The 443,048-nt window shown below is 31.4% G+C and overlaps 31 protein-coding genes and 3 long non-coding RNA genes across 64 annotated transcripts; 18 read left to right on the top strand and 16 right to left on the bottom strand.

The window, feature by feature from the left end:
• The first annotated feature begins 94,356 nt into the window (after positions 1–94,356).
• tous (testes of unusual size) lies at positions 94,357–111,301 on the top strand. The gene is made up of 18 exons (XM_076419740.1): positions 94,357–94,675; positions 94,731–95,007; positions 95,251–95,516; positions 95,694–95,830; positions 95,884–96,035; positions 96,096–96,270; positions 96,331–96,653; positions 96,714–96,934; positions 108,714–108,885; positions 108,939–109,256; positions 109,308–109,450; positions 109,505–109,646; positions 109,705–109,885; positions 109,969–110,192; positions 110,252–110,539; positions 110,598–110,726; positions 110,790–111,029; positions 111,087–111,301. The coding sequence occupies exons 1-18, from the start codon at positions 94,464–94,466 to the stop codon at positions 111,207–111,209; spliced, it is 3,723 nt and encodes a 1,240-aa protein (XP_076275855.1). The 5' UTR covers positions 94,357–94,463; the 3' UTR covers positions 111,210–111,301.
• A 143-nt stretch (positions 111,302–111,444) lies between these two features.
• LOC143206938 (ankyrin repeat domain-containing protein 40-like) lies at positions 111,445–112,591 on the top strand. Its single transcript, XM_076419804.1, has 3 exons — positions 111,445–111,638; positions 111,704–112,020; positions 112,220–112,591. The coding sequence occupies exons 1-3, from the start codon at positions 111,520–111,522 to the stop codon at positions 112,522–112,524; spliced, it is 741 nt and encodes a 246-aa protein (XP_076275919.1). The 5' UTR covers positions 111,445–111,519; the 3' UTR covers positions 112,525–112,591.
• Positions 112,592–112,661: 70 nt separating this feature from the next.
• Positions 112,662–116,024, top strand: LOC143206913 (calcium/calmodulin-dependent protein kinase type 1-like). Its single transcript, XM_076419773.1, has 4 exons — positions 112,662–113,024; positions 113,084–113,556; positions 113,620–113,717; positions 113,771–116,024. The coding sequence occupies exons 1-4, from the start codon at positions 112,664–112,666 to the stop codon at positions 113,952–113,954; spliced, it is 1,116 nt and encodes a 371-aa protein (XP_076275888.1). The 5' UTR covers positions 112,662–112,663; the 3' UTR covers positions 113,955–116,024.
• A 624-nt stretch (positions 116,025–116,648) lies between these two features.
• On the bottom strand, positions 116,649–118,645 carry LOC143206905 (uncharacterized). The gene is made up of 3 exons (XM_076419748.1): positions 117,269–118,645; positions 117,052–117,216; positions 116,649–117,000 (listed from the first exon to the last, which is right to left on the bottom strand). Exons 1-3 carry the CDS (start codon positions 118,485–118,487, stop codon positions 116,702–116,704), a joined length of 1,683 nt encoding a protein of 560 aa, XP_076275863.1. The 5' UTR covers positions 118,488–118,645; the 3' UTR covers positions 116,649–116,701.
• A 119-nt stretch (positions 118,646–118,764) lies between these two features.
• On the top strand, positions 118,765–120,071 carry LOC143206922 (tRNA-splicing endonuclease subunit Sen54). The gene is made up of 5 exons (XM_076419788.1): positions 118,765–118,902; positions 118,962–119,123; positions 119,172–119,319; positions 119,375–119,805; positions 119,859–120,071. Exons 1-5 carry the CDS (start codon positions 118,892–118,894, stop codon positions 119,971–119,973), a joined length of 867 nt encoding a protein of 288 aa, XP_076275903.1. The 5' UTR covers positions 118,765–118,891; the 3' UTR covers positions 119,974–120,071.
• A 1-nt stretch (position 120,072) lies between these two features.
• On the bottom strand, positions 120,073–122,097 carry Hs3st-B (Heparan sulfate 3-O sulfotransferase-B). Its single transcript, XM_076419775.1, has 5 exons — positions 121,959–122,097; positions 121,724–121,880; positions 121,501–121,672; positions 121,175–121,442; positions 120,073–121,118 (listed from the first exon to the last, which is right to left on the bottom strand). The coding sequence occupies exons 2-5, from the start codon at positions 121,844–121,846 to the stop codon at positions 120,641–120,643; spliced, it is 1,041 nt and encodes a 346-aa protein (XP_076275890.1). The 5' UTR covers positions 121,847–121,880; positions 121,959–122,097; the 3' UTR covers positions 120,073–120,640.
• LOC143206911 (glyceraldehyde-3-phosphate dehydrogenase) lies at positions 121,991–126,527 on the top strand. Of its 5 annotated transcripts, XM_076419769.1 has the most exons (7): positions 122,417–122,619; positions 122,676–122,705; positions 125,258–125,408; positions 125,498–125,616; positions 125,667–125,849; positions 125,940–126,172; positions 126,222–126,527. In XM_076419769.1, exons 1-7 carry the CDS (start codon positions 122,497–122,499, stop codon positions 126,496–126,498), a joined length of 1,116 nt encoding a protein of 371 aa, XP_076275884.1. In that variant the 5' UTR covers positions 122,417–122,496; the 3' UTR covers positions 126,499–126,527. The 5 variants fall into 5 exon arrangements, 4 of the variants coding, with proteins under 4 accessions (XP_076275886.1, XP_076275884.1, XP_076275887.1 ...); XM_076419771.1 differs by lacking the exons at positions 122,417–122,619; positions 122,676–122,705 and adding an exon at positions 121,991–122,117; XM_076419772.1 differs by lacking the exons at positions 122,417–122,619; positions 122,676–122,705 and adding an exon at positions 123,607–123,660.
• Positions 123,770–126,382, bottom strand: LOC143206929 (uncharacterized). 2 transcript variants are annotated; one of them, XM_076419795.1, is made up of 3 exons: positions 126,244–126,382; positions 124,187–124,422; positions 123,770–124,124 (listed from the first exon to the last, which is right to left on the bottom strand). In XM_076419795.1, the coding sequence occupies exons 2-3, from the start codon at positions 124,369–124,371 to the stop codon at positions 123,890–123,892; spliced, it is 420 nt and encodes a 139-aa protein (XP_076275910.1). In that variant the 5' UTR covers positions 124,372–124,422; positions 126,244–126,382; the 3' UTR covers positions 123,770–123,889. The 2 variants fall into 2 exon arrangements, with proteins under 2 accessions (XP_076275910.1, XP_076275909.1); XM_076419794.1 differs by lacking the exon at positions 126,244–126,382 and adding an exon at positions 124,617–124,800.
• Positions 126,528–132,679: 6,152 nt separating the features above from the next.
• Positions 132,680–139,663, bottom strand: Thor (eukaryotic translation initiation factor 4E binding protein thor). The gene is made up of 2 exons (XM_076419802.1): positions 139,411–139,663; positions 132,680–133,134 (listed from the first exon to the last, which is right to left on the bottom strand). Exons 1-2 carry the CDS (start codon positions 139,550–139,552, stop codon positions 132,899–132,901), a joined length of 378 nt encoding a protein of 125 aa, XP_076275917.1. The 5' UTR covers positions 139,553–139,663; the 3' UTR covers positions 132,680–132,898.
• A 3,669-nt stretch (positions 139,664–143,332) lies between these two features.
• Positions 143,333–144,303, top strand: Spf30 (Splicing factor 30). Its single transcript, XM_076419791.1, has one exon. It carries the CDS (start codon positions 143,481–143,483, stop codon positions 144,219–144,221), a length of 741 nt encoding a protein of 246 aa, XP_076275906.1. The 5' UTR covers positions 143,333–143,480; the 3' UTR covers positions 144,222–144,303.
• A 50-nt stretch (positions 144,304–144,353) lies between these two features.
• Positions 144,354–145,672, top strand: LOC143206925 (NFU1 iron-sulfur cluster scaffold homolog, mitochondrial). Its single transcript, XM_076419790.1, has 4 exons — positions 144,354–144,509; positions 144,562–144,932; positions 144,983–145,069; positions 145,302–145,672. The coding sequence occupies exons 1-4, from the start codon at positions 144,439–144,441 to the stop codon at positions 145,535–145,537; spliced, it is 765 nt and encodes a 254-aa protein (XP_076275905.1). The 5' UTR covers positions 144,354–144,438; the 3' UTR covers positions 145,538–145,672.
• Positions 145,530–146,324, bottom strand: LOC143206928 (ras-related protein Rab6). The gene is made up of 2 exons (XM_076419793.1): positions 145,938–146,324; positions 145,530–145,886 (listed from the first exon to the last, which is right to left on the bottom strand). Exons 1-2 carry the CDS (start codon positions 146,322–146,324, stop codon positions 145,641–145,643), a joined length of 633 nt encoding a protein of 210 aa, XP_076275908.1. The 3' UTR covers positions 145,530–145,640.
• Tfb5 (Transcription factor B5) lies at positions 146,322–146,891 on the top strand. The gene is made up of 2 exons (XM_076419805.1): positions 146,322–146,481; positions 146,657–146,891. Exons 1-2 carry the CDS (start codon positions 146,447–146,449, stop codon positions 146,841–146,843), a joined length of 222 nt encoding a protein of 73 aa, XP_076275920.1. The 5' UTR covers positions 146,322–146,446; the 3' UTR covers positions 146,844–146,891.
• On the top strand, positions 146,657–147,653 carry LOC143206931 (zinc finger HIT domain-containing protein 1). Its single transcript, XM_076419797.1, has 2 exons — positions 146,657–147,146; positions 147,196–147,653. Exons 1-2 carry the CDS (start codon positions 146,912–146,914, stop codon positions 147,447–147,449), a joined length of 489 nt encoding a protein of 162 aa, XP_076275912.1. The 5' UTR covers positions 146,657–146,911; the 3' UTR covers positions 147,450–147,653.
• Positions 147,143–149,657, bottom strand: LOC143206918 (deoxynucleoside kinase). 5 transcript variants are annotated; one of them, XM_076419784.1, is made up of 8 exons: positions 149,518–149,657; positions 148,976–149,254; positions 148,750–148,919; positions 148,561–148,697; positions 148,375–148,513; positions 148,209–148,300; positions 147,627–147,720; positions 147,143–147,563 (listed from the first exon to the last, which is right to left on the bottom strand). In XM_076419784.1, the coding sequence occupies exons 2-7, from the start codon at positions 149,204–149,206 to the stop codon at positions 147,647–147,649; spliced, it is 843 nt and encodes a 280-aa protein (XP_076275899.1). In that variant the 5' UTR covers positions 149,207–149,254; positions 149,518–149,657; the 3' UTR covers positions 147,143–147,563; positions 147,627–147,646. The 5 variants fall into 5 exon arrangements, with proteins under 5 accessions (XP_076275899.1, XP_076275897.1, XP_076275898.1 ...); XM_076419782.1 differs by having other exon boundaries at positions 147,143–147,720; XM_076419783.1 differs by lacking the exon at positions 149,518–149,657 and adding an exon at positions 149,417–149,489 and having other exon boundaries at positions 147,143–147,720.
• On the top strand, positions 149,390–151,882 carry LOC143206909 (platelet-activating factor acetylhydrolase). Its single transcript, XM_076419767.1, has 7 exons — positions 149,390–149,529; positions 149,712–149,815; positions 150,214–150,322; positions 150,376–150,541; positions 150,591–150,950; positions 151,221–151,397; positions 151,459–151,882. Exons 1-7 carry the CDS (start codon positions 149,484–149,486, stop codon positions 151,685–151,687), a joined length of 1,191 nt encoding a protein of 396 aa, XP_076275882.1. The 5' UTR covers positions 149,390–149,483; the 3' UTR covers positions 151,688–151,882.
• Positions 151,868–153,324, bottom strand: LOC143206920 (enoyl-CoA hydratase, mitochondrial). 2 transcript variants are annotated; one of them, XM_076419786.1, is made up of 4 exons: positions 153,052–153,324; positions 152,505–152,827; positions 152,248–152,416; positions 151,868–152,192 (listed from the first exon to the last, which is right to left on the bottom strand). In XM_076419786.1, exons 1-4 carry the CDS (start codon positions 153,158–153,160, stop codon positions 151,903–151,905), a joined length of 891 nt encoding a protein of 296 aa, XP_076275901.1. In that variant the 5' UTR covers positions 153,161–153,324; the 3' UTR covers positions 151,868–151,902. The 2 variants fall into 2 exon arrangements, with proteins under 2 accessions (XP_076275901.1, XP_076275900.1); XM_076419785.1 differs by having other exon boundaries at positions 152,505–152,839; positions 153,052–153,268.
• Positions 153,325–153,546: 222 nt separating this feature from the next.
• LOC143206940 (uncharacterized) lies at positions 153,547–158,673 on the bottom strand. The gene is made up of 4 exons (XR_013008565.1): positions 158,549–158,673; positions 155,848–155,979; positions 153,999–154,144; positions 153,547–153,937 (listed from the first exon to the last, which is right to left on the bottom strand). It is a non-coding gene; the product is annotated as an uncharacterized LOC143206940 (long non-coding RNA).
• A 1,302-nt stretch (positions 158,674–159,975) lies between these two features.
• Positions 159,976–161,674, bottom strand: LOC143206916 (uncharacterized). Of its 3 annotated transcripts, none has more exons than XM_076419777.1 (4): positions 161,538–161,674; positions 161,097–161,166; positions 160,847–161,045; positions 159,976–160,717 (listed from the first exon to the last, which is right to left on the bottom strand). In XM_076419777.1, the coding sequence occupies exons 1-4, from the start codon at positions 161,555–161,557 to the stop codon at positions 160,125–160,127; spliced, it is 882 nt and encodes a 293-aa protein (XP_076275892.1). In that variant the 5' UTR covers positions 161,558–161,674; the 3' UTR covers positions 159,976–160,124. The 3 variants fall into 3 exon arrangements, with proteins under 3 accessions (XP_076275892.1, XP_076275893.1, XP_076275891.1); XM_076419778.1 differs by lacking the exon at positions 161,538–161,674 and adding an exon at positions 161,381–161,498; XM_076419776.1 differs by lacking the exon at positions 161,538–161,674 and adding an exon at positions 161,326–161,480.
• On the top strand, positions 161,576–173,563 carry LOC143206900 (uncharacterized). 4 transcript variants are annotated; one of them, XM_076419741.1, is made up of 10 exons: positions 161,576–161,851; positions 161,988–162,293; positions 164,030–164,234; positions 165,127–165,294; positions 169,566–169,804; positions 169,901–171,027; positions 171,081–171,346; positions 171,487–171,684; positions 171,763–171,907; positions 172,001–173,563. In XM_076419741.1, the coding sequence occupies exons 2-10, from the start codon at positions 162,149–162,151 to the stop codon at positions 172,094–172,096; spliced, it is 2,589 nt and encodes an 862-aa protein (XP_076275856.1). In that variant the 5' UTR covers positions 161,576–161,851; positions 161,988–162,148; the 3' UTR covers positions 172,097–173,563. The 4 variants fall into 4 exon arrangements, with proteins under 4 accessions (XP_076275856.1, XP_076275859.1, XP_076275858.1 ...); XM_076419743.1 differs by having other exon boundaries at positions 161,595–161,673; XM_076419742.1 differs by having other exon boundaries at positions 161,831–161,900.
• A 72-nt stretch (positions 173,564–173,635) lies between these two features.
• Positions 173,636–206,390, top strand: Ipk2 (Inositol phosphate kinase 2). Of its 3 annotated transcripts, none has more exons than XM_076419755.1 (8): positions 173,636–173,883; positions 203,394–203,792; positions 204,280–204,434; positions 204,486–204,629; positions 204,689–204,824; positions 204,878–205,112; positions 205,567–205,849; positions 205,907–206,390. In XM_076419755.1, exons 2-8 carry the CDS (start codon positions 203,498–203,500, stop codon positions 206,042–206,044), a joined length of 1,386 nt encoding a protein of 461 aa, XP_076275870.1. In that variant the 5' UTR covers positions 173,636–173,883; positions 203,394–203,497; the 3' UTR covers positions 206,045–206,390. The 3 variants fall into 3 exon arrangements, with proteins under 3 accessions (XP_076275870.1, XP_076275872.1, XP_076275871.1); XM_076419757.1 differs by having other exon boundaries at positions 173,679–175,574; XM_076419756.1 differs by lacking the exon at positions 173,636–173,883 and adding an exon at positions 174,248–174,466.
• A 1,457-nt stretch (positions 206,391–207,847) lies between these two features.
• LOC143206917 (hydroxyacyl-coenzyme A dehydrogenase, mitochondrial) lies at positions 207,848–209,498 on the bottom strand. Its single transcript, XM_076419779.1, has 5 exons — positions 209,295–209,498; positions 209,073–209,244; positions 208,829–209,018; positions 208,323–208,537; positions 207,848–208,270 (listed from the first exon to the last, which is right to left on the bottom strand). The coding sequence occupies exons 1-5, from the start codon at positions 209,403–209,405 to the stop codon at positions 208,032–208,034; spliced, it is 927 nt and encodes a 308-aa protein (XP_076275894.1). The 5' UTR covers positions 209,406–209,498; the 3' UTR covers positions 207,848–208,031.
• Positions 209,499–210,451: 953 nt separating this feature from the next.
• Positions 210,452–292,776, bottom strand: bsk (mitogen-activated protein kinase dJNK). 8 transcript variants are annotated; one of them, XM_076419764.1, is made up of 13 exons: positions 292,613–292,766; positions 271,267–271,318; positions 236,813–236,870; positions 224,850–224,970; positions 224,623–224,790; positions 217,308–217,437; positions 217,060–217,257; positions 213,596–213,730; positions 213,392–213,521; positions 213,137–213,327; positions 212,759–212,884; positions 212,529–212,700; positions 210,452–212,448 (listed from the first exon to the last, which is right to left on the bottom strand). In XM_076419764.1, exons 5-13 carry the CDS (start codon positions 224,733–224,735, stop codon positions 212,441–212,443), a joined length of 1,203 nt encoding a protein of 400 aa, XP_076275879.1. In that variant the 5' UTR covers positions 224,736–224,790; positions 224,850–224,970; positions 236,813–236,870; positions 271,267–271,318; positions 292,613–292,766; the 3' UTR covers positions 210,452–212,440. The 8 variants fall into 8 exon arrangements, with proteins under 8 accessions (XP_076275879.1, XP_076275877.1, XP_076275873.1 ...); XM_076419762.1 differs by lacking the exon at positions 224,850–224,970 and having other exon boundaries at positions 224,623–224,771; positions 292,613–292,776; XM_076419758.1 differs by lacking the exon at positions 224,850–224,970.
• On the top strand, positions 226,420–421,051 carry LOC143206937 (uncharacterized). Its single transcript, XR_013008564.1, has 2 exons — positions 226,420–229,449; positions 420,858–421,051. It is a non-coding gene; the product is annotated as an uncharacterized LOC143206937 (long non-coding RNA).
• On the top strand, positions 293,164–294,873 carry nmd (no mitochondrial derivative). Its single transcript, XM_076419774.1, has 4 exons — positions 293,164–293,496; positions 293,559–293,764; positions 293,822–294,162; positions 294,265–294,873. Exons 1-4 carry the CDS (start codon positions 293,336–293,338, stop codon positions 294,658–294,660), a joined length of 1,104 nt encoding a protein of 367 aa, XP_076275889.1. The 5' UTR covers positions 293,164–293,335; the 3' UTR covers positions 294,661–294,873.
• Positions 295,460–303,197, top strand: Pten (phosphatase and tensin-like protein). 5 transcript variants are annotated; one of them, XM_076419750.1, is made up of 8 exons: positions 295,461–295,920; positions 296,753–297,010; positions 297,081–297,319; positions 297,469–297,616; positions 297,670–298,190; positions 298,708–298,855; positions 299,551–299,683; positions 301,546–303,197. In XM_076419750.1, exons 1-7 carry the CDS (start codon positions 295,875–295,877, stop codon positions 299,673–299,675), a joined length of 1,485 nt encoding a protein of 494 aa, XP_076275865.1. In that variant the 5' UTR covers positions 295,461–295,874; the 3' UTR covers positions 299,676–299,683; positions 301,546–303,197. The 5 variants fall into 5 exon arrangements, with proteins under 5 accessions (XP_076275867.1, XP_076275865.1, XP_076275864.1 ...); XM_076419752.1 differs by lacking the exon at positions 299,551–299,683 and having other exon boundaries at positions 295,460–295,920; XM_076419749.1 differs by having other exon boundaries at positions 299,551–303,197.
• Mettl14 (Methyltransferase like 14) lies at positions 303,642–305,318 on the bottom strand. Its single transcript, XM_076419768.1, has 6 exons — positions 305,177–305,318; positions 304,944–305,114; positions 304,445–304,881; positions 304,274–304,389; positions 304,084–304,221; positions 303,642–304,023 (listed from the first exon to the last, which is right to left on the bottom strand). The coding sequence occupies exons 1-6, from the start codon at positions 305,240–305,242 to the stop codon at positions 303,770–303,772; spliced, it is 1,182 nt and encodes a 393-aa protein (XP_076275883.1). The 5' UTR covers positions 305,243–305,318; the 3' UTR covers positions 303,642–303,769.
• On the top strand, positions 305,483–325,001 carry BicC (protein bicaudal C). Its single transcript, XM_076419746.1, has 13 exons — positions 305,483–305,844; positions 306,024–306,137; positions 306,185–306,264; positions 308,328–308,540; positions 308,610–308,840; positions 311,582–311,857; positions 312,018–312,129; positions 316,966–317,272; positions 317,330–317,529; positions 318,047–318,297; positions 321,387–321,529; positions 321,586–321,761; positions 323,640–325,001. Exons 1-13 carry the CDS (start codon positions 305,616–305,618, stop codon positions 323,747–323,749), a joined length of 2,442 nt encoding a protein of 813 aa, XP_076275861.1. The 5' UTR covers positions 305,483–305,615; the 3' UTR covers positions 323,750–325,001.
• Positions 339,125–360,486, top strand: LOC143206936 (uncharacterized). The gene is made up of 2 exons (XM_076419803.1): positions 339,125–339,267; positions 360,044–360,486. The coding sequence occupies exon 2, from the start codon at positions 360,053–360,055 to the stop codon at positions 360,365–360,367; it is 315 nt and encodes a 104-aa protein (XP_076275918.1). The 5' UTR covers positions 339,125–339,267; positions 360,044–360,052; the 3' UTR covers positions 360,368–360,486.
• mtsh (mitoshell) lies at positions 372,687–387,052 on the bottom strand. Its single transcript, XM_076419747.1, has 10 exons — positions 386,965–387,052; positions 385,528–385,973; positions 385,198–385,477; positions 384,959–385,146; positions 378,776–379,002; positions 378,461–378,719; positions 378,210–378,407; positions 377,965–378,150; positions 373,036–373,125; positions 372,687–372,965 (listed from the first exon to the last, which is right to left on the bottom strand). Exons 2-10 carry the CDS (start codon positions 385,966–385,968, stop codon positions 372,783–372,785), a joined length of 2,052 nt encoding a protein of 683 aa, XP_076275862.1. The 5' UTR covers positions 385,969–385,973; positions 386,965–387,052; the 3' UTR covers positions 372,687–372,782.
• Positions 382,034–383,964, top strand: LOC143206942 (uncharacterized). The gene is made up of 3 exons (XR_013008566.1): positions 382,034–382,178; positions 382,227–382,544; positions 382,611–383,964. It is a non-coding gene; the product is annotated as an uncharacterized LOC143206942 (long non-coding RNA).
• LOC143206932 (uncharacterized) lies at positions 387,697–398,292 on the bottom strand. 2 transcript variants are annotated; one of them, XM_076419799.1, is made up of 3 exons: positions 398,194–398,292; positions 391,963–392,136; positions 387,697–388,683 (listed from the first exon to the last, which is right to left on the bottom strand). In XM_076419799.1, exons 1-3 carry the CDS (start codon positions 398,210–398,212, stop codon positions 388,481–388,483), a joined length of 396 nt encoding a protein of 131 aa, XP_076275914.1. In that variant the 5' UTR covers positions 398,213–398,292; the 3' UTR covers positions 387,697–388,480. The 2 variants fall into 2 exon arrangements, with proteins under 2 accessions (XP_076275914.1, XP_076275913.1); XM_076419798.1 differs by lacking the exon at positions 398,194–398,292 and adding an exon at positions 394,916–395,105.
• LOC143206933 (uncharacterized) lies at positions 398,303–402,014 on the bottom strand. 2 transcript variants are annotated; one of them, XM_076419801.1, is made up of 6 exons: positions 401,889–402,014; positions 401,500–401,618; positions 399,447–399,472; positions 399,081–399,151; positions 398,874–399,023; positions 398,303–398,668 (listed from the first exon to the last, which is right to left on the bottom strand). In XM_076419801.1, exons 4-6 carry the CDS (start codon positions 399,133–399,135, stop codon positions 398,442–398,444), a joined length of 432 nt encoding a protein of 143 aa, XP_076275916.1. In that variant the 5' UTR covers positions 399,136–399,151; positions 399,447–399,472; positions 401,500–401,618; positions 401,889–402,014; the 3' UTR covers positions 398,303–398,441. The 2 variants fall into 2 exon arrangements, with proteins under 2 accessions (XP_076275916.1, XP_076275915.1); XM_076419800.1 differs by lacking the exons at positions 399,447–399,472; positions 401,889–402,014 and having other exon boundaries at positions 401,500–401,620.
• LOC143206930 (uncharacterized) lies at positions 415,579–440,566 on the bottom strand. The gene is made up of 3 exons (XM_076419796.1): positions 440,435–440,566; positions 427,552–427,776; positions 415,579–415,936 (listed from the first exon to the last, which is right to left on the bottom strand). Exons 1-3 carry the CDS (start codon positions 440,487–440,489, stop codon positions 415,722–415,724), a joined length of 495 nt encoding a protein of 164 aa, XP_076275911.1. The 5' UTR covers positions 440,490–440,566; the 3' UTR covers positions 415,579–415,721.
• Between the last annotated feature and the right edge of the window lie 2,482 nt (positions 440,567–443,048).

Here is a 443,048-nt window from a genome sequence, read left to right as displayed (position 1 = left end):
TAAATTATTTCATAAGTTGTCGCAAAAATCAATTAAATGAAAATGAATACATCCAATCCCACCAATCCAATGAATCGAATATGGATTTATAAGTTTTCTTTTATAACCCCAAATTATTAATTTATAACTTATGAATTAGATTTTGAGATGAATCTAGAGTTTATTAGAGCTTTATCTTCACGCCTTAAAATTAATTATATAAAAACCACTTCATAAATACAGTTTATTAGATGACACAAAAAACCATAGTTAAGGCAGAAACCAGCTTTTTATAACTCGCTGAATACTTAATATATAGTTTGTATTTTACTTTTTTTAATTACTCTTTTTATTTGTTTTATATTATTTCTTCAGGCATAGCTAAACTAAATTAAACTAAAACATCTGCAGGAACCAAACGAATACAGAATTATTTTTATTCTCACAACATTGCTTTTATGATGTGAAAATGTCGGGAATAGTATTTTTTATATAATTTAGAATACTAACAAATTTAAAAAACAGTCTTTTCCTTGTTTTTAATAATCCTAAATGATTAATTTTGTAATTCGTAAATTAGATATGGGTTCTTCTATTGTTTCTATGCGAATCTAGTGTTCGTTTGTTTACATCATCTCTTGAAATTAATTATATAAAAACCCATCGGCATTAGATGACACAAGGAAGAAAGTAAAGACGGTCACTCGTTTTTTTTACCGACTCGTTGAACAAATAATATATAATTTGTATTTTACTTTTTGAATCATCAAATGCAACTTTTTTATTTGTAGATTTATTTTGTTGGGTCATTGAAATTTCAATAAAATCTAGTTTATTTAAAGTATTTATTTTTTCTTATATTATCTCACCAGGCATGGCTAAAATTAATCGAACACCTGCAGACATTCCTTTGAATACAAAATTATTTTTCTGGGCATAATTTTTCTTTCATTAATTTAAAACATCTGAACCACTATTTTTATGTAATTTATATTATCAACTTCACTAACAAATGTATAAACAGTCTATTCCTTCCAGTTCTAGTTTAAAAGTCTAAATTATTAGTTTGTAATTCGTGAATTAGATTTGTTCTTTCAAAAATTGTTTTTTAGATGAATCTGGGCTGTTTCAACTATCAACTTCTCTAACACACTTGTTAAAAAACAACAACATTCTCGTTTTTTATAACTCCATTTTATATAATAAATTATTAATTTGTACCTTGGGAATTAGATTTACTATTAATTTTTTTGTTGGTTTATTTGTAATGAATCCACGGTACAGGGGGCTCTATTAATTTCGCCTCTTGAAATGCATTATACAAAATGACCTTCGCGTGAACATATTATTAAATGGTAAAAGTCAGATAATGTATTAATTATAAGAGATTTAATTTTTAATAAAATCAGGATTATTAAGTTTGAGCCGAACTTTGAAAGGACCAACAAATCAAATATTGTATGACCCCTAGAAACGCTTAACTGTAACGTTTTACTCTACACACCACGTTGGCCCTTGCGACATTACTCCTTCTGATTAGTACTTATTTTGAACGAAAATGCATAATCGTAAAAATTTAAAGCATCAAACCGAAGAAGTTACCATATACTACCAGAATGATGTGAAAATATAATGGCCGCCATTAACAATAATTTTGAATAATACAAACATTTCCCTTATTTGACAATAAATGCTTACATCTTAATAAAAAAGGTTTCAACAAATTCATATTCCAAACAAAACATTTAGCCAGCTATAATATTTAGTTGGTAGCCGCATGGAACCCGCGACTATCGCAACCGTAGGAGGACCGTCCTGTCGCCTTTACCACTGCGCCAACCAAGCCGACGCTTTAGTGTTAATTTGGCGCTGCGGATAGTGAATAGAAAAATCAACAAATGGGAAATATTCTTTGAAAATTAACAGTTACTTAAAAACATTTTCGTTAACCTATTCTATAGAATTAAAAATTTTATTACTGAAAGGAATAAACAAAACAAAGCTTTTCAAATAAAACTTATACAAGATATGAATATGGAGTTAGTGTAATTTTTCGGGGCAAACCGTAGTTAAGTTCGTTTTTACTTCTTGAAACGCTATATGCGAATATAAAGATATTATAGGTACAGAAGATACCTGGGAAAATAATTTCGAAAAGGATTACTCAATTATTACTAGATTATTCAATAATAGCCATCACAGAGTCCAGATTTATCAACTTCCGATGTATCTTATCGATATTGTTGTAAATCATAGGACCAGTCTTGACCAGTAATCCAGACTCCGGTCGAATTATAACAAATAATTATCACAAGAAATAACAACGATTGTAAATTTGTGACCTTAGTTATACCTTAGCATATATTTATTGTTTGTGTTTCCAATTTTTATAAATCAACTATATGACGTCCACCCTATATTATTTTTCATGTTTACTGTAAACCTAGAAAAAAAAATAGCGTTAGCGTTTAACTATTAATATCCTGAAAACTTATTAACTCTCTGACCTATTTTATTACATTTCTGTTACTTATAATCACGTCAATAGAATGAATAAAACATCTTCCTAATGCATATATTGAAGAGATACAGTTTTTACTACTATATAAACAACAATTACACATTCAAATTAAGTGAATCTAAGGAAATAGAATCATTTTAAAATTCTTTTTCTTCGTCTCATTATTAGATTTTTTGATTATTTAACTTTGACTTTGATATTTTATTATTTAACTTTGATAAAAGCGACAGAATGGTCCTCGGATTGCTGCAACTGTCGCGAATACAAATTCCAGCCAAGGCATAGGTGTTTTTAATTCATGTTCATAATTGTCTATAGACCAGAATGAAAAAAAAAAGAAACAACAAGAAAAGAAACAACCACAACTAGTCTATAGATTAAATTGGTGGTCTGTAGTTCGGAATTTAAGTTAAACTGCAGATCCAGCTGATAAATAGACAAATATGAATAATAACACATGGGCTGAAAAGTCCCGGGCGTAATAAAGAAAATTCGTTCTTTTGTTCAAAATTGGCTTTATTCATTTACGTAGTCTCCATTAAGAACCACACAATTCCAACTAGCACCGCTCTAACATTTTAGTAGCCCACTTATGTAGGACGATTTATCTTTTGCCTCAAAATAGGCCTATCACCAGTTGCTATCCACTCAGATTGTTTTGATTCCCGAGTAAAGTGATGGATCCATGTTTCACCCTTTTCTTCCTTTTCGATAATTTAAAACGATTTTGTGGATTTTTTATGTTTTTAGGAGTTACCACCTCATTTGGACGTCCACTGCGTTCTACATCATCGGTATCTCTGCAACCACGCTTCAAGTCAGCAAACCAACGTTTTATTATTGTTTCTGATGGAGTTCAGTCCTTATAACACATTTCAAGCCATTGCTTTCCTTGAACGGTATTTATTTTATTTGTTTGTTAGGTTTATTCGATGTTCAAATGTGAAACTTACGGGTTAGAGTCGGAATTCTGTAGGAAACTTAAAAGATGGTTTAACTTTTTTCACACATTTCCTCTTAAATATATCATATTTATCCACTCTTGAAAATACATATTCATTCTTTGATTTCTATCATTTATCTCTCTATCACCTGCTTTCAAGTATCTGTAAAATTAGATGGGTGTTTACGGTATAAGTATGGTATTATTACAATTATTATTTTTTGCTACCATCTTCACATGTGTTGTATTTTTAAACCAGTTAATAAAAATGTCTTTTTGTTTAATGACAATCTACAAAGTAGTGTTACGAAATTATTACCTTATTTCGTATTCGTATTTTCATATTGTCTGCCGGTATTATATCTACTGATATATATCAAATATCAATAATCAATAAAAAATATCAACTACCAATACTCAAGTGGCACCAGATCACTTCCCACTGAAATAGGAATAGCTAATTCTAGAAATTGGAGAATGCGCAAAGAATAATTCCCGCCAAAGTGCTTGGCGAATTTTCGTCAATGTTGTCAAGTATACCAATCTTTATGTTGTTACAAACTGTACGACAAGCCGTTACAGCAGATGAGCAGTAAATAGGTTTCAGTAAGAAAATTTTAATAGTTGAACATTGGAGTTTGGTTTCTTCAGGTTCCAAATTTTGAGCAAATCAAAAGCATAGAAAGGCAGCGTCACCTGAAGTTGACATTTGTACAATTGTCTATTTCATCTTTTCATTTCGAACATAGTTTTCGAAATATGAATGTATCAGATTTACAAAATCAGTGGGTATGGTAACAAAGTCTCTAAGTCGTTTGCTGTTAGCCAGGGAATCCTGGTGCGAAGCCTAGGTTAATCCAGATCGGAAAAAAGTAACAGAGAGATTAAAAGAAAACAAACAATTAAATAAAATAAATTGCATATTTCAACGTTTAAACCACAAAATTGCAACAAGTAAATTATATATTAAAAAGAAATCAAATAACTTCCCACAGGCTTTTAATCACTTCAAACAGTTTTTAACGGGCCTTTTATTTAATAGATTTTTCTGCTGATTATAAACTTATTGGAAATCGTCGTCAAATGTACGATATAAACTCGCAGAAACAAAATTGCTTTACGAGAAAAAGAATACCTGCGTAAGTTAACTGATCTCATGGGACAGAACAGAGTGGACTGGCCACGATGCTGGGAAAAAGCAAATACGTTTTTTTCTCGTTCAAGGAAACGGCAATAAATCAGCACCGAGGATCAGTGTCAAACGACGAAAACACGAATGAAACATATGCTATTTCACGCATATTTCATTCTCGATAGAAACTATTTCTACGTTAATAATCCTTTGAGTGGGTCGAACAAAATGAACAAAACATTTCATTTCTAATTACTGCTGTATTACAACTAATTAGATATATGAAATAGGAACACTATACATATAGTGTCCTATATTTAAATAATTTTCGTAACATTAATATGATGTCCGGTAGTTTTCAAATGTTTTATTAATATCCTCTTTTGATTCATTTTTCTTCTTACTTTAACATGCAAAGCCATCATTTTGTTTCGTACTTTCATTGTACTTAAATTAGCACTCAGATAAAAGTTTTGCGATAATATTGTAACTAACTATTGAGATTAAGCAATATCAAAGCGGATTTGAAACGGAAAACCAAGAATTCGTTTTTTGTTACTGTAATCAAAAAACTTAAAATTTAGAAATTGTTGTGAGATTGATTTAAATTACTTGTAAACACATAATTGAAATTGAATTGCTTCTTAGAAAAATAATTTGTAAGTGGCATTTCAAATACCTGACGCTGAAGTATTTTCTACTTTAAGCCAAATATGTATGGCTTCAAAATACATTTGTACCTAAATATATTTAGCGATCTTATTGGTAGGTGCCTTCTGGAGAAAATTACTCTTGATAGCTTTTGTAAGCAAAATGACCGCTAAATATGTCAATCTTTAAAATCAATCAAAAAAAATAAAATCAGGGTTTGTAATTGATTTAATGCATTCCTCAACTAAAAGTTATTTATCTATTAGTACATTTAAAGATCTAGTGTTCGTGAAAGGAAATTCTTCTATTACAAACAAATAGGCTGTACAGGATTAGTTCTATGTTCTACATAATCTAACACTTGATTGTATTTTTTAATTTGTATTTTCAATAAAAATAGTTGAAATACTGTATTTTGTATTTTACATGTTAAATACAAGATTTAAAAATATTTTATATTTCGTATTTTAAAAACATGCGAGATAAAATTATATAATATCTATTATTTAAATTAAAGAAACCCATGCATTCGGCTTAGTTCTGATTATAGGTCATTATGAATGTCTTATGCCGGAGGAACTATCAACACATACATGATTTAGTTCAGTTGGACTAGCTATTATAAAAATAGACAGAGATTCAAAAAAAAACATTCCAAGAAATCCAACAACTATGCCGAAACGAAAATAAATAATCTGATTGTGTTTTACATTATATACTATTTATTAATTTCAACAGTAATTTGGAAAGTAATTCTAAAAGTTCAAACAGAAGATCATTCAGTGATGATTTTATTGAACTTATTACATTATAATATTTCATTAATGTTCATTTGTTGTAATAATTATATATGAATCAAAGTTAACTAAATAATTTCGGTCATTCCCTGAAGATAAATTTTCGGTTGAAATAATTTCGGCTCATAAAGTTATTTTGATAATGACTCATTTTGTAAATAAGTTCCATCCAGAATAAATAATAAACAATAGATTAAACAGAAGCCGCAAATAACATAGTTGTCATAGGCTGTCAACATCAACCACATCATTATTGAAAAAACTATAAAAAATTAGACACTCAACGATTAGTAACTTTGCAACAACACCTCATGTTTAATATGTGACTGTAAGAAACAATATGATCGATAACAAGAATTAATTTCTGTAATTCTTTAGATACATGAAATTTATTTCTGTTTCGCTAAAACTACTGTCAAATAAATTCAAAGTGATAAAATTAATCTGAATTATTATTTATTTGACATAGTAAAACCTAATGGAATATAAATACAGATTAAAGTTTAAAATATGGAAAAACATATCTTTTTTTATGAATATTTTGTCAACTAAACTCCATTGGTTTATCAATACATTTTCCTAGAAAATACGGAACACATCAAAGCACTCGTGCGCATTTGGCCCGAAATTTTTGACGGTTTCTAATTACCAATAAATTTATTGAAACGATCAAGACTACCAGTAAAAAAAAATTAAGGCCACCGTGGCTACAAACGACCATTAAAGACGTCGAACGTCGAAAAAAAGTATAGTGTTTCACGGGGTGTTGAAATTACACGCAAGGCCTCGCCTCACCATCGCTGTTGTTGCCTGAATCGGCCTGGTTTTCGAAAAATAGCATCGTACCGAGCGGAATGCAAATTTCGTTTCGTTACAATTCATTAGTGACCGTACGTACGGTCTCTCTCCCATTTCACGTCGTTCTTTATGCTCCGGGTCAATTGGGGCGTAAATAAATCGACCTAATGAAAGTGGATGTGCCTAGAGCTCACCTTTAGTAATAAACATCCTTGCACCTAAAATATTGTAAGATATTTCAGTTATAATTTCAAACATGGTATTAAATATCCGTCCTTTATTTAAATTTCCCATGGAAATTATTAGAATTAGACTTTAGAAACATACAAAGTCCAAAAAAATGTTGATTAACCTTAATTCATTTGAAGAAATGTGCAGTGTGATGAAGATCGAAAGTTTGTAGAACTACATGGTAATGCTGGGAGAAGTTCTCGTAAATTTTGTGAAATTAATTTAAGAAGCGTAACAAAATTTACGAGGAGGCTTATTGGTACTTCAAACTGAACAAGACATCATCTGATATCAGGATTGAATGAAACAACTACTTATCGTAATAGAGGTCCGGTCGAGCTATTTTTTAGTCTTGTTATACGGACTTTCAGTGTGCAGTTTACCGATTAGGATAGGGATTGGACCCAAAAAGGATGGGTAAGGGCGTTTTGTAACACTTTCTTAATTACAAATCGTTACACTGTTACGCAATATGCATCATAACTACGATAACGAAGTCGAAATAGAATGAATTAATATTATTGATGGTGGAAGTATTTTTATTAACTTTTAGGTGAATTCAGTGACTCCTTCTAACATATCATGAGACAGTCGTAATAATCCTCAACATATTATTTTGGAAAACTTACAGATTTTTTATCTTAGTTTGAGAAATAAAGACCATACTTGTACACAAAATGTAACAAAAGCAGTAATATACAAAGATCTTAATTTAGAATTACTCTCTAGAAAAATTTTATAGTGAGCTCAGAAGATTGATTGGACGGTAATTGGTCTCAGCTTTTTCAGTTCAGTGGAAAACGCTACCTACATTGGCTATCGTATTGATTACATCTAAATTTTCGTTGGCGTCGAAAGTTTAATCGACATGGTTGATCATCTGTAATTTAAGTAAGTTTGCCACATAATAACGTATGACCACTTGTTTCAAAATCTTCAATGAGTTGTCCCACTTTGCCCATTACATTCATTGGACATTATTCCTTGTTCTTGTTGAATTGCTTCTAATTTCATGAAATCACTAATGAAAACACTAAAATTGGAACGTTTTGTGTATAGAATAAAAATATTAAACATTCTTCCGTCAGCGAATGTATGCTATCTACAAAAATATTGGAAAAAAATAGTAAACATTTACAATATTTTAACATAGAAAAAAATACAAGTTTCCATCAGTTCCCCTATTATTGATAAATCAACAGAAGCTTATTTGCATTGATTGAAAAGTCCCAGGCCTAACACATGGATGGCGCTAGTTTTATTACATTCACTCCTTTTTCAGTTAGTACTAATCTTCAAAAGAAAGATGTTAAAATTTCATTATATTATACTCAAACGTTTGTGAGTTATTGTGCTAATAGTGACACTAATTTTGTTATTTTCAAGACAATGGATCAAAACCAATTTCATGTTTTAATGTTACACTGCTTCTTGATGGGAAAATATACTATTCAAACGAAGAAATGGCTTTAAAGTATCATAAGGACTCCGCTTCATCAGAAACAACAATAAAACGTTGGTTTGCTGACTTCAAACGTGGAAGTAGGGACACAAATGATACAGAACGCAGTAGACGTCAAAATGAAGTGGTAACACCAGAAAACATTAAAAAAGTTCCATAAGTTAACTAACATCGTAAAGATATCAAAAGAACGTGTTGTTTTTATATTGCATGATTATATTGCATGACTATAAGAAAGCTTTGTTCACAGTGGGTGCCGTGTTTGCTCACTGTTGACCAAAAACAAGTTTTGATGATTCTGAACAGTGTTTGGCCATGTTTAAACAAACCGGAATTTTAGCGTTGTGACAATGCATGAAACATGGATCCATCACTTCACCTCGCAATCAAAACGATCCTCATCCGAGTGGACTAACTCTACAAAAGTGGTATCGAAATGTTAGAGTGGCGCTGGAATAATTGTGTGGCTCTTGATGCAGATTACTTTGGTGAATAAAGCCAATTTTGAACAAAAGAAACCGCATTTTTTTGTTGCGGCCGGGACCTTTCAGTCCATGTGTTATTTATAATAATTAACATCGATTTGAGAGGAACCATTGTTAATCTGTATAATAAGTAGATAATTTTTACAAATACTTGCATTTAAAATTTATATACATTCAGTTTTAACAACAAATAATAGACTTATTATATATCTATATATATATATATATATATATATATATATATATATATATATATATATATATATATATATATATATACTTAGAATTTATAACCGCGGTAAGTTTTTCTAAACACATTCACAGTTTATTGATAAACTTTGTTATTTCTAAATTAGAAAATCCAAAATTATTTACTAAACTTGAAAGATAAGACCTGCAAAAAAATATCAACCTATCCATAGAGATACGGTAGTCTGGTTATTTACTAAGTTGGTTCCTAAACAGCAAATACTCCATTCAACCCGAAAAACATAGATCCAATTGAGCACGGTTTTTTTGTAATATGTGAAGCCCAATACCATTTTTCTCTATCTACTTCTTTTTCTTTCTCTAATTGTCTTTTTCTATCTTTTACACTTTTTTCAATCAAGATATTATTAAGACTAATTTTAAAGCCTAAAACAACCCCTAACTTGTTCTCACACCTCCAAATCTTGCTCGTATCGTAATAGTTAGAACTCAGTACCCCATCCATCCATTGTCCCATCCATGTACCCCATATTAATAAAATTTACGGCATCTTGTAGAACATCTTTTAGATGTTTTAACCATTTAAGAGCTTCTTGAGTTCTCAATATTTTCATAATTTTTATAATTGCGCTTATTGACTGTATAGAGAATTAGTTCACTAAGTGATCCCCTTTATATTTATTAATTAGATGGGAGAGCAATACATATTTTAGTCTATGCACTTCACTATTACCACTGGGATTTAACTAACTGGAAAGTCCATTGGGGTGCACTGACACTCATTCAAAATACTTAACACTAACGTTTTTAATTATCCTCGTTAACACATTGTTTTGAAATATTCATAATAAACAGAAAACTGTCTTTCTTTTATATGTTTTTCCACTGCCACCTTATTTTAACTAGATGTTGCACATAGATGTTACAAGTATATAGTTTACTAATATAAGTATTAACAATATTATTAATACTTATTTTAGTGATTCTAGTATTCATTCTATGAACTATATATTACGAATAAGGGAATATAACATTTTCAGTTATTTACAGATTTATATTGATCTCGCAAAGTTGAAAAATTAAGAAGATATTTTACTAATGAAAGTAAGATTTTTTGTGAAATTCTGAAATTGCCTATATTCTTTTAAACTTATATTTAAAGCTACTAAGACAAAAGAGATGAACTCGAATAACTATAATATTTTAAAAAAATTTAGTTTTATTCGGAATGAATTTCTCGAGAATATTAAAAATAGTATGGAAAGTTTTATAAGGCAATAAATGAAAAATGAGAAAATTTGAATGAAAAACTGATAATAGAAGCTTTAAATTTTCTTAGTAAAATGGATATAAAACATAAGTGATGCCCCTCCTCAATTGCAAATACAGTGATAAATCTGGACATATCACTTAAATTTACGATCAGAAAGCACACCAAAATAAGTGTTTCTTCGAAGTGGTGATATTGGTGCACTGATATACGCAATAAAATAGTTTTACAATAAACATAAGTTCTAAGTATTTTTTTCAAATATTTAAATCAAACATTGATCTCACTATTTTATACGAATTTGCAGGCATTTTGAACAACTTGATCCGAATTATGCCAAGAATAATCTAAATTTCGTTTTATTAATCGACCCTTCAATCTCTTTCATTTTAAATCATTATTTATTTTCTGTCCTGATGTAGATGTAGAAATGGATTAAAAATAATTTATTGAGAATACTTTGTACACAATGTAGCTATAAATTCTCTTCCATTTTAATACCTATTAAAATAAATTTCTGTTAATAGTCAAACATCATTCCTGATATTATAAGAAATTGTATGTGATTCTTCGCAATAATATTCTTTAAGGAAATATTTAAGTAGGGAATTTATGACGTATAAATAATTTTAGCAGTAAATAAAATCTAAATATTAATATGCAAATTTCATTATTTAAACTTCAACATTTACTGCGATTTTATAATATTATATTTTATGTACATCTTATTGATAATATCAATATTTAATCACTGGCTGTAGTTATTTATTGCTATAATAATCTTAGTCGAATATTCTGTGAATGCCAAATTTTTATCAATTTATAAAAGTTTCTTCTGCGGAAGTACGCTACGGTGAAAATAATTGTTATTGAACAAAATCAATAAAAAGTAATTACTAGTAGGTAATCTTTTCATTAATTTGATAGTGATAAAAAAATCTTTATTATTTAATTTGTTATCACCTTTATTTCCTCTGTTTCTCGTAATTTACTTGAAAAATTACATTGTTAATCATCATCATCATAAATCCATAGCCGGCGCTCAGAAAGACTTAGCCAATATACTGTTGTTGGTGCCGCAGGACGTCAAGCCTTCCTCACTAAATGGGTGGCGATGATCTGTTCCTATTACGGTCTTCACTTACTTCGGTAGGTAGATGCAACTTTCTTCTACTCTATTACTAATCCCAAGTACTTGAGCTCCTACACTTGCTCTAACCGATCTCCTTGAGATTTGCAAAAACAAGTGATCCATCAGTTGTAAATAATTTGTTCTTTTGTTCATTAATTCTCAAGCCATATGGTACTGCAGTGCAAACTATATCATAAGGAGCGCTAGAAGCCTTAACATATATACCAGCGAATATAGCGCTATCATCAGCAAAAATCAGATCCATCCAGGAGTTTGTAGCATCGTATTGAACGCCATTTATTATCACGTCTGTTTTTGTCATCTAAAATGCTGTGGAAAGATGATATCTACTTGGCGGACACTGGCTCGGATTCCAAATTATTAAGACCATGAAAAGTTATATTACAATAAATATTTATTAAATTAATCGCTCAAAAGATCATTTTTGATATTTCATATTCTTCTTTTTTCTTTTCATACTCAAATTAATCAGTCAGCACCAATTAATCTGCCACTGATTTCAAGGAAACTACGGGCTATGACTACGACCTTTTTCCAAAGAAGGATCTAACAATATACACGTTTATAAAGTTTTTCAGAAACAGTATTTGTGTTTTTCACATAGCAGAAAACTTGGTACTTCCCATATACCAGAGAAGACCGCAAGTTCGGCAAGCTGTATTTTGGTGACATACTTATACCAGAGACTTGCACCTAGAGTGGCCTTCAAGAGGATGGGGAGTTTATTTTGTCAAGGATGAGTATTTATACTATCTTCAGTAGCAATCGTTACCATTCTTCCATTTGTTTAATCTTCTTAGAAAGCCTTGTCTACGTGTTTGAATTAATTCATTCATTACTGTCAACATTATTTTTTTAGGGTTTTCTTTCTTATTATTTCTATTATCATCTTATTTTTTATAGTGTCAATAATATGTTTCAAATTACTTAACTAAGTTTTTTCTTTTTAAATTATACACTACTAAAACTTAGTGAGTTGTGTAGGAGTATCTGATTTAGAAATATTAGTGTTAAAAGTCCAAACAGAATGAAACTTATTTTCCCCCAAAAAAAATGGAAACTGATGCATACCTAGATTATATGGGATTTCCGATAGGCTATCCTCTAAAAACCACCTGAACGGCTAAGGCCAATGTATGGACTATCCAAGCCAGTTCAGGGGATATTCTTGTTAGCATGAAGTATATCATGATACTTAAATTTAATCAGAAAATACTAAGCAGCATCATCATATTTTTAGAAGAAGGTTCTTTCTAGAACAATAGTAAAACCTCCTAACTGATTTAGATATGTGGACGACGACTTTATCTTTTGAGATCACAGAACAGACAAAAACAACTAGTTTTTATCAAAAATAATGCCGAGATTCATTTTGTTAGACCTACTAGTTAGACAAAAGGACAATGGTCAACGAGGATATAGGGTTTACAGGAAAATAGAATATACAGATAGATACCTTCGGGCTACGTCACAACATCACCTATCCTAAAAAGTATCCCTGCTTATTTCCTTAATTTATACAGTCCTCATCACATCCCAATCAGGTTTCTTGTTCAAGAAGTTTACCTAGCAGTCCTTCATTTCTTCCCATTTCCTCTCAATAGTTTAATTATTCAGTCGATCGCTGAGCCGGGAGAGAAGCTTTCTTAAATAGGGTAATCTGATTAGGATAGGTACAATATCAGATTTCTCTGAAGGTTTAATATGCAACGATTACGAATGGTCAGATAGTTTTAGTCAATAAACGCTACCCCAATCTGGAAGCCAATAATTATGATGTAAGTTTTATTAACTTATTAAGTGCTCTACAAGAAATAAGGTGATCAAGATCACTACTCATTGCTGTTAATGTGTTCAAGCCGAGCATTGGAAAATACTTCAATAGCAGTTATAGTATTATATAAGCAAAAGTGACAAAGTTGACAAAGTGTTGGGTGCCGTATAATATCATTTTATTGACTATGGAAAAAAATCATAATCCTGAATGTCATCAGAAATTGGTTTTGCTGCAATATTTTAAATCTAGGAAAACATTTATAAGCGTTATACATTTTATTATCTACATAAATGTACCAAAGGAAACAAAAAATACATCTTATAGCATTAATATCATTCATTCATATCATTTCTGGTTCTAAAATAATCTGATTTGATTTGATTTGAAAACGTTATAAGTTTTATCCATACATTTATTATTTAGTTCTATCGTAATCTAAATTTTCATCTGATTTCAAGGTAGATACACGGTTTAATCAATAAAAAGAGATCAGAAAAAGTAACACTACTTTTCTTTGCTTTTAAGTACCAAAGTCAAATATAAGCTTGTTCGAAAGAATAATTTGCATTTAAACTCTAAGAACGTGAATTAGTTTTTCCCTCGCTTAAAACTAATACTAATACTACTAATTTAAATATAATTAACTACATTAATTAACAAAATGTTATTAAGTATGTTATAGAAATAATTAAACAGAAGTTGAAATCTAAAGATATTTGAACAATAGAGAAATTAGCAACACATAAAAAGTATTTAGTTTCACTCCAAAAAAAAACTAATGGGTTATTTTTTACAAAGATATTCGTTAGCATCGTTCGACCATTGCCGTCCGAATTCACGTTAACAAATAAATACTGTGTCGCCCCAAAACCTTTACAAATTAGGGTTAATTCTGAACTTTTCAACATCTAGTATTTATCGACGAGGGACCACCCATCGGAAAAAAGCTCGGCAGCCTCAATTAACGCGAAAACCACACGCCAGGGGTGGTCCTAATTGAGCCACTGTTCAAACCGACGTCAACAACTGAACGAAAAGTAACCCATCCACCCAAACGTCACATTCACAAGTAAATACCATCAATAGTATTTTACACAATCAATAAAGAGAGAATGATGATTTAAAATAAATGAAATTCCGATAATTCTTGGTACACAATATAAAAGATCACAATGCTCACTTGTGATTTTATTAGTTAACAAATATCCAATCTTACGATATGACGTTTTCGATCATTTTACATTACAACTGGAGACGTATAATCGATAACAATTTAAAGGTAATATAAATAGGTCATTATAATTTGCTTCAAGAGAAATATAATGTATAATATTTCTAATATTTTCTAATATTTCTCTAATATTTCAATTTTCTACTATGGAAGTTATGTACATCATTGGCCTTAGTTGGAATAGTTTAATAAGTAATCAATATAAAAAGTCACATCAACAGTTTTGAGGCGGTTACAAACTCTCGTTATAAATAAGAATTAGTTAAATGAAATTTAACATCAAAATTACTTCATGCTCATTCATTATTTCAATGCTCCTAGAATGGCATCATAAAGATATATATGATTAAAATTTAATAACATCTGACATCTTTCAATAAAAATTTTTTCTGTATTTTGTAACCTCCAATATGTCTCTACAATGACCCGGTTTCAGTGTAAATAATTATTCCTATAGTATATGTACCATTCATATTTGCTGGTCTAGAAGCAACTTTAATTCTTTTCTTTTTAATACGCACCTTTGAACGAATTTTTGCGTCAAGATTCATCCTGAGGTACTTGAAACAACACGACGCAAAACAATGTTTTGCAGTACACCTACTTTTAATTATTTCATTGTTGAGTAAGCTTCTTCGTCTTTAGCTCTAAACATCTTGGCTGAGATATAGAATTTCGAAAGTATAATTGTATTGCTTCAGTACCATTTTATGAGGTATATATAGTACATCAGTACATTATATCAGACTTTATCGAAGGAGTAAACTTTTTTCTCTTCGTAGGCTTTTTCAATAAAGTCCTTGATTCCATGTAACTGGTCAATTGTCGAATTTTGTTAATAAAACCAAACTGATGTGCACCTAGAACTCTTTTTTATCTATGACCGATTTTAACCTGTTTAACAGGCATCTTTCGAATACTTTTGATAAAACTGGATAAAATTGTATTTCATTTGGTCGTTTTCGAAATGGAATATTTCGGTATCATAATAATTTAGCCATTTTCCAAACATCAGGATATATTTCAATGCTAAATGTCGTTGAGTTTTATAACTGTCTGCCTTGGCTGATTCTAAATAATAACAATATAAGTACAAATGATTTAATAACATATGAATTTTTAAACATCACTGAATAATATAATAATCTGAATAATGTTCACGCAATTTTGGAGGTTTAAGCCTCAATGAATGGAGATAGAACGATATAAGACAGTGATAGTTACATCATGTGACCATTATTTATTGACGCTTTAAAAAATATGATGAAATATATCAACAGATAAAAGGAGAGAGTAGCGCAGTGTTAGTTGAAAAGACGCTTGGACAGTCGTTGGTGACATGTTTAACCTGAACGACGGTGAATGATGACTGAATGATCAATCTACCATTCAATGATATCCGAAAACATCGTCTCGGATTACCAGATCTTCGTTATCGTTCACTGGACGTCGTTGCTGGCACCCCGCACGTCTTCAACTTCTGTGAAAATAGTCTCTAGGTACTTTGCAAGCAGCTGTTCTAAGATATACAATTCGACATGCATCAAGATCGCTACAAGTTAATATTATCCGAAACCAGAAGACCTGCGACATCAACATCAACGTATTGGTTGAAAAGTAAACGCTCTCTCTGGGAGTCGGCTATGGGTTGATAATGATGTACGATGTATAACTAACCATTTAACTCCACCAACACCTAAAGAAAATATAATCGATTCCTAAATAAGTTACTAAAGCATACAATTAAAAGAATTTAACAGCCTGTTTAAAAAGCATTAATATATTGAACAATAGAAAAAAATTCTCATATATTTACAAAAATGCTTATTTGCCTTGCCTTAAACTTATTTAAAATATGATTATAACGTGATTCATATCTATTCTACAACATTTTTTAAATAAATGAAATATTTGTAATATTTTCATTTGTATGGCATTAGCCTTTTATCATCAGCCAACACTAACCCACTAAACCAACATAATTATTTCTTATCTTAAACAGAACAAGACATATACAATAAATAAATCATATCATACCTAATATCTATTATAAAACACATTCGCGTCTTATTTCATTCCAGTTTTAATTAATATCCGCTCTGTTTTTGATAACAAAACGTTCGGTTCGAAGCTTGGCTAATCGAGACTTATCTCTTAGTTTATGGCATGTTGTCGAGCGCCGCCGGTACCGCCTCTCACCGACAATGAATGGTACCTTGTTTTGTTTGGATAGGCGTTATACAGCCGACCGAATTTTACATACCCATATCATGTAAACGGCTCAAATTTTATGACCTATATCAAGAAGACTTGTACGCTTTTCGTTCTTGAATTATTTTCTAATTCTCTATCGTTTCTCAAAATCTAACAACGTATCATGAATCAAGACTTATTTATTACTTTAATGAATTTTCTTTCATAATATTTTTTTTGTTCTGGCCTTAAAACAGGCGGTGGAATGCATGACGCATACCCGATCACGAAAACTTGCCCTGAAGCAACAAGTTGAACAGGGTTATGTGGGACTGCCTCTGAACTACCAATACCAATACACTAAGCAGAAACAACCTCACAGCTGACACCTGTAATTCACTACTGCCACTGCATTATATTTGGGGATACGGCACTGCTAACCTGGCAGCTGTTATTGGGCACGTGGACCCGGCGAAACGGCAGCTAGTGAAATTAACTGTTCATTGACGATCTTGAGTTAACACATGACTGAGTACTATCATATGGGGGCAAAAATTATAACTGCAGCTACGGATAAGATTGTCGCAGCTTTTAAAAAAGGAAGATTAGCGGGGACACGGTGCTAAGCCCCCATCATGACAACCAAACATTCTCCTGAGGATAACATTATGTTTAACATTCTCCTGATGACTTCATTTTCGAAAATTTGAAGCTGTTTCATCTGGTTGGGTGTAACAAACTTGAAGTAGACATTAGATCCATAGAGGAGTACGAACCGGATTAATATCTTGTAAAATAAACATTTGATGGAGATGGAAAGTCTGGTAGAAGAGCAGATCAGAGGAGACAGCATGTTTGCCATCCCTGAACCTTTCTGGATTGCTTTCTGGATTTGGGAATGCCAACCGAATCATCGGTCGAAGTGTAGACCTAGGTACATGACGTCATCCAGCCAGTCGATCTTGGGTTGAGAGACATAGTTCCTAACTTCTTCTTGAAAATGATGGCCTGGGTTTTCAGGGGGTTGATTTACAACCTCCAGAATTTGAACCACTTGACCGCATGATAAAGCTGCTTCTGTAAACGTTCTTGAATGGTAACCTCGAACCTGGGAGTCATGAAGAAAGCAGTGTTATCAGCGTAAAACGCGATGTCAATGTGCTCTTTCTCAGCAGATCTGAAATAAAGAGGTTAAATAACACTGAAGCCAGCGGGGAATATTTTAAAAACAATTTTTCGTTTATATTTATAAGTATATAGTTACAATTACATTAACAGTTTTAATAAACTACACCGTACTGATCTCATCAAATATAAAGTAAAATCTTTTAGCTACAGATATCTGGATAAATATTGAAATTGTTAATATGAAAACACGGCCATATTTACTCACTATTGAGCTTTCATACCGAAGAATATTTCAATGAATCTGTTTTTTATCACCACTCACAATATTGTACAATGAAGAATTAAAAAGTTATCTCTCGGCTTTTAACGCATACCCACAATAATGTCTAAACTACTATGCAGTCAACTCCTAATTGCAAGTTAGTAAAATTCGTTAACAATACTCTAAAGCAGTGTTTCTTAACCTGTGATCCACATATACCTGGAGTTCTGCGAGTATGTGCATGAGGATCCGCCGTCCTATCTATGAACATTTGTATTAATAAATAAAGGCCACCCCTTGCTCTTGTAACTAAAAGTATCAACCCGCAATAATAGTTGCAAAAAAGCAGCACCATATTAATGCAGTATTTTTAATTTTTATAAAAATTTATATTTTTAGTACTAAAATAAATTGTCCTAAATGTATTCCTGATTTTTTTTAATTAAGGATCTTCTTGAGATTTTTTAAAATATATTTTAAAGTCTCCCTTTACCAACTATAGGTTTATATTTACTGGACCCTACAGTTTAATGTGGGCTCCGAACCACGGTCCTCAGCATGAAAGCTTACTGACCGGCAAGTGACCAACTTTAGAAATCATCCCAGAAGACATCCGGTCTTACCCATCCTGGTTACTGGCGTGACTGGGATCATTTTCCTTGTCGGATTTTACACTCTTGCCTAGAACATTCACAAATTTTAAACAATCACAAACATAAATTTACGACCATGCCCCAGCATGATTCGAACCCGCGGCTATCGCAACAGTAGAAGGACTGTTCCATCGCCTTTACCACTGCGCCACCAAGCCGGCTCTCCTTGAGATTGTGTTTGATTTTCTAAGGCTCCGCGGACTGAACAAGATTAAAAGATCCTGCTGTATAATACGAAATTCGGTATATATTGTTAATAGTATAAAAAAGGCTTTAGTATCGTAAAATAAATGCATGTACTCTTAATTATCTGTTGGACAACAAAAACTTATTCTGAACTATAATACAATGAATTTAGTAAAATAAATATAATATTAATAAATGTATAACTTTTAAATGCTCTTGAATTTTATTGATAAAAATCAAAACCTGTTCAATGTATATGCTTTCTATTATTTCCTATTTTGTGGATCTACAGGAGATGGACAACATAATATTAACACTTGGCGTATACACATTATTTATTTATTAATAAGGTACTAAACCAATATTTGTTTATGCAATATATAGTTAACAGCTGCAATTATTTGTGGAATAGATTTGTAGATTGTCGGAATAGTTTCATATGAAACGCCCATTTCCGTACCAAAACATCCGACAACTGTTTCAGTGATATTGGAGAGGGAAATCTACTCCACACTCTCTGCTATAAAACTCCTCATAATGGTTCCATTATATTGAGGTCTGGCGATTGTGTTGGCCAAGGAAGATGTTTGATGATATACTGATGCACCTCCGACCAAAACTTTACTTTTTACCTGTGCGTATGGGCACATTATCTTAGAATATGACAGTGTTTGGCAGCAATATGCTGGTCATAGTAAGAATTTGATGTCGAGATATTGATTCGCATTGATTCAGCCAGTGATGTGAATTAGGCGAAATCATATAGAACCTCTCCCATACTTGACTGTAAAAAGCAGGCAGTCCAGATACATAAACCCAGCCACTTTTTACTGATAAGTAAACGTTAAATAGTAAGCTGGTTTTAACCGTTGCAGAACGCATAAATACGCTGAAATATAAGCTACACGACTTGCCATATAAACTTAGTAATACATACGTGTCTCAAAACAAGACTTAAAATAGTATATAGGCTTGTTAAAATTATTAATTTTTTTAAAATTGCTTGTTTAATTTTTGAAGATTATATGTTGAGAGTGTAAATGAAATTACGAAAATGTAAATTATTTTTACTCTTAGTACAAGATACCAATAAAAATATAACAGCTATAAAAATGATTTTTAAATATTAAAAATGGATTCTAACTACATGATTTAATTGATACCATCATCAAAAAAACTCCTGTAAACTGTGAAATGTTGCTTCACAAATAAAAAAAGAAAAATGCGGAAAACCAATATTATTTACGTCAACATTAATAAAAAAATTAAATATTAATACTACAAAAGTTATGTTATGTGTTTTGTAGAATCAGTGAATCAGAAAGACACATCGTTTTATGAACTGTTAAAACATTACAGCCGACCGTTACAAACAACAGTTAATCGCCGATAAGAACAATTAAACCGAACACCTTACAACAGCATTCCATGACAATTTAAGGTCCCATAAGCTATAGGGAAACATTATAAAACATGAGAATAATTTAAATAGAAGAAAAAAAAAACGTTGGCCGCAAGAATTAATCAAAAGTGGTGACAACGACAGGAATGTAAAATTTGTGGGTTTGACAGTTTGGAAAATTATATCGAAAAGCTATATGAGAGAAATAAGAATTGCAATACCTTCAGCAAATATTTCTCAACATTCGTCGTGAAAGAGTATTTCTCTGCTGCTTATATTATGCTTATTACTTTAAGATAAATAGGTCAAAATGATTAAAGTCATATCTACTATATTATATAAAATATAAAACAAATTGGTATAATGATATTGTCATTGTCTGCTCGGAAGAATTTGAAAGTATAGAAGACAAATAAAAAAGTATATATAAGTGGAAACTTACTGGAAAAACAGATCAGACAACCCCGTCAGTTTAATCCTATTCTAATGTAAACGAGGATCTTACCATATTAATTGCGCTACAAAACATATAAAAAGTTATGAAATATGAAAAGATTTAAAACACAAAAATAGTCTACAAATAACAGGTCAATTGAAAAGTCTACGACCTGACACAGAGATAGCGCTACTAGAATTAAATCCATATATTTTTTAGTTAGCCCTAACCCTCAAAAGATGCGTGTATAAATTTGACCGTAAATTGAAATTGAATGAAATAGCAGACACTCTAAAGATATCAACTGAACGTGTACATCATATCATTCACAAATATTTGAAGGAAAAAAATACAGTTGAAGCAAAATCTTGGCCTGATGATGAATTTCCGGACACTGCCCCAGGAAAATCAACCACCAAGGATTGGTACGTTAAATTTAGACGTGGTCAAATGAGCATCGAAGACGGTGAACCCAGTGGACGTCCAAAAGAGGTTGTTACCGACAAAAACATTTAAAAAATCCACAAAATGATTTTGAATGACCGTAAATTGAAATTGAATGAAGTAGCATATCAACTAAACATGTACATCATATCATTTACGAATATTTGGGTGTGAGAAAGCTCTGTGCAAAGTGGGTGCCGCGCGAGCTCACTTTTAACCAAAAACAACGACGAGTTGATGATATGGAGCAGTGTTTAAAGATGATCAAGCGTAATAACCCCGAGTTTTTGCGTCGATATGTAATAATGGATGAAACATGGCTGCATTATTTCACTCCGAAGTCCAATCAATAGTCATCCAAGTGGACTGCACATGATGAACCCGCTCCAAAATGTGGGAAAACGCAACAGTCGGCTGGCAAGGCTATGGCATCTGTATTTTGGATGCGCATGGAATAATCAACAGCGACTATTACACAGCGTTATTGGATCATTTGAAGGACGAAATCGCCGAAAAACGGCCGCATTTGAAGAAAAAGAAAGTGCTGCTTCCCCAAGACAACGCACCGTGTCACAAGTCAGTGAAAACAATGGCAAGAATCCTTGAATTGGGCTTCGAATTGCTTCCTCATCCACCTTCTTCTCCAGATCTGGTCCTCAGCGATTTCCTGTTCCCAGATCTCAAAAGAATGTTCGCTGTGAAGAAATGTTCGTCAAATGAAGAAGTGATCGCAGAAACTGAGGCCTATTTTGAAGCAAAGGACAAATCGTACTACAAAAATGGTATCGAAAAGTTGAAAGGTCGCTATAATCAGTGTATCACCCTTGAAGGGAATTATATTCAATAAAAAAAACTAATTTTGCCAAAAAAATGTGTTTTACTATAGTAAGCCGGAGACTTTTCAATTGACTTGTTAAGGAACTGAAATACTGCAATCCGCCATTCACCTTGTACGTGTAAGTGTCTGTCTAAATTCCAGCAGACCACTATGTTAGTTCACAGCAATTTCAGTCTATTTTTGATGGCCTTACACCCTGAACTGTGATACTTATGACGAGAATTTACGGAATTTACTTAATTTTCAAAGCTCGAATATTTCTTAATTGGAATAATTTATAATGCTTCTATAGAGAAATTGAATTTGCATCCTAAGAAATTGAGGCTAACAACTTCCTCTTCAATTTATTAACACAAAATCGCTTTCAAATTAAAATTGTTCAAACGTATTCTTTTTATGTCTGTTTGAGCCAGGATTAGAGCATGGGCAATGATGAAACATTATACAAAAACGCCAAAACTTTACTTAAATAATAACTACTAAAATAATAACAAGAATATACGGAAATAATTTTCTATATATATATATATATATATATATATATATATATATATATATATATATATATATATATATATATATATATATATATATATATATATATATATATAGCTCTAGCTCTAGACGAATTCTGGGTTCTTTTGCTTAATTTAATTACTAACAACGTTTGAAAGCTTTCACTCAGTAAAGAGCAAATAAAATTACAAATTAACATTGTCCTAGCGATCGTGACTATGGACCGATTCTTATAATGTTGTCTCCGTTCGAGAAAATTAACTGGACAAACGTTGTCTGATGGAAACCTGTAAGAAAACAGGCGGGGTGCCGGCAAAATCAACAAAAGAATACTGGAAACCCTCAAGTTTCGAAGCAGACGGCCTTACTGTGAATGAAAACGTTGTTTACGTTTGTCTACAGGGCGGCCATAAAACAAGGCAGGTTGAAAAACGAAATTATACCCAGTTATTTTGACTACTATTTTTATTACCGTACACATAATAGAATGTTTTTATAACGTTCTAGATATAAAAAAGATAAAAGGTCATACGTTGTCCACATGATACTTGTCTGAATGTATTTAATTTTGTTCTAATTAAACAATAACATAAAAAAAACGCAAAACAACAGTTATTTTAAAATTGGCTTATTGGAAAAAAACTTATTTAAATGTATAATGTAGATAATGATGTCGACATCTATATTGTTATACTGATAAAAAATATAATTAATTAAAACAATTTAGTAAACCGATACTAATAATATTAGTTATAGATACACAAACTCTTAGTGCATTTAAGGAATATAAGTATAATTATAGGCTATACTATTATTATTATTATTATATTACTACTATTATTGTTACATACTCTCAAATGTGTTTTTATACATTGGCAACAATATAAGTCTTTAGGCTATAAAATTTGTTTTATTTTTGAATAATGATGTTATATATTATTAGTGACGCCAGTTCCAATATAGTGTTAGAAAAGTCTCTGGATTCTGAAAACTTGAAAAATCACTAATCATGTAACAATCCTTATTTTACACATTAGATTCAATAACTACGATGCCGGTTATTTTGAAAAGCTTCGGTTAAATACGCAACAATTGTCATATGATAATACTGAATATACTTATTGCGATATATTTAGGGCTAGTGGTTCTCAAGCAACAACTGTATTTCAACACTAACAAAGAGAGCATAATTAAAATAACAATTTAACTAAGAAATAAGACAAAACACATTATTTTTCAAAATGGAATTGACTTAAAAAAGCCAAGCAAACCTTAGTAGCCAATTAACTAACATTGTTTAGATAAAAAAAAATATTTTCTGTAAAAGTTGGACTCTTTTAAATAATTAAGCCCCGGTCACATGACTTGTCGAGCATTGTAAAAAACGCGCAAAGTGGCTCGTTTGAGATGTGAACAGGAGCTTCGTTTAAAATAATTGCAGCTGTAGTTTCCGTAATCCATTCGTTGCTTTCCAAATATTTATGGGTCTTTTCCAGGATTTCATTACAATATTTCCCGCGCAACATTGTGGAACATGATTAAGTTTTTATTGCCCATAACTATTCCTTTCAAAATTGGCCCGATTTCATTTCGTTTCAACAACGACTTATTAATTCAGCGCGAAGATCATCTTTAATATCCTTTCTATATCGAAAAGGAGAAACCCAGTTTTTCCACTAGCGTTCACTTAAGTAGTTAGAAACATAAACACCATTACCATGGCTTTATAGAATGAGTATTACCAGAGATATGCAATTTTAAATTAATCTGTTTGGAAAAACATTTCCGATATTACTTTTTTCCCAAATATATTTCTCAAAAGATGGAAACTAAATTTCAGATATACTTAGATGTAGAAACGTGCGATAGCTATGAAAATTGTAAAATTCAAGTAGACGAGATTCATGGAAAATCAAAATAGAACTCTAATATATACATCAAATAAATATGGATGGTTATGACAAATTTTAAATTATTAGTTGTGACTAGTTCATAACCTCCGGGGAGGAATTGTCAAAGATTATATCCATTGCGCACTGTTAGAATGAAGAACTGATTATCAGGTCATTTACTAACTATTACTCCCAAACAAAATAATTAATCGAGTTTTTAAATTAAGAACAATAAAATAACATCTAAGAAAGCTATAATAAAAATTACTCATTAAAAGGGTATTTTTGGAACAAATTGATTTTATTTTAGTTATTACGTACCCAGCAGTTCAAATGCTCTCAAAGGTAAGTAATAGCATAACTCTACGTCTAAGTAAGCTCTCGTAAGTAAGCAATTGTAAGCAAATTATCCATATACAGGTACCAGTCAAAATAATGCTAACACCATACAACATAATACATCTTGTTTCATACTGGCACTGCACCGCTTTCGTGTAAATAATGCGAGTCCTAGTTTTGTAGGTTATGTTTTAGCGAATTAGACGGTATGTTCTGCGACAGTTAAAATAAGTAATTGGTTAAATGTGTGATCTCTCAGACTTTGAGGGAACGCAACTCATTGGTGTTCGGTTAAAAGTAGCGCCTATTACGAAAATAGCTGTATTTTTTGAAATGTCACGGGCGGCAGTATCCAGTAATGACAACATACGCAGAACATTATCAACAAAAAGGAATAGCGAGCGAAACTCACCGCTAACTACCAAAGATCGAGAAGAACTGAAAAAGAACAGAGAGAACATTAAAAAGAATTGTGACCAGGCAACATAAGACTACCGCCGCAAAAAGGACAACGAAATCCGTTATAAGGGAAACTTACGCTAAACTGCGAAAGTAGTAATGTTAAATGATCATATGTTAAAACCTGGACACTTGATAATTGGAAGAATTTATTATGGTCGTTTACACTCTTTCCTATAATCGGTCTAGTTTATGCGCGCAAAACTCCAAAAAAATCCTGCGATTCGGACTACCTCCTCAATAAAATTCCTTCGTAAGCACGGGGTAGGTTCCATTATGATTGCAATAGGGGCAATATCGTAATATTGAGCTGATCCATCACCGGCCGGAATACTGCGAATTAGTATCTCGACATCCTCAATGGTAAAGTTCTTACTATGACTAGCATATAACTACCATAAACTGCACACATATTCCAAGATCATAATGCGCCCATTCACACAGTCAAAAATAGTGTTGGGAACTATCGACTGAAATCGACTATCAACTGTCAGTAATTGACTACTTTTTACTATCGACTGTTTCAGTCGCTATTTTTAGTTCGACTGATTTTACTATTTTTACCAGTGACTGTTTCAATCGTGTACATTTAGTTACTATTTTTCGTTCTACTAGTTTCATTCGACTGATTTTTAACGTTCGGCTCTGTCTTGCTAACCACGACCTTGATAAAAATGTACCGAATTTATGCACATAGATTTATATGTATTATATATAGTTTTATGATTTTTTGATAGTTTGCTTGTAAATAACAATATATTGTACATTAATATAGCAGCATTTTGAAACGATATTTTTCAAAATTGTTAATGTAATAGGGTGAAAAGATTAAAATTGTGAATGGTAAACAGTAAAATGCTTTTGACTGTTTTATGGCAATAATAGGTAATATTTCGATCACTTTATTGTTACTCGATTTTTGTAAAAAAATATTTCCGTTCAATAATAAAAAAAGCATTTAGTTTATTTAAAAAAGCTCTAGTAGTTATTGTGCAATCATTTTTAATGATGTCATGGATTAGTTTTTTTCTATGATTATAAAAAATACAAATTATTTGTCGAATTCAGGAATAATTTATTATGGACCGCCAAAGTAAAATCTGGAAGTCCCTATTACAATTAATACAGTACTTAAACCAGGGTGCACTAAAGAAAATAAAGTCCAACCCGCACAGCTTGTTTGATCTTGTTTCACGTGTATAGTGTTTGAGGCAATAACAAATCAACCCATTCTAAAAATTAATAAGTTTAGTGGATAGTGATAGGCAACATATTTAAATTCATTCAACGTCTAATAAATTATTATTTAAATAAATTATTAATTATCAATAATTAACATTAACAATTATTAAATTATTAAATTAAAATTATTAAAATATTATTTACCTCTTAAAATAAGTCACAATTTTTCCTAAGCTGAACGCGATTACGATATTTAATAATGCTTTTGATAAGATCACCTTTTAATTACAAAAATATATTGTGTTATTAACAGGAATTCAAACCTAACCACACTTAACAAACGAATTACGACCTACTAAAAAACTGAAATGGTTTAATAAACATTGATTAATTTATATTGCGATATATATGTACGGTGAAAATGCAAAACGTCGTTTTTAACAAAAAATTAAATGATCCCAAGTCATGGACGTGCGAACGAGGTGGATACACTAGAAAACAAACGAAAATTCAGCCCTGCCAAATACTCACTGGTTTAACTATGTTATTGAATCAGTTACATGATTGGTATGGTCACATGGTTGAAATAGTCAGGTGATATCCTTTACACTTGTGATGTGAGGAGATTGTGTTCTGTATTTTATTAGTATTTCTTAGTTTTATTAATAGAGAATTTAAAAATATAGTAACACAGAGTGAAATAGCGAAATTTGCCTAATTAGTCAGTTATACGTATAACTTTAGGGTAATATACTTCATATTTTTGAATTTTTTAGGTACTACTTCAAGGATAAGCAACGTACCAAAATTTCGGCTGACTGCTAACAATTTGTAGAAGATAAACCATTTATAAAGAAAATGTACTATAATATTAGAAAATGTATTGGACAAGCTTGAAGAGCTTGTATATAATAAAATATGAATTTAACATAGAGCGACCCAATGCGTGCGATTACCAAGGCATGTAAAATGATAGTAAAAATCCACGAGAATGATTGTTTAATATCAATGATATGTGTTGCAAGTTCTTTCAACCTATTTAGAATAGTTGTTTCTACCATATGGTATTTCCATGAACGTATTGTTATCTATATTTTTGTGATTTTCAGCTTTATGGAAGTTTTAGACACCTATTAATTAGTTTGATACATTTTCTTTTGGTGGATTTCACTGGTCATATTCCTTAATGTTTATAATCATGTTGGTTTATCCTTCAACTTATATTTTTTGATATACTATTTATTTATGTTTATATTTTTTATTAATAAAATTTCCATCTTCAAGTGTTATATAATAGAGTTTGAATGAAAACGTTATGTTTTGAGTAAATATCACATTATGTCTACATTAAAAGTAAATTTACTCCACCTAAAGTCATGGATTAGTTTTTTTCTATGATTATAAAAAATACAAATTATTTGTCGAATTCAGGAATAATTTATTATGGACCGCCAAAGTAAAATCTGGAAGTCCCTATTACAATTAATACAGTACTTAAACCAGGGTGCACTAAAGAAAATAAAGTCCAACCCGCACAGCTTGTTTGATCTTGTTTCACGTGTATAGTGTTTGAGGCAATAACAAATCAACCCATTCTAAAAATTAATAAGTTTAGTGGATAGTGATAGGCAACATATTTAAATGTTCATTCAACGCCTAATAAATTATTATTTAAATAAATTATTATTTAAATAAATTATTAATTATCAATAATTAACATTAACAATTATTAAATTATTAAATTAAAATTATTAAAATATTATTTACCTCTTAAAATAAGTCACAATTTTTCCTAAGCTGAACGTCATATTCCTTAATGTTTATAATCATGTTGGTTTATCCTTCAACTTATATTTTTTGATATACTATTTATTTATGTTTATATTTTTTATTAATAAAATTTCCATCTTCAAGTGTTATATAATAGAGTTTGAATGAAAACGTTATGTTTTGAGTAAATATCACATTATGTCTACATTAAAAGTAAATTTACTCCACCTAAAGTCTGATGTGGAAATTATTTTCAAGCAAAACTGAGATATAAATAATTTTTTTAAATATATTTTAAAGTCTCCTTTTGCCAACTATGGGTTTTTCTGGACTGGACCTACAGTATAACATGGGCTCTGAACCAGGATTTTCAGCATTAAAGCCTACCGACTGGCGAGTGACCAACTTTAGAAATCATCCCAAAAGACATCTGGTCTTACCCAGCCTGCCTGGTTACTGGCGTGACTGGGATCATTTTCCTTGTCGGATCTTACACTATTTCCTAGAACATTCGACTGTCCCATCGCCTTTACCACTGCGCCACCAAGCCGACATATAAATAATTTAATAATATATAAAGTATAATTATATTTACACGATACAGAAATAAACTATATATTTATAACATTATTTATTACAATCGTATTGCCTTTTTCTTTTTCCCTAATAAGTAATTTTGTTTACAAATATTTTTAAATACACAAAAGAATAACTGAAGGAATATTTAATAATTATTCTAAAATACTACAAGATACGTTTTTCTGTGTACCTTATTTTTCGATGTTTCTTTACTTGCTTTGCGTATAAACTTGCCGAAGATTGTTGTTGCTGCCTAGAGAGTTATTTAACAACGTTCAAACAAAACATATATTTTTATATTGTTTGCTAGTAAGATATTTTTATAAGATATATCATCATTCTCCTAGTTATAAAAGTATATAGTTGATATTAATAATTACTGAATTATTACATTAAAATTATTAAAAATTTATTTACCTCTGATAATAAGTCAAAAAGTTTTTTCTAAACTTAACGCAAATTCGATATTTAATAATGATTTTGATAAGATCACCTTTTAATTACAAAAATATATTATGTTATTAACTGGAATTGAACCCTAACCATACTTAACAAACGATTTACGACCTAATAAAAACCGAAACGGTTTAATAAACATTGATTAATTTATATTGCGATATGTACGGTAAAAATATGCAAAACATCGCTTTTAACAAAAAATTAAACGATCCCAAGTCATGGACGTGCGAACGATCAATCAATGGCTTAGGTGGACATACTAGTACCTATATAAGGAAATCGGTTATTGTGTGCTGCACCCTATCTGCCCGACGATCGAATCGTTTCTCCTCTACGTTCATCTTGAGTAGACCTTGCTGCACATTAGAATAATATGCTTCAATTATCGTCGATAGGTGTTATACGACGATTATAAATTAGGTTTGATCTCGACGACGAGACGAATCATCATCGCCGATCGCAATTTGCATCGTTTGGAACGCATGCAGACCAGGCGGATACCTATTAAATGACGAAATTAATTTATCTCACGTGGCGTCCGAAAGCCGCTAATGGAGTTGGAGGATCTTGTTAAAGAATCTAGTGTAATTCATTTAGATGCATACACATTATACCACTTCATAAGTTCCATTAAATATAAAGAAAATGATAAAATTCGCATAGAATTCGATTTGTATATACAGAGTGAAGTTATAGATTCAACGTATATAAATAACTCCATAAAACTAAAATATAAAAAATCTGTAGTAATTCAATAGTAATCAACATCCTCAAAACATAACCGGCGCCGGGGCACCAATATCCAGTCCTACTAGATCTCACTGCATCACGCCCACTTACAAAAATCGTTTAAATCTAATAAAGCCAGAACGATTGGCAGATCCAGACTTGCCGAAAATATCCTAATTAGGGATGCAGAAGAAATATCGATGTATCGATATTTTCTGAAAAACATATCGATATTTTTGGCCGATATTTTCTTGCCCGATATATCGATAATTTTTTAGCCGATAGTTTAATAAACCTTTAAAATGTGTTTATTGAAATTATCAAAAATATTACTACTTTTTAATAAATTTAGCATATATTTTTTTAGGCTAATATTTTACTATTTTTATTTTTTCTTAAATATATCAAGATATTTTTTGTCCGATATATCGATATTTCGATATATAAAACGATATATAAAGATAAAACTATATATCGATATTTTTTTAAATATCCCAAATAACAATCCCAATAATAATAATCCCAAACGAACAATTCGGTTTAACTGCCAAACACTTAAGCCTTCGTCAAGCTGCTCGCGTCATAAGCAACACTCCACCAGGCAATAAGAAAATATCGAAAAACTGGAGAGATCTGTTTAGATGTTTCCAAAGCTTTCGATCAGATATGGCACAATGGTCTAATATTCAAAGCGAAATAATTTGTTCTACCGAATAACCTAATCTTCCTGATATATTCATACTTGGATGGCAGATCCTTTCAAGTGGGGATCGGTGACGCGGTTTCCTCTCGAAAACAGATCTCCACAGGAGTCCTGCAAGGTGCTCCACTAGCTCCTGTCCTGTTCAACCTTTACATGGCTGATTTCCACTCCACAAACATCCCACACAACATTTTATGCAGATGATGCAGGTTTCTTTACCACCGGTTACAGTCCTGACGCCATCCGCGACAGACTTCAAGTTCAACTGAACCAGGCGATTGCGTCTGGTCTCGATTGAATCGTCTTCAGATCGACCGCAGTTGGTCAGCCCAAATCCAATATGCTATATGCAAAGGCAATGGCGTGTACAGTCCACCCTTCCCACCTCTCCCCAGAAAAAGTAAACTCCCAATCTCCCAGAAAGCGACTCTGTATAAAATGCTAGGCCGTCCAGTCTGCGTGCCCATCGTTCCAATCCAAAAAAGTCCGAGTATTACACATTGTCCCATCGTTTATAAGGAACGTCGACACTCATCTCGAATCAAGCATCCCGTTGGTGAAGAGTTTCACGAACATGCTCAGTATAAGGTTCTTCCTAGGCGCCTTAGAATATGACAACACTCTGATAAAAATCACTACCCATCCACAAACCTTGGTAGATAACCAACTACAACAATCCTAGTCGTAACACAGGGTCTCTGTCGCCCATAAAACACTTCACTATCTCAAAACCAAAGCGACATCAGCAAAAGACCATTTGGTTCTAGCTAGTTATTCTGGAATAAAAAAAAACGACTAACAGAACATTTATGCAATTGGATAGTCACGTGGTATTGTTTACAATTGTATTATGGATAGATTTTTTATATAGAAAGGTAAAACAGATATAATTCTGAATATTATTTTGTATACAGTTGCTCTTTATGAATTATTTATTCTTAATAATCTGGATAGTAATAAAATTTCATATGTTTAAATTGGAATTTTAAGGTTAAGTTGCCGTCTATATCATTCTTTTATAGCTAGGAGAATGAAGAAATATCTTATAAAAATATCTCACTAGCAAACAATATAAAAATGTATGTTTTGTTTGAACGTTGTTAAATAACTCTTTAGAGAGCAACAACAATCTTCAAACCTAGTAAAGAAACATCGAAAAACAAGGAACACAGAGACAGTATCTTGTAGTATTTTAGAATAATTAGTAAATATTTCATTTAGTTATTCTTTTGTACATTTCAAAATATTTGTGAACAAAATTACTTATTAAAGAAAAAGAAAAAGGCAATATGAATGTAATAAATAATGTTATTAAATATAGTTTATTTCTATATCATGCAAATATAATTATACTTTATATATTATTAAATTATGTATTTCTCAGTTTTGCTTGAAAACAATTTCCACGCCAGACATTAGGTAGAGTCAATTTAACATAACGTCTCCATTTAAACTCTATTATAAAACACTTGAAGATTTAAGTTTTATTAATAAAAAATATAAACATAAATAAATAGTATATCAAAATATATAAGTTGAACAATACACCGATATAATTATAAACATTAAGGAATATGACCAGTGAAATCCGCCAAAGGGAAATGTACCAAACTAGTTAATAAGTGTCCAAAACTTCCATAAAGCTGAAAATCACAAAAATATAATACAACACGTTCATGGAAATACCATATGACAGAAACAACTATTCTAAATAAATTAGAAGAACTTACAACACATATCATTGATATTAAGCATTCTATTGGATCTTCACTATCGATTTGCATGCCTTGGTAATCGCACGCATTGGATCGTTCTATGTTAAATTCATATTTTATTACTTACAAGCCCTTGAAGCGCATCCAATAAATAATCTAGTATTATCGTGCATTTTCTTTTTAAATGGTTTCTACAAATTGTTATCAGTGAGCTGAAATTTTGGTATGTTGCTCATCTTTCAAGTACTACCTAAAAAACTCAAAAATATACAGTATATTACCATAGAGTTATACGTATAACTGACTAATTAGGCAAATTTTGCTATCTCCCTCTGCGTTATTATATTTCTAAATTATCTTTTAATAAAACTAAGAAATATTAATAAAATACACAACACAATCTACTCACCTCACAGCCGTAAACGATATCACGTGACTATTTCAACAATGTGACCTTTCCAATTATGTAACTGATTCAATAACGTACCTAAACGAATGAGAATCTGACAGGACCGAATTTTCGTTTGTTCTCAACGCATGCGGTTGGTGTCACAGAACTTTGAATAATCTTCAACACTTTTCGCTAATATTGATAATCGATTGCAACCTTTCTGGCCACGGATAATGTTCTATTCTATGTTCTATTCTTCTATTCTTTAGATCGTTATATATCATACTTTTCGTGGTCGGTCCTTTAGTCTTCCAATAAAAAAATCGATTTCACTACTACAGTTAAAAAATTTAAAATAATTTAAAAAATTCTTCCTTTCGGCAGACATTGTATCTTCAAACTTGTTTCTGTTTTCAAACTTTTGTCTCCAAACTAAATTGATTGTCGCATCGTAACCGAATGACTTTATTTCTAACACAATCTCCAAGTCAAACATGTAGAATTTGGCGTAAGAAACGCAATTAAAAGACTTCAAGCTAACATATTTCCACTGTAACTGTTTGTTACCATAGTAGTAAGGCGACATCCCCTTGGCAAACATCATCACGGTTCTCAAATTAATTTAACAAATTATTTCACGCATTCGTACAGCTAATGGAACCAACGTAAGATACCTAATAAAGTTGCAATATGTCCAGCTATCAAAACTAACCAAAGTGAGCGCCAGTGTATAAAATTTATTAAAGTATAAATGAATTGAATGTAAGGATTTTGAGATCTTACTGGGTCTGTTCTGAATATCTTTAAAGGGATCTGATGTATTCCTGAACCGTTAGAATACCAGTTGACCGATGTATTATGATATTTCTGACAAACCCTGGGATGCTCAAATATTGCTTTAAAGTTTTGTTTTCTGTTACTTGAAGTTTATACAGCTGTATGCTTACTTTGTACATCTAGTATCTTCCTTCATAAAGCTGGCGAAATGTAAAAATATTATCTAAGAAACCACTCTCGGCTTGTTTTTTATAATTTTTACTATCTGCACTTTAGATTCAATTTCGATAATTATCATCATCGATAAAATCAATCGTAGCAAATGTTTGAATAGTAATTTCTTTCCATATTCACTTTATAAGTTTACATTTCGGACGACTATTTTAACCTATCATTTTCTGGAAACTGTTCTCAAAACAACAAAACAATATTTATTTTGGTTGAACTCAAAACTTAACTAAAATCTATGTTCAAATATCCTGAATATAAATATTGCTAAGTGCGTTCCCAAATGTTCCCATATCTGTTAAATAACACATAAAATAATGTTCGCATGTTAATAAGCAAATATTCTGACAGCTTGGCATACTGCAACACATGTTAAAGATTCTACCCAAAATATTACACTCTGTTCTAGTATATACCAAGGTATTATTTAAATCCCTGACAGTCAAATGATTGTTGTTCACTGCTGATAACTAGTAGCAATGTTGACGCCTTGCTGTTTCTTTCAATAAAAACAAGGAGTATATTATAGAAAATACCAACACCAATCGTTAGCCCAGAACGAAATGATAAAGAGATAAAAAGATTATTTGAAAGGTTATACCACATAGTGATAAGCGGTGATCTCTAATACTTTCTGATTTTATTCATAATTATGATAAACTATGCAATATTGTTCATATCAAAGATAATATTTATAGAATCTTGTACAACAAGGCACACCAAAAATTTCATCGAACAAACGACATTCCAATGTTGATTACAATTCAAACCTAAACATAAAAGCATGTTACATATTTACTGATGTTTATTTTTTCGAAGTCTCTGTTACAGAATGAAATATTCATTATATTGTAACACATATAGTACGCATGCATTCAATATATGAAATATTCATAATCATTCATTATAATATAATAAAATATTCATTAATAACACCTTTAAAATTGTGTTAAATAGTACTTGACCATTATATGCTTAGCCACTTATCTCCTATAACTAAGTTTACAATATATCATAATCTCCTTTTTAACATTTATCTAATAGCTTATTTAAACAATGTAAAACAAATACATTTTTCTTAATTTCTATTTTTATCCTTCATCGGAATAATAGGAATAATGAAACTTGGTTTATTTTCTCATAACGGTCATACATTTTTCTTGTACTTTTATTAAAAATTTGAACTTCCTATAAGCAACATATCTAGACATTGTTTTGTTTTTAGTTATTTCAAATGTTGGGCCAAAGAAGCATAAAAAAGCAACAAATTGGAAGAAATGTCTATAGATATAGTTATCAAAGATCAATTGCTTGTATTACAAGCAAAACTGAATTAAGAAATAATCATGAAAAATAGATTGTAATTGGTGCGTTTGAATTGAAAATTGAACATATTTTAATATAACCTTATTTTAAAGTATTTATCATTAGCAGCTGGAACTACTCTTCTGCTTCCTTCTGACAACAATTTTTCACGTCAAGAGCTGTACGTCTTCTCAGTCTATGCACCTGTCAGCTCATCTTCGTTTTTAATAACTGATTCGACAAAATCCGTAAGGTGAAGTGTTTATATTATAAATTTTCATTTATATCAAAATATGAATAGATTGGTTAATTATTCTGAGAAGTTCATATAGCTGTTCTCCTTTGAATTTATTCATGAAACCGTAATCGAATGACTTATTAAGAAAATAAAATGCTATAGCTTAATATTAGATCACCGATCGTACCTAAATTACACAGATCATCTGTTAATATAATTTACTAGAATTTCGGCAGAGGTATCGAAGTTTTGGTTACCAAAACCAAAACCATAAAATTATTGAAATTTTGCCAAGCAATTTTTAGCCAAGCATCTATAATCGTTTTTATTCGGTTATTATTTATCACTACTGTTTAACCTTATTCTATCACTATACATCAATCCTTCTTCGTAAGGATTCTCCGTGATTTACTGAAATTTTGTAAATTCGGAAGTTACCGAAAAAAAAACTGCCAAGACGCAAGGTGTACGGCCTCTAAAGCCGAATTGAAATGATTCTTAAACGTGGTCTGTTAGAATATGGTAAGACCAAAACTAAGTAAAGCAATGAATAACCTGCAAACTCCAGATAATGAGGTAGAAACATTACAAAACAGACCAAATCAGATCAACAAGGGCGAACTTGTGAACGAAGGTAAGTTAATACTCCCAGAACTAGAACAGATCTATTGCAAAAGAAATTTGAGTACATTCGTACCACAAAGATTCCCATTCACGATAAATGACACGAAACGATGACAAATGTACAAACTACAAAGAAATGATAAATTACAAAGTACGTGTGTACTAATTTTTCATCTAAACTAGATTTTCTCTCTATAACAATATTTAACAACAAACAACGCCACTGCTAATTGTTAGTTTTCTTAAAGAGTCTAGCCGGCAGTTACCAGATTATAGCGTGTTATTATTAAAGCTCAATTTCCAGCATGTTGAGAATGAACCATGAATTTTTCAGGACTTAGAACTCACACCATTACATACAGCTTATCAGGACCATGTGCAGCAATAATGTGTTGCGGCGGCAAGGCTATTATGTTTAGATATTTGATTATCGGACTTGTTATATTGCTTGTATTTAATAGTAACACATAGTTTACATACATACACATACATTTTCGCAATACTCATTTAAACAAATATTTCATTATATAAAAATACTAATAATTGATTTTTTTTAATAATTGCCCCACCACAACTGTCTTATTTAGCAACTTATTTGTTGACAAACACTGACTTATTTTAAACAAACGTTATCATTTTATCTTATATTATAAACTTTTTTACACAACCATTATTCCTATCAAGATCCCACCCTAGTAGCTAAACTCTTACATCCGCTAAATTATATTTGATATTAAAAGAAACTATCTAAGATCGCCAATCTAGGTACCATTTCACTACTTGAATTTCGCCGAAGACAGTGATCTTTCAAGATCATCCTCACAACAGCTCAAAGAGCTAACTAATATCACCAATTCCATCTTCAAGTTGTAAAAATTAGTTCTATCTAGATATCATGTTATTCCAAAAAGAGACAAAAATCCCTCTAATTATCGTCCAATCAGTCTTCATTAAATCAGCCAAAATTGTCTAGATAATGGTTATCTACGTTTTTTTTGTATTATCTCTGAAACAACGAAATAAATCATTTCCTTGATAAAAACCTTACAGGGGAAATATTTCTAGACGTCAAAACGGCATTTGGCATCAATGTTTAATTATCAAGGCATTAAGGTTCATTCCTCCAGAGCTGTTTAATATCCAAACAATTTAGTTAAAGCTGTAAATTAATTAAAACATAAGTAATAATTTTCCAGCGTAAATGCACCCCGATATTCCTACTCGGTAATTACAAAAACTTACATACCTTGAACTCTATTTAAATCGCCATTTAAGATAAAACTAATTCGAAAAAAAGAAACCTTCTGGAATGGTATGTCCGCTGATTTGGAAGTTGGAGGGTGCATCAAATTGTGAATATTGGACATTGTATCCAATATTTAGGAAATTAACCGGTAAGAGTAAATCTACCAATAACATCAACACTCAAAAAGAAGATAAAACCGTCGTAAAATCACACTATTAACGTCCCGAACGCTGAAGGGAATACTTTATGCAGCTCTAAGGTGATGATCATACAAGGTTTAGCAACTCGGACAGCAATTAACATTTCAGAAATTTCAAACACAATGGACTAATTACGAACGACAAAAAAATTATTAAAACAAAATTGTCGACTGATGGAGAAACATAATTTCTCGAGTAAATTTGGCGATCGAAAAGAGAACCGTCAGCATCGAAGAATAATTGTCCTATACTGGTTATGACGTAAAGTGTTTATGAAAATCATACAAAGGAGACTTCAAAGCTCAGCGTCCAGGTAGAGCAAGTGCAGGAGTTCAAATACTTGGAATCAATCTGTATTATTGTAGAAGAAAGTAGCTTCTACCGCTGAAATCGGGTAAGCTGCAGGAGCTTTACATTTATTATCTAACATGTTGCATGTGAAAAATTCGAGATCTTTTCATCACTTATCTTGCCTATCTTTTTGTATGGCTCCGACACTTGGACATTGTTACAGTCTGACACCTGTAAAGTTGAGGTCTTTCAAATGTGATACTTAAAGCAAATTTTACATGTTTCTTGACGAGATAATATTAGAAATTAAGTCATTTGTTTAACATGCGTTTAAGATTATTGGACAGAAACACAGACAGAACAAATTCAAAAACGCAGATTAAAATGGTTTGGAGAAATGGTCCGTCAAATAAAAAGTCAAAAATTCGTCAAAAAGCAAAATCGACCTTTTAATTGGAACGTACAGTGGACAGCTCCGAAAAAAACGTAAATCAAGATCATTGAAAGCAATCAGAAAAATAGGAGACTAACATTGTACGAGGCCAGAACAGGTGCGGACCTCCAATTATGGTAAGATTTAGTGAAGAATGTTCGAAATCTCGCGGCGTCAACAGCAGTGTATTGGTTGAGAAACATACACTATCCAATAGCGCCGGCTATGGATTGATGATGATAATGATGATGAGGTATTCAATTCAAATTCAGGAGCCCATTGCATAAGGTTATGGCTTATGGGGAGAATCTTTGTATATAGTTTACCAGACAATAGTGCAATTCGGATTTTTTATATTATCTCTGAGTTCACAAACACTTCAATCGCCGAAAGTCCATAAAAGGAATTTCCGGTATTAATAATCCGTTTGCTCATTTACAACAGAATATCGACTAGTAATTAAAGAAGATCTTCATACTTTTCCTAAATTTTAAATTAACTAATACAAAATAAATTGCATATTGCATAACAGGACTCATTATAAAAGAAAAAACTAATATAAGTGAAATTTAATTATTTTACTGTCTGATCAGTATTCCGTTGGTCAACTACGTTCTGTAACGTCAAGAACACGAGACTACTGTGACTGGTCAAAGTTGGAATCAAAACACTTGTATTATTTTCGAATAACTGTATTCCGATGATTGATTGGTACTGTTAGCACACATGTTGGACGGTCGGGATTCGGACAAAAAAACCCCGTTCCATTTTAGCGAGTCGGACTGCCGTTGACATACATTTCCGTTAGACGTTCTTTTTTATTTGTGCCGAACTTGTTCAATACACGCCAACTTGATTTCGCTCTTTTTAATTTCTTCTATTGTAATGCGAATCAACATGGTCATCATGTGTTTTATTAAACACGGACATGAATGGAAATAAAATTAAATTTATTATCACCGGTAATAATATCCGTGACAGTCTAGGGAGGAAAGAAAAACAGTACAACCGTGAGCAACAAGTTTGTCGGTCGCTTTTGTAGAGAAAAATCACTCGATATGGTTGGTTTTCAATTATGTTGTCAGGGGTAACGACTACGTTACGCAGCCTAATCAGATAGAAGACCCGAACCGTTACGCGTTTATTTTTATCTCTCGTTTGGGTTAGACCGAATATTGTTTCCTTTACTACGGTATCGATTCCCGTTTAGAGTAACTTGCCATAAATATCCCAACATAACGCTATAATATGTGAATAACTTTAGAATAGAAAGATTACTTGTCAAAAGTTATTTAACGATTCTTTTAAAAAGTTTAATCCCTATCAAATTACTAATACATAATAAAATACTTTATCGAAAATACAAACTATTACTAGCAAATATTGTTATAATAACTCTGGTAATTTTGAGTTCCTTTGAATAAAACAGGCCGATCGCGTTGTCAAATGTCTTCAGAATTATTCAAAACATTCATGAAATTAAATCGACGTTATAAACTGATGTCCCTAATCAATTACTTCGAGCAGTAATAAGGTAATAATAAGCCAATAAAATGCGTTAGAGTAGTATTAATACTTTAGGCCATGTTATATCGCACGGTGAATGAAGGTAAAACGAAATGAAACAGTGTTTTTTCACATGGTGTGACTGTTATTTATTGAAGTTATATCAAAAGTGGAAAATACAAATAGATAAAAAGTGCTGACAGCGGTGTTACCTGAAAACGAGTCTTGGGCAGTCGATGGTGACACAACTGAACGGAACGATGGTCAATCACTGAATGAATGAAAGTACCCTTCAATAATCTCCCAGGTAAACGTCTCGGGGTTGCCAGATACTGGCACCCCGCCCGTGTTCTATATCTGGAATTATATTTCTGGGTATTTTGTAGACCGTTATTCCACGATGTAAAATTCGACATGCCTCAAGGTCGCTACAATACTATTAAGTCATTGCTATTTTATGGGAAATATTTTTTTAGCGCCTTGTAGAAGCACATAATAATTAATATAGGGACTTTGGCGAAAATCTTTCGGAAAATGAAAAATAATATAATTCACCGATTGGATTCATCGAAGAGTGCGTCCACATACGAAGCGGACGACGAATCAAGATCACCTTGATGTTAGCCCTACTTGAGAAGAAATTTATGAAACGTATAAAAACAGTGAAAAAGCAGTTTTTTCAATATGAACATAGTTTAACACATTTATTTTAGAGAAAACTTTTAGCCTAGGAAGTATCCATAGAAAACTTAGGGATATGCAGCTGTTTGAGAGATATAAGTCATCCCTTCGTACACTGTTAGAAAACATCACATTTTCACATCACAACTTCAAGACATTGCTTTTAAAAGAATAAAATTTTTAAAAACATATAATAAAATTAAGGAAGTTGTATTATTTCAAATTCTGTATCTAGACGAGAAATCAATATTTTAAAATGAAACATTCGGCCACTCCTGGCAAGAAGTTAATAAAGAGTGTAAAAATAACAAAAGTTGATGGAGAACGTAAAAGTTAGAATAACATTTTATTAGGATTATGATTATATATGCAATATGATTTAATTAATTTGTTAGTCATAATAATTCACTGCAGATATAATGGCATGCTTTTTTCCTGGACTTAGTTAATCTTTTGACACCCGATATTTATAAATTAAATGGTGTTTTATATATTTTAATATATCCTTTTTACAAACGAGGCTTTATCTGGACTGGACTACTGTTTAACGTGGGCTCCGAACCACGGTCGTCGGCATTCACCGACTGGCCACTGACCAACTTAGAGACATCCTGCACGAACGATTTAAGTGTTTAAGTGTTTTTATTTTAAGTTTTTTTGTTATTTGATTTTCTGAATCGCTCAACTTCTTTAAAAATAAAACCTTTAAAATAAAAATTAATTTAATTAATATCTCACTTCGATTGAATCATCGATTTTTTGGAATGCAAATCAAATGAAAGTAAAATTTTGTTTGCAGAACAATATAATTTCTCAATTAAGATTAACAAACTCTGAAAGTGTGCATTGTGCACATACCTCAAAAAATTGTAAACATAAAAAATGACATGGTACAAAATAGTAGTAAAAGTCGCGGGAGTATATTTCGGCTTTGATATGTTATTCTAACAGATATTAACAGACCAATAGTACAAAAATCATCAAATAAATTAAATGTAACCTGAAATTACCGAATTTATGTTAATTTTAAATTGTACATATCGTTTTATTTATAAATAACATATATAAACAAGATATAGAAACAAGAGGAATTGGCCGTAAATTCAATTAAATGTCACTAACGCGTTCAAATGTTTTGTAGTAGTCGTCCCGTCCATTTTCTTAACCAAGTTTATATTTTTTTGCAATTTTCTCCCATTAAATGATCTTATTTGGAGTACCTCTCTTTAGTTTTAAATCTCGCTTAATTGGATGAATTCTCAGCACCTGAACAGGAATTTTCCATTTATGAAACAACGTAATGAGGTTTTCTTTTATTTCCACCAAAAGATAAAATCTAAGATTAGTTTTTTATTCATTTTGAAGGAAAGATTTATTTTTCTATATCATTGAATTTATATCGAGAAATTCACAATGAATACATTAATTTTAATTGAGGGCATGTTCTTGATGCTTATTAACAAAGGATTAATACAATTAGGAATGACAACGCCCATTGCACAAACCATTTAATCAAAAGTTGAGAAACGAAACACGAAAATTGATAGACAGCATTCAAAGAAACGTTCCTCTTTTAAAGTGAGTGAACGATGAAACTGGTGACATTTTTTTCTTAGATGCTCCAGAGGTAACTAGAAAAACGTTTTAACATCAAAGATTTTGATCATCAGCTACTAAACAACTCATTCAGCACTCAAGCTGCCGTTAAATATGTAACAGGTCAATTGAAAAGTCGCCAGCCAGACACATAAATGGCGCTACTATAATTTAATCCATATGTTTTTTAGTTACCCTAACCCTCAAAAGATGCGTGTATAAATTTGACAGCTGTCGGATCATTAGTTTCTGAATTATAGCATTTTGAGTGAAACAATTTTTGTTATTGTGAAAAAAATGGATAAAAAGAATTTCGCATGTTGATAAAATATTGCTTTTTGAAGGGAAAAATACAGTTGAAGCAACTTAGCTTAATGCCGAGTTTCCGGACACTGCCCCAAGGAAATCAACCATCAAGGATTGGTGTGCCTAGTTTAGACGTGGTGAAATGAGAGGTTGTTACCGACGAAAACATTTAAAAAATCCACAAAATGATTTTGAATGACCGTAAATTCAAATTGAATGAAATAGCAGATACTCTGAAGATATCAACTGAACGTGTAAATCATATCATTCACGAATATTTGGGTATTGGAAAGCTCTGTGCAAAGTGGGTGTTCCGCGCGAGTTCACCTTAGACCAAAAACAACGACGAGTTGATTCGGAGCAGTATTTGCAGATGATTAAACGTAATAAACCCAAGTTTTTGCCTCGATATGTGACAATGGATGAAACATGGCTCCATCATTTCACTCCGAAGTCCAATCGATAGTCATCCTAGTGGACTACCTACGATGAACCAGCTCCAAAGCGTGGGAAAACAGTCGGCTGGCAAGGCTATGGCGTCTGTATTTTGGGATGCGTATGGAATAATTTTCATTGACTACCTTGAAAAAGGAAGGACCATCAACAGCGACTATTACATAGCGTTATTGGACCGTTTGAAGGACGAAAAAGAAAGTTCATCAAAACAATGCACCATGCCAAAAATCCATAAATTGGGCTTCGAATTGCTTCCTCGTCCACCGTATTCCCCAGATCTGCCCCCAGGGACTATTTCCTGTTCTCAGATCTCAAAAGAATGCTCGCTGGAAAGAAATTTTTGTCGAATGAAAAGGTGATCGACGAGACTGATGCCTATTTTGATGCAAAGGACAAATCGTACTACAAAAATGGTATCGAGTTGTTGTTTGTGTTGAAAAAAGTTGGAGGGTTGGAGGTCTATACTAGGAGTCGCTATAATCAGTGTATAAGCCTTGAAGGGAATTATGTTGAATTAAAAAACCTAATTTTACTAAAAAAAATGTGTTTTACTATGGTAGGCCGAGAACTTTTCAATTTACCTGTTATGCTAATAAAAATTCTTTAAAAACGTATACAAATGTAGACGTTTAATGCTGCAATTTTAATAATAATAGGTGTTTAGAATAAACAAATTAAGCAATTTAAAGAATATCACTTTGTCATTGGTGCAACATAAACCAGAGACTTCATGTTTAAACTTTAACTTAAATAATCTGAACACACAAAGTTCAATAGCAATGATATCCTGTGTACTCTAATTGAATACAACTCGATGGGGATTAAGTGCAAGATTCCTATATTATTCATTAATGTATTACTCATTTAGATTTCCTTCAACTTCATTCCGTACTTCAAGTTGCTCGTTAACTGGGCTTACTCATATATATCTGCAACATCTTTATAAATGAATATGAAAAATTGACTATCTTATTATCTTCTTTATCTTAAAATCGTTATTAAATTAAACTTTTAATATGAGACGTGGTTGTGGTGAACAAACAGCGATGAACAAAACGAAACAAAACTCACTCAACAAACTCAAAACTGGATAAGCGTTCAGATCGAATGGACTGTATACTAAAAAATTAATAAATACATTTTTTGATTGATGTATGTCGACCAATACAGCCAAACATTTGTCACTATCAAACTAAAAACTAAACGTACCTAAAAATTAAAAAAGTTTAAAATTCGTTAAGTTTAGTACAATTTTCTTAATTTATTTCTTTTTATAAGAACGTGTTACTCAGTTTAAGAAACAACGTCTATTAAGCATATGAATACATCGCATTACGCTAAAAGCTTTCGCGCTGTCAAAACTGTCGATTTTTTCTCTTTGTCGATGCAAAAATATAAATCGCCGCATCGACAATGGCATCAATTATGAAAGCTTATTTCTGTGGGGGACTGTGGGTTCTTTCTCTATTTTTTCCTCCTTTATTCCTGAGCGAAATCGATTTGTTGGCACATGTTCGTGCAAAAACAGATTAAGATCCCCACAGTCTATGGGGAGTTATATCATTTCTCTAACTGGAAAAAGAGCTCCATCATGTAGAGTTAGGTTTTCATTCCAAATAAATAAATTTTAATTTAATTTATTTTTTTACTATTATTATTAATTATTTTTTATTGATTTCTTAACTTTCTATCCAAAAATATTCTCATTCTTAAATATATTTAAACGATTATGATTATATAAGCATTCGGTTAACAAAAAACTACTATACTTTTAATAATCCACTGAAATAGCTAACCGAACACTATTAAAAAGTATTAATAGAATGCTGTCAAAAGTTGATTTATAACGTCTTAATAGTATATTAAAGCTACAATATTTTATACGTAGAAATGACAAGTCATTTAGTAAATTGACATGGAGGCATAACTTAGAGGAACCATATTATATTCCAATGTTACACGCACTCTAGGTATGGAAACTCGTCGAAAATGACAAGTTAAGGTTGATCGTATTATTGTATTATTAAGTACATCATAGGAGACCTTGCAAATGGTCATTTCTTTTATTAATGGGGAAAAACCTCTAGTTTCCAGTGAAAGTAAAGTAACGTACCGTAATTTTAAATACATATTTCCACTGAAAATCCTAACGACTGAAACACACGGGAAAGTTTGTTTTGTTTTATTGCTAGGTTGTAGTGCATTTGTTCGTGCAGTTAGTATTTTATATTGTTATATTGTTTTGTTTAGTGAAAAGAAGGTTAGTACCGTTATTTTAACTTACAGGAATAAAATTAGAGATTACATCTCATAGGTTTTATAAGCTTGATATCATTATAATTTTTTAATATCTTTCAATCTAAAACTCACACACAACATTTAAAAAAAATGTACGATAATATTTTCGTATAACCAAATAATGAGTGTGAAAAACGTTTATATTATTCCTTAATACAATAAAATTATTTATTAAATTTAATTTCAGAAATTAGGATTTTTTTCTGTTAAATATTAAAAATGTATTACCGCGTTACTTAATAGTAAAATAACTGTAGCCAAAATAACTGTACATAAAGACGGGTTCTTTTTGAAAGAGCAAAATTAAACGAGTTTTATAAATTATAAAAAGATCTAATTATGTTTTGATAATGTTTTAAAATCAATGGTACTCTGGCGAAAAGAAATACAATGAAAGTTACATAAAATCCATCTCCATAAGGAAGTTCGACCACACTCGATTTTGTATTTCTATATGTTGAAATAGGTAACATTTAACATCGATATTTGCCCTTGTCATATGCCGGGTTGATAACCTCAGCGGTCGAGGCGAAGGAATCTTCTACGACTATGATAGTTGCAGGTTCGACTCCCGCCTTGACATGTGTGTATTTCGTATTTGTTCGATAAGGCTGTATAACACCGAATGTCCTCTGGAATAGTATCTAAGTTGTTCACCCACCAATCAGTAGGCTCAATGCCGAGAACCTTGGTTTGAAGTCCACGTTACACAGCGGGTTCTATCAATAAAAAGCGACAGAAATCCTCAATCATTTTAACACGTTCTTCATACTCGTTTCCAGGAACAAAAATTGAAATTGCTTTACTTCCTATGTTAATCGGTTATTGTACTGCATAAAAAATGTAAGGCGCAAAAATCGTGTTATTGTTTATTATGAATTATTTCCGCGGCACAAGTTTTTTTTTATTAATTAAGTTTTTTCCGCCAAAATAGGGTAAAGAAGGGGTATTTTATGCTGATTGGCTGTACAATACGCTAAACTACAGGGATTGATGTACTTGGCGCATGCGCACAATCGGCTATATTGTGTTATCTATTTCTCCACCTACAGTATATAATCGGCCATTTTATAATTAACCGCTGATCGAGTGAAAACAAATGATCTAGAATATTTGGATTTTGTGATCCATTAACAAATTTATAACAATAGTGATAAAATTGTTGTGTTATTCTTAGTGTTGTAACATACGTTGGTTTTAAAATGTGGAAGAACAATGGGAAGTACATAATGTAAGATTAAGTTTTATAATGTTAAAATATCCAAACAGCATCAATTTTGTTTATAGTGAGACTATTAACCGCCAAACTTATAACAAAACGTTTTGGACATCAAACAGAAGTCAACATACACCAACACTTTCTAATAGAACATGACATTTTATTTTCAAATATTTCTCAATTTTTGTTTAATCGATAAACAAAATTACAACACTCAATTATTAAAATCTGCATTTTAATTAGTACTTAATTTAAAATATTTCATAAAAAATTAATGATAATTGTCATAATACTATCTTTATTAGTCTTCCCAGCCTTTCCTTTACTATTCTATCATGTTTGACTAATGCTTTTTAATTTCATAGGGCTAAATTTCTCCGCCGCGGAATGATATAAGAAATATAAAAGAAATATAAGGGTAAAATTTTATACACCAGTTTCAAAACAAAGTACATGCGCTTGTCTACAGCTTACGAGAAGAAAAAATTTCCTTCAGTTTCACAGTATCCTATGCTGGTTGGGTGTTGAGTTCTTAGGTATAAGCATTAAAGTCGTCAGTCGCTTACAAGCTCTATTGGTGTGCAGATTGAGTATGTAGGTCATCAGGCGAATCCATTTTAAGTTAATCAAATAGTTCTGAGCGACATAATTTCGTTCGATTGGGAAGAGAATAAAATGAAGATGAGCAAAGTTCAGTATGTTCTTCAACTTCAAAAGTGGCGAATACACATTAATAAAAAAAAGTGAAATTTCGTGAACTCTCACTGCATATGAAATGCACGGATTATAGAAGCAGAACAAAAACCCATATTACCAAAAACTCCTTTCAAAAATCTACTTTAATTTCAGGGATTTCCTAATCAGACACGGAATGAAAATCAGTCCTACTTCTGAATCAAAATTATAGAATTACATTGGCTTTTATATCGAAACAATCGGTATTTTCAAAAGTGAGTGAATCTTTTAACCATGTAAATAAATATATAAAATCTTAAAAAATATTGTCGATAAAATAAAGGAACCCTATTAAATGAATCGATTTATATAGTCATACTAAAGTCAATAACCAACAAAAAAAGTGTAGTAATTGTCTTCCATGTAACGATAAACAAAACACTCTTAAAACAATAACAAGCCAAAGAAAAAACAACACAAAGAGACAATAGAAAATGAGAACCGTTTCTTCCTACCGAGACGCTTTAAAGGATCGTTTAACACGAACCGAAAAAAGAGACGACTCATGATACTTTACCTACTTGTTATAGTTAAGAGCCATCATCATCGGCGTCGATATTTGCTCGAGCCTATCAAGTGGTGCATTTAAAATTCAAATGGACCCGGCGGACCTTATTCGATTCCATAGTGGTACGCCCCGGGTATCACGTAATTTCAATTGAATATACCGAAATTTATTCAACAACATCACGTTAAAAGACCATCGATCACGCATCTATTATATTACATTACCATACATCTGCTTGCGGTTGGTTTATTCGTAAAAATAAAAAACTGTTCCGGGATTACGGACGAATAGAGAATTTTTAGTGTCATGTACGCCTGACCAAACGCAACGATCGATGAATCGATTAGTCTGATGTCGAAGCGTATTGAATAAAAGAAATTGTTTTGAATAAAAAATAGGACATTGATTAGGGATACAACTGTTTACGAACTAACAGGCAAATAATAAGCATATAGTATATCCAAAGAAGCAGTGACCATACGTCATCAAGATGTTTAATGTATTGCCTGTCGCAATTTGTAAATACGTTTTAGGATCAGATAATATTTCCTTCTCATTTTACTCCAGTTAATAGATCCAATGTTACGTTCGAACACGTAAACGAATGAGTCTGAAAAATTCATTCGGTTGTCAAATGTCTGCAAAATTCTTCTTTATTTATTTCTATTTATTATTCTACGTTATTTTAACGCTTTGCTTGGTTTGATATATTTCAAATCACTGCTTATTATTACTCTGATTGAAAATGCTGAAACCAGACAGATTGCGCCTCTGATCAGTTACTTCGGACAGAAACGAGATAATGGAGCACCATCCACCCCCACCCCACCCATCTTAAATATTAAGTTGCGACTGTTTTTACTGAAAGTATTTTTTAGCGTGTTGCAGCTGTACTGAATATAAGTACGAGCACGGTTATTCAAATATATCAAAAAATGAAAAATATAATCTTGGGTTCACCGAAAAAACACAGTCCTTATACCAAGTAACGATCAGCTTGATGTTAGCTCTCTCAGAGATCAAATATATGAAATGTATAAAAATAGCGAGTAGTTTTTTCAATATTAACATAATTTTATACAATTATTTTAGAGGAAACTGTCTGGAAAATATCCATAGATAGCTTAGAGTGACTTCGAAAGTGACCCGAAAATAATATCAAAGGTATACTGTATTAACACATTCATGTTGTCTGTTTTTTATAAGAAGAACAGCTCTACCAAAGCTATAAAAGGAAAAATGTGGAATATTATTGTATGCATGAAAATAATAGATAACATAATAATTAAATTCAAACGTTCGACATGTGTCAATTAGTTCTCATGGTCATCATGATTAGATTACGAAAGGACAATATGAAATATCGTATTTCTTGTAGATCAAATAGTTCAATTGGCTATACTTCACCAGGTTAGGTAGGTGACATATATTTGTTAGAACAATAGGATCTGTAAAAAGGAATGGAATAATGACCCTCAAATATTTTATCGTATTTTAATAATATTATAATTGCTATTTTTAAATAACATACTATAATAAATATAGGTAATACAATAGAATTTAATCAAAACTTAAAAACTAAAAATGTACAATAAAATACTAAATAAAAATTAAACATAGGTATCATGGTAAAAAACTAATTCTTGGCTTAACTAAAAATGATCGCACAATAACTACCAGAGCCTTTTTTAAATAAAATAGATGTACCATTTATTATTGAATAGAAATATTTTCTAATCACTATTCAAAAATATATATCGTGTTCAGCTTTACTCCCGTGATATGATTTCTTCGACCGTTAATAATTTGGTTATATTTTGAAGAAACTCTTTCAGAAGGGATATATGTTGCGGGTATAGCAGAATATTTTAAATGTAAGTCATATAATTTAAGTAATATAATTTAATAAACTTACCAGTTGTCGTTCGACCTTCGTAGAGTAAAGACGTGTCTGGAGCGACGGTCAGTGTAATAAATTTGAAAGTGTACTACCTGTGCCACAAATGCGATTTTAAAAAATAAGTAAAAACCGTGACGACAATAACAGTGTTAAAACTGCGCGTTAAATGTTTAGTGAAAATGTGTTTAAAACGATGGTCACTGCAATAAAGTAACAAAGGTAAAATTTTGGGGGCTGTTAAGGGTCGGAGGTGCATCATCTGTACCACAAATGCGGCGTTATAACGGTTCTGAAACAAATACCGGTACTGAAATTTTTGTAAAAACGTGAATTAAACTATTCATTAAATAAAAATGATTAATAGAGAGAACCAGAGACTAAATGAGATGGAAACACAATCCTCAACGTCAGGTGAAGCTTATCTGGCACAACAGAATCAAATCTTTTGTCAAGAAAACCATAAGAGAACGCAAAATGAGCAAGCTCTCTATAATGCGTATATTAACGAAAAAACAGCCCGACGGAATCTGGAAATTGCACTAACAAATATGCAAAAACAATTAGATGCACTACAACTCCTAATAAAAAACCAAAACACATACAATCCAACTAGCATTCCCGTAGTGAACCAGTGCACTGAAAACAAATTGCCTGTAAACTATGAAACAGACGAGGAAGAATTGCAAAAAGAAGTAGGCTGGATAACAGTTAAAAGAAATAAGAAACGAAAAGCAAACTACACACCTGAAGCTTCACCACAACAACCAAAAACCATTAAAGCACAAGAATTGAATAAAGAAATAAAAGTGCCGAGACCACCTCCAATTATAGTAAGTAATGTCACAGACTTTGACTTGCTATATGAAACAATGAAAACAAATAATATACTATTTAGAGCAACAACATTAAACAATGGACAAATCAAATTAAACGCCGAATGTCGTAAAACTTTTACGAAAATTGCTGAGTGCTTGGAATTCCTAAAATTACAATGGCACTCGTATGAAGATAAGCAAACCAGAGACATTAAAGTAATGGCAAGAGGGCTTCCACCGACAGCTAAAACTACTAAAATAGTGGAAGAGTTAATAAAAAATGGACTTAAATGTACTGACGTCACAAATATCCTGAAAAAAGAACGAAATAAAAATAACAATGGAGAAATAGTTGTCCAGAAGAAGCCTTTACCACTGTTTATGTTATCATTCCAACATAACACGGACATAAAAGCAATTTATGAAATTAAACAAATTCTAGGAGTCGAAGTAAAAATAGAACCTCTTAGAAAGGCAAATCTTGTGCCACAGTGCAAGAGATGCCAATTACATGGACACACACAAAAATTCTGTAAAAGGGAACCAAGGTGTGTAAAATGCTCAGGAAAACACATCACGGGAGAATGCAAAAAACCCAAAGGAACAAAAGCGAAATGTGCGAATTGCAATGAAGCGCATCCAGCAAGCTACAGAGGATGCGTAGTTGCGAAAACATTCCAAGAGAGAAGAAATAAAATCAGTCAGGCTAAAGAGCAAAAAACAGTGACTCAAAATAAACAACCAAAAATGTACAACGAAATCAACGATGAAATGACCTATGCTCAAAGCATAAACCAAACCGCTCAAAAAGAAACAAAAAAAGAAGACGTTTCAACCAACGAACTGCTATTGAAACTTATAGCAAAGCTGGACAACCAGGAAAAGATTATTGAATCGTTTTCTGAAAGATTACTTAAACTCGAAAACAATAGGGCGGTGGCCTCAAGAACTAAAAATGGCAAGTAAAGACATCCGCATCGCAATTTGGAATGCTAATGGGATTCAGAAACATCACGCTGACCTACAAGTATTCCTAGAATTGCAAAAAATAGATATTTGCTTAATATCTGAAACCCATTTGACAAAGGAATCCTTTATTAAATTTAGAGGATATTACTTTTACCACACCATTCATCCAGCTAACACAGCAAGAGGAGGAAGTGCAATAATAATAAAAAATAATATATGCCATCATCAAGAACCCGGACTCAGTTTAGCAGAAAATCAGGTAACGGCAGTAACTGTTATATCTAGCAAATACAGGGTTACATTAGCTTCCATATATAGCCCTCCAAGATACAACCAAAAAAAAGAAAATTACTTGAATGTTCTAAACAACCTAGGAGAAAAATTTATAATCGGTGGTGATTTCAATGCTAAAAATACAAGATGGGGATCTAGAATGACGACAACTAAAGGTAATGAATTACATAAAGCAGCTGCTGAGCTAGGGTGCAGTTACATGTCGACAGGAAAACCAACTTATTGGCCTACCGATCCAGAGAAAACTCCAGACCTGTTAGACTTCTTTATAGCTAGAAACATAACCACTAACTACATGGAAGTTGAAGAAAATTTTGACTTAAGTTCAGATCACACACCTGTGATTTTGACGCTGAGTGAAAACATTATAAGAAAACAACAAAATCCAACATTAACCAACAAGAGGACAGACTGGGAAGGATTTGTTGAAGAAATAAACAATCGAATTCAACTAAATGTTCCCCTTAAGACAGAAGACCAATTAAATTATGAAACCGAAAAATTCGTTGCAGACATCCAACAGGCTGCTTGGAATAACACTCCAGAAATTAAAACTTCAACCAAAGGAATAAATTACCCGAAAGAAATCAAGGAAATGGTAGCTGAAAAACGAAAACTACGGAAAAAATGGCAGCAAAATAGAACACCTGAAAATAAGAATATCTTAAACAACATAACACAAAGGTTGAAGAGGGAAATTTTGGAAATTAAAAACAATTCCATAAATAACTATCTACGAAATTTAACAGATGACAAGAACACAGACTACTCGCTCTGGAAAGCCACTAAATACCTAAAACGATCCTGTCTACATAGTCCTCCGATAAGAAACATGCATGGAAGTTGGGCACGCAGCAACCTGGAGAAAGCAGAAGCATTCGCTGACCATTTAGAGAAAACTTTCAAACCAAACGAAAGTGAAATTGAACATACTTTACCGGACATAGACGGCGAAAATTCGACAATTCAATTAACAACTCCGAAAGAAGTCACCAACGTTATTAAAACTAACATCAAGCCAAATAAATCACCAGGCTATGATTTAATAACAGGGCAATTGCTGCACAATCTGCCAAGAAAGGGTATTATAAAGCTCACTAACTTAATCAATGCAGCATTTCGACTGAAATATGTCCCAGACGTTTGGAAAATGGCTGAAATAATAATGGTCCCAAAACCTGGAAAATCACCAAATGATATAAAAGCTTATCGACCTATCTCACTGTTACCGATGATAGCTAAGGTATTTGAAAAGCTCCTCTTGAAAAGATTAAAACCAATTATAGAGAGAAAAAACCTAATACCAACACACCAGTTTGGGTTTATTACCAAACATTCAACGATTGATCAAGTGCATAGAATAACAGATGTTATTGAAAAAGCCTATGAAGATAATAAAGTATGCTCAGCTGTATTCTTAGATGTAGCACAAGCTTTCGACAAGGTATGGCACAAAGGCCTCGTCCATAAGCTACAGAAAATATTACCGAAGCAACACACCGAACTATTAAAATCTTACATCACAGCCAGAATGTTTAGAGTGAAACAAGAGGAAGCTTACTCTACAATAAAAGAAGCTAAAGCAGGTGTACCACAAGGAAGTGTACTGGGGCCAATTCTGTACCTACTTTATACATGTGATATACCACAAATCGAAAACATTACAATGGCTACATTTGCTGATGATACTGCTATTCTTGCTGTCGGAAACAATAGCGAAGAAGCAACCCGAAAACTACAACAGGCTACTGACGCTATAAATAAATGGACCCAAATCTGGAAAATACAAATTAACCAAAACAAATCTGTGCATGTTCAATTCACCTATAAACAGGCCGCGCTTACACCATTGACCATAAACCACACTGTCATACCGTACAGCAATAATGCTAAGTATCTCGGAATGACACTTGATGCAAAACTACGGTGGAAGGAACATGTCAAAAAGAAAAGAAAAGAACTTGAGTTAAAATATAGAAAAATGTATTGGCTAATTGGAAGAAAATCTCAATTAACTATACATAATAAATTACTTCTATATAAACAAATATTAAAACCTATATGGACATACGGAATACAATTATGGGGATGTTCCGCAAAAAGCAACATAAATCTAATACAAGTTTTCCAGAACAAAGTCCTAAGAAGCATCGTAGGTGCACCCAGATATTACCGGACCATTTATTTACATCGAGATCTTCAGATACCGACTGTCAATCAAGAAATTAAAAGAATTGCAAAGAGACATGAGGAGAGACTTCACTCTCATGTTAATTTCGAAGTATTACAACTCTTGGACAACACCAAAACCGGACGCAGACTCAAAAGGACCAAACCATTTGAACTTGTGTAGTGTGTTGTAGTGTAGTGCAGTGAGGTGCATTAGAAAAAACTCAAAGTGTTAAAACAATTATTATTATGTTAGAGACTATGTAGGACTGATGAGTCCTATTAGATATATACCTAGATTTAAGCTATTATAAGGACAAATTGTAGGTTAGTCGGCAACGACTAGTAACAATGTATATAATTATAAAAAAAAAAAAAAAAAAAAAAAAAATAAACTTACCAAAAATCTAATGGGTTTTGTAAACGCCTAATAATGGGCAATACTGCTTAATTTGTAAGGTTGTTGTAGTATCTGGTGTAATTATTTATTTCATTCTAGATCGTTTTTTATCAAAATATCTTCAGACGTAATATATTCTTTGTCAGTCTTTGTATTTTGAATTTCGAGTTACAGAACTGTATTTGTATATTTTGAAGTTAAAATGGAATATATCTCTTTAGTGATAATTTATTTTATCGCCTTATCATTATTTGTGATATCAAATACTGCTTTTCTAAATCGAGGATCGAGAAAAAATATGGAATGTCTTTTATTAATGATATTCAAATGATATGATGATACTCAAGCCATAGAACGTTTCACTGAATGCATCAGTCTACTGAAAAGTTATAAAACAACAAAAATAGCTTATAAAAAAAATTTATGTCTTACCTGCTGATAACAATCGAGAGAGTTAGATCGAAACGAAAAAATCAATAAAAAATTATTACCAATTATTGCCGTAAAAACAGTCAAAAGTATTTTAGTATTTATCATTCACAATTTTAATATTTTTGCCCTATTACATTAATAATCTTGAAAACGCTCGTTCCAAAATGCTACTATATTAAAGCAAACTACATGACTAAAAAAGTCAATAGTAAATAGTAGAAAGTAGTCAATTGAAACAGTCACTATTAAAATTAGTAAAATCAGCCTAACTGAAAATAGCAACTGAAACAGTCGCTAGTAAAAAGTAGTCAATCACTAAACAGTCGATGATCAAATTCAGTAGATAGTTCGCAACGCTACTAATAAACTTTTTGGCAAATTTTTAAAATATAAATAGCCGGCTTTGTTGGCACAGTAGTAAAGGCGATAGGACGGTCCACCTACTGTTGCGATAGTCGCGGGTTCGAATCCTGCTGGGCCATGGTCGTAAATCTAGGTTTGTGATTGTTTAATATTTGTGATTGTCCTAAGAAAAGTGCAAAATCCGACAAGGAAAATGATCCCAGTCACGCCAGTCACCAGACTGAGTAAGACCGGATGTCTTCTGGGACGATTTCTAAGTTGGTCGCTCGCTAGTCGGTAAGCTTAGTACCGAGGGCCGTGGTTCGGAGCCCACATTGAAGGGTAAAAGGAGACTTTAAATATATAAAAAATATATAAATACCAAAATTAATTTAGTATAAATTAAACGGTAAGAAAATTTCTAAACGAAAATTAAAGTGAAAATTCGATCAAATATATACGCATAAATTCTAGCGCACCCTGTATATATTACTTATACCCTGCACGTATAATTTCAAGATAAATCTCTTAAGAATATATATCTACTACAATTTCTTATCACTTATTTCAACTGTCCTTTGTATCAAAGAACAGTATCTAAGGCGTAATAAAATCCCCAAAAAATTACTCATACGTCATTTTTTACTGCCGTTCTATTAAATTCCAGTAATGTAACTCCTGTTTATATTATCAGCTAGTCAATCGTCGCCCCTGTTATGATTAATTCTGAAAATTATCCGGGGCACAGTAATTAATATGAAGAAAGGGGCCGTACAGCCCTCAAGCACGAACGAAACAAAAAAAATTTCTCCCACTTTTTTTCGTTGAGCAGTATTTTAACGGGGTCAGATTCTAAGCAAATATTGACGTTGAACCTTCCACGACTGAAACAACATTTAAAAACGCCGCTCTTTTTTTCATTTCGTTTTTTTTACGGTATTATCGTGGTGATACTGCTCAGGATTGTTATCGATTGTAGAATGCGCTGTTAATTACAGATTGGAAGCGGGAATAGTCTCGTGTAATTTAATCTCAATGGGATGTTTTTGTTTAGACGGATGAAGGCTCCTTTTTTATACATTTTGCGTAGTTATTGAGCTGAGGGAATGTTATTAGGTGTTAGAGTTAATTCACGGTGTTTTACAAAAGAAATTGTTTCCTCCACCAACCCATTAATCATAAAACAACTGCTATTAAGCTATGTCATTAAATATTAAACAGCTCCACTTTAATAGATCATATTCAGAGAATATTAGGTATGTATTTTAATCGGCGTTATCATTTGGTGAAAATGTGAAGTAACGATGTAATCAACAAACAACCAAACCTAACTATTATATATAACCGCCTGGAGGATAAAAACAGTTCGAAGACAATGAAAGGTAAATCTAAATGGTCAAGAATCCAACTCAACATTTCACAGAACTTCAAAAAATATTAGGAGTTGATTAATCAACTGTTAGAGATAATGAAACAACGCGGTTTCTTTATTTGTCAGGCAAAAAAGGAAAAATGTCCTCTGGCGTAATATGACTTATATATTAATTGTTTAGTAATATGTTTAGTACTATAGTAATTTGCAAATTAATTTGTTACTACTGTTCTGTTGTACTTGTATCAATACGCAAAGAAGGCGAGTACGGGATAAATACATCAGTATGTATTTCCCAAAAGTAACGTGTGCATATTCTGGGATCAACAAGGTGTAATACGAGGGTCACTATTTATATTTCGGGAATTGGCAACACTGTTGTTATCTGACGGTTCCATCGTCAAGTTTGATATTTTTGACGATATACGTACTCAGAACATTTAGTCGCACGGACGCTATTTATTTATTTTACATTTAGTTGAAAGTTTCGTCAAGGCAAAACATGTAACTGAATCGTGAACATATTCGTGCGATGATTTTTTACGATTTTCAACGTGGATTATCACAACAAGAGTGCATCGATCAACTTAATTTGACTTTTGGCGATGAAGCTCCATGAAAAACCACCGTGTATCATCGGTGGTAGTTCGCTGTCCGACGAGTTTCGTGAAAGTCGTCCAAAATCGGCTGTTGGGCCAGAAAACATCGATGCTGTGTACGAAATGATTAAGATCGTCATGTGACCTATTGTGAGTTTAAAGGCATCCCTAAGCATTAGTTCCACCAGCATATCTGCGATTTTACATGAACACTTAGCTGTGTTAAAGTTATGTTCGCGTTGGATCCCACACAATTTCACAATCGCTCAAAAAAGGCTCGTGTCGATTGTTGCAAAGGAATGCTTAAAAAAATTCAATCGCGGTTCTTCGAAAGACATTTATAAAATCGTGATAGGTGATGAATCATGAAAATATTCGTATGAGCCCTAAAGTAAGCGGCAGTCGACTGTATGGATGTTCCAAGATGAACCAAATCCAAAAAAAGTTGTTCGTGCACGAAGCACTTCAAAGAAAATGGTGGCCTGTTTCTTGCCAGACAGTGCCTTTAGAGGATCGTAGAACAATAAATTCTGATCGGTACACAACGATTTATTTGCCAGAAGTCATCGGTGAAATAAGGAAAACAAACAAGAGACGCCGGGTAGTTCTTCATCATGACAATGCGAGCTCTCTTACATCGGCTCAAACAAGAGACAATTTGAGCACTCAAAACATCGAATGGATGGGTCATCTGCCGTACAGCCCTGATTTGGCACCTAATGGGTTCTTTGTTCCCATTCGATGTTCCCATCCGTGAAGAATAAACTGCGTGTTCAACGATTTTCATTGCCCGAAGAAGCTATTGAAGCATTCAAAAATCAAGTTTTGAAGATACCTCATTCGGAACGGAATAAATGCTTTGAAAATTGATTTAAGCGTATGCAAAAGTGTATCGATCATCGTGGCGAGTACTTTGAAAAACGATAAAAATATATTCGCAGCTTAACTATTTGTTTTTTCCTATTTCCGAAATATAAATAGTGACCCTCGTATATCACGGTCCGCTAAAACCAAGTGAAACTGCTACTGCAAATATCTGCCGACATCATGTTAGAAACCGGCTATTAATAGTTTTTAGGATCGATATTTCAATATTTGTATTTTTTCTTACAAATATACATAAATTTAAAATATATTTATATCGATATGTCTAATATCAGATGTAATTACTAAAAATATATTCGATTTCGTTTAATTAATAAAAAATTCTAGAACCCTATCGCACACCCACTTACCAGGTTCAGTTTTCATGAACTAAACCATCCTGAAACCCACCCAAAAACAAACACACACAATTTCATCAAAATTGGCCCATGAGCTTAGAAGAAGTTCAATGACATACATACTTTTTAATGATAAATCATATATTTTTATGATTTAGTTCAAATCCGATTAAAGTTAATTTAATATGAAACAGCACTGCTAATTATCATTAACATCGGCGTATAAGATTGCTAACATATTTACTTTATTTCTACTATCAGACGAAATCAAACGTGGATTATAAACTTTACTCTTAATAATATAACAACATTATAAAAAGTAAATAATATAGGTTTTAATCAACTGAAACACTATTCGTACTAATAATATGACGGTATACTTATATTATCAATACTACACTTTGTTCTGGCTCTTAAAACAACTATTATTTCAAAGTCTATTAAAAAATATATTAGATACAATTATAAAGCGAGCGAATAACTTTTATCATACACACTTCAATTGAGTCTCTAAATTTGTTCTAAATTACCGTTCAATGCAAGCCTGGTACAAGAGGTATTACAATGACATATTAGCGTTACCGGCTTAATGCAGACGTAATCTTTTAATATGCAAAAACTGAAACCTCTGTCACCTGTGCATCTCTTATAGCAACCTAATACGTACAAGAAGATGCAGCATCAGACATGTCCCAAATATCTAGAGTAAATTCTTAGGATGCTCAAAAGCACAGATAACTAACTACCAACTAATTATTAAGGACGCTTATGTATGAAATGCAGATCAATATGTAAGTAAAATTGTTTAAAATCATAGAAATAAGCTTTTAATATGCAGAAACAATAAATCAATCAATCTAGCTATATTAAAGAATCTGGCTCATCATCTAATTTCCTATAACAAACTTGAACCTGCAAAAAGAAGCAACATCCAGACATGTCTTATATGGCTAGGTCATTAAAGATCATGATTTATATCCTTATCTCTATGGAAAAAATTTTTGGATACTCAAATAAACAGATACCAACAAAGCCTTCGAACGAATTATTCGTGCTTCTAAACGAAATGAATTAATTCATGTTGTATTTACTCCTTTCCAAAAAACATATCCAACATTCATTCACAAAATTCAACATTCAAATACATACAATTTAGGTGTCGTTTAAATGTGTTCCTTTGCCAATAAAACTTAATTGTCCTTTTTACACAACTAAAAATAAAAACTTTATAATGAACTTCTAATTACACCAGTGTGAATGTTGTATAGCTCAATTAAAACGGTATTGGGTATCTAATAAATCGGCCTAGTATCTCGTGACGTGATTTGACTATTTATATGTTTACGTTATAAGGGTTTTTACATCAGAATAAGATTGAATTGGCAGTGTTTATACTTTCGATTCAATAAATCACCACTTCCTTCCGTAAATTAAAATAGTTTTACTGTGAATTATGTTTTTGTGTAATCTTTTTTTTTTTTTTAAAACACACACTTTTCATAATTGATGCAGTCTTTTGAATTAATTCAGTTAACCAACAACTTACTCAACTTTTAGTTAGCCCTAATACTCAAAAGATGCGTTTATAAAGTTGGCAGCTCTCGGATCATTAGTTGTGAATTATAGCATATTGAGTGAAGCACGTTTTGTTATTGTCAAATCATTCACAAATATTTGAGCATGAGAAAGCTCTGTGTAAAGTGGGTGCCGCGCGAGTTCACTTTTGACCAAAAACAACGACGAATTGATGATCCGAAGCAATGTTTGAAGATGATAATAAACCCGCGTAATAAACTCGAATTTTTGCGTCGATATGTGACAATGGATGAAACATGGCTCCATCATTTCACTCCGAAGTCCACTCGACAGTCATCCGAGTGGACTGCACACGATGAACCCGTTCCAAAGCGCGGGAAAACGCAACAGTCGGCTGGCAAGATTATGGCGTCTGTATTTTCGGATGCGTATGGAATAATTTTCATTGACCACCTTGAAAAAGGAAGCACCATCAATAGCAACTATTACATAGAGTTATCGGACCGTTTGAAGGACGAAATCGCCGAAAAACGTACGCATTTGAAGAAGAAGAAAGTGTTGCTTCACCAAGACAATGCACCTTGTCAAAAATCCATAAATTGGGTTCGAATTGCTTCCTCATCTACCGTATTCTCCGTATCTGGCCCCCAGCGACTATATCATGTTCTCAAAAGAATGCTCGCTGGAATGAAGAAATTCTCGTCGAATGAAGAGGAGATCGCCAAAACTGAGGCCTATTTTGAAGTAAAGGACAAATCGTACTACAAAAATGCCATCGAAAAGTTGGAGGGACGCCATAACCAGTGCATCACCCTTGAAGGGTGATTATTAATTATGTTGAATAAAAAAAACTAATTTTGCCAAAAAATGTGTTTTACTATGGTAGGCCTGGGACTTTTCAATTGATCTGTTAGTCTAATTAGGAATCACCCGTGAAAAACGCCGTGAATTTGATACAAGTATCAAAATCTAAGTCGTAAAAACGCACGATACAGGTTCACGATAGCTGCTAAAGTTGCTGTTAACTAACATAGTCTACTGGTATAACTAGACTAAAGTCTAATTACAATGGGTCACTTGCTCAGTCTAGAAATATTAGAAAAAACTATCAGGATTTGGATTCACCAAAACCGTTAAGCCATTCCATACAGAGTATACGAACATATCCTGTTGGTAGTTTCTTCGGGAGGGAGGTGTTATATAGCGCAATGAACTCAACACTGTGTACTCTTAGAACTCGGTCTGGTGTCTGATAACATAATGTGACATGTGAAGTGTTTACATTGTAGTTAAGTTTTTCTGTTTGTGTACCTTAATCATAAAGCTGACAACATGACAAAAAGAAATACAAAACAATCAATTAAATATATAGCCAGGCTACAGAATACTGTCCTTGTAGTTTTCTTACTGAATGTACTTTTAAATGCTGAGTAACACTTATAAGCAGATATCATTATTGCCTTTATTCTCCCCTCCACGTAATTTACTCACTTGCTAGTTTCTGGCCGACAACATCGCACGTACGCCATTAATCACAAGATGCAAATGCAACCGAGCCATCTGAACAAACAGTACTAATTCTAATTCGATTATAGTAGTCGTAAGGCGCAACAATGCGCCGTATTAGATTAATCGATAAAAGTTCGACCTCCTCAATTGGGCTGCGGTCTTCTACCAGGCGACGATGGAGACGCCAGTCAATCTCAATAAAAGTGCCCTGAATCGTTAGCTGGCAATATGATACAGCCGAAAGGCGCAGCTGAATTATACATGGATCTTTAATAATTTATTAGTTAAGTGAGTGAGTGGCTACGCCCTGAGAGACATTAATAACTTATGGGTCACTTAGAATCAGTATTTTTATATGTCACTGTACATGCAGTATCATACAGGGTGATAATCCTTAAAAATATTTCACATATAGTTTCAAAATTCCCAAAAATTGTAGTACTGGTAATAAACGGAGAAATTTAAATCTAAATGGCATAATTTAGGCAAAATAAATAAAAAGTATTTTGTTTAAGTTTAAAAGTAAACAATGTTTACTCTCATGTGATCATATATAGAAAAATTACAGCATATTTCAACAAAAAGAAAAATATTGCTTATTACTATGACGATCTGACAAATAAATCATTCGACCTGTTATTTTGTTAACACTATTTTGTCTCAAAGTGTATTCCAACTGATCCCATAGGTTTTCAATTGGAATTACAATACATGAAAACTGTGATGCTTATGTCATTATGGATATCTCTCTTGCATAAAAAATATATTATTACTTTAACCATACTTCTTGCAAATCCTCAAATCGACGCAAAAGCCACGAAAACTAAACTATGACGTTATTATTACCATAGTTTCTTGGTCGCTAGCGTATATAATTTCTATTCACGTCTAATCGTTCTAACAAAAATTTGTGGATTTTTATTTTCTATATTAACAGAAGACAAGAACCAATGTTATACTGAATATCTTCTAATTGTTTTATCAGCTTAAGTGATTTTCCTAGATTTTCTAAGTTTTAGTACTGTACACAATAATTCTCGATTTTGAAAGTTATTTATTTGAAATATTTATAGTTTATTTATAATTTAAGCATTACTTTGATATTCAATTTCTATTGCTTTTCAATTGCTTGACGTAGTCAATTTTTATCAACTAGGATTTATTTATAGTAGAACTATTGCAACATTATTACATTAAAGATGCTTAGTATAGCCTCAACCAGCCTAATTTTGGCCTGCTATATTTGCATCAATACTCAAGAAATGTTCTTCGTAAATTAAAATTAAATTACACTACTTAAGCTAATATTAATACTAACGCTTATACACTATATAAATTCATATTATTTAGTTCGCTTCAACCATCTAATTACCCGGGCGTTGTCCAATAGCTTGCTCCCGCATTGCTGTTAAAATTTATAATTTAATAAACTTATTTGATGGTTTAAGGCGAAATCTTGGATAACTTCGTAAATTTATTAGTTTTTCGTCGTCATTGTGCAGTTGTTCGTTGGTTCTCTAGCAATTGTGGTGTAAGGTGTTAGCAATTAATCGAAGAACTTTTTTTATATATATTTTAAAGTCTCCTTTTTACCGGCGAGGGTTTATCTGGACTGAACTACAGTTTTACGTGGGCTCCTAATCACGGCCCTTGGCTTTAAGCCTACTAACTGGCGAGTGACTAACTTAGATATCATCCCAGAAGACATCCCGTCTTCCCAGCCTGGTTACTGGCGTGACTTGGATCATTTTCCTTGTCAAATTTTACACTCTTGCCTAAAGACAACCACAAATGTTAAATAATCATATACATAAATTTAAGACCACGCCCCAGCAGTATTCGAACCCTATCCAAACAGTAATCTCTAACCCCTATCGCAACAGTAGGAGGACCGTCTTGTCGCCTTTACCACTGAGCCAACCAAGCCGGCTCGAAGAACTTCGTTTTGACAATGTTAGATTTTTAGTCGATTTAATGGTTTAGTGCAACCCCATATTTACACGCCTTAAGACTAAATAGGTTTTATAACTGAGTGATAAGGTCTTAGGTCATGTTCCGACTAACCAGTACACTTTGCCAGTACACGATTTTGCGTCTGACCTGATCTTCTTTTGGTCTAACGATGTGTGCTTCAGGATGTGGCCTATCGCCTAATATCTTCAGTCAAATATTCAAATTGATATGTATGTTACATTACGCAAGTGGGACATCAGGGACTTTACTGTATTCAAGTATTTGTGTTAAGATTGAATGGTGCAACGATCGATATATTTAAAAAATAAACGTTGCCGAGATCTTCTTTTATAGTCGTTCAACAAATAGCCTCTTCTTTTCTTAAAATAAAATATTTTTAAGTAATCTAATAATTTGTGTATTTTTAACACCTTCACAGGAATTAAGAACAGCACAGTTAAGAAATTAACTTATATGTTCCTTTATTTATATATTATTTTAATTGTACATTGTATAAATGTATCCAGATATAACCTTAACTATAAATTCTTACACAATGGAAGTAATTTAGAAAAAAGAAATATTGATGCAATTTGATCTGCATGCATACCATAGTACCTCTCTCGTCATATCATACGCTTTCATGTTGAACTAATAATTAACGAATTTTGCTTTCAATCAAAAGCATCCAGTTAGTTCATTTTCAGAATTGATACCTTCAAGCTGATGAAAACTATGAGTGGACGAAAAGTTTTTATTTGAATTACAATAGGGTATTCTTCATACTTCTTGCAACGTGTGTTATACAGGTGGATAATTGCTACGTTCTTCATTCATTCGTACTATTATACGAAGGTGATTCAAATATGATCCACATAAATACTCTGACACGCTTATTTACTATTGAAAAAATTACAAAAATTTAGTGTTTTCTAGGTATTTCCCCTCACTGGTTACGCATTTTGTCCATCTTTCTGGATGTTTTTTGATGCCGGCATCGAAGAATTCCTTGTGAAACTCGTACAGCTATTTGCGCATGAACCGCTCTACCTAGTCGTCAATGTTGTATCTTTGACCACCAAAGGCTTTTTTCATTGGTCCAAACATATGATCGCAGGGTGATAAATCCGAACTGTAGGGAGGGGTGTTCCAGTACCTGCCACCCTAATTCCGATATTGTATCAAGCGTGAGACGCGCGGTATGTGGGCGCGCGTTATCCTGGAGAAGAATCGCACTCCATGTTGGAATGCTCCTCTATTTCTCGCAATATTCGGGTTTTACGTGTTTTAAAAAGGTTAGAGTAGTATGCAGCATTAATGGGTAATTTGGGTGCGCAAAAAATCGACATACAGCACGCCCCACCCATCCCAGAATACCATACACAGAATCTTACCAGCGGACCTGGTTGTCTTCGCTTTGACTTGCGCCCCTTCCTCCTTCCTCCACTCTTTAGACGACATCTTACTTTCGGGAGTGTAATAGTGTACCCATATTTCGTCTGTAGTGAAAATCCGCGTTGAAAAACCATCCCCCTCCGCGTCGTATCGAGTCAGCAAGCGGGCACAAACTTTCAATCGCGTAAATTTTTGCTCGAAGTTCAACAGTTTAGGAACCCATCGCGCCGTTATATTGGAAAATTGAAGGTGATCGTGGATGATAAACTCTACACTACCAATACTGATTTAGGGTAAATGATGTGGCTCGGTGAATGGAGGTAAAACGAAATGAAACAGTGGTGTTTACATTATGTGACCGTTATTTATTGGCAATATATAAAAAAATGTGAAAAATACAAATAATAAAACGGATGGCAGCGGTGTTACCTGGAGACGAGGCTTGGGCAGTCGATGGTGGCACGTCTAAACCAAACGAGGGTTGAGCACTAAATGACCGAAATACCCTTCAATAACATCCCAGATAAACGTCTCGGGGTTGCCGCCAACTATTCGTTGTCGGGTTCTAGTTGGCGCTGCTGGCACCCCGCCCGTGTTCAACATCTGGGATTATATTTCTGGGTATTTTGTAGACCGTTATTCCACGATGTAAAATTCGACATGCCTCAAGGTCGCTACACTGATATCGAGTTTAGCCGAACTTTCTCGAACATTCATCCTACGGTCCTCAAAAATCAGTTGTTCTACGTGGCGAATGTTGTCTGGTGGGATGTTGGTTCACGATCGACGATCATGCGGCTCATTCTCAAAAGTTTCGCGGCCATCCCTGAATGCTTTGGTCCATTTAAACACGCCAGCTCTACTCAAGCAATCACTACCGAACTGATTTCGCAAACGCAGAGAAATAGTTTCTCTTTCCAAAATCTTTACGTCTTTCCACACTAAAAACGAATGACAATACGTTGCGTTACGGCGGTCGGACTTTACGTTCACTTATGGTCGTAACACGCGCGTGATACACGCGCTCCCAACGAAAACTATGACACACTGTTCGTAAGGGTAGAGCACATACTCTAGCCACAACCTTCAAAACATACATGCGCGCCATCTACAGCATTTGACTCCATCATATTTGAACCACTCTCATATAGTTCTACTAATCCTCAACAAAGATAATTTTATTTGGTTTTTGAGGCTCCTTGTTGATCCCATCAAATGCAGTGCGTCAAGATGAGACTGGATATTCTATATTGACCATGATGTTGATGATACTTTAAGAATAGCCCAAAATTTGGGGAAAACCTACAATACTTCAGAAATCCACTCTTTAGTGATTTATAAATGGACATATTATATAAACCAAATTGTTAAAAACAATTACATCATTGAAAAGGACTCTAGTCAGCGTTTTTTCGTAATGGACTGTACCTATAGTTTAACGTGAGTTCCGAACCACGGTCGTCAGCATTAAGCCTGAGCGAGCAAGCCGACTGGCAATTGACCAACTTAAAAATCATCCCAGAATATATCCGGTTTTACCCAGCCTGGTTACTGGCGTGACTGGATTATTTTTCTTGTCAGATTTTGCACTCTTTCCTAAGACAATCACAAATGTTAAACAATAACAAACATACATTTGCTATCATATCCCAGCAGGATTTGAAACCGCGACTCTCGCAACAGTAAGAGGACCGTCCTATCACCTTTACTATTGCGTCAGTCAAGCCGGCAATAACCATTTTTAAACCGTTAAAACCGTTAAATCGGATTTGCACAAATCATACAAAAAATTAAAATAATCGTAAAATAATAAATTTTAAACAATTAATTTTATTGTTTATAAATTAGAAATAAAATCAATGAAATTTCACTGTCTGTAAGTCGTTCATAATTAAATCCTAGTAACATATCGCATACATAATATATTCAGCAGGACGATAAAGAAAGATCATGTTGAAAGAACCATTTCAAAAATGTTAGGTTATCCGGATTATTTTAAAACAACAAAAAAGGAATCTGACATTTTTCAAATTGAAAAACGAATTACGCCGTTCTCCATGCGCCTGCAGCTTCGCAGAATTGAACGACTCAATTATCAAACCTGTTATTCGAGTTTATCCATTCCTATACTACGTAGTAATTTATATTATTTCCAAGAGCGTTCCAAATAAATAAACAATAATATGTTACGTACGTGTTTTAATTCAGATAATATACCAATCTGTAATGCCGCTGTACACTATCTTGTTTGAAGTTAAGGCCTATTCCTATACGATTCATAGGAATCATATGAATAATACTTAATCAAAAAGATATTATGTGAAAGATTACAAAATATTTATTATTCACACATATTTATTGTACGACCTTCAAACTAAGTCCCATTCGAAATAATAGATTCATAATTCTTCAGAACCGACTTCAATTTTCGCCGTAAATTATCTCTTGTCTCTATCAGCTGAAATAATTTGAGGTGTGGAAAAATGAAGAAATCTACTAGAGCCTTATCAGATGAATACGATGGTTGTTTAATTGTCTTTTTTGAAACTGTCGACAGAAATTCGTTAACAATAAAAGACTTGTGGGCATGATATATGACCTTTTTGAAATAAGTTCGTTAACTATAAACATAGAGAAATAGAGATTTAACTTAATAGGAAATTTTGGCGAAATGTCTTACGATGTCCAACATGTAGATGTCGCCACCTTTAACACATTACCTGTTTTATTCGCTATGCTAAGAGCTGCGACAGAATGTGAATGGTTCATTTCGTTCTATGGTTTGTTTATTTTGCTTTTTCAATTTGCCCCATATAGAGAACGGTGTGGTTAGTTTTTTTATAACGTTTATACATTAAATTATTATATTATTTTATTAGTATAAGTATATTATATAATTTTATTAGTATAAGTTAATAGTAAGTATTTATAAGTATATTTATTATTGTGCTATATCGTTTCAGATTAGCTTTAGAGACATGGGAAATGACAAATAAAAAATTGTTCAAAAGCTGAACGACAAATATTATTGAATAATATATTTTTATTAAAACTCGGTAGTTGAAATGCATTCCCGTTCTAGGAATTGTTGTGTGCCCGAATGCAGAAATAGTGAGGAAATGCATCATCGTTTTCCGTTAAAAACGCGATTTTTAAGAAATGAGTAGAAAACCTTAAAAATCCTAAACTAGTTGGGTTAAACATGAAACAGATTTATGATCTTTACCGTGTGAGACATTTTTGTGATACATTTAAAATTTCCTTTAAGTACTTATGAACAATTTAGTTATGGTGAAAATAATAGCACGAGCCCAGAATATCCCACAAATTGAGACAGATTTTATAAAGGCAAGACAATATCTCGTGCCCCAGATTCTAACAAAATTGTTTTAATATACTGTCACTAGGTCTTTGAGCTATATTTTATTTTATTCAGCGATTTTGCCACGTCGATAATATAACAAAATTTATTTTTATATTATATTTATATTTTGTAGATAAATTTACATTCATTATAAACTTATATTTATTGTTATAGATTATTTTTATATTTATTTATTTTTACAGATTATATATATATATATATATATATATATATATATATATATATATATATATATATATATATATATATATATATATATATATATATATATATATATATTTATTTATTTTAAAATATTATATTTATATGTATGTTCAATTTAATTTAATAAATTTATTTTAGAAAAAAATTGTTTTTTATTTAAATTTCATTGGTCAATTAAACATGACGTCAAGGCTGTCACGTGCCAAACATTACTAATGAGCCAATCAAATGTCTTCACAGTAAAATATTTTTCTTACAGGTGCCTATAATGGAGATTTAAATTGACCAATCAAATTAATTGAATGGTCCATTATGGTTCCCTCTGGATATTGGGCAAAGCAAAACTTTGCGCCAGAGACCCCTATTGAGTTGCATCTCTATTACTCTGTGACTATAAACAATATATGTATATCTCAGTATAGAGCACAGCCTATGCCAACTTATAAACAAAAAAAATTTGACAATCCCTTTAAGCGGGCTTTTCTAATGATCGATTATTGGCACTTTTGAAAAAATGCATTACATTTAAAATACTTAAAGGTTTTGTCAGTAATCACTAATTAATATTATCTAATATTTCTAATATTATCAAATAGCTCATATCTTATAGAATAAATTGTCTTATGAAATGTGATAGCTGATAAAGGTTTCAAACATTTAGCACATTTAATATTATTGAGTTAACAGTGTATACAGGTACTAATGTTAAGATTTAGTTTTGTTGTTTCATTTGAAGAAATATGCTGCCGAATCTCACCAATCTTATCAAAGAACGGTGTGGTAAACCAAAAATGTTCGAAGACAATGAATTTATCACTTTTTAGCGACCTTGAGGCATGTCGAATTTTACATAGTGGAATAACGCCAACTAGAACCCGATAATGAATAGCTGGCAACCCCGAGATGTTTATCTGGGATGTTATTGAAGGGTATTTCCAATCATTCAGTACCCGACCATCGTTTGGTTTAGACGTGCCACCATCGACTGCCCGAGCATCCTCACTAGGTAACACCGCTGCCATCCGTTTTATCTTTTTTGTATTTTCCACATTTTTATATTACTTCAATAAATAACGGTCACATCATGTAAACTATAACTGTTTCATTTCGTCTTACCTCCATTCACCGAAACCCTAAAACCTCTTAGCAGACGGCTTAGTAATTGATGCATCAACTGTTTCGAAAAACTTTAAAAAAATTAAAGGTTCGATAGTTTCTACAACTTTTTCTTTTGTTTCAGGCGACCGATATCGGTTCGATAGAAGGAAAAATTGCTATAATACGAATAGACTGAAGATACAATTTCGAAACGTTTCCATATCACAGCATCATTGGTTGCCAAACAGAAAAAGAGAAATTTCTTTGACGTATTGTGACTGGTGATAAAAAGTGAAACTATTATGACAATCTAAAATGCAAAAAATTATGCGCATATGCCAAACCAATTTGAAAAAACGCAGATATTTCTGCCGATTAAGATTAAATGATGTAATGTTGCAAAAAAGGTCAGAAAATTCGGATAACAGTAGCGAAGAAATCTCAAGAAATTATGCCGCACTCAACGTACTCATCACATATGGTGCATTCTGATAAAGACTTGGACAGATGGATTTTGCATGTCTTGACAAGCACACCCTTTGGAAATGTTGAAGAAGTGAAGAAGAAAATAGTTTTCTGATCGGATCGCTATTAAACCAACATCGTTCTTTCGACGCAGTATAGTCATGTCGCCTGAAACAAAAGAAAAAGTTGTAGAAAACTTGATGAAAAATGAAAAATATGTTGATGATTATAATAAATATTGTACCAAAACATTAAACACAAGACACTGCGAAACTAAATATTTTCTGTAGACAGATCGAACACTGATTCCAGCCAGGGAGAACATTCTTTATGCTATACCGTCAACAAACAAATACATATCTTAATCAAGATATCTTTCCTTATTCTTACGTGGGTTTCTTAAATACATTTTTTATAGCATCTTTATTAGATACGCTTAGTACAATCTTAATTTACAATTAATTTATTACTACTTTTCCTATGTACTTGGATTAATTAACCAGCAAGACGAGTGCGAGAAAATACATCACTATGTATTCCTCAATTATAAAATTATAATTATTTATTAATTATTAACTTATAGCTATAGTTTACACTAAATGTATACACTTTATATAAGTTCGTATGGTTTTGTTCGTTTCAATCTCCTGACATCCTGCGCGCTGTCCAGCAGTTGTATTGCTTCCACGTTAGTATGATTTAGCAATCTTCTTTCTTTCTTTTGACAGCGTTGTATGACTAGTTGATTTGAATTTTTAGTGCAACCCCATATTTGCACCCCATAGGTCCAAATTGGCTTTATAATTGTATTATAGATCATCCTCTTTGATTTTAGATCAAGTTGAGAGTATCTTCCGACTAACCAGTATAGTTGTTTTATTTTGGTTCTAATGTGTTTTGCTTTTTGTCTAACGTGATGCTTCCAATATAATCTATCGTCAAGATGGATTCCAAGGTATTTAGCTTTTTCTGCTTGAGCAATCGGGCATCCATTGAGTGATATAATTAAGTTTTTATTATTTCGCCTCAATGCAAAATTAACGTGGACAGATTTGGAGCTATTAAGTTGAATTTTCCAATCTTTCGTCCATTTGTAGATGTTGTTAACTGCTACTTGAACTTTTTCTATTGCCTTAGGCAGAGATATATGTTTTGTTATAATAATTGTGTCGTCAGCAAAGGTTCCAAGAAGTGTTTCTTTTGTTGTTGGAATGTCAGCAGTGTAGAGCAGATACAGGAGAGGTCCTAAGACGCTACCTTGTGGAACTCCAGCCGAGATATTTTTAAATGTCGAGAACGCCATTTCGTGCGATTCTCTAAATTTTCTTCCGAATAAATATGACTCCAGCAATTGACAATAGTTACGCGAAAACAATTTGCTCGTCTTACAGATTAATCCCAAATGCCAAACCCGATCAAAAGCTTGTGAAACATCCAGGAATATTGCAGGGCAGTATTTCTTTTCCTCAAACGCTCTTTCAATAGCCGTAGTTACTCTGTGCATTTGATCGATTGTTGAATGGTAATTTCGAAAACCAAACTGGAAATCTGATATTGTTACCAAATGTTTAACACGTTTAAATATCAGTTTCTCAAATAGCTTTGATATTGCAGGTATTAGCGAAATATGTCTGTAAGATTCGACTTGTTCTGCAGGTTTGTCAGGTTTTTTGAGCATAATTATTGGTGCCACTTTAAAGCATTCCGAGACATGCTTCATCCTTAAACAGGCATTAAATATATATGTCAACATGATGATTACTTTTCGTGTCAGTTCTTTCAATAATCCAGGTGAAATGTCATCTATACCAGGTGCCTTTTTAGGATTGAGGTTATCAATTTCAGTGGTAACTTCCAGTGGATAAATTAGATTTAGATCTACATCGGGTTGATAAACAGGAGATGTATCCATAGTAGATTCTATATCATTAGGTCGAAATAAGTTAGCGAAGTATTGTGCGAACAATTCAGCTTTTTCATTGTCGCGTCGAACCCATTCATTTCGATCATTTTCAATTGGCGGTACTCGAATAATTGGTCTTTTAAATCTTCGAGTTGCTTTCCATAACGAATAATCTTTGTCTGATTGTAGGCTTAATTCACTTACATACTTTTGAAAGCAATTCTGTTTATATTCTATGATCTTTTGATTCGTCTGATTACTAATTATATTAAAAGTAGTTTTGTCTGCAGCATTTCTTGTTATGTGCCATACTCTTCTAGCTTTTCGCCTTTCTTTTATCATTTCTCTAATTTCGAGGGGGTAAAGTACTTCATATTCTGATTTCTCTCTTGCTATTGGGGTAGCATCTTTTGCAGCTGACCGAATTTGTTCAGTTATATGTTTGGTTTGTTGCTCAAGATCATCTCAAGATCATCATCAGTTTTAAGTCTTACTTTTAAAATGATTTGTTCCTGTAGTATTAATCTGAATTTGTCCCAGTCAGTATATTTGTTGGTAAGATTAGGCTTTTTTGCATTTCTTAGGATTGTCGCGCCCAGTGTTAACAATACTGGTCTTAAATACATGAGCTTTAGAATATTATTGCAAGATATTATATTAAAATGCTTTTCACTGCCTCTCTACTATATAATATTGAACATCATATATCAATAAGGTTTCCACAGAATATGGAGTGTTTTGTAAAACAGTTTATGTCCACGACATTCCCATTAGCCAAGACTTCTAATTTAAGATCATATTCTACCTTTTTTTGAAATGATTCAGATTTTTTAGAATACATGAATTACTTAATTTTTTAGTCATAAATTTTGATTTGTGCTTCTTGATTTTATTAAACTCGCTCTGAATCATTTCTGCAATTCTGCTCAAAACTTTTTCAGCTGTAATTTATACCCATACAATGTTAATGATAAATGATAATAAGAAAAATTACCTATATGACGAACTGGAATTTCCTTGCTTATAAAACTTCAGGATCCTAATAACTTCTATAATCTTCTTCTTGAATAAAAATATATTTTAAAACAGGCAGCTTAGTTTTAAAATATCAAATTTAATTTTCAGTTATTACATTATATCATACTAACTACAACTTTTAATTCTTTAATTTTCGTAAATTTATGCTTGTGGTTGTTTAAAATTTGTGAATGTTCTAGGCAAAAGTGTAAAATCTGACAAGGAAAATCATCCCAATCACGCCAGTAACCAGGCTGGGTAAGACCGGATATCGTCTGGGATGATTTCTAAAATTAGTCACTCGCCAGTCGATAGGCTCAATGCTGAGGACCGTGGTTCGGAGCCCACGTTAAACTTTAGGTCCAGTCCAAATAAACCCATAGTTGGCAAAAGGAGACTAAGATATATTTTTAAAGAATATATATAATTTAGGTAAGCCATTTTCAATAATTTATTGTTAAAATTCTGAAATGAATCAAAAAGTATTATTAGAAGTTCATTAGCAGTAATGTATTTTTTAAATGATTAAATATGTTTAATGTTTTTGGATATTTATCCATAAAATTTTTTAACGACATGCTTTGTAAATATAAAAGCACCTTTTTTTAAATTGTTACATATAAACGATATGTAAGTGATGTAATCTTATTGTTGACAACAAAACAAATTCTCAGCTATATATCCTCTTCATTTTTTCTTGAAATTTTATAGAGAGCCATAATGCAAAGGAAACAGTCTCGGCTCGACCGTAATATTTCTTAGAATGCATTCTTCCGTAAATCGCGTTGTAGTCTCGCCGCTCAGCGCACATAAAACAAGTCGTAACGCGATGAAAGTGTCCGAGAAAGGGAAAAACGCCCCCCTCGAAAACGAAACCCAATTTAGTTTTTGTTTTGTTTGACGATCCCCCGTCAAAATAAAGAAAATCCCGACGTTTCCGGCGGGAACGCACATCCCCTACACCTCCACCCCCCACTCGTATAGGTAACTGTATCAAGGGCGATGGCTTGCGATTTTCAGAGACGTCTATTAGGGTCACTCCACACCCCAAATACCTTTTGTGCGGTCGGCGTTAATATTTGCTTTGGATCATTGGCGTTTCTTCGTACTTTCTTCGGTTTTATTAACTCACACTGATAAACTTATCGGAATATATAGGGAGATATATCTAATGATAAATATTAAAATATTGTGAAATAATTTTGAAAAAAGTAAACTAACGGTTTTGTGGTAAAAAAGAAATAGCGCATTCTTATTTTCAACCTTCAAACCAAATGCATTCAAATTTGAAAAAAGTAAACTAATGGTTTTGTGATAAAAAAATACCATTTTTTGACGTTCAACCTTCAAACCAAATTCAAACGAATTAACTTACCATTCAACAAGTACGAACATTTAGTATTGCCAAAGGGATTCACCAACGGTATAAAAACGGATATCAATCGAAAGAAAACACCGGGCAATCATTTAATAACCGGCAAGTGTTATAAAACTTACCAGCATTTCGATTAAAACATGCCCCAGACGTTTAGAAGATTATATTTTTTTGTCTGCAAAAATTATTATAATTTCAAAACCAAGGAAACCGCCAAATGAACTAAAATCTTACAGACCTATTTCACTGTTACCGATAATAGATAAAGTATTAAGTATGGCTTAATACTTTTAAAGCTTGGCTTTATAAGCAAACACTAAATAAGTGGCCAGGTAGCACCACCGTCTAATATTCAAAGCAAAACAGCTTGGTCTACCGAATGACCTAATCTCCCTGATAGTTTCATACTTGGACGGTAGGTCCTTTCAAGTGAGGATCGGTCACGCAGTCTCCTCTCGTATACAGATTTCCGCAGGAATCCCGCAAGGTGCTCCACTAGCCCCAGCCCTATTCAACTTCTATATGGCTGATTTTCCACTCCACAAACATTCTCACACAGCATTTTATGCAGATGATACCGCTTTTTTTCCAGGTGACTGCGTGGTACAAATTCTGGCGGCTGCAGATAAACCCGAGCAAAACTCAGGCTATTCTGTTCCACCGCAAGAAGGAGTTCCGCGCCTATCGCCTCCAAATTGATAAAGTCCCTATCCTCTGGCTCCAGACAGTATCATACCTCGGTCTCCAGTTCAATCGCAGATTCCAATGGTCAGCTCAAATACAGCACGCCATTTGCAAAGGCAATAGCGTGTACAGCCTACTATTTCCACTCCTCTGTTGAAAAAGTAAACTCCCAATTCCCCAGAAAGCGACTCTGTACAAAATGCTAGTCCGTCCAGTCTGCCTCTACGGAGCACAGGTGTGGTATAGGTATGTCTTTGAGAGAAAACTTGAACTACTCCAAGTGTTCCAATCCAAAAAAGTCCACGCTTTACTCAATATCCCATGGTTTATGAGGAACGTCAACACTCACCTCGAATCAGGCCTCCCGTTTGTGAAGAATTTCACGAACATGCTCAGTGTAAGGTTCTCCATAGGCGCCTTAGAACACGACATCACCTTGATTAAATCCCCACCCATCCACAAACCTTGGTAGTAAATCAACTACGAAAATCACAGTCGTAACCCAGGATCTCTGTCACTCGCAAAACACTTCACTATCCCGAACCCGAAGCGACCTGAGCAAAAGACCATTTGGTTCTAGCTGGTCATCATGGAATAAGAAAAAAAACTGACCAGGTGCATAGATTCACAGACGTTATTAATACTGCATACGCAGATAAAAAAAAGTCCTCTCAGCTGTATTCTTAAATATATCCCAAGTCTTTAATAAGGTTTGGTACTCGACACTTAACCATAAGCTTTAGAAAATGTTACCAAAGTAACACACTAGATATCTCCGCCAGAATGTTTAACGAATAATAGTTAATCAAAGTAACTCACTTAATTTGATTAAAAAAAACAATGGAAAACACGGTAGCAGTGGTACGAATCCAAAACCAACTAACTAACGTGTTCAATATCTCGAAAGGCTTAAAGTAAAAAGATGGACTGACCCATACCCTATTTAATTTATCTCTAGAATACATAGAAGGGTAGGTAGGAATCGAAAAGAAAACCTGCTAACCAACAAGATGCTTCAGCTGGCTGCCTATGCAATAGACATCAATATTATACCATATCATATCATGCCAACCACATTGGCTTTGGCATTAACCCAAGTAACACAAAGACCTTAACATAGAAAAAAGGTAATGAAGACGCAGAAATCATAGTAGAATATAATATCGAGTCGATAAATCACTTTATATGGCTGGGGATAGAACTTAACTCGACGGATCAATAGCCTATTTCTCAATATCCTACGTACTAAAATCTAAAAATCTATATCGTTATAACAAGCTGGTTAAATAATAAAACCATCGACAACTATTGAAGTGAAGCTTCGACCGTGACGGAAAGGACAAGAAACATACTCAATGTCTTCGACAGAAAGATATTGAGAAAGATAATGGGAGCAGTTAGGCAAAAAGACATCTGGGAAACTAGGTCTAATCAGGAATTGTTTAATCTGTGAACTCCCACTCACAGAATTAATCAGGATACAACGGTTACAGTGGAAAGGGCATGTGATAAGAAGAGAAGACAAAAGGTTGCCAAAATAATTTATGTTAAGGTTGTCGAATTTACGGAAAAAGTCCAGTTAGAAGACCCAAAAAACACTGGGAATATGAAACTCAGGAAAATACATTCAAACTTCTAGGTATCCGAGCGACAGGAGATGACAGACAGGCATGGAGGCAGAAGATAAAGGCGGCCAAAGCTTGGTTTAGGCTGTAGCGGCATGGGAAGAAATAGAGATCATCTTCAGTGCATCTTGAGTTTACATATAATATTTACATATAATAACTCCACATGCAACTATATAGCGACGTATCAACATATGTTGAGATGAATTTCCATGCAAAACTCCATTTAAGAAGCATATTAGAAAGAAAAGAATTGGATTTGAAAAATAAAAAATATAAATAATATATTAGAAGAATATCTCAAAAGTAAAGTAAATGATGTCAATTTTTTTCAAAAAAAAATTTAAAGAGGTATCTTAGATACGCCCATACTATAGAATATAGCATTCATAGAACAGAAAAAAAGTAGTGTTAATTAATACTTGAACATTATTACTACAGAAACTAAGTAAAGGCCGATCTTAGATATATACCTAAGTTAGAAAATCACTTATAGTAGAAAACTATATGTTCTGTATGTTCATACAAATTGAAATGATGTAAATAATACTCAATACCATTTTTGTAGTACGATTTGTCCTTTAATTTAAAATAGGCCACAGTCTCGGCGATCAAGAGGTGATCTCTTCAGTCGACGAAAATTTCTTCCCAGCGAGCATTCTTTTGAGATCTGAGAACAGGAAATAGATGCCGGGGGCCAGATCTGGAGAATACGGTGGATCAGGAAGCAATTGGAAGCCCAATTCCTGGATTTTTGCCATATTTTTTACGAACTTGTGACACGATGCATTATCTTGATGAAGCAGCACTTCGTATTTCTTCAAATGCGCGGATTTTTCGCCGATTTCGTCCTTCAAACAGTCCAATAACGCTATGTAATAGTGGCTATGTAATGAAAATTATTCCATGCGCATCCCAATATACAGACGCCACAAACTTGCCAGCCGACTGTATTCCCACGCTTTGGAACGAGTTCACCGTGTGCAGTCCACTCGAATGACTGTCGATTGGACTTCGGAGTGAAATGATGGAGCCATGTTTAATCTATTTTCATTTTTGGTCAAAAGTGAGTTCGCGCGGCACCCACTTTGCACAGAGCTTTCTCATACCTAAATATTCGTGAATGATATGATATACACGTTCAGTTGATATCTTTAGAGTGTCTGCTATTTCATTCAATTTCAATTTACGCTCATTCTAAATCATTTTGTGGATTTTTTTTTATGTTTTTGACGCTAACAACCCCTTTTGGCATATACAAATAATTAAATAAAAATGAACAAAAAATTTAGTTAACCTATCTAGTACACGCATTTTATATTCTAATGTATACACACAATTTAGCTTAATACCTACCTAAATCTATTTATATATTTACAATATTACTTTAAGTACTATCAACTGATCACTTTGAAGTCGAAATATCGTCGGTGCGATAAAACTACTACTTCCAATTTTTCGTCATATCGGCTCAGCAATAACATAATACACAATATCCGATTATTTTAGATAATAAAATATATGAAAACTTTATATGTGCCTTGAGGTTTTCCCTCGATCCCCCCCCCCTCCTCCATCAGATACTGGCTTGGTTCCAATCGGATCATCTCGAAAGTGCACTCGTTCAAATAAAAAAAGAATTTTGAAAATCCGTCCATAACAGAGGGAGAAATCGGCGAACATATATTAAAAAAACAATATACAGCCGAACATAGAACCTCATCCTTTTTCGAAGTTGGTTAAAATTAAGTTATCATTAAGTGATAGAATTTTGACTATGGATATATATTGGTGAAGATGAGAAGTTTCAATATGAACAACTGTTAAACAACCTAACCTAACTATTAAATTTGTGGGTTTTGAACTTGCTCTATATATAGTTTTCCATTTAGTATTATTGCATTATTAAATATATACAGATGCTAAATAGCTAGCAATTTTGATGTCAAAAACCATGACAACAAGAACGAGTACATGTAAACACCAAAAAATGTGTGCTATTCGATTTATACTTCCCATATAACGATGCCTCTACATCATGATCTAAAATTCCTCAATAAATAATCAATAATTTTAAATCTACTGTAGCGAAAACAAATTTTACTTGCTTTTATAAAGCGAATTTGAAATACTCAATTACAAAGTTCAATAAACCATAACTTAACCATAACCAAAACTTAAAGGTTCCCATAGTTTCGAGCGAATGCCAGAAGCATTAAACGTTCTTTTTTTTCCTGGCACTAGAGCCGCAAATGTAGAGAAATTCGAAAGTTCTCCCATTAAGTGTCATTACTATAGTCTCAGTATAATAGAGCATAAAACAGAATTAATCGTAACAGTTTACTTATCTTTAGTTATCTATATGATTACTATTACGTATTTATCTAAAGTCTGGTTCATCTGAGCAGCTGTACTAATAGGCTTAAAATAAAATTACAAAGTCTGACAGATATTAACTATAAAATAAATGGTTAACTTCAAATAAGGAAAATGTTGCCCATCTAACAAGCTTTATTAAACTATATCTATAGATTACCAACTATATTAAGATGCATGTAATAGCTAGAAAGACAGATAACGATAAAAAACGAGACAGGCATGACAAGATAATAGTATATATAAATATATCGAACGATGTAATTTGGGTAAAATTAATGTAGAAATAAACCAACATATAGATATAATATAGATATATAAAATATAATATATAAATAAATTGGACAACCCGAAAAGCAATAATCAAAAACACAATTCATTTTCTTTTTTCCAATTTATACTTATTTTAATATATATATAGACCTTCAAGTTTTGCTATTGGTTTATTTTTGACATATAACAAAATAATAATGTTTTAAAGAATTTTGCGGACATTTGGTAATATGGCCTACTAGAACCAACCCAAATCGAATTTTGTAAACTGATTACAGTTCAATGTTCAATGCTACTTTGGATAGACTATATATTCGACGTCATCTATAACGTGCATTTGCAGTTATATTGAACGGGCTATATATAAATTAAAATAAATATGAATTCATATTTTTTCCTTCTAATCAAAGAAAACGTAAAAATTTTACTGACATCTATATATCAGATTAACATTACCATGGTAACCGCTGCAATAATGACAGTTGTTATGGAAACATTTTAAAATTGTCATTATCAGTGTTGCTTCCAATGTTTCCGTGAGTTTTATAAAGTTTAATAATTGCTGATAATAATTTTTTTTCATATTTCTTACTTTTGATTTAATATTTTTTAATGTTTTTAGAATGAACGTAGAGTACATTTTAGTTAACAGTCACATCACTCCTTTTCAAACTGCAGAAATCAGAGGTAACTGAGAGTGTCTATTATTCTGCTCTATCACTCGCCATATGATGTAGAGTATCCAAAATTGTGGTTTAACATAAGCAACGAAAATATTTTAAAAAAAGATGGTCAATTAACTATTCCAAATGACAGTTGTGACGACATAAAAGAGCTATTCTGACTCCAACAAACTAATACGCTGAGAGAATTAACCAGTGTCTACTAGAGAAACTGAAAAATTGACATATAAAATATAAATCGCATAATAACGCAGTGAACATATTAGATAGTGTTAACTATCTTGTGAAATTTTCACACAAAATCAACCCAGCGGGTATGCTCTGTATCTAAAGATTGATATATCCCTAATGATAAAGAGTTATGGTTATGTAATGTCACCCGACTTCTGAAGACACCAGGAGTAACCGTTTTAATAAGAAGGTATGATGACGAGAATGTATTTATTAAGAACAACTCTGATTCTATCAGATTATCCCTTCCACTTTATTATAGAGAGAAAAAAACGTATACATCAATTTGGGTTTAACATTCAACAAATATTCAGGTGCAGGCACTATATTCTTAGATATAGCATTCACTTCAACAAGATTTTAAGCTATAGAAAATGTTACCAAAGCCACACAATGAACTATTAAAATCTTATATCACAGCCAAAATGTCTAGAGTCAAACAAGAGGAAGCTTACTCTGCAATCAATACATATTCCATGTAGCAAAAATGCTATACTCGGAATAATTCTTGATGCAAAACTTCGTAGGAAAGAAGATTCTAAAAAGAAAAAGAACAAATTGGAAAATCCTTTGTTTCAAGGATTTGGATTGTTGATTAATTGTAAGAAAAATTATGTTCTCTTAGATATATGCCTAGATTTAAGCCATTATAAAGACAAGTGCAGGCAACGACTAGTAACAATATAATAAATAATAATAATATAAAAAATTCCATATGCGTTTACAATTTAAAATTAGAGCTGGTTTCTCAGTGACGATAAAGCTGAAGGGTAGAGTTTGAAAGTGGCTGGTATAGATTTGCAAAATTTTTATCACTGCACCATAATACACCAAACTGACGGAGAAATTAAATTCCAAATTTCGAATCCAGGCGTAATAATGATGTTTACATAGCCAATTAGACATCAACTATGTTACAATCAGTACATTCAAATTTTAAATTTATCTATATTATTGTTTTGAAATTATGAGTGTTGTTCATATTTTACACCTAGGTTCTATAATTAACTTTTAAACTGTGCTCAGAGAAGCGGGCGCGTATCAGCTAGTATTGATATATGCGAATAATACATTTATACCAAACAACGTTCATAAAAATCATTAATATTAAATCGTTCCGGTCAATTTATCACGATCGTAAATAACAATCTGCAAATTAATTTATAGGTTTATTGGCGTTTTAATTGAATTGGTAAAATTGATACTAAATCAAATAGGCGGTTCAAGAGGTTGTTTAACTCTCTAAAATACATTTGATTATTTACAGTTTCATGCACATAAATACTATGGGTATAGATAACTATCCGTCAACCGACAAAGAAAAACACTCATATTAGAGTATTGGATATTGATCAACCTGATTTTGAAATCATTTGAAACAATTTGTAAATGCAACAATTCTAGTTATAAAGGAAGTTTTGCCTAGATTTCATTTTAGATGTGTAGAATAGTTGTATAGATGTGTAGAATGTAATATAAATAATAAACACTAACTACCAGCTAACTGGCCATTCTCCCTCCCAACTTCTCACCCTAAACAGTTCCTAAATTACCAATCGATACATCATTACACATCTACTCTATGAAGAACTATTGTTGTTCTTGTTTCTAAATAAAAAAAAACAAAATTCCGTGAGATCCTCTCCATCTATCAAGACCACTTCCATTTATATATGAGCCCAAATATACAAATGGCATTGCCTATGCTTTTTACGGCAACGGCAATAGAATTTCTAAGGCCCTATCATAAGTATCCGGTCTAACTTCGATTCTATTTTCTGAAATATATTCCATTTTTATGGGACTCTAACAAATAACCGTTTCTAGCCACAAATATTGCTTAATCCTAACAGATTAGTTCCACTAACTAACTGCTGTTTTTCCTCAAATGTAATCACTCTCACCGTCCCGTCTTCAATTTTTTCTCCTCCTTGGTATTCAAAGACTTCTTGGAATAGGTTCCATCTCACGAGTAAATATTTGGTAATAACCAATGAAATAAAAGATAATATAACAATTAATGAGGTCTTTACTAGAATATGTTATCAGAAAATTCTAATGGTTCACACAAAATAAAGTCAATAATAATGGAAAATGCAAAAAATTTAAAAAAAAAAGCTCAAGTGGTTTTACAACTTTTACAAGATTTGTCCCCCAGGTATGACAATGATTTTGTAATCGCATATATTCTATTCATAATTTGAAAATACATATAGCCTGTCCAAAGAAGTTTTGAACGTACGCCATCTAAATGTGTGACATCAAAACGTCGTTGCTGTATCAACTCTGAGTTATAGTTCAGTTTGGTTCTGCCAAATAACAAAATTCTAATTTAAATAAAATAATTAAACAAAAATACTGTTATTAATCAATTGTTATACCAACGTTTACTTTTTTCCATCAACTTGTGTTGTTTTAACACTATTTTCATTATCATCTTGCCATGAGTGACCATTCTGAAATATCATTGTCCCATCTAAATGCGTAAATTAAAATAATAAGTCTTCCTTCATTTTATTATATGCTTTTACAAAAGTATATTCTTTTAAAAGCAATATCCGGAAGCTCCATTAAACATCTTCGATACTTTTCAAACTAACAGTTTCTTCTGAAATAATTGTATTACATTATGTTTGTATCGAAAAACTACTACCTATTTTTATATATTTCATATATTTAATCTCTGATAGATAAGTGGCCATACTAATATTCAGTGAAGCTGCAACACAGACGGTTATATTTTGAACCATCAATATAACTTCTGCGATTAACATAGTCAAACTTTAATGACATGTTAATATTAATTATCACATTACATATTAATGAAACAAATATTAACACTATAAAGACATTATTAAAAGAAGTTTTTCTGAAAAATGCCGAGGGCGTTATTTATATATAATTCATATTAGCGTATATAAGGCACACAAAATATCGAATCTATTTTTTAAATTCTGTAATATTATTTCATGCAGTATATTTTTCGTTGTTATTTTTGGACAACATTTCCAAGCCATTTACTCTGCTCTAAATTTCAATCAAGCCGAGCAGCAGAATTAATTCGATATTAATCCAACAATTATCACATTAAAAAGATCCAGCTACTTTTTAATTACCAAATACCAATTACATTCCAATAAAGCGATATATGCGGGAAATGTTCCATTTATACTTTAATCAAGAGACAATTACCGCTGAGTCTTTGCCCGCTTGTTGAAATTTACAGTAAAAATATAAAAATGTAAAACTCAATGGAGAGCAATACGGGATTTCAAAAAGAAAGAAATTTCATACATTTGATATTTGAAACATATTTGATAGATGAAAAGACGCGAAAAATCTTACTAAAACGCTAAAAATTCCTATTAGCTGTGCCGTTTAATTATGTACTTTCACGGTTTTTTAGTCTTTATTGCTCACATATTTATGATTCAAAATGCATCCATCATTGGTTACTATTAATGAAAGTCAGATGGAAAAGGTCAGAACATGGAGAATTCATTATGTACAAAATCACTCTATACTGTCCAAACGCATGAGTTACAAACTAAAGCTCAATCTCAATTTGAAGCAAATTTTTATCCTCGTAGACTTTTCACTTATTGCCACGCTATTTGTCTTGAATAAAAATTACCGCTCTTACAACAATGACATCACTCATAATATTTTATTTCACTAAGAACGACATTATACGTATTATAGAGTTTGCAATGAACCAGAGTTGCACATATGTTCAAAAAATAAAACCCATAAATAAAATTAATTGATATGAAATTTTTATGATTCTAATTCCGTTTATGGACTCGCGGATTTTAATTTTTTTAAATAAGATTCTTAATATTATAATTCAGTGAATAAGTAAAATATATACAACAGTAACTTTAGTATATTTTTATATTTTCTAATCATATTTTTAAGAATCACTTTTCAAAATTTCATTTCGCGCCCAGCATATCTCCATCGAAATAAACATCTCAGCAAGATAGCACTCATGTTTTAAATAATTTTTTTCCAAATTTTATTTTGCTATATAATTGAAAAATTGGAATAAAAAAAACTTTTTAAAATACTGTATATCTATATGCTATGTTCTACAACTATTATAGACTATGTTCTAATTGATTAGGATACATGACATATACATAATTAAAAAAATTCATTCCTGGGAAAAAATTATATTTCTTAAAAGCTCTTAAAAGAGCTAAACATCATTTTACCACCAGTGCACATTTTTGTTAGACCGGCTATAAGGATGGTCGTAAATACTAAGATTATTGGAATCAGAATTTGTTTTTGTTGAATTGGTAATTTTTGTTGGTAAGAACAAAATCTATTAAGAGATAATTTATAAGCTACAACAGGATTACTAAGCTTTAGGATATAGCATATCTTTGAAGATTCACCTCCTTTATTCGCATTTAGATGTTTCTATTTTCCTACGAAAGCAAACACGGGAAGAGACTCCATTCCATCCAAATGAGATAAACAAAACGATTTTTACGAACCTTTAATTATTTCTATTTGTATTTAATAAACATATATTCCAAAAAAAATGTTTAATTTTTTTTCAATAATATTCTAACTTCTTATTTACGACAAATTTCTTGTCCTATACATATTAAAGTACAATGTTCATTAACTTAACAGGATTTAAGGTATAAGCTCTTGCTTGAATTATATTTAATAATTTTTTTTTTCAGTTTTTCACTCTAATTAAATTAGCAAACTGTCAAAAGAGATAAGCAAAGCGAACAAAAACCTTTATTTATTTCTATTTGTATTTAATAAACATATATTCCAAAATAAAAAAAAATCATTTTTTTTTCATACACGTATTTTAACTAATCTCATGACAATCCAAGAAAAAGCAATTGCAAACGACTACAAGTTGTAAACCCTTTAAGGTTCAGAATAGATAATCGACTGCACAATACTGCTGATCCAATCCTATTTTAATAGAAACTAAATAATTCATATAATTAATAATTGACACCTAAAGGTTATGTTGTTGTCTTAATATATTTATTATTATTTTGAATGGACAAAACGAATCTACTTCTACATTATACTTCTGACATTTACAACACCATTTATAAAAATTAAATACCGTACTGACATATAAAATAACACCTTTTATATTTAAAAATGTCCGTATCTAACAATATTTTAGCATCTATTCATTTATTCAGTTCAGTTTTAGTAACAAAATGTAAATTAAAACTTCTTAACACATTTTTCACTTTTCCCTACTATATAACCGTAATTAAAGTAGCCTTACACTCAGTAGGCGTATTAAAGCTATTTTAATACTGAAAAATGGTGTACACCTAGATCAAAAAGTTCAAGCAATTCAATGTATTTAAACCCCGTCGCTCCTTAGCCGATATAAATAGTCTCGTAAAATCATTAACAGCGATCACAATTAAATGTGAGTTTTTCTAAAATGGAACGACGTGAACCCATGTCTCTAATCACTTAAGGAGATTTCGAAATTTAAATCTCCTAAGAGATATGATTCAGCTTAATGAAAAAAACACAGATTACATCCTTTATATGTACCTTCAGGTATTTAGATAAGCCATTGTTTATAAATTATATGTTTTGAGCAACTGTTTTGTGTTATTCACAGAGAAAGAAATGGCGGTGGAAAGAGACGAAAAGAAAATAAGCTCAAGTTATCGGAGACTAAACGCAACAATTAGGAAATAAAAGAACAAAGACGCAGTTTAGTCAACCAAATAAACACGGTCGTGAATGTCGAAAGATGCGTTCCAGCTGATTTCTTTGACATAGACCAAACATTTAATAGATCAAGTAAAGGAAACAAATAACTCCAATCTAAAATAAGAAACCAAATGCAACTGTTATTCGTTATATATTGTTGAATAAGCATTTGTTGAATAGTTAATGATTTAAATAAAAAAATTATTAACATATCCATATTATATTAATTATCAATTAATAAATTACAGTATACCAGTCAGTCCGCTTCTGCACTATTTTTTTCCTATTCTTTCCATAAAATTATGATAAATCTTAACAATAAAATCAGTATTAATTTCTATAGTAACTTTTTATTTACGACAAATTTCTTGTCCTAGGCATTTTGGAGTACAATGTTCATTAACTTAACAGGATTTAAGGTATATAAGATATATGCTCTTGCTTGAATTTAGGGTAGTTCAATCATACAACCATATTTAATTCGTTTTTATTTCTTCAGTTTTTCAGTCTAATTAAATTATCAAATTATCCTTTGTGGATAGCTTTAAAAACTCATAGAACATTAGTACGAACATACTCCAATAAAGCAAAATCTTTGAATATTTACTTCCATGTTTTAGAAACGATAATTTGGATCTAGTTAGTAAAAAATATTCTGATCGAAGGTTTGGAGATGAGTTGATTAACAGTATTCTTATCGGTACCACTTATTCCTTTTGAGATAAACATTGAAATTCAAAAGGAATTTGCACTATTAAAAATGAGCGACAGTTAATCTTTTTAAATACAATAACGTACAACTTCCTCCAACTGTTGCAATAGCCGCGGGTTCGAATCCTGCTGGGGCATGGTCATAAATTTATGTTTGTGACTGTTTAAAATTTGTGAATGTTCTAGATAAGAGTGTAAAATCCGACAAGGAAAATGATCCTAGTCACGCCAGTAACCAGGCCGGGCAAGACCGGATGTCTTGTGGGATGATTTCTAAAGTTGGTCACTCGCCAGTCGGTGACGTGGTTCGGAGCCCACGTTAAACTTTAGGCCCAGTTCAGATAAACCCATAGTTGGTAAAAGGAGACTTTTAAAATATATATATAAAAAATAACGTACAACTATTCCCAATAAAATTTTAAATTAAAGAAATAATCCCTCAAAAAATAGTCAAGGCGACAGGGCGGTTCTCTTACTGTTGCGATAGTCGCAGATTCGAATCCTGCTGGGGATGGATGCGCTTTATGTTTGTTATTGTATTTATAAATGTCTTTATAGGCAACAGTGGAAAATCCGACAAGAGTCATCTCAGTCACGCCAGGCTGAGTAAAAGAGGATATCTTCTGGGATGGTCTCTAAGTTGGTCACTGGCCCTTACTGGAGACTCAAAATCATCAAAAAAAATCGCTCACAATGAAATTATGTCTAAAAATCGAATATTATATGTTGTCAATAAATGTAAGTTGTATTAACATATGTACAAATGCCACAAAAGCAAATAGTAAAATACTTAGTATGTAGAAAGCATGTAATTACAACAATTTTGCTAATGACGAAAAAAATGCAGAAGTTTTCTCGAAATCGGATATTAATATATTAAAGAATTTGGAGATTAAAGTATATGGGTTCTAAATATTTCTAAAGGTGAATTTATTCATATTAATTTCAAACAATCACCATTGACGTATATGCCATTTTTATCAATGCCCATTTACAATTTTTTGCTCTTGCTTTTTTCCCCTATTGCTGAACTGGAAAAGTTTATAATTAGTTACGTCTGTTACTTGCACCAGTTGTCGGCACTAAAGATTCTAATTAATACTTTGGCCACATGTTTCTTAAGATTCCATTTCAACATCATCAAAGACTTAACATCATCTTCCTTGACATCAAGGAGAACTTTGCAACCGTTTTATTCCTCCGGAATTTGACCATGATCTTTTTGGTACATTATTGTCGTACGTAATCACCTTTTCATCGTACATTCAATTTTAATAGTTAGTTCAAGGACCCAAGTATCGACCAATGTCGCGAGCTGAAATCTATTAGCCTACATCGATAAGGCTATATTCACAAACACTAAACTTTGCGGAACAAAAACGAGCCAAGCAATTCTTACACTAACATTCACTTAAACTACTCATCTCTATAAGCAGTACGCAATTTTTGATGAAAGTGTACGGCATTGCTTTAAAGAAATAAACAAGACATAACGAATAAGGTTTTTAAATTAATTTAATTAAAATACTGCTGCGAGGGTGAGGCGAAAGGATCTGATACAAATATGATGTTCCAATCAGAAAATGTATTCAACTTATTCGCTCAAGAGTAGACTTATTTCATTAAAAAAGGATAAAGTTGAATATTATAGAGTCATGAAATTATTCATTTTGGATTAACTAACCGCAAGGAGAAGACACATCATTGTTTTGAAGATGACAAAATCTTCATATGAAACATGAAAAGGGATCCTGGTAATCTGGATAATTGATTATTTGGAAAAGTGAAAAACAATTACAGACGAATATTAATTATATTATAATCCAACCATCTTGACCAGTTGCATGCCAAAATTCGCTGGCTTATCCTATTTTATATCCTAATTTAGCATCCTCAGGTTAACATATGTTCCCAAACTTGAAGAAAATGTGTTTCTAGAAAGTGTTAAAAGCCAAAAAGGCTTTTTGCGCAATTACTTCTTTATAATTCGTTAACAATGGTAACTTTGAATAATGGCCTTTTTTGGGATACTCATCACATAGCTGAAAATATCTTCATTCAGATCCATTATAAATTTGAATTTGTAGCATACCCTAATAAGTAAGGAGATTATTCAAAGACTTAGGATTAACTGTATTTAATCATCACTGCAATACATTTTTGAATGAATTATAAAATACCAAAATAAACAACCAAAAAAGGGAGGCATACTTTTGATACTTTCAACTTTATAATTTGAACAGTCAACATTTGTATTATATGTGAAAACAGAAATGCTGAACTAAGATATCTGATATAACGAAGAATCCTGAGAAACCCCCAATCCCGTTAGATTTTTTAATAGTTAAAAATTTAGCAGTTGGATGTTATGCAAACCGAAGAAAATTTTAACCTAAGTTCAAATCACTGATTCTGGCACTGAGTTGTTGAGCAAACAAGAAAACATAGTGGAAGGAATTTTATGGAAAATTGAATGATTGAATTCAATTAAATGTATCCCTTAAGATAGATATCGAACAAGCTGCTTAAAATAATACTCCAGAAATTATAAATTGAATTAAAGAAATTAATAAACTGAAAGAAATCAAGAAAATGGTAAATAAAACAGCAGGAAATAAAACTATTTTTAATTATAATATAACCGAAAGGTTCAAAAGAGAAATACTGGAAATTAAAAACAAATCCATAAATAACTAACTGCGAAATCTAATAGTTGACAAAAAAACAGAGTATTCCATCTAAATCATCTAAAAAAAAACTTCAAACCAAACGAAGTGATATTGAGTATAATTTTCCAGACATAGAATGTGAAAATTCGACGATTAACCAGTTAAAAAAGTTGACATTAATTCAAAAAAATCATCAGTCTATGACTTAATAACAGGACAATTGCTGCAAAAAAAGCAAAAAAGTGAATTATAAAATCACCTACTTGATCAATGCAGCATTTCGACTAAAACATGTTCTAGAAGTTTGGAAGATGGCTGAAATGATCATGATCCCAAAGTCTGGAAAATCGCCAAATGAAATATAAGTCAATAGGAATATAAGCCAACCAGTAATATCTAAGTAATACCAATAAAACTTACCGAAAAGTATAAAACCGATTATAGAAAGAAAAGACCTAATGCCAACACACCAGTTTGGGTTAATTAACAAGCATTCAATCATTGACCAGGTGCATAGAATAACACATGTTATAAAGAAGCATTTGCAGTTAAATAAGTATGTTCAGGTATATTCTTATATGTAACACAAACCTTCGATGACGCAGGCATGACGGCCTTATTCAAAAGCTGCAGAAATTATTACCGAAACAACTCACTGAACTAGTTTAGTGTAAAGCAAGAGTAAGCCTATTCTACAATAAAAAAAAGCTAAAGCAGATGTACCACAAAGAAGTGTTGGGGCCAATTCTTTATCTACTCTACACATGTGATATACCACAAATGGAAAATATCCATTACATTTACTAATGGTAATGCGATTCTTTCTGTCGCTGATAATAGCTAAGAAATCACACGAAAATTACAACAGTCAAGTGGCAAAGCAAATGGATCCACACCTGGAAAATTAAAATTGACCAAAGTGAATCTGTGCATGTGCAGTTCACGAATCACTATAGAAAAGAAAATCATTATAGAAAAGATATGTTATTAGAAGAAAATCACAATTATCAGTATATATTGCTATTATACAAGCAAATATTGAAACCTATATGGACCTGTATGGAATTCAATTTTGGAGATGTACCGCGAAAATTAATATAAATACAATACAAGTTTTCTAGAACAAAATCCTGAGAAGTGTTCAGATATCGACTGTCACTCTCTTGAATGGCTTTTTAATCAAGAGAATCGCAAGGAGATATAAGGAAAGTCTTCATTGTTATGCCAATATTGAAGTATTACAACTCTTGAATGACACTAGAACTGATACATAAACATAGAGATATAATAAATAGATATTTAACCTAATAGAAAATTTTGGGGAAATGTTTCTCAACGTTGAACATCCAGATGTCGCTACTTTTAACTTATTTCTAATCGCTATGCTAAGAGCCGTGACGGGATCTGATTGGCTCATTTCGATTCTATGGTGCGTTTATTGTTTATTTATTCTAAGCGCCATTTTCAGTATGCCTGACATAAGGAATAGTGCGTTTAGATTTTCATATCGTTTAGAGATTAAGTTATTAGTTCATTAGTATATATAATTTGATAGTAAAATAAGTGTAGTGAATTATCGATCTAAGTGTTGTGTACGCGGATTTACAGATAGTTTACAGTAGTTACAAAAATAGTTGATAATGTTAAGAATCTCAAACCGATTGGATTAAGTATCAAATTAATCTCTGATCGTTACAGCATGTTTTGTTATTGTAAGTCGAGGTAAATTTATTCACATATATAAATATTAAATATTTATATTTTAATTTTAGAAATTAATCCCCTTCCAAAAGAAAATATGCAAAGGGCTATATTATTTTCTTCTTGGGTCAGTAGTGGCAATACTATACCGTACTATACATATACTACTCCACTAAAATAATAGCTCCTGAATGCAAACCTCTTAAGAGAGGATTAACGGAAATTCAATACACGAGGAATTTTGGTGCAAAGCGACTTTGCACTTAAATAGTGCAAAATTTATTGCCCAAGTAAGAACAAATTTGTTAAAGGGTCATCAATTAAAAATATAATAACTGCCTTGAGGGGTTCATTTCATTAAAGAAAAAAAAAATTATAATTATCCTAATAAATATACATCTTTCAGCTTAAGTTAATTTTTTTCATCTCATTTCCCTTTAGGAAATTCTAAAGAGGATGATCATGATGGCCTTTTAGATAACTTACATTCCTTGCTAACGGGGTGTGACTCTATAACTTCAATTCCAGATGTTCCTATACGCACAAACCAATCAAGGCAATCGCTTATGCCTAGAAAAGTGTTTTATTATACTGTCAGTAGGCCTTTGAACTATCTCTTTTATTCTATCCTGCAATATTGCTGCTACATACTTTAAATATGTATTACACTATATAAAAGGTAAGCAGAATTTTAACAGGGAAAGACTCAAAAGTTTGCTTTCAGTATAAGAAAACAAAAAGATAGAATTCCAATAGGTTTATAATAGTTTAAATTGATGTCATTAAACAAATTTGAAAAAGTGAAAAGACTGAAAAAGTAATTTTGATTTGTTCCATTTTTCCGTTGTTTGTTTGTTTAAAATTTTATATATATATAATATTTATATCTTATAATATATGTATATTTTGACAGATTATATTTATTTCCTTTTAGAATTTTATTAAATAAATTTATTTCAGAAAATAAAAAAATCAATAATTGTTTAAAAAATATAATAATTGTTAATAAATTGTTTTCTATTTCAATTTTATTGGTCAAGTTGACGTAACATTAGGGTTTCCACGTGCCGCACCAGTGTGGTAAACTTTATCAAAGAACCAATGTCTTCACAGCAAAATGTTTTTTTATAGGTGTCTATAATGCAGATTTAGATTGGCCAATTAAATTACTTGAATGGCCGATATAACCTGATCTGTATATTGGGCAAAGCAAAACATTTCGCCAGAAACCCTGTTGAGTTTTCTCTCTCTATTACTCTATGTACATAAACTTAATTACGCCAGAGGCTAAGCGAAGGCCGATGGGTCCTTCTAGATATATACCTAGATTTAAGTTATTGCGAAAAATTGTAGATTATTCGGTAATGACTAGTACCAATGTAATAAATAAGTAATTAAAAAAGAATAATATTTGAATCATTATTTACCTCAGGATGATCTTTCGGTATGCTTTGTAGAAATTTCTCTTAGTACTTCAGGATACTTTTGAAATTCCATTGAATCTGTAATACATCATCATGAATAGATCCACATGTAGTTAATAAATCACACTTATTCAAATCACATTTATTGATAGAGAAGCAAACAAAAATATTCCAGTGAAGATCGTTTTATAATTTGATATTTTTATATTTAATATATTTGAAAATAAATGAGTCAAAATAGAAATGTATAAAAATTGCAATGAAAACCTATACGTATATATTAATAAGATAATAAGATATTAATTGATAAGATACAATTTTATTTTTATTTCAATTTATTTATTTTATATATTTTAAAGTCTCCTTTACCAACTAGGGGTTTATCTGGACCGGGCCTACAGTTTAATGTGGGTTCCGAACCACGGTCCTCGGCATTAATACCGACTGGCGAGTGACCAACTTTAGAAAGCATCCCAGAAGACATCCGGTCTTGCCCAGCCTGATTACTGGCTTGACTGGGACCATTTTTCTTGTCGGATTTTACACTCTTGCCTATGACAATCACAAATATTAAACAATAAAAACAAAAATTTACAATCATGCCTGAACAGGATTCGAATCCGCGGCTATCGCAACAGTAAGAGGACCGTCCTATCTCCTTTACCACTGCGCCACCAAGCCGGCTCAATTTATTTTATCACTACTTGATACCAGTTTTAATATTTACCATTCATCACAAAATAGACAAACTTTTTTTTATGAAATATTAAACTAGTTAACATTTGTATAAAAATTAATGAAACAAAAATATTTAATGTGTTTGGTGTTCTACAGTCTGGTTCCTTAACAGTATGAGGTTGAAGGCGCAGATTCGTCTATTTCCAAAGCATCTGCAGAGAAACATGTTTATAATTTTCAGTTTCCAACCTCTCAATTTACTTACTTGAAATACTACACTTATTACATATCCAATTCTTCTTGAAGATTCTAATGTGGGCTGAGAAACTACTGATTCCAGTATTTAACAATATTTTCCTTCATGTTAAGAGAAATGATATGTGCATATACACATATTATGTATTTCAGTGCAATTATCGATGTAAATTTTTATGAAAAACTTACTATTAAAATTACAATTAGGAATTGCATCTTGCTTAAGCAATGATGTTCCACATTTGGGTCTATAAACATCTGGTCGGTCTGAAATACAAAGAATAAACCTGTCCGAAAATTTCATGTAGGAAATCATAAGAAGTTTCCGGAAGTTTATCATTATCTACTTATAAAATCCTTTTCTGCTCTAAAGCAGAATCCTTTGGAAAGTAATTAATTTCATTTGAACCTTGACATCTTAGAAAATAACACTCATATTATGATTTTGCATTTAAACAAATAATATTTACCTTTTCTACACAAATAACGATATAACAACTTTCTTTACAATTATACACAAAAATAGAATAAAATAAAAATAACCTGTCACATAAATGTCACAAAATTTTAAATTACAAGAAAAAAATCTGTAATCTTTTTACCTATGGCACTTGAGTTTTGGATATGCAAAATATGGTTCATGTTCACGCAACTCATTCTACATTTCTATAGTCTATTCAAAGTGATTTTGTACATACGTTATCTAAATTTGTGACGTCAAAACGTCGCAATGTTGCCGCATCAACTCTGAGTTTTAGTTTGACATACAACAAAATTCTAATCTAAATAAAATAATTGATCCCATCGCCTTTACCACTGCGCCACCAAGCCGGCTTATTTTAACATTATAGTACATCCAAAAGCTACAGTTAACTATACAGCCACAATAGGTTACAGGTTAGAGTTATAACCTCTTATCATTCTTGCTTTCAAGAATTTTGCATACGTCTCACAACCAGACGACTTTGACAGGCTCATTCGTTTACGTATTCGAACTAATCACAAAGCATTGTGTGTCTTTTTAACTAGAATAAAATAAGAATCAATTTTTGTGTGATTTTAAAACGAATTTGCAAATTGCGGCAGGCAATACATTAAACATCTTGATAACCTGTTCACGTTTACGTATGTACAAAAAAATTTTAATAAACTATATGGTTTGTGTAGTGAATGCAAAAATGCTTTATTTTTATCTTACTTTTAGATTATACTTTTTTCTTTCCTAATGACGGGTAACTGTTACTATAGCAACAAACAACAAAAGCCAAACCAAAACGCTTATAATTTTCGGCTTCCGTTGGACCAAGTTCCAACAAAAACACTCTTCTGTTAAAATTCAATTTTTTTTATTTTAATTTTTCGATATTCAGAAGTATATACCATATAATATATTATATACAAAAGTACAGTTGCTATAGTTATAATTGTCAAATATTGATCAAACTGAACCTTAATAACTTCACTATATATTTACGTCAATGTAAGCTCTGCAAGTGACAAGGTAATGAAAGATGACGAGTTCACTTCCAGCTTTGCAACCGCGTTTGGTTCTGGGTTTAGAGACAAGCATTAAAAATAATATACATTTTCTCGGTGACGAGGACATCGTCTATCCAGTAGGAGCGGTCGTAGCGGTACACAACATACATGCCAGAAAACAAAAATTTATCAGGCTAAGCGACAAAGGAAAAAACTTAACTCATCTTGCTGTAAGTCCCGACAAGTACGTAAGATCTTGAATTTAATAAGCTTTAATTTAATGATGCTAATATATTTAGAAAATTGATAGCTGTCGTCGAAACAACAGATAAATATCCAATAGTAACGTTGTGGTGTCCAGAGACGTTCCGTAAAAAACGAACCTTGACATTGCCAACAGACAAGGATATCATCGCTAGTAGATACGTTGCCATTGATTTTACCTATAACTCAAAAAATATAATTTGCGTCACTGGGGAACCAGATTGGAGCCTGTATTGTTTCAGGTGCGACAAAGGGCGTTTGGAAAGTTTTGCCAGAGCTAATAATGCAAACAGCACTGGAACAGTTATACAAGTAAGTTACAAAACATTAAAACTTTTGTAACTGTCACCGCACCGCATTTTGTTACCGTTTCACTCAAGAGCAATCTTAAAAATTAACAGAAATATTTATTGAGCAATATAAGCGTTTATTATTTCCTATATTAATTAAAACACTCGATGTTGACAATGTTTTAAAAACTTTCATTCACCAATTCATTATTAAATATTCAATTTCAAAACCTTAGGTAGTAGATTTTTAAGTGTCCTTTTTCAGGTTGCTTGCAATCCAAATGATGGCAACCAAATTGCTGTTGTTGGTGATTCAGTTTTACGTTGCCTGGGGTGCACAGATTATACATGGAGACAATTCGGTTATAACAAATTCGATCAAGTGGTTTACACCAGCTGCTGTTGGTTATCCCAGGACAGACTCATTATTGGCAGCAACAAGGGGAAAATACTTATTCTGGAAACCGGCGAAGTTAGAGCTGTATTTCACGCTATGGACATGCCGATCATAAACATGAAATTAAAAGACGAGTAAGTTTTATACGAGTAAGCATGTTTTAATCAAACACACCCGCTATTTATATTTTTGCTATCGTAAGGAACAAAAAATCTACAAAAAAGTAAGTATTTCTGGACTCGTAACTAAATAATCATAAGATTATTAATTTATCTAACTTTGCTGATCGTTCTTGTCGTTTCCTGAAATAGGCTTGAAGAATCATCACAAACAACCATGAAATCCACGTCATTGGATAGCGTTCATTTTATCAAAGATGACGAAGAAAATTACGAAATAAGGTCAATCGTCAATTTTCCACGAGGGTTCGCTTTCGGTTTCATGAATGGTAATATGATTATTTTAATACGATGATAACATTGTCATCTCTATCCACAATAGGAAGGATTCATCTATATGAACGTGAAACTCCCCATAAATTTCGAAAAAGAGCCGTATTTAGAATACCAGATAAAACCATATACAGAGAATATGATGATGGACCAAAAGAGATTAAAACAACCATTCACTCAATTAAAGTGAATGCTGCACAAGTATTTTGAGAACAAACATACGTTTCTGAATATGTCTAATTTCACTGTTAACCATTATAGGATAGCTTGATAGCCACTTGTTACGAAACCCAAATTTATCAAGTTCGATTATGGCTGCAACAGGATGGTTCTTCTAGTTCCGAAACCATGATGCACGAGTATGGTTACCCACTCCACTTAGGCGCGATAGGCAGCATGTCTATATGTAGATGGAAACCATTATGTATCACTGCAGGTACTTTAATCATTATCGTCTAATTTTTTAGGAACACAGTTTCGGTAACTTGTTTTTTAGGAGTCCAAGACCGTTCATTAAAAATCTGGAATTACGAAACGGATGATTTAGAATTAGTACAAAATTTCGAAGATGACATCTATTCAGTCGCCTTGCACCCCACCGGGTTATACTGCGTCATTGGCTTTTCTGACAAACTACGTTACATGACAATCATGATCGACGATATCATAACAACCAAAGAGTTTAACATTAGAAACTGTAAACTATCCCAATTCAGCAATCTAGGACACCTATTTGCATCAACTAACGGCAACGTCATTCAGATTTATTCCAGCATCACCTTCGACATGATGTACATACTCAAAGGTCATAATGGCAAAGTCGGTAATCATTAATCATCCTAGAAGAAGTTAACCATCAAAATCTTTCCTTTAACGCAGATCACATCTATGTCTTGGAGTCAGGATGACCGTTTCCTCGCCACCTGTGGGTCAGAGGGGGCGGTTTACGTGTGGGACGTTACGGACAGTTCTAGAATTTCAGAAACGATTATAAAAGCTAATCCATTCACGGGAGTGTGTTTAAGTAAGTCTGGTAAAGAGACGTACGCTGTTGGTAACGATGGTCATGTGAGACAACTAATTAACTCGAATATATACAGGTATAGACATTTAATTATTACATTGTTACTATTCGTTTCCATCTAACCTACAATTTGTCTTTATGATAACTTAAATCTAGGTATATAACTAGAAGGATCCATCGGCCCTATCTCAGTCTCTGGTGAAATAATGTTTATGCATGTCACTGCTGATTTTTTTATTATATGCACCTCACTACACAACACTACACAAGATCAGATGGTTTGATTCTTTTGAGTCTGTATCCTATTCTGGTGGTATCCAAAAGCTGCAATACTTCACTATTCTCATGAGAATGGTAATTTCTCATGCCCCCTTGCAATTCTCTTGATTTCTTGACTGACTTTGGGTATCTGAAGGTCTCGATGTAGGTAATCAATCCTATAGTATTTAGGTGCGCCCGCAATATATGTTACTCTTTGCAGAACATCCCCATAATTGAACTCCGTATGTCCATATAGGTTTCAGTATTTGCTTATATAATAACAATTTATTATGTACTGATAATTGTAATTTTCTTCCAATTAGCCAGTACATTTTCCTATATTTCAATTCCAGTTCTTTTTATTTCTTCTTTATATGTTCCTTCCAGCGAAGTTTTGCATCGAGATTCATTCCGAAATATTTAGCGGTGTTCCTATATGGAATGATAGTATTATTTAATGTTATTGGTGCTTGTACGGTCTGTTTATAGGTGAACTGTACATGTACAGATTTACTTTCATTAATTCTTATTTTCCAAGCTTGTGTCGAATTATTTATATTGTCACTTGGCTATTGTAATTTTCGTGAAGCTTCTTCACTATTGTCTACGACAGCTATAACCAGCAAATGTAGCCATCATAATATTCTCCCTTTGTGGTATATCACGAGTGTAGAGTAGATAAAGCATTGATCCCAGTACACTTTCTTTTGGTACACCTGCTTTAGCTTGTTTTATTGTAGCTTCTTCTTGTTTGATTCTAAACATTCTAGTTGTTATGTACGATTTTAATAATTCGGTGTGTTGTTTTGGTAACATTTTCTGTAGTTTATGAACAAAGCCTTGATGCCAAATCTTATAGAAGGCTTGTGCTAAATCTAAGAATATAACTGAGCATACTTTTTTACTTTCGTAGGCTTTTTCAATAACATCTGTTATTCTGTGGACCTGGTCAATTGTTGAATGCTTGTTAATAAACCCACACTGGTGTGTTGGTATTAGGGTTTTTCTCCGAAGGTTTAGAAATAAGTACTAATTCTATTATTATTTCACTATTTTAATCGAAATGTTTTGCATCATTTTCTATTTATTGTTATATTTATTTCTATCTATTTTTCCATCAACTTTTGTTATCATAACACTATTTTTATTATCATCCTGCCAGTAACCATTAAGTATATTGATGCCATCCGGAAGTTCCATCAGACCTCTTCGATACTTTTCAGACTAAGAGTTTGCTTTGGAATAATTGTATTAACTTATATTTGTATCGAATTACTCACTGTTTTTATACATTTCATATATTTAATCTCTGAGAGAGCTAACATCAAGCTGAGTATGATGACGATTTTTTTCCGTGAATTCAAGATTATCCATTCCAATTCAATTCCACAATAATATTTAGTGGAGCTGTAACACGCTAAATATATTTTTATAAAAATCGCAGCAGATTAATATTTAACAGTAAACATGCTTAACTCTCTAACGAATTTTGCTGGCAAGAAGGGGCCTCGATTAAATCATTCTTCTTCAAAGTAACTAATTGGAGACGCAATAAAATAACGTTTACCGAGAAAACTCTTATCACTATTATTTTAAAGAATTTTGCATACTTTTGACAACCGGGCGACTTTGACATGCTGGTTCGGTTACACGTTCGAACTTATCAGATAGCATTGTGTCTCTTTTTAACTAGAATAAAATGAGAAGAAAAGTATTTTCTGATTCTAAAACGAATTTACAAATTGCGGCAGGCAATACATTAAACATCTTGATGTACAAAGCTTCTTTGGATAGATTATAACAGGTCAATTGAAACGTCCCCGGCCTACCATAGTGGAACACATTTTTTGGCAAAATTAGTTTTTATTCAACATAATTCCCTTCAAGGGTGATACACTGATTATAGCGACTCTCCAACTTTTCGATACCATTTTTGTAGTACAATTTGTCCTTTACTTCAAAGTAGGCCTCAGTTTCGGCGATCACCTCTTCATTCAACGAAAATTTCTTCCCAGCGAGCATTCTTTAGAGATCTGAGAACAGAAAATAGTCGCTGGGAGCCAGATCTGGAGAGTACAGTGGATGAGGAAAAAATTCGATGCCGAATTAATGGATTTTTGCCATCGTTTTCACTGGCTTGTGACACGATACATTGTCTTGGTGAAGCAGCACTTTCTTTTCCTTCAAATGCGGCCGTTTTTCGGTGATTTCATTCTTCAAACGGTGCAATAACGCTATGTAATAGTCGCTGTTAATGGTCCTTCCTTTTTCAAGGTAGTCAATGAAAATTATTTCATGCGCATCCCAAAATACAGACGCCATAACCTTGCCAGCCGACTGTTGCGTTTTCCCATGCTTTGGAGCGGGTTCATCGTGTGCAGTCCACTCGGATGACTGTCGATTGGACTTCGGAATGAAATGATGGAGCCATGTTTCATCCATCATCACATATCGACGCAAAAACTCGAGTTTATTACGCTTGATCAAACACTGCTCCAAATCATCAATTGTGGATTTATTTAATGTTTTGGTCAGTAACAACCTCTTTTGGGCGTCCACTGCGTTCACCGTCTTCGGTGCTCATTTCACCACGTCTGAACTTAGCACACCAATCCTTGATGGTTAATTTTCCTGACGCAGTGTCCGGAAACTCGGCATCAAGCCAAGTTTTTGCTTCAACTGTATTTTTTCCCTTCAAAAAGCAATATTTTATCAACAGGCGAAATTCCTTTTTATCCATTTTTTTTTTCACAATAACAAAAATTGCTTCACTCAAAATGCTATATGTCACAAACTAATAATCCGACAGCTCTCAAATTTATACACGCATTTTTTGAGGGTCAAGGCTGACTAAAAACATATGGATTTAATTCTGGTAGCGCCATCTATGTGTCAGGCCGGGGACTTTTCAATTGACCTGTTATATCAATTTTCACACTTCCACATTTCTAAACCGTGTACGCATGGTTGGCATCGATCTGAACATGTGGTAATCAGAAGATGCTAAATCTATAGAGGCGAATATGTATGTAACTTTCTATTAGAGCTGCAACAACGATACGTTAATACGTATGTTACAGCAATACGTCGTTCAATTTACGTCAATCAACAGCAGTTTCAATCAATTTTAGCAGCTCGTAATACACTACAACTTACCATATGTACAGAAAGACTTTATGGCCATGAATATTCCGCTTCGGTGTCGATGTGGATGATTCTCTTGGACTAACCCATGATTTTTAACGCTTGATATTGTCGTAATAAACCCATTTTTTATCACCAATCACAATACTCGACAGAAAACTTTTCTTTTCATCTAACAGGCAATAAAACCGAGATATTGGAACGGTTCGACATTCACTCCGTTTGTATCTTTCCTATCAAATGGAAATACTTGATTCATCATCTACTAAGCTGTGTTGGTAGGTCCTGCTAAAAATCTACTTTCCATTTATGAATAACTGACGTCTCAGGTCTAACAAACAAAAATAATACATGTATTCACGTCAACTTAGTTTTATCAACTACATTTTATCTTAGGGCCTTAAACCATATCTTACCATTATAGTAAAGTATGTCCAAATTTTTAAAATGTAAGGTAGCTTTTGAGTGTACTGAATTGTATTAATGTTTTTCTTTTTCATATTAAAACATCGTTACTACTCGTTACCGGCTAATTAGCAATTTATTTTTACAATAACTTATAAACTAGGTATATATATCTAAGACAATATATATGTCATTACTATATGGTAATAATGATCACTTATTAATTAACACTGATTTTTGATCTGTTAAATACTCATCCCGACACTACTACTAGGCTATTAGATCAAATGGTTTGTTTCTGTTGGCCCTGTGTCCTACTCTAGTGTTACCCAAGAGTTGCAATACAGCAATTGCAGATTACTATTTAAGTAGTCATTCCTATAATATCTAGATGCGTTTATATTACATTTCGCAAAACAACAGCCTCAAAACTATATTCCATAGATCGATTCAAGCCTGTTCGCAGGTTCATAATATGGTGAAATTATGCGTTTTCCATTTTTTTTAAATAAATCCGTTGTGACTCGAGCGGAGTAAAATGCTGTGTTATGTTGTTGAAACCACAACTCTTTCGCGTTGAAATGGTTAGATTGAAGAACGAGCAAGTCAGTGGTTCTAAACTGGTTGTAAAACGCTTATCATAACGACGACATCAAACGACTATAACATACTGAACGACATCTTTCTCTGAGTAGTACTGATCGACGATTCCACCAATATGTAAACTAACATCATCATTGTTAAAAACAACCAATTTTTCTGTATTTAACGATGTGTTAACATAAACTTGACGATTATCATCCCTCCAAAAAAGCTTTGGTTGTTGGTTTAGCCATTAAACCAACATTTAACTACATCGCAAAACAATTTTGTATGAAAACTGAGTTCAACAGCAGTCTCATTTCACCAAATTCCACGAAATTTATGAAACCAAAATAAGGAAGTCTGTAAATCCCAAGACGTTTCCACAAAATCTTCTATGAAAAGGGTATGAGCACAGATACAAACCATGTCCGCGATGACGGATTAACCCATGCAGATCTACCTCTATAGTATGCTCTACAGCAACAATAACTTCTACTGTATGCAATGCATGACGTCTCAGTAGTTCCAAAATTTTTAACAATATACAAAACAACGCAAATTTTGGAAGGTTTTTGATCAGACTTCAGCCATATTAGTTTAATCCCAATTTTTTGTGGAAGTATTTTTTTGTAAGAAAAATTCTTAAATAAATTGCAAACATGTATAGATTAAAGACGTATTAGCTATCGATTGCCATATTTTTTTATTTTTTCCAGCGTTATTTTAAAATAGATCAAACGAAAAAACGCTACGAATTAATTCCAACAATATGACGATCATCATAAATCCATAGCCGGCACTTGGGGGAGTGTTTACTTCTCAACCAATAGGCAGTTATTGGTGCCGCAGGACTTGGAACATTCTTCACTAAATCTCATCTCAGTTAGCGATAGGCCGCTGCTATTCTGGACTTGGACAATGTTAATCACCTATTTTTCAAATCGCTTTCTATGATATTGATCCATGCTTTTTTCGGAATTGTTCACCGTATCTTCCATCCAAAAGATCGATTACGTCACATAAGTATGTCAGGAATTCATGCACTTTTCATTCGACAGAGATGTTCAAACCAATGTAATCTACGTATCAGAATTTGTTCCTCCACTGTGCACGGATTGCCACATCTTAAACAAATTACTTCATTTCTAATACGATTTCGGAGAGAAACATGTAGAATTTGCCGTAAGCATGATCACTTAAAAGTGTAACAAACTGTAAGAGTGACCAAGTCTCGGAACCATACCAAAGAAATGGCAGAAGATAAGCGTTGAAAAGAAGCAGATTTTAGTTTTGATTGTAAATTTTTGTTTTGATTAAAGAAGCAAAGGCTCCTGCAGCTTGGTCGATTCGACTTATTACTTCAGCGGTAAATGGCACTTTCTTTTCCTGTATTACTTATCCACTGAATACTAGATTCCTTGTTTGAAATTTACAATAACAGGAGATCCATCAGTTGTCAATATTTTGGTCTTTTCTTCATTAATCTTCAAGCTACTCTAAGTACAAACTATATCATGAAGAATACTACAAGCCCCAGCATCTCTATCGGCGAATATAGAATATAGTAGAATATAATCAAGAAATATTATAGCATCATATTGAACTTTTCGCATAACAATCCATTACTATGTTGAAAAACAGCCCGGAGGCGATATCTCCTTGACGAATACCAACTCGGACCTCAAATGGATTTGATAAATTATTTCTCACTTGCACACAGCTAATGGAACCATCGTAAGAGGCCTAAAAAAAAGGAATCACTTTTAGGTGAACATTTTGAGCTTTCAAAGTTGCCCAAAGTAGTCTCTACAGTTGAAAATAAAGCGAGAACAAATAAAAATGATAATCGGACGCTTTCCACATATAATAGGTTCCTCCATAAGCTAGAGCAGTGCGAAAAGCTTATACCCACAACCTCGATTGAGTCTAATCACGTCAGCTCTTCTCGGCTTCTCTCCTCGCGAGCTTTTTAAAGTCTCATTGTATGATATTCATAAACACCTTCCCGACAATTGATAGGATACTTATACATCAATATATCTGATACTGATTATTATCGCCTGTTTTTGGTATAATAACAATTAACGCTTTCTACCATGCTGGCAGCGCTCTTTCCGATGACCCAATTTGTGTGAGCAGCACGTAAAGTCGTTGACACAACGTTTCCTCACCGCTCTTGATTATTTCTAACGTGACTTGGTCGACTCTAGCGGTCTTACCACATTTTAATGATTCTGGTGAATCATGATTGCAGAGCTGTATGAAGAACTCCCACCATCGTTCGAGACGCTCATCGTGTGATTTTACGAAATTTCCATCTGTTTCTTGAATATTGCTGTTGGTAGATCTACTACCTCTCAATCCCCTAAGTCCGATAGTTATGTTTCAGTAGACTTCTCTTTCTAATTTTAGTTTTTACTTGACATGTTATCTGAAATTTTCGATATTTCTCTAAATAGATTACTGATGTTTGTTTTTGATCTTCTACCATCTGTAGACATTCATCAGATATTTATACCTGTTATTCATAGATACTTAGGCCTGTGTTTAATATCACGCTGGTAGACATTATCAGTTTAATTGTTCGAATTGATTCGATTTCAAACTTCTTCTGATATCTTGGATTCTACAAATAGCTCCAGTAGCTGATTGATTGTATTCGACCTTTTATACTTTACCTGTTACTTACTTAAGGTTACTTAAGGGATTACAGTGTTGTCCATCACTAAGTTATTTAATAAGTGAAATGATAGTACAGCTACATCATTGTCATTCTTTAACAATAGTTTATATTAAACATGTTTTATGATCTTATATGATTAATATATTTGTATATACCATGGATGTTATGATTTTAGACCAATGTCGTATCTATGATATATTTACGCTTTTAGGGTGCTGATTGAATCGATACTACTAAATTTACTGTTTCACAACACTTTAACGACATTTATTGAAATCATTTGTACGAATAAACTATTATAATATCGTAATACATACTAACCAAATTTGAGTAATAGAATTACACAACCTTCTTTCTTAAAATATTTTTTTGAAAACATTAACTAATTTAAGCCATGAATCCTCCACAGCGAATAATAACTTTGGAGTTTTTAATGTAACTATATATAAATTACTAGGAAATAGAAGAATGTATTGTGGATTAATTTTATAATTAGTATTTAGGTAACAAAATGAACACCACTTCTTTTAGATGAATACTTGCGGGTTATTAATTAATAATTTAATACATCTTAAAATTCGATTAGAATAAACAATCTAATTGACACTTGCTTATATTGATACATCGCATATTCCAATATCTAAGCACCTAATATCAGATTTATAATTTAAATTTTACAGATATTTCAGCAAACTTATTTCGTATAAATATATGCAATGAACTTAAGGCGAGCTCTCAGATAACACAGAAATGCTGTTATGAAAGACACTTGTAGGCTTGGAGTGGATATAGTCATCAACGCGTTCAATGCTTTGAGATACTAGGAAATATTTCAAGTTTAAATTCAAGAGGATCTAGCGAGTGGCATTATAACGTGAAGCAAAACGTAGTCAAGTATTACTATAGCTTGCTTTCTATCTTCTTCTTATCTAATATCTAGTCTTTTTGTTGACAAGCTACTACCGCAATTTGTTCCAACTGTTGGCTTTAGTGTTCCGACATTACTCTCTGACCAGTGTCCAAGAGTTCGTAATAAAGCAATCCCTTCATGTCCTACCAGATGCATAGGAGAATCTCTTCTATAAGCAAATATCTTGTGTTGGCTTCGATGAACTGAGATCGTAACCACCACGACTTTCTACGTTTGAGGTTCCCGTAAAACATTTCGGAAAGTTGTGTCCAATTAATGTGGAATCGACATTGAAGTGTTTATATTTTTCCCGTTTCTCTAAAAACTTGTAAATAATTATTTTTAAAGCTAGCCTAGCCGAATTGAAACTTAGATCAAAGTCACACTAGTCACAAGATTGAAGCCACCACTTTTAAAAGATTTATACCAATAACAACACTACAATACTACACGTTTTTAAGATACACGATACTACCATAAATTGATTCCGATGTTTCATCTAAAATGCATTGTCAAATGTCCTGTCTATCAATTTCGGAAATATTATGTAACTAGCTACGTTATGATACTGAGGGATTATATTACTAAATAAAATATTTTTAACAAAAAAATTGAACCGACTTCAATTAATAAATAAGGAATGCTCTAAAAATTAAAAAATAATCAAACTTAGATTTTTAACACAAAAAAAACATTTTAAAATGAAATATGAATATAATAATCGTTGTAATAACTAATTAAAAATAACCAAAAACCTTGTTTAACCTATTTTATATTCTAATATATACACACAATTTAGCTTAATACCTAACTAACCGTTTATCTAATTGCAATATTATTTTCACTACTACCAACTGATAACTTTCAAGTCGGTGCCGAGCCCAAATAAGACAAAAATAATATAATTTTGTAACATATACAAAAAATAAATTACCAACAAAACAAATCTAAATTAATATAACTGTTTCGGTTCGGCACCGACTTCAAACTGATCAGTTGGTAGTAGTTAAAATACGAGGGTGGTTGAAATATGATCAAGACAAATACTCTGATACGTTTATTTACTATTACAAAAATGTACAGTTTTTATAGATATTCTACACTACCAATACTGATGACGAGTTCAGCCGAAATGTTTCGAACATTCATCCTACGTTCCTCCAAAATGAGTTGTTCTACGCGGCCAATGTTGTCTGGTGTGATGCTGATTCGCGGTCGATGATCATGCGGCGCATTCTCGACGGTTTCGCGGCCAACCCATGAATGCTCTGGCGCATTTAAACACGTCAGCCCTACTCAGGCACTCATTACCGAACTGATTCCGCAAACGCAGAAAAATTTCCGTCTTTTTAACGCCTTCCCGCACTAATAAACGAATGACAATACGTTGCGCTACGGCGATCGGCACTTGACGTTCACTAATGGTCGTAGCACTCGCGTCAAACATGCGATCCCGATAAAAACTATGCCACACTGTTCGTAAGGGACTCAGCTATTACATATTCAAGCCACGACCTTCAAAACATACATGCACGCGATCTACAGCGTTTGTCTCTATCGTATTTGAACCACCCTCGTAATACGAGGGTCACTATTTATATTTCGGGAATAAGAAAAACAAAACAAATAGTTAAGCTGCAAATATATTTTTATTCTTTTTCAAAGTACTCGCCACGATGATCGATACACTTTTGCATACGCTTAAACCAATTTTCAAAGCATTTATTCCATTCCGAATGAGGTATCTTTAAAACTTGATTTTTGAACGCTTCAATAGCTTTTTCCGTGCGATGAAAATCGTTGACCACGCAGTTTATTCTTCACGGATGGGAACAAAAAGAAATCATTGGATGCCAAATCAGGGCTGTATGGCGTATGACCCATCAATTCGATGTTTTGAGTGTTCAAATAGTCTCTTGTTTAAGCCGATGTGTGAGAGCTCGCATTGTCATAATTAAGAACAATCCGGCGTCTCTTGTTTGTTTTCCTTATTTCACCGAAGACTTCCAGCAAACAAATGGTTGTGTACCAATCAGAATGTATTGTTCTACGATCCTCTAGAGGCACTGTTGCAATATGACCAGTTTTCCCGAAGAAACAGGCCACCATTTTCTTTGAAGTGCTTCGGGCGCGAACAGCTTTTATTGGATTTGGTTCATCTTGGAACACCCATGCAGTCGACTGTTGCTTACTTTCGGGCTCATACGAATATATCCATGATTCGTCACCTGTCATGATTTTATAAACGTCTATCAAAGCACCGCGACTGAATTTCTTAAGCATTTCTTTGCACCAATCGACACGAGCCGTTTTTTGAGCGATTGTCAAATTGTGTGGGATCCAACGCGAACATAACTTTCGCACAGCTAAGTATTCATGTAAAATCGCAGATATGCTGGTGGAACTAATGCTTAGGGATGCCTCAATATCACAATAGGTGACATGACGATCTTGCTTAATTATTTCGCACACAGCATCGATATTTTCTGGCACAACAGGACTGAACCTTCACGAAACTCATCGAACAGCGAACTACGACCATGATTGAATTCACTAAACCAGCAATACACGACGGTTTTTGATAGAGCTTCATCGCCGAAAGTCGTAAAAAAACATCACACGAAAATGTTCACGATTCAGTTCCATTTTTTGCCGAAACGAAACTTAATATAAGATAAACAAATAGCGTCCGTGCGACAAAATGTTCTGAGTACGTATATCGTCAAAAATGTCAACCTTTTCGACCAAACCGTCAGATGGACTCACATGACAACAGTGTTGCCAATTCACGAAATATAAATAGTGACCCTCGTATTGTAAACGATAAATAGGTTTAGGTAGGTATTAAGCTACATTGTGTGTTTATATTTGAATATAAAATAAGCGTAGTAGATAAGGAAATAAGGTTATTTTTATTTTTACTTAGTTATTAAAACGATTATTATGTCCATATTTTATTTTAAAATGTTTTTTTGTGTTACAAGTTTGATTATTTTTTAATTTTTAGTGAATTCCTTATTTATTTATTGAAGTCGGTTCAATTTTTTTGTTAAAAATATTTTATTTTTCTCTTGTTAGGGTTAGATATTTACTCAATAAATTACGCAGTTATTTTATTTAATATTAAAATGGGTAGGCCAAGTAAATGTGCAGCCCGTATGAGGAAAAATAGGAATAAAGACCCAATGAGTGAAATTAAGGAGCGCTTCAAGCCGCCGGGTCCGCTACCTAATCTATAGGTGATTTAACAAATGTTCTAACTAAACAACAAAAAGTTATTGCCCCCACCGGGAATCGAACCTGCAACCTCCGTTTGGAAGCTAAACGCTTTAACCATTACACCATAGTAGCAATAGCATACGGAATTTCTACAGCATTATATATTCTATAGTTTGTGCTTAAAAAGTAAACTGAATGGTTTTCGCACTGAAAGATTTCAGATTTTCCGTTACATCATCTCAGCAATAACATTATACACAAATATCTGATTATTATAGATAAAAAAATATGTGAAAACATTGTACGTGCCTTTGAAATTTGAGCGTTTACCTCGATTTTCCCCCTTCCCCCAACAGATCCTGATTTGGTTCCAATGGGGCCACCTCGGAAGTGCACTCTTTCGAATAAGAATAGAATTTTGAAAATTGACCCACAATTGACAGAGAAATCAGCGAACATACATTATAAAAAATATACAGCCGAACATAGAACCTCCTCCTTTTTCGAAGTCAGTTAATAAACTTAATATTTAGTGTTCTGAAACCTTGCGTGAATTGGAAAAACTTCAAAAATTAAGTTATACATCTAATATATTTAGTTTATTAACAAGACCACATATAAACGCAAATAAACTTGTTATTTTGTTAGAGATGTAGTGCTATCAACTGCAGGACTTGGCCTGGATGCCATTGTATTGTCACAGCTAGACACTATGCTGTTTATAACCGGAAATCAGGGGTCAGTGTTCAGCGTCAAGATACCTCTTTTAGAAAAAGCCGAATATGTTGAATATGCAATGCATAAAAAAACTATTTCTATGGTATGTTCAGACATCGGACCGAGATGAAAAAGTATAAGAAATATAAATTTTAGATGTGTTTGACTTATGACGACCGGTTCATCATCACTGGTGCCGCAGATGGTAGCATTTGTTTCTGGAAGATCCAAAACGCCGAAGATAAAGTAATAAAACTAGATAAAGAGATATCCAGCTCAAGCGAAATTTTAATATCCAGGGAGATACTGGAAGACAAGATGGATCAAATTAAGAACTTGCAGCTTAGGTTGAAGGAGTTGGAGACCGAACATTCCTATCAAATGCGGCAAAATGACGCTTTGCATTCGCTCAAAATGAAAGATATACATTCGGAATACTGCCATGCCATCGAAGAATTAAAAATTAAAAATGAGGTATAATTTATATTTATATTTATAGCTTGTTTTTAATACGTTATCGTTCAGCAAATGGAAGGAGATCATATTCAAGAAATAAACAACATCAACAGTCAAATTGCTAAGATGAAAGTGGACCATGAATTATTTGTACAGAAGTTAGAGGCCAGCTATAATGAAAAACTCATTGTTGAGTACAAGAAGTTTATGAAGTAAACATTTCCTAACATTATCCATCATAAATAAAAATAACAATACTTTAACAGGTTTGAAGAAAAAATGAATAACATGCTCAGAGAACAAGAACAACAATATGAATCTTTGAAAATGCAGAAACTCGAATCAGAAGACTCCATTAACAATAAGTACCTAGACATAATAAAGGAAAAGGATGATTCTATAGAAGAAGTAGACATAACTACTATCAGCTTTTACTAACGATTAACATATATTTACATTCTCTCAGTTAAAAGAAAAAATTTCAAAGCTAATAAAGGAACATGAATTGATCAAACAACAAATTGAAGATGATTGCGATAGGGAAATCTATGAACTGAAAGCCACTCACGAAAAAGAAATCAAAGAAGAACAAGATTTAAATGTACGGCTAAGGGGTGAAGCAGCAGCGGTCAAAAAAAAATTATTAGGTACATTGAAGTCGTAAATGATGAATATTAAAAACTACATTTAGAATAAATAGTTGTCCTAATTTTTAACTATTATGTAATAGCAACTCAAAAAGAATCTGATGATTATAAACACCAGATATACGTATTAGAAAATGACCAGGTGAAATTTAAAGGAATTATTAGTGGATTAGAAAAAGATATACTCGATATCAAGAAAGAAATTGTTGAAAGAGACAGCACAATTGAGGATAAAGAAAAACGGATATTCCAATTAAAAAGTAAAAATCAGGAACTAGAAAAATTCAAATTCATACTGGATTTCAAGGTAAACAATGGGAATTAGAAAATCAGGAACCAAATTAAAAATTACATTAATAATTCCAGATAAAAGAATTAAAATCGCAAATCGAACCAAGAGAACGGACTATCCAGGATCAAATAACGCAAATCAATGAGATGGTTCGCGAATTGGAAAATTTACAAAAAGTTATCTTGAATTTGGACACTCAACTTTCGGAAGGCAGAGCTAAATTGGCGGCATCAGCTAGCGAAGTCCGAAAAGAAGTCGAGAAGAATCGAATAATGAAAAAAGCCCTACAAGCTATCAGAATGGATATACATCATGCGAGTGGCTTTATACAGAATATTCCTATGCTACAAAAAGTGGTTAGAGTAAGAACATATATATGTTTTTTATAATAAAATGTTAATAATTTTGTATATATACTAGGAAATGTATCATAAATACAATGCCGATAAAGATTTTGAAGTCAGTCAAGCAGAAGACACTGAGGCCAAAAGTGAATTTCTCCGACAAAGAGATTTCTTAGAGAGAACAGTATCTACCTTACATACACAGGTCTAGAAAATATAATAAGCATAAATAACATTTACGTATATATATTTATTTCTTTGTTATTAGGCTACTAAAAACACCAGTACTTTAAGTTATGATAAGGTTCGTTTAGTTGATGAAAACGCCACCCTACTTGTTGAAACTAATCAACTAAGGAAGAGCCTACAAGCAGAAATTAATCAAAATAAAAAGTTAAACTCCATAATAGGCATGTCATATATATCTCCAAAAATGGCACAAAAGAAAGTCAACCTCGCCGTTTCTACCAATGAAGATATACATAATAAATATAAAGAGACGATAAACGTATGTACATTTTTTAACATAATGCAACTTTAAATTTAAAACGTATATTTATTTTAGTGCAATAAAAAAGCTATTGAAGCTTTAATGCAAGAAAATGAAAGACTTGTGAACAAAATCGCTGAAGTTACTGAACTTGACAGCGGCCATGCAATTATTGACACAAACAAAAGTAAAGATTAAATATGATCTGTTTCAGTTATATATAATTATACCTTCTTATAATTGTACTATCTTTTAATATACCCTTATATATTAAACTTAAAATTGTCTGAAATTATAACAATATTGTAATAATGGAGTATAAGGACTTGAAGAATAATAATTGCTTAACATTTATTTAAATAGAAACAAGTGTCATTAGATCTGCAATGACGGAGCAGGACTAAATAGTAACATAAATTTGGCAACGTTTGATTCAATATTCAATCGCGCAGAAGTCGTAGTTTGCAATAGTACATTAATTCAATATGCAGGGCTTTTTGTACGTAAAATGGCCAATATCTTAGAAGAAAAACTTCGCGAGGCATCATGTATAGGTGATCTTGAAGCTGTTAAAACTCTTTTATCGCAAAACATCAACGTAAATTCTCAAAATCCCGTGAACGGATGGTAAATATGTCCCTAGAGACCCTAACCTCATTTTTCTCACCAAAATTTGATCTGAATATTTGAAGGACTGCCTTACACTGGGCTTGCAAACGCGGAAACGAAAGGGTCGTAAGATTATTACTGACTAATGGTGCCGATAAAAACGTGAAGAATTTTAAAGAAGAAACTCCTAGTGATATTTGTACTTATTCGAACATTATTGATATACTCGGTATAGAGACTGTTAAGTTTGATACACAGGGACAACACAACAGTTTCAACTTTGTGCCTAGTTATATTAAGAATGCACCGTTAAACGCTCAAGTTGATGTCGATTCTATTAGAGTTAATTCAGACATTTTTAGTATGCCCAAAACTGCACTACCTGCTGGACAAAGTGATGGTAAGTTTATTAAAAAGTAATTATATTTATTTATACATACATATTTTGTCCCTTAAATTGTTTTTGAATACTGACAAAATAGGTAATTGTCTAATCTTTGTATATACTTTATTGAAGTGATTATTGGACATATTTTTTAAACTTGCATAGTTCACGTACATTTAAGGAAATAGGAATAAATCAAAAGTTTTTGTTACAGAATTGGTACTAAAAGTGAGAGTTCATGGTTCACCAGATCCTGATTTCATTGAAATTGAAATACCAAAGTGGAAACTAACTTACAATACATTGTTGAAGATTTGCTGTGAGGAATTGCAGATATCTGAGACTCAAGTTGAAAGAATTCGAAAATTGCCCAATACCAGACTCAGAAAGGACAACGATGTAAAGAGATTGACTGATTTCCAGGCACTAGAGGTGATAATCCGAAACAACTCAAATGAAAAAGCAAACAACTGCTACCAGAGCATAAGTACATGCAAAGATCAAACCATCTTATACTAAATTAAAAAGAAAACATTAGTTGTAGTTTCAAAAGAGGAAAAATAAAGGCTGACCTTTTGCTTAGAAACATTTGTTTATAGTTTTAATTGCCTCCAATTATACCAACAGAAGAAAAATAGGTTCATTTTAACTTTTAAAGATGCCTCTCTTTGGAAAGGATAAGAAAACCAAAAGTAAGAATGGTGGTAAGGATTGTGGGGATAAAAATCTCCTAGAAGAGAAGTACCACCTTAAAGAAATGCTGGGGACTGGAGCCTTTTCTGAAGTTCGTTTAGCTGAAAACAAAGAAAAGGCGGGACAATTATTTGCAGTAAAAATTATTGATAAGAAAGCTTTGAAGGGGAAAGAAGATTCTCTTGAAAATGAAATAATGATATTACGCAAATTGAAACACCCCAACATTGTGCAACTGTTGGAAACATTTGAAGACAAAAATAAAGTTTATTTAGTCATGGAACTTGTAACTGGTGGAGAGCTTTTTGATCGAATTGTTGAGAAAGGTTTGCAAACTTTTTAAAATGATTTAATCTAAATTCTTCATTTTTTAAAATAATTTAAGGGTCTTACACGGAAAAGGATGCCGCCCATTTAATACGCCAAGTACTAGAAGCTGTAGATTACATGCATCAACAGGGTGTAGTTCATCGAGATCTAAAGCCAGAAAACCTACTGTATTACAGCCCAGATAAAGACAGCAAAATCATGATCAGTGACTTTGGTTTGTCTAAGATGGAGGACGGCGGTATCATGGCTACTGCATGCGGTACCCCTGGATATGTTGCTCCAGAAGTTTTAGCCCAAAAGCCTTATGGAAAAGCCATTGATGTTTGGAGTATAGGTGTAATTTCATATATTCTACTTTGTGGTTATCCACCATTCTATGATGAGAATGATGTCAATCTATTTGCTCAGATTCTAAAGGGTGAATTTGAATTTGACTCTCCTTATTGGGATGAAATCAGCGACTCCGCAAAAGACTTTATCAAGAACCTAATCTGTGTTAATGTTGAAAAGAGATATACTTGCAAACAGGTTTGCAATAGTCATAAAAAATTAATTTAGTTATTTTATAAATATATGTATATACAATTTTAGGCTTTAGCTCATCCTTGGATATCAGGAAATGAAGCTTCAAGCAAGAATATTCATGGAACTGTTTCTGAACAGTTGAAGAAAAATTTTGCGAAATCCAGGTTAAAAATAGTGAATCTCAAGAGAATCTAATTTTTATTTTTAAATTTTTTAGATGGCGTCAAGCTTACCATGCTACTACTGTCATAAGGCAAATGCAGAAAATGGCACTTAGTAGTGGCAGTCAAGGAGGACAGAAAAGTCCTTCACCCCAGCCTCCAACTTCAGGTGGAAGTTCGGGCGCAGCTAGCGGTGAGCAATCTAGAGGCAGCAGCGCCTCATCTTCGGGTAGGCAATAAACTACCCATATTTCTTAAACACTAAAGTATTTTATTCAATGCTTAACTATTCGAAAAGTTTATAATTATTTACAATAACATATATAAAACAGGAAGACCAACAAAATGTCTTTCTGTATTTTATTAATAATGAACTTTCGATAAATGTAAGCTAAGGCCTAATACTTAAGTTAAATAATAAAGTATCTTTTGTACTTTTAACATGCTTTCAACTTTATTATTCAAGTGAAATTGGAACTTTCATTGAATTAAGACTGGATAGGCATTTATTGTTTATGCCATCTTTAAATTGATCAGATCATAAGACCATTATTAATCTAAAACATGACCAATTGTGAATCTCACCAAAATGACATTAATCAATTTACCCAATTATTTGAAATTGATTATTGTTAATTTATAAATTAGCATTAAAGAAATAACTCTTGTAATAGACCTACATCGAATAACGTATTTGGCCATCTATTTGATTTATGAGGAAGTCTGATATCAAACACTTAATTAGATCAAATATATTTAGAATCTGAATTATATTTGAAATTAAATTCTAAATGATATTGAACATCTGGCAAGTGTATTTTATTAGCAGAATTATCTTAAAATATAAAAATGTATCTCATGAATCAATATGATTTGGACGCCGAAGAAAAATGTTCAAAGTTATATAATCTCACAGGTCATCAATTAAGTATATTAAATTCTTGTTCACTCATCGGCTGGAATTAAAAATATTTTAACCAACGTAGCAGTGAGAGCAACAGTCTTTTATTTTATTTGTAATGGGCGTACTTTAGTTTATGGTGTTCATCTTAAAAACACCTCTATGTGCCTTATATTTTCAAACTGAAGAAAATGTTAGCAGACTTATTGCGTCCTGTACTTTAAGTAAGCGGTACATATCATTGATATTAATTTGATTTAATAACTGTCTATTTAGCAAAACTTAGAGCCACGAATAATATTAGCTACATAGCTTTCATTTATAAAAGCTTTACTGCTGCGTCGTGTTCTCTCTTTCACAACCAGTTTCAATTCGCATGAATATAGCTTCATTTTATATAATAGTTATAATATTTCGCTTCGTTATTAATCAGCTAGAAAAATTTTGACGAAATCGAGATTGAATTATAAGATATTATTCATAGGCTGGTAATTCATGTCACACTTTGAACTTAGCAATTATATTATGCTGTAAAAACATTGTAATCTAATGGTTGAAATGCAGTTTTCGCATTTAAAATACGACTTAGTAATTATCGAAATGAACTTAATCTATTGGATAAGGCTTAATTATTCGACAATATGTTCCTCAAAGAAAACGATGCTATTTTTTGTGGTATTTCTAACCATTTAACCCATTTCCGATATTAAAAAGTAATTTATTTAATGAGCTTAAAAAGGTGTTTTAACAACGGTGTATCTGTTCTGCATTAGTATTAAACACCGATCTTATTCATATACACCTTGAATATATTATGGTGACTGCAAAAATACTTTTAAAGAGATTATTTAACCATTCCTAAGTTACGTGCAATTAACAAGTTATACTATGTAATACTCTAGTAACATTCCGAAACATTTTTGTTGTTATATGTATTTACACTATCCATTATGTTATTATTATGTATATAGAATAAGTTATTTCTTAAGATATATATAATGCTACTCTGCGCAAGCCGATGTAATTGGTTTAATTGTTAAGGGAACTTGAAATATTTTCCAGCATGTGCCATAATGGTTTTAATCACTGTATATACAAATGGTTTAAAAAATCAAGTTGTCTTAAATACTTTGGTAACATTCCTTGAAAGGATATATGTGATTTTAGTGAATCTCTGAAATGTTCGTATATTTTTATTTTTTTACTAAGGTGTAGCAATTTAGTTACTCTTTTTCTTGTTAAGTATTTAGTGGATACATGTAAAATATATACGCTTTGAATAAGACGTTTTATGTTTTTGAAACTGTAAAAGGGAATCGTTTAAAAATAAAAAACAGTCTAAACTGTTCTCGGTTCCAGCTTATATGAAGAAAGTTAACAACGAAAATAAAAAAATTCTGATCTGAAAAGTTGTTTGTTTTTACCTAATATATACGATTTTTAAATATGGAAGAGTTGATATTGAAATGTTATGAAAGAAGCAGTGTACGTGTGAGGTATTAACGAAACTGTTTCCTATTTGGCCAAGTATGGAATATAACATCCTTCAAATCCGGACAAATTTTAAATATAGTCTATATTGTGTTGACGTTAAAGGCATCGGTCGCTTGCAACTTATTGAATAATTACTTCGTAAACATAACAAAATTTGGCGAGGCAAATTCGCAACACCTAAATACCTTGTTACTTCCGAGAAGTTAAATTATTCTGAATTAATTTTAAAACATTGGAAACAAGAAAGGTAGTCATTTGGTTTTTTTAAATACATTTATTTGATATTGCTTCTAATAATTTCTAAGACTAACAAAACTAATTGAACAAACTAACCTATCTTTTTTTCATCAAGATACCTTGTCAACTCAACCCAACAAGCACAGTGGCTTTGATATTAAAAGTTTCTGTATTTAATATTATTAGTTAATATCATTTAGTGTTACGCTCATTTTGAAATTCCACATCACCAAAAATATTGCTAATAATCCCTTTAAAAAAAAATTAATATTGAGAGCAATTCAATATAATAAAGTAAATAATCAGAATAAAAATATTTATTGTATTAATAAAAATACAGACATATCTATTTAATTTAATTAACAGATTTCTTATATTTAGTTTTCATCTTCTTGGCATCAATTTTGACTAAACTCTGAATGGAGTTATTTCTTGACTCTTCATTTTTTATTGAGTTTTTCTTTGCCTTCAGGATTTTGACTTTTACAGGTTTCTCTTTTTTGTTTTTCTCAATTTTTTCAACCACTGCCGTTTTCCTTTTTTTAGATACAATAGATGTTGGTTGCACTTCTCCATTTTTGCGCTTATTTTTTTGTGATTTATTATTATTTTGACAAACCAATTCAGTGGTAGTTTCGCCTATTGAATCTTCCTCTATAACAAGAAAATAGATAAGAGAAAAGTAAACTAATAATAAACAAATACCTTTATTTTCTCCTAACTTTTTATTAGTTCTTTTGACAACAACAACTCCATCAGGTTTTACTGTAACATAAGCATCATACTGTGTTGTCAATTCACCCGACACTGATGTGATGTTTTTATTTATTTTGTTTTTCAATGTTGGGACACTAATTTCATTTGGATTTGCTGTAATATAAATAGATATAAAAAATATAATAAGCACTTATCTCATACTTACTCATAGATAAATAAATTGGTATACTAGTTCCTCTGTGAACATTCACATATAAGCTCCTAATATTTTGCATTTTTCCTGGGAAGTTATTACTTAAAAATTCAACAACACTGTATACATTCTCTATTAATGCCTTTAGGGGCATCTTTGAATGACCAAACTGAACCATGTGACTGTCACCTTTAAAACTCATTTGAAAAAATACTTTCTTCAAGGCATTTTCAATTTGAGACTTTAAATTAGTAGCTTGTAACTTGGTAGGAACTGGTAACTTCCTCTTATTGTAAAAGATACTTCCACATTTTCTAACCACCTGTCCACTTATTCGACCATCAACAAGGAAAATGTCATAGAGATCAACCAAACGTTTTTTTAATTCAAAAGTATCATATTCAGTTCTTAATTCATGAAAAGTCATAATTTTCTTAATACCAGTAACACCTTTATTCTTCAACAAAGTTTCATAGTGTTCAACATGTTGCTCGTGCTCATTATTTTTAATCCCTTTTACATCAGGTACTATCAAACAGATATCAGCATTTGGAGGTAAAATAGAATTAATCAAAGGTATTCTAAATACAGTCTTTACTTTACCTTTAATATGGGGTATTTTGACAGAATTTACCTGAAGAAAAACAGGTCTTTCCTCATCAAAAAGTTCATTCTTCAACTTAGGATTATTAGAAACAATTTTAAGAACACCTTTAACAGCACTTTCTATATCTGCAACTTTTATATTAAATTTTTTTTCAAACTTATTAAATTCCAAAACACTATTCATATCTTCCAAACTTGTATTACTGCTTTTTACATCAGGTTTCTTATGCTTTGTTTTAACATTTGTTTTACTTTTGTCATTTCTAGCATCACTATTTTTGCTTTGTTTTTTTAATGGTTTAATCTTTTTTAGTAAAATAGGATCTGATCTCTTTCTTTGTTTCTTAATAGTTGCATCAAGCCCATTCGAAATTTCCGGTCTTACCAATGACTCAGTTTTACTAAATTTCTTTGAATCAACTTCCTTTTTGTTATTTTTTTTAATCTTAATCAATCTTGAAGCAGTTTTATCTTGCCCATCATCAGTCCCATTAACTATATCCCAACATTTATGCTGATCTACAATTTGTTTACGTTTCTTCAACTTGTCTTTATCTGCCGCTTTAACCGGGTTTCCAGTCTTGGAACTTGGTATGATTTTTTTAACTCCTTTAACTTTAACCATCTTTTACAAGGATTATTCAAACTAAACCTTAACTACACTGCTAATAAACTAAGTCAAGACAGACACAACATATAAAAACTTTTATAAATGTAAAATTCTCTGCTTTGTGGGCACGCTGTATATTTTAGGTTATGTTATGAAAATAAATTTTTTTAGTTATTTTGAAATCGTAATCTGTGGATGCCGTTTCTTCAATTTTATAAGCATACTCTAATAATGCCAGAATAATATTTAATATGAGTTGCTTAATTATAAATCAATCTTTTTTCAAATCTCAAATGGTTTCAATTAAGAGTAGTAAATATTATTTCAAAATTAAGGTTATGATATGTATAATAGTAATTTTCATATGATAATAATATACTATAAATATATGCAAATGGTATTATTAAGAAAGCCTACTAATGAATAATTTGTAAGCATAACAATATATTTTATAGTATTAAATAATAATACTTTTTCTTGCATTTATAGAGCATTAAAGTGCATACGGGATCACAGAAACCCTGTAGTAAAATTAAGTATTCCACCTCATAAATTATTCTTCCCTGCCTATAGCGATGAAGACAGAGATTTTAATAACTCATACCAAGAAAAATTATACCAGCTCTTGTGTCACACAAGGATTGAAAAAAGGTTATTGAAAAAAGCATAGAAATAAAATAACAAATGAGTACATTTTAGATGCAATCGAGCACAAGTTATATGGCTAGCAGAAGAAAAGAAAGGTAAAGTTGTAAAAATTGTAAAAAACTTACTAAAATCTTTTGGCTATCAAAACAAGGAGGGTATATTTCTTTCTCCCGAAGAAATATTGTTTTTATTAGAAGCTGTAAGTGTTTATACATACGAAAATGAATTAAATATATTTTAAATATCATTTGCAGAACAGATTAGAAATATATTTAGGAAGGATTTCATTAAGTATTAAAGATGCATTTGAAGTACTTCTTCAAGAGACAGATTGTGGTTTTACAAAATATAGAGTATACAAAAAATTAGCTGGACTTGGTTTCAAACTAGTAAGAAATAACTACAGAGGGGAATCAGTAAACAATCACAAAAGGAAAATAACTCATGATAGAATGGGAAACATTAAGTATCCAAAAATGAGTGATAGCTTTGAAGCAGACAATTCCTTAAATACCACAACTACCAACAATGATGTGCAGGAACTTGAATATATACAAAATATATTTAAAAACATGGATAAATTCGCCCCAAGAACTATTTTCAACTCTGAAAATACAATTTCAGAATATACAATAGTTAATCCAAACCATTCAATAAAAAACTTGAATTCCGAATTAATTATTTGGTAAATCTTTTATATACAAAGTATTATAATTTCCTTATGTTAATATATTTTAGCACCAAAAATGTATTGGAGAGCAAAGGATTCACAAACACATCAAATATTTATGCAGTATGTTCAGATGATGTATCTTTTTATAAAATATGTAATATTAGTCTACCTCACTTATGATCAACTACTAAATGGAACTACATTACATAGAATTGTTGAGTAATATGCTACTCATGAAAATTTGAAATTCTATATGGTAACAAGGTTTATTAAAAATGGTTTTAATACTTCATTTCTTTATTAAAATTTTAAAAAGAAATATATATAGTATATACAAATTAATTAAAATCCCTTTTTGAATAACAAAATTAAAACATGTATTCTAGAAAACCACTATAACAAATGTAACAATATTATAACAACAACATAAATATTAATATAAATTTTAAGTACTTCCATAAAAATTTGTACTATTGTACTCTTTGGATACACTTTGAATAGCTGCTATTAAATTGAGCAATTACTTATTTACAATATGAATGAAAGTAATGTAATTATCATAAAAATAAATAAAATTTAATTGGGAAATTTAAAGATCATATGAATAAATGGTTATAAAGTAAAACTGACCTATATAATGGCAATACTCTTATCTATATATCTACTAGTGACTATCTAAGTGTAAATATTAAAGCTTTATATTCTTTGTATTTAGTGTTTTTACTGATATATTTGGCATAAATGTGGAAAATTAAGACAATTTATTTTTGGCTTATCAAAAGTCAGTTAAAATCTGCTAAAAATGCATCAAAGAAAAAACAATTCACGTCTTTTATGTTTAAAAAATCTATGGCCATCCAAAATTGATACCAGTCATTTGGTAAAATCGTACATTAAAAGGTCTGTAAAAATTCCTCAATCTTTGCAGAACTAAAGGATCAACATATGGATGATTGCGACCTTTTGTTTTGCCTAAGCAATGAGGAGCACCTTGTCCCTCACTCTTAAACAAGCAAGGAAAACCCTTGGTAGTGTTGAAGTAGAAATGCTTTTCAGTTACCACCTTTTTCAAACCTAAAAAATCTTGTACTCTCTTAAGTTCAATAGCTGGATCTAATATCAAACGCTCCCCGCTAATAAAAAGTAATTGAGAAAGAGGAAAGAATTTGAGCCAACGAGTAAGATACTTATGGTATAATCCTAGCTTTATAGGACCCCAAGATGTATCCACTATACTTCCTACTGTTCCATTAATACACACTAAACTTTCAAAAGGCTTCATATCAGGCTTTTTTGAAATCGCTTGGGTATAATCAGATATTGCTCTAGGATGCATAATAATATAATGTTATATCACTGAATTTATAAACATGTAAATTACCTTGTTACTGGATCCCTTACAACCACAAGCAATTTCATTGATGGATTCATCATCTGGACCCTTCTAGGTGCCTCCTTTGTAATAAAATAAGATGGTGTCTTTTCTATTGTTAACTGGCCTTCCAATGTTGGTGGCATGTGGTCTCTATACCACTGGAATCCTTTATGATAATTCTTATCAAAAAAATGTACTTCATTTCTTGCAGCTCGTACATCTGGATGTATTCTTATAAATTCTAATAAGGCTCTAGTACCACCTTTTTTAACTCCTGAAACAATGCAAATTCAAATAAACCCAATATAACTTGAATAAATTTGTTAATCAACCTATAATTAAAGCACTAGGTAGTTGCCTTTCAGGCCGAAGTCCTTGTTCTTTAAACAATTTATATTTTGGAGATATGTCAGTTTCATTTCCTTCTAATAAGGAAACAACTCTAACAGAGGCAGTATAATGAACTAATGGTACATCATTTAAAACTACTGTTGTATGACGCCACTGCAATAAAATGAAATTATAATGAACACCAATAATTTTTAGATTTCTTACCTTTGGAACACTATTAGATATGTTTGAGACTAGACATGAATTAAAAAGGAAAGTAATATAGATCGATATAATTGCCAAGATAATTAAGGCAATAATAGTTTTCTTTGAAGCTGAACAGTCCATAGTAAAAAAAAATCATCACTACCATATATTACATCTGAAAATTTGCAAATATAAACTACCGAATTAAATCTAGTATGCTTAAATATTAATAATAATAACAGCAGATACTTACTGTACACGATACAAATAACTTCTGTAGTTTCTGTTATAAACATTAGCTATGTTTAGATACATTTCAGTGGCATGTGCTTTCCTTTTAAAGAAATGCTTAATACGCATTAAATTTCATACAAGGAAAAAATCCAAAATGCGTTGAGATAACGTGACAATGGTAAATATAGCGAAAATGTCATATTTATAGTGGATCTCCTCATTTAGGATATTTGAACTTAACTTGTTTGTATTAATTTTTTCACATAGATAAAAATTGTAAGACAAAACACACTAGACAACTCATTATACATATAGAGTGAATCAATATAGTAACAAAATGTAAATATATAGATTGGTATTATCTAGAAAAACTACCTACATACAAAAATTTAAGTTAGTTTTTAATAAGAATTGAAAAATTAAAAAACTAAAATTGATTGTAGCGGTAAAGAAGGTTGCATAATACTATGTGGTGATTTATTATTAATTTAGGTTATCAAGTTAATAATATTAGCTAATAGGTAGAATTAAACACAGTAAAAATTTGGTATTAGAATATGCCCTGGGTTAAAAATTTATGTCGGTTATGCGGTCATATAGGAGATGTTTGTTATAACATATTTGGTTCGGATACAACTTTTAGTATACGTCAAAAAGTTAAGAAATGTTTAAACTTGGAGGTTTGTTAGTTTTTGATGTCCTTGATAGTTATGATAATTTAGATACATACTTTTAGATCAGTAAAGAAGATTTTAAACCAAAAGAAGTATGTACTTTGTGCTGTACAAAAATTGATGATTTCTGTAACTTTCTTGATTTATGTTACGCTACAAATGTTAAATTTGAAACTATATACTATACTGAGCCTTGGCATCAGAACTTAAATGAGAGACTTTTAGGTGATAGTCTACCTCATAAACAACAGAGTGTTATTGTTAACCATAATAATATACAAGCATTTGAGGAAAATGATGCCTCTTTCATGGTTTTACAACAATATTCTTTCAGTTCTGACAGTAATATAATTAGTTATGATGAAGTCACTCCAGATCTAAATCATTGCAATGAATCTGCTGTTATAAGTACAGTGAAGTCTAATATTGTAATAAATAGTGATAACCATAAGGGGACTTTATCTATTGGAGATGCAAAGAAACAAGATCTTGTCCAAAATTTAAATAGTACTGATTTAAAATCTCCTAAAATATATTCTTGTCCACATTGTGAAAAGACTTTCATGCGAAGAAGTAATTTAAATGCTCATATTTCAAACCATACTAAAATAAGGCCATATCAATGTGAAATATGTTCAAAAACATTTGCAGTCAAGTGTCATTTAACACAGCATAGTAAAATCCATTCTAACAAATTTCAGTGTAACATTTGTAAGAAGAACTTTGATGTTCCCAGCAAACTTTCTAGGCACATTCGAATACATACAAATGAAAAACCATTTATTTGCAAATATCCACACTGTTCAAAGTCATTTTCAGATAATAATAATTTAAAACACCACTTTCTAACACACCAGGTTGATAAACAGTTTTCATGTGATATTTGCATGAAATTATTTAAAAGTAAAAAAAACTTAAAAACGCATATGAAAATACATATTGATAACAGCAAATTTTATTGTAAATTTTGTCAGAAACATTTTAAATATAAACATAACTTAAAAAGTCATCTGTCCAAAGCTCACGCACATATTAAAAGTGAATTAGGTATGTGAACATATTTATACAATATTTTCTTAATATGCAAATTATATGATATAGGAGGTTTTGTTAACAAGGTGATATAAACATTTCAAAATAAATAAAACACATTGACTTTGTTTTTCTACCAATTGCTAAGGTATATATTATATAAATTATAACAATAAAATAGAACACCTAAAATTGCAGTACAATTTTAAAACATCACATATAGGCTGAGGTATATCCTCCACATTCACTCTGCTACTTTCAAATTCTGTACTCCATGAGACACTTGCTCTAATTCATTGTGACTACCAAATCGGATACTTGTCAAGTCTTTACTTTCACCACTTTCAACTATAACACTTTCCAAAGATTTAGCTTTTTTGAGTTGAGACACTTCAGCTAAAGAGTCTACTATACAGTCTTCAACAACTTTATAAGCTACAGCTGAAGTTGATTCAAAATCATTGTTTTCTGAGCGAGTCCTATAAATATTGTAATATAATTAGTAGTAGAAAAATTAAAATATTTCCTGCATTATACCTACCTGTGTCTTTCTTTTGAAGGCATTTTATATGGTTTGTACCTTACATGAGGGGTGCTAGGCCGCACACGAAAACCTATAGAAACATTACTAACATATCTAGTATTTATCGTTAACATATTTAAATATTTCTTTGTTTTAATTTCAGTTAAATACTCTTCCCTTGAATTAGTTGTAGTTGCAAGCATTCCCAATTCATTTAGAGCTGAATCTAATACAGTTAGGCTTTTACCAGGTACCTAAAACATAATTGTTTCTCTGATTCATCTGTCACATTAAAAAATCTATAAATATTTAGTTGTAGCTATTTTTAAAATTCAGGCATAACCTAAAATGCAATCAACAGGACTTAATAACGATAGCGTCAGTAGCGATAAAAACATGATTAATTAATTTAATGCCGAACGTTCAAATGTAGTAATACACAACAAACCTGTAACTCATTTTCCTGGAACTCCATCAAAAATTCCTCGATATTTCTGTGAACAATCTATTTTTTGACTCTTTCCCTGTTGTTTATGTTTTCATTATTGTATTAAAAATAACATATGAATCGAATGAGCAATATAAACACAGAACGGAAAACATACACAAAAATACGGTGTCAATTTCAGATTACCAGTCGGTAAAATGTCAAAAGTTACAGACCCCGTGACACTAATATATGTACAACAAATACGCGCATATCCAAGAGAATAAACTGTCATTTTAGAAAGACTAGAAGGAGAAAGCGAATCTTAAACTATCAATATATATATATATAGTTGAAACATTCATACATAGATGACCAAATAAAATTTGTTAAAAAATATTTTTTTATAAAGTTGTTCATATTTTATAATAAATTGCTCAGCAATTTTATTGCCAAATAGTTGCCATGTAATTAACAGGTAGAACTGATGTGAATGTTAAAAAGACAGTTTTGTTGTCAATTTTCAATAAGAAATGGTGAAAATTGGTATTAACGGCTTTGGACGAGTTGGAAGGCTATTGGTTCGAATAGCTTTAGAGCAGTGTGGAAAGGTGTGTCTTTATAGATGAAACAAGGTACTATTTATCATTTTTTGGTTTCAGGGAACGGCGGGTTCGGATTTACCTATAGTGTCCATAGTTAATGATCCCAATCTTTCACCACAATGTATGGGGTATTTATTCAAACAAGATACATTTTATGGAACTTTTAAGAAGGATATAGTAGAATTAGACAATTGTATATTAGTTGACGGTATGTGTTAACTAAACTATTAAAATTTAAGGAAAAAATAAAATTGAAACATTTATATATTGACATTTTCATTAATATTTTTTTCGCAGGTCAAAGAATAGAAGCAGTACAGGAAACAGATCTAACGAAAATCCCATGGAATAAGCATTGCCCTGTTGAATATATTGTCGATACAACGGGAGAGCATACAACGTGTCGTTCTGCCTCTGTAATGTTAATTATATTTTTTATATATGTGATATAACTGGCAACTTTTAGATGCATTTGCGGGATGGTATTAAAGCGGCCATAGTAACAGGAAATTCTGACATACCGATTTTTATAATGGGAGTGAATCACACCTGTTACAAACCCGACATGAAAACTGTATCAGTATCATCACCAAGTATGAACTGTTTAACAGCTATGCTTAGAGTAGTACACGAAAATTTTAAAGTAGAGGTAGATAAATACTGTATATTATTTGATTTCTTGATATTAATTTATAATAAATTTGTGAAATATTTTATAACGAATCGATGATCCACTTAGAGAGCCATGGCTACAGCGATCCATCCAATCAGTAATAGTGACAAAATCCTAGATGACATTACCGGCTCTGTCTGCAGAGAAAGTCGTTCAGCAATCATTAACTTTATGCCGGTAAGATCTGCCGCACCCGGCCGATATGTTTCCAGAGTTATGCCCGAATTGGAAGGAAAGGTCGAGTCTACAGCTGTGAAAATTCCAGTACCGTGTATAGGAGCTGTTGACTTAACAGTCATGTAATGAAACTTGTTCTCTTTTATTGCCCTATAACTAATTTTTCCATAGGCTGGGAAAAGAAATTACTTACGATTTAGTAGGGGCCAAAATTAAAGAAGCTGCTGATTGTTACATGAAAGGAGTCATCAGATACAGCGCGGAGGATTTGGCCAGCTCGGATATCATTGGTGATCCCCATTCTTGTGTGTTTGATGCAAAAGCAGGTGTGGGTCTGCAGAAGAATATCGTAAATTTATTCAGTTGGTACGATGCCGAATATGCATTTGCTCATCGTTTATATGATATGGTAAAATACATCGCTTCGCGGGAAGTTTGTGTAAAGTAAATAATAAAAAGTGCAACTTTAGTATTTTATTCAAAAGATTATTTTCCTATATTTAGGTACTACGATGCATCAACTACTTTGTATTCGAATAACTTATTTAGTCAAACGGAATTCTTGTCTATAATTTTGAGAAAAATCTGTTTTATTCACATTTTTAAACATATAAACATTTGATATATCCTTCAAAAAGGATTTTTGAGATTACAGTTATCTCTATTTTAGTGACGCAGCATCTAAACCGGTGTGCCAGCTAGGCCGAAACGAAAAAAAGAATAAATAAGTGATAAGACCGATAATTTATCTTTGTGGTGGGTACAGACCTGAGCTTCCCGGGCGAAGTTCGTGAGAAAATTGAATTGCTTCAAAGTCGCAGTGCGCATGCACTTTGCTTAGTTCCAGTGTTCGCCGCATGACTTTCAACGAACAGAACGTAGTTATAAGAGCCGTGGATCGGGCCAACAAATGTGGGAAAAATTGGCGGGATTATGAATGACATATGTTTTAGTTTCGAAAAATAACCCTGTTTTTACACTACACATGATTCAAAAGACATTTTATTTTGATTGACTTCGATCACCGCGAACGAAGAGTTTTTCGCCGAGTCCATGCCGAATCATGGCACATTCGCTTCTTTCAAGTCTATATCCACCATTAGAAAGCTTACCGCGTCGATTAATTTGGGCTCAGATACACAAAATAATAACAAATGCTTCAATTAATATGGTATTTTTGCACAAAGGCATATACTTCTTGTGGCACACACTCTTAAAATTTCATTTTCCACGAGGCTCATGCGTTTGCTGTTAAACTTGAGAAAGCCGACTTGGCGCAGTGGCAAAGGCTACCTTTACTGGCTAGGGACGGTCCACCTATTGATAGTCGCGGGTTCCAATCCTGCTAGGGGCATGGTCGTAAATTTATGTTTGTGATTGTCCTAGACAAGAGTGCAAAATCCGACAAGGAAAATGTCCCAAGTCACGCCAGTAACCAGGATGTCTTCTAAGTTGGTCACTCGCCAGTAGTTAGTAGGTTACTTGTACCCTCTCCGACAATACTAGTCATTATTTAAACATGCAGACTGGGATTTATAGAGAGCTTCTTTTCAAATTCACCAATTCATACCTGTAAACATCAACCTCAACATTACTAATTTCACAGAAGCAATTAAGGAATCTGAATCCCGTGACGACGAAAAGCCACATATCTCGTCCTCATCTTTAACCGTAGATTCCTGTGGTCAACACAGATAAAACAATCTCCAAAGGCTACGGTGTCGCCATAGCTCTTAACCCTCTCATCTGCAGAAAAAGTAAATTGTCTCCTATGATTAAAGTTTTGCTTTACAAGTTGGTTATCAGATTCGTCATATTATATGGATTTAACACTTGGTATCAGTTTGTCAGGCTGGAACTAGTGGAAAGGCTTCAAGTAATATAAAATAAATTTCTCAGGCAAACTTTGAGCGCGCCATGGTTTGCTATAAACACACAAATTCATCAGGAACCTGACACACCAGAAGTAATACAGTTCGTTTTCTCCGTATACAAGAAATTCAATACAACCTCAGCTCTCCCCAAGAATTCCCACATCAGATCCCTGTGAGGCGTGGCCAATCCGGTAACTCCGAAGACTATCCCCCCAAAAGCGGTTCTCCAAGCCATCTAAAGTTCTCATACCCCAAATAGAGCGCCTTCACGGGCAATCCTGCCTTATAAATTAACGTCAGCATAGAAACCTTCTCAGCTGGTAAATCAGGCCAAAAAAAAACAAGTATCAGCTATTCGCACTCAGTCGGTTCACTGAGCAGAACCATATCATTCCAGATGAACAACACGCGTTCAGGGCTGCAGATATCGAAAAGTTTCTCAGAACTTCGCCATTGAAAAAAAAAACACCAGCTCTGTGCGGTCGTTTTAGATCCCACACAAGCTTTCGACAAGGTTTGGCACGACGGCCTAATTAACAAACCCATCGAAGCAGATATACCCGAATACTTGATAATTCTATTGCGGTCTTTTTGGTTGGGCAGGTCCTTTCAAGTAAAGCGGGAGTCCCTCAAAGTTCCCCATTAGCCTCAGCACTATTTGACCTTTTCATGTCAGACATTCCAATGAAGAAAAGTATGGAAACCGCCCAATACGCGGATGATACAGCTTTCTTAACTAGTACACGTTCTGTAGACGCCGCTTAGAGAAATGGTTAATCCTTGACCATAAATTTCTAAGATCGAAACACAGTCAATAAAGTATTTTTCAAAGGCTACGGCGTCACCACAGTGCTAAACCCTCTCATCTGCAGAAAAAGTAAACTCTCTACGATGATTTTAGTTTTGCTTTACAAGTTTATTGTCAGATCCATCATGTTATATGAGTCTAACACTTGATACCGGTTTGTCGGGCCGTAACCTTAAGTAATACACACCAGAAATAAGACGGTTCGTTTACTCCTTATACAAAAAATTCCATGCATCCTCAACTATTTCCGAAAATCCCCACATCAGATACCCGTTGGAGGTTTTTCTAATCCGGTAACTCTGCCGACTATCCGCCCAAAAGTGGCCATTCAAGTAAGGATGCAGAAAAAAAAAATTTTTACATATCGATATTTTTCGATATTTTTTCAAAATAAATTAAAGTACTACTCGCGGATTCGAATCCTGCTGGGGCATGGTCGTAAATTTATGTTTGTGATTGTTTAATCGTAGTAATTGTCCTATACAAGAGTGTAAAATCCGACAAGGAAAATGATCCCAGTCACGCCAGTAACCAGGCTGGGTAAGACTGGAAGGAAGTCTTTTGGGATGATTTCTAAATTGGTCACTCGCCAGTCGGTAGGCTTAAAGCCGAGGATCGTGGTTCGGAGCTCACGTTAAATAGTCCAGGTAAACCTATAGTTGGTAAAAGGAGACTTTATAAAATATGATTTTGATACAGGTGATTTTTAATACTTAATATTAAAGGTTCATCACTACCTTTTAAAATATTTAGAAAAAATTTATGTTTTTCTAGGCTAATATTTCACTATTTTAATTTTTTTTAATATCGATATATCGAAATTTTTTAGCCGTTATTTTTCGATACTTTTTCAAAATAAATTAAATATCATTTTTAATAAACCTTTAAAATTGATTCTTTGTGATAGTGACATTTCAAATTATGTCCTCTTTTTTTTGTTGATTTTTTGTAATAGTGACACTTTACTGCTAAGTGCGCGAGAACTTATCTCACTTTGATTAATTACAATTTAAGATGCCGAGGAGAAGACGACCTGACTTAGGCCGTCGCAGTCAATCAAATGTGTGAAAAGCTACCTCACGTGCTAACCCCACTGATGACCAGAGAGACACAGATCAAGAAAATAGTCATATTGCTATGTCAGAATTGTGTTCTTTAGAGAGGGACAATGAAGTAGATAGGCTTAGAATGCAACGAGTTCATTCACATCAAACACAACAACAGCGAGCACTACATAATGAAATTGAGCGATTCCGCAGACACAGTGCTTCTGTGATCCTGGAACGAGCTGCATTACACTATGATGAGGCAATAGATAATTGCACCGACAAATCGGTAACAATTGGGGAAATGACAATAATTTGTAAATATTGCAAGGCGTTAAAATGCAGTGGTGAACTACTCGATTATGTTGTGCTGAAGGCAAAGTAAAATTACCACAATTGGTCCCACCACCAGATCCTTTACGCTCTTTAGTTTCTGGGGTTGGAAATGATTCTAAGCACTTCTTGGCCAACAATCAGAAATAAAACAGTTATTTCCAGATCATTTGGCGCTATACATATTACACAGAACAATTTCATGCCCACTTTCCCACAGTTGACCCAAATTTACATGCAGTAGTTACCAAACACATGATACATGGATTTTGCAGAGCTTTCAACTACAATTCACCCTGTATGGTTGACGGCAAGTGTTCCAAGCGATACCCAAGAGACCTGATTGCTGAAACCATAACGGGAAATGATGGATACCCATTGTATCGTCGACGATCAGTTGCGGACAATGGGCGATCGATAGTTGTGAAGGTGTGAAGGTTGGATCGTGCCATACTCGCCAATATTATCCAAAGCTTTTGAGACTCACATCAATGTGGAATATTGTAACTCTGTGAAGTCGATTAAGTACATATGTAAATATGTTAACAAAGATAGCGATATGACTATCTTCGCTGTAACCAATGCAAATGATGAAATATCGCAGTACCAAATGGGTCGCTATGTAAGTAGCAACGAAGCAATGGTGTATCTTTTCATTTGCGATCCATGAAAGACACCCTACAATAGTCCATTCGGCAATTCATTTAGAAAATGGTCAGGAGGAAAAAGTCGAGGATTCGAGATTGCCGAGGATCTCATTGCGACCATTCAAAATTTTCAGTCGACACCGTTATGAACAAGGGCGACATAGTCAACTATCCCATGAAGTTTTTTAATTCCCTTTTTAATGCCCGGATTACCACCTCACAATTTGAAGTCAAAAGTAGGATCAGTTGTCATCATGCTGCGTAACATTAATCAACCTCGACTGTGTAATGGAACAAGACTGGCTCTGAAAAAGATGATGAATAACGCCATTGAGGCAACAATCATTAAGGGAAAATACAAAGGAGATGATGTCTTGATCCCGCGTATACTGATGATTCCAAAGGATTTATCATTCGATTTTAAATGTTTACAATTTCCAGTACTCGTTGGAAGTTTGCGGAATCATCTTGAAGTTTCCCTGTTTCGCGCATGGACAATTATGCGTCGCGTGTTCGCGCGTCGATAAACCGTCATCTTTGTTTATTTACGCACCACTAAACAAAACAAAAATATAGTTTATCAGAAAGCTTTAAATTGATTAACAAACTGTATCATGACTGTGTGTGTTTGTAGATATCTAATTGAAACCTTATGGATAGCCAGTATTTCAGGAAAACTCTGTTTTTAAAGTATGAAACATCAAGTGTAATTAATCGAAAATAATAATAAAAATTCATTCATACCGAGAATTTGTTTTATTAATTACGGATTATTAGGTCTTTTATTTATCGACTGAGGCAGTACGAGGTCTGCCGGGTCAGCTAATAATATATATTTTTAGGCTAATATTTCACTATTTTTATTTTTTATTAAAAATATCGATATATTTTTTTGTAAAATATCTATATTTTTTTGGTCCAATATATCGATATTTTTTTTTTAAATATCGAAAACGATATATCGAAATTTTTTTAAATATCGAAATATCGATATATTTTTCGGTGGCCAACACCCCTAAAATCAGAACCAAAAAAAAAGAATCAGAATTGACTAAAGAATTTGCAACAGAATTCGAATTTGAAATAGTTACAGAACCAAAACCAGAAATAATAAAAGAAGTACACAATTAGTAAAAAAGAATGAATTAAGACACAGTCAAGAGAGTCAAGATTTAATCAGAATTAAGAAGAAAGAAAAGGTATCAAGAATATCAGAATTTATGTCGTGTGTATTATCGGTTGGGTCCGATGACGGAATCAGTATTATTCAAAACCAGACAGACGATTTAGTAACTCATTTTCATCCGGTTCATAATTTTTTCACCATTACGTATCGATTTAACATTTTTAAATGTATATATTTTTATATTATTCATTTAAATAAGCAAACTCGTCTTTGTGCATTAATTTACGCAAAGAAGAGGGAAAATAAATTGTATTTAATTTGCTACATTGTTTTCTCTTCTTAACAACTCAACAATATCAATCAAAGTACTATTGTATAATGACTGCTCGAAAGTTTAACTAACATATCAAACGCATTTGTTTCAGAACTTTTTTTTGAAGATGATTGACGTTATATTTCAATTTTTATTAAATTAGTTTAGTTAAAATTTAGTCTACTTTGTAACTGCTATACATTCCTCATTTTTTAATTTTTTATTTCGTTTAAATCTTTTTAAAATAGCAACAAATATCTGACGAAAAAAATGAATGCTAAATATGTTATTCGTTTTTGTTAATGTACTTGAAAAACACTTAATATTTGAACCTCTAGACAAGATTAAGAGCTTCTTCTTGAGATTCGAGCTTTTTGAATTGTTCCACACATTGAGCATCCTACATAATGCTAATTTTTAGTGATCGATGTATGTACGAAATAGAGATACAAAATTTTTGTTTAACTGACCAAAAAAAACAGTTGTAAATAATATTGTATATATTTAGAGAAACGTTATGAAAATATTATTTATCAATATTATTGTGCTTACAAAGCAAAAATAAACACGTTTATTTACAATTTAATTTAAATTGTAACTATTAAAATTCAGATACAGGTCCTTGGAAGAACTGTTGAACATTCAACTTATACAAAAAGGAAAGATATTAATAACAAAACATGCCATATTCACAGTCACGTTTATAAATCAATTTGGAATTGTTCGTCTTCAGTATTGTTCCTTGAATTATAGCTGTCGTTCCTACTTCTGGGTGGAATTTTGTTCCTTTTTGGAAGTTGGTTGTTGTGAACTTTCTTCGGAGGGCTTCCTGCTCCCCTCTGGAGAACTTCCGGTATTTCACATCGCGGTGGAGTGTTTGATATCGGAGAATTTCGGAGGTTAAGCAGAAAGTTTCTTTCATAGACAATTTTAGTTCCTGAAAATAAAATAATGACAAGCATTTAGTATTGCCAATATTAAAACAAAAATTTGTATCTTTTAGAAATCAACATCCTTGTTATATTATTTACCTAATAGATGTTTACATGTATTTTAATAATGTTTCGCCGATATTTATTAAGAAAAATTGATACTAAAATTAGCCAAGGTTAGCCAAAATATATTTCATCATTATTTGTTCAACTAACGTTTGGTTTTGGTTCGCTTATAACTGTCTCAGTAGCCCATTTTTTTTCACATTTCAGTCAATTTATTTGGTAGCCATTTTCCCCGTTTTGGATTTTAACTAGCGTTGGTAACTTTTGACTGAAATAGACTATCGACTGTTTAGTAATTGATTACTTTTACTATCGACTGTTTCAGTCGCTATTTTTGGTTCGACTGATTTTACTACTTTTTACTAGTGACTGTTTCAGTCGCTATTTTCGGTCCGACTGGTTTTATTATTATTTACTAACAACTGTTCCAGTCATATACTTTTAGTTACTATTTTCTGTTCTACTAGTTTCACTTGACTGATTTTTAACATTTTCTAGTTCTGGTTGTCGTCCTAGCCGCGACCTTGACAAAAATCTGACGAATTTGGGCTTATATAGATTTATATGTAATATATAGTTTTATGATTTTGTTGGTAGTAATAACTATATATTGTGTATTATTATTAGCAACATTTTATAACGCTATTTTTCAAGATTGTTAATGTAATAGGATAAAAGGATTAAAATTGTGAGTAATAAATAGTAAAATACTTTTGACTGTTTTATGGCAATAATAAATAAGTAGTATTTTTTTGATTGATTTTTCGATCTAACTCTCTCGATTTTTGTTCAAGTCTTTTGATTGTCGAAACTTCTTTCCTAAAATCTTGAAAACAAAATTTAGATTCAAAAAGTTCCAGAAATTGAATAGGTTCGAAAAAATTTGAAGAAGTTTTTACAGTAGCAATTAAATTGCCGGCTTGGTGGCGCAGTGGTAAAGGCGACAGGACGGTCCTCCTACTGTTGCGGTAGCCGCGGGTTCGAATCCTGCTGGGATATGGTCGTAAATTGTAGTAGTCGTCGTAAGTAGATTGTAAAAAAATTTCTCGGCCTTATCTGCTGATCTGCTTCTTGTATTTTTTAATAGCCAAGAAAATAAATTGTTGAATATTCAAGTTTTCCTATCAGAGAATTTATTTATTAGAAAAATTTACTATAAATAATTAATCTTTATTTATATATAAAGTAGCAGTTAAATTTCGTAAAAAATATTAAGCGTAAAGGGGTGATGGACTTTATTCAATATTTATAGTAAATTTTTCTAATAAATAAATTCTCTGATAGGAAAACTCTTCTTTAATATTCAATAATTTATTTTCTTGGCTATTAAAAAATACAAGAAAATAATGATGGTCACCACACTTTTCAGATTTATTTTATCAGCAGGTAAGACAGATAAATCTTTTTTACAATCTACTTCTTATTATTTTATAACTTTTCAGTAGAATGATGCATTCAGCTAAACATTCTATGGTTTGAAAATATTTTGAAAGAGAATCCTATCTGCAATCTTCGATTTAAAGAATCAGTATTTGTTATTACAAATAATGCTGAGACGATAAAAGAAATTATCACAAAAGAGATATATTCCATTCTAACTTCAAAAATTACAAGTACTACAACTCGAAATTCAAGACAGAAATACTGACGAAGAGTGTATTTTACCTGAAGGATAAAAACTAGCTAGAATTAAAGAAATAATTACACCAGATGCTACAATTTATTAACCGGCCAAATTATTAACAATCGAAGAAATCTCATTGCAGGAGACTGAGTTCACTAAGAAATAAAGTATTTATTTTATTTAAAAAAGCTCTAGTAGTTATTGTGCGATTATTTTTAATTATGTTATGGATTAGTATTTTTCTATGATTAGGTATATGTTTAATATTTATTGTTATTATACATCTTTAGTTTTTAGATTTTTTAAAAGTTATTGTATTATCTATATTTATTATAGTATGTTATTTAAAGATAGCAGTTAATATACTAAAATACGATAAAACATCTGTGGGGTCATTATTCCATTCCTTTTTTCAGATTCAGAGAATATTTAAATATAAAACTAATTCGAATTCCTATAATAAAATTAGATTATTCATTGCATGTAAATAGTATTCAGTAATTATTTTTTTCCTTTTGTTTTTTAAAGTTAGTACGTGCCATTTCAAATGGACTTACCGCACGAGAAATTAACGGTCAAAAAAGTTAAACAAACATTAATGAGAGAAATTAATATTAAAAAAGCTTCTGGTTATGCCTTAATTACTGGTAAAACTTTAAAAGAAGTATCAGAAAAGGGTATGAAACTATTAACATTTATATTTAATGCTATGCTACGAATGAATTACTTCCCTAGCATCTGGAAGGTAGCCAAAATACTAATGATTCTTAAACCAGCAAAAATACCAGAAGATGTGACCTTCTATCGGTGTATAAGTTTATTACCCATATTCTCGAAAGATTTCGAGAAACTATACATCAAGAAGCTAAACTATATAATAGAAAAAATTATTCCAGAACATCAGTTTGGGTTTCGCAATAAGCATGGGACTATAGAACAAGTGCACAGACTTGCAAACAAAATAAACACTGACCTAAATGCCAAAAGATATTGTTCGGCTGATTTTCTAGATATATCTCAGGCTTTTGACAAAGTATGGCATACGGGCTTGCAGGTTAAACTAAAGAAACTTCTCCCTCATCCGGACTATCAGTTACTAAAATCGTATCTCACTGTTATTACATTTTATTGTAAATCAAGGCGATGAACATACCGAATTAAATCCTATATATTCAGGAGTTCCGCAAGGTAGTGTACTGGGTCCAGTACTGTATCTTCTGTATACGACCGATCTGCCCACTACAAAAATAACTACTGTGGCAACATACGCAGACGCCACAGCAATTTTGGCATCCCATGAAGATCCGGTCATCAATCAATAATCCTGCAAACCCACTTGGATCAAATACAATTATGGTTGAAGGCATAGCGCATTAAAGTCAATGAAACAAAATCCACTCATGTAACGTTTACCCTGCGTAGAAGAACATGTCCACCAGTGAATATCAATCACCGTCAACTTCCCCAAGCAGAGCAAGTTAAATATCTTGATATGCACTTAGATCGACGCCTAACCTGGAAGAAGCACATACTCTATAAATGAAAACAACTTCGACTGAAATTATATCAAATGTATTAGCCCATCGGGCGCAAATCCAAGTTATCATTAGATAACAAGGTATTGCTGTGTGAGTCTATACTCAAGCCTATTTGGTCATATGGAATCCAACTATGGGGTACCACTAGCAAATCTAATATATCCATCATTCAACGGTTCCAAAATAAAGTGTTGCGTGCCATTGTAGATGCTCCATATTATATTTGAAATAAAGTGATACAACGCGATATTCCTCTAGAACCTATAACGAGTGTAATTCAACGTGTTTGCGTAAAGTACTTCGAAAGAGTGCCAGTGCATCCCAATGTACTCGCTAATCAGCTAAATATGCGATGTGAAGTGCGTAGACTAAAACATTTAACACCACCTGATCTGATTACTGGACATATATAGACCTTAGAATAAGACTAATTAACTAAGATAATGTATTATACAGGGGTTCGCTTGATGAAGTGATTTTCTGCATGCCATGTAAATATAATATAGACATAAGAAATACTTATTGCCTATAGGGCAGATTGTGGAATCACAAAGTGTAAAAAAAAAGTTAGTTAAACAACAATTTTGTTTCAAAAACCGACAACTGGGATATGACGCATCACTATAAGTTTCTAAAAGTGTTTCATTGACTTGACCAACAAATTTATTTCAAAAGCTCAAACAAGAAAAGTAATGAATGTCGAAAATACAGTTTCGCCTGTATACACTAAATAGTACTAAATGAAAAACTATTATGTATGTAGTGAAATGGCAAAACCATCAGAATTAACAGTTAGGTTAAGTTGTTTAACAGTTGTTTACATTTATACTTCGGATTTTCACCAATAGATATCGCTGATTAAGACACAAGCAAGCACCTAATATAAAAATTCGTTCGAATTCGAATATAATAAAAACAAATATATTACAAATCCAAAACAGGCAAACTCAGTCGATTAAAGATACTAATTTTCGGATAATTAAATTGATTTTAAAATGATTTTAAAAATATCTATATTATATTTCTAGGTATAAAAATACATAATAACAAAAACATGAAACATTCGTTTTGGTGTACAAGTTTCAATTCTCTAATTCATAAACTATAAATAATTATTTATATAAAAAGAGGCGTATCAACAATATATACAAAAACCACTTAAGGTAATACAGTTGTTTACACGATTTGTAACTTATTACTACGTCTCAACAAATGGTTATTGGAATTTAAAAAAAGTAAACAAATAACAACGTATTATTGGCGACAAATAAAGATAATGGTTTCGCATTAAACTGTTTATGCCGTAACATTGGCTCGTTATCGAATTCAAGGAGTTTTTTAAGATTCATTGCCGACAAATGATAAGAACCAATTCTATTATTGAAATGTTATTTTTTGCGTTTCACAGGAAATTAATTTATGACAAATGACAAAAGTTAGAACAATAAAAAAATGGATATATATATATATATATATATATATATATATATATATATATATATATATATATATATATATATATATATAGTTTTAATATATTTTTAGGTTTCCTTTTTACTGGACTGGACCTACTGTTTAAGGTGGGCTCCGAACCACGGTCCTCGGCATTAAGCCTATCGACTGGCGAGTGACTAACTTAGAAATCATCCTAGAAAACATCCGATCTTATGATCATATTCAGTTATATTTATCATGGATTAACAATGTATTATGGTTTTCAATACTACTTTGTTATATTTTATATTATATTGTATTATATTTTATACTTTATTATATTATTTATTATACTTTGAATATAATTCACCTTATACGGCTATACAAATAGTTAAAAGTATATTTTTTAAAGAAATATACTTTTATCACAAACATATGCATTGTGTCCTCAAAATAAAGAGAATTTCTTTTATATGGAAAATATATTATAGAGGTGCCCCTCATATAATGCAATTGTGTTACAGATGATTACAGGTCGATGTATCGTATAGTAAAAATACCGACCTTTAAATATTATTTTTAGTGTGGTAAAAAGTCGTCCAGCAAGGAAACTAATTTTTTTTGTTAAATAACATTTTGATATACTGCGTGTTTAGTTCTGTGTTTCTACAGTTAAGTGACTGTTATAAATAGAACTGTGTTTGTGTTTGTACACTAAAATTCCATTTTCAGTTTTTAAACTGGGTCAAGTATTAAATTAGGTTTGCCGGATACCTCCTCGAAGACGGAAAATATTTTAATATGACTAGAACCGCATTAATAATTAGTAGACAAAAGCTAGACTGTTTGTAATCAATAATTCGCAATGCTGACTCAGATCTATTGTTATCATCAACTTCGAACATATTGTCAACAATCACATTAGTGTGATAAGATGCGTCAAAGCATATATATGGTTTAATTATCTATCATGCCCGTTCAAGGCCTTCTCGAATTTCATTAAAATTCACTCGTCTATTCCTATAGGAGAATTATAATTTTACGTCAATTTCGTCAATATCCCGTTGGCGTTGCTACTGCGCCAAGGCCAACTATTGGACAAAGTGCGAAAATACATTATCGAAATCTCGAATTAATTTCTAAATCTGCATTAAATCGAAGACATTAACAGTAATATTCATCTATAATATTAATTGTATGTAATTAATGTTAGCACTATTATGATCCGGTTTGATTATTTATAAAAACTGGCCAACGATGCTAATTGTAAACAATCACATAAGGCCTTAAATTCAGTTGCTCATTATTTTTATTATTCTGGTTCCTCAATCGATTTATGTGAAAAATAAACAAAGCATTGGTATTATAGGATCAGTTGGTATTGGAATTACATCTATTAGTATATTTCTCATAATATATACAAATTAATCTAAATGATTAACATAAAAAACAAAAAGATATAGATCCCATATTTGAATATAATGCACGTGGTATCAAAGAATTTTATTTCATATATAGATTTAGGTAGGAAAATATTTAAAAGTGTTAATCAAACTAAAAATATTATAAAAAATGTTTCTGTCTTGATATAGTCTGTCATTATATATTTTTGATCTTACCTCCAGGAGTGGTTGAATATAAAGTCCCACCTGGTGTTTGGGAATAGTAATTGGGTAATTCTGAAGCATCAGTCACTAAAACTTTTCGAATTGGTATAGCTTGGGGAGACGCTATTTGTCTTGCAATTGGTGATACTGACATTGTCACTGATTTTCTATTAGACAAGTGATTTAGTGATGATTTAACTGATATAAATATACTTATAGGGTAGCGTACCAACTCTATACTAAAACAATCTAGGAATAACACTGAAAATCCGCGGACGCCGCGTTTTTTATGTTCAGGAAATGCGCATAATTTTAATGCTATGTTGCCAGTTGTATGTTAAAATTAATATTTTTATTGGTATATTGTTTCATTACAGATTTGATACATTTACAAATTGATATACATATACTTGATAAAATTATATTTTATTATTCCAATCAATAAGAGTGAATATACTAATTAACTTTCATAAATAGTAATTAAGTGGTAACGTTTTCAATATTCAACTAGTAAACATAAACAGAATGTAGCATCATACAAAATAAATATTTTAATTGACTTCTAAATCATAACTAAAGAAATATTAATAAATTATATATTTCTCATATTAAAGAATAAACAAAATAAATATTTTTTAAGTGTCAAGGAAGGGCGACGTGTATCATGACCTAATAGTTTTAAACGTTTCTTCATTCAAAAGATAAGATAACCACTATATAGATTTGTTTAATGTTGTCATTCCAACAACAGTCCAACTAACTTTATCTAATGAACAGTGTGAGCGAAAATAATCAAAAACGAATAAATATACATGTCAATGATAGATTCGAAAGGGGTTATTTACCTAAAATAGTAAATTATAAAAGAGATTATTGAAATGTACAGGTAGTATGTTCATTTATATAAGTTTATATTTCATAAATATATATACATGCGTAAATATAAATCGGCCGGCCTGGCTTGTTCTCCATATTTTATGGGCTTCTTGCGGAATGGTCTCCAAATCAGTAGATATGAAGGCCAGGGGACCATGATTTAGAATTCAAGTTAAATAAATATGTCCGATTTAACTTTTTTCTAATCTCCTTTTAGAAACATATATAAAGTAGTGTATTCATAATTTCTTATGTAGCGAATACAGTGTTATTTATAGTATATTCACTTCGTCGTTTCGCGCCGGTAAATGTGTATATAGGTATGGAAAGGGACATATAAATGATCGTTGCTAGTTATTTTTACAAATATAAAGCAAAAGCTATTTGTAAATAACAAATATACAAATATTTTTAAAACTCCAACCAAATAATAATACTTCTACATTGTATTCTAGTTATTACATAAAGCATAAACCAGGGGTGTGCAACTGCAATGGTAAGTAGTGGGGCAAAGTTTCGCTTAGTCCAATCATTGGCGGCGCTGACAACGCGAATTTGATTGGTTAGTTTAAAATAGTTATGTAGAAACCTGTAAGGAAAATACTTTGCTTTGATTGGTCTGCCATTTCCCCTGATTACTTTATGACGTCACATTTATTGGCCAATAGTATTTAAATAAAAATCAAATTTAAATTTTAAAATTAATTTATTAAAATAAAATCCTATACAAATATACATAAGTGTAAATAATATAAATATATATAAACAAAAAGCAAAAAAAAACAATTATGAACTCTATTCTAGGCAATATTAAAATATCTATAATTCTTCTATAAGGCCTTCCCATATATGATGTTTAGTGCCATCAATTTTATGGGATCTATTAGAGTTCTAACTTATCTTGATATATTGAAGGTAAACTTTAAATCCTTTCCTGTTGATATTACATTAACTTCATTAAACCAAAAATACAATCAAACCTCAGAATAACTTAAAATTTTGTCTTGAAAATCATTATGAATTGGACAGTCGAAACACTAAAAATTTATGTGTTTTTTAAAAATATTTAGATTTTAGAGTATTTAATCTGTGGAACTACTTAATATAGAATATAGACAAATATTGCATGTTGTTTCTTTTTCAGAAATTTTGTTAAATAGCCTGAAATAAGACTAAAATACAATATTAGACTTTTGTTTTCCTCAGAACAAAATTCTCTGGAACTGAAAATATAGACTCAACTGGTCATTTAACAACCTCAAGTGGTACTAGATCTCCCGTTAAAAAAGAATATAAGTTATCTAACATGTTCATCTTCTTCACAATTTTCTCCGGGAGAATGATGTGAAAAAATTGAAATGGTGAGCCCTTTTAAAAATTTCTCGAACATACTAGGTGAAGGATGCTGTTTCTACCTCTATGACCTCTAATAGATCCAACAAAAATCTTTAAGCAATCTTGGTTAAGATTTGTTAAACAAATATAGTTATTTGTAAATTTAGACAAAATAGATTTCTTTAAGTTAATAAATCCCCTAAAAGTAGCAATTAAATTTTTAATTGATGGCACCATAACAAATATTTTCTTAACAAGGCAATCAAATTTAAATATATAATTCCTCTACTATAAAATGATTGAACACTGATTGTTCTAAAAAGTTAAAGTATTGCAAATATTTTAAGGATATTTTATAATTAAAAGTAGTATTTATTACTACTAATTATCCAGTTATATTAATTATTACCTTCTTGTAAGACTTCTTTATGTAGAGACATCAGACTGACAACGAACAAGTTGGTAGATTAATTGAATTTTATTACTACTAACATCTTCATAAGTTTTTGAATTTCTGTAAACAAACAATATATAAACAGACATGTAGTAGATAGATAATTTTATATGTACCTGATAAAACCAATGATGGATATGCATTTACCCAAATACCTGTTTGTGAAGGAAGGATAATTCTAAATTTTTCACTAATATGTCCATAACAAACACCATGACGTTGATATATTTGCATTGTGGTTTATCCAGGTAACTTACTACTATTTACTTGATCAACCCATTTTTGGAAAGGAGCAAGATCATTCTTTGGGAAACGATGTCTAATTTCCGTAGTAGAATTTTACCCCGGTACACTACATCTTTTACTACACTGACGTATTGTCATCAATTTTTATATTATTACCCCATAATAATTAATGTAAAACAGAAAATATACACAACGTAAAACGAAAATTTCGTGATCTAAACAAAAACCATAACCTACAAACAACAAACATAAAAATGGACGCCCATAGAAAATGCTGATTTCACACAATTTGATCGACCAATCACATTTCATGTTAGTGGCGGCACCTGGAATTTAAACTGCCAATCACAATTTGCGATCGCAGCGCTACAGTTGATTGAACTAAACAAAACATTTCCCCAAGGTCGCCTATACCGTGAAATTTCTATTTTTTCTATGGCATAAACTAATAGATAGATAATTCAATAGGAGTCTCTGGAGAAAATGTTTGTACATCCAATATGTGAATGGTGCTATGATCGGTATTCCGAAAATTTGATTTGTTAGCTTAAATATCTATCGTACGCGCACCATAAGTAGTTTTCTAGTATTTCTATATTTTTATTATAGACTCCTGTAAGGAAAATATCAATTTTGTCGGCCGCCGAGAAAAAATATTGATACATGGAAAAAATATATCGAAATGTTCTTTGCAACAATCGGTAAAAATATTGATATTTTACAAAGATATATCCATATTTATATATTGGCCCATAATATTTTTAATAAACATTTTAATATTTTCTAAATATTTTAAAAAGTACTGAACTTTTAACATCAAGTATCATTTTAAAGGTTGACTAAAAATAATTAAAACATAACTATTAAAACAAATTAAAAAAATAGTTTTCAAATTTTTAATCATGCTATTAATCAAATCTAATTATATTTAAGAAATACCTTTATTTTTTAATCTCAAAAAATAAATATCTCTCGGTATTCTGTGGTATCTATAATGTCAATCATAATGGCAGCCGAGCTGTCATTTTTATATTCAGTCATAAAAACAAGTGTGTTATTAAGAGGCAAAGAGGAGGAAAAGGTGTAAAATAACTAGAAAATATTTAATTGTAATTACTTGGGTGTAAATAACTTCACAGGTAACCTATTTATTTCAATAAAAGGTATAATAATGAGTGACGAATTGCAAAACTACCAGCTCCAGCTTCAACAAGTAGAAGCAGCTCTTTTATCTGATCCAAATAATGAAGAACTAAAGAAGCTGAAAGTTGACTTAGAGGAAGTAATTGAATTAACTTTAGATCTGAAAAATAAAGCTGAGGAGGCTGCTAATTTGCCAGAATATACAGAACCTGTTGCCATTGTTGAAGAGGAAGATGAAATAACAAGATCATTGTTAGCAGTCGAAGAATTTGTTGCTCAGAATAAAAATAAAAAAATATGGAGAGTTGGAGACGTCTGTATGGCAAAATGGAGTGAAGATGGACAATATTATGAAGCTAAAATTGATGTGATTAATCCAAATGGGCAAGTGAATGTGACATTTGAAACATATAAAAATCGTGGTGTTGCGGTACTTTCAGAACTAAGAGAATTTACTGGTCAAAAAAGGACATTAACAGAAGCTGAGAAATTTAAAAAAAGCAAGATTAACAAAGAGTACTTAAAAAAGAAAAAACTAAAAAAACAACAAAGGTTTAAAGAACTTGAAGAAGAACGGGAAGTCGAAAAGAAGAAATGGTTAGCTTTTGCTAATAAGGCTATCAAAACTAAAAAAAGTGGGTTAAAAACGAGAAGTATATTTGCATCTCCAGATACAGTTAATGGACGAGTCGGTATAGGCACTTGTGGAATTAGTGGAAAACCGATGACAGAATTTGCAACAGCAGAGAAGTGGAGGAAAGGAGTATAGCTTTGTCACTTTATATTTAATTTTAAAATAAAATATCTTTATAAGATGATATGTAATTATTGTATTAAAATTTAATTAGTTATTTATTTGTTTAATTTTTTAAGATTAATTCTCCCTTATATTTTTAATAACTTTTTCTAAAAAGAAGATGCAAGCTGGAACTAACCTTAAGCGTATGTATATCGGAGACTAACAAAGTGTAGACTTTTTTTCAAAAATGTTACGTGGATTCATAAGAATATCAAATAGTTGTGTTAAAAGCTCTGCCCCTAATAATGTTTTTCAAAGGTAAATTTTAATATTCGTTGGAATTATTTCATTCAATGTTTCCAAATTTCAGTTTACTAAAATTCAGTGATAATGAAAAACGCAAGGTGTTTACTAGTAAACAACTATACATGTTTATTCAAACTCAAGAAACTCCAAATCCAAATAGTCTTAAATTTATACCTGGCGTAAAGATACTTGATCCAGGACAAACAATTGATTTTCCAAAACCACAAGATGCTTATTGTTCCCCACTAGGAAAATTGTTATTCCGTATTGATGGAGTAAAGAGTGTGTTTCTGGGTCCAGATTTCATTACAATAACTAAATCTGAAGAGGATGTGGAATGGAAAATAATCAAACCTGAAATTTTTGCTACAATAATGGATTTTTTTGCCACTAATTTACCTGTGTTAAATGAAGCCAAACCAAATATGGACACCCGTTAGTAGATTATATATTTTTCTTATTTACCTTATTACTTGCTTTTATAGAAATTAATGATGATGACGATGAAACGGTACAAATGATTAAAGAATTGTTGGATACAAGAATAAGACCCACTGTGCAAGAGGATGGAGGTTGTTTTTTTTTTTTTAATAAGCATGAATAGAGGGTTGGCCATTTGACCAAAAAATCCATTCAACTTCCATTTTTTAAAGGATTTTAAACTAACAAATCTGTTAATATCAAATATAGTAATGTTATGGAAGTTGCAATAATCAACACAAAACAAAAAATGACAGATGACTCACCCTGTATATTTTACAAAATTGTATAGTAGGTTTTTAATAATATTAAATATAACTTTAGGTGATATAATATTTATGGGCTATGAAGATGGAATAGTGAAGTTAAAAATGCAAGGTTCATGCTCAAGCTGTCCTAGCTCAGTAGTTACTCTTAAAAATGGAGTACAAAATATGTTACAGTTTTATATCCCAGAAGTTGTAGCTGTGGAGCAAGTAACAGATAAGTGTGATGCTGTGAGTGAGCAGGTTTTTGATGAACTAGAAGAGAAGCTGAAAGAAAAAAATGAAAAAACATAAATAACTATATATATTGTAATTATAACTAATAACAAATTATTTGCAGAGTCATATTTGATGATCAATATATAGGTGATTCTAGTAACTTGTTAATGTAACTTATTTAACAAATACAATAGTTTTTCTCTGGTTTAATAGTTCCTTCTGAATTTTCTAAAGGTACCTCTTGTAATTTGTTCCCTGTTTTTAAATCTGGATCTATAACTGGTAAAGAGTCACCTATTCTAGCAAATAGTTGTTTGATATTATAACCGCACTTAGCGCTTGTTTCTATAAAAGGAATATTTAGCTTCTTTGCCAATTTTTGGCCTTCTTCTATGGTCACTTCTCTAAGACTCTCTAGATCAACCTGCAAAAATGGTTAATAATATAACGTTATATCAGTATTAACCGTCATTACCTTATTTCCTACTAAAATTATTAATACATTTGAACCACGTTCACTTTTTACATCGTCGATCCATTTTATAGTTTGTTCAAATGAAAGTGCGTTTGTAATATCATATACTATTATTGCAACTTGGGAATCTCGAATATACGATGGTATAAGAGACCTAAAACGTTCTTGGCCTGCGGTGTCCCATAGTTGTAAACGTACGACTTTATTTTGAAAATAGATAGTTTTTGACAAGAAATCTATACCTACAGTTGCCTGATAATTTGTATCAAAACTGTCGTACATAAAACGAGTTATCATTGAAGTTTTACCAACACTTTGCTCGCCCAAAAATACCAGTTTATATTTTTTTAATATCGGAGCTAGCTCCTTATTGCGTATGTTTATCATTTTTGACAAATGTGAATTTAAAATTACCGCTCTACTGTTAGCAAATATTCGAACGCAAAAGAAGATTTTAATAGGTTATCTTGGCTTTAAAAAAATGAAGTTAATTATTTTTACATATCAAGATGGTAAATGTTATGAAAGGAGTTTTAGTCAGATGGTAAGCATAATTTTCTTCTTGAAATCCTATATATTATCTCTCTATAGCTAAGATTATATATAAACATTGCACACTCCGAATCATCTAAACAAGTAGATATAAAAACAATGGTATAATTTTTGGCGTTTTATTAGTTTTTTCGATTGTCCTCTACTCATGCTTTGCCATTTTGTAGTGACCAGGCTATGAAACAATTTTTACTACATTTAGATGAAACAGTAAAACTTGGAAGGAAATTCATAATACAAGACCTAGACGAAAACCATTTATTTATTTCTGCTGATATTTTGGACACACTTCAAGCAAAAATTGATGATTTAATGGATCAAATTAGCTTTCCTCTGGCAGAAAAGGGAAATTAGTTATACAATTTTAGGTAAATCATAAGAAATCTATAGAATAAAGCAAAATTTCTTTTAAAAAACCAACAATGACCATATCAAAGGGTACCCTTCGTGGGTCCAATAGATTAAAAGAACATGATAAACGGCGTATTATTGATGAAAGCCAGAGGAAAAGAAGACAGAGGAAGGTTATGGAGATGCTTGAATCTGATAATTATCATGAAGATCCTCATGCAGATTTAGTTATGAGTAAAAAAGTACCAAAATTTGAAGACAATTTAGAACATAGAAGTAGTAGAGCTAAAAGAAAGGAAAGATCAGGTAATCAGGTTTTTATTTTGTTAAATATCTGCTTCATTACATTTTTTAGTTGATTATTATCAGTTTAAATATCGTAAGAATTTTCAACAATTAGTGGATGAAGATAGAACTGAATCAGAATTTAAAGGACGTCCATCTTATATGGATATACAGTGTGAGGAATCACAGTTACCTCCTAGACATTTTTGTGCAGTTTGTGGCTTTCTGGGACAATATAATTGTTTATCTTGTGGAACTAGGTATTGCAGTATTCACTGTATGGAGACACATATGGATACTAGATGCCTTAAATGGGCTGCATAAAAGTTATTCCACTGCTAATTTTTGCCTTTTAAACTGAGTTTAAATATATATTTTGTGTTAAAAAATTACTTTAATTATTCCAGTCATTAATAGGTTAAAATTCCACCTACAATACTTGTGAAATGATTTATTACAAAATTCATTGTGTATTAAAACAACAAGAATAATATGTGTTACCTAATATATGATTTGACTTGCTACAAATTTAGTGTTCTTTTAATTCTTTCCTTTTCCTCCTTAATTACAGGCTGTGTGCCCTTTCTCTCGTAACCTATAAATAAAATATACACGGAAGTTTTATATCATAGAGAACATTAAGAGCAGTGTTTACTTTTAAAGATTTTTAAATAAGTCACTACTATAAGTATACTCTTTGATTGTATTGAACAAGTACTTAACTTGAAATGTTACTATACAAACTTTAAGTACCTTTATAAAATTTCTCAAAAGCAAGAGATATATAGTTTAGTTAAACATGTGCAACCAACAATTACTGATAATCAATACAATAGTTAATAAATATTGAGAAGAAGCGCGCAAAATGTACTTTAAGCAATGTATTTAAAATACTAAAGCTGTTATAAGATAGACTAACAATATTCACGCCTCGAAGGTGTATAGAAAAATAGCCACTTTCTTTAACCATGGATAACTTAAAATCCTCCTATATACACATCAAATTTTCACTATGCCACATTACTTCAAAGTATCTTATACAATCAAGTGCCACACTTAATAAAGTGATGTAATAAAACAAACCTAATATTTTGTGTTCATTGACTTTGTATTGCTTCACAATATCATCTAAGGTCTGGTCAGCATCCAACACAAGGACAGGGATAGTATTAATCCTATTAAAAAAGTATTATACTATTTATTTTAGAGTTAAAAGCCAATAATGATGTTTTGCTAAAATATCTCTTACCTTTCATCATCAGTCATCAACCACTGTTCATGGCTTTCATGGAGTCCCTCTAGATATTCCAAGGATAATCCTAATTCCTCTGGCCTCCTTCTTGCCTTAACTCTTTCATAGACAACTTTTGGTGTACTTCTTAAGTAAACTAAAACTGTTTAATGTTTAATCTTCAAACTGAGAATATTTCCATACCTATCAAATCTAAACTAATATCAACATTTGCTTGTATCCACTTAAACCATTGATCTAAAACTGAATAATCAGCAGGGTGTAAATAACCATCACGACTGGCTTGTTCCATAAAACAGAATCGATTGTTCTGTATTGATCTTTAAAATAAATTTCTTAAATAATAGCAAATATGATTATCTAATAGACAACCTCTCAAACATTTGAACTCTAGTTGAGCTACTTTTTGGGGGTGTTGTTTGAACTTTTAGTCTTGTAAATTGAACATAACTTTGAAACACTTTGAGCCACTCATGTATGTCAGTATACATTAATTCCAGTAAGTTATGACCATCTACATTTCTCCACCATTCAAGAGGTTCCTACAAAGTAACACTTTATTGCAAAAATTATTGAAAGGAAAAATTAGAAACATTACTGCATAAGTTTCTAATCCATCCATTCCTTGAAAATACTTAATCAAAGTTGACTTTCCTGCCCCTATATTTCCCTCAATAGATACTCTAAAAGGCCTGTCAGTTGGGGTTTTAACATTAGTAAGCTCTTTCATTGGAGAAATTCCCACAAAGTTTGTTCTTTTACTAGGTGAAGCGTTTGGCGAAGCAGCCGTTCGTTTCATACCATTAGCCATTGTAATCACACCTTCCATTGTAACTCTTTTTAGAAAATGCTTTTTTATAATAATAAAAGACGTTTTCTGTAAATAAATTCCCATTATATTTAAGCATAAAAAATAACGGATATGAAAACAGCTGACGGTTATATATGAATAAAATTAAATCAAAATAAAATTTGTATGAATAATCAGAACCTTGACCCCGACCATCATTAACGTATATAAACTTTGTTAACAACTTACAACACATAACCTGTTTTCTCAGAAACTATTTTTGCTATTCAGTTATAAGTCCATTACCAAAAACAATATGGGCTGGTTTAGTGGTTTAACAAAACACCTACCTTTAGCTTCAGGTAACAAAATTTACTATATTAACAAGTATGTTGTAGATAAATTTGTAGAATGCCTTACTTCCTTAATAAAGGCGTTTTATAGTATGTTTTCCCGCGTTTTCTCACACAGTCCTTGAGTTGAATGTCATTAAATAATGTTTTAATGTGTATTATATGATTTTAAATAAATTTGACATTTTTAGGTCCCTATGTTCCAGGAATGGTTGATTTAATGTTAAATTATGGAAAAGAAAGTTCATTAGTACGACTTTATTATCCTTCGGAACAAAACCCAGAAGAAAGGGTAGTAAGTAAAATTAATTAGTAATTTTATGAGAATAAGTTGGTATATAATAAAATATAAAAAGTAATTATAAAGATATATTATAGAGAATTTCTGATTAGAATAATTACGTGTATATTGGGTTGCATGACTTGATTGCTTAATAAAAAGAGAGATTAAATTATTAATAATGGTTATTAAAGAAGGATTTTAAAGATAATTGTTATTTGATTTATTATCCAATGATTATTCACCTGTTTCTAAGCTTTTCTAGTTTGTAATACGTTGTTAATTAAAACTCCTTATTTATATACTTCGTTTATACTTCAATACATATACTATATATAAAAAAAGCACTATATACACCACGATACTACATATTATATATTTTAACTCCTATGTTGATTTTGTTTGTTTTATAGTCAAATAATAGATGGAAAACATGGATACCAGATGATAGTTACTTATATGGTATATCCAAGGTATTAATGTTGTACCCATTTGTACTGAGATGTGTATGTTGGTGGTCAGGTGACATTAAGTTATATTTAAAACGAATATTTTGTTAAACAAATTTATTTTAGAGCATATTGTCATACCAGCAGTATATGGCGCCAAAATAAAAATTAACAATAATAAATTAAAATGCATAGTTTTGTCTCATGGATTAGGAGGAAATAGATTTCTATACAGCAATATTTGTTGCGAATTAGCATCTAGAGGATTTTTGATTCTTGCTTTAGAGCATCGGTAATATATACATTATTAAAAATCAAAACTCTATATTTGTAATGTTTAGAGACAATTCAGCTTGTAATACCTTCTATTATGCTACACGATCAGACGCAGAAGTCGACTTGAGAACACACGTCGAATTCAAGCATGTAAAATTAGGTAGAGAACATCATAAAACTCGGAACGAGCAGGTCAAGATTCGGTACAGCGAGTGCGCTAAAGTATTAGACTTTTTAAAGCAACTCCATCAGGGTATAATACCACACAATGTTCTGGACGACACTCCCCTTCATAAAGATTTAGGGTATGACTTTGACCTTAAAGATTTAGGTGGAAATTTGGATATGAATAATTTATGTTTGATGGGTCATTCATTTGGAGCTGCTACTACTTTATATACTTTATCCAAAATAACAGAATTTAGGTATGCATTGTGTTATTAACTTTGTTTTATGTACACTATATTAATTATTATGTTAAACATATAAGGATTATTTATGGATATCCAGGTCCAATTTTTCAATAAAAATGGGTTAATGTAATTTTAAAATGCGATGGAGAACTGAATGAGGGAAGATGGATAAAAATAACTGATTGTATTTTTTTACATAAAGGGGAGGGGTAAAAAAATTGTCTTACATAATAAATGAACAACTCTTAAATATATTATAGTAAGCACCTTTAATTATTTTAGATTTGGTATTCTTTTGGACCCTTGGATGTTTCCTGTTAAAAGTGAGCATTTGGAGGAAAAAGTTCAACAGCCATTATTGTTTATAAATACGCAAACTTTCCACATTGCAGCGAATGTCGAAGCTATGTCGAAATTGCTACATGCTTCAGAAACAAGAAGAATTATGTACACAATAAAGTACTAAAATACCTTAATTTAATATGTTCTGTTATGTTAACTATTTTGGTGTGATTTACAGGCATACTACTCATGAAAGTCAAACTGATTCTGTACTTCTAATAGGATACTGGTTAAACTGGTTCATGAAGAAGTTAAATCCATTACAAGCACTTAAAATCAACAATGCATTGATACTCACTTACTTACATAAAGAGATTAGCTTTCCTGTCAATGTCGGTGACTGTGAAGCTTTATTACGAAAAGAAATGGGGAACTTTGAGGAAGGTTTAACAAAACCATGGGCATAATTGCATTTTTAATGTTTAAAATACTTTTCAATTGGTTCTGGGAACATGTAATGTTTATTTAATATTACATGCTATTGTATTAAATGAAACATTTATTTGAACTTTCCATGGTTATATATAATATTATATGATAAATTCTGGATTTATTGATATTATTTGAAATTGGTTAAGGAAAATAAATTATTTTTAGCTAAAGATTTATTTTTTGTGTATGATTATTCATTTGTAAAATTAGGTGGTCTTTTTTCAATAAAAGCAGTCATTCCCTCTAACCTGTCTTTGGTAGCAAACGTACCATGGAACATGCGTTTTTCAAAGTGGAGACCTTCAGCCAAAGTAGTCTCAAATGCTACATTTACTGATTCCTTGCACATTCTTGTTATAAGAGGTGAATTGCTTGCTATTTTCTCTCCAACTTTTACAACTTCATCCAGTAGTTTATCAACAGGGAATACTCTAGCTACTAGACCCATTTTCTCTGCTTCCTGAGCTGGTATTTGGCAACCTAAGACATTTTACAAATATATTTTGAATCAGTATATCCGTTAAAATGGTATTACCAGTAAGAGCTATTTCCATTGCTTTTGATTTTCCCACATAACGAGGTAGCCTCTGAGTACCACCAGCACCCGGAATAGTACCAATTAATATTTCTGGTTGTCCAAACTTTGCATTTTCACCAGCATAGATTATATCACACATCATAGCCAATTCACAGCCACCTCCTAGCTATAAATTTATAATAATTTACAATAAAAATATAGTATGAAATTATCATGATTTGTTTACATTTCAGAAAGAAATATTTAACACTTACAGCATATCCATTAACTGCTGCTAAAACAGGCTTAGCAGTTTTACTGACTCTGTTCCAGTGCTCCAGGAAACTGGTACGTATACAGTGAGAGTAAGTGTTGTTTTGCATTTCTTTAATATCAGCACCAGCAGCAAATGCTTTTTCACTACCCGTAATGACAATGGCACCAATATTACTGTCACTTTCAAAGCCATCCAGAGCTTTTGCGACTTCTAACATTAGTCCATTGCAAAGAGCATTTAGAGCTTTTGGACGATTTAAAGTTATAACACCTACATTATTCTTGCTGCCCACAGTACTAGTTTTGATAAATTCGAAGTTGTCTGAAACATATCCTGTCTAATAGAATTAACTGAATTTTACTCTTCTGCATACAACAATCAACGTTGATGTAAATAATAATATAAGAAATGCCAACGAGTAATTTTAAAATTACATAAATGAAATAGCCAATTTCTTGTCATGAGAGAACTGAATTGAACCAACATAAAACTATATTTTTATATTATTTCTAGACATACTAATATTGTTTAACAGGCTTACTTACCTCCCGCAGGAGATGAAAATAACCTCACATTGTGTGTTTTAAAGACATTATCGATAAAAGCTGCCGAAGTTTTACATCCTACCAATTTACTTATTGAACGAAACGACATTATAACTATTTTTTTACTGGCTGTAAACTAACACAGGCGAAGGACTAATGTCTCCTGAATAAGACCGAACGCCTATTTAAAATTCCTCAAAAATACCATTCAGTCCAAAGGTCTAATAATTATCATGATACAGTTGGCCTTGTTATTTTTGCTTTGTATTTATCTCTTTCTATGTGAGTTTGCATGAACCAATCCGCCTGCAGAATTTTGACGACATATAATTAATATATATATATATATAAGGTTGGTGGGGATTTATCACAGAATAAGTAGTAATTCGTGATGATGAATATTTCTTTGGTCTTCAAGAGTTTTGTATTTTTTGTTTTTGTTTTCCAATATCCTTATGTTTTATCTTATTTACATATCTAAAAATAAATTCTTGATTGCTGCTTAATATATATTCAAATAATATTGACGTTGTTATGTAATTTGGCTAAATAAAACACAATTGCGTTTAAGTTGTATTATGTAGCCAATTTTTGGATCCATCCTAAGAGTTTTTTTTATATAATCTCATTAGTAACGACATTTTTTTTGTTAATAGCGACTTTTTTTTCATTAATACTGTAAAATATTTCATGGTAGTCAAGTAAACTGGGTGGATTGACACGAGGATATTCTTCAACATTTGGAGTATTACTTTCAAACTAGTTCTTAAGTGCAGTTGAAGAGACAGATTAAGACTATCAATTAAGACTCCGACATAATCACCATACAAAAAGTCTGTTGACAGCTTCGACAAGTTATTTAATTCCTTGAAAAAAGGGAAATTACCTGAAAATTAATATTTTGTACAAACATAAACGTTTTAAAATGTTTCATTCTGAGTACTTACTTCCTGAATTATTATTTGTTGAACTGAAGATATTTAATACTGTTCCAAATAATGATTCCTTACAATGGATACATCCAAATATATTGAAATAACATACTAAGGCCAAGGGCAGTTTACTTGATAACATGGTCTAGTTTAAAATGAACCTAAAATACTTGTCCATTAAAATTCATTATATGTAATGGTATATGTTGATAAATAGAAATAGGTTCTTATCACTTTGTATTATTAACTGGGCACTTAAATAAATAATTTATTGCATATATGTCTTAAATAATTTTAACAGCATTATGCAAATGTATTATTAATAAGTAGATGGAATTAATTAATTAGACTATTGAAAGAAAATTACTATAATCTCTTAATAAAAAATCATATTTTTCAAAATAGTGGCAAAATATAGCTAACCAAAAATAATTTTACTTATAACAATAAATTTGGATGTAATTTGGGTCGATCTGTTTTTAAATAAAATGAAGATTATAAATTAAATTGATTTTTTACATTTAAAAATACAAATGTTCACCACATCGTTACAAAGTCGTTAGTACTATTAATTACATTAAATATAACGAAATATATATGTGAGAATGGAGGGTGAGCACGTGGTTTTTATAATAAAACTACTGGATTCTATTAAGGTTTATTCGAAAAGCCAGCTCAGAAAATCATTCAATTGCCCTTTAATTATGACTCTAGTTTGGCTACGAAACAAAAAGGAGTAAAAGAATCTTTGGCGAAACATACTTAAGACATAACATCAAATTTATATTAATCAGAATCGTCATTTCAATAATTCAGAAATGATTTCAATACATTTTAACATTGCAATCTTAGCAACATTATTCAATTTCAATACTTTGAGATATTGAGGTAGGTTTTAATTATTTTTAATTTGGCAGGATGGGGTGGAGGCAAAAACACCATATTTTTTTTGACCATATTTTTTTTTTTTTGGTTCAGTGGCAAAACAAACTGCCGTGGCCCGCGTACTATACAACAGTAGTGGCAAAGCAAGCTGCCATCGACCACATTCAAGAGGGGTGGTGGCAAAAACATTTCAACTTTGCCTTTTTTCTTGGGTTCAGTAGGAAAGCAAACTGCCATCGGCCACGTTCAAGACGGGTGGTGGCAAAAACATTTCAACTTCGATTTTTTTCTTCAGTAGCAAAGCAAACTGCCATCGCCCATGTAGTATACAACAGTAGTGACAAAGCAAGCTGCCATCGGCTACTTACAAGAACATCAGTGGCAAAGCAAACTGCCATAGGCCACGTTCAAGAACATCAGTGGCAAAGCAGCTGCCATCAGTCAGAGTGCTGAAACGATTTTAACCACGCAAAGACATTTTTTTTATTTATTTACTTTTATTTTTTTTTTATTTATTTATTTTTTATTTTATTTTTTTGTATTCATTTTTTATTATATTTTAATCGTACATGCTAAACTCAACTTCAAACATTAGCCCCTCAATATTTCAATTTTTTTTCTCTTTTTTTTTAATTTTTTTGTTATTATATTTTAATCGTACATGCTAATCTCAACTTCAAACATTAGCTCCTCGATATTTAATTTTTTTATTTTTATTTTTTTTATTTATCTTTAATCATATCCTAAAAGATTGCTTTATCCTTGATATTTTTTTTAATCGAAATTACTTTTTTTTATTTAAACGGAATTTCTTCTTTTTTTAACGGAATATATTTTGTTACATTTAAATGGAATTTCCTTTTTATATTTAAACGGAATTTCTTTTTTTTTTAACTGGTTTTTCCTTTTTTTATTATTTAAACGGAATTTGTTTTCTTTGTTTTTATGCTCACAGGCCTAGATAATTAGATGTACTCACGCGATATAATTACTCTTCTGATCAAGGTTTGGGTGTAACTGTAACAACTCTCCTATAATTGCAATCGGTGATTGAAATATTCGACCTCTTTTCATACGACATTTATTTAACAAGAAGTTGGTCAGATGTCTTCTGCAAATTACAATTTAATAAATTTTCAAGTTTAAAAATAAATCCATAAAAATAATCATATAATAATCACTATGATTACAAATATAGACAATACAACAAAATTAAACTCAAGGAATCAAATCATCTTAGAATTTAAATTTGATTCCAATTCCATAATTCCAATGACATCCTTTTACTTGTAATTTGACAAGTTCATCGCGGATAAGCGATGTGGCAAGTGGTAATCATCTATAAAAACTAAAAACGAAATAATAATTAACTATTAAACTCACAATAAACCGCTCGGTCATTCTGACAAGTTTACAGCTCGTCAACTTTGTAATAATGAAAATAATAAAAAAGGTCAAAAGTCTATTAATTTAAGTATGCTTCTCTTGACATGACCAAGTCTCCAAATAACCAAGTTACTTTTCGATTTTGTTCCTTTTTATAAGTTTCAGTAAAAAGTTCTATCTTTATATGTTATAATTTAGTCATATAATCTAACAAAGTTTACAAAAATATAAATGTCAAGAAATCTAGTAAAACTTGATAATTCCTTACAACTTTAAATTCAATAGACTTTTATTTTAAATCTAGAATTGATTATAAAGGAAATATCCCTTTAATTTACTATAGAGAGATTCATTTATGACGGGACTATTAAAAGTTTCTTTTTACCACGTTAACACGATTCGACTAATATGAAATTAGAAAGAAAAACTCAAAACATGTTCAGTAACCTTCTTTAAAATCCTTTTATTGTGTCCAAGAAAACAAATTTAAATAACGTGCTTAGTTTTGCAATTATCTTAATAATTTATTACCGCAGATTTCCAAACAATCCAATTTTATTTTAATCCAAATTACTTTAATAATTAAGAACTATCTAGGAGTAACTCTGCAAGTGTAATTTAATATTTTGCATAAAATTAAATTTTATTTTTAAACTGAGAAGTCCATGAAATATTATAAACTAAATATCTATGATTTTATTGCATTAATGCCTTAATTATCTTCTCAATATAACTAAAATGATTATTAAGCAACAAATCTGTTTCAAATTATTTATTCGGTATGGTATTTAGTTATCAAGAATCTTTGTATGGAAATAATACCCAGAAAGTAAAAAAAAATAACTAAATTTCAAGAATGCATAGCAGCAATTTTAATAAGACTTGAAAATACTAAGAAAAGCCACAAATTGGCCACTCAATCGATGCTTTGTTTGAAGTAAAAAAAAACAAACTAAGAAGGCATCGGATTATACTTTTCTTATGTCGCCTAGACTCTTTGATAATCTTATCACTCATAAAATACGTAATAAAAGAATACAGAGGGATTGAAATAGAATTTTGAATATTATTAGTTTTTAACAAACATCTTTTGTTTTTATAGGACAAGCTGACACATTTTCACACATAACATATTTAAATCATATGGTAAAAGAGAAAATTATCAGATTAGCTATCTGAATGTTTTAAAGCAATAAAAGATTCGATATCAAAACTAGATGATACTTAGATCTGTTTTTTTTTTAATATTGTTTCTTAATTCTTTAATAAGTTATCAGCGATTTACAATGTTTCAAAACGTAAAGCACAAATAATATCTGTTACTTTTAGAGAACATTACTTCAACAATGAATTCTACAGAAGCTATAGAAAATACTACTAATTGTTGAATTTAAAACAATTTAACTAAGATTGAAAAACGATAATAGTTGAAGTTAAATAACAGACAGAGAAGTTGAAGACAATAAAATCGTGACCTCATACAATTTACTGACGAGTTTGGTGAATTTTAAATCATAGAATTGAATTAATATTACTCCTATAAACATTTAAATTTTCATTTGCGTTATATTTCTATGAAAATTAAACAATAAAAATTATTATTATTATTTAAATAATCTTACATACCCCGCAAACTCAATAATATAATGCAAAACAATGAAAACAAATAATTATCGCCTAATATAAGTTCTATTTAGTAACGACAAACCAGGATTAATAAAAATATAATTAATTGAATTTTGTATCAAGTTTAGGTTTAACATAAATTTGACAGAAAAATCTCAACACTTTTAAGGAAAATACGATTAACGATTAATTACAAGTAAATTATTAATTACAGTAAAGTATTACTTAATATTTAATGTGCGGTAATGAACAGAACTAAAACATTAATAAACCTCAATTATTTTCCATTTAAGCTCTAGAATAATTTTTGAATATTAGTTCGACTCGGAATTAATTTATTTTAAGAGATATTTTAATTAAAGAAAAGCAACTGACATAATTATGTGTAATTACACCGTTTGACAATTGGAAATATTTGCAAACGTATGTAAAATGCATAATAAAATATTATTAAAGTATTAGCTTCCTGATTTTATAATGTATTATATTTTCGTCTATTCAAATTTTGGAAATAGCAAAGGTAGGTCTATGTAATATAAAACTAAATTCTCGTATTTTGTAACAAAGATTGATGTCAAAACTATTTTCCTACTAATTTAGAAATTAATATACGATTACCAGAATTTAAACTCTGGGGTATTTTAAAAATATGGACAGATAACACTTACAGTTTCTCGGTCAACACCCATTTCTCGTCGATATTGATTGATACAGACATTGATCTATAAGTTCATTCATCAATTTTCGGATTGGATGCTGACAACAGATCAAGATTTTTGTGAAATTAGTACGGCCCGATTTCTTCAACTTGTTCTAAAATCACAAAAAACACTATTATAAATTACCACTCGAATCCCACTTCTGATGTGAGAATGGAGGGTGGGCACGTGGTTTTTATAATAAAACTATTGAATTCTATTATGGTTTATTCGAGAAGCCAACTCAGAAGATCATTCAATTGCCCTTTAATTAGGACTCTTCCTTCTTCCTCAGGCCATACTCGTAGCAAGGCCGTCCTGATTTGGCGGCCGCTCAACATTATTAGGTGTGGGGAGGGGATCTCCATATTTCTTGGAATATTCAAAGAAGGCCGTATCCCAACTGCTTACGGCCAATAAACGGCGTATGCTCACATATAATTGAAAAAAAAAGCATTAGCCAAAACGCCTCTAGAATCTACCTGGTTTAGGTATGTACGACACCTTTATCATTTGAAAGGGACAAATTAAATCAGTTTCCGTCTTAGACAGAATTCGCAACATTCAATTCCCCGTGAATCCCCTAAACGTCATCCATCCATTCTAAATTCGTTAATTTATAGAGCCTTCATCAAATCCGAACTAAATTCAACAGAATAGATCATTAAAGATAGTGAACTTAATAAACGTATACAGCTTGAGGAATATACATAAAAAGTTGACCAAATTAGCAATAAAATTCAATGCTCATCTAATATAAAGAGCGTAATAATAATAATTATTTCCTGTTTCTTTCAGGAACAAACAGCATTGACATGATACACAACATCAAAGTTATTCTTTTTTGTTATTCAATCTACACATCAAGATATCTCAAACAATTCCTGATCTAAAGATAGGTGTCATTTAAAGATGACAGGTGTACAAGGATCTTTGCTAGTGTACATAGGAAAAACTGGGATAATTATAAGTATACGGATAAAAGGACATCAACGATGTGAAAGTATGGGCACAGTCCAGTCAACTTTGACCGAACACTGGCCACAACATTCAGTTCAATAATCAAGGTTTTAACGACTCTATAAGGTTACTTTGAGAGAAAACATCGAGAGGCTTTTGAGAATCGGCTTATCGACTTTTTAATTGTCCAATGTAACAAGAAAAATCATGGCTCTTATCGGTTGAACACTAAGCCGTTTTAAGTATTGCTGTAGCTAGAGTAAGCATAAACATGCAATTTGCATTCTTTGCGAAACGTCTACTAGTTTTAGTTCATAAACACAACTAAAATATGAAAGGAAGTTCACAAAGAGTGATCACAAAAGCTTCATTCCAAAATTAAATTAGTGAGTATAAAAATCTACCATTTGTACCTTTTGGTGACTTAAAAGAAAACATTTTTTTTTTAAGAATAACATTTTTATTCGTCTTTAAGTAATTACACAACAAAATGTTATTTTTTGCATATCTAGAATATCAAAATAAAAATGTAGATTATAGTACTATACACAATAAATATATTCACATATAAAAATAGCTAAACATGTTAAAATAAACCTTCCGAAATAGCGGGAAACTGAGGAATTGATTGGAATTCAAAAAAACCTACATCAAATTCATCACTAATACTTATATCCAAACAAGCATTATCCTTACTCTGGTTATCTTCTAAGTTTTGTCCGTCTACTTTTTTCTTAATTTCGATATGCATCTTTAAAGATTCATATTTATTTTGAATTTGATTTTTTTCAGCATATAATTTTTGATAATCTTCTTCAATCTTAATAATTTTATCTCTCAAGTTTTGAATCTCATCTTTCTGATCAGATATCAATTTTGTATATAATTCTTGTTTACCAAATATATCATTATATTGGGACTGTTGATGAGCAATACAATTATTTATCATTTTTAATAGTTTTATGTTACAATTTTCAATGTCCCTTTGATGCTGAACCAATATTTGTTTACAATCTTTAAATATGTTTTTATTTAGATTAGTGTGCTCCTGTAATGTATTGTTCACAGATATATCTAATGCTTGAATATGAAATGGTGTACTTGCACCTTTAACTTGATTATCTCCACTTATATAACATATTTGGTAAAGACTCTGAAGATTTTTTGGTAAAACTGATCCTAAAATTATAATTATGTTTAAAGATACATTTAAATTATATTTTCTATTATATAATTTAATTATATTTTTTAAAATACACATATACATATCTTTTGTGACATAAAATAAGGATGCCTAATAATAGTTACCTTTAAAATGAAATGGAATTTCCATATCTGTTGTATTTGTAGGTGCCCAATCAAAGATTTCATAATCCTGAACTTCTTTCCATCCAATTTTGTAAATCGCAATTCTATCACCTTCTTGAATTTGGTAATCATTAAGCTTAATAGTAAATTTTATATCCTCAAGAATTCCATATTCATCAGATATATCAATAAATTTAACCTACAAATAATATTCATTAATAAGCTCATTTAGATTTATTTGTTTACATACTAGCTGCTTATCTGAAAAATTTAAAGAAACGTCTTCTTTTGATATCATATTTGTGTAGAATCTTAACTTTCTATAAATTCATAAAGGAATAATTAAACATTACTTTCTATATCCAGAACATAATCACAAAATGTCACAAATAACATATATGATAGTATACAAGGAATAAAATCTATGGAATGAAACTACTTGGGTTGGCCAGCCTAGTTTTAAGGGTTAGTTTTCTTACATTGACATATTAGGTGTATGGTAATGGTAAATCAGCACCAATATATGCATATTACCAGCTAATATTTTGTGTCTGGTTAAATCAGAAGTTTCTTTAAAACAACTCGAGATAAAGGTCATACAAAATAACACTAGAAACTCAAATGCGTGTCGTTCTATGTTTATTGTTTGGAATGATTGGCCAGAGTTATCAACTTTAATTTCTGAACGTACTTATGAATATACTTCGACATATTTATGTCAACAATGTCAGGAAACTGATTCTTAGGGCACCCAGCTGGTGTGAATCATACCAACACTAATTTGAGTAATGTAGTAAACGGATTTTATAATTTCACACAATTGTAAAGTAAATACGGTGTTTGCGTCATATTTTCGTCTGTTCGGTAGCTGGCAGGACTGCTTAGAATATATTCTAAAAATAGTCTGGTAAATCGTACCGCTTGAGTATTTGTGTTGGCATTGCTTGCATAAGTTCCCAATGTTCATTGCTGATGAAAATTTTCGATGTCCTTTGTAATGATATGGTATGTAGAACTAATGTCAATGATAGTTTGTAATACATGTTGGTTCTAGGTACTGTAATATGTGCATGTGTTTAATATAACATTGTGATGTATATGTCACACAACGTGTTGATTTTATGTCATGGTATCTTTGTAGATTCGCTATTTTGCGGAGGTTTTGTGCGGCGAATGCTGTGAAGTAACAGTGTTCCTAGGAAATCGCTATCATTCAGGTGTGGATAGCAGTTGGGATTAATAGACCAGGTGTGTGACTGTATTTATGTCAGCTGTCACAATAATTTAAAAACAGGCCCAAAAATGTCTGAGGATGGGTTTTCGGATTGTTTTGAGGAACCCAACATGGAAATCCAAATCAAGACTCTTCTAGGTACCACTTTTGACATTAAAGTATCGTTTAATGATACTGTCGGCGACATTAAAAAGAAAATTTACAGAGTTGAAGGTAAGAAAAAATAAGTTTTATTTTCTGAATTAACAATGTGTATAAAGATTCTACAGGTTATTAATATTTGTTATTAACTATTATAATGTATATTTGTCTTCGCTCGGCGTAGCATAGCGCCAAGCAATCACGAATTAAATACATTTTCAGTAGGTAAATCATTTTGTTGGTGTAGGTACTCAGTGATAAGAGTACTTGGATTATTTGGGCAGTGCATTACTTTAACTGTTACCTCCATTGTTCAATTTGTGTGCGAGTTTGTTTGTAAAGGAGCTAGTCTTTTGATTTTCATTTATATTTTAATATTATCATTGTCATCTAGAGCATTGTGAGCTAAGTATTACTTGCTAATATATCTTTTTATATATAATTCTTCTGTCTGTGTGTATGTCACTGAACTCCTACTAAATGGTTGGACCGATTTGGATAACACTTTTTGTGTCTCGATTTGAATGGTTTAGATTCATACCCGGCCCTGGTAGGTGGTGCTGCAATAAGGTTCCAGGATTTTTTTTAAAATCTTTTAAACATCTCCAATTGTAAGAACATATCACAAAAAAATCACTACTTGGATGTTATTATGATAATCTTAAAAGTATTTGTTTTATTGCTGAAATAAATTAGTCCATCCAAACAAAAAGCCAATACACAATAAATTCAAAATTATAATTCTGTCATTATAGAATTTTGCGATTTCTGGGCGAAAAACTAATTCAAGTGAATTTCGAAAACTTGTTACAATTAAGAGGAGTTTGCAGAGACTACAATAAGTGGCTGTTGGATGGGGCAAGGTCCTGTTATATGGAAGATGTATCCAGATTTCCCAGCCCATCTCTCTCAATTTTTATTGAGCTATTACAGATGTGTATTGTATAGTGTTGTCCTCATGGAAGACAACTTCATTTGGTCAAGTTTTTTGGAGCTCATTATGAACAGTTCTTTTTCAATCCTACCATCATCATTATCATAATTATCAATCGATATCCGGCGCTTGGGAAGAGTGTCTATTTCTAAAACAAAACGCTACTGCGGGTGCAGCCAGGACTTATATACGAAGGACGAATATTCTTCATTAAATCTCGCTATACTTAGCACTCAACTTAAACTGTTCTGGCCTCAGTTAGTCTCCTATTTTTCACATTGCTTCTGGCCTTTTGCAAAAGTCTCATTTGCATGTCATGTCTCTTTTGCAATATAGTTACAATGGTTGCTTTCTTCCATGTTCATGGTATCCAAATAATGTTTTCCCACTAGCATTGACTTTTTCGATCGACTCCGGCGGTTTTGTCGTTGGTAAATTACTCCTGTCGCTTAATCTCCTAAATGTTTGGTACAACATTCGTTATTCATGTTTTGATGCAAATTTCAAAACCGGCAGCTACACAATTTCACCAGGCTTCTCTTTTTAGCTTTATTTTTTGCCTAACATCTCTATTTAATTTGCGGTATTTCTGGAGATCGATTAGCTCTTCTGCCATCTGTAGAGATTTATCCCATAGTTTTGGGGCTATGTTTTATATCGGGCTGGTGAATATACTTTAGCGGCACACTCAATAATCGTTTCAGATACCGTTTCATCTTCCTTGGCATCAATGCATGATTTGGAAATGTTTGTGAAGCTTCTTTGGACTTTTATTATCGTATGTTACTTGACGTGTTTTTAATATGCCCGTGTGTTTAATAATATTTCTTCTAATATGTGGCTAATATGCCCCATTATAAAAACTACATTGTAGGTATACCAATCTATCAGCAGAATTTAATTTTTCAATCAACTGAACTGAAGGATACTATTAGATTATGCGATTCAGGCATTAGAAATGGATCAACACTGACATTGGTGTCTTCAATGAGAGGCGGGCCTATATCAACAAGACGCCTTTCAGTGGCCTGTGATCATTTTTTACTGAAAGAGTTAAAGGATCTTCTGGAAAATAGCAGGTAAATTCCCGTAAAACTATGCTAAATTCTTCTATCAATTTATTTTAAATTATTTGATGTAGAGCTAGACTATCTTTTTTATGGAAAATGATAACAAATTATGTAACATTGCACTAACAGGTCTTCTAGAAATTGAATATAATGACATGTTTTATACATACATAAATAATTGTAATTAATCTAGGGAGAATATGTTATATAATATATTATAGATGTTTTAAATGTTTTGATTACTAAATGACCAATTTTAAGTCAAGGATTATTAGAAATATAATTTTCGTGCTATGATGTCAATACATGACAGTTTCAACAGTAATGAGTTAATTCATAGTTAACAGAAACCTGTGTTTTGCTATTAAAGATGAATGTTTTTAGAAAACAGTATATCTTAAACAATACCAAATGATTTTAATTTATATATTGTCATTAGTCAATTAGGTATCACAATATTTAGGATAATCTAAAGCATTTGCAAGTTTTTTTATGTAGCCTACTGATGAGGAATTAATATTGTTTATTAATTTTGCTTAAGCCAGGATTTTATACTGTGGTGGTATATAAGTGAATTATTAAGAACTAATTTTGCCCATTTATTTTTAAAGTAATTTATCAAATAGTAAAACAAATATATATTTGTCACATTACATCACACTTTTGAAATGTAATTAAATTTGTTCTGAAAGTAATATCCTCTTTAGATAATGTTCTGGATTTGAAATAGTTTTGAAAATTATATTATGATTTATTAATATACAATATCATTGTTCGCATTATAAACACACACACACACACAGACATATATATATTTAAGATTGATGGATGATGTCTTGTGGAGGACTTTGGAATTATTTCTGAATAAAAATTTTTCTATGACACAGTTGATTTTTTACAGAGATGAAGTCAATTCAGGATCAAAAGTATCAGTTTTAGTATTTAAGGAAGGTGATATAATAAACTTGTTGAGGGTAATTGAGAATGAAGATGGTTCCTACTCACCATATGGCGAGAGCACTATATCACCCCCGACATTACAAAAAGAAGCGTTAGAAACCTTCCAAAGGTAGGCAACTTAGATGCCACATTTTTTTGTTGCTTCATTTTTGTGCTATCTGCTTCATCAGCCATTAACCTTATTAGTTGTTGCCACTTTATGCAATGTTTCTGCTGCAAAACATGTTTACCTTTTTCTCATTTCATGAATAGTAGTTGTTGAATATATATATATATATATATATATATATATATATATGGTTAGGGAAAAATAATTTTAAAAAAATTTTTCATGTTCTTTTTAAATGAATTTATTTCTATAAATTTGAAACATGAATGATATATATGTGCCATTTTCATTGTTTACTTTTTCTGGTAAAACTATAATTCTATCATTATAGAATTTTCGAGATATCTGAGCGAAAAACTTTAGACATGTTGATTAGATAATTTGATGATTCTAGATTATTAGGGATTTGTACTAGACAAAATGTACCCGGATGAAGTTCAGGCTACATGGTAAATTTCAATTTTTTGCTGAGTCACTAAAGATGTATGCTGTATAGCATTGTTGTGATGGAAGCCTTTCCTTTCGATCAGCTATAAATGTTTTCTTTTCACCTACTTCAATAGAATCAATCATTGTAGTAGAAAGACATTAATGGTTTGACCTGGCTCGAGCCGCTCATTAACAATTTTTTCTTTCTTTGTTGTTAATCTTCTTCTGACTTTGGCACCGATCATATTCGAACTCGATTGTCGTACTCGATCCATTTTTCATCGCCCAAAATCATTTGCTCTTCTAGATCTTTGATATGGAAGTATCAATTTTCGATGAGCCTGCGCTGCTTCTTTCCATTTCCATGTCTTTTTGAAAGTAATAAATCAAATATCACAAAAATTACCATCTGAAATTTTTATTTTCAAATTGCAATACAGTTTGAATATGCTTAAATCTGTATTTATTGCTTTCTTTTCGTTTACACTAAATAACGTCACTGATACCTGATGGCTTTTTCTATGATGGCACTAAACACATTATATTAGTAAAAACATATGAATGGTACTTTTCCATAACATATAAATAATATCTCCTATTTCAAAAGTAACAATCTTTTTGTTTGGAGTTTAAACAGAAATACTGACTAAACAAAGCATATATTAACAAAGACATTATCAATGCTGAACATTGGTATTGTCCATGGCGCTAGAGGGTCAGTGGTTAAAAATAATTTTAAATTTAGATAACTGTTGTTTTGAATTATTAGTATAAAAATTCAAGTTGTAACAGGTGATAATATTTTATATAGGAAATGAGTATCAGTCTAGGGAAATGGACTTTGCGCTTATCCCAGATTCAAAGAGCTATTTAACCCAATTAAATACTATTAATATAATACTCGTGATAACTATTGGATTTAGTATCTTTAGGCCTATAATACTTTGACATCAATTAGTTCTGCGGGATCTGTATTGACTTAATAATTCTTAAAGCCTATATATCCCACATCTCTGAATCCATCAACTGTATGTCTTATGTCAATTTGTTTTCCAACTTCTGTAGGTTTTGTACACATGTAGAGTTCATTGATTTTGCATAGTCTGTTCTTACTTTATTAAAGTAATTGTCAATTAAATATTAAATTTTGAAATTTAAAATAACAGAGTTAAGCATATGTTCATCATATATGATAATAAAAATCAGCATAAAAATATTTTTTGGATTTGTCAAGACTATATTTTTTATGATCTGTTACTACAACATTCATTGCACGGTCCGTCAGAGGATCAGGTAGACGATGGAGATCAAAATGGAGAGTAATACCTGAAACAAAATTCAAGTGGGTTATTTATTTTAAAGTAATCCCTCTAGACTGTTTCCCAAACAGCTGTTGAATTTGATTTCTGGGATAAGCCCATCCAATCTTGGAAATATATCTCCTATTTGGTTTTAATCTTAGTTAATACAAAAGGAAGTGATATCTTGAGTTTAGGATATAACCAGAATTCCAACAAAGCTACATTAGGCAAATGGATTGATTGATGAATATCGATGGATGTAATGGAATATTTCTTTAAGTTTTGGTATTCTCAATTTTAATCAATAGTCCCAAGGATAAGCCAGTGAGTGCTAGAGTGCGCCTTTGGTGGATATATTCCCTACACAGCAAGCTTTGCTTAAATTCCAGTAAACTATATTTAGGAACGCTTTTAGTAACTTTAAAATTTGTTCAATTCCGATTTGAGATAGAAAACGTTGTAAAAATTATGGAGTTATAAGACTATTACCAATTGTCTAGCAGGCGTTTATGATCAGACAAATCATATCTCAAATAGCTTTCTAGGAGACAAGCCGAGAAGAGCAGGTGGGGTTTCGACCGAATTGCGTTTGTGTAGACAAGATAATTCGCACTCCGGCAGTTTGTGACACTGGTACTCACTTTGACCAGTTTTAGAAGCTGAACATGTTCTCCTAAAATTATTAAGCTTCTCCAGGCATCTTACGATGGTTCTATTAGCTATGTTGGAGTGTGAAATGATTTGTCAAATTCATTTGAGATCGGAGTTAGTGATCGTCAAGGAATCTCTTCACTGGTTTTCAACATTAGTGGATGTAATTATGCGAGAACTTTTTAAAAATGGTCATGGCGGTCAGTGTGATGCTTCAAACTCCTACCTATCTGTCCGCTGATAATAGTACTATATTCGCTTATACAGTTGTTGAGGCTTCCAGCATTCTTCATGATAGCTATTTTACCGAGCTTTATGGTTGAAACTGAAACACTTAATGAAGAAAAGATCAAAGTATTGACAACTGTGGGCACTTGCTATTGTAGGATCACAACGGATCAATAATACAAGAGCTTTTGTTTCTCTAAGATGATGCATATAAGCGATAAGAAATATCACAACCAATATTAAAATTCGCCTTTTTCGAACGCCTATTTTGTCAATATTTCATACATAGCCCCGAAACTTGGACACTGTTACAGTCTGATATCTGTTAGCTCGAGGTCTTTCAAATGTTAAGCATCACATTCTACATGTTTCTCCCCGAGATCGTATTAGAAATGAAGTAATTCGTTTAAGATGCGACAATCAGTGTACAGTTGAGCAACAATTCAGAGACGTAAATTACAACGGTTCGTATCCACCGAATGAAAATTGAGCATATTCTTCACAATATAGCGAAGAGCTCTAAAAAAGACATGGATCAAGATCATATAAAGCGATCTGAATAGCATACTAATAATAATATCCGGGACCAGAATAGTTGGGACCAAACGCCAACTGCGGCGAGATTTAATGAGAAATATTCCATTAAGCCGAAATATTCCAAAAAGTCCATAGGTTGAGAATTAGACAATTTCCCCGATGATTCGGCTATAGATCGATGATGGTAATGAATTCCGAATAATTAAATAAATGCAAAAGAACCTTTTGATCTCCATGGAATAATGCTACCTAAAGCGTCAGTTTTGTTTTGTGTAGGGATGAAAATATACTTTTTCTTAAACAAATTTGTTTTACTAAGAAATAGCTAGACTTGTTGGATCGACCAAGACAGTAACAAATACTGCAAGTACAGTCTCTTTTTATTTTAACCCGATGCAAGTTTATAATATATCATATATATTTATAATATATACTAGACTGAAGGAGTTTTTAATAAACACTCTCATTTTTACATCTCACCATTTATTGATCGCTGTGTGTATAAACAACCTGCTAACTTTCAAATAATTTTTATTCATACCATTATCTTCTGTACTGATGTATTTGGAAAGTGGAATTTACTTTTAAAAAGATTATAGATTATTTAAGAAATTTTTTTTCACGGTTTTTCTCAAAAACTTTTTTCGCTTTTTTGTTTTACGTTGATCTAGGTGGAATTCACCCAACGCATGTGACTCCGACCTTCCAAGTTTTTGAATTTTTGAAATAACTCTTTCGGTGGCTCCTAGCTGAGTTACAAGCTCTTTTTGTGTTGAGTGTTCATCCAGCAGACTTTGCAATTGCGTATCTTTAAAATTTCGAGGTTGTCTAAGTCGCGATTGGTCTAAGACCGAAATCATCACTTTTAATACGCTTGAACTCTAGAGATTTTGCAAGCCACAACGATGGCACCATTTTAAATTATTTCCATATTTTCGTAGTAAATTGAATTCCTATAAATTGCTGTATAAGCCCGAAGAAAATATTTATCAAAATTAAGTCACATACTATTCATGAATGTTGAATAGAGTTTTGTATAACTATAAAAAATAAGTATTTTTCTTCTGTCTGAAATACTAATGATCCGTTAAAAAATTATTTAAATATTTTAAATATTTCTTTCAGGTTGGTAGAGGATAAGAAGATGTGCACAAAACTAGAAACAATTAGAAGAAATTTAGAAGAATTGAGTGAAAGAAGGCAGAACAGAATTAGAAAGGATAGTATTCGCACGGACGAAGCCAAATCTTCAGGTGACGTTTCCGATATTAAAGGTGATAATAAAAAGCTTGCTTATAAGTTTTTTGGAGATTGTGCTTCAGGGATCTCAGATAGTGCTGGTTTGACCATATATGAAAGATCAGGTAAGTTTTGTATTTGCTAATTAATTTTCTTGTGATAAAAAATATGTTATTTTGGGGTATTTTATGTTACTGATATACAATCATCCGTTTTTGTAGATGAAGGCAATCAATCTGAAAGTGAAGAGATTGCACTTAAGGATAAACACCGTACAAAACCGAAAGATTTGCAAAACTTCCTGGTTGCAAAGTCTGGCAAGTCCCTTTACAGCGAACGCAAGGGCACTTATTCTCATACTAGACAGAGTTACGCGCGCATATCTAAAAGAAGGGAAAGTGGCAGGCTATCCTCGGATAAAGCCGATATCAACTCAAACCAATATAGCACCTATTCTAGGGAGAGAAATATTTACAAGGAAAGGGAAAAACATGATTTAGGTGGTATATATTTGAATGAAGATGGTATGGTTTTACCTGGTTCAGATGTTCTCAAGGGAGATAGTTTGGAACAGTCTTATTTGCTTGAAGGATTAGCATCAGACAAACTTCCTGATTTAAGCACGTCGGAGCAACATAATTTTTTAATGAATAATTTCGACTCTCATCAGGACAAGGACATTACAACGACAGGTTATAATTCTAATCACAGGCCTAACACATTTTCCAGGCTACCTACTCTACCACCAGATCGCGCTAACTCTAAATTATTCCCGAATTTAGCCTGTCGTGGTTTAGGTCCATTTATTCCTGATCTAAGTCACGCAGATTCAACCAAAACGACCTCATTAGATAGTAAAGTAAGTGGTAGCGGTTATTCGTTACCGAATAGCAGCCGTCTTTTCCACAGTCACTCGCTGGAGTCAAAGATTTTCCCCAGTTTAAATACCTTTTCAAATAAAAAGAATCAGTCTTCGTTGCCGAATGTTAATGATAGTCTGGAGACTTTGCCGAATCTAACCCGGCTGGAAACGTTGGGGAACATATCGGGTAGTCGTGGAGAAAGTCCGGTCTTGGAAATCAATGAGACATCTGTCGAGGAAATGAGTACGAAATTAGCAGATCAGCTGCATTTCTTGGACGATGAATCGAATGGAGATATGTATGGAGAGAGCATATCGGTGAGCGCAAGGAATAGGGTACACCTGACTCGATTGGTGTTGTCTTCAGACGGTGCTGAAAGGCCAAAGAGTTCGCCAAATAGCATCGAGCTGGAGGAGCGAGGGCAAGATCTGTGGGAGATACATGAACCTGCCAGTGAAAGACTGAAACATAGTGCCACTTGTAAGGTAAGTGTTTTAACTCTTTTATCCTTATATATGTTAATATTGTTTATTGGTAGGTTGGTTTAATGAAGCGGCATCAAGGATTGGAGTACAATTATGACAGTTTAGAGAATGCTCAGTCAAATCTGAAGCCTGATATTGGAAAATTCTCTAAATCTTCTACTGAGTATGGGGTATGCTCAGGAACTAACTACTACATGCCCCAATATTTATCCACTCCCAGCGCCATACCACCCCAGTATGCTCCCAAGCAACAGTCTAACTATTGTGATTTATACTTTAGGAGCGAGAGAAGATCGCCACTGTACAGTAGAAGAAATAGGTCAGTCAAAAAAGTCATAAAAAATCAATTGCTTCTAATTGAATTAATGAACTAATTAATATAATTAAGTAATCTAACTTTTTTATCTCTATTTAGTTTTAAAATCAATTTCCTCAGATGTCTGTATGATTTAATTATAGGAAAGAAAATATAGAAGATAAAGAAACTGTTAGCAAGGAAAAATCCTGTAGCAGTGTAGCGACAGATTTTCTGAGTGATTGTTCCAGAATCCAACGATTGAAGAATGATGATAGTTTTTGTAAATCCAAAGATGAGCTGTTGCATGATTTTTATGGGTATTGCAATCTATATTCGTCCTCATCTGTGTGTATACAAAAGTGAGTTATTTCTGGATATTATTCATAAGATATACTAACTTCACATTCTTTATATGCTATTTTGTTTTTTCTTTGTAGAGAGGAAAAACATGAAGTTGTTAAATTACCGCCTGTGATAAAAAAGAAGTCGAGATGTAGCGAGTGCAATAAAAAATTGAACATTACCAATATTTACAATTGTAGGTGTGGTAGAATATTTTGTTCCCAACACAGGTATTCAGAGGTAAGATTTTAGTAAATAAATTATAGGGTGTATATTAGGATTTTCCAAAAATATTTATTTAGTCAGATAATATTTTTGAAACAATTTATTTAGGTCCATAGATGCACATACGACTACAAGACAGAAGGTAGAAAAATTTTAGAACGGCAAAATCCATTGGTCACCGCCGAAAAAATCAAGCGGTTATAACGTGAGTGAGCAATATTTGAAGCGAACATATGAAGAGTGCCTCCGGTGTAGAAAACAAATAGTTTTTCAATTCAACTATTTATGCTGTATTGTCGATAATATATAAACTATAAAATACTAATAAAAAAATTTCGCTTATCATGCTCAGAAGATGAAAACATTGTATGTTAAAAAAAAACTTACATTTCTTCAGTTAATAATTGTCATAATGTTTTTTATTGGCTTTTTGTTATCTGATAATGTTGAGTTTATGGCTCATACCGGATTCAAATATTATGGAAATTTAACATTGCTTGTGGATGGTAGGTCTTATGTTAAATGATGTTATGATTGAATGTGTAATGTGATTTATTCTTGATGCTCATTATGCTGCTTGATATGACGATTAAAGTCAGTGAACCATTGGTATATTCTTGATGCAGTGAGCTCTAGTAAAATATACATAATATCTCAATAATTCAACTCTATTATGTGGAAACATTAGGTGTCACCAGTTCCATTACTATTCCGCTGAAATAGAAGTTTATCGTCAGTATAGCAAAACAAATCACCCGTCATATATATTTAATTTCCTTTACCTCGGCCAATATATGTTCATATTTCACTAGCACCAGGGCTAAATAATGTTGGGCAGTGTTTTTCTGTAAAAATATATTTTCTAAAGGGTTCTCTATTTTTAAATATTGGTTGTCTAGTCAGTTGTTATTAAATGACAAACATATACACGCTGTTATTTTTTTGTTCACGCTGTGTATATTAAATATTTTATTCGTGTATCCTGGTGTATTAAGGTGTTATATGCTAAGCGATATAAAAATGGTCAAACGTCTTGTAACAGTATGCCTACTTTGTCCAAGCATCGTCGTTAATTTTTTTTTGTGATGAATGCTGAAATTATGTTTTATTTAAACCTCGACGAGATGTCTATTTTCTAACTTATAATAAATGTGAAAACCGTGGTAATAGATCGGTTTCTATTTAAAAAGCAATAAGTTGTGAATATATATATATCCGGTGTAAATCCCGGTACATATTTGTACATTTTTTAGTTCTTAACCATTACGCTAACTAAATCTGCCATTTTTTAATAAGATTATTGTTAGATTTATTCAATCCTAATGTTTAAGGACGCTTATGTTTCAAATCGGGTACCGTGCTTGAGAGATGATTTGCTGGGTTTACATCGTATATTGTTGTATTTATACCCCTTCTCCACCCGGTCATTATTTGTTTTATAATCTATCGGTTTGTATTTTTTTGAATAACTTTAAGGTCGCTTTATTTTCTAACTTTGAAAATGCTGTTCAAATGTTCCTCTATTGTAATATTTGAACCGTCCTATAAAAAAAATTATAAAACAAATCACAAAATCAAAAAAAAATTAGATTTGTGATTAGACTGTGTTATAAATTTCTAGTTATTTCTGTGAATATTTATTATTTAAAAAATATAACCCCTCAACACCAATTTGTTGTTTTATTTGTAAATTTGTTTTTCAAGTTTTTTATAATATAAATGTCGGCAACACCGCATCATGTTGCTTTTAAAAATAAGGTTAGAGCATTTTCTGAGAAAATTTGACATTTTAGTTGGTGGTCGTTTGTAAGTTAGTCTACTTTTGTTGTTTGCAGAGCCGTGTAAACAAAAAAAACACGCTGTAAGGGGGAAAATGAACAGTTTGAGAGAGCAGTTACAATTGAAAATTGTAGAAATTACTTTTCGGAGGGTGTTTTTCATCTTTGAAGTGGAATAGTGCTTTATCGAGTTTTCCTACAATCTCCTCTCTGGTAAGATTCAATATTTTTAAATAATTTCCATTTAATGATGCTAATGTTTTCTTTTTCAAATTGAAATTAATAAATATATGTAAAAGTTGTCATGAAATCAATCTTAATATTGTAACGTATATTACATAAGTGGAAATATTAATATTTAAGTGTGCCAATTTTTTTGTATTTTCATTTATAAGAATATAACCTAAAATTGGCTTTAAGGGTTAAATATATAATATGCATAAACTTGTATATTTTTAAAATTATTTGTATGAGGTACATATTGTAGTAAGTTTAAACATATTGGAATTCGATTGCATATTAGCCTTATTTCGTTGATATTTTAATTTAAAGAGTTCTGAAAGTAGCACGACTGCTTACTTACGATTCTTTTGTAATCTACGTGTGTTTGTTGGGTATATTCTGCGAAATAAATTCAGATCAGTAAAGTTCGCAGTGTGGAAGTCCCCAGCTTTCTTTCTCAGTAATTGGCAGATGAACTATGGTCAAAATTCCCATCATTTCTGCTTACGAAATAACAATAAGTACCAAGGTTGTAATTTTTTAATAGTTTAAGTATTCAACCAATTTTAATATGGTAAGTGTTTTATTTCATTGATTTTTAATTAGATTATTATTTGAGTTTGTAATAGCCTACTGGCGTTTCACCTTCTGATTAATTAGTATAATTAAAAACAATCCACCAGCTTTGTTAATGATAAAAATAACGGAAACAATATATTAATTCGGCGGTTTAATTTCAATGGTAATAAAGATTTTGTTAGAAGACGTGTGTAGTTTTGTATAATTTTTTTGATAGGAAAAAGGCTGATAAGAAACTTAATTACATATTTGAATTTATTTGTATTTCATTTATTTGAGTAGTGTGACGCTTATTCCATAATTTTTAAAAATGATGTGTTTATAATACATGCATTCTATGTAGTAACCGTTTATTTTTTCGTCAAAAGGTATGTGCCTTGATATTTTTGAATTTTTCTACTGTTGTCTAAACATCCGTTTATGAGATACTATAATTGCTATGTTATTATACACTGTATAATCAGTTTTGGCAAAATTTTTATCAAACCATATAATATAAGTTTTCAGGCGCATTAAATATAGAAGTATTGTGTGTATGTTTGGCACTACTTTTGTCATAATGTGAGTTTAAGAAACAATAAAGAAAAGTTGTTAAGTTTTTTTATTTTAGAATTTGGGCGTATCAATAATAATATAGCACTATTTTTACAGTTTTACGCATGGTTTAATTTTAACACCAAGGTTGTTTATTTTAAAAAATATTAATTTTAAATAACAGTTATAGTGCTATTATTTAGTGACTATTAAACAGTTCATATTCATTTTATGTATTTAGTTAACAAGTTAAAGATAGTGTTAAATAATGGTGAATATTTTGTACTTGAGAATCAGACAAGTGTACATATAATATATATCGTGTGGTTAACCTTGATCACCTGCACACACACAAGTAACCCGAAAATATCTGACCCAAATTACTCAACGTAGAGACCTTTATTATTTTTCACAGCTATACGTTCGAATTAACATAAAAATAAAAAAACCGAAGATGAATTATGTAAAACTGGAAGCTTTTGATCTAATTTCTTGTCAGATTCAACAATCTTCCCAGATCCCAATCTGCTTCAATAATGCAAATTGAATTTACCGGATGGATCTCATTAGTAAGTACTATGATTAAAAGTCGATGGTTAAAGTTAGTTCTATTTTTCAATTCTGTATGTATGATAGGGGCCCGTATCAATAAATATATAAAAAGAAAATAATTGACACTTTGAATGAAATTGAAGGAAAAATTGCTATTATGAATCATGGTTGCTTTCATAAGGGGCGGTGCGGGGTAGGCCGAACTGGAAAACGATAGCGGCATTTTTAACGCACCAAGCGCGAGGTTTCATTTATAGCTTCGGCAAACCCGTTGACGTCAATGCCATTCCAAGTGAGAAATTGATGATGATGGTGTTGTGCCGCATCACAGTTTTGCAATTCAAATATCGCTAACCACCAATCCTCTAAATAGAAAACATCAAAATGTTAATGTTTCGATATTTGGAAAGCTTTTCGTCGCTTTTCTACTGATTTCAAATATTGTCCATTTCTAGGTTAGCGATTAGACGATTAATGAGTATTTGATCAAACTATATTTGATCTCATTACTTCGTAGGTTCCTTATACCCTTACACCAGATTGATTACATTTAATTAAAAGCAGTGTGGGTTAAATGAAATAGTTTAGTTTCACTTACATGACATCATAAATATTGAGTTTTTCATATAATTTCGTCAGATATGTTTATGTGTTTCATATAAAGTTTATCAGATACTTTTGTCTTTCATATTTAGGTTAAGTTGTGTAGTTCTGGCTGAAAACAAATATTAATTTATTCGTTATATATATTTTTCACATCTTTCACTCTAGTAAGATTGACAAAATCTTTTCTTGAATTTTTTGAACTAATTTAAGTTTCTTTCCCATTAACCAATACTTGTTGATATGCTCTATGATAATAGAATAAGGAAGGTGGAAGATCATTCATTTCAGGACGTTAGAGTTGTTACGGTAATTGGTATATGTTCAGTTTGTATGTGAATTCAATATCTACTGAGATGCACTGCTGTCAATAATTTTGGCTCTCCATATTTAGGTCTAGTTATTTATGTTTTGACTTGTGTGTTGCAGTTTTCTGGTTGCTCTTTTGCTATTATCTCCAATAGCAAGTATTGTAATGTTATCAGCAAATGTAGCCCTGATGATATTGTAATGTTATCAGCAAATGTAGCCCTGATGATATTTTCATCATTAGCGTAAATACTGTAAATAAATAGTGCTGTATAATAGTGTAATAATAGCGTAAATACTGCTGCTTTAGTTTCTTTTATTATTGAGTAAGTTTCATATTGTCTGACTTTAAATAGTCAAATAATAATATAGCTGATCAAATTTTTTTCTTTTCGCAATCTTTTTAATGATATTTGAGGTTCTATGCATTGAACGTTTGTTTATGAGTGTAAATTGATGTGCATTTTCTTTGTATTAGGGTTTTTCCTGTTTTGTGTGATCATAATAATTTCAGATATCCTCCAAATATCTCGGTCATGTTGGAAAAATGTATTAATCAGATCGGACAGTTTTTTTTTGTAGCACTTGATTCATTATTTTATATGAGTTGTAATTAAAATTATCTTAATATCTTTTTTAATTTTGGCGGATGCGATAGTGGACTAGACATCGAAATATGTCGTTATCACTTAGGTAATCACTAGAGACATTTTTATTTATAGCTGGAAATTGTACATAATATTAATAATAGTAATTGTTAATACCGAACAGTCCTGGTATTATTGGTAACGTAACGAATACGCTAAAAATGCTATTTCAACGACAGCAATTACGTACACTTTATTTTCATGCCTTTTCGAATAATCTGGTACTTTTGGATGAGAGCAGCTAAAGCCAAAATTTAAATTTAGATAATTGGTGTTGGACGTTCGCACATACGCGTACGCAATGAAAATGTTTTAAAAGATTTATTGACGACGTTGATGTAATAAAACTCTAGCCGATGAACAAACCGACATTTATTAATAAACACACACACACATTAATTTTAAATGTTATTTAAAAATACCAGTTATCGCAAAAAATACCATTTTTTCTCTCCGAAATATTGATATTTTCTTCGCCGGCCGACACTCCTACGATGAGATCTAATGGTAGAAAAAGTTTTATTTCATGGAATACGATGATATCGAAAGTCACTAAATGAGGTGTATATGTGCGTTGCTTTATTTAACAGTTTGGATACATTCGATAAATCAGTCACAACTTGTTCAGACGTGCTTATAATATTTATATAAACACAAAAATCAAAATAAACATATTAGTGGTAAATTACTTAGATTGCACAGTCTATAAGTTGCAGCTTGCTATTTGTAGCTGTTTTTGTATCAGGGAACATACAGACGATAAAGTCGATCATGAAGAGTGAGAATCCGTTTAATTTACTCCAGTTTACTACGTTTGTAGAGAAATTCGTCTCATGATATTAGATCACATTAGTTTGTAGTATAATTTGTACTGGATTGAAAGTATTATTTTATACATATATTAGGTGTAGGTTAATTACTTATCCTCTAAAGCATTCTGCTAGGATGGAATTTTTTTTATAACATCTTTATTACATACGCTTAGTACAATCTTAATTATAATTTAATTTATTACTACATTTCATTTGTACTTGGATTAATTCACAAGCAAGACGAGTGCGAGAAAATACACCAATATGTATTCCTCAATTATAAAATTATAATAACTTATAGCTATAGTTTAAACTAAAGGTATACACTTTATATAAGTTTGTATGGTTTGGTTCGCTTCAATCTCCTGACATCCTGTCAATCTCCTGTCCAGCAGTTGTATTGCTTCCACGTTAGTATGATTTAGTAATCTTCTTTCGTGTTTCAAGGTGAAATCTTGGATAACTTCGTAAATCCATTTGATTTTCAGGTCATCGTGCAGTTCTTCGTTGGTTACGTTGCATTGGCAATCAATCGAAGAACCTTGTTTTGACAGCGTTGGATGACTAGTTGATTTGAATTTTTAATGCAACCCCATATTTGCACCCCATAGGTCCAAATTGGCTTTATAATTGTCTTATAAATCAACCTCTTTGATTTTAGATCAAGTTGAGAGTATCTTCCGACTAACCAGTATAGTTGTTTTATTTTGTTTCTAATGTGTTTTGCTTTTTGTCTAACATGATGTTTCCAATTTAATCTACCGTCAAGATGGATTCCGAGGTATTTAGCTGATTCTGCCTGAGGATAAATAAACATAATGCAGTTATTGTATTTTATCGTGCAAAAAGATCATCTATACTTTTAAGGCTTACTTTTAAACTGATTTGTTCCTACAGTATTAATCTGAATTTGTCCCAGTCAGAGTATTTGTTGGTAAGATTCGGCTTTTTTGCTTTTCTTAGGATTGTCGCGCCCAGTGTTAAGAATACTGGAGTGTTTGTTGGAAATAAACGGTAGTTTGGTGAATATGCCGTGAATTTCCCATTCCGCATTTAAAGTGGTCTACCGAACAATGTGAGGTCCTGCATTTTTTGTACGATAAAATACAATAACTGCATTATGTTTATTTACCCTCAATGTCAAATTTAAATAATTTGTAGACAAAAAATGAATTGATACGTTGAAATGAAATATTTAAATTTATTATGAGTTCATTGGTTGTGTTCTTGTGAAAGATGAAATGTTAAGTTGATGTCAGATATTTAGTTCTACGTTGATGAATAGTGATTCCTTATTATTTTTTTTTTGTTCTGGCCTAAAAACCAGGCGGTGGAATGCATGACGCATACCTGGTCGCGGAGACTTGCCCTGGAGTGACAAGTTGGACCGGGTTATGTGGGACTGCCTCTGGGCTTACCAATACACTAAACCGAAACCGCCTCACAGTTGACCCCTGTGGATCACTACTGCTACTGCATTAAATTTGGGGATATGGCACCCGCTGATCGGGCAGCCGTTATTGGGCACGAGAGCCCGGCGATTCTATTGATTCGCGAACCTGAGTTAACACACAACTGGGTACTGTTGTATGGGGGCAAAAGTTATGACTGTAGCGACGGATGAGGTCGTTTCAGCCTGGAAAAGGGGGAGAGCTTAGCGGTGACGCGGTGCTAAGCTCCCAGCATGTCGACCAGCTCGCGAACAAGCGCGTTTTCAGAAGAACTTGAGCTGAGTTGTTGTTTGTGGAATGATTGAGATATGAAGTGCTTGATTTCTGGAGTGTCAGTTTCCCTATGGATTTGATTATTTCTGACAAACCATGGAGCGTTTAATATTCTCCTGAGGAGCTTATTTTGGAAAACTTGAAGCCGTTTGACCTGGTTGGGTGTAACAAACTTGAAGTAGACATTAGATCCGTAGAGGAGTACGGACCGAATTAACATCTTGTAAAATAAGCATTTGATGGAGATGGGAAGCCTGCTAGAAGGGCAGATCAGAGGAGATAGCAGGTTTGCTATCCTCGAACCTTTTTGGATTGCTTTCTGGATTTGGGAATGCCAACCGAACCGCCGGTCGAAGTGAAGACCTAGGTACGTGACGTTATCCAGCCATGGAATTATTGCGGTGTCGATCTTAAGTTGCGAGACGCGCAGTGCGTAACGCTTCTTGTGGAAAATGATGGCCTGGGTTTTCAGGGGGTTGATTTGCAACCTCCAGAATTTGAACCACTTGACCGCATGATCGAGCTGCTTCTGTAAACGCTCATGAATTGTAACTTCGAACCTGGCGGCCGTGAAGAAAGCAGTGTCGTCAGCGTAAAAGGCGACGTCAATATGCTCTTTTCTCGGCATATCTGAAATAAAGAGATTAAATAAGGCTGGGGCCAGCGGGGAACCTTGAGGTACGCCAGCATCGATTTGTTTACGACTGGAAAGTGACGCCCTGATCTTGACCTGGAAAGATCTGTCCGAGAGATAGGACTTGATGAGAGCGGTTAGGTCTTCTGGGAGGCCTAACCGCACGCACTTTGCGAACAATCCGTCGTGCCAGACCTTGTCGAAGGCTTTGGTTAGGTCCAGAAGAACTGCTCCAAGCTTTTTACGTTGGTCAAGAGCATGATGGATGTGTGCAGCCAGACGGGAAGCTTGATGGACGGATGAGTGGTGAGCGCGAAAGCCGAATTGTTCATCTGGAATGATGTTGTTTTCCTTTGTGAAAGAGTTGAGAGCGTAGAGTATTGCCCTCTCGGCAAGCTTCGAAATGGCGCTGAGAAGGCTGATAGGCCTGTAATCAGATGGAGATGATTTTGCTCCTTTCTTGGGTATAACCGCTATATGTGCGTGTTTCCAAGACGCCGGGAAGTGTTGCAGTCTCATGATGGAGTTAATAATGTTTGCCAGTTCTGCGAGTTGCTTATGCGGGAGCTTTTTTAACTGGGTAATCGATATTCCATCGAAACCTGGAGATTTTTTGGTTTGAAGTTTGCCTATCATAGTCTGTAGAGACTTTGGAGATACAAAATGGTTGAGAAGAAAGGCGGGGGTTACTGGTCTTTTGACGGAGTTGGATTCGTTGATGACAGTGTCAATGTCTTTAGTTTTAGTGTTCTGTGCGGGTGGGAGGCATTTCATTTGAGCTTCGTAGGTCTCTGCAAGGAGCTCGACTTTTTCTTGGTCAGTGACTGCAAAATTTCCTGTAACCGCTGACTTCAGGGGAGGGATGACATTGTGCGTCTTCCCCACGAGGCATTTGGAGACACGCCAGAAGGAAGGGGGGCCATCCAGCCTTTGGTCCGCGAGAAATGAGTTCCATTTCATTGCTCGCCAAGTCGAGACGGCCGCCCTTACCCTCTTGCATGCTCTGTTCGCCTCCCTTTTGTCTGCAGCATCAAGGGTGAATCGAGCTAATCTGCATAAACCGTTTTTGATGCGAATTTCACGTTTAAGAGAAGCGGGAAGATTGTTTTTCCACGGCTGGGGTTGTGATGAAATTTTGACTGTGGAAGATTCGTGAGCAGACTGAATATCGCGAGTTAGCTTGAGTACGGCTTCCTCGAGGTGTTCTGATGTGTTAATTTTCGGAATTGGATCGGATTTCAGGAGAAGAGATTGGTAGTTTTTCCAGTCGGTTTTTTTCCTGAATCTTGTTAGTGGGACTTGAGTGGTGGCGCAGTTTCCGAGTTTGAGAAGGATCGGACGATGATCAGAGTCTAGTTCGTCAAGGACTCGAACTTCGGAATCGCGATTTACGTCTTGAAGAATAAAGAAATCAAGGATTCTTGCTGCGCCTTGAGAGACTGTACTAGGGTGATGGGTGGGTTCATCTGGCAAGGCAAGACCGTAGCCCAGATCTGCACTTAGAGCTACGATGGCGTTACCTGCGGGATTCGCTCTGGAACACCCCCAGGTGGGGTGGTGGGCGTTGAAGTCGCCACCTATTATTTTCGGAAATTTTCCTTCGACGAGTGATCGGTATTCGGCATAGTTGAATGCAGAAGATTTCCTGTACAGGGATGTAATCACGAAGGGACGTTCTTGGATATCGATTTTAATGGAGGTTGTTTCGAAGTTGTTTACTGATAACGATGGAAGGAGCTCGTGTTTGACTCCTTTTCTGACGAGAATGGCGGTTCCACCGCCTCGACCCGGAGTTCTATCGTTTCTGTAGACAAAAAAGTGTTCGAAAGAGAGACGATGCGAAGGTTTCAGGAAAGTTTCCTGGATGAGCACGATGTCGACGTCATAGAATGTTATGACGTCCTCCAATTCCGCTTGCTTTCCGCGTAAGCTATTTGCATTCCATGTCATCAGTATAAGAGATTTCGGAACAGCCATTTCGAAGAGTTAAAGGCTGCTGAAAGTTATAGAGACAGGTAAGTGTTGCCGCTTAGGCGGCGACATTTGGAAAAAGACGAGCAAGTTGGTGAGCCAGGGCGATCACTTGTAGGAAAGCCTGCGGGTCAGTAAACGCCTGCATTGTGGAGTTAAGGTCCGGTGTATTGGTTGGAGCAGGAGTTTGAGTTGGAGCAGGCTGGGTAGCGCTGGCTAATTTTTGGGCTAGCTTTCTGCCACCTTGGTTACTCCATGCAGAACCTTGTGGAGGTCTGGTTTCGGTCGGAATTTTTGGTTTTCTTGGAGCAGGACGGCAGGTGCAACCGCTGAAGTTTGCGGTATGAGTTTCACCGCAGTTGCTGCACTTTGGAGGTGCTTCTGGGATTTTGGTACAGGATCTAGTGTCGTGATGCCCGGCACATTTGACGCACCGTGGGGGGGCTCGGCAATATGAGCTGGAGTGCCCGAAAAGCTGGCAGTTGAAGCACTGCACTGGCTGGCCGTTTCCTCTCTGGACCTCGACCTTCACTGTGATGACGCCGAGTTTGGTCATATATATGATCTGTCGCTCTTCGCGAGGGACAACTACCTGAACAATTGGTAGTTCTGTCCCGGATTTTAATTTCCATCTTTGCACAAATTTGGGATGGAAGCCTTGATCAAAGAGAAGTTCACGTACTTCGTCAATGCAGAGTGATTCTGGGATGTTTTTTATTATTACCCGGAATGCTCTCTCCTCCGGATGACAGAAGGAATGGTAAGGGTAATTCCTTTCCTCGAGCAGGGTAGTAAGTTTACGGTAATTGTCGCTTGTGGCGACGAATAAGAAAATGCCGTCCTTTTTATTTCGGGTTGTAATGTCTATTGATTGTGCCTTAGTAATCCTAATGAGCTCCATGAACCTCTTCTTATCACGGAGCACTATAGGCGGAATTTTTTCCTTTGGGGGACTTTGAGAAACAGTCGCCGAAACGGTTGGCACTATTTTTGCTGTGGAGGTTAAGACTTGTTTAGTGACCTGGCTACTTACCTGCGCAGGCTGGTCTTGGGTTGGTCTTGTGGTAACTTGTTTCGGTACTGGCTGTGGGGCCGTCTTGGTGGTCGGCTTGTTTTGCACTGGTCTGGTGGCAAATTTTGTAATCGAAGGCTGTACGTTAGCTTTGGCTTTCGATTGGGTAGATTTAGTGGCTGGCTTGGCTACCGGATTGGGTTGTGATTTGGGAGCCTGTTTTCCCTTGTTGCCGGCCTTCGGCAGCTGGCTTTCCTGAGGTGGAGTGACGGGCCCTCTTTTCCTTTTTCCCACCAAGGTGAAACCGTCTTCTGAGTCTTCAGTTTGGTCTAAGTGTTGTGTCGGTTTAGCTGGTGTCTGGGACTGAATTTCTATGGCAGCGGGAATCTTTACTTCCATGGCATCTCTTTGATACTTCATGAATTGTGTTATCGTAGCTGTGAGAGTTTTTATTTCTTCCTTGAGCTCTTCGGAAGCCTTTTCGCTCTTTTCCAGCTTTTCCGTCTGTTTGTTCAGTGCGTCTGTTTGGGCTTTTGCGAACGTTTTAAGGTCAGCTATCTGCTTTCGCAGGTCTTCGTTCTGTTTTCTCAATTCCGTTATAAGCACTTCTCGGCTGTCTTCTGAAGATGGTCCATTTGAATTTGAAACACTGGGATTATGTTCAGGAGGCGACGTCGGCTCTGACGTACATGACGCCATTGCCTTGTCTGTAAAAACGCCTTTTCGGCGCTTACAGACGCTTTTTTTTTTTTTACGTAGGCACTGGTGAAACGTGATAACGGGTCGACCGTCTTAGGGAAAGTTTCGGGTAATTCTCGGAAGCGCAGGTAGGTTCGGCGGACCGGACACGACCGTTCTCTTCGAGAGCTAGCACGGAACTAGTGATTCCTTATTGGTATTACTAATAGTATAGTTATATCCAATTTAATTCATCATCTTTTTGAATAATTTTTATAGCTTATACAGGTAGCCTATTTTTAGTTTCGTTACTTGCAATTTTACGTATGGTTAGATCTATTTTATCCAGATTGTTTATATAAGCTACAAGTTTGGTTTTATGGTATTTCCCTAAATTACTGATCTCTTTTATCTTGGTCAATGTCAATTATTTTTGTATAAAGTAGGAACACCAGAGTATATTTAGCCTATTATGTTACATTTTTCGGAAACCAGCCGTGGCGTTCATAGAATATGAGCAAAGTTATTGGTTTCTTTGGTGCTTTTACGATTGTAGCAAAATTGAATGGACCGAATTTAAGTGGAATAACTTTCTTTAAAATCAGATTGATATCATCAGATTTCAATAAAATCATTTATTACAATTGTTGTATCGTCTTTCCTAATTGGCCTGGTACTATAAATCATGTTAGATGTATTTTCTACTGATAGTAGTAGGCATTAGTGTGTTTTGGGGGTTTGGCTTTTCTTAAAATATACCAACCTAAAATATAACTTCCAGCTTATTGACATGGCCGAGATAATAAATTCATCAGTGTTGAATGACTTGGATTGCACATATTACAATCGAAGGAAAGCGCCAAAGAACATCAAACCTAAATACAAGAGACTTATTTCAGCCATAAAAGATTGCAAAAAGTTAAAAAGCAAATTGTTTTTTTTGTATTTTGCTTTTTGTATGTTTGAGCAATTCTTAAGAATAAAATATGCATTAAATCTTTGTTTTAACCAATACGGCAGCCACATTGACTCAAGAACTAGAATATTGAAAAATCAATGAATTGACGTTGACTTTATTAGAACCTTTTGAGGAAGAAATGGGCGAATTAAACATCTCTTACACTCTTATATCATTCTGTTACTCAAACACAAGATTTTTACTCAATATCACAACGCAAAACAAAAATTCGATACTCTCCTTCAAACACCCTAAGTTTTCAACTCCAGTCTTACTTTTCACCAAAAAATCTTTGATGTCCGTGGGGAAATCTTAAAACATAAATTCGATACTCTACTTAAACCCTAGGTTCTTAATATCGATATTTTAATTTAAAACTCAGTTATCGATATTTTTTTCGAATACTTGTCCTAGAAGTATTTCAAGTAATAATCAGAATGTGTACAGTGCGTGCGGCTCAACTTTCAATTCGAAGTACAACCTTCATTCACAATTATTGCAATGTGTGGCCGAGCGTTGTCAGGCCAGATTATAACTTTGCGCCTCTTACTCGGTATAGCTGATCTTTTTTGCAATAATACGTCGTTCCATCTGTTCAATTGACACCAGTAAACATCTGCAGAACAGTTTAATTCGGTTTTAGCAGAACGTAATACTACACTTTGCTGATTTCATCATATGCCACAGAAAAATTTTCTTATTTTGTCTGGCGAGCAATGAAACGGCGATTTCGAAACTGTTGTAAAGGGCTTTGTCAGTCAATTCCTGTAATGGATATTTTCCCTGGTTGTTGCTATTTTTCATCATCTGTCTGTGATTTTGTTAGGCCTTCAAGTCATTCTTTGTCAAGTTTTTAATTGGCTTCGGCTACAGATTTCTTCAAATCAAACAGCAAAAGTAATAAATGTCGAAATTCGAGCTTTTCACAAATAACGTCTGTATACACTGAGTAACGTAGTTATTCTAAATAGAAAACTTATTTTGCGTAAAGAAATGTAAAAACTATAGATTTAACATTTAGCTTAGGTTATTTACATTGCTAATGCAAATCGTTCTACGAAAGAGTATAAAAAATTATAAGAGTGTTGGGCTGAGTAGCAAGGGTAGCACAATTTAGATTGGTAATGCATTTCAAAGATATTTGAATTTTTCTAAAGGTTGTTGTTTTCTTATTATCATTGTTTAGTGACGTGCTAAAGGTACTGTGATTTAATAGTATGAACGAATCTTGGTATGGTCGCTAAGAAACCACGAGCATTAGGCCAAATCAAACGTATATTTATTATCAGAAACGTCATTTGTTATTTTCTTTAACCTTCCATGATCTTCTGCTTTCAGTGGTGAACAATTATTCGATATGTTACGACTTGTTTATAAGACTAAAAGTATCAACGAAGCACTTTCAATAGATTTTTAATCTTTTTACTATTCACTTCTAGCATCATTTAATTCTAATTGAAAAAATACACATTTGTTTTATGTGCTCGGAAACTAAGTCGATTTCAGCAACACACGATTTACGAGCAGTTTTTTTACAAATTATATTTGCAAATTTATCGAAGAACTTACAGGCAATAAAGTTGATCATTAAAAGTGAAAATTCGTTCTAGTTACGCTAGTTTACTACGTTCGTGGAGAAATCCATGTAACGACCTTAGATCAGGTCAGTTTGTACTATGATCTGTACTGAATTAAAAGTGTTATTTAGTTTATACATATATTATTCGTAGGTGTCTGCTTTATTTTATATAGATTTTTCTTGGGAAACTTGAAGTTATCAATGAGTCGAAACACAGTTTGAATTGCGTATCCACTGTGGTATACTGCTTTGAAGACGATACGAAAATGCGACCTAAATGGGCCGTGATTAGTTTAAAATGAGCATGCGCATTTCGTGAAAATTCATTCATTGTTTATAACTGTAATGTTCTGAACAATATTTTTCTATTTATTCATTAAAATATAGATATACTTCTAAGATGTGTCATTTACAGCCTTTCTTTACAGTTTACAATATAAGCGTATGTTAAGTTTATGTTGTTAGACTTAGTTTGCTTTTATGTTGTTCTTTTATTAGGTAACAGGATTATAATATATTGTTTTAGGGTAAATGATGTGGCTCGGTGAATGGAGGTAAAACGCAATGAAACAGTGGTGTTACATGTGACCGTTATTTATTGGCTATATAAAAAAATGTGAAAATACAATTAGATAAAACGGATGGCAGCGGTGTTACCTGGAGACGAGGCTTGGGCAGTCGATGGTGGCACGTCTAAACCAAACGATGGTTGAGCACTGAAATGAAAATCGAAATACCCTTGAATAATATCCCAGATAAACGTCTCGGGGTTGCCGCCAGCTATTCGTTATCGGGTTCTAGTTGGATAATTCGAAACGGTTGTGGTTGGTACGGTTGCGATCTGGTACGGCTGTTGATATCTTCCGGTCCTACAAATACCGTTGCTTCATCGTCGCTTTGGCACTTGAATGTGGTCCATCGATGACGTTGAGAACAAGCTATTTTTCGGACAGGGCTCCCATAATCGACGCTGTGGGAGGATCGATTGTTCGACGACGTGGTAGCTTATTTTCTTCGACGACGAAACGTTGGCAATTCTGGTACCTCGGCGAAGAGATGACGAGTCTACGATGACTGCAATCGGTACCTAGCTTCTGGAGCTGCTCTGTGACTAATCCGTAGTCACATACGTTACGGTAATTCAGAAAAAACAAATAACGACGATATCCAACCGAAGCTGCCCAAAACCTTTCAAATCAAAATGTCTGCCATTATGACGGAGACGGCGAGCGAAGGAAGACATTATGATTTAAACATAGCGCCGAAAGAAATGTTTAGCCGAGACGCTGATGATTAAGTAGTGATGTAAAAATATCTATGAGTTCAAAAGATTGTGAAAGAAAATTTTGACAAAATTTTTTTAAAAAAATGAATTGGAAATAATGAAATGAATAGGAATAAAGTGAAAAGGAATATTGAAGGTAAAATCAAAAACGAATCGAATTAAAAATATTGAAAATTTTTAAACAAAAAATATAACGGCCACGTAAAATACACCATGTCGCACGTACCCTCCATTCACGAGTCCAAACCCAATTTTGCGAAAGATCACGTCGGGGTCACCACTTTAGGGTAAATGATGTGGTTCGGTGAATGGAGGTAAAACGAAATGAAACTGTGGTGTATACATTATGTGACCGTTATTTATTGGCTATATAAAGAAATGTGAAAAATACCATTAGATAAAACGGATGGTAGCGTTGTTACCTGGAGACGAGGCTTGGGCAGTCGATGGTGGCACGTCTAAACCAAACGATGGTTGAGCACTGAAATGACAATCAAAATACCCTTCAATAATTTCCCAGATAAGCGTCTCGGGGTTGCCGCCAGCTATTCGTTATCGGGTTCTAGTTGGCAATGCTGGCACCCCGCCCGTGTTCAACATCTGGGATTATATTTCTCGATATTTTGTAGACAGTTATTCCACGATGTATAATTCGACATGCCTCAAGGTCGCTACATTGTAATAAAATAACTTAGTAGTAGAAATCAAAAAGAGTGATTAATATTTTTAAGTTTATTAAAAAGAACCTTATTAAAAGAAGAAAGAGAAAAGTTGTAGAACATAGATGGCCCTAATTTTATTGCATTCGCCGCTTTTTCAGTTTCTACTAACCTTCAAAAGAATGCTGTTAAAATTTCATGATATTCTACTCATAAGTTTGTGAGTTATTGTGCTAAGAGTGACACTACATTTGTTATTTTCAAAAAAATGGATCACTCGTTCTACAATTTTTTACACTGCTTCTTGATGGGAAAAAAATACCGTTCAAGCGAAGTAATGGCAAAAAGTGTTATAAGGACTCCTCTCCATCAGAAACAACAATAAAACGTTGGTTTGCTGACGTGATCGTAGAGACACCTATGAAGCAGAACGCAGGGGACGTCCAAATGAGGTGGTAACACCAGAAAACATCCAGAATATCCACAAAATCGTTTTAAATGATCGAAATGTGAAGTTGCGTGAGTTAGCTGACTTCGTAAAGATAAAGAACGTGTTGGTTTTATATTGCATGAACATTTGATTGTGAGAATTCTGTTCAAAATGGGTACCGCGTTTGCTCACTGTCGACCAAAAACAAGAACATGTTTATGATTCTGAGCAGCGTTTGGCCAACGAGAATTTTGTCGACTCATTCATTCGTTCAGCCCATATGTTAGAAATAAGTCACTATATAAACAGATGGGATCAATATATAAATTGTTTAAAAATTATAATGATTTTGATTGTCGTTGAAAGAAAAAGTGAACACGCGATCTATAATTTATACACATCATTATCATATCGTAATCTTATATTATGTATTATTGTATTTTATATATATTGCTACTTCGATTTCATTTGTACACCATATTAGTTAGCATACATGGGAAACTATAAGTCCTAATAAAATAGCCAATGCACGTAATCAATACCGTCAACAAGCAGTTACTAACAGTATTTAACATGTAGTCATATTTTCCTATTCTATAGGTTATGGGAAATGTATTTCAAGTAAATTATCGATGTAGATTTTAATAAAAGACTTACTATTAAAATTACATTTAGCAATTGTATCTTGGTTAAGCAATGATATTCTACGTTTGGGTCCATAATCATCTGGTCCGTCTGAAATGCAAAGAACAAACCTAACTGCCCTAAAACTTCATGTACAAAATCATGAGGTTTCCTGAAGTTTATCATTATTTATTTTTAAAAATCATTTCTGTGCTAGAGTCGAATCATTTCGAAAATAATTAATTTTATTTAAACTTTCACATCCTGGAAAATATAACTTATATTATGATTTTGCATTTAAACATATAATATTTACCTTAAGTGCTATAAAAATAACTACATAACAACAAATTTCCTTACTATTAAACACAAAAATAGAAAAAAACAAAGATGTCAGAAAATTTCACATCGAAAGAAAGAAAAGAAGTCTGTAATCCTTATATCTACAGCTCTCTTGTAATTCATGGCTACGGGGGTCTGTCTATTTAAGTTCCCATTTTATATTTTGTGAATATAATAAAACAACTCTAATCTACAATCTATTGTGGCTGTTTAATTAACTGTAGTTTAAGTCCTTCAATAAATATGCATTAGATGGAGTCGAATATTTTTAATTCTGCGCTGATCAATAGTTGATCTACCTCATCTCTCCTTATCATCTTTTGGACTAATGATTTAGTTTACTTGCTACATCATGATTAGACTTACTTTATACAAATTGTTTATATTAGATTCAAGTTCGGTTTGATGGTATTTCTCTGAATCACCGATCTCTTTTAGTTTAATCTATGCTGCATAACCAACGACGAGTTGATGATTCAGAGGAGGGTTTGAAGATGATCAAACGTAATAAACCCGAGTTTTTACGTCGATATGTGACAATGGATGAAACATGGCTCCATCATTTCACTCCGAAGTCCAATCGACAGTCATCCGAGTGGACTGCACACGATGAACCCGCTCCAAAGCGTGGGAAAACGCAACAGTCAGCTGGCAAGGTTATGGCGCCTATATTTTGGAATGCGCATGGAATAATTTTCATTAACTACCTTGAAAAAGAAAGGACCAACAACAGCGACTATTACATAGCGTTAAAGCTGTTTGAAGGACGAAATCGCCGAAAAACGCCCGCCTTTGAAGAAAAAGAAAGTGCTGCTTCACTAAGACAATGCACCGTGTCACAAGTCAGTGAAAACGATGGCAAAAATCCACGAAATGGGCTTCGAATTCTTTCGATCTTCAGATCTGGCCTCCAGCGACTATTTCCTGTTCTCAGATCTCAAAAGAATGCTCGCTGGGAAGAAATTTTTGAAGCAAAGGACAAATCGTACTATAAAAATGGTATCGAAAAGTTGGAGGGTCGCTATAATCAGTGTATCACCCTTGAAGGGAATTATGTGGAATAAAAAAAACTAATTTTGCAAAAAAAATGTGTTTTACTATGGTAGGCCGGGGACTCTTCAGTTGACCTGTTCTTTTATGATTGCATTATGATCTAATTAGATGAATCTTAATTGGGTGACTTTCTTTAGAGTCAGATTTATATCTTTTTTTCAATAATATAACCGGTGACATATTTTGTATTCTTCTTTTTAACGAATCTGGTACTATAAGTCATATTTTCATTTCGACGCGTTTCCTACTGGGAGAAATTATCTAAATGAGTGGGCGTCGGTATGTTTTGGCGTTCGGCTTTTCCTAAAATCGTTGTGACTAATTACACCATTGTAATTTGTTTTCATGGGATCTCAGGAAATCGACTGGAAAATACCCGGTATTAAAGGGAAAAACAACTGGTTGACGTATGAAGTTTTATTGTGTTTTGTTTGTTAGCGTAATCGATGTTTTTAATAGATGTTTTATTCTCTTTTTTTGCAATTGTTTGAGAACATAGAATAATCTTTTAAGAATATATGGGGGACTATAGGAGAGCATTTTTAAATTTAATAATTAAAGTTAACTGTTAATACTTTTAATTTTATTGAATGGGACATACTAGTATTCATGTATCAGTACGTTAAGTGTCAGTATTTTCTTCTAAAGTTAAAGTTCCTTTAAGATATCACTTTGAAGGCAAAATAATGAATTTCGAAAAAATATTTAGAAAAAAACAATAATTCTCGACAGTAACCAGGCTGGGTAAGACCAGATGTCTTCTGGGATGATTTCCAAGTTGGTCACTCGCCAGTCGGCAGGCCTAATGCCGTAGTTCGGAGTTCACGCAAAGCTGTAGATCCAGTCCAGATAAACCCTCGTTGGTAAAAAGGAGACTTTAAAATATATATAAAAAAGATACATTCAACATTTATACAAGATTTTAATAATTTATTTATTCATATAACTTTCTAGTTCGGTTCCAACCTTCGTAAGGTCAAGACGTATTTTCAATACGCTCCAAGCTCTAGAAAGATACCTTTCTTTAAAAAACCCAGTATTTTATGACGGTTATTTAATTGAGTGTTAAAAACGCATAACAGATGCGGCTATCCGTCTCTCAGTGGACCTAAAGTGTAGTGAATACGTTGTTCAGACAAAAAAACTGCATTTCATTATTATTAGTGTTTTAAAATTATTTTCCCTTATTGTACAACAGTTCTATTGAAATTCATTTATATTATTTATGGTCAAAAACTGGTGCAAAAAATAATACTTGAGTGAAAAATGAAGTGCGTGAAATAAACAATGTATTTATTTTATTTTTTTTATCTTTGGAAGTAAATAAAATAAAATATTAACAATTTAAAAATGGCAAACCATAGCGATTCAACCAAATCACCTGCACACTATGATATAAGATGAGAACAATCAGCAATAACGCAAACCCCACAAACAGAATGGACTACAGTCATTAACAAAAAACGATTGAGAAGCTCAGAAGAAGAAATTGAGAGGAAACAAACAAAGATCAGTGACTATTTGTTACAGAAACCAATAGAGACAAAAAACAGCTTTCGTTTAAACAAATTCGTGTTAAAAGGATTACATCACGACATGGACTTTAACACCATCAAGGTAGCCCTAACTGAAAAAGGCCACGAGATCGTAAATGTTTACAATATACGATATCGCACGACAAAAAAACCTCTACCTATGTTCTATATTAATTAAAAACCTAATGGAAATAATAAGGCGGTGTATGAAATCAACAAATTGGAAAATAATATTATTAAATGCGAACCACCACATACAAAAAGAATTATACCACAATGCACGAGGTGTCAAGCGCACGGGCACACAAAAACTTACTGTCGCAAATCATTTAGATGCGTAAAATGTGCAGGAGAACACAAAACAGGAGATTGTACTCGTGCTAATTGTAACGGAAATCATCCAAATAACTACAAGGGTTGCGCAGTTCACAAGCAACTACAGCAGAAATTCTACCCTGCCTTAAGAGAAAAAAGGCATCAACACCAACAAAAACAATCCACACCTACAAGTCTACCCACCATACCAAATCAACCAGACATAACTTATGCCCAAATGGTTGAAAATTGTTCAGCTCAAAATCGAGAAATCACATCACAATCTACTGAAATTAGCAGCAACATTTCTAGATTAGAAAACATGATGGCCAAACTAATGGATCAAATGAGTACGATGCTTGGTCTACTCACAACCATTGTCAGCAAACTTGTCTAATGCTTGAAACCATTAGCTACAAAATCGCCGTCTGGAATGCCAATGTGCTCCAACAACACGCCAGGGAACTAAAAATGTTCGTAACTGAACAAAATATTGGCGTTATGATGGTTTCTGAAACACATTTTACGGATAAACATTATTTGAAAATTCCCAAATATAAACTTTATCATACAAATCACCCTGATGATAAAGCATTTCGAAAAAGAGAAATTCCGCAAAGACTACCTCTAAGCCACCAGTATAACCATAGAGGAAGTCCATGGACCATTAACAATGTCTGCGATTTATTGCCCACCCAAACATAACAAGGCAGAACACTTTCAAGAATTCTTCAGTACGCTAGGTAATAGATTTATAGCCGGAGGAGATTACAATGCAAAACATTTAATGTGGGGTTCAAGAATAATAACCTCAAAAGGTAGAGAACTGCAAAAGCAATAAAGACAGATAATTTACAATATATCTCTACTGGTGAACCAACAAATTGGCCTTCAGACAGAAATAAAAAACCAAATACTATAGATTTCTGTATTACAAAAAATATTATATAATTATATATATTATATATTATATATATTGATACAAAAAAGTGTCATGCAGAATCATGTTTCGACCTGTCTTCTGATCATTCACTAATAATAGTAACAATTTCTTCAAAAATTACCATCAAAGAGAAACCCCCTTCTCTGTGCAATAATAAAACTAACTGGCCCTCATTTAGAGAAAACTTAGACCGAAACATCTCTCTAAATTTACCGTTACAAACTTAAATGGGTATAGAAATAGCAGCAATAAACCTTACAAAAAATATACAAGAGGCAGCATATTCCCCGACTCCCAACAATGAAACATTTCCAAGAAAAAATACACATATATCATGTACAATACAGAAAAAGATAGCAGAAGAAAGAAAATTACGACGGAATTGGCAACAGCAAAAGACTGAAGAGAATAAAAGAAAATTTAATAGGTCAATAAAAGAGCTGAAAGAACTAATCCAAATTGAACAAAACCAAGGCATTCAAGAATACCTAGAAAACTTGACACCAACTGAGGCTACAGACTATTCGTTGTGGAAAGCAACAAAAAAGCTTAGGAGATCCCAACAGCATACCCCACCTATTAAAACAAACGAAAATAATTGGGCTAGAAGCAATAAAGAGAAGGCCGACATTTTCTCAAAACAGTTAAAAAATGTTTTTAAACCAGTCCAGTTTCAGCTACATGAAGATGACGAAAATAGATTCGATGAGAAAATAGAAATATGCTAGATTCGCCGTTTCAAATGGACTGGCCGCACGAGAAATTAACGATCAAAAAAGTTAAAAGATCAAAAACAATAATGAGAGAGATTAATATTAAAAAAGCTCCTGGTTAAATTTTAAAAGAGCTATCAGAAAAGGGTATAAAACTATTAACATTTATATTTAATGCTATGCTACGAATTAGTAGTTAAAATATTAGTGATTCTTAAACCAGGAAAAATACCAGAAGATGTGACCTCCTACCAACCTATAAGTTTATTATCGATAACCTCGAAAGTTTTCGAGAAGTTATACATAAAGAAGCTAAACTATATAATAGAAAAAAGAAAAATTATTCCAGAACATCAGTTTGGCTTTCGCAATAAGCATGGGACTATAGAACAAGTGCATAGACTTGTAAACAAAATAAACACTGACCTAAATGCCAAAAGATATTGTTCGGCCGCTTTTCTAGACATATCTCAGGCTTTTGACAAAGTATGGCATACGGCGGGCTTGGAGGTTAAACTAAAGAAACTTCTCCCGTATCCGGACTATCAGTTACTAAAATCGTATCTCACTGATCGAAATTTTATTGTAAATCAAGGCGATGAACATACCGAATTAAATCCCATATATTCAGGAGTTCCGCAAGGTAGTGTACTGGGTCCAGTACTGTATCTTCTGTATACGGCCGATCTGCCCACCACAAAAATAACTACTGTGGCAACATACGCAGACGATACAGCAATCTTAGCATTCCATGAAGATCCAGTCACAGCATCAATAAACCTAGAAACTCACCTGGAGCAAATACAATTATGGTTGAAGACATGGCGCATTAAAGCCAATGAAACAAAATCCACGCATGTAACGTTTACCCTGCGTAGAAGAACATGTCCACCAGTGAATATCAATCATCGTCAACTCCCCCAAGCAGAGCATGTTAAATATCTTGGTATGAACTTAGATCGACGCCTAACCTGTGGAAGAAGCACATACTCTCTAAACGGAATCAACTTGGACTTAAATTGTATCAAACGTATTGGTTCATCGGGCGCAAATCCAAGTTATCATTAAATAACAAGGTATTGCTGTATGAGTCGATACTCAAGCCCATTTGGTCATATGGAATCCAACTATGGGGTACCGTCAGCAAATCTAATATATCCATCAATCAACGGTTCCAAAATAAGGTGTTGCGTGCCATTGTTTATGCTACGTACTATATTTCAAATAAAGTGATACAACGCGATATTATATTCCTCTAGAACCTATAACGAGTGTAATTCAACGTGTTTGTATGAAGTACTTCGAAAGAGTGTCAGTGCATCCCAATGTACTAATCAGCTAAATATGCGTGATAGTGAAATGCGTAGATTAAAATGTTTAACACCACCTGATCTGATTACTGGACATATGTAGATTTTAGAAGACTAATTAATTAAGATAATATTTTATACAAAAAATTGCTTAATGAAGTGATTTTCTACATGCCATGTATATATAATATATACATAAGAAATACTTATTGCCAATTGGGCAGATTGTGGAATCACGAAGAGTAATAAAAAAAAACTTTTTAACAAGTGAAAGTAAGTAAAAAAAATTCTCAAAACACTTCTATATTTTCTATAAAATCGTTTTTTTAGTGTGGCACCTGTAGCTTAGCAAATCATTGATTATAAGGGAACGATGTACATGCTGGGTTACGTTTTTTCTTCTAATTGATAATTGCGCCTCTCGTCTATTATGTTTTTCACATCCATAAATCTTTATTAGCTGAGATTTAGGTGATAACCATGATTTTTTGTGCTTACGGCTTTTAAAATAAATCCACTTTTCATCACCCGTTACTATTCGATGCAGAAATTACTTGCGATTATAGCTTTGAAGCAGCATTTCACAGACGATTTTTCGATTTTCCCCATTGCTCGTAATCGGTCACTAATCGTTCCTTGGGCCACATTTAAAGCTTCTAATTCGTCTTAATGCAATAACTCTTGCAGTTTCGCGTCTTTAAACTTTTTCCACCACTATTCAATTTTCGAAACCACGCCTCATATATTTTTAAGATCAGAGCATGTTTCTGCAAACAATGAATTTCAGCGGCTCTTTTCTTTTGATTAAATAAGAAAAGTAACGCCAATGCACTTTTTCAAAGAGGTATAAATCCATGACGGCTTTACTTTCGTAATATATAACATGTATATCTTTGATGTCTGATATCAGTAGAATAAAATGACATATGTGTCAAATCATAACATTGCATACTTAAACCGCATCTGTTAGAAAAATCGATAATGACTTTCCTGTACACCTGGTAATCTTAATAATATGCAACCATTTTGTGTTGCCAAAGATCGCATAGTATAAAATATACCCAAAGAAATATATTTCATATAAAAATCTTACAAAAAACAAGAATAAAAAATTAACATAAGTAATATGATACCTGAGTATATAAGTTATAAAAAACGAAAAGGTTTAGAGAACAAAAACTATTAATTTACTTGAAAAACTATTTTATTTTTAAAGAAAAGAAGTGGCGACTGGTTGAACGGCGATATAAAGCGAAACTAAGGGTAAAATCTCACTCATAACAACATTCTTAACAGGCCCTCAGATCACAGTACAGTGCGTAGAGGATGTGGTATTAGTCGTATAACACCTCCCTCCTAAAGAAAAAACCATGGGACACGTGGTGGTTGACTCGTCTTATTTTTGAAATATCTTTGAAATTATCTATGGAATGATTTTCCATGTTTTGATGACTCCAAATTCCATTAGTCTACGGCTAAGAAACTGAGCTTCCAGCATTGCGCTTATAGGGCTGTTCATCCTGAACTACAAGCTTCTGTCCAAATTTCAGTAGACTATGTTAATTCAAGGCAACTCAGTACGCGTTTGGTGGTCTTGCGACTTCAACTGCGGTGCATGTGACTGGAATCCACGAACAAGGAGTGTTTTCAAAGCTTGAATATTTCTTACTTGGAATGGTTTATGGTTAGGGGTCTTTGGGCCCTTTTACGATACTTTTGCCTGAACTCCATTTAACTACACCAAGGAATGCTTCGAGTAACTGCGGAACGATTGCTAAACATCAACCTGTCTTTTTTCTTGATAATTAATTTGATTCCGGTTAATTGAATGAATTCAAAAGACCTTATGATATCCTTGCAGTTCTACTGACTGCGCTAGTTATAAAATGCGAATGGGTTTAGAAAACAAGAAGTATTAATTTACTTGAAAAATTATTTTATATAAAGGAAAGAAGAAGAGACTGGCTGAACGGCGATATAAAGCGCCACTAAGAGTAAAAATCATCCCGACAGATGACCCCTCAGATCATAGTGTAGTGCGTAACAGTAGTAGTGCAGTGGTATTAAACTATTAGTATAAATTTTGCAACTAACATAGAAGGGCATGTAGGGTTTGTTATTTTTCCATAATATTGGTACTTTATTTTTTTTTTATAAAAAGAAACCTTTATTACTGAATTTTGATGGCAAACTACCAGTTCAAAATACTATACCAGTGAAAATTGTTAAAACTATTAAGTTTATAACAATTATATTTATTAAGTAAATATCTCAATAATAACAATTGATAAAATACTTAAATAATAAAACGTCATATTATTACATATTGTATTGCATTAATTGATAAACAGCTTAGAATTTATCTAAATTTGACAGAATTATCATATTTGTTTTGTTACTCATATCTCCCATCAATTCAAATTATCTTAGCTTATTTAATTTTTCTGTATTATTTTATCCATATAACCAACTAAGAAATCTTCACTCTTTAATTCATCTAAAATAAACATTAATCGAAATTATAACCTTTTTTAACAAGTGAACAGCTTATTATTTGCCTATATTTTTAAATGAATGAAATTAATTAGGTTTCCTTCTTTATTCCACCCATCCAAGTATCATTTAAAATGTAAAGCAAAGTAGCTATCATATCATCAAGCTACCGCTGATTCTCTGTATCATATGTACTGCACATGAAATAAAAAATATTTTAACCCACGACTTGACTAACTGTTACAATTTTTAATTAACAATTGATATTCCATTTAATTCTTAATTATTTTTTTAGGTTATTGGTATCTTTTTGTATATCAGAAGAAAAACATTGAATATCATAAATACCTTATATAAAATTCTATTTGTATTATAAAAGTATGTGTATATTGGTTATATTTAACCTATTTGAATAATATGTCCCATAGCTCTAAAAGTTATATAGACTTTTATGTTCTAAAAACAATGAGTTATAATTGTAATAAAATAATAATGCTGATTGAAAAATGGTTAAGTATAAAAGCGTAGTGTTAAAAACTTCCGTAGAATAGTGATTTGCGTCCTAATGGAATAATTACATCATTCAATTATTTTTTATCCAGTTCAATATTTTGTTGGTCGTACAATAAGACTGCACTTTTGAACAAATGCGTTTAGATATAAGCGCTTTAATTCGTTTCTTATTCAATGAAACTAATTGTCAATTACAATGAAATTAATTTCGATTCAGACTCATTGAAAATGTCCGTATCTATTATTATTGCTATTAAAGTGGTACTATATTTCTTTTTAAAAAATCTGGCGTCATTTTGTTGACGCAGTTAAATTGAGTGTCATCGTATCCCAATAGTACAACTTCTATTGTAATTTTCTGCTTTGTCGGATTAAACTTCTGAAAATCGATTGTCTTCTGAAATGCTTTTTAAATATATTGGCACTCACTAGCCGCTAGACTTAATGCCGAGGACCGTGTCTCGGAACCTACGTTAATTCAGACAAATCCTAATTTTTAAAAAGAAACTCCAAAACATAGGGCATCTTTAGAACGTTTATATATTTTTTTCAATCACTAGCTGTTATTTCAGATACAATTCAATCAGATACAAGAATATCAGTACAAGACAATTTATATTTATTTAGTTCACTTATTGGATGGAAACACCACAATAATTTAATTATTAATCAGTAATTAATAATAATTAAATATTAATATCAGACGATGTAATAATCGGCTTTTGCATAGATACCTGTTCAATTGGTGCAAGACAATAAGCTAACAGGTCAATTGAAAAGTCCCCGGCCTGACACATAGATGGCGTTACTAGAATTAAATCCATATGTTTGTTAGTTAGCCCTAAGCCTCAAAAGATGCGTAAATTTGACATTAGTTTGTGAATTATAGCATTTTGAGTAGTGAAGCAACTTTTGTTATTGTGAAAAAAATGGATTAAAACGAATTTCGCCTGTTGATAAAATATTGCTTTTTGAAGGGATAAAATACAGTTGAAGCAAAAACTTGGTTTGATGCCGAGTTTCCGGACACTGCCCCAGAAAAATCAACCATCAAGGACTGGTATGCTAAGTTTAGACGTGGTGAAATGAGCACCGAAGGCGGTGAACGCAGTGGACGTCCAAAAGAGGTTGTTACCGACGAAAACATTTAAAAATCCACAAAATGATTTTGAATGACCGTAAATTGAAACTGAATGAAATAGAAGACACTCTAAGATGTGTACATCATATCATTCACGAATATTTGAGTATTAGAAAGCTCTGTGCAAAGTGGGTGCTGCGCGAGCTCACTTTTGACCAAAAGCAACGACGATTTGATGATTCGGAGCAGTGTTTGAAGATGTTCAAGCATAACAAACCCGAGTTTTTGCGTCCATATGTGACAATGGATGAGACGTGGCTCCATCATTTCATTCCGAAGTCCAATCGATAGTCATCCGAGTGGACTGCACACGATGAACCTGCTCCAAAGCGTGGGAAAACGCAACAGTCGGCTGGCAAAGTTATGGCATCTGTATTTTGGGATACGCATGAAATAATTTTCATTGACTACCTTGAAAAAGGAAGGACCATCAATAGCGACTATTACATAGCGTTATTGGACCGCTTGAAGGACGAAATCGCCGAAAAACGGAAGCATTTATAGAAAAAGAAAGTGCTGCTTCACGAAGACAATGCACCGTGTCACAAGTCAGTGAAAACGATGGCAAAAATCAATGACTTGGGCTTCGAATTGGTTCCTCATCCACTGTATTTTCCAGATCTGTAAAAAATGTGTTTTACTATGGTAGGCCGGGGACTTTTCAATTGACCTGTTAGATAATTTTAATAAATAATTAAAAAATTGGTTTTGGGCAACCAACAGAAAGAAAGATATATGAAAAATAATTTTAAAAAGAATACTAGAACTTTTACAGAATTGAAGTGAGTGAGTATTCCAGACACACTAACCATGAAATGTGCTAGAATATTGAAGAACATTAAGTAAAAATACTATCAGTATAACATTTGGAAAAAATTCAGGTAGTAACTCCAAAGAGTACCCACAACATCCAATAGTATTATTGAAATCAATTACAGATGTAAATATATTTGAGTGGTAAAGGCGACAGGACGGTCCACCTACTGTTGCGATAGTCTCGGGTTCGAATCCTCCTGGGGCATGGTCGTAAATTTATGTTTGTGATTATTTAATATTTGTGATTGTACTAGGCAAGAGTGTAAAATCCGACAGGAAAAATGATCCCAGTCACGCCAGTAACCGGGCTGGGTAAGACCGGGTGTCCTCTGGGATGATTTATAAGTTGGTCACTCGTCAGTCGATAGGCTTAGTGCCGAGGACCGTGGTTCGGAGCCAACCTTATACAGTAGGTTCAGTCCAGATAATTCTCGTTGGTAAAAAGGAGACTTTAAAATATAAAAAAAAGAAAAAGAAAAAAGAACTACAATACAAAAAAGGCTTAAATTATTTTAATTTTTTGATGGAAATTTGATTTTCTTGCATTTTTAGCAGCTCTATATTGTATCTATATTGTATCAAATTATCTTCTAATATATGGGTAGATAAAATGTACAAACTGTAATTTTGATGTTCATTTTAATATTACTCTTGCAGTCCTATAAGCATGTACAACTACAATACTTCATCAAGTACTTTACAAAATCTGTGTTTAAACATGTTTTAAAATATCAAGTTCTCATATGAATTCTTAAACTAGATTTCTGCTTAGTTTCTTTTACTTGACTTGACTTGAGTGATAACTTGGTTATTGTTCGAAATTTGTAATAAAATCACTTTGTTCAATCAAATATGTGTCACTTAACCTGGTGAAGTATAGCTCATCAAACTATTTGATGTACAAAAAATCAGATATTGATATTGGCGTTACGTAATCTAATCATGATGTGATTTGATTCACACTTGTTGAAGGTTTGAATTTAATTAATATTTTTCTTTGTATTTTGAAAATATATGATTAGTAGTCAACAACAGTGAATGTTCAGTTAGAAACCTATTTTCTTCTGTCTAATTGACATTCGAATCTTGTACAAACATATACTGACTTTGTGCACATTTGGACGACGAAATCAGTCACATTATATTAAATATAATTTTCTATATTATTTGGTAACTAAAAAAGGAACAAAATTGTTAGGGACTCATACACACAATAAACAAAACAAATGAGGCCTAACCTCAAATGTTATCAACAGTGTTATTTACATTGATATTACGTTAATTGCACTTTAGACATAATTAAAGGTACTTAAAATAATAAATATTTACATTAGAATGATCTTATTACTGTGAATAAATTAACGATGTTCAAACTATACTGGCTGGTTCCTGCTTTCCGAGTAGCCGAAATAAACCTTTACACAGGTCTGCAACAAGAAAGTTGTTTGAGTATTCTGAACTGATTTCTGCGTATTTTGGTCCAGGCCTCTCAGAGGTCCTGTCTCCGTCTGACCAAATATTAGACGGCCTATGACTGACTCACAATTCATCACGACTATGATCGGATGCTATTAAAATCATAAAAACCCTAACAATAAATAAAAGAAAGTCAGTCAAAAGAATGCTAAAAAATGTCAAGCTATAGGTTGCCTTTCTTCATTCCCATTTCGACTACTTCCCGGAAATTTTGGAGAATTAACGGGAAATGGAGCGATCTTCCTGATTTTTCCCACAAGCGAAAATATATAAAGAGGTGGCCTCTCTGGGAAAAAGAAAAGGTTTTACTCCTTACTAGTGAACGTATTTTAGATAAAAATACGTATAGTTTATTGTTTGTCAATTATATTCAATCATAATAATATTTTTCAAGTCTATTCTCTTTTATTTTAATGTAAAACACACTAAAAAACATCACAAAACCTAAACAGCCCTTAACTTTTTTTGCGAAATACTTTTTTTGAAAAGATTTTTCATTACAAAACAGAAATTACTTTCTGTTGTAATAACAATAGCAATAAATCCAATGTAATGAATGGGTAACACTTCAATATAACTGAACATATATAGAATTAATTGAAGTTTTTTTATAAAAATGTTCATTTTTTTTTTGTCGATGTTCAGGTATTTTTAGCGAGTATTGATTGTACACCAATGTTAAATAATCTTTTTTGGATCCCTTTGTTTCATTTATGATTTATCAAAAAAATCGCTGTCTGTGTATATGTTATTATTAATCGAAAGTTATTAGTGGTTTGGATTATGTTTGTACTGCCCACGCAACACGTCAATATATTTTTAGTCCAGTCAAATAATAATCGAAGTGGGTAGTTGTTTCAGATTTTTAGATGATAAGTTACATCCTGTTTTTGTATATATTATATATGCCCAATCATGGTAAATATGGAGTAATCATGAAACAATTTGTATTTAAAATAATGTTTATATATAACGTAGTTTTATTTTACCTATTGCCCTATAAATAAATATATGTTATTTAAACTGTGTTATTTAACTTATTAATTCTAATGGATAATAATGGTTCAATTAGATTCTTTTTTCTTAAAACATTTGACCGGTCTATGGCATCTAAACGAAATATTGACGATATTTATAGATTATGGGAACCTCGCTAGATCATAAAACAATTAATCAATTAACTGCCAATAATCGGCGATAAACTAACCGACTTATTTTAAGGTTTTGATCCGTAATTACAGCTTTATTGCTATCGTTTCAGACTTGACGCTGTCAAGATACCATCGAGATAGAAGAAAGGAGGAACGACAAACGTCACGGCCATCGTAAATCGTCATCACCGAACAAACAAAAAGAAGTCGCAACATGGGCAAGTTCGAGATTCAGTCGATGCCGCTGCAAAGGAACGATAACAATTTCATTCTGCCCCATTCCAATTGCAAGGGATTATACAGCGAGGTGCACTCACCGAACGGAATCAGTAACGAGTCGACAAGGATATTGAACGACATCCCCAGTCCGGTAGAGAACGATCATGATCTGAGCGAGGTAGAGGAAGAGGAGGACGAAGAGGAGATTGATAATTTGGGTTTGGTAATGCCGTTGGGAATGAAATCACTCGCCACCCAAGTGGCTGGTCATAAGGATTCAGAAAATATTGGTAAGTATTATCATAGTTATCTAGACCTTATGATCGATATTACATTTGGAGACATAAAATCACCTAATTATAAAATTACACCCATTATTATTTTTAAAAAACCTGTGAATTCAAACAAAATATTCCAATATAACGCAATAAGCTGTTCTTTTTACATGTTAAAACAATGTTTGAACACTTTTTAAGCGAAATTACTGCAATTACCTAAACCTTATGATTTTTGTTATCAGACCAAAATAAAATCAGCTGATCCCTGGCAAAATTATAAACGTTAAAAAAATTTCATCACTGGTTTGATATTTCATCAGGTACAACTTATTATATTAATAAATTTTTAAATATGTAACACCACTCATCAAACTATTACGCACTAGTGGTGAAATTAACATTTGAAAAACCATTGGACCTTTGTTGTGTTTATTAATAGCAGATAATAATATTACTTGTTATCAAGAGCATTTTTATAATGTTTTGTAACTTTCTTCAGGTATGTTAACAAAAGATGGGAAAGTATATAAACCACTCTTGAAGCCTGAGTGTGCCGAAAGAGAGATACAGCTTTATGAACAACTAGACACTACAGTAGACCGATCATTAATGGAAATGAAACAACTAGTGCCAAAATATTACGGAACGAAAAAAGTCAGTTTGTTGGTTATTTGATGGCTGAAATTATAAAACTGTTTGTTTCAGATCATATTTAAAGATAAAGAAGTAGATTACTTGGTGTTAGAAGACCTGACGAAGGAATTTAGGGAACCGTGCGTCATGGATATAAAAATAGGAAAGCGTACGTGGGATCCTTACGCTAGTTATAATAAAATAATAGCAGAAGAGGTAAACTCCAGACATTTATACTAAATATAATTCCTAACGTACATTATATCTTTTATCAGAAAAAGTATCATGAATGCAAAAGGGATTTAGGATTTTGTATACCTGGGATGCAGGTCTATAATATAGCTCAAAATCAACTCGTGAAATATGGAAAGGACTATGGGAAAACTTTAAATAAAGACGGAGCAAGAGAAGGTAAAATACACTAAATACACTGGACAGTCTATTCATTCTGAATAATTTGATAGTGATGAAAGAATTCTTAAATGCGAATTCATATCACTTCTGTCGTAAACTTTTGATGCAATTGCTGGCATCCCTGTGGCAAATACAACACTTCGCTCGTTGCCAACGAAGACTTCGACTATACGCTTCGTCAATTTTGTTGGTGTATGATGCTAGGCGATTGAAGCAACACGTGGGCGTAACTCAAGAAGCACAAGCAAAAAAAGTTACATTAAGAAGAAACAGGAGCTTGTACAGGTACGTTCTCGTTAGCTTTAGTACAAATCATTAGCTTTAGTAATAAGTGGAATACTGAATTATAAAATATTTTTAAAATTCCTATTCTGTTTTTTTATTTATTTTTCAATAAAGCAATATTTGTGATCAGAATTATTATAGTTTTATCCTTCAGATCAGAGGTTACATCAGGTGATTCCAATATAGTTTTGTGTTTGATATGATTCAAACATAAAGCTAACTTGTTACAGCATTAAATTACCTAATATGAGAGAAAGAAATTTTGACTTTTTTTTACCACCCGGTTTCATTAACCCGGGTTAAAATCATTTTTCTGAGTCTCTATCTGCATACTATCTTTACCATATAACTGAGGATTGTTTAATTATAAAAGATGATTATTTTTAATAGGTTTCATTAAATTTAACACCGTACTGAAGAATTGTTAATGAAATAAAATTATTTTGTTTTTTAGACCGTTAAGCTTAGCGACATTGAGTAACGGTTGTGAAAAAGTCCCAACTGGATTCAGCGGGCAACTAACGAAAGAAGGCCATCCAATATTAAAGCCGCCATCTACTAAAATAGTAAATTTAGAAGGACCAAGAATTATCAACAACAATAACACCTGGCACAAGTCTATGAGACTGTTAAAACGGACCCACTCGTTTCAGAATAATTATGACAAGGACGTCCAACATAAGAAACAGAACTATAACAAGATATTAGACGATTTGTGTTCAGATTCCAAGTCTGAGGTATTTGACAAATATACCTATATTAATAATATTAATGATCAAAAGGTTTTATTTTAGGTATGGGCTACTGCAAAATTGATAGATTTCGCTCACGTATATCCAGCAGATAATATGGACGTTGATAAAAATTATTTAGAAGGAGTTGACAATCTAGTGAAAATGTTGGAAGATTTCCTAGCCGAAACCGACGAATAACAAAATTAAGTGAATCGTTCTTATGCATATCGAAAAAGAAACAGACTAACGTTGTACATATTCGTATTTATATCAGGTATTGTGGAGTTGTGATAGTGATTCGAGGGTTCGAGTATGATTCGATAATTTCCTTGGTTCATTTTTTCTATAAAAATGTAACTTAAATATTTGTCTTCGAAAATTTTCAGAAACATATTTTTTAATACTTGGCAGCTAATATAGACTCAAATCAGTGAAAGTACTTTTCACTGGTCGTTAATTTAACAGAAATTGTGTGAATTTTGTATGGTATTTAAATGTATTGTGAAAGTATTTTTGGAGTATAAATTATACATAAATTATAAAATATTTGTCATTTATTTAAAACTACCTAAAAATTATAAACAAATATAAATTAATTCATAGGGGCAGTAATTTGCTTTGGTTTATTTTCAGTCTTCTTTTCCACAACTTATACTGCTTAGTCCATTCGTTCTTGTTTAGAACATCTTTTGATTTGTTCTCAAGCCAATATCTTAAACTAGAAAATAATCAAAGGCAATGTTTAGTAAGTTTAAATTTAACAGATAAATATATCCTGTTTGGCATTTAATTTAAATCGATAAATAAGGGCGGTGGCATAATGCGCGTTTGACAACCGCTTTTTTTTCTCGTAAGACAACTTTTGATACTAAGTAAAAAATATGAATTAGTATCTATTAAAAATTAAAAGAAATTGGAAGATCAATTTTTTAGTTTGCTATGATATATTTTAATGTTTTGCTAAAAATCATTCCACTGAAATCTTATATGGTTCAGATTCGGTTCGGGGAAGGCGGGAATATTGCCATGATTACCAATCTTAGCTGAGCCGCCGAGAAGTGCCGTTTTTTGAAATCATAATCTTGAGGTTTACGAACACTACCAATAATATTGTGACAAAGGATGTCAGATCTGTAAACACTCCTGCCACCAAGCTTGCTAGACTACTCTTGTTTTCCATTGTTAAACTCAGCAAGTAAAACTCATGTTAGTGGAAACACTACATATAATTAATATTTTATACTATATAATATAAATTTTTCAGAGATACAAGCTTTATCTCCAAATGTGTTAGAATTTTTTTACAAAAGTTGCACTTTTACTACATATTTAACTATAAAAATAGTGCAAAAGAAGTGTTGGCCAAGACATGAAACATTGTTTTAAGTAACACAATCGCGACTATTTCAGGAATTATGGGACATAAAAAGTTCGAATTACAGAAATAGGGTTTAAAAAAACCGTTAATATAATTAGCTGCAAACTCTGATACCATGCAAAGTGAAATATTTAGAAAGCTACACAACATAGTTTCATCAAGAAGCCATGGAGAAAAACGCCGATACAGTTGACGATATGAAAATTTTGATGAAAAATCTATTCTTAATTCCGACATTCTCTTGCTATATTGCTATATTTTCACTTATATACTAGCATGTGTAAACAACTTTCCTTCTAAATTGAAAACAAACATAATTAATAACTTAATTTTTAATAATTTGTAGAAAATATTTGGTAAAGCATAAATAGTATATGTTGCAATATTATTGCTGGTATCCAAATCTTTAGGCTCAAGACGCTTATGGCAATGATTTAATTCGACGAAAAAAAAAAGATCGTTTTACCACTCAACGCAACTATGCAACCACCTTGTCATTTGATGTTTTTTTTTATTGTCTTTATAAGACATGTTCAAAACCCTGTACTCCAAAATCATCTTACATAGCAAACATATAGTTCATACGGATGGAATTCAGGAACAGGACAAAAAGTAAACAATTATTTTTCTTAATGTGTTTGAATAAAATGTATAGGTAAATATATTTGTAATCTCTTAAAAATTAATACCATATAAAATAGTAAAAATAGGTGATACAAAAAGAAAATCTATAACTTATGAACCCTTAGTAGGAGATCATATTTCATTATTGAGCACCACAAGGTTTTTAAGTAGTAGTTGAAAAAATTACTTGTTATATTTATAATATCCTTCCCCAGTTTTAACTCCTAATTTCTTTTCTTGCACTAAGCGTTTAGTTGATTCACATGGATTAAACAAGGGGTTGTCAGGGAATTTTTCATGCCATCCTTGTATAATTGAAGCAGTTGTGTCATGACCAACATAATCAGCAAGTTCGATAGGACCCATTGGATACCCTGCACCTAATTTCATTGCAATATCTATGTCTCTGGGTGAGGCATCTCCTATAAAATTAATTTTAAGAGAAAAGCTTTCATAAAAAAACAGTGATGTTACCTCTTTCCATCATTCGTATTGCCTCAGCAATATAAGGAACTAGCAATCTATTTACAATAAATCCAGGGGTATCTTTACATGTGACACATGTTTTACCTATAGCTTTTCCCCAAGCCACAAATGCTTGATAAGTTTCTTCGGACTGTTCTGGAATACGTACAATTTCTAACAATTTCATAACAGGAACAGGATTAAAGAAATGTAGTCCTCCAAATCTATAAGAAATATTTTAATTAAAGACAAAATATAAAAGTAATAATTTGTAATTATTGCAAATATATATATATGTGTCATTGTTTATAAAATGAATATGTAGCTATGTGACATAAAATAAAGTTTTGAACTTAAATTAAGTGACTTATCAACATTTAATATTTTTAGAGTATTATTAAAACTGATAATAAATATCTAAAAATGTTATCTTTACACAAAATGTTTTCTTAAAAATTTAATATATAAATATTTTTTCATCAGTAGGTACATGCTATTATATATTCAAAACTTACTTATCCTTTCTATTAACTACTGCAGCAATTTCACCAATAGACAGTGAACTTGTATTAGATGCAAATAATGTTTTTGGAGGAGCAGCTTCATCAAGTGCTTTAAATAATTTATGTTTAACACTCATATTTTCTACAATAGCCTCAACGACTAAATCGGAATCTTTAACGGCGTCACTTGGATTGGTAGAACCTTTGAACAAAATTTCCATTACATCAAGCAATTATTAAATTAGTATTTTAATACCTTTAAGGCGACTTTGGGTTTCATCAACAAATTTTTTGGCCCCATTTGGATCATCTTTATAGAGTTTTTTCGCCACACGTCCTAAATTATTTGTTATACTTGCTTCAGCTTTTTTAAGTAGTTCAGAGTTTACTTCAACAAGGGTAACGTTATTACCACCTTGAGCAGCTACCTAAAAGTGGCTATATTGTCTGCGGCGATTTAAGGAATAAATATTCTTACCTGAGCTATTCCAGATCCCATAAGACCACCGCCTATAACAGTAACATTTTTTATAACCTGTCTGACTGAAGAGGTGGAAAAACTCCTCTTTAATACACCGAAACTGGACATCTTGAAATATAAAATTATTGACACTGCTGAAAATCTAATGTTATTTAATTGAACCGGTACCCGCTTTAAGAATAAATAAAAATATCTGAGTACCAGTTCAAAGTCTAAAGGTGACAAAACAGATCAACAACCATAACCTTCCTCAAAACGTATTTCAGGCCATTTTAGTAAAATAGGCTATATTAATTTATTTGTCTATTATACATTATAACTTATAACATACTTATAACATTTATTTATTATTAAGTATAAACAAACATCAAAAGTATTAATTTTATTTTAAATATACAACTTAGGCAACCAAATATATGAAATTAATTTTCCAAAGTTGAAGTGGTATATAAACCACGAAATATAATCTCTTTATTATTGTTATATACATTACAAACAATATTTGTTATAAATATAAGTTATATAATTTTATTTATAAAGAAAAAATATAGAAATCAAAATTTTTGAGATTAGGCAACAAAAGGTGTTTATTACAATTTAAAGCTACATATTAAATCAAAATTAAGGGCAATTTAGAATACAATTAGTAAAATATTTTTTATTTCTTGATTTTTTGTGCATGGACAAGCAGTAGTAACTAAAATTCTCCTGTCATATATAACTAATCTTATGAAATTATGTATTTGATGGTTTAAAAATTATTAATATATATTAATTGATTAATTATTATTAATATATTTGTTGTTGTCTTATTTACTAGGTATTTTATTATTTAACTGTACCTACCTTACATACTCCTATGAATGCTACTCGCCAAATATATTGATGCTAACATATAGTTTAAAAAACATTTGAATCAATTCACATGAGTCCCCATCAATTAGTGTTTGTCTTTCAAAGTTGTATTTTCATCAACAAATGATATTCTATAATAATTTGTTAGTGCCTTACCCTCTTGTAATCAATTTTGCAATATTAAGGTTATCATTTGGACAAATGAAAGAACTAATGATTCCCTTTTATTGAACTCTATGATATGTAAGAATAGGCGCTTATATTTGAGGTAAAATTAGGAATGTAAGGAATACTTCAAGTACATTTCTTGTTTCTTTTATTTACAAAGCCAGAACGATACAAGCGCTGAATGTACACTACGAAGTACTAAACGTGTTCAACAGACCAAAGTATTAAAAACAACTGTGGTAATCGGGCGAATCATCCAAAAGGAAAAAAAAACGAGAACAGTTTGAACAAAAACAGAATAAAAATATTATCAAGAGATACGAAGCGGCCTACCGATCTATGTATACATTTTTAATTCTACATGTTAAATCTCATCACTTGTCGAAACTACTACAAAAGGAAAATTGAGTTTATTTACACAGTCAATGTCGTGAAAACATTCGTCATCTCGCTCTTTGTATAACAAAAATAAATTAAAAGCTGGACATTTACAATGTAACTTTTGTAAGATCTACAATAGTTTAAATCTAAGTTAAGTCTCTTTACATATCAGTTTTACTATATGTAAATATATAAAGTGTAGTGGCAAAACTTGAACATTTGCAAGTTGTACAATAAAATAAAGTACAGCGCTGCAAATAAAAAAACTTTTTTCTGAACCTCTTTTATTTCTCATTTAACTTCAGGACATTTACATTATTACAATTTAGGTAATTTCTGATATATCTGATCAACTGTCGTTGTTTAAATTTTACCACCATCAGAAATTAGACTAAAAGGAGTTATAAATAAGAATACATGGTAAACTGAATAAGGTACTCAGCTTTTTACCTAGTAAAAATTCCACTATCTAATATGTAACTTTTTACATAACTTCAAAATGGATCGGATGGATGTGTTTTAAACATGTTTTAAAAGGTTACTTTTCCTCCAAACACAATTTTATTATACCCAATTTCTAAATTGTGCTTCACATGTTTTTTTTTTGTTATTCGGTACTATTTTATTCCACTACTTTATTTTAAATTCTTAGGATTACGAATAAAGACTACATCTAAAAACATATACTATAAAAATAAAAACAGCGAAAAATGAATGATAACAGTTCATTATATATATATAAAAAAGGTGAAACAATAATTTCTATAAGATAAAAATAAGATTTAAAAAATATGACAAAAAGCTAAAATTTTACATGCTATTCTTCACTTTTATATACTATTGTTTCAAGTTCTATTCAGTCACGTTTGGAATCTAGCCGATTTCAAATTATGACCAACATATATTTAAATAATTATTGTTTATTTTGATAAAAAATAAATAGTCTCTATTGATTGTCACACCAAAAATTTTAACTCTTCTGATAACTAACTAGATATATAATTGCCGTTATTGCACTTAATGGGTATTAAACCTCTCAACTATTAGGATAGAGTTCCTTTCCCTCTATGCACAAAACCTATTTTGGTATACAGTAGATCTAATCAGAAATTTTTTATTGTTTTAGAATTGATTTAAATTTATGATTTAAATCAATTTATAAATTATTTCTTTTTTTTAGTTTACTGGATATGAGGTAAGTACAAATTTTATATTAAAATAAATCTAAAAAAATATATTAAATAAATTCAAAAATTTTTGGTATGATAAACCCTATCTATCAAAACAAAAAATCATAAAGTAACCTTCATATATTGTTCATATCACACATAATGATTAGAGATATTTTCAATAATAATAATAATAATAGTTAACCCGTCAATTATAACAATTGCTCGATAGTTCACTTATAAAAAGTTATGCACTATTTCACCTCCCTTCTTTCTGGCTTCTGTTAGTTTTATTATTCTTTAAATTATTTGCTAAACATTAAGGTACTTATGACATTTGTATAAAATGTTGTTTTGCTATTGCTGTTTATTTTTCAATTTATGTATTGTGTTTTGTTTTTTGCCCGCCTGTGTCCCTCCATTGTTCGGGAAATTTAAAAAAGGTTTGCAATGGAACGCTTATCTTCTAATATCTAATATCTTCTACTTATTGTTCCTTTATGTATTCCGCTTCCAGGTTCGTATTTATTTCTGTTTTTAAACTAACCTATGGATTGTGCTTGATTTTACTCAGTAACCTAGAAGAAGTTATAAAGTATAATATAAATAATAATAATAATAAAACTGAATGTTTCAATTTTTAATAATAAGCGTTTACCATTAGGCTCTGAATTATTTGGAGCAGCAGGGCTGGGCTGTTGCGATCCACTCGATTGAGCTCTTCCATGGGAACTCTCATACTCCATCACTTCCTGATAGATGAGCTCTTTCCATTGATCAACAGTGTGTTCTCTTTCATCAACACTGTGATCGTATGGTCCTGGCGCAGGCTAAAACATAAATCTCGTTAATTAAATTATATAAAATAGACCATTTAAAAGTACTTACAGCATTTACTTCTTGTTCATCATACCAAACATTTATATAGGGATGAAGAAGTGCATCATCAACAGATATCCGACACTGAGGGTCAATAACGAGCATTTTCGACAATAAATCACGAGCTTGTCCAGCCTGCAAAATGGAATTTAAGAATTAGGATGTTATTATCTTCAATACCCATAAAAGACACTAAAGTACCTATAAAAGTCAATCACCTAAATGTTTTATAATTTACAATTATATCTATAATTATCATAATAATAGTTAAATAAGATTTTTCAATCAGTACATTGTATAAATATTCTTCCTTTCTTAGAAAATTGGTAAAGAAAGAAATGAAATATTTCAATGTTAATAATTTGTAGATTTAATTAAAAAACAAACCCGTGATTTTTTTGAATCAGAAACGGTGCTGACCTTCAGTCTATTATGTTCATTGCTGTCCGATGGGAACAGCACGTCCGGGAAAAGTTTTTCGAAGGAAAAACCTGGAAAACGCGGTCGATTTTCCACGTAATTTCGTACAGTGGGCTGAAGTCTTGCCATAAATTGTTGAGATGGGGTGCCCAGTTGTTCTAAATAAATTATTCAATATCAGTACAAAAGTGATAACAAACTGGTTAATAATATTTATCATACCTATTATTTTATTCCACTGATCAATATGATCAGTACCTGGGAATAATACCCCGCCTCTGATCATCTCCCCCATTATACATCCAACCGACCATATATCGACATTTTCCGTGTAACCCATACCTAATATCACCTGAAAATGTATTATTAAATAACCAATTAATTCCCATAAAAAAACTTAATCAAAGCAAAAAACGAAACCCTTACCTCTGGTGCCCTATAGTATCTAGTTACCACATAGGGCGTCATCATAAACGTAGTACCAGCTGTCCTGGCCAGACCAAAATCTAATATTTTTAATGTACAATCTGATTTTACGACAATATTACTGGGTTTCAAGTCCTAAAACAGAAGAAACACACCAAAACATTAGTCATTATGTGTGCGAACCTGAATATGTTTTGGGAATGTATGAACTAATAACATGGAAAATAACACTTAGGGCCGGATCTTATACTACACCTTTTTGTATTGTTTATGTAGTAATCTCAAGTGATTTTTATTTTTTTTAAATCTCTCTCTCTATTGAAAAAAAACAGTGTTTTTTATGTTAATGACAAAGAAGGCCTGGCTTGGCCTAGCTCAAACTTTCAAACTGCTTATTAGTTGATGAATCAAATGTTTTCACACATTTGGACGTTGTGGGAAATATCTAAAAGGAGGGAAGAAGGCAACCACACGACTTTGATGTATTCACTATGACAATCCTAAGCAAAAAGTCATTGGTTAGTTCAGGAGAGTTATTCACACCGCCACCAAAGTGAACTATATAATAAGTCTGGATGGGGTCAGAAAGGTGTAGTGTATTACGATCTGTTAAACCCGGATTAAACTGTTGCGGCAGATGATCAATTGAAAAAATTGATCGACTTGTTGCAAAAATGAGCAGGAATAGTGAGAACAGACGCAAAGTCATTCTCTTGTTCAGCGCTCGGCCACACAAAAGTTGTGAAGTTACACTGTTGCAAGTCGAATGGAAAGTTCTGCCGAACCAAGCGTACTCATTACATATAGTGCCTTTTGATTATCACTTGTTTCAATCAATGGAGCATGCCTTGGCCGTGTGCCAGGTTCCAAAACTGCAGAACTGCGAAAATGGCTCGATAATTCGACACGGTCATTTATTAACTCTATTGATTAAAGGAAATTTATAATAAAAACAATTAAATATTAAGGTATATAATTACGTATTACGAGTGGGTGAATAAATTTCAAAAAAGACATGTAATTAAAAATTGTATGTTTTTGGTAAAACAGATTATTTTAGTAATATAGGTAAAACTTAATATTATGATACATGTATGTTATAACACATTGGCTGAAAAGTTCATCTAACACATATATGGCGCTAGTTTTTTTGCATTCACTACTTTTTTGATTAGTATTAACCTTCAAAAGAAAGCTGTTAAAATTTCATGATATTCTACTCGTAAGTTTATGAGGTATTGTGCTTAGAGCTATTATGCTTTTGTTATTTTCAAACCATGGCTCAAAGACAACTTTGTGTTTTAATTTTATACAGCTTTTTGACGGGAAAAAAAATCAAGTGAAGCAATGGATTGAAGTGTTATAAGGACTCCGCTCCATCAAAAACAACAATAAAATGTTGGTTTGCTGACTTCAAACATGGTCGTAGAGACATCGGTGATGAGGAACGCAGTGGACGTCCAAATGAAGTGGTAACACCAGAAAACATTAAAAAAATCCACAACATCGCGTTGAATGATCGAAAAGTGAAGTTGCGTGAGTTAACTAACCTCGCATGAGCATTTGACTATGAGAAAGCTCTTTTCAAAGTGGCTGCCGCGTTTGCTCACTGTTGACCAAAAACAAAAACGTGTTGACGATTCTGAGCAGTATTTAAACGTAATAGACCGGAATTTTTGTATCGGTATGTGGCAATGGATGAAACGCGTATCCATTACTTCACACTGAAGTGAAAACGATCGTCATCTGAGTGGACTGCAACTGGCGACAGGTTTATTTTGAGGCAAAAGATAAATCGTTCTACAAAAGTGGTATTGAAATGTTAAAAGCGGAGCGGAGAATAATTGTGCGGCTCTTGATGGAGATTACGTTGATGAATAAAGCCAATTTTTAACAAAAAAAGGCGGTTCCTTTGTGACGCTCGGGACTTTTCAGTCCATGTATTATAGAACTAGTGTTACCGGGCCTTCTGCTTGAATCAACGATTAATCAATGATTATGAGTGAGATATCTAAAAGTCGACGTCGGGATGATTTTTACCTGTTTTTACCCTCAGTGTCGCTTTGTATTGCTATTCAACCAGTGGCTTCCTTCCATTAAGTAAAATAATTTTAATTAAGTAAATTAATAGTTTTTGTAAACCCTTTCACATTTTATAACTTGTATATATTAATTTTCGTTAGTATTGGGTATTATTCAAATATTGAATTAAATAGGATGCAGAGTAAAAAGGTTATAATATAACTGCATCTATGTATTCTCTTTCATTTCAATTTTTATGATGGCATTTCGTGTTAAAATAAGATCTTGTATTGACGAGTTTGGACAGAATCCAAATTCAGTAGCGGTGTTTTAAATAGTTCATTAATTTTGAATTGTTTATTGTTCTAGGAAATTATTTCTTGTACAGTAGGCGGCCATTTCAGGCTGTTGAGTGTTTTTGCGTAACTGTGCAGATGTTACTTCGTCTGCACGTAAATAAAGCCGTTTTTTTTTAAATAAATGTTCAATAAGGGTATAGAAGCTTTATTTTTCATACATAAGCTGTACGATCCGATAAATTCAAAGCCATAAATCTCACCGGGCTTATAAATTGACATAGTATTTTAGTCTTTAGATGTGAGTTTTCTATTATCCTACTTAGTGAATGCTTTGAGGGGATAGTGTTTACTCCTCAACCAATACGCTGCGGTTGGTAGAATTTTGAATATCCTACACCAAATTTGGGTACTGTTGATTATCGGTCGCAACAGTTCTGGCTTCGGACCATGTTAATTTTTATTTTCTCTTCCAACCAAAAGGTCGATTTCACCAATAGAATTGGAATTTGTTCCTCAACTTTGTACTGATTATAGAATTTTAATCGAATATAATCTCCGAGAGAAACATGTAGAATTTGACTCAAGCATTGTTTTTGAAAGACTTCAAAGCTTACAGATGTTAGACTATAATAGTGTCCAAATCTCGGAGTTATATAGAAGGATTGGCAAAAAAATGCCATTGAATGCCATAGGTTTAGAAAAGTTTTTCATTTCATGATTGGCTTCCAAACTGAGTCTCCTTAAGGGAGATTCATTATTTAAATAAAAATGATCATGCCTGCATAGTGAGAAGATTAAAATTAATAAGCTATTTAACATTACTCTACAAATGAAAGTTGGGAGATACAAAATAGTACAAAAAAATAGCGGAAAAGACGTTTTTTAGTGGAACATGACATAAATATCTGAAAAATAATTGTGGCGAAAAAATTTATGCAAAATGGAATTGGATAATAAAAAAAATTAGTTTGGCACCATATTGATCCTGGCTCAACACTAGATTTGTTTAGTTGAGTATTCGTTGGATTTTATCGGTTATTAACTTAAAGCTAATATTTAAATAACTAATTTGATGAGTTAAATGAATTAACTGTTTATGGGATGGACATTTCATATCAGATAAGTTAATAGGAAACAACTTACTCTGTGAATGATACCCGCTGAATGTAAATGTTTTATACCACATAGCATTTGATATAACAGATAACTCATTCTTTCATGGTCTAAATCCATTTGAATCACTTGACACAAGTTCGCATCCATCAGCTCCATAACCAAGTATACGTCTTGGAACTCCTCCAAAGACCTTTGCGGAGTGAATGCATTTAGCAAACCGATTATCTATAAAAACATAATCTTAGTTTTAGTTATAATGCGTATCTGCTACTTACATTTTTATGATTCACCAATTTCATGAGTTTAAACTCTCGGTATGCCCGTTTAGCGTGAGTGACGTTTTGGAAGGGTCTACTAAGTTTCTTTATTGCCACATTTTGTTGAGTAACTGTATCTACAGCGGCACTATAACAATAAATAAAAATTAACAACACATATTTTTCAGAAATATCCTAGATCGTATAAATTTTATGTATAAGTTGTATCGATATTATTTCTATTTAAGCAATGTTCAATTAAACATTAAATTAAAACATCTTTTGGAAATTATTCAACAAAAGATTAATTAACTTGAATAACACCGCCATTTATATCGAATAATAGGGCATTTTACCCATTCAATATATTTGATTAATTAGGTTACTGTTACTAAAATGTTAAATTTGATAATTTGAAGGATTAATTAAGTTTAGTGTAGTAGATTCACTGGCAACGCACAAGCTTTATATGATCTAGGTTAGCGAATTTAAAGCACACTTCACTATTTCATACTATACTGTCTTCATTCCAAGGACAACATCCAAGAATAAAATGCAAACTTAAGTATACTTACCACACGAGGCCCTGAGCTCCTCCACCTTTTGGCTCCAAAGTGATATATCGGTCAGGTACTAAAAACTCAGTATCCCCGAATATATGCTTGTTAAAACCAGTACGCACCTCCATGGTGATAGAACTTCCCATGTGGTGGGAGGTTATACGGATTTACGGGTTTTGAGGATAAATAAGGTATCCTGACAGACTCTTGTGCAATAGGTAAAAGAAAACCACAAACAAAAAACACTCAAAACCTAAGAAAAATCCAATTCAACTACAAACAAAAAAAACAAAAGTAATCTACAACGATCAAAATATGTGTTACTAATATATTAAAAAAAAAATTATAATATTTTTACGATTTGGTTTGGTCATAAACCTGGTCATTTCTATTTGTACTTCATACTTGTATAAATATATATATATTTGTGATATAAGATACTTAAAGTTTATAATGTATAGAATCGTTTGAATTTTTCAGCATAATTTTTGGATTTTCTAAGCTTATTATGTGCATTATTTCTTTTTACATTTACTTGTGTCTGTTTTTAATTAATGTATAAACGGTGTTATAGTCAATTCGGTTTTTATTAGATTAGAAATATTTCGGTTATATACTTTTCTTTTAATATTTTTTACCATAACCTTTAAATATCTGTAGTACTTGACACTTTATCAATAATAATCTGCCGATGTTGAAAAATTAATTTCTCATAAATTGAAAAATAGAAAATATAATGTTAAATAAATGTTAATAAATAATATCCTATATAAACCTATATCTCTAAAAATAAAGTAAATCGGTACTTTTTACGTTGATTTTTGAATTCAACAGTTGATTACTTATGAGTTTGAAAGAATCTCATTTTTGGACAGTGTAATTAACCTCCTGAAATCGAATATTGAGGCAAAAACAATCATAGTATGCAACATAGGTTAAATATACACTGGAAACATTTCACCGTTTGTAATGTTTTCCATTATATCAAGAAACTGAAACATGCTAACTTATTTTATTGACTATAAACAATGGTTCTTTTTAAGATCCCTTACAATACCAGACCTAGTATAACAGGTCAATTGAAAAGTCCCCGTAAAGTCCTAGTAAAACACATTTTTCTGGCAAAAAAACTTTTTTTTATTCAACGCAATTCTCTTTAAGGGTGATACAGTGATAATAGTGACCCTTCAACTTTTCGATACCATTTTTGTAGTACGATTTGTCCTTTGCTTCAAAATAGGCCTCAGTTTCGGCTATCACCTATTCATTCGACGAAAATTTCTTCCCAGTGAGAATTCTTTTGAGATCTGAGAACAGGAAACAGTCGCTGGTGGCCAGATCTGGAGAATACGGTGGATGAGAAAGCAATTCGAAGCCCAATTCATGAATTTTTCCCATCGTTTTCACTGACTTGTCACACGGTGCATTGTCTTGGTGAAGCAGAGCCTTCTTTTTCTTCAAATGCGGCCGTTTTTCGGCGATTTCGTCCTTCAAACGGCCCAATAACGCTATGTAGTAGTCGCTGTTGATGGTCTATCCTTTTCAAGGTAGTCAATGAAAATGATCCCACGCGCATCCCAAAATACAGAATACTCCGTAATCTTGCCAGCCGACTGTTTCGTTTTTCCACGTTTTGGAGCGGGTTCATCGTGTGCAGCTTACTAGGAGGACTGTCGATTGTAGTTTGGAGTGAAATGATGGAGTCATGTTTCATCCATTGTCACATATCGATGCAGAAACTCGGATTTATTACGCTTGATCATCTTCAAACAGTGCTCCGAATCATCAACTCGTCGTTGTTTTTGGTCAATAGTGAGCTCGCGCTGCACCCACTTTGCACAGAGCTTTTGATATCTTTAGAGTGTCTGCTATTTCATTCAATTTCAATTTACGGTCATTCAAAATCATTTTGTGGATTTTTTAAATGTTTTCGTCGGTAACAACCTCTTTAGGGAGTCTACTGCGTTTACCGTCTTCGGAGCTCATTTCACCACATTTCAACTTAGCATACCAATCCTTGATGACTGATTTTCCTGGGGCAATGTTCGGAAACTCGGCATCAAGCCAAGTTTTTGCTTCAACTATATTTTTTCCCTTCAAAGAGCAATATTTTATCAACACGAGAAATTCTTTTTTATCCATTTTTTCACAATAACAAAAAGTGTTTCACTCAAAATGCTATAATTCACAAACTAATGATCAGACAGCTGTCAAATTTACACACGCATCTTTTGAGGGTTAGGGCTAATTAAAAAAAATATATGGATTTAATTCTAGTAGCGCCATCTATGTGTCAGGCCGGGGAGTTTTCAATTGACCTGTTAGTATGAAATTCGCACTTGTATTATATAACTATTATGAATATATGAGGGTCGCTATTTAAATTTCTGGTTTAATAATTGAAAAACCAATTGATCGAAAATTAATAAAATATTTTTCAATTCATTCTTCGTGAAAATCAACGCATCAATATGAGTTGGTACCAATTTTCATACAACTAGGATTGAGGTAACTCCAAAACGTGTGTTTTGAATGCATCCAACGGTTCTTGGCATGACGAAAATCGTACACCACATAATTTGTTATTAATGGGCAGGAATTATAGAAGTCATCGGGTGCCAAATCAGGACTGCAGGACGGATTACCTATCAAATCGTTATTTTTCTTCTTCGTTAGTCTTCTTTGACTTCTCTTCGATTTTCTCGAAAATTTCTGAGAAAAAAATTGTACCGTATTAGAATTGCCGTCCTACGTTGCTCTAAAGTAATTGCTGCTACGTCGGTAATGTCGAAGAAACACATAATCATTCGTTTCGATGTGCTTCTTCATAACACACGGGATGAAAAGTCCCGGGTCTAACACATAGGTGATGCTAGTTTTATTGCATTCACCGCTTTTTCAGATAGTACTAACCTTCAAAAGATAGCTGTTAAAATTTCCTGATATTCTACTTGTAAGTTTGTTTGTTCTTATGCTAAGAGTGTCACTACTTTTGTAATTTTCCAAATAATGGATCAAAAACAATTTCGTGTTTTAATTTTACACTGCTTCTTGGCATACTGAAATTTTCTACAGTAGGGAACCTAGATGTGTGAAGTGCGCTGGTAAACATCACACTAACCAATGCAGAAAGTAACGCAATAGCGTAGCAACATGTGCATTATGTAATGAAAAAGGACATCCTGCAAGCTATAAAGGGTGTGTTGTGTATCAGAAGAAAATGAAAGAACTTTATCCAAATAAAATTACAGCTGTACAACGATTAAGAAAACTCAACAAAGCTCAAAACTCTGCAAAGTCAACTGCCATTGAAAATAAAACACTTGAAGAAACAGCAATCCCAACTGCAAAAAATATATGAGACAAAAAATCTAATTATAAACAAATTAACCTAAAAAAGAGGAAACTGTAACCAACGAGCCAACCATCGTCGAAATGATGAAATTGCTCAGTGAATTTCAGACTGAAATTCGACAAAATTTCAGTTAGTTAGCAAACAGGGTAGAAAAATTAGAAAAGTCCCAAAACAAGTTAAAGAAAAACAAACATGAGTAATTCGTTCTTAAGAATGGTAACATGGAACGAAAATGGGCTAAATCAGGGAGTCCGGGAACTAGAACTATTTCTGAGAACAAATAACATAGATACAGCTCTCATATCGGAGACTCATTTTTCAAAAAAAAAAAAAATATTAAAATACGGGGTTATGATGCATACTGGACAATACACCCCAGTGAACGTGTTCGAGGCGGAGCAGCTCTAATAATATAATAAAATATACAGCATACAAACAAAATATACAGAACAAAATGAGATAAGACAAAAAGAAATACAAGCTACGATAGTTACTCTTGAAAAGAATGGCGCTGAAATAAACAGAGAAGCTATATACTGTCCACCAAGATACAAAATAACACAAAAACATTACAGACATGTATTTTTAAAATTAAGCCCACGGTTTATTATTGGAGGAGACTTTAATGTTAACATTTAATTTAACAACACACAGTTTGGGGTTCACGATTAATAACACCTGGGAAAGGAAACGAATTACTCCCAGCAGTAAAAATCAATTGCAACTATCATTCAGGGCGCGAACCCACTTGCTGGCCCACCGACGGTAATAAAGTACCTACTGGACTTTTACATTTCGAAAGGCATCTCATCAAATCAAATACAAATCGAGAGCTTGTGCGAACTATCATCTGATCACACTCCAATATTGTTAACACTAGGCGCGATAATTCTGAAAAGAACAAAGAAGCTTAATCTTACTAACAAATTTATTAACTAGGACACGTTTAGACCTATAATGCAGGAACAAATCAGTTTAAACGTATGACTCAAAACTATAGACGATCTTGGGCTGCAAACCCGAAATATAATTGAATAAATTCGGTCTGCTGCAAAAAAAGCTACCACAACATTAAGAGAGAATTCAGATATGAGGTAAATTACCCCCTTGAAATTAGGGAATTGGTAAAAAAAAGACGAAAAGGTAGAAGAGTATGTATAGAACAGAACCAGAAATGCTGTAGATAAAATAATATTTAATAGAATCAGTAATCAAACAAATCAAAAGATTAAAGAATATAAATAGAGTTGCTTCGAGAAACATGTGAGTGAATGAAGCCCGGGAGCAGACAAAGATTACTCACTATGGAAAGCAACTCGGAGATCTAAAAGATCTATTATTAGAGTACCGCTTATTAAAAATGATCAAAATGAATGGGTTCGATGCAACGATTCGAACATTTAGCTAATGTATTTCAACCGAATGATATATATTCTACAATAGATATAAATCCTGTTTTATTAGCCCGATGTAGCTGTAAATCTGATTCTCCAACGGAAGTTGCCAAAGAAATTCACAACAACCCCAATCCTAAAAAGGCTTCTGGAATTGATGATATTTCACCTGGGTTATTAAAAGAGCTGCCACGAAAAGCAATAATCATGTTGGCATAAATATTCAATATCTGTTTGAGACTGAACCGTGTTCCGGGGCGTCTTAAGGTTGCTCGAATAAATATGCTTAAAAAACTGGCAGAACAAGTTAGATCCTACAGGCCTATTTTGCTGCTACCTGCGATATCAAAATTATTTAAGAAACCGCTGCTAAAACACATTAAACCATTTATAGAAATACCAGATTTCCAGTTTGGATTTCGGAATCATCGTTCGACAATCGATCAAGTGTGCTGAGTAACAGCGATTGTTGAAAAAGCATTCGAAGGTAAGAAATACTGCCCTGCAATATTTCTGGACGTCTCACAATCTTCACATTCGGGGTTAATCTATAAAATGAGCAAATTGCTGCCGTGGAATTACTGTCGACTGCTGGAATCATATCTATCCGAAAGAAAATTTGGAGTCTCGCATGAAGGGGAATGCTCAACACTTAAACCTATTTCGGCTGGAGTTCCACAAAGTAGTGTTTTGGGAGCATTTCTATATTTGCTCTATACTGCTGATATCCCAAGAACAAAAGAAACAGTACTTGGAAGTTTTGCTGACGACACAGTTATAATGACAAAAGATGTATGTCTGTCTAAGGCTATAGAACAAGCACGAGTAGCGATTAACAAGATCTACAAATGGACTACAGACTGGAAAATACAGCTTAATAGCTCCAAATTGAGAAAAACTTAATTATGTCACTTAACGGATGCCCGATTCCTCAAGCAGAATCAGCTAAATACCTCGGAATATATCTCAAAGTCAAACAACTGTACTGATTAGTCGGAAGATACTCTCAACTTGATCTAAAATTAAAGATATTGGTTTATCAGTCTATCCTAAAGCGTATTTGGACCTAAGGGGTGCAAATATGGGGTTGCCCTAAAACATCAAACCAAAAGTTATCCAACGCATCAAAAACAAAGTTCTACGATTAATTACCAATGCTTAGCACTACGTAACCAACGAAGAGCTGTACCATGATCTCGGAATTAAACGGATACAAGTGATCCAAGATTTCCGCCTTAAACATGAAACAAGGTCGTTAAATCGCAGCAACGTAGAAGAAATACAGCTACTGGACAACACGTGAGAAATTAGAAGTTTGAAGCGAACTAAACCACACGAACTAGTTTAGTGTATAAGTGTATTTTTAAGTTTAGCTTAAGTAGATTAGTTTTATTCTAATTTGGGAAATATATACTGATGTATTAATCCCGTACACGTCTTGCTTGTATATTAATGCAAGTACAACAGAACAGTAGTAATAAATTAATTTGGGAATTAAGATAGTACTAAGCATATCGAATGTAAGATGCAATTAATAAAAAAAATACAATGCCCAAGGATTACTCAATTTCTCATATATCACATGACGATCTTGCTTTTACACGTCCAGGATCAATGTATTTTGGCAAAATAAATAATTATTATGAAATTGGACTGGAATTACAAACTGTTTTTAAGAAAATTATGTTCAACAATTGCAAGTTTCCAATAGTCTTGCATTTAGTCCTGTCAGGGCCAGAAATATAAATAACAACCCTCGTATTATTATTATGGATGTTTTTAACAAATATTACTGTTGTATAAAATATTAAGTAGTGGTGTGTATTGGAAAATATGTTGAGTCGTATGCATCGTTTTCACAAATTTCCCTACAGCATCGGCCCTTCATCATCACAATAGTATATAACGCTATGTTAAACTTTCGTGACCAATGTTTATGTTATGACCAAACTTCTCTACATTTTACAATCTAGACTACACATGCTAAGAGCACAAACGTTTATTAGAATAGGTGAAGTGCTTACCAGACAATGCCTTGAGCGCCGGATCCAATCGGTTTGAGGTTCTGATAACGTTTGAGGATTGTGAACTTGGTGTCACCCACCTCTACGGTGTAAAATTGCGATAGGCGGGACATCTTGTTGCGCCAGTCCCAAAAGTCCTGGCCTGATGTCTGCAAACAAAACCTGTGACTGAAAATCGGTTTATAGTGATGGTGTATTGGGGTAGAGTAGACGTTAGTGTCACTCACGCAATTGTTAGTTCCCTATCAGTGGTTTTAGTTGATGTTGGACATTTTGACACACCTGTGTTATTGGAGAGATCTAAAATCTATTCGCCTTGCGGTTGGCGAACTGAACTACTATTTTGTGCTTAAATAAAAATATCAGTGTAATAATTATATATTTGCTCTATTTAGTTGCTATTGCAAATATAAAATTATAACTGCTTCTTGACGTGTCTTATTATAAATAAAGCTTTAATATTATTGTTTTTAAGTCTTAATTTAAAGTACTACTTAAACATTATAAAAAACCATTTAATTATTTTTAACAATAAAGGTTAATTTTAAAGGTTTAGTGTTTTTTGGTACTTCATTTTAAAGGGTTAGTATATTTTTGTATTAAATTGTAAGAGTATATTAAAAATATCGATATATCGAAATATTAATATTCTTCTCGGTGGCCGACAGCCCTAATTTTATATTTTATATATAATATTTTTTAACAGCAGAATTTTTAATATACTAGATAGTTAAAAAAGCGAGAATTTAATTTTTTTAATTACTCTCCTTTCAAAGAAGTATCTATTATATGTGATGCATTATGATACAGCTTCTATTATTACAGTTAAAATTCTTCTTCTATTATTATTATTAAAAACAAAAAAGTCAAAATAATATAATTACACATAGGTTGATGTTTATAATAAATATTACTGCAATAAAAAATAGTAAGTCGTAAAATTCTGACATATAAAATGTCAACAAGGGAAAAGATATATAAGATAAGGAAAGATTGATATTTTAATATCATCTATGTTTGTAATGCAAAGCGATTCAAGAGTTTACAGCCCTTGATAGTGTTTTTTAATTTTGAGAAATGAGATTTGGGAACAAAAAAAAATGTTACACGTGGCCAGGTGTGGTGAATATGGACACTGGGAGGTTTTTTGGCAGAAATTTACGAACAAGCAATGAAATGGTAAATGTTCTAATTGTGATTCCGCGATGTGTTAATTATAATAATTTTTTCACGTTTTCATTGTTGTTGATGTGTTAGGATGAATAGAACCCTGTCACCTTTAAGTTTTAATGGCTATTTTGAAATTTGTTTACTTTACGAGTAGTATAAGTTTTGTTGGTGAAACATTTAAAGACACCTTTTAGATATAATTGCTAACACGACAAATAAAGTCAAGTTCGGAATCACTTATGATTAGCCGCAGTTGCTTGATTATTTGGTTCCTCAGCCCTTACATTCAATTGCTCAGATGCTGTTGATATTTACATTAGCGGATCCATACATTTTATATCTTGCAGAACTCTTGAAATCGCCACATCTGTTATTTGCGAACCATTATCGAATATTAGATCGGGTAGAATTGGTGGCATCATACTGGGCGCTATACCTTTAACCACTTTGCGTTGAAAAAAAACTGAAGTGAATCGGCCAAGCTACATGAGTCTTGACAGATTCGGCTTATCGTGCCACTTTATTATCCTGTGTTACTGATCTAAAGCACTTTAATATCTGTACTTGTTCTATCCGGATGCCATCGAGATTTACAATATCAGGCGATCAATATTTCAGTTGTTCGGCTTTTTTTATTTATATTTTTATTTATTTATCGCGAAGAAATTGAAGTCTCAATGTCCAATCGGCCAAGAAGTTTTTAGTATCATAGTGGAGTTATCAATCTTTTTTTAAAAATATTTTTCACATAATTGTGCAGTCATTATCCATTTGGATCTCCTTGGCGAACATCAGCATCTCAAATAAATTCGGTAAATCGCGTAAGATGCGTTAAAGTGCTTAATAATTTAAGGAGAACCTTCCAAAACTGTCTCGTGTATACAGTCGAAAAACTATAAAAATCTGTAGAAAATGATATTCTGATTAATACATAGTGTACTAATTTTGTTGAATAAATGCATTTTTAAATTGAAAAAATAATCAGCATATATGCAAGTACCGTTTTAAAATTTTCTGTATTTTATGTACTTTATGTTTGTAATTGTAAATTTATTTATAGGAAAATCTGATAAAGAATATCCATCTCAGTCACGCCAGTAACCAGGTTGGGTAAGACCGGATGTCTAAGTTAGTTACTGGCCAGTCGGTAAGCTTAATGCCGAGGACCATTCTTCGGAGCCCACGTTAAACTGTAGGTCCAGTCCAGATAAATCCTCGTTGGTAAAAACTATACTTATATATATAAAAAAAAAGATACTGAGAGTGATTCAAGTTTTGAAAAATACAGGAGGAGGTACACAATACTGAAATTAAAATTAAAAATTTTCAGTTCTTTTTTGCTCAATGAGTTTCTTCGTGGGCTTCTAATATTTGTGTCCAACGGAGTCAGAATAAATCTTATTTGCAGTAGATAAAAACACTTCCTAGAGAAAACTATTTCAAGAACGCCAATTTTATCAAAAGGGTTTCTCTTAGAATGATAAAGTCCGTTCAATTTCTTTCTGTTATTTTAAAACTATTACATAAAATGATGCACGCTAGTCTCCCCCGTTCAAAATCAGTAATGATTCTCAGAACATTTGATACATGCCCGTGTTATGAATTCAGAGATGTTTTAGAGGAATTTAAGCAAACATAAAAACAAAATACTTTAAATAGATATAACCACTTAGTAGTAGCGAACTTATCTGTGTATCTACGTTGAATTCCGTATTCTAATAAATCGTCCGCGACGAAATTCCATTGGAACTGAATTTTTCGGCTAAAAAACATCTCGTTGCCGGACAAGTAACTGTGACCTTTGGCGTCGATCCAGACTTTCGTCCAGACTGTTCGGAATGTTACTGCATCCCGTCCGTGCTGCATTTTTATCGGTCGCCGAAGCTCGCGCGACCAACTGCTCGAATTACGGGACGTCGTTCGGAATGCGTTCTCATTTTTCAATGGGAGCAGTTCGAGGAGAGTCCGGAGGTCCGGGGAGACGGACGCGATCGGACCTCGATCGTTTGGTAAGAATGCGAGCGACCAGACCTGCCAGGAATTTGATTCAGGTTATTTCTTTTGTGCGTCAGCGAGATATCCAGATTCGTGCCGTTTATTTTGCGCGCGGTAACGTTTTAACAGGTGTACGGGGTTAAACCCAACACGTATTTCACGATCAAATAAATTACAATTTCTAGGTATCATGTTGTTCGATTTCGTATATCTTGTTTGGATTCCACAAATTGATACTATCGACTAATAGGTAATGAATTTTAAGAAAACATTCCTCTATCGTAAAAAGTGTTTTTAGATGTATAGTAGTATACATACAGTGTAACCTTAATATACCGAGTCTCAATATAACGAACTTTTCGAAAACTAACGCAAACTATACTTTTACATTACGAATACATTTAGCAAAAGTCTCTTTATAACGAATGTTTAATAATTATAGCGTATATGGATAGAAGGTATTATGGCCTCTATTTAACGATTTATAAATAATATTTAACGAAAAATAAAAAAAGGTGTTCCGTAAGTATCGTAGATAAATGAAAAATCATTAAGTATATAGAAATAAAAAACAGAGATCACTAGTCAAGAGACAAAATGAAGACTAAGCTATCATGTTTATTTTAATTATATTTTCTATGTTTATATGCGAATATAGTGTTTTCCATTTCGACTTTATTAAAATACCTTTTCTTACGTTACGTTTTTAATACGTTTTCATTTATTTGTAGAAATCGTTCGCTTTAACAGGTAAGCAGATAAGTATTTTCGTAACGTTGAGGTTAATAAACAATTTTTCATACCTTGTTAAAACAAATCGTAGTTTAACCTAACTTCTATATAACAAACGTCATAATAACTTGGTGTAACAAATCTCTTCAGTTGCCCTATTTCCAGGTTGCAGTGTATAACTTTAAAATGAAATGTGCGACGAATGTTACCTTCTAATCCTACCTATTGTCCTGCATATGTATAAAATATGATCTTTATAATTTCTTGAGATGATTTTATCTTTACCACAATTTGTAAACTCGTTTTAGAACCAGACAATATTTTCCTTCTCATTTTATTTTAATTAAAAAAACCCTATACAATGTTGTCTGATACGTTCGAATACATAAATGAATAAGCCTATCAAAGTCGTCTGGTTGTCAATCGTATGCAAAATTCTTGAAAACAATAGTGATGAGGGGTTATAAATCGGCAAACGTTGTTTTAACGCTTTGCTTTTTTTGATACATTTCAAATCGCTGCTTATTATCACTTTGATTAAAAATGCAGATGTCTTCGACAGATCAAGCTAAACTGAACTTAATTCCCATAACACTACGTCAATACACCTCGCAGATTTTTGTTAACTTGCTCTTTATGGGTATAGTAAGTTATACAGTCTGTGTTAATTTACAGTGATATATTGAATTATAAAAATAACATTACCAGCATATCATAACACTTTGAAATTTCATCAATTTCGTTAACTATCGGTTAAATAAAACTACAGAACATTTGACGGATAATGTAAATGTAAGAGACTAGATTGCAAACACACGTGTAATTGAAAATCAAGAGCAATACAATGAATGTCTTCGAGCTAAAATATTGATACAATTAGCACGTCACCTTCAAATATGACTCTGAACTCGTCTATTCTCCACCGATGCAGTCCAAAGGATCCAGAAAACTTTTTTATTGGTCAATTCCTTTCTGCAGTTAATAGGTAGATGTGAAAATAATGTTTATTACAATCGAAAGATGGTTGCTACAATTTATCATTACTTTTTATATCTCAAGAAAATATCTGAAGTAGTGAACTTTTCATTGATTTTTTTAGTAATTGCATTTACTCTCTATTTAGGGCATAAGTGATCAACTTCAGCCATCGATTACATTAATGCCTAAATAATTACATCCACGTTCAGAGTGGGGTTCGAATCTGAGATGTTTGTGATCGCGACGTGCACCACCAAGAGTACTTGATTGATTTACCTTCTGTCTATGTTAACAGTTCAATTGAAAAGTCCCCGGCCTACTATACCATTTTTGTAGTACGATTTGTTCTTTGCTTCAAAATAGGCCTCAGTTTCAGCGATCACCTCTTCATTCGACGAAACTTTCTTCCCAGCGAGCATTCTTTTGAGATCTGAGTACAGAGAATAGTCGCTCGTGGCCAGATCTGGAGAATACCGTGGATGAGAAAGCAATTCGAAGCCCAATTCGTGGATTTTTGCCATCGTTTTCACTGACTTGTGACACGGTGCATTGTTTTGGTGAAGCAGCACTTTCTTTTTCTTCAAATGCGGCCGTTTTTCGGCGATTTCGTCCTATGTAATAGTCGCTGTTCATGGTCCTTCCTTTTTCAAGGCAGTCAATGAAAATCCCGTATCCCAAAATAGAGACGTCATAACCTTACCAGCTATTGCGTTTTCCCACGTTTTGGAGTGGGTTCATCGCGTGCAGTCCATTCGGATAACTGTCGATTGGACTTCGGGGCGAAATGGTGGAGCTATGTTTCATCCATTGTCACATATCGAAGCAAAAACTCAGGTTTATTACGCTTGATCATCTTCAAACACTGCTCCATCGACAACAATCATTAACTCGTCATTGTTTTTGGTCAAAAGGGAGCTCGCGCGACACCCACTTTGCACAGAGCTTTCTCATACCCAAATATTCGTGAATGATATGATGTACACGTTCAGCTGAAATCTTTAGAGTGTCTGCTATTTCATTCAATTTCAATTTACGGTCATTCAAAATCATTGTTTTTTTATGTTTTTTATGGATTTTTTTATGTTTTCGTCGGTAACAACTTCTTTTGGGCGTTCATTGCGTTCACCATCTTCGGTGCTCATTTCACCACGTCTTGTCACCATAAACTTGCTTCTCTCAAAATGCTATAATTCACAAACTAATGATCCGACAACTGTCAAATTTATGCACTTATCTTTTGAGGGTTAGCGGTAACTAAAAAATTCTGAGTCAGGCCGGGGACTTTTCAATTGACCTGTTATATATAGTTGGTACATTATATCATATATAGTAGCCTGTTATAATAGATATAATATAATTAGTTAATTTGAATAGGAGCAAAATCAAGTCAGTTTTTTTTGCGTTAGTAGTTAATGAAATGGAACAAAAAAAAGAATACTATATTCCTCAGTAATTTTTCTCAAATTGAATATAATTATTCTAACAATCCTTTTCGGTAATTCCTCGTTTTAAAAAAATCAGAATTTTTAAGATGAGTAAGGAGCCAGTAGTCAGATAGAGCTAAATCTGGCGAATAAGTAGGATGGGATTTCAACATTCGTATTTTAATAGTTACCTGATTTTAATTGGTTTCGAGAGCCGGTATTTTTACATTTAATTGATGCTAACGGTGAACTAAAAAACGAAATGTCTTTTCCATCGTACAGCCATATCTCATACATAATGATGGAACGACGCACAAAATCCTTTTACAGTCGTGCTCGAATGTGTTTTTGTTTGTATGTGTGTTTTGTTTGAATGTGTTTTGTTTGTCTGTTTTTGCATTGTAGACAAAGCTTCTAATATCTTAAAACTTAACTAAAACTTTGACAGCTTTTATGAATGATGATGTATCAAGGTGACGTCGAATCTTCAGTTCCGTATGTTGATGGTGGTGCCCTACTATCTTATTGAACAATCTTATAAAATAAATTGTCTTAAAATATACTCGCACCGAACAAGGTTTATCATTATTTGAGGCCAAGTCACGTAGTATCCGAACATCGAGCTTTCCGTTTTAACAGGTGCACAGGCTAAATTTGAAACGTATTTTTCTTCCATTAAATGAAAAGCAAGATCTAGGTTTGATCGAATCAATTTTGCTTTTTTTAATATACTCAATTCTGCTTATTGATGATACCGCTAGTCCAGTGATGCTAGAGGTGGGTGTTAATCATTTTTATTTGTCGAATAACGTTTAATTCGAAGATTGTATCAATGAAAGTGGGCAAAAAATCGGAAAATGTCAAGTCTGCTGACTACGGCGGGTGGGCTTAGATATATTTTGTCGCGTTTTCATTTAACATGTCCGCTGCCAATAACGCGTTAGTGCGTAATGTGAAGCTTTCATTGGACGCCAATTACGTTCCAGCGCGTTATATTATTTACCTGTTTATCATGTATCATTAACTGAAGACTATAGGTAAGTCATTTACGTGTTTGGTTTCAATTTTTCCTTTTTTTGGGTTTTCGCAATAAGCATGGGACTATAGAACAAGTGCATAGACTTGTAAACAAAATAAACGCTGACCTAAATGCCAAAAGATATTGTTCGGCTGCTTTTCTGGACATATCTCCGGCTTTTGACAAAATATGGCATACGGGCTTGCAGGTTAAACTAAAGAAACTTCTCCCTCATCCGGACTATCAGTTACTAAAATCGTATCTCACTGACAGACATTTTATTGTAAATCAAGGCGATGAACATACCGAATTAAATCCCAAGGTAGAGTACTGGGTCCAGTACTGTATCTTCTGTATACGGCTGATCTGCCCAACACAAAAATAACTACTGTGGCAACATACGCGGACGATACGGCAATCTTAGCATCAGATAAAGATCCAGTCACAGCATCAATAAACCTACAAACCCACCTGGAGCAAATACAATTATGGTTGAAGAAGACATGGCGCATTAAAGTCAATGAAACAAATTCCACGCATATAACGTTTACCCTGCGTAGAAGAACATGTCCACCAGTGAATATCAATCATCATCAACTCCCCCAAGCAGAGCATATTAAATATCTTGGTATGCACTTAGATCGACGCCTAACCTGGAAGAAGCACATACTCTCTAAACAGAAACAACTGGGACTAAAATTATATCAAATGTATTGGCTCATCGGGCGCAAATCCAAGTTATCATTAGATAACAAGCCCATTTGGACATATGGAATACAACTATGGGGTACCGCTAGCAAATTTAATATATCCATCATTCAACGGTTCCAAAATAAGGTGTTGCGTGCCATTGTTGATGCTCCGTACTATATTTCAAATAAAGTGATACAACGCGATATTCCTCTAGAACCTATAACGAGTGTAATTCAACGCGTTTGTGTGAAGTACTTCGAAAGAGTGTCAGTGCATCCCAATGTACTCGCTAATCAGCTAAATATGCGACGTGATAGTGATCTGATTACTGGATATATGTAGACTTTAGAATAAGCCTTAGAATAAGACTAATTAATTAAGATAATATTTTATACAGAAGATTGCTTAATGAAGTGATTTTCTACATGCCATGTATATATAATATAGACATAAGAAATACTTATTGCCAATAGGGCAGATAGTGGACTCACGAAGAGTAATAAAAAAAAATTCCTTTTTGATTTATATGAATTACAGAATTGCATATGATGGGAAAAAATATAGATAATTCAGGGCCCTCTCTCGCCCTAACAGTGGAAAAATACATATGAAACATGCCCTAACTTTACAATAAATATTCAAGCAATAGTATTCCAATTTACGACTTTCGTTTGTCTCTCATAAAAAGGTTACTAAAGGCTCCGTTCAAACCTACTTCCAGAGTGGTTATCAACGAACATGTTTTGAAAATACGAGAGGACAAGAATGCAGCAAAGGTTATGAGAAAGCAATATAAAAATTGTTATTTACAAAAAAAAGAAATACTTTTTATGTATGTAGTGCATGTCCTGGATATCCTGGTTACTGTTTAGACTGCGCAAAAATTAGTCATGAGTGACCTCTTGTTTATCTGAATAGGGATTTTATTTATTTTATGGGTTTTAGTGAAAATTTGTATAAACTTATGGTCGGTCGTTCATTTATTTCTACTGACTTCTCAATTTACTTGAATAGATATTTTGTAGTTGTAGTAACTTTTACTTAGTTATATTTTTCTTGTTTTTCTGCTGAATATTTTTTATCTTATTTTAGTACTTGATTCATTCCCATTATATATGTAATTTTGTTATGGTATAATAAATTATATCTTCTAATCAACAATGTATTTTCCTATTCTGTCCATTTTAATTCACTTCGTGCTCGCGCGTTATGCTGTCATCGGCAATCAGATTTGACTTCAGTGCCGATCACGCTCTAGAGCGTGACACAAAAAATACCTCAAACACACCTTAAAAACATTATTAGGAATATTTATTGTTGTAATTAGAAAAAACGTAGTTGGCTTCTAGGGTAAGTATTTGATCCCAGCTTAGTAATAACAAAATTTGTTGTTGGCAAATCGTAAAAAAAATTAAAACAGAAAATCTCATAACTACAAAACAACATTAAATAAACTATGAAATGATTTTTACGTTCTGTGCTATTTATGAAAAATTAAAAAATCGTATCACGAATTCTTCAAACTACACTACTGTAATCGAATAATAAGACAAAATCCGATATTATTGGTTATGGTTTCCTTTTGTCAAATTGAAATGTCAATAAGGCATGTTATTTGAGGGTTATGTGTTGTCTGTGTGAAACACATTATTCACTGAGGCTGGAATTGTGAGCCGATAACTCGTGATACCATAAAGTATTAGTTCTATAGAACTTTTTAATTGCCTAATTTAGCTCCGTTGGATTTCTGTTGAGAACCGATGAATGATTTGGTTGAAACCGAAAGATCATTTCATAAAGTGAATTCAACAACTACGAGAAAATAAATAACCCGTTTGAGTTCTATCTTAAAAACACAGTTATAAATCACTTTAGTACATTAGTTTCATTAGTACAATGTTTAATTATCGTCTTTATTTCTAATTAATTTCACACACAATGCTTTTGATAATATTTTGGTTTCCTATGGCGATATATTCATTCAATAATAATTAATTTAGCTTGTGGTTTTTCTTTATCTAGACATACTCGTACGTTTTTGAATGTTTTTTTACATATTGTGAATGACTAGATACAAGACAGAAATAATTAAGTACATTATATTAGGTAATAATAATAATCTAGGTTATTAATAATAATACTATATTAAACATGATTTTGAGCTGCTAAATTATTTTTGCGTGTTTTATTTCACGGCTTTATGATTAGATATATCAATTTGATTGAACGCCATTATATTTTACTGGAAGTATATAGGCTCTACCTTGCTATCTAAATTTTTGTTGATATTAATTTGCAAATAAAGCAAAAAAAAAAATGTAATTGATAAATAAGGAGTTAGTTCCGAAAGGTATGTATGACAACCAACAAGAAATTACAAAAATGTTTAAAAATAACAGGGAAGTTTGCAGGAAAAAATTTATGAACGAAGAGTATTACGATGACGTCGAATTTTTTTTAGTTTCAGTTGACATGTGCCTTACCAACTTTGTAACTTTCTGTTATTCGCAACCTTTTGTTTTAACTATAAAAGCGGGAGTTTTGTGATTTACTCGTACTGAAAATGGATATATTATAATAATTCTAAGCATAGAAAGTCCAGTGGGAACCACCAATATAAAACTCAACAATAACTGGAGATTGCTCCTGACTTCAAGTCAAGCATTTGAATCTTGTATTAAAGGAAAAATGTGTGGAATACTTCAACAGATACAACAAAATCTCGTATACATGTCCCAAAACTGAACAAAACGTGTTTGAAAATACTAAATGAGAAGTCCTAACCAACAGTTCGTATTTTCCAGATGTTGTTCCATCCGACTATTTCTTTCGATTAATAGTAAATGGGTCATCAGGACATGGCATGAATTAATTTCTGATAAAGAAAGATAAAGAGTTCTAAAACAAATTATCTTTTAAACTATGTGATAATTTGTTTATAAATTTTATAGACATTTTATATGATTCAGCTAGCGTCTGGAATGACTATAAAGATGTATATTCTTTTGTTTAACTTTATTCCTAGATTTCGATGTTGTTCAATCTATACTTTGAAAACTTACATTGTGCCATTTTTCTGTTTTGAAAGCGTTTAAATAAAATAAATTAATCTTTAATTCATTCATAAAGTTTGCTTAAAACCACTAGATTTATTAAATATTTTTACATTTTGAAAACTCTCTCACGTCATTATGATGTAACGAGATGTAGATGATATATACGATACGAGCTATATACGATATAAATATAATCTGTGGCTAAAAGCCGCAAACTACTTTAATAATTTTTTAATGTGATAATATTTTGGTTGACATATCAATTTAATTGAATATACATCTAGATAAAAACTAATAATATATGCCTTTATATAGTACTAGTAATTTTACATATTTGAATGTCTCTTTCATCGTTTCGTTCTCATGTCGATTACTTGAATATTCTCATAAACATAGTCTTGAATAGTCTTCTAAACTAAACTCGCACCTGTTGTCTTTCAAATAATGACCCATTACATAGCAACTAGTCGCATCGGATAGCAACGGTAGTGTTGGATAGATTCATCTAGTATATCAAGATATATTAATATTTCTTTAACAACCAAAACGTATAATTAACACATACAAAGTTAAAGACATTTTTTTGATTGATGGACTTTTTAAGGCGAAGAAGCGATATGATATGACTTTAAATAAGATGGCATTTGGTTGTACAATTTTAATAGGATGAGGGTAGATCGATATTTTTGAAAAAATCTATCAAACTGGTTTTCTCAATTAGGGACCATAATATATCATATTCTTAAAGTTTATGATTCCTAAAGCCTACCCACAGTGGGCGACAATTGTGCAGATCACCTCAGCCTTGTTATATCTTACAAATACATCTGTTAATGTCTAGTACATCTACAATTTCAATAAAAGCAAAAATTGGTGAAAATAATTTTTGCTTCTGTTGAAAATTTAGATGTACCAAAAATTAACAGATTTATTCCTATTTCTATATCAGATTGCTTGATAAAATGAATACTTCTCATGAACAGTTGGCATCAAAAACATCTTTAGTTACCCATATATCCCAAAAAGCGACAAACCAACGACAGAGATCGTGCTTTGATCTCACACGACAAAAAAGTGTTAAAGAAGCACCGATTAGTGTGATTTAAATCGATAATTCTACTCACCAAGAGCGCTGCATATTACGACAGATTCACGATGGTCGGGCAAAATTAAAATTAATCCCTGAAAACAAAAAAACCTTGTTAGTTCATTTTTAAACCTTGATAATCATCTACGTCTATTGAATGCAATGAACAGGTTCAATTGAGTAATTTAGTGAAAAATAATGTGCGGAACAGTTGAAGAATTATTACAATAATCGAATATAAATTGTTTTGAATAAAAAGTGAGTTAGGTTTGTTACTGGGATTGATATTATCGTAATTTATAATGCGTTGCTGGATATGGTAATAGTGTCAAATTAATTCGCAATATCAAATTATGTCAGTTAAAGGCTCGCTCTTTTGGGTATACAGAAAATTTTTAGATTAACATAAGTCTTCAGGAAACACTAACGGTACGTTATTTATATCCGAATTTGTGAGTAACAATTAAAAAAACAATATAATTTTTTTAAATATATTTTAAAGTCTTCTTTTACCAACTATGGGTTTATCTGGACTGGGCCTAAAGTTTAACGTGGGCTCCGAACCACGGTCCTCAGCATTAAGCCTACCTACTGACGAGTGACCAACTTTAGAAATCATCCCAGAAGACATCCGGTCTTACCCAGCCTGGTTACTGGCGTGACTGGGATCATTTTCCTTGTCGGATTTTACACTCTTGCCTAGAACATTCACAAATTTTAAAATAATATAATTCTGCATTATCTATAATTTGCGGATGCTTCGAATAGTAGTATTAATTATTTTATGTTTTTTTTTTACTATAAATATGTTATAATGCTTATTTGCGTTTCGGCGATTGTAGTCGTTATGAAGTGAAAATAGACAAAAACAAATACGTTTTTAGTAGTTTAAAATGCCCTATTTATTCCAACAAAGAGGAATTTATATACATTAATGAAAAGTAAACATATGTTTTCAAGCGTATTTACTTTAATTCTGAGGGTTGGATTGTACGAGCCGTTTGGTTGGATCTTTCACCTTTAAAAGGCCGGACACATACACTGACGTATTCTATACTTAAAATTTCTTATCCTAAAAACTATATATAGTAGTTAATATAATAGTTTGAGTGAAAATTGTATATATATCTTAATTTTAATTAAAAGTAAGAGTTAATTTTTACAACATGGATTACGAACATCTTTCAGTGGCATAAATAATATTAGTATGTATTAATGTTTCTAATTAACAACAAATGTTTAATAGAATGTACTTCATTATTTTTTTACGTCTTAGTCAAAATAAAGATGCTTCAGGAATTGCTTCAAATACTAAAGTGTATTTATTTATATTGGGGAATACAAAAACATGTAGTTTTATATCCATTCATGATATCGTCGATAATATGAAAGCAGTTTGATAAGTCAGTGATTTCTTGAATTTTCCGAGCAGTAATTTTAAACATATCATTGCTGGCGTCAACTGTCATTTATTAATAGTATCTGGCAGACACTGATAGCAGACAACCTTTCGAATTTTAGCAAAAGTAAAAAAAAATTGAGTGCTGATTTTGATAATTGTTTTTACACAAAAAATTATTACTTAGACCATAGAAAGACTATCATAAATATTATGGAGACTCTGTTCTCGGAATCGTCAGCTTGACCAAAATGGGTCCTCACGCCAAAAATCGTCGATAAAATCAATGGAATATTGGGCTATCGGAGAATGAGTGAACTGAAAGTGACCGAATCTGTAGGCATCTCAACTGAGTGTGGCCTTTCAAAAAAAAAAAAAATGAAAGCCAAATTGTGTGCGTTTGGTGACCACAGCTTTTTGGGATGAACGCGGCGTATTCATATCGATTATTTTCAAAAGCGTAAATCACCAACAAATATTATTCAGCGCTCTTGGACAAATTTGATTTTTTTCATATATCTACCATTTATTTGATATATCTATCTCTTGTTACCAACGAGGGTCTATCTGTACTGGACTTATTGTTTAACGCGGGCTCCGAACCACGGTTCTCGACATTAAGCGTACCGACTGGCCAGTGACCAACTTAGAGATCATACCAGAAGACATCAGGTTTTACCCAACCTGGTTACTAGCGTGACTGGGATGATTATTCGTTGTCGGATTTTCCACTATTGTCTATAAAGACATTTACAATTACAATCACATACATTCATGCCCCAGCAGGATTCGAATCCGTAACTATCGCAACAGCAAGAAGACCGTCCTGTCGCCTTAAGCACTGTGCCAGTAAGCCGGCATTTTTAATATTAATTGGAAATAAAACGACCGCACTTAGCGAAGAACAAGTGTTGTTCTGTTTAGACAATTTACGGGTGCATAGTCAGCGTTGCAAAAAATATATATAAATTAGGCTACGAATTGCTACACTGTCGAGCATATTTCCCAGATTGGGCTCACCGCTACCTTCTACTGTTTCAAAACCTGAAGAAAGGGTTAGTAAAAGATTCGGGTCGAAGGCCATCATTGAAACAAACACCTATTTTGAGTGTCTTGAGAAGACTTATTACTTCGAAGAAGTAAAATAATTGGAAAAACCCTAAACTAAATTGAGTTAACAGGGGATCATGGCGAATTTTTTTTTGTAATATTATTTGGATTTAAAATTAATTAATTTAGGAGTTAGTGAAATTATAGTATTTTCGTTTTAAAGGTATTTGTGAGGTACAATTTACTTGTGCTCGAAACTGAACCTGCTGATGAAATATGGATAAAACATTACGAAATAAGGTTACATTTTATTGTGATCTACAGTTAGTTTAGCATTAGTATACAGAATTCAATAGTCAAATATTACATACTATACAAATCATTATAATGGGTTGAGGAAAAAGTATTCTATTCTTAATGTTTTAAAGCGAAATCCAGGTGCTATAACTATAAAATATGCGCCGTTTTGATCGATGGCTTTTTGTCATGATTCTGGTAAAATCATAATTAGGTAACTGTAAAACTTCCCCGATATTTGGACCAAATTATCTTCAAAGTATTTTTTGAAGTTACATTTAAACAATGCAGAGATCGACCCAAATGGTATTGAGACCGGGGAAATCTCTAAATTTTTGTCGGATAACTAAAAAAAATGTGTGGTTTAGCATTATTGTAATGGAATACAAGGATTTTCCAGATCAATATTTTTGGCCGTTTTTTTAATTAGCTTGCTTTGTGTCTTCTTATTGCATCCAGCCTTATGTAAATGGTTCAAAACAGTTTTATGGTCGATGCTTACCGCCGTGGCAATATCGCGAGTTGAAATATGTCGATGATATACCTCGATAATTTTAGGAATTTTATCAACATCTTCAATTATTGGGTGGTTCGGGTGAGGTCCATCTTTAACGTAGAAATTTTCCTAACGAAAACAAATTTGTTTGGCTTCACCATAAACATCATATCATTGTCCCTGACCCATAACTTTGCGAACTTAAAAAAATAATTATTCAATTTAAATCTATTTATTAATAACGTTGTTAAGAAAACGCTTTAATTTAAAGAAACTTCCATTAATTTCTGGGTTTCTTTGTTTTTAGGACAATTCTGGAAAAGCTAAAGTATTTTTAAGAATTAATTTAGTTCACTTTATGAAGATTGGTATCATTTATAAAGTATCAAAAACGAAATAGTAAATAAACTTTTGCTTGCTTTTTGGCGTTAAATATTTCCGGTAGATAGGAGGGGGAGGAGAAGGGAGAACTCTAAATGAGAAAACAGCCCAGAGCTGAAATGGGAAGACCTAAATACCGAGTTTATTTATGGGGACGTTCTGAAAGGACAGTTTTAATATGGACAGGGGTTGAAGGGAAGGGGAGTGCGAATTCCCCGCCAGGACAAAAACGGAGAAAATTGAGCGGGGAACTTAGCGAAAGCATACTGATATCTGGTTAATTTTTTAACAAACGCTACAAAATTAAACAGCACTGAAGCGGAAATAATTCTTTGGGAAGGTTTGCGACAGTTTATAGATGGGGACATAGTTTTGTTAAAAGTATTTTAGAAATTTTTTGGTTGAAATAATTTGAATACGGAAGAATAATCATCATAGAATAACATATTACATAGAAGGTAGAATCGAACTAAATTATTATGCGTGTTCAAATTGAGCGTTAAAGCCAAGTAGTTATAAAAAGCAGAACTTCTATCAAGGAATTTCCAATATGATGATGTCCGGCCATATGTTGCAAAATCCATAAAAAATATAGATCGTTTCGCATTTAGTAATGTTGGGAACTGTTGACTGAAAAGGATTGTCGACTGTTTAGTAATCGACTACTCTTTACTATGGACTGTTTCAGTTGCTTCTTTCAATTCATTACCTTATTTGACTTGTTTTAATCGTGACTAGTCCACTCGACTGTTTCCATTTTTTTTGGTCGATAGTTCCTAACTATTTAGAAATTATCCGTCAAACTGTTACATTTTTTTTAATACAAAAGGAATTTTCATTTGTAAATGACCGTAAATATTAGCGATTACTTAATAAAGTACTAATAGTTAAAAAAATAATTTGTGGGAAACGATATTTACCAATTAAAAAGATCTACATTACCCGCAAAGAATATTTTTGGAGAATTGCTTTTTGTTTTTCAGAATTTTGACGGATTGTTGTAACAAGCTGAGGGAAATTATTCTCAAATTTTCTAAAATAAGTTTTAAATACATCATACATAGAGAGAAATATAACATAAATGCAATAAATTAAATTTATTAGCCCATGAATCAATTATACCATCAGACAAGTTTGAATTTATGGAAGTAAACTGTAGAAAACTTCTAGCAATTTCAAAACTTATAGTTTTGGTGCTAAGTACGATAAATAAGTACATAACTCATTTATTGCCATTGTAATAAAATAATTGACTTAATATCAATATTACTTCATAGTTATATGTCAAATATGTATGTACAAAGTACTAAACTACAAGTGAGGGGTGACTGCTTCTCTTTTTGATAAATTGAACTGCCCTTACTTTATTATCTTGGCGTGAAATAAACGCTATAAATCAAAATAAAATTCATTAGATGAAGCAAAACGTTTTTGTTAACGGTCTGTCATCGATCTTCGTACAGAAACTATTTCTCATCGTGTGTCATAATGTAATCGAGAAACAGGTTGTTTTTTTGTCAATTGACGTCCAAGTATCTATTGATTTTGATCAATGGCTTTTCTTGAGATGTTGATAATGGTAGTTCTCGCCAAGTTTTGCTATTATTTTGTTGGTTATTTAACTGCAAAATGAGGTAACCTGATGGCTTCTTTTAATTCAATTAATTTGTATTATTTAAAACTGAAAAAAGTTTTAAATGGTTAATAAATATTGATATACGGTGTGTGGTTTTTTATATAAATTATATGTTATAAGAATACACGCCATTTTCGGATATATTTACATTACTATTCTTTATTTTGCGTTTCTTGTTAATATTCATAATTAAACTTCTAGTTCAACATAATTTCAAATGCCAAAAGAAGAAAAATGTTGCAATAACGCCCTTTGGAATATAATTTATAAAATCTGTTCTGCTAAAATCGAAATTATTTTGTTGTTAATTAATACAAGGGCAGTATGATAAATCACTAAATGCATCACTGCTGCCCTCAACTGCTACCTATATGTATTCTATGATTGCCACAATTTCTTGAAATGCATTTGGTGTCATTCATATCAATTATATCTTGAAAAGGGTAAAATATTACCGACCAGTATTATTTAGAGGTTTTGAGAAGATTTTATACTGTTGCCGGTTCGAATCTCGCTCGGGCATGGTCGTAAGTTTATGTTAATGATTGTTAAATATTTGTGAATGTTCTAGGCAAGACTGTAAAATTCGACAAGGAAAATGATCCCAGTCACGCCAGTAACCAGGCTGGGTAAGACCGGATGTCTTCTGGGACGATTTCTAAAGTTGGTTACTCGCCAGTCGGTAGGCTTAATGCTTTTAGGCCCAGTCCAGATAAACTCATAGTTGGTAAAAGGAGACTTTAAAATATATCTTCAATCAATTAATAGAATGGAACATATCGGCATTAATAAAATCGAATTTAATTGAAAATAATTGTGGTAATTTAGCGTTTACGTATATTTAAATACAGTTTATTTAATACACTGTATATTACTATACTACAAAATATGATATATTAACCAATCATTTATAAAACAACCGCTATAATAACTAATGGAAGAAATATATAATAACATTTTAGTCGGCCAATACCAATTAGGTCGTCGTTGCAATGTAATCGATATATCTGCATCACTAAATCAACTACGGTATATACGAACTTGACGTTTACGATAACAAGTCACTAACGACCTATTTAAGATTAGTGTAATAAGTTTGTCAGCATATCCTGAACCAAAATTGGATATACCGGACGAGTTTAAACTAGGAACCGGTTTAATTATTACCACTTCGCTGTAACATCGAGCATTCAGTAATTTTTAATATATCCTTTGTAAATCTCTCTAATTTTTATATTTGTTTCCTTACATTTTAATATATTTGGGGCTTTCATTTGAATTGTTGATGAGTCGCCAATTTAATGTACCTACTATTATTTAAGAATATATTAAGTCTTACCCATCCTGATACGATTATCGATGAGTTATAAATCGACAAACGTTGTTTTTGCGCTTTGCTTGTTTTGATAAATTTCAAATAATTACTTAATATTTATAAATACTCTGATTGAAAATGCCGAAGCCATGTTGTTAGTCAGTTATTCGAATAGGAAAGAAAGACTCTTGCCAGTAAAATGCGTTGGACAGGTAAGTGTTGGATATTATTAAATATTAAGCTCTTGCAGTTTTATCGCAAATATTTTTTTAGCATGTTGCATAAACATGATAAAATACAATTATTTTAAAGGAAACTGTTAGCCTGAAAAGTATCTATAGAAAACTTATGATAGGTGATTAGGGATATGCAGCTCTTTGAGGAATGTGAATTATCCCTTCATACATTGTTACAGAACATATTATTTAAATAGTGTAAAGATAACCCAAGTTGAGTTGTTCAAGAGTAATAAACGATTATTTTATTTTAACATTATTTCGGTTTAATGGATATTCCAGGCATTGCTTTTAAAATTATATAATAAAATCAATGAAGACTTATTATTTCAATTTGTGTATCTAGAGGATACTTTTATATTTAAAAAAGAAACGTTGGACCAACAAACTTTTTGCAACAGGTTAAAAAAGATACACAGTAGATGACTGAATAATATGGTCACAATGTATTATGTCTTTCTTCCTAACACTGCATATTTTGACTGAAATGAAAATTATTATTAATATTATCAAGAACAATCTACACAGGTGATAACAGAAGAAACCAAGGAGAAATACAGTGAATCAAAATGATTTGATAAGGAAACATTGCAATGAAGGAAACAAGAACTAAATGTAAAACGGTGTAAAGTTGCTCTCTAATTAAAGTAAAATACATTACTTGGATATACAATTGTTAATTATATGGATTAGATCTTCAGGAGATAACACTACATAATAAACGAGCATAAAATTCTACTCATATGTGGTGTGCAAAGGAATTAAATGTAAATATAATAAAACAACAACTCTAACCTACAAACTGTAGTTTAAATCCATCGATTATTTATATATGCGTTAGACGTACTATAATATTAAAGTAAATTATATTTCTTAATATTATTTTACTTAAATTAGAATTCTGTTATAAGTCAAAATGAAGTAAAACTCAAAGTTGATGCGGCAACATTGCAATGCTGTGACGTTATAAATTTAGATGATGTGAGTTCACTGTTTTATTGATCGCACTACATATAATGGAACTAAATTAAAAAATATTTTTCACAGATGATTGAAGATAAAAAATTAAAAAACTTTTTCAAAGCCAAAAAAAAACAAGTAATATAAAACGGATCAACAATTTCAGAATTCGGAGGATCAAAGGATACTTCTCACAGACCCAAAGGAGAAAAAACTGAGTAAAAAGAAACATTGGGATTTACCAAACTGGCCCTGGCAGTTTTAACGTAAACGGACATGAAGGTCTTTCAGATAAAAGCCTTCTTTCAGGTAAATAATCCTAGATATCGTTTGTTTTTTTAGATAAAAATTAATGTATAACAGAATATATATATATATATATATATATAGAAATAAAATAATGGAAATAATGTTAAAATAAAATACTCGTTTATTGCTCTTGAACAACTCAACTTAAAGGAAATATTAAAAATCATCAGGTGGATTTTGGTCTTAAAATATTTCGGGTAAATGCGGTAAATATCGTATCGATTTTAAATTATTCAATTAATCTATCCCTTATAGATTTCCAGTATTTAACGTGTAAACAAATAAGAATCAACACTTAAGTTTTTCAATAGGGATGTTTGATGTTTATCAGTTGGGTTTACACCCAATAATTCATGCATTTACTTATTATGCATTTTGTCAGTGTAAAAGTTATAGTGTCAGTTATAAAAATATCAATTTCAACTCGACATCTAGTTGTAAGCTTCCATAAGTGTTTAAGAGATTTTGGAAGTGAATTTCATCAAATCAAAAATGAAAATAGAATATTAAACAAAACTATTGAAGATGAGACTGCATATAATATCGGAATTAGGGTGGGAGGTACTGGAACACCCTTCCCTCCACAGTCCGGATTTATCAGCCAGCAATTACCACATGTTTGGATCACTGAAAGTAGCCCCCGGAGGTCAAGGATTTAAAACCGACGACGAGGTAGAGGAGTTCGTGCGCATATGGCTAGCCGAATTACTCAGGGAATTATTTTCAAGGATACCGACAACAAAAAATTTCCGGAAATATGGATAAAATGCGTAACTAATGAGGGGAAATACCTAGAAAAACTGTACATTTCTGTAAATTTTTTCAGTAGTAAATAAACGCGTCAGAATATTTGTCTCGATCATATTTGGACCACCCTCATATGATTAACATTAATTTCATACTTTCTATGTTAATTTATTTTTATTATAACTTATTATTGTAAACCACCAAGTTCATCATTCAGTACTAATCTAATCTTGTTTAACTTTGAATAAGGCTTTTTTGTATTTTTTTTTCAGGACCGGAACTTGTTTACGATCTCGTTGACTGTTATTTGTTATACGTACTGAACGGTTACTTATTAGAATGTTAATATAATACTATTATTCCGTAGTAATTAACATTTTTATACGTAGCAATTTTGTTAGTAGGTTGTAATTTTAAACATGACATAATACTAAGAACCACTATTTCAACAATTCTAAAATTCTTAATGAATGAATGATTAATTATATTAAAGTTTTGATTACTACTTGTTCAGATGTATGGCTGGTTACGAAATACTGAAGATACGCGAATATGGATGGATAATTGGATGTTGCCAGAAAGATTGGAAAAAGTTGTAGAAAATAATGGAAATAACTATCTAGCTCTTGGACGGTAAGAGCAAAATTAGGAAGAAATCTTACTAACATAGCTAGATTAATAATTCATCCTAATATATAACAAATTAATAAAAAATTACAAACAAGCAAGTAGAACAAGATAAAATATTTTAATTCGTCCGGAAGCGTACTGAAACGGTATAAGTTTAAACAGGTCATTAAAACGGATCTTTAAACATATCAAAGTTGGAGTTCATGTATGAGCAACAAAGAACAAAAAGTCGTAAAAATAGCTAATGGGGATGTTGTTGCAACTACTGGCTTTTCGCTCCTTTTGTCATGTTGTCGCCCTTTGTAACAAGGGCCTTAAATTAGTTTTTCCTCCCTTGAAGTTTCTTTTTCTTACGGGCCCCCCTGGCCATCTGTTATTCGGGCAATTAGGGAAGCCAACTTCACAGAAAAGACAGGGTGAAAAAACAGAGAAAAGAACTTGTTTTTTACGCTATTATTTCCAAATCGTTTGGTAAAAAAAAGAAACAGAAAGTGACTGGAGAGGTCAAAGGAATGTAATACGATAAAAATATATAGGTTTTAGTGTTTTTATTGAAAAATTTTTTACTTAATTTCTGCAGTCTTAATAATTCATACAATCTATTATGATTCAAATATAAACATACATTTTTGTTTTATGTGTTTTATTTATTTTGAGTAGAAATATTTCCTTTAGCATTTTAGGAGCCAACAAAATAAATTGCTAAATAAAAAATATTTTTAACAAAAAATATTGAGCCGACTTGAATGGAACTCACTAAAAATTAAATAATAATCAAACTTAGAATTCTAATACAAAAAAAACATTTTAAAATAAAATATGTACCTAATAATCGTTATAATAACTAAATAATAATAAATAAAAACATTATTTAACCTATCTACTACACTTATTTTCTATTCTAATATATATACACACAATTTAACTTAATACCTACCTAAACCTATTTATCTATTTACAATATTATTTCAACTTCTACAAAGTGATCACTTTGAAGTCGGTGCCCAGCAACAAATTAGATTTGTTTTGTTCCTAATTTCGTTTTATGTATATGTCACAAAATTATATTATAAGGTTTTTATTTATCTTTATTTAGTTATTACAACGATTATTAGGTACATATTTTATTTTAAAATGTTTTTTTTTGTGTTTAAAATCTAAGTTTGATTATTTTAACATTTTTAGTGAGTTCCTTATTTATTTTTTGAAGTCGATTCATTTTTTTTTGTTAAAAATATTCTATTTTCCTCTTTTTAATGTTACATTTTTTATAACATCTTTATTAGATACGCTTAGTACAATCTTAATTTACAATTAATTTATTAGTACGTTTCCTATGTAGTTGAATTAATTCACAAGCAAGACGTGTGCGAGAAAATACATCAATATGTATTCCTCATTTATTAAATTATAATAACTTATAGCTATAGTTTACACATTTTTAGTGTTAGATATTTACTCAATAAATTACGCAGTTATTTTACTTAATATTACAATTGGTAGGCCAAATAAAGGTGCAGCCCGTATGGGGAGAAATAGGAATAAAGGTGCGCTTCAAGCCCCCGGATCAGCTACCTAGTCTAGGTGATTTAACAAATGTTCTAACTGAACAACTGTTGTTATTACTGTGTTGTTATAAAATTTATTGTCCACGCCGGGAATCGAACCCGCGACTCCATTTGGCAGCTAAACGCTTTAACTATTACACCATAGAAGCAGTTGTACACAATATTTGTATGACGTCATATATGCTACAGTTTATGCTTAAAATGCAAACTGAATGGTTTTTCCGATTTTCCGTCACATCAGCTCAGAAATACACAAATATCTGATTATTATAGATAAAAAATACGTGAAAACATTGTATGTGCCTTTGAAATTTGAGCATATCCCTCGATTTTCCCCGCTCCCCCAACAGATCCTGATTTGGTTCCAATAGGACCCACAATTGATGGAGAAATAGGCGAACATACATTAACAAAAATATACAGCCGAACATAGAACCACCCCTTTTTTCGAAGTCGGTTAAAAACTACTACTGATAATCAATGAGTTGTTTTGATGTCAAGAAGTTGTTGAAAACTTCACCGTACATCGATAAAAAAAGTGGTTTAGCAGTTTTAGGAACGTTAAGTACGAGGCGGTTTAAAGAATGCCTTCGTTACCATAAGTTCGAAGTTGATGAATAAGAAGATTATTACCGATTACAGTTGATGAGTACGAGTATCAAACAAAAAAACCTGCAATGCTGAAGCGTGACTAAATTATTTTACAGCATAAAAGCACAACATTTATGAAAACATAGGTGGAATCGATGTCCTCTGGGCAAGCAGAAGAGTTCAACTTTTGTACTCAACAATTTAACTGAGAAGTCCCTTGTATAGTCTATAAATCTATAATATATTATACAATCATCAGTGGTATGACTTTATATAAACAATTAACAAAGTGAGCTTGTTTGTAAAATGATTAGAAGTTGGTCTTATTCGTATTATTGGAACGAGTAAATGCTGAAAAAGGAAAGCGGTAAGATATATAGATAAGGAAAAGTTTTCAATCTGAAGAAAAAACACGATAATAAAATTGCATATTGCAAATGAATTTTGTTAATTTATTAAACAAGCTATTAGTGATTTATTTACTACTTAATTGAATACTTCAAAAGACTTCACAATTCGATTTTTCTTAATATATAGTTTTCAAGCAGTGGTCTTTCCCGCAGTACTTATTTAATAACGCTATATTAAGCTCAATATACATTTTGTAGAATAGTATAGATATAAAGGTAGAATTATTCGTCTACTCAACTAAAAGTCTTACGTTCTGAGACCTGATATTCCCAAAGGCCTTTTTTATCAAAAGGTTAATATTAGAATCGGGTAGCTAGTTTTCTGTCCGAAAAACTTGATGTTAAAGATATCGAAATCGATGCATTTTTTGAACGAATGATTATTGCCAATGACATGTGGATCATGTACAACAATGATCATGAACAATGATTCATGGCCGAAGTCAGGAGAAGGTGATACTTAAGTGTTTGGTTTGTTTGGCTGTAAGGATTGGGAAGAATGTTTTGTAAGTTGCTCGAATCTGACTAAACCATTAAACCGGTTTTGCTCGACCGTATAATTGAAAAATTATCAATGGAATTGAAGACCTGATCCAGGCGTGGTCTTCAGTATACGCGGAGCCTAAATTGAATTAATAAGACTAGTAACTAGTACTAACAGACATAGACATTTAGAAAAGATATTTAGTATAATGTAAAATATTAACCAAATAACACATTATTGAATTGGTCTTATAAGTCTCTTTAAACATCTCCAAATAGAGTTATAATTTTGTCTAAACAGTTATTATGTTGTTGTTCCTGTCGCACTGAACGTACTTACCAGATCTAGTTCCTTTTGATTACTGCTTGTTCAGATCGATGTATGACTGGTTACGAAATACTGAAGATACGCGAATATGGGTGGATAATTGGATGTTGCCAGAAAGATTGGAAAAAGTTGTAGAAAATAATGGAAAATATTCAGATTAATATATATTGTCAATGTATCCCAATAAATGCCTTTTTAATGAAGAAATGATCAGTATACATGCAAGCCTTTAATACTTGAAAATTGAATTGAATTTATTTTGTTTTAATAATTAACAGAGCCATAACCCACGCGTATGAAACTATTTTTGGTACGTAACAAGGGATTTCTCCCCTGTTTATACTACAAGAAAATAATCGAGCTAGGTTTGTCGTAAAATCACTTTTATTCAGCTTTCGTTTCCTTTGAGTTTTTGACAAACACTGGTTTAATAATATCCTTTTACGGCTTCGACAACGACCATACGACCATTATTTATTAGGTAGGCGAGAAACGATATTATACAAAAATAAGCCATTAAAAAGTAATTAAAGCTGACAATATTCACCGATCATGTTTAAGAGTCAATAAACTCTAAATTCTTTAAATGGTTCAGTATTCCTCCTTAATAAAATCCCGATATAATTTATTGCTTTTAACTTAGCAACATACGATGATCTCGTGTTAAAGACAGTTATTATATTTACGCAGCTGCTTCTATTCAAGACTATTTACTTTTTTTGTTCGATACGAGAAATATTTTCGCACAGCTAACCTGTCGCAGAAATAGCTTAGAGTAAGTTCGTGTTCTAAAGAACTTTACAGAATAAAAAACTTATGTATCGTTGCCAAAAAATGTGTTGTTTCTAATGGTTTTTATTTCGATTGATAAAGTTTATTTATTTCAAGCCGGGACATATGCACATAAAATTGTCAGTTGAAAACCGTAATTATTTTTCGCAGAATCGGATTTTAGCAAGTGAGAATAATGGATAAAAAAAACTTTCGTGTTGATAAAGAAAAACTCGTTTATCATTTTATCTCGGCGGCGCATATAATGAAAACGAATATAAATTCTGACAGAGGAAGCATTTGTTATTTTATTAAGGGCAAACTTTACTGGTCCGCGGCTGGAATATTAGTTTTTCTTTGTCCTGTTAATGTTTCAACGCGGGCAGTCTTTGTAGGGATCATAGTATTTCATTTTATTTTTATAAGCCTTTTGTTTTAATCCGCCATCCTAAGATATTTGAGAATAATATAAAAATCCTAATAAATTACGCCCAAAGATAACTTTTGGAACAAGTACAAAGCAGGCCCTTCAATTACCTGTTAGAAAAAAAAAACGAAATATATTTTTAAAGCCTCCTTTTATAAACCTGAGTTTTAACGTGAGCTCTTAACAATGGTGCTCGGCATTAAGCTACAGATTGCCCAGTGATCAACTTAGATGCCATCCCAGAAAACATCTGGTCTTACATAGGTCTTATACTGGCGAATCTGGGATGGTTATTCCTTGCCGGATTTTACACTATTGTCTAGAGACATCTACAAATACGACCACAAAAATAAAGTACAGCCATAACCTCCAAGATCCATACAATGAATTTGGCTTCCGAAATAAACACGGAACAACAAAACAAATACACAGATTAGTCAACCAAAATAACAAAAATTTAAATGATAAAAAATATTGCATCCACTGCATAACATATATATCCTTCAGAGGTTCCCGAATAAAGTGTTGCGAGTTATCGGCGATGACCTATATTACGTCTTCAACAAACTAATTCAGTGCTACATCTCCTTAAAACCCATAACGAGTGTGATTCGAAGTCTTGCTGCAAAGTATTCTGAAATACTGTTACTGCATCCCAATAAAGCCGCCAAACACTTAAATGAGCGCGTTAAGTGCGTAAGCTCAAACGCAAACTTCCATACGAACTGATTAATAGACACATGGAATGAGATATAATAAACCCTAGAATAAGTTAGAATAGTATTTAGAATAAGATTTAGATTACAAATTTGTACAGAATACCACTTACTGAAGAGACCTTCTTCGGCAAACATAAAATAATATTTATTGCCTACGGGCAGATTGTTGAAATTCTAAGAGATTATTAAAAAAAACTTTTAAAGGTGGTGCGGCCGCAGTAGCCACGCGTTATTTTTTACCAGTATAGTCGTTAGGTGGTGTTTTTTAGGATATGTTTCTATTATTCTTTTATTATTGTTTATATAATTATTTCTTACTTAATAAAGAAAATTAGCAGCAGACAAAACGAAAATGCGTACATAAGGCATGAATTATTAGTAAAATGTTATAATATAATCACGCTAATTTTGTAGATTGTTTGTTTGAATATTATAGTTAAGGCATGAAAAATGGATATATTTACATACAGTTCTGACATTACAGTTATTTGAAAAATTAACAAAAAATGCAAGCTGTCTAAAGGACATATCATGGATTTTTAAAATAATATAAATGTAAGGTGTAGTTAATAGAAAGTATGTGAAATAAATTGATATAAGATTTAAAGCTTTGTGGTTTAATATTTCCTTTAGTTTATATAACTGTCTAAATCTATATGTTTATATGTTTACCCCTTTATAGGAATGTTTCATGAGAATTGGTGCTATTAATGTCTGATAAAATGAAATTGTAATTCTTATACAATGGCGATCTTTTTCAATAACAACATGTAGTGATCTGAATTATCCTTTCGTTCCTCATACTAAATCTAAACATTTAAAATAGTCAAAATGAACACCTTCATTAATTATTATAGATTAGAAGCACTCGTTCAGCTTATTTTGTTTGTGTTTATTCGGAAGTGACTAATGCAGTTTTATAGAGAATAATAGTTTAGTATACATATTATCATTAGATACTATATTCGTTAAGTTACTGTTAATATAAGATAAAATATAGTTTGGGGCATGAATTAGAACGTTTGTAAGAAGTGTATTGCTGTATAGAAAATAATATAATAATATAAATGCTAAATATTTGATATGATGAGAAAATAAAAGGCTATTGCCATAGACATTGTTAATCGTACGAACTGAAATATTAATAATAATAAAACCATAATAAACACAAAACTCCACTCACTAAGTTTCTTGAATATGGATATATGTAGATTAGTAGGATTAAATTAGAAGCAGAAGACAGATATGTTGAAAATTGTTTCTTAAAGGGACGTTAACTACCAAGAAGGGTTCAACTTACTTTGTTACGTAATGGTAATGAAAGAAAATCAAGTTAGAATAAAACATTTCAATTAGAGCTAGAATTAGATCTGTGAATGTTTTCAAAATTATAAAGTGTTTATTAATATTTATATTGTGAAAAAAAAATTGACTTCAAACAAAGAAAAATGGCAAAATTTGAGAACAAAATCGAAATACGTATAGTAATCGTAAGCTTCAAAATGTTACATTAACTAAATTTAAACTAAACTTCAACAAATTTGTGGTAAAACTGCTTGATTTGAGCAAACATAATGATTCAATTAGGGATTCGTTACGACGAATTAGATATAAAAGGAGTTTGTAATTGTGAATAGCCCAATAAACATAAGATTATCTTTGAAACAATGTGAGAATGAAAGAATACGATAAAATGCCACATATTCCATTTAAAAATGTACAAGCAAATCCACAATAAAACCAAAAACACATTTTATAAATTATTCCTATTCAAATAAGTACGGCAACATCGCCATTTTGAAAGCTAATCTAAGACGAACCGCGAGATGGAGCGAATAAGCAAAACGCCCTCCCTTTACCATCTCAAGTGCCACCTCGGGAGCACCGTCGGCCTTTATCAGAATTAAAATGCAAATGGGATAGTCTTATGAATTATTTTTATTTAACCACTGCTCCAGATTTATTTACAGCATTGAGCCTTTAATATTGTTTTAACAAATTATAGAATCTGTCTTTGAAACATTTATAATAAATATTACTATATAAATAATTTATAATTTCTTACTATTATTTAAAGTTAAGGGAATATATTTAAAGATAATAGACCTGAAAGAAATGAACACGTCGACAATACTTAATAATACGTTATACAAATTAAAATTAACAACAAATAAAGATAAAAATATTGTTCTCTATTGTTCACTGCCACAGACAACATTTTACAACAAAATAGTATTGATTATTTTGTTTTCCTATGGTTAGCTTTTTGTTTTCTGTAAACGTTTATATTCGTTGATGTGGAAAATGTCATAATTTGTCGTGCTATGATTGGCCAATATTATCGGATTATGATATTCAAGAAGTCAGGAATTATTACAAATATGTCATTTTTATTAAACTAATTGAAGGGTATAATAATAAAGACATCTGTTTTTTCTTACTTTCCACCCGAATCTTAATGAAAGTCGATTTTTAGAACATTTATATTCATAACCCGGAATATACATTTTAATTGGTTCAAGTAATTATTGTATCATCGATAGAGCAAAATCGCTATATTAAAATAATTATATAAGATAATTAATGTTTCTTCTCATTTTTATGGGTTGAAATATGGAATAATGTATTGATATTTGTATGGATGTGCGCACTTAAATAAACATCTATTTAAGAAGCAATCCTTATCTAGATCTAAACAGTACAATTTTGATCAATGGGCCAGATCTTCGATCATAACCTGGATTGATGATGTTTAGAAATGACCCTACCAATGAGTATTCAAACATTAGTTGTATTATCAATGTTATTCTAAGATTTGTTGGTGTGGATTGAAGCCTTTACAAATTCTGTATCATGACATGACGTTTGATATGACGATAACGACAGAAAATGTTTTGATTTGATGACATATGAGATGAGTAAAGTGTTGAATTGCTTCAGCTTTTCCAAGTTGAGGCAGTATTATAATGTTTTCTGAAGCTCAATATATTTTTACTTTTTTATTTGAACTAATTATTAAAGTATTGCAATAACGACACACATTCACATACAAGATACACTTCAACAATCAGAGTGTTTTTAAGAATATGACGGTTTAAAATAATTATCAGCTGGTTTATACAGAAATTGTAATCACGTAACTGCACGAGACCTGATCTTTCTGTTAATTTCAATTAATTTCATTGAAATCGAAATAAATATAAGTTAAATGATAAAATGAAATAGTTCTTGCTCATTTTGATTACCAATTAAAGGTAGAATCTATGAGGAATTATTTTTATAAACTAAAGCGGATAGATAGATACTAAAAAAGAACAAAAATTATTGTTTCACAGTAAATAACTAGTGCCACAAACAATCTTCAATTGGTAATTGTGTACAAACAAACTGAAAATATTTACCCAGAAATAAACCAAACTGCTAACGAAAACCGACCCGTGTTTGTTTTCGTTGTTTCCCCATCAATGACGATGAACTTCGTAATTCCACTCCATTCCATCGCATTTTTGTATAGATTCGACGGCGTCCGCATATTTCGGTCAATTCTATTTGGTTCGGGTTTGAAATTTCAGCCCTTGAGAGCAGGCGACCGAAATCCGATGCGGGGGAGAGCTGAACGGACTGACCGAAATAGATGAGATTAGAAAATTGTTTTAGAGCTTTACTTTTGATTCCTCCAGATCGATTCAGTTGCCTGAAGTTTTCCTGCGGATATTTGTTTCACATATTGTAGTAGTTTATACAGTTGAGCGATACAAATTAAAAATAAACGGTTTGGCGGGCGAACGTAAATCGATACGTATTAGGGTTGGCTTGTATAAGAAAATGCAAATCATGTATCTCCGCATTATGTTCATACCATTATTCGTTTTCATTTTAATACATGAAAAATGTTGAGGTTTTTTAATCATGAAAATATTTTACAAGAAAATATGATTATAAGCAAGTTATGTCCGAAATAAATGTTTCTATATTATGGGTGGTTTCTATACTATGTGGTTCACTTATTGTTTGACAATATTTGTAAAAAACTAACACCAATGGCCATAAAGACCGATAAAACAATAAGCTGTCAATTAAAACACTGATGATTGAAAAAGGGTATGTTAATGTTAATATAAATATGGTCAAATAGCGACAATAATTATCGATATCGACTTTTTCAACACTTACTAATACATCTAATACATCTTTATTGGTAGATTACACTGAAAGATGCATTATTTCATAAAAATTGTAATGTAGATGCGTAGAAGTCTACGTATTCGTCGTCTGAATATTAGTGAATCTATATAGATAGTGTCTCTGAATGAAAACTAAATCAATGAATTAGTTAAACTACTTTTATTACTACGAATAGGAACGCAGAAATGATATCAGACCAAACACATATGTGGAACTGATTATCGTCATTTTTATTGTGAGTCATTGTAGGGCTACAGTTTCTTTTATTTAAGGTTTATTTTTTATAAAATTTATAGAAATGAGTGCTATTATTGTTCTTTTAATTGATTTGAAAAGGAACTTTGAGCTGCCTAACTATTCCACAAATATTTTGTTAAACCAGTGGCTATAGTGATGCTAACATGATAATAATATGATAATATGAAAATTGTGTAATAAACATATACAAGTTGTAGAAAATTAAATCATTTAATGAAATTACAAGGATTTGAAATAAGAACAATGTCGAATTCAATTTAATATATATCTTTCTAAAACTTAGATTACTAAAACAAGTATTAGGATTATTAAAATATCTAAAACCGTCTCGCAGAACGTTAATCGGGTTAATTCCGAAACACAATTAATATCCCGAAAGCGGAAAACGATATTAACCCCCTTGACGTTACACCTCTAGGCCCCTTTACTTTAAAAGTAACTTTTAATCTAATTTCTATGGGAACGGACTCGGCTCCAGAGTAAGCTAATATGTGAGGCGAGTTTGCATTTCGGAATATTACAATCTTGTGCGAAAAATGTAACAAAAGAGATCAAAAATACGATATGTATTATAAGAGAATAATGTTCTAAAAGGCTTTGTTAAGCCCAAAATCCGGTAGATTAAGCTACCTTCAAATAATATTATATAGAATTATTAGTTTAAAAGGCTTTAAGGTTAAAGGATACAGTAGAACTTCTGAACTAGAACCACTCGTGATTTATAATCAACGATAAGAAATAAATTGAAATTATTTCTAAATAATTTTAAATTATTAAATTTAAATTATCTGTAACATAAAAATGAACGACCTCGTTATGAAAAACTAGGTATAGAGGGCGTCCTTATTTTAAATCATAAAACATTTTAAAAGTAAAAGTTCAATTTCCTTCGTAAAATTTTTCGTAAAGATCCAGTTAGCTAAAAACTGCTAATAGACATTAGAGGGCGTTAACGGATAAATATACTTTGCAATAGGATTTTCGGTTCGATTTGGAAGTGGGGAAACTGGAAATGTAGGACCAGTTTAGTTTTATTTGTTTATGTCTTCAAATGTCAGAAACATTAGAGAAATTTATCGTGAATTGTTATAATAATTATAAATACAAAATCTATTGGAACGAACTACCTCCAAATAAATATCCCTTAATATCTAAAGATCAAATATATTTTATAAAAAACATTTAATTTATCTTTTATTAAATCAATGAAAGTATACAAAAAAGGAAATATACATATTAATTCTATTATTGAACAACTGGATTATCGAAACCAACTTATATTACTTTAAGTGTTAATATTTAACATTCTAGCAAATCTATTCAATATTATTAATGGCATCATTTCACAATGATTACAAAACGTGATAATATATTAAAAATTCCAATTCCGTACATGAAGACGTAAATTGTCAACCTGTCAGCCAACGAAAAGGGTTGAACGGACGAGGGGCTCCCCAAAAATGGAAACCTGGGGGGTCTGGTAACAAATATGGCGTGACCTGGCGAAAAAAAGCTACGATTTCGACCAGTGCGGACGATTGCGCTCGTCTCCACAATGCAGGAATACTGGGAAACGCTACGAATATCGTCACGTTCACACGACAGATATCGACCGAGGTGTCTGTCGTACAGCGTCTGCGCGCTCCGAAGGCCGGTTACTGAACCGAAACACCCTTGCCGTCACTGGGCCTACGTAACATATGATAACGGCGCGACGTTGCCGAATTTAACCCGACCGACAAGGAAATGATAATCATACAATTGTATGTTGTATAAGTTTAGGTCGCTATACCGATTTTTTATTGTCTTTTTTTGTTACTTTTAATATAGCATGACAACAATCTAGATATATATTTAATTTAAAAAATATAGCAATATCTTTTCCGAAGTAATCTTTTCAATTTTGTAATCATAAAATATGAAGTACATATATTAGTTAGAAAATATTATTACTAACTAAACAATTATCAACTACTAACCAGTCATTACAATATTACAAATGATAATTTTTTACCTTCTTTTTGATATTATCACATATTCATTGAGGATGCTTTGCGCAAATGCTTCCATTATTTTTAAAATAGTTTCAAAAATGTTATTTTACTAAATATCTATTTAATGAATCTTACGTATAAAGCTATTCCTTACAAATCAGCTGAAAACCATTAGTTTGTAGAAATAGAACTTCTGTATTTCAGGATATGAATTTAGCATTTCGTCATCAATTATTGATTGAATGAAATTTAAATGATTAATGCTCATCAAATCTGAATCTGAATCTTGAAATACGAATAGCGATATATAATAAGGAGTATAATATCTTTGTATCTATCCGGTGTCAGCAGTTTTGTGAAATTGTCATCAAGTGACGAGAAAAAGAAATGGAAATCAGTGTTGTATATATTTTGAAGAAAGTTATATTGACGAAGAGAAAAATATTAGATTTAATATTCACACAAAAATAAAATATCTAAATCTACTGAGAAATTGGAATATGTGTCAACAGCGCGGCCGAAAATCGTACCCAATAAGGGAACGGAACAGCCCGGAGAAGAGCAGGAGCAGAGAACTGTGGTTTAATGCCGGTATTTAAGACGTCATCGGCGGAAAAGCGGGGTGTGGGGTGAAAGCGATAAAGGGGGGAGGAAAATACGGACGTATTATGACCTGCAGAAGTTATTCTTGATATTTTTAGCTAATCCTGAAATATAAGCTGTTACGTCGAAGATGACTGAGTTTTTATTAGAGAATTTCGTAAGATAAGATCGATGGTAGAAATTGATATGAAGTCGGAATGAATTTAAAATTACACTTTCTCGAAAATATAATAAACAGTATTATATATCAATAATAATAACTAGTGAATATTAACAAGTCATTTATGAAAATTACTGGGACAGGAAAATGAACGAAATAATTCACAATGCAAAATATGCAGTGATTTTGAAAATACATAAAAATGATGAACTAGACTAATGAAACAGTCACAGATTTTGATTTTATTGACTGTAACAAATAAAATATGAAAGATAAACGATGTGTTCAACGTTCTAACGGTTTATTCTGATAAAATGACAAATGACGCACATGCATTTCTCACTTTACATGATTAGTTCTGTTGGTTATATTTCAGTGCAAACTTTGTTTTGCGATGATTAAAATACGCAATCGGTGAAATGTATGATCTCAGATTTCGAAAGAGGGAAAACCGTAGGTCCTAGGAGGGCTAGCAGGAGTGTCTCTGACGAAAACAATTCAATTGTGTAACGTTTAACCAGCTGTACTATTAAACCTGTTAAAAAATCATCACCGAATTGGAAATAGTGGGCGAATTCTAAAGTTAACTGACAAAGATCTACGAATATTAAAAAGGATTGTGGGCAGACTATCACAGCAAAAGTGGTAGCAAAAGTTTGAGTAACTGTAAAAAAACACGTTCGGAGCTTCACAGAGATAGTATTCATGAAAGGGCTGCTATTGCGAAACCTTTTATAACGGAAGCCAAGGCTAAGTGCGAAAGAAGTGGTGTAATGATCATAAAACCTACACATTTGATGATTGGAAGAATGTCTGGAGAACCCTAAGATCCAGAACACCCGCTTTCTACAGTCAAGCATGGGGCTACAGTCAATTTGCATTCTGTTATATGATTTGGGCGACAATATCGAGGTATTCAGCTGGTCCTTTCACATCACATCAATGTGACTAGCATACTGCTGCCGAACACGAAGATGATAATGCGGCCATACACATCCAAAAGGATTTGGTTTGATTTGAGAAGCACAAGAATGTTATTAGAAATCTGCCCTGGTCAGAACAATTGTCAGTCTCAATATATTTGGACCGTAATGTGTAGTTTTAGAACAGAGTTGAAGCACTTGGACGGATATTTTGGTACCAAAATGGGACAACATTCCGTTGATACAGGCAATATATTGCGAATAATCTTATTAATAAATAATTATTGTGTACACGTCAAGTGTTCATATCATTTTGTCCATCGTCTGCACATTAAGTATCATTAATAACAATCATTAAGTAAAAAATTATAGTTATTTCGGTCTAAACAATATTATCTTACTCTTTTTGCTATACAATGTCTTTTAATGAAAACGATATATGGGAAAACCATAACAACTGAATCAAAAAATGTAAAAATGTCAAAAAGAACAAAAGCTGAAATATAATTATGAAAACAAATTATAAAATTTTTAGAATAGAATTGTAATTAATTACGATAATGTAAAATGTAATTAAATGTAAAATTTATGATGAAATATTAATTATGTGTTATAAGAAAACTAAAAAAATAGAATAAAACAATTGCCTGGACTAATAATTTTTATATCGAGCAAATAATAGGAGTTATACAAATAAAACATGTTAAATGTGTCATGAGAAGCTGTACAGTAAACATACGTAATGATTTATGGCCCAAGTTTAAACTGAAACTTTACGATAAGTTTGAGTCGAGTAACATCGAATTTCCAAGTTAATTAAAGATGCTTTTTGTCTACAAACATCTTGTATACCCAATTATTTACACATAACAAAAAGTAAGTAATTAGACATCTAATTAAAATTAATTAACTAGGTCTTAGGCAGTTCTTTATGGAACACAATTAGTTTCCAATAAATTAAAATATGTTGCAATATTGTGCAATTGTATAATTTAATAAAATATACTTATCATTGATAACAAAGATTAGATTAGCATTATATGTAGGTTTTCGGTGCATACAAAACAAGTGAGAGTGAGAGTTGACTTTTCAAAGAATTTATCGACCGAGGCCTTGAAAATTAAAGAGATATTATAGGGAATAAGATCTTTTCTTTTGAACTTACAGGATAATTACTGAACAATTTTAAAAAAATTAAGTTATTTTCTGACATTTAACTTGCTTTTATATTCGTTTGTATGTCGTTTGTGTTATATTGACATTTAATTTCTACAGTTACTTTATTCTTGGTGACAGTTATTTTACTAATGTATCGCGTGACAAATTTTAAAATAGTTAATCTAGCTGAAAGTCGTGAAGGAGTAGCTATAAAAAAGCTAAAAAAATCATATTTACATAAAATATTGTTCTACAAAAAAGTAATTGTTTTTAATATTGGGTATTAGAACTAACCTCTAAAAAATCTATTTCTTGTAAAACAGTTGTTAATAAGCGAATCAGTTCATTATATTTGGTAGAGCGTATTTAACAATAATTTCGTATAAAACAAATTGGATTTGTACACATTTTGTTGCTGGTAGTTTTATATCATTGGTTTAATACTACAAATGTACTGTTCGTCTAACTTTAGAGGAAATATTCAGTGCAGCTGCAACACCCTAAAAATATTTTCAATAAAAATCGCAGCAAAATAATCTTTAACAGTGAAAAATGTGAAAAATAACCGGACGACTTTGACAGGCTAGTTAGGTTCGAACTTATCACGCAGCATTGTGGCTCTTTTTAACTAGAATAAAATGAGATGGCAAATATTTGCTTCTAAAACGAATTTACAAATGGCGACAGGCAATACATTAAACATCTTGATGACGTATGTACAAAACTTCTTTGGATAGAGTATAGTTGAGTGGTTTTCACGTTATAAAAATGATGATTTTGTTTCTAATGTTAAGGACGCGAAAAGCTGACAAAATTTAGTGATGAAGAATCCGAAGTACTGCTGGATCGATCAATATTCTACTGACTATACTTTATGTGCTTGAATAGTGCATGAAAAAAGACAATGCTCGTTTATGTCTCAAAACCAGTTTAAAATATGCAAACATACTCAAATGGAAGTATAGACCACCTGGCGTACTTTCCAGATTTGTCAGGCTAGAACTTGTTCCGATCAAAATATACATTCGACGCCCTATAAAAAATGCAAAAAATATGTCAAGGACAAAAGTTGAGAAAATATAATAAATATTAATAAACAAGCATAATACTTTTAGCGAAATTGTTAAATTTTATTTTAAATATGTTATATTTAATAATACAATATTCTCAAAAGAAAACGATACGCATATTCAAATAAGAATGGAAAAATGGAATATAAGAAAAAAATGGCAACAAATAATGGAAAAAACTCAATCAATTACAATAATAGGGAATATAATGGAATATTACATATAATACGAATATTAATGAAAAAGCTAGATGTAGTAGCTAGAAGCTAGTAGAAGCTCCACAGATGTATAAAATAAAATTACCGACTTATTAAATCGTCAATTTCAAATGAATCTACAGAACATACAGAATACTATAGATGTCAGAATAGTATAGAATAAATAATAATTAGCAGAATTAATTTTTAAAGAAAATTTTTAAACTAGCAGAAAAGGGCATAAAATTAATAATATCGTTTTATCAATAATTACAATATTATACCAATACAATTTTATTTATTAGAGCATGAAGGAATAGTTATGAAATAATCAAATATTACATAATGGAACATACGTCGTTATACGATTCCAAAAGGAAATAAACTATAAAAGTAACTATAAAATTAATTAATTAAAAATCAATAAATCAAAACCATTCAATCAATGTTTTTATTTATCAACATAAATTTTATCATTTCAAAAAGGAAATAAAACATGAAAATTGTTAATAACATAATAACTAATTATTTTGTGTGGTTTATGCTCAGTTAACTTTATCGTAATTCATTATTTCACTTAATACGAGGGTCATTCAAGTTCAGTAGTTTTAGTAAGCACCATTATTCATTAGAAAACTGCCACAATTTATTTAGATAAACGGAAAAGTAAAATTCGAGATGATAAACTCTTCAGCTTATTTTGGTTTAGCTTGTCTGTTTCGTCAGCCATCGGTTCTCAATTAATGATAATTGGTGGCCAATGTCCGTGGTTCGGCCACCCTACTAAGCAGTAAGTCTCGACTTCCTTGATAATCCAAAAGGTTAAAATCAGTGTAGTAAAATATCTGGCAATGTACGAATTGACATAGCTATATAATTAATGATATATTAAAATAGGAAACGTACCTTAATACATTAAATTAAAAATATGCATTGTAATAAAGACTAGGATGTTTATTTATTAAATAGTTGTTAATTAACATATTTTAAAATAATACCAGATCACAACGGGCAAAGACAAATTACAAAATGTTAAACAGCCCGCTTAAAGGGATAGTTAAAATTCCTGGTACAATGATACCACAAACTATAGATAGGTAGAATGGGAACTTAATTGGGTACATGTTCATGTGCGTCATCTGTAAGTCATTAGAGGGCTGGAAGTAAAAAGATGATATATTTCTTTTCTTTATCAGGATTTGAAATTTTGTCAGATATCTGAGATTATATTTGATTTTTTGTTGTGCATAAGTTCAAATAAAATTAATTCTTTTCCAAATGATTTTGCTCTAGTGCAGAATAGACTTTTAAAAGTAAACAATGATAAACTTCAAGAAGCATCTTATGATCTCCTACGTCAAAATTTAGAACAGAAAGGTTTATTCTTTGAATTTCAGACCAATCAGATGATTAAATTAATATCATTATCATTATCATTAATAGTCTTTCATTATGATATATTTGATAATAGAATTTTATATTCATAATATCTGCATATTCACAGAAAATATCCTTTACTTATAGAAAAGGAAATTATAGCTAGAAGTCAAATATATGAATCAACAGTTGCCCAGCACATATTAGAATCTTCAAGAAGAATTATAAGCACAAATATAATATTTTTAAAGAAAGTAAATTGAGAAGTTTGAAAACTAAAAATTATAAAAGATGTTTCTCTACAGGTGCTTTTGAAACAGACGAATATGTACCTTCAACCTCATGCTGATAAGAACCAGACAGTATAATAACAAACAGACTTAGAACTAAATGTATATGTGGTATTATTTCAAGCAAGAATTATTATGTATATTTTTATGATTCTGCCATTATGTTAGATTATCTAAATGATATTTAATAGTACTAGCACCACCTATTTTAAACCGTTTGTCTGCGAAGCTATCTCTAGCTTTTTTATTTATTGGCAGAAAAATGTACAAAACCAAATTTAACGAAAATTCTCATTCAGATATCAAGTCAGCAAATGGTGACCTTTTTTAAAACGATTAAGTATGTACAATATCCTGAGCAAAGGCAACGTAATAAAATAATAATAATTAGGTGTTGCTTGTTCTGGCGGATGAAATAAATAGCATTGCAAAGGGCAAAAATGAAAACATTTGCATGCAATTGCCTATACAATATATTAAAAAAACATAAGATTTGGCTACAAATTAGTACATGGGAGATCGTATTCTATCTCTGTCTATTCTATGCGTTTGAATATCATCTATCATTCAGTGTGCTTACAGCGTCCCTTAACTAGATGGTACTGCCAAAGCCGTTTCTAGCAGTTTTATAGGTCTGATTGAATTACAATAGACTAAGGGGTAAGGATTGGTTCGTTTGAATTCATGTTGCTTAATTATATTTGCTTAGGTTTCTATTTGTTTTAAGGCATGCTTCATCTTCTAGCATATCATTTTTCCGTGGGCATAATATAGAAAGGTTATATAGAACAGTTTAGTATTTTCTATGTCTTGTACCAAATTATAATCAATATTGGATGATTATAAACCATCCTCTTTTAAGGAGGATGGGACATCATTTTCCTAGGAAGAAACCGACTCGAGTTAAAAATTGCAGATTATTTGGACTTAGCATAAAACAAATTGTTGAACATCATCGGTATGCCAAATACATTTCAGAGGCGAATTTAAAATCGCTCTTTCAAAATAGGCCTTGTTATATAATTATTACATTACTATATTTACATGTATACATTTTTATATATGGATATATTTCGAAAGTTAGCTTAATTTATATATGCTATTGATATTTTTGAATTATTTGAATGCAGTTTTTATGGAACTTTATTTTAATAAATTCGTATTATAAATTAATTTTAGTTTTTTATTTAAATTTTATTAACCAACGAAAGGTGATGTCAGGGGTTAGTTACGTGGCGCTCCTGAGTAATAAGACATCAAGAAAAACTAACGAAATACCTAAGTAACAATGTTTCCTTTTTTGATCATCAATGTTTTCAACTAATGTTAATATCCCAAAAAAATTCTGGCTAAGAAATAAAGCTGACTTTTTCTACGCAGATTTGCGGAAAAAACTCTTGGATTTTGCGTTACGACTCGACCAACCCCATCGAATTAGATTATTCACCCTATATAACTTTGACCAAAATTGAAATTATCATTTCTTGACACTAGACAGTTACTAGGCAACACTAGACGCTGAATTATTGTTCGGCGTAAGCATATTACTCTGGAAAAGATTTGATTTAAATGCGACACAACAAATTTGGATAAATATTATGATAACATATAATTTTGTGATTTATATATCAATTCGCCGTAGTTCTTAACAGAATGTATAATCTAAAGTTTGAAAAAATAAATTTCTGATACCGAAAATAAATTAGCGTTAAGTGTAATTCCTAGAAGGTAAATTGAAGACTGAAGAAAAAAAGCAATAATAATTTTTCTGCATCCTATTTCATACCTGAGTGGGTTTACAATGAATTATGTGAGTCATGGCTTGGTGCCGTATAATTTCATGTGGACCAATGAGCTGAGAATGTCAGTTCGCAAAAATAATCGCTGATCAATTAGGTCATTCTCTCTATACATCGATTTTTCGTTGATGTTCAGATACTATACATCCATCAAAATCGTTATAGAAAATTATAATGGATATAACGTATCGCACTTTTTAATTTATCATTGATGTCATTATTACAAAGTAATTACTTTTAGATCTATAATATAACACTTAATTTAAATTTATTCGGTACTTAATATGTTTATTTGTTATACATACGAGGTTATAAGAGGTATCTTCAAAACATGATTTTTGAACGCTTCAATAGCTTCCTCAGGCGATGAAAATTCGTTGAAAACGCAGTTTATTCTTCACGAATCTTAAAAAGAAGTCATTGGGTGCCAATCAGAATTTACTGTTCTACGATTCTCAGACACTGTTGCAATATGACCACTTTTCCCGAAAAAACTGGCCACCATTTTCTTTGAAGTGCTTCGTGCGCGAATAACTTTTGTTGAATTTGGTTCATCTTGGAACACCCATACGAATATATCCATAATTCGTCACCTGTCACGATTTGATAATCTTCTTTCGAAGCAACGCGATTAAATTTCTTAAGCATTTCTTTGCACCAATGAACACGAGTCTTTTTTTGAGCGATTGTCAAATTGTGTGGGATCCAACGCGAACATGACTTTCGCACAGCTAAGTGCTCATGTAAAATCGCATATATGCTGGTGGAACTAATGCTTAGGGATGCCTCAATCTCACAAAAGGTGACATGGCGATCTTGCTTAATCATTTCGCACACAGCATCGATGTTATTTGGCACAATAGCCGATTTTGGACGACTTTCATGAAATTCTTCGGACAGCGAACTACGACCACGATTGAATTCACTAAACCAGTGATACACGGTGATTTTTGATGGAGCTTCATCGCCAAAAGTCAAATTAAGTTGATTGATTGCACTCTTGTTGTAATAATCCACGTCGAAAATCGTAAAAAAATTCAGTTCCATTTCTTGCCGAGACGAAACTTTCAACTAAATATAAAATAAACGAATAGCGTCCGTGCGATAAAATGTTCTGAGTACGTATATACGTTGGTGTTGAGGAGATGTCAAAAACGTGAAACTTTACGATGGAACCGTCAGATGGACTCACATGACAATACTGTTGCCAATTCCCGAAAAATAAATAGTGACCCTCGTATTAATATGTATTCACCTTGATTATTTATTTGTTGTTTATATGTTTGTATAAAGATGTATGCTCCAACAATATAGTCCTTATAAAAAACCTACATCAAGCATTTATTTTACCATTAATTTTTATTCTCTTACCTAATGAGTGATTATAATTACAAATAATTATAAATATATGACGAAATTGTTTTAAATGACACTCTGTTATATATGTTGTTATATTAAGTTTTAGAAAAGTATTGCGGTATTTCATTAATAAATAACATCGTGACAATATGTTTCTAACGCTATTAATTTAATCTTATGTAGAACAACAATTTGAGTTGATAAAGGTTAAATCACTAAACATAAGATTTCCCAGAATGTGGTATCTGATACAAAATATTACATCAACTTTTTATTATATTGCAAGTTCAGCTAGTAACTCTCATGAATTTTCCTCAAACCATTTATTGGTTATTCAGGATATTTGTTATTTTTAACGTTAAATTGATTAGTATTGAAGCATCTAAACTAACCTCTAGATATGATTTTCGACCGCGCATGATTAGCGTCAGTATCAAGAAATATTCTGTAAGTTTCAGCTATAGATATTTGTTTCTTTTTTTTGGAATAAAACAAAATGTATTTGGTGCTCATAAATACAGTTATTGGAAAAAATAGGAAGCTCTTATCTAACCAATACTATAATGACAGTGAAGGTTGCTAATAATTAAAAAAAATGACCGGGTATATCTCTTTTAGCAAATGAAGCGCACTTAATTGAAATTTCCAGATCGTATTAAAACTTTCGGAATTATTCATAAGCCAATTTATGTTGAAACGACGTTTTAAGGCTTGTTCTTTCAGTCCGAATAGCTTTGGGACCGAGCAGGAGTTATTGTTGGGGAGTTTTGCAGTTCTTAAAAAAACCGACGAAAATTGTAAAATCGATATGTGTTTGTCGGCGTTTTCTTTTCGCTTTTCCGTCGCTGTTACGTCATTAATGATAAAAAATGTTTAGATTTGGGTGATAGGCTTTTTAATTAGTTTAGTTTAGAAGTTTCTTAAAAATTAGGAATAACATTAATAATAATTTTAGTTGGTCGAGCTATATTTTAATTTGAACTATATATATTTACAAAGTATACGCCATTTTGATTAATGATGTTTTCGGGCAGTCATTACTCTAATTTATGAGATTTTTTGTTGAAGGATAAAAACAATTGATCTTCGCCTGCCACTCTTGTGACGTCAATTTCAATCCATTAAGGGAATAAATGATAGTGATGAAGTTCAAGTTATAAGGTGATTACATTAGAACTCTCCAGTAAAGCCTACTTTATTTTCTGGACTGTACGGACCAAATATATTGGTCTATTATAATATATTTTAATTACATTTAATTTAATAGCTTTAAATGTTGGTTTCTAATTTATTTTCTATACTTCAACTTGAACAATTATTTTAAAAAATATTGTGGTACCGGATTTTTGTAAATTTGACTTTTGAATTTTATGCAGAGTTTTGGTCAATTTTATTACAATCGGTATTAATGTCGACTGCAATGATCAAAGCTGCAAGTTCTTTCAAAAATGCAAGGAAACTTGATTAGGATTGTGAATTAATTTTGAATGAATTATAATATTAAAAAATAAATGTGCGTGTAAACTAAAACGCTAAAAACGTGTGGGTATTGGTAAGTAGTGATGACTTCTACATAAATTGCCAAATAACGCATTGGTCAATCGAAAAACTTTAAAGTTAATGAAACAATTGTGAGAGATGTATCATCAATACGTAGTCGACATTTTCACATAATTGTATAGGCTACTATGTTGAAAAGCAGCGCCGAGGCGATATCTACATCTGCTTTATCATACGATCATGATACCATATTTTGATCATGATGTTTTGCTATAGGTTGTAAAATATATGAAAACATCTATGGCTAAAATTGCAATCCACTTATCGTATCCACTATGTCTAGTAAACTGCTTCCGATAATCATTTTGTTACATCGAAGTAACAAAGGCATATATCTAAAAATACTGCGTATCTCTAGTTTTATAAATAGTCCATGCTATATTATACATAAACTCTAAAGGAACAAAACGTATCCTTCAAACAGCGTTTGATACCCCAAATCACGAAATCATGATTAGAAATCTAAAAATAGTAATTAAATAAAAATAAAACATATATCCCACAAAACAGAATTTTTGAATCTGGTAAAATGCCCTGGGCTTAAAACGTCATCAGCCGATACAATACAAACTCAACATATTTTCCCAATTAATAAACCATTTTGCATCGCAAACCACGTTAGGGTAACAAACAATTTTCGGTCGGTTATATCACAAATTAAAACAGCAATTCCATCCACCAAGCCAGAATCGAGCGTCATTTATATTCACCCTTCGAAACGAAAATCGACAATTTGTCGTTTTTTTCTGCTCCACCAGAAGCGCAGCCCTTGAAATGCACGACAACGTAAAAAAAAACTTCGGTTAAAAATCCCGAGAGAAACCAATACCGAAATAGATTCTAATGAAATACGCTTAGCGGAAATAAAAAAGATGAGAAACGCGGACGTTTGGGAAGCACTCATGAAATATAAAGAGTTAAAAAAGGTTCCCTACTTTCAGGTTAGCGGGAAAAAATAGAGCATAAAGCATTTTCTGTTTTAATTTATAGTTTATATGTTAGAAAATCAGTGAAAAGATCCCTTAGGTGCTTGCATTTATTTTTGATTTTTGCGATGGTTCTGACATTTATCTACATACAATAAGTTTTTCAATTAGTATTATTGAATTATTAAGTGTATACAGACGCTAACCATGGAATGCACAAAATTGTATTAAACACTTTTAGTCGGTTTTAACGATTCAAATGTAACGATTGACAATGAGGAAAAACGGTCTGTGAATCAAACACGACCGAAGACCATGAATTGTAAGACTTATTGATCGAAAACCCAGCTCGAAGAATTTTCAAACAGCTTAACAGCTGATGAATCAACTATTCCCAGATGTTTACATACGCTGGGAGATATCTAAAAAGGGCTACTATACGAATTGGGTAAAAATGCCATTTCAAACCATCTCAACGTGGTGGTTTCATGGTTTGTCATGCAAAAAGAGTTATGTTGTCAGAAAGATGGGAAAAACTGTATAAAATGATGATAAATATTTTGATTAATATATATTGTTCAATTTCTTTCAATAAACATAATTTTAAAGTGAAAAAAAATACTATTTTCAGATGAATATATTACTTTAAGAACTCAGAAGCTACTGTTCCCAAACATGTAATGTCAACCAAACACTACAAACACTGAAATAATTTTTCTTTATTATTATAAAAACAACTTTTTTAAATGTTATTTAATTATTAAGAGTATTGATATCTAAAGAAATAAAAATTGAAAAAGGAGGTGGAGGAGCCTCAAACTCGACAGCTCAGATAGGCGCCAAAGAAAAAAAACTATTTCCCAATAATTACATTAAATTATTAATTATTAAAATATTATTATTTTTAAAAAATCAAAAACTTGGGAAGTGCGCCCCACATATGTTAACTTAATACAGCTTAAGTTACGTATGAACGTATGACCTTAACTGAGTTTTTGTCGAAAGACCCCTAAAACTAATTAACTAACTCATAGCTCGGAATATTGAAGTTAAATCAGTACAACCATTTATAGAATATGTTGGAAAGTGGTTAGATGGTGACTGCAAGGTTACAGCCCGAATTTGAACTAAATGAGAGAAGATGACAAAATATGCCATTTACTGGACCAAGAAACAGGTTGCTGCTGTATGACGAACGCACCATATATACTAGACGTTCCATCCGAATGCCTTTTATTCCAGTTAATGTGGTATGGTTTATCGCCTCGAAGCAAGCAATTTTCTTTCGCTATAGTACCTGAGATATGAAGGATTGTTATTAAAAAAAGTGGATAATATTCTTAAAATTAAGTTTTTAGTATATGAAATAAATGTACTGAAATATCTCTAAAAATTGAAACGCATTTAATATTTAGGGAATTACTCTTCTATAATAGTGTTCCCTATAAATAGTGTCTTCTATCAAATGATCACTGGTAATGATCATCAATCATTAACATCGTCATCAGAGGTATATATTTTTTGTTTAAAATTATAGACCATAATAATTATAAACGTTTTAGTAGTGGTTATTGGTAATTATTAATATAGAATCTACATTATTTCCATTTATACATACATAATTTCGATAATAACATAGATAATACTGTAAAAGTACTGACAACAGTTCATTCGTTGCTCTTATTTCCTAGAACTTATTCTAATTAAAACTTCAAAACGAACATTTTTTAAAACCGTTCACAGAACAAAATGTTAACGTGTTTCGAAAGAGATAGTACAAATTGACATTTAGATAGGCCTCATGAAAGGCCAATCATGAATGGCAAATAAACAACTGACTTATGATGTTTTATACACGAAAAGAAAAAGAAATACTTACCTAGTGCCGAAAAGAGAAGATATGGCAGTAAGAAAGTTTACAACTCCCGCATCTGAAATAAAAAATAAGATCGTTTCTTCAAATCAGTTCAAAGTAGTGTATGTATTATTTATTTATTAATTTACCAAAAAATTATCTCATAAATATAAGTATCACTCATTCTAATCGATGCTACACGCTTGAGATGAAGAGTCCATTCGTTTTTTATGAAGATTATTCTCAGTAAGGTCAAGAAAGTGAGTAAATAATAAATATTCTTATTTACAATGAATAAAAAATGGCCAAGTTGGAATAAACTCAGGATGAATGTAAAAGAAAATATCAACCTAACATGCTGAAAATAACTGAACAACTGATACCATGATATCAAAAAACGTAGAAACGTTTCTTCGTAGAAATAAAGGGTAAAGCAAGAAAAAATAACTACAAATGTGATAAAACTGTACTAAATATACTTCAACAAGTTAAACAGAAAATTCGTATTTTGAAAAATAATATCGTTTTTGAGTTCCTAATGAATTTAATAGATTATCAAGAGATTGATTATTATTTTAGAATTACTTCAAAAATTAAATTTACCAAAATACCAAAACTAAAGAAAATAGAAAGTGAGCAAAAAGACAGAGACATGACCACCGCTACACTGCTGACGATTATAATACCTTACCTAATTCAAATATATTAGAAGTTCTAATAAACCGAACAACTGTAAAGGAAAATATTAACGAAATTTATACAAAAATCAGGATCAAAAGGGCTTCGGGTCATGATCTAAGTACTTAAATGACTCTCAAGAAAGGTTACAATAAAACTTCCATAGCTATAGTCAGTTCAAAGTTTGTTTAGTAATGCGTAATGGATATTTGTGACGTCCAAACAGTATAATGTTGCCGCATGAACTCTGAGTTTTAATTCAGTTGGCTTTGACATACAAAAAAATTCCAATCTAAATAAAATAATTGAACAAAAATGTTATCAAATATAATTTATTTTAACATTATAGCATATCTAAAAACTACAGTTAATTATACAGCCACAATAATTTATAGGTAAGAGTGAAAATCTCTTATCACTATCGCTTTCAAGAATTTTTCATACATCTGACAGCCGGTTGCCGTCTGGTTGTCAGATGCACTACGCTAAATTATTCAAAATATTAGTTATAATTATTACAGCTTATAAACCGGCAAACATTATGTTAGCCCTTCGATTATTTTGATAATTTAAGTCGCTGCCTAATATATCATATTAGTTTGTTTGAAAATGCCGAAAACAATAGATATTCAGGGTCGCAAATTGATTGCGGCTTTAATAGGTTATTTCGAAAAGGAACGAGATAATGAAGGCCCCCTTTTGCTGGTAAATTCCGTTAGAGAGGTAATTATTGAAGATATTAAATAAGTCCCTACAATTTTATTGAATACAATGTTTTTAGCGGGTTGCTACCGGGCTAAATATTACTGTGACTACTACGAATAACATCGCTTACAAAATAAACAATACTACGTTAGATTCACCCAAGAAAATCCGTCTACATACAAAGTGGGTGACGAATCTTGACCATCTTGGTTCGATTCGAGATCAAATATACGAAATGTATAAGTAAGTACACAAACTATTTTATCGATATAAAGATAATTTAATAAAATTATTTTAGAGAAAATTGTCTGTCTGAAAAGTTTATATAAAAGATTTAGGGACATACAGCTTTTTGAGGTATGTAAGACATCCTTTTATACACTCTTACAGGACAAAGGGTTTAAATGGTGTAAAGATAACCCTCGGAGAGGTTTAATATAACTTCTAGACATTACCTTAAAATGAATTAAATTTTTAAAGGCATAAAATAAGAGCAAGGAGATAAACTATTTGAATTTGTGTATCTTGATGAAACTTGAATACTTTAAAATGGTTCATTGTGGCACTCTTGGCAAGACGGTAACAAAAAAGTGTAAAGACGACAAAAATCGATGGAAAAAGGTAAAAGTTACAATAGCATTCGATTAGGTTTTGTTGATCATTATATTTATTAATAATTAATTGCAGATATATTGCTGGTCGAGAAGGATATTTCATCAAAAACTGTTTGGTTATGTGGAAGGAAGCATTGTCAACCATAACACCTTGGGTTTGGATGGACTCGATTAGACATACAGAGGAAGTAATTGATAAATGGTGGATTTGTGAACATGTCTCAGACAGATTAGAAATTAACAGTTTAGTGATTGAATTGGATAATGAGTGGGAAAGTGAAAGTGACTGAAGGAAACTTTTAGGATATGTGATAATGCTGTGCAATGCTAGAAATTCCTGAGACAGAGTGATGAGAGTGGAATCAACTAAAGGTATGCACATAATTAATTGAACATAACTGTAGAAAATGGTATTGTAAGGCTTTAAAGATTTGTGTGCACAAATATGATTGTAATTGTTCAAAATTAAATATGAGAATATAGAATAAAATTAAATTAGTTTACAACATATGAGGAGAGAATGAATACTAACTGTTTTGTAGATATGGTAAATGCATTAGACAGAATTCAGTGATTAATTTTATGAAGAATGGTGTACACCGTAGCAGAATAAATTAAAACACAGTGACACCAGGATGACTTGAGAAGTAAACACACCATTGAAGGAAACAAGAACTAAACGAAAAAAGTAAATATGCTCTCGAATGAAAGTAAAATACTTTTCTCATATATACAATTTTTAATTAGGTGGATTAGGCGTCCAGGGGGATACCACTACATAAAAAAACGCGCCTAGAAACTCTACGTCATGGATGGCGTGGAAAAGAGTTAAATGTAAACAAAACAAATCTAACCTACAAACTATTATAGCTGTGTCTTAATTATAGTTTTAAGTCCATCGATAACATATGTATTAGATTTACTATAATGTTAAAATAAATTATATTTCATAATATTTTTGTTCAATTATTTTATTTAGATTAGAATTTTTTTGTATGTCAAAGCCAAACTGAACTAAAACCCAAAGTTAATTCGGTAATATTGCAATATTTCGACGTCACAAATATCCATGATGCATTACTACAAAACTTTGAATAGACTATATGCAGTACAGATTATACCATAAATATCTGAAAAAATGAAAAATAATATAATCTTGGGTTACCCGAAATGAAACTGTCTTCATACGAAGTGGCGAATCAAGATCACCTTGGTGTTAGCTCTATCAGAGATAAAAGTTATGAAATTTATAAAAATAGGGAGTAGTTTTTTCTATATAAACATAATTTAATACAATTATTTCAAACGAAACAACTTTAAAACAGACTTATTATTTCAATTTGTATATTTAGGTAAAACATGATGATTTTTAAAAAGAACACAGTGCCACCCAAGGCTAGATGTTAATAAAAATAGCTTAAAAACAACAAAAAATTGACGGAAAAAGGTAAACGTTAGAATAGCATTTGGTTAGGTTATGTTAGTTATATTTATTAATAACTCATTGCAGATCTATTGTTCTGCATGCTGTAAACAGGAATGATTTTATTCCTGGCTTAGAGTTAGTGTTTTCCTACAAGTTCTAGGGCGACTACCACGGAGGAAAAACCATAATATATTTTTTACTTCAAATTGTTCCTCGGTAAATATAAATAAAATATTTAATTGCATTTTATGTAATTTACTTTTTTATAAATAGGCCTGAAAAAAAATACAAGGTAGATCAGATGGCTGAACAATATGACCACTGAGTATTATGTCTTCCTCACTATCACTGCATATTAAATCCAATTTAATTGATATGGGGTGTGGCAAAGAATAATTGCAACAAACATGCAGGTCGAGAATGATATTACAAGCAAGAACTACCTGGATATATATGGAAAGAAGCATTCTGTACAATAACATCTTTGATTTGGATGAACTCTAAGTGTTAGATAGATTGGAAATTAATAGCTTGAACAGCGATTCAGAAAGCGACAGTGTCCGAATGAAACTTTCCGAATGTGGGATTATGATCTAACACTGACAATTACCGACAGAGAGTGATGAGAGTGGAAACAACTAAAGATAACTATATAATTAACATAGGATAAGTGTATGATAACTGTGTGCATATATATGTGTATAACTGTTCAGAAAATACATGAGCTTTTGGTTGAAATATATGAGAGAAGGAATAGTAACTGTTTTGCAGATATGACAAATGCACTAGGGAGAATGCAGTGGTTAAATCTGGTTTTACCAAGAAAGGTGAACATAGGAGATAACAGGAGAAACTAGGGAGAAATACTGTGATATCAAAATGACTTGACAAGAAAACACTAGGACAGACAACGCAGGAAACAATACCTAATCGTAAAAGGTAAATATGATTTCTAATGAAAGTAAAATAACGCTCCTAGAACTCCAACTCATACGTGGTGTGCAAAAGAGTTCCATCTAAATATAATAAGACCCAACCCTAAGGTGCAAACTATGGCGACTGTATAAATAACTGTAAAGTCCTTCGATAATATATGCATTTGAAGTCATATAATGTTAAAATAAAATTATATTTCATAAAATTATTTTTGTTTCATAACCTTATTTAGATGATAATTTTGTTATATGCTAAAGCCAAAATGAACTAAAAGTCAAAGTTGATGCGGCAACATTGCGACGTTCTGGCGTCATAAATTTAGATGAGGTGGATTCACTGTTTTATTGAACGGGCTATTTTAATAAATTGATTTAAATATACGAATAAGATACTTTATCGCCATATGACACTTGATTAATGTACGTTGTTGTTTCAATTTCATCACGATTTCAAACGAATATTACATATTGGCGTATCTGTAAGGGGCGAAGAGGCAATGTAAGTTCTAAAATAGAAGAAATAGGAGAAACGATCATAATAACCAAAAAGCGTGGTCATAGTTCCACGGCAATTTCTGAATGGGTCTCTCGCGAAAACGGTCGATATAGGGTGCCACGCCTTCCAGCCACGTTCCTGCTGCTGGATTCTGTTTGCCGGTCGGTTTGAAAACGGATTCGCTAAAGGGTGAGAGGGGGTCGGATATAGTGAGGGTGGTGGAGGGCAGGACGCCATGATGGGATGAGGAGAGCGGCGGTCTACGTGGAGAACTGGTAGTAATTTAAAGCCGTTTTATCAACTGGCATTCGAACGGTTAATTTCTCTGCGAGATTACTTTTGAGTCGTATTTTTTTTCAGATTGTTCCATTCAGGGGGAATTCCTAAAACGCAATCCAAGTTAGTATTTAGAATAACGATTCCTAATGTAATCGGTTTTAATTTTAACTAAAAACTATATAAATGAAATATATAATCAGCAAAGAAAAAACAATGATATTTTTAATCAATCCTAAAAAGGTTATCTTTCGAAATGCTATTCTATCATACGGGTGAAATAAACATTCCGGTTTTGAATTAAAAGACAAAATTATATAGAAGTTAGTGATAGTGACGTATTACTCAATAAATTATCGGTTATAATAAGAAAACCATTTTCTTTAAAAAAATAGACTTTTTCAATGGTTATTATAGACCGCTATTTACTCAGCTGGCTATAATATTGATATATAATATATATCTATAATTTTATAATCATGTTTTATCCACTAATACAACGTAAGACACTCCTTTTATACATTTGAATAGCTTAAACAAGTACAGGTTCGTTGACGCCTTGCTTTCGACCTGGTGTGAGAATCAAGCTCATCAAAAAAACAAAAATATAATCATTTACGGTCTCAGATACATCACGTACACTACATACACTGGTGTATTCTATATAAATCCAATGATATATGATCTTACTTTTGCTCCTCGAAAAATAGTTTCATCAATATACCAAATGAACACTAGGAATTATGGTATATTCAATGAATTTTGAAATGGTAGGTATTCTCATATATTTATTTTTAGTGGTTCAACCATTCTGTGGAATGGTTAGCTGGCACAGACGCTCGTAGCGGACTATTTAGTTTTCATTTTTTTTAGGTGAATTTATTTATACTAATTTCAAACACTTATTAATGATATAGGTGTCATTTCAATCGCAGACCTTTTGTTACTTTTTAAGTTTTTTACTTACACGATTTCATCACTGTAGAATTATTGAAATGTTTGGACGAAAAACTGAAACAGGTGATTTTCACAGGTCTCTTTTGAAGCTTTCCGCCATTAAGATTTGCTAAGGCTTGAACAAAGGTTTTCGAGAGTTAATGATCGAACAGAGGTATGTCTGGGCTATACAGTAAATGCAACAAAACATCCCAACTAATCTCTGATTTCTCTGATTAATCTCAATTTCTGCTGAGCCATAAAAAATGTTTTAATGCAAGACAATTCATTTCATATTTATCAATTTTAACCGAGTTTTCATTGCCTTCTTCAATCACATCGGTTGTTAACACTAACAGCACCAGATTTTAGCAGGCCATCATGAACAGTTTCTTTCCAATCCCACCAAACACTTATTCAAACAAAATGTGAGCTTTGCAACCATTTGTGGAATCCATTTCGACCGCAAATGGAAACTCGATCTATTAAATTTATCACTGTTAATTCATATAGAATCCAAATATCAAGCTTCATTTGGTATTCAGTCTCATGTAACTCATATAATGTCAATCTACTTCAATATTTTTAAGAATTTCATGCGCCTCTTCAATGAGGACAGGACCATCGTTTTGAATATCTAAATTTCTGAAACAAAAACGAGCAAACTAATTCTCACACATATTCACTTTAAGCACTCGTCTATGCAACTGTTTCTTCTAGTGTTCTATGTGTTTGGTCTGAGTGATTTATTATTGATATTCGTGTTATGAAGCCTCTACTTTGTTTGGATGTCGATTGGACGTCCATTAGAGTTTACAAAGATTATTTGTCATGTATCTAAATAACAGCACTTGATAATTCTGGTTTGATAACTTACAGTTCAATATTATTATAGATGAGAAATAATGTTATTTGCACTAATAGTGTACTTTGCGAAATGGTGTCGTTATATAAATTGATATGAATATACATAATTTATGATATGTAAGGGTTTAAAATACAAAAGCTTTTATTTCATATTAAAAATTATCATATTTTACGGAAAATGTTTCATTCCTTCAAATACACAGGGCAGTATCAGTCGTACGATATACGTATATGTTACGTCAAATGAGCAAAATGAACAGCAAAATGAAAAATAAAAAAAAACCTTTTTTTGTGTCAGAAGATTAATAATTTACTTAATGACATTATTAATATTTAATTAAATTATGGTGTTAAATACATAAGTCAATTCCTGCTATAGTTGTACTTTTGAAGATATTTTGCTTATAAGAAATGTTTTTATATAAAAAAAAACTTTTAAAACATATTTAAAAAGTGTTGATTTCAACATACGAATGCCAGTTTAGACGAAAATTCAAATCGTGATTTAAACGCAGAAAATAAAAAATCTCTGCGAGAAAATTATTAGATCAAGATACAAATTCAAGCAGCATTAAGTAGCAGGCGGGAAGCTACGGATAAGAAATATGAGGGCGATTGCTGACCAAGCTAGAAAAATTGATGCTGTGAAAAAAAAATTAATATATTTCGACATTTATTTAAACTACTATTGCTGATTACTAAAAACAATATTTAAAAGAATCATTTTTCTCAGGAATTACCTAAAATACTCTGGAAAATATCATTAATCAAAATGGATTTAAATGCAAAAATATGTAAATTTACTGTTAAATGCGTTGAGACTCATACATAAAGTTCTTCTAAAGTTATTAATAAATTTTTAATTTAATCTGAAAATTTCAATTAACTCTGCTTCATTTGCTAAAAAAGGATTTACACGCTCGTTATTTTCTTCCTATTTTTGTCCTGATTAAGCTTCACTTCATTAAAAATTCAAAAAATTAAAAAAAACCAATTGTCTTACCTTCATAAATAAGACGACTACATTGAAAATAATGAAATTTTTTCAATGACCAAAAATATTAAGTAAAAGAATGTACTGTTAAAAATTGAACACAATTTCATTGCTTCTTAGATAGATTCAATAATTATTGATAAAATATGAATTAATATGCTCATTAATACTCTGTAAAATAAATACGAATATAAATCTCATAGAAAATCGTCTTATCGATTATTGATTTCTTTAAAATTGTGTAACAATATTGCATTTGAAAGTTTTGCGAAGTACAAGGTAAGCAGAAAAGAAACAGAAGAACAGTCTTCTTTTATTTAGAAAAAAAATTAGTCTGATTATTTAAACAATCAATTAGCATAATGAGATCGACTAATTAACTATAACTTGAAGAGAAAGAACATATTTTATAATCGGAGATCAATTTTCGTTTACAAGAACATTAAACGTATTTCAATCAAAAGGAAATTTGAGCGCTAGAAAGTGTCTTGAGATCTGTTTTGCTGTTGATATCCACAAGTGTTAATTTGTAAAAAAGAACAAAATATTATCACTATTTTTGCAAATCATAGTAATATCCTAGTGTCAAGTAAAGGTCACAAAAAAGCAGTAAATATATTACAAACACCATTAAAATAAAACAGGGCCAAAAATGCTTAAACGAAAAATAAGAAAATGTGGTGGTTTTTGTATGCTGCATATTCAAAACAACATTATGATATAACAATACGTAGGAGTAATATTACAGAATAAATCAATGAGAAACATAACATTGATATGATGAAAATAATAAAATAGTTTCTCTAAAACGCTGTTAACAATTAATTAATATTAATAGATAATTAATATTAATTATATTAATATTAATCAATATTAATTATTAATAGTTAATATTAAATTAATATTAATAGTTAATACTTAATAAGTAGTAACTAAGTTAATAAGAATTCAAAAACTGAAATCTTTTGACATCAGTTCCAATATAAAAATTGAATATTGAACAGTACGTACTTTCAATAAAATTTTGCGTAAATAATTTATAATATTAAATCTGAGATCAGTGGTACCTTGTTTTTTTTAAAGATTAAGAATTGAAATGTTATGTTAGAATAACAGGTCAACTGAAAAGTCCCCGGCCTGCCATAGTAAAACACATTTTTTTGCCATAATTAGTTTTTTTTTTATTCAACATAATTCCCTTCAAGGGTGATACACTATATATCGATACCATTTTTGTAGTACGATTTGTCCTTTACTTCAAAATAGGCCTTAGTTTCAGCGATTACCTCTTCATTCAACGAAAATTTCTTCCCAGCGAGCATTCTTTTGAGATCTGAGAACAGGAAATAGTCTTGGGGGGGTCAGGTCCGGAGAATACGGTGGATGGATGGATTTTTGCCATCGTTTTCACTGACTTGTGACACGGTGCATTGTCTTGGTGAAGCAGAAGCAGCACTTTCTTTTTCTTCAAATGCGGCCGTTTTTCGGCGACTTCGTCCTTCAAACGGTCCAATAACGCTATGTAACAGTCGCTGTTGATGATCCTTCCTTTTTTAATGTAGTAAATGAAAATTATTCCAGGCGCATCCCAAAATACAGACGCCATAAATTTGCCAGCCGACTGTTGCGTTGTCTCATGCTTTGGATCGGGTTTATGATGGAGCCATGTTTCATCCGTTGTCACATATCGATGCAAAAACTCGGGTTTATTATGCTTGATCATCTTCAAACACTGCACCGAATCATCAACTCGTCGTTGTTTTTGGTCAAAAGTGAGCTCGCGCGGCACCCACTTTGCACAGAGTTTTCTCATACCGAAATATTCGTGAATGATATGATGTACATGTTCAGTAGATATGTTTATAGTATCTGCTGTGGGTCGGTAACAACCTCTTTTGGGCGTCCACTGCGTTCACCGTCTTCGGTGCTCATTTCAACACGTCTAAACTTAACATACCAATCCTTCATGGTTGATTTTCTTGTGGCAGTGTCCGGAAACTAGGCATCAAGCCAAGTTTCTACTTCAACTGTATTTTTTCCCTTCAAAAAGCAGTATTTTATCAACACGCGAAATTCCTTTTTATCCATTTTTTTCACAATAACAAAAGTTGCTTCAAAATGCTATTATTCACAAACTAATGATTGGATAGCTGTTAAATTTATACACGCATTTTCTGAGGGTTAGTGCTAACTAAAAACATATGGATTTAATTCTAATAGCGCCATCTATGTGTCAGGCTGGGAACTTCTCAATTGACCTGTTAAAATTATTTTATAATGAAACCAAATCAATGATGCATGAGCAAATGCAATATTCTTAAATAGCACTTAAAAGAAATGTTAATATAAATTAATTAAAAAAATAGTCAATTTGTTGAGATGTTTATAAAAGAGATCGATATTATTTAGTAAAAAAACGAACTAATTGGTACAACATCTCATGATATGTAAAAATAGCAGAGTCGAAACAAACCGTTAACTCAGTAGATTTCGGTGTATCCCAGCAAATTAGGGTCGTAGTTAAAGCTACGTGAGCCGGTGTGGAAGGGTCCGTTATTTTGTGGACTTTAATTAACACGGTGGCGAGTTATTACCCTGTGGGAACGAGGCAGCATCAGCCACGATCCTGCATATTACATGTAACGTATAATTGCTAGTGTGTTTGTATGCGAAATTAATCCCAAACTAGTTACTGTCACAAGCATGTAGCAACATTAGTTTGTCTATATTATCCCACATATGAAAGTATCTATAGTTTATTCAAAGTTTTTTTAGTAATACGTCATGGATATTTGTGACGTCGATTGCAATTTTGCCCCATCAACTCTGAGTTTTAGTTCAGTTTGGCTGGATACAAAAAAATTCTAATCTAAATAAAATAATTGAACAAAATTGTTATCAAATATAAATTATTTTAACATTATAGTATATCTAAAAACTACAATTAATTATACAGCCACAATAATTTATAGGTAAGAGTTAAAACCTCTTATCACTATTGCTTTCAAAAATTTGGCATACGTCTGACAGCTGGTCGCCGTCCGGTTGTCAGATCGCTTGCTAAATTATTCAAAATATTAGTTATAATTACTACAGGTTATAAACCGGCAAACATTAGTTTAGCCCTTTGATTATTTTGATAAATTTTAAGTTGCTCCGTAATATGTATTCAGGTAATAGATATTCAGGGTCACAAATTGATTGCGGCTTTGATAGGTTATTTCGAAGAGGAACGAGATAATGGAGGGCCCCTTTTGCCGGTAAATTCGCTTAGAGAGGTAATTATTGATGATATTAAATAATATAAGTCCCTACAATTTTATTGAGAATGTTTGTGTGGGTACTGTGAATAATATTGCTTACAAAATGAAGAATAATACGTTACGTTAGATTCACCCAAGAAAACCCGTCTACATACAAGGTGGGTGACGAATGTTGACCATCGTGATATTGGCTCTATTCGAGACCAAATATACGAAATGTACAAGAACAGTAAGTACACAAACTATTTTATGGATATAAAGATAATTTAATAAAATTATTTTAGAGAAAATTGTCTGTCTCGAAAGTATACATAAAAGAATTACGGACATTGAGCTTTTTGCTTTTTGAGGGATGTAAGACATCCTTTCTTACACTCTTGCAGGGCACAGGGTTTAAATGGTGTAAAGATAACCCTCGGACAGGTTTAATGGAACGTCCAGACATTACTTTAAAAATAATTCAATTTTTAAAGGCATAAAATAAGACCAAGGAATATACACTTTTTGAATTTATGTATCTTGATGAAACTTGAATATTTTAAAATGGTTAATTGGGGCACTCTTAAGGTAAAACTTACAATAGCATTCAATTAGGTTTTGTCATTACATTTATTAGTAATTAATATTGCTGGTCGAGAAAGATATATAGCATCAAAAACTGTTTGGATATATGCAATGAAGCTTTGTCAACTATAACATCTTCGGTTTGGATGAACTCGATAAGACAGATTTACAGAGGAAGTAATTGATAAATGGTGGAATCGTCAATATGTTTTAGATAGATTAGAAATTATACAGTTTAGTGATTGAATTCGACAGTGAGTCGGAAAGTGAAAGTGACTAAAGGAAACTTTCATGATATGTGATAATGCTGTGCAATGCTGGAAATTCCTGAGACAGAGTGATGAGAGTAAAAACAACTAAAGGTATGCACATAATTAATTGAATATAACTCTAGAAAATGGTATTGTAGAGCGTGAAAGATGTGTGTGCACAGATATGATTGTAATTGTTCAAAACTAACGTGTACCTGAACATATGAGGAGAGAATTAACTGTCTTGGAAATATGGTAAATGCATTAGACAGAATTCAATGACTAATTTTATGAATAATGGTGTAGACAGATAGCCGCAGAAGAAATAAAATATACAGTGATACCTAAAATAATATAAAAAATAATATATAATATATAAAATAATAATAGTGATTATAAAATATACAAGATGACTCGACAAGTATTTGCTCTCGAATGAAAGTAAAATACGTTTCTCAGATAGATAATTGTTAATTAGGTGGATTAGGCCTCCAGGGGGATACCCCTACATAAAAAAACGCGCTTAGAAACTCTACCTGGATGGTGTGGAAAAGAGTACAATGTAAACAAAACAAATCTAACCTACAAACTATTATAGCTGTGTTCTTAAGTGTAATTTTAAGTCCTTCGATAATATATGTATAAGATGTACTATAATGTTAAAATAAATTATATTTGGTAACATTTTTGTCCAATTATTTTATTTAGATTAGAATTTTCTTGTATGTCAAATTCAAACTGAACTAAAACTCAGAGTTGATACGGCAACATTGCAATGATTCGACGTCACAAATATCCATGACGCATTGCTAAAAAAAACTTTGAATAGATTATAAGTAAGAAATAAAACAACGCAAAAAAAATGTTACTCAGACGAATGCGTTCGATATTTATCCTTTTAGTTATTAGACGCTTCCATGTAGTCTAATAATTTTCTCACTTTATAATGGCATTTATTTCAGCTCAAGGTAGGAGTGTTGGCCACCGAAAAAAAACGGTATTTCGATATATCGATATATTAAAAAATATAGATATATCGGAGAAAAAAAATCGATATATTTTTTGGAACAAGTACAAAAAATATATCGGTATTTTAAAAAATATATATCTATATTTTTAAGACAAAATAAAAATAGTGATATAGTAGCCTTAAAAAATATATTTCTTCTAAATATTTTAAAGTCTAGTAATATTTTTTAAATTTATTCTGAAAAAATATCGAAAAATATCGGGTAAAAAAAATATCGATATATCGGTCAAAAATATCGATTTTTTTCAGAAATCAGAAAATCATTTAGATGAATCAGATATTAGCAAACGGTCATGTGCTAAGTCTATAAAATTTTTGATCTGCTTTTGTCCGAATAATTTTTGACTGGTTGCGCATTGTCATGATGAAAATGTAATATCTCAATGGCCAATTATTTTAATTTAATGTTGTTAGTTTTTATTTATCTCATTAATAGTTTCCTTCAATTTTAACATAACAACTTATGATCAGTAGTTATAACAACACAAAGCAAAATTGAGTGGAAGGTTCATTTCAGACAAGTAAACTTGTCTTTCAGCATCCGTCGGCTTCATTTAATGTTGTACTTGATTTCCTTGCTATTGATTAATTCCGTTAGTATTCAGACGCATCGAAACAGCTAATTAATCAACATTTAATTATTTCAAAATTCCTTATGCTTGGAATAGATTCATGCAGTAACGCCTATAATTCTTCACCCCCTTTCGCGAGAAAATCGCAATCTTTGAAACGTCAAAACTAATCTATATAAGTGGTTTTATTGTACAGAGCATGTCCCCCACAAACTTGAAATCATATAATATCTTCAAACTTTTTCTTATGTTATGTTTTATTTTGTTTAACATATAAAAACTTAAAAAATAGATATCACAGAACAATATGATACAAATGAAACCATCTCAAAATTAATTACAAATCAACGTTTTTAATAAATTGACAATTAATTTAACTGTATTTAAAGTAACATCTATTGCTTTCTATAATTGTTTAGAAACTTTCCAGCAACAACTGACTTTTGTGGTAAAAAATGACTATATTTCAAAGCAATCCATTTCTCGACCCTTCTTTTCAATTTCTTGAAGGTGTTTTATCGATAACTGATGTTTCGTGAACATGGTTGTATTGATATATATAAGTAAAGCGCTTCCAACATTTAGGCCTATTAAAACAAGTTCCAAAAAAGCTAAGGGCTAACCTGCTACTAAGACGCTAAGAAGAATTTCCAAAGGTACTGATTATATTGTATGTATGCATTGATTATGCATGTACATACTGAATGATGTAAAAGTACTGAAAGACTGTTATAAATTGTATATAACCAACAAATAGTATAAAAGATATAAATATAATAAAAATCAAGATCATTAAAATAAAAATTTTGCAAAATCAACAAACCAAAGACCTTTTCGTTTGCTTTTATTCGGAAGGCTTAATTTGTGCAAGTACGGATCGCTTTTGAAACAGAGTTGAATATCAGTAAGTCAATGGTTGAGTACCACTAAAGCATAAAAATAGATGAATGCTTAATGATGTTTGATAATATTTTATAATAATGAATATATAATTTATGATATATTATATCTAGATATTTGTTTATTTCATGCTTTTAATACAAGGTATCTATAAATTGTTTAAATAATCATTTAAAATGTAAAGGAGTTTAAATTTATTGCATTTCACATTTTAATAGCAAATTCTTGAAATGACTAGGTAGCAATTGATGCAATTTGTAACACGACTTCTCGATAAAAATCTAGGGTTATGAGTTTTTTTTTGGGTATAGATTGATATTGTTAATTTGAGTGCTAACTCTGAGTACATTCATTTTTAAGTAATTTTTTTATTTCATTATTCCTTTACATATAACAAAAATATTTTGCTCAATAGGTGATATAAACTATATTATTAAACAATAAATAAATGGTACCCGATAATATTGAACTCATTAGCATATTAAAAATTCTATGTTAAACAAAACAAAAAGTTGTTTTTTGGTGGTATGAGTAGGTAATTAATAGTAATTAACAAGAATAAATAGATATAAAAATATATTGTATTTGTCAAGATCAATATATTATCCATAAAATCGTTTACATTTCCATCTTTTTTTACATCTTGAATAAGAAAGAGAAAATGGACGTTAACCAAACGTGTGTTTTCGTCTGTCATTATTTTATTTTAAATGTAAATTTGGTTTAAATATTACCGAAAAATAGTATTAATCAATTCTGAACAAGTATTGTACGTAGTCAATAAACAATCAGTTTATTTCTTACACTGTGTTAATCTTTATTAAAGATATGCACGCATTTGTACGCATAGGACTAATTGCATTTCTTGACATTATAACTGAGCAATACATATACGTCGCATTATCTTGTCTACCCCCTGTACGTATTTTTTTCACTGTAATTTTTATCTTGTATTAAAATTATTAATTATCCGTTATGAATTGTAATTTTACGTACTTTAAAAATTATCCCCCTCTAAGTATTCTACAGTATTCAGTTTATTGAAAATTCAATGTAATTAATTTTAAAACGTAAATAATATTAACACCATGCAAAATAGTACATCTTACATGTTGGCAACACTTCAATTTGTAACATTCAGCTTATATGCTTCAAAGAGTCGGTGGTGCAAGGCAAGGTATCAGTGGTAATGGCAGCATACACAAAACAATCGTAGAAGAGTGGGCGAAACCCAAAGTTAATCGACGGAGGTTGACAAACATTTAAAAGGATTGTGGTGAGATAAAATAAAACTATGTACAACAGTGACATCAGAACCCAACATTCACTTAAGGAATACTAATATGGGGGAGGTTCTGTTATGATTTTCTCGTTAATATCGTGGTATTCTGCCGGTATCTCACTCACATTACTATGGATTACTATGAATAAATATCTCGACATCCTCAATGATGAAGTTCTTACTATGAATAGTATATTACGCATATGGATGACAATGCCTCCATACACACATTTTCCCTGTCGGGCACTATCACCAGACCTAAACATAAGTGAACGATTATGGGGAAGATCAAAAGCAATTGGCGAATGTTTTGGTACAAAATTGGGACAACATACCTTTGGAACTAGTTAGATACTCTACGAATCTATTTAGTTAAAAAATGCAGCCGTTTTAAATGCAAATGGTGGCTTAACCCTTTTATTAATGATTAAATATTGTGTATATATCAGGTTTATTAGTTTATCAGATCAATTTATAACACATGAAACTAATGAGAAACGAGCGGCGACTAGAAGATTTACAACAGTGTGCATCACAGGATATGGTTAATGAAAGTACTTTTTGGAGAAACAGAGACGTTACTGTACCAGATATTCCAGAGCTTTAGAAGGGTAGATAATTTTAGGACACAAGACAAACTGTACTAAAGCTTGTCAGATCATTTAAAAGTTCATGTAATCGTGTAATAGTAATCATGCAAATCGTATTTTTTTCATTTTGATTATGGTTGTTTATGCAGAAGAAACAGGCTAAACCTGCCACTGATTACCAGTGGCTTAATGCTTGTCTCCTTAAATCACTAACATTTACAAAAACTATTCGTTTTACCATAAGATTCTGGACACAGTCGGAATGTAATATGAAAACAGGCCTTAGGCTAAATACAACTCAAATTTTATTATTAATACATGTCAAAAATTTCCAATCTGCTGATAATCTCAGCCAAAGTTCGATCTCCAAGGTGCTACTTATTCAATTGATAAACAGTTTGAAGAAACATTTTTCAAAAAACATTTATACAAAATTATTCATTATTATTCAAATATTAACAAGTATTGTTTATGAGGAATGTTCTATTTAAGCGTTTTATTCATAAATTACATTTTAAAAAATCTCATTCATTAACTACTTCATCAACTGATAATAAAAATTCCGAAAGAATCCCAAAGAACTTGCGTTAGCAACAGCTTCGCAAAATGTGTTTCCTAAAAGACGAACAATTTATAGGGAGAAAGAAAACAGTATCATGAATTCCATCAATGTTCCTTCCCGCAGGACATAATTTTCCGATCTGAAAAGATATGCCGTTGAAAAACGACTTATTATCGCACCTCAACACCCACCCTCTAAGGGAGGCCTGCAAAACGCCACTTATCATTTATCAGATAAAATAAACAGCAGGGAGGCAAAATAAAAGTAGAAAAATCGCAAGGCAAAAACTACACACGTTAAAAGAAGTATCTGGTTAAAAATAGTGTTGGGAACAATCTACTGAAATCGACTATCGACTGTTTAGTACTACTTTTTACTATCGACTGTTTCAGTCGCTATTTTTGGTTCGACTGTTTTTACTAGTGACTGTTTTCAGTCGCTATTTTCGATCCGACTGACTTTATTACTATTTACTATTGACTGTTTCAGTCGTTTACTTTCAGTTATTATCTTCGGTTCTACTAGTTCATTCGACTGATTTTTAACAATATGGCTTTGTCGTCCTAGGCGTATTTATATGTAATATATGTCGTTTTATGTTTTTTTGTAGTTTGCTTGTGAATAACTATATATTGTAAATTAATATAGCAGCATTTTGGAACGCTAGTTTTCAAGGACAAAAAAATTAAATTGTAAATGATAAATATAAGATACTTTTGACTGGCATAATAGGTAATACTTTGGGCTGGTATAGTAGGTAATACTATTTTGATAAACCTTCGCGATTTTTGTCCAAGCCTTTTGTTTGTTAAAACTTTTTTTCTAAAATCTTGAAAACTAAAATTAGGTTCCAAAGGTTTCAGAAATTGTATCGATTCCAAAAGATTTGAAGAAGTTTTTGCGGTAGCAGTTGTTAAAATTCTTTTAAAAATATTAACGGTAAAGAAGTGAATAAAATATATTACATAGTTGTAATAAATACATTTTCTGATAGGAAAACTCTACTTTAATATTCAACAATTTATTGTGATGGCCATTATCAAGAGCACCACAGTTTTTATTTGTTGACGAATTGACTATCACATTCTGTTATGTGTTCAACTTTTAAAGCCCATTGAAATAATGACCACCGAGTTATCTGGTGAAAGATATCCCACGATGTCTTTCATTATACCGTTAATAAGAGGACTGCAACATTCCATCAAATCCAGGAATTTAACAAATGATTGGGAAAAAAAATTAAAAAATTGTCTATTAGATGTCATCAATAAAAGACTGGCAATTTTAGAAATGAACACGATATGCGGGAAATCCATATTTTTAGATCCTAGATTTAAAAAAGCAGGATTTGGTATTGCAAATAATGCTGAGGCGATAAAAAAAGTTATCACAAAAGAGGTATCTTCCATTCTAACTTCATAAAATACAAATATAGTTCCACAACTCGAAATTCAAGAAACAACTACTGATCAGGAATATATTGACATCTAGAAATATTTTAATAAAAAAATGGCTAGAATGAAAGAAGTAGTTACTCCAAGTACTGCAGCAACTTTACAGATTAAGCAGTATTTGGAAATGCAATTTATTGGGCGTTTAGAAAACCCATTGGATTTTTGGCAAGTCTATAAAATACTCGTAACATCTGTCCCCTTGGAACGAGTTTTTTCAAAATATGGGCAAATAATTAACGATTGAAGAAATCGCCTCACGAGAGAAAAGTTGAATATGATAGTATTCCTTAACAGTAATTTAAAAATATTTTCGTTCAAAAATAAATAAAACTTTTATTTAAAAAGGGTCTGGTAGTTATTCTACGATCATTTTTAAGTTCGTCATGAATATCTCTAGAAGTACAAGTATTAAATATCTTTAGTTTTTAGGTTTTGTTTAAGTTGTATTGTACTATTTATATTTATTATACCATGTTATTTAGAAATAGCAATTAATATATTAAAACATGATAAAATATTTGTGGTGTTATTATTCCATTTCTTTTTACAAATCCACAGAACATTCAGTATAAAAGTAATCCTCTGTCTCGCTTATACTATCCTTGGAAAATATAAACACCTTTAAAATTAACTGGTCCAAGCAATTATCTCCGTCCTTTCCTATCTCACAATTTATACAGACAAGAATTCCTACATCTTCGTCTGACATCACGAGTGGAAAAAATCAATCGAACCGTGCATAAACCAATGCAATCCCCTTCTTTTTTTGTTTTAACTAGCGTTGGGAACTATCGACTGAAAACAGTCGAAACAGTCGATAGTCGCAAAACAGTCGATGGTCAAAAAAATAGCGACTGAAAATAGTAATTACTATATAATTACTATAAATTCATAATAACATATTCCTAGTAATATATATTCAATGAAGCCATACTACAACGTGGCTGTAGAACATTCTAGCGGATTTCCATTTGTGAATTGCTGCCTAAATGAAATCGAACCATTCTTTAAAGAAATGATGATAGGAGATAAACAGTGGACTGCGCACGACAATATGCGAAAATATTGTGGTTGAACTCCGGAAAGACTTCATAAATGGTTATAAAGCACGCACTGGCGCCAAAAACGAGGTATTAATTTATAACGAGCTAGTCGCCCCATTAATTTGACTTACTATCGTCAACTAAAGCGATTAAAAAAGACCAGAATTGGTCAATAAGAAAGGCGTTGTCTTCCATCATGATAAAGTAATACCACACATACATTTAGTAACTAGATAACTATTGACAGAATAGCCCAAAAATCTCATAATTTCTACGGTGACCAGATTACAGTTCTATTTGTATAACATCATTATACTATTTCAAGTCAAGTGCGCCCTGCTGTGCGACACAATAAACCAATTCCAGAATAACAATAAATCATTCTTAGTTATGTGGAAATTCGCATATACAAACCGATCGAAACAATTGTAAAATATCCATTCTCATTCTTCCGCTATTTTATTCAGTGCAGTTTTAGTTTTGACTGAAAGGAGACGTTTTTATCAAACTGAGTATTTATAACCAAAATACTTCCAATTATTAATTACATTACAAATCTTAAGCAAAAAAAATTACATACACAATTCTACTGCAAAAATGTCTACCAATTTTTGAGCTTTAGAAAAAGAAAAACAATAAACCAAATGATGTGCTTCGATAAGCTGACAAAGAAAAACTATCAACCTTCTTCTAAAAGTTAATTATTTGTCGTTTCGATCCACATCACCCCCGAAGATCTCCAAAGTCGTTTAATCATTTAATGGGTTTTTGCGAATCAGCTTTCGGGTTCAAACCACTGACTGTTTTAATATTTCAGTGAGCGACGATAAAGTGACATTTGGAATGACATAACAAAAAAAGGTACGAAAAGCTGAAATCCTTGCAACTTGTCGGGTCCGAATTTGTCTGATGGGTCATTCGAAATGTAATTCGATTTCTCTTCATAGTTAAGTTTGAAGCTAAGCTAAATTTTAAAATGCATACAAAGAATCACTAACACTAATTTCATTTACATTTCAAACAAAAATAGGGCACAACATCTATTTTAACATTAATAATGTTTATGTAACATTTTATAAACTGGTTTAGTTGGTAGTTGAATTTATAGTACAGAAAAAGAAACAATATCAATATATATTTCCAAAAAAATGTTCTAGAATCAAAATAACAATGATAATAAATAGCTCCCAGAAATAAAACAATATAAACCGATATAAACATTGGTAATGATAATTATTCTTTAAAAGATGGTAGTGATATAACAAAAAATATAAATACTTTTTAATTTTTTTTTATAATTCGTTAATTTTATTAATATAATTAATTAAATTGAATTAGACGGACATGAAACGTATTACAAAATGATATATTGTATGCACACAATATAGTAATTATTTAATAATAAATATATCTTTATAAAGTTGTTTTCAGTTTTTTTAAAAACTTGGCTTGTGAATTTTATGAATCATGACGTGACCTTCCTTCCCTTTTAATTAAAATTTGCACCTGTAAACCCGGTAGTGACAGTTCGAATTTAGTATGCAGCACAAAATAGATTAATTTTAAGAAACCCTAGTTTCTTAAAACTTGTAAATCTGATGTCCAAGAAAATGTTCCCTGGATTATTTCAACAATTTAAATACAACCCACTTTATAACCTATAAAAATTAAACTATAATTGACAGGCGCCTACTTGGATTATTTGTTACTTAATTTATAACTAAATGCTTTCAGACTAATATCATTCTAATCTTAGCAGACACATACCGGCAAGGAGAATGAAAATGAAATAATATAATAATAATATTGTCGCATAGATACCGACAAAAACCACATTCAGTAAAAATGTCAGAAGATAATCGATTTTTGAGCCGCCAAAGGTAGTGTTTGCTCCTTATTCTAATAGTGAAAAATGTGAAAATAAATACTTACATGTTCAATAAAGAACAAAGTAACGAGAAATATTCACGGCGGATCCGAATGCACAAAAATAAATTAATTTTCAACACAAAACATGAAATAAACTTAAAAATTTACGTACAGTACACAACAACGAGATAGTCAAAGACCGACTTCGATGAAATCCGAAAATTAATAAGGTAGTGCAAATGACATGCGCAAAATCTACAATTTATCCGATAGGGGGCACCGTAAATAAACTGATTTTCATTAAAATAAAAATAATTTTGTTAGTATGTTAGAATATTACCGATGTATTTTGTCAAAGTAGATAAGTGCCAAATAATGAAAGTAATAATACATATCTTAATACATCTAATGTATCAATTAATAGATAGTTATAGGCAACACGTTATACAATCGTATATTTCTACAATGAAATTTAAATGTATAGCTTTAATTCATTGTAGATATAATTTACTCTATTTGCCTATTAATTTAAAAAACAAATAAAATATTTACCTTTATAAAATGTGAACCCTACTTTACCAAAAAAGTAGTATTTGAGGTTAGGTACGATTACCAAATAATTATTGTGAATTATCCCTTATACGGCTTTATATACAGGAATAATATCTGTCAGTCTTAAATCTCATGTCTATTATTCTAATTTATTGAACAAGTCTTTAGCTTGAAAATATTCATTTCTTCATTTACCCTAATAGTTTGAGAAATAGAAATTTTAGTTCAAAGAGGATGATGAATCCAACCAAATCGGAAATATTGAATTTAGTTATAAGGTTAGCATTTGTTTCAGTAGCAACCTTTTGGAGCGCAAAATGGATTATAAACCAATTAGATCCAACAAATAAATCTAAGAAAAAGGCAAAAGAGACAGCCATGAAACAATTGAAAAGGTATAGTTATTAAAACCTCATTTATTAAAATTGGTTAGGTAACAGGGATTTACCATTTTAAGAATGAACTGTGATAAAAATTTGGATAATCTTAATGAATATGAAATAATGATAGCTTCACATATAGTAAATCCACAAGATATAAATGTAACATGGGAGGATATTGCTGGTTTTGATGATATTGTACAAGATTTACGTGAAACTGTAATTTTACCTATTCAGAGGAAAGATCTTTTAACAGATTCAGCTCTAACAACAGCTCCAAAAGGTAAGACTTAATTTAATATTTAATTGCATCATTTTATTTATTATCTATACATTGCAGGTGTTCTTTTACATGGTCCTCCTGGTTGTGGAAAAACCCTTATTGCTAAAGCCACAGCTCATGAAGCAGGAACATTCTTTATTAATTTGGATGTATCTTTACTGACAGATAAGTGGTATGGTGAAAGTCAAAAATTAGCAAGGGCAGTGTTCTCTTTAGCAGTGAAACTTCAACCTTGCATAATTTTTATTGATGAAATTGACTCATTTCTCAGAGCTCGTACTACCTCTGACCATGAAGCTACAGCAATGATGAAGGCCCAGTTTATGTCATTGTGGGATGGATTAATAACTGATCCAAATTGTACTGTTATAGTTATGGGAGCTACCAATAGACCTCAGGTAGGTATCAAGATTATACCTCAGGTACTATCGGGTTTATTGCTTTTATTTGCTACAAGTGTGTCAATTAATATAAAAACTACAAATATTATTTTTTATTAGGATTTGGATAAAGCTATACTTCGTAGAATGCCATCTACATTTTATGTTTCAATGCCTCACATTGTCCAAAGAAAGCAAATTCTTAGTCTAATATTAGATAATGAACCAGTGGCAGATGATGTAGATATAGATGCAATTGCTAAAAGTTCAGAAGGATTTTCTGGTTCAGACTTAAGAGAACTTTGCCGCAGCGCTGCAGTATTTAGATTGAGGGATTACTTAAGACAGAAAATTAGCACAAATATTAACAGATCTAGAAATAATTCAGAAGGGGAAGTTTTCCATGATGCTTTGCGTCCTATTACAATGGATGATTTGAAGTATGCACTTAATAAGATGCGTCAAAGTAAGATAGAATGTGGCACGTTGGCAGCGTCACGTATAGAACTAGATTGACAACCGTGGTTCATAGTGTTAAAACGGGTGCTGTCTGATATTGAATCATACAACAACGGATGTGGAGATTTCGCTTCATTGTTCAATACCTGTGTTAACTACAAGAACATAGAACTATATACTGGCGTTGAATAGATTATAAGCTGTTTTTTTTTAGTTATATAGAATCTAAATTGTTTTACTGTGGATTAATAAACTTATTATATGTATATATGTATGGGTCTTTATTTAATACGGAATTTGTAGTTATGCAACACTATATATACCCAGATATACCTAGTCTTAGAATCAATTCAAATGTGTACTTAAGTATCTTCTGATATCTGGTAGTCTTGTAGATGTTTTAAATAGATATCTTTAGGTTATTGTCAACATTTAAGTTATAGCGAAAGTAAAAAATACAAAACAGTATATTTGCTGTTTGAATATACATTATTTAAAGATACTGTATTAATGAGCTTATCTAAAGGTATCATTTTATTATCTAATAGTGACAACCGTTGAGTTACCAGGCGGTCTAGAATAATCTTTGGCAACATAATATCATTAAATGTGTAAATATTTACACAATAATAAATGATAAGAGATGTTTAAAAAGGAAAAAGATGCTCTATGAAAGCTGATCCAGCAGATTTATTTTTTATGTTTCTTAATTTGTTTATATAAATATACGTAATTAATTTTTCCTGTAGATAGGATTGAATAATTTCTGAGAAAATTTGCAAAAATTCATGGAATTTTATTGTGACAATTGTCGATAAAGAAGATGTTTGTCTGGTTGTCAATTTCAAGGTTGGTTTAAATAAGTGCCGTCAAATCTGTCAAAGAATGTGAGGGTTCTTGGGCTAAGAGACAAAGGCTGATTTAATATTACTCGGAATATTCGGTTGAGTATATTGGTGGTATTAAGATTCAATACGGTTAATATCAGTTAACTTAGTAACGCTTATTTGTCTAAATGAAAATACGGCTCTGATATCACCTTCAATTACAAAAGAGAACGGAAAATGTGATTGTGTTATTGCACGTTAAAAAGGGGCTTTGTTGATTATATTAGACGATTTACCCAATCGGTGTGCCAATTTTCTTTTTGATCTAAATTTTTTGTTATAAACGTGTTGTTTTTTATCTTGGTATATCTGTGGTGTATATCTGTGGTTTGTCAATGTTACCGACAGCATTCGCGAAGTCTCAATTTACTGGAGACTCTTCTTATGGGTCTCTGCGTTAGTTGCCGCAAATCTAAGAATAGGCAAAAAGGTTTGTTATAGCTGTAACTTAGTTTATTCATATTATGTGTATGTGTTAACTTTACTAAATAAATTAATGTTAATTTACTGAACATATCATTGTATTTTAACAGAGATTATTAAACACAAAAATGTTATGTTAAAAGTTAAATTTAAATCATATCTAAATTTAATATAATTAATAAATCAAATAATGAAACAATTAATTTGTATAGATAATATTAATGAAAATGTATTATATGTCACTAATTAAACAATATCAGTATCTTTTTTGCAATATATGTATATAGATTTACTGATAAATTTATAAAAAAATGTGCTATTAAATAAGATATTTGTGAATAAACTGTAATTTAATTTGTAAAATTGTTAGACATTTTTAAGTGTACCTGCATTTGAGTTAGATGCACCCAAAAATATATTTGTTCTAACATTGACCTCACACAATGCTATAAAAGTGATTTTTTCTATTGTAACACATGATGATAAATAAACATAGATAAGATTGTGTTAAACAGTAAAAGGAGAATCTCTGAACTGATATCAGATATGTTTAATAAAGATTGCCTGTCCTTTAGTTAAATATACATAAAAGTTGTGTGATAAAATTTTATTAATTGCTAAATAAATCTGGCTACTCGAGATACATAATATTGGGGTCATGGACAGTAATAATATATTTCTTTAAAGCATTTTTGCTAGAAATTTGAATAGCTAAAGATTTTTGTGTTCTAGGTAAATTCCTTAAGGAATTTTAGAAAATATACCTTTATTATATTAAATATGTTAATTAACAATTGTTGGATGAGACAATTTTAAGTTAAGTTGTTTTATTGTTTCAGATCTTCCTAGCAATAACAAAGAATTTGCTGGTTTTTTACCATCAAAAGCGAGTAAGATATGTAATCATATCCCAAACACTGTACTAAATCATGAAGCTGGCAGCTCAAACTGTCTGAATAGACATTCTAGTGCTAGTATTGGGCAAGAGGCGATGGCAGCCTCATTCCCCAATATCAATATAACCAATCCTATAAGGAGTTTGGTCAGTAGGAAACGCAACCGCTATATACAGGACGGTTTTAATTTAGATCTAACTTGTATCCTTTTGATTTTTTTAATGTATTTTTTATAATTAAATGATAATATTCCTGAACTTATTCTCTATAGATATCACTGATAGTATAATAGCTATGGGATATCCTGCTGAGAACATTGAAAGAGTTTATAGAAATGACATTGAGGATGTTGCTAAGTTTTTGGATAAAAAACACCCAAATCATTACATGATATACAACCTTTGTTCTGAAAGAAGCTATGATAAATCAAAATTTCATAACAGGGTACGAAATTTTCCTTTTGAAGATCATAATCCCCCAAAAATTGAAGTGGTGGGTCCTTTTTGTGAGGTTAGTGAAGCATTTTTAGGAAACACAAGTTTTGACTAGTTTGTTTATATATTACATAATTGTTTTATTTATGATACCAAAATAAATTTTTACAAATACCTGATTGTCTTAGTATAATATATAATGTATAATGTAATTGCATTTTCTAGGATGTTAAAAATTGGTTGGATAGTGATCCTCATAATGTTGCTGTAGTCCATTGTAAAGCTGGAAAGGGTAGGACAGGAACGATGATATGTTGTTACCTGTTACATACGAAGATTTGTTCAACTGCTCAGGAGGCTTTACTTTTTTATGGTATGTTTTTGTTAGTAATTCTAATACATCATTTTATTTTTACCTGTTTTCAGGTGAAAAAAGAACTCAAGACACAAAAGGAGTAACTATACCTAGTCAAGTTCGTTATGTAAAATATTATGAACATTTGGTTAATCATCACCTTCAATACACCCCAGTGACCATTTACATTAAAGAATTTATTTTTGAGCCTGTTCCTATATTTGCAAACGGCCAGGGTAACATTTCGTTTACTACAACTAAAACTCTGACGCCAGAATCTGATAGTCGTCGCGCCAAGAGCGAAATTTACAAAGTCCCGGTAGATGAACGTTCGTTCTCCATCAAATTGAACTATTGTTTTCGGTTAACGGGTGATGTGAAAATCGAGTTTTACAATAAGGTTATAGTAGGAAAAGAAAAATTGTTTCACTTTTGGTTCAATACATTTTTTTTGGACTGTGGCACTAGCGTGAATGGGCATCCATATAGCTTCAATGGAGAGGAGTGTTATGAATTAGTCTTTCAAAGGAATGACCTAGATAAGCTGAACAAAAAAGATAAACAGTATAAGATGTTTAATGAGAATTTTAAGGTCAGTAGATCTCTTATTTTAATATTGATTTTTTTCTGAATCTAGTGAAAGTTATATGGGATCACTAATTTATGAACGTAAAAACACATTTTGTTGTTTTGTCATTTGTTGTTTTTAATCTCACCAATCAAACAAAGTATTTTATTTGTTTATATTTTCATTACGTATACAGACATATGCATATACAAAACATACCTAATCGTTAATAATTAAAATAATTAATTAAAATCTAAATTAGGCCAAATAAAGGCTAAATTAGTTTATCAACTGTTTTTTAATTACTTAATTCTCTATATGCACATTAATGTAGTATTTTTTAAAATATTTATGTTATATAAACCGTTTGCGTTTTATTTTCAGACTATTTTTTTTATTACAGTAGTATTTGATATTGTTAGATCAAACATTGTGAAGTCTATAATTTTGATTCACTATTAAAAGCAAATAGTCTTAAAAATATGTAGTTTTTAGAAAATGTTTGAAAAAACAAATATAAAATGTATGTTTTTATATTCAGCTGACGATGATTGTGGAAAAAGTCCCGAGGGTAGAGAATGTTTCTTCGTATTCTCGTATCCCCCAGCCCATAACAATAGCAAACAGTACGCCCAGTGATAGTTCTGCAGAGTCCACAGATGAAGCTGAAGAGGATGGTTGGGATTCGGGTGAGCATAATCTTCTAGTTAGACAGCAATGATCATTTTGTTTGCCAAAAAAAGTCTATAAAGTTTTATCAATGAATTGAATACATTTTATGTCATCATTAAACCACAAGTACATTAACAAAATTTAGTATTGTTATAAATTGTAAAGGGATTTTGTTAATTGTACTATTTGTATATGTTGAAGGTCTTTTTAGACAATTAAAATGAGAACAAATTAATATTTTATGTCGGCTTTGTAACATCTTTGAAATGTTAACTGTTGCTTTGCTATTTTTGTTGCTCTACATATCATTCATTTATTATTTATTAACTGTTTACCAATTTTGTTCCTGGCTCACCAAGGCGATGAAATTCAAAAAAAAATCTTGCATGTTTATAATTCATAATAGTACAAACAATCTGAAGCAGGGCTCAGTAGACCATTAGACTAGGTACATTATTAGATTAACTTCAAATATTTATAGCATGAGGAAAGTATAATAAATTAATGTTGTTTACAACTGTGCTCTGTCTTCAATTTTGTCTATAATACCACTGTACACTACCATATTTACAATACGTTGATGGAAATAACAGAAAATTACTTGAAATTCAACACAAAAATACACTTCTGTTATTGATAGTCAACGTTTCTTCCCCATTCCCTGTTACTAACTGATAGTTGGTGGGTTGTTTTTGCCATTCCGCCGGGCCAGTGGGTATGGATTCAGAGCTTTTTGATCCTCGCGGTGTCGGGTACCGCATCTTGAGCGAGTGCGAGATAGCATCGCAACTGACCTCGTCCAGTGCAGAGAACCGTTCGGAAGTGGTGATGGTGTGACATATGTCGTAAGAAACATCAATTTTGTTGTTGGGTTTGGAGTTCCATTTTTTTGTGTGTGCGTGCGTGTGCGACTTGAACGTTTGTATTTGGATGCGACTCAAGCCGTTGAACAGTGGTTTTCTAATATCGTGGTCATCACTTCGAATGACACGATGTTTGATAATCAGTGGCTTTGTGTCACTACTACTGACACTTATGGACGGCTTTATGTTATTATTTTGTTTTGTTTTGATGATAATGTATAATTAGATGTTGATTAAGAAATGTTTTGTTCGGGTTCCTGTTTCTGGGCCGTGTAACAGAACTGAATTTTGGTGTTGCAGGAACTGTGCAACGTATTTTGACGCTGCACACAAACCCAGAAACAGCCGAATAAAGCACAAAACTCGTTCAAAATGTATAGATCGTGTTGTGGAGTTGTTTTTTTATCTTGTTTTGTTTTCTTAAGATTTTTTTTGTTGTCGTTTTCTATAGAGTTTTTTTGAGATTGCCGTAATTTATAACACTAACTCAATTGCATTTATTATGGCACTCGCAAAAACATTATACTACAAGAGGGTGTGTAGCATATTTCTCACATCTGTCCACATGTAAATTAATTGATTTTTAGAAAAAAAATAATACAAATTAAAAATGTGTTACATACTATCCTGTCATAATAAAGGAGTCTTATAATTGATGATTGTAAGGGAGAACAGTTATGTTCTTCAAATTTAGTGTAGTATACATTTAAAAAATATATTTTTTCGATTTCCATAATTTTTTAGATATTTTTTACATAAAAAATGTAACTGTTATGTCTTTAATTTGGTTTTTTAATTCAAGATGAGTACAAATTGCATATAGATTGTTGTTTAAGTGAAAATATACAGGGTGTTGCAATATTTATGATGAAATTAGCATTGCGTTCTGTAGGATATCGATAATTCTAATTGTGTACATGCATTTGTTTCAATTATGCGTTAGATTAATATCTTTTTTATTCATTTAATAACCACAAATTATTAATTACTTTATTTATAGCTCATAATTACAAATCAATAAACAATTAAATATTTAAAAAAGAATCTGTTGATACCCTGAATGTGTGATGTGTTTAATTTTTTTGATATCAATAATGTTATGGCTGAAGTAATAGTGTAATTAAATTTGATAGAACATATGATTAATATATGAGTTTGGACTAGTGTATGCGTAAATTACATATACAATAGGCTTTAATTTGAATTTTTTGTTATCCTGCAGAATGACATAAATTTTGAGGGGCACTTTTGGATCTACCTCATTAAAATGATAAATATAAGACAATCAAATTCATTTTCGATTGTTTCTTTTTTAAAATAATTATTCCAAGTTTTTTTCGCTTCGAGACACCTTGTACATTTTTACTAGCATTATTCTTTATTCTAATATAGGGCAGAAAGTGGCAAAAACTTGTAGCATATAGTATTTTCTGTTATACTGAAATAAAAAATACTTCTGTACGCATTTACTTTTTCGACATGTGTTTATTTTCAATGTTCATTTCGACCACTAACCCGACATTGTTGAGAATAAATTATTCGCAGGAATCAAACGAAAAGGTAACATTTTTATTGTAAGACGGGAAAGAGTGCTTTCATATAGATATCTGTTAATTAGTGGCAAAATCTTTCATCTATGACACATGAAATCGAGCATTTATTACCGGTCGCTATCTCTGTGGAAGCACTGATTTTACTTTATGTATGTTTTTTTTTCTTTTGGTGTTTTATAATTTAATACACGGAGCTGATTTTCTTTTCTGTTGGTTTTTTGGATATTTTAGTTTAATTCCTTCTCCACCATGCTATCGGTTTTAAGTTTTACTAACCTGTACATTTTACAGGGGAATCAACATACCTGTGATTGGGATCAACGTCTCCGAACGGACTAATTCTATAATGCATGAGATCGTTTCATTATTCGCTATGAATCTGAACAGCGACCAACAGCTCTCGACCTGTCGAACAAATTTGATCAATTCAGTGAAGCTTGTTTTACTGACTTGAGGTCGAGATCTGTGGAAAGCATCAGAACATTAATTTTTCATTCACTGGTTCGTTATCATTGCTTTGCTTAGGTCATTATTTTTTTGTTAATTATTAATATTTTTGTAAAAAATTAATCATAAAACATTTTTCTTTATTATTTTTTAAATGAAAAGTACAAACTATTTGTTTTTATTTTTTGATCTCAGTTTTGCTTTTACTATTATATCTTGCCTAAACTATAATTGAAGTTTGATTTTTTTTAAAGTAACAAAATATAAATATATACAGGGTGATAATACACACATGATGTCATATAATGATGGTATACATCGTAAGGCATCAACTATAACTCACTGGTTGAAGAATATGCCCTGTCTGTGTATTTTAAATAAATTAGCTTACATTATTTGCAATGTATTTTTTTAATGATGTATATATAGAATACTCATAAATTATATGTTCCAGAAATGCCATTTGAATACTTTCAAATATTTTTTTGTACAAAATATTCATAATTTAATTTTTTTTATATCCTACATAATTTGTATTTGGAGTTGGGAAAAATACAAATAATACATTTTTCTCATACTTCATTGGGTTTCCTGCAAATTTACTTAAGATTTTTTGTTTATAAAAACATCTCCATGTGTACTATAGTATACTACCATCTTTGTGATTTATGTTAGATATAGGCTATAATTTAACAATATATACAGGGTCTTCCATAATTTTATTTCATATCGATATCTGCCATACAAATTTATAAGTTTCATGTTATGGAACTCTCTGTATACTTTGGGACGATAAATAAACATACACAAGAACGTTGCAGTTGCATCGTCGTTTTGGCGAATTTAGTTAACGATGTTTTATATTATTGTTTTTTTATGACCAAATGTTTATAGACGTTAACGAATAAAACCTTCCAATTGCACTTTCTGGAAGATCGTATTGTGATAGGGTATTTTAGGTAATAATGAAAAAATACTATTTGTACCTTGAAAATTTTCATCAATATTTTTAAAATATATATAACCTGTAAATACAGGGGTTTTTAACTAATCTATCCCCTCCTAGGAAAATAAATGAAGAAAGTATTATAAATATTGAATGTTTTTATTTTGTTTCGATATAGGACTTCCCTGTATATTCTTAAAGAAAAAAATATGTAAAGTTTTTATATTAGAATTTATTGTTAGTTATTTCTTTGTGATGTATATCTTAGATGAGATACAATTAAGTACAATAGAGAAAGCCATTGGAAATTGTACGTGATGTACCGGAAGGTCCCTATTTTTATATTTTATCCACACCAATGTGATTGATATTTTTGAAGGGGTCACTTCGTTAATTAATTACGTATGAGAGTTTTCGGTACACCACGCGCGTTTATTTTTTAGATCTGAACGTAAAGGTAACTACTTAACTTACTTCAATTAGCTGTAGTGTGAATAAAGGCCCATGTCTACTAGGGTCAGATGAAAGTAAATAAACCCATATTTCACTATTTTTTCGTTTTGCTTTTTACTATACCTTTTCACCTAAGTATTTTTGGTATTAATAAGTTGTTAACTGAATGAGACTTTAAACTTGTCAAAAATGTCAGATTTTAATAAATGAAATAGAAATTGTATAGCCGGCTTGGTTGGCACAGTGTTGGTAAAGGTTCTCTTACTGTTGCGATAGTGGCAGGTTCGAATCCTGGTGGGGCATGGTCAAATTTATGTTTGTGATTGTCTTAGGCAAGAGTGCAAAATCCGATAAGGAAAATGATCCCATTTACCAGGCTGGATGAGACAGGATGTTCTATGGATAATTGCTAAGTTGGTCACTCGCTAGTCGGAAGGCTTAATGCCGACGACCGTGGTTCTGAGCCCAAGTATGTCCAGTCCAGATAAGCCCTTGTTAGTCAAAAAGGAGACTTAAATATAATAAAAATGAAATTATATAATTCAAATAAATGGTTATTTATTTAGAAAATACATTTTGTTACTGTGCCATTATGTTGAGAATACAAAAACACAGTAAAAAGTGTAAATCACATGTTAAAAAAGGAATCCAGTCTTATTAGTAATAGTCCTATCTGCCTCTTCCTCGACCTCGCTGAAAGTTACCTCTGCCTCTACCACCAGCACTGCCTTTGCCTTTTGGCGGTGGACTTTTAGGCCTTAGTGCCTCAATTCGTTCTGTACATCCTGTTGTAGTTTGGTTATTAGAGAAATAGCTAGCATAAATATCTGGCATAAAATTGGAATTAGTTAGTTCAGGCCCAATTGATAACCAGCCAGGGCGGATTGTAGAATCTTTACCAAATATGTGTAGTCGTCTTCTGCCTACAATCATCAGCAATATAACATTAACAAAAATAAAATTTCTAATATACTATAACCTACCTAAGCAAAAATGTTCTATTATATGAAAAATCTCAACTGGTTTTTCTAAACTACCATATTCAGGTTCTTCAGATATGATCAGGTCAATGTCAACATTTGCATGAATAAAATCTCCATCAGTTGATCTTCTTACAGTTCCTACATGAAAAGTTAATAATCTGATTTACTAAAATAAGCAAAATAATCAAACCTTTTATTCCCATTAAACAATGTTCCTTAGTTCTTTGGAAAACTGCTTTTGGATCTAAATTTTTTGAGTGTCCTGGGTTTTTGATATTTGTTTTTATCCAACATATATCTTCACACCTAAAAAAAGGATGCATCTTTAATAGTATTCAAATAATAATATTGAATATAGCACCTTCTGAATCCCCATTTTCTAAGGCACACTCGACCCATATCTAAACCATCAGAACTGCCACACCATAAGAACACAAAACTTCTTTGTGCAGCAATTTCTCCAACATCTAAATTCATAATTTGGTCCCATGACCAAAATTGCATGTTGGTAGCTCCCATTGTCCTTTGATACTCTTCTAATGGTGGTTCAATCAAAATTACATCAAATTTTGCATTTAAACTTTTTAAATCATAAGTGTTTAAGTCACACTTCAAGTACATAGGTGGTGTTGCAGTTTGGGATATCAGTTCATCTTTCAAACGGATTAATTCTCTAAGTTTTGGATATTCTTCAAATCTATCAGCAAGTCCTACATCTCGTATAAAATTTTGAGGTCTTTGTCCAGTATCAACAAAATGTTGGCAGTAGTCATTGTGGGGATTAGAAGATTGTGTACCCTGTATTAATTTAAAAATAATATAATAATTTTAAAATATATTTATACAAGAGGCTAGTATACTTTAAGAAATGTTGAAGAGTCCCTATAAACCATCTCATCAACACCATCCTTTTTATAATCATACTGTTCTGAACCATGAGAACTTGAAGTAGGTTTACTATGATTTTTCTTAGTAGGAACATCACCAGTTCCCAATATTTGCCGTAATTCATCGGCACTAGAGACACCTAACTATAAAATTTAATACAAAGCACATTACTTGACGGATAAATTGTATATAATATATTACCTACTGTTTGAGCTAATAACTGTTTCCTTTTTCGAGATTTTTCTCGTCGTTCTTTTAACATATCACCCATTTCTTGATATTTAATAGTAAGATGATGTTATGATGCTGTTATGATTAAATATATTTAAGGTTAGTTCCTCTTTCACATATAGCACAGAATAATTTTCAGTTGCCTATATGCAATATACATTTATATTTTTTATATAAAAAAGATTAAAAAATTAGGATCGTGTATAAAAAATAAACAAAAATAAAATCGTTCACATGTCTATACCTCAATCGCAAAAATTAATTCAGTCATCCAAAAATACTGTTCAACGTACATTTTAATACACTGTTTAATTATTTTTAGATAATTTTTTTTGGATGACTGTTTTGCTAATAATTAATTAAAACAAAAATATAAAAGTTGTGTTGAAAAGAATAAAGTATTATTATTAAAAATGGCTTGCAACTATTTGGCCGTTTCAAAAACGGCCGATATGGCGAAAAATTCGGACACCATGTCCGAAGTTTCGGAGAGCGGTACCATGACGTCTGGATGGGCTTCTCGGTGGGATTCCAGAGAAGATTTGCGGGACTTGGTTTCCCGTCTGGGACTAACGGACGTATCGGATTTGCACCAAGAACGATTCCGAGTTGATCGATCCAAATTGGAGAAGATGCTCACTGGTTAGTAACTAAATTCATGAACATTTTTAAATTAATACTATTTTATTTTTATTTCATTGTTACAATAATTTATGTCTTTTAATTAATGTAATTAAATTTAATTACAAATTATTTATTTAAATATACATTTGAAATTCAAATATATTGTAGTATATTTATTTTATATATTTACATAATAGGCGACAACGATGCTTTGTTTCCTGCTGATGTATTTTTTGCTAAAGTCATGGAAGATACAGACACAATTATTACATGGCCTAATAAACTAAAAATAGGAGCCAAATCTAAGAAAGGTGAAATATCATATTAATGAATTTTCAAATAACATAGCTTGTTTTAGATCCCCATGTAAGAATAGCTGGTAGGCCCGAGGATGTTCAAGCTGCTAAAGAAAGAATCTTAAGTGTCTTGAATACCAGGGTGAGCATTTTCTTGTTCTTTTTTTTATAAATTTTCCTGTAACTTATTGATTTTATTCTCATCAATAATTCTCTTTTGAAACAGTTTGGTAACTAACACACATACGGACAGACGCACAGTTTAACACAAAAAATATTATAATATTTTATAGTTAAGTGATGGGAAATACTATGTAACTATTTATACGCAAGATTGAAAAATTAGATAAGTAAACATCATCTTAGCCTTACTGGTAACCTGGGTAAGATTATTTTTTAGGATAGTTTTTAATTTGGTAACTTGCCGTTCAGTAGGCTTAATGCTGAGGAGCGTGGCTCAGAGTTCATGTAGGAGATTTAGTTTAGATAAACTCAAATTGGCAAAAGAGGAGAGTTTAAACATATATATTATAAATGAATTAATTTGTTATATAAGTGTTTCCTGTATTGTGATTACGGTGTAGTAAAATATTTATATAATCTTAATGGACCGTAAATTAATCTTGAGATATTTATCTTCTAAAACGTTAGAGACAAAACTGCCACGCTTTGAATGATAATTATATTCTTGCTATAGGACAAATTGGCGCAGTTGGTTTGGCAGCGATGAAATCATCGATCAATTTTCGCAATTCTTCAATATTTAGAAACTGTGTGTCAGCCATGTTGTATGAATCTCAACAAGTGGTGGTAATCAGAAGGCGCTGCCGCAATGTCTGGAGAGTACGTTGTGCATGGCAGAGCTTTCCATTCAAGCTGTAACAGTATTCCTGCACAACAGTTGCGACGTGAAACCGACCATTGTCATATAAGAGGATGACTTTGCGCCTGTTAATCGCTATTGCTTGTTTTTTTCCAACAGTATGTCGTTAAATTTATCTATTAACGTTCGAAGACACTGTAGTAATAGTTTTATTCGGTTTTAGCAGCTCGTTGTACAGTACACCTTGCTATTCGCTTCGATATCGATGTGGATGGTTTTCTTGGGCTAACCCATGACTTTTTGCGATTGCGATTGTCGTAATGGATTAATTTTTCATTGTCAGTCATCGACACAGAAAGCTCTTCCTTGACTAGCAAGCAATTAGCCACCTTTTGAATCTTTTCTAACGCATATAAGCCATTCACATCGAATTATACATGGACTTCTATGCTGTTTGAAAGTTATGAGAGTTTGAGCTGGGCTTTCGTCCAATAAGTCCTGCAATTCATTGTATTCTGACTTTTTGGTCGTTCTTCGTGATTGACATCAAAGCCACTGCTTCTAAATCGTTGAAATCAAAACCAACAATTAGGATATGACCGAGCAGTACCACTATACGTTATAAGTATTTAACGGGCTTCGCCAGCGGATTTGTTTAAATTAAACAACAAAGGTAATGAATATCGAAAATGAAATTTTGAGCGTGTATACACTAACTAAATAACTCAATAATACTAAATGAAAATCTGTCACGGGAAATGGAGAAATGTAATAACTATTGAATTAGTTTGTTTAATTGTTAACCAACAGATATAATCGAACAAAACCTGATCTAGAGATGAGAACGAAGTTTGTGCTAAGAGACTTTTAGACTTAGACTTGAACTTTAGACTAGAACTTAGACTTATTATTTAATATAAGAGAAATATAGTTAAATATTTATTCGGTATCGCCTATTGTAAATAATTTTAAAGTAAAATGTGTATATTAATATTGTTAAATATCTGTTTTCTGTCCATAAAAGAACCCATTCCTAATATGTATAAATAGACGAAGAATAACTAGTAGAGAGCGTTGTTTTGAGCGACTGTTCAAAATATATAAATGGGCAGTGATGAAAATTAAGTTTTTCTCTTGTTCTGAAGCCAAAAGTGAAGTTGTTAGTTCCGTCTCGTACCGAATTATAAATAATTTGTAAGAAATAACCAGTAGAGGGCTTTGTAGTTTTTCTGGAGCGGTTGTTCAAAAGATATAAATAGGCAGCAATATAAATAAAGTTTGTCTTTTGTTCCAAAGTCTACCCGGTGTTATTAACTTCGTCCCATCCCGACCCCAATTATAAATAATTCATAATAAATTAACCAAATTTGTTTCAATTGTAGTGTAATCGAGTGACAATGAAAATGGACGTTAGCTATACAGACCATTCACATATAATTGGCAAGGGAGGATTGAGCATCAAACGCGTGATGGAGGAGACGAGATGTCATGTACATTTCCCTGACTCTAACCGCTCCAATCCAAACGAGAAAAGTAACCAGGTGTCCATTTCCGGTGACATCGAAGGCGTCGAACATGCCAGGTCGCGAGTACGCGTAAGACATTTTCGAACTGGTTACAATTATTGTATAATTGTTGTATTATTTATTGTATAATTTTGGTAGGAGTTGATACCACTAATATTCGGTTTCGAGTTGCCCATTATGTCGCAGAACGTCGACGCCAACTCACCTTACGTAACTAAAATCCAGGAACAGTACAAAGTCCAGGTGATGTTCAAGACTAGGCCTAAGCTCCACGCCACCTTGGTTTTGGTTAAGGGTGTAGAATGGGACGTGCACCAGGTTAAACATGCTACCCTATTGTTGATGGAGTTCATGTGTGAAAATCTTGCGGTATGGTTAAAACGTTTTTTTTTGTTCTTTAATATACACAAAGAGAAATAAAATTTGTGGTATGAAATAAACCTGTCCTACATTAATAAGTATGTATTTGGTCTTTTAAAAATTCAGTATTGTTTTTGAGAAAATTATTTTATATGCAATTATTATCACCTATTATTATTGGCAGCTTCTCAATCGCAGACCTTCCATGAACGTTAGCATTGTGTTTGTGGAGTTTCCGCCATACTGTTTTTTTTGAAACACTATTATGCAAGTGTGCAGATTCTGGTGTCATTTTTGCCGCTGTAGTTTTATGTTGTCTGTTATTTATCCTTTTTAATATTCGTAAGTCTCTGTTAATTAACTTTGGGTTTGGTTCATTATTCGTCTTCGCTGATGATGTTTTACTATACACACATATAAATTGCTATTACTGCAAATACAGTCTCTCATGAAACGTTATAGAATTCAGTTTTCGTGATAGACACTCCGACTTTTTTGAAGTTTTAGATCTTTATTGATCTTTTAACCATCGTAGAAGACACGATATAACGTATAAGAGTTAGCATGTAAACTGAGCAATACATACGCGCCGTATTATTTACACGTAAGTAATGTTACCTCTTATTACATGCAATGAGATATATTATACTAGGTGTACCGGAAAGTCATTATCGGTTTTTTTTCGAAAAAAATCTACAAAATTTTCAAGATTTTATTTGTTCAAAGTATTGGCCATTCGATTCTATACATCTTGCCCAACTTTCAGGCAATTTTTATGGATGCTATCCAAAAGGTCTGTTTGTCATTGAGCAAAACCACTCATCGAGCTATTTTCTAAAGTCTTCGAAATTGGCAAAGTGCTGCTCTGGAATCGTGTGTCCCATTTATCCGAAAAGTTAATAGTCAGACGGGGTAAGACCTGGAAAGTACGGCTTGTGCCATAATATGTTCCATCCTAGTGCATTCAATGCTTCCTTGAGTTGGTTTTGCTTTATGAGACGGCGCGTTATCGTGCTGGACAATCACTTTACTTTGTCTTCGGGTCCATTATGGACGTTTTCCGATCAATGGTTGGTTGAAAATGTCATTTGTTTTTGGTAGCGACCACTATTAACTGCTTCACTACGTTTAAACAATTCGTAATATACCATTCTGGTCCCACCAAACATAGAGCGACCAAAACGATTTGGTCTTGGAGCCGATCGACGAGCTTCATCAGATGATAACCATGATTTTTTGCGTTTAGGATTTTTAAAATAAATCCACTTTTCATCACCCGTCACTACACGATGTAGAGATGACTTCCCATCATACCCTTGAAACAGCATTTCACAGTTATTATTATTATTATTACACTTTGACGTTTTAATTACTATATAATTAAAATAACAAAATGGAATAAATTTGCAACTTTGTTTGCGGAAGCACTATATGACACAAACAATATACACGATTATTTTTATGCAGCTTTATGTTATAATTCTGGGGTATCTCTTACAATGATCCAATAATAACTTGCAAGCATTGTAGCCCTTTACCTTTTTTATTAACTCTATTAGAATGTATCGACATCCTTATGAAAACATTATTCATGTTCGTCACTAACGGAATCAATATTTTTGCTTGATAAACTATAATGAAGAACCATCTTTGCTTAATATAGATAGCACATCGGAATATATGAAACGTCGTTGAGAGATCACTGAGTTTTCATTGCCACAATACGCCATAAGAATATCTTCCTGTTTTGCCTGACAAGCAACGAGACTGCGATATTGAAAAGGTTTGAAATGGCGTTTTCACTCAATTTGTATAGTATTTGTCCTTTTAGATATTTCCTATCTAACCCTGTCAGCATGTCTGAAAATAGTAAAATCAAATATTAATAGCCTGAAAGTTTTTCGAGAGCTTAAATTGGATTTTAGTCCAATAAGTCTTGCAATTTATCAAAACTATCAAATTTAAGCGTTGTTACTGTACATTTTTTTTTGCATTTCCACTAATCCACTAACCACCTGAATTAATTATATTTACTCCTAACGGTTCTCGAAGGTCAAAAGAAGAATAAAGAAAGTAGGAACTGGCAAAAGGTCATAGATCATAATGGTACATATATAATTGATTAGTTTTTGAAATTCATATAGTTAAATTCACTTTGAAAGATATAAAAAAAAAAACGAAATTAGTTTTTCTTCAGTTCAGTATATGCAATGCTACCATAAGAAGTCATAGCAAGCAAAGCAGACACAATGCTCCTTATTCGTTAAGGATGGAGCATATTTGGAAGGCTTTTTTTCTAAAAAAAATTTTGAAAGAGCAGAAATGATTGGAACCAATTGAATTAAAAGTGTAAACATTTTCCCAACATCTCATTAAGACCTCACAATTTAATATATATTTTTGATAAGTTATTAGTAGGTTTTAAATAGTAATTTGTTATTAAAAAATTGAGAGACGTTTAAAACATATTTGAATTTTTACAGTTTTTTTATTCTATTTTTCTTTTAAATTATTTTCATTTTTTAGTAAAACAGCCATAATATTTTTTTTTCATATCATCAGTACTAATTATTTCTCCACTTGGACTTCTTACACATATTACATCTTTTTTATCAGTGTCAGTTCTTTCCGCCTAAAAATTGTTCTTTTTTGTCAGGATTTTTTTTGAACTTTACCTTTTTACCTATTATTATTGAATATATTTCTTGAAATAATATACATTTCGTTGAGAAAAAAATATAATTTTTTAGAATCAAATACCTGTTCAAATGTCGATGGAAATTTCGCCTCATCACCATCAAATTGTCTTGGCGAAAAATCATTCCAATCTGAAAGCTATTATGCAGTATACGGGTTGTCAAATCATGTTTCCTGACGCCCAAGACCCTAACATTCCAACTTTGAAGAAGAGCAACATTAACATTACTGGAAATATTCACAACGTTTATAAAGCGAGACAATTGTTGATGGGCAGTTTACCATTGATTATTATTTTCGATTTACCGGATGATCTAACCGGACTAAAGGTAAAAACTTATCTTAAACTAAAATATTTTACTACTTAGCTTTTCGTTAATATCTGGACCATTGAATTTGGATTTGAACCACAATGACTGACTAAAACTAGACAATCCGGAAGTCAATAATTTCGATGATTGACTTTTATTTTACATTTTCTGTTTTTAGCCTGAACAAATAGCAGATATACAAACATCTTGTGATGTTATCATTAATATTAGACCAAAGGCAAATAAAGCTATGAAGGCTTGTGTAATTAAAGGAATTGAAAGACTTGCAAGTAAGTACATGATGTTTTTTTTTATTTATTTTTAGTGTACGTCGTAACAAGTGTAGCACACTAGAATACAAGCACTAACATCAATAATTTCTTAACGAATAACACAACACCTTGATTATTCATTTGGGTGATATTTGTATATTCGAACTAAATTAACCAATACCTCATTAGTTTAGAATTATTTTATAATTATACCATATAACTAGTTACACCATTGTATAACTTGTGCATTTTGTCTTGAGATAATAATTAAAAGATTTCATATTTTAATCATATATACTTCCATTAACATCTCATCTGTCAATTAATGAATCTGTCAGCCTCTTTTTCAATCTAAACTTTGAGTATGGATATCTAAAACTATAAAATTATAACATCTTTGGTACATTGTTGAATAATCATTAAATCAGACATTGAACGACGATCGTATAGATGGTTGGCCAACAGTCCATTTAGTTATTTGAAAATCATTGAAATTAATCATGTGCGGTAACATTTGTGAAATAGTCCAGTAAGCAGTCAAGATTTATTAAAAGATAAAATATTCTGCTTATTTATGCATATTTTATTTACCAAACCAAACCAACTGATGATTATCTTAATAAAAAAACAATGATTGCAAGATTACAAATGATTATGCAAAGATTAGAGGAGTGGTGAATGTGGATTGTATTAAAAATAACTTCATTTGCTTATATGAGAGCAATGGAGATGTTAACCAAGTGGACGAACATAATTATAGGTATGATATAACATGAAACGGAATAACACAATGAATTTTGGGAGACCATCATTATCAATTACAACATTCCGGGTATTTGGAAATCGATAGTTTGAATGCATTCGAATATATTTGACACATATTTTACAAATACAAAAATACGTATACAAAATCCGTGATTACAGCAAGTAGAATATTCTTCTATATTCGATGGCTTCATTACTTAAATGAATCACCGAATGTAAAAGAAATTTATATGAGAATAGTTTTTGATCCAAAATATCACATGGAACCTCCTCAAAGATGAAACTTTCAATGTTTGAGTGTAATAGTGACTATTTGAAAATATTATATCTGTACCATTGTTTCGGATGTATTAGTCCACAAAGATGATTAAATTCATCTCAACAAATGTCATACTTTCCCAACTAAAGTTACTGGACAGTGCATGAAATATATTAGAATTTTCAATATTCTCTGAGTAGAATTTTACAGTTTTATGTTTTTTTTATTATTTAATTAATATATTGTTACTAGTCGTTTCCATCTAACCTACAATTTGTCTTTATGCTAACTTAAATCTAGGTATATAACTAGGAGGACCCATCGGCCCTAACTCAGTCTCTGGCGAAATAATGTTTACACATATCACTGCTGAATTTTTTAATATATGCACCTCACTACACAACACTACACAAGATCAGATGGTTTTATTTTTTTGAGCCTGTGTCCTGTTCTGGTGTTATCCAAAAGTTGCAATATTTCAATATTAATATGAGAATGGAGTCTTTCCTCATGCCCCCTTGCAATTCTCTTGATTTCTTGACTGACTGTGGGTATCTGAAGGTCTCGATGTAGGTAATCAGTCCTATAGTATTTGGGTGCACCCACAATACCTCTCAGGACATTGTTCTGAAAAATTTGTATTTTATTAATGTTACTCTTTGCAGAACATCCCCATAATTGAACTCCGTTTAATAGCAATTTATTATGTACTGATAATTGTGATTTTCTTCTAATTAGCCAGTACATTTTCCTATATTCCAATTCCAGTTCTTTTCTTTTCTTCTTTATATGTTCTTTCCAGCGAAGTTTTGCATCGAGATTCATTCCAAGATATTTAGCGTTGTTGCTATATGGAATGATAGTGTTAACAATTTTATGTGATCGGATCACATATGACTTTGCACTAGGTACTAGTACCCATATTGCAGACAACTGAGAAAATTATTACTAATAAATATTACTATTAATCACTGGATCTAATGAATTGTTATTTGTTAGTTATTAAAAAATAACGAAATAGATTTTTTCCTTTACCAGGGCAAATCGCTGTTTTATACGGATAATCAACATATATTCCAGCCAGTGACGCGTCAAGCATCTTCTGCGTCCTTTTTCGAAATACCGATTAGCGTCTTTACTGAGCCAAAAGTATGATTACGTTAAATTTTAATATACGTAAAGTTTTTGAATTTCTGCATAATTTGAAAAAAGACAATAATTTGATGATGGTCAAAATTCAATGTATTAGAGACTTTGTTTGCTTACGTTGCTTGCATGCATTTTTTATTTGAGGCAAACAGTAATTACACACGTAAAATATTATTTAAATTTTTATTGCATAGTAACAATAAATCGGTGTTAATGTTATAAAATATATATTCCAAATTTTTTAAAAGCAAAACGTTCAAATAAAATATATTTGCATTGTCCAATTTTCAAATAGACACATTACATGAAAAAAAAGGCAAAAGTATAGCTTTACTTCTGGCAAATTTGTTAATAAAATGTTCAATGTCTGGTTGCTCTTTAGATTTTCTAACCGCTCCTGGTTTATTCTAGGTCGTAAGTAATTGTTAATTTTAATTTAAACAATTGTCTCTCTGTTGTATAGAAGTAGATAATAGAAAAAGATAACAGAAGTTTATATATTATTATATAATTATGTGTTTATACTACAGATGACATCACATTTTTATTACAATTTTGTAGAAATTGTAAGTCATGCAAAAATTATGTTCCGTCTTTTCGATCTTTATCACGTAAAGTTTTTCATCAAGTTTTCTATAAACATTAAATTGATTTTGGCCGGAATACTTGTCAAAATCTTCTTTTTTTTTGTCTTAAAATTTCTAAATATTTGATTTTCGCATCTATTTCCAAGCAAGATACTAAAACTTTGGCATCTACCAGCATAGTAGTAAACCCTTTATTTAAATTATATTCCTTTAAAAAGTTTGACTGAAAGAAATATTCAAAATTTCAACCTCAGGTTGTTTTCAGCTTTCAGGTTTGTTCAAGCCTGCGAAATATTAAATTTGTTTGTTTGCATAATCTTGATAACAATATCGTTTTTATTAAGTAGGCTGTAGCACAATACTTACATTTTATATCAATATAGGTAAAACAAAAATTTTAAAATTAAACATTTTGAACATGTTAGTAAACCCTTTATTCAAATGATATTTCTGTAAAAAAATTGGATGAAGAGAAGGTTGTTCAAACTTTCAAGCTTTTAGGAGAGAAAATAGGCAATACAAACATTTTGCAAGATTAAATCTGAAAATTAGGAAGAGGAATAGTACAATTTCACGATCGGCCGGTATTGGTAGTTGTCAGATAAAAAAATTCACCATCGGTATTGATAAATAACATTTAATTTTATGTAAATTTGTTGTAATAAAACGTCAAAAATATTTAAATTATATAACTTGACGGCGTCTTTCACGCTTTGGCGCCATTGCACGCCTCATGAACTTGTCGATGGCGGGTTCCTGATCCAGCTTGCCGATAGGCAAAGACTATCGGCTGTATACTCCAGTATTCAGTTAAATAAAGTAAAAAAACACGATATATACCATTTAACACGTAGAAAGAGAGATATTTGCTATATGGTTTTTGTTGCCTTTGACATATAATATCTGGAAACACTACACGGACACACATTTCGAATGCCAAAACAAAGGTTTATAAGTTCTGTTTATTCATTTAAGTTTTGAGCTTATTAATTGTCATTGCAAAATGAAACGTGGTTACAGATGTTATTTTATTCTTGTGAGACATGAAGGAGTGCAATTTGGATACTGCCGCTGTTTTTCAAATATTAAGCTTTATTCTACAATAATTTGCTATTCTACTATTTACAACCGTGGCCCATTTTTTGATTAGCGTGTGAATTCCACGTCGATAAAAATCGTCTTCTTTAGTTCCGATTCAAGAATCGATCCACGGAGGTCGTCATGATTTTTTCAACTCTCCATTCTTATAGTGAATATATTTTTCGTTTCCAGTTACTATGCAGTGCAAAATACCTTTTTTTTGTTTTCAGAGTAGTTGCTGTTATAAAAACGCCGTTCAACTTTTTTAGGCTTTAATTTATCTGATAGCCATTATATTTCTTTTTGAATCATATTAAAGACTTTTAATCGATGGGAAATAGCTTGCTGAGTATCTTATAATGAGTGGGTAAGTTTTTGTTGAGTTTAGCAACTTTCGTTCAGCAGTTCCTCCAATTCAGCATTTTCAATTTTTTTTACAACTCCGGGATGCTGTTTGTCCTCTCCATACGTTTTTTTACTAATACACTTGTCACCATATATCTATATTATCATTCTACGGGCTTCAATTGCGGTTTTTTACAAATAAAAGCAAATTGCGCTTGTTATGATGCTCTCTCCAGCGAAACAGAATTAGTGAAATACCTCAGCATCTATCTCAGTGGTAGGTTAAATTGAAAATATCATATTAGATAAAAAATATAGCAGGTCAGACTCAAAATCAATGGATCATGGATCCATCATTTTACTCCGGAATCAAAACGATACGGAAACGGTCATCTGAGTGGACAGCAACTGGAGACAAGCCTATTTTGAGGCAAAAGATAAATCGTTTTACAAAGGTGGTATTGAAATGTTAGAGCGGCACTGGAATGATTGTGTGGCTCTTGATGGAGCTTACGTTGATTAATAAAGCCAATTTTGAATAAAAAACCTGGTTTTCTTTGTTTCGCCCGGGACTTTTCAGCCCATGTGTTATATAAGTAAATTAATAATTTTTTGATTAAAACCCTTTCCCATTTTATAACTCATATACTTATTATTTTCTATTTTCAGCTAATATTTACAAGGCTAGAAATATGATTCTGGGTATTGAGGAGGCACCTGTTCAGGCGGATATCCCCTCATCGTATCACATGCCTAATGTGACGCCTCTCGCCCACAATGCCGACATTCTCACACCGACAAACATCACTCCATCAACTATTTCACCACTACTGAGTCCAATGATTTCTCCCAATTGGTATTTTCCATCGCCCAGCGTTAACTCTCCGCATCCAGCCCCACCGTTCGTTGGCATGACACAACAACCCCATTTCTTTTCCAATGTGGCTATGATGCAGCACAGCGTTAACAGCAGCGGGTGAGTTTCCCGCCTATTCGATGAAACCAGTGATTAATTCGTTGATATTGGTATCAGGTACCAGTCCTTGAATCCGTCTCCGATGGAACCGACCATAGAGGGAGCCAAGGCGAACACAAGTTCATGTAGCGCCAGTTCGATATCGACCATATCCAGCGCGAAAACCAGTCCGGCTCATTCCGCATCGCCAAATTGCTATCGAAATTTTACTGAATCACCGAATAACAACACACCGTATAACCACAGCAGTACTAGCGGTAACAATATATTTATATAACTTGTACTGTATCGCTTAACCTAGTTTTGTTTTCTTTTATATCTAACCTTTGCGTCTGTTTGTTATTTTATATATTCCAATCCTTTCATTTGTTCATTTATTTACGAGAGGTTGGTAATTTGTTATTGTTTTTAAGTTTTGTACTTATTTTAATTGATATAAACGATTTTGTTGGACAAGATGTAAGTTACAATTTGTGAATCTGAACGTAATAGAGCCTGGCAACAATTATGTTGTTTGATTTAAAAGTTTCCATTTTCCATTATATTATTTCTCATCAAAAATACCACTACACATATACTGGGTGTGTATAATTATTCACCCGTTTTATCTCTAGCAAATCAGTAAAATTCAGTCTCATTAACTTTTAAATGCAAATTAGCATTTTCAATTAACTTCTCCATTTATGTGGGATTATGTTTAGTTTCATTTGGGTTTTAATATATGTATAAATTATGTAAGCTTCCTTAACATATCTGATAAACCATCTGTTCTAGAGTTTGCATCGGTATTGTCAGAGATGAATAATCCCGGAGAGTATCACGGACCGACGTTAGAGAAAAAACTGACCATATCATCGGCTGATTTGACTCCGTTCGAATTTGAGAACAAAAGACTGGCAGGTGTGAGGGCGATGCAGGCCTTGCCGAATCCCACAAGCATCCGGGTGCCTCACAATTCCTGGTCGGGATACGGAATCAGTCATACTAGCCCTGGTGGATTTTTGGCAGATAAATTTCGACAAAGGGTTTGTATCGATTATCAGTTTCATCAGCATAAATTGTTGCAATACCATAAGGTGGGTAATAACACAATTAACTCATGCTAGTGGAATTATTTTTACACGGACATGGATGATTTTACTACTCACCTTCGTAACTTTTGAAAATTTTACAAGAAATAGCAAACTATTGGAATTAATCTGTAGCTTTTTTGAGTTTTCGTCTCTAAGAATTTACTTTCCATTCAAAAAATGTTCAATTACAAAGGATTTTTACATCAATGTCATTGAAAAGATTATTGGTACATGTGCAGTTTGATTATATGTGAACTTGTGACTTACTCTCGTTGACTTTTATTCTCCGTGTTTGAGTATAGTTATACGTCGGTCCTTGGGTATTGTAGTTTCCAATAGTAGTGTTATTAACAAATGCAGCTAATTGTTATACACTGCTTTGAGGTACACCTTTGTTCTTTTATTGTTGAGTAAGTTTCCTCTTATTTTAATTTAAATATTATGGGTGAATCATAATAGTTGACGAGTTCAGTGCATTGCTTAGGTAACATTTTTGAAGCTTGTGAATTAGTTTTTTGAGTGGAAGAAACTCCATAGGCTTTTTAAACCTTTTCGAATGCTTAATTCGTAGTTTTGTTCTCTCTCTATCAATGATCTTTATCAATAGGTAAATCAATAGTTTTTCTTCGAAGTATCTTGGATATGGAAAAATAGCGGTTCATATTAATCGTCCTTTTGGTAAGTAAAATATTTGGCGTGGCGATTATTGCTGGTAAGATAGGGAATCAATAACATTTAGTGATGAAGAACTGAAGAAATTCCTGGACAAAGAATGCTTGCCAAGCACATTAGACAAGATTTATTTAAATGGTTAAGACTTGATTTACAAATAGCACTTATGGCCAAATGGTATCTAGAATTTATCCTTTAAAATTAAATAGATATAAATAGAAATAGAATTAAATAAATAATCCAATAAAATAACTAAGTCACTGATAGATAATGTCGAATGTAGTTATTTCAGTTTGTAAAAATGTAAAATTCGTTTGTTATTGATGCGCCTTACATTGTACATTCGTCCATTAGTTTCTTTCATTTCTTCTATCTTTTCAACTAAACTGTTTTACCCAAACATTCGTAATTTGATCTGCGTAGAATGTTTTTCTAAATATTGGTATCCTCAAATTCCTATAGTCTCTAACTGAGGAACTGAGCTACTGCACTCTGAATTGCAAGTTTCTGCCGTTCTGCAATTTCCTATAGATTTGGTTAGTTCATAAAAATTTCAGTCCAGTTTTGGTGACTTCTCACCCTGAACTGTGATGGTTGTCCCAGGAATACAAGGATTACGAGTGATTTTCAAAATGAATGGATCCTAATTTCCTTCCTAAATTTTTTTCTAATTTCAGTAGATCATGTCATTTTCAATGTACTTGTGGTGACCTTCGCAGCCTAAAATAGGATGTATTCATTTAAACTCCAGTAAATTGTGGTAAGGAATGCATTAAGTAGGAACGATTGCATCTCCAACGCCAATCTGCCTTCTTTTTTGACAAGTTGTTTCTTTTCTTGAGTAGTAAGTTGATTCGGGTTAACTGAATTTATTTAAAAGAGAACAAAGAAAACATATGATCTTCCGGCATCCTCCTAGGAGCCAGTTATGAAATGTGATGACATGTAAACGTCGTGGGATACAACCCTTACACAACTATATTTATTATATGAAATTGAATAAAAATACTTAATTTTGATCAAAATTGGTATAATCTAGGCTATTGTTAGCGTATGTTAATGAGGCGTGGTATTAAAGTAGAAGCTTGTTGAATTTCCTGTACAGCGTAAACTTTATTTAACGTTCGATGGAGTGCTGATGCTTCAGAATACACAATTGATTGGATTGGACGTAATGAGAATACGTTTTTGAAGATTACAATGCTAATAAATGGCCGATAGCGGTAAGTCTCCATTTGGACAGACATGCTATTATTCTCTCTATCTGTCTTTTTGCTTCCCCTTCTTATAGTAGTTTCGTCAATGTCATATCTGTTATAGCTACATATTGGTACAATCGTTCAATCGTTTAGCTTACCTTAAGATTGGTTCGGGAAGATATTTTAATCCAAAAAAAATCAACGATAAATTGAGACAATTATGAAATATTTATATTGTTCGCGATAGAGTTGTTCTTTTTATTCTTAAATCTTGTTGGTTAATTATATGTTGAGAACATGTTACATTTTTTCAGGTTATCCATTTGGTTTATTTTTTGAGTATTTCGAATATGTAATAATCGAATGCCAACATCGTTTTTTTTCGAAACGGTCGGCTAGAAAGATGGGAATAAGTTATGGATAAAATGTAATATACACGATGGAAATAACATCTATTGTACCAATTTATTCCAATAAATGCCTTTTTATAGGGAAAATTGGCCAGAACACATGAAAGCATCTAAGATATGCTTGCTTATAAGTGTTTTCTTGTTTCTGTTTGTATAGCGATAATTTTTCTTCCGATGTTTGATATATTCAAATGCATTACCAAATACTTATCTAATAATACTTATTATAATATATATAATTATCAAATACCTTACCCTATAAAATGTCATAAAAATAAAGCATGTGGTGTTAAGTCACATGATCGGGGGGATAATTCTGATTACAGAAACAAGAAAGTACACGGCCAGGAAATATATTATGCAATAGTCTTATTGAAACAATGTGTCGTCCAAATTAATATTAATATCTAATTGAAGCAAAAAAATCAGTTTTTATGTCGTGAAATTGCGCCAGTAACAATAATTGCCTGATCAACCTCATTTTCAGAAAAGCAAAGTCCAAACATGGAGAATGGTGTCAAACGAAAATCTTAAATATGCTATTACCTGCAGGTCAATATCGCCACCAAACCTAACTACAATAATTTGTTTTTCGATATTCATACGTCATTTAAAATGTTTTATTATGTCATGTATGTTTTTTTATGTCAAATTGTTTTTTTTATTTCCAACATATTATCTTACGAAGGATGAATTTTAGTGACGTCAATTAATTTTAGTACAATCGATTAGTTTATATGTGCTAATTTTATTCCTTTAGGAAGAAGAAATATGGAAGTCTAATTCTCCTCGACAATGCGACTTGATGAACATGCCATCGACTTCGTCTTCCGCCATGTTGAACACTAGCAATCTGCTTGATAACACTCCGACTCACATTTGGAACAGAATGAATTATTCAAGGTAGGTCGTCGGAGAATTGATTGCTTACACACTAATATTACTTTAATCTTTTATAGCAACTGGCAGGATCTTTCAACAATGCTAACCGCCATGAAGTTGGACCATTATATACCCGTTTTCAAGCAGCACGAAATTGATTTGACAGTATTTGCTACACTGACAGACCAAGATTTGATTGACATTGGAGTTACTGCTTTCGGAGCCAGAAGAAGGATATTGCTGGCAATATCAGGTGAGATTTGTCTGTTTTTCGTTTTATTTTATACCTATAATTTCATTGGCGTTATTTTTAGCGCATAATAATTCAGTAGTTTAGTACGTTTTCTTATTATCGTCCTTTATACTTTCTATCTTAATGTTCTTGCTTCTTAATTGGCATTTAATAGTGCTCAAAATTAAATTTGTATCCAGCTATCCTTTCATAAACTCTATTCATATTCTGTATTCTGTATTTTTGCTTCTAATTCTTCTACATTCGTAAGAATTTAAATTTATTAAAGTCAATTAATTAACAAATTAATTATTAATTAATGTACCTTAATTATACCTCACTTCCCTACCTGAAGATGACGGTATATTTGGGGTTATAGATACTGTTGCCATAGCATGTGACTGCACTAGTGGAAGTAGCGGTTAAGGTGTGGATATATTACTGTAAACTGGTGGTTTTCTAGTAATAGTTTGGATTTTAAATCAAGTTGCACTTGCGCTCAGTTGCTATTGTAATTTGTTTTGGATCTAGTCAATAAACAAATTCCCTCAGCAGAAAGCGGAGCCCTGTGCGTAAAATGTGATGTCCATGGATTTTTGGATGATGGATGGATAATAAAGCATAAGAGTTTGCAGAAATCCATTTGAGAAATATGCACATGGAAATTTCGTAAATCGAATTGAACATGCTGATGAACTTCCAGTCAACAAGCTCTGTTTTTTAATTTTTATTTGGAATTACAACAATGGTTGTTTCCACAAGGAAGGATGGAAGTGTTGCAATCGATTGTGTTGACAACATTTGTTTTTTGTTGTTGATAGATGCTGATGTTGAGTTTTTAATTATTTGTGGAAAAAGTAGATGAAGCAAATGTCGACCTTGATGTGTATTTGAGGGAATTTTGAACAAATATGCTTTGATTTGGTGGGGGACTTCGTTTCTTTTAAAGAAATATCGGGATCAGATTGAAAGAATGATGAAAGAAATAATGATTATATTCTCTAATGCGATTATCAAAGATATTAATGCCTTATTGTGTATTTTCTTCAGAAACGATAATTCGAGATCTTTGAAAGTTTAGGAATTTTGTCATGTTGAGTTAGGAATGGAGGAGTTTTTGGATGATTTAGTTTAGCTTTTTGTTCTATTGTTTTCCATAACTGCTCTCTGTTGAAAAGTAACTCTGTAGGGTGTAGGAAATTCTACCTTTGATTAATTTGAGGAAAGTTTATCGAAGAATAGGCTTGGCCATTTGAGAATAGAAGGGGTTTTTAATTGAAGGCACTTCGATATTACTTTATGATACCAGTACCTTTTGAGGAAAGCTAATGTGCGTTAGTGGAGCTGCAAGCAATAACTTAAGTACTCGCAAGTATTTGAATTGATTTTGAATTTGCTTCCAGATTGGAAACGACGCTTATTGAATAACTAGTCGACGTTTCGTAATAGTTATATATTGTATATTCAGGGCAGGAGCTAGGTTATATTATTTAAGACACTGCTTTTTTCATGAAAAATAATTTTAAAGTTTATTTACAAGTTTTCATGGTGGTACAGATTCTGTCTAGTTCTATGGGTAACATGTGAGTCAAATTCATGCTTTCGTTTCCTCACAAGATTTAAAATCTCTATAGAACTTTGTATAATTATTTAAACTCCACTTATAGTTATCAGATTTCAATGAATTTTGTTTACCACATTTCGGGAATATTATACCTGATATATAGAAAATATTTCAGTCAAATGAATGCTTTAGTTAGATATAAAATTATATTTCGAATGTTATATTAATTAATATAATATAATATAATAATAATATATAATAATTATAATATTAATTGTTAATTAATAATATTTTTAATAGTCCTATTAAAAACTATATCTAACATTTATTTGTAGAACTGAGCAAGAGGGCTGTACCCTTTTCCGCTGCACCAGGTGCCGAAAGAAAAGGCTCTTCGTCGAGCTCAAACTGTACATCAAACAGTCCCCGAGATAATAATTGGTAATAGCAGCGGTGTATCGTACATATCGAGTATTATTTACCAAATTTCCATGACCTTAACCTATTTTTAAAGACCATTTATTCGTTTGATTTGGAATGATTACTAGTAGATTTTTAAGTCTTTAAATCATTATTTATTTATTTATTTATTAGCTCATTGTTTAAATATTTTATTTTAATATTTAGTGAGAAAGTGTGTTCGTTCGATTATGGAGTTCAATTTAAGCTATTATTGAGTGTGCACTGTATATGAAGTCGGATATTATGCAGAGCACTGTTGGTCGCTTTGCCCGTCGTAAGGGTTTCATCTTTACTTTTTGTGTGCTATTCATCCGGGTCTTGCAATAACTCGGTTGATATTTTCAGATACACATCTCTAGTGTCTGGTTCAATTTTGTTGTTTCTCTATCACAATATAGTCAGTAATACTTAGGGTTATGTGTTTAAGGTCAATACGATCTTTACTCCTACAAATGTCATATATGTGAAACCCATAATCTTTTGATTAGGGTACATACCCTAAACGATCCGAAAATTAACTTTTCGACTTTATCCCGGGCATTCTTACGACGACAAAGCGCTTGGACTTAGTCCGATAGTGCTCTGTATATTTTCATCGTTTTGACTGTTGTTTTCAGTGTTTCCCAGTAGATGTCCGACAAGGAGGGCACCGCCGCGGCAAAGAAAAACATAAAATCGTATGTTTTTCGTTTGGTGGCGATTCGCATTCTTATCGGATCGATGGGGAATATTGAAATTTTAATCTGTCCTATTTTTATGTCGCCTTAATATTATTTGGTCATTGTTTCGATTCCCAGTACAGTTACATAACATTGTCGTGTTTTGTACGTATATTTTGACAATAAAATATGTGATATTTTACCTGTTAAATTTATACTAAGAGTAGAAATAAGATTATTTTATCAATTGTAGATTTGCAATATTTATATTATACGATTATTTTTAAATTTATTGTTGAAAATATGTAAGCAAAAGTTTTAATTTGATTTGGAATACTGAACCTCATGACAATTTATTAAAAATTTTGGATAATATTTAGGGATATTTTGCTAAATATATTTTTATCAAGAATTAAAACTTTTGTACTCATCTTATACTTGTTAAGTCGATACCGAATGATTGTTTAGGTGCTAGGAGTTATTTATTTATTGTTTATCATAGTTGTTGTTACAATATTTACAATGCTGTTTAAATAATCTATTTATTTGAATTAATATATTTGATAAAGATTAGAATTTCCGTATCTTTGTGAACTTATTTAACTATTTCTAATTATTACTAGTCTGGAAAATCAGAAAATAGGAAACTTATATTTTATATTAACTTTCAATAATTGAAATTGAAAAGCAGTTTAAAATTACTTGTGGTAGTAATATTGATATATTTTTCAATTTTTGTTTACTTAAAATTTCTGCTTCCACTATATTTCTCATATATTCCACCCAGCGATTACTATTAATTTTCAAATAGTTTTATTTTTCTAAAAATAATACTATCTGCAAATCTGTCAACTTATTTATATATTTATGGCTGTTCAAAGTTGTTTATTATTTTTACAATAGAAATTTATAATCGTGCGGTAATAAGTTTATTATTATTTTAATGAAAAAACTAATATATTTATTCATACACGGTGTTCTGAAATGAACAAACTGATTTTGAAAATAATCCAACTGAAGGATATTCAGAAAGTGGAACAATAACAGAAATTGTAGTAAAAATATAGAATATTGTTTTGGATAATGATTAACTAAGAGAGATTTAACAGGTCAATTGAAAAATCCCCGGCCCACCATAGTAAAACACATTTTTTTTTGGCAATTTTTTGAGATCTGAGGACAGGAAATAGTCGTGGGGGGCCAGATCTGGAGAATACGGTGAATGAGGATGCAATTCGAAGCCCAATTCATGGATTTTTATCATCATTTTCATTGGCTTTTGACACGATGCATTGTCTTGGTGAAGCAGCACTTTTTTTCACACGCAGATTTCGTCCTTCAAACGGTCCAATATCGTTATTTAATAGTCGCTTTTTCAAGGTAGTTAATGAAAATTATTCCATGCGCATCCCAAAATACAGACGCCATAACCTTGCCAGACTTGCCAGACCAGTTGCGTTTTCCCACGCTTTGGAGCGGGTTCATCGTACGCAGTCCACTCGGATGACTATCGATTGGACTTCGGAGTGAAATGATGGAACCATGTTTCATCCATTGTCACGCAAAAACTCGGGTTTGTTACGCTTGATCATCTTCAAACACTGCTACCAATCATCAACTTGTCGTTGTGTTTGATCAAAAGTTAGCTCGTGCGGCACCTACTTTGCACAGAGTTTTCTCATATCCAAATATTCGTGAATGATACGATGTACACGTTCAGTTGATATCTTCAGAGTGTCTGCTATTTGATTCAATTTGAATTTACGGATTTTTAAAATTTTTTCGTCGGTAACAACCAATTTTGGGCATTCACTGCGTTCACTATCTTCGGTGCTCATTTCTCCACGTCTAAACTTACCAATCCTTGATGGTTGATGGTCCTTCAACTTCATTTTTCCCTTCAAAAAGCAATATTTTATCAACACACGAAATTCCTTTTTATTCACTTTTTCACAATAAGAAGAGTTGCTGCACTCAGAATGCTATAATTCACAAACTAATGATCCAACAGCTGTAAAATTTATACACGCATCTTTTGAAGGTTAGGGCTGACTAAAAAATATATGGATTTAATTCTAGTAGCGCCACACGCATTGACCTGTTAATAGATGCCTTAAGCAAGTCAAAACTGTAATGTGATCAATATTGGTTCAAAGGTTTCAGAAACATGTATGCTCAATGGGTATTGCATCTGCTTATAGTGAGTAACTATAATAATATAGTAGTGATCTATGTTTTTTATTTAATGCGTGAAAATCTATTTTCATCACACCAACCACTAATAGCGAATTTTTGAAGTAATGAGGAATAATACATATGTAAATGAAATTATGTTCGTTAGTCTCGTTAAAACTCGAGAACGGGTGGACCGATTTGGCTAGTTTTCATTATGAAATGTTTGTGTATGTACAGGAAAGGTTTATACCATGAGAAAATACGGAATAATTGCGAGAATTTTTTTATCTAAAAAGTGTCACTATCACTGTTATAAATAGGTTTCACTCTAACAAACACTCTATGTTGAATACTGATTAAAACCAGCGGCTACTATTATGCTATAAGAACATATAATATATTAAATATTGAAGATAATTTCTTGGCACTGCCCATTTAATACTGTACCACGATTTATATTTTAGATACATGTTCGCACAATGTTGATAGGTATATCCATTCGATAAAAAAATTTCGGTTAGAATTTCGAATGATCTAACTGCGGTCGAGAGAACATTTAGCAAGAATAGAGTTGAAATATATCTGCTAAAGGATAGTTTGTACAAATAGTCACAAATATTTCATATTTGTGATCATTTAGTCACAAATTTAGTGCGCGGGAACATTCTTGATTTTATTATTAATAAAGTCAAGGAGAAAACTTTGGTCGTTAAAGTATATCGAATGTGCTAATCGTATAATAATTATCTCACGAAGCTAATTGCCTTGATGACCAGCGAGATACAAAAAGGAATAATAGTCGTATTGGTACGTCACAATTACGCTCAAGAGTTGAAGTGAAAACGAAGTGGATGGGTTTAGAATACAATGAGTTCGTGCACATTAAACACAACAACAACGGACACGACGCAATTAAATTCAGCGATTCTGCATACTGTGAGGATTCGTTAATCTGTAAACCCTGTCGGTTCGGGTATAATCGGAATTAGCCTTCGGGTGTGATCGTGTATCCCCGTCGATTCATTCTTTATCGCCATGTGATGGCCATCATAGAGTATATATTGAGGTTTTACTTATATAGGCGAAACCGAGGATATGTTTTGCCTGGTCCGTTCAATGCTGTCTCTGATACCACTTTTCTGATTGGTTTATTTGAATTGACCTACAACGGCATTTGATTGGGCATCTTAAATATAATCACTATTGTTTGATTATAATGGATCTTCATTCTCAAAAGTGTTGTGTATCCATTGTATGTGCGGAAATAAAAAGCCAGACGCAGTTTTTCTTGGAAGAAACAACCCAAGTTAGCTAGATTAAGGATGTGAGTGTGACTTAGCATTGCTTTTACCTGGTACGTATACAATTATTTATATAAAGCATTTGTGTTCATATATATTATTATTTACAGGAATTCAACAGAAGAAGCCGTGAAAATATTTGTAGATCAACAAGATGAGCTTGATTTTATAGACAAGAGATTATCATGCCTGTTCTATTATTTTGTTAATAATGGATGCTTAAGCTGTCTTTTGTCTGACTGTGAAAAAAACTATAGACAATTTTGATTATATTTGCCACGAGATATGTTATGTTTTCAATTAGAATGCAGCCATTTTTAGATCCAAATTTAATTATTATTTATTTATATATTCATATTTCATTATTTTTTATTTATATTCATTATATACTTTAGCTTTTTGATATTGTATAATATTTGTATTTATATGTAATTTTATATTAATAATGTTTATTAATGGTTTTGAAAAATTACATTTTGGTTTTATTTGAAATTTAATTGGTCAGTAGAATGTGAAGTCAGAGGTTAGACACATGATGCGTATGAAATCATCGACCAATGAAATGCTCTCCTAATGAAATATTTTTATTACAGGTGCCTGTAATGGTAATTTAAACTAACCAATAAAATTCAGCAAAATAACGTTCGCAGTGCCTTCCTGCTGAGATCATGCAAAACAATTCTGAAATTATTTGTATTAACAATTGCTTTTCCAAAATGGAAGTCCAAAAGTAACTACCCTTTGATATTTTTATTGATTTTAATTAAATAATTTAAATAAATTTATTGAAATAACATTAGATAGAATAACATTAGATTTATAGAGAGAAATTATTGTGTTAATTCTGCAAGAAAACATATTCCTCGGTATCATCCATTATTTCAACTAAAGTTATGAAAGTACATCTACAGTACGTTAGCCACCAGCTAGAGGAAGTTAATTCATGAATGGAGTTTGTTCATCAAGAATAATAGAAAAAATTGCAGTCACTGGTAACACTTAGATCTATAGTCATTATATGTTTTAGTATTTTATACCTTATTTATTTTAGGGGAAGTATCCATTGGATATATTCAGACACACATGGGGCAAAAAGATGAAATTACATTGCAAAAAAAATTCACAAAAGCCGAAGAGAATAATAATCAAAGATCAATTGACTGTAGGTGTAACTGTTGATAGGACTTTAATGAATACGAGAGTGGTAGAAAATACGAGAGTGGTACTGACAATAGTAGATTTAAAATCTTATCATAAAAACTTAATATTAATAGTCAAAGACGCCCAAATGATCTAACGGCTATTACTTTCAAGGTGATATAGATTAGATACAACTAAAAAGATTCATAGATATTCATTCTAACAACCAAATTAAAAATAACTTAGTTGTTAGTAATTAAATATTATAATTTATTTTATGTCATTATTTATTCAAGGCTAACAGTCATGAATCTGACGAAGAGAATAGAAGTAGAAGATCTAATAGGGTATGTAATTAAAAGGTTTTAAAAATTTACATTTTGTGTTTTGCATATATAAAATGGTATTCCCAATCTTTTTGCTAGGCTTGGTTTCAGTGAAAGGAATAATTATTTCGTTAATGTTGAACAGGTTACTATAAAGTTCTCTATGAATAAAACTGGAAGAATATGCAAAATATACTACATATATGCAAATATACGATATTACTTTTACCACAATATTCAAATTCATTGTTTTGATTGTAGTGTACATTTACTTATATTTAATTCTACTAATATAGTCAGAGTCAATAAGTTATTTTTACAACTGAATTAATTCATAACTGATATAAAGATAAGATTAACTTCAAATACTCTAACAAAATTGTTCATCAAAATTCTTCAATAAAATTTTCATATTTTTTAATTAAAAATTAACCAATCAAGTAGTTACTTTAAAAAGGTCCTTTTCTTCAAACATGAGTAATATTCAATCACTAATCGTATACTAAACAACAGCAGACAACTTTTATTATTAGAAATATACCCTTAGCGATCTACTCAACTCGGACGCAGTGTCGTAAATGAATAAACGAATACACTACCATATCCGAAGAATAATTCAGATTATATCAGAGCGCAAAGGGTTTGCAGAATAACGATTGCTCATACTGTGATCCTGTGCTTCTGTGATTCAGAAACGAGCAAATCGGTTACATTTGGGAAAATGACAATAATTTATCAATATTGTAAAGAATTAAACGATGCCGAAGCGAAACAAAAAGTAAGGAATTATAGATGCCGATGGTGTAAAATTGCAACAGTTGGTTATACCAAAACTTTAAATACATATATACTAAAACAATTGCAAATAGAAAGCCAAAGTTATCACCTACTAACATAGGAGCGCTGTTACTGCAATCCGGATGGGAACATTGATAGGTGTTGTGCTCACAATCCAATAGTGAAGCGAGCTATTGTTCAAGAAGTACAAACGTTTCTTCACCAGAACAATGATTTAGTAAAAATTAGCACTGGATCTAATGCCATCTAACAGCCATAATATCAGCCTGATAAAAAACCTGGCTACTCAACAAGTAGATATTTTATTGTCGGAATCAAAATGACTTAGGATTCCAATTTTGGAATATTCCATAATAGCCTCAGATGAAACGACGTCAAGCTACTGGAGCTGTAGTATCCAAAATTAACTCCTTATTTAATTAAGATTTTAACTCATTTATTTATAATTTTTTATTCTCATTTATTACTTTCTTTGATCCGTATTTTTATATCTCATCTACAGAAGCATGTTAACTTATTTCCTTTGAGTCAGGTTGAACGATATAGGCGTGGAAGGCGTATGGTTTGCAGCAGGATTACGTTAATGTCACACAGTACGACGGATATTCCGCAGGAAATATGTCAGAGTTATCTCTCGTAAAGGTATGGTGACAATGGGAATGTAAGTTTTGATTTGTGTGGGGACGACATATACTTTTATTTGTTGGTTGTTTGTTGAATATTCTGAGGCCATAATGATACTGCAGATCAGTCTTATGGAGTAACATGTGATGTTTGTTTATCACTGTTAATTAGTTTTAAATGTATGGTTGAAAACGTAAGCAAGAGTTTTAATTTTATTTCGAGATAATTTATCGATACATATTTTGAACAATATGTTTATATCAATATATAATATAATATAATATAATATATACAATATGTAAATAACAATATTCTGAATAATTATTTAGATACAAAATATAATCTATAATATCATACAATAATATAATAATAAGGTATAAAACTTGATAATTTTAATACAATTTAATGCATTTTAACTGAACAGCAAAGCGCGTAGATGAAATATTAGCTTAGAAAATGAACCTGGAAAATCGAAAAACTGGATAAAGTCGGTTTTTAGATTTATCTTGGTTAGACAATATAATGGAAGATTGAATATTGAAAAGCGATTTAGAAGTGACTGGTGGATATTTGGAGACATAAATATGGTATATTTTCCAGTAAAATTACTTTGTTGGATTTATTGGGGGGGGGGGGTATATTTTCTTTTAATTTTAACATACGGTTAGCTTTGATTGAACATTGATTAGGTAATATGACGGAATATGTAAAATTGATCATTTTAAAATGATCGATGGACGTTAGTGGACGAATTGTAGGACGAACCCCAAAATTAAATACGAACAAAATACATCTAATTTGTTGCTCGTACGGACATTAAACTGATCAGTTCAAATAAATATATAAATAAATTCAGGTACGTATTAAGCTAAATTGTGTATATATAGTAGAATATAAAATACCCGTAGTAGATATGTTAAATAATGTTTTTGTTTATTTTTATTTAGGTATTACAACGATTATTATATACATATATTATTTTCAAACTTTTTTTTGTGTTCTAAGTTTGATTATTTTTTTTACATTCTAGTGAGTTCCTTATGTAATTTTTGAGGTGCAATTTTTTTAATTTTTTTTATAATTTGCCATATTGTCCAGCGTTTGAATTGTTTATCTACTAAGATATGCTTTATGAGCTGTCAAAAAGGTAGTTGGATCGAACCAAGTCTGCTGATTATGATGCGGATAGGGGAGCTTCTCATTTAAAGAGGGTCTTCAGAGTGATGCGAGCAAAGTGGCAATGCTTTGAAAATAAGTTGTAGAAGAAAAGATCAAAATTATCGATCAAGTAGATTAGTTAAATAACGATTTTAACCTCGAAGAAAAAATCTGTAAAAATTAGGCCATATATCATGTAAATCATAATTATATATATAAATAAATCAACTTAGCAAAAGATTTGCTTCCGTTTTTGAAGAAAACGGGGGCACCTGGAGAAGTGAAATTTGGCACAGTTAAAGCTTATATCGAAGAATAACTTTTAGATCCAATATTTTTGTGTAATGTGCGCTATATATAACTAAATATATTCCAATAAAACGAAAAACGCCAAAATCAAGCAACCAGGAGTAGCCGTCAGAATAGTGACACAAAATACGTAATCAAACCCAGAGGTAGCCATGATAGCTAAGAGTTTGGCTCGCCTACAGTAACGTACTAGGATCGACTCTCGCTGGGGCTAAAGATTTCTTAGGTTTATAAAATAAAATAAAGGATACTGTCCGCTAATTCATAAATTTTATATTTGAAACGATATTAAAACGGAAAGTGGGTAGTTAAATCATTATTAAACGAAGTTATTAAAATTTTAAGCAGTGTTATTTAAGATTTTGTGTTGCCGGCTTGATTGGCGCTGTGGTAAAGGCGACAGGTCGGTCCCCTGCTGGGGCAGGGTCGTAAATTTATATTTGTCCGACAAGGAAAATGATCACAGTCACGCCAGTATCTAGGCTGAGTAAGACCAGATATATTCTGGGATGATTTCTAAGTTGGTCACTCGCCAGTCTATAGATTTAATGCCTAAGGCAAACAAGAAGAAGCTTACTCTACAATAAAATAAGCTAAAACAGGTGTACCATAAGGAAGTGTATTGGGACCAATGCTTTATCTACTGTACACTTGTGATAAACCACAAATGGAGAATGCTGATGATACTGCGATTATAGCTATGGGAGACAATAGTGAAGAAGCCTCACGAAAATTACAACAGGCAAGTGACAATATAAATAATTTGACACAAGCTTGGAAAATAAGAATTAATGAAAGTAAATCTGTACATGCAGTTCACCTATAAACAGACCGTACAAGCATCAGTAACATTAAATAATACTATCATTCCATATACCAACAACACTAAATATCTCGGAATGAATCTAGATGCAAAAATTCGCTGGAAGGAATATATAAAGAAGAAAAGAAAAGACCTGGAATTGAAATATAGGAAAATGTACTGGCTAATTGGAAGAAAATCGCAATTATCAGTCCATAATAAATTGCTATTATATAAGAAAATACTGAAAAGTATATGGACATACAGAGTTCAATTATGGAGATGTTCTGCAAAGAGTAACATAAATAAAACACAAATTTTTGAGAACAAAGTCCTGAGAGGTATTGTGGACGCACTCAAATACTATAGGACTGATTACCTACATCGAGACCTTCAGATTCCCAGAGAGAAATATTGTAGCTTTTGGATATCACCAGAACAGGACACAGACTCAAAAGAATCAAACCATCTGATCTTGTGTAGTGTTGTTTAGTGAGCTGCATATAATAAAAAATACAGTATAGCAGTGACATGTATAAGCATTATTTCACCAGAGACTGAGATAGGGCCGATGGATCCTCCTAGTTATATACCTAGATTTAAGTTATCATAAAGAAAAATGTTGTGTTACTTTCGGTTGTTCCCGTATTGTCACGTAAAGTTATAGTTTAAATCTTTTGTAGAGAAAATAAATTTATATGCTGGCTTTAGCGGAAGGTATATACTATAAACAGCTGTGACAGAAAAACCCGACAAATGTGACAATTTTATCTCAATAGAGATTAATAAAATTAGTAAATGCATTTCTTAACAAAACACTAACCGAATATTGCAGGTAATAAATACGTTAATTTTCGGCATCAAGAACTAAGATGAATGGTGCCTAGAACATTAATAGTTATAAAATAGTTTCATAGGATTTTAATCCCTCATTTGTTGATGAGTTGAAATGAAAGCCATAGAAGACAAAATAAAGATGATGTTATCTGCAAGGGCGGAATCGAGAAATAAATAAGCAAGCAACAATGCAATTTCATTTTTAAAAGTAGGTAAACAAATTATAATTTAATAAGTCTGGTGTATTTATTGTTTTGTAATATACTTTGTAATTACTGTAGCTGAGAAATATGCATAACATTTAAGGATAATATGAATGCATAAAAGAAGTAATGAAAATAGTTCGAAAAAATTGAAAATGAAACTAACTACTTAATTTACATAGATGGAATACATAGGACAAATAGGTGTTTAATGATTATTACAGGTATTTTGACATTTACCTTATGGACTTACGTTTTTAAACATCAATAGTTAATTTAATGATTGCAAATTCATTCCTTTAATATACATTTCCAATTTGTAAAAAATAAATTACCTAATTGTTTTAATATCGTGTCGAAAGTTAAATTTCAATTTCAAAATTGCTTTATTCATATATTCTCTGTTTTAATATACAAACATGTAACACATCAATTGAAAAGTCCCCGGCCTGCCATAGTAAAACACTTTTTTTTTGTCAAAATAAGTTTTTTTTATTCAATATAAATCCCTTCAGAGGTGATACACCGATTATAGCGACCCTCCAACTGTTCGATACCATTTTTGTAGTACGATTTGTCCTTTGTTTCAAAATAGGCCTCAGTTTCGTCGATCACCTCTTCATTCGACGAAAATTTCTTCCCAGCGAGCACTTTTTTGAGATCTGAGAATAGGAAATACTCGCTGGCGGCCAGATCTGGAGAATACGGTGGATGAGGAAGCAAATTGAAGCCCAATTCATGTATTTTTGATACGGTGCATTGTCTTGGTGAAGCAACACTTTCTTTTTCTTCAAATGCGGCCGTTTTTCGGCGATTTCGTCCTTCAAACGGTCCAATATCGCTATGTAATAGTCGCTGTTGATGGTCCTTCCTTTTTCAAGGTAGTCAATGAAAATTATTCCATGTGCACCCCAAAATACAGACGCCATAACCTTGCCAGCCGACTGTTGCGTTTTCTCACGCTTTGGAGCGGGTTCATCGTGTGCAGTCCACTCGGATGACTGTCGATTGGACTTCGGAGTGAAATAATGGAGCCATGTCCATCCATTGTCTTATATCGACGCAAAAAGTGGGGTTTATTATGTTTGATTATCTTCAAACACTGCTCTGAATCGTCAACTCGTCGTTGTTTTTGGTCAAAAGTGACCTCGCGCGGCACGCACACAGCTTTCTCATACCCAAATATTCGTGAATGATATGATGAACACGTTCAGTTGATATCTTTAGAGTGTCTGCTATTTCATTCCGTTTCAATTTACTCCAGATCATTCAAAATCATTTTGTGGATTTTTAAAATGTTTTCGTGGGTAACAACCTCTTTTGGGCGTCCACTCTGTTCACCGTCTTCGGTGCTCATTTCACCACGTCTAAACTTAGCATACCAAGCCTTTATGGTTAATGTTCCTGGGACTGTATCCGGAAATTCGGCATCAAGCCAAGTTTTTGTTCAACTGTATTTTTTCCCTTCAAAAAACAATATTTTATCAACACGCGAAATTCCCATTTATCTATTTTTTTCACAATAAAAAATGTTGCTTCACTCAAAATGTTATAATTCACAAATTAATGGTCCGACAACTGTCAAATTTATACACTCATCTTTTGAGGGTTTTGAGGCTAACTAAAAATATATGGATTTAATTCTAGTAGCGCCATCTATCTGTTAGGCCGGGGATTTGTCAATTGAGCTGTTATTACTTGATTTATTATTACATACTTATGTTTATAACATAAAAGTAAAGGAATATCATGTATACTTATATTTAATGCCTTGAAGTTGTTAAAGTTAGCTGAAAATAATCTTTCTTATGATACTTTGTTATAATGTTCAGTGGCTCAGTAATTTACACTTATTAATAGGATGTTAATTATTGAAAGTTGATGGAAGTTACATACATCTTTAAATGCAGTTAAAAAGATGTTAGTGTGTGTAGTTTTTGAGATAGTTTGTATATATTTTAATATACAGACGTTTGTTACTGTAATTAATGTTATATCTCAAATATACATCTGGTCTTATATTGAAAATACTGTTAAAGCAAGTCTTGGTAACATATCATTCCTAAATTAGTTGTTTTACTTTATTAGGAGAGAAACATGATTAATTTAATACGCTATGGTAGAATTTCGACCACAAGGCGATCACTAGTTATACTAAGTATATTAATAAAATTATATTAAGTATAATAATTCTGTATAATAAATATACAAAAAAAATCAAGAACCTGTTATGGTGAAAATATAAAGGATAAATTTAAATTCTTATTATATAGCCGGGATCATCCCAGGAAAAGAATAACCGGATATAAACATAAAAAATAATTCAGTTGTTTGAATTTTATCCCAAAACCAAAAGGTAAACATATCCCCTCGGTAATCGATTTAACGATACAATTTTTATTTGTTTGTACTTCGGGGACAGCCCTACGTTCTTGTTTGACTTTGAGCTCTATTTTACGATGATTATCTGGTTGAAATTTATTTTTAAGGCAAACAGAATTTACTCCGGAAGCGTTCGCTGGGGCTGAAGGGGAGCGTTTCGTTCTCGTTGCCTTTTTAGGACAAGGACAGCTAATTAAGTCTGATGCTCTTAATTCTTTGATGCAATTTTCTGTCGAGGGTAGTTTTCTGGAACGCCTGTGCTCAATATTCATAATAGATTTTGTTTGGTTAATATTAAGAACTTCACCATTATCACATTTGTGAGTGTTTAATACTATTATATACTAAACGTATTTTGTTTTAATTTTAATTAATACTAGTTCTAATACATTCACGAAAATTATGCCGTCAAGATCATAGACAGCTTATGAAAAAGTGGATCGAGAGAAGAAAGTTGGATATTGACTGTATCGCGATTATAAATCGAGGTTATTTTTGTTATTTTTAGATGGTACTTACTGATTATGTTATCAGCGCCAATAAATGTATAGAATGGGATTTGTGAGTGATTTGAATAATAAGAAAATATTTTCAGAACCTGCGAATAATTGTCAATAATTGTAAATTAAAATCACTATAAATTTCGTTATCTGTTAATTAAATAATTTACATTACAATAGATACATTCAACGCCGGCTTGGTTGACGCAGTGGTAAAGATGACAGGACTGTCCACCTATCGTTACGATAGTCGCAGTATCGAATTTTACTGGGGCATGGCCGCAAATTTATATTTGTGATTGTTTAATATTTGTGATTATCCTAGGCAAGTGTGCAAAATCCGACAAGGAAAATGATCCCAGTCACGCCAGTAACCAGGTTGGGTAATACCGGATATCTTCTGGGATCGACTTCAAAGTGATCAGTTGGTAATAGTTAAAATAATATTGTAAATAGATACATAGGTTTAGGTAGGTATTAAGCTAAATTGTGTGTATATAGTAGAATGTAAAGTACGTGTAGTAGATAGCTTAATTAAGGTTTTTGTTTATTTCTATTTAGTTACTACAACGATTCTTATGTACATATTTTATTTTAAAAAATTTTTTTGTGTTAAAAATTTAACTTTGATTATTTTTTATTTTTTAGTGAGTTCCTTATTTATATTCTGAAGTCGCTTCAATTTTTTTTAAAAATATTTTATAAATAGCAGTTTTAATACATGAACATGAATTACAATTAAACGAATGTAGAACATTTTAACAATTAATTTGCATGCTTGCCGATGGTTTTCTTGGTGTAGACTGGATGCAATTGTTCCGCACGACGCCCGTGTCTGAACACTAATCTGAACGATTTTTAGTAACATTCATCCGTTCATAGATACATCACAAAGAGGGTTCCTTGAAATCACATAAAATTCACATCGAATATATACTGTAATATCATATTAAATTAATAAGACGGTATATGAGCTCAAATTTCAATTATATTATTCCATTATGAATTGTAAAATTCCAAGGTAAATATGTTGAAAAAACGTTTTCATGTGACGAAAAGAACTATCGTTTTTTTTTCAGGTGGGGCAAAAGTCCTGCTACCATTTTGATTTCGCGCCATTTTGGTTATGTGATGTTTAGCTCAGTTTGGCTTTAACCATTGCGCTGTGTAGACGTCCAATTTTTATTATGGATAAATATACGCCACAAGATTGAGTAGAAATATTGACAATATTTATTGAAAATAATAGTTCTATTATTACCACTCAGCAGAAATTACGTCACACAACATAATGGTTAAAGCAAAATGGTAGCGGGACTTTTACCCCACCTGTTATATTTAATTTTTTTTTACATTTTACTTATTAATACTCTGCACTTAATATAACGTTCATATTAAATCATTCGATTGTTGATTTCGCGCTAAAACATGAATGAGTTTGAGAGTTTGCTAAATCACAACAACGTGGAAGCAATTCAGCTACTGGACAATATCAGAAGATTGAAGCGAACCATCTACACGAACTAGTTTAGTGTATAAGTGTATTTTTAAGTTTATCTTAAGTATGTTAGTTTTATTCTAATTTGGGAAATACATATTGTTGTATTAATCCCCTAGACGCCTTGCTTCTATAGTAATGCAAGCATAATAGAATAGTAGTAATAAATTAATTTATTAATTAAGATTGTACTAAACATATCGAATGTAAGATATAATTAATAACAAAAATTAGATTTTTAGTTAATTCATATCTTTATAACGGGGTATTATTGTTCACTTACTTGGTGCCTTATCGACAATCTTGGATAGATTAAGTTTGCTTTATTTTTATATTCCTAGTGATCTTATTTCATAAGGTTTCTCCAAAAAACTGTTGTGTAAATATTCATTGATAAGTAAAAAATTACCTTTTCATTAACTATTTGTTCATGAAAATATTTAAAACTCATAATTAATAATAGCTTTTACTACTTTTTTTCTTAGCGCGTATTTTCTCGGACCGTCGCTATTCTAAACGCATTCCCTTGAGCCGACACAACGTATTCCACCCTTCAGATTCGTACGTACGCTCGGAGCTACGCATATCGCCATCCAGTTGGTAGGCAATCTTCAATTGTTCCGCATCCACAACGTGCGCGCATCGACGAATACGTCAACTAAACATTAACCGGGAGATCCAGTGTCCTTTTTTTGTTTTGCTATTCGATTACTTCCTTGCTGATTGTCTTTTTATTAGGATCAAGTTTCGAAACCAACTGTGTGATTATTTACTCAAAACACAGAAAACGTAAGTACTTTTAATATACATTTTAACGGGTTTTTAACAGTTAATTTAATTTTTGATTAAATTTATATTTATCTTGTTTAGATCTTATCCCCAATATACGTTAGGATTACGTAATTTTGATAAAATATTGTTCTTCCTTTAAAATTATGCAGAGAAAAGGCTATTATCGTTACGGCAGACATCTCTCTGCTAATTAAAGGGCTCTTTCGTTACCTGATTTAAATATAACACGGTTCGAAGTTTCCTTGACGTTTAAAGGTTTGGGGCTATTTTATTTACATGTAACAATCGAGAAAATGTATATTGTCCGAGGTAGGACAACATATTTAGTAGTATAATATTGTGTAATTTCTACTAAAAATGCAAAATATATTATAAGTACAAAAGTTGAAAATATAAGCTGTAAAATACATATTTACATATTAAAGAAAGAATTATAGTTAATTCATTTTTATCATTTTTGTCTTTTTAAATTAGTGTTTATTGGGGATGTACCATATTTATGAATAAAGTTCAGTGAATAAGTCAAACTTGTTCTATGATGAATCGAACCGAGCAAATTATAATCAGAAGCTGCCAAGTCTGTTGAATAAGTCTGTTGAATAAGAATAAGGGAAATTCCCATTTGTATTGCAATAATAAATCTTTCAAATCTTACGGTGGACTATTGTTTTTGTTAATTTTACTCAACAGCGTTTTACTCAAATTGTTCAATTGAAATTAGCCTGATTAATAATTCCTGTTTCTCAGCTGAGTCTATGTCAATTGTTACAATTCTGCAAAGTTTTTTGGATCACCTGGACATTCTTTGACAGAAATATTAAAATAATTACATCATAAAATACAAACGCCATAACCTTGTCAGCCGACTGTTGCGTGTTCCCACGCTTTGGATCGGGTTCATCGTATGCAGTCTGGAGTGCAGTCCATATCCATTATTACATATCGACGCAAAAACTCGGCTTTATTACGCTTGATCATCTTCAAAACCTGCTCCGAATCATCAACTCGCCGTTGTTTTTGGTTAAAAGTGAAATCGCGCGGCACCTACTTTGCACAGAGCTTTCTCATACCCAAATATTCGTGAATGATATGATGTACACGTTCAATTGATATTTTTAGAGTGTCTGCTATTTCATTCAATTTCAGTTTACGGCCATTCAAAATAATTTTATGGATTTTTTAAATGTTTTCATCGGTAACAACCTCTTTTGGGTGCTTTCACCGTCTTCGGTGCTCATTTCACCACGTCTAAAGTTAGCATACCAATCCTTGATGGTTGATTTTCCTGGGGAAGTGTCCGGAAACTCGACATCAAGTCAAGTTTTTGCTTCAATTGTATTTTTTCCCTTCAAAAAGCAATAGTTTATCAACAGGCGAAATTCCTTTTTATTCATTTTTTTCACAATAAGAAAAGTTGCTTCACTCAAAATGCTATAATTCACAAACTAATGATCCGACAGATGTCAAAATTATACATGCAGCTTTTGAGGGTTGGGGCTAACTAAAAAACATATGTATTTAATTCTAGTAGCGCGATCTATGTGTCATGCCGGGGACTTTTCACTTAACCTGTGATGCTAATCATAGATCACTCAAATTTGAATTTTCAACATTTAATATTATTGTTGTCTGATTTGAATAAATTATGTCTAAGCCCATCTGACAATTTTTTGACAAAGGTTTACACGTAATGGTAGAGATTTAAAGTGGCTAACACATGAATTGACTGAAAATGCCATTTCGAAACTCTTCAACATCGCAGTCTCATTGCTTGCCAAGTGAAAAGAAGAGTTTTCTGCGGCGTATTCTGACTGAAAAGTGGGGGCGATGTTTTACTACAACAATTCCAAGCCTAAAAATGTATGCGTTAATCCAAGAGAGTCATCCACATCGAAACCGATGCGAAATATTTACGGCTATATTGCGAGTTGCTAAAGCCGAACGGAACTGTTGCTGTTGATGTCTACCGACGTAGATTGAACAGATTGAACTGAACGAACATTTTACTGAAGTATTGCCGTAAAAATGCCAACAATATCAAGTAACGAACGGAAAGATATTTTGTTGCATTACGACGCTCGCCCGTCTGATTTTTCTGAATATCACTTTTTATAATTTTCTGCATGGCTTGGATGATACGTAGTTTGAAATTCTGCAATTGAAGAAGTGAAAAACAACATATTTCTTTTCACAGGCTATTGTGATGTTGCCAGAAAGATAGGATAGATAGGATAGATAGGTTGAAGAAAATATTTTGATTAATACGTGATCTTTATTTTATTCATCTTGAAATATTATAATAACAACATACAAAATAAACATACTACATACTACAAAATTACAGAGATATGCTAACAACCTTAAGAAGGAACATTGGTTTCAATGTTATTAAGTTTGGTCATACAGAGCCCAGTGGTAATTTGATATCGAAATGGATTGCCAAAGAGAATCTGCAATGTGTTGAAAAATTGGATTAATAAAATTTGCTTTTGTCAACCCATATGGAGAAGGAATTTATAAAAAATAATACAAAATTAATAAGTTATAATATTATTTATAAAACATCATAAATATTATACTGAATGAGTGATTTTGGACAAGTTATTCGGCAGGTTACAAGAAATAATTTTTTTATTATAATCATTATTTTTTATATCAAGATGCTAATTGGAAATAAAATAATCAATAAAACTGGAAATTGATTTGTGATAAACATTAGTGACTGTTTTATTGCATAAACATTAACTGCATTAAAAATTGGCATATGGATGGCCAAAATAATTTAGTTATCTATAATAAAACCTGACGGATATGGAATGCATCAATCGAGATACATTATGGATGAATTAGAAATAAAATATTGGTTGCTTACAATATATAGTAATGTAATTGTATAATTGTGCACAATGTATTGTAAAAAGTAATTAGTGATTTTTAAAGATATAACTTAATATTAGTTTTACATTGTTTGTCCTGATATTACATTATATTAGTTATTAGCTGTGGTTTTGACATTTTTCTACATAAAATAACATTTACTTTTCCATTTAGTATTATTAAGTTACATAATGGAAAGTTCAAAACTGTATTTCAACATTTATAACTATTAATGCCTACTACTAATACCTATTAATGTGCGAAACCTATCAAACACTTTTAGAAACTTATGATGATGCTGAATATATATTATAAGACTTATTGGACGAAAACCTAGCTGAAACTCTCGAAGACTGAAAATGGCTTCAACAGCCGTTTCAACATCGTCCGTGTTCTTGCTTCCCAGAGAAACCGCCAAAGTTTTCTGTGGAGTATTGTGTTTGGCTGTGAAAAATCGATTGAATATGACAGTACCAAGCGCAAAAAGATGTTGGCTACTACAGGAGAGTCATCCCCATCGACACCAATGATAAGAGATATATTCACTGTTCTAAACCCGTGTTCAGTATATGTTTGGGATCTGCTAGGCGTAATACATTATAGGCTGCTAAAACTAAATAAAAGTATTACGCAGATGTCTATTGACATCACAGATCATAGTTCATTTTACTGTTGAATTGTGAGCATAAAATCTATCAATTTCCGGATCTGGAATATGTTTATAAGAACTGATGATTTGAATCTTATAACATAACCCAGTAGATTCACCTCTGTTGTATTTTGATTCCTTACAAATTGTCAATTTACCAGATAAAACTGATTTATAAGCACCAAAATCTATTTCTGGATCGATGTGGAATGGTGCTCGTTCCTGTATCACAAGAGAACATTTGCGGAACCGCTCACTTTAATTGTATCGTGCTCGCTGTTGTTGTGTTTGATATGTACAAACTGGTTGCATTCTAAGTTATCCACTTTAGTTTCAATCATTCTTATTATGATTTTCTGTCTCCCGCTATTCATCAATGTGGTAACTCATCGCGCATTTGATTGACTTTGATGACCTAACTCAGGTTATCTTCTCATTGACATTGTTAATAATGAAGTACCAATTGTTAATAATTGTAATAATTTTTATGATAATAACATTTACAAAGTATGCTTTACCATAGACGTTCTCTACATATTTCAATTTTTATATAATAATACGTTGTGGACTGGTTTAGCTACCGTTGGCAGACAGTTATAACATATTTAACAAATATGTTTTAAATATTATAATTATAATACATATATTAATACATACATATATATATATATATATATACACGACACCTTGTATGGGGAAGCAACATTGTTTTTATTACTTTCCTGCCAAGTATTTGTAATTTCTTACCAAATAAACCTTCCCTTGGATTCTACGAATGTTTGAAAACCAAAACTATCCAAATCGGTCTCGAGTTCTAGCGAGACTAACAGAGATTAATTTATATATATATATATATATATATATATATATATATATATATATATATATATATATATATATATATATATATATATATATATAGATCATAAAATAAAGAACTTACAAGCGCATCTCCTATGTTAAAAATGGCTCTAAGTTACGCTCGGAATCTCCGTGTGATGGCGCTTAGGCATGCGCCGTATGACAGTTAGTTCGGCGGGAAATTTAAAATTATTTAGCGGGAATTTTGAAAATTTGAGCGGGAAATTAAAAAAGTTCTTTTAGTTTTACTGGGAAAATAAAAAAATAAATATATTTAAATATATTTTATTGATATATTACAATTACATTAATTTTCCTTGGCCATAAAGACATTGAGACATTGATATAATCAGACATTGAAGTAATCCACTGATATTATCTTCTCTATAAAATTTAAAATAAACCTTAAACAAACATTAAAATAAGATAATATAACTATTAACGGTTCTCTTGTATTATTTTTTAGAATCAACTAAATTAACAACCTACATAAATTCAAGTATATTTCATCAAATATGACAATTACAGTTCGGTCTATATAGTCAAGTTTCTGAACTAACGACCAAAATGAGAGGTTACTACTGCAGCAGCCAAAAGGAATCTTATCTGCATTAATTTTCTTCTAGAAGGCAAGTAGAATATCTTTGATAACAGTTTATATCCTCTGCAACTGCATTTCAATAAGGATAAAGCCATTAGTTTTTCATTCAAACTGAAACAAAACTGATGGGACAGGCTGAGTTATCTGTAAATGAACATATAAATTACAAGCTAGAACCTGCATTCTCGAATAATAAACATAAGTTTCTTATTATATACTTACTTCTGGGTCTTGTTGGGGTAGAAGAATCTCCTATATATCTATCTTGTTGTTGTCTACTATGTTGCCATTGGGGGCATATTTTCCTTGTCTTGTAGTAAAGGTAGAAAATCTCAATAAATATTGCTTAATTACTTCAATGCAATAAATCATTATTATTTAACAAAATACTTACTATTTAAATTACTAGTAGGCAGTACATCTTGTTTCAGCCATGGCTTTCCACATTTTGGTCTATAGTCTTCATCTTTAAAATGATTACAAACTTTCCTGGACCTACATAGAAGATCATAAGACATCCCCTTAAGGTTTTTGTTATATTACATTCAATAAATTAAAATACACAGAATAATCTAAAGTAATTGTCAAATATATATAATAACACATACCGAAAAACTTGACGTAAATAAACAATACAAATTATATCACCAAAAAATGACCGTTAACTGCTTAGATTAGAATTATTAATACCGAGGCCGAAAGAGAAACACTCATATAGCTGTTGCATTTTTCATTTACATTTGGCGGCGTAACGGGGATTCCGAAAAGCTCAAACGTGGAACCCGATTTTTCCATATAACTTTCACTTCTAAATTTCTTTATTTTCTATTATTCTATGATATAGATATAGAAAATTATTTTAGTTATTAATGCAAACATATGTCGAAACTGTCTGATTTATTTGTATACGTAGGGATGCAAATATCGATATTTTTTGGCCGATGTATCTATATTTTTTTAGTCAATATTTTTTGATATATTTTCAAAATAAATTAAATATAATTTTTAATAAACCTTTAAAACTAGTATTTAATTTTAAATGTTTGGTGAATTTTGTCACTTGAAACCGAACGTGAACTTATTTAAAAGTCCATCAAAAATATCACTACTTGCAAAAAATATATCGATTTTTTTTTCTCCGATATATCGGTATACTAATATTTTTTAAATTATCCATATAACGAAATATCGATATCTTTTTCCGGTAACCAACGCCCCTAGTAAGTATCAGGCTCTCCAATGCAATATAATATTTTCTAGTATTAGAATAATACTATTTTAAAACGTGACTAGAATATCTACTAACTATGATGTTAAGTTGTTTAACTGTGGTTTACTTCAACCCTCAATATTCAAAACTTTCCATTTACCCAACCATTTATGGGATCAATAAAAAATTAGCTATTATTTGATAAAATAATATAGTAAATATAACTTATTAAGCAATAACTAACTTAGCTAGTAACTAACTGATTGATTATTTGGTTCAATCCTGTATTAAAATGGAAATGGACAGTTTAACAGAAAAATATAAAATTAGAATCCATGAAGTTAAACAGAAAGAGAAGTGTAACAAAAAAACAACGTTGGTATCGATTTTTTCGTATTTCATTTAGCGTTGTGCATATATATCTTCGAATTAACATCATAGCCCAACCACACAATTACGTCTTTAAATAATGATGGTAATTTGAACCCGTTTTGTTCGCACGTTTTTTGTGGTGGGATTCAAAAGCCTTCTTCGTCATCGCCTGAACAGATATAACAAAAGATCCTATGCGGTAGTGTTTTTCGTTGTACAACTGAAATTTGAAACTCATTTGCGGAAGGCGTCAGAAAAAGGATAACACGGTATTTACGCGCCAAGTCACCTTCGAAAATTTATGAGAATTGAACGTAAAACCTTTACTTCCGTAATGGCAGGGAGATGGTGGAGAGCTGGGAGGGCATACGAGTAGCGGGCGAAAGCAAAATAGCCTGGGGATGTACCGATAACGATCTCTCTATCAAATACTGTCAGTCCCCAACGTATTTACCCAGTCGTTCCGGTCCGATTGATGGCAGTTTGCTCGAGTCCCATAAAAATATTTTCTTTCCGGACAATGTTTTTGATATATTGATCAAAAAATAATAATGAAAAAGATGTTTGTTTTTGGATAATATTTGATTTACGTAAGATATATAACATATTGTTCTGGAATTTCCAGAAATGGAGTGAATAGATTTATATGAGTGTTGATTGAAAAATAACAGGTCACTTGAAAAGTCTCCGGCCTGACCAATAGATGGCGCTACTAGAATTAAATCCATCTATTTTTAGTTAGTCCTAATGCTCAGAAGATGCGTGTATAAATTTGACCGCTGTCGGATCACTAGTTTATGAATTATGGCATTTTGAGTGAAGCAACTTTTATTATTGTGAATGGATGAAAGGAATTTCGCGGTTTGATAAAATATTGCTTTTTGAAGGGAATAAATACAGTTCAAGCAAAAACTTGGCTTGATGCGGAGTTTCTGGACTCTACCCCAGGAAAATCAACCATCAAGGAATGGTATGCTAAGTTTAGACGTGGTGAAATGAGCACCGAAGACGGTGAACGTAATGAACGCCAAAAAGATGTTGTTACCGACGAAACATTGAATGAAATAGCAGACACTCTAAAGATATCAATATCATATCATTCACGAGTATTTGGGTATGAGAAAGTTCTGTGCAAAGTGAGTGACGCGCGGGCTCACTTTTTACCAAAAACAACGATGAGTTGATGATTCGGAACAGTGTTTGAAGATGATCAAGCATAATGAACCCGAGTTTTTGCATCGATTTATGACAATGGATGAAACATGGCTCCATCACTTCACTCCGATCTCCAATCGACAGTCATCCTAGTGGACTGCACATGATGAACTCGCTTCAAAGCGTGGGAACACGCAACAGTTGGCTGGCAAGGTTATGGGGTCTGTATTCTGGGATGCGCATAGAATAATTTTCATTGATTACCTTGAAAATGGAAGGACCATCAACAGCGACATTATATAGCGTTATTGTCACCGTGTCACAAGTCAGTGAAAACGATGGCAAAAATCCATGAATTGGGCTTCAAATTGCTTCCTCATCCACTGTATTCTCCTGATCTGGCCCTCAGCGACTCTTTCCTGTATTTAGATCTCAAAACAATGCTCGCTGTGAAGAAAGTTTCGTCGAATAAAGAGTTGATAGCTGAAACTGAGGCCTATTTTGAAGCAAAGGACAAATAGTACTACAAAAATGGTATCGAAAATTTGAAGGGTCGCTATAATCAGTGTATCACCCTGGAAGGGAATTAAGTTGTATAAAAAAACTATTTTTTCCAAAAAAATGTGTTTTATTATGGTAGACCGGGGACTTTTCAGTTGACCTGTTAAGGCTTCCACCAATTTTGCAAATAGATAACATTGTTTATTCTCATAGAAATGTATATCGTTGGAAGACACAAAGTTTATTATATTTTTCTACGTAATAAACATTTTGTCCTACGCGTTGTTGTAGACAGTGCTTCAATTTCTACATTCCAATGCCGAAAAACTCCCTGCCAATACATTTAGGAAACGTTTCACCTCAGCTCCAGAAGCATAATTCCGTCAAGTTTTCCCTTAACTACAAGAACAATTGATAATCAAAAGGCGCGAGATCCGTACTGTAAAGTAGATTGTAGATGACAGACAAAGTTTCCTGCGTTTGAGGGAAGATGTGTTGTTGTGAAGCAGCTGGCTGTCAATCGTTCTCGGTGAACAATAATTGTTGTGTGAAATTGATCCTTACGATACCAAAATACACTTCTATGCCAGCAGAAGGAATTGTTTGAACTTCTTTGCGACTGGCAGCCGTGAATGATGCGTGAAATGGAACATCCGCGTTTTGTTTCCCATAACCCCAAAAAGCCGCAAAAAGCGAATTACAGAAGTGCGAGATTTAGCACTTAACAATAGAAAATTCTATTATGGCTGGTATGGCTGTGGTCTTTGGCAACTTTATTTCTGGATAGACACTGTATATATATAACACTATTATATCAATGATTTAATTTACCAAACTATAATTAAAATATATTTTCCAAAACCAAACATTTATTTTATACATTTCAAACGATAATTAATGATATACTTGACGTAAGTGCCTTCACACTTCTTTTTAAGCAATTCTTTATATCATTAAGAGTTTTGTAGAAAACCGAATAAATGGTGGTTTATGTTTATATTTTACATTTTATGTTTATTTTACTTAATTCTCTTTCTTTTTTATTGTAAATATATGTAGGTGCAATTGAATATTTTCTATTCCGTGTAATTAAATACATATTTGCCTGTGACAATGTAAAGCTTCCTGATAGTAACATGTAAATAAAATATTCGAAAACTTTTAAATGCTAAGAAAACTAAACCATTTTATAGTTATATATCAGGTGACAAGCAACAATTTAAATAAAATGACATTAGTCTTTTTTTACATTTTTATAACGATTTTTATGATAAATTCTCTTACACTTTACTTACATTTGTTTGGTTTTGTTAGTAAATCATTTGATACATTTCAAGGATCGTTTTTCTTTTTTCGATTTTCTAACAACAGATAGCAAACAAAAATTGCAAATATCTCATCTCCTCCATATATAAGATTGTGAATATTACGTGGCTATTGATTTAATGTTCTGAATGTAATGTCTACGACTGAATGCGATGAGCAGAAACAGTAAGATATTGACATGTGTTTAAGCGTTTTGCGGAAAACCCTAGCTTGACGCTTTATTTGATATTCAATAAGTTGGTTAGGCCATTGTAAAAGGAAAATTTTGGCGAAAGCTTTATATTAAAAAATGGATTTATAATTCTTAAAATAATATAATCTTCAATTATAAAGATCCCATTATTTTAATGGTTTTCTAGAAAGTCTACAAAAATACATATCTACAGAAGCTATAATCTATCAAAGGTAGCAATGAACAGTAAACTATAAAAATAAAATAAATTATATTTTATAAAGAAAATTAATATTTTTGTTTCATTAATTTATTTGAATTAGAATGTTGTAATATATAAAAACTAAAATAAACTAAAAGTCGAAGTTAAATGTGGCTAGATTGCGACATTTTGAGGTCTTAAATTGAGAAGAAGTAACTTCACTACTACTTTGGATATTACCTTTTCTTTTGATGAAAACCATTTTTCATCACACGATATTTTGGAATATGAAAATACCACCATGATGTCAGAGGGAGCTAAACCTAGTGAATAAACTGTATGTTGAAGCTAGTCGTACGTTGTGTGATTGTGCTATATCTTATATGCCTATACATTGGTAGTTATTTCATGATGTTGTATCCAACTGGTCCAAAAGTTTATGTTTACCGATTTGAAGGTAGTTCACGAATCAAAACCTATTACAACCTAAAAATCTGATGATAATACTGTTTTCGAAGTCGAATAGAACATAATAAAATTCTGATAGTGACAGGTTAAATTATAATTATTTAAGAAAAAATGTCTTTTAACACATTTTTAGTTTTTTTTATGTTTGATTCTATATATATTCTAATTCATGGACTGAAAAGTCCCAGGAATAACAAAGAAAACGTACTTTTTTTCAAAATTGACTTTATTCATCAACGTAATCTCCATCAAGATCATCCTCCACACAATCATTCATTCCAGCACTGCTCTAAAATTTCTACACCACTTTTGTAGAACGATTTATATTTTGTCTCAAAATAGGCTGTCATCAGTTGCTGTCCACTCAGATGTTGATCGTTTTGATTTCAGAGTGAAGTGATGGGTCTATGTTTCATTCATTGTTATATATCGATGCAGAAATTCCAGTTTGTTACGTTTAAACATGGCCAAACACTGCTCAGAATCATCAACACGTTTTAGTTTTTGGTCAACAGTCACCAAACGCGGCACCTACTTTGAACTGAGTTTTCTCATAGTCAAATGCTCATATAAAGTACGTTCATTTGATATCATTACGTTGTAAGCTAACTCACCCAACTTTGATCGTTCAAAACATTTTTGTGGATTTTTTTTATATTTTCTGATGTTACCATCTTATTTGAACTCTAACTGCGTTCTGCATCACCGGTGTCTTTACGATCAGGTTTGAAGTCCGCAAACCAACGCTTTATTACTGTTTCTGATGGAGCGGAGTCCCTATAACACTTTTGCCTAAAGCTATTGCCTCGTTTGAACGGTATTTTTCCCATCAAGAAGCAGTGTAAAATTAAACATGAAATTGGTTTTAATCCATTGTTTTGAAAATAACAAAAGTAGTGTCACTCTTAGCACAATTACACACAAACTTATGAGTAGAATATCATCAAATTTCAACAGCTTTCTTTTGAAGGTTAATACTAACTAAAAAAATCGGTGAATGTAATAAAACTAGCGCTATCTATGTGTTAGGCCCGATACTTCTCAGTCCATATGTTATATCGAATGATCAATCGTAATTTATAAGTTGCATTTTATGATTAGCATGGTTATGATCAAATTAGAAATGTTTTCTGACTTCGTATTACTTCTAATATAAATAAAATTTTAATCAATATTAATATTTTGTGATTATATAATGTTGGAATTTATACATATACTCGTAATTATTAATGGTTTCTTGTATCCTGAACATACTGATAATAATACGGACTAGATTCAAATTTTGCTTAGCAAATATATACGTTTGAATATTTTTCCTCTTTAAAAATACACAAATAAAAGTATTTTTTATTAAATCTTACATTAGGTATGCTTAGTAGAATATTAATTTTTAAATCAATTTATTACCGATGAACCAATGTATTTGATCTTATGTCAACGAATTAGTACAGTTCTTTGATTTTAGGTCTGATCTGTTTTTTTGTCTAACGTGATGTATATATAAATATAGTTATAATAATAGTATTAAATTCATTTATCTTTAAAAAATGCGTAAAAAATTCAAATAAAGTTTGTTAAATCTTTGTATAATGTATATCGGTATATGTATTTTTATGGCATATAATTTTAGATAATCGAGAAGAAAATGACACTCACAACATTTGGTTAATAATAGTTATTATTAATATTCAATAAACAAACATAACGATTGATATATATTCAGATTCCCATCATTTCGGTTTGAACGGATGTTTTCTCCCTAACATGTTTATAACGAATTTTGTTTTATTAAGTCGCCGGCTTTATAAACTGTAACCGAAGCCGTTGCAGTCTTGTGTATCCCGCCTTGTCCAAATATTTGGATTCGGTCCAGATATGGATACCAAAAAGAACAAGGAAAACGAAGGAAACGATGCGGCATATCGGAGTGAAATTCTTCGAACAATTTGCTTGGTTAAGTGGATTTTTTATTAAATAAATTTTGAAGAATCTTAGTATTCATTTAAATTTTTTCTTTAAGGTTAAAAATGGATATAAGATCTAAAAATAAAAAGCCGATAAACATGTTTACATTGCAAGATTAAATATTCCCGACTGTTATTAGGTTTCTCAATGAAAAATTAATTCTGAACAAGTACGAAACTTTATTAGATCTGGACATTGATTAATATTTTTCAACATTTTCTTTTTTGTTGACTAGAAGTTCTTTTAGGTTTTGTAAGCGTAAAGTAAAAGCATAATATTAAATGAATTATTTTAATATTAACAATATATTTATTTACAAAATTTTAATTAAATTATTATATTAATTAAATTTCTTCTTATTAAATAAATTCCAGCCAATGTATGTCATAGATGACGTCGAATATAATGCCCAATACAGCTTGTAATAACGTAAAATTCGTTTTCAACTCGGATTGCATATTTCATTCTCATTTTATTCACTGCATTTGTATCATATTACTTATTGTATATGATGTAATTGTTACTACAGACCTTTGACTTCATATAATGCCATAAAAGAAGATTATGTGGTCTTAAATCTCATGATTTAGGGCAGGCGTGGTCAACCTTTCTGTATATAAGATCAATAACTTTTATGTTAAAATCGTGTAGCGATCAACTGATATCATAGGCTTAATATAAGGGATGTGAAATATATACTATGCTTATACACTGTGTATATAATATAAGGTGGTGAATTCCAGTGAGGTATGGGTAGATAAGTAAAATAAAAGTTTTAAATTTTTTAAAATTTTTTAAATCACTTATTAGGTTTTTCATTTCCAGACCAACTCTTGATATGCGATACCTAAAACTCCATTTTTCAATACTTTTTCAAGATAGATTTTTACTAAATTAAAATGCAATTTATTTTTTCAAATAATTGCAATGTATAAATTATAATGTACTATTTGTTTCTAAATATGAAAAAGTTGTTATTAGAATGACAAGTATGACCGACAATTTGATTTAAATGTTTTAATTTTTCGTTTTTTTAGGTCGGTAAATTTTATCATGAAAGAATCAATTTTCTAGATTGACTAGACTTCGTACTGAAAAATAGTTATATGGCTTATCTGTCAACCTAAAAAACAACAACAATAATTAATTAATGGTCTAAAAACTCATATTCAGTGGAATTAAAAGAACACGAATAATTATTAAGTGTATTTATTAATAGAAAGTAGCTACATATAATGACAGATTTAGAAATTATTTTATTGCCTTACTATTAATGGGAATACTGAGTTTGCATAACTTTAACCAAAGAATCATAATTAGTTATATATCCTGACAAAAGGTAATTATAATGCTTCTTCAGTATGGGAATAAATCAGAGCAGAATGTTGCTTATTCTTCATTAGCTTCAGGTATGAAAATACCAACTCGTACGTGGAACCTAAACAAGAATAGATATATTCGCTACACTTATTTATATTGAGATATTTTTCTCGGTTGATTATCTAGAAAAAACATACCGCAATATCGAGCATCTGTAACAGTCATTGAACACTGGTCTCATTTTCGATATATTTTTTAAATAAATTTGCAACAGAACATATATATTAGCATTCTGACCAGTGTAAACAAGCGTTTCAAGTACTTTGATACTCTAAGGAATACACTAATGCAATAAATACATATAATAACTTTAACAAGTAATAAATAAGCTTGTGCTTTAGTTATGACAAATAGCGCAAATATTTAAACAGTAGTAAAATTTGTTGGATCAACTGGAACATCTTTTTATGGTAATCCTTTGGTAAAAATGAGTTATAAAAATAATGCATTGTAATTCGGCAATGTTATTTAAGGAAATTAATGGCTTTTTACCTGGAAACAATAAAAAATAAAGTTAAAATAAGTTTCGCAATACTCGCAAAGTAAATATTTACTCAAACTATTATATATATTTGTATTGATCTATACCACTGAATCTAGGCTAAAAGTGTAAAGTGGCAGTTTGTGTAAAGTTCAAATGACAATATTTTCATTTTCATAGAACTTCTAGTTTTTGAAATTCCCCTTACCATGCAACATTAAATTAGATAATTTAAGTCATGAATTTTGAATAAATTATAATTGAATGCGGATAATTTGATGATAATGCAGATAAATTTTCATCCGCTCATTCAATTGTCATCTGATCAGTATAAGTATAAGTAGAAAAGAAAATAAAATTTTGTATTGTTATGGTGATAGAAAATTATTAAAATAATAGCGTTTTATATATATATATATATATATATATATATATATATTTTTTTTTTTTTTTATTTATATATTTTAGATTTATATATATATATATATATATATATATATATATATATATATATATATATATATATATATATATATATATATATATATATATATATATATATATATATATATATATATATGTTTCAAAGTCTCCTTTTACCAACTAGGGGTTTATTTGGAATGGACCTACAGTTTATCGTGGGCTCCGAACCACGGGCTGACGAGTGACCAACTTAGAAATCATCCCAGAAGACATTCGGTCTTACCCAGTCTGGTTACTGGCGTGGCTGGGATCATTTTCTTGGCCGGATTTTGCACTCCTGCCTTGGACAATCACAAACATTAAACAATTACAAACATAACTTCACGACCATGCCCCAGTAGTATTGGAACCCGCGATAATCGCAAGTGTAGGTGGACCGTCCTGTCGCCTTTACCACTGCGCCAACCAAGCCGGCTGTGATTTTATTAATTGATATTAATTTCCCATGGTGTGTTTTATTATATGTTTTTTGTATTGTATATCTCATTTATTATTAATCATTCAAGAGAATATCATTTTAAATGGAAAATATCTAGAATGGTATATTAATAGAGAATTTTATATAATTTATTATAAATTAACAACCACTAAACTAATTCAGATATTATTTAAGCACTGAAGTTTTTTTAAGCAAATTTAGAAAATTGATTAACCCCAAATGTAAATTAGATTGTTGTCTGCCTAATCAGTTTAGAAGCATTTAAATTGTTTTTATTGTGCTAAAATAACTGAACTAAATAATTTTGTGTTACATAATATCAAATCTTTCTTTGTAATTACTAATGCAAATTCAGTAACTTACATCTTACTGCTGTTATTTTGTATCTCTTGTTGGTTTTGATTAATTAAAAACGGTTTAAAAAGTTTTCACTTCTATTTTTTTACTATCTCCCCACATGTAATTTTTTGACACTATAGGGCATCCAGTAAAACGGCCATTGCATTTCATAGATGAGGCCTAATTAATTGCCAACTGCAGTTTGTAAAACTGCAAAATTTGTTTTAAACCCCTAGCGGAGTTTTTCTCCCCATTTTATCCTACTTAAAAAGAGATAGATTGGTGTCCGATACGTCGAAACATGTAACCGAATTATCTATCAAAATTTGATATGGATTGGCACTAGTAGACCATATTACCAAATGTTTACAAATTTCTTTAAAATATTAAAGATAATAATTAGATCTTATAAACGGGCAGACGCTGTAAATCAAAGTTGATGCGGCAAAATTGTGAAGTATTGACATTATAAATATTGATGATGTGCATTAGATGTTTCCTTGAACGGGCTGTAGATGTAACGAAATAATATGCGTGAGGTATCAACGATATTATTTTTTTATTATCTATGGCATATAACATTTTGTTCAAATATGCCTATCTTTTTATGCCAGCACGTATCCGCTTTTTAATGACTCTTCCCCATAGTTCTAATTGAATTTAAGCAATTACGTAGTTTATATTGATTTTAGGGGCACCGGTTGTGGCTTATTACAATAAATCTGCGATTTCAAAAAAATCACACAAATCTATTCGGATCAAATCAGACCACCTTGGAGATTAATTCAAGTTATTTATGTGAGATACTACCATACCATCTAATCTCTTATGCGGAATGGTTATCATAGCGTTCATCTTGCTGGAATCGCATGTTGTACTGTTCATATTGTATAATATGACAAAATAAATGAGCTATCCAGAAACCTACAGAAAATAATTTTTTGGGTGTATTGTCAGCTAATGAATCTTTATTGTTATTGTTAGCATAGTCATTCCTCTAGAAATGCATCATGTGTTTGTGTCTTCAACTAAAATTAATGTGCAACGCTTATTTTGATAACAATTTTTTTTCATTTGGACGTATTACTCATGTAACTTGCCGGGTGATGCACCAGGGAGCCAAATGTGAATGAATAATAAACCATGGCTTAAACAGACGTTACCAAAAAACATGGCCACCACAAAACAATATCGACAATTTCGATATATCGAAATGTTTATTTCAAAATACTAAATCGTTAAGTTCCATTCAAAATAAATCATAACATTCCGGACGCCCTGTAATTAATTTCCGTCCATCCTTTGCAAGATAATCAAATATAAGTTTTGACGAAAATTTTTAATTTTTAAAATTTAATTTAAGTTATAAGCTCCTATTTAATATTTATTTTCTTTAAATTAGTATCGTACAACTACTTTCAAGTATCTAATCTTTTGAATTATGCGAGATTAAAACAAATTATATTTTCCTAAATAAAATATTGGTTGGTATCCACGTATTGCAAATAAAATATTTACAAATCGACCTGGGATTTCTAATATATGAATATTTTATTGTGCGATTCTCTCTCTGGGGAGAGAGCGAAAGCCTACGATATGGCTATCCTTGTCTGGATATTATTAATAAAAAACTCCAAGCCGACGGATCTGTGAAGCTACTCAGAGATGTCGTTTCTCTGACAGTGCATTTACAAAAGGTTCTGCTAATTAACGGCTAATTAAAAGGCTTCTTTGTCGTCTGATTTAAATATAACACACTAAGATGGTTCAGCAGCATTCAAAGAATGTTTTCTATTATTATTTATTATTTATTTTGCTCTATATTTTAATTATATATTTTTTATAACCCTTATTTGTTCAGCAATCTGCCCAGTGGGTAATTCTTATTATTGTTCATATCATTAAGTAATTTTATGGCGAAAATATCTTATTGTAAATCTTCGAAAGTTGCTACGAGACCGAATGGTGTTAAAGGTTTTGCTATACGCAGTTCACTATCACATCGCACATTTAACTGATTAGCAAGTTCTAATATTTTAATACCTTTAGGTAAATTTATTTGACTTAAATATTCATCAGTTTCAACAAACTGCTTTCTCTGAATCATTCTTTAGCCAGTAATCATCGAATAGATTTGAACTCTGAAACTTTGAACGCCAAACTATTATAAAAATGTACTGTCGTTTGAAGGTTGCACTATTACGTTATGTATAAGATGATATGGAAAGTTCAAATAACTCTAACAGTGTTTTTATTTTTTTTGTATATAACTAATTCTGATTTCTAGATATCTTTACTTTTATCGAATATGTATTTCCGCAAGAAGATTTTTATTAGACCGCACGAGAATCTGAGAATGTTGTAAAGGTTACATCTTATATTATATATCCTTTCTAATGTACTTGTATTAATACACAATGTGGGTATGGAATAAACACAGCATTGTGTATTTTTCAAATTAAAATTAAATTAGACTACATAAGCTAAAATTAAGTGTAACACAGAAGTTCGTGCGGTTTGTTTGGCTTTAATCTTCTGATTTCCTGCGTGTTATCCATTAACTGTATTGCTATCACGTTGCTGTGATTTAGTTAGCTTATTTCATGCTTTAAGACGAAATCAAGATCATCGTGCAGTTCTTCGTTGGTTATATGGCGATAAGTTATATGACAATTAATTGTAAAGCCCTATAATTACACCCCATGGGTTCAAATTGGATTTATTATTAACTAGTACTAAACTAGCACTTTCGCACAAGAAGAAGGACTATATCACTATATTAAAGCAATATTTTAGAAATTTAATAATTTATTGGAGTGCTTTCTTAATGATCTTATTTTATTTTTAATTTTACAACGTTTTGAGTAATTAAACACAAAATCTACGTTGGGAAACATGAAAAAGCTTTGCCGTATTTTATATATAAGTATATAATTCATTTCCAAAGTTTCCAGATTGCAAAACTTTTTGATTTAATTATCTTTTCTTTCCACAAAACAGAACGCAGACAAAGAAATCCCCAAGAAACCTTTTGTTAATAATTAAACTGTTACCTAACCTATTTCGTTTAATGGATTTATTGGCAATACCATTAGCACAGTGTTAATAACTCCAGATTCGTTACTGATTTTTTATTATCCATTAGTTAGTTATAGTACAAATGTCAACTAATTAACTAATGGTAACTTTATCATTTTCGTTTTGTTTAACCTACGTTAAACATTGTTATTGAAGTTTTCTAACATTCTGTAGATTTAAGAAAGAGAAATTGTGTTGTCAATCGACATCAATCCATTTTCGAAAAAATGGATTTTTTATTATTGAATTTGCTGTTGGATTTATAAATTTCTATTCGTAAATTATACGATCCATTAAATTAACAATAATATATAATAAATATACAAAAATACAAATATTATGAATTGAGAAAAAAGTTATTTTGATTTTGGTGACTGACATTTCAATCACCAATGAATAATTCTTTGCCCATATTTTCACAAGCCTCTTTTGAAGCCAGATGTAATATGTTAAGAGAGACTTGCAGAGACTCGAATAAATAGTAGTCAGATGGAACAAGATCAGAATAATACGGTGTATACATCAAAATTTTCCATCCAAGCTTCTGTTGTCAGAAGAAGGCGATAAGAGTAAATTAAGGGAGACGTTAAATTAGCCCGCACATGGTCATTTCTTCTAGCATTATCGGTGTAGATGACAACATGGTTTATATATGACGCTTTCTTAATATTGATCTTTCTTCATTTCTGCATTGATTAAGTAGTCTAGTTAGTGTAAAGACGAGAGAGCTTGTTACAAAATTTGACAAGATGTGGCTCTTTTTAGTTCTAGGGAAGAAATTTCCGCTTCACAGTATAGGTTAGCGACTGGTCTTATGGAAAGTCATTCTAAGGGTTGGTTTTTGACTCGGATCCACCATCTTGATAATTGAGAGAGTTATAGAATTCAAATATTAGTTGCTAAAATGCAACTTGAATTGGATCACTGCATCACTGCTTTACATATCGCAGGAACGGGTTTAATTATGTTTTGGATAATATATTGAGCAGTCTCAAATTACAATTCCTTCTTAGATAGTTCATATGCTGTAGCCAAGCTCGTTTAACGAAGATAATCAGTAGGAAATGTTTTTCTCTCATCATGGAGTTTTTATTTATGTATAGTAGGCTTATATGGAAACAGTCTCTTAGTCTGCAGAAAAAAGATTTAAAAAGAACTGCTCGATACTACATAATAAAGTTCCTTTTTATTAAAATAATGCATCCCCTTATAAATCATTATAAGAAAATAAAGGAGTGCTGATTTAAATGTATCACTCTTGAGAGGTTATATGGGACTATCTTGGACCTATTGTGTTATATTATTTAAATATTATGTATATTTGGGTAAAGCTACATACCTTAGGGGCTGAAATATATATAATTGCTAATGACATCTGTAGTTTTTTAATCGCAGTAATGAAGTTTTTTAGTTTCTTGGGACTTTTTTCGTAAATGCAAAAAAAGCTTCAGAGATTTCATTTTAAGCCGTTTATGATATTTATAAGACTTCTATTCCAGAAAATGAATTCAACATCAGTTTCAAAGACTGAAAGAAACTTTGACATAAATAAAAAACAACAGAACATTTACGACTTACCACTTTTTATTTATACTAGAAATATCTATATTTTTAATACAAAACCACATTAAAAAAAACAAATCCAGTAATTTAAAAATTTAAATAGTATCTTGTACTACAGGCCTTTTAGTCGATATGTTATATAATTGAATCGCAAACTTTTCAATTGGCAAGACTTTATCATTTGATTAACTGCATGTTCCGAAAACGAAAATGCAGACAAAGAAAAGCCCAAGAAGCACTTTGTTAATAATTAAACCTTTTAAGTTTACAATATAATACTGTATATGTTATGTTAATGTAATAATAATAATAGGTTATAAATTAAAATGTTCAAATATCTATATTACTCAACTTTTTTATATTAAGTTCGAGTTATCAATTTCTCATAGTAAAACTTTTTTAACGATTAAAGATAAATAAGAAACCAGATACATAATTAAAACTTTAATTAAAGTTATACCAACGTATTTGAGTACGAAAACTATGTAAAACATAATGAAAGAAAACCAATATCTGATCGGAAAAACATGTTGTTTTTGAAGGTCGAAGTATTGATACTAGAAAATCATAAAATCATTATTTTATATTATAAATAATAATTTTATAAGAATTAGAAAAAAGAATACCAGTAAAGTTAATTATTTTTTTTAGTGTAATCAAATGGACCAACCGCGTTTGGAAGTCAACCAGCAAAACTCGTCCTACAGGACGTACGATTCCCTGGCGGACACTACCGACTACACAGTGACCTTTGTGATAGGTTTCTGCGTCTTGGCGGCCTTCCTCATACTGGGCGTTGTAGCTAGCGCATATCTCTGCGTCACTCTAAAAAAAGGCACCTTATTATGGGTAACAGATAGTAGCAGACAACTAAATAAGGACAGGCAGGAGGATACACCAGCAGAAAAGGAGGATAAAAACACTAGTTTGAAAGATATCAAGAGTACGAGTTCACAGGAGACCACTCAGATATAAAATATATATTTTTTGATGTTTTGATATTTTTTACACCCTATACTTTATGTATGGCTCAGTATTATATTTTATTTGTATTATATACCATATTTGTTAATAAAAGTATATGAAAAAATTATTATTTAATCCAATCATCATGTTATGTATGTTAAAAGTTAGCTTGGGAACTTGACTAATTGATAAATGAAGACTACTCCAATATGAGATTATATAATTTCTATTTGTCCTCCTATATATTTTCCTCATTTATTAAAAATTTGACATAAATATCTCTATTAGTATTGAAATTCTTGTTTACAAAATCTGAAAGAAATCGAAGATATCGCCGTACCAATATGAAATTAAATAGGCGTCATTTTTCGTTGTAGATAGCATTCATTTATGGGAAAGGGTTTCTTATTATTGGTAACGAATAGCACCAGATAACAAACTGAGGGGAGTTAAGACATGAAAAAAGGTAAACGACAAAGTTGGGACCATTTAGATAGAAGGGACAAGCCTTTATGTCTATTATAAAGGAAAATATCACGTAGTTATGTTCTTATTACCTAATTTTAATTAAATTATATAATTATTAATAACTATTAATATTACTTATTTCTTTCATTTAATGATTTAAAGTACATCTACGATTTAATATTATAAAGATATTCTGAATATAGCATTATTATGAACTACACTATAAATTAATTTTCTAGAAGCAAAAGTTAATGGAATTTTTGTATACCAACCTATATTTTACCCCGAAATTAATTATCAAGCAATTACATAATATAATGGCAGCTTCATTGGCGTAATTAATTGATGGATAAATATAACATTATAAATGATGGATATATATATAAATTGCATATGGAAAAATCAAAACCTTTTTTTATCTTTCCCTGTTGATGTAAGGCATATAATAAATACCTAGTAACTTTGAGTGTAAACATATTGCGGCAATATAACAGGTCAATTGAAAAGTCCCCGGCCTACTATAGTAAAACACATTTCTTGACAAATTAGTTTTTTTTATTCAACATAATTCCCTTCAACGGTGATATACTGATTATAGCGACCCTCCAACTTTTCGATACCATTTTTGTAGTACGATTTGCCCTTTGCTTTAAAATAGGCCTCAGTTTCGGCGAGCACCTATTCATTTGACGAAAATTTTTTCCCAGCGAGCATTCTTTTGAGATCTGAGAACAGGAAATAGTCGCTGGGGGCCAGATCTGGAGAATACGGTGGATGAAGAAGCAATTCGAAGCCCAATTCATGGATTTTTGCCATCCTTTTTACTGACTTGTGACACGGTGCATTGTCTTGGTGAAACAGCACTTTCTTTTTCTTCAAATGCGGCCGTTTTTCGGCAATTTCGTCATTCAAACGGTCCAATAAAGCTATGTAATAGTCGCTGTTGATGGTCCTTCTTTTTCAAGGTAGTCAATGAAAATTATTCCATGCGCATCCCAAAATACAGACGCCATAACCTTGCCAGCCGACTGTTGCCTTTCCTCACGCTTTGGAGCGGCTTCATTGTGTGCAGTCCGCTCGGATGACTGTCGATTGGACTTCGAAGTGAAATGATGGAGCCATGTTTCATCCATTGTCATATATCGACGCAAAAACTCGGGTTTATTACGCTTGATCATCTTCAAACACTGCTCCGAATCATCAACTCGTCGTTGTTTTTGGTCAAAAGTGAGCTCACGTGGCACTCACTTTTTTTTCATACCACTTTGCACAGAGCTTTCTCATATCCAAATATTCGTGAATAATATGACGTACGCGTTCAGTTAATATCTTTAAAGTGTCTTCTATTTTATTCACTTTCAATTTACAGTCATTCAAAATCATTTTGTGGATTTTTTTAATGATTTCGTCGGTAAGAGCCTCTTTTGGGCGTCCAGTGCGTTCACCGTCTTCGATGCTCATTTCACCATGTCCAAACATAGCATACAAATCCTGGATGGTTGATTTTCCTGGGGCACTGTCCGGAAACTCGGCATCTAGCCAAGTTTTTGCTTCAACTGTATTTATTCCACAAACTGTATAATTCACAAACTAATAATCCGACAGGTGTCATTTGACATTTTTACACGCTAATTAAAAAACATATGGATTTAATTCTAGTAGCGCCATCTATGTGTTAAGCCGGGGACATTTCAATTTCAATTGACCTCTTATGGTAGGCCTACGGATTATTTACCTGAAACAATAAAAGAGATGAAGTGATTCATCAAGATTCTCATTTGGCTATGATTACTAGTTAGTACCCTATGTAATATTGTATTCTAATTCTGATTTATTTCATCAAACTTAGTTAAAGAAAGTTTTTTAGGGGCAAATTTTTCAAATAATTAATCATTAAGATCTAATGCAATGTAGGAGACTAAACTATTTAACTTCATGATGTTCTCCCCGATTTGTCAAAAACTATCGATATATTGATATATTGGACTCACACTACAATATTTTAAGTCTGTTCAATATTTTCTGTGTAATATATAAACATAATAGAAATGTAATAATATGAACTATAAGTACCATATACGACGATAATTGGTTATGATATTTCAGTACTTTTTATTGCCGAACTCTATTGCCTAAAGTAAATAAGAAATTAACCAAATTATTAGTCAAGTAAAGAGCTTTTAGTTCTAGATTCTCGTTTCGGTAATTGTGTACTTCTGCCACTAGATATTACAACAGTTTTGATATACTTGTCTAGTCTACTAATAATTGGCGACCTTCAAGAAGAAGATTATCACTTCTCATATGTAGAAGTGAACTATTTCAATGGAAGATACATTATCTGTCCCAAGAAAGATATAGATTTAGATTATAGAGATCAAGGAGGTTCATAGCAGGCCCCTAAAAACTATTTTTATTGTCAAAATTGCTTACAAAGCAATTTTATTATTTTGGTCCTGTATTTACCAATTATATATATTTATTCGTCAATTTTAAAGACGAAATTAGTTCATTCTAGTAGCCGAATTTATAATTTCATATCTTCAATAATTCCTAAAAAAAATATATACAATTTGCAATGAAAGCTTTAAAAAATATTACGTTTTGACAATTCCGAAAATCATATAAATTAATACTGACGAACCTTAAATGGCTTCAAGACAATAAATCAAACAAAAATTTGTTTCTTCGCTTTTATCCTCTCTGAAACTTAATGTAACGTGAAGATTATGAGCTCATTACGGTTAAAATTGAAACATATTTTTTGTAGCTTTATTAAGGCACAATAAACGGTATTCATTAAAATTTTAATTAACTTGTTATTACCGTAAAAGAGAACGTAAATAATTAGATAACAAATTGTTATATTGCAAAACAAATGTATGTATTCCAAAAGGTTGTTTCCATCATGTTTTGTTCAGGATATTTCTAAGTTAAAAATGAATGTTGTCTTCACCAACCAAATTTTAAAACAATCAATGAAGTTTTTTAAGATATATAGGTAGACCGACATATTTGATCTCGAGACATGCGGAACTATAAAACGACCATAAAAGAGTTTTGAATGTTTATATAAAACAGGATAGCAAGAAAAACTTGAAACTTTTTCTGGAACTCATTGTTATATAATTATAACGATATATTAATCTTATTAACCTATTAGCTTGATTGTGGCATATGTCTATGGCATATTGAGTTCGGTTATAAAGTATAAATAATAATTGGTAATTGTAATTAGGTTCTGATAGGTAACTGATATGTTTATTGATTAATTTTAAAAATTTTACATTAGATGACGAGAGATTCATAAAATTATATAAGGTATCGGACCATTCTATGACTAATTTTAAGAAGAAAAACATTATCTAAGCTTGTTCATACATTCATTCCTTTTAAAACTTACTTATTCAGCAAGCACTTTTATATACTTACACTTCATTGACTTTGGACGTAGGAAATCATTTTAATTTTTTTAAATAGTTTTTATCTAAATCTAGAGAAATGTCCCGTTCAAATTTCATGTCAATCAATAGAATAAAATATGAAAATGTATATTTCAATGATAGTGATGGAAGCTGGTGTTAAATAGGTTCAATTGCCAAATATACCATATATAGCTTTGGTTTTCGAATTATTTTCAAAACAAGATATTAATTTAATTCCATGGAATTGAAATGTAATCGGATAGATTATACCTGACAGTGAACACTATACTGAAAAGTAATCATTGACAATAAATGAAGGAGGAATCTACAGAAAAACCAGCTTTCAAAATGAATAGTACGGGATAGGTTCAAAAAATAATGGGAGCTTCGACATATCGTAAGTTGAATTGCTCTAATTTATACGATTGTTTTTGTTATATATTTAATTTTTTCATGTTTTATAAATTATATATGAGAGAATGCGCGTTAAATATTGTTACACATGTTATATAAAAGACGTCAAAGTTTTAGAATTACTTCTGTTTTGCGAGTACGATTAACTTAGTTTGGTCCTTTGTAGAGAAGTATTATGATGAACTAAACTATATTGATTTAACTAAAAAAGCATTAAAAAAATTTAGGCTTAGAGATAAAATAAGATACACGGACAGATGGTCCAGAACAGCTTTGGCATAGAACTAGATGAACACCGGCCTCAACATTCAGTTTAATAAAGTCGAGCTTTTAGCCGCTCCATAAGGCTATTTTAAGTGAAAACATGGAGAAAATGCAAGAAAGACAGATTCACGTAGAACTGGCAATCGTTCCGTAGTTACTCGAAGTATTCGTTGAAGTGGATTGAAGCTGCTCACAGATCTCTAGCCATAAACTATTGCAGTTACAAAACATTCAAAATTCAATTACAGTTCAGGACGTAAGAACTCCAAATGGGGACTAAAGTTGCTCTAAACTATCATAGTCCATTGGAATATTAACAGAAGCTTGCAGTTCAGAATAAACGGCCTGCAAAGGCGGATTGTAGAAGCTCAGTTTACTAAAACTATCCAATGTTTTATTAATGTATTAATTTAAATAGAAATTACTGAGCTTTTTACTAGTATAATTAAACCATTGAATAACAATAATAAAACGTAATCATAAGAATACAGTATAACAAAAATAATGGGAAACCACTAGAAGCCTTACAAGAACACATAGGAATATCGTAAGGTAGTTTATTATAATTCGTGGTAATACATTTCAAGGGATAATTGGCCATTACTTGTAAATACACTTTAAGATTTATTATTATTTATTTGTAGATATATGATTTTTTAATAACGGCCAGTTGAAGTTGGGAGCCTGTGGCAACTAAATTCTTATGGTTTTTTTTAACTGGTGTCAAATCACCACAAGTTACAGGATTCAGCAGGTTATTTAAATGACAGAGATTTTTTTTATCAAAACTGATATTCGAGGAACCCCAAATTTTGAGCGAAGAACTATACTCTGTAAATAAATAGTAAAATACTAAATTATATTATATTCTAAAGACATAAATTGTAAATATTAAACAAGTGTAAAAATAAGCCAGATATTAAATATAAATATAAATGTAGAGGCATAACCTAGTAGCAGCAGTAAACAATAAATAGAGTCATAATAACAAATATAACTATACAGTACCGAATTATGCGCACCATAATTATTTTGATAGGTTAAAGATAATATAAATAAAATTTATCTGTAGCTGCTTGCTCCAGACAACAACTAAAATTAAGTAATTGCTTAATTATTTAGTACGATAATCAATTAACAGGAAGCGTTTTATGAAAATTATACTCACAGAAGGTTAAACAACTTAAAATGTTGTAAAAACCTCATAAATAGTGTCATCAACATAAATAGTGTAGAAACAGTTCCCTATAACTTATATTACTCAAGTATTCCCTTATACATCTGATCCAATTTTGTATAATAGATTGTTTGAGGAGCACAATTTATTGTTTATTAACGCTTGCATGTTTATTACTAATTTATTATTTTATTATTATTAAAACCAACCAGGAATAACTCCAGTTATGCCATTAACCAGGCTGGGTAAGACTGAATGACTTCTGGGATAATGCAGAGGACCGTGGTTCGGAGCTCACGTTAAGCAGTAAAATTTGCCTAGCAGTAATATGTACAAGCTTTTAAAATGGAACTTAATTTAGTTACAATTCTATGTTTTTCTACAAAAATTTTCTGTGTCTATTAATTTATTTTGGATTGATGAACATTTAATAATTCTGAATATTCAGTAATTGGTTTTCTTTAATGCATTTTTATGACCAGCTCAAATAAGCACATAAAAGCTTCCCGTTAAATAATCATCTTTGAGATGCTGTAACCACGAAACAAATATCGAAACAAATCTTTACAAATAGTTTTAGATTACATAAATAAAAAAATAATACTAAGTTGGATAAATAGTCTTGTTTATGTTATTTTAATATCGAAAAACGACACAATACTTTCAGCTTGTTTTTATTTATTTTTTATTATGTTTGACCTCGAACTTGGCCATTGCTGGTACAGACAGACAGATGATCCCCGCTCCATCTGTTGTAAACAACACGTGAAAAATAATGCTGTTCACCCCGCACTGTTACTTATTCGGTAGCATAAACAACATATACCGTTGTTTTTTCGGGGGGTGCTATTTATATCATGTATACCGCACGGTAACAACGACAAATCCTGCCATAAAACTACAATCAAATGCCACGATACACGGTAATATAATTATTTACGTATTGGAATAATTGATAACTAAATAATATTAGATATAAACTATATTCTATATTGTAATGTTATATGATATCAAGCACTAAAAATGACATACTCAGAAAAAATATCAAGATATCAATAATACCGAATTAATATTAACGGGCCAAACAAGTTTGACCATCAATACAAATTTTAACCTTTGACTAAAACTCAATAATGTCTGATTAGACAATTCTTTATATCGACATATTTTTAATATTCTTATAATTTTCAAGTTTTTGGATGAATAAGGCAAATTTGAGGGACTTTTTTAATTTTAAGAAATTTCTAGTTGAGTTGATTTGTTGTAGAAGTAATAATATTGAGCGATCATTGAAGATTTTTCAGTACTTACGAAATTTAAAGAAAAACTTTTCTCTTAAGATATACTATGAAGACATATTATTAACATAATATTTGACCTGTGTACATTAGTTATGAAATGTGATAGGATTTCACCGCAAAATTTTTATTTGAAAAATTATTTTATTTTATGAAAAGAAAAAGCGACGATATTGAGGGTTCTTATATATTACAAGCCAAAACCCATCAACTTTTAGATATCGTACTAATTACACCATTCAACTTTAACAAAAATCCCAGTCAACTATGGCCGTATTTTATATATGATTATAAATAATTTGGATGTAACCTCAACTAACTCACTAAAACTGTACATGTACTGTTGTGATATGTACTTTTCAGTGTTGTTGAACATATGCTGCCCTAAGTTCAGTTCTGTTCCTAAGAATACTGTATTAGTAGTTCAGTATCATAAGCAAATGTGGCCAACTTACCACTGATGGAATTGACCCAACAAAGGCATTAACTTTTTCCCCTTAATCCTCAAACCTGTTCACCTACTGCCTGTATAATAACCGTTCATTTTATACCAATTCATTCCGTGTGATATAATATTTTATTGATATAATCGGCATATATAAAGGAATTGCTGGTCGCTTCTCTAAAGCTCGAGAACAGCTGGATCAATTTCGCTAATTCTAGTTTGAAATATTTATAGGAAGTCCAGCAAAGGTTTATATGGCGAGAAAATATGAAAGTTCGACGAAAAATAATAAAAACAACAATTTTATTTTCAACAACAAAATTTTTCTTGGTTGTCAAATATTTATGCGCGCGTTCGAAAACGTATTTTGTGACTAAAAATGTTGAATACTGATTAAAACTACCAGCCACTATTACCAAACTACGATTAAAATATATAATATATTAAAAATTGAGGATTTCTCAATAATATATTTAATTAAAATTTTATTATTTTAAATATAACAAAATATATATTTAATTGTTTTAAATTATTTAATTTTTCGATATTGACCGTTCAATAGTTTACCACGTTTTATATTTCATGCAAATGTAGGTATTTTTTTAAAAGGTACATCAATTTGATAACGTAAGAATCAAGTAAAAAATAGTGACATATATCAAATATGATATAACTAACATGTCATGTATGTAAATTTGACAGCTGTCAGATTATTAGTTTGTGATTTATATAATTTTGAGTGAAGCAACTTTGTTATATGTTAAAAATACAGTGGGAGCAAAAACTTGACTTGATGCCGAGTTTTGGACACCAGGAAAATCAACCATCAAGGATTGGTATGCTAAGTTTAGACGTGGTAAAATTAGCACCGAAAACGGTGAACGCAGTGGATCCCTAAAAGAGGTTGTTACCAACAAAAATATTTAAAAAATCCAAAAAATGATTTTGGATGACCGTAAATTGAATGAAATAGTAGACACTCTAAATATATCAACCGAACGTGTACGTCATATCATTCACAAATATTTGGGTATGAGAAAGCTCTGTGTAAAGTGGGTGCCGCGCGAGCTCACCTTTGACCAAAAACAACGACGAGTTGATGATTCGGGGCAGTGTTTGAAGATGATCAAGCGTAATAAACCCGAGTTTTTGCGTCGATATGTGACATTGGATGAAACATGTCTCCATTATTTCACTCCGACACGATGAACCCGCTCCAAAGCGTGAGAAAACCGAACAGTCGGCTGCCAAGGTTATGGCGTCTGTATTTTGGGATGCGCATGGAATAATTTTCATTGACTACCTTGAAAAAGCAAGGACCATCAACAGCGACTATTACATAGCTTTAACTTTTCAAACGGTCCAAGTTTGAATGACGAAATTGCCGAAAAACGGCCGCATTTGAAGAAAAAAAAGTGCTGTTTCACCAAGACAATGCACCGTGTCACAAGTCAGTAAAAATGATGGCAAAAATCCATGAATTGGGCTTCGAATTGCTTCCTCATCCACCATATTCCAGATCTGGCCCCGAATGAAGAAGTGATCGTCGATAGTGAGGCCTATTTTGAGGCAAAGGACAAATCGTACTACAAAATTGGTATCTAAAAGTTGGAGGGTCGCTATAATCAGTGTATCACCCTTGAAGGCAATTATGTTGAATAAAAAACTAATATTGTCAAAAAAATGTGTTTTACTATAGTAGGCTGGGGACTTTTCAATTAACCTATTATGTACTAACAGTAATATCGAATCGTATTCTAATTGCGGTCAAATAAAAATTTACGAAGAATAGAGTTGCAATATGTAATATAGGGACTATTTATGATAAAGCACACTTTGTAAATGTGTTTAACATTTGTTGTTATTTAGTCACAAATTTAGCGTACGACGACTTTCTTTACTTTTATTAGTAACAATGACACGGAGAAGACCACCTGACTAACCGCTTTGATAACCAGCGAGAGACAGAAAATGATAGTCGTATTGGTATGTTACAATTGTATTTGAGGGTGATTTGAAATGAAGTGTATGCGTAACGCATATTACACAAAACAATATCATGCCCATTTTCAACCATATATACTATTATACCATAGAAATTTTTGATAAGATTCTAATTTGTATCAGATATAAGTTAACAAAATCTTAAACAATTGCAGATACAAGAACAAACTTATCACTTACTAGGAGCGCTGTTACCCCTACCAGATGCACATAATAATTCTTAGACATTCATTCTATGAGCAATCCAAATGCGGGAATGAATAGGCGTTGTGCTCACAACGCAACACTGCAGCGTATTGTATTGCAAGTAAACGTTTCTTCATTAGAAGAACGATTTAATAAAAAAATTTAAAATATGATTGGATGGGATTTCATCTGATCTTATTTTTGAAAATTTTTCTAGCCATGACCATATTCATTAGGTTTGACAAAACACCTGCTGTGTTCAATTACGTTTTATATAATTTACTTTTTTAGACATAGGCCTGAAAAAAGATACATTGTAGATTAGATGGCTCAACAATATGACCACAGAATATTACGTCTACCTCCCTATCACTGCATCGGTTGGAGGTCGAGAAGGATACACACAATACAAGTTGTAATTGTTCAGGCATTTGGCTAGAATTTATGAGTGGAGAATTAATAGTAACCGCAGATATGGCAAATTTATTAGAGAATTAAATCAAATTTTATGAATAAAGATGCACACTGGTAGTGCAGAAGAAACTAAGAAGCAATATAGGGATACCAAAATGACTTGACAAGGAAACATTGCGACGAAGAAAACAAGAACTAAACGTAAAAAGTAAATATGCTCTCTAATGAAAGTAAAATGCATTTCTTGGACATACAATTATTAGTTAGGCGGATTAGGCCTCCAAATGATACCACCACATACAAAAACATGTCTAGAACTCTACCTCATAGGTGGTGTCACAACAGTTTAATGTAAATATAATAAAACACAACCCTAACCTACAATCCTTTGTAACATTATAATTTACTGTAGTTTAAGTCCTTCAATAATATATGTATTAGATATACTACAATGTTAAAATAAATTATATGATAACATTACTTTTCTTCCAATATTTTATTTAGATTAGAATTTTGTTATATATAAAAACCAAAATGAACTAAAATTCAAAATTGATGCGGCAACATTACAACGTTCTGACGTCAAACATTTAGATTATATAAGTTCACTGTTTTATTGACTACACTATATTTCTATTTTTGTAATTCAATCTTTGCAATTAGTCAGGCTGATCGGTCACATTTAACATCACCATCACCAAACACATTTATAAAATATATGTGTATAATAATCTAATTATACCGCTGAAGCTCACATTGGTTTTCCTATATGTTCCCAATTTTGGTATTGCAGCAAAATATTATTAACGCCCAACGACGGCATAGTTTACTCAAATACAGCATAGTATAACATAATAGGATTGTTGGCCACCAAAAAAAATCAATATCTCAATATATCGATATTAGAAAGAATATCGATATATCGCTTTCGATATTTCGATATATTCGATATATTTTTTCCACCGATATATCGATATTTTTAAGAAAAAATAAAGACAGTGAAATATTAGCCTAAAGAAATATATATTTTTCTAAATCTATTAAAGAGTAACGATAGTTTTGATAAACCTTTAAACTTAAGTACCAAAATTCGCTAAACCTTTAAAATGATTGTACCGATTTTAAAGGTTTTTTTTTTAATTATATTTAATAATTATTAATTATTAATAATTATAAGAATAAAGAAAAAAGACATATTAAAGAGTGAAAATAAATCAAGAATCCATATCCTCATCATCGAACAATCATTGTTCTTAGTTGGAGATAAATGAAGAAGTAATTTAATTAATTAAAAATTAGAAATAATTTTTTAAACGTGAATTTATTAAAAATTAATATTCTATTACAATACGTTATAATTTTCTACAATATAACACAATATTTTAACCTAATTAGTCATTTTATGTTTCATAATTTTTTTTGAACATTTTTAACATTTTTAATTGAACTTGTAATCATACAAAATTATAAATTCTGCGATCATAATTAAGATTTAACATAAATAAAATAATGTTTAACTAAAGATATAATAATGGTAACTTAAAGGTTATCATACTTTTCTAAAATTATTTGTTTAAAATTAAAATGGTTTAGAAGCATTATTCTCAAGGGCTATATTTATAATTAATAATAATTAGCCATATAAGTTGTGACCTAAATGCTATATTTTAATTAATTAAGAACGATTTATACAAAACTGGTCACTTTGTTTTGGTTTTGTTTATCACAATTAGTTACCACTATATTTATCTTAATTTTTCATAATTACTCCTCAATTAAATCTAATACATCTAAATTTTATAATTAATTAATTTGTACTATAAATTGTTTTTTTTTAGATATCTATTTTTTGCCATAATTTACCATTTTCGGGATTTTTCTGCAATAATTTACTTTGGTCTACGCCCGACGTGGAAAAACGACAAGAACGGAAAAGAAAAAGGAAAAGCAAGAAACCACATCCTGAACATCTGGCGACGGTCTTTCCTGGGGTCCACGCCAGCCTCCCCTGTTCTTGTACGCAAATAAATCACCGTCGAACGAAAATAAAAACCGACAATCGATTTGTTTTTATTACTACTGAAAAGCACAGACAACAACAACCAACGCATTTCGATTTATTGACGTTTTACGGTAAATTTTTAACACTTAAACGTAAAACAATTTCCAACGACGAACAACAATAAATAAATTGGAATAAAGCCACCAACGAACTAATGGGAAACACCCAAAGTGAAAAAATTACAAACTAATTTGAGGACGGTGTTTTTTATCTTTTAAATTCTTAAAATAAATTATCATTTTAGTTAGGTGCATTTCTCCATAAAACTTAAATAAACTGATCGCAGTCGCCGTTGAAAATCGAACTCAGATTCGTTGCCAACGGACCGACTTGCTCATTAGGCTCGCCTTTGATGTGATTAAAGTCGTAGGTAGTGAAGTACTCTGTCAGCAGAACGTTCAGTTGCTGGGAGAACCAGCCGGCATTGTGTATATCTATTTCATCCCACATCTGAAATATTTGCGGACAAAACCTGGAGTTTTTGATTCAAGTAAACCCTTAGCTCATTATCGATACTTACCTTGATCACATGTCGCATATCGCGAATCACTTCGTTCACATAAGAGTACTCTCTGTTTTTTACTTTGTTCATAATCTTCTCTAAGTCCATCTAAAATGTTTCAGAAATATATACAAAATGCTCATAGAAATTATTCGAAATAGAAATTTACAAAAAAGTATTGGCGGTATGCAATGCTGGACAGAAAAATGGAGCATCAAAATGAATCAAAATATATCAGTGCATATCTCACCAACAAAAGAATCAACTATAACTCTATATAGAGATCTATATAGATATACTATAGAGATACAGTCAAATATCCTGACATGACCCTTGATGTTAAATTCAATTGAAAGCCGTATGTTAAGAAAAAATGTAAAAATAGCTTTTGTTTTATCAACAAGACTTGAAACCAGTGTGTTGTTCTTATAGTGTTCAACTCTTGGGTTGTATCAGCAGTAGAAATGTCATGCAAATATTTAAAGCAAGATACTGCGAGCTATTGTTGATGCTCCATTGCATATTTGTAAGGAAAATCTGCATAGGGACATGAAAGTAGAAAGTGTTGATACCATTTTCAAGGACTACGTCCACAGCCAAAAACAAAGCTCTATCAGCATATCAATCTTGAATTTTCCAGGTTCTAGATAATTGTGGCTAACTCAGGATATTAAAGAGAGTAAAATCATTGGATCCAGTTCAAAAAATGTAATTAGAGGCAATTAACGGTAATTTGAATATTTGATGAGGTTTTCGCTTCTTAAACGATTTTTAATTTTTAAAATTTTTCCCCCATTCGAATGTATAGTCATACAGTTCAAAAGGTACATGGAAAAACTGTGTTCCCAAGTGCAGCACATTTTCATTGTAATTGCTACAAAATATATAAATAAGAAATAAAGACTCTAGCAAAATCGGCACTGGCGGGCCTCAGTGTATAATGAATCAGTTATCACATTCAGAAACAGAAAATTTTCCATTCAAATCCTCCCAAATAAATTAATAAACCAGTCTTTGGTATTTTATGGCCTAACATATAAATAACGCTACAAGAATTAAATCCATATGTTTTTTAGTCAGCCCTAACCTTCAAAAGATGCGTATTAAATTTGACAGCTGTCCGATCATTAGTTTGTGAATTATAGCATTTTCAGTGAATCAATTTTTGTTATTGTAAAAAAAATTATAAAAAGGAATTCCGCGTGTTGATAAAATATTGCTTTTTGAAGGAAAAAAATACAGTTAAAGTAAAAACTTGGATTGATACCGAGTTTCAGGACACTGCCCCAGGAAAATCGACCATCAAGGATTGATATACTAAGTTTAGACGTGGTGAAATGAGTGCCGAAGACAGTGAACGCAGTGGAGCCCAAAAGAGGTTGTTACCGATGAAAACATAAAAAAATACACAAAAAGATTTTGAATGACCGTAAACTGAAAGTGAATGAAATAGCAGACACTCTGAAGATATTGACTGAACGTTTACATTCATTCATTCATTCATCGTATCATATCATTCACAAATATTTGGTTATGAAAAAAAAGTGGGTGCCACGCGAGCTCACTTTTGACCAAAAACAACGACGAGTTGATGATTCGGAGCAGTTTTTGAAGATGATCAAGCGTAATATACCCGAGCTTTTGCGTCGATATGTGACAATGGATGAAACATGGCTCGACAGTCATCCGAGTGGACTGCACACGATGAACCCGCTCCAAAGCATAGGAAAACGCAACAGCCGACTGGCAGGGTTATGGCGTCTGTATTTTGGGATGCGCACGGAATAAGGTTCATTGACTACCGTAAAAAAGGAAGGACCATCAACAGCGACTATTTCATTGCATTATTGGGGTGCTTAAAGGACGAAAATGCCGAAAAACGGCCGCATTTAAAAAAAAAGAAAGTGTCCCTTCACCAAGACAGGGCATCGTGTCAAATATCCATGAATTGGGCTTCGAATTGCTTCCTCATCCACCGCATTCTCCGGATCTGGCCCCCAGCGACTATTTACTGTTCTCAGATCTCAAAAGAATGCTCGCTGTGGAGAAATTTTCGTACTACAAAAATGGTATCGAAAAGTTAGAGGGTCGCTATAATCAGTGTATCACCCTTGAAGGGAATTATGTTGAATAAGAAAAACTAATTTTGCCAAAAAAAATGTGTTTTACTCTAGTAGGCCGGGGACTTTTCAATTGACCTGTTACATTTCATTACATCTAGTCGAATGAATATCATATAAATTATCTAAAATAAATAATAAATAAAATTTTGCCCAGAGAGACAAGAGAGTCCTTAGTCCTTAAAAATGGGTTTCAGGGCTTTCTCACTCAATCAAAATCATGCCCTCTCGCCCTATAAACATTACGAAGCTGTTAAAGCTCTATAAATGAGTGTTTTTAATGGGTAAGCCCTTAAGGATATCCTACAGAGTTCTTGGGTATACAAACAGACCCCTTTGTGGTCAGGCCCAAAAAATATTAATAAACAAAAGTCCGAAATGTAAGCATAGAACGTTCTCCCGTTCCTCATTCGTCTAAACTGACCGTTTATATTTAACTAATACGAACGAGAATATCTGCATTGGACGCTTTATATTTAAGAAATGAAATGGTAATTTGTATATTTAGTAATAATAATGTTTTTGATATACAACTTTTTTCAAACCATCTACTAAATATAAACTTTCTTTTAAAACACTTTCCATAATATTTAAGATCAAAGACACGTCAACGCAATTTTTAAGGATACCATTTGCTTTCTCAAGTCAGACTGCCCATTATTTTCCAGAAATGTAAACAATACGGATAAACATGACAAGTTGAGAAAGCATTTGTAGAAACTTTATATTCAAATAATCCGATCAAGATGAAAGCAAACCAAACTAAACTTTTGTTAAAATACGGAAACTTATTCAAAATAATAATAAGTCTAATGTAATTTTTAAGCTAAATAACATTCTAAGGTATCTAAATCGTTTGAAGGTGTATAATTGTAGACTAATATCTAATGAAATTATCATGAAAAAATGCATTTAATGTACCTAATGATTCTTAAAAGTGATCATTACATGCAAATGCCCATTTCAGAATTTTACAAAGAGAGTCATTATAGTCTCACAATTTTAGGTGACGCTGTCAAATTCTTAGGTAGAAAGTTCAATAATCAACACGAAGATAACATGAAACATAAAAAGCAAGTAAGTGAAATTAAGTCGTTAAAGTTACATCTAACCGAGTATATTAAGCTGAGTTTTGAAACCCTTTGAAACGAAGATTCCAAAAGGACATTTTTGTTATATTTTTACAGCACAAAATATTGATTAAAAATCGTGTGAAATTTATGGTAATGATGGATTAAGTGAAAGTCTGTATCTCAATTGACTTGCTCGTTTTAGTTCCGGAAATCCACTCTCCAGAATTCCAAAATAAGGTGTATATTACCTTTTTCAAACAAACATTCATTCAAACAACATTCAGCAAAAATATCTCTAAAGCGTCCGTATTATTCAAATCATGCCATAGAGCAAAGAGATTTCATGTAACCACTTAGAATGCCAATGTTATTCCGAACAAAAAAGGCTCTGAACAGGAAAATCAGTTAATAGTAATTGGAATAAAGTAAATGAAGATTAAGTGAATGAATAAAACAAAAAGTAGTAATTGGAGCAATATACTATCAACTAAAATATAACCTTAAAAATGTTCAACTATACTTAACCATATTAAAATACCTAAAAGCAAATAACACAAATACCATTCAAACCCACTTACACTGCCTCTGATAAAATTCCTGATATACAAGATTTTCCGCTTTCTGCTGAAGCTTGTCCTGTCGTTGTCCGTATTAAGCTCTATAAACCTGTTTCATTTAACAATTGTGTCAAAATTGATAAATTACTGAAGAGAATGAAGCCAATAACCAAACAGAATAATTTAATCTCGTATCCGTTTGGACATAGATAAAAACACTTAATTAAAATCAAATAATTGACCATGTCTGTCCGTAGAATCCATTTCCGTTTTTTTCCATTTCCATTGATATACACTATTTCATTCCAATATGCTCCGCAGTTTTTCTAGACGTGGCACAAGCCTTCGACAAAATTTGGTACGAAGGCTAAATATATATATATACATATATATATATATATATATATATATATATATATATATATATATATATATATATATATATATAAATATCCTATATCTCCAACAGATTATTTAAAATCAAACAAAGGGATGGATATTCTGAATTGAAGGAAATACATGTAGAAGTGCCCCAGGGTACCATGACTTATCCTCTATTTGTTCTATACCATTCATGTGCTCCTAAATTGAAAAGTTGGCGATAAAAAAATAGACTGTACCAAACTATAGCGAATAAAACTAAACTAGTTCAAATCTGTTTCTATCAAATTTACCAACAAAAAACTAAACACTCCACTTGTCTTGAACTTAAATGGTCTTATTGATTACTGTATTATGTAAAATTGAAAGTAGAAGAAGCATGCGAAAAAATAGCCAAGCTGGAGGTGCATTATAGATGGCTATAGTGGTTTCTTAGGAAAAAATCTAAAATGTCAGTACATAATAAAATGATGATGTCCTATTACAGTTAAGTATTAAACTTTATAGGCTATATGATATATAACTGTACTCGGGACAATAATGCAAGGAAAATCCAATTTTTCAAAACAAGGAGTGGCGTAACGCAATGACTGCACCTTGGTATGCAGTCAATAAATACTTGTATCGGAAATAATAAAAACAAAAGTTCTGTCATGAAGCACAAAGCCAGGCTGCAACTCTATGACAATCCAGAAACTCTCCAGCTATTAGACGGACAACAAATCATTAGCAGACTAAGGAGTACAAAATGTAAAATGAAAGAAAATAGTTTACCATTAGATACACTTAAAAATGTTAGGAAATGCGAAAATTTACCTCTCCTTCTATTGCTACTGGTCCCATGACATGCCCCTTCAGTTTACCCAAGATACATTCCAACAATCGTTGTCCTTCATCGGTCAATCCGCCGTTCTTGATTTCGTAAGGGTTTCTTCGATGTCCATCAATGGGAATCGTCATGGTCGATGGACTTCTTTGTTTTCTCATCGAACGTCCGTTTGGCTATTGGTAATAATCATAAATAACATTAATCGCTTTAACTAACAGGTTCAACTAATTACCTGAGCAATGGGAGAGGGTGTTGGGATAGGAGTGTCAATCGATATCGGACTATCTAGTTGTGGTAACGTATCATACGCACTATCCAAATAGAAAGACTTTAGTTCCTGCTGAGTGAGCGACGGTTTGGGTTCTCCGTATTCATCGAAATTGTTACTAATCAACCATTCGTGAACATTCAAATGCGTGGATAAATTTAGCTGAAGTAGTTTTGTATTAAAAGTGTTCATGAATAACGCAGTTTATTTCTAACCTCAATATCCACGATTTCCGGTCGCTTTTGTTCCACCTCTTGTTCCTGGATCGTGTCATATTCTTTCGGTTGCGACTTCTTCGACGATCCAAGATGAATATTGGACCAATATCGGTCGTTACCATTAACCTCCCGAGCCTTGTTCACATTTTGAGCCGTCTCCAAAAATTCGATGGCTCTCGGACTGGGTACAGAAGCCCCTCGTGCAGTTTCAGTTCCTTTTTTAGGTACACTATAACTTCCCGGCTTCATATAGACTCTGGATAAGAAAAAAACACGCTGAGATTAAAATATCAGCAAAATCTCGATTGCAACCTTCTGGTACGTTCTTCTTCGGAGTCGTAGTCATCATCTTTAGGACCGAAATCGGTTGAATATGTTTGGTTTCCTTGATCGGCAGTTTCTGCAGAAGGGAGATGGATGATGCCCCTGACGTTTTTGGAAGAGCAGCTACCGTTAGTTAAAACAGTATTGGTTGTTGGTTCTCCAAGTTGAGTTTGTTTCTTTATAGCACCATCAGAAGCACTTTTAATCAGACTGATCTGTAATAGTAAATTCAGTATCTTCATATATCTTAGAGTATTGTATAATTTTCTTTTACTTTTTAATTGGGTGTGTATTGTTGGGCAGATTGTAATAGTCATTTCAAATTAGATAATAATTGAACAATTACCTATTGTAGGATAATAATCTTACATATCAAGGTTATTACAATATAAAGACTAATCTAAAATGTACAAATTGTATTTCATAAAATATGTGTATTTTTACCAAAAATCATATAACTGTTCTTTCATTTCAAATAATATAATGAAGTGTCTTATGTCCAATTTTCTGATTTTAATGGTATATACACTTTTAGTTTCAAATAAAAATAAAATATAGAAAAAAAATTACGTTTTTAAAAAATTAAACTTTTCCAAACAAAGTAAATGCTAACAAATTTAATTAAAACAATAATATGACGCAGTTTTCTGTATCAATTTCTAAGGTCAATCACTCCTAGATTGTCAAAGACCTTTATTAGGTATTATAAGCAATATTTTAAGTAGCATAGATAAAACTGAAATATTCCAACATTATTCTGAACCAAATTGGCTAAGAAGCTTCAGCTTTAAAATGAGGAAATGGAAAACAGCAATATAAAATGTATTGAACTATCTACTAATAGAAAATAAATAAGTCTCTTGTTTGGCAATATATACAAAGATTTTTAAAACACAGATGATCAAGGAAAGTTAAAGCAAATTAATACGTTGACAATTTAAAAAATGTGAGATTTGGAGTACGATTTCTTCGGCCGTTTTTCCTATTCTTCTAATTTAGCACTCAAACTTCGCTGAAGACGCTGAGAGGGTCGTTAATGGATATTTTCACAGCCACCCAGAAAATCACCCTTTTAATATTAGGCCGAGAACTTTTCATCTCACCCTTTCACGTTCAACTCTAGGCTTTATTGTGTATGACGTACTGCATGATAATGTTCGAATACATATTGTTGAAATAGTGTTAACTACTTCTCGAGACAAGTCAACATTGCGTTATTCAACTGACCACCGTATTAAATTCCATGGAACATTTTCCATTAAACACCATATTCGAGTTCCCTCCTAATTTTATTACAGCATAACGAGTCGCTATTCAGACATAATGGAGTAAAATTATTCAGGAGAACTTCTGTTTAGAGGGATGCAAACTATAATTAGAGGTAGTCCAGTAAGTGTCTTTCTGATATATGCCCGTATACGTGAAACAACATAATGAACTTGTTACTAATGTTGTAATTTCAATTAAATGTTAATTTGTTTGACAAATACTTTGTTTTTTTTATTAAGGAGTATGTATCTTGCGTTATTTTATATAAAAAAACATATTATATACGAAACATTTCATATTCATTATAACAGATGCTACAGAAAAAAAATTAAATAAAATTTGTCCAGCACTAAAAATATTAAAAGGAATGGAGACTGAACTAATTTCACACCATTAATAAATCAACAATAAATGTGTTTCATATTATCCTAAATATTTATGCTACATTACTATGCTATAAAATATACTAAACGTGTATGTGTATGTGCACATCCACATTAAACTGAGGACATTTAATAAATAAATAAGAATATTCATGGCATCGCAGAATAAAAAATAGAAACAGAATATTTCGCTATAAATTTTTATTTCTGTTCGAAATAGTTGTATTTAAAAAGCTAAAATCAATAACAAATCATATTTCAATTTTTATATCGACACTGTAAAATACATGTAGTAACTATATAGCACATGTCGTATTAGTTCACTAAAGTGACATTAAATTTCTTGGTCGATCTAGTATACTATGATTGATCGAAATCTAAAGACAAGCCAACTGTTGAAAAGACGTATCTTTTTCGAAGTGTAATTTAAGAAACGCTAGCACATTCTAGCTTTTTAACATTATTTGAATATAGAAATAAGTAATACTTAATAATAATGTGATACAATTAAAGAATATATCTAGTAAACAAACTGAAACTAGCGTGACGATGTACAAAACAATAAACTGAATGAATTCAATAATTGAAGATTCAAATTCTAAGGAGATATTTAAGTTTTTACTCTAATTCAAGCATTTATATAATCCAGGAAAAAGAAAAGACAGATTAACGTTAGATTGGTAATCGTTCCACATTTACTCGAATCATTCCTTGACACCGTTTAGTAGAGTTTAGGCAAAAACATTGCAGATCAACTTATATTCGGGTTTATATTAAAATAGGTAGATTGCATCGGCAGTATTGCTTGTACAGTCGCTCGAACAAGCTGTCAATTCTTTCCGTTATAAAAATTTAAGTCAAAAGTTCTTGTTTTAAAAAGGTACGAATTTAAGAAATTAATTCCTTTTTAAATAATCGCCCAATTAAAACAACAAATATTACACTGTTCGTTGTACAAATATCATTTCCGATATATAGAGAGAGATTAAATTATTAATTAACCACTTTTAAATGTCTTTCCCACCTAGAAAATAATCTTAAACGGCGTATTTGATCTCTACACCGAACTATCTAGCGTATAGAAAGTTGCGGTTGGAATATTACCAATCGAGATCCAGAAAAAAATGAGTCAAATGTATGCAAGACATGCAATATGTTAATTTAAAAAAATACGTAAAATTGCTACTTTTGTTCTTTGAATTAAATGAATGCTATCTGCTGTAATAGAAAATGTAGTTTCTTTAATATCTCTACCATCCTTGACTTGTGTAAGTATTACGGTATACGTTCACAGGACATTTTTAAACATATTTTATTTAAATTTTAAAAAATGAAATTATGAAATAATAAAACTGTTTCTGGTAAAACATATGTATTCATAACATATTTCATATTGTACATGTAACCGAAAGAGCCTGAAACAGTTGTCTGTTTGTCAAAACGTCTGCAAAATTCTTCAAAATATTCTAATCAGGGATTATAAACCGACAAACGTTGTTTTTACCCCTTATTTGATAAATTTCAAATCGCCCCGGCTTTTATTGAAAATATTTTTTGCGCGTTGCAGCTGCACTGAATATTAGTACAGGCACGGTCACTAAAATATCACAAAAAATAAAAAACAATATAACCTTAAATTCACCAAAAAACAAACCGTCTTTATGCGAAACAGGTGACGGATCAAGATCAGCTTGATGTTAGCTTTATCAGAGATCAAATATAGGAAATGTATAAAAACAGTAAGTAATTTTTTTCAAATGAAACATAATTTAATACAATTATTTCAGAGAAAATTGTTAATCTGAAAAGTATACATACAAAGCCAAAATATATACAGCTATTTGTGGGATGTAAAATGCCCCTTCATACACTGTTGGGTAATATAGGATTCAAGTGGTGTAAAGAAAAACAACGAAGGGGTTTAATGGAACTTCCAGATATTGCTTTTAAAAGAATATGATTTTAAAAACATATAACAAAATCAAGAAAGAATTATTATATTAAGTATATTTAGATGACACATGAATATTTCAGAATCGTACATTGGATTGCTCATGGCAAGATGATAAATACAGTGTAAAGAAAACAAAAGCTAATGGAAAAAGGTAAACGTTGAAATAACTATTGATTAGATTTTGTTAGTCATAACATTTATTAATAATTCATTGCAGACATATAGTTCTTCATGCTAGAAACAGGAATGGTTTTATTCCTGGTGCAGAATTAGTATTTTCCTCTAAATCCAAGGGTGACTACCATGGAGAAACGAACCATAACATGTTTTTGCAGTAGTTTGAAAATCAGCTTTTAAAGAACTTGAAGGAACCATCAGTTATTGTTGTGTACTCTGGACCATATCATAGTACACTGGTGGAGAAGATCCCAACAAATGCATCAGCAAAAGGTGCAATTAAGGAACGGTTTAAAGTACATAAAATAAATTTTGAAAGAAACCATGTTAAAGGATGAACTATTTCAAATTGTTACTTGATAAATATAAATGAAATATTTAATTGCATTTTATGTAATTTACTTTTTTAAAAATAAGCCTGAGAACAGATACATTGTAGATCAGACTGCTGAACGTTATTGATACAGAGTATTATGTCTTCATCCTTATCACTGTATATTTAATTCAATGGAGTTGATATGGGGCATTGCAAAGAATTATTACAATAGGCATTCAGGTCGAGGAGGATATTCAAACCAGAACTGTCTAGATTTGTGGAAATAGGCATTATCGAAAATAACACTTTCGGTTTGGATGAGCTCGATCAGACAAATTGAAGAAGAAATTGACAAATGGTAAAATTGTGAGCAAGTTTTTTATAGATTGGAAATAAACTGAAAGTGACAGTGATTGAATAAAAATTTATGAATGTTGGTTTATGATTCAATGCTGACAATTACCAAGACAGAGTTGTGAAAGGGGAAACAACTAAAAGCCAGTTAATATACTTTAACTGTAGGAAATTGTATTCTAGAGTGCGAAAGCTTTATGAGCATATGTGTTATTGTTCAGAATATACATGAACGCTTGGTTAAAATGTATGAGGAGAGAAATAATACTAATTGTTTTGCAGATATGACAAACGCATTAAGGAGAATACAGTGATTAAATGTGGTTTTATCAAGAAAGATGTATACAGGTAGTAACAGAACAAACTAGGGAGATACAAAGAGGAGATACTACAAACATTGATATTAAAATGACTTTACAAGGAAACATTGCTTTGAAAGAAACAAGAATTGGTGGAAAAGATAAATATGCTCTCTAATGTAAGTAAAATACATTACTCAGTTATGCAATTGTTAATTAGGTGGATTAGGCCTTTGGGGCATACCATTATATAAAAAAACACGCCTAGAACTCTATCTATACTAATGTGGAAAAAAATACAATGTAAATATAATAAAACAACTCTAACCTATAAATAACTGTTGCTGTATAATTAAATATAATTTTAAGTTATTCGATAACATATGCATTAAATGTACTATAATATTAAAATAAATGATAATACATAACATTTTTGTTTCATCATTTTATTTAGATTAGAATTTTGTTATATGTCAAAGTCAAAATGTATTAAAACTCAGAGTTGCTGCGGCAACATTGCAACGTTTTGATAAGTTACGTGGGTACATTGCTGTTTTGAATTGACTATAGTTATCATGCTCTCTATATATACCTTTTGCAATACAATAAACGTCTTCGAGCTAATAATTGAGACGAAAGGCAACGTCACATTCGAATATGACGCCGAAATAGATTATTCGTCACATGCACAAGCCGTCATCGACGATATGGAAAAAATGTAAACGTACAATACATTTAAGTACAAAGGTAAATGGGTCGTTTTTTTTAAATAAAAGTTTCACTTTCATTATTAAATATTCCACCAGAACCTTTGAAGCCACTATTAGCTCTTAATCAAACTTGTTACTTAAAAAAGATTCAAAACATCAAGATTCAAGGCCGACTGCACAATCAAATTAGTCCTTTGTTTTCAATATCTGATGCCGATCCAAAAATTTGGAGTATCTATTGTATGGGTGATGAGCAAATATTAACATAAGTTTTCCATACAACCACATCGAGCAGATAAAGGACAAACGGATCTTTCTTTTCGGATCTTACACTCTTACTTTATGGACCGATACAATTAGAAATACCTATACATTTACAACCATTCCTCAACATGACTTGAATCCGCGACTATCGCAACAGTAAAAGAACTGTTTTGTCGCCTTGACCACTGTGCTACGAAATGGGCACAAATAAGATATTTGAAAAAAAATTAACGATTTTAAATGTTCTCTAATATAGTACGCAGTTTTAAGCCTTGATAATTACAGACCAAATGTTTGTAACAATAAAAGATCCTTCGTATTTCGGTGAAAACAACAAAGAGGCCACTAGAATTAATCGTGTTGTTTATAAAAACAATATATTAGATCTCTTCATTATAAGTGATTAGAGTGGTGAATCTTCAGTCATCAACATAAACTCACTTACCTGTGGAGGCACAAGATTATTCGTAGAGTAAACGTTTGCACCTGAACTAGCCGTATTTAGATTGGTATCCAAATTATAAAAAATCCTGGTCAGTTGTCCAGCTAATTCGATTGTTTCTTTTTCCCATCTCACATAGCACGCTCTAAACTCGGGAGTCAACTCTTTCTCAATCTTACCCAAACTAGATCCTAGAAATTACTAAAATTAGTCTTAAAAAATTACTACATCATTCAAATTACCATCTCTGTTCTCCCAGTATCCCTTCAGGATATGCCAACAGTTAGTTAGTCGCACAAAGGCATAGATAAAGTCCTTCGTAGCCCATGGAATACCCTGCGAATGAATATTGGAAATGGTGGTGCAGGGCTTCAATATTTCCGATCTGGTCCTGATGCAGAGATTCTGAATATTGCGGAAACATGGCCTGTTTCGATTTCGGTACGCTATTTGCTCGGCGGTCAGACAACTTTTTTCCAGGAATTTAACGAAGTTCTCTTGGACCGTCGAGTTTGTTGTATCCTATTAATAACAAAATGTTAATAGTAATCGTGTTACATTTAGGAACATACCCCAAGCAGTAATTCATTAGCTGGTGGTGTCACTTGACCATAGTCATAACCTTCGGGAGGTTCATTAGTTCTCTCGCCTTCCGCGCTGTTGTCTTCTCGATCTCTTCGTTCTTTTACATTCGCGCTGCCGTATACCAAATCGATGGCACTGGATCCGGAAGCTCCTGCACCATAAAGGGACGTTCCAGTACTGGCCACGTGCCCTATTGGTACCGTATATTGACCGCCGACATTGAACTGAGTGTACTGATAATGCTGCAAATACGGTCGTGCTACAGGAGAAGGAGCATGGTATGGCACCAGAGAGGGCAAAGGTGTTCGGAAGCCGACTGTCGGATAATAGGTGGGATAAATGCTACCTTGGCAGTTGCACACGTGATGCATGTGTAGATGGACATTTTGTTGTTGATTGCTAGAATTCTCTGAACGATTTTGATCCATATTGTCTTAAATAATAAAATATGATTAATTTTCTTTTATAAAGAAAGAAAAATCGCACTTGGGAACGGTGTATGTCAACTATGATGTCATTTCGGCAGGTTTTATAATTATTATATTTAATATATAAGAATTCATGCAGAACATATAAAACAAATACCTACAGTAAATTAGAATTAAGATTAAATAGAGAAATACAGTATTTTTTAATATACAAATATCGAGACCTATTTGACATATTACACAAGAAAATTCCTAATTCTGTATGTTTACAGATGATTAATAATAGTTAGTCAAATGATTTAAAATATTTAAAAAAAGCAAATTAAGTAACTAGGAATTAGAAAGACAAAAAACATGTAATATAGTCTATAATACCAACAATGTTTCAGAAAGAAATTTTGCCAGACATTATATTTGAAATTGACGGTAGCTAGCGCCATCTATACATTCGACGTATAAGCAAAGAGCGGTAACTGTAACAAATGTATATGTCTATCTGGATTTTTTATTTTATAATATAATAAATAAAATTTTAAATATATTTATTCATAAAAAAGTTAAATTAAGCGCGAAAAGATATTTTCATCTATCACATATAATTACAAAAGCAACAACGCAGACGAATTAGAAATGAATTTTCACTTTTTCATCAATACCCAATTGTGTTATGCTAAAATAATGTTGGAATAGTTTTATATAATATTTGACTGCATATAAACACTACATATTTCAGCATTATCATATATTTTTATAAGATTTTAATAATGCTTGAATATTACATTCAAAGTACAGAAATTAAAACTTCTATCAAAAGAAAATTGCTAAACAAAATTATCCAACAAAAATTGGCTAACGTAGTATCATAATATACACTTTAAATTTTATTCTAAATCTAATAAAAATATGTTAAACATCAATCTGCACAACATTTTTTAACGTACATTCATGTGCTTTTTATGTAACCGAATACAATCGTACTTGGAAATACAAACTTACCTGTAAATTATATCCTTCTTTAGTTTAAAATTAACGGATAACTAATGTAGCAGTTTTTGGATGAAAATCTTAACAAACCATTTGAAAGTAATTTAAAATATAATGTAATATGTATTTAGTTAAAATAATCAATGACAAATATTACCGATGTTTTTATTTGACGTTTAATTTTTATTTGTTGTCCATGGCTATCTTGTCATTCTTATATTAGTAAATCAGTAAAAAATTTTCTTATGCTTTAAACATGTTCCTGATATATATAGTTATACGTTATATATTATATAATCTAATTTTTAAATATATATTTATTAAATCGTATTGTTATGTAAATTATTTATAATTATTTATTTAATTTTAACTAACTAACTAAATATATCTAGTATTTGCTAGAAAATCTTTTTTGAATATAAATAGGTAATGACATGTCAATATATTTACTTGACAGGTGTCATATTTGATAGATTTTACTAAATACATATATATTAATTGCATTACTTAAATAGTTATATTTAAGTTGTAATATCAGATATAGGTGCAATGTATATTTCAATAGTTTATTGTTTAAGAAAAAAGTTTATGCATTTTCATATTTTGTATTTCCAAGAGTTGCGTTTCTAAATATTTGAGGTAAGGATTTACAATTTTAATGCCATCTGTTTTGAAACAAACTTTAATTATCACAATATGGGGTTATATATGAAGTTTTTTTAGTATTTAAATAACAACACGGGCTAATTTACATAACTATCCTATATTTCGAACTTTAGATATGATATTTTCAAAACAAAACTATCACAATATTGTTCCTAAACAGTTACAACTTTTTTTTACCTAGGCAGTGGTTAAAATAACAATACTAACAATACCAATTATAAAAAATCTTTTTGTTATTTATTCAAATTAATTTTAGCAAATACTATACCTAAAAAATTAATAAAAACTACAAACTGTAAGAAAATGATAACATTTAACTTTAATATCTATTTGATAGAGTTGTTATAAATATATTAACAAAAATCGATCTTAAAGTCTAGAAATATACAATGTTTTCAATAATGAAAAGCAGTGAGCGTTTTTTTGAGAGACATACAAATGTATATGCTGATAGATAATAGTGGGCCAAGAGTCCTAAAAGGGTTTTGTATTCAAACGCGCGATTGGACGATTTTTATTTCCTGGCAATTGTACATATTATATCGTCAGCCCCAGCTTGAATATTTGTTCTCAATTTAAAGCTATTTGGTTTTTGGCATTCTACCCTACAGTGAGTGTCAATCGGAATTCCCTCCTTTTGATCGTTCCTTTTATTTTGAGAAAAAAAAAAACAATATTGTATAAGGAGGCGAAGAAGAAGAAGAACGAGAAACGTCAACGAACTCAAAACTATCTTTTATCTTATTGAAGTCACTAGATTACTAAATTTTTTAACAACCAACGTAAATGAATATTTCCTTTTTTAATAAGTTTTATTGTAACTAGTAACCCATAGTTTCGTTCATTTATACTTTTTGTGTTTTTAAAATATATTTATTCTTAACAGAACCAATAACGATACGATTAGAGATGTAGAAGCAAAGATGAATGAACCGCTATTGCAGTTGTCCTCTTGACAGGCACATACTTCTTGCCTTCCACCGAATCCGGATCGCTGATAGCACCGATTCTGGTATTGGGAGTCTTCATAGCCGCATGTCCTGATTACTCTACTGTCCGGTTGAACTACAAATAAAAATATTGGTTTTAAATTAAAATTACTAACTATTATATATGTGAACAGTGAATAGTAATAATGTCTACGTGTTGAATGTTTTATATCATATTCCCTATAAATCAGTCTTCAGAAGTTTTACTTTTGTCTAGTCTATCTTATTTAAGTGAGATTCGAACCTACGGCTACCATATCAGAAAGAGAGCCATCCAGTCGGTTTGATCACTACGCCACGAAAACGGTTTTACGGAGATTACTTTAAACATATGGAATTTTCAGACGATTGACTTTATATATTTAGTGATTCTATCCCATCAAAAAAAAAAGATTTCTGGGATGACCATAATGTAATAATATATATTGAATTTAACCATGACGGAAAAATAATTAGTTCACAATTAAAAAAGTTTAGAAAAACTAATGACATATTGATGATTCAGGATACTACTATTACTGATCAGGATAGCTCTGTTTTATTCTAATAACTATGGAATTTTATGTAGTGTTGGACATATAAATAATTTGGTGGATGCGCGATATATGCGGATATATGGGCACGGTACATGTATATTTGGTTGCATAAATAAATGTAAGAGTTGTTGCGTTAAAATATAAAATTGTATGAAGACTACGGCGCATGCTCGTGTTAAGGCCACCCGGGCCGGGGAAGATCCTGCCATATTGATTGATTCTGTATTGTGGCCACAAAATATTGAGAATTTAGAAGGGTATATTAAATGGGCGCATGCGATACAGTGTTTTAGTTTCTTAATTTGCCGCTAGGAGGCTAGAGGTATAAATTTGGTAGCAAAGCTAAAATTTGACACTTGCTGCTTTTAGAAGTCTATTCTAAAAAATAAGGCGTAGTGTACGTGCGTTTATATTTGGTGGAAATAATCAAAAAGTTACTGGATATTTTGGAATTTTTTGGTAATTCTATGCTTCCTATAGAAACAATTTGATTTATATACAAAGAATTTCGGTTTAATTTTTTTTCGGCAAAGCTTTTGTTGAAAGCGTCTCTTTCGAATTGGAGCATTTCTTAACATGGCTTAACAGATGCTCATGCGTTAGTCTGCTATGCCCTATTCGCAGCCGAGCAAGGATACTCAATTGGAACCTGTTGAGATTGTTAATATTAGGAGATTTGTAAAAAAAACCCTTGATTTTCCACAACTTGTTATTTTCCATAAGGAGATCCCAATTTAGTTGATCCAATTTTTTGTATATAGTTTTTATAGGTGTTTTAGCATCTTCCTTACTGAATAGAATGCTCAGTTTGACTGAATCTTCCTTTTTGCTTGCCAGATAGTCGGCTCTTTCGTTACCGGGAATTCGCCTATGAGAGGGAAACCATAGATAATTTATTCTTACTCCCCTCCTCTCCAGTGTTGTATGTAGCTCTCTGATAGCTATAACTAGAAGGCGGAGTGTCTTTACTGCAATCAGACTGGCTAAAGATCTCATTGAGTCTGATACCACAAGTATCCCCACCGACAGTCCATCCAGGGCAGATAGCGCCTTAAAAAGGCCAAAAGCTCCGCTGAAAAAATGCTCCTCCAACAGTCCCGAAGTGTATGCGGCACCAACGAAATCTCCCCGTTTAGAACCATTCGTATAAACGGCGAAATGATTTGGGTAATTCTCCTCAAGTGTCTGGGCGAATAGCTGTTTTATTATGGAGGAGCTAATATATTCTCTATTGTAATTTGTATACTATATTATTTTTGAATGTCATTGTCATTTTTGTATATTTTTGATCCTAAATAGCCCAAGAGGCTGATGGGCTTTTAAAATAATAAATAAATAATAAGTAAATAACATAGCTTACAAAGCAAGCTTAAAAAACTTAATAAACTTACGTGTTAAATAATCTTATTTTGTTAACTGTGTTTTATGGTTCTTTTTTAGTTAAAATGATTTGTTTAAATCTTAAGATATCTCAGGTGTTGCGTCCCTGTACGTAGTACCATTTCAAATAGAATACCCAGCTTTCCTAGGGATCCTGCTTTATATCAGAAATGGCTTTTAGCAATAAATAATGAAAAACTGGTGCGGTCTTAAATTGGAGCAAAAGAGTTTGTAATGTACATTTTACACAGGATACCTACAAACCGAAATGTAGAAAAGCATTGCTTAACAGGGATACGGTTTCCAGTTGTTATTTAAATTGTAAGTCTTTTATAATGTTAATTATATGTAAGTGATTTGTAATATATAACAAGCCTCCATTTTAGCTGTGGCATAGAAAAAGGAAAACATTGATCAAAATATGTTAGGAAATGTGAGTTGAATAGTGAAGATATTAAAGTCCGGCAGTATGATATATGTAATTTGACAAAGCCGGAGACTTTTTTTACTTTGTTGGTAAATAATATCTTGACTGTTCTATTTAATTCCCAGATTATGCACAAAACTTAACAAGCATTCTGTCCAATATTTTATATCACCAAATGCCTGTATTTTTCAAAACAAACAACTGTTTTAAGCACGACATTTCAAAATAACTAGTCTTCAACATATATATTGTAATGTACTCTGTATTTGGGGGAGTTATATTTAAGATAATATAAAATGTTCCATATTCAATAATTTATTAAACTTTAAGTTTTGTCTTAAATCTGTTATATTACGTTTTAATGTATTGTTAGTTTAATATATTATCATTAAACAGAAAATTCTAAGAATTCTCCTCTGAAATAATATTTGTAATGTAAATTTTACATATCTTTAAATAAAAAGTATTTTAAACTTTTATTGCATTTTTATTTGTACTATTTTTATTGATATTATTACTGCTATTATTATTATTTTTCTTAATTTCCCGCTTTCACAGGTAATATATGAGAGATACACTTCTAATTCCTCAGTGTTTTGTGGTTGTGGCTTTAACTTTAATACAAAGCGACTCAGATCCAGTGTTTTAATTGCCCAAACACCTTCACCAAATAGATTCTACAAAATCGGTTCAGACAAAATATACGATGTGATAGTGACTAGTATTTGTTAGTAGATATCACAAAAAAAATCTGTGGAAATCGCAACATATATAAATATCCATCTTGGGAAAAAAGGGTATAAATATCTTATATAACCTTCATTTGAATTGAATTGTATTAATTAAAATATGAATTGAATCTCTTTTAGTGAAAGTAATAGTAAAATTGAGAGCTTTTAAATAAGTATTTGTTAATGCAGAGAAAGCTCATGTTTAATTATCCTAATATTAAACCCTTACGATATAATGTTCTCAAATTATCTAATTAATGAAAAATAATAATTTTACTTACGCCCATTTACTTCAAAATCGATGACTTGTTTAATCTTCCTGCACAGAGTGTACGGTTTGTCCCCTTTCTTTTCGGGACAGGGTTTTCTTAAGTCGTCACTGAGTTGATTATTGGCATCACCGATACATCTTTTGTCTTGGGCACTGTTACATTCGTAACACGTTATAGCACTACCTACAAAAATATATTATACTGTTAATAAAATACATTTACTATAAATTGATTATTTGGTCTCGTCATTAGTCATTATTACTACGATTAAAATATAGTAATCCCTAAAAAAGCTATATAATTTAATATTATAATAATTTATTTTTAGTTAACAGTAGAAAAACCTTGAAATAAATGTGTCACATAATATTTGGTTTTATCGATAAAGAACTCTTGAAATTATTTATGGTCAATAAAAATATATTAACAAGGTATTTCCCTTGTGCATTTTACTTTATTTGATTTTGAATGGCTTGAGTAAAATATAATAATTAAAGGCATAAAAAATGTTGACGCGACAGAATAAATAATATTAATTAATTTCATATAAAATTAAGGCAAAAGCCATATCTCCGCTTGGAGGTATAAAGAAAATACAAATGAGAGTCAACAAGATCCACAAATAGACGAGAGTCTGGAAAATAAAGCGCAATAGATCGAAATCTGTTCATGTCAAATTTGCGCTGTGGTGCAAAGATAGAACTAATTACTTGAGGGTTGCCTAATTCGGCATCCATATTGGTGATAAGACAAATTGGAAACCTCAAATAGCTGAGCAGGATAGCGATGAAATAACTATATTGATTAATTAAAAGAAACCACAACTTGACCTAAGACCTAATAAAAAATATTAGGTCAATTTAAAAATTATCAGTTAATAATAAAACCTATTTGGACTTATGGGGTGCAAATATACGCTGAAACATTAAATTGACTAGTAATCCAACGTTGCTAATACATAGTTTTTCCATCAATTTTTAATGCTTATCATGTAACCAACGAAGAAATACAGGATGACTTAGAAATCAAAAGGATTCACAAAGTCAATAAGGATTTCGCCGTTAAACACGAAAGAAGGTTACTGAATCACACCAACGTGGAAGCAACACAACTACTAGAATGTGCGCAGGAGATCAAAAGATTCAAATGTTCGAAACCTACATAAAGTGTATAAATGTTACTGTTAACTCTAGCTTAAGTTAGTCTAGTTTAATTTGAAAAATACATATTGATGTATTTATTCCGCAGTTGTATTGCTTGTAAAATAACTCAGTTACACATCAAAAGTAGTAATAAATTAATGTAAAATGTAAAACTACTAAGCGTACCAATTAGAATATTAGATGGTTTTAATAACAATTGTAAAATTTATAACAATTCATAAAATTGATATTAATCTGTATTTTATTTCAGCATATAGTCATATGATACAAATTCATATAATAATATTTTATTCAATATATTACAGGCTTTTGTTCCTATTAAGCTTTTATTTTAACCATCATGATTTTTACGGTTGATGCACTATAAAAAATGCCTATTATAAGTTGCAAATTGTGACTGGTCACCTCCAATAGAAATAAATGCCTTGAAATCATACATTTACAATTCAATAAATAGTATTTATGTGAATAGTTACTTTTATACTTTAACAAATCTTTATTGACTAATCAACGGCTAAAACTTGTTGAAAATTATAATAAACAAAATATGTTGATTTCGGTATGTTAATACTGTTTTATATAATCTACGAATAATGATTTCAATGTTGCAGAAAAAGATCGTCTATTGAGATGAAGTTAATTATTAGGATCTCACTCTTTTATCAGCTATTGATGCTGTTTTATGAACGTTGCTCATAAACAGACATCGTTCAAAATGAACATTGAAGTAAAATGCACAAAACGATTTTGTAACTTGATTCCGCACTCCTAAGAAAGCAGTTGAATTTTTTAATTCGTCAACCAGTTTAGTAAAATCGGATGCATTAGAAGTTTTGAAAATGAATACCCTGGGAAGTCTTAAAGGGAGTAAGCCTACGTCACGCAGTAGATACTAGAAATATATAGTTTATAGAGTTTGACGAAATTAACTAGAATTATTTACACCTATCCATAATTATTTAATTATTTTTAATAACTACTTTATATAATTTTTGATGAATTGTATTAATCCCTAATATATTGATTTACTTGGAAAATATATTTAATAATGAATTATGAGAAAAATTATACTGCATATATTATTTAAATTTTATTAATATCGTACAATCTTTCAGTCGCAAAGTAAATACTTTAATGTTAATTTGTTTGATGTTTACAGTGGCTAATAGTTCTCCTATTCTTAGTTGTAGGATTTAAAAATAGATTTTATTGACCAATAAAATACCGTTTTTTTTATCAATTAATTTTAATTATAGGTTTTTTATTCCTATTTTGATGAAACTTCTGTTTTAATTGATAGAGTTGTGTATAATATATATTACTGAAATTATAAATAACATATTATAGATCCATTATAGATGTTATCGATATACGTTTCTTTTGTATTAAAATTGTTTAATGCATTTTTGCGGTCAACCTAAACAGCAAAATCAAGTTGCGGAAATGTTATCCCATCAAAACCACTTCTTCCGTGTTACATAAACTAGCACAAAGCCCCTTTATTGATTTTCCTGCAAACATGCGCGGACTTTAACCAGGAAAATAGAGCCATTGCATAATAATTCAATAAATAGCATTGTTCTGTGTTAGGAAGCTTTAAACAATGGTTTTCTGTCCTATTAGTTTTTACATGTCTGGGCTACACGCTGCGAAAGCACTTTACCATAACATAAATATTGTAAATAATAATAGGCTATAATTAGATACAGCGCCAATAAAAATTGTATTAGCTAGCCTTGGCGCTGATCGTGAAATAGATTTTGGAATATATTTTGTTATTTGAATTCTTTCGTACTTACTTTTCTCGATATAGACGACACAGAGACATAACAATCCCAGTAGATATTGGACGTTGTTCATAATGATTTTTGTTTATCTGATTTATTGAAGAAAATTTTTCACAAGTGTGCGCGATAGGCGGATACGATCGTAAGTGGGAATTTTGCGAATACCGACACAGATGACAGAATGGTAGACTAACGTTATGTGAAGACCATAAGCTCGGACGGTGTGCGGCACTTGCGCACACAATCGTATTTTCGACGATGCCGGAAGGCCCTAGTTGATTTTAAACGAACGCAATTCGGCAAAAATGTTTCCAATTTTCGTCTATGTCGTATCCACTGAGGTATGTTGACCATATTATTATTTATATTCTAAATAAAGTCTATTTTTTCTTGCAACGACACTAAGAAGATTAATGAAATATTCAAAATAGCTATCTGTAATACCTTATTTTTACTTTGAAATAAGTTTCTTCAATACTTACCGCCGTTTCTATTCGTAGCACTGATTAATTGGAGTTTGAAGATGACTAGAATTCACAGTTACTCCCAAAAAACTTGGAAAATACGGAGACAATAGGCAGAAATTATTCTAGATGATTTTTGGGAGATATATTTTATATATTATGCCAACTATCCCAGTATTTATTTAATATATTATATTAGATACTTGAATATATTTTGATTATTTGCGAAAATTCGAAGTCCCAATGTAAGCAAGTATTAAAAAACCTAACCCAACTGTTTTATTTTAGTGTTATTGAGTTGTTTTATGAGACTGTATACTGGTACTATCATGGAACGCTCAAAATTGTATTTTCTATCTTCATTACCTTTATTATTTGTTTTTAAGAAATCTGTCGAAGTCCATTAAATATTTTTAAAAATTTACGATTATGCTGTTCCGTGATATTCCAATTGTCGGTTTTGATTTCAATGATTTAAAAGTGTTGATTTTGATGATATTGAATTCCAAGACTTATTGGGCGAAAATCCAACAAATTCTCAAAAAACTTTCAGACAGCTTAACAGTTGAGGAATGAATTATTTCCAAATGGACATACCGATATGGGATGGGAAAAATTCAAAAGCAAGCAAAATTGCTACCACATAAATTTGCTAAATTTAAAATGTTATTTTAAATCAACATCGTGCTTTCATTGTTTGTCAGATAAACAAAGAGTTTTCTGTGACGTATTATGACTATATATGAAAACCATATTTACTACGACAATTCCAGAAAGTCATGAGTTATATCAGGAGATCCATCCACTGCGACAAAAAAAGCGGATTATTCATAGCCATAAAGTTTTGCTCGCAGACGGGTTTAAAAAGCTTAAGAAGAGAGAAAATGGATCGGTGATTGGATAACTCCAAACCAACATCGTCCTTTCGACACAGAATTGCTATGTTCCCAGAAAGATGGGAAAAATCTGTAAATATTTAAATTAATATATATTCTACCAATTTTTCTCAATAAACACCTTTTTAGCATGATCAGAATACATGCAAGCACCTAATGCATAATTCATTGATAGTATCATTTGTTCATTCTGAATATTTTTTTTTAATTCTAACATGTATGCTAATTAAATCATTTTTTAATATTTTATTATCATTTTAATACCAATATTAGATTTTTTTAATTTGAAGCCTTTGTTATGAAAAATTGGTACAAGATATTCTAGTCAAAGTATTGTACATCGATAACAGTTACTTTTCCCATATATCAAACAATTTACGGATTCCATCTCGAAAGAACGATATATTTTTGAGGCTATCCACGAACCGACCCATTTTTGGTATCCTCATAAGAAGTGAAGCGCTGTTCAGACATGTCACGACTCATATGTCGGAACAAATAGTAATCAGAAAGGGGCAAGGTCTGGAAAATACGGCGTATGGGATAGCACTTCCCATTTTAATTTTTCCAAGTATGGAAACTCGTATTCTGGTCGTTTTTTCGTGCAGTGCTCGGCTCAAACGCATCAATTGTAGCTGATAGGAATCCCCATTGATGGTTTTATCGAGTAATACCTTCAAATCCCCAAATCAAATTCTTTATTCAAATTTTCACAGTCCAGAACGTTCTTTGTTTTAGGTGTCGAAATCGCCACTTTTAAAATCTCAAAACCAGTATTCACATGTGGAAATCGATGGGGTAAAGGCAAGTGAAGTAAAAAATATAAACCTCCGCGCAAATGCGATTTACTCGGAACAAATTGACATATTTTAACGCTCTGGGACACATTTTTCTTCATATTTCAATTATATGACATATACTGTCATTGAGGCTTCAACATGAAGTTTGTTACAAATATGTCCGCTGAGATTTCATACACACACGCCTGATTTATTTAAAACTAATAGTAAACTATATCGTTATTGTCCCTTTTTAACAAATTAAAGTTTTATAGCTTTGTTACTTGTAACATTTATTGAATTGTTATTTAAGTTACTATTAAAGATATATATGTAGAACATAATCCATGTAATATTATATCCAGGGCGTGTAAAAATTGTAAGTTTCTATCTCTTAACCGCTAAAGTGAATAATATCTCATTTCCTCTACAGTTAATCTCCAAATACGCTTGAAAAGACCGTGAAAATAAAATTTAACAAGTTGAGTTTATAAAAATTACATTAGCACCGACGTTTCAAATTAATATGAGGTACTGAGGTACTGAGCACGTGAATATTTTCATTGCAAGGCTAGACAGTTTTCATTTAGAATAATTTAAAATAATAATGATAATAATAACTTTTTATATAATAATAAAATATAGTCCTTTATATTATTCATATTAATTGAACAGTAGTTCAAAACACATGAAAACATTTGAAGTTGGTGAACATATTTCATCAATAATTATACATTAAATTAGAAACCCTTAGCCTAGAATAGAAAGGAGGCGTAATACAACTAAAAACACGACAATGTGATTTTATAACATAACAACGTCAGACATACTGCAAACTGTCAACAAACATTCTGAACATCATCTATCACAATACATATATATTAATTTCTAATACTGAATATATATAATTACTGAAATAGTAACATAAGTAAAAGTCACATAAGGCATACTAAAATATTTGTTTATTTTACATATTGTAATTTTTTACAAATACTAAATAAATGAGTAAATGAGTGTTCGTTTTCATTCATTGCTCAGTTATTAATAAAACAGCATATAAAACATTTACATATGAAAGGAAAATTTTAATATCCTGTGACATTTTATTTGTATATATAAGATTCTTAAACATCAAGTAGCTCATTTCTTACCAGTAATAACTAGTAGCATTTTAGTTCACTTTATAACTACACTATTCTGCAAAGAACTCGATTACTATATAACCAATAAAAACAATTTATACATTTCTAGGTTATGTTTGATGAAAAACTGCAAATACATTTCTGACTATAATGAATCTTTAAATTGAGTTATATCTGAAAATGTTGTCTTAAGAGACATTCAAAAGCACACTAACATGGTTATAAAAAATAATAAACTTCAAAACAAAATCGAAATATTATCTGGTTATAAGGCATTTTAACGCGTAAGGAATTAAACAGAATAAAACCACATAGGAATGGAGTCCTAAGTTTATAGAACTGTTGCAGCCGTCAGTGAAACAACCACAGTTTTCTTTAAAAATGAAGTCAGTATCTTTCCTGCCGCAATAATCGATTCTAAACGTACTGTCATCGATTATCCACCCACAACTTCGAACCACTCTGGTTTCCTTTGAATCTACAACTAAAATAAAAAGTATTAATAAAAAAATGTTATTTTCCAAAATTATATTATATTGATTTATGACAAAGTGGCGAAGGTCCTTTTTTGTAATCATTTTTTAAATTGCTTTAATATATATAATATTGTAAAAATAAAAATGTAACAATATAATAATTGAATTAAAGTGTAAGATAATTGAAACTTCTCGAACAAGAAAAATACTTACTATGTGTAACAAATTTTCTGCAAAAAGGTTCATGATTGTTGTAAGATCCATCACATTCCTTTAGAAACAAACTAGAAGAATTACTTTTATTCACATCCAGGCATCTTGCATCCTCTGCTGAATTACACTGTAAGCACTTAATGCTTAATCCTAAAATAAATATATTTTAATTTAATTCAATTTTTTAAATAATTATAGTATATTTACCTGGACGTATAAAAGCTACTAAAGCAAGAACAATTGTTTTGAATTTCATATTCATATTTGTTCTGTCTGTGCTAAAGAGAGAAGAAAATATCACTAAACATGTCGTCATTATAATTGGCATCAAGAAAGATTTAATAATCTTATCTGATGTTAAACAGACTGTGTATGTTAGCATTTTAACAATACATTTTGTATAAAATATGTATTTACATAATAATTATGAAACAATTGCACATTATAGAATAATGTTTTTAAGTAATTATAAACTCTGTTACTTACATTTTAATTACATATACATATTACATACATATTATATATTTAATAGAATATTTAAATATTAATTATGTAATATAAACATAATATTACCTTTGCGATTTGGCCAAGTATGAAAGCTAAACATTAATTTTATTTTTGTTACTGTATATTATATAGTTAATATATATTAGTAAATTAATATGCCGTTTAACAAATAATTTGTAATATCTATAGAAGTACTTAAATGATAAAAACCGTCAAGAGTGTTAAATAAAATAAAATAAATCCCTTCAAGTTATGTATCTATTTAAGAATTTAATTTGCTTGATTTGCCTTAATTTGCTTGCTTCAATAGTTATTACCGTTTAACATAATAATATATTTGTAAATATAATTTCGTTATTGTGAGGTGATATATGATAACGCATTAATATCAACTATATCTATTGTTATAATGGAAAGTATTAATGTAAACAATTATTGAATTTGATGGTTTTGTCTTAAAATTACAGCTTTCCATTTAGAATTACTGAGTTGTTCAGTGTATATATTCAAATACTTTTTTAAACGTAAGGTGATGCTGCTTTGTCATATCCCTATAGCCCCATTAGCCCAAATAGGATTTTGTTTAACGATTTAAAAGAAATTATTTTGAATATCAATGACCTCAATTATCAATGACAAAAGTCAACTGTTTCCAGGCGTTTATATGTTATGTGAAATATAAAGTAAATAAAAGTAAAAAAAGGAACATTTTCTATGTTTCATTATGACCAGTGAAAGGTAGATATACTATGATAATACATATATATCTCGAATAAAAAAATCAGTGAAATAGTTCAGGAGCACCGTCCATATCGACACTGAAGCGTGAATTCAATAACTCATGGCTGTAAAGTCTTGCTGTGCATGTACATATGGTCGAATCAGCAAAATGCGGTGTACTACGTATTAGCGAAGATGTCTACCATCGTCAATTGAACAAATTTAATGACGCATTATTGTTAAAAGGACAACAGCGAGTAACAAACGCAAAATCATCTTTTTGAATAACAACACTCGTCCACACATGCAAAAGTTGTGAAGAGTTGCACTGTTGTCGCTCGCATGAGAAGTTCTGTGGCATTTAGTATAATCAAGTGCGAAAATACATAGATGATTGGATCTGTTCGAAACCAAGATTGTTATTTCGGCGAAAAGTAAAAAAAGCGATGGAAAATATTCGAATTAATAGATATTGTACCAATGTTTTTTAATAATTTAATTTTTAACTGCAAATATGCTAAGGGTTTATGAAAGAATAAATTTAATTGATATGAAATAAAAATAATAAAATATTGTTTATCAATTTTTATATATTGTACTATTTTCATATGGTTTATCTTATTATTAGCATCAGTTTTTAAGTTTAATTTCAATTGTTTTAAAACATTATTAAGAAGACTACAAAGAAAAGAGAATCATTTTTTAATTCATAGAATTGTAGACGAAATGGCGAGTCATATTTTAAAAATATACATGTAAAGTCGCACCTTCAAAAAGTATATGTAATAGATGCCAATAGCTTATATTTATGTCAGCCACTCACGCATTTTAATTTGTTCTTAAACTTGAATTTGAATGTTTATCAATTTCTGATTGCTTTTTATTTGCTTCATAGAAATAAAATATATTACCCGAGTATAGTGTTATTAGCGACAGTTACTTGTAATATATTAGTGACCATATTGGGGATAATAGTATACATATTTATATTGCAAAATGTTTAAAATTAAATAGCTTTTAATTTTCAGTTCAGTTATCAGCCAAATTATGTTGAAATATGTTTATTACTTGGACTATTTCCACTCACATTTGTTATATATGAATGTTATTGTTATATATTTTTGTTATTAACATGTTATTGGAGAATGCTATTATAGGTATTATAACAAAAAATATTATTGATGAAATGGTGAGTGTATATAGTAACAATTAATATATATAATATATATATATATATATATATATATATATATATATATATATATATATATATATATATAACCATAAATATCGAAACCTCTGGGTAAACTGTTTTATTTTGTTAAGTAAAACCATAGCTATATTTTTTAAATACTGGAATTGAAAAAAATTTATGAATTTAACTTAAAAAAATACTTACTGCTATTCTTCATGAACTATCACAATATTGCAAATTTTAGCCAGACTAGCTAATGACAGAATCACGATGAATTTGCACGAAATCATTCGTATTGCTTCTTTAAGTACCGAACCAATAAACTGAAAAAAAATATTCCTCAATATTCAATACGTCCAGGATAAAACTGACTAAAACTTGTTGAAGCCTGATACAAAAGCGATGAAAATCACCATCGATACTTGTAAATTGATAGTTACATATTTGTAGACGATTCTGTTAGTTATTAAAGACATTTTAAAGCTGAATGATCCACTATGGCGAAGAAAACTACTGATAAGTGGTAAAAACTAATTTTTTTAAATAAATTTATGACATACAATTAGGTGTAATTAAAATATGGTTCAACGCACCTCCTGTCGTTATGAAGGGAATCCATTGTCAAGGAATTATTTTCGCTAAATTTTCACAATACGTTCTGTTTCCATGTGTAGAAGGACTCTAAGAAATGTCGGGAAAATAGGAAAGTCGTAGGTTTATCCCTACCCATAGGCGGGGTTTGTATTTATTCTCTTTATCTTTTAATTTATTAAATATATTTTTTCTTATATGTACGTTAGTATAGTAATTTAAAATATTGACTAACTACTAATATTCTAATATTTTAAACGATGATAGCGACTAATTATTTATAACATATTTTTACAGCCTACTTATTTGGTTAAAAAATTTAAGTAATCTATTTTTATATCAAATTTCAATCATTTAACTTAATGCTGTATATAAGTAGTATTGATAAATTTATGTCATGTGACTATTTATTATACAGAAGTTAAAGAATCATCCAATCAAATAAATGAATATGTCATTGATGTAATATTTAGTGATAATTACAAAACCAATTAAGTCTAGGTATTATTTAAGCTCGTTTGGTATATAAAGTACTTTTAAATAAAACGGTTAAAAACTGGAGGTTTCCTGCACTTTGATTCACAATTTTTATAATTCTTGTATCAGACATAGAACATCAAGTTGCGTCATCCACTTCACTTTCATCAAATAAAAACCCGACGTTGGAGAGATTTTCATTAACACACATTAGTTAAATATGTAGATAGGAAATATCGGGACAAAATCTGTTTCGACTGGTTTTCAAGCTGATTAACAAAGCCCACAATAAAATTAAAACAATTTTAAGATATTTGTTACGTATTTAGATTGTGTTTTTTTTTGTAAAAGCAAAATTTGTGAACAGAATTACTATCAAAGTTCTATTTGTTTTTAAAACATAAGGGATGTGATTTATGTTTTATGGATATATGATAGATGGCGTAATTTATATTATCGCATCGCGGGATTTTTCTGTAACAATTTTTCACATGATTATTTTAATGTTATGAATTTGGAACATAAGGTAAATATACATCATAAAAGAATGAATTGGAATTAGCCAGTAACCGTAGCAATGTTTTATTAATTATTTCAAAACAGATGAAAAAATATTTCAGTATATTTATATTATTATTTATTATCAAAAATCAGGGTAGAACAACTATAGGTTGTAAAAATAGTAATTTCTGGCTCTTCAAATAGATAGCTCCAATGTCGGATATCCCTAGTATTATAGCGCTATATATATATATATATATATATATATATAATTGTGTAAGCTGGTTTTAAGGGAGGCTATAAAAAAAATGAAAATTAATTAAAAATGAAAATGCTTTATTCAGTTTTTCGCTTAGAAAACGCAAAAGTTGTACAGTAAAATAATTATGGTTTTACCAGAAAAATTATAAAAAGTTATTGATCGAAAAGGCATATCATATATAAGCATCAATGTAACACTGATTAATCATTAGTGGTTGAAACTTGTATAGACATTTGCTTTGAATTTTAATGAAGTAATTAGCTTTTGTAATAATTTTACCGAGCTAACCGAGCCGGAAATAAAAAATTAAAGAAAAATGGATAAATATAGTTGTATAAAGTAGAAATTATATTTTTTCTTAGTATTTCTTTCAACATCTTCACTAGATTTATTCCAATATTTGTCAAATGTTCTGTTACTACTATAATGTTTTTTTTGAATGCCTATGAAATACCCTTATATGGTAGCTTTTACTTATTTCTTTGATAACATATTTTTGCACAAAAAATTGTTGATTGAATTGAAACAGACGAGCTAAAGTTGCAGTCAAAGGGAGCTAAATTTGTTAAATAAGCTCCTTTCTAAATGCTGAAACAATTCACATTTTAATTTACTATTTTTAACAGTCCTCTTTTGAGCTCCCACAGACTTTTTGCATCCAATTAGGTTGAAAGTGACGATTTAGCGTCTATCACACCATAGTAATATGAGTATAATCTTTAAGCTTGAAGATAATTTATGAAGAAGAAATCGTCCTTTTACATTCCACCAAACTGATGCTCATCTGATGAACAAAACTTGCACAAAAAATATAGAGCCAAGCCCAGTTCATACTAATCCCTGGTTTTAAAGTATGATCGTGGTGGCAGACTCAAGCTTACCTATAGTAAAGACACACAGTTTGAAGTTAATAAAATTTAATTTGATCATGAATTTTTGATTATGTTCTTATGAAAGAACATATAAATAGATGGCACTCTACAAACTTATTATTAAACAAAAAAAATTGAATTTCTCAAGAAATAAGATAAGTTCCCAAGCAACATTCTCTTTTTCCTATTTTGATTTGGACCATTTGTCCTATAATATTATATATTAAAATTATATATTAAATTCAATTATTTAATAATACTTACCTTCACCATTTATTAGGTGTAATGCTAAGTAATATTTAATAGATGGCGGTATCAGTACTCAGGAAAGTAACGATAAATGCAGTCGATAAGACATTCAAATACATGTAACTTCTGATTATCAATAATAGTAGTCGTTTTCAATAATATTGAAAGCAAAATAATTCAAAAACATATTTGTCAAAAATTACGCCAAATAAATTTAAAAATAGCTTTTAACAATATAAATTGCTAATTTTATGTGAAAGATGATTATCACATCAAATATATATTTATCAAATACATAAATAATTTTAAACAATATCAGAGTCACCAAGGACCGTAGAAGGAATTCATAAAATATGAAAACTTTATGCTTTTTATATAAATAATAATTTTTTATCAAAACCTGATAAAAATATAATACTATAACTCATTAAAAAAATACAGTGGACCCAAATGTAGCACAAAATATTTTTTATGATATTGATATTTAAAAATAGCATAAGAAAATATATTGAAATCATTTGAGTAAGATTTCTCACTAAACCCACCATTCTTACTGATACGCTATAGTTCCTTTTAATCACTTGTTTTTCATCATTACATCTTCGTAAGACTTGATTATATTTATAGCATATATGGTGACCTACTATTCTCTTTATTTTATACATTTTTATATTAAAAATCATATTAAAAAAATGACAATTCAATAACTTAACTCAGATATGAGGTAAAATAGTGTGTTCTATTATTGAGACTAAAATCATCAGTAAATTAGGTGCAGATAGTGTGTTTTCAGTTTGCATTTTATAGAGTGAATGGATGGTTAGAGTCGTTTAGGTTTTACTTAAATCCTACAAAGAATGAAGCATTTAGAAGCTATCAATCGATAGGCTGCTATAAAAAAGGACGGTGTCATCACTGAACTTTGTCCTCAAAATATAATTTTATTTATAGTTTGAATTAATTTGTTTTTAAACGTCAAATTTAGACTATGACATACCAATGAATTAGAAAATTAAAATTATTACGTTGTCAACCAGATCAAAAAAATTAATATTATACAGTTGTTTTCGATATACTTATCTTTATTATATATATTATACCTTGATGTGTAAGACTAAAATAATTTATATCTAATCATGGATACCAACCCAGCTTATGATATTGAGACCTCTTAGTCAATTGTAGTTGTTTTAAGTACAATAATAGTCATTTATGATTCCAGGTATAGCACGTAAGAAATTTAGATGAAATTATGAGATCATATTGAAGATAAAAAATTCTGATAAACTGTTGCAATAATAATTATTGCGAGATAATAATTCACTATTGCATAATAGTATATTAGCAGGAAACATTAATAGTAACTTATTATTAGTTAGGTTTTGTTGTACTGAATACATCTTAAGGACTATATTAATAGCTAGATAAATATATTTTACCTAAATATCAATATAATAATTTTTAAAAAATGTAAATAGGATAGTTTATGTAAATTCACAGTGTTGGCCCGTCTTCCAGGTTATCAAGGCTTTTGTTTAATTTCGGATAGCATCATAAAAAGCTTCGCAGATCTCATTGGCATTAATAAAACTAAAATTAATATGATATGCTTTTAGTACCTATTAAAATGCATCATTTATTATTTTTAGTGGAGAGGCACCATTACAGTTTTCTAATATAATTCACCTATAAGTCAGTGTAAGAATCAAAAACGAGATGAATGTTTGGACAAATACCCAAACCTAAGACTAAGACTAAAATGGTTAAATATATATACTTTGTACTACTTCTTGAAATAGTTTAAAAATATTTTGTCAGTCAAAATAGCCAGTTCAAATATAGTCTAAACTTATTACACAACAATCATCATCACCAATTCTTAACTGGCGTTTGGTGGAAGGGTTTAGTTTTCAACCAATAAGGTTTCGTAACGCTTCGAATGTTCTTTACTAAAATACGTCAAGTACCGTTATTTACTTTATGATCTTAGTTCATATTTTTTGTATCTGATCATTTGAATTTAGAAGGAAGATTTTTCTTATTCGACAAACAAGTTAATTGATTTATGATTAAAATTGAAATTAGTGTGGTCCTCTATGCTTTCAGAGAAGAATTCTCTCTCATTCATGTTAGACGTAATTGTTCAAGTTTCCATAACAAAATTATATCTTTGATGAGCGAACACTCCTGCAACTAAGTAATATAAGTCAATTTTTAGACAAAATGAGTTCAACATTAATTTAGTTATGATATAATAAACTTAATACTACAAAATTGAAACCGATGGCAATTGGCGTATCGTTGATAGAATATGGAGAAATCATTACATATCACTTCGGTTTATTTTGAAGTATTTTGTGATTGTACATATAAGATGAAAATCATCAAATATTGGGAGTGCTATTTGCGATTGATGGATGTAGATATTATGCTTCCATCTTCTCATGGCTTCTCAACATCTAGATGGTTTTACCTTTCAACTTCGGAGTCCTTCTAAGTGCAATATTCGAAATATCCTCCGCAACAGCTCAATGTTTCTGCCAATGCATTATTTTTATTATGATACGAATAACTTAGCCTTTTTTTTGAACAAACAAATTCATCATTCAAACAAAAATTATGACGTCATTTTTATACCTTATCTATCTCTCTTATCTAATAACTCTAGAGATTAATAAGGTATTAATAACAGATATAATTGATAAATGAGTGATCCACCACTGTGGTTTATATTTTCACCAATTATTTTATCCCATTTCAAGTGCAAAGTATAAAAATAATATTGTTAGTTGATCCTTTCTATCATATTTCTTTTATTTACATTTTAAGGATATCGTTATCATTGTATAATTAAATTTTAAGGCAGTGATTTAAGTTAATCTCTCTGAAGTTGCCAATAGCAATTAATATAGAGTAAATTAATTATGTAATTGACAAAACAGTAATAGTAATAAAATATTAGTGTTTTCATTTAAGTATAGGTTTTTAATTAATATTTCATAAAATTTCTAGTTTTTTTTTATTGTTATTGGAGGTCTACAAAAGAATATTGTACAACTATGCTCAGCGACCGTGAGTTATTTTTATCACCCTAAGCCGATATTAATTTACCCTCCCCTTTTTCATTATAAGGGAGTTGTCCGTCGTGAAGGATGGATGCGCACTTTTAGCTCGACAAACAACGTAGGTCAAACTACGAACTGATCAAAATAGACGACAAATAAACACGACTAATGGAAATAGGTTTTTTTTTAATTTATGGGAAACAAAATCGAACTTATATAACGATTTTTACGATTTTGTTGTTAAATTGCTTATAAAGTTATACATATCTTATTTGAATTATAACATTTTAGAACAGAAAAAGTCCATTATATAATTATCAGCGTCATCCATTGGTCATAATTTTAGTATAACAATAGTCAATAATTTTAACCAATAACAGGTCAATTGAAAAGTCCCCGGCCTATCATAGTAAAACACATTTTTTGGAAAAAATAGTTTTTTTTTCAGCATAATTCCGTTCAAGGGTGATACACTGATTATAGCGACCATCCAACTTTTCGATATCATTATTGTACTACGATTTGTCTTTTGCTTCAAAATAGGCCTCAGTTTCGGCGATCACCTCTTCATTCGACGAAAATTTCTTCCCAGCCAGCATTCTTTTGAGATTTGAGAACAGGAAATAGTCGCTGGGGGGCAGATCTGGAGAATATAGTGGATGAGGAAGAAATTCGAAACCCAATTCATGGATTTTTGCCATCGTTTTCATTGACTTGTGACACGGTGCATTGTCTTGGTGAAGCAGCACTTTCTTTTTCTTATCAATATCTTTATTTTATCACCTTTTTAACCACGGGAAATTTATTTTTATCAATTTTTTTCACAATAACAAAAGTTGCTTCACTCAAAATGTTATAATTCACAAACTAATTATAAAATTTATAAACGCATCTTTTGAGGGTTAGGGCTAACTAAAAAACATATGAATTTACTTCTAGTAGTGCCATCTATGTCAGGCCGGAGACTTTTTAATTGACTTGTTAAGATATAATTTTTACAGTAACATTTAACAGTTATTACTACAGGAGATATTTACCCATAATTACTAATATTCAATATATTGTGCATACACGTTCTGAAAATGCATCACAGTTTTTTGTATAACATTTTTACTTGAAAAGTTCCAACCAAGATGTCCATCTTGTCACGCCGAAGGAAGTCATAAAAGTTGTTAAAACTGACATCAATCCAAAGAAACACCGGATTATGACATAATAATTGGACAAGTCTTGAAAATCTACCAAGTACATTATTAAACTTACTAACTTGATTAATTCAGCATTTTGAGCAAAATATGATGACCAGATGTTGAAAGGTAGCTGAAATTATAGTGATCCAAAAACCAGGAAAAGCGCAAAGAGAATTGAAGTCTTAGAGAGGTAAGTTGTTTGAAAAACTAGTATTATAAGGATTAAAACAAATTATAGATGTTATGCATGCTACCAAAGCAGCAAACTGAACTTCTAAACCCTTACACCTCAGTGAGAATATTTAGAGTGAAACAAAAGCGGGCCTATTCTACAATAAAAAAACTAAAGCAGATGTATAATAAGGAAACTTCTCTTTGTGGTGGTTGTTGTCTCGTTGACATTTGTTTTTTTTTTGGATAGCTTCATAATCTTTTACCTACTTTATATATGTGATACACTACAAATGGAAAATATCAGCATGGTTATATTTGCTGATGATATTGCGATACCTCCTATTGGAGACAACAGCGCAACCACAACATTACCGTTATGGATCTATAGAATGCAGTTGTGGGGATGTTCCACGAAAAATAACTTGCTATAGGAATACTTACATATAATGAGGCCTTAAATTCCTACTGTTACTCAGGAAATCAAGGCAATCGAAAAAAGACTTCAGGAGAGACTACTATCATATATATATTACCGAAGTATTGCTGCTCTTGGATAGTACTCCCAAAGGATACATTTCAAAAAGAATCAAAGCATTTGATCTAGTAGTGTAGTGAAGAATATCTAACAGAAAAAACAGCAGTGATAATGAACATTTTTACTATAGATACTAAGTAAGAACCAATGGGTTCTCTAGATGTATACCCAGTTTTTAAGTTAATGCGAAAAATAAATTATAGGTTAGACGGCAACAACAATAACTAATAATTAAAATAAATAATTTAAAAAACCTGGAAAGTATTTTAAAAAATATGGGAAATTTTCTGTAGCGTATTAAAACACGTAAAAAGGAGTGCATTTACTGTGTCAGTTCAAATAAAAAAACCCTTGCGAATTGGAACATCAACATAACAACTAAAAAGGATTATGAAATTAGAAATCAGAATGGAAAACATAAGGTATTTTGTGTACTCAGGTGTACTCATCATCAGTGTATCATGAATAATAAACCAGATGTATTGATTGATAGACCAAAACCATTACTATTGATACCTACCAACGTCAATTGAAAAATTTAAATGAAGAGATTTTGTCGAAAGGCTAAACGGTTACAGAGGGAAGTGGTAAAGAATTCCATAATATATAATAAGAACATATATAATATAATAAGGACTCGCATATCCAGCATCTCATGAGCCCTATATATTATTAATAAGAACAACTGATACACGCTTTAAAAATATTTAAAAAAAAAACAGGTAAATAAATGAATAACCCCAAAATGAAACAAAGATGTTGACAGAAATATGAGGAAAATTATACGATATGTTTTGATTGAATTTTTATTACGTAAAAATATAATCAGTATTAATGCTTGTTTGTGAATTATTATCAATTGTAACACTTATCTTCTAGTAACCTGGAAACAGGTGGTTTATAAACTGCAATTCTATCCGAAAATTCTTTGAGAGTTTGAGTTGGTTTTTCATCCAATCCGCTTTGTAATTTAAACTTTCTTGATCCTCCATGCGCTCTTTGGCACCTTCAAATTGCTAAAACCAAAACCGACAATTGATTTTGACTAAATATTTGGTATACTCGGTATACATAATAAATGTAAATAAGTTTTAAATAACTACAAAGCATTATAAAATACATGTCGTAAGATATGTCTGGTGTTTGATTATTAATGTCCCTGCACAATTTGGACTCCATTCAAATTGGAGTAATTTGGATTTCTGTGATGCTAAATTATTACCGGACAGTATTTTGGCCTACGCTATAGTCGTTATCAATTTAAAACTCACCGTTTAAAATACCTAAATTTACAGCATTCTGCATTTTACTAGTTAATATTACTAATGGTATATATCTCAGTGAAAATAATGAAAATTTTTGGCTTAATTATCTAGCAATACCATAGTTTTGATAGATATTTTACATATTATAACAAAATAGAGCTCATTATTAGCTCATTACAGCTTACATTAGAATCTTCAAAAAGAATTAGAAGTAAATAGAAAACAATTTTTGTTCAAAGTAAACAAATTTAAAGGTTTGAAAATAATGCATGGTTCTCTGTAGATGTTTTTGAAGCAGACAAACCTGTGTGTTCAATTTCATGCCAATAAAGAGCAGACAGTATGATACAAAAATACTAAGTGTATATATATTTTTATGAATCTAATATTATGTTAGATATTATGATGACTAAATGTTATTTAACGGTACCAGCACCTATAGAAAATACATTTAAAAAAATGCGGTTTTCTAATCAAAAATAGTAATTACTATATTTTGTAAATTCAAATATTGTATATTTAACATAAGTAAATTTTGGAGAAATTAATTTTTAATTTATATTTTTGTACTTTACTATAATTAAGGCAATAAAAATGTACAGTTATCCGTTATGAGATTACATAGTGCTATTGATGTATTTTAAAAAAGTTTTATACAAATGTTAACTAATATTTAAATAAAATATTTTATTAAAATTTTGTTTTTTAATTCCCCCTTCCCATTTTTAATCTTATATTTTAATTTCTCTCTGTAGTAAATAAATCCGCGTTGTGCGCCCTCAGGTGGTTTAGACGAACTAAACTTGGCTACAAATATATACAGGGAAATATCGCATTGTAAGTCTGTCTAATATGTGATCCTGACCATCATTGAATACCTATTGGTGTCAGAAACTATGTCAAATAGTGAATTAATAGTGACAATTAGAGACCTAGGTTATGTTAAACCAATCTATTAGATGAATTGATTCGATAAGCTTTAAAAATCAAACATATTATTATGTTTAGTAGAAAGAGTCCAGTGAATAATATTTCAAAAATTGTAATTTACCCCGCCGGTTTGGTAGCCGCGGTGGTTAAGGGGAAGGCACTATCCAATTGGGATTCTCGATAGGCAAGAGTATATAACTGGATAAGAACCATTCCAGCCACGCCAGTAATCAGGCTGCTAAGATGCCCCCTGGGATGATCTCAAATTGGTCACTTACCAGATATCAGGCTTAATTCCGAAGGCAGTAGTTTGAGACTCACGTTAAGCAGTAGGTCCATATAAACCCTTAGTTAGCAAAAAGTAGATATTAAAATATTTTCAAAAATGTACCCCGTTTTTCTGAGAGAGTTTGTGAAATTTGTATATTGTTGATCATGTTATTTATTAATATTTATTATGCAATATATTACAACATTGAAATAAATATTGCGACACCTTGAAAGTATAATAAATTGTAATTTATCTGTTCATTTTATAAAAATTTAATTTTATGTTTGTTTATAACTATTTGTTTTTCTTCAAGTAGCCATACAATTTTAAAATTTCAAAAAATATATAAGTAGTTATCTGCGTACTTTGGCTTACCGATAACAATTTCCAGGGATTAATATTAGAAGCAAATACACTAAAATGCATCTACTATAATGTCTAAAATTACACACTTTATCTGACAATGAAAATATATTTCAGATAATTCCGGAACATATTAAATGTAATAATATTGCTATTTTTTATATAAATCTATTATTATTATTAATTATATACATTTTACAACATACATTTTAATTTAGCAATATATTAAGTGCTTGCAAGTGTATTCTGATCATGTATTGAGAAATAATTGCTGCAATATATACTAGGAGTACCGAAAACTCATTACTAGTTTTTCTATCGGATGTTGCTAGGCATAAGTATGCAGTGTTATGATTTGACGCATTTGTAATTTAATTATTGAAATCTATATTTTGTTGTATTTTGTACACTGTCATGAAAACGTGAAAAACTTTTCGCATCAATGGTACACGCGCTTGCACAGCAGCACTTCGCCTGGAAGATGGTATCCATAAATTGCCCGAAAGATGGTCAAAATGTATAGAATCAGCCGGCCAATATTTGAGTAAATAAAAGTTTCCATTTCCTTGAAAAGTATGTAGTATTTTCTCCGACAAAAAAAGTCATTATCGTGCAATTAATATTAAGTGTATTATTTCGTTAATACATCTAGAATTAATGAAAATATTTTACATACTTTTTTACAACATTTACCATTTTTGGTCTAATGATTCATCAATCATACATTCTTTTTTGCAGTTCTTCTGAATTACTCAATAATAATGGATATAAAGCTGTCATTGTATGTACATAAATATCAAAACTATAGAATTTATTAAATAAATTATAAACAAGTTCCTTTGAATGAAACGAAATATATTTAAAAACAAGAAATAACCCGTTTACGTTTTATTTCAACGGCTGAAAGACGTATATATACAGAAAAGCTTTCATAAATGGGAATTAGACCCCAAAGTCTAGTTCAAGTTGTAAATGCAATTGGGCTATATCTGTATTGAAGCCATTAATAAGGAACAGACGGCTAAGATTCTAAAAAGTTTCAATCCATATACATCTAAGAGCAAAGAAATTCTCTATTTGTATGGTCCAATTATTTTGGAATGATCTCACAAAGCAGATTCTTAAGTGACAAAACAAAGAAGGTGTAAAATAAAAAAAGTTTACTCAAAACAAGTAAAGCCGCAACCTATATATTCGTAAATGATTTAATTTAAAAATTATTCATGCAGTATTTGTAGCTAAGGTAAATGCTGTCAATATAACATAGATGAATGCTTCAGAAAATAAAAAAGTTACATAAAATGAAAGTTCACATTTTCTATAAAGAGAACTGGAATAAAATGCCAACCAAGATATAATATGTGTAAGAGTTTAGAAAATAGAAACTGTTAATTTACTTGAATAATTATTTTATTTAACGGAAAGAAAAGGCAACTGGTTGAACTGCGATACAAAACAACACTGAAGGTAAAAACAGACCAACCCGTCTGATTCATTCACCATTCTAAAAAGCCGGCTACAGGGATGTACGTGGTCGTTATTCCGTCTGGACAGCTTATAGTTTTTGTAATATTATGTTTAAGTATCACCTGTACCTTAGTCTGCCAATTTGTTTTTGAAGATCTCCGAAATGGCACTGTTTCTAACCAAATTTCCAAGGCATCCCCCTATGGAATGGTTTCCCAGCTGTGGTGACTCCATATTCTATATTCTATTCCATAATAGGCAACGGTTAAGAAACTGAGTTACTACAATCCGCATTTGGTAGCCATTCACCCTGAACTGCAAGCTTCTGTTAAAATTCCAATATAGTATGTTAATTCACAGCGACTTCAGTAGCCTCACACCTTGAACTATGATGCATGTTCTGGGAATCCACGAATTAGTGGAGGTTTTCAAAGCTTGAATGTTTCTTTCTTGGAATATTTTATAGCTAGTTGTTGTTGAGCAACTTCAATCTACCTTTTGTGACCTTACGGCATCAGCTGCGGTACTTTTGATCGAACTCCTCCAACCAACGCTAACTACATCAAGAAACGTTTCGAGTAACTGTGGAACGATTGCTAGTCCAATGTCAACCTGTCTTATTTTCTTGATAATTAATTTGATTCCAGTTAATGGAATGAATTCAAAAGAGAGTAGTCCTATCTTCTCACTGGAATCCTACCGACTACGCCAGTTATAATATATGAAAGGCTTTTGTTATTGCGCCATGTTAATTTGCTTGGAGATGTGGCAAATGGAATTTTCAAAAATATTTTAAAATAAAAGTTTTTCAGGCGTCCGTCAATCAAAACAGAAGATTGATTAAATTATTTTTTCACCAGGAGCCTCAACAAAGAATAATCATTAGAAATTGTTATCAACACTTCTTCATAAACTTGTTTTTAATATATTACTTATAAACCTTTTGTTTTTTAATCTTAAGACACCTACTGAAACTATTTCAATTCTTCGAGATACATCGTAAGAGTTAGTCAGGATCTGATGGTTATTATTAACTGCACCTTGCTCTCTTGTTGATTCTGAAAGTCTCAAGTGCAATAGTGATTTACCTGATATAGATGTAATAATAGTTCCAAGAAGGATAAGAACCAATGTTTTATCAATGTATAAGGAACATTAACGACCAGATAATTTCTAGTCTCATTTTGTGTTTATCTTCTAATATCTTCTGCTAAACTTTCACGGTATTTTCTACATAATTTGATCACATTTTCTATTTAATAATACTAGCATTCCATATTAACGGTACAGATAGTATACACGCCACCCAAAACTTCATCATTGATGATTGCTAGATAATGTGGTACGCCGTTTCCTTTAATTGTCCTAATATATTCATGTTTTCTTAAAACATAACAAGCGTAATGAACATAATAAATAGTCCACACGCATTAACTACTTTTATAAGCAGTAATGGTAGTACTTACTTAGGAAAACTTTTTGGTTATTTAGAAGAAACAAAAGAATCATTTCAACAATTTGAAAATGGATGAATTGATAGTTAATTAAAATGTACTCAACGTTCACTGTACAAAAATAATTACAAATTAATTACAAGTATAAAATTTTGAAAGCATTAATTAACTAGTAAAATAAAAACAGCATTTTTAGAGCACACAATATGAATAAATCTAATAAGTGTTTCAAAATGTCGCCATAGCGACGAGCATTATTAAAGAGGTTACTATGGTAATGCCACTCTGACATGTCAGTTTCGTACTCTTTGGATAGGATTTGCTCAAACTCCGTTCTTAATAGGTGTTTCTTCTTTTAATAAGTAACCATTCCTTCGCTTTAAGATACATTCCAAATACGGAACGTTATATTTAAATTCTAAATATCGGAAATAAGTCGAATTAAACTGATTTATAATATGAAACTAATATAGATCGAGATCAAGATACCAGATAAACGATATAAAAATTTAACGCATTTTTATTATAAATTTTTTAAACAACACAACATTTATAATATCGTATTTACCATAATATTATATTTATATTATTTATTAATAATTATTTACCATTACCATACAGTATTTACCATTATACTTATATCTATATAATACTGAAATATAATAAATTGTTACCAAGCGTTGGATAAGCTAATTAATTTATTGACATTTTAAGTTTACTGTACATTTTTAAAGACATTTTGCTCATGTATATATATATTTCAGAAGCATCTATATATTTGCAACAGGAAAGAAAGGAAAAGACACATAGTACTGACGAAGCTCCTTGTCACGGAATTACATCCGTCCGTGCTGCACCTGGAACAATGCGTCTTCTTCAGATAATTGGTATCCGCTTTTTTCATTTTTACGCATATGTCGAGGCTTTTTTGTTCTGCGAGTTGACAGCCTCTGAATATGTATTCTTTATTTCCCACTAAAACATATAAACACACTTAGTTAAAGATTACATAAGATACACAATTATTTAAAAATCGTTCAATATGTTACAATTTCAATAAATTAATAGAAGTTCTATCTAGAATACGGTATTAACATATATTCTGATAACATGATTCCGTTGACATGATTTTCATTGTTAAAGTATCGCTATTTTACACTATTTTAAATACTGAATACATACATCATTTAATCGACATAGTGGTAAATTTTACTATATTTTATATATAATATTGTTTTACAAATATAAATATAAACTTACTTAAATAAACATCCATATGAACAAAAATGTAAATATTCGTGCCTTGTAAAATCATATAGAATGTCTATGATAATGAATAGTAACGAAATTCTACCCTTACCAGAAAAGTTTTAAAAGGTGATCAATTAAAATGATATGACATATTATTAAAATATCATACATAACAATAATCATAACATATCATAAATTAGTGTTGTAATTAAAATGAATATATTAGCTTTAAAAAATGAAAAAAAAAACGAACTAGTTTTCCCTCACTCCATTGTATATTTTAGAATTCGGATTCAATCTACTAATTAATGCGTGATCTGAACATTCCCTCGATAACTGTTTCATGCCGAATTTTATCATGCCCTGAACAAGATTTAAACTAGCAGCCATAGTATTATTAGGACTCCCATCTCCGCTTGAACACTGTTATAATACCGTCCTCTGTTTGTGATGTATTTCTGCAAATAATTATGAACATATGTAGCTGTTCATCAGAAATTACATGGTTCAGAGATTTATGCATCATTCCCACACCTACTCTTGTTTACTTCATCTTTCATCAATGCAAGATGGATGTAAATCTACATGTTTTAGATCTCTTTCACATTACTTGTTGGATAAAGACTACAGGCAAGTGAACAAGATCTAGTATATGAGTTGAGTACAGCCACATTTACGCAATAACATTATAATAATTAATATTTTAAAATATTGTTATTGTCAGTTCTTAATTTATTCTTAATGCGTTGAATTACATCACATATAAAATAGAGTATAGGATTTATAGGCAATATTGGAGAAATATTTCGCTACGTCCAATATCTAGATGTCACTACATTGAACTTATTACTTATTTTAATCCCTATGTTAGGAGTCGCGTATGCATTTGATGGGTTTATTTAGTTTCTATGGTGCCTTTGTTGTTTATTTGTTTTGGGCTATATAATACAGGAACAAATCAGTTTAATCAGTAAGATATAGAAGTATAGACGATCTTGAACTGCAAATCCGAAATATAATATTATTGCAAAAGAAGCTAACAAGACATCAAGATAGAAATCAGATTATTTAAAAGACCACTTATTAGAGAGAAAATGCTGAATTAATCGCAGAACATTTAACTAACCGAATTATATTGAATCTACAATAGATATAAATTCTGTTTATCAGTCCGATTTAGCTATAAATCTGATTTTTCCAATGAAAGTTACAATTATTATTGAACAATAATTAACATAATTGACAGAAATTAACAATAACCTGAATCCTAAAAAGGTTCCTCGAATTGATGATATTTTCAGTGTGTCTGTTTGAGACTGAACCATGTTCCGGAATGTCATAAGGTTGCTCGAATAATTATGGCTAAAAAAACTGATAAACCGACAGAAGAAGTTCGATCTTACAGGCCTATTTCGCTGCTACTTACTGTATCTAAATTGTTTGAGAAACTGCTGTTAAAACATATTAAACTATTTGTACAAATACCAGTTTGGATTCTGAAATCACCACTCGACAATCGACCAAGTGCACAGAGTAACAGCGCTTGTTGAAAAGGTATTCGAAGAAAAGAAATAATGCCCTGCAATATTCCTGGACGTCTAACAAGCTTTTGACCGGGTATGGCATTTGAGATTAATATATACAAAATGAGAAAATTTCTATCGCGGAATTACTGTCAACTCCTGGAATCATATCTTTTTGAAAGAAAATTTAGAGTCTTGCATGAAACGACATTCAACACGCGTTGCGGCGAAATGACAAAAATCTAAGAATCAGCCAAATACCCCGGAATGTATCTTGATGGTAGGTTGAGCTGGAAATATCATGTTAGATAGAAAGCAGAGCAGATTAGACTCAAAGTCAAGCAACTGTACTCGTTAGTCAGAAGATACTCTAAACTTGACCTAAAATCGAAGAGATTGGTTTATCAGTCAATCATAAAGCCAACTTGGATGTATGGGGTAAAAAAATGGGATAGCACTAACACATCAAACTAATTACTAATCAATCGTACCCTAAACAATGTTCTACGATTAATTACCATTGCCTATCTCTACGTAACCAACGAAGAACTGTACTGTGACCTCGAAATCAAATGGATACACGAAATGATCCAAGATTTCGTCTTAAAACATAAAATATTTCGCTAAATCACAGCATCGTGTTAAGTTGTTTAGTTTTATTTTAATTTGGGAAATGCATAAGAACGTGTTAATCATATCTAATGTAAGATGTAATTATAAAAAAATCAATTACGAGTGACTCAGTAGACGTACAAAAACGAACCGAAAACAAAAAATATTTATAGTAAGTAGGTTTTTAAACTATTTCTTATCTTTTATCTCACGATATTGCCACATATCTAATAAATCACTTTTTTCAGATATCTTAAAACGAGTAATTTTAAAACCTTTTAATTGCACAATACGTAATTATCTATCCAGCTAATATATTAAAAGTAATAACAAGGCGTGCCATATATTTTGGATTAAAGAATTAAATATAATTTGAACATTGAAAAGATGCAAGAGAAAAAGAGATTAAATTCAAAATTTAATTGTATTTTCCACGCACCAAAATTTTTTCTTGTATATGATTTTATGTGTTATATAATAGAAACCCAGACCCAGACCATCTCTTTTTAATAACTACCTGACTGTGAATGAGTGAGTTTTTTTGTATAAAATATAAATACATATATAATTAATTAATTAAATGAATTTTATTTAATTTCTTTTTTCAGATTTTAAATTGTTTTTTACTTAAATTTCATTGGTCAATGAAATGGTACTTCAGAGCTGTCACGCACCTGAGTTTCAAAACTTATCAAAGAACCAACCAAAAATATTCACAGCAAAATGAAATGTGAATGAAAAAGAATAAAACTCAAGAACGGCGGGACCGATTTGGACAATTTTGGTCTTGAATTATTTGTGAAAGTCCAGGGAGGGTTTAAAAGGTGAATAAATAAGAAAATGCTCAAAATTAAATAAAAACATTTTTTTTTCTTTGATGTTTCCCCCGTTGTTCAGAAATCAAATAGAAAGAATAGTTTAAAATAAATAACTAATTAAAATTTTTATATCTTTATTCTCAGGAGGTAAAAATAAACTTATTTTTAACTAACAACAGTTATTTCGATTAACTACAGTCGTTAACTATATATCATATTATTTTTATATAGATTGGTATATCTTAAGTTTTGTCACATATTAAATTTCTGAACGCAACCATAATATTTGACATTTGACATCCAACTAATATGTCGATTCATCTTCTATGTGGATCGATATCTCAGACAAAGAGTGCATCCTTCTATCTTTTTGAGTGACGATTACCGCTACGTGCGCGAGAACTTTTTTAACTTCGGTGATCCGTTGTGATAGTGACATTTCGAATTATGTGCTCTTTTACTTGTTGATTTTTTATTATAGTGACACTTTACTGTTAACTGCGCGAGAACTTTTCTCACTCAATTACAATTTACGATGTTGAGGAGAAGACGACTTGATTTAGGTCGTCGCAGTCAATCAAATGTGCGAAGAGCTACCTCACGTGCTAACCGCACTGATGATCAGAGTGAGACAGATTAAGAAAATATTCGTATTGCTATGTCAAAGTTACATTTTTTAGAGAGTGACAATGAAGTAGATAGGCTTACAATGTAACGATTTCGTGCACATTAAATACAACAACAGCGAGCACGACATAATTAATTTGAGCGATTCCGCAGATACAGTACTCTTGTGATCCTAGAACGAGCTGCATTCCACTATGGTACAGCAATAGATTATTGTGCCGACAAATCGGTAACAATTGGGGAAATGACAATAATTTGTAAATATTGCAAGGGGTTAAAATACCGTGATGAATCTACTGGATTATGTTGTGCTGGAGGCAAACTAAAATTGCCAGAATGGGTCCCACCACCAGATCCTTTACGCTCTTTAGTTTCTGGGATTGTAAATGATTCTAAGCACTTCTTGGCCAAAATTCAGAAATATAACAGCAGTATACCATAACATTTTATCTTATTTACTATGTATCTTCATATCTTTGTTACTTATTGATGTACAATAAAGTATTACCAACATCTTTTTATAATATTCAAGTTTGTATTAAAATATATATCAAAAATAACTATCACAAATCTTTAAAAATTACAGATACAAGGAAACATTTATCACTTACTGGGGGCTCTGTTACCACTACCAGATGCAGATCAATTTTTACAAATTTATTTTATGGGCAATTCAGATGCGGAAGTTGATAAGCGCTGTGCTCATAATCCAACAGTGAAGAGAACCATTGTCCAAGAATTACAAATGTTTCTTTATCAGAGCAACTATTTAGTAAATATATGCAAAACAGCATTGGATCGGATGCCATCTGACAGCCATAATATTGTCATTCAATTAGGTCTTTTATTTATCGATTGAGGCAGTATAAAATCTGCCGGCTCAGTAGGAAATACAATTAATTAACGATACAATTGATTAACGTACATCTAATGAAGAAATAGTTCGTAACCACCGGTTAAACGGAACGACAGAATAAATTTTAACAGATAATTTAAATTTAAGAGATTAGGTTACAAAAAAATGTGTAACTGGAAGTCGAAAGCAACACAATGACCGTATTCGAGCAATTAAAAGCTAATAAAAAATTCTAAGCATTGTTATGCAATTAAGTACAAAGGTGGATCTGCCAGGCTTTGTTAGACATCAGGAAAAGATTCACTTCTATTATTAAATATGCCACCAGAACCATTGAAAAAGTTTCAAGAAGTTTGAGTTATGTCTCAATCGAAATTGTCTTTGTGTAAAATTCGTAAATTCAGTTCTTGCGTCCACATTACTATTCATAAACTGAATTCACATAAAGTGAAAACACAACCATAGAATTAGTAAATATAGATTATAACAACATAACAAGATTTAGAATTGTAATGTGCATGCGAACCAACCATATACTACATCTTTACCATTTCCCTGTAATCTGCTGAACAATCTGTAGGATTCACAGATTATTGTATATTATAACCCAACATTCTTAACAATATTTCTTTAAAATAAGACTAATTGATTTTATAATTTTAATTTAAAATATAATAAATAATTAGGATTTAAAATGTGTCAGTTATGAAACCCAGTTAAATGGTTTTCGGTTTCACATTTACCATATTTAATAATTAAAACATAATGATATATGATAATAAATGCCTACTATATAAATTTATGATCGATTGGTTCTAGTTAAAATAATTTAATATGATTATGAATAGTTTAAAAATAACAAACAGCATTTTAAAATTTGATTACGATTGATTGATGCTTTTAATGTTTGGTTAGCTTTTCATTTGTAATTTTTTAATTTATAGTATATTTTAGAGTATATTTTATTTATACTATTTTAAAAATTATGTTTTATGTTTGATATCTTTAGTATAATAAGAGAGTATTACTTTCATTCGAACTAAACATTATTTGCTTTAATAAAAACTCATCATACATATCCCCGTATTTTCCTTAAGTGCATAAATTGTTTCTAGATAGAACTATCTAATAGCGACCTTGGGATAACATATGCCTGCAACGCAATTATTTTGAAAATTGTTTTTGCAATCTAAAACATTGTACTATAATAAAACGAATCAATTTTACAACACATATCTGACATTAATATGGCAAGAGTTGGTAAAAGGAGACTTAAAATATATATAAATTTTTTTTTAAAGTACCAAACTAGGTCGAACAATAAACGAATTATAAAGCACCACTATATTATTATTTTTTAAGACTGTATCGCTAGAAATACTTCCGTTGTAAACAAATAATTGAAAATCAATACGTTGTTTTGATATACTTACTACATAGCACAGATTTCACATTATCAGACTGTCATCTTTGAGATCGAAATATCGATTGTTTGATGTAAAGTGGATATATGTCGAACATTGAATAGCCTACTTAAACTTATTTTGACTGGTTTAGTGTTCCAAAAAAAAACTTCAAAGAAAATATCAAGTAAGAAATAAAAAAAATAAAAAATCAACTTGCTCATTTGGAAGACTGAGGTTTTTAATTATTTATTATTGTTAGCATAAGAATTTTTTTATACATTATTAAATACTAGTAAATAGTTATTTTAGTAAATAGTTATAGTTTTAATAGCGTTGTGAACTATCGAATGAAAACAACTGTCGACTGTTTCATTTAACTATTTTCGGTCGACTAGTTTAAGTCGTAATTAGTTCTATATTATCCATTACAATATGGCTCTTCCTCAATATTGTTATAACTACCATGATACATTTCCTGCTATATTATCTAGGCCTCAATATATCCTCCACCAATGTATTAGAACGTAATCAAGTCCAACAAGGGATCATCTCCAAGTAAACATCATCCAATATCAAGTAAGCCTTAATGGATAATAAATTTCGAATTTCTTCAACTTCAGTTTCATTGCTTTCCAGTCAAAAGAAAGAAAGTTTTCTATAGCGTATTGTGATTGGCGAAAGTAGATTTACAACGATAATCCCTACTGCAAAAATTTATTACCTTCGAAAGGTTAGTCCAATATAGTCGTCTACATCGACACCTAACCCTTAAAATATTGCTGTGTATGCGGTGAAATCAGCGAGAATCATAAGAGCTAATAAAATCAACGGAACTATATGTATGAGAATCCTCGACCACACGTTGAAATGGTTGTGAAAGATATATTATTAGAGTTCGAATAGGTTCAGCTCCGTTAAGTTCAGTTAAAAATTCCACATGGTATCGCCATTGTGAATAGAAACAGGGAAAAAGTTGTAGAAACTAATGGATTTTTTACCTCAATAAATGCCATTTTAGATGTAAAAAATTATCAAAATAAATGCCTACCAGCAACCAGTAATAATTGTAATGCTTATTTCTAAGATCAGTGCAGGCAAATGGTTTTGTTAAGCCCCACTGACAGGTTGAATTTTTCAGTATGTGTCATTTCGCCGAAGTGCAAATAAAAACTTTTCTCAGTGCATTGAAAATGTCTGAACCTATACCCAATAAATCGCATTTTTGGGAAATTTTAATTCTGGCTTCATTTTAAAATAAAGCGTAAAACTTATGACAATCATGCTCAATCAGTTTCAACAAATGGGAATGATTTAAAATTTTGTGCCATACGAAATGTTGCTTCAACAGAATAATCGGAAGTGTTTTTTTGCATCGTATTGTTGCTGACGATGAAATCTTGATCCATTACGATAATCCAAATTGGCAAAAAGCATGGCAATTGGTAAAAACACCTTGAAAAAAGCAGACAGAATATTAGCATGAAAACATACTTGGAAACGTTAAAACTAGTATTGGGAACTATCGACTGATATCGACTATCAACTGTTTAGTAATTAACAACTTTTTACTATCGACTGTTTCAGTCGCGTACTTTTATTCACTATTTTTAGTTCTACTAGTTTAATTCAACTGATTTTTAACGTTCTGGCTGTGTCGTCTTAGTCGCGACCTTAAAAAAATGTACCAAATTAGTTTTATGATTTTTTTAATAGTTTGCTTGTAAATAACAATATATTTTATATTAATATAACAGCATTTTCGAACGATATTTTTCAAGATTGTTAATGTAATAGGGTAAAAAATTAAAATTGTGAATGATAAATAGTAAAACACTATTGACTGTTTTTATGGCAATAATAGGTAATATTTCGATTACTTTCTCGATTTTTGTTAAAAAATATTTCCGTTCAATAATAAATAAAGAATTTACTTTATTTAAAAAAGCTCCAGTAGTTATTGTGCGGTCATTTTTAATTATGCCATGAATTAGTTTTTTTTTTCTATGATTAGGTATATGTTTAATTTTTATTTAGTATTTATGGTTATTGTACATCTTTAATTTTTAGGTTTTGTTTAAGTTCTATTGTATTGTCTATATTTATTACAGTACATTATTTAAAAATAGCAATGAACATATTAAAATACAATGAATCATTTGTAGGGTATTATTCTATTCCATAGAAAAATTCCATTCCTTTTTACAGATCTACAGATCATTCAAATGTACATCTCCGTCTGGCTTATACTACAGTTGGAAAATATAAACACATATAAAATTCACTGCTCCAAGCAATTATCTCCGTCCTTTCCTCTCTCACAGTTTATACCGGAAAGGGTTCGTACTTCTTCGTCTGACATTAATGTATAGGACACATAATCTCAATTTCAAAATAAAGCCTTATATTTCTTCCTAAAAATATCTGGAAAATTTAATTCAAAGTCATACTAAGATAAATTATTCCTTGATTGTCATAACTAACGTGATGTTTGTATCTACATAAATGATCACTTATGGGTATTGGTATGATTATTCACTTGAGGACCTCAAAAACAATTGCGTTTTAATAAATAATAACAATTTTAAAAAATATCAAATTTTCAGGTACTGTACGTTAGTCTATTAATTAAAGTAACTGATAAGTATTTGCGAAAAGTGCAAATCTAATCTGAGAAGTGATTCTTATTAGGCCTGATGATTTCAGGAATTGGTTATTTTAAATTTTCCGAAAGAGACCCGCGTATTATTTTGACAGTGATTGATATTATTATTTTTTCTTCGATTTTATCAAGTATTAACAATCAATATCAACAACGAAATTAATCGACATCTGAACTAGCCTTATTTTTATAGATAGTAATTATCAACCGGTAATAACGCACTGATATTGACGGCTGCGAACAAATGTAACACCTTAAAAGGATTAATGCCAGATTGAAATATAATTTGATAGGCTTCGGCTAATAATGAGCCTTAAAATAATTCATTATTGCTGTATTAAGTGATAAATATCAATTGTCTCTAATCCTTTTTATTAGAATATTAAATTATAATTGTTAATATAACATCGCCATGTTTAAGAGTCTTAGCGGCACCTTGTTAATTTTATTAGATGATTTATCCTCTTGTTTTTGATATTTATGACTTTCTCGTAAAACACGCTACTATTTTTAATTAGAAAATTAATTTTAAATCAATATATTATCATCTAATATATTCAACTTAACGTATGGTTTCCGTTGAGGTTGGTGGTGTCTGTATTTCGTAACAATTCTCCTGTTTTTCTCTATAGGATAATGAATATAAATCCATTTTTGATCATCTGTTTCATAATTATGCGGTCTTCACTATTAATAGCATTCATTCTGAATTCATTATCTTACACTATATCAATAAATTAGCTACTTGCATTTCTTCTGATCATTTTTTACACAATGTATAGATGATAGATAAAATAATATTTTGTCTTTATTTTGATAATTTTTTTATACAATAATACGAGGAATAAACAACATAATATGAATACCTGATAATATTTATTTATTAATAGAATTTTGAGTGATCATTTTCTTTTAAGACAGCTGCAAGTTTTCAAAAATTTTATTTGATGGCTAGAGCTAACTAAAAAACATGGATTTGTAGGAATGTTCGTCGGGTCGGTCGGTCGGAATGAACGGCTGTCGACGTGATTGCTTGTCCGAACACTCACTACTATATTTGGAAGAAATTTGCAGGAGAACTAAAAACACTGCTTGGACAAATACTTGTTTATTTCCTTATTAAATTGATACATGTGGTCGATGGGAGAATAAGGAAATACGGTAGCGCTGTGGAAGTGGTACTCTTACAAGGGGATGGAGAATAGAAAAGAGAGAAAGACGTCGTCGTGATGGTCTCTTATAGCCTAGAACCGCATATTACCAATCCACCGGCGTTGCCAACTTATTGTTGGTGAATGCGTGGTGGCCTAAAGGGCCGTGGCGGTCGCCACGGATTTAATTCTAGTAGCGCCATCTATGTTTCAGGCCGGGGACTTTTCAATTAACCTGTTATTTCAAGGGAATCTGTTAGTTTGAAAGGTATCCATAGAAACCTTAAGGATATCACTTCACTGTTAGGAAACATAAGATACTGTAAAGATAACCCAGGAAGAGGTCCAATGCAACTTCCAGGCATTGCTTTTAAAAGAATACAATTTTAAAAGCATATAGTAAAATTAAGGAAAACTTATTATTTCAATTTTTGTACAGACATGGATATTTCAAAATGGAACATTGGGCCATCCTTAGTAAGACAATAATAAAAAGGGCGTAAAAAAAACAAAAGCTGATGGAAAAAGCTAAGTTAGAATAACATATCTTTGTTTTTGATTGGGTTTTGTAAACTATAATATTTTTTAATAATTCATTGCAGATATATTGTTCTTCATGCTAGACACAATAATCCAATAAACAAATTTAAACAAGTTGTCGGCAAAGGCTGTAATTCTTGGAATCACTTGCAAAACATAAATTAAGTTTTAAAGATACCGTGTTAAAGTGTGAAGTAAATGTTTAATTGTGTTTGAAACAATCAACACAATATTGAAACGGTTTAAAATTTCCGTTTTACTCAATTCGTTGGGTAGCCATTTTCACTTCTCTTGGAGATTTCCCAGCGCATATAAATATCTTGAAAAAGATGATAAATGAAATGATAAGATGTCTGAAAGCTCTTTGGGAGTTTCATCCAATTAATTTTAGAATTATTTGCCTTTGAAATGTTTTATTTCCCCAGGCCTCTCTTTGTGATAAACACAAAAGTTGCCAGTTTGACATCATTAAAATTAAAACAAACAACTGGAATATAAAGGAGCAGTATCACCATAATTTTTTATAGGTGTTTAATGGATTTAGGTAGCGGATGTTTCCAAATCAAAGAACGTTGTTCACGATGTTACTTTTTCAGACCAATAGATATGACTTTTCAAAATACATATAAGCATCTAATATTTATGTTGAAATTGTCTCAACAAATTACTGAAGACTTTCAGTGAAGTTCATGTCACCTTCCTGGAGAAAGCTACAATTACTCTGTCCAATACTCTGTTTGATAAATAGTGACCATCATTGCAGAGTAAGCAAACGCACCATGCAGGTAAAGTATAAAAATATATGAACAATTTCGTCATGTTCTCAGTAAAGAGGTATCTCTTATAATCCCTACTCTCAAGAAGTAGTAAATTAAAATTAAAATAGAATATCTTAGCAAGCACAAGTTTATTTTTCGGAGTATTACCCCTACTAAACCTAACTACAAATGTTTCATTCAAAAATTATATATACGCATATTGGTTTAATCTTTCTCTGTATGCGTGCTTTGCACTTATTTGTAGATAACCAAATTAAACCTCAATTAATTCTTGATGCAATTCAACAACAACAAAAATACAACTATATAATATAATTAGCGACGGCATCTATTAGATATTTTTATTGTTTAAAAGTATGCTTTCTTACCTTTTGTAACGACCTTCAAACAGTCCAGATCGAGATGTTTTGACATAGCTGACGTGTCTACTTCGAAAATTTTGTCGTAACTAGGGTCTATTCGTTTCGCAATATGCCTGGTGTTTTCAAGTGCTTGATGGCCACATTCATATAACTCCAGGTTATGCCATTCTGGATTCCGGCACATGGTTTCGTTGTCTTTAGTCGAACAAACATAGCATTTCACGCATTCTCCTGTACAACATAACATACATTAAAACAAATCATTAATAAACTAACGTAAGTACTTCTTAACTTATCCGTGTAGGATATATTTTTGGCTACACAAGCAAAAACAGCAGTAATGTAGAAGAACGAACGAAATGAGAATGCCATTGTTGTTATTAGTTATTCTATATATTGTTTTGTAATTAAAAACATTAATAAGTAATTAGAAGCATTAGTCTAAAATTCCATTTATTATTGTGTATTAATACTTCAAGAATTTTAATTAAAAAAGATTATAATATTAACTGGGAATCATGTGGAAAACACAGATATTCATCAATTACTAGATAAACAATACATCGAATGCAGACAAAAGAACTAAAACATGGGGACGTACATGATATAATAGTATACAAGTGAAAATATTATAGTGAATAACTGGAAGGGAACTACATTTTAACATCGTCGAATAAACTATAGTAGACCCAAATTAGTATAAATGTTATATCTTATAAACAATGGTTTTTTTCCATCAGTACAAAAATACGCGAACAGAGTGAATGTTCAAAACAATGTACAAAGTCAATTTAAATAACAAACAGACGTCTAAATTCTTCAACCAACTTATTTCCTGTACTGTAACAACACTATTTCAGAAAGTTTGATTGGCGCAGTGGTAAAGTCGACAGGACGGTTCAACTACCGTTGCCATAATCGCGAATTCGAATCCTGCTGGAGCATGGTCGTAAGTTTATTTATATGTGAATGTCCTAGGTAAAAGTGTAAAATCCGACAAAGAAAATGATCCCAGTCACGCCAATAAGAAGGCTGGGTAAGATCGAATGTCTTCTGGGATGATTTCTAGGTTGGTCACTCGTCAACAAATAAGCTTCATGTCGAGGACCGTGGTTCGGAGGCCACGTTAAACAGTAGATCCTCGGTAAAAAATAAATACTTTAAAATATATTTAAGTTTCCAAGGACTCCTGCTCTAGCCCAGGAATGGCTTCTAAAAGTAAAAAATGACAAACATAAGAGAATATTTTATATAAGTACATGAAGGTGATTTCTTTGTATTTAAAAGGTATTACTTCTCAACCAATATGCTGCTATTAATGCTTCAGGATGATTATTATTCACTGATTCTCGCCACAATTGGTGATTGGCCACAGCTGTTATGGCCTTGGATAATCAGTTCCCTATTTTTCAGATAGTTTTCTAGTGAAATAATAAATGAAATAATGAAAAATTCGTGGATTAATGAAATATTCATAATTGTAAAACATAAAAATTGCCATATTAGCTGGTGTTTTTCGATTAGAATTTTTTTGAATGTCCTGCTATAAATATTCCTTTCTGTCCCGTCTTGTGATAGTTTCGAACGGCAAATCCTCTTTGCTTTACTTTATATATGTTATATCGCGCAATATATGTTTATTATATATACTTCTTCCAATAAAACAGCCAATGCATGTTAACAAAATTTATAATGCAACGTTGCCGAACCAAATTTAAGTTTTCGTTTAGTAAACAAGCAACAAAACACTGACGTAAATAAAAAAATCAAATAAAAATAATGTTATAAAATGTATTTTATTTTATACATATTTTATATAAATATTTTATATATATTTATATTATAATACATCTCATGCGATTTATTGAAGGGTTTAAACTACAGTTAATTAAACGGCCACAATGGTTTCAAAAACAAATTGAAACAAAGTTGAAAATGACACATAAATAATAAAATGCTCATTATTGATATAAATTTCGTTTTTTTAAATTAATAAATCACCAGTATTGTTACTCTATTATAAATTTCTATTTATTATTGGTATTTCCATAAAATTTTAGTAGATGCGCATATAATCAAAACAAATTAATTATTGACAAATGATAACACAAATAAACAACTAATATGCTTTTCAAAATATTCCATATAACACATTTATAAGCTTGATGATTCCTGCACATGTATGAATCAATTTTAATTATTTATTATAGAACACTCAAAGCATCCCCTCTTAGATAGAGAACATTTATATAATACTATTTGGGTTTTCAATCATTTTATAAATATTGTTATAAGTTTTCCTAATTCCTAATTGACGTAAACTGAAACCAATCGAATAGAGCCATTATATAATAATATTAGTTGTTTTTTTATGCAAAAGTCTTAAAGAACCAATAATGTGTGCGGAGAACAATGTATTATGAACGTCCAGAAAACTATATATCTATATTTTCGACCTCATGAAACTCCATAATAATTATTTATATAATTATAAATATACGATAATTCGAACCTTAACACGTTGAATTAAATCAAATATAAGAACAAAAACATGACAAAATTCATCTAATTCCTCATAGAAATAAAAATTAAACCTAAACAAATTTCTAATTAAAAAAAAATAAATTAATTTATTCACTATCAGGATCCATGCAAAAACATGAGCCCATTCTAGCATCATGAGAAAACAACTAGCATGTCGTACTCACTTATCCCTTAGGGGACTGTCTGAGTAGAACTTAGCGCATGCTGAAGATAAATAGTGATCCTCTTCAATGTCTGAAAGAAGAGCTTTCTTTACATTCTTGTTATTCTTCTTGTTGCCTTTTTTATTAACTGTCTTAACAGAGTGATTATCTTCGTCAGACTCTGAGGGTTTTAATTGCTTTCTTCTCAAACCTTTGAAACACCACAACTTCTCTTTTGCCCTCGTGTTTGTTGCTTTATGGGTCATACTTTGTAGAAAAGCATTAATGTGTGAATACATAATTATTCAAGCTAAACGTAACTATATTTTTACATTAAAGTAATATAAAAGAAAAAAACAATGCAACTAAAGATATTTAGTTATTTTTGTCTCTCGTATTATTTTAACAAATTCTTTATTTATAATTTACAATTTATACAATAAATTTAAGTCAATTTTATAGCATATATGGTAATTTACTTTAATTTAAATTAAAAGCAAATCAAGGAATCCTGCTCTATCCCAGGAATGGTTTTTAAAAGTAAATAATGACAAACTTAAGGAAATATATTATGAGCTTCTACATAAATACAGAAGGCTATTCTTTATATTTTAGCAATTATTTGTCAACCATTACTACGCTACTGTCAGTATTTCAGGGCTTCAATTATTCACTAAACCTTATCACAGTTGGCGATAGTTTTTTCCAGATCATTTTCTAATGAAATGATAAATAATATATGAATGATATGATAGATTAATAAATAAATAATAATGCTATAATGAATGAAAAATTGAAAATGTTCATGGGACAATTTTTCATATTTGTTTAACATAGTAATTGACACATTAGTGTTTTTAGATTTTAAGTTTCCCCATAAATCTTCCGCTTTATAACTATATATTATATATATATATATATATCAAACATAAAAATCAAACATTTTTGGTAAACCCATTCTTTACTATACTAATTTTATTCAGAATAAAATATATGAAATGAAAATAGTTTAATTTTTAATCTAAAGTTATTAACAGTAATCATGTTGAAATCATAATACACATTTAAATGATGACCGAATGAAAACATTGCTAATTTTTAAAATAAATATCAGTAAAGCAATTATTTTCACTGTTGACACTAAATTCATATTCACACCCAAAAACAAATTCCGACTAGTGAACAATGATCGCTTGATTCACAAAAGTGACCAAATGAACTGGAGTTTGTAATTTTAAAGTGCAATAACTATTGATTGAGTAAACGAATTCCGGTACATTTAAATCTGGAATATTCTATAGATTCTTGCCTTTCAAATGCGCTAAATAATATTCATTACTAGAAATATGCAATTTGAAAGATCTATCTTATAAAGAAAAGCAGAGATTAATATTCGCCAAACAACTCGGTTATATATATATTTTTTAAATGTTGAAATTGATGCCAAAAAGAAATTTAATGCGAAATTTAATAGGAAAAAAACTTATATTTACATATACCAAAATGTACTCTTTTCAATCATTTAACAGATGCGGATAAGGAGATGTATTTAAGTATACCAAATGTAGAATTATATTTATTTATTGGGATGAGAAGGCTGTAATCTATTACAAAGCTATAAGAAATACTAAAACCTACAAAAAACATGCAGCTGAGTCGATTTATGCACTTGATCAAAATTTAATAAAAGTAGTTGCTAGCAATAAACAATTTTAAAATACTTTTTAAATTTTGAATATATTATATTTTTGCAAAATCTATTTGATATAAACTAATTGGTCAAAAATAATATCAAATAAAACAAATTTAAAGGAATTTACGGGAATTTTTTTATAAAATCCTCTATGTATAACCTTCTTTGATGAGTCACGGTTTAATGTCTCGAGTTTTAAGGAAACAATCAAAATGAACCCAAATCCTTAAATATTTTATTACTCTACTTTGTTATCTACCTAGTATGAACACATATTTCCCAGAAAATGCGATTAAAATAAAATGATAATTATAGTCATACTGAGCAAGCCTGTCTAAGTAAATAATAAACTAAATTTAAAAAATATATAAATATTATTATATTCACCTCTGAGTGAAGCGAATTGTCGAAATCGAATAAAAATTGATCAAAAATAAACCTTCTATTTCAGGAGTAATATGATCTATATGTTTATGTTTATTAAACATTTCTAATAAGATATGTATTATTCTAATTATTATTATATTTTGTTTGAGTAAAAATTTCTATAAAAATTAATTATATCAAAAAATAAATTGATAATTTAAAAATTTCTAACTTCTAAATTGAATTGAATTTGTGCATTGAATTGAATCTGTTATAATCACGCCTGAGAAGACTATATTATAGTGATATGGTGAAAAACTATATACGACATATACAAGCGATAGGGATAAAGTAACGTGAACGCCATGCAATAATATAGACACAATGTTGAGACTAATACTAAGATAAACTAAGATTGTTTAATGATTCACCAGCGCCACTGCTCACTGTAACGGTAATACACAAAGCACTGTAAAACATTATAGGCGAATAGTAGGAATAGTAAAAAAAACGAGGCCGATAAACATTAAAAAAGTTTGCAACATAGAAATGGCCGGCAACAGACATCTACCATGGCAAAAGTGACAGCAGAACCCAACTCTGTTGGTGCGAATGCAAAACCTTTTATAAGGAAAGCCAACGCTAATCCGCGAAAGAAGTGGCGCAAATATTTGGTATGGTCCTATGAAACATTGTTTACATCGTTTCCTACAAACGACCTAGTTTGTGTATGGCTCCTTTATGATTTGGGCGGCAATATCGTGGTGTTCAGCTAGTCCTCTCATTTACATCAATGTTTTGTCGGTTTTGAAAGGTAAACAAATTCCTGACAGATTTGTTGACAAGCCTTTGTTTTTTTTAAAGGCAAAACTCAGCATCATTAGTTACGATCATAAGATAAGAAAACGATTTCAATAATAGGAGATTAACATTGTTCGAGGCCAGAATGGTTGCGGCCAATCTTCAACAGTGGCAACATAAGTTTCATTTTTATCAACGAGGCTTAGACACCATTCCAGAAAACATCCGGTCTTACCCAGCCTGGTCACTGGCGTTACTAGGATGGTTATTCTTTGTCGGATTTTCCACTGGTACCTAAAGACATTTGCAATAACAATCACAAACATAAAGTACATCCATACCCCAGCAGGATTCGAACCCGCGACTATCGTGACAGTAGGAGGACCGTCCTGTCGCTTTGACTACTACGCCAATGAAGCCGACAAAAGGCAAAAAAAGTAGCCGGTTAATGTTTATATTAATCCTTGTTTGAATTTCCACCACTTATTGAAATACTGCAAGCACCTAATAGTGCAGGGTTTGTTCACCGATAGTTTAATTTTTCCTTCATATCTTTAAAACTCACAGAATAGACCAGCCTTTCTACTTACTATTATTTGGCCTTTAAAGCTCTTGAAGTTATAAACGTCCTCCAAAAAGCATGTTAATATCGATGAAACCTTTTAAAAATGGAAGTTAACATATATGTGAATTTATTTTCGTGTTCTCGCATTTATTCTAAAATATATTTAAATACTGTTATTGCTTATCGGGTTTTTGCATAACAAAAACCAAATAAACTAAGGTTCTGACTATGAAAATAATATGGCTATGAAAATAATATGACTATGAAAATAATATAAATAAATTACAAAAATTTCAGAATAAAATCTTAATCACACTAGATATCATCCCGATATTATAGTCTCAACAGCCTCGAGCCAATGGAATTAAGCTTCTGATCTTTTGTTGCACAGTGAACTATAGTTAACAAAAAAAATTGCAATGTTTATTAATTATATTACTACTGCAAAGATATAACTACTGGGTAATTATTTCAAATTCATATGTATGTCACATAATTCTTATATAAATTTGTCATTATTTCAAGTACTAACATTGCATATAATTAATTTTAATTATTAATTATAAATTGAAAATTACACCAAATAATAAAATGTATTGAATGAATATTTTCAAAAATTATACAATTAATATTAAAATAATAAGTTATTATAAAATTTTATTAAACATTATTTTATTAATAAATTTTTTGCATTGTTTTTTCTTTTCTCTAAATATCAACTTTTTAGCACTTTTAATTATGAAATTCAAAAGGAATTCCTCTCATTAGGTTAGATTTTCCATAGTAAGATTTTTATTTTAATACACAAGCTATAACGGATTTGTTAGAAAGTCTGATTCTGAAAAGATAAATGAAGCAAATTATATAACAATTAATATTGTTTGGAGTATGCTTCACGTTTAATTTTTTTTTAATTTATAAAAAATCATAAAAAAATTAAGTCTATTTATTTGAATCCAAATCGAAAATTTATCTAAAATTATAAAAAATTAATAAAGGAAACACAACTTGAACTTTATCAAGGAATAATTTATAAACCTGATAAAGGTACTGAACCCGCGACTATCATGACAGTAGGAGGACCGTCCAGTCGCTTTGACTACAGCTCCAATGAAGCCGACAAAAAGCTAAAAAAGAAGCCGGTTATAGATGTTTACATTAATCCTTGTTTGAAATCTTATCGAAATACTGCAAGCACCTAACAGTGCAGGGTTTGTTTACCGATAGTTTATCTTTAAAACTTACATAATAGATCAGCCTTACTATTTGTTATTATTTGGCCTCTAAAGCTCTTGAAGTTATAGACGTGCTCCAAAAAGCATGTTAATATCGCTTTAACATTTTCAAAATGATAGTTAAATTACATGTGAATTTATTTTCGTTTTCTCGCATTTATTTTAAAATATATTTAAACACTGTTATTGCTTATCGGGTTTTTATATAACAAAAAACAATTAAACCAAGGCATTGACTATTATTTTGTTTAAGGCTGTTAAATTAATTGATGTCGTGTAACTTGTTGTATCTACACACCTAAAATATCATCATATACTGAAAATAGTCCGGGAGCTGACGACAGAATTGCGCAACTTTCTTCTAAGGATTAGTTTTATTATGTTTATGGCATATTTGAACTAGAGATATATACAATTATTATAAAAAATAACTTAAATTTAATAAGATATAAATAGACCCCTTGTCACTTCTCTCATTACTACCTACTTCTATCATTTTATTTATGTTATCCTAATTATACAGGCTACTGCTCAGAGTTTATAAAAATCATTAAAAGTTGATAAAAAATATCATATCACCAATATCATAAACCCATAGCCAACACTCAAGGAGTGTGTTTAGGGCCGCAGGATATTGAATATTCTTCACTAAATGAAGCCATAGTTGGTGATCGACCGATCGATCTATGTTCGGCTGTATATACTTTTTAAATGTATGTTCGCCGATTTCTCCCTCAATTATGGGCCGATTTTCAAAATTTTTTTTTTATTCCAAAGAGTGCCGATCTAGTCTCATTAGAATCAAGTTAGGATCAGATGGAGGAAGGGAGGTGGTGGAGAAGTCAAGGATAAACCTCAAAGGCACATACAATGTTTTCACATATTTTTTATCTATAATAATCAGATATTTGCGTATAATATTATTTCTGAACTGATGTGACGAAAAATCGATAGTTCAGTGTAAAAGTCATATAGTTTGCTTTTTAAGCACTAACCATATCATATCATAAGTCGTAGAAACATGCTAGGCAACTGTTTCTATGGTGTAATGGTTAGAACGCTAAGCTCACACGCAGAGGTCGCGAGTTCGATTCTTAACAGAGCGGCAACTTTCTTTTTTCTAGTTTGGTTGGAACATTTATCAAATCACGTAGATTAGGCAACGGGTGCCAGTGCGTGAAACATTTCCTATTTTCATTGTTTCTTTATTCCTATTTTTCCTCATACGGGCTGTACTTTTACTTAGGCTCTCCATTGTAATACTTGATAAAATAACTGCGTAATTTAGTGGGTAAATATCTAACACTAAAAAGAGAAATCCAAAAGGTACCGACTTCAAACTGATTTTTATTTAGTTATTGTAACGATTATACGTACATATTTTATTTTAAAACGTTTTTTTTTGTGTTAAAATCTAAGTTTGAATATTTTTTAAATCCTAGTGACCTCCTTATTTATTTTTTGAAGTCGGTTCAAATTTTTTTTGTATAAATAGTTTATTGTTTTTCAGATCGCTTGCTATGATCTTATTCGCTACGTCTTCTACCTAAAAGGTCTCACTTTTCATTCGACAGCTCAAAGGTTTGTAATCTGCATATTTGAATTTGTTTCTCAAATGTGTATCGACCGTCATATCCTAAACGAGTGACTTAATGAAGGATTAGTAAGATTAGTATTTGAAACAAAAGGAACAATTCTGGTTAATACTTTGGCCGTATCCCACTTTTTGTTAAAAAGTATATAAATTCTTGCACTTGCTTTAAGTGAATGAATTTGAGCTTTACAATATTATCAAGCCATGTGGGTCTGCAATGCAAACTATATCATTTAGAATGCTATTGTCAGCGAATTTTAATTGGGCTAAGGAGTTCCGTCACACCCTAAACGAGAGACTTAATGAAGGATTAGTAAGATAAGTATTTGAAACAAAAGGACAAATTCGGGTTATTACTTCGGCCATATCCCACTTTTTGTTTCCAAGTACTTAAATTCTTGCACTTGCTTTAAGACATGTAGGTCTGCAATGCAAACTATATCATGTAGAATGCTATTGTCAGCGAATTTTAAATGGGCAAAGGAGTTTGTAGCATCATATTTAACATATATGTCTATTTTTGAAACTTTTCGCAGAATTGCATCCATTACTTTGTTGAAAACCATCTCCTTGGCAAACACCGTCTTAGATCTCAATTAACACTCGCACACAGTCACATACACTCGAAGATGCCTGATGAAGGTGAATAATTTTTAAGTGGAACATACTGAACTCACAAAGCTTCCCAAATTGAGGGACGGTGTACACAGTCGAAAGCAAAGCGAAACTTACTTTTAACATTGACATATTTTTACATATTTGATTTTTACCCCCCCCCCTGGTACCAGTTCTAATTTCGATAACTGTAGTCTCAACATGCATGCCTTGTAGCGCTTTAATTATTTTCCACGATATCATGGACATTGTTAGTCAATTTAAATACAAGAGTGAAGAGGGCCTAAAAAAGTTTTCAATTGATTTTTGTTATCGTTTTATTTTAATGGCTCTTTCACAAACTGCTCTGGGGCTCTATTGTTTGAAAATATGTTAAACAGGAACATGGATTTATAAGAAAAGGATAAAGCTGAAAAATGAAAATAAAATTATTTGCTAATTGAAAGGAAATTATATTATCCGTATAAGTAGTATAAGTAAGTTCTAAAATTTCTATGAAAATAATATAAATAAATTACGAATTTTTCAGAATAAAATCCTAATCACACTAGATATCATCCCGATACTATAGTCTCAACAGCCTGACAAGAACCCAGTGGAAATAAGCCTTTTGATCTTGTGTACCACAGTGAAGTATACTTAATAGAAAAAATAGCAATGTTAATTAATTATATTACTACTGCAAAGATATATCTACTAGGTAATTATTTCAAATTCATATGTATGTCACATAATTCTTTATCATACATTTTTCATAATAAATTTGTCATTATTTCAAGTACTACATTGCAATTAATAATAAAATGTATTGAATTAATATTGTCAAAAATTATATAATAAATATTAAAATAATAAATTATTATAAAATTTTATTAATCATTATTTTATTAATTAATTTCTTGCATTGTTTTTTCTTTTCTCTAAATATCAACTTTTTAGCACTTCTAGTTATAAAATATGATTGTAATAGTTTTTCAAAATACCCAAATGGAATTCCTCTCATTAGGCTAGATTTTCCAGAGTAAAATTTTTATTTTAATACACAAGCTATAACGGATTTGTTAGAAAGTCTGATTTCAATTAAAATATACAATGAAAGATAAATGCAGCAAATTGTATAACAGCTAATATTGTTCGGAGTATGCTTCACGTTTAACTATTTTAATTTATAAAAAATTATAAAAAATTTAAGTCTATTTATTTGAATCTAAATCGAAAATTTATCTAAAATTACAAAAAATACTAAAGGAAACACAACTTAAACTTTATCAAGAAATAATGTATGACCTTGATAAAGGTACTGAAAGCCATGAATTATTTAAAATAATGCTTTAAATTATAAATTAATAATTATACTTCAACAACTTCTATCAACTTCAACAAAGAATTATATATTATCTCATTTCATGAATTTGAGTAAATACAGTTTGAATTATGTCAGCGTTTTAGAAGTAATAATTTTGATTTAGTACTTAAACATTCTGATGAACTGAGAAAGGAAATGAGAATCCACACACAGCCAATATTACTGTGAATTTCCACTAATATGTGCATTAGAAAACGAGTTGCTATAAATGGCACAGAAGTGGCAAAATAATTTTGCAAAGTTAGGCGTTTGCCTTACCCCTTTTTTGATTATTGGATATTTGCTCAATTATGTTGTAGGTGTAGCGCTCTTTTTCTAATGAAAATTCTGCGTTTAAATACATTTCGTCGGAAGAAACAATGCCTAGCATAAGCGGTTCAGCTCTGCATTTGAGCTTTTCCATGTAGTTGTCGTATTGCAAAGGTCACACTTGATTATTATCATGACAAACCATTGCACTTGATCACATTGTTGCTTCCAAAATGACAGTTGTTAATCAATTCTTGGTTCAAATGTATAACGTTCAATATCATAAGTTCAATCGTTTATAGCGATATTCTGTAATTATTTAGATCTTTCATTGCGCTTTTTTAATTCTCATTATTTTTTATTTTGTTTGAAAATGCTTCCAACAACTTACTTCATTTAAGTCTATCTTAGTAGATTAATCTTAGTTATGGGGTTCTAAAGATAAACGATATATTACATGCGTAAATTTCTTCATATTAAAAAAGTAAACATTCTCCGTAAATAACTCTTAATTACTGTCTAAACGACTTATGATGCTTATCACAATTAGCTAAGAATATTATCGAAAATCATTGAACATAGGGACACAGATAATAATTTAGTAGAACTCGTAAAATCAAGTAATTAAATCAAGTAAATTCTTCGGTGTTACGGCTAACGACTAGACCCTGAAGCACAGGTATGTCAAGACTGTTATCAAAAAAAATATTGTTTCTAAAAGAAGTTCTTTAATATATTTATTTTCATAATTTAGATAACCAGGCCTAATAAACATGTTTATCTGTCCTATATGGTTTATCAAAAAATCAATATGTTAGTCATTGGCTGACTGACTCGATATACGTTTGCTTAATTATTCGCCATATAATTCGTAAATAAAAATATACTCGATGGATCTAACTATAATTCCTTATTCGGACTTCTTTTATAGCAAAATACTGATTATAACAATAGCTTTGTAGCTTACACAAGCTTATAAAATTATTTTTAAAAAGAAACAAGTTTCTAAGAGTTCCATTAATAGATATACATATATATTAAAAACATGAATGCATTAGTTTTCCTCCCTCATGATTGCATGAATGCAAAAATCAGGTCCTACGTAACAAATTAAAACTACTAGAGCAAATTAAAACATTTCTGTTACACTTTTTGAATTATAATATGCAAATTTAATAGGAATATACATATCAATGTTTATTTAAATAGTACATAGGAATATATACTTTGGAACATTCAAACCTATAGCTATTCCCATATACCCTCATCGTACATGAAAATAATTTTTATTTTAAGTTCTGAGTAAAAACAATTTTTTATCAAAACACAATTTCTGAACTGAATCAATTTCTGTAATATAAAATTAGCATTTCGAGTTTCTTTGTTTGATGTTTCATTTTGGACTAAATTTCATAATAATGGCTTATGGAAATAAATACAAATAAAATATACGTAAAGTACAAATAATATATATATATATATATATATATATATATTATTTGTATTTATTTAGTTACATAGCAACTCTTAAATTAATATATTTGATAATTGTCTCTCAAATGTAATAAGAGTAATAATTAAAAGTAAAGGCATTTATAACTTATGACGCATTAGTTGATAAAACTACTGGAAAATAGTATTCGACAAAAAGAAAAAATACACTTCAAACAAGGCTAAGTGCACCGAATTCATTTAAAGCAAGCCAATTCTATTCCTACCTGATTTGAAAAACAAAACAAGTAAAATGACACAATGGATTACAACGGTGTACATTTTGACAAGTATCTAAATAGCGAAAACTATAACGGTACACTCGATCGGACTGCCAAATCACTCAAATGTGAAGGAACTCTTCGTAAACAATGTGCGCCTTTCTGGCACAGCGTCAGTGGCTATTGCGACTTCGGTCCCTTTCTAGGCCATACGAGGGAGGTCCGAAATAAATCCATATATGACCCAGGGAATTACTTCTTAGAACCATTTGGGAAATACTCATATTAATTTCTATTTATTTACAACCATATTAAAGGCATTTGTAATAGTATTTCTATAAGCAATATTTTTAACCACTTAACGTTCTTTTGGTTTTTTAATTTAATTTAATTTTTGAATTTTAACTAGCGTTAAGAACTACTTGAAATATAGTGTTCCAAAATACTACTATAATCATATACAATATATTGTCATTTACAAGCAAACTACCAAAAAATCATAAAACTATATATATATTACATATAAATCTATGTAAGCATAAATTGGGTACATTTTTGTCAAGGTCGAGGCTAGGAGGACAGAGCCAGAACGTTAAAAATCAGTCGAATGAAACTAGTAGAACCAAAAATATTAACTAAAAGTACACGACTGAAACAGTCGATAGTAAATAGTAGTCAATTACTTAACAGTCGAGAGTCGATTTCAGTCGATAGTTCCCAAAACTAATTTTAACACTATAAACTGCTTGTTCACTAGCATGGTCCATAAACACTCCCTTGAGTAGTCTTTTCAAATTGCTGTTACCAAATGAAATGCACCTACTATCAAGTTGCATTAACGATATTTCTTGGAACGTTTAGAAGCCTGGATTTATTTGCAAGTTACTGTTCTTGTTTAGTTTGATTATCTTTATCTCAATCAACAAACCCCTAAAACCAAAATATCCTAACCATTTTATCAAATCGAATAATTTCATTTTTGATGTGCTCCTTGAGAAGAAACACGTTAATCATATTTTCATATTTATTACACCACCTGAAATAGTACAAACTTACATATACAAAATTAAATTTATTTATTTTTACTTGCCTGTTGCTACAGTTGTTTAGTTTTATTGTATTGTGTGTTATACTAAAGGTAACATAAAAAAATGAAATTAAATTTAATTATAAAAGATGTAATTGTTTCAATATAACATTAAATGCATGAAAGTTATAATTGTTTTATTATTACAATATGTTTTCATCACTATCGATCAACTGAAAAAAATGTAAAAGAAATTTATATGTGGGTCGCATTTGTATAAACTGAGTTAAATGTATTTTAAGCTCATAAGAAATATATAATATTACTATATTTAATAAAATATGTTTTTATGTCAAGGACGTTGAACAAATAATAAAGAAGAAACAATAATAAAGAAGATTAAGTATTAAATTATAATTATATAATTATTAATTATAAATATAATTATTATAATCACAATTAAGTATTAAATATTAGTTAGTAATTGAAGATATTTTTTTGTTACAGCGCTATCAAAAAGTAATTAAGACAATACTTGTAACATATTTAAGTATTAACCGGCTGTTTGTTTATGTACTAAAAATTGGCTATTTATAATTAAAAAAATATAAAGTATTTAAGAAACGAGTCTGATAATTCAGGTTAACACAGTCAATATTCAAAGTCAATAAATAATTTATATAAATTCGATAAATTATATTCGAATATATATGCTATAATATTTTTTGTTTAATGCTTTTGAAGACATTTTTTTTCAATAACATACTGAATTGCGCTCTCTAATTTTGTTCTATATATAATGTTAAAATGTATATATTTAGATTAGATTTAGATTTTGGAGATAATTAAATATAACTTAATCCAGCCGTAATTATTGGTGTGATTGAAATTACTATTCCATTTAACATTTTATATTTCTTACCTTATAAGGCAGTGAGCCTTCCGTATCAGTGAGAAAAAAGGTTCTACAGCGGCATCACCAACGTACTAACCGCTAATTAAAATTTAAGAGGTAAAAAATAAATTAAATTTAAAAATTTGTGACAAAAATTTTTTCAATTTCAATTATTTCAATTAATTAATTTTCATGTACAGACGTTTATCGTAAAATAAAATTTTTGTATAGCTTATATACCTTTATAGTAGCCACTATATTTTTCAATCAATTTGTTGACTATGATTTAATTCAAAGCCTTGCAAACGACGTTCTGATACAATGGGTTGGAGAAAGGGCAATTCCTATTTCTTTAGTGTGTTTCAAACGGAATTTGTTCATATAAAATTCAAATTCTAATCAGTGATACATGTGTTAACTTGTATGATATTTTGTCACTTATTTGATAAAACCATAATTTCGTCATTAGTAATTTAGTAATTAACCCAAGTCCTGGTTACTCTAAAAGAATGTGTAAAGAATGGAAGATGTGTAATGAATTCATTCATGTTTAATAACGTTAGAAGAACATTAAATTACTATTTTTGATTAATATTAACTCATTAATATTGTTATTTTTTTCTTACAGCAAAGTGTTTAATTTATTAAATTGTTTCAAAATTAATTCACAATAATTTTTTATATAAAATAATTTTAAT

Source organism: Rhynchophorus ferrugineus, unplaced genomic scaffold, assembly GCF_030347505.1.
Source record: "Rhynchophorus ferrugineus isolate W39M unplaced genomic scaffold, kcgeb_rfMv2 rfM1, whole genome shotgun sequence".
Taxonomy (NCBI): domain Eukaryota; kingdom Metazoa; phylum Arthropoda; class Insecta; order Coleoptera; family Curculionidae; genus Rhynchophorus; species Rhynchophorus ferrugineus.
This window is presented reverse-complemented; position numbering and strand designations above follow the sequence as displayed.

Coding starts and splice junctions, on each gene's coding strand:
- tous (XM_076419740.1), top strand. CDS start 94,464: ATGACGAGTTCACTTCCAGCTTTGCAACCGCGTTTGGTTCTGGGTTTA. Junction 95,008..95,250: donor GCACTGGAACAGTTATACAA/GTAAGTTACAAA, acceptor GTCCTTTTTCAG/GTTGCTTGCAATCCAAATGA. Junction 96,935..108,713: donor ATTAACTCGAATATATACAG/GTATAGACATTT, acceptor TTATTTTGTTAG/AGATGTAGTGCTATCAACTG.
- LOC143206938 (XM_076419804.1), top strand. CDS start 111,520: ATGGCCAATATCTTAGAAGAAAAACTTCGCGAGGCATCATGTATAGGT. Junction 111,639..111,703: donor CAAAATCCCGTGAACGGATG/GTAAATATGTCC, acceptor GAATATTTGAAG/GACTGCCTTACACTGGGCTT. Junction 112,021..112,219: donor ACCTGCTGGACAAAGTGATG/GTAAGTTTATTA, acceptor TTTTTGTTACAG/AATTGGTACTAAAAGTGAGA.
- LOC143206913 (XM_076419773.1), top strand. CDS start 112,664: ATGCCTCTCTTTGGAAAGGATAAGAAAACCAAAAGTAAGAATGGTGGT. Junction 113,557..113,619: donor AGAGATATACTTGCAAACAG/GTTTGCAATAGT, acceptor ATACAATTTTAG/GCTTTAGCTCATCCTTGGAT. Junction 113,718..113,770: donor AAAAATTTTGCGAAATCCAG/GTTAAAAATAGT, acceptor TAAATTTTTTAG/ATGGCGTCAAGCTTACCATG.
- LOC143206905 (XM_076419748.1), bottom strand. CDS start 118,487: ATGGTTAAAGTTAAAGGAGTTAAAAAAATCATACCAAGTTCCAAGACT. Junction 117,217..117,268: donor ACCAATTTATTTATCTATGA/GTAAGTATGAGA, acceptor TTTATATTACAG/CAAATCCAAATGAAATTAGT. Junction 117,001..117,051: donor AAAGTTAGGAGAAAATAAAG/GTATTTGTTTAT, acceptor TTCTTGTTATAG/AGGAAGATTCAATAGGCGAA.
- LOC143206922 (XM_076419788.1), top strand. Junction 119,320..119,374: donor TATTGTTTTTATTAGAAGCT/GTAAGTGTTTAT, acceptor TATCATTTGCAG/AACAGATTAGAAATATATTT. Junction 119,806..119,858: donor AATTCCGAATTAATTATTTG/GTAAATCTTTTA, acceptor AATATATTTTAG/CACCAAAAATGTATTGGAGA.
- Hs3st-B (XM_076419775.1), bottom strand. CDS start 121,846: ATGGACTGTTCAGCTTCAAAGAAAACTATTATTGCCTTAATTATCTTG. Junction 121,673..121,723: donor TATCTAATAGTGTTCCAAAG/GTAAGAAATCTA, acceptor ATTTTATTGCAG/TGGCGTCATACAACAGTAGT. Junction 121,443..121,500: donor ACCTAGTGCTTTAATTATAG/GTTGATTAACAA, acceptor GCATTGTTTCAG/GAGTTAAAAAAGGTGGTACT.
- LOC143206911 (XM_076419769.1), top strand. CDS start 122,497: ATGCCCTGGGTTAAAAATTTATGTCGGTTATGCGGTCATATAGGAGAT. Junction 122,706..125,257: donor AAGATTTTAAACCAAAAGAA/GTATGTACTTTG, acceptor TTTTGGTTTCAG/GGAACGGCGGGTTCGGATTT. Junction 125,409..125,497: donor CAATTGTATATTAGTTGACG/GTATGTGTTAAC, acceptor TTTTTTTCGCAG/GTCAAAGAATAGAAGCAGTA.
- LOC143206929 (XM_076419794.1), bottom strand. CDS start 124,643: ATGGAGTTCCAGGAAAATGAGTTACAG. Junction 124,423..124,616: donor TCCAGGAAAATGAGTTACAG/GTTTGTTGTGTA, acceptor ATTATGTTTTAG/GTACCTGGTAAAAGCCTAAC. Junction 124,125..124,186: donor CCTTCAAAAGAAAGACACAG/GTAGGTATAATG, acceptor CAATATTTATAG/GACTCGCTCAGAAAACAATG.
- Thor (XM_076419802.1), bottom strand. CDS start 139,552: ATGTCAGTATCACCAATTGCAAGACAAATAGCGTCTCCCCAAGCTATA. Junction 133,135..139,410: donor ATATTCAACCACTCCTGGAG/GTAAGATCAAAA, acceptor TTTTATTTTCAG/GAACTAAAATTGTCTATGAA.
- Spf30 (XM_076419791.1), top strand. CDS start 143,481: ATGAGTGACGAATTGCAAAACTACCAGCTCCAGCTTCAACAAGTAGAA.
- LOC143206925 (XM_076419790.1), top strand. CDS start 144,439: ATGTTACGTGGATTCATAAGAATATCAAATAGTTGTGTTAAAAGCTCT. Junction 144,510..144,561: donor CCTAATAATGTTTTTCAAAG/GTAAATTTTAAT, acceptor TCCAAATTTCAG/TTTACTAAAATTCAGTGATA. Junction 144,933..144,982: donor CAAACCAAATATGGACACCC/GTTAGTAGATTA, acceptor TTGCTTTTATAG/AAATTAATGATGATGACGAT.
- LOC143206928 (XM_076419793.1), bottom strand. CDS start 146,324: ATGATAAACATACGCAATAAGGAGCTAGCTCCGATATTAAAAAAATAT. Junction 145,887..145,937: donor TAATTTTAGTAGGAAATAAG/GTAATGACGGTT, acceptor CCATTTTTGCAG/GTTGATCTAGAGAGTCTTAG.
- Tfb5 (XM_076419805.1), top strand. CDS start 146,447: ATGGTAAATGTTATGAAAGGAGTTTTAGTCAGATG. Junction 146,482..146,656: donor AAAGGAGTTTTAGTCAGATG/GTAAGCATAATT, acceptor GCCATTTTGTAG/TGACCAGGCTATGAAACAAT.
- LOC143206931 (XM_076419797.1), top strand. CDS start 146,912: ATGACCATATCAAAGGGTACCCTTCGTGGGTCCAATAGATTAAAAGAA. Junction 147,147..147,195: donor TAAAAGAAAGGAAAGATCAG/GTAATCAGGTTT, acceptor TACATTTTTTAG/TTGATTATTATCAGTTTAAA.
- LOC143206918 (XM_076419780.1), bottom strand. CDS start 149,272: ATGGGAATTTATTTACAGAAAACGTCTTTTATTATTATAAAAAAGCAT. Junction 148,698..148,749: donor AGAGTTCAAATGTTTGAGAG/GTTGTCTATTAG, acceptor TTTATTTTAAAG/ATCAATACAGAACAATCGAT. Junction 147,721..148,208: donor CAATGAACACAAAATATTAG/GTTTGTTTTATT, acceptor TTTTATTTATAG/GTTACGAGAGAAAGGGCACA.
- LOC143206909 (XM_076419767.1), top strand. CDS start 149,484: ATGGGCTGGTTTAGTGGTTTAACAAAACACCTACCTTTAGCTTCAG. Junction 150,951..151,220: donor TCCAAAATAACAGAATTTAG/GTATGCATTGTG, acceptor TAATTATTTTAG/ATTTGGTATTCTTTTGGACC. Junction 151,398..151,458: donor AGAATTATGTACACAATAAA/GTACTAAAATAC, acceptor TGTGATTTACAG/GCATACTACTCATGAAAGTC.
- LOC143206920 (XM_076419785.1), bottom strand. CDS start 153,160: ATGTCGTTTCGTTCAATAAGTAAATTGGTAGGATGTAAAACTTCGGCA. Junction 152,840..153,051: donor ATTTTCATCTCCTGCGGGAG/GTAAGTAAGCCT, acceptor TCTATTAGACAG/GATATGTTTCAGACAACTTC. Junction 152,417..152,504: donor CAGCAGTTAATGGATATGCT/GTAAGTGTTAAA, acceptor ATAAATTTATAG/CTAGGAGGTGGCTGTGAATT.
- LOC143206916 (XM_076419776.1), bottom strand. CDS start 161,444: ATGACCTTTATCTCGAGTTGTTTTAAAGAAACTTCTGATTTAACCAGA. Junction 161,046..161,096: donor ATTTTTCAGATAAGCAGCTA/GTATGTAAACAA, acceptor TATTATTTGTAG/GTTAAATTTATTGATATATC. Junction 160,718..160,846: donor AATTCCATTTCATTTTAAAG/GTAACTATTATT, acceptor TTATAATTTTAG/GATCAGTTTTACCAAAAAAT.
- LOC143206900 (XM_076419741.1), top strand. CDS start 162,149: ATGTCTGAGGATGGGTTTTCGGATTGTTTTGAGGAACCCAACATGGAA. Junction 162,294..164,029: donor GAAAATTTACAGAGTTGAAG/GTAAGAAAAAAT, acceptor ACTACATTGTAG/GTATACCAATCTATCAGCAG. Junction 171,028..171,080: donor AACATAGTGCCACTTGTAAG/GTAAGTGTTTTA, acceptor GTTTATTGGTAG/GTTGGTTTAATGAAGCGGCA.
- Ipk2 (XM_076419755.1), top strand. CDS start 203,498: ATGGGCAAGTTCGAGATTCAGTCGATGCCGCTGCAAAGGAACGATAAC. Junction 203,793..204,279: donor TAAGGATTCAGAAAATATTG/GTAAGTATTATC, acceptor AACTTTCTTCAG/GTATGTTAACAAAAGATGGG. Junction 205,850..205,906: donor GTTCAGATTCCAAGTCTGAG/GTATTTGACAAA, acceptor GTTTTATTTTAG/GTATGGGCTACTGCAAAATT.
- LOC143206917 (XM_076419779.1), bottom strand. CDS start 209,405: ATGTCCAGTTTCGGTGTATTAAAGAGGAGTTTTTCCACCTCTTCAGTC. Junction 209,245..209,294: donor TGGGATCTGGAATAGCTCAG/GTAAGAATATTT, acceptor AGCCACTTTTAG/GTAGCTGCTCAAGGTGGTAA. Junction 208,271..208,322: donor AATACGAATGATGGAAAGAG/GTAACATCACTG, acceptor TTAATTTTATAG/GAGATGCCTCACCCAGAGAC.
- bsk (XM_076419758.1), bottom strand. Junction 213,328..213,391: donor TCAGTGGAATAAAATAATAG/GTATGATAAATA, acceptor TAATTTATTTAG/AACAACTGGGCACCCCATCT. Junction 212,885..213,136: donor CTGATTCAAAAAAATCACGG/GTTTGTTTTTTA, acceptor TCCATTTTGCAG/GCTGGACAAGCTCGTGATTT.
- nmd (XM_076419774.1), top strand. CDS start 293,336: ATGATGAATCCAACCAAATCGGAAATATTGAATTTAGTTATAAGGTTA. Junction 293,497..293,558: donor GCCATGAAACAATTGAAAAG/GTATAGTTATTA, acceptor TACCATTTTAAG/AATGAACTGTGATAAAAATT. Junction 293,765..293,821: donor TCTAACAACAGCTCCAAAAG/GTAAGACTTAAT, acceptor TATACATTGCAG/GTGTTCTTTTACATGGTCCT.
- Pten (XM_076419750.1), top strand. CDS start 295,875: ATGGGTCTCTGCGTTAGTTGCCGCAAATCTAAGAATAGGCAAAAAG. Junction 297,320..297,468: donor TGGTGGGTCCTTTTTGTGAG/GTTAGTGAAGCA, acceptor TGCATTTTCTAG/GATGTTAAAAATTGGTTGGA. Junction 298,856..299,550: donor AGAGGATGGTTGGGATTCGG/GTGAGCATAATC, acceptor CCGCCGGGCCAG/TGGGTATGGATTCAGAGCTT.
- Mettl14 (XM_076419768.1), bottom strand. CDS start 305,242: ATGGGTGATATGTTAAAAGAACGACGAGAAAAATCTCGAAAAAGGAAA. Junction 304,882..304,943: donor ACTCTTCAACATTTCTTAAA/GTATACTAGCCT, acceptor AAATTAATACAG/GGTACACAATCTTCTAATCC. Junction 304,390..304,444: donor AGAAAATGGGGATTCAGAAG/GTGCTATATTCA, acceptor TCCTTTTTTTAG/GTGTGAAGATATATGTTGGA.
- BicC (XM_076419746.1), top strand. CDS start 305,616: ATGGCTTGCAACTATTTGGCCGTTTCAAAAACGGCCGATATGGCGAAA. Junction 305,845..306,023: donor ATTGGAGAAGATGCTCACTG/GTTAGTAACTAA, acceptor TTTACATAATAG/GCGACAACGATGCTTTGTTT. Junction 321,762..323,639: donor GATATTGCTGGCAATATCAG/GTGAGATTTGTC, acceptor ATTTATTTGTAG/AACTGAGCAAGAGGGCTGTA.
- LOC143206936 (XM_076419803.1), top strand. CDS start 360,053: ATGGACCAACCGCGTTTGGAAGTCAACCAGCAAAACTCGTCCTACAGG.
- mtsh (XM_076419747.1), bottom strand. CDS start 385,968: ATGGATCAAAATCGTTCAGAGAATTCTAGCAATCAACAACAAAATGTC. Junction 378,720..378,775: donor GAAGAAGAACGTACCAGAAG/GTTGCAATCGAG, acceptor TTTCTTATCCAG/AGTCTATATGAAGCCGGGAA. Junction 378,151..378,209: donor CACCCTCTCCCATTGCTCAG/GTAATTAGTTGA, acceptor TATTACCAATAG/CCAAACGGACGTTCGATGAG.
- LOC143206932 (XM_076419798.1), bottom strand. CDS start 394,976: ATGAACAACGTCCAATATCTACTGGGATTGTTATGTCTCTGTGTCGTC. Junction 392,137..394,915: donor TGTCGTCTATATCGAGAAAA/GTAAGTACGAAA, acceptor ATATTTTTGTAG/GTAGTGCTATAACGTGTTAC. Junction 388,684..391,962: donor CGATTTTGAAGTAAATGGGC/GTAAGTAAAATT, acceptor TTTTATTTGTAG/TTCAACCGGACAGTAGAGTA.
- LOC143206933 (XM_076419801.1), bottom strand. CDS start 399,135: ATGAATATGAAATTCAAAACAATTGTTCTTGCTTTAGTAGCTTTTATA. Junction 399,024..399,080: donor AGTAGCTTTTATACGTCCAG/GTAAATATACTA, acceptor TATTTATTTTAG/GATTAAGCATTAAGTGCTTA. Junction 398,669..398,873: donor CAGAAAATTTGTTACACATA/GTAAGTATTTTT, acceptor TTTTTATTTTAG/TTGTAGATTCAAAGGAAACC.
- LOC143206930 (XM_076419796.1), bottom strand. CDS start 440,489: ATGTACACCGTTGTAATCCATTGTGTCATTTTACTTGTTTTGTTTTTC. Junction 427,777..440,434: donor TGTTTTGTTTTTCAAATCAG/GTAGGAATAGAA, acceptor TATGTTGTACAG/GAGAATGCGTGAAATGCTAT. Junction 415,937..427,551: donor TTTGAAGGTCGTTACAAAAG/GTAAGAAAGCAT, acceptor TATATGTTTTAG/TGGGAAATAAAGAATACATA.